This window comes from Schistocerca nitens, chromosome 7 (genome assembly GCF_023898315.1).
Source record: "Schistocerca nitens isolate TAMUIC-IGC-003100 chromosome 7, iqSchNite1.1, whole genome shotgun sequence".
Taxonomy (NCBI): Eukaryota; Metazoa; Arthropoda; class Insecta; order Orthoptera; family Acrididae; genus Schistocerca; species Schistocerca nitens.
Window position 1 is genome coordinate 485140065 of NC_064620.1, and position 576716 is coordinate 485716780.

The 576716-nt window shown below is 41.9% G+C and overlaps 1 protein-coding gene, 3 non-coding genes and 1 pseudogene across 5 annotated transcripts; 3 read left to right on the forward strand and 2 right to left on the reverse strand.

Annotated features, from left to right (window-relative positions):
• Positions 1–56000: 56000 nt before the first annotated feature.
• Positions 56001–56135, forward strand: LOC126196663 (U4 spliceosomal RNA). The gene has a single exon (XR_007539122.1). It is a non-coding gene; the product is annotated as a U4 spliceosomal RNA (small nuclear RNA).
• A 1777-nt stretch (positions 56136–57912) lies between these two features.
• On the forward strand, positions 57913–417489 carry LOC126195345 (ATP-binding cassette sub-family G member 1-like). 2 transcript variants are annotated; one of them, XM_049933923.1, is made up of 11 exons: positions 57913–58057; positions 267912–268029; positions 365075–365255; positions 369987–370132; positions 370263–370501; positions 379917–380039; positions 380122–380291; positions 395120–395288; positions 411743–411843; positions 414270–414425; positions 414827–417489. In XM_049933923.1, the coding sequence occupies exons 1-11, from the start codon at positions 57946–57948 to the stop codon at positions 415181–415183; spliced, it is 1872 nt and encodes a 623-aa protein (XP_049789880.1). In that variant the 5' UTR covers positions 57913–57945; the 3' UTR covers positions 415184–417489. The 2 variants fall into 2 exon arrangements, with proteins under 2 accessions (XP_049789880.1, XP_049789881.1); XM_049933924.1 differs by lacking the exons at positions 57913–58057; positions 267912–268029 and adding an exon at positions 287663–287704.
• On the reverse strand, positions 138340–138457 carry LOC126196016 (5S ribosomal RNA; annotated as a pseudogene).
• On the reverse strand, positions 303775–303848 carry Trnaa-ugc (transfer RNA alanine (anticodon UGC)). Its single transcript has one exon. It is a non-coding gene; the product is annotated as a tRNA-Ala (tRNA).
• A 112584-nt stretch (positions 417490–530073) lies between the features above and the next one.
• Trnat-agu (transfer RNA threonine (anticodon AGU)) lies at positions 530074–530148 on the forward strand. The gene has a single exon. It is a non-coding gene; the product is annotated as a tRNA-Thr (tRNA).
• Positions 530149–576716: the final 46568 nt, after the last annotated feature.

The following is a 576716-nucleotide window of genomic DNA, read 5'->3' on the forward strand; positions in this document are numbered from 1 at the left end:
CGGGTGTTCCCCAGGGAAGCGTCCTGGGACCTTTGCTGTTCCTGATCTATATAAATGACCTGGGTGACAATCTGAGCAGTTCTCTTAGGTTGTTCGCAGATGATGCTGTAATTTACCGTCTAGTAGGGTCATCCGAAGACCAGTATCAGTTGCAAAGCGATTTAGAAAAGATTGCTGTATGGTGTGGCAGGTGGCAGTTGACGCTAAATAACGAAAAGTGTGAGGTGATCCACATGAGTTCCAAGAGAAATCCGTTGGAATTCGATTACTCGATAAATAGTACAATTCTCAAGGATGTCAATTCAACTAAGTACCTGGGTGTAAAAATTACGAACAACTTCGCCGGCCGAAGTGGCCGAGCGTTGCTAGGCGCTACAGTCTGGAACCGCGCGACCGCTACGGTCGCAGGTTCGAATCCTGCCTCGGGCATGGACGTGCGTGATGTCCTTAGGTTAGTTAGGTTTAAGTAGTTCTAAGTTCTAGGGGGCTGATGACCTCAGAAGTTAAGTCCCATAGTGCTCAGAACCATTTGAACCATTTTGAACAACTTCAGTTGGAAAGACCACATAGATAATATTGTGGGGAAGGCGAGCCAAAGGTTGCGTTTCGTTGGCAGGACACTTAGAAGATGCAACAAGTCCACTAAAGAGACAGCTTACACTACACTCGTTCGTCCTCTGTTAGAATATTGCTGTGCGGTGTGGGATCCTTACCAGGTGGGATTGACGGAGGACATCGAAAGGGTGCAAAAAAGGGCAGCTCGTTTTGTATTATCACGTAATAGGGGAGAGAGTGTGGCCGATATGATACGCGAGTTGGGATGGAAGTCATTAAACCAAAGACGTTTTTCGTCGCGGCGAGATCTATTTACGAAATTTCAGGCACCAACTTTCTCTTCCGAATGTGAAAATATTTTGTTGAGCTCAACCTACATAGGTAGGAATGATCATCAAAATAAAATAAGAGAAATCAGAGCTCGAATAGAAAGGTTTACGTGTTCGTTTTTCCCGCGCGCTGTCCGGGAGTGGAATGGTAGGGAGATAGTATGATTGTGGTTCGATGAACCCTCTGCCAAGCACTTAAATGTGAATTGCAGATTAATCATGTAGATGTAGATGTAGTATGCACCGTCCACAAACATCTTACATCAACATCCAAACACAATCTCCACAAGCTGCTGTAAAGTGCATTGTGGAGGGTATACTGTTGATTATCGTTTATCTCACGTATTGCACTCTCATGTACTGATCGAGGAAAAAATGCTTGTCTACATACCTCTGTGTGTGTTGTATAATTCTTATGATCACTGTGCCAGATAAATGGTGGTAATGATATAGCAACACATTTAGAAACGTGTCTAACGCCCTGCCCCCCCCCCCCCCCCCCACTCCTGGAGAAAAACTTCATGATTATTCATCAAGTCGTATGTATCTTTATGAATTTTCTTTATTCTGTTACCAAAACATAGTACTGACTCATTCTGCCTATGTGATACACCTCCCAGCTGAGCATGAAAACTCTTGAGCTATTCTGCTTCTCATGGTGCTGTACAAGACATTCCTGAGTTGTCTGAATGTAGATGTGTTCCTTAACCCCTTGTGATAACTAGTAAATGTAGTCGCTCTCCCTGTCAAATGTGACTTGGTGATAAGCAAGAATTGACGCCAGAAACTGTAATAAAATGCCCATAAAACAATAACAAGTTGCCTCAAAACTGTAACAAATTACAACAAAATGTAGCAAATTACCACTAGACTGTAACACTTTGCCCTAAACTGTAACAAACTGTCCCCCAGCTTTCAGCGAAAATTGTAAGAATTTACTTCAGCTTCAGCAAAGATTATAAGAAACTGCCTGAAAACTGTAACAGATTAGCCAAAAACTGCAATAAATTGTCCCAAAGTGTAATAAATTGCCCCCATTTTACAGTAAAAATTTGTCCGTATTTCAGGACAAATTGTAACAAATATGCTAAAAACTGTAACAAATTGATCCAAGACCATAACAAATCGTCCCTTAAACTGTAACAAAATACATCATATTTCAACACAATTTGGTAAAAAAATACCTATGTTACAGTGAAAGTATAACAAAGTGAAACACAGTATACATAAATGTTGAATAGCTGGACACAGAGCAGTCTCAAAACTGACTACTGTCAACATGTGTAACTAGGATGTTCTGCTATATGTGTAGCAGCATACCAATGTTATGTGGAGTTCCTGAGTTTGTATTTTTTTCATTGTGAAGGCAGCATGAGAAATTATAAAAAGAAGACAAACGGGCACATAAGACCAAATGATACATATGTCATAGTGAAAGAAGTAACAGTAGCTTCTTCTTTGAGAAAGATTGCAAATAAATGTTGAATAAATTTCATGACGCTGCAGCGATTCTGTCAAACAACGGAAACTAATTACAAAAATATTCATAAGGGATTGCTGAAATCTCAGTGCAATATCCATTTGCTGCAAAAAAAGGGAAGCTGAAGCCCAATCTGTGCTAGGAAAAGCATTCAAACCTGTTCGTCGACTTCTACAGAGTTCAATTCAAGAACAGCTATTCAGAATGAAGAAGAAGAAGAAGAAGAAGACAGCCAAGATGAGGAAGACGAAGAAAACAATGCATCTATGAAAGTAGACGGTGGAGAGATTAGAAGAGAAGAAGATGATGATAATGAGAAAGATGATCACAATGATGATGATGATGATGATTATACTGAAATGCATTAGGTTATCTGCAAGAACCATATATGTTGGGTATATAACCTGTAAGTTTAACCAGTCTTATAAAGGTACGGAATAGAGAATTTGAAAGAACACTGGATCTACTATGTCCAATATTCTGAAAAACTTCAAAGGCCGAGAAGTATTCATTGAAAGATATCAAAATATGTGGTGAAATGTTACGTATGACATAGCAACAAAAAGTCCAAATATCGTGAAATGAAAATAAAAGTTATGAAACCAAAGTCAGACTTCACAGCGACATTATAGATACTCAGAATAACAAATTAGCAGTTAACTGCAACAAGATATCTACTACGATGAGAACATTAATGAAATAGTTGAACAATTATGACTGTGCACATCATTGAACATTGCAGGGAATACAACCCATCAGAATGAGTTAATTGCAGTATTTTTCAGAGTTTGAGAAATATTTATTATCAAATAATTGTGGAGATATCAATTCCATTTCCTGTTTGCTTATAATGCTACACGTATTGCACCATGGAAGCAGGTGGTGCGTGATCATTGCCAGTTTCATATACATATTGAAGGCGTGTGTAAAATTATATCTCCTGTGCTAAATGAATACCATGGACAGTATATGTGGATGAAAATGTATACATATCATGAATAAATATCTTCTTTCTATATATGTCTTTGTTAAGACTGAACCTGCACATGTAGGGGAGCTAGATAAAAAATTGTTAGCTGAGGGTTGTGGACAAGCTGGATTTTCCTCTAATCTGTCGGTAGATGGTCAGGAATGTGGATGGATGGACGAGCAAGTTGAAACCAGTTGGTACAGCAGAGGAATGGTGGGCAAGTTGGAGCTTGTAAATGGTCTATCCATATCCTTGATGATGATGATGATGGTGATGAATATGAGTTGGGAAAGTTTCAATAAAAATATAAGTAAAAATATACATTGCTTTAAAAAAATCATTTGGTTGTCACCCAGCTTAAAAGTAGTTGTACATCATCTGAAACACATATAATACGTTTTCTTCTTCATAACAGTACATATGCTCCTGTACAACTCCTGTACCTGTATGATCCCAGATTGGAAACTGCAGCAAGCTTGTAAATATTATTCATCCACAGCCTTCCCACTGCTTTTCACGTAGGTGATTGTGTTTATAGCTTCAAATATTCTAAATAGTCAGCATATCTTAGTAAAATATCCTGGAATAATACCTGTGTATATCATATAAATGATACATCAATCATAATACAGGTTCTCATGTCTTGGCACACTTCATATCTCTGAATTCTTTTGGTGATGCAACGTTTCAGAAGAAAATGGTGATTCATCGAATATTTGTGAATCCAATGAAGGCAGTACTCTAAAATACAAACGGTCCACATTCATCAGAGAAGCCTTGAGTATCTGAGGGCAAAATCTTGCATACATGTCAAAGAGTATGTTGCAATCATTATTAACTCAGTCCAGCTCTAAATCATCATATAGGTATAAATCTGAATTAGGGTAAACTATAGCACTGTCAAATGTGCTTGAATCAGGTTCCAAGCTTCCTTTCCAGTTGGACTGCAACACCAGTACAATGTACTGAGGCGCTTCTAATAGGACAGGTGTTTTAACAATCCAGGTTTGCCTGGCTGAAGTCGGTAGTATGGGATAGTCAAACAGCTCTCCTGAACATAAAGTTAATGGCAGTTGGATATAAGCATTCAGTAACTTTAATTTAACGCTATACAACCAGTGAGTATGTACTCCCAATGTGCACGCCTAGCAGAACTTCTGTCTAAAGCACAATGGGAATTTACACTGACGGACAAAAATCGCAACACCAAGAAGGAGTTGTGCTACATAAACGAAAGTTGGTAGGCGTGTTTCTACATCTGAAAGATGGTGTCTTTTCACATTTCGCGCCATTCGTATAACAGTGGCGCTAGTAGCACCACTATGAGGACGCAGTGGTTTACTTTAAATACACGCTGTAATAGTCGTGAGCGTTAGTTACTTTGGTGAGTTGATGTTAGTCAAGAATGGCTTTAAAGCGTCAAAGACACCATTATCAACACTTCACTGAGTTCGAACGATGTCGTGAATAGGGTTACGAGAAACCGGATGTTCCTTCTGCGGTATCGCAGAGAGACTTGGCAGGAATGTAACCATTGTACCTGAATTCTGGCAGCGGTGGTCACAAGAATGTACAGTCGCAAGGAGACAGCGCTCTGGTAGGCCAAGTGGCACTACAGAGAGGGAAGACGATCGTGTTCGGCGTATGGTTCTGGCGCATCGTATTGCATCTGTAGCAGCAAACTAAGCAGCAGTACGCACCACAGCGACACAACGACCTGCTATAAAACGGTTACTTCAAGGACAACTTCCGAGCGAGACGCCCTGTAGCGTGCATTTCACTTACCCCAAACCACCGCTATTTGCGACTTCAGTGGAGTCAACTGAGAGCTCATTGGAGAACAGGGTGGAGGTGCATTGCGTTTTCTGATGAAATGTGGTTCTGCGTCGGTGCCATTGAGGGCCGCGTGTTGGTAGGAAGGAGGCTAGATGAGGGCCTGCAACCAACCTGTCTGTGTGCTAGATACACTGGACCTATGCTTGGAGTTATGGTCTGGAGTGCGATTTCGTGTGACAGCAGGAGCACTCTCCTTGTTATGGCACACATTCTGACTGCAAATATGTACGTCAGTCTGGTGATTCCACCAGTTGGCTGCCGCCATTCATGAACAGCATTCCACATGGTATTTTCCAACAGGATAACACTTTCCCACCTACTGCAGTTGTAACCCAATAGCTCTATAGAGTGCCAACATGTTGCGTTGGACTGCCTGATCACAGATCTGCCTCCAATAGAGCACATATGGGACATCATCAGACTACGGCTCCAGCGTCACCCACGAATATCAACAACCGTCCCTGTATTGACCGAACATGTGCAACATGCATAGAAATTTATCCCGTAAACTGGCATCCGCTTACATAAATCTGTGATCTTGCACTGTTAATCACTTAAATATTATATTACCTAGATAAATGTATTTCCGAAATTTCATTACGTTGTAAGAGGTCCATGACTAAGGAATTTATTGCTAGCGCACTCGAGCAGATGTAATTTCGATGGATTGCTCACTCGCTGCCTGCGATATGTAAGCTATAAGAGAATCGCAGACCACAGAGCAGTGCCGGAAGCAGTAGTAGTTGTAGCTCCGGCAGTAGGAGTAAGTAGTAGCTAGCAGTCGGGTGTATGGAGTTGGCGGGGCTGGTCGTGGGGAGCAATGGCTGTGCCTGAGCGATGTAGTATAAGGTAAAAGCAGCCGCGCACATATGTAGTTTGTTACAACTAAATTCGTACTATTGTTATATCAAGTCCCATGTAAATGTTCAAAAAAATATCTTTTAATAATAATCTTTTTTTACAGAATTAACTACCGGCCGCGGTGGTCTAGCGGTTCAGGCGCTCAGTCCGGAACTGCGCGACTACTACGGTCGCAGGTTCGAATCCTGCCTCGGGCATGGATGTGTGTGATGTCCTTAGGTTAGTTAGGTTTAAGTAGTTCTAAGTTCTAGGGGACTGATGATCACAGATGTTAAGTCCCATAGTGCTCAGAGCCATTTGAACCATTTGAACAGAATTAACTCTTTGACAGTCATCCATTTGAATTTAAAGAATTTACTAATTTCTGCAATCTATGGTCATCTCGATTAACATAAGGAAAAGTCAGTTGTTTCTTTTTATACATGACAAATCTAGCGGCCAGCATTGCACTGGGCTGAGCCAGAAAAATTTCTTATAGGAGCAGATATATACACGTTACCTGGCGACTTCACTGAGGTAAGAATTTTCAGTTTTATTCAGAATTATCTTTCAGCCCCATGACGCAGCACTTCTGACGTCCAAATTTACCAGTTTAGATTCACAGTCGTTTAATTATTGAAAGGTTATATATGAGGCACATTTTTTATTGGGAGGTTAGTCACTTTATTATTCCGAGGTTACGGAATAATAAACTGTTGGGAGGTTACACTGTGAATGTTATACATATTTTTTCTGTTGGGAGGTTACAGCTTTACGTTAATTATGTTTTGGTGTTGCGATTTTTTTCCTTCAGTGTATTTCTGACTACAGCGTTTAGTTTTCCTTAGCGAACTCCCTGCCATTTTTACCCTCCTGTTTCTTTAATTGTTCATCGGCTTGTAGTTTTCAGTTATCCCGACAATACAAATTGGTTAGCTGTTTCTGTAATTCCAATATTAACTCTGTTTTATTGTCATATACTTATTATACATTGTTTTGATCTTACTGTAAAAAAATAAGAAAACTACTGCCACCTGCAAATTGTAAGTGGTTAATATAAAACCAGATTGTGCTTATTCCTTCTTCATACCAGTTTAATGACTGGAATATATTTGCTAACGCCGCAGAAAATAGTTTCGCTGAAATGGAATCACCCTGCTTAACACTTTTCTTAGTTCTAAACTTTTCATTCTCTTGGTGTAATCGATTGGAAGCTGTACGCTTGGTTTGTGAATTCGTCAACAAACTGGTATAGATAGTTCCAGTTCTATGGCTCTTAGTTCTCAAGAGCTGTCAGCAGAGATTTTCGTGTGACGGAGTCAAACACTTTTTCGTAATCTGTAAACCAAATGCAAAGTGGGAACTGGCATTCATTGCTACTTTCTATAATTTCGTTGGCAACCCGCAGATGGTCAATTGTGCGAAAGCCACTTCTAAAGGCAACTTGTTTTTATTTTCCTGTTGAAGTCTAAATCCTTTTCAATATTACTAGTACGCAATTTTGTAAAAATTTTGTATACCACTGACAAAAGAATCGTTTTGTTTGAAACCTGTTTCCGTGAAATATCATACAGCGTGCTTTCGTCTATGGAGAAGACAATTCCTGGTTAATGATTCATATCTAATTGACCAGTAATTTGGACGAGGAAGTAACTAGTCATGATTGTTTTACTAGGACTCATTACCTGCATCCGAGGTCGCTAGACACGCGACTGTGGTGGCGTTCTCGGAGACAATCGGTTCAAGTTCAAATCGTCAATATTTAGTTGGGAAGGGGAACGAGAGGTATTTTCTGATAACCAGTCCAAACGCCAGTGCCCTAGGTTAAATCCCGAAACATTTCAATATCAGTTGGAAATTGAGCATTTGGTACTGCTGATGATAATTTGCTCATCGAATGGGGACCTGAAGCTTGACGGTTCGCTTATTATTGGAGAGCAACAGGATACGTGTTGCCACAGAGATTCATCCTCCAACTTCTCTCTGTTAACAATACTAACACGACGCTGCACTCATATGCATTCAACTCACGATAGGACGTTTTGCAGTGACACGCTTCGATTTACTTCATACTTACTGGACATCAATTTCCTAAAGCAGTACGACCAAATTCTCAAGAGAAATCGAAAAAAGTCGCCTCTGGCGATTAGATAATTTCCGAGTTCGAAACATTTACATCTCGTTAATCAATTCGTTGGTAGCGCAGCGCTTACCGTAACTGGATTGCATTCGTAAAGTAGCTGGTTCTAATCTTATTGGTAGCATATTTTTTTTACTTCTTCTTGAATGCCATACTTATAAACAGATGGAAACTTTAGTTACATAATGACGAATCACAATTTTAGTGAAGGTAAAATATTTTATTTTGTAATTATAATTTGCTTGAAAACGCCAGTTTTCACAATGAATTAAAATTTGGTACATAAATGTGAAACATCAAACAGATAATGGAATAGTTATTTCTAATGTATAAAATAAAAAAGTTCTTCCTAGAGGTTAAACAGTATTGGTTAAGTACATAGTTTTTTCTTCATTTAACATAAACACATTTAACTTCTCTTGCCAAATTTTAGTTCATTCTCATACAGACGGTAATTAAAAACAAAAATTTTATTAATAAATAAAAATTAATAAATAAAATTGTTATTAAAAATTATGGTACAATTTTCTATACAAAAATCACTTCAAAATAAAATCTCTGTATTATTTTTAAACATGCAACTTATTTTCCATACCTGTAATATTCTTACAGTGTGTTGAAGCATTCTTGGAAAAGAGATGTAATTTTTCCACATAATCTCCATCCCTTTCATCTCCTTACGCCGTCGTGGAACTTAATACCGTATATATGAACATAGAAATCGGGATCAACATGTTTAAGCCGCTGTACGTATAGCAGCCTTCACAAGGGAGTCATCATATTGAGATCTCGTTGAGCGAAGAAATTCCTTCAGTTTACTGAAGAGATGTTAATCTGAAAGTGCCAAATCAGGCCCTTAGCGTTGGTGTTCCAATGTTGTCCACTTAAGATTTATGTTCTCGGTGGCGGTTTTCTCACTGACGTATGGTCGGATGTTATCAACCAACAGCAAAATAATGTGTTTTTGTTGAACTGTGGAACGTGACACATTCGAGCATGAAGTTATTTAGGAGTTGCCATTATATTCACAAGCAAGAGACATTCTGAATGAAAAAACACCGCAACCACCACTTTTCCTGCTGAAGGAACAGTTTTCAATTTCTTCTTCTTTGGTGAGTTTGCATTATACCATTCCATCGATTGACTTTTCGTCTCTGGTTCAAAGTCAGGTTTCAGCTTCAGTCACAGTTCTTGCAAGGAAGTCGTCTCCAGAATTCTCGTACTGTTCTAAAAGCTCGCTGTAAACTATCTTCCAGTTTCTTGTGGGCATTCGCCAACATTCTCAAAACCCACCTGGCTCAATCTTCATTCAACTTCAAAATTTTAAGAATATTTAACTTTTCAATATTCTGCACACTCTCACTTCTCCTACTCTCACTCGGATTGAAGTTTCGTTCACTGTTCTGCCTTTGTCAGAGAAAATCATATCGTGAATACGCCGCAGTTTGTTCAGGAGTCTATGCAGTGCTCGGTCTGCCGCTGCGTCGGGGCTCCCTAGTACATACTGTGCAAGTAGGCTGTTTAGGTTTTTATGTTGGTAACGCCACGTAGCGCTCTGCATGAAAATCACTGGCTGTGCTGTGTGCAGTCTGTGGCTAGTTTGCATTGTTGGAATTTGCTATTGTAGTGTTGGGCAGTTGGATGTTAACAGCGTGTAGCGTTGCGCAGTTGGAGGTGAGCTGCCAGCAGTGGTGGATGTGGGGAGAGAGATGGCGGAGTTTAGAGAGCGGATGATCTGGACGTGTGTCCATCAGAGACAGAAAATTTGTAAGACTGGATGTCATGAACTGATATATACACTCCTGGAAATTGAAATAAGAACACCGTGAATTCATTGTCCCAGGAAGGGGAAACTTTATTGACACATTCCTGGGGTCAGATACATCACACGATCACATTGACAGAACCACAGGCACATAGACACAGGCAACAGAGCATGCACAATGTCGGCACTAGTACAGTGTATATCCACCTTTCGCAGCAATGCAGGCTGCTATTCTCCCATGGAGACGATCGTAGAGATGCTGGATGTAGTCTTGTGGAACGGCTTGCCATGCCATTTCCACCTGGTGCCTCAGTTGGACCAGCGTTCGTGCTGGACGTGCAGACCGCGTGAGACGACGCTTCATCCAGTCCCAAACATGCTCAATGGGGGACAGATCCGGAGATCTTGCTGGCCAGGGTAGTTGACTTACACCTTCTAGAGCACGTTGGGTGGCACGGGATACATGAGGACGTGCATTGTCCTGTTGGAACAGCAAGTTCCCTTGCCGGTCTAGGAATGGTAGAACGATGGGTTCGATGACGGTTTGGATGTACCGTGCACTATTCATTGTCCCCTCGACGATCACCAGTGGTGTACGGCCAGTGTAGGAGATCGCTCCCCACACCATGATGCCGGGTGTTGGCCCTGTGTGCCTCGGTCGTATGCTGTCCTGATTGTGGCGCTCACCTGCACGGCGCCAAACACGCATACGACCATCATTGGCACCAAGGCAGAAGCGACTCTCATCGCTGAAGACGACACGTCTCCATTCGTCCCTCCATTCACGCCTGTCGCGACACCACTGGAGGCGGGCTGCACGATGTTGCGGCGTGAGCGGAAGACTGCCTAACGGTGTGCGGGACCGTAGCCCAGCTTCATGGAGACGGTTGCGAATGGTCCTCGCCGATACCCCAGGAGCAACAGTGTCCCTAATTTGCTGGGAAGTGGCGGTGCGGTCCCCTACGGCACTGCGTAGGATCCTACGGTCTTGGCGTGCATCCGTGCGTCGCTGCGGTCCGGTCCCAGGTCGACGGGCACGTGCACCTTCCGCCGACCACTGGCGACAACATCGATGTACTGTGGAGACCTCACGCCCCACGTGTTGAGCAATTCGGCGGTACGTCCACCCGGCCTCCCGCATGCCCACTATACGCCCTCGCTCAAAGTCCGTCAACTGCACATACGGTTCACGTCCACGCTGTCGCGGCATGCTACCAGTGTTAAAGACTGCGATGGAGCTCCGTATGCCACGGCAAACTGGCTGACACTGACGGCGGCGGTGCACAAATGCTGCGCAGCTAGCGCCATTCGACGGCCAACACCGCGGTTCCTGGTGTGTCCGCTGTGCCGTGCGTGTGATCATTGCTTGTACAGCCCTCTCGCAGTGTCCGGAGCAAGTATGGTGGGTCTGACACACCGGTGTCAATGTGTTCTTTTTTCCATTTCTAGGAGTGTATATATTATGACTTTTGAACACTATTAAGGTAAATACATCGTTTGTTCTCTATCAAAATCTCTCATTTGCTAACTATGCCTATCAGTAGTTATTGCCTTCAGTAGTTAGAATCCTTTATTAAGCTGGCAGTATTGGCGCTCACTGTATTGCAGTAGTTCGAGTAACGAAGATTTTTGTGAGGTAAGTGATTCATGAAAGGTATAGGTTATTGTTATTCAGGGCAATTCTTTTGCAGGGATTATTGAAAGTCAGATTGCGCTGCGCTAAAAATATTGTGTGTCAGTTTAGTGATGATCAGAATAAGTAAAGCGAGAAATGTCTGAGTACGTTCAGTTTTGCTCACCTGAAACGTATAGGTTATTGTTAGTCAGGGCCATTCTTTTGTAGGGATTATTGAAAGTCAGATTGCGCTGCGCTAAAAATATTGTGTGTTAGTTTAGTGATGATCAGAATAAGTAAAGAGAGAAATGTGTGAGTACGTTCAGTTTTGCACAGCTGTTTGAAAATCAAATAACGTAAGGGGTTTACCAGCACAGTACAAAAATTGCTCTGAGCACTATGGGACTTAACATCTTAGGTCATCAGTCCCCTAGAACTTAGAACTACTTAAACCTAACTAGCCTAAGGACATCACACACATCCATGCCCGAGGCAGGATTCGAACCTGCGACCGTAGCAGTCCCGCGGTTCCGGACTGCAGCGCCTAGAACCGCACGGCCACCGCGGCCGGCACCAGCACAGTAATTCACTAATTTATCTAAGGGGATGTTTCAATTGCCGTGCTCACTTTACCAGGTAATCTGCTTACCCAACGATTAACTGTGTGCGATCAACAGCGTCATCCCCATACACCTTCTTCAATCTACTGTGAATGTTTTTCACTGTCGCGTTCTTCACAACACAGGAACCTTGTAATGGCACACTGCTTCAGACGAACAGCTACAGCGCCACTTGCGGAAAAATATCGAATTAAATTTGAATACAACGGAAAGAATGAAACTTCCTGGCAGATTAAAACTGTGTGCCCGACCGAGACTCGAACTCGGGAGTTCGAGTCTCGGTCGGGCACACAGTTTTAATCTGCCAGGAAGTTTCATATCAGCGCACACTCCGCTGCAGAGTGAAAATCTCATTCTGGGAACGGAAAGAATGTTTCTGTGACATCCAGGGCTGTCAAAGATGTAGAAGAAAAGCTGTATATTTGAAAAAAAAAAATGTTTTTCTTTGGAGTGACCCTCGTGATTAACTTTTTCATTTATTAATAAACATGTAATTAAGAAAAAGTAAAGACACGTACGCTACTCGCAAAATTCTTACCAGCAATTTTATAAACTGATACCAGTTACGCTACGTGCTGAGCTACCGTTTTACACGCTACTTCGTTTCTTCGGGACATTTTTCAAAAATGGTTCAAATGGCTCTGAGCACTATGGGACTCAACTGCTGAGGTCATTAGTCCCCTAGAACTTAGAACTAGTTAAACCTACCTAACCTAAGGACATCGCAAACATCCATGCCCGAGGCAGGATTCGAACCTGCGACCGTAGCGGTCTTGCGGTTCCAGACTGCAGCGCCTTTAACCGCACGGCCACTTCGGCCGGCGGACATTTTTCATCCTAATATAAAAATCAACAGAGATTGTTGGTAATCGATGTAAAGCAGCTGCAGCTACTTCAAGATCTTTGGCCGCCGTGGCAGGCGTAAAGTCTCGAAACTGTATATAAGTTACAAATATTTTATACTTAATAGCGCACGAAAATCTTCTAAGAAAATTGTTTGAGAATAGAGTCGTGATGTTTTAGAAATTTCATTTCCGGGCACCGAACTTCAAATCCTATATGAAGGAAACTGAAAATAGGTAGTCGGTAAAGTCTCCGTGTCAGTCACTTACACTAATTAATTATATTTACACGTTAGACACAAGACTCACATTTCGCTAGAAAAGACTAAAACTAGTAGCGTCATAGAAACTTTTCCGGTCAGGCGGTTGAGTAGGTGCTCGGAGTCTATCAGCTAATTATGCTACACGATTTACTTTACTGTGATGTACATAACAGTATATGGTTGAAAATGAATTAATCGAACTTATTTTTCATGTTGATGGCTTTAAGATCTCATTTCTGCGTACGCGTAATTGTCAGGCAGTAAACCACACGGTTTTAATTTTAATGCTAATTACTTATATCTAACATTGTTAATGTGACACAATAATTTTACACCATGATTCAGTTGCGGAAAATACGTTAAGAGAAGTCCTAGAAAACTGAAATAATTTAAGTATATAATTCCTGACGATGTTGAAGGACTTTTAATGTGTGGTGATTATTGCTTTCCACTGCGATAGCGTTGCAAAGAGAAAAACTTTGACATATTTTTGTTATCCTGACCTCATACGGGTTGCCTTTTATGTCTGATTTTCGTCATTTTAAAGTGCCATGGACATAGCAGCTCATTAGCATTTAATGGTGAATTGAGTGTCTTGAAAAAATTTATGACTTGTTTGTGTTGCTAAGTATTGCCGTTTGAAGTCACTTTTGATAAACGATGGAACAGCAAATATTATATAAAGATTTCATTTTCTTTTGTGCACGAACTCTTGAAATTACTGTCAGAGTTTTCTACCCAGGTAAGTACGCCTTTTAGTTACAGTGTTTTTCGCATACAGTTATTTAAAATTCTGAAACAGAAGTTGACTTGTTATTCACCCTAGTTTTCTTCGAAGCATGCAGACTACAGGCCCAAAGAAATAATCATTTTAATTTAATACTAGTAATTGTCGAACATTTGTATTTCTTTTAATGTATTCTTATCCTACGTAATTTTCATCCATTTAGCGTGAAAACATATCGAGATAAAATTGGAAGAATTGGATTCCAGCAATAACAGTATTAAACTTTTCTTTTTTCCTGCAGTTGTTCCGTGTCGTTAACAGGTTTTGGGAACAAAATAAATAAGAACAAAATAAGCTATACAGTTTTTCTTGAGTGGTGATAGTAGGTGTCTGAGGAGCAAATGAAGCCAACTACATCCTCCATTTTCTTTAATCTTTCATTCTGTACCCAAGTAAACAGAGCGGGGCGTTCTAAAACTCTCTCTCGCCGTGCGGTTAAAGGCGCTGCAGTCTGGAACCGCAAGACCGCTACGGTCGCAGGTTCGAATCCTGCCTCGGGCATGGATGTTTGTGATGTCCTTAGGTTAGTTAGGTTTAACTAGTTCTAAGTTCTAGGGGACTAATGACCTCAGCAGTTGAGTCCCATAGTGCTCAGAGCCATTTGAACCATTTTCTAAAACTCTCTAACCTTCTCCCACCTTCTCTCAGCGAGCCGAGAGTGTCAAATGGCTTCCCAGTTCAGAATATTTGGCAAGGTACTACCACTTCGTCATTTTCCTGATAAACAAAGGAAACTTGGCGGAATACGTTGATCAGAATATGGATGTTAGACATTTTTTGTTAGTTTCTAGGTCTACATTGTGACAGGCAACAGTGTGAAGCCCATGAGTGAGTCTGTTGTTTCTGGCGTAAAATAATGTGTATCTGTGAAGAGTTGTGCAGAGGAAGTACACAATGCCTCCTTCTCTAAACAGTCGCGCGGGGCTCCTAGTATTGATATAATTTGCGAAGGAATATCTATTAAATTTTTATATCATTAATTATAGCACCAACAGATACTGTGTACCTTCTTTATTGAAACACTAGCTGAGTACCTGGCGTTGCCTGGGTGTACATTTATTCCAGCCCTCTTAGTCCATCTGCTCTTTCCCCTCCCCCCCCCCCCCCCCCTCATCGTCCATCTCCTCTGGTCACCACATGGTACCTCTCTCTCCACCTCCTCCAGCCCCAATGCCTGTCCATCTCTTCTGCCCCTTCGTTCTGTCCTAAGTCTACTCTCTCCTCTCACTGTCGCTGTCTCCTTCTAGCTCTCTTTTACTGATACTATCTTATTCATTCATTCCCGCTGCTGCCGTCTCTTCTCACTGTCACTTCCTATATCTTCCTCGTGCTCGTCGTTACAGACTCTGTCCCTCATTATCACTGGCTCTCACCCACTTCCTCTTACTCCTCTTAATTTCCGTCCAACAAGCGCTGAATCCTTCACTCTTTTCCCAGTACTGTTCTGTCACTGTCAACGATGTTCCACTACCACTGTGTCCCTCTCTTTCTCTCACACTGCCACTGTCTCCTTCGCCCTTTCTAAACCACGACCACTGTCTACTATCTTCCAGCACTTATTACTTTTTCGTGTCTTTATCATTACCATTGCCTTCTCTGTCAGCATAAACAAGCGCGAACATGTTCGCATGCCAACATTTTTGGAAGATTTTTTAAAGATGCTGAGGTATGTAGAATGAAGCAGCTGGTATCCCACTTTTCAATCTGAGTCTTTTAAACAGGAGAGTATTTGTATTTTCTGTGTTCCAATAGGAGCACTTTTCCGGTGGTTCCCTTCTTTCCTCTGCTATAGCAGGCCACGCCACTCATATGAAAACAACTTTATGGTTTACTTATGTGAAATTGAAATAACGCGTAGCTAATTTTTCACGTGATATCGGATTTTACATCCAAAAAAAAAATTTATGTGACTGAGTACTACAACGTGTGGTTCCCAGATCCTTTCTGATGATAACGCACACACTTTACAGCATGCTTCTCCGTGCTACGTCACTGTATATACTATGTTTTTGCCTCACACCCGGTTTTACGTGTAAAATTAGGGTAATTTGAACCTCTGTACCTCATAAACACATAAAGAAAACAAAAAAATTTTCATGGTTAATGAATATCGAGATCTTAGAGCATTGTAAAAATTTCAGCCTTTTGCTGTATATGGCCGGCTTCAAATCCGCGGCTCCGTTTTGGTACCCAAAAACAATACTTTTGGGGCGTTTCTCGACAACGGATGGAGATCTTTCAAAATGGGAAGATGGTACTTACAGATAAATGCCTAGAGAGTACACGGTTACAATTTGAGCAATTTGCTGCTTTTAGTTATTAAGATATCAGCTGCGGACGGCGAATAATGGCGAAACTCTGTTCCCAGGAACCACTCATGAACTAAATAGTACCTCCAAAAGCCCTTTAAAGCGCATTGTAGACGACATCTAATGCAAAAATAACCAACCGATTAGCTCAATTCACCTAAGCTGGAGGAAGTATGTAATATTGAGACTTTGTACAGTAAGAAAGTTGCATTAAGGTGATTCTCCTGCTGGGTATACAAATAGTCCCTGGCCCAAGGGCTATCCAAAACGTCTGACCCTACCTTTCTGTCACCAATAGATACCGAGGTAAGAGCACCGGAAAAATCCCGTTTTCAATACGCGGCGTTTTGGAACATATTGATAGCACATGCTGTCACATAGGTTCCGATACGTGTACTAAGTTTGACTGAAACTATTCCAGAGGTTTAGGAAGAGATTTTTATCCACAGCTTTACTCCCATACACACATGTCACATATAGCTCACATTATTTAACATAGTTCACATACATTTTTCAACTGTATCTCTAGCGAATTTGGCCCTGCAGTTTCGTTTTCACGCATACTGTCTGCGAAATGTGTTGACAATAGAGTTAGTAGAAAAGAAATAATACATTTAAACGTCGTGCATGATGCGCCCTATTTTTCACACATTTCACTGCTCTTGACCTATGTGTCGTACAATGATATGATTTTGCAGGTAGGTTCAGTGTTATATGTGAATACTGTCTGCATAGTGTTTCATGAATATAGTTAGTAGTAAAGTAGCAACAAATTAACCCTTTCATACCCCCTGGCTGTAATTGTGTACATCAACTTTTACTGTGTCTTACTTGCAACAGAAGTATTTTTTCCCAATGGAAATCTGAGGTGCTCATTTGTGAATGTTCATCCTTTTCGTCATACGTTAATGCTGCCAGCTGTTGGGCATCACTAAGAAAAAATCAGCAGGTCGATGTAGCAATGCGCAGCAGCTCGTGGCCACCAGAATACATTAATGTGGTTGGTTCGCTATATTCCACTGTATATCTGAATATTGTTATTGGTATTTTGCTTAGTAATTATTAAACGATCATTTTATTATTTATTGCAATAGAGAATATTTCGTAATTAGTTCATAAAATGAAGGCACGTGTGCAAAGTCTGTTTTGAAAACGGGTACATGTGTTTGTGTAAATCTTGCATGTAAAATCATTTAAAAAATCACCTAAGAGCATTACCACATAACGAAAAATTTTCCTTCCTCCAGAAAAAATTCGGGCCTGAAAGAGTTAAGGCGTCATGCCTCAGAATGCAGTTTTACTGCACGAACAGCTAAAATATAGTAAGCGATAAACGTTATTCCTTTCATCATTGTGCGGCGGTTGTCAGCAAGAAAAAGTTTCGGAAACGTTTGAAATTATGTGTAAAGTTTGTTACAAGTCACTAAGTGCTCTCATTCTCAAATAGTTGATGAATACAATCTGAGCATTCGGGCATCGTGAGTTACACTTCCGTTTCATACCCACCCCCAATCCTTTGATACTGCTTTCCAGACGGTAAGTGCCGACCGGTGTGGCCGTGCGTTTCTAGGCGCATCAGTCTGGAACCGCGTGACCGCTACGGTCGCAGGTTCGAATCCTGCCTCGGGCATGGATGTGTGTGATGTCCTTAGTTTAGTTAGGTTTAAGTAGTTCTAAGTTCTAGGGGACTGATGACCACAGATGTTAAGTCCCATAGTGCTCAGAGCCCGACGGTAAGTGATATGTGTGCCAAGTTTGGTTGAAATCATCGGTTAGGAGGCGGTGTGGAACATGCATAAGTACATACATACATTTTTATACTGTAATACGCATGGATTATCTGAGCGACACAATCAACACTACTCAAGACACTAAAACTAATAGTTACAGTTGACTCTTATTAATTTCCTTCACATAAGAACAAATCACATGTTTGGAACACTACCTACTTAGGCCATGTATACGCCGAAACTGACAAGTGACCAGTGGGTCCTAGTATATGACTCTGGTTGTACAAAATTTCACGACAGCATTCGCCTGTGTCAAACAGTAAAACATCACAACACACCGGCGAGGAAAATGTGATCCACGTTGTCGTTAGTTTAAGACCTTGGAGACCTAACACTGCAGAATTCTGTGGAAGAAACTGAACACACTGAACGACTTAAAGGTTTAAGCGTGTATGGAAAGTTTACAGATATGTGATTAAACAGAGAATGTACGGCGAAGACACACTGTGCCTGAACTAAAAATTTGTGAAATCGACATAAAACGCCACTACGTAAGCCACATTATCACTAGCATGAGCTGAAACGAATACCTGTCAGACTTTGGGAATGTCCCGGTTGTCCCGGCCGATGTGGCCGAGCGGTTTTAGGCGCTTCAGTCTGGAACCGCGCGACCCCTACGGTCGCAAGTTCGAATCCTGCCTCGGGCATGGATGTGTGTGATGTCCTTAGGTTAGTTAGGTTGAATTAGTTCTAAGTTCTAGGGGACTGATGACCTCAGATGTTAAGTCCCATAGTGCTCAGAGCAATTTTTTTGTCCCGGTTGTCGAACTGTTTCGCTGAGCGCCCTACGTAGACAAAAAAGTGTTTAAAGGCCTCAAACACGAACCACGGATTGCAGCAGTCCGTCGCTAATCGCGCGATCTTTCCGCTGATCGCACGTGTGTGGGCAAATCGCAGATCGCAGCGACCGATCGCTGATTGCTTGTACATCCCATTCATGCGATATGAGGCAATATGACTGTCTGGTTGCAACTCGCTTATCTAGTTGTTAAGTGTGGCTGTGTAGGTTTGTTTTGTTCCGATATGCCCACGTGGAGTATGGTCTTTAAGTCAGATTTTATAGTTGCTCACGGAGCACGAACCAATATGAAAAGTGAAGCTGACTGCGAAGTTGCCACTTTCTAAATTTAAAAACAGTAATACGCGACTCAAGCCCCCGCTTGGAGCGCCAAGCTGAGAGAGGAAACCAGAAGCGCCGCATGTGAGAGGTTCCTGTACAGGACTATCGAAATTAGTAGTAGCCGCCTGGAGAGCAAGACTGCCACAACAATTAGTCAGTTTCAGTTCACTTCCAATTACTTGTCTGGCTTTCTGTCTTGATGTGTTTGGATCCCGAATCTTGGGGCTGGCCTTTATATTTCGTATTTCATGACACATGATAACCACACCATAACAGCCAGCAGACACACACACACACACACACACACACACACACACACACACACACACAACGAATCTAACGAAATACACAGCACTAATCAAACACTACTGGATCCTTCCGCAAAGACTTGAAACAGCGTCACATATACTGTTATTATAATCACAGATATCGCCTTACATTGCACTCGTATGCAGGGTGAAAAGTATTTAAACTGACAAACTCTGGGAGGTTGTAGGGGACATCAAAATAAATATTTTTCCCTAATGTCATTTTTTCCTATGAGGAGTATTTAAACCGGCAGAGGAAAATTTCTCTGGCGGCAAATTAATTAAACCAACAAACACTTTTCCATTTTTTATGACCAAGAGACAACACATTAACACAACCCAATTTCAATTACAATAGATTTTTAAAAAATGCCTCCATTGACCCGTAAACAAAGGTTACACTGTCGGATCATGTTCTGTCTGACACAGAGAAAAACCCCAGGAGTAACCTGAATTGTTCCTGCTGCTGCTACTATCCGGACAACCAGATCCTCTTCTGATGCAACAGGAGTTGCGTAAACAAGGTTGTGCATCTCTCCCCCCACAAAAAAGTCCAGAGGGGACATATCTGGGGATCGAGCAGACCATGGTTCGGGACCATCTCTGCCAATCCATGTTTCTGGGAACCGTCGGTCCAGGAATCGACACAGACAATGACTGAAATGTGCCGGCGCCCCGTCATGTTGGAATCACATGCGTTGTGTTGTAGGGAGCGGGACGTCTTCCAGCAATTCTGGCAATGCTCTGGCGAGAAAATTGTTATAGCGCCTGCCATTTAATGGTCTAGGTAGCAGATACGGCCCAATTAAACAATCCCCAACAACACCAACCCACACATTAATGAAGAACCGCACTTGATGAGCGCTAGTAACAGTGGCATGTGGGTTATCCTCAGTTCAAACATGCGAATTGTGCATGTTGAAGACTCCATCACGCCCGAACGTTGCTTCATCGGTAAACAACACAGAGGATGGAAATGTAGGATGCATTTCACACTGTTCCAAGTGCCACTATGAAAACTGTACTCTGGGTGGATAATCAGCTGGTTCCAGGTTGTGGCCACGCTGTAAGTGAAATGGACGTAACAAGTGCTCTCAAAGGACTGTTCTTACATTCGTCTGATTCGTCCCCATGTTACGTGCAATTGCACGAGTGCTGACTGAAGGATCCCACTCCAGATGCTGCAAGACAGCTTCCTCAAATTGCAGCGTTCTTACCGTGCGACAGCGTCCCTGTCCAGGTAATGAGCCGGTCTCACGCAGACGTTGGTACACAGCAGCAAAGGTCGTATGATGCGGAATACAGCGATTAGGATATTGTTGTTGATAAACCTGCTGTGCAGCTCGTCCGTTGTGGTGCGCTACGTAGTACGCACCAAACATTAGCCAGTGTACTCACTCCAGGTGTATCGCTCCATTAGTAAACAGAGACAGTGCACTACAACACTGGTGGACAGTAGTCACCTACAACTGAAGAGCGTAATACGCCCTCTAACAACTGAAGATCGTAATACAGCCTCTAACAACTGAAGAGCGTAATACGGCCTCCACCGGTTTAAATAATCCTCATAGGAAAAGTGACATCAGGGAAAAGTATTTGTTTTGATGTCCCCTACAACCTCCCAGAGTTTGCCGGTTTAAATACTTTTCACCCTGTATAAGCTTCGCACGGCTTTTCGTGAAGCCGAATTTTTGAAGGCTGCAATTAATCGCTACGACTGGGCCAACAGAGCCATAACATGACCTTTTCCAGTGTCGTGACATAGCATAGTGGTAAGCGTATATGACATGTGGAAAGTTGGAGTTTCGAATGTTGTCAGATGGAGCGGAAGTTTTTATTTTTCTAAATGTAACCGAAGGACTTTGATTATCTTTTTATTCAGTTAATTGGTTTAAATGCAGTTTTTTCTGGTTCTTGCAGCGTCATTTTTTATCATTGTGTAGACTTTTTTATTTGCTCTAATTTTTTTTCCTGTGATTCTTTTGTCGTTTGGAACCTGCCTGTGTCGCCTATAATCTGCAGCCAACGAGGATTGTTCATCATTTGGTAATGCGGCGTCCCGTATAGCCAGTGTGAGGATAGTTTCAGGTAACCAACGATAGTGAGAAATTAGTTTGCTTTTACCGCTGAAACTGAAATTTTGCTGCAGAAGACAACTACGCAAACGAACATTTATGAAAGTTTTCTTTCTTGAGTTTGCTCGTAGAGGTTAGCCTTAAAAGCCGTGAACAAAGTGATGGTGATTTTAGTTCTGCCGCTAGTCGCTGATAGCTGTTTTGTCGAACACATTGCACGTCACGGGCCTGTGGTTGCATCAGGACGTAACTTTAAATTCAGGGCTACAAAACGGCCGGCCGTGGTAGCCGAGCGTTTCTAGGCGCTACAGTTTGGAACCGCGAGACCGCTACGGTCGCAGGTTCGAATCCTGCCTCGGGCATGGATGTGTGTGATGTCCTTAGGTTAGTTAGGTTTAAGTAGTTCTAAGTTCTAGGGGACTGATGACCTCAGAAGTTAAGTCCCATAGTGCTCAGAGCCATTTGAACCATTTCTGCTACAAAACGCGTCGTCTCCGCAGTGCAGTCATTCGTCTCTTAAAATCATCAGTAGACAGAGAATCTCCCATTTCCGTTGTGCCTTACTTTGGCCGCTTCCAACATTGCTCCGCGTTACATATTATACATTTGTGAAGTGACCCGCCGCTTTTGTGTGTAGCCTATAACCGAGTGGTAGCCGGCAGCGGATCTCACAACACTGTAGCGCCAAGTGACAGACGTTAACTATTAAGTAATTTTAATCGCACAATAGTAGCGAAAGCTGACGTGGTTGAAAGTGTGCTAGCGGAAAGAGGGAGGGGGAGGAGGGAGGCATCAAATGATAAGTGACTTGTGTGGGAAATTGTTTTCGAACCAGCCCTGACAAACTATATCCTACACTTTTTTAAAGAAGAAAAGAAGAAGGAAAGATAGAAAAATCACTGACTTTCCCGTTAATTTTAATGTGTTAGACTTAGCTTGAATAAGCACAAGTAATTTACATACCAATACAGGGATCAGTGAACACAGGGTTGTCGTAGCGAGATTGAATATTGTAATCCCCAAATACTACAAAAATAAGCTAAAAATATACCTTTTCAAAAAAAGCAGGTAAAACTTCACTTGACGCCTTCCTGAGAGATAGTCTCCACTTATTCCAAATTAATAATATAAGTGTAGACCAGCTGTGGCTTGAATTCAAAGAAATAGTATCGACAGCAATTGAGAGATTTATACCAAATAAATTAACAAACGACGGAGCTGATCCTCCTTGGTACACAAAACGGGTTAGAACACTGTTTCAGAAACAACGAAACTAACGCAAAATCCCAAAGATTGGCGATCTTTTACAGAAGCTCGAAATTTAGCGCGGACTTCAATGTGAGATGCTTATAACAGTTTCCAAAACGAAACAAAAGAGATTCTGGTCGTATGTGAAGTATGTTAGCGGCAAGAAACAATCAATGCCTTCTCTGCGCGATAGCAATGGAGATACTGTCGAAAGACAGTGCTACCAAAGCAGAGTTAAAAAACACAGCCTTCCGAAATGCCTTCACAAAAGAAGACGAAGTAAATATTCCAGAATTCGAATCGAGAACAGCTGCCAACATGAGTAACGTAGAAGTAAATATCCTCGAAGTAATGAAGCAACTTAAATCACTTAATAAAAGCAAGTCTTCTGGTCCAGACTGTATACCAATTAGGTTCCTTTCGGAGTATGCTGATGCATTAGCTCCATACTTAATAATCATGTACAACCGTTCACTCGACGAAATATCCGTACCCAAAGACTGGAAAGTTGCACAGGTCGCATCAATATTCAAGAAAGGTAGTAGGAGTAATCCACTACATTACAGGCCCATATCGTTAACGTCGATATGCAGCAGGATTTTAGAACATATATTGTGTTCAAAAATTATGAATTACCTTGAAGAAAACAGTCTATTGATACACAGTTAACATGGGTTTAGACAACATCGTTCCTGTGAAACACAACTAGCTCTTTATTCACATGAAGTGTTGAGTGCTATTGACAAGGGATTTCGGATCGATTCCGTGTTTCTGGATTTCGGAAAGGCTTTTGACACTGTTCCACACAAGTGGCTTGCAGTGAAATTGCGTGCTTATGGAATATCGTCTCAGTTATTGACGGGATTTGTGATTTCCTGTCAGAGAGGTCACAGTTCGTAGTAATTGACGTAAAGTCATCGAGTAAAACAGAAGTGATTTCTGGCGTTCCCCAAGATAGTGTTATAGGCCCTTTGCTGTTCCTTATCTATATAAACGATTTGGGGGACAATCTGAGCAGCCGTCTTAGGTTGTCTCCAGATGACGCTGTCATTTATCGACTAATAAAGTCATCAGAAGATCAAAACAAATTGCAAAACGATTTAGAAAAAATACCTGAATGGTGCGAAAATTGGCAGTTGACCCTAAATAACTAAAAGTGTGAGGTCATCCATATGAGTGCTAAAAGGAATTCGTTAAACTTCGGTTACGCGATAAATCAGTCTAATCTAAAAGCCGTAAATTCAACTAAATACCTATGTATTACAATTACGAAAAACGTAAATTGGAAGGAACACACAGAAAATGTTATGGTGGAGACTAACCAAAGATTGCGTTTTATTGGCAGGACACTTAGGAAATGTAACAGATCTGCTAAGGAGACTGTATACACTACGCTTGTCCGTCCTCTTTTAGAATACTAATGCGCGATGTGGGATCCTTACCAGATAGGAGTGACGGAGTACATCGAAAAAGTTCAATGAAGGGCAGCACGTTTTGGTTCAAATGGTTCAAATGGCTCTAAGCACTATGGGACTTAACATCTGAGGTCATCAGCCCCCTAGACTTAGAACTACTGAAACCTAACCAACCTAAGGACATCACGCACATCCATGCCCGAGGCAGGATTCGAACGTGCGACCGTAGCAGCAGCGTGGTTCCGGACTGAAGCGCCTAGAACCGCTCGGCCACAACGGCTGGCAGCACGTTTTGTACTATCGCGAATTATGGGAGAGAGTGTCACAGAAATTATACAGGATTTGGGCTGTATATCATTAAAAGAACGGCGTTTTTCGTTGCGACGGAATCTTCTCACGAAATTCCAATCACCAACTTTCTCCTCCGAATGCGAAAATATTTTGTTGACACCGACCTACATAGCCTACATAGGAAGGAACGGTCACCAAGATAAAAAAGGGAAATCAGAGCTCGTACGGAAAGATATAGGTGTTCATTCTTTCCACGCGCTGTACGAGATTGGAATAATAGAGAATTGTAAAGGTGGTTCGATGAACCCTCTGCCAGGCACTTGAAAGTGATATGCAGAGTATCCATGTAGATGTAGATGTACATGTTTATGGGAATAATGCTAGTTGGGAGACGATCTTGTTCCTCTGAAGCATTCACTAAAAGATGGGAAATTGTTGTCTCATTGGCAGTTAAGAGTGAATAGTATTTCCTGCTATAGATGCGACTGAGTAAACTCGAAACATTGGTGTACTATTAAATTCCTTGTTACATCAAATAATCACAATGTTGTTGTCTAATACCGAGAAATATGTTAATACAAATGGCGCTCAAGAGTGATGTCATTTTTTCGACTTAACTGTGTCTATTTTGGCGTTGTCTTCTAAACAAAGCTAAGAAGTTTTTCTTTAATACTGCAGCAGTTGTAACACGCGCCATATAAACGAGACTATTTCTTCATGAATTATTATTTTTATGCACGCAACAGTATATCATTCAGGAAGTACTGACACCAAATGCATAGTATTACAAATAACCAGGTAAGTTAGGAAACACAGAAATATTGTCAACTGTCAGTCATATGCTCCAATTTCTCACGTACGAGATCGAAAAGACGAATTACGTCTTCCCTTCAATGGACGAAATCTAGATATAAATTCCGAATCGTCATATTCTTCAAAGTAATTGATTTGATTCTCACTTTCTTCTCCTTCCTCCCTGTAAAAAATTATTATGCCGAAATCTTGTCATCACTGTCTAATTCTACCACATTCCTGCCATCGACAAAAAATTTTTTCCAGTTAAATTCGCCAACCCAGTCCTAAATCACCGGTGAAATTGTCCCGAGCTTATTCTGCGGTTAGGCGTTATTCCAGTTTGGTACAACGCTTTTCCGCGTTATTCCGAGAATAGCTGCTAACCGGAGTTTGTACAACCGGCCATAATAACACTTTCATAAATTCACCGAGATTGTAAAGCTGTTGTATAAATAGCTGCAGTGAAACTGCAAACTAATAAATAAAGAATTTGGACTTGAAAAAGTATTTGCGCGATACAGACTGGATAGAACACAACACATTATGCGTTAATGAAAAATGTAACGTAATCTTTGAAATCTCTAACGTAGCCAACAGCCTCCAAGTAAAGCGTTTCAAACCATATTTAATAAATTTATTTCATTATCTTGCGAGTATCCCACCACTACTAAACATAACAGTCCGTTCTCAAACTTCACAACACAGTGGCGTTCGAAATCCTGTTTAAAATTTCTTCGTACATTGCTCATGTTTGAGGAGCGATGTCTTTATCAACAATTGAAAGCAAATAATCTCTGTCGACAATAAAAATAACAATTATAATAAAAAAGCAGACAAAAGTAGAGTATAATATGTAAATAAATCTCTCGTGCCAATCATAAAAAAGTAAATTGTGGTTTAATAAAATACGTCGAATATAGTCTTCAAACGATCGAAAATACACAATTTTCATGTCGGTGATGTGTATTATCTCCAACGCTTTAAGCAGAGTTAATATTTTCATTTTAAAACTGTAAACTGTTACTTTTTCCGAAAAAAATCACTGATTCAGAACAAGAGAGCTGATCGCTTAAGAAAAATCCTTTGTGCTGACGAGGGTATCTCGAAGAAAAAGAAAAGTAATAGATTCTGCTACAAGTTGATGGATGATGGGAAACACGTAAAGCGCAAGGAAAATGGTGTATCGAGAGATTCTAACGTCATGAAACCACAGAAAGTAAATACAGAAACCAACAGTAAAAGACTTAAGTTTTCTCGTTTATGGTTCTTAATATTAGACCTACTTACGAAATCAGAAATAAAAGTTTTTACACTAACTATACTGTAAAAAGCAGTCTTCCCTGATTTGCAATTATCGTCACAAAAATCGGCGATATTTTGGTCAGCAAGACTGCGACAACACAGCTAAACAGTAGTCAGACTGTTCCTAATGTTATTCAGAAACTTTTTGGAAGACAACAGTTATGAGGCGTAGTATTCCCATTACTTCAGTTACACAAAATGTAAAACAAACATGGAGGTATAATATCTCTGTGACAAAGAGCTAGACTTTAGAGGAATCTATGATTCTATGTTATAAACCAGAGATAATATTGACATTAATATTTGCATACTTCGTTGCTGCTCTACTTTACGGAAAGAAATATATGTATTTGCTACGGCGAGGGCAGGAAAAATTTCGTTCTGTTTTGAGTTTTTAAGTCATTTTTCCGGACGACCAAATCAACGTGGATTTCAAGAAAAAGGTCAGACTGAACTCTAAGGTAATATTGTTTACTTTTAAGACCGTTTGATAAGGTTAGCGTACTGCTGCATTGTGTCTATACGTTCAATATCGATGGCAATTACACATTTGTGAATGTATATGACATGCTCTATGCAATGAAAACGAGTGTCATGATATGATTCATAGATATTTCGCTGATAAATTAGCATAATATTTTTACTGTGTCTTTCATGAATTTGCATCGAATGGCAAGCGCCTTAAATGTATGAAGTTTTTTGAAATACTTTGTCTGTGACCACTGCTTAGGGCCCTACTGTAATACGGACAGCAGTAGATTGTGATATGTAAATACGACAACGGAATGAAATCTACACATAGGTGAAGTCAAATATATGATATAGCCCAATGGCCATTAACACACTCAGCAAGACGACAGTTCCAATTGTACTTTGACATGTAGTTATAAACTTAATATTTGTGTAGATATCGATACTCTTGGATACCTTCTGCACGCCATGAGTGCACCCACCTAGAACTAAGGAATTTGGATTCGGTCGAATTTCACAGTAAATGTAAATAAGAAACGAATAATAAATTATTGCATAATTAACTTGAGGTATATAGCGAGCGATACATGACTGCTTTAGATTTCTCTTCTTCTATTTCAGTATCTCCTCTACCTAGGGCGGGTTTTGGTTCAGTTGTGAATACTACTTTCATTAATAGCTACGTTATGTTGTCTACAACATCGACTGCGAAATCAAATCTGAAGCCTATATTAAGTGGTATGATTCCGCGTAAAATGATTTGGGGTCTGCACTATTGTTCGAATTTGGTATGAAGGTTTGCTGAATGACCAAATTAAGATTCACAAATCTCCAGCTCCGAAATTTTAGTGCTTTGTGCGTAGCGACCACTTCATGAAGGATGCGCAAATGTCGTGGCGAAATTTCATAAATTTTGGCCCTGTTAAAAGTGCTGTAGTTAAATGCATAATTGTGGTGAAGGTGCAAAAATTAACAGGATAATTTTAACAGTATTCACAGTACAAATTCTGTATGTTTTATGACATTTATGCTCCAAGTGGCACTCAAACTTCCAATAAATTTTGTCATGGCAAAATTTCTCTTCAGTTTGACCTCCTTATGTAGTTAGTTAAGAAACTTCTCCTTTTGTGGTCTTATTATCTAGTAACTTGTTTATAAAACTTATATGTTATACACGGATGACTTTGTCTGGAAACAACTTTGTTGTCAAAGTAAGTGACTTTTGAATTTTTGTATCCACATGGGACGACTGATCTAGAGTTACATTAACTACCATTTGAAAAACCACCTTTTCCTACAAAATATTAAATTTCCACTGATGATTTCTTCCCTCGAACGTCTATAGTTAACAAATAAGGTTTCTCATACAAATGACTATTCATTCAATCCAGAGAAACATGACCATAAATAATGAAAAGTAATTTTGACCAGACTTTGTCCTGTCCACATTAAACAGATGGTTAAGTTCTACATTTTAGTGTTTTGTTATCAATTTTTCCAGAAACAATAATTTTTGGCAGTACAGCTTGGTGAACAAGGGTTACAAATTCCCCAAAAATAACATAATTGTTTCCATATATGAAGCCATGTTTTCTGAAATATGTTTTGCAGTAGGAATATGATGCAACAGTCATTAGCTACTGGCTTCTGCAACAATAAGCGAAGCATTAACTGTTTTCTGAAGTGCATAATTATAGGTATTTTCGGTTACTTTGTCTTCCAGTGCATGATGTCCAACATGTAACATAAAAACTGTTATATTTATGAAATATTAGACTGATTCTGTGGCGTCCTCTTGGGTAAAATATTCCGGAGGTAAAATAGTCCCTCCATTCGGATCTCCAGGCGGGGACTATTCGAGAGGACGTTGTTATCAGGAGAAAGAAAACTGGCGTTCTATGGATCGGAGCATGGAATGTCAGATCCCTTAATCGGGCAGGTAAGTTAGAAAATCTAAAAAGGGAAATGGATAGGTTAAAGTCAGATATAGTGGGAATTAGTGAAGTTCGGTGGCAGGAGGAACAAGACTTTTGGTCAGGTGAATACAGGGTTATAAATACAATATCAAATAGGGGTAATGCAGGAGTAGGTTTAATAATGAATAAAAAAATAGGAGTGCGGGTAAGCTACTACAAACAGCATAGTGAACGCATTATTGTGGCCAAGATAGACACGAAGCCCACGCCTACTACAGTAGTACAAGTTTATATGCCAACAAGCTCTGCAGATGATGAAGAAATTGATGAAATGTATGATGAGATAAAATAAATTATTCAGGTAGTGAAGGGAGACGAAAATTTAATAGTCATGGTTGACTGGAATTCGTCAGTAGGAAAAGGGAGAGAAGGAAACATAGTAGGTGAATATGGAATGGGGGGAAGAAATGAAAGAGGAACCCGTCTGTTAGAATTTTGCACAGAGCATAACTTAATCATAGCTAACACTTGGTTCAAGAATCATAAAAGAAGGTTGTATACATGGAAGAATCCCGGAGATACTAAAAGGTATCAGATTATATAACGGTAAGACAGAGATTTAGGAACCAGGTTTTAAATTGTAAGACATTTCCAGGGGCAGATGTGGACTCTGACCACAATCTATTGGTTATGACCTGTAGATTAAAACTGAAGAAACTGCGAAAAGGTGGGAATTTAAGGAGATGGGACCTGGACAAACTGAAAGAACCAGAGGTTGTAGACAGTTTCAGGGAGAGCATAAGGGAACAATTGACAGCAGTGGGGGAAAGAAGTACAGTAGAAGAAGAATGGGTAGCTCTGAGGGATGAAGTAGTGAAGGCAGCAGAGGATCAAGTAGGTAAAAAGACGAAGGCTAGTAGAAATCCTTGGGTAACAGAAGAAATACTAAATTTAATTGATGAAAGGAGGAAACATAAAAACGCAGTAAATGAAGCAGGCAAAAAGGAATACAAACGTCTCAAAAAAGAGATTGACAGGAAGTGCAAAATGGCTAAGCAGGGATGGCTAGAGGACAAATGTAAGGATGTAGAGGCTTATGTCACTAGGGGTAAGATAGATACTGCCTACAGGAAAATTAAAGAGACCTTTGGAGAAAAGAGAACCACTTGTATGAATATCAATAGCTCAGATGGAAACCCAGTCCTAACCAAAGAAGGCAAAGTAGAAAGGTGGAAGGAGTATATAGAGGGTCTATACAAGGGCAATGTACTTGAGGACAATATTATGGAACTGGAAGAGAATACAGATGAAGATGAAATGGGAGATACGATACTGCGTGAAGAGTTTGACAGAGCACTGAAAGACCTGAGTCGAAACAAGGCCCCCGGAGTAGACAACATTCCATTGGAACTCCTGACGGCCTTGGGAGAGCCAGTCCTGACAAAACTCTACCATCTGGTGAGCAAGATGTATGAAACAGGCGAAATACCCTCAGACTTCAAGAAGAATATAATAATTCCAATCCCAAAGAAAGCAGGTGTTGACAGATGTGAAAATTACCGAGCTATCAGTTTAATAAGAAACAGCTGCAAAATACTAACGCGAATTCTTTACAGACGAATGGAAAAACTAGTAGAAGCCGACCGCGGGGAAGATCAGTTTGGATTCCGTAGAAATATTGGAACACGTGAGTCAATACTGACCTTACGACTTATCTTAGAGGAAAGATTAAGCAAAGGCAAACCTAAGTTTCTAGCATTTGTAGACTTAGAGAAAGCTTTTGACAATGTTGACTGGAATACTCTCTTTCAAATTCTAAAACTGGCAGGGGTAAAATACAGGGAGCGAAAGGCTATTTACAATTTGTACAGAAACCAGATGGCAGTTAGATGAGTTGAGGGGCATGAAATGGAAGCAATGGTTGGGAAGGGAGTGAGACAGGGTTGTAGCCTCTCCCCAATGTTATTCAATCTGTATATTGAGCAAGCCGTAAAGGAAACAAAAGAAAAATTCGGAGTAGGTATTAAAATACATGGAGAAGAAATAAAAACTTTGAGGTTCGCCGATGACATTGTAATTCTGTCAGAGACAGCAAAGGACTTGGAAGAGCAGTTGAACGGAATGGACAGTGTCTTCAAAGGAGGATATAAGATGAACATCAACAAAAGCAAAACGAGGATAAGGGAATGTAGTCGAATTAAGTTGGGTGATGGTGAGGGAATTAAAGTCGAGTGTTGGTGAGGGAATTAGATTAGGAAACGAGACACTTAAAGTAGTAAAGGAGTTTTGCTATTTGGGGAGCAAAATAACTGATGATGGTCGAAGTAGAGAAGATATAAAATGTAGACTGGCAATGGCAAGGAAAGCGTTTCTGAAGAAGAGAAATTTGTTAACATCGGGTATAGATTTAAGTGTCTGGAAGTCGTTTCTGAAAGTATTTGTATGGAGTGTAGCCATTTATGGAAGTGGAACATGGACAATGAATAGTTTGGACAGGAAGAGAATACAAGCTTTCGAAATGTGGTGCTACAGAAGAATGCTGAAGATTAGGTGGGTAGATCACATAACTAATCAGGAGCTATTGAAAAGAATTGGAGAGAAGAGGAGTTTGTGTCACAACTTGACAAGAAGAAGGGACCGGTTGGTAGGACATGTTCTGAGGCATCAAGGGATGACAAATTTAGCATTGGCGGGCAGCGTGGAGGGTAAAAATCGTAGAGGGAGACCAAGAGATGAATACACTAAGCAGATTCAGAAGGATGTAGGTTGCAGTAGGTACTCGGAGATGAAGAAACTTGCACGGAATAGGGTAGCATGGAGAGCTGCATCAAACCAGTCTCAGGACTGAAGACCACAACAACAACAACAACAGATATTGACTCCACAAGAAAAAGGTAAACAAACTCTAAACTTTAAACAAACTTGGATTCGTGCGTAAAGTAATACTGATAATCTGAAAACCTAATGCATTCAGCTAGTGACTAACCTCTTCCAAACTGTTTTTTTTTGCTAATCTGGATGCCAAGTTGTAATTTGTAATATAATTTCAGCCAACTGTTGATGAATGTAGGAGATTTTTCTCCTGCATAAAAGTCACTGTTGCTGAGCCGTTCTGGTCTGAGGTAGCGTGAAAAGTTGTCTTGTCATAAAGCCATTTTATTGGGAAAAATGATTCAAATGGCTCTGAGCACTATGGGACTTAACATCTGAGGTCATCAGTCCCCTAGAACTTAGAACTACTTAAACCTAACTAACCTAAGGACATTACACACATCCATGCCCGAGGCAGGATTCGAACCTGCGATCGTAGCGGTCGCGCGGTTCCAGACTGATGCGTCTAGAACAGCTTGGCCACTCCGGCCGGCTTTATTGGGAAACTTTGGGTCTGTGCAGAGTTCATGTTGTAACTTTTTTACAAAGAAGCATCATCACAATCAGAAAGAAACTAAGATAAGTTAATGGCAGTGTGGCAATTCAGCTGAAATGTTTCAACAAGTGTGGTCACTTGGGCAAAAGTTTTCTTAGAATTGTCATGTGAACCTCCGTGACAAACTTACTACTGTAACAGCTTTGACTTCATGTGATGTGCTTATGGAACAAAATGATAAGTTTAACAGCAGTTTGAGATATCGTGGGCTCACACCTCTTAAAATTTAGAGCGTCAGTAAACACGAGCCCAAAGACTACGTCAAACGCCAAGTTAAACAGGAACAAAGCTTAACAAGTAGCCGAAGAGCATCTGCTAGCACTCCAATGCTGGTGAGTTGCAACGGTCTGTGGGTTCGGGCTACAAGAGTGCATGAATTGTTCTGAATGGTCTCAGCTGTTATCAAACTTGAAAGAAAACTGCGCACATATTGAGCAAATTGAGATTCTCTCATTGGCACCTAGAAGTTGGTCCATTAAAAAAAAATGTCTCTGCAGAGACTTGTGTCTCTAAGAGGAAGGTCAAAACAGCTAGAGAACTGAAAAATTTAAAGGGCGTGCCAACAGAACCAGGCAGAAACGTCAAAGTTCGTTCTGAAAGAGTCAGGAGTTTAGAGTTTGAATTTTTTGAGAATGATGAGTTCAGTACGCTCTGCCACATCATGAAGGAATGTTTTTATGTCAGAAAAAATGGGAGAAAATATCAAAAGGAAAAACGACTGTTGCTGAGCAATCTGTCGATTTGTTCGATGTTTATCGAAACAAGCATGACCGATAAATTGGTTTTTCGAAATTCTGTGAACTTAAGACAAAATGGTGTGTCATTGTTAGATCCTCATGCGTGCACTCAGTGAATGTCTGCGTTGCTCATGAGAACGCCACATTCATGCTTATTAGTAGCATCATTGGTATGGGTTATAAATTTTTGTTGGGTCTGGCGTTTTGCACTACTGATTCAAAAGTTGCATGCTGCATCAATGTCGGGGTTAGCGCGGAAGATTTGTATGGATCCAAACAGATCGTGCATCATTTGAAACAAAGCAACTACCAGTAGATGATTTTGTTACAGAGACAGCATCAAGAATCTCTGATCTGATAATTCACCACTTGGTTTCAAATAATCAACCGTGAATCAGTTGTCAAGTAAGTGCACTGTTCTCTTTTGCAGAAAATCTTTGCTATACAAGATGCTGTTGAAGGATTTCACTGGGAAAACAATCAAGCTACTCTACATTCCATTGTTGTCTGTTCCCTAAATACATACATAATTGTACATAATTAGTGATGGCCTAAGACAAGATAGCACTGCTATTCATGTATTTCTGAAAAATCTTGTGAGTTTACTGAAACAAAAAAGGACACAAAATCTGCAGAAAATCATGGACTCCAGCAATGGGTTTCTTTTTGTTGGCAACGTCCAAATTAAGTCAACCAGATATTTTCATGCAGAAAGGTTTCCTTAGCCTTCAATGGTTGTTGGAACAATAGGAATTCAACTGTTTATTCCAAATGATTTGAAAATAATTGAAATAAATAAGATGTTATGGGCCTTCCTGTCATTTGTTGCCAATATATCAGAACCAACCAGGACATAACGTCACATGTATGTATGGCAGCAGTTGTAGAATTGGCAATTTTGTGATATCTCATTTGAGGAGAATGATATATTTCCCAACATCGTGCATGCCTGTGATTCTTCGAGATTGTTTCACTGGCCCATTCGAAAAGATATTTGGTGGATCTCTGTTCATTATATTATCACATGTCTTCTGATACTATCTACACCAACAATGGGTCGGCAATACAGTTTCCCGGAACCAGCCCTTACTATAGATGATGAAAAAGTTAAATCTCTGTTGTGCTAATGTTGTTTTCTTCAAACAAAACTTTTTCCAGGTTCACAAGCCTGCTAGTGGACTGCCCAACAAAGTTTCTCAAGCACATTAGTGAGTTCCTTAAAAACGTTTCCACGCCTTTGGAAAACTTATGGAAGTTACCCAGATCTCATGTTTGAGTATGTTTATGGTTTCCAGCGGAGTTTACACAGTGTCACCTCACTAACACGTTGTGCAGACACAACTGCGGGAGAATTCTGAAAAGTGGTTTATTAAGTTTATTAAGTGAGGAACTGAGGAAAAGTAATGTCAGCAGCAAAAAGCACCTCCTCCGTACAAATTAGACGTGTAAGTCTTCGCTTACTTTGTTCTCCCATTTCACCTGATATCGATGGCCCTTAAAAATTACATTCTTTCATCGAAAAAGTCAGTAGCTGATGGAGTAACATGGTACATAATTAAGTTTCGCATAATAGCCGTATGACGAAACACTCTCCTCTTTAGTTCTATCATTTGCTAAAATCTCACTTCAATGTTTCAAACAGTTTATGACGTGCCAGAGCGTACTAAACTCATCATTCTCAAAAAATTCAAGCACCAGAGTCTTGACTCTTTCAGAATGAACTTTGCCGTTCTTTTCTTCGCGGCGTTGCTAACACACTCTTTCCGCTTTTCAACGCTGTAGCTGTTTTAACCATTCTCTTAGACACACAAATTTCTGCGTTTTTTTGTTTGTTTTTTTTTTTTTTTGTTTTTAATGGACCATCTCATAGGTGATAATGTGAGAACCTGAACTGCTCAATATGTATGGAAGGGTACACTTTTCTTTCAAGTGCGGCAACAGCTGAATTACATTCAGAACAGTTCATGCTCTGCTGTTTACCTATACACGATGGTTGCTACAATTCACCAGCGTGGAAGCACTAGCAGATGCTACTAGGCTACTTATTAAGTTTTGTTACTGTTTAACATGGCGTTTGACGTAGCCTTTTAAATCGTGTTTACCGACGCTCTGAATTTTAATAGAGGTAGCCAAAAGATGTCTCAAACAGCTATTAAACTTATCATTTGCTTCCATATGCACATTATCATTACATGAAGTCAAAGTTGTAACAGCACCAGTGCGTTACAGATGTTAACACGACAATTCTAACAAAACTTTTGTCCATTAGCCATATTTTCTAAAATTTTTCAGGTGATTTGCCAGAGTTTCATTTACTTATCTCAGTTTTTCTGATTGTGGTGATTCTTCTTTGAAAAAGAGTTACTACAGAGATCCAAAATTTATCAGTGAAATGGCTTTATGATGAAGACATCTTGTCACTGAACCTCAGTCCAGAACGACTCAACAACAGTGACTTTTATCCGGGAGGAAAATTTCCAACATTTAGCAGCCTTTTGCTGAAATTATACGTCAACAAATTACAACTTGAGCGTCCAAATTACCAAAAGAACATTTTGACAGAGCTTATTCACTGGTTGAATGCGTTAGGTATTCATCGACAGTATTACCTCACGCCCAAAAATCAAGTTTGTTTAAAGTTTCAAGCTTGAGTACCTTTTTCTTGAGTAGTGTGTTCCTAAGAAGTCGAAAACCTACTGAATACTGTAAGTCTAATGTTTCATAAATGTAATAGTTTTTATGTTACACTTGGGACATCATCACTGGAAAACACAGTAACTGAAAATGCATATAATCATGCAGGCAAAAAAACAATGAATCCTTTGCATTCTGTTGCAGAGGCTTGTAGTTAATGACTGTTAACATCACCTTTCAACTCAAAAATATATGTCGGAAAACGGGACTACCAATATGGTAACAATTCTACGACTTTTTTGGTGATCTACATCGCTCTTTTTCATTAAACTGCATTCCCAAAAACTCTGGTTTCTGCAAGAATCGATAGGAAAACATCAAAATACACAAATTCTTAGTTTATTTGATGTGAAATAGGGCTAAGTCTGATTAAAATTACTTTTTTCCCCTTATGTCCACGTTTCTCTGAACTGCATGAATAGCCATTTGTGTGACACACTTTATTCGATTACTATAGATGTTCAAGGAATAAAGGATTCCTGGAAATTTAATGTTTTGTCGAGAAAATGACGGTACTTTAAATAGTGGTTTATGCAGATATATATCAGCCGTCCCTTGTGGATACAAAGTCCAAAAATCATTTACCTTGGCGGCAAACTTATTTCCAGAAAAATTCACCCAGATCTATCCTAGAAGCTATTAATTCAAAACAGTTGAAACTTAAATGTTTTGTAAACAAGCTACTAGATAATAAGACTACAAAAGAAGAAGATTCTTAACCAGCTACGTAAGGAATTGAAACTAATTCAACTTAAGAGAAATTTTGTCGCGACAAAATTTGTTGACATTTCTGAGTGCCACTTGGTGGAAAAATCTTACGTTAAGTGACATAAAACTTACAGAATTTACGTAGTTTGCTGTTCAACTATCTTGCTAAGTTTTGCACCTCTGCCAGAATTATGCATTCAATTACAGCACTTCGAACATGGTTAAAATTTCTGAAGTGTCATCGCGATATTTGCTTGTGCTAGTCACAATGCTAGAAATTTGTAAACCTTCCTTTGGTCATTTAACAAACCTGTGCATCGTATCTGAACAAAATCTGTGATATTCGAAGGGGATCCTTAGACCACTTGACATGGAAATATGTAAGGTCCGAGTCTGCCTATTGATTTTCTTCCAGAAGTTCTCCTTGTAATACATTTTTATGAAGCTGTTAAGTCGAAATAGATGTCTAGTCATTTTAGTTTTTTGTCTTATCATACTAATCAACGTCCTTTTGTCTTTAATTTCTTTTAGTATTGTTCATTAGATTTTTCAGTCCAGGATGTTTTTGCCTCTTCTTTTCTGTTTTGTGTGCCTAAAACGGCCCAAATAAATGTCTCGATGAATTCCTTTCTTGTTTCTATATTAAGTTTGCTGTTTATTAATAAACTAAACTTATTTCTAAACGCTTGTTTAGCCATTACAGATCGTCTTGTAAAATACGTTATATTTCTGTTGTCATCTATTATCGTACATTCCAACTAGTGAAATTTACTTACTAGCATAAATATTTTATTTGCCTCTGCTTGACTGTTTGATTTATCTGTCACAATTAGTCTCGTTTGCGTTTTCTTCCAGTTTGTGGTTGTCCAAGACAACAGATATAATTTTTGACATATAGTTCAGTCCTTTTCAGAATCTGCTAAAACTGTTACCAGCAAATCGACTACAATATATCCGTTTACCATCAATTTTGATCCCTTTAGTGATGTTTTGCATTTAAATATCTATGGAGGAAGAAGAAGCCTTGTCGGACACCTCTTCTTATCCCACCCTCTTCCTCAACGCCACTGTTGGTACTCTGATAAAACAGAAAGTCAACTAGAATAGGGTCAAACCTAATATAGCACGGTGGTGTTCAAACCAACTTTCCGATTGCTGTCAGTTGTACTTCTTATTTGTGTATAATTCTTTCTTAATTTAACGAGTGGGAATAGGTGAACTTATTTGAGTGTGTAGCTGAAAAGTTAAAAAAAAAAAACATTTATATTCCTTATTCAGTCAATTTTTACTCAAAACAATCCCAGAGCACATTCTCAAATATATAGCAATACTTTATATTTACGTGCAATTAATATGCACTACATTACACCGATGATGCACCAGTCTGAACCCTCCTATTCATGACAATGTAGCATTATTTCTGCACTTCATCTGTCTGTGAAGTAATGAGGTTAAAAGTTTGAGTACTTGAGGCTAGATAAATGAGACCAATGTCTAAAGAAACTGTATCTGATTACGAGTGCAGCTGAACTCACTGCTTCCGCAAGAACAGATTAACGCTTTTAACAATTATCTACATGCTGATACGCCGCGACAGCCTGAGATAACACACGTGTTTCTTCTGTTTTCTCAGAAATCATATGACAAAAGACGTTATTCAAATAATCTCCTTTCACAAGTGGAGGACCGTTATTTAATTGGTACTGGACTCTATGGAAAATTTGATGCCGTCAAGTCGGAACTTCTGCCTGAAAACGCTCTAAGAGGTAAACGTCATTTGCAGTAAGGAAGATTTGGATACAGTTATCATCACTTCTTTATTTTAGCACTGTACTCACAAGAGAATACAACAGAAGTACAGTAAATTTCCTAGAGATATAAATAAACTATATGATTACCCGGAATTGCCCACTCATATCATTACGCCTATCTTCTATCAGAGAAGAAAAGCTGTCAAATTGTAAAGGTTCTTCGCCTCTAGTTCTCCACCGAACTTCGCGATGGGCGATGATGATAGTTGGGTTGAAGAATCCAACAGATGTTTTCTTTAGTAGTGACATATACTCATAACCAGGTAAATTGTACATTCACTCACTACTAAACTGTGTCGTATAAAATTCTTTCACACTGTACCATAAATAACACCTGACTATTTTACATATAGCCCGCGTAGGAAACACAGTTAATATGTTGCAACAACTATGACTTATTACACATTGGCCAGAGTTGCCAGGTTTATCCAAACAAAATAATGATTTCGTAAAACCTGGCACTTGTAAACTGAAAAAAGTCTTTTTTTTTCACAGTGACATCCCTAAAGAAGCTAGAATTAACATATACAGATCAAAAACTCCAACAAATTTCTACAGTTACTGATTTATTATTTTCAATCCTTCAAGTACTATAACGGTACGAATATCACAATGTAAATACATTTGAACTGAAATAAAGCACTGTGTTTTATCTTTTTGATATTTCTGCTCACTTTTGATCTCATTAGTAGAACTTTACCTTCTGCCTGGTCAATAAATCGACTAAATTGTAGTAATGTAGATGAGTAGTTGATCTTCATCTGTAATTCAGCCACTAACATGGCCATCGATAAAACGGTTCTTCTGAACTCGCGAAGAGTTCTCTATGAGGCTAAAAAATTCTATCCGAAGCAGCACTAAAACTATGTATAAAAACACGAAACTTATCACTTTAAACAGGTTCAAAACACTCTCCTCCTCTTACTTGAGACTATGACTCCTTGTGCCTCGCTGCTGAATGTGAATCAGTTCGATGTTCCGGCTGTTGAGAGCAGATTCGCCAACTTCGGACTAAATACTGAAATTTTATTTTTAGTTACTTTTAGGAATTACATCTTAACTTAAACACTCACTTAATGACCGTGGCTATATTTTACTGCATATTATCCACTTTAGAGCAATCAAGGTGTGCACAAGACAGCTATTTATCCTACACACCTCCACAGTGTGTCACTAGAAGCGCCGCTGTGGCCTCTTTTGTCAGGACGACGAAATCTGTGAATTAGGTTAAGAATACGCCCTTTGGATATATGGGCAGTTATCATGGACGTCAGATAGCAACCCATGCTTGCACGTCATGTGGTCAGTGAACTTGTGACCATCCAACAGTCCACAGAGAATAACCGAGCTTTACACTTCATCTTTTCTGCGCGAACATCAAAGAACACGACACTGTGGCACCATCCGATCAATGTGGGAGAGTCAGTTGCGTTCATACTAAAAAAGTCGTTCAGCCAATAGAATTCCGTCGCTGTTGTTAATGTTCTTGGCGTGTACGGCTGACCAATCGTGAAGACAATGCTTTGGACTAATACTAACTTTGTGTTTAAAAATGTGCATCTTATACACAAAACGAGGGTAGTTACGCGTGCTGTCCCCTGGCTTTTCATGAATTTAGCAACAATTCTCGCCCATCACATAGGCAACAGCACAGAGTCGTCATGCCATGCAGAAGTTTCTGGAGTGGGGAGTTGAGGAGGAGCAATTAAGTTAAGAACTCAGTTACTGACTACTGTCTCATGAGGTTATTTTGGTAGAATCTAGACCTAGTAACCATGTAGCGCTTCATGGTGTTTTTAAATTTTCTTTAGGAAATGTAAGTTCGCAATCCACAGTAGTATGATACATATCCAGAGAAGCTCACTTACTTGTTTTTTTTTTTTTTTTTTTTTTTTTTTTTTCAAATACACAACGTGCGTTGCTGATTTGATTTCTTGAATACTGTAGTTCTGGCTTCTTTAGCTTTGAAGGATCTTGGTACTTTATTCGCTATGTAGTATCCAAGATAAATTTTGGTACCTCCCAAAATACTAGCGCCTTTCTTGCTCAATTTAAGTGTCTATTCAGATAACTTTACTCTCCGTCAGTTTGCTGTTATTTTCATGAAATAAACAGAGCAAATAAACTGCTGTTATATACAAACTTGACTTAAATTTCTAGATCCTTTAACTTTTCCTGGTTAGGCGACCCATGAAAAATAAATATGATGATGATGATTTATGGTGGAGGGCCATCATCATCATCATATTTATTTTTAATGGGTCGCCTAACCAGAAAAACTCAACAGGTTAACTTCACTGTGTCGACGTTATCCTTGTGCGAAGTGGCCAAGTAAAAGGATAATTTACTTATTATTTTGTGACAGCAGCTTGCATTGCACCCACTCGTCTTGTATTTCTACGATTTGGTTCTTCTAACTAGGAAGAATTGAGTCCACTTCTCCTAGAAGCTTAAGTTGTTTGTAGACTGGCGTTAATTCGCGATATGACCACCAGGCTAGGAACTTTCAATAGCTGAACTGGACAATAACAGGTTTGAAGCATAAAGTTTAGGACATAATCTCCGCCCACACATGCAGCTTCAAACAAGCAAAATTACTTTCTAGTATCACAAACAGTCATTAATGATCTTCCACGAAGTGATATCTTCCTTGGGGTGTCGCTGAATGAGATGTTAAAATTGAACTACTACATAAATGAACTATTCGAGAAACTCTGTTCAGTTCATTTTGCACGTGGAAGTATCTCTTATTGTGTTGACTTAAAGGTTTTTTCGCATTGTTCTGGGGCAATGTACGCAAATTGGATAGAGCATCTATTCTGAATAGCACCAAGAATATTCTGTTTTGTTGGTACCAAAATCTTACAAAAGCCTCTTTAATGATTTTGCATACCTTACGCTCACTTCCGCAAATGATATCTGCAGCCAGCAATAAAAAATACTTATTATCTATATATTATTCACACAATAACAATTATGACACAAAGTTAGTTTAATTTTGATTTCGGCTCTTTCTCTATGGTTGCACGTGTAATTAAGCACTCTTGTGCAAAAGTCTACAACAAACTATCAGCAAACAGTGCACTGATTTGGGAATCACCACTAATTCAAAAGAAAATTAAAAACATCTCATTACTCACGCCTACTCCTTATCTAGTTATATAGATTCAAGAATCGAAAATTCTTGTTGGCTGCTGTTGTTGTTGTGGTCTTCAGTCCTGAGACTGGTTGGATGCAGCTCTCCATGCTACTCTGTCCTGTGCAAGCTTCTTCATCTCTCAGTACTTACTGCAACCTACATCCTTCTGAATCTGCTTAGTGTATCTCTTGGTCTCCCTCTACGATTTTTACCCTCCACGCTGCCCTCCAATACTAAATTGGTGATCTCTTGATGACTCAGAACGTGTCCTACCAACCGATCCCTTCTTCTGGTCAAGTTGTGCCACAAACTTCTCTTCTCCCCAATCCTATTCAACACTTCCTCATTAGTTATGTGATCTACCCATCTAATCTTCAGCATTCTTCTGTAGCACCACATTTCGAAAGCTTCTATTCTCTTCTTGTCTAAACTATTTATCGTCCATGTTTCACTTCCATACATGGCTACACTCCAGACAAATACTTTCAGAAAAGACTTCCTGACACTTAAATCTATACTCGATGTTAACAAATTTCTCTTCTTCAGAAACGCTTTCCTTGCCATTGCCAGTCTACATTTTATATCCTCTCTACTTCGACCATCATCAGTTATTTTGCTCCCCAAATAGCAAAACTCTTTTACTACTTTAAGTGTCTCATTTCCTAATCTAATTCCCTCAGCATCACCCGTCTTAATTCGACTACATTCCATTATCCTCGTTTTGCTTTTGTTGATGTTCATCTTATATCCTCCTTTCAAGACGCTATCCATTCCATTCAACTGCTCTTCCAAGTCCTTTGCTGTCTCTGACAGAATTACAACGTCATCGGCGAACCTCAAAGTTTTTATTTCTTCTCCATGTATTTTAATACCTACTCCGAATTTTTCTTTTGTTTCCTTTACTGCTTGCTCAATATACAGATTGAATAACATCAGGGAGAGGCTACAACCCTGTCTTACTCCCTTCCCAACAACTGCTTCCCTTTCATGTCCTTAGCCTCCTATAACTGCCATTTGGTTTCTGTACAAATTGTAAATAGCCTTTCGCTCCCTGTATTTTACCCCTGCCAGCTTTAGAATTTGAAACAGAGTATTCCAGTCAACATTGTCAAAAGCTTTCTCTAAGTCTGCAAATGCTAGAAACGTAGGTTTGCTTTTCCTTAATCTTTCTTCTAAGATAAGTCGTAAGGTCAGTATTGCCTCACGTGTTCCAGTATTTCTACGGAATTCAAACTGATCTTCCCCGAGGTCGGCTTCTACTAGTTTTTCCATTCGTCTGTAAAGAATTCGTGTTAGTATTTTGCAGCTGTGGCTTATTAAACTGATCGTTCGGTAATTTTCACATCTATCAACACCTGCTCTCTTTGGGATTGGAATTATTATATTCTTCTTGAAGTCTGAGGGCATTTCACCTGTTTCATACATCTTGCTCACCAGATGGTAGAGTTTTGTCAGGACTGGCTCTCCCAAGGCCGTCAGTAGTTCCAATGGAATGTTGTGTACTCCGGGGACCTTGTTTCGACTCAGGTCTTTCATTGCTCTGTCAAACTCTTCACGCAGTATCGTATCTCCCATTTCATCATCATCTACATCCTCTTCCATTTCCATAATATTGTCCTCAAGTACATCGCCCTTGTATAGACCCTCTATATACTCCTTCCACCTTTCTGCTTTGCCTTCTTTGGTTAGGACTGGGTTTCCATCTGAGCTATTGATATTCATACAAGTGGTTCTCTTTTCTCCAAAGGTCTCTTTAATTTTCCTGTAGGCAGTATCTATCTTACCCCTAGTGAGATAAGCCTCTACATCCTTACATTTGCCCTCTAGCCATCCCTGTTTAGCCATTTTGCACTTCCTGTCAATCTCATTTTTGAGACGTTTGTATTGCTTTTTGCCTGCTTCATTTACTGGATTTTTATATTTTCTCCTTTCATCAATTAAATTCAATATTTCTTCTGTTACCCAAGGATTTCTACTAGCCCTCGTCTTTTTACCTACTTGATCCTCTGCTGCCTTCACTACTTCATCCCTCAAAGCTACCCATTCTTCTTCTACTGTATTTCTTTCCCTCATTCCTGTCAATTGTTCTCTTATGCTGTCCCTGAAACTCTGTAGAACCTTTGGTTCTTTCAGTTTATCCAGGTTCTATCTCCTTAAGTTCCCACCTTTTTGCAGTTTCTTCAGTTTTAATCTACAGGTCATAACCAATAGATTGTGGTCAGAATCAACATCTGCCCCTGGAAATGCCTTACAATTTAAAACCTGGTTCCTAAATCTCTGTCTTACCATTATATAATCTATCTGATACCTTTTAGTATCTCCAGGGTTCTTCCATGTATACAACCTTCTTTCATGATTCTTAAACCAAGTGTTAGCTATGATTAAGTTGTGCTCTGTGCAGAATTCTACCAGGTGGCTTCCTCTTTCATTTCTTAGCCCCAATCCATATTCACCTACTAAGTTTCCTTCTCTCCCTTTTCCTACTACCGAATTCCAGTCACCCATGAGTATTAAATTTTCGTCACCCTTCACTATCTGAATAATTTCTTTTATTTCATCATACATTTCTTCAATTTCTTCTTCATCTGCAGAGCTAGTTGGCATATAAACTTGTACTACTGTAGTAGGTGTGGGCTTCGTATCTATCTTGGCCACAATAATGCGTTCACTATGCTGTTTGTAGTAGCTTACCCGCATTGCTATTTTCCTTTTCATTATTAAACCTACTCCTGCATTACCCCTATTTGATTTTGTGTTTATAACGTTATAGTTACCTGACCAGAAGTCTTGTTCCTCTTGCCACCGAACTACACTAATTCCCACTATATCTAACTTTAACCATCCATTTCCCTTTTTAAATTTGCTAACCTACCTGCCCGATTAAGTGATCTGACATCCCACGCTCCGATCCGTAGAACGCCAGTTTTCTTTCTCCTGATAACATCCTCTTGAGTAGTCCCCGCCCCGAGATCCGAATGGGGGACTATTTTACCTCCGGAATATTTTACCCAAGAGGACGCCATCATCATTTAATCATACAGTAAAGCTGCATGCCCTCGGGAAAAATTACGGCCGTAGTTTCCCCTTGCTTGCAGCCGTTCACAGTACCAGCACAGCAAGGCCGTTTTGGTTATTGTTACAAGGCCAGATCAGTCAATCATCCAGACTGTTGCCCTTGCAACTACTGAAAAGGCTGCTGCCCCTCTTCAGGAACCACACGTTTGTCTGGCCTCTCAACAGATACCCCTCCGTTGTGGTTGCACCTACGGTACGGCTATCTGTATCGCTGAGGCACGCAAGCCTCCCCACCAACGGCAAGGTCCATGGTTCATGAGGGGAGGTTGTTGGCTGCAAGGCAAGTAGAAATAATTCACTGTAAATCTGAATGATAAGAGCTTTTATACTATGAACAGGCCTCTGTTGTAAGGCCTCTGTTGTAACATATTTAACAATCTTCTTCGAAAAATACCGACGTAGATATTGACTTACTGGTAGGAGATAATGGGAAGTTATTTTATTATACAAATGAGGAAGCAAAAACTTTTTTTAAAAAAGTAGCAGCTTTCCTGCTAATCTTTTGGGTTAGATTTAGTTGGCGTAAGGACAAGTAATATTAAGCAGTAAAGAGGCAGTTTATTCTTAATACACAGCACAGATTAAGTTTATGAGCGTTCCTTCTCTTAATTGAAGTGTAACTCGACTCATCCATGTGGCACATGCTATGGGCCTCGCGTTTTCAAGGTCTTACAGCATCACCAATTTTTTGGGAGGAAAATTAACGGTTTGCAGTTGTGAATTGAAAATAATCATATTGTTTGGGATTATACGTGCATGATTGGGTACAATTGCGAGTAGTAGAGCAGTAACCGGAATTCCTTTCAATTAATAGTGACAATGTAGCTCACTTAGTGCTGTGTTTGCTTTTCACTCAATTTAAGTTCTGCCAGTGTACCTATACAAACGGCTCGTCTGCCTTCTTTAAGATATGAGTATAATTTTCTTTCTGCTTACTTTAATATTTCACCCATTCGTATATTCCAGTGTGGTCAAATTCATCCGCCGAATTTCACAATTTTGGTTTCCACCTTCCACACTAGGAAGCACACGTAGATCAGGGTTTACCAACTGATGGGCCTTTATGATTTGTAGTATAGTCCTACGGAAGGGTCGTTAATTTTTATTAAGGAGAGTAAACTACAGAGTTTTTCAGAGGTAATGGTCAATAACTCACATATGGAAAGCATAGGCAAATAGTAGCGTGGAGCTCCAATAAACCTGGGTCCACAAATAAACGTTTGTCGAGATACAACACATTTTCTGCAGCGGTTCATCAGTGTCTAGGAACATATGGCATCTCTAAACGTTAAAGTAGGTGTTCGAAATGTTGTCTATGCGACTGAATGAAATACTGAACTCGTCTCTGAAATGAGTTGCTAATCTTCTCATACAATCCTGGGGGATTCTGTATATGCTGCAAAGTTGCTTCAATTCGTAAGCGAAATTTCTCAAGCGTAATTTCTCGGTAGCGTAGACCAGGCTTTTGACATGACCCCCACACACAGAAATCCATGGGATTTAAATCCGGAGACCTTGGAGGCCATGGCACAGGTCCTCCTCCAACTATCCAATGTTTACCATATGTCCGAGTTAAAAGCCGGCCAACTCGTAAATGAAAATGTGCTGAAGCCCCGTCATGCATGAACCACATGTCCAGGCGTTGGTTCAGTGGAACATCATAATGTACGTCTGGAAGTACAGTCCCCAGAAACCGCATGTACTGCTGTACAGTTAGTCTCTGTGGTAGTAAGTATGGTCCAGTCATGTGGTCTCCGAGCAGTCCTGCCCAGACATTCGACGAATAACAATGCTGATGTCGTGACACGTGTTTTGCATTAAGATTGACATCGGCCCAAATGTGACAGTTATGGTAGTTATAATACCGTCACGGGTAAATCCAGATTTAACCGTGAACAAAATACTGCTTACGAACAGGGGATCCAGGGTATACTGTTGTTGCACCCACTGATTGGCAAAAATTCTCTCTAGGAAGGAAGTCTGTAGTGTTGCGGGCTTGCACTCACTGGAGATGATATTGATAGAGTAATTGCCGATGTAAAATCCGCCACACACTGCTATTCAAAGATAAGGGAAATTAGAGCTCATACTGAGGTGTTCAGACAGTCGTTTTTCCCTCGTGCGATCCGCGAGTGGAACAGAGGGGGGGGGGGGGGGAATATGACATATGACTTTACCGCGCATTGTGCCTTCCGTCACACACCGCTTGGTGGCTAGCGGAGTATACAGGGTGATCAAAAAGTCAGTATAAATTTGAAAACTGAGTAAATCAAATAAATCACTGAATAATGTAGACAGAGAGAAACAAATTGACACACATGCTTGGAATGACATGGGGTTTTATTAGAACCAAAAAAATACAAAAGTTCAAAAAATGTCCGACAAATGGCGCTTCATCTGATCAGAATAGCAATGTTTAGCATAACAAAGTAAGACAAAGCAAAGATGATGTTCTTTACAGGAAATGCTCAATATGTCTACTATCATTCCTCAACAACAGCTATAGTCGAGGAATAATGTTGTGAGCAGCACTTGTAAAGCATGTCCGGAGTTATGGTGAGGCATTGGCGTCGGACGTTGTCTTTCAGCATCCCTAGATATGTTGGTCGATCACGATACACTTGCGACTTCGGGTAACCCCAAAGCCAATAATCGCACGGACTGAGGGCTGGGGACCTGGGAGGCCAAGCATGACGAAAGTGGCGGCTGAGCACACGATCATTACCAAACAACGCGCGCAAGAGATCTTTCGCGCGTCTAGCAATATGGGGTGGAGCGCCATCCTGCATATACATCGTACGTTACAGCGGGTGTTTATCAGCCAGGCTGGAGATGATGCGATTCTGTAACATCTCGGCGTACCTCTCACCCGTCACGGTAGCAGTTTTGCTGTCCAGTGCCATCTGTCGGACATTTTGTGAACTTCGTGTTTTTTTTTGGGGGGGGGGGTCTAATAAAACCCCATGTCATTCCAAGCATGTGTGTCAATTTGTACCTCTCTATCTACATTATTCCGTGGTTTAAAATGGAACTGCTGAGGTCATCAGTCCCCTAGAACTTAGAACTACTTAAACCTAACTAATTTGAGGACATCACACACATCCATGCCCGAGGCAAGATTCGAACCTGCGACTGTAGCGGACGCGCGGCTCCAGACTGTAGCGGCTAGAACCGCTCGACCACTCTGGCCGGCTCCGTGGTTTATTAAGTTTTCAAATTTATACTGACTTTTTGATCACCCGGTATATGTAGATGTAGACTTAGGACACGCTCTTCCGTAGCAATCCCCCTTGTTGAAGTACTCAGACGTTCATGTACAATGCATAGCACCTTTTCCTCAAGATCGGGTGTCATGGATCTGGGTCGAGCTTCTCGTACATGGTGTGCGAAACTCCGAGATTCTCTAAGGCGCTGAAGTAACCGGCTAAGTGTACGCCTGTCGGGCTGCCTACGGAGAGGAAAGGCTTCTTCATAGAATCGTGCAGCCTCAAGGTCATTGCTTTTCGCTATGCCATACATGAACTGCATGTCAGCGTACTCTTCATTGGTGTAACCTCTTTCTATGGTGCTTTCACTTCCGTAACTGATTGTGAGGCCGGTACAGCACAGTGCACCGCGGGGGAAGCGGTGGTAGTTGCGCATGCATAAACAAACAGACAGTCGATCCCAAACATTGAGATACCAACGTAATACTTCCGTATCCAGGGGCGTTTGCAGTTCGTCCCCAATTCGAATTAATGCGATATCTCGGCAACGGTTGATTTGCGGATTGACGTTTAGTGAAGCATTTTAGCTACTCTTGGCCTATACTTTCCATGTGTGAATTATTCGCCATCACTTCTGAAACACCCTGTACGTTAGTTTATAATACGATTACCTTTAGTTTTTAACATGAGTTGTAATAATTGGTAATTTATACCAGGAATGTCTGTACAAGTCTGCGATTGGAAAGGTAATTCGAGCGATGGGAAAACCTGGAACAATGATTGCCTTACTCTGCCCATTTAGTGAAAACAAGAGAAAGAACACACTGTTCAATTGGCCGGTTTCACTGTGGACACGGCCTAAATTTTACGACTGGGAAACTTACGATTCGTTAAAAGCAAGCTGGTGGTTACATTAGTAAAATAAAATTTTATTATCCGCTCCCTTCCTATTTTATATGCCTCTGAGTACTATGCGACTTAACTTCTGAGGTCAGCAGTCGCCTAGAACTTAGAACTAATTAAACCTAACTAACCTAAGGACATCACACACATCCATGCCCGAGGCAGGATTCGAACCTGCGACCGTAGCGGTCGCTTGGCTCCAGACTGTAGCGCCTAGAACCGCCCGGCCACTCCAGCCGGCTCATATTTTATATGCAACTTGCTGTTCGCGGCCACACGTTTCTGTGGCTCAGTCTGGTTAAATGGAAAAGAACGAATAGAGAAAGCACATTTTAATATATATGAGAATTGGATATACGTCCTAATCTCCTTTTCCCCCATGTCCCTGTCCATCTCCTCCTCCCCTTCCCTTTTTCTATCTCCCTCTCCTATCTCTCACCCTATCCATCTTCTCCCACCCCTCTCACCACCCCTCCTCCTGCCCCGTCTCTCACCCACTCTCTCTGCCCATCACCTCTTTCCACCTTTCTCTGTCCATGTGCTCCTCCCCTGTCTCTTACCATTTCCTCCTGCCTCTTCTCTTCCTCTGTCCATCTTTTCCTCTCCCTTTATTTGTACATCTTCTATCCCCTCTCTCTCCATCTACTCATGCCCTGTCTTTGTCCATCTCCTCCTTTCTACTTTCTATCCATTTTCTTCCATCTGTCCACCTGCTACCCCCTCCCCTCTCTGACCTTGAGGCTTACTGTTACTGCAAATTCAGATTCTGTAGTAGTAATCCAGTCATAAGCCGGTAAAACGTAAATACAACTTTCCTGTTCGCTAAAACGTTTCACTATTATACATCTTATATAAAAGTTTATATATTATGTTTATTAAATATATATTGTTGACCAACAAACAAGCATATATGTTATACGCAGGGTGAACTAATAAAACCGACAAAATGCAGGGATGTATTCCCGACTAGAAGTGGAGGGAAAAGAGTCCTATGAACTTTTGTCCTGGAATGCTTTGTTGCCATGATAGATGGCGCTGACGAATGGAAGTACCTCGGACCATGTGCCCGGTATTCCTTACGTGTTGCAGGCCGTGTGATTGACGCAGCGTACTGCACACAGCAGAATGTCGGGGACAAGCCAAGAGGTTGTTTGTGTACGGCTAAGCAGATGGAAATGGTCTAGAGGCAAAACGGCTATACCAAAGCAAATACGCTCACAGACACCAAACACATCACACAACATTTCAAGCCCTTTTTGGGCGTTTGTCTGACATTGGTCATTTCAGTCAGATAAACATGCAGGGATGCAGCGGACTGCGCGAACACCAGATTTGGAGGACCGTGTTCTACATGATATTGAGACGAATCATCGCAACGGGATCAAGGATTACGAGCAGCGGATTTCCCTCTGTGAGAAGAACTTTGTCGATGATTTTTGCACCAGACCATCACAATTATTGGATTTCTGTCATCAGTCTTCTTTACCGACGAAGCAGCCTTTATGAGAACTGGCATCATCAGTTTGTGTAGTCGTCATCTGTGAGCTACAGACAATCCTCAGGAAATGGTTGAGGCATCTCGTCAGCATCAGTGTGTGGGCCGGATTTCTTGGTGACCACGTACGTGGACAGGTTATGGTTACACAACGCCTCGACGGAGGAGCGTACCTGAACTTCCAGCGGAATACTCTGACTCCTCTGCCTGAGAATGTGGGTTTGGTAATTCGACAAGTTACGTGGATTCTTCATGACAGAGCATTACCCCATTTAAGTTCGCCGACACCTCTACAACATCTTTCCCAGACGTTGGATAGGACGCTGAAGCCCTGCAGAAGGGCCTGCTAGATCGCCGGACTAAAAACCACCTGGATTTTTACCTCTGGAGGCATCTGAAAAGCGTTGTGTATGTTGAACCAGTTCCTGATGTGCAGACCCTTCAATGCCGTGTTCATGACACCTGTGACGCTATTCGGAGAGAGGCCGGAACGTGCTAAAGAGTGCAGCAGTCCATGATGCGGCGTGTGAACACGTGCGTTGCATCCCACGGAGGCCACTTTGAACTTTTGTTGTGACGAGGATGCGATGCAGCTCTGTTCTGTGTTCTGGGACGATCTGTTGTCGCTGCACGCACACCGTCCATTTCTGGACACATGTTCACAGGGCCCTTTTTCTTCCACTTCCAGTCAAGAATCCGTCCCTGCTGTTCCTCGATTTTATTAATGTTCACCCAGTACATTAAAAATATACAGCCTACGTCTGTCCGAATGTCCGCGAAAGTATTGTGTTATAATTTAAAGTACGTCCGTCAAGAACTTTTCGAGATTTCTCGGAGTAACACTTCCCTTTTATATATATTTACTTATATATTATATATATATTAAAAATATATATAAAAACATGCCCATATTCGAATACTAAGTTGTGGCGTTATTTCGAAGCGATCAGCGAAATCTTTCAGAGACGTAAGATTCTGAACAAATGAACATTTACATTTCTATACAGATTTGCATATTTATACACTCATGCGCATAAATTAAGGATAATGCTGATACCCGGTGAAACAACGCTCAGGTGGGCGGTTTGCGGGTTTCAATCACCTCGGGGTATGACCATGCGGCGCATTTGACCTGCGGTCGTCGCACGGTGGTGCTGGCAGCAGTCCACATATGCAGAGGTGTGTTGGTGCATGTCAGAGTACGGTGCACCGAGTAAGTGTGCAGACGTTTTCAGACGTGCTAATGGTGACTGTGTTGAAAATGGCTCAAAGAATACATATTGATGACGTTCTGAGGAGTAGAATTCTAGGGTGACTGGAGGCTGGTCAAAAACAGCAGGTCGTAGCACGGGCCCTCTGTGTGCCATGAAGTGTGATCTCAAGATGATGGCAATATTTCCAGCAGAAATGAAACGTGTCCAGGCGCTTCAGTACGGGACGTCCGCAGTGTACAACACCACAAGAAGACCGATATCTCACCATCAGTGCCCGCAGACGGCCACCGAGTACTGCAGGTAGCCTTCCTCGGGACCTTACAGCAGCCACTGGAACAGTCGTCTCCAGACACGCAGTCTACAGATGACAGAACAGACATGGTTTATTTGCCCGGAGACCTGCAAGGTGCATTCCACTGACTCCTGGTCACAGGAGAGCCCGTAAAGCCTGGTGTTAAGAACACAGTTCATGGTCATTGGAACAGTGGTCCCAGGTTATGTTGACGGACGAGTCCAGGTACAGTCTGAACACTGCAATTATCCTTAATTTACGAGCATGAGTGTATATTTTATTTGGCGCTCCAGTAGGTATATACGCAAATGTTCGATTCTTCATCATATGGCGCTTCACTAGGTGTATAAAAACACATGCATATTCAAATGCAATGTTATTTCAAAATTTCAAATGGACTGATGAAGAAGTTTCAGAGGCACGGCTGAAACTGAGACGTCTCATTCTCAGCCACTCCCTGTCATCGAGGAAGATCGAAGAGGGACGGTCATTACCTCATTACCACCACTTCCTTTGGCAAACATCCACTCACTACATTTCACACAGAAGCTTCTATCAATAAAATGTTCCTGGCTACTATGCCATGCTCGAATGGATTTCACTTTTAAACCCAACGTTCGTCTCCATCTGCGAAGGACACTTTCATGAGGGATCGTAGCTACACTGAATGTCCGATCCACACCCTTGCTCGCTATTGGCTGCAGCAGAACCCCGTATACGCGCGCTCCGCGCAGCCGCGTGACGTCACATGTTTTGAACACACTAGCACAAGAACTGTTGTCAACTGCCGTCGTACGCTGTTGCTATCATCCCGTGGTGGTAGAGTGGTACACATCTTTCCCAGCACCGGAATCGAAATGTCATTCAATTTCACTCCCTCTTCCTTCCACTGAAATTCCTGTGGTGTTTTACAACCTCTACGGCCTCTCTGAATAGCCTTTCATGGTATCTGTATAGCCTTTCATGGTATCTGCTTGTGGCTGCCAATACTTAAGACCCATCAAATTGAATGTGGTAGTTCCCTGGCTGCAAAGCATGTTCCGCAACAGCTGCCTTTCCACTCCTACCCTTCTGCAATTGCCCTTGTGATCTTCTAGCCTTTTTTTGAACGTTCGTTTTGTAGCACCCATGTGCACCTCCCCACAACTAAATGGACTCCTACAAATTCCTGTTTTTTTCCCGCCGATTTGCGAGCAACCTTGGCTAATTTCAAGTGATCTTGTACGGTGATGTTCCGTTTTTTCAAGATTTTTCCTATGCAGTCAGTAAAGTCCTTAACGAATGGCAGGATAACTTACTGTTTCACACGCGCATGTGCTTGACTATGGTTTCTGCGCTTTCTTACGTCATCGGACGAGTAATCATTTAATTTTGTGTCAAGCAGTGCTGGTCTCAGATGTTCCTTGCCTTATCCGTTTCCTTGCAGTTCTGGGGAGGTGTACATGAGTACTACAAAAAGAACGCTAAAAGAACGACTAGAAAAACACAAAGGCGATTGCAGAAGAGGAAGAGTAACATATCAACTGTTGCGGAACATGCTTTGCAGCAAGAAGATCACCACATTCATTTTGACAGAACTCGAGTACGGACAGCCACAAGCGGATACAGCGAAAGGCTATACAGAGAGGCCATAGAGATTGAAAAACACCCCAGTAATTTCAGAAGGAAGGAGGAGGGAGTAAAATTGAACGACATATGGATTCCGGTCTGAGGAAAAAAATGTATACCAGTCTTTCACCAAGGGGTGACAGCAACAGTGAAGGGACGACAGTTGACAGCGGCCAATTGCGCTCGAGTATTCAAAACATGTGACGTCACGCCACTCCGCGGAAACACGAGTAAACGGAATTTTGATGCAGTCAATAGGGAGCCAGGGTGTGACTCGGACACGCAAAGAAGCTACGATCCGTCTTGAAAATGTTTTCCGCAGATGGAGATGAAACTATGAGATTAAACTCCCGCCTGGCTAGCCACGCAGCCTAACGCACTGCTTCCCGAGCGGGAAGACGTGCCGGTCCCCGGCACGAATCCGCCCGGCGGATTAGTGTCGAGGTCCCATGTGCCGGCCAGCCTGTGGATGGCTTTTAAGCCGGTTTTCCATCTGGCTCGGTGAATGCGGGCTGGTGCACCTTATTCCACCTCAGTTACACTATGCAGCGGTGTACTGTAGGTCTCTAGGGGAGCTTAGCGTTCCAAAAGATTGGAAAAGGGTACAGGTCACCTCGTTTTCAAGAAGGGACGTCGAACAGATGTGCAGAACTATAGACCTATATCTCTAACGTCGATCAGTTGTAGAATTTTGGAACACGTATTATGTTCGAGTATAATGACTTTTCTGGAGACTAGAAATCTACTCTGTAGGAATCAGCATGGGTTTCGAAAAAGACGGTCGTGTGAAACCCAGCTCGCGCTATTCGTCCACGAGACTCAGAGTGCCAAAGACACGGGTTCATAGGTAGATGCCGTGTATCTTGACTTCCGAAAGGCGTTTGATACAGTTCCCACATTCGTTTAATGAACAAAGTAAGAGCATGTGGACTATCAGACCAATTGTGTGATTGGATTGAAGAGTTCCTAGATAACAGAGCGCAGCATATCATTCTCAATGGAGAGAAGTCTTCCGAAGTAAGAGTGATTTCAGGTGTGCCGCAAGGGAGTGTCGTAGGACTGTAGCTGTTCACAATATATATAAATGATCTTGTGGATAACATCGGAAGTTCACTGAGGCTTTTTGCGGATGTAGCTGTAGTATATCGAGAGGTTGTAACAATGGAAAATTGTACTGAAATGCAGGAGGATCTGCAACGAATTGACGCATGGTGCAGGGAATTGCAATTGAATCTCAATGTAGACAAGTGTAATGTGCTGCGAATACACAGAAAGAAAGATCCCTTATCATTTAGCTACAATATAACAGGTCAGTAACTGGAAGCAGTTAATTCCATAAATTATCTGGGAGTAGGCATTAGGAGTGATATGAAATAGAATGACCATATAAAACTAATCGTCGGTAAAGCAGATGCCAGACTGAGATTCATTGGAAGAATCCCAAGGAAATGCAATCCGTAAACACTATATTTGTTCGCCCACTGCTTGAATGCTGCTCACCGGTGTGGGATCCGTACCAGATAGGGTTGATAGAAGAGATAGAGAAGATCCAACGGAGAGCAGCGCGCTTCGTTACAGAATCATTTAGTAATCGCGAAAGCGTTACGGTGATGATAGATAAAGTCCAGTGGAAGACTCTGCAAGAGAGACGCTCAGTAGCTCGGTACGGGCTTTTGTTGAAGTTTCGAGAACATACCTACACCGAGGAGTCAAGCAGTATAGTGCTCCCTCCTACGTATATCTCGCGAAGAGACCATGAGCATAAAATCAGAGAGATTAGAGCCCACACAGAAGCATACCGACAATCCTTCTTTCCACGAACAATACGAGACTGGAATACAAGGGAGAACCGATAGAGGTACTCAAGGTACCCTCCGCCACACACCGTCAGGTGGCTTGCGGTGTATGGATGTAGATGTATATGTAGATATGTCGGCGATTGCTGCGCAAACACTGTCTCCACATACGCTTACACCATAATTACTCTACCACGCAAACGTTGGGGGGCACTGGGGGCCGCATCGCACAATAACCTGTGTTTGGTGTGGGGCGGCGGTGAGGTGGGTGGACTGCTGTGGCCTGTTGGAGGGTTCTGAACCACTGAGGGCTGGCTGTAACTGAGTGGTGCCGGCACGGCAGCTCAGCGTGTTCGGTCAGAGGGTTAGCTGCCCTCCATAATAAAAAAACTGAGTTAATCGATCAACAACGAACTTAAACGGATGTCTTACGACGTCCGCCCCGAGCAGAAAAAAAAAAAAAATAAGTGGTCAGCGCGACAGACTGTAAATCCTAAGGTTCGATTCCCGGCTGGGTCGGAGATTTTCTCCGTTCAGGGACTGGGTGTTGTGTTGTCCCAATCATCACCATTTCATCCCCATCGACTCCCAAGTCTCCGAAGTGTCGTCATATCGAAAGAGTTGCACCAGGCGAGCGGTCTACCAGGCGGGAGGCCCTCGTCTCACGACATTATTATTATTGCAGCGGGAAGAAGCCTCTCAGTCGTTTCTAGGTCCCCAGTTGAATACACACACAATGAGTTTAAATTGAAATCCACTCGAGCACGGCATAATAGCCGGGAACATTTTATTAATGGTAATATTTCCAGCAGTACCTTTCCGCAGTGGCAATATCGTAACCAATGAAATGTAACTGCGATTATTGCTAGGTGAAAACTTTTACTAATACCCCGCCATAGAGATGTGAAATATCAACTCTGTGGCAATTTTTGGTAGCTCCTCAAATGGTTCAAATGGCTCTGAGCACTATGGGACTCAACGTCTGAGGTCATCAGTCCCCTAGAACTTAGAACTACTTAAACCTAACTAACCTAAGGACATCACACAGATCCATGCCCGAGGCAGGATTCGAACCTGCGACCGTAGCAATCACGCGGTTCCGGACTGAAATGTCTAGAACCGCACGGCCACCGCGGCCGGCGGTAGCTCCTAAGTGAGTGTTATTTCATAGAGTTCAAGGTACACATGCTGTGTGAGTTCTAAAAAATTAGAAGGTATTCGAATCACAAGAAAAAGTTAGGTAATACGTTAAAAATTGTATTTGAAAGAATGGGCATTGGTTAATATAAAAAAGAAGACTGTGTTGACAGAGATGTATTGTAGTTACCTTAAGGATACTATTTAAGATTTTACACTATATTTATGATGTGTGCGTTTTCTACTTCATAGAGTAGTTCTTGAAATTTATAAGCTAATGTACAGAACTTACATGACATTGAGATTGTGTGTCTAATAGCGTCAAAACATAAAACATTAAAGGTGCATTATTGACTTATACTAGAAATTTGGAAATAGTTTTTATAGGAATGTCCTTATCGATTGGTTAAAACCATAAGATCTGATAAATGTAATATTCAATGGCTGGCACATTGCCCTGTTCATTTTTGCACTGTGATGTGTAAGTCAGTTTCGCAGTGGAAGACTAATTATATAGATCTGATCACTTCAGATGCTTAAGATTCAATTACTGTTCAGAAAGTGCAGTTGAAAGGCTAGTCAACTTTATTATATATCTCCTTTCCGCCATTCTCAAGTATTTAATAAATTGTCTAATATCATTATTAAATTGTTTTATATTTAAAATTATTCCACCAACTCGCTGATATCCATCATAAAGAACTAATTATGCTCCTGTAAAGACTGGAGCTCATGTAATTCAAAGTGCAGATTTTACTTCTTCAAGTTGAAGTTTGAATGTCTTTAAAAAAATTTCTTGATGTTTATCTTAATTCTTTCTGGTAATTTAGTCAGTAACACAATCGTCTGTTGTCTTTCCTTAACGTCAGCGTAATTGAAATGATCAAACCGTTTTGTTTAAATAACTTCGTGTATGTGTAACTTAGTATGTATTTGTAACGTGTAACATTGCTTTTTTAATAAATGTTTTAATAAAATAAAAAAAGTGGTCAGCGTGACAGACTGTCAATCCTAGGGGCCCGGGTTCGATTCCCGGCTGGGTCGCAGATTTTCTCTGCTCAGGGAGTGGGTGTTGTGTTGTCCTAATCATCATCATTTCATCCCCATCGACTCCCAAGTCTCCGAAGTGGCCTCAAATCGAAAGACTTGCACCAGGCGAGCGATATACCCGACGGGAGGCCTTCGTCACACGACATTGTTATTATTACGGCGGGAAGAAGCCTCTCAGTCGTTTCTAGGTCCCCGGTTGAATACACACACAATGAGTTTAAATTGAAATCCACTCGAGCACGGCATAATAGCCGGGAACATTTTATTAATGGTAATATTTCCAGCCGTGAAAGTTCCAGTGTCGAGCTTTCGCACCTGTGACGAGTATGCTGCACTGCTGTGCGATAAGACACGGGTAGAAAGCGACGTGAGACAACTGTCCGATTCGACAGGAGTTGCGGGTGGCGGGGTGGGCAGGCGCTGCCGCGACAGTCCACGTGCGCCGGCCGGGGGGCGGAGTGGGGGCAGACGTCGTCGCCTGCTGCAGCTGCGGCGTCGCCACGGACGCTCAGTAGGCGCCTGTCAGCTGCGCCGGCGCTCCGCCTGTGCTGTGTCGTGTGGTGCGCGTGCCATGAGCCACGGCGACGACAAACCGCGGCCCGAGTCGGGGTCGCCGCGCAGGGTGCGCCTGGACCTCGCCTTCCACGACCTCTCCTACTGCGTCAAGGTCGGCCTGCGCAGGGGTGAGTACCCGCCATCTGTTACCAGGTGTAATGCAAAACGATTTCTTATGCGGTGTCAACGTCTCGTTGACGTAGGACCAGCAACCCTCTTGTTCCATGAAGAGTTAATGACAAACCTGTCACACCTGTAGTACATATAGCGTCTACACTACCCTCCATAAGTTCGGAAGCACCATGCTGAGCATTACAACGGAGCAAGATGAGAGTGATCTATGTAAGTTATAGGTTAGAATACAGAAGAGTATGCTCAAATAACGAATATTAATGATACAGAATTGTACAGATAATTATTGTACACTCAAATGCGTATTTGTATTGGTCATTTTAATATAAGCAGACTTCACCTACCCAAGCAGGTTGAAACGTCCCCTTAGAAAAATTAATGAATTACTGTGCTGATAAACATATTACGTTATTTGATTTTCAAACAGCTGAGCAAAAATGAACGTACTCAGACATTCACTAAACTGACACAACATTTTTAGCGCAACGCAATCTGACTTTCAGTAATCCCTACAAAAGAATGGCCCTGACTAACAATAACGTATATCTTTCATGAATTCTTACCTAACAAAAATCTTCGTTACTCGAACTACTGCAATACAGCGAGCGCCAGTACTTCCAGCTAAATAAAAGATTCAAACTACTGAAGGCACTAACTACTGATAGGCATAGTTAGCAAATGAAAGATTTTGATAGAGAACAAACAATGTATTTACCTTAATAGTGTTCAAAAGTCATAATATCTATATCAGTCCATGATATCCAATATTACAAATTTACTGTCTCTGTCCAGATCATCCGCTCTCAAAACTCCGCCATCTCTCCCCCACATCCACCACTGCTGGCGGCTCACCTCCAACTGCGCAACGCTACGCGCTGTTAACAGCCTACTGCCCAACACTACATTAGCAAATTCCAACAATGCAAACCAGCCACAGACTGCACACAGCACAGTGATTTTTATATAGAGCGCTACAAGGCGTTACCAATAAAAAAACCTAAACAGCCTACTTACAAGGTCAACTAAACACGCTAGTGGCGTCAGTATACAGCACGACTGTGTAGAGGTATGTTGTTTGTAATTTCGTTCACTTGTAGTTCAGTTTGTATGAATGTAGGACACGTCGCGAAATAAGCTATTATGCCCAGGGAAAGCAATTTAAAATGGTCCCATAGTGCCACATTCTTTGATTCATGGGTAAATATTGAAACATCCCCTTAGAAAATTTTATGAATTACTGTGTTGGTAAACCTCTTACGTTATTTGATTTTCAAACAGCTGAGCAAAACTGAATGTACTCAGACATTTCTCTCTTTACTTATTCTGATCAACACTAAATGACACACAATATTTTTAGCGCAACGCAATTTGACTTTCAATAATCCCTACAAAAGAATGGTCCTGACTAACAATAACCTATACCTCTCATGAATCACTTACGTCACAAAAATCTTCGTTACTCGAACTACTGCAATACAGCGAGCGCCAATACTGCCAGCTAAATAAAAGATTCTAACTACTGAAGGCTCTAACTACTGATAGGCATAGTTAGCAAATGAAAGATTTTGATAGAGAAGTGTGGTGTCACAGCCAGACACCACACTTGCTAGGTGGTAGCTTAAATCGGCCGCGGTCCATTAGTACATGTCGGACCCGCGTGTCGCCACTGGCAGTGATCGCAGACCGAGCGCCACCACACGGCAGGTCTCGAGAGACTGACTAGCACTCGCCCCAGTTGTACGACGACGTTGCTAGCGACTACACTGACGAAGCCTTTCTCTCATTTGCCGAGAGACAGTTAGAATAGCCTTCAGCTAAGTTAATGGCTACGACCTAGCAAGGCGCCATTTGTACCATTGCATGTATCTCAAGATAGTCTCACTTGTATCATCAAGAATGCTGTATACCAAAGGACGATATAAAAGTTAAGTGTTCTAGTAGCTACGTTCTTTTCTTTATCACATTCATCACGTATCCTGTTCCAGACTTCGCGCCAGTCGGCGTGTGTGTACGTGTGCCCTATCGGCTACCCGTCACTGTGGACTGGCTGCCTTGTCAGTCCACTACAAGAAGAAACAATGTATTTACCTTAATAGTGTTCAAAAGTCATTATATATATATCGGTTCATGACACCCAGTCTTACAAATTTCGTTTTTCTGACGGACACACGTCTACATCGTCCACTCTCAAAACTCTGCCACTCTCTCCCCACATCCACCACTGCTGGCGGCTCACCTCCAACTGCGAACGCTACGTGCTGTTCACAATCAACTGCCCAACACTACAATAACAAATATTCCAACAATGCAACCCAGCCACAGACTGCACACAGCACAGTCAGTGATTTTCATACAGAGCGCTACGTGGCGTTACCAACATAAAAACCTAAACAGCCTACTTACAAGATAATCACTTTGCACCAAGAAGACAATAGCGTCCGAAAAATGTCAACGAAATCGAAGATTTCCGTCAGTGGAGTTCTCAAGACCGTACACCGGCATCGAGATACAGGCTCCTATGATGACCACCCTCCTCCGGAGCATCCGGGAAAATATTAGAACTCCAGGAAAAGCATTTTGTAGTGACCAATAAACGTAATAGATTCAAAACTGTCGACGAATTGATTGCTTAACTAAACCCAACTAGCGATACACCGGTGAGTAAGTCAACAATGAGACGGCGCCTGGCAAAAGACAACCTGCAGGATTTTCTAGCAGCAAGCAAATCATTGATGCGCTCAGACGAAATGCTTCAGTGGGCTACGACACATCATCACTGGACAGCAGGGGCTTGGGAAGGAGTCTTATTCACCGATGAATCCAAGTTCGAAGTATTTGAAAGTAGACATGCATCTGTTGTCGGTTTTAGATGGTTGTCATTAAGATCAGGCACTTTCAGTACGGCCTCAGTAGGTCAGGCATGAGAATTAACCTGTCGGTTCGAAACTAGTCGCCCAAAAAATGTGTACTGCAACTGTGACAGATTTGTAATAAATGCCTCATAAAACAGTTTATTGTTATCTGCGAGTAAAACTTCATACAGATTCAGTTACTTTATTTGTGCTTTCACTGTGATTTTCGGTAAATTGTACGGTCATGACAGGTGGATACTTTTTTATCGACGTCTGGCAGTATAGCCATCTTATTCGATTTGGGATATGTACTACTCATTTCTTATAAACATCACTGCTATGTAAACCCCCCATCCTCACACCCCACACTCGTGTATTAATTTATCTCATTTAGCTCATTACCTTGTCGAGGAATTGTAGACCCCTATGCTAAATCTATGATGCGGGCCCTTCGAGGGCAAATTTTGTGATAAGCCGCGAAAAATGGCATTTTAGAGAAATTTTCCAGTTAAAAGCGTGTAACGTACAATTTAGGGTGTATTAGTTAATTGTATAAGATTTTACTACACAATTTATGATTTGATGTGTCGGTCACGTTTAAAAAATGAAAAGATTTCCCTAGGATGTGATTTTGGGCTCCTTTCCCGCACGGAAATGATTGTGGTGGCAGACTGATCTGTAGTATAGCCCAAGATCTAGGTTTGGTTGAAAGATGATAATTTGGTTGTGAGTTGGCGACGCCAATAGAAGTGAATACCAAATAAAGGTTACGGTAACATATTGACCCGTAGCGTAGCCTAATGTTTACGTTTGCGCCATATTTAAATACACATTGCCATATTTAATCCACTTTTCAACAAGAAACGAAAACTACTACAAAACAGATTCAGGAAACATCTATTACATAATGGACAAGTCTCCGACGAGTATATGCTGGACTCGCATTCGGAAGGACGACGGTTCAAACTCGCGTCCGGTCAGACCTGATTTAGGTTTTCCGTGATTTTCCGAAATCGCTTAAGACAGATGCTGGGATGGTTTCTCCAAAAGCGCACGGCTGCTTTTCTTCACCATCCTCTCTTAATCCAAGCTTGTGCTCCGTCTCTAATGACTTCGTTGTCGACGGGACGTTGAACACTAATCTCCTCCTCCGACGAGTATTTTAATGTATGTGATGCACATACGTGTACACGAACAACGAAAAATGCAAGGAGTGTCCCAAAAGCAACGTTTACCAAAGAATTTAAGCGATTAAGGTATCCTACACGATTTATTAACGTTTTTAGGAACGGCTATATTTTCTAAAACAAAACAAAAGTACTTAGAGTTTTGTCCATGTAACTAGCAGAAAATATGTTTGTTAGGCGAATGATAGGTAACAATAAGCCGACTAATCTAAATACAATACCACAGTGTTTCGCTAATGAGTCAAGCTATCTGAAAATGATTCCCCAGCTTCAAAAACTAAAGAATCCGCGTCTGGGACAAGAAGTAAAACATTTATGTGTGATGGTTTGGATGAGATGAGAAACTGAAGAGATCGAAGGTTCCGATGTCGAACTCACGTCAAACCGCAAAATTCCGTTAACCGTTATCTTAAAAGTATTAGCGATTTTGCCACTCAAGTGCCGAGCGTTTGACTGGGCCTCACTGGGAATTCGACACGAGGGAGTGCATGGTTTGAGAGATGAGTGCTGACTTCATCCATAGCAACAGCCCACTGAAAGAAACATTCAGCCGCGAAAGTCACAGTCGACCGCTATGGGGAGGGGGAGTGAATGTAAGAAGGAACATTTTCTCCCTCCTGGAAAACAGACTCCTTAGTCATGATAGAATTCTCGCCGTTTTTAGAAAGCGCTGTCCGTGATGCGACTGAACAACAGATTCAGTGTCAAGTTGAACGGGAAATACTGTGTCTTTAGCAAGCTCTGCGTAACTTGCGTTTGTTTGGCTGACAGGATGTTCACGCTAAATTATAGCATTTCCTCTTCGGGGAGGTGGTTTCTACGCTGTTTTTCAGTCATGGCGGATGCAGACCTTTAGAGAACATTGCCGAAGTATAGTCCCAATTATTTTCAACACAGCACTGCCTGCAGGCATTGTGACCAGTTGGGCAGTCCATTTGTCATGACAGGAAAACAACGTATCAGATTAAAGAGACGAGGACTGCACTGGATCAGTCGTAGGTTGTTAAGAGTCAGGAGTCAGTTATACCTATCAATTTGAGAGTTGTTTTCTAAGATTTCTCACACTCATCTTGTCGAATATTGGCCCTTGATTTTCTCTTGCCCAAACAGCCAAAAAATATAGCTTTCAAAGCAAATGTTGTTGAACTTTTTTGACAGTCATCATTAAAAAATAATAGAACTTGTGAAAATAATGAAATAAATTATCTAGCATGATCAGAGTTTTGTAAGGAAATAAAATCAGATGCTATGAATGTTGAAAAGTTGTTTTTTTACAAATTTATTGTCTAATTTCCCCTCTTAGAGGAGTATCGAACGGAAACATTTTTTGCTGGTTATTTTTGCTGATATCCAGTAGGATTTCTTCTGTAGATCTGATTTTTTTCTATTTCAGGTTTTTAATCTTCAGAATCAATTTAACATTACTGAAACATGAAAACATACATCTTGCAATTATTTTCGAGTTTCATTTCGTAATTCGTTTGATGTAATTAATTATAAATAAAAAAATATACTTCGCAGCTGCTAAGAAATGTGCTTAGCATACCTTTTAGGTGTGGTATCTTCAGAAAGATGTTTGAGTGGATAAACGACAAACATTTGAGATACAATAAGTTTTGTGTAATTCCTGTCAAATGAAGTTCTTAGGCCACAAAGCATTCTCAAACTCCACCGAAGATTAATATAAAAGTGGCAGTTTTAGTATATTGCCCTCTCTTGGCTATATTTGTGCAGACGCCTATGGAATAAGGCCGTACAAAATAATATCGTATACATATTTTATGATTAAGAGACGAACTGCAGCAGAGTATTACAATCAAGATCTATTTTTATTTTAAATTTTTGTAGTGTGGGTCCATTTGTAGTGCGTGCCAATAGCTCGCCCGTAAATGCCCTCGTGCTTTAATTTCAGCATGAGATCGAAATCAGTCCAGGCTCACTCTCGAGGTGGGCCCCGAACACGTTGTAGAACAGCTGCGTGGTCTGAATGTTTAACTTTGATCTCATTGTCAATCTATTGTCAGTGGTAGATAAAATTACTGATGGTCTGCCTTTTCTGTTACGCATCACGGGCCGATACTCGCAGTTACTATCTTAGAAAATTACTTAGCATATATACAGGTTGACCGACAATTATTGGTTCAACGAAGAGGACGAGCAGAGGACAACGAAAAAAGCAAATAATGCTAATAAACATAGATGCGGAAACCAATTATTTTGAGTAATAATTCAGGGTAACAGCAGGAAAATTAGATCACATTGGTGGACAGATACGTTACTCTCGCTTATGTCGAATACAAACTCAATGACTTAACCATTGTGCCACCTGCGTCGATGACTTAAAAACAACCAAACAATTAATAGCACCGTTGCAACTTTGTCCTGCTATCTGTACATCGTCCTCCTAACAGTCCAAAAGCGCGTCGATAGAGATTTTCACCCGGACTGCAGAAGGATAACTTGTACTATTAGTTTACTGCGACCGTCGATGTTTTTGCGAGAATGTAAACACGCAGCCCGTATTTGAGCTGATACAGTGTTAACCCTACCTAGTTGTTACTCGTATGTTCAAATTTCTTCCGCTTGAAACATTCTTTGCTTTCCCGTTTCACGTTCATTCTTCTATAAGGGAAGAACTTTTGGCTTTTTACAACTGTATTTAAGATTTTGATAGCGTACTGGACATCGCTGCTGGTTAATGCGTCGTTGCAAATGATGTCTGTAACATCCCGTATATTTTCTGCCTCCCCTAGCGGGTAGAAATTCTATCGTAAACTTTAAATAAAACATTAAGCGATAATTCAGTGATGTACCTCGATTTGCGATTACGTTAAATAACAGATGAAGCTCAAATATCTGTCTTATTTATATTTTCCTACCGCAGTGAAAGGCGATATGTACCCATTTTTCAGAGTGTTTGACTATGCCATTAGAGAGAAGCGCACGCAAAGTGTTATAAAGTGCACAATCAAGCTGATCTGTTTGAAAATCGTTAAGACTTACTAAATTAATTATGAGAAGATCTTGAGTTGTAAAAGATTAAAATGTCATTTAGTAATTAGACGTTGCATACTAAAATACTGCGCAATACTGATAATGTTACGCAGCAACTGTCAAATGTGTCATAAATTTACCACAATATGTTTTGGGTCTACGTTATCCCATTAACAAGTGCTATAAAATGGTTCAAATGGCTCTGAGCACTACGGGACTTAACTTCTGAGGTCATCAGTCCCCTAGAACTGAGAACTACTTAAACCTAACTAACCTAAGGACGTCACACACATCCATGTCCGAGGCAGGATTCGAAACTGCGATCGTAGCGGTCGCGCGGTTCCAGACTGTAGCGCCTAGAACCGTTCGGCCACTCCGGCCAGCTAAGTGCTATAAAACAAAGAAACAAATCAATACAACGAAATACTACATATACTAACAACCATGTAAATATCTACAAGGTGCTTCCTTAAGAGCATGCAAAAATGTAAAAGGATACAGAGAATGCTCCACCGAACAATTTGAGGTAGCGAACCTGGGGTCGGCGAAGATATGGAAGTAAACTTGTCAAGAGCATTGTCTTGCATTTCAGTTTTCCAGCTTATTTACAACTAACTTGGGTATAAGTTTACACGTACTGTGCTGTTTATTTACATGTACACTCTTTATATCCAGTAAGGAAGCAAGGAGCACGAGCCTTATTACTAGGAAATCATGATTCAGGTTTTGTTTACTTTACTTGTCTGTAAGGTCGTTTGTTGTATCGTATTTACATTGTCCCGTGACAGAACGTGCTATGAATTAACGACAGACCCTTCATTACGCAGTGCTGTTCAGAGACGTACAGTACAATACGATGGAGCAGTACCAGTACAGTTTCGCAGAACCCACAGACATACACCTTCGGTGTGGAGAAGTACTTACAATGCTCTCGCTGCTGAAAGGCTGTACAGGGAACGTTTTTCTAACAGGCCTCATCCGTCACTACGAGTGTTTATTTCTATCGATCAACAAATGCGGGAGACTGGTTCACTGGAAAGAAGAAACGAGGGATCTGCCAACATGAGTACCACTAGCACAGTCGATTTTGGAGAGGAGGTGCTGAACGTGTTGCTGTGGACCCCACTAGTATTGCACGTGAAATGGACGCTGCAAGTTCTAGCGTGTGGCGAGTACTCCACGAACAACAATTACGCCCATACCATCCACAACGAGTCCATACAATACTTGTGACTGACTTTGTACCACGGATCGCATTGTGAAAATGGTTGCTCCACAGTGGATTGATCGACAAAATTTCCTCCAAATCGTGTTGTTTACTGAAGAGGCCTTATTTGATCGTGGTGATATTTCGAACAGCAGGAATAACGATGTGTTGGATGAGGAAAACCCTCACGCTGTAGTAGAGTCTCACCATCAAGTACGTTTTACTGTCAATATCTGGGCCGGCATTGTAAGCGACAATGTCATTGGACCATATCTTCTACCTGGCCGTCTGAAAGGCCAGCTGTACTTGAGTTTCGTGTAAAGAGTTCTATCTGAGTTGTTCGAGAACGTTTCTTTGGCTGTTCGTGAGAGGCTGTGAATACAACATAATGGTGGACCGCCTCACTTCAGTGTGGATGTTCGCAACCTTCTCAGTGCTGCATTTCCTTGTCGCTGGATTGGAAGTGGAGGTTCTATCCGATGGACTGCGAGGTCACGTGACCTGAATCGCCTTGATTATTTCCTATGGGATATCTTAAGTCACTTGTGTATGAGACCCCACTGGATACGGAGATGGAATTAGTTCGATTAGTGATTCTAAACACGCCAGGGATATTTGTCAGTGTGCGTCAGAATCTAATTCGTTGATGTCGCCGAAGTGGAGTCAAATCGAAAGACTTGCACCCGGCGAACGGTCTACCCGGCGGGAGGCCCTAGTAACGCGACATTTACATATTTTATCTTCAGAGAGGAATCGGATTACACACCCACTTCCAGTGTCTGCTGAGCATGCCGGAAAAGATCAGTGTTAGTCTTCTATGTTCTGAATAGAGCGATTAGCTTTCTGGACGAAGAAAATTAACTGATATCTTCTTAACACGAATTAACTTCTTCTAAGTGATTGGCAGAAAATTATAATAATAACAAAAAAGACAAACTTTCTCGGCGTTCTGCAATAGTAGAACGTCAGTAAAATGATTCGTTTGTTCTTAGATTTTTTCCCCTTGTTCAGCTGCTGTGGCGAATAATACACTCTGGAACGGCAATGCCCGCATCTCGTGGTCGTGCGGTAGCGTTCTCGCTTCCGACGCCCGGGTTCCCGGGTTCGATTCCCGGCGGGGTCAGGGATTTTCTCTGCCTCGTGATGGCTGGGTGTTGTGTGCTGTCCTTAGGTTAGTTAGGTTTAAGTAGTTCTAAGTTCTAGGGGACTTATGACCACAGCAGTTGAGTCCCATAGTGCTCAGAGCCATTTGAACCATTTTTTGCCAATTGTTCGCAAGACGCGTCGTCTGGCCAAGCAGCGAACAAAAGTATTTCTTCAGTAAATGTTGTGACAATGACGGGTGTCTAATCACTGTTGTGAAATGTTGGAGCAGATATGCTAAGTAAACATCGTCTTGTTGATCGTGCTAACCTATAGAACTAAATCATGACTAACCACAAGCCTGGCGGCAGAGGAGCAGTGATAGTGCAAGACAGTTTCCCATATTATGCAAGAGAACGTGGCATTAAGACTCAGTCGAGGCTCTGTTGAACGAGACGTGTCATCATTCTCCTTCGACAGTGCAAGGAAACTGAAAAACTCTTCTGTAAAATTACAGCGAGTTTTGAACATCGATCCATTCTCCGAGGCCAGATTTTAACTGTTGCGGCTCACCATTCACTGATTTTCGGACGACTGTTTTTCTTCAACGTGAAATATGTTAACTGAATGATGCTGAGAGTTTCTTTCGTTCTTGATTGAAAAGCAAAACTTTGTCCCGACGATATCTATGTCATTAAAGAGAGAAAAGTAACTCAGTTGAACTGCAGTGGTTGTCAAACTTCTTCGTACAGCAGCCAATTCTGACACGTGGCGGCACCTCATGGAGCATACGTGCCCATCTTATTACTAATCGATAACCTACATAAATTAGTATGTTATTAGCCTCCAACAGGGTGCGAAATGTTGGCTGCCTGTCCCCACGTACTGATCGTTAAATGTCGGCACCGTTTGGAACACTTCGTGTGGACTGTTTGACTGTTTTCGGTTTCACATTGGTGCCACCCTTGTCAACCACAGAGCTGTGACTCTGTAACGGCGTGACGAAGTGTTGTTACGCTGTTTGCGTGCGCGGGTGATTAACTGATACATTTACAAACACTGATTACATTTACAAGCATTGGCAATGTGAGACGCGATCACAAATGTTTACTAAACTGACATCAAAGCGTTGTATTACAACACGCTTAATTTAACTTCATATTCATTGCAACAAATATGTCTCGCATTTGAAGATGACCATCTCTGTAACGTGCATTCACGAATCCGTGTTAATTCTGTTTGAAATTTATGCCATAGCAACTGATCGGTACGAGGCACACGTGCCATTGGGTTGTTAGCTGGAAGACAAACAAGAAAAGATTCCCCTTCACCCCGAAACGACAGATCTATCTGCCCATGCATCCAACTTCGCTTCTGAGGTGACCGGCGAATTCCTTGCGCACCTGTTATCATTTCTCCAGCATAGTTTTGATTCGATGAAGGAGTCAGATAGAACCAGCATTGTAAGTATATTTGTTTGTTACTGAGCACGAAAATTACACATTTAAGAATCTCTTAACGTTAGTTGACATTCTCGAATTCGGCTGTTAGTTGGTAGAGGCATATTATTATAAAATATGGCTGAAAACAGCGGGCCGCACGAATACTTCATTGTGGCCGAAGTATGATGACCACTGACTTAAAGGATAGGAGGGGGAAATCTGCCAGGACTTTTTAAAAACACGCCTTCGCATTAACCTGAAGAAACAGAGGAAATCAGCAGACAATATAATTCTGCTCGGCTGAGAGAGGATTTGAGCGTCTCCCGTCCCAAATGTGGAGCTTGTGCCATAACCTCTGCACGACCTCGTTGTTTTTGTTAACATCAGGAAAGAAACAATATTGGAATAAGGAACTACCTTTCGATTAGGAGATGTGCATGCCCAAAAATATTAAACCCAGACGTAACTTTGCTATTATTGTCATTGTCTGTAGAACAAAACGAATAATTCTAGGCGAGCACAGAAATAAACGCCAAGAAACCTCGCCTTGACCTGAGTTTGTTTAAAAGTTTATACTAGCAGACTACGCTGAAAAATAATCCCTGCAGTGTTTACTGTCATGACATAGCCTACATACCTTTGTACATCTTATTTTTATTTACGACTTCCCATTCCTCACGTGAGGTGCACTTGCTCGAAGAAGTTGGAGCCTTGATGGATATTTGAGTTACTTTTCGTGCAGAAGATACTTCCTATTAAAGTACTATATTTATATATTTCAAGGAACAAAACCATGTCTACAGTCAAGTCTCTGTTTTGAGTAATCTCTGTTATAACTTCATGCGTGTTTTGTATCAGAGAACGAAAGCAGTCCAGTGAACACTTACTTGGTTGTGGAAAACAGCGTCGTTCTGAAGCGGCTGGTGATATCCATAGGATACATAAGACGTTACAGACTTTACGTAGAGCAGTTAATTAAAGAACCGAACCGTGAGAGTAACGTATCACAGATCTCCTGGTGACTTTGCAGATCCGAGCTTTTCGATTTAGTTCACGTAGAGGAAGGAATCAGTTATCGTAAAACTGCTGTAGCATTAATTGTTGGGGGTGAAAGAATGTTAAGAAAGGTAGGAAAATATTTCTGCTTCACAAGTTCGATAAGAAACAAGCTGCAGATTATGTGAGCAGTCAGCTTCTCTAGGAATGAAAATGTAGAGTATCGATGGTAGATGTGTGTAGTGTCTAGCAATATTGTAACGGAAGGGATTAATCCGCCGTGGTTCAGTAGCCATGTTGAAAGTTGCTACGAAAGAAAATAGAAAATCATCACAAATTTAAGCGAAATCGAAGCCTTATTGACAAACGAAAGCTGGACGAGGCCAGCATGCACGAACGAAAGCAACGGGAGAAGAGTCTACTGAATTTCAAAGTGCGATTTTCCCCACCCACCTGATGAAAAGTACAAAGTACTTTTCTTCTTACGTAAAGAAGATAAACCGTTCAAAGTCAATTGCTCAATGATCATACAGGCAACGAAATGTGGGTGACACAGGAACATCGTTAATACAGTTCATCTGCCCAAGCGGAGAACGAATGCCGAAAAGATAGATAATCAGGTAAGTGACTGCTTAATAGAAAATCAATTAAAGGTCATTAAAAAATGGCAACTGATGGAATACCTGATGATTCTAAACAGATTATACGAAAGAATTAACTATCTGTTAGGCAGTGGTTTGTTGTATCTTGCTTGGTCAATGATGGCTACCAACCGACTGGAAAAAGGTGCACATCATTCGCGATTCCAAGAAGGGTGGCCGGACAGACAAGCGTAATAAATTTGGCCGCAACCTAAGGGACTGTCATAGGACCATTAATGTTCATTATATGTTTAAGTGACCTGATATGGAATGTCAGAAGGTCTGTGTGGCTGTTCGCGGACTATTATGTTTTGTGTAGGAAATCCTGGTGCACGAACTGATGCTGACTGACAGTATGAATTTTTGTAACCTGAGGGGCATAAATAGAGGAAAGGACGAATTATTATGCCACGGTTGACAATCACTCATTGCATACAGAATCAAACGAAAAACATTAAGAGTATACTTCTTGTGGCGATCTGCCTATCGAGAGATTAACATTGAATGTTCTTACACGGTTCGTTTACCTTTACACACTTATGAAACGTCCCCTTTTAACAATTTTACACGACTGTGCTTAACCTGACACACAATATTTTTTTAGCGCAACGCGATCTGACTTTCAACACACAATATTTTGTTAGCGCAACGCAATCTGACTTTCAATAATCTCTACAAGAGAATGGCCCTGACTAACATTAAACTATACATTTCACAAATCACTTACCTCACAAAAATCTTGGTTACTCCCACTACTGCAATACGGCAAGCGCCACTACTGCCAGCTAAATAAAAGATTCAAACTATGGAAGGCACTAACTACTGATAGGGATAGTTAGCAAATGAAAGATATTAATAGAGAACAAACATTGTATTTACCTTGATATCGTCATTTAGAAATATAGCAGTTCATGACAAATTTCAAAACTCCGCCATCTCTCTCCCCACATCCACCACTGCTGGCGGCTCACCTCCAACTGCCCAACGCTACGCGCTGTTCACAGCCAGCTGCCTAACACTACAATGGTTGAGTATTACAACAATGCAAAGCAGCCACAGACTGCACACGGCACAGCCGGTGATTTTCATACTGAGGTGGCGTTATCAATAAAAAAACCTAAACAGCCTACTTACATAGCCCCCATGCTCCCCACAAAAAATTTTACAAATTGGGTTGGGCACTGGCCAATACATATTTGTTAAAATTTTTTTTCACAATTACAATAACAAAGAAATCAAATGCACACACTTATTGATACAATGTTGGTCAAAAGCTAAAATTTTCTCACAGTCCATAAAGACAGTCCTGATCGTTGATCACACTAAAATTGCCGTGTTTTTCTCAAAGTCTGAGCAGTAAAAGACAATGCACACAGACGTAGTGGATTTCCATGCAGTCTTGAAGAAGTAGTGTTGTCCTTCCAACGGAAAGACAGTGCTGACTCGACATGCAGACAGGTAATGGGCCACAACAGAGCAAACCCACAGCAGAGTCAGTCGAAGTTTTGAAGAATATTGGTAGGTAGGTCATCACAGAGCAGACCCACAGTAGTGCTGGTAGAGATTATGGTATTGGTGGGCCACCAGAGGCGCAGACCCACTGCAGTCCTTGTAGAAATAATGGTACTGGTGAGTCAGCAAAGACGCAGACCCACTGTAGTCCTTGTAGAGACGGCCAGCAGCCATCTGTTGCGACTGTGCAGGTGCACAATCACCATCGAAGAGTCTTGCGGATAATGTAGCAAGTCCATAACCACCACTTGTGCACTCACAAAGTTTTTGGAATTGTCCTCAGAACCAGCAATGCTGTTATCCAGTCCCTTGCTGAATCATTAAATCACATGCAAACCCTATCACTCCCTACTTCTCACATATTGTCCATATACTATGACCAACAGAAACGTGTGCAGTGAAATGTAACTTACAAGTTACTTAATTTGATGACCTGGTGTCAATTACAATTTTATAACATAAGAATACAATTACAAGGGTACAGAAAACATCATTAAAAACATAATAGTAGAGATAACATTCGTAGTAATAGGGGCTTTACAAAAGAATAGAAATAAACATATACATCAGTGTTACAAAAATAATGACATAAGTACTTACATAAAGATCAGAATAACTTTTGAAACATCACCTCCACATATGAGCAACAAAACAGAATTTACCAAGTAAATAACATAGTATTAGAAAAATTCTACAACATAGCTCTAATCAGCTAAACACATAAAGACAGGAAAAACACAAATACACAAGGGTACACAAACACATAGAGGGCTGACACAAAAGGAATGGATAGGGTTCGTTTTCAGTGTAACTTTTGGTACTGCAGTATTGTGCGAACAAAATCTTTTTTGTTCTTGGAGATCTCCCTGTGTTCATCATTATTCCCAAAAAGTCCTATCTGTACCTCTTTTCTGTATTCCAACCATAAGTCTTTCAAAATAAATATGGCTCATTGTACAATACTCATTTTGGCCCTATCTGTTTCTTGCGGCTTCTCAATGCATTTCTTCCAATTCATCATAGTTAGTTTCTTATATAGTCTACCCCCTCTTAAGCTAACTTAAATCTACTGAGCTCAGATATATATACCAAGGGACGAGGCAATGCAGCATCACATAAAACAATAAACATCAATGACAAATATTTCAAACTGGCAAAGCAAGCTACAGTAAATCTAAATTACCAAGCAATTCAACATTACAACTAATATGAGGCAATGCGCAGCAAACAATAAAATAATCATTAGTAAAACTGGCTTAACAGCGTAATACAAAATCAAATTCAGTAACATTATGCCTGGCAAACAGCAGAAGCAAAAGCAATAAATTATATCTAAACATGACAACGCTCAAGCAGAAAAATATTACAGTAAAGACAACAATGCAGATAAGGGAAATGTATAATCACATCTTAATGTCTATGTAATTAAAGTGGTGCACCACAACAACTTATTGTAAAAAAAAATATTACCATATACTTGAGAAGAAAATTATGTTGCAGTTACTGTTACTAGTCCCTTCTTATTGTTCTTTCCATTCCAAGAGCTCCTTTTTCGAAGAATGTGGGTCATAAAGTAATTACTTAATAGATCTGTTGACAGAAAGTGTTCACATTAGCAAATGAATTTTTTTTTTATGAAACCAATGCTGCAACACAGCTGGAAACTAGATATTAAACAAAATGGGCAAAGCAAGGCGTGAAACGTCATTCACTAGCCATATGGCATTTCTCTCAATTAGCACGACAATAGCCGTGAAATGTTTCTCATCGTTTTCAAGTTCGACCCTGTCGTTTTTGCGATGCTCTCTACAAAGGAAGGTTAATGGCCTCCCTTTTTTTTTTCTACCTGTGCCGCTGGAAGGCTAATGGCCCTTTTTTTTTTTTTTTTTTTTTTTTTCGGGCGGCTGTCGCCCAGGTGGGTGCCCGCGACGCATTACGTGCAGGTGGTCACTTAACTTTCGTACGGAAATATTTACGACAACAGTTTTCGCTACAATGGCAGTGTTACATAAAAATATTTCACAGGTCAAGAATTTGGATTACAAATCTGTAAAAACAAAATCCTATGAATATAACAGTGTCCAAAAAATTTTCGTCGGCATTGTGATACATTCACGCATTTACACACATTTCATAATTCTAAAAGTACGATTCTCGGTTTCCAACATCCTTTTCCACAAAGCAGAGTTCCTATCCACTATTCATTACTCCTTACCTTATTACACATATATATATCGTCGACACATAATCAAATTCCTCATACAGCATCAGCTTATTGTTCATAAACATACCTCAGCAGCACAAAACACATCGTCGTCGTCAAAATAACATCATAACACCTCAGTCAAATCTCAAAAACGTCGTAGCTTTCTGCAATAATTTCAAAACCTAAAAAAAATTCTCTGCTCATGTCAAAAGTGTCATCTGCCTCAAACGTACTTTAAAAATCATGATTCCATACCAAACACATCATTCAAAGCTCACATAGTATCACAATGGTTCCAAAAAAATATGAACAGTTTACAAAGTACAAACAAAATACAATTTCATAAGTGTGAAGTTATTCAACTGTGTAATTACGTAAGCATCTGTCACTAATGTAGTAAAAAAAATGTTTGTCTCTCTCAGTTAAATGATCTGATAGCTGTGTAATACTGTGTTGGAGAAATATGGTACCGATGTGTAAAGTTGTATAAGCAAATACCATATTAGCTAGGGTTCCTTGTGGTTGCCACACACATGGTACACAAAGTAAGCGTGTACCCCCCTGAGGATTAATGTAATTATACCCTCAGGTGTTACAGATTACAGCAATGGAATGAAATGTATCACGGAAAACTTTCTTTGTAAAAAAAAATCTTTAAAATAAATGTTTTAAGTATAAAATTAATCACTCAAATACGTGTCCTGTAGCGCTAAACTGTGCGTCATGTTGTAAGATAATTCTATGAAACTGTCGTAGTTATCGTCCTCTGTAAGCAAAGTTCTGCTAAAGTCAATGTACTTACCTCATGATACACAAAAGTGAAATGCTTTGCGTATAGATATCGTAGTTATTACGCTTATTGTTGTGATGAAGAAAGTACTGTACTGTAACGTATTGTTGTGCCACGAAAAAGGCTGTCTCATTGTTGCTGTACCACAAAAGTTACTACTAAAACATGTTTTACTTTCCAGAAGAATTCAGAAAAACTGTGCAGATATAAAACAGATACACCGCAAAAGCAACAAGGTAAATTGTGTCACACATTAGTAGCGTCGTGATATAGTCGTGTAGCTGTCAAATAAACTAACCACTGTGTCACCTGGTACCTCTCAGAAAGCACCTTGAATCCATAATGTATTTGCAAGTAAACCAAAATGTTGCATTAAAAAAAAAAACAGATTATCTTTCAATAAACGGTTTTACGTGTGAAATGTGGTGTAAACCTTTACTCTTCCTAGTACGCAGAGTTTCAACTTCAACGCAATTATCATGTGGTATACGTCGGTAAAGAATGCTAAATCTTTTCTCAAGGTTAGCGTCTGTGTTATTTTTCTCGGAGCCAGCGGGCGCACGCGGCTGCCTGCTGTGCGAGTCATTGTCTGTTTCTTTGCTGGCGCGCGTCGTTATTCGGATTAGGAGACCGAACTTTTACAAATTCACCGTGACGAGAGGGCCCTGCCGTGTTTAAATCCCGCCAGTTCTGCTGCAATTCAGGTCTGTCGTTACGAATATATCGTCTGTCGTCATGTCGGTAGGTTCCGTAGTTTCTTCCTTGTCCGTCACGTGGTGGAGAATTTCTCCCTGAATCGTAACTGCGCGCTGGACTGTTGCGTCTGAAAGTATTCTGTCTCCCTTGATAATAATTGTTTTGGTTCCCATATTGTCTGTTTCTCTGATTGTTTCTGTGATAGTCATTACTACAGAAATGCGATCTTTCTCTGTAACTATTACTACTCTGCCAACGGTTGTTATACGGGTGGTGTCTGTTTTGGTCACGATTTGCGTTGTGAGAATAGCCTTGTCGTGTACATTTATTGTTTCTTTCATCGCGAAACTGTGACGTATGTGACCTGTAGTGATTGTTTTCCTGTTTTCGCATCCGGCGACTGTCTGTGTCAATTTCCAGTTCTTGTAAGAGTCCTTGAAAAGCTTCAATGTCGTCTTTGCAACGTCCTGCCAAAATAATATGTCGTAAATGTTCAGGCAGTTTGAGTAAGCAAATGCGGATGAGTTCTGAGGGGCTGTATGGGTTTGACAGGTACTGATTCTTGTGGAACATGTCTTCAAAATATTTCACAAGACTGGAGAATTCAGATTGTTCGAAATGTTTCATCATTATGATGCCATGTTTTACTCGGTCTTGTGTGGTTTGAGACCAATATGCTGAGAGGAAGGCATGGTAAAATTCTCCTTCACTATGACAATCGTGAATGACCGAACGCATTCTTACAGCTGGTTCATTCTCTAAATAGCCACACATAAATTCTAATCTGTGTTCTAATGACCAGTTGGGAGGAAAACAATGAGAGAATTGATGGAGCCACGCTTGTGGATGAATGTCGTTGGCAGAATTTTTAAACGTTTTGAATTTACGTGTAGTAATGAACAGCTTATAGTCAAAGTCATCATGTCGGCGAGTCGCATATCGGTCATTGTTACGTCGTTTCGGCGGTTCCATTTCAAAATTCGGTGCACCTTGCCAATTTCTTTCATAATTTCCGAAATGCGCTGTGTTATTATTTTGTGGCTGTTCCGTATTTCTATGTCTCTCTTCCTGTATTGGGGCGCGAGTGTCCTCTGAAATACGTAATTCTTGTATTACCTCTGTCAGCTGATCTTGTACTTCCCGGATTTCTCTTTGGTGTTGATTCAGATTTTGTTTCAGTTTCCTAATTTGTTCGCTCTCTTCTGTGTCATTAAAGACTACCGGTTTTGTGTCATTCAGATTTTCATCTACCTTCGTAGATAAATTAGTGAACTGATCCGAAAGTTCGGCTACTTTCTCTGATAGTGTACTTATTTCCTCAGTGTATTTTTCTGAACCAAGTTTCAGAGTATCTACTGTGTCCTTTAAATTTTCTTGAGTTTTTGCAAGTTGCGTAATCGAATCGGTAAATGCAACTGAGTCAATTTTAGCCGACAAGGTCTCATGATTTTCATGAACAATGGTTTGCAGTTCTTTTATAGCTGCTTCGTGATTCTGTAATGCATTTTCATGCCGCGAAAAAATAGGTTGGAAATGCTCACAAATTTGTGTTTTTACGTCATTACAGACTTTTTGACATTTCGATTCAATGTGATGTAACTCAGTAGTTAAATCTTCACGTGTTTGTTCAACCGTGGAGTCTAACTTTTGAAGCTGTTGCTGTGTTTGACTCTGATTTTGTTCCATTTGTTTCTGATTTTGTTCGATTGTGTCTAATTTTTCAAGCTTTTGTTGTGTTTGTCTCTGATGTTGTTCCATTTGTTGCATTAGCTGTAATAACAATGCATTAGTGTCTGGAATCTGTTCCTCTACGCTTTTCGGCAGTGCATTTGCACCGGCAACATTCACATTTTGACAAGCAGAAAATGTGTCTTGACTTATTTGAGAAAACGGTGAGGATCCAAAACCTGAATCTACAGTATTTGTGAGATCGTCTCGTGTCATTTCGGATTCCTGAGCCGCGCTATTGCCGACCGATCGATCGATAATGCTTCCCTGTTCTCTAATTGTTTCGCTGTCTACACCATTGTTTGCAACCCGCTCCATTTCCCTATGCACAATTACCAAATTACTACTTTGAACGTCTGTTAATTCATTACACAGTGGTGCTGGCAAGCTACGCTCGTCGTCACTATTATTTCTCAGTTTGCTTTGGAGCCTAGTGTTACGTTTTTCACACGCCATTATTGTCACAGTATTTCACACGACAACACAGAAAAACACAATTTCAAGAGCAAAAATAAGAGAACACATTAACATAACACTGAAAATAATATCTAGTTAATTGCAGCTGCGAAATACTTGGTGCAAATCTACATGCATACCACAACTGTTTTATTGTACAACAATGAAAAACTACAACTACAAAGGAGATTTTCTCTAAAATTACGCGCTAGCAATAAACAAAAGCTACACTAATTACACAAACTACAAGAAAAAAATCAGAAGATTCCAGTGAGGTATCCTAGGCTATGGGTCGACATATGAAACGTCCCCTTTTAACAATTTTACACGACTGTGCTTAACCTGACACACAATATTTTTTTAGCGCAACGCGATCTGACTTTCAACACACAATATTTTGTTAGCGCAACGCAATCTGACTTTCAATAATCTCTACAAGAGAATGGCCCTGACTAACATTAAACTATACATTTCACAAATCACTTACCTCACAAAAATCTTGGTTACTCCCACTACTGCAATACGGCAAGCGCCACTACTGCCAGCTAAATAAAAGATTCAAACTATGGAAGGCACTAACTACTGATAGGGATAGTTAGCAAATGAAAGGTATTAATAGAGAACAAACATTGTATTTACCTTGATATCGTCATTTAGAAATATAGCAGTTCATGACAAATTTCAAAACTCCGCCATCTCTCTCCCCACATCCACCACTGCTGGCGGCTCACCTCCAACTGCCCAACGCTACACGCTGTTCACAGCCAGCTGCCTAACACTACAATGGTTGAGTATTACAACAATGCAAAGCAGCCACAGACTGCACACGGCACAGCCGGTGATTTTCATACTGAGGTGGCGTTATCAATAAAAAAACCTAAACAGCCTACTTACACACTCTTGAAACTGGAGGCCCAAAGAATGTCAGTTCCAGTCCAGGACAGATCACCCGCAAAAGGGGCCTTTAAATAAATCGTAACCGAATTCTGAATGGTTAATTAAAATGATGTCCCTGATAATATTTTTCATGTGACTGCGTAAATTACATTTCGATCCTGCACAAGAAAGTAGAAGTTGAAATTCTGAAAGAACTTTTACAGTTCCAAAGGAGTAAATGTTGTTACGTCCTGTTCACAATTAACTGTCCATACAGAATTAAATAAAACTTCAAGTCAATAATCACTGAAAACTAACAACTATCAAATGCTGTAACATAATCGAAGTGTGTTTTTAAGTAAACTGTAGACGCAATGCATCGTATTTTTCCATGTATATCCAGAAGTAATCGACTTCAAAGTTAATATCAAATCCGTGAAATAAAATAACAGATTTGGCTTGGCGCTGTGTGCCAAACTCACGTCAGTCGATTAAGAATGCATTATTTTAAATTATGTTTCATGTTGTGCAGCAGCGGCATCCCACTGTCTTTTGGCTGCCGGCTATTATCCCCCTGCTTTCATTTCCGAGTACCGGGTAATTTTAATCATCCCGAGCCCCTCTTGATACAATAAATAGCTTTCTGGAACATATTTTTGCAAACATTAGAAAATAAAATTACGTACTCACAGTCGCCACAGACGAACCTTCACAGTCTGTAAAGACCCACTGTGAAACGACAACCTAAAATACTTATTATAAAAAGTTCAAGTATGTGTCTGGGCGAGATTCACTGGAAAAATCCTAAGGAAGTGTAATTCACCCAAGAGAGAAGTAGCTTATCAAAACATTGTTCCACTCATTCTTGAGAATTGCGTACCAGGTAAAGTTAATGGTTTAGGTATGGAAGAACTAAAGAAGAGCAACGCGTTTTGTCACAGTTGCGTTCATTAAGGGCGAGAGGCCACGGATGCTCACATATCTCTAGTTACAGAGTCGACAAGAGAATTGTTGCCATCACGGAAAAGTTTCCTGTTAGAAATTCTAGAATGTATATTCCAAAAAGAATCCGGCAACGAATTAAATATTTCCACACACATCAAGCGGAATGACAACAACGTTAAAATCAGAGGTCGTGCGGAAGCTTACTGATGTGATTTTGGCGACAAACTCCAAACAGAGGAAGATATACCTGGGTTAAGATACAGAGGGCCGGCCGCTGTGGCCGAGCGATTCTAGGCGCTTCAGTCCGGAACCACGTTGCTGCTACGGTCGCAGGTTAGAATCCTGGCTCGGGCATGGATGTGTGTGATGTCCTTAGGTTAGTTAGGTTTAAGTAGTTCTAAGTCTAGGGGACTGATGACCTCAGATGTTAAGTCTCATAGTGCTTAGACCCATTTTTTGGTACAGCGGAAGAGGTACATGCTAGTTCTACCAAAAGTATCCTGCGCTGGGTATACAAATAGGTAGAGAGATGGTAATTGATAAATCAGAAAATGAAAGTAGGTCGAGGCCTAACATTCCATAGGAAATAACGCCATTAGAGGCAGAGCGAAAACACGAAATTGGGGAAGGTGGGAAGGAAATCGGCCTATCCATTCTAAAGCAACCGACCCAGTCCTTACATGAAGCGATTTAGGGAAATTCTGAAAACCTAAATTTCTATGGCCAGACTGGAATTACATCATCCTTCCAAATACTAGTTCAGTGTATTGACCATTGTTTTCACCCACGCTCGGCACAAAAATATTAAAATTTTTACAGTGTATACACATCTTCACAGAATGTAGTAGTCGTTGCAATATCTTACAAGAGTCCCTCTCGCTTCAGCTACAATGGAATTTGTGTCTTAAGAACGACTGTACTGTAATAGACCGGCTACAAGCTTTTGCAATTCGACAGACAGGCCAGTCACCATTGTCATAGTCTAAGTAAACATTGATCTCCCATATTTCGTTCGCAAAAAGTTCCGCATCAGCCTCGTTCGTATCTGCGTTTTGTTAATATCGTTAGAAGTGCTGTGTCGTGATATATGATATCCAAATTCAATAATAACCTCGGACATATTCAACTTACTAAAACGCATTTTAGTTTCAGCCAGACCGATATGTCTTCGCTATTTCTGAAACATTCGTGGTCGAGGGAAACGACTTAGTAAATAGCGGTGCCACAGACGGAATGACCTACTTCAGTGACACAACGTGACACTGATAACACTTGGTGGTGTTACCTCAGATTAAAAGATATCGCAGCGTCTGCGCGAAAGTGTTGCTTGCGTGCCGGGGCTTGTCGTCGACTTGCTCTGAATGCAGCTACACTGTCAAATACGAGTAACAGAAAAGCAAAGGCCTCTCACAACGCCAAATACTCGGTATCTGCTGATGGCTGATTATAGCTAGAGTTATCAGATACAAGGGGAATTCCGGCTACTGATAGAATAAATATGCAGAATTCATGGTTGCACGAGAACGTTATGTCTATTCTAGAGCTTCTTATCACGGAAGAGAGGCAAAATCTGAAAAAGCGGCATTATTTCGATGTACAGTACTTGGATAACGAAAATGTGTACCCGTTTCGTTAACAAGAACAGATATGGAAGCCATGAATACTTTTTCACGAATGTCGTTTCTCTAGGTAATAGTCCCCGACAGTGAGAAAAAATTCAGCTTTTTGAGGGTATTCCGCCATTGGGACTAAAAGACTGCGGCGTGAACTTACGCTCTAAATTCTGTTCTTTTCTAGAACAAATTCAAATGGCTCTGAGCACTATGGGACTTAACATCTGAGGTCATCAGTCCCCTAGAACTTAGAACTACTTAAACCTAACTAACCTAAGGACATCACACACATCCATGCCCGAGGCAGGATTCGGATCTTCGACCGTAGCTGTTGCGCGGTTCCAGACTGAAGTGCCTAGAACCGCTCGGCCACTCTGGCCGGCTTTTCTAGAGCAAATGAACATGCATGTCCCAATGTCTTAGAATGTTTGGCTTTTCTGCACTCCTTCTGTCCCGTTAAAGTAGCAGCATTGTCAAGAAAGTCCATTATGAATTTTTCTTCGGTACTAGGTCCTTAGTTCTGTAGTTAAATCCCCACGTTCTGTAAGACAGCCGCTGCTTTACGATCTCCTGTTCATCGTTGAATTCTGGCTTTTTGTGTAAAACGGTCGCTTCTCATAACTTCCCATTCACCTAAAACTGTAGTGCATTGAGCAGCGTGACGTGCTAAAGCGTTCAGCTTCCTTTCGTTCTATCTTTTTCCCAAAATTGTGATGTTACGTCATTTCATGAGCTGCTGCGTGACACGAGAGTCTGTTCACGTCAAATGGGAATCGTCCTTCGTATGACGGATACAATGCCAAAAAATCTCCTTTTCATCTTTTTCATCCTCAGTTCCCTTTTTGCCGACACCCACAGTACATATGACGCAGAGCGCTTGAGATACCGTATGACTGTGGCCTCCCTCATGAAACTTTTAGCTACACCCGTCTATCAGTGTCAGGATCTACACGCCTGCTATATTTACCTTTTGATAAGGACTCGGTATCTGCAGGCGCACAAGTTGACACGGACGCCGATAACACACGCTGGTCTGCGTCCGGAAGAAGTTTTTCCGGAACAAATATTTGGCAATATTTCACCGCGTTAGTAAATAACGCTGTTATTGCTAGGATGGAAAGAGACCCATTTGAGATGGAACAAGAGGTGTTGCACGGCAAAGCCCACTAGAGCGGCAATATTGCCTTGTTTACCTCTGAGAAAGAGACACGGAGATAAAAACAGTGTACGTTTCTGTATTCTTAGTCGTGTAGCGCTGTCAAGCTCTAAATGTCCAGCATTTTTGTTCGACGGTGCTATTTGAGCGAAGTCCCTTGCCGCTACTCAAGCACAGACCAATGTATGTGAATCGTTTAAATAAACCACTCTGCAATTGAATTTCAATAAATATATAATTTAGGGACAATGTGTATAAACATACAGTACAGGCCTTCACAGCCTCCGTCTACGGTTAAAACTTCCTGGCTGAGAGGCCGTTGGCGATGAAGATGTAACTAAAGAAGTGTGTATAAATTCACACATGGCCATCTGCTTCACTTGACACCATTTCGGAGCGAAAACCGTAGACTGAATAATTATCCTAAGACTTTCTTTGCTAATATTGGCCGGCCCGGGTGACCGAGCGGTTCTAGGCGCTACAGTCTGGAACCGCGCGACCGCTACGGTCGCAGGTTCGAATCCTGCCTCGGGCATGGGTGTATGTGATGTCCTTAGGTTAGTTAGGTTTAAGTAGTTCTAAGTTCTAGGGGACTGATGACCTCAGAAGTTAAGTCCCCTAGTGCTCAGTGCCATTTGAACCATTTGCTAATATTGAAGTCCAATACCATTCGTGAAATTTTCATCAAGAGATTATCGCCTCGTACACAGTACTTCAAAACTTCATCGATAAACGTTGGGAATTATAGGCGATATACATAGGATTTTTTTGTTCTGGGAATATACTTTTAACCTGAAAAAGAGGGAAATTAGGTTTTAAGGTACCGTCAATGATGTGGTCATTTGAGACGGAAGAAGGGCTTGCATTGGAAAGGGATGACGAAAGTAATCGGCTATTTCGATGTCAAAGGAACCATCTTGGCATATTTTTTAGCACTTCGTTTATGAGTTATGCACTTAAGACGTCCGTAATTTTACGAGGATAAATAACAATGTTTGTAAATAAAGCTCATTTCGTTAGAGGCATGCTCTTTTTCTTAAAAACAATCGATTATTTCCCACTCTTGTTTAGTGAATAATAAATCATTTTCTGCCTTTCTTAGAAATAACTTTACAAACGAAAAGTCGGTTTATATCTTACACATTTATTCATTCTTCTTTGATATATGGATCAGGTGAATAATTCAGCCAGCCGGAGTGGCCGAGCGGTTCTAGGCGCTACAGTCTGAAACCGCGCGACCGCTGAATCCTGACTCGGGCATGGATGTGTGTGATGTCCTTAGGTTAGTTACGTTTAAGTAGTACTAAATTCTAGGGGACTGATGACCCCAGAAGTTAAGTCCCATAGTGCTCAGAGCCATTTGAACCATTTTTTGAGGTGAATAATTTAACCGTAGATACAATCACGCGATGATCAGAAGACAGATGTTTTTACTTTCGGATTCTTTCTAGTTAACATTATGCGCCAATTATTTGACGTGTAGATCAGACTTAGGTTCAGAGTGACGTGTTCGTTGCATTATTTCGCGAGCAGAATTGCCATACTTAGAATTATTGAGATCACGTAGGTGGAGCTTTCTATGTCAATATATAATTAATACTGTATGATTAGTGCGTTGAGGCTGCAAATTCTGAAACACTTGTCACAAACCAAAAACATGGGGTCCACACGAATATCTGCGTGTTGCATTCACATGCTTTTCCTACGGAAAAGCTTTCCAACACCGTAGGGGGTTAAAAAGAGGAGACGATTACTTGTAAACATCATAAAACTTTCTAAATATGATTTAAGGATGGCTATACTGTAACAGTAGACTGAAAAAGAGTTCGAAAGAATATTTACAAATTTTACGTCTCTTTCGTCAGAAGAAAACGCATGCAACATTATGAAATGAAGTAGTTCTCTTGATCGCCTAATATGTCAATAATTAATACTGCGACAAAGGATGTTTACGTTGTTCAGCGTCAAGTCAATTATATCCTTGATTCAGTTTTCACTGACTTTTCTGAAAGATGTATCATGTCAGTTTTAACAAGTTATTTAAAGCAAGATAGCAATGATAACTTAAATACAAGAAGTGATTCAGTATTTGGTTGTGTTTAAGGATAATTAATCTATTTGCACAGATTTCTCTGCACTTAGTTTTGACAGAAGTTGAAACAACGACGGGCTGCGCATGTTTAGTTTTCTCTCTACCAATAGCACTTACATTTCATTATCGGGACGCTAAGCACTGTTAGCGAAATCCATCAAACCATTATAGCAGCATCACATGAAAGAGACTCTGAGAAGCGCTCTCTAATCCTAAACTATCTCTTTATCCTTCCAGTCACATTAATGTGACCACCTGTCAAAAGCAGAAATAACCACCTACATTCAGCGCGGACAGCTTCGAGACGTGGACGAAGAGTCAGTTAGGCTGTGGCAGGTATCTAGAGGGATGTGGAGCCATATCAACGCCAGTGCCGTGTCGTGGACAGCTACGCTAGATTTCTCGGTTGAGGATCCAAGACGCGAACAGCTCAGTCGAAGAGGTCCCACAAATTCTCGATTGCTTTTCAATCCAAGGAGCTTGGTGGCCAGGGGAGTACGGTAAATTCATCCTGCTGCTCTTCGAACCATGCACATACCCTGCAAGCTGTGTAGTTGGTTACATTGTCGTGTTGGTAGATGCCATCGCACAGAGGATAAACAAACTGTGTGTAGGGGTGGACATGGTCCCCAAGAATAGATATATACCTTTGTTGGTCTGTTGTGGCTTCCAGAATGACGAGATCACCCACGGAATGCCACGGAAACATTCCCCAGACCATAGCTCTCTCTCCTCACTGGGAGGAGCACACCACAGAACTGCTGAAGCGTCGTAACAAATCTCTATTTGCAATGCCAATTGTGTCAGACATAGGGGATATAAAAATGAAAAAGCTGGCATACTATGCTTACTTTCATTCCATAATGTCATATGGGATTATTTTTTGGGATAATTCATCTAGCCAAGCTAAAGTTTTCCGGGCACAAAAACGTGCAGTAAGAGTTATATGTGGTGTGAACTCAAGAACATCCTGCAGAAGCCTGTTTAGGGAGCTAGGGATACTAACTACTGCTTCTCAATATATTTATTCCTTAATGAAATTTGTCATTAAAATATATATCACTTTTTCAAACCAACAGCTCAATTCGTGGAATCAATACTAGAAATAAGAATAATCTTCACAAGGATTTGAAGTCACTGAGTCTTGTACAAAAAGGTGTGTATTATTCAGGAACACACATTTTCAATAACTTGCCAGCAGCCATAAAAAGCTTAACAACCAATGAAATTCAGTTTAAGAGAAGCCTAAAGGATTTATTGGTGGCCAACTCCTTCTACTACATTGATGAATTTTGAATTTCTCAGTAGAACCAACTGACTTATATATATATATATATATATATATATATATATATATATATATATATATATATATATATATATATATATAACTTCTGCACAATATATATATATATATATAACTTCTGCACAATTTCAGTGCAGTAGTGTGTTCATTGTAAATAAGTGTGTGTGTGTGTGTGTGTGTGTGTGTGTGTGTGTGTGTGTGTGTGTGTGTGTGTGTGTGTGTAAGTACAATCTAACGTCTGCACCATTTCAGTGCAGTAATGTGTTCATTATAAACAAGTATTATAGTAGTTGTATTACACGTTCATTACCTTATAAATAAATAAAAAACTTTTTTATTTTAAATTCAGTGCATTAGTATTTGTAAAATGATTCTTTCCTATAGCGTTCATTAAAAAATGACGATCATTCCACTTGGGATCTGTGGAATGCCACATTAGCTTCTTTGAGTTGTACATATTTGTCATGTATTGTTGTTTTTCGGATATGTTCTACATCCTGGAGGACCTCCTCATTATGGATCAATTGGAATGAAAGTAAATCTAATAAAAAAAAAAAAAACTCCGGCCTGAACTCTTCCGACGAGCGACGAGTGTTGCAGTGTGTTTACTTTCTGTGCGATGGAGCATAAAATATGATTTATCTGAAAAGGCGACTTGTCGCCACTCAGAGGACCTCCATTTGCGCTATTGGCGTCCAAATTCCAGCCTTCGTCACCTGTTAACAGCAGTCAGTATGGGTGCATGAACCAGGCCCCTACTGAGGAGACCCAAACGCAGCAACGTTCGCTAAACACTCGTTAGGGAGACACTCTTGACAGACCCTTGGTTCATATGGGCGGTCAGTTGCTCAACTGTTGCAGGTCTATTCGCCTGTACATTTCTCCTCAGCCGTCCTTCACCCCTGTCATCTATGGCCCATGGTGCACCACAACTGCGTTGACGCCGGTTTTGGATAGCGCCGTTATGCAATGCCCGGTATACTTTAACCAAGGCAGCACACGAGCAATTGACAAACTTAGCCGTTTCGGACAAGCTTTCACCGTTGACCCGAGAGGCAATGATCATGCCCTTTTAGACATCAAATTAGTTGCTCCGTTTTCGTATTACGATTACGACTGCACTGTTTTCCGCGTGCCCTTGACACGCTTTATGTTGTTGTTGTTGTTGTGGTCTTCAGTCCTGAGATTGGTTTGATGCAGCTCTCCATGCTACTCTATCCTGTGCAAGCTGCTTCATCTCCCAGTAACTATATCTTTCTGAATCTGCTTAATGTATTCATGTCTTGGTCTCCCTCTACGATTTTTACCCTCCACGCTGCCCTCCAATACTAAATTGGTGATCCCTTGATGCCTCAGAACATGTCCTACCAACCGATCCCTTCTTCTAGTCAAGTTGTGCCACAAACTACTCTTCTCCCCAATCCTATTCAATACCCCCTCATTAGTTATGTGATCTACCCATCTAATCTTCAGCATTCTTCTGTAGCACCACATTTCGAAAGCTTCTATTCTCTTCTTGTCCAAACTATTGATCGTCCATGTTTCACTTCCATACATGGCTACACTCCATACAAATACTTTCAGAAACAACTTCCTGACACTTAAATCTATACTCGATGTTAACAAATTTCTCCTCTTCAGAAACGCTTTCCTTGCAACTGCCAGTCTACATTTTATATCCTCTCTACTTCGCCCATCATCAGTTATTTTGCTCCCCAGATAGCAAAACTCCTTTACTACTTTAAGTTTCTCATTTCCTAATATAATTCCCTCAGCATCACCCGACTCAATTCGACTACATTCCATTATTTTCGTTTTGCCTTTGTTGATTTTCATCTTATATCCTCCTTTGAAGACACTGTCCATTCCGTTCAATTGCTCTTCCAAGTCCTTTGGTGTCTCTAACAGAATTACAATGTCATCGGCGAATCTCAAAGTTTTTATTTCTTCTCCATGGATTTTAATACCTACTCCGAATTTTTCTTTTGTTTCCTTCACTGCTTGCTCAATATACAGATTGAATAACATCGGGGAGAGGCTACAACCCTGTCTCACTCCCTTCCCAACCACTGCTTCCCTTTCATGCCCCTCGACTCTTATAATTGCCATCTGGTTTCTGTACGAATTGTAAATAGCCTTTCGCCCCCCGTACTTTACCCCTGCCACCTTCAGAGTTTGAAAGAGGGTATTCCAGTCAACATTATGTACCCTCCACTTTTAGTGCTACCAATGGCAGTTTGTGAGTGCTTACTGCACGGAGACGTCGATTGTAGGCGCTGGTCATATTAACGTGACCGAACTGTATATTACCACTCTTACTTACCTTTTACGAGCCTGTCGGGCGGAGAAAAATGGAATCTCAAAACACAATAGTGATTCGCAAAGGTAAACCATATGAAGTGGACATTTTGTACCGTGTGAAGTAGGGCAGCAAGACAAAGACGTCAGGAAAACAGAGCGCGTTAGCGGCGTGCTTCCGATGGGACCCGAGCCGACTCAGGGGTCAAAATCCGCTTAGTGTGGCCTCCCGTATCTGCTCTTTGTCTGCCGGCGAGGGCGACACGTGTGGCGTCGCGTACAAGCCACTGTTGCGGGGCTCTCTTACCGCCGCTATAATCTGGCCAACTGGAACGCTCCAGGCAGCAGATGTACCAGTGCTGTTAATGGATACACCAAAGATTTACAGGGTCAGTCTGGAAAAGAGCGAGGAAAGCGTGCTGAAAATGTAAGAGAAGTTTTATTTTTCCCTCTTGGTGGGCTCGCCATTTGTTCTTTCGTCTACCTGACATGCCACAATGTAGACAACTCAGATGCCGACGCTGTTGTATCCAAAATCATCCACATCCAAATGAAGAATTGTGCTGACTTTGAACAAGGAGAGGTATTTGTAGACTACAGTGTGATAGTTAAATTTGGATAGCCGACAACAGATCTAAGAGGAAGCGACAGTCAACTGGTGTACCTGTTTCTACATTAGAATACCTAAAACTTAGCAGGCCGGAGTGGCCGAGCGGTTCTAGGCGCTTCAGTCTGGAACCACGCGACCGCTACGATCGCAGGTTCGAATCCTGCCTCGGGCATGGATGTGTGTGATGTCCTTAGGTTAGATAGGTTTAAGTAGTTCTAAGTTCTAGGGGACTGATGACCTCAGAAGTTAAGTCCCATAGTGCTCAGAGCCATTTGAACCAACCTAAAACTTATCTATGTCTTTTTTTTTGGGGGGGGGGGGTGGTACTTCTTATGGATAATTAATTCTGATTTAACTTCTGGTTTTTCCCACATTGTTCCGTTCGATCAGAGCATTGTCTTTTCCGATCTTCTGACCACGTTACTCTGGTTTTCTCTTTTTTTCCTTTCGAGAAGGAACTCCACTTCTTTCTATGAAAACTTATCTTTTTTTAGAGTGTCACTGATATCTAACTTCATTATTTTCAGAAAATTTATGGTCTTTTGTAACCATTTTCACCCTTGAGATTTTTTTCTGGTTGACGTGTTTGAAAATTCTCTTCTATCGTCTGGTTCCATTCACCTGATCCACATACGGATAAAATATCAGTCTGAATTTTCTTACAGCTATTTTCAATTGCTCGGTTTTCTTATACATATCTTCGTCATTTCTCTTCCTGCACTCACCGTTCTGTTTAAGAGGTATCAAAACTTTTGACCTTCTTTACCTCTCTTTTTCTGTGTTTTCTGCTTATGAACATTCAGTTGTTTTTTTTTCACTATGACCTTTTTCTTAAACATTACTTGAGAAAAATTCATCTCTTCTTACAAAAATCTTTAGAAACTGATAATCCATTTCCACCTTTCATTGCTTGCGTTTATTGGCCTTTCCCATGCTCGTTCGTTTGTATTGCCTCCCCAAGATACATAAATGTAGAGGTTTTTATTAATTTTATCGTAATTTGTGTGACATGGGATTTGTATCGTCTGTTTTTAACTAATTTAATTACCTTAGTGCTGCTTGAATAATTACTACACAGATCCTTATAAGTGTCACCATCTTCTTCATTAAAGGTCTAAGCTGAATGCTGTGTTCTGGTCCCTATTGTCTTCATGATCTTCGCGTGTCTCATCTCTGAAGTTCCACATGGGGCTAGTTTGGCGATGCACTTTTCAGACAACAACTCCAACGATTTCTCCAGTCTCTTACTTTACACATAGCCCCATGTGCATTTAATTTTCTCCCATATCTTCGTCGTCTACCGTGTATTCCCAAGAACTTCCTGTAATAGCTTCAATTAATCCCATTCAGTGGGCTGTGCTCTCGAAGCATCCAAGTTTCACTTCTTAATTCAAATACGGGAAGGCAATTGTTTCCTTAAAGTTTATGCTGGTTTACTTTCTAGTTTTGTTCTTCGGTAATTTTGTATTATTCTGCATGTACGAATGAAGAAATTAGTTTTGGCGTAGATTGGGGGACTATATGGACAGGTGAAATGATTCCTAAATATGTGAAATAGGACAGTTGCTGGATGATGCCCACCTCGGAATCTACTCTATCTTTGTCATAGAAGTTGTCTACTATTGTTTTACTTTTGGATATTATTAGTCTATAATAGATGCAATTTGTGTATTGTTCTCCGTCAATGGTTTACAGTTCATTGTGTAATACCCTTGTTGGTGCATAACACTGAGTTTGCCTGAATTCACATAAAATAGGATTGTTATTCTTTACTTTCAATTAATCAAGAATCGGCAGTCAACCATAGGAATTGAAATTTGTCATGGTGAGAAACGAGAAGAAGCGATCTGTTAAATCTCAAAAAACACAGTATACAGTAAAATGTAGAATGGCACTTCTGTTTACGTTAGCTCGACACGTTCCTTTCATTGACGAACGAACGTGCTATTGTACAATTCATTGTGTACTGTGGTTTCTAAGACTTAACAATCATCTGTGAGCGCTACATATACGGACATAACCAAGTGCACAAAGTGCTTTTTTCTTGTAAAGATTTTACTTCTCACAAACCTTTGCATAATGTGCTACTTATTATTCACTAGTATGACAGCTTGGCATGAGGTTCCATCTCACAATGAACACGTATTGTACCAATAATTTTTGGAGGACAGGAGATTACAGCAAATATGTCGAAACCGGTTGTCGAAAATAAATAAGCATTTATGCGACCTTTGGTATATAAAACATTTTTACCAACTATTTCCTTGAAAAAATACTAACACAATTTTCTTTACTTGTGCGACGTCCACAACTACACGGCTTAGAGGGAGCCATGAGATCAACTGTCAGTTACGTTACAATAAATCAAAACCTACCTTGTAAGTCGTAGATACCCAAGTATTCAGGTATTGTGATGTGATGTTTATCCTAACCACTCTTAAGATGCAACAAAATTTTTTTTTAAGATAGTGGAAAAAGCCTCAAAACATTTGACTAAAACAAGTGATATTTTCAGAGCATAATTGCTGGAGGAACATGGAATTAAACACTTGTGCCTAGATCGATTAGAGGATTAAATGTGATTTTAGATTTATGGGCTTAGAGATCTTCCACACTAACGATACCAAAAATATTCACTGTTTCTTGAAACATTCTAAAGTACTAAGACGCTGTATTCTCTAAACCTCAAGAGACAAAATCGGGTAATTGCAATCATGGAGGGTACAAAAGAACACGGGGGCAGGTAGATCCCACCTTTCTTAAGTAATACAAATAAAAAAAAATGGCTCTGAGCACTATGGGACTTAATTTCTGAGGTCATCAGTCCCCTAGAACTTAGAAGTACTTAAACCTAACTAACCTAAGGACATCACATACATCCATGCCCGAGGCAGGATTCTAACCTGCGACCGTAGCAGCCGCGCGGCTCCAGACTGTAGCGCCTAGAACCGCTCGGCCACTCAGACCGGCCTACAAATCAACTGCTGTACATTCTAAGCGTTTCCATTGTTCCCGATAGTTTAGAGGGTTACACAGCTGTAATTTTAGGTCCTCATATTTAACTCCTCGGACTGCACTGTATTGATTTATTATATTTCTCATTTTCGACTTCGGGACAACTTTTCCGCCATCATATGTGCCTGAAAATTCAAGTACATCAGTCGAAAACGAACGTCTATTTTCTGTGGGGCTCAGTCTACAAATATTATCAGTCCCAGATCGCATCAAACTTCAGCACCTCCACCCCTCCATGTACAGGCCTAATATCGCACTATGAACGATATTTCATTTGTTGAGACAAAATCGACTCTGTTGTTTTCTCCTATTAAGCTAAGGTGAAAGTTGACATTTAAGGAGCTGTCTCGGCGCATCGTTGTTGTTGAGAGTAAGATGAAATACGATTTTATTGAAAAAGGAGATGTTCGTCAGAGTGAAAGCGATATAATAGGTGGGCCTAAACAGGGCCACTGACTGATAACTGAACGGATGTGCAGCAAGTGCGCAGCTGTGGAGCGGTTATCTCTGCCTGTCGGCTCTTTTGTCTGTCGCTCTCGTGTGGTACTAGATAGCATTCGTACAATGCTTTAAAATGTACCATTCGGTAGTTTGAAACGTTCAACACCTGCAGGAGTTCCTACGACAGTGCTTAAAAGGATTGATAAGAAGTACTCACTAAGTACTTATAACCGCGATCGTAAGAGCGTAAGGGCGTTTATCCTGGACTCTCTGTACCAACCTTTTCATCTCAGCATAGCATTTGCACGCTACATCCTCAATTATTTGTTGGGTCTATTTCCATCTCTGTCTTCCGCTACAGTTTTCACCCTCTGCAGCTCCATCTAACAGAACCCAGTATGTTGTCTCGAGAGTGAGTGTTCGTCAGAGACCTGGGTATCGGCAGGAGTGGCCCAGGGAAGTGTGACAGCACTGCTGTTATTTTCTGTGTACACAAATGATCTGGCGGACAGGGTAAGCTGTAGACTACTGCTGTTTGCTGATGTTGCTATGGCGTATGGGAAGGTGTCGTTAAGTGACTTCAGGCGGATACGAGATGCCTTCGATAAAGTTTGTAGTTGGTGTTATGAATGGCCCCCAGCTCTACATGTAGAAAAATCTAAGTTAATGCAGATGAGTAGGAAAAACAAACCTATAATGTTGGAGTACAGCATTAGTAGTGTACTGCTTGATACAGATACATCGATTAAATATCTAGGCACAACGCTGCAAAGCAATATGAAAACGGATGAACATGTAAGGGTTGCAGTAGGGAAGGCGAATGGTCTCGACTTGGGTTTATTAGGAGAATTTTAGGAAAGTGTGGTTCATCTGTAAAGGAGACCGCACATGAGACACTACTGCGATCCATTACTGAGTACTGTTAAAGAGTGTTTGAGATCCTCACCAGGTCCGATTAAAGGAAGACATCGAAGCAAATGAGAGGCGGGCTACTATGTTTGTTACTGGTAGGTCTCCTGTACTCTGCGCCACATCTCAAATGCTTCGAGTCTCTCCTGTTCCGGTTTGCCCACAGTCCATGTTTCTTTACCATAGAATGCTGTGCTCCAAACGTACATTCTCAGAAATTTCTTTCTCAAATTAAGACCAATGTTTGATACCAACAGACTCGTTTGTGCCAGCCAGCTTTTTATGCTCTCCTTCCTTCGTCCATCATGTATTATTTTGCTTCCAAGGGAGTAGAATTCCTTCATTTCGTCTCTTTCGTGGTCCCCAGTTTTCATATTAAGTGTAATCGAAAATCTCACGGAAAATCTAAATCGGAATGTCCACTTTGAGGTTTGAACTGTGTTTCTCTCAAATAAAAATCAAGTATCTACGTAATAGTAACACGGCGGTGTTAAAATAATCTCACAATGATACAACGTGCAGTAATTATTTGATTTTTATTCTGTATAAACAGTTGGTTGCACTTATCTAACTACATGATGTAGAGGTGCGGCGACTAATCTTCGGTCCGTGCCGTTGTATTTTTCTATTCAAAAGCGATCAGTCGGTAATTATCTATCCTCGAACGACACGCTCAAGCTGTGTCTGTATTGAATTACTCGTATTTGACTGTGACAGACTTGATTTTTTTGCTACGTACAGTCGGCACTAAAAAAAAGATAAAAATAATATGAAAAATTCTGTACATCGTACTTCAACTGACACTGAAATTAACTTTTTTTCTAGTTGTTTCCTTTTGAACCATTCGTCGGTTTTTACTTTGCGCTTCACATATTCGTAAAGAACAGTGCTCGAGGAAATTACACTTCTTATATCCGTTTGTGTGTTAATGGACTTCGAAAAACCCCACGGACAATCCATTATGAAGCAGCGTGGCGTCTGTATCTCATCAAAACGTATTAGTGATGAGCTGTTTACGCACGATTTCAGTCTCGTCCAGAGGACAGAAACTTCCTGTCTCATGTGGAGTGCTGCTCAAGTAGTTTCCTTCAACTGTAATAGCGCATACACATGCATACTGAAGCAACATTACGCAGTTCCTTCCACAGTATTGGGCCTGCCAAATCGAACGCCACATTGGCTCAGACACTTTATTGGTTCAGAAACGGAGAACGTAAATGTTAAATTCTCATGGATGCTGAAATCGTTAGAGACTGAACTCTAGTTAGTTTGCAGAAGGATTAATGGTGAGAGTGAACATGGTGTTTTAAGGGTGTAGCTTAGTTTGAATGCATGAAAAATATCTGATTTTCGTGATTTTTAAAAGTAAATTAAAAAGTAATGCTAAATCTGATGATACAGTTTTATTACTCATACTTTTGTCTTTAAGAAATCGTTTTTGTATCCACATCGAACGCTCCCTTCATTCGCTGAAGCAGGTGGAAGGATCCCTTGCAGCTGGAACATTGGTCGTAGGTGGGAGTTCCCGAAGCCCTTCTACTGGACCTTTAACAAAATAAGATGATGGTTCAGATGGCTCTGAGCACTATGGGACTTAACATCTGAGGTCATCAGTCCCCTATAAATTAGAACTACTTAAACCTAACTGACCTAAAGACATCACACACATCCATGCCCGAGGCAGGATTCGAACCTGCGACCGTAGCGGTCGCGCGGTTCCAGACTGAAGCGCCTAGAACCGCTCAGCCACATCGGCCGGCTAACAAAATAATTTTATATATTTTCTATCAGCATAAATATGAAGTTCTAACAAAATGGTGATGTGTTGTACCAAACGTCATTTTATTCTCCTAAAACATCGAGACAAAAGCGTGCACCGAAAATAGACTTTTGGAGATATGACAAAACGGTCAGGTAGGCTTTACATGATTCATTTTAGGATTCTGGCATCAAATTCCGATCATAATCGTATGTGCCGTTCTCAACTTATGTTTCCCACCAATCTGAATACTACGGTTACGGTTTTTGGGTTACATTCTTTGTAGTTCAGTTAAACGCACGTATCTCTAGTGAGCGACCTCTGGACCGTACAGTAATCATCCGAAATCGAAAAGGAGGTCCTCCTCCATCTTCATTGTGGCCCACATGGTCCTGGATCTCTGTGGCATCTTCTGTCATCCACTGCTCTGCTCGCTGGATGCGCTTTTCGTCCGCTTTCGTGCAGAAATTGTATCAGGCTGGTCCGATCTCATGAGGAGTCAAGTCAGCGCTGCATGGTGGGTGATCAAACATTCCCACCGGAAGCGCTGCAGGAGCGTCCTCATTACGGCTGCAGTGCGCAGCCGAGAACTGTCATGAAGAAGGGCTGCGTGAAACCGGGCGAAATCTCTCACAGAAACTCATACTTGGTGGGACGCAATATTTTTATAGGCATCTTTACGTGCTCACTATGTGTCAGAGCAGAAAAGAGCGATGTGACGCGATCGACGGGCATACTAGAGACACTATCTAACGCATCTATGAAAGCTTCACCGGATTTTCACTGTGGTGTCCATTTCGCGATCGGTTGGACCTTACTTTCCAAACAGCCCTCGTACAATTTCCTTAGACCGAGGTGTTGACCTAGAAATGTGTAAAAATTATTTTTCATATGGCCGGCCGAAGTGGCCGTGCGGTTAAAGGCGCTGCAGTCTGGAACCGCAAGACCGCTACGGCCGCAGGTTCGAATTCTGCCTCGGGCATGGATGTTTGTGATGTCCTTAGGTTAGTTAGGTTTAACTAGTTCTAAGTTCTAGGGGACTAATGACCTCAGCAGTTGAGTCCCATAGTGCTCAGAGCCATTTGAACCATTTTTCATATGATGCACTCATTTCTATGAACCCAACATGTACAAAGATACTGAGGCACTGACAGGTGTGTCACGGTAGCATAAAAATGTTATTGGTTACAACTTCTTGATTTTTATGAGACACGACATTGATCATAGGAGGCTAAGAGTTAAAACCGTGTTTACACATAACGATAGCTCTGATTTTCATGCACTGTCAAACCGTAAAATACCTTACTATAGCTACGGTCGCAGGTTCGAATCCTGCCTCGGGCATGGCTGTGTGTGATGTCCTTAGGTTAGTTAGGTTTAATTAGTTCTAAGTTCTAGGCGACTGATGACCTCAGAAGTTAAGTCGCATAGTGCTCAGAGCCATTTGAACCATTTTGAACCTTACTATTCATGGAGTATAATCTCATTAGAAATCCACAATGAGGCAGCAAAACAGTAAAAATATGCAGTATCAAAACTCATTACTACATTTATTTCTATTCCCTTGTAAAACAGTACACAGCAGCCAATTTCTCCAAATTTTCTTCACTTAGGCTCTTGCGTTTATCGCCGAGAGTACTTTTGTACGTAGAAAATGACCTTTCTGCGTCACAAGAACTGAGTGATGCATACTTAGGTGAAGAAATTTCGGGCAAAGTCAGACCAAGTTGAAAGCCTTTTATATTTTTCCACAAAATATTTTCTTGTCGCCTTCATACTATCAAAATACAGGATTTGATCCGGCGGCTTTGTTCATCTTAAAGCTGCAACACCCAGTTCACCATAGGACGGCAGCAAAGGTTTTTCAACTTCTTCAGTAACTGTCAGTGATTCCACCAGTTGTATGTGGCTTTCAGCTTCGTTATTATAGAAGGAAAATTCACAAAATTTGATTTGGTGTCAGTCTGGTCTTTCTTTAGATCTATTTTCCTGAATGCCACTTCCGCGTTTTTAATGCAAGCTGCATTAGTGGCTTGAAAAGTACCTACGATCCAAAACCGGTAAAAATAGGGGGCAGTAAGTTAAGTCTTTTTAATAGAATGAAGAAAAAAAATGCCAACTTCAATAAATTCGCGGGAATTCACGGTCTCTTACTGATTTAAATTCATCAAAATTTTCACAGTAAAAGATGGCAGCAGTTATCCAGGTACCCCATCTTGTTAAAATAGAGCATGGCGACAAAGCTAAATTTTGCGATGTATCTCCAAATGAGGCAACACGGACAGGTGCTTTGAAGAACACCTTCAACTGGAATAAAAAAAGTCATCGTATTGCTTGATTAATGCTGTTACAATTATCATACCCTTGTATTTTGTGCAGCAATTTATCTCCTTTGTGGGGGATTTTAGAGGATTCACATTGACGTATTTAGACATGCTGTTTCAGCTACACGTCGTAGAGCATATGCCAAACAATTAATATACTTTACGTTATGATAAAATATTTTAATCGATTTCCTTGCCTTTGTCATATTCAGGGTAGTATCGCTTAACAACAACGGAATACTTTTTTATTTAAATTTGTTGGAAGGAAGTACATTGACTCCCACCGACATCTACCGAGCCGAATTAAGGAGCTTCAGATCACTATGAAGTTTACCGACTGTAAGACAATTCGAGAAATTACTCATATTCTGCACTTCTGACGTAATTCATATGAAAAAAAAACATGATTAAGAGATGCTATCATGCAAGTTGTTGGAAGATATGCACTGAGCTCAGTAAAATAATATAAATAATACAATATCCATTACAAATGTCTAAATTCATGCAATTTTATCAATGAAATCTTCGAAATATGCATTTACACCCCAAATGGCCAAAATATATAACAAGCATTTGCATGGAAATCCGGACTCTACACGTAACTGTTCGATGTTGTCGGTAATGTCACGCCGTGCCTAGTTACAACAAAAATAGCACATTTCTGCTTAAAAGTGTTAATTTTCTAGGGCACGTTGTGAGGACAGCACAACTTGGTGATATACGATCATAATCTGCCGTTCTACAGTATTTTAAAACCTGAACATTTCGATGAACGGATAGAATGTTAACGCTCTGAGGAGACTGCCTTTTCGCTCACATTATTAAGTGAATTTGGATACGTTTTACATTGGGTCTACAAGCGTAATAATTGTAGTGTGGGTACCAGATTCAGACGAACCAGTTAGCAGATACGCCGGCAGAAACTGCTAAGTCGATTGGATGACGAAGCGACTTTTTTTTTTAAACAACATCCTCGCACCGCTCCTAATAAGCGCCGTAAATCTTCGAATTCTGACGAAAGTTTTAATGAGTAGTGGGGAAAGGTGAGAAAAGCCCATGTTATCTGTACTTTTTGGCCTACTCTATAACCAGCCTTTCTTAAAATAGGAAAACAGGAACCCAGGAATGGAGCTATTACTCAGATTTATCTCATCCTATATAGTAAGGAAAAAAGGATCTCAAATAAGGTTATCGTTGAAGAATTTGTTTCCTCATTTTATATGTTTGAGATTTTCTTTGTATTATACTTCTAGTAGTATACAGTCTTTGAGGCTAAGAAACATTACATATTTTCTCAGTTTGTTGATCACCTTTCCTCTTCAGTGTTCGTATCTGTTCTTATGAAGGATGTGTGTGTGTGTGTGTTTCTACTGTTTGGCAAATTGTAACATCAAAAAGGATATATGAAAGTAGTAAGTGATTCATAGGATGTTCAGGGTAGGCCAGGATGGCTATATGATTACAGTTGTGACTGAATGTGACGTCAGCACGAGGCTGATAATTCTCACGTGTATGACAGAGATTGATCTTTGAACTTCTTCGCGAGCGCTCAGACACACACACACACACACACACACACACACACACACACACACCAACTGCTTATACCATTATTGAAATATATTCTACACATTATTGATGTCTTCATGTATGTAACCATCTTTTGCAGTTACTTTTTACAAAACTGTCGTCAGGAATGTTTCCTAGAACCAAATATTTATAACTGCTTAAGTTTTTATGCGCAAATCACGTTTTGTCAGTTGTTCTTTTCAGTCTTTCACGTCACAACCCGTCTTCGCAAAGGCATTGTCGGATCTGTCGTCAGTTTTATAATTTCCATTATTTCCAAGGTTTACGATATCCTAAATTTGTGTTACCTGCTTTAAAGGTGCTATATGGACGCTTAATGAAAAAACTGTACAGAAACGGATGCTTGTTCCGTGAGCAATGGAGAAATACATATTGGCAATGAGTAGGTACCTATACAGTAGTTTCGATACCTGTGGTGTTGGTATCGATTGTAAGTGTTCAGTGAGTATCGATATCGTTAATGAAGAATAAAATTAAGGAAAATAATAATTTTTTATTACTTTTCAAATGAGAATTAAAAATATGTGTAATATCTATATGGTATACTTGGAAATTCGAATAAAAATGCAGCAGTAAAAACTACATACCATGTGCAGTCTACAGTAAACATCAGATTTTAGCAAACTATGCCAGTAATATTAAGTATGTGCCCACAGCCTTGGAAAAGCGGTACCAGTACTATTTTTATATTCGAATCTAATCATGAAAACATAATTTCCGTATTCGCTCTTGTCTTAAATAAGTTGTTTTGTGTACAAGAGAAAGGCATAAAGGAAAAATACATAAGGAATCAATAACTTGCGATTCTGTCGATATCAATAAATTATTCCGATATAATCTACACTCCTGGAAATTGAAATAAGAACACCGTGAATTCATTGTCCCAGGAAGGGGAAACTTTATTGACACATTCCTGGGGTCAGATACATCACATGATCACACTGACAGAACCACAGGCACATAGACACAGGCAACAGAGCGTGCACAATGTCGGCACTAGTACAGTGTATATCCACCTTTCGCAGCAATGCAGGCTGCTATTCTCCCATGGAGACGATCGTAGAGATGCTGGATGTAGTCCTGTGGAACGGCTTGCCATGCCATTTCCACCTGGCGCCTCAGTTGGACCAGCGTTCGTGCTGGACGTGCAGACCGCGTGAGACGACGCTTCATCCAGTCCCAAACATGCTCAATGGGGGACAGATCCGGAGATCTTGCTGGCCAGGGTAGTTGACTTACACCTTCTAGAGCACGTTGGGTGGCACGGGATACATGCGGACGTGCATTGTCCTGTTGGAACAGCAAGTTCCCTTGCCGGTCTAGGAATGGTATAACGATGAGTTCGATGACGGTTTGGATGTACCGTGCACTATTCAGTGTCCCCTCGACGATCACCAGTGGTGTACGGCCAGTGTAGGAGATCGCTCCCCACACCATGATGCCGGGTGTTGGCCCTGTGTGCCTCGGTCGTATGCAATCCTGATTGTGGCGCTCACCTGCACGGCGCCAAACACGCATACGACCGTCATTGGCACCAAGGCAGAAGCGACTCTCATCGCTGAAGACGACACGTCTCCATTCGTCCCTCCATTCACGCCTGTCGCGACACCACTGGAGGCGGGCTGCACGATGTTGGGGCGTGAGCGGAAGACGGCCTAACGGTGTGCGGGACCGTAGCCCAGCTTCATGGAGACGGTTGCGAATGGTCCTCGCCGATACCCCAGGAGCAAGTGTCCCTAATTTGCTGGGAAGTGGCGGTGCGGTCCCCTACGGCATTGCGTAAGATCCTACGGTCTTGGCGTGCATCCGTGCGTCGCTGCGTCGCTGCGTCGACGGGCACGTGCACCTTCCGCCGACCACTGGCGACAACATCGATGTACTGTGACCTCACGCCCCACGTGTTGAGCAATTCGGCGGTACGTCCACCCGGCCTCCCGCATGCCCACTATACGCCCTCGCTCAAAGTCCGTCAACTGCACATACGGTTCACGTCCACGCTGTCGCGGCATGCTACCAGTGTTAAAGACTGCGATGGAGCTCCGTATGCCACGGCAAACTGGCTGACACTGACGGCGGCGGTGCACAAATGCTGCGCAGCTAGCGCCATTCGACGGCCAACACCGCGGTTCCTGGTGTGTCCGCTGTGCCGTGCGTGTGATCATTGCTTGTACAGCCCTCTCGCAGTGTCCGGAGCAAGTATGGTGGGTCTGACACACCGGTGTCAATGTGTTCTTTTTTCCATTTCCAGGAGTGTAGATATTGATACAACTTAAGATATTGGTGAAGGTACTAAATATCGTATCTGTTATAGGGGTGTCCCTATGCGAAAGTGGTGGGCGAATGTGGAGTCTTCAGCATCGTATTGCCAGGCTGTTCTATATATTTTACACTCCATTCTAATATTCTTGGTAGCAGAACCTTTGTGTGTTGCACTATAGTTGTTGCACACATGTTAATTAATATCTTTTATGTTTTTTCCGTCTATGGCTTTGCACCTACATTGTCTTTGTAGCATGTTGCTTGTCTTGTACGCGATAGGAGAGCCTTGTCTTTTAAAAGATCTTTTTTCTATTCTTTGTGCCAGTTTATGTCCACATGTTAGTGTGTAGTATTTTTGTGACTTGTTTCTCATCCTTTGCTATGTGCCTTCTCTTAGTATCGTGCCGTCTCAGAGTTAATTTGTGTTTGTTATTCGTTAGATGACGTGGATTCTGAATCTTTTCTTGGGTTTCTATTTATTCAATACCTCTTTCAGTGTTTCTATTAGAGTCTCATCGTATCTGTTGTTTGCTACTTTTTGTGTTGCTTTCTAGATCTCCTTGTTGTAGACAGATTCAATTTTTTCGTAGAGATTGTGCTCAGTCCGTAGAGGCTGTATCTAATGGTTGAATGTTGCTGATGTGTGTGTGTGTTTGGATTGTGCTTGTAATATGGTATCTGTGATAATAGGTTTCCTGTAAATGGGAAAGAACTTTGTCTTTTTTTATGTTCAGGGAAGTATAATTGAAGGAGTCAGTGGAAGAAAGTGCAAAACCTCAATGTTGTAAGGGCTAGTCTAATCACATTATCTGTTGTATTTCCGAATAGACCACATTGTAGTTGTAATCAAAACTATACGGACTGCTGTCTAGTACATAAATAGCTTTTTATTATTGCCTGACTTTGAATTTAACAAAAAATATAATATGCAATAACACAAAAGACACTCTTGTGCTTCTGCACTATCTTCCGCTATTCCCTTCAATTTGTCACCTGTTCCTTCTCTGTAGCAAGATTTATACAGGGTGGCGCAGATGGATCGGGTGGTTTTAAAATACTTGTCAAACTGTCAATTGTAAAGGTATTGGATTGAAATAAAGTGCAAAACGTGTAGTTACAATGGAAGTTTATTAACAAAAAAATAGTAATGTTAGTTTTTAAAAATTACATCCATCAAATGCCCTCCTTCTCGAGCGACGCATTCTTGGAGTCTGTCCTTAACGTTCCGCATTGCCCGCTCAAGCACATCACCAGGAATTGATGTGATTTCGGTGTGAATTGCTGCCTTCAACTCCTGAATGGTCCGGGGTTTGTTCATGTAGACCCTTGCTTTTAAATAGCCCCATAAGAAAAAGTCACATACCGTGAGGTCCGGCGAGCGAGGGGGCCAATGGACATCTCCATTACGGGAAATCAAACGGCCAGGGAACAGAGCGCGTACAGCTTGCATTGATATCCTAGCGGTATGTGCAGTTGCCCCGTCTTGTTGGAACCACATATTGCCCATGTCGTAATTGTTCTCTTCAAGTTGTGGGAGAAGAAAATCTTCAATCATGTTCACATAACGCTGCGAATTAACAGTAACCGCCTGCTCCCTTTCATTTTCAAAAAAGTAAGGACCAATTATCCCTACCTTAGAAACCCCACACCAAACCGTCACTTTGTCACTATGGAGAGGCCGTTGGTGTAGATCTCTTGGGTTAGTGTCGGCCCAGTAACGGCAATTTTGCTTGTTTACGTATCCGTTAATGTGAAAGTGAGCCTCGTCAGACATCATGATAATCAGGTTTACATCTTCCAATAACTCCAACATCTGTTGGCTAAACTGAAGCCTTTGAAGATGGTCTGTTGGGAGAATCTTCTGTACCAACAGGATTTTATAGGGGTGGAATTTCAGTTCTTCGTTAAGAATCCTTTGAAGGCTCCGACGTGACATTCCAAGAGCTTGAGCACGACGTTTCGTTGATCGACGTGGGCTCGCAGTGACATCGCGTCTCACACGCTCCACGTTCTCAGGCGTTGTTATTGTTGGCGGTCTAGGCGTCCATTTTGGAGCACATGAACCAGTAGTGCGGAAATTATGCACCCAACTCAATATCGTATCTCGCTTAGGAACACTACCGCGAGGTGGGATGTTGAAACGCCGGCGAAAGGCACGCGTCACAGCAACAATTGACTCGTTATTGCGTATGAACTCTTCCACTGCGAAAACACGATGCTCAACGGACCACGTAGCCATCGCGACTGACTGCCAGCCTGCAACTGAAACTTCCCGTCCCCCCCCACCACAGGACGAAGTCGCCGAACACCTGGCTCCCCCCCTCCAGACGTACAGTCCACTTCAAAACCACCCGATCCATCTGCGCCACCCTGTATTTTAGTGATTTTTGTTTATGTTATTGCCCAGTTATTCTACTCATTTTCTGATACATCTGCCGGCAGATGATGTTATTCTGTACGAACGGACACATAGGCACAGGCTCGAACCGCGCGACCGCTACGGTCGCAGGTTCGAATCCTGCTTCGGGCGAGGATGTGTGTGATGTCCTTAGATTAGTTAGGTTTAAGTAGTTCTAAGTTCTAGGGTACTGATGACCTCAGAAGTCAAGTCCCATAGTGTTCAGAGCCATTTGAACCATTTTTGAACATAGGCACAAGAAACCAGCAACCACACAGGCTATCTACATGATTTTCTTGGAAATAAAATATACGTAGCTGGTGATACTCCAGGCCACTGTATGCATTCAGAAAGATAAGTAATAAAATCGAGCCATGTGTAAGAGGGATAGATGTGAGAGAATCAAGAAGACCTCTTGCAAAACGTGATGCGCTCGCAAAAGAATGAAAATAGCAACGTGTATCCCACCGACTTGGTTTCAGCCTCCTAATACATAATTAGGGAATCGATCCTTTCTAATTTTTTCCGTGTACGAGTGCTGGAAATTCTTCTGATACAGAAAGCGAAACGCGTCTGTTGCATGCAGGGGTTCTTAGTAACCTCTACATAGTGCTCAAGTCAGTAGTTTGGTTTTGACCTTTGTTTCCATCAGCTGTCTTCAAAAAATAATTGCCCAGGTGGGGATCTAGCAGTGAAACAACCGTGTAACAGAAATGTCTGATGTGATTTTTGTCTCTCAGTGACCGTAAGGCAATGGACAAGCAACAGGAAGGGCTCGAGGTTTCTCACAATCCCAGGCTGTGTAGCCGATGTCACTACACTACGATTTCTTCTGGAGCTCGTCATCATTATCCACGTTGGACTGGGACAGACTATTTGGTTTAGAACAAGACGACAGGGAAGACGTGGTGATTTCAGTTTCCTGTAATAGCAAACAAAGTTTAATGTGCGACTGGAAAAACTTCATACATAGCGCAGTTGCCGGAGAATACGAAGGCACATAGGTGGTCGGACGAAGTGTCAGTCTGTTGCCATTCTTCCGTGGGCAGGCATTTACTGTTCATCTTGGGCAGAAGGTGCTCGTTTGTCCAGATCCGTAAAATAAAACTAAAAATACCGATTGCGTAAATCTTCCATGTTCTGCAGGAATTAGCTTCAATTTTTTACTGGTCGTTGGTAATTACGTAAACATTCCTCGCTACAGCTCATCAGTGTACGAGATGTTGACATCAAATGCAGTCTGACACTAACAAAGGCTCAATCACCTGAAAACCGACAAATTCGTCTGAAACCGATTATGACTTGAATAAATAACAGTCTAAAACAATGACTGTTAACGGTTATTTGAATCGTTTCTTATCACACACAAATTTCGGTCCGTTTTGTAAGGATTTTCGTTATAGTGTAGATCAGAGATCAAAATTCCCATATTTACGCTGTTTTACAGTTTGAGACACATACAGGCAGTTACAGTGCATGGGTAGATAGCACCGACAAATGTCTATGGTCGTGGCAACAGGTGATACACCAAAAGCATATCTCAGAAGATAAAGTCCGGGGCCCAGGTGTGCGTTGTGCACCTGCTGTTATTTGGCCGCACCTGTCGATAGTCAGGTGAAAAGCCTCCGTTATCACATTTTGGAACGTCCCTGCTTAACTGCCATAACAGAAAAGAGCAGCAAGCGAACGTGTGCACCGAGTCCAAGAAACTACCTGTTATAAAAACGCACAATCCGGATGAAAACATACCTCTTGAAATGGGTTTTAAAACCGGTATCTGGATTATTCATTGGACGTTAATATCCGGATCATTTTTTGGATGTTATTGAGATTCTATGACAAACAGTAATCCTTGTCAGCTGCCATGTTTAATCTTCTTATGTATGCGTTTAGAAACTATAGCCTGTTGTATCAGGGGAGAACTTAGAAAAAGGCGAAGACACTTCTAGCATAGTGTTTTAGCCGTCAGATTTTGTGTTCTCAAAAGCTTCTTTAAATTCTGCTGCTTCCAGATGTGATTCAGTAGAAAAGATAGTAAGTGACTTTGTACGAGGGGCTTTCCCTATTACTTTACACTTTATTTTTTCACATTAGTCATGGTGCGCCATTTGACTCATCATTATAGCTGCAAGTATGTAGCACTTTGATCTAACCATAGGTGTCTGGACAATCATTAGAAATGTAAGCCCTGCACAGTACATCTTATTTTTCCCAACTACTGTCGTAACGTGAGATGGCAGCATGGTGTGTGGTCATCAAGTTCAGTCCTGGCCGACGTGATTTCTGTGGAAGGAGGGTGTACACACTGCGAAAAGGAGAGTATAAACACTGCGGATATTCACAGCCGACTGGTGGCTATATGTGGAGAATGTGCACCGTTAGGCTGTGTTCACAGTGGCACCCACAACGGTCGTCAGACACCGTCGCCAGAGGTCGCCCGAAAACATCGGCCGACAGCGTGGTCATAGTGCCTCCGATCTCCATCGTCAGTTTTTGGTTGGGTCAAGGAGATTAGGTTAGGTTAGAATCTATTCTATGTATGAAGTAGGTTAGATTTTAACCTCTTAGGGTGGGTTGGATACCACCACGCCTCCGTGCTTGGATGCGAGTGCTGCATAGCGGCTTCTGTTATTAAAGACACGCCGAATGCACGTGAATGAGCTTTCCTGTCTCGTAAAGAACGTGGCGAGTACTATACACTCTGCCCTCAGTTACCAGAATAACCAGACAAGTTTTACGAATATATGAGATGACGGGAGAAACGTCCGTTACATATTCGAGACAATTCGTGGTGACCTTGAAAAGCAAGTTATAAACATTCTATTTCGCTCTATTTATTTAAAGCCGCGCAGATGTAGTCAGTTAACCTTCAATGGCTCTGAGCACTATGCGACTTAACTTCTGAGGTCATCAGTCGCCTAGAACTTAGAACTAATTAAACCTAACTAACCTAAGGACATCACACACATCCATGCCCGAGGCAGGATTCGAACCTGCGACCGTAGCGGTCACTCGGTTCCAGACTGTAGCGCCTAGAACCGCACGGCCACTCCGGCCGGCTAACCTTCAATGACTGTCATTTTGCACACAAGGGGAAGACAAGTAAAAATTGTAGCATAAGATACTCTGAAAACCTAAAGCACTTAAAAGTGGAAATACTACCGTGCACCACATTTATAAAACACTTCACAGTAGTAGTATCACAACCACACTGCCATAAGACGCTAATAAGCAGTACCGTAATAATTTGTAGATAACTAGTGACAACATACCACAAAAGATATTCAGTACAGTAGGTATAAGCATGTGAGATACGCCACCCTCTTCACTTGAACAAATTAATTTATGAGGTTATAATCTATGCCTAAAAGTTCGAATAAAGATTTTGACTGTTTGAGGTTTCGAATAAACCTGCGATATCAGTCCATAGATTCCGAACTGCATCCCGATTATGTTTTCATCCTTAGGATGCCGTATTAACTGACTCTTTGTTGGACTAAATTTATCAGTTTCTCACGCTCCATATTTCGTGTGCGAAAACGTCGGTCGATTTGACCGAAGAAAACAAACTGATCTGAATTTCGCCGATTGTCGTCCGAAGTCTGTACATTCGAGAGATAGCATCGGCTATTGTGTGACCACGCAGGTAGTGGCGTACTGATTTGGAAAGATCGGCCTCTCCGGACGATGGCGGTCGGCGGCGGAATCCACCGATGTCGGAGCCACTGTGGCCACAGCCTTATGAAAAGTGCTCTTGCAACACGACAACGCACGTTCCCATACTGGTCGGAAAACCTCGGCTGCCATCGCCGAAATGGGGTTCCACGAAATACCACAGCCATCGTATTCTCCTAACCCGGCCCGTTTAACTCCTGCAAGCGCTCCTCGAACCACTTTTCTAGAGTCTGTCGCACCCATCGCAGTAGAGCCGCTAGCAGTCTGCGAAATGATGTCCATGCAGTGGTTTCTTCATAGCCCTGAACGGGCGACAATCAGAAGGAACGAAGTCAGGCGAACTCGGTGGATGCGGTGGTGCCGGCCGCTGGGGCCGAGCGGTGCTAGGCGCTTCAGTCTTGAACCGCGCTGCTGCTACGGTCGCAGGTTCGAATCCTGTCTCGGGCATGGCTGTGTGTGTTGTCCTTAGGTTAGTTAGGTTTAAGTAGTTCTAAGTCTAGGGGACTGATGACCTCGGGTGTTAAGTCCCATAGTGCTCAGAGCTATTTGACCCACCTTTTTTTTTATGCGGTGGTACCTGGAATCCAAATTCAGCGATGGCAGCCGTGGTTTTCCGACCAGCATAGGAACTAGCGTTGTCGCGCTGCAAGAGCACTTTCCGTGACGGCGCATACTCCTTACTCTGCGCCACCAATCATCCGTGAATATCCGCAGTGCTTGCACCCTCCTTCCGTAGAAACCACGTTGTCCAGTACTGACCTTGATGATCACACTCCATTTTGTTCGCTGACATAATGACAGCAGGTGGGAAAATGGGCTGTACTGTGTAGTGACTACACATCAGGTGATGTCCTGCCACCTATGGTTGCACCAAAGAACTATACACTTGCAACTGCAATGATGAGTCAAATGGCGCACCATGACTGATGGGGAAAAATAAAGTATAAATCAACATGGAACGATGCTCCTGCAATGTATATCTCACTTTTACAGCATCGTCTACTCCTCTGTTACGGATTTCTATGCATGCTCACTAGTAGGTTTTGATGGCTATCCACATCAGTTACCTAGAAAGAATTTCAGCAGTACCCGGCAAGAGAAATCGAGTGATGTGGCGCCTATAGAGTTTAAAATAAAGCTTTTCATACGTGACTGTCTACGGCTATTAAATATTTTGAAAAAAAAAACATATCTGTGCCATCAGCTAAGCAATTGTATTACAACCATCTCCACAGGAGAAAAACTGTGTACGTCATCCATCCATCGATGTATACCGTTTTTCTCCTGTGAAGATGGTTGTAATAACTGAAACCAGTAGAGAATAATTATACAATTGGACAGTTTATAGAACTTGTTGGCTCATCGCCACTCCACTTCTTTCAGTCATAAAGTTTCAGCCAGAGCTCACCGCTTTCTTGATTGGTGGTCTGTGTTTCTTAATTACATTACTATCGCGAGAGGTAGTCCTATTGTTCGACATTTTGTAGCAATTCATATCAAGATACGCAATATCTAATCGCTGTGCTTGACCGTAGGAAGTACATGCGCACTATCCGCTAACAGAACGGGCACTGGGAAAAGACACGTGCCTTCGGTTTGTGGCTCACATATAGTGACATTATGCAAAATTTTCTGCCGCGGGAAAGAGGAGTTGGATACGTGCTTTTATTTGTTTAAAAGTTTTTTTTTTGTATTGGTGGCGGAAGAATTAATAAGTAACAGTGGGATCAAACTTCTGAAAGAGATTAAATTCTTCAAATATCAGGAAAGCTATGTAGCCAGTGATGCTAACTGTAGCAATGAAATCTGATGTTGAATTGCTGGGAGCACATAAATATTGTCCGCAGCTCGTGGTCGTGCGGTAGCGTTCTCGCTTCCCGCGCCCGGGTTCCCGGGTTCGAATCCCGGCGGGGTCAGGGTTTTTCTCTGCCTCGTGATGACTGGGTGTTGTGTGATGTCCTTAGGTTAGGTTTAAGTAGTTCTAAGTTCTAGGGGACTGATGACCGTAGATGTTAAGTCCCATAGTGCTCAGAGCCATTTGAACCATAAATATTCACAAAAAGAAGATCTTTAAACGTTTACTACTGGACTGAAGAAAAAAGAGCTGTTAAATGTTAAATATGGAATGTGGCACACTATGGGTAAGGAGAACTGATAGAAAATACTTAGAGCTTTGATATGTGGTAATGGAGAAGGATAAAAAAAGATCACGCGGATAGACAGAGGTGCCGAAACGAGGTAATGAGAGGAAATTATTTTGACAAGTGTACCTCACAGAAAATCTAATTCAATAAACAATATTTTGAGACATAAATATCTTCTACATGCCACCACAGAAAATGTGACATGGGAAGAAAAATGGTACAATTCGTTGATAAATTAAATAACGCTAGATGTTTTTGGCAGCTGAAGAGAGAAATTCTTGATAAAGTTCAATGGAAAACAGAACCATGATTGTGATGATTGTGACCTCAGGAAGCATGGTCGATCTCTGCATGAAACTGCCACAGGCAGAACACTGTTGCTGATGATGATACCTGTAGAGTGTCATCCTCACAACCGATATGCACTACCCGGTTCATAAGGTCGTGTGCATCTATTACACATAATATAACGGAAGAGGATATATGTATATTCTGGAGGATAAGAAACTAGCACCGTTAAAGATGAGATCGGGGAGAGGGGTTTACAATGACATGTATAAATAATCGAAAACGAACGATAGTTGTGTATAAATCATACTTTTCAAGGTTGTTGGGGTTATTGGTAAAAATCCCGGTTTCGAGCAAGGGGGCTTGAATAGCAGTGGTAAGGAAGTAAGATGTAAAAATAACCGAAAATATCTGCCATTTGTGTCAAATCTAATATTTTCGGGATCACTAGGCTGATTGGTGCAAGTTCCCATAACCAAGTATTGTATTAAAGTAAGAAAAAGCGGTAACGCTGTCATTAAATCAGAGGTAGGCTTGAAAACAACGATACTTTACTAGGTTGGTCCTACTCGAGGTTGTAGTATGCCGTTGCCTTCCTCCGACCTTTGAGCTGCCTTAAGCCTTTGGCACACTGGACGAGTTAGCTAACACTGATGAGGCGCTTTACGAGTTTTGTAATCTCACTTCCTATTATGTCACGTTGAGGAGCCATTTCGTCACATGAAACAGAAAATAATTATGTTGTGCGAGATTTCGGCGATGCAGCATGTAAAATAGATCCAATAGGAATCAAGTAGTAAGCCTGAGGCCCGCAGAAAGCAAGATGCCGTATTGTACTTGTCTTGTTCAGTAGATGCCGATATTCGGTGGGTTTTATGTTACACCTTACACCCCATGAATATATGTTTTTCCTAAGAACGAATCGTTATTGGTTCGATTTCTTGTAACAAATCGATGCGAAAGGTCATATTGGTGGTTAAAGAATTTTCGTATTTAGTTGTTATCGTGTTATAACGGCTTGTTTCAGAATAAGCTTTTTTAAGGCAACGGCACATTGAAGATTCATGAAAAACTTGTTGTTATTGTTAGAATTCATTATAATTAAATGTAAATTAATAATATTCCAGCTAGTAAAGCCTATGGAAGACTGTAAGATACAATACAAAGTCCCACATTACGAACTTACAGTATAGGGTAGTGAGTAGAGGCGTAAAGTTATGCTACAGAGGTTAGCTCGGTGTAAGGTTTGAATCCTATTATATCTTTTTTTTTCATCTTTGCTTTATCCAAAAGGTTGTGCGACTTTCGTACGAAATTAATAGAAATAATTTCTGTAATACTTGACGTTATGTCAGTAAATATTTCGTTCTCTGTCAAGAGTGAGTTTGTTCTATTTGGTGAACTTTTATCAGCTGACGTCCTTACTGATTGGAGGCGTATCTTTCCTTTTTGTCTTATTAGATGTTCACGGATACTGAACTTTTTATTTATGTATACCACAGACAGGACAACACGACTAGTATATGGACGACGGAGAGAATGTGCATTTTAATAGAGCTAACGTAGGAATTTCACATGCGTCCATTTCTGTAAACAAACAGCACTGTTTACGAACCAAAGAAAGCCGGCAACTGCCGCTGGAGAACGCTGAGAGCGCACAGTCACGTTAACCAGAATGTCCCGTGTTCCGGCGGTTCTGTGTTTCGAGACGTTGGATATCCCATCTGCGTGTACTGCCTCGTCCCGTGTAATGACGGCTTTACCCTGTCTGTTATAGGGGGACCCACGTGAACTCCGAACAACAATGCAGCTCGACATTTTTTAAATCAACATACATTGCCAGAGCTGAAAGTGTAGAGTCTTGTATCGTAAGGAAGCAAGGCATAGGATGTTGTTATGGGTGGCCGGTATTCTTATTACAACACAAATGCACACATGGATTAATACGGTTCTATATTTACAAGAAGCTGCTACTTTGCTTGAATAGAGTCCATGTGTTGCTATACAAGCTCATCTGTAATAGTCCTGTTGCAGACAATATCGGTAATCTTGCTATTACAAACGTTAGTTTCTCAGTGCCAGTCACTAATCTAGTCGCTATTCACTGTCGTAACCTGCGATGTGAACTGACAGACGCCAATTGGAATATTGAGTGAGTGAGATGCTCCATTCAGCAGCGGCGGCCTAAATACACGTTGTCGAGAGGGTGTCGGCAGCGTGTCTCTGGCCTCTCTCGCAATAGGCGCGCTTGATCGAGCGGCTACTATCGATCTTCGCGCTACATCTTTGCCGACCGCTGTACTGGCGACAGCTTATGCCAGCACAGAAAGAAATGGCAAGCGACAGATAAAAACCGTCATACTAATTGGGGATCAAATTCCAGATATTTGGGACGTAACTTGACACTATGTGACTTTAGCCATCGAGCCATATTATTAAATTAAGTTGAATTTCTAATAGATTGTACTTTATAAGTGAGTAATGTTTTCACAATATAAATCGGATTAATTCTCTTCCGCCTTACACAAGATCGGAATAAACAAGTAACCGAGCAACATTCGGTCATCAGTTAGTTATTATTCACTGATGAGCCAAAACACTTTAAGCACAGATCTCCATGAGAGTGAATGGTGGCGCCATAAGCAAATTATATGAGTGAGGCGAAGACTATTGGCGAAAACATTCGAAGAGAACGAAAATGACAGAACGAGGTGCCATAGTGGTTAGCACACTGGTCTTGCATTCGGTAGGGCGACGGTTCAAACCCTGTCTGGGCATTCAGATTTAAGTTTCCTGTGATCTCCCTAAATCGCTCCAGGCAAATACCGGGATGGTTCCTTCGAAAGCGTACGGCCGAATTCCTGCCCCATCCTTGACAAAAAATGTTCAAATGTGTGTCAAATCTTATGGGACTTAACTGCTAAGGTCATCAGTCTCTAAGCTTACACACTACTTAAACTAAATTATCGTAAAGACAAACACACTCACCCATGCCCGAGGGAGGACTCGAACCTCCGCCGGGACCACATCCTTGACACAATCCGAGCTTGTGCTCCATCTGTAACGGCCTCGATGTCGTCCGGACGTTAAACCCAATCTTTCTTCCTTCCGAAATGACAGCTACAAGAAATTATCACAAGCAACGAATACAAAGAATGGAGGAACAACCAAACCGTGTAGCCCCCGCCATAAACTGGGCAAATGAATCACAGCATGATCTCTCTTGCAGCAGATGATTGTTCCAAGGAACCAACCCGTAGATGGAGGAACAATCAACCAATTTAGCCTCCGCAACACTCAGGACAAATCATCCCCAGCACGATCTTTCTACAGCGTATGGGGAATGGTTCTGGCAACGACACGATCCGCAAGTGGGAGAATCCACAGACGTAAATGACTTTGAGAAAGGGAAAATTAATATGGTACGCACCTGTGAACGAGGATCTTGGAAAGGGCGACGATGATCGGCTATTCGCTTGTTACTGTCGTGTACGTCTATGGAAAATGCTGAAGGACGGCGAAACAACGAACAGGCTAAAAGGTACTGGACGTCAACGCTTCATCGCACAACGAAGAGTTCGGCGGCTTGCCCTCTCTGTAAGGCAGGATAAGGGGCATTCTGTGGAAAATCTCACTACGGGGTAAAAGTGTTTCTGAGTACACCGTTTAGCGTATGTTACTGAACATGGATCACTGCCCCTTCGTGTTCCCATGTTGACCCAACAAAATTGTCAGTTACGGTTGCAATAGGCAGTGGATCATTGAAATTGGACCATGGATCAATGGAAAAGTGTCGTCTAGTCGGATGAATCACATTTCTTGTAACATCAGGTAACTGCGGGAACATACTACGAACCACTAGCATCCCTATATGCTTAAGGTCTTGCCCGACGGCGATTGAATCTTCCAGCGGGATAACTGTGTGTGTAGCAAGAGAAGAATATTGCTACAATTTTCTGAGGAACATGACAGTGAACGTACCTTGGTGCCATAGCCATAAAATTCGCCTGATCAGAAACCGATGTATCACATTCGGGATATTATTAGGCGCCAGCTCTGCGACCAAAACCTCAGGTCTGCAATTTACGGGAATTGCGCGACCTGGCGTAGACATCTGGTGCCCCAGACCTCTGGAAACCTAAAAAGGACCTGTCGAAGGCACGTCAAACATAATCGCTGCTGAATTTGTTCCAAAGGTGGACCAACATGCTGTGAAGGAGGTGGTCACTTTGTTTTGGCTCATCAGTGTATAATACTGACTCTATCTTGTCCCTTTTAACTAGGCAGTAATTATTATTGCGTGTATATCAGTAGGTATACGTGCAAATCTTTTCCGCTCAAGATTTTTCACGCAAAGCAATTTTTGCTAAGGTTATCTGCGAATATATTCACGTCCGCAGAGACCTCTGCCAATCCCATCCGTCTTGGCTCAATCACACCGCTAACCACCGTCCCATTCTCGAGCATGCAAACTATCTGTTATGTACAGATGACACAAGCATATCGCTGTGGCGCTGGTTTGCATCTGGTAATAAGATATCCAGCTTTCGTGCCAATTGCTTCATGTTTTCTCAATTTTGTGGTTTTGTATGATTTACCGCAAAACGGAGTAATTTATTTTTAATGTTGTCAGACGCAGAGATTGGCGAATAAGTTAATAATGGAACACTGTGCAGTGCATCGCTATACGCGAGAGAGCATGGTGCGTAGGAATGCGTATCGTCTCGAGAACAGATAGCAACGTAAGTGTGCGGAGTCATTATCTTACGTAAAAGCCCCCGACATGTTACTTCGTATGAAATTTACTGCCTGTGACGGAACTGTAAAGTACGTTGTACCATGAAATTCTTCTTTAAGCATTCTGATACAGTTCAGGTTTCGTAGATTCAGTGTCCTACTGCTCTCGCAGTATTTCGTGTAACCTCGCACGTGCGTATTAGTGTGTGTTAAAAGCTAGCATATTGGTCTAATTGTTCAGAACAATAATAATAATTTGTCAGTAAATTTGTGAAATGTAGAAATTGCACCCGAATTTCGAGAAGGATATACAAGAACAGCGGAGATTACCAGCTTAAGGAAGTTGTACTTCGGAGTCAGCAGAGTTGGAGAATGTGATAGTTTTTAGTACTCCCTGTGATGCATTGTGTTTTCTACAAAGAGTCTATGCAGTGGCTAAAAAGATCGACGTCCGTCACAATACTGCTGTCGAAAATGGAGCATTTTAACAGTATTTTTAGAATCCCGCATAGGTTTCATGACACTTATCACCATTGAACGTTGATTTTCGTCGTTGTTGTTGTTGTCGTCGTTATGCTCTTGTCAGAAGACTGGTTTGATACAGCTCTCGAAAGTAGCGTATCCTGTACAAAGGTCTTCATCTCTGCATAGCTACTGCAACCTATATTTATTCACCTGAACCTCCTTACTGTGTTCAAGCATTTCTCTCCCCTTCCCCCCCCCCCCCCTCCCACCCTGAATAAACACACACATTTTCTTCCATTGCCAACTTAACTATTCCTTCCTTGATACCTCAAGATGTGTACTATTGACTGACTCCTCATTTTAGTCAAGTTGTCCAATAAATATATTTTCTCAGCAGATCGACTGAGTACGTATTTATTACCGATCTGCTCCAACCATAGCATTCGTAAGTAGCAGCACATTTCAGAAGCTTGTATGATTGTCTTGTCTATACTGTTTATAGTCCACCTTCCACTTTTGTACAAGACTGCATTCCTGATAAATGCTTTCAGAAAAAGCTTCCTAAAGCGTAAATTTATACTTCTTGTTAATAAATTTTTTCTTTCTGAGAAAAGCTTTACTTATCATTTCCGGTCTGCATTTTATATCCTGTCTACTTAGGGCCTTCCAAGTTGAAGGAGGATCTTTTTGTTTATTGTAATGTGCACTCTTGAAACACCTGTAACACATGCCTTTGAGCCGGTGGTTCTAGGCGCTTCAGTGTGGAACCGCACGACCGCTACAGTCGCAGGTTCGAATCCCGCCTCAGGCATGGATGTGTGTGATGTCCTTAGGTTAGTTCTAGCGGACTCATGACCTCAGATGTTAAGTCCCATAGTGCTCAGAGCCATTTGAACCATTTTGAACATGCCTTCGAGATCAGAGTGTGTTGCGGATATTCAACGAAGCGCTATTATCTATTAATTTATTTTAATATATTTCTGTATTTTATAAAGGGTAGCGCAGTTGTGATACGAACACATGCTCGAAGTTAAACTCACGTCTAATTCTGATTATTGGTATGGAACAAAATACCGACTGAGAATGTTAGAATCTCTGTTTTTGCTGCATACTATGAAAGGTTGCCCAAAGCGAAATAAGGACTGATGCTATAAATCAGTGTACTTATGAAATGTATTCTGCTGGTTGTGATGGCCTCCAAATTTGAGTCCACACATGTGTGCAGTTGGTCCCTTCTCTGCTCCTAAAATTTCTCCACGTCGTTTTCTGTAGGCTTTCGCACAAGTGCTGCATTTTCCGCCTGCAGCTAGTGATGGCCTTTAACTCCTGTCAAAGACAAATACTTTTCTAGCTTTTGCTTTCAGTGACCTCGCTGCTGTAATACGAGGGTTATTCGGTAAGTAAGGAACGATCGGTTGCGAAATGGAAAATACAGTGAAAATCTGATGAAGCTTTGCACAGATGCTGTGTCTAGTACGCCCGTCGGTCGCATCAAGTCGCACTTTTCAGTTCTGAGCTCACAGTGAGAACGTAAAGATGGCTAGAAATTAGCGTCATCCGCCAAGTATGAGGGCTTGGCGAAAGATTTCGCCTGAAGCTATGCAATCCACATAACATAACTGTCATGCGGTTCGTTCTACAGGACAATTCTCGGCCGCACTCTGCAGGGGCCATGAAGATGCTCCTGCAGATGGGAAGTGTTCGATCACCCACAATACAGCCCGTAATTGGCTACCCCTGAGGTTCATCTCTGTTCAAATGCACCGCTGGCTATGAAGACAATATTTTGACACAGACATCGAGCTGCAGTCCAGAGTAGAAAATTGTCGAAAAGCACTGGCGGCTGTCTTCTATAACGAGGGAATTGAAAAGTTGGTACAACGCTTCGACAGATGTCTAAGTCTGAGCGGCGACTGTGTAGAGAAGCAGCTGGAAGGTGCAGCTAACCGTTGCAAATAAAACAGTTTTGATTTTCACTGTGATTTCCATTTCGCGACCTATCGTTCCTTACTTTCCGAATAGCCCTCGTAGCATTGCGGTCGCTAACTACCGTCTCTTTGTTGACACTCTCGAGAGGATCGGATCTGACTGAAGAAGCGAATGCAATAAAATTTCCCTCGGACTAGTTGGACTTGTTGTTTGAAGCACTTATCTGATGTTACGATCTGTATTTCTTCGCAACACTGTCGTAGGCGCTGGTAATGTCTGCCTCGTGTTCCTAACTGATGCTACGCCAATTGAAGTCCGCTGCCCTGGAATAACCACATTATTTGGAAATATTTTGTGTAGGCGGTGCTGAACGGCTTTTAGGTAAATTGAGAACTGCATTGTATAAGGGCGATCAAATGAAAACGAGACAGATGGAAAAAAGTATGTAAACTTTTCATTATTTCAAAAGTTATTGCTGTAACTGTTAATACATTTATCCCACTGTGAGACAGGATCGTCAATGCCTTCTTGGAAAAATGTTTTCGGTTGCCTATGGAACCATGATTGTACCCAGGTGTGAACCTCTTCGTTTAAAGCAAATCGACGGCCACGCCTTTTTTCGCGGCTGCAAAAATATGGAAATCACATGGGAAGAGATCGGGACTGTATGGAGGATGTGTGCGAGCTTCCCAGTGAAACTTTCGTAGCGTCTTCGAAGCAACCTGGCAACATGTGGGCGGCCATCATTCTGCAACAAAATGATGGCGTGGGTCTGCCCGCGGCTGATTGACTTTGTGGAGCACGCACAGCAGTACGTGGACACTTTTCAAAGACCGTCCGCGGAGGCCGAGCGGTTCTAGGCCCTTCAGTCCGGAACCGCGCGACTGCTACGGTCGCAGGTTCGAATCCTGCCTCGGGCATGGCTGTGTGTGATGTCCTTAGGTTAGTTAGGTTTAAGTAGTTCTAAGTTATAGGGGACTGATGACCTCAGACGTTAAGTCCCATAGTGCTCAGAGCCATTTGAACCATTTGAAAACTTTGCAAAAACTGAAGCCGCCATCAGTTCCAAACTCCCAGTAATGTTGACGGATGGCGTCTAACACCTATTATAGGATAGAGCTCGCCGAAGTTCTTTCGACAACGCTGCAAGAGCTCCAATGGGAAGCCCGCGCACATCCTCTCTCGCCATACGATTTCCTCATTTTTGAAGGCCTGGAGGAAGACATTTGTGACTGTCGATTTACTTGGGACGAAGGGGTATACGCCTGAGTACAATCATGGCTCCTAAGCAACTGCAAACATTTTTCCATGAAGGAACTGGCCATCCTGTGTCACACTGGGATAAATGTATTAACAGTTATAGCGATTACTTTTTAAATAATAAACAGTTTATTAACTTTTTAGCACCTGTCTCGTTTTTATTTGAACCCCGTATAATATATAGAGCTGTAGTACCATTTTTATTGAAGACAGTCGATTTCGGGCCAACATCAGACAATCTTCGGTTCTCAAAAAAAACTCGGCTGTGCATTGTCACAGTTATAAGACCAAATGTAACTCATAGAATGTTCCGTTACTATTATTAACTGTCTGTGAGTAACAGTTATGTCCTGACATCATAGTCGGGTATTTCATCTCTGTTTCACAGGGTGGCCGTATCCGTCTCTGAATTGTCATGACATAACTGTTTTTCGTAGACAGTTAATAATAGTAAGGTGAATTAGGAACATTTGGAATTGCACCAGCGACACTGCATGGCTGAGTTGCTTTTTGAGACCCGACGCCACGCGGGGTAGCCGCGAGGTCTATGGCGCCTTGTCACGGTCCGCGCAGCTCATCCCGTCGGAGGTTCGAGTCCTCCTTCGGGCATGGGTGAGTGTGTTGTCCTTAGCGTAAGTTAGTTTAAGTTACATTAAGTAGTGGGTAAGCTTAGGGCCCGATGACCTCAGCAGTTTGGTCCCATAAGACCTTGCCACAAATTTCCAAATTGAGACCCGAAGATGGTCTCATGCTGGACCGAAAACGAAACGACTGTCTTCAGTAAAAATAGTACTACAGCTGTGTATTTTATAATGCAGCTCTTAACATATTATTTAGGTTTTAAAATCTGTGCTTTCGAATTTAATCTTTATTTGAATGACTCCGCGACCACTGCGTCCGAACTTCAGAGTCGTTGGAAAGATCCGTTTGTTAATCATAGTACACCAACGCCGATGAGACAGGTCAACATGAATTCGCAATCAGATTCATTTTGAACCTCACCAGACCTAACGTTTCTACTGGTTGCTAAGAATACTCCAGCTCCTGCCGAGTCCAACTTACCTTTACGATATGCCTTCTAAGTGTTGTGAAAATTTCCCCTTTATTTATTTCGGAATTCGATCAACTTTTAACCCATACTGTTAATTGAGAGCGAATGCTTTGTTGCCGGCCGGTGTGGCCGTGCGGTTAAAGGCGCTTCAGTCTGGAACCGCGTGACCGCTTCGGTCGCAGGTTCGAATCCGGCCTCGGGCATGGATGTGTGTGATGTCCTTAGGTTAGTTAGGTTTAAGTAGTTCTAAGTTCTAGGGGACTGATGACCACAGCAGTTAAGTTCCACAGTGCTCAGAGCCATTTTTTCGAATGCTTTGTTGGAAAGTGGTGAATTCGGGGACTTCACTGTTTTTATTGTCAGTCAGTCAATCAATTTCAAACAGTTCTCAGCTATTACCATTAAGTAATAGCAAATGTTTTCTTGAACAGATGTGAATTTTGGGGATTTACTGTTTTTGTTATCACTAAAGGCCTTACTTCTGAACTGGCATAAATTGGAAGACTTTCGGCTGCCAATGATTTGTGTCTGACCATACGTATTAATAATAATAAAAATAATAATAATAATCTGCAGGCCCTACAGCAGTATGGTAGGTATTACATAGCTATAATTGAGCTGGACTAGCAGTTAGTTCGTGTATTGTTGTGAAGTGAATAATGAAGGTGTGCCTGGTCTATTGCAGGAACTGCCTACAGCTTGGAGAACATATTTCCTTGAAATATTTAAGCATATGTGATGTATTAGTCTGAACTGTACAGTCATTGATGCATGGAACAAAGTATAAAGTATGTGTTTAGGGGGTGTACTGTGTTGTTCATACTTTTTTACACAAACTCTAACTCTCACCACATTGTATCATACATTAATGCTAGTATTTGCAGATAAATGTTATTAGTGATAATAATAAAAAAATTTAAAAATAATTTAGTTTCATGACTGAACTGTAGCTAAGCCCTTTTGTTTTTACCCCTAAGAAAATTACATTTTATCCCTTAGGGGGTAATTACCGGCCGGCTGGAGTCGCCGAGCGGTTCTAGGCGCTTCAGTCTGGAACCGCGCTGCTGCTACGGCCGCAGGTTAGAATCCTGCCTCGGGCATGGAAGTGTGTGCTGTCCTTAGGTTAGTTAGGTTTAAGTAGTTCTAGGGGACAGATGACCTCAGGTGTTAAGTCCCATAGTGCTCAGAGCCATTTGATTTGGGTAATTACCCTCAGGTTGGGAAACACTGCTCTAGACTGTTTGACTTTCGTGGTGGAGCCTCAACTTCACCTCTGCTTGCACCGCTTCATCACTATGAAAGTGAAGTCGTCAAAATGTCCTTTAAATCCGATGGTGCCAAGTCGGGACTGTACAGAGAGTAATCGATATCAGTGAACCGAGGCGTCGGATTGTTGCAGATGTCGCAGCGCTCGTGTGTGCTCTGGCATTGTCAAGCTGAACGAGAGGCTGCTCCATGTGCGAACGAACTCTTAGAATTCGAAACTCGATTACTGCACGCTGTTTCTCATGCACCGACATAGTTACGTTGCACACCGGCATGTTACTACAATTCGGAGAAGGCTGCAAATACACTACTGGCCATTAAAATTTCTACACCACGAAGACGACATGTTACAGACGCGAAATTTAACCGACAGGAAAAAGATGCTGTGATATACAAATGATTAGCTTTTCAGAACATTCACACAAGGTTGGCGCAGGTGGCGACACCTAAAACGTGCTGACATGAGGAAAGTTTCCAACCGATTTCTCATACACAAACACGGAGTTGACCGGCGTTGCCTGGTGAAACTTTGTTGTGATGCCTCGAGTAAGGAGGAGAAATGCGTACCATCACGTTTCCGTCTTTGATAAAGGTCGGATTGTAGCTACCGCGATTGCGGTTTATCGTATCGCGACACTGCTGCTCGCGTTGGTCGAGATCCAATGACTGTTGGCAGAATATGGAATCTGTGGGTTCAGGGGGGTAATACGGAACGCCGTGCTGGATCCCAACGGCCTCGTATCACTAGTAGTCGAGATGACAGGCATCTTATCCGCATGGCTGTAACGGATCGTGCAGCCACGTCTCGATCCCTGAGTCAACAGATGGGGACGTTTGCAAGACAACAACCATTTGTACGAACAGTTCGACGACGTTTGCAGCAGCATGGACTATCAGCTCGGAGACGATGGCTGCGGTTACCCTTGACGCTGCATCACCGACAGGAGCGCCTGCGACGGTGTACTCAACGACGAACATGGATGCACAAATGGCAAAACGTCATTCTTTCGGATGAATCCGGGTTCTGTTTACAGCATCATGATGGTCGCATCCGTATTTGGCGACATCGCGGTGTACGCACATTGGAAGCGTGTATTCGTTATCGCCATACTTGCGTATCACCCGGCGTGATGGTATGGGGTGCCATTGGTTACACGCCTTGGTCAACTCTTGTTCGCATTGACGGCACTTTGAACAGTGGACGTTACATTTCAGATGTGTTACAACCCGTGGCTCTACCCTTCATTCGATCCCTGCGAAACCCTACATTTCAGCAGGATAATGCACGACCGCATGTTGCAGGTCCTGTACGGGCCTTTCTGGATACAGAAAATGTTCGACTGCTGCCCTGGCCAGCACATTCTCCAGATCTCTCATCAATTGATAACGTCTGGTCAATGGTGGCCGAGCAACTGGCTCGTCGCAATACGCCATTCACTTCTCTTGATGAACTGTGGTATCGTGTTGAAGTTGCATGGGCAGCTGTACCTGTACACGCCATCCAAGCTGTGTTTGACTCAATGCCCAGGCGTATCAAGGCCGTTATTACGGCCAGAGGTGGTTGTTCTGGGTACTGATTTCTCAGGATCTATGCAACCAAAGTGCGTGAAAATGTAATCACATGTCAGTTCTAGTATAATATATTTGTCCAACGAATACCCGTTTATCATCTGCATTTCTTCTTGGTGTAGCAATTTTAATAGCCAGTAGTGTATGTAGATTTGAAGAGTAAAGATGTAGAACGTTTACAAAGTTTGTTTTATTTAAAAAGCTTTAAGAGTTTTCACGTAAAAAGTTTGGAGGCATTACTTTTCAGCACGCCCACATATAATGCGCGCAAACGCCGGTCGCGGCGTCCAGAGGCAGGAGAAAACGTGCCTTGGGCTTGTCCTTAGGTTTCTCCGCACCGTTGCTGCAATGTTCTCCGCTTCCTCAAACTTTTTCCTGAGTCTCAGCTCACTGCAGTAACAATTGTACGACAGAAAATTCCCCGATTCCCTTCAATGAGCGGTATACGCTCGAAAAATCTGTTCGTTTCGATACCATGCGCAACGGAGATGGTCTCCCATAACCGGCTACAATACGTTCAGCCTTGCTATTTTGAGCACGCATTCTAGTTGAATGTCTCATCCTGCACATAACCAATTCAAAATAGAACTGCGGCTCCCAAAATTCGTAAATAATATGCATTTAAATCTGATGCGTACTTTAAAATGAGCCTCGTAGTAAATAATGTATCACGACAGAGAATATTCTTGCAGCAGTTGACGCTATATTTATTTAGATTTACACGAGTTATCTTCTACGAGCAAAATGAAGACTCTATGATGGTTAGCCTCATTTTGATACTCCTTCGTGATGTACCCACCGAGTTTAGGCATTTTATTGTTGTTATGGTCTTCAGTCCTAAGATTGGTTTCATGCGACTCTCTACACTACTCCCTTATATGCAACCCTTCTCATTTCCGAATAACTACTGCAGCCTACGTCCTTTTGAACCTGCTTACTGTATTCATCTCTTCGTCTTCCTTTACAATTTTTACCCCCCGCACTTCCCTCCAATACTAAATTGGTGTTTCCTTGAGTTCTCAGAATGTGTCCTGTCAACTGAGCCCTTCTTTCAGTCAAGTGGTGCTACAAATTTCTTTTGTCACCAATTATATTTAGTACCTCCTCATTTGTTACATGATCTACCCATCTAATCTTCAGCATTCTTTTGTAACACCACATTTCAAAAGTTTCTATGCTCTCTATGTCTGAACTGTTTGTCATACAGGTTTCATCTCCGTGCAAGGCTACACTCTAGACAAATACTTTCAGAAAATATATACTAACATTTATATTCGATGTTAACAAATTTCACTTAATCAGAAACATTTTAGTTGCCATTTCCAATCGACATTGTATGTCCTCTTTACTTCGGCCATCATCAGTTATTTTGCTGCCCAAATAACAAACCTCATCTATTGATTTTAGTAATATTTTTCATAATCTGATTCTTTCAGCATCCTCTTATTCCATTCGTCTACATCCCATTACCCTTGTTCTCCTTTTGTTAATGTTCATCTTTTATCTTCCTTTCGAGATACTGTCCATTCCGTTCAAATGCTCTTCCAAGTCCTTCAGCGTGTCTGACAAAACTACAGTGTCATCGACAAACCTCAAAGGTTTTATTTCTTCTCCCTGGACTCAATTTTTCTTTGGTTTCCTTTACTGCTTGCTCAATATTCAGATTGAATAACATCGGGGATAGGCTATAACCCTGTCTCTCTCCCTTCTCAACCACTGTTTCTCTTTCATGCCCCTCGACTCTTATAACTTTCGTCTGGTTTCTGTACAAGTTGTAAATAGCCTTTCGCTCTCTCTATTTGAACCCTGATACCTTCAGAATTTCAAAGAGAGTATTCCAGCCAACATAGTCAACAGCTTACTCTAAGTCCGTAAAAGCTATAAAGGTAGATTTGCCCTTCCTTAACCTTTCCCTCTAAGATAAGTCGCAGGGTCAGTATTGCCTCTCGTGTTCCTGCATATCTCCACGATCCAAACTGATCTCCCCAAGGTAGGCTTCTACCACTTATTCCATTTATCTGTAAATAACGCGTGTTAGTATTTTGCAATCATGATTTACTAAACTGATAATTCGGCAATATTCACGCCTGTCAGCACCTGCTTTCTTTGGAATTGTAATTATTACATTCCCCTTGAAGTCTGAAGGTCTTAGGCCTCCCACTGCACTGTGAAATTCTTCTCGCAGCATCTCCCGTCTAATGTTCACCTACTTCCTGTTCGCTTTAGACATCCATACTGCAGAAATGTGTTCGAAAGGGAATTCAAGAACTACAGTCTGTTTATTAGGTCGTGCTATGGTGTAAAAGTATTTTGCCATGCCAAATTTGTGAACGAGTTACGGAATGAAATAATCACCCAACAGACACACATCTTGAAGAAAAACTAAAATCATCACGATTTTTTATGCTGGTCAAAATAATCCGCCGGCGAAATGCTGGAGTTTATCACGCAAGGAAGGTAGGAGTGATAGAGTTTTAACATTCTGTAGACTTCGTGTTCATCTGAAATGATTACACCACGGGGATGTCAGGCCTCGACGTCGTCATTAGTTCCTATTCAGGTCCGCCTTCAATGGGCTCGTTGTCGAAGACACGCTAAACACCGATGAAATAAAATAGTAATATTGACTTTTCGTAGAGTGGAATATCGCAATAAAATTTACATTTTTGTGCTTTTCTTGATACTCTGGAAGTAACTCTTAGTGCGTAGAAGAAGGTAATGTAAGTGGTGTTAAGGCTTCTTCCTGCTTCGTTGACGGATGGAGCACAAGCAACCGAGTAGACCATGCATCAGTGCGAGCTGTTGGTGTTCTAATTTTAAGTACGTTGTTTCTATGGAAGCGATACGTAATGGTATAAATATTATTCATAGGTCCTCCCCTGAAGCCAGATATTTTCCGAGAACATTAGATTGATCGATGTCCCCTTTTAATCCAGACTACACTGAGGTGACTAAAGTCATGGGATAGCGATATACAAATATGCAGATGGTGGTGGTATAAACCCGCCTGGGTAGCCGAGAGCGCTAACGCGTTGCTTCCTGGACTCGGGTAGGCGCGCCGGCCCCGGATCGAATCCGCCCGGCGGATTGACGACGAGAGCCGGTGTGCCGGCCAGCCTGGATGTGATTTTTAGGCGGTTTTCCACATCCCACTAGGTGAATACCAGGCTAGTCTCCACGTTCCGCCTCAGTTACACAGCTCGCAGACATCTGAACACATTCACACTATTTCATGGATTCCACTAGACACAGACAGTTGGGCTACACTAATTCCGTCCTGGGGGTACGGTTTCTTAATATGCCAAATCCGAATAACCATGGCCGACCCTGCGAAGCTGCGGGACAAGGCGCAAGCGATAGATAGATAGATACAGGGTGTTTCAAAAATGACCGGTATATTTGAAACGGCAATAAAAACTAAACGAGCAGCGATAGAAATACACCGTTTGTTGCAATATGCTTGGGACAACAGTACATTTTCAGGCGGACAAACTTTCGAAATTACAGTAGTTACAATTTTCAACAACAGATGGCGCTGCAAGTGATGTGAAAGATATAGACGACAACGCAGTCTGTGGGTGCGCCATTCTGTACGTTGTCTTTCTGCTGTAAGCGTGTGCTGTTCACAACGTGCAAGTGTGCTGTGGACAACATGGTTTATTCCTTAGAACAGAGGATTTTTCTGGTGTTGGAATTCCACCGCCTAGAACACAGTGTTGTTGCAACAAGACGAAGTTTTCAACAGAGGTTTAATGTAACCAAAGGACCGAAAAGCGATACAATAAAGGATCTGTTTGAAAAATTTCAACGGACTGGGAACGTGACGGATGAACGTGCTGGAAAGGTAGGGCGACCGCGTACGGCAACCACAGAGGGCAACGCGCAGCTAGTGCAGCAGGTGATTCAATAGCGGCCTCGGGTTTCCGTTCGCCGTGTTGCAGCTGCGGTCCAAATGACGCCAACGTCCACGTATCGTCTCATGCGCCAGAGTTTACACCTCTATCCACACAAAATTCAAACGCGGCAACCCCTCAGCGCCGCTACCATTGCTGCACGAGAGACATTCGCTAACGATATAGTGCACAGGATTGATGACGGCGATATGCATGTAGGCAGCATTTGGTTTACTGACGAAGCTTATTTTTACCTGGACGGCTTCGTCAATAAACAGAACTGGCGCATATGGGGAACCGAAAAGCCCCATGTTGCAGTCCCATCGTCCCTGCATCCTCAAAAAGTACTGGTCTGGGCCGCCATTTCTTCCAAAGGAATCATTGGCCCATTTTTCAGATCCGAAACGATTACTGCATCACGCTATCTGGACATTCTTCGTGAATTTGTGGCGGTACAAACTGCCTTAGACGACACTGCGAACACCTCGTGGTTTATGCAAGATGGTGCCCGGCCACATCGCACGGCCGACGTCTTTAATTTCCTGAATGAATATTTCGATGATCGTGTGATTGCTTTGGGCTATCCGAAACATACAGGAGGCGGCGTGGATTGGCCTCCCTATTCGCCAGACATGAACCCCTGTGACTTCTTTCTGTGGGGACACTTGAAAGACCAGGTGTACCGCCAGAATCCAGAAACAATTGAACAGCTGAAGCAGTACATCTCATCTGCATGTGAAGCCATTCCGCCAGACACGTTGTCAAAGGTTTCGGGTAATTTCATTCATAGACTACGCCATATTATTGCTACGCATGGTGGATATGTGGAAAATATCGTACTATAGAGTTTCCCAGACCGCAGCGCCATCTGTTGTTGACAATTGTAACTACTGTAATTTCGAAAGTTTGTCTGCCTGAAAATGTACTGTTGTCCCAAGCATATTGCAACAAACGGTGTATTTCTATCGCTGCTCGTTTAGTTTGTACTGCCGTTTCAAATATACCGGTCATTTTTGAAACACCCTGTAGATGGTGGTGGTATCACGTACACAGGGTATAAAAGGGATGTGCATTGGCAGAGATGTCATTTATACTCAAGTGCTTCTTATGAAAAGGTTTCCAACATGATTATGGCCGCACGACGGGAATTAACAGACTTTGAACGTGGAATGATAGTTGGAAATAGATGGCTGGGACATTCGATTTCGGAAATCGTTAGGGAATTCAATATTCTGAGATCCACAGTGTCAAGAGTGTGCAGAGAATACCAATTTTCAGGCATTATCTCTCACCACTGTTAACACACCAGAGCAGCAGCGTTTGTGTAGTGTTGTCAGTGCTAACAGACAATGAACACTGCGTGAAATAACCGCAGGCCGACGCGAGTGCCGTTGCTAACAGCACATCGCCTGCAGCACCTCTCCTGGGCTCGTGACCTTAGACGATTGGAAAACAGTGGCGTGATCAGGTGAGCCCCGATTTCAGTTGATAAGAGCTGCTGGTAAGGTTCGAGTGTGGCGCAGACCCCACGAATCCATGGACCCAAGTTGTCAGCAAGGCACTGTGTAAGCTGATGCTGGCTCCATAATTGTGTAGGCTGTGTCTACATGGAATGGGCTGGGTCCTCTGGTTCAGCTGTACCGTTCATTGATTAGAAATAAGTATGTTCGGCTACTTGTAGACCATTTGCAGCCATTCGTGGACTTCATGTCCCCAAACAACGATGTCATGTCACTGGAGACAATTTTTCGCGATTGGTTTGAAAATTCGACTGAATGATTTGCCACCCAGCTCGCCCGGCATGAATCTCGTCGAAGATTTATGGGATATAATCGAGAGGGCAATTCGTGTACAAAATGCTGAATCAGCAACACTTTCACAATTATGGACGGATACTGGGGCAGCATGGCTTGTATTTCTGCATGGTATTTCCAACGTCTTGTTAAATCCACGCCACGTCGAGTTGTTGAACTACGCCAGCCAAAAGACGTCCGAGACGATACTGGGAAGTATCCCATGACTTATGTCAGTTCAGTGTACTTTAGATCGCAGTCACCTGAGAAATCCTTTATTCCATTATAAACTGTGCATGACTTCTCTAATAATCTTTCTTCATAAGGGATGTTGGTTAATGTCGGCATTACATGAACAGCAGACAAAATCGGTTGCGTTACTGTTTAGGTCGGTGGAAGTTTAACTTTGATTTTTTCTGCTGTTGCGTGAATAGTACTTGCCGAAGGGTGACGCAGGAGAATGACATCCGTCACTCGTTCGCTCACCCAGAATCCCGGGCATGTTTTCGTACGTACACTGCTCACTGCGAAGGCCAAATGCGACCACAACTTGGCAAGCGTCGTTTATAAACAGCTGTGTCGCCTTGGTGGCTGACACGCACCGGCTGACTGCACGGTCGGCAACAGCTGGTGCTGTCCAGTTCAGTGCCGCGTAAGTCGGATTAAAATGGACTACATATAATGTGGCAGCTTGTTGTGTGGCTGTAGGTCGGAGCGACAGAAACGGACCATATCCTTGATATCAAGAACAGTGCCAGGTATTGAACCTATTTCCACAAATAATACATGAACGCCTAAAATGTGCCCGTAGACTTACGAGAGAATACTATGAACATTGTAACAAGGAACCACTTGAGTGCGAGGTCACAAGTTCAATCTTTAGTAAGGCTCATTTGAAAGTATTGAGTTAACAGTTATGACAGGAAAAATATCAGCATCTAATGATCCACCATGTGCATGAGGAGGGCGACAGAAGAAGACTGTCCACAAGGTACAGAGGTCAGCCTTATAAGGGATGTATTTCACAAAATGGACATCGTCGACATTCATGACATCTTCAAAACAAACCATTAACCCGCACCATGAACACAGAATGAAAAATCGCACGCGACAGTGATCGTAAACGTTCGCACCATGAAGATAGAAGGTGAGCTCTTGGGAGTTACAAACAGTGCAGGACGGTCAACAAGTTATCAATTCTTAAAGACTGCATACAAAATCATATTAGGGTAACCGGGTGACGAGAACAGATGGAATCTGATGGCATGCAACCGAATGCGAAACTGTCCGTCGTGGAGCTTATCGTGAAACTGACTATTCTTTAAGACGTAGCTGCAAATAGCGCCATAATATCTTTTATAGGCACGGAAAAAACAAACATCCAGAGGCTGAATTTGTTCAGTGGTTCCAGGTAGTTTTAATTGCAATGCCACAAACTTTTCAGGATGGGTAATTTGCTCTAAAGGAATATGATTTTTTTACGGAGATCAGGAATCAAGCGAAAGCAAGTTATTTTCACCAGCTGTTGGCCAAAAGCAGCGCTCATACCATAGTTGTAGTTCTCTTACGCTCATTTTCCAACTCCTGCTTGCTGTGACGTAAATATTCCCTACTGCCCTTGTAAGATCACGTATACGAGAAATAATCGTAGGGGGAAGAGTACCTCCACCTTCTCACAGCACAATAAATAACTTTCCAGCCAATTTACGATCCATATGAACAAAAAATGGCTCTACGCACTATGGGACTTAACATCTGAGGTCACCAGTCCCTTAGACTTAGAACTACTTCAACCTAACAAACCTAAGGACGTCACACACATCGATGCCCAAGGCAGGATTCGAACCTGCGACCGTAGCAACAGCGCGGTTCCGGACTGAAGCGGCTAGAACCGCTCGGCCACAGCGGCCGGCCCAGATGAACAGTCGGCATAATTGTATACGAGTACATTAGGATTCAAATGGCTCTGAACACTATGGGACTTAACATCTGAGGTCATCAGTCCCCTAGAACTTAGAACTACTTAAACTTAACTAACCTAAGGACATCACACACATCCATGCCCAAGGCAGGATTCGAGCCTGCGACAGTAGCAGCAGCGCGGTTCCGGACTGAAGCGCCTGGAACCGCTAGGCCACCGCAGCCGGCCGAATACGTTAGGGCATTGATGTTAGTTGATCTTGATAAAACTGTCTTGGTACCGCTAATTTCCAGTGTTCATTTTATATGCATTTCCCCTTCAGATTCCAATTGCTCGGAGTTCGAAACAAATTCCTTACGGAACGATGGAACAAGTTTGTTTATCTCATCTAGAAATTTTCGGACCGATTCCGCAGTTTGCTGTGCATCATCAAGCTGACATTTTGTTTTAAATTTCTTTATCTTACGTCTTCCAATTGGTTCAAATGGTTCAAATGGCTCTGAGCACTATGGGACTCAACTGCTGAGGTCATTATTCCCCTAGAACTTAGAACTAGTTAAACCTAACTAACCTAAGGACATCACACACATCCATGCCCGAAGCAGGATTCGAACCTGCGACCGTAGCGGTCTCGCGGTTCCAGACTGCAGCGCCAGAACCGCGCGGCCACTTCGGCCGGCTCGTCTTCCAATTCTGTAGCATTATTTCAGGTCATGAAACTATCCACTGTTTCCTTGAAATCACTGTAATGTATGCCACGCGTAATAGTAGACCACTTACCATGCACATCCTGTAAGTTGTATCGATCATCCTTGAAACGCGCAAACACCAGTTTTTGTAACAAGTGCGCCTTGTCCTCCCTTGAATATCCGTAGTTTTTCAAATGCCTTACAAGGTCATATTGCCGCTGACTTATTCGAAATCGATTCATAATTGTTTTTTTACTATACTGTGGATGTTCTTCCATGTATGTAATTATGTTTAGTTTCCGCTCCTTGGACAACGATTGTCCTTTACTACGTTTTACTGGAGACGGGATATGTGGTTCCATGTCTGACAAAGATGATTTACATGGCGCGACACATGTTTCAATATCACTTTCACTTGTTAAGCATCTTTCATCATCACTCCTGATGTTCATTGTCCGCACAGTCGAGCGTGTACGGAACCACACATTCCACTGACTCATCTTGCAGAACCGCTAATATTTCATCTGCCACTTTCTCTCTCTCTCTCTCTCTCTCTCTCTCTCTCTGCGAAATTCCTTAGGTTCCTTTCTGACGAAATGTCAACTTCGACAATAGTTGTTGTAGATATAATGCAATGCAGTGTTTGCTTTGTTTATAGTTGCCATTGGTCTGCTTTGTATCAACACTAGCACCATTGTGAGTTACTCGTTGATTGAGCAGTTCAACGACGCTCCGTAGCCTCAAGCTGTGCTCATCATTGGATGCCTCCAGGCACGCCCCCATGGTACACAATATGTAGGGCGTCGAATGGCGTAAACATAATTGGCTTTTTGCGACCTATCACTCAATGGGACTGCTTGTGAGTAAGTTACACGCACTACTTGGGCACACCGTTATGGACACTCTGCAGTGTGGAAACGGACAAATATTATAACGTAACATGTGGCGCAGACATTCCCATTCGGGACCCGCTACATCAAATCCCTATCAACCAATACAGATTTAGTTTTTCTGTGCCTTCTCCTCATCTCATAAGGTGAATGTCGGGTTGTTTCCTTTGAAGAGGTCTCGCGTTTTCAATACCTGTACTTGCCCAAACCGAGTTTGCATTTCCTCTCTAATTTCCTCATCGTTGATGGGACGTGGAATCCTAATATGAGGTTTATAAAAGCAGAAGAGATGTATTGTCCCATTCTGTGCTTATAGAATGAAAAATCCACGGAAAGATGGCAAATATTGGAAAAGACGCTACTAAGCCACAAGGCATTGTTTCATTTAGACGCAACAACGACAGATGGTTGCCTTTGCAGGGGGCGGCAAGTAAACTGTCACAACTGACAACGCTATCTGTTTGTAGCATATAGCGGGTCGAGTTTGTTGTTGTAACAATTCTTAAATCAGTTTTATGACACATGAACTTCTCAATTTTTCGGTCAAATACTTTTCAAATGCTATATTTCTTAGAACTGCAATTTGGTGGTAGCTGGTGGTGGCGGTGGTGGTAAGTTCCTATGGGAACAAACTGCTAATGTCATCGGTCCCTGGGCTTACACACTGCTTAATCTAACTTAAACTAACCTACGCTAAGGACAACAGACGGACCCATGCCCGAGGGAGGACTCGAACCTCCGACTGAGGGAGCCGCGCGAACCGTGGGAAGGCGCCCTACAGCGCGCGGCTACCCCGCGCGGCCTTGGTGGTATCTATGCTAAAGCGTATTTGTCTGGAGTGTAGCGTTGTACGGAAATCAAACGTGGACGAGAAACAGTTCAGGCAAGAAGAGAAGAGAAGCTTTTGAAATGTGGTCCTACGGAAGAATGATAAAGATTAGATGGACAGATCAAGTAAGTAATGAGGAGTTACTGAATCTGATTGGGAGAAAAAGCAATGTATGGTACAACTTCACTAACAGAAAAAATCGTTTGATAGGAGACATTTTGATCCACCAAGAAATTGTCAATTTTGGTATTGGAGGAAACAGTGGGAGAGGGAGGGGGGGGGGGGGGGGAATTGCGCTCAAGAATGGACAAGGTAAGCATATTCAAATGGATGTAGGTTACAGCAGTTATTAGGACATGAGGTTTGCACAGGATAAAGTTGCCTAGTGCTGCATCAAACAACTCTTCAGACTGAAGAACACATCACGCTAAAGCGATATGCCGACCACTGATGTAGACAAATTAGGGTTGGGGCATAAGTTCGTAGCGTCTTCTCGTAAGTTTAATGAACACAACACATACGCATAACAGAGATTTTAAGCATTAGTAATATATTCTGCTTCGCTGTTTACAACAGTCTGCCAACGCTGAGGTAACTTTTTGATTCCGCGATTGTAGAAATCACGCAGTTTTGAGGCGAAGAACTCGTCGAACCATGTTCGGAGCGCATTGTCATCCGGAAAGGAAATTCCTTGAAGGTTGTTCTATCGACAGCAGAAAAGATGAAAATCTGAGGGCGCAAAATCAGGTGAATAAGATGGCTGCGGAATGACTTCCCAACTCAACTCCTGTTTAATGTTTTTCCTCAGTCTAGTAAAATGCGGGCGGGCGTTATCGTGGAGTAACATCACTTCACGCAGTCTTTCTGGTCGTTGTCTTGGACTGCGTCTGCAAGACATCTCAATTGTTGACAGCAGATATCAGCAGTGATGGTTACACCTTGTGGGCTAGGACATAGTTGTTGTTCCACCAGATGCGTAACATTGGAAATGGAAATTTGTGGTAAGGTGTTGTGGGACTAAACTGTTGAGGTCATCAGTCCATAGGCTGCACACTACTTAATCTAACTTATACTAACTTACGCTAAGGGCAACACACACACCCGTGCCCGAGGGAGAACTCGAACCTCCGACTGGGGGAGCCGCGCGAACCGTGGTAAGGCGCCTTAAACCGCGCGGCTGCAAAACATATTTTGTGGATGCGCGCAGGCCTTTGTACGAGGAGTTGCTCTTTTGTTTGGGCTTTTCCTTATGTTAGCATAACGATGTCATTTCTCCTCACCAGTAATGATACAGGATAGGAATGGGCGGTGTTGTTCACGAGCCAATTGATAACGAGCAAGCAGAGCTGCACATATGGCCACACGCTGATTTTTGTGAGTTTGACTTAACGCATGCGACACCCATATTCCCGATTTTGTAATCTTCCCCGTTGCACGATGGTGAAATGATCGCAGTTCATCACATTTATCAATTATCGAGTAGACATGTTATGAATCATTGTGGATTGTTCCGTTTAAACGATCTTCATCAAACCCCGAAGGTCTTCCTGAACCTGGAGAGCCAATAATATCAAAACGATCCTCTTTAAAACGAGAAAACTATTATCTTGCCATGCTGTCACCCTTCTATTGAACTCAAACAGAGGAATAGGTCGGAAACGTTCGATTTCTCCAGTGCCGTTCCATTTCATAACGTCCACAGGTCCATTGACCATCTCCAGTTGACAATATGTAAACTCAAATAGCAACAGCGAACTGCAAATAAAAAATAACAATCGATAAATAGCAACCAAAATACTAATATACAAAACAAATGCGCTACGAACTTACGCACCAACCGGCTATTATTTTAAAACGTTTTTTATACCTTGTCATTACTATTATTAAAATCTAAGGCGTTTATAGCACATTAAGAGTTGTGGTTACGACAAGTTATATTTGGGAGAGAGGGGCGCGGGGAAACTGTGTCCCGCCACAACCGAACTGTAGGCCGAGCCGGTACCGTTGTATCATGACATATATACGAGGGTGAGTCAAATGAAAACCTTAAATTTGTAATAACAAATCGAAATTTCGCGCCATTATCCTGTAAGTTGGTAAGCGTGCTACAAACAGCGTGCGGAATGGCCTGCAGGTGGCAGCATAGTGTAGATGCACACATACCGTCGCAGTATCAGTATAAAGATGGCCGCCCCACTTGCAACTTGCACCAGGGAAGAACAGCGTTCTGTTACTCGATTTTTGCATAGTGAAGGTGTGAAACCTATTGAAATTCATCGACGAATGAAGATTCAGTACGGTGATGCATGTTTGTCGCAGTAGAAAGTCTACGAATGGAGTAGGGGAAGAGCCTCCTCGTCCAGGTCAGGCACAACGAGTTGTGACTCTACAGAACATTGCAGCAGTTGAAGCCATAGTGAAGGAAAACCGCCGAGTGACACTGAATGACATTGCAGCACGTTTACAGGTTAGTCATGGGTCACCACACCACATTGAGCATGATGTGCTCCAGTTTCACAAAGTGTCTGCAAGATGGGTGCCACGGCAGCTGACTCCTGAAATGAGAGAACGACGTGTTGATGCTTGTAAAGAACTTCTTCGGTGCTTTGAACGAGAAGGTGATGGCTACCTTGCAAGAATCGTTACTGGGGACGAAACCTGGGTTCACTTCCACCAACCGGAAACAAAGAGAGCGAGCAAGGAATGGCGCCATTCCTCATCACCAAGTGATTTCCATATATTTGGACCACACAAAGACGTAATGGGAGGAAAGAAGTTCCGTTCTGATGAAGAGGTACGCCACGCGGTGCATGAGTGGTTGCACGGACTACGAAAAGAATTTTTTTCTAAAGGACTTTACGCATATTGTAAGCGCTGGGGGACTTGCATTGAGCGTGGGGGAGATTATATTGAAAAGTCATATAGCTTTGTACCACTTCGGCATAACAAATAATATTTAAAAAAATATTTAAGATTTTCATTTGACTCACCCATGTACTATCCCCCATGATATACCTCCTTTCAGGAAAACGCCTGCTCGATGACGCGATGTGTGCACTTCTTTAATGGTTCTACACTATTTAAGATTCCTCGTCAAATCTGAAGCCGACATGAAAGCCAGCTACATCAGTATTATTGCTTATCACTGCACGGTAGATCTCCTTTACACTAGGTGTTACGCTTTCCACCACGGCAGTTTTTTCACATCACAATGCAAGAATCGTGGTTGAAGAGCATCACACAGAATATTTGTCGGTGATAATCTGATTGCAGGTGTATCGATAGCAATTTTGTTAAACACTTCTACCAGCCATCGACTCTTCATGTAATCTCGTAGTGTGGTACCACATATTTGGGACGATACAAAAACTTGTTGAATTATGCCACGATGATTTGCGACTGCATTACGTGCCAAATGTTCACCGATGTTTATGAAGTGGTTGATCACAATGTTCAAAGCGATCCGTGTCTACAAGGTAAACATAGGTATCAGTTACGTAATAGTTTGAAGAAAACGAAGATGGATGAAAACCTTTTGTAAATCTTGACTCAGAAGCATCGCCTGGGTGTGCGTGTGTGTGTGTGTGTGTGTGTGTGTGTGAGAGAGAGAGAGAGAGAGAGAGAGAGAGACGAAAAGATGAATAGAGTAATTCGCGGATTCCGAGACTGTTTCATTAGTAATGAGAGCCACAAGAGACTGTGATGACCGGAACATAACTGCTACTGCTTATTAAGAAGCGACCCCAACAACCGTTTCCAACAGACACTGCTTATTACAGGCAACATTAGGATCAATATTCAACTGCCCGAAAGTAGCACATGCTCGCCCACTAATATAGTGTTATCAGTTAAATACCCTGAATTCCGCATTAACTGAAAACCTGTTTGTGTAATAATCACTAGTTCATAGGAGGCGTGTTTTTTAAGTAAGTACCGTTTTGAAATTAAAAAAAGACGTGCTAAGATATCTCAATAATTTTATTTTTACATGAAAGCCTGTATCTTAATCTACCCTCTGACGTCATTACAGTCTGATTCTTCCTTGTTTACGTTGTGTACTGATTGCTTAAGATGCCTCAATCGTGAGTCCCGCCGACTATGAAGTACGGGCTGTTATAAGATTTGTTAGTGCTAAAGGCCTAAAAGCGATCGATATTCATCGTGAGATCTGTGCAGTTTACGGAGAAAACATTATGAGTGATGGAATGGTAAGAAAGTGGGTGAGAGCATTTAAAGATGGCCGCACAAATGTGCATGATGAACAACGTAGTGGGCGTCCTTCGGTCGTTAATGAAAGTTTGGTGCAGGAGGTGGACAATAAGATGAGAGAAAACAGACGCTTTACGATTTCCTCCTTGCGGGATGACTTTCCTAATGTTTCTCGTAGTGTTTTGTATGACATTGTGACCGAGCACTTGAATTACCGAAAATTGTGCGCACGTTGGGTACCGAAAATGTTGACGGATGTGCACAAAAATGGCTCTGAGCACTATGGGACTCAACTGCTGAGGTCATTAGTCCCCTAGAACTTAGAACTACTTAAACCTAACTAACCTAAGGACAGCACAAACATCCATGCCCGAGGCAGGATTCGAACCTGCGACCGTAGCGGTCTTGCGGTTCCAGACTGCAGCGCCTTTAACCGCACGGCCACTTCGGCCGGCGATGTGCACAAAACCAAACGTTTAGACATTGCATTGACTTTCCTTGAGCGGTTCCACAAAGACGGTGATGATTTCTTATGCCAAATTGTTACGGGCGATGAAACATGGGTGGCCTACGTCACACCAGAATCAAAGCAACAGTCCATGGAAGGTGAGCAAGGGCATCGTTATGCTGCAAGACAATGCCCGTCCGCATGTGGCGAATCAGAACAAAGATCTCATCACATCTTTTCGATGGGAAACTCTAGATCATCCTCCGTACAGCCCCGATCTTGCGCCCAGTGACTACCATCTGTTCCTGCACTTGAAGAAACACCTGGGCGGTCAGCGTCTTCAAGACGATGACGAAGTCAAAACAGTGGTGATGCAGTGGCTAACAAGTCAGGCGGAAGACTTCTATGAGGAGGCTATTCAAAAACTGGCACAACGTTATGACAAGTACCTCAATATTGACGGAAATTATGTAGAAAAGTAGATTAAGGTACAGGCTTTCATGTAAAAATAAAATTATTGAGATATCTTAGTACGTCCTTTTTAATTTCAAAACGGTACTTACTTAAAAAAACACGCCTCTTATTAAGTAGCATCACGATGTGGCGTCACGGGTGTACATACTGCCCGCGATAGAGACGGATATACTTCTGTTTCGTTCAAAATAATTGTCATGTGTCGATTGCCAGCGACAACGACTGCATTCGTTTAGGGATACCCTAATTCGTTGGTATAACCGTTGACAGTGTTCACATTCAGAGATCGTGAAGCACCAGACATTTTCTGTGGGGCTAAGATTGGGCCGGTTGAGGTGCGATATGTTGCTTTGGTGTTGGTTAAGCCAGAACGTACGCGTGCATCCCTGTCAACACGGCTGCTGCCACCTCGGAAGAGGGGAGTATCTACATTATCTTAATCATGAAGATGCAGAAAAAACGGTACCACTTGGTCACCGAGAATGCTAAAATAAACCATCTTAGAACGTGTTGACGGTAACTAAACTGAGCTGACAAAATTCAAGGAATCCTTCCCAATATTGTGTCGAACCTCTTTCTGCCCGGCGTAGTGCAGCAACTCGTCGTTGCATGGACTCTACAAGTCGCTGGAAGTCCGGTGGAGAAATATTGAGCCATGTTGCCTCTAAAGCCGTCCATGATTGCGAATGTGTTACCAGTGCAGATATTGTACACAAATTGCCCTCTCGATTATGTCCCATAAATGTTCCTTGAAAGTCATGCCGGGTGATCCGGGTGGGCAGATCATTCGCTTGAATTGTCCAGAACGTTCTTCAAACCAATCGCTAACAAGTGTGACCCAGTGGCAAGGCTCATTATCATCCACAAAAATTCCATAGTTGTTTGGGAACATGAAGTCCATGAATGGCTACAAATGGTCTCCAGGTATCCGAACATAATCATTTCCAGTCAATGATCGGTTCAGTTGCACCAGAGGATTCACTCCATTCCATGTAAACACAGACCATAACACTATGGAGCCACCACCAGGTTGTACAGCGCCTTGCCGACAATGTGGGTCCTTGGTTTCGTGCGACCTGCACTACACTTAAACTCTATCATCAGTTCCTACCAGCTGAAATCGGGACATATCCGATCCGGCCACCGTTATCCAGTCATCTAGCAAAAGCACTCCGTCTTCAGGCCACGAGTGGCCTACCGGGACCATCCGACCGCCATGTCATCATCAGTGGGGGATGTGGATAGGAGGGGCGTGGGGTCAGCACACTGCTCTCCCGGTCGTTACGATGATATTCTTGACCGAAGCCGTTACTATTTGTCGAGTAGCTCCTCAATTGGCATCACGAGGCTGAGTGCACCCTGAAAAGTGCCAACAGCGCATGGCGGCCTGGATGGTCACCCATCCAGGTGCCGCCCACGCCCGACAGCGCTTAACTGCGGTGATCTCACGGGAACCGGTGTATCCACTGCGGCAAGGCCGTTGCCTATCCAGTCATCTAGGGTCCGACCGATATGGTCAAGAACCCAGGAGAGGCGCTGCAGTCGGTGTGGTGCTGACAAAGGCACTCGCGGCGGTCATCTGCTGCCGTAGCCCATTATCGCCATATTTGGTCCCATTGTCCTAACAGGTACGTTCGTCTTACGTTCCTTATTGATTTCTGTAGTTATTTCAAGCAGTGCTTCTTGCCTGTTAGCACAGACAACTCCACGCAAACGCTGCTGCTCTCGGTCTTCAAGTAAAAGCAGGTGGTGAAAGGTAATACCTGAATTTGTTCCTTCTCGGTACACTCGGTGGATGTCTGAATACTGAATTCCCTAAGGAATCCCGAAATTTAATGTCCCATGCATCTAGCTCCAACTACTATTCCGCGTTCCAAGACTGTTAATTCCCGTCGTGCGGCCATAATCACGTCGGAAACCTTTTCACATGACTCAGCTGAATACTAATGACAGGTCTGCCAGTACACTTCCCTTTTATAGCTTGTGTACGCGATACTGCTGCCATCTGTATATGTCGGTCTCGGTATCCGATGACTTTCGTCACCTGAGTGTAGAATGAGTGGGCCCAAGAATAATACATCCGGAAAATCACAGAATCGCCTCCAGCCTGAACTATACTCACCATAAATTGCGGGTTGAAAGTCTCGTTAGGCCATCAGTAATAATTTGAAAAGTGGCAATTCATTGACTCGTCGCCTCATACTTCACGCATCCAGCTAGCTGTGTTGTCTGATCTAATGAAGGGTTGCAGTTTTACGTGATGCTGTAATCAATGGCCTTTTCCCGAGGTACCGGAAAATGAAAATCTATCTGTTTGCACAGAAACTATTCTAGTTCCGGTGGAACTGACAGCAATAGTTCCATTCGGACAATCTGTAGTACGATATTGGCAAAAACGAAGCTGTGAGGGTGTGTCGTGTGCGTACGGATAGCTCAGTAGATGGGGAAATTTGCCCGTGAAAGGTAAGACTATGGATTTGCGTTCCCCTCGGGAACATTTTTGATGTTCCAGGAAGTATTAAAACAGAGGACACTCCTCTGCAGGCTGAAATTCAATGCGCCTTATACTCGAAACTAATATGTAATGGTCACCGTTTGAGTTAAATTTCCGCCATTTTTAAAAATGGCAATATATTCGATGCCGCAGGAAACGTATCTCTACATGGCAATATTTGATTGAACTGGCAGCAGCAGTGCACCGATGCGACCGGAATACCTCAATGACAAAGCATGACACTCGCCTACAGTCCTAGTCAACTAGGATCTTACTAGGAACACTGTTCTTACTCCGTGTTACCTGGTGGCGAATGATACATCATTGTTTGTAGACATGTTGGTGAGCATGCGTAGATACACCAACAAATCGGACAGCTTCATTCACGGTATGGTCATGGGCGCTTCTAAACACGTTAGCTCCGTTGTGTCATTCTGTTACGACTCCATTTCGATCCATATTACCTCGTTAATTCCTAATTCCATAGAATGGACTCCTACATACACACCTTAACTCTGCCATGAGTTACGTCAGCAGTGGAGTGTCGTAAGAGCACCTTGTACCAGTTCTACACCGTCTAGACAGTTTCAAAGTGAACAGTGACTAAAATTTGGAAGGTGAACTTACATGGTAAAAAACTGTCATCCCAATATAACTGGTGAGAGTTTTAAATCAGCGTTATATCCATTATTTAACACCACCTTCACTAGAAAACTGCTGCTGTTGTTTGGTATGAACGATAGAATTTAGGTGTATCAAGTTTCTTTTATGACTAGAGGTGGAGGGAGGACTCTGAATACATGGAGCCAGCAGAAATACATTGTCAGAACAAAAACTTAGTACACCTTGAGACGTCATCGATTTTGATTCGATGACGGCAAATGCCACTTGGAGATGTACTCTAAATGGTTTCAACTGGGTCCGCCAGTAGCGTAGTGGCGTAGGTACCAGAGTGCCATCTGTGTCTACCTTTTAATAGGGAATGCTCGTAGCTAGAAGGCTCAGTGTGGCGCAGACGTGTGAGGCAAGCAGGCAACCATGCTACGGAGACGCATTCGGGTTTCCTACAGCAACTGAACGAGTTTGAAAGGGGTCAGACTATGGCTTCCGAGTGACGAAACGGTCCTTTTGGAGAATTGCCACACAAGTTGGATGTGCTGCGTTAGGTGTGCAACGATGCTGGTATCAGTGGTCACGTGAATATTCCGACACCCATAGACAAGGTTCTGGATGTCCACACAGCACAGCTATAACTCTCGTTCACCTTTGGTATTTCTCGAGGGGACGCTAACCAGCGCTCGGTACTTGCAGAATGTTGCTAGACCCGTTGCTTTGCCGTCTTTGAAGCAGGGTGGTGATGTTTAGTTCCAACAGGATAAAGCTCGCCCACACATTGCATTGGAACCCAAAGTGCCCTGCAAGACGTACAGAAAATTCCCTGGCTAGTACGATCTCCAGACTTGTCTCCAATCAAGCACGCGTAGGATACGATGGGACAAGTAGTGACTCGTCAACCAGCAACTCTTACAGAACAGGTCGAACAGGCGTGGCGTGACGTATCCCATGACAGTATACGTCATTCTGTACTATCGACTGGTCGCGAGAGTCAGCGCCTGCACTACCACCCGTGGAGGTAGCACCACATGCTAATATAGGTGTTTCAGCACGGATCGATACATGGCACCTCAAAACACCTTGTGCTAGTGTGCCACATTTGCACTATTGCAACAATAAATTTTGAATAAATGGAAACCTCTAAAAGGATGTACTATTTTACCATTTTTTCCGGCAGTGTATCATAGTATGCGCATGTGGGTCTCTCTCTCTCTCTCTGTCTCCTTTTGTTTTGTGTGTGTGTGTGTGTGTGTGTGTGTGCGTGTGTGTGTGTGTGTGTGTGTGTGTGTGTGTGTGTGTAAGAGAGGGCGGGTGAGAGAGGGGAAAAACGGGTGTATAGTTCAAGTTGATGACTTGAATAACTTAAGGCTATTTTCGGTAAGCTGAAATATTTGTTTTAAAACAAGTCCTACTGGAATGAAGTCTTAGTGCATGAAAGGGTAATTTTGGTAGACTTACCTTCGCTGCTGCAGTTGATTAAACGAAGAAATTGCTGAAACGAGCCGGCCGGAGTGGCCGTGTGGTTCTGGGCGCTGCAGTCTGGAGCCGAGCGACCGCTACGGTCGCAGGTTCGAATCCTGCCTCGGGCATGGATGTGTGTGATGTCCTTAGGTTAGTTAGGTTTAATTATTTCTAAGTTCTAGGCGACTGATGACCTCAGAAGTTAAGTCGCATAGTGCTCAGAACATTTGAACCAATTTTTCTTTTCTGAAACGACGTAATAATATTATGAAATGTTTATTGTTCCGTCATTACCAGTTTCCAAATAATAATGGACTTTGGAATCAAACTTAAATTATAGAAATTTAATTGAGTAACTTGGAAACATGTCCGCACGGTCCCGGGCACGAATCCGCTCGGCGGACTTGGGTCGAGGTCCGGGAGCCGGCCAGTCTGTGGATGGTTTTTAGGCGGTTTTCCATCTGCCACGGCGAATGCGGACTGGTTCCCTTTATTCCGCCTCAGCTAAATCATGTCGGCGATTGCTGCGCAAACCGCGCGGGATTAGCCGAGCGGTCTGGGGCGCTGCAGTCATGGACTGTGCGGCTGGTTCCGGCGGAGGTTCGGGCCCTCCCTCTGGCATGGTTGTGTGCGTTTGTCCTCAGGATAATTTAGGTTAAGTAGTGTGTAAGCTTAGGGACTGATAACCTTAGCAGTAAAGTCCCATATTTGAAATTTTTTAAATTAATTAATTAATTAATTAATTAATTTTTTTTGCTGCGCAAACCAGTTCTCCACGTACGCGTACACCATCACTACTCTACCACGCAAACATAGGGGGTACACTCGTCTGGTGTGAGACGTTCCCTGGGGTGGGGGGGTTCACCGGGGGCCGATCCGCACAATAACCCTGTGTTCGGTGTGGGGCGACGGAGGGGTGAAGTGGACTGCGGTGGCCGTCGTGGGGTTGTGGACCACTGCGACTGCGGCGAGAACGGAGCCTCTCCGTCGTTTCTAGGCCTCCGGTTAACATACAATACAATACAACTTGGAAACATAATCATAATTACTAATTTTTTCACGCTTGTTTGGAAGAACTGTAGTCAACCAGTTAGTGCAAAATTATCAGAATTTTATTGGATTTGTGTGTCGTTTAGACGTTACAGTATACCATAGTGATGTACTTAGTCTTATCACAAAATACACAGTGTTGTTACTTTTGCGATGATTAAGAATTAGAATTCATGAGATTCACGAAACCTTTTTTGCCACCTTTTTGGGTTTTCAAGTGTCTCGTCTGTTAAAGGAGGCACTTGTCCCTCTGTCGCGACTAAATTTGGTCCAGATCAACTACTTCCACAGTCGACGGAATCCGATAAGGGGAGCCCCGTTCTCCTAGTTGCCGCCCCGCGGTAGCACCTTCGCGGACGCAGGAAGAACAGGCCTTCCAGATTTCAGTGCGTTGCTGTCGGGCGTCTGCATTCCATATTTCGACCTCATCGCTAGAACAGCTGTGTGTCTGAGTCAACATCTGACTTTCGTTCCCAGGGACGCCGCAACAGAGCAGCCGACCACAAAAGAAAGTAACGAAACGCGTACACATGCTGAGGCCCTCTGTTAACAGACCTAGTGGAGCGATGTGTGACTCTCGCACGTTCCCGTTCGCTTGCTCCGGTCCTCGTCGTCCGGCTGCGTCCTGTTGACCTGTAAACAATAAAAGGCTTTCTGTAGTGTTTGTACACAGCAGAAACAAAGGCGGTAGCAGCCACACCGTATCGTCCACTGTCAGTATTAGTATCTTATCTGAGTCGTGTCAACACTTGTTTGCAGGGAGGGAACCGTGTTGGTTCTTCTTCCTTTGTTGGTGTTGTAGGTGTAAGCAGAACAATGACATCTTGCAAAGTGGACAGTGGACAGACGAGGCAATGAGAATACCGGAACTAGTTATAGAAAGAGACAAGGAAGATCTGAGCCTTTCAGCTTAATCGATTATGGGATGCCGAAGAAAACAAATCTGGATGGCTAGTCAGGCGTTTCGATCTTGTTCCTTCCACATGTATGTTCAATGTTCCGACAACCATACCACCTCGCTTAGTCCAAATTCGGAAGCAATATCCTTCATGACATTAGAATACTTTTCATTAAGCAAGATAGCATGCTAACAAGCATTTAAAATAAATGACAGAGAAAATAGTGTTGACAATAATCTCGAGTATTCTGCCAGTTAACAGTTGGCTGTACTTTACATAGAGGTGACAAAAGTCATGGGATATCTCCTAATATCGTGTCGGACATCTTTTACCCGGCGCAGTGCAGCAACTCGACGTGGCATTCCACATGTATGTTCAATGTTCCGACAACCATACCACCTCGCTTAGTCCAAATTCGGAAGCAATATCCTTCATGACATTAGAATACTTTTCATTAAGCAAGATAGCATGCTAACAAGCATTTAAAATAAATGACAGAGAAAATAGTGTTGACAATAATCTAGAGTATTCTGCCAGTTAACAGTTGGCTGTACTTTACATAGAGGTGACAAAAGTCATGGGATATCTCCTAATATCGTGTCGGACATCTTTTACCCGGCGCAGTGCAGCAACTCGACGTGGCATTGACTCAAGAAGTCGTTGGGAGTCCCCTGCAAAAATACTGAGCCACGCTGCCTCTGCAGCCGTCCGTAATTGCGAAAGTGTTGTCGGTGCAGGATTTTGTGCACCAACTGAGCTCTCGATTATGTCCCACAAACATTCGATGGGGTTCACGTCAGGTGATATGGGCAGCCAAATCATTCTATCGATATGTCCAGATGTTCTTTAAATAAACTGCGAACAACTGAGGCCCGGTGACATGGCTCATTATCATCCAAAAAAGTTCCATCGTTGTTAGGGAACGTGATGTCTATGAATGGCTGCAAATGGTCTCCAAGTAGCCGAACATAACCATTTACAGTCAATAATGGGTTCAGTTGGTCCAAAGGACCCAGTCCATTCCATGTAAACACAGCCCACACACTGCGCCACTTTCCACTTTACGCAAGCGGTCGCCTTACTACACTACTGGTCATTAAAATTGCTACACCAAGAAGAAATACAGATGATAAACGGGTATTCATTGGACAAATATATTGAACTGACATGTGATTACATTTTCACGCAATTTGGGTGCATACATCCTGAGAAATCAGTACCCAGAACAACCACCTCTGGCCGTAATAACGGCCTTAATACGCCTGGGCATTGAGTCAGAGCTTGGATGGAGTGTACAGGTACAGCTGCCCATGCAGCTTCAACACGATACCACAGTTCATCAAGAGTAGTGACTGGCGTATTGTGATGAGCCAGTTGCTCGGCCACCATTGACCAGACGTTTTCAATAGATCTGGAGAGTGTGCTGGCCAGGGCAGCAGTTGAACATTTTCTGTATCCAGAAAGGACCGTACAGGACCTGCAATATGCGGTCGTGCATTATCCTTGCTGAAATGTAGGGTTTCGCAGGGATCGAATGAAGGGTAGAGCCACGGGCCGTAACACATCTGAAATGTAACGTCCACTGGTCAAAGTGCCGTCAATGCGAACAAGAGGTGAGCGAGACGTGTAACCAATGACACCCCATACCATCACGCCGGGTGATACGCCAGTATGGCGATGACGAGTACACGCTTCCAATGTGCGTTCACCGCGATGTCGCCAATCACGGATGCGACCATCATGATGCTGTAAACAGAACCTGGATTCATCCGAAAAAATGACGTTTTGCCATTCGTGCACCCAGGTTCGTAGTTGGGTACACCATCGCAGGCGCTCCTGTCTGTGATGCAGCGTCGAGGGTAACCGCAGCCTGGTCTCCGAGCTGATAGTCCATGCTGCTGCAAACGGCGTCGAACTGTTCGTGCAGATGGCTGTTGTCTTGCAAACGTCCCCATCTGTTGACTCAGGGATCGAGACGTGGCTGCACGATCCGTTACAGCCATGCGGATAAGATGCCTGTTATCTCGACTGCTAGTGATACGAAGCCGTTGGGATCCAGCACGGCATTCCGTATTACACTCCTGAATCCACCGATTCCATATTCTGCTAACAGTCATTGGATCTCGACCAACGCGAGCAGCAATGTCGCAATACGATAAACCGCAATCGCGATAGGCTACAATCCGACCTTTATCAAAGTCGGAAACGTGATGGTACGCATTTCTCCTCCTTACACGAGGCATAACAACAACGTTTCACCAGGTGGTTCAAATGGCTCTGAGCACTATGGGACTCAACTGCTGAGGTTATTAGTCCCCTAGAACTTAGAACTAGTTAAACCTAACTAACCTAAGGACATCACAAACATCCATGCCCGAGGCAGGATTCGAACCTGCGACCGTAGCGGTCTTGCGGTTCCAGACTGCAGCGCCTTTAACCGCACGGCCACTTCGGCCGGCACGTTTCACCAGGCAACGCCGGTCAACTGCTGTTTGTGTATGAGAAATCGGTTGGAAACTTTCCTCATGTCAGCACGTTGTAGGTGTCGCCACCGGCGCTAACCTTGTGTGAATGCTCTGTCAAGCTAATCATTTGCATATCACAGCATCTTCTTCCTGTCGGTTAAATTTCGCGTCTGTAACACGTCATCTTCGTGGTGTAGCAATTTTAGTGGCCAGTAGTGTATTTGGGTACCCGAGCACGACTTTGGGCCAGACTCAAATTTACCTATGTCGTCAGTAATACGTCTACAACCTGTACTCGTACACACATTATGTCATTTCCGTACAGGGGAGGAGATTTTAATTGAAAGTCACTGCCTGGTACTGGCGGATAAATACGATATTGCAGTGCCTGTGATGTTAAGATGAACGATGCAATGTTCCTTCATCTGTGCATACATGCACAGTTGATTATAACGTTTCTTTTCGCAGTGAGTCATAAGCTAGCTTTTATTACTCATTTAGTAATGGGAAGTGGTGAAATTTACTTTGGAATCTTCGTGTGTGAGTAAATGTGTGGCTATGTTGCGCTTCCTAAATCTACTCACTCATTTGCTGACAAAAGATTGGTACGTTGGAATTGCTTCCTTGTGTGGAACTATACAATTAGTATCTTTATGTGTGTTTCACGTAAATGTAAGCTCAGGAGTATGCTGCATTTGTAAAATAAATGTTAATACCGCAGTTATTTAGTTCATAAAACTTCACCCCAAAGTGTGCGCCAACAGGCTTCGCCACGTCCTGTAATCCTTAACATCCTGTAGCCTGTGAGAAAAAGTGACTTAATATGTGTGTGATTCCTGATTAATCGTTCTGGAGTTCACTAATTAAAATTCTGTTGCACAGTTCTCTTTTTAGGATAGTGACTGTGGCTAATAATACATTAAAACTGATAGAACTTCAGAAGGTTTAGCATTCAAAGCCCAATAAATAACCTCAAGCATTGTGTCTGTGCACAGTTGGCGATCAGCTAGCCAAAGTCCACTTTGAACTGTTAACACATGCTAGCCGATAGGCATTCTTATCAGAAGTACCCGTTTCGAATCCTAGTGCTAGAAGAATTTTTCATTGCCATTTTTTGGCCAGCTAATGGAGGATAAGACGTAGCTAGACTTCTCGAAACTCGGAGCAAATTAATGGTGTACTTCCCGAGTGTTCTGTTGAGTTGGTTTCTATAGTATGCACAGTATTTCCACGACCGCCCCGCCCGTCGTTTTTCAGATGCTGCGAGTTTTGCTGTTATGTGATCTTGCTGCCCGGACTCCAACCAGGCTGGTCGTAGAAGCAACTCGACACAATACTCTCAAGTACACCATTAATCAACCGTGTAGAGAATACTTGAGTGCTCACCCTGAGCAAAGGTTCTGATGTAAATCGGGGAACCTCTCCAAAATGTCCCGTGGAATGAGCATGTGACACTGGTGATGAATGATTCTTCCTTCGAGTGTGGGCGTTAAGCTCGACGGCCTCCTTGGTGTTATTCCAGAGTAATCGTCGATATGTCAGCTCATACATGTCATCTATACCTTCTGCGTCAACTGGGAAGGCTATTATTACACCATGAACCACGCGAATAAATAACTAAATCTGTCATGTTGTTTGTGTCAAGCTATTCCATCGTAGTTTTTAACAGTTCTTGATGACAAATGCATTCGTCAGACATACAAGAGATTCTTATGACTGTGCGTGTTTTAATCTGGGTTTTTAAACTACGCCTTCTACAGAACACGGTGTATTTATTTTTTTCTATTTACCCAGGTATGTTTCGACACGTTAAGTGACATCTTCTGTGGCTTTCGTTTATTTCTATAAACATATTATACAAAGTTCATGGTGGTGCATTTTTTGCTTTATTTTGATTGTTCACCTGAGGACTAAATTAATTGTGATAGTTAATGTGTACAGGTCGGCTTGTCTTTAAGCCTCTTTATGGTTCAGTAGTATGTCATCTGCAAAGTAGCTGGAAGAATTTACTCGATGAGAAATACTTGAAATACTCTCTCGAGACTAGTAGTAATGTCTCTTCTATGATTACATTTTGCTCCCTGATGTGCATGTAGTTACACACCCTGTTTTGCATACCTTCGCAAAAAACAGCAAAAACGCGCAGCAAGACAGAAAACATAAGTACAGGACATAAACCACTACTACTATCCAAAAAGTATTCCAGAATTAATAACGTATTAAGCAAATTCTGCCAGATACGTGATGACACACACTCAAACATAAAAAGACCTAAAAACAAGCGACCTGTACAGATACAAATATTTTTACAATAAAAAATGTACACGTTGTAGCTTGTAGGAAGCGTAAAGTGGGAAAAATACAACTATGAATAATTGTAAAATATTTTTACAGATATAAATCAAGACCGAAATAGATGTCGAAACATACAGGTATCTGGAAAAATACAGTTGCATTTTGCAAAAGGTGGAGTTTAAAAAACTAAATTTAGTTTTTAAATACGGAAGAAAGGTCAACAGCTGCTTCCAGCCCGAGCAAGAAGTGCATCGTTTCTTTTGAGCAGTTATTCTCTGCATACATTTACGACGCTGCGACATTCCTGACAAGTTTATCTAGCTCTTTGAGTAGCCCTGCACAAGTACGCTGTAAACGGTACTAAATGACAGCGATCTAGCATACACCATTTTATTTCTGACATAGCCTAGTAACGCGGTTGGCGTTTATCAGTGTAACTAACGTTGTCGGGATGCGGCTGAATTCCCATTACAAGACACCAATAATGTTATGTGTAATAATCCCACAGACACAAACACTCTTCTCCATATAAGTAGCTTCGGTTCTACACCTCACGCGAAGTCCGGTTTTGAAATCCGGAAGCCAAGTGGTAAGAGGCCGAAGGCGAGAAAGTGCCTGTGAAGTGAGGTGTGGAGCAGAAGTGCGTTACCAAGGCAACGCCCAAGGACGCCTCGGAATACCGCCATATGCTTGGCCCATCGCTGCTTGGCCAGGTACTCTCGCGAAGAAATTTGACGTTTGTGGACGAGTGACAACGGAGAACAAAGTGGTAGAAAGATAGCAAAATTTAACAAAGAAGCTGCATGTTGACATACAGCGCTTGTTACCTTAGATTTACCAGAATACATAAACTATTTACTGTGCACATCTATCTTCGCGCGTATAATGTCATGAAAGAAGATGATAAACATAAATTTTTTGCTCTGATGAACTTAACACGTATACATGTTCGCAGGATTTGTCCAGTCTGCTAAAATTCGTATGTAAGTAGCCTCACTGCGTTATTCACACCCAAAACGAGGGTATTCTGTGATGAATTCGTCAGCTTTGCGTATAGCAATCATAAGATAATTCAGAATACCTGCATTATTATTGACTGCAAAAGGAGTTTCTTCTTCGCCTTCCGCATCGCGCTTAATAGAGCGTACGGTTTTTGTGCCAGCCAAATGCATATTCCTCTTGTGAATAGTAGCTTTCCTGAACTATTTCAGTGGGGTAGTTGTTGGCTGCACTCTTCAATGTATAGGGAAAAATTAAAAGATGTGCTTTTACCTGAAAAAAAATCTGTGTGCTTCCAGGAAACTATAAAAGAATCGGGAAATCCTGAAAGACTTGGAGAGAATTTGAAGTGATCGTAGACAGGAATAGGTAAATGAAGTCATTGTGTTCCAAATCACTCTCTGAGATTTTACATATGAGGGCAGTTTGTTGTGGAGCTATAGAGCAAGGTGAGGCGAAGCAGTGCGTCAAGTTATTGTGCTCACTGCTCGACGACCTTGAGAGTTTTCGCTACCGCTCAGGGGATCTCGGGTTTACCATTGTCTGATTGCATTGCAGAATTGGGCACATCAACTAAACACAGCGATCAGGCACTGAAGACCATGTCACAGTCGAAATTTTATTCATTTACACAAAATCAAATGTGTGGTATTTGATTAATATTCTTCTATTAATACGGGTATATCTTTTTAACTTTTTAAGAACTGTTCGTTTTCATCCAGTGCTCTGCTCCATCAGTTCCATTTCTACACACCGCACTGGCCTCGTACTTGAAAAATTTGATGGAACCATGCTGAAGAACGCTACGCCAGTAATTCGAGATACCCAAAACATTTGTAATTTACTCAGCGAAAATCTTCATTCTTTTGGGTTTGAGTTTAAATGGACGAAGATTTTAATGTGTTTTTGGATGGTTGGTTCATCCAATTAGTTCCACGATCAACAAGCCATATTTATGCCATCTGCTATTTTATTAACGTCTGACAACGGTGTGAACAGATAGTCTCGAGAATGTACGTGAAATTTTCAGTGCTTGAGGCTGTAATCAGAAGGTCCTTGCTTTTCGTTTTAATAAGAGTTACTACTGGCACAACAGTATCATGATCTTGGCAAAAGGTGCTAATGACCACGCTATGTAGCCCCTAGCAATTTTAAATTGCCGAAATCTTTGGAATTTGATTAACGACGTTCACAAGTACCTTTTGATAGCTGCAGCGTAGCAAAGTGATAAAATATTTAGAGATGTGGGATGTTTATGCTGAGAAATTACGTTGTTTTTGTGTAACTAGTCAAATTAATTCTGTAAATAGATTATTCGTCTACAAATAAATGACAATACGCTTATTTTCCGTCTGTGGATCGCTATTTTTATTTTCTAAATCTGACTGGTTCCGGGCAGTGTCGCCCAACTTTAGGTCTGTCAGACAATATAAAAGTATCCAGAATGAGATTTTCACTCTGCAGCGGAGTGTGCGCTGATATGAAACTTCCTGGCAGATTAAAACTGTGTGCCGGACCGAGACTCGAACTCGGGACCTTTGCCTTTCGCGGGCAAGTATTCTACCAAGTGAGCTACCCAAGCACGACTTATGCCGCCTCCTCACAGCTTTACTTCTGCCAGTACCTCGTCTCCAACCTTCCAAACTTTACAGAAGCTCTCCTGCGAACCTTGCAGAACTAGCGCTCCTGAAAGAAAGGATATTGCGGAGACATGGCTTAGCCACAGCCGGGGGGATGTTTCCAGAATGAGATTTTCACTGTACAGTGGAGTGTGCGCGCAAAGGTCCCGAGTTCGAGTCTCGGTCCGGCACGCAGTTTTAATCTGTCAGGAAGTTTCATATCAGCGTACATTCCGCTGCAGAGTGGAAATCTCATTCTGGAAACATCCCCCAGGCCGTGGCTAAGCCATGTCTCCGCAGTTTCCTTTCTTCCAGGAATGCTAGTTCTGCAGGGTTCGCAGAAGAGCTTCTGTGAAGTTTGGAAGGTAGGAGACGAGATACTGGCAGAATTAAAGCTGTGAGGACGGGTCGTGAGTATTGCTTGGGTAGCTCAGTAGTAGAGCACTTGCCCGCGAAAGGCAAAGGTCCCGAGTTCGAGTCTCGGTCCGGCAAACAGTTTTAATCTGCCGGAAGTTTAATATAAAAGTAAACGATAACTGGATCTATTCCGTTGTTTACAATATCACAGAACTAAAAAAGAATTCTATCTAACTAGAGTGAAAACGTTGCATAACATTTCTCGTAGTTAAAGTAATCCATTTTCACCAGCCGTTGTGGCGGAGCGGTTCTAGGCGCTTCAGTCTGGAACCGCGCGACCGCTACGGTCGCAGGTTCGAATCCTGCCTTGGGCATGGATGCGTGTGATGTCCTTAGGTTAGTTAGGTTTAAGTAGTTCTGAGTTCTAGGGGACTGATGACCTCAGAAGTTAAGTCCCATAGTGCTCAGAGCCATTTTTTAACCAATTTTCACAGAACAGTTTCAGTGACAGAATTGAAGCTGATGGTGTTCCGTTAAGACTGGTTACTCTAACTACGACAAATCGTATATTACATAACGTTTGTATTTTAATTGTACGGATATATTTTTAGCTCTGTGATATTGTAAACATATGATTAGAACCCAGATCTAAAGATGAGCAACACTGCCCGAAGCTGGTCAGTTTGAGACAATATAACCAGACAGACGAAAAACAAGTGTATTTCCAATAAACAAGGGTCGCGGATAACTCCCTGTCGACAAGTATGTCTAGTTTTGATACAAATAAATGATTCATTATATTACTTAGAAAAAAATTTAGCGCCTTATTGGAAATAATAAATACATTCTTAATTACTTTTCTTTATATCTCACAGTAACAACTTACTTTTTTGGAGATGAACCGATTGTGGTAGCGGAGTGGTTAAGAAATGAACTTGCATACAGAAGGAACGAGGTTGAAATCCCCTTAAGCTACGACCCACGTTTAAGTTTGCCGTGAGTTCCTAAAGTCGCTTAAGACAGAAGCGGAAGTGATTTCTTTAAAAACAAGGCGGCCAATTCTGTTCCCTATCTGCTCAAGCCAATGTTCTGTTGTCGAGGGATGTTTAATGCTAACCTTTCTTCTGCTAGCAAGTCCGCCCCGATAGCTGAGTGGTCAGCGTGACGGATTGCCGTCCTACGCGCCCGGGTTCGAATCCCGGCTGCGTCGAAGATTTTCTCCGCTCAGGGACTGGGTGTTGTGTTGTCTTCATCATCATTTCTTCCCCATCCGGCGCGCAGGTATTGGAAGTAACGTTCTCGAGGGTCATTCTTTTTCATTGCATTATTCTGCCGTTCGTCTCCAGACGCCGTCGCAGGTTGTTTTGTACAGTGCTAAGTTAACTTTGGAAAAAGATCTTTAATTTCCGAATTGTTTGCTCGGCCTGAAGACTGTTGGGCCAATAGTGCCTTCAAATATGTTCTACGACATGCTAAGGTTAAAGTACTTAGTGACAGAGCGTAGCTATGAGAAACATTTAGTGACAATGTATAGCTACGGTAGGACGAATATTTCCTCATTTCTGCGATCGTGTGGGAAAAAGGATCAAGTGACAATATACTCGTATGCTGTGAAAATTGGTATGGTGTAGTTCAGTGAAGCGTCGAAGGGCAGCATGACTGTAATTTATAAGATATACGAGATGTCTATATCAGAACCTAGGGTCTGGAGAGATATATCTCTAGATAAAATTTATTCTTTTCTTAAGACAATTAACGACGTTTATTACACAGCATCGAGTCAGAGACTTATCACTGTAGTGAACTGCGAGACAAGTCAAAAGAAATAAGTAGCAAAGAGCTCACATAAAATCGAAAAATCATTAAAATCAAGGAAGTCTGATAAGTAGTTAAATCTCCTTTACGGAAGAACAAAGCAATTGCATTTCTGTGGGTACAATCTCACTGTCACTTGGATGGTAATGAGAAAGAAGATTTTCTAGCCAAAAGGATACAAAAATCAAGGAGCATGGAAAATAACTTTTTGAGAAGCATTAAAATTTCATCCTAGGGAATCACCTGGAGAAACCTCATGGACCAAGAAGAGACGAAATAGCCGTATTCCGCTTGATTATTGGACATGACAGTTTGGTTGACCATCTGCGTAAGATCTTCATCCTGTCGTCTCCAGAATGTGTTCAATCACAAGAATAGTTATATTATAAACAAAGAACGTTTAAAGCAGTGTATAAAATAGATTGTAATCCAGATTTAATTATCTTGTGTTGTGACGATAACTCAGCTGCCACAAGATTAAAATAATAATAATAATAATAATAATATAAATATATTTTCGTCAAAGTCAGGGACAAAAAAGAACCAATATAGTCCCATAGTGGCTTCTTTGGTGATATTTGAGAGGAGGATCTCGGCTGGCACCGAGTTTTATCTTCCCCTTCCTCCCTCATCATCGTCTTGGACAGCACAAAACGCGTCGCTGTATTCATGACAGCCGCTGACGCTACCTAGTTAGTCTGTGGCATAGGTGACGCAGTCCTTTGAAATGACGTCCAGGTCATAGGCTTGAGCGAGGCAATAAGTAACACGTCAACTGAAGTCGTACTTAAAGTCTAATAGAGTCAAGAAATTCGATTGTGGTAAAATTTTCGTTCCTTTCGTGGGGCAGAAAACATAGCTCCAAGCAGATATTGATTTCAACAAACATTAACTGTTGTAATGATATAAAGTATACGTTGACTCCCAAACTCCGATCGATACGGGGTGTGATATAAATCTGTTACATCCTATTTAGTCCAGAAATGTTTTGACATTGCGCAGCAGAGAATAGTAAAGGTCGGGGGCATCATCAACAAGGGCCCACACGACAGGTAGTTCATTCGTCATATTTTTGTTACTTCCAATTTTTGCGCAATTTCCCATGTAGTCCATGTAAAATGACAAGGCATATTGCTGCACCGGGAAGAGTGTTTTATTTCAACATCAGGGCCTTCGATGTTGCCAGATCTGACTTAACGACGGGTAGTGACCTTTTAACTATCAATGTGTACGCTCATGTTATCGAAGGGCATGACTAATGTTGGATAATACCTGCAGCTTCCGTGTCCTCGCCACACACCGCGAGGGAAGTGACACGTGGAGTATTTTAGTGGACGCTACCTTCCTCTCACCCATGTCCAACCGAACTAGTATCTCATCTCCAGTGACGTCGATGTAGAGGGCCCGTAATTTTATCCTTCCATATTTATCTCGCTTGTAGGCAGACGGAATATCTCCTGCCTTTGCCCGAACCTTAACGTCTATTTAATGAGAAGAGGAGCAAGGAATATAATTGTTGCAGAGCTTTATCATGCTAATAACGATTATGGAATGTATAATAACCGCAGTTAAGACTGTTAACGCTCCTAGCCTACTGTTTATGACTAAGAAGTACGTTTCGAATGGACACAGGCTTATTTGGTGAGAGAGTGTAACAGAAATGTAGGAAAATTTTAACTCTCAGCGCTCCAAGAATAACGCTATACATCGCGCGACACTTACTTAGGAAATTGCAATAAACGTCGCACATATAGAAAATTTCAAGAAAGGTCGTACATAGAAACTACAAACATTCTCGTGCCCCCTACTTACGTATTCCTCAAAGACCATGCAGATAAAACTAAGCAATTAGCAGCTCGCATTGAGGCTACAAATAGTCTTGACTCCACGTTTCATCAGAATGTATTGGGAAGGAACTTCAGTGGTTCGTATAGTAAAAAATATCTTATCCACGCACTTTATAGTGATTCTCAGAGTATATATGTAATTGCATCCTTGCAGTGTCGAATGTCAACTATCCATTCATCCACGTCATACGTCGAACAGTGTGTAGCAGAAAATGCTTACGCATGCATCCTACCACAGCAGCAAGTATTGTAAACAACTACCTTTCAATCCTCCAGCAGGGGTGTTCCTTCGGTTTCCAGTGCCGCTGGCGTCAGCAGTCGACTCTGTGGCTTTGGGAACCTATCTGCCACCTAGTAGTGTTACGGCGTGAGATGGTTTGGGTCCGACTGACAGACACGTGGTGCACTGTGACCTGCGGGGCGGTCGATGCTCTGTTTGTAGTTTGATAGGGGGCTGTCTCCTCGCTGTATTTTCTCAGTTGCTTCCGGGAGACGTCTGTTTCAGGAGGCATTTGCTGCATTACACTCAGAATATTTAATATTAATGGGAGAGATAAAGTCAGACACAGAGAATTAACTGAGTAGGAGTGATAAGGGCACAGGTATCCCGGTTTTCGCCGAAATGCTTTAGGAAAATCACGGCATATGGATGACCTAACTTTGATTTGAATGCTTCTGCAGCGACTTAACCACTGGTTGAGTGAGACCAAAAGTTGTGCGTGCTAACCGCAGGGAATATTTTCTAATTTAAAAGCGGCGATCGTGGAATCTAATTTCGCATCGGACATGATTGTGGCTTCTTTTTGTACATTAGAATACAAATTAGGTAACAAATGCGATTTTCGTAATTGACTGAAATTTGTTAGATGAGCACAGGTAAAAGGTGAAAGTTAGTAGAAATTTCAAAAGCGACGAGAAGCCTGAATGGTACAGTTGCCAGAATTCAAATTTCAACTAAAAAGAAGCTCATTTTGTGACCAGGTTTCAGAACTCCGTCCTGCCACGCCGACTGATGTAGCGCAGCAGTTGACGCGCCGGGCTCACATCCGAAGGAGTGGGGTTCAGATCTCTGTCAGGGCTTACCCTCTTAGGTTCTCCGTGGTGTCTCCAGATCGTCTGTGGCAAGCGCCGGGATAGTTCATCTGCAATGGACGAGGCCCATTTCTGTCTCCATCCTTCCTCCATGTGCTCGGTGTGTAATGACCTCGCCGTCGACCAAGTTCTTTCGCACTGTCGTGCTCCAAATCGCGTTTCGGTTTCCCGTATCCCCACACTATCTACGCGTTATTCCTCAGAGGAGGCTATACTTATGGTATCAGTATCCTCATAGTTAATAAAGTTACACACTTTAACAAGTTTCAGGTAATCCTGGTCATGCTTTTCCTTTTAAACATCCACCTCTTGCGAATTTCCAAAAGTTTACACCATTTCTTTTCCAGTGCTGTCATAACTCAAGAAGTTATGTTCAAATGGTTCAAATGGCTCTGAGCACTATGGGACTTAACATCTGAGGCCATCAGTCCCCTAGAACTTAGAACTACTTAAACCTAACTAACCTAAGGACATCACACACATCATGCCCCAGGCAGGATTCGAACCTGCGACCGTAGCGTCACGCGGTTCCAGACTCAAGAAGTTATATATAAAAACTGATAAGTAATGTATTATCTTATAGAATGTGCGCTATAGTTTAAAATACTACCTCGTCTGCAAAGATAGGTCAGTAATTTCAGTTCCTCAAACGCGGTGACGAAAAATATGTCTAATTTAGCGTCAATTCTGACGGAGCTCTTATGTCATAACAAGCTCACTCTTTTTTAAGATTGGGAGTTCCTCATTCATTATTTGCATATTTGTTATTCGTGCCGGCCGCGGTGGTCTCGCGGTTCTAGGCGCGCAGTCCGGAACCGTGCGACTGCTACGGTCGCAGGTTCGAATCCTGCCTTGGGCATGGATGTGTGTGATGTCCTTAGGTTAGTTAGGTTTAAGTAGTTCTAAGTTCTAGGGGACTTATGACCACAGCAGTTGAGTCCCATAGTGCTCAGAGCCATTTGAACCATTTTTTTGTTATTCGTTACATTTTATACTGTTCAAGACGCAACATTCAGAGGGTAAGTCTTGTGCTAAGACAGTTAAATGACCTGATGACGGATACAATGTGAGACATACAGTGTTGTAAAAAAAAATGCAACACCGTCAAGGACTGTGTTCAGTGGCCCCAGGGTATAATATATGCATACTGAGGGGTTGTAGTCTTAGTGACTCACAGTCTTAGTGATTCATTTGTGACGGTCATCGATGATTAGACAGCGCACAGAGGGCTTGTGTGTCCGCCCTCTCTTTTCTCGCAGCACACAGTAACTGTGCTGAGTTTAGGGGTGAACAATGATTGCTACAGTTAGTCTAGGGTACAACCATGCCCCACAGACGCGTACGTACTCCTGCTGAACAACTGCAGCCATTGGAACGGGGTCGCTTTCTAGGTCCGCTGAAAGCTGGATGGACACATCCACGGATTGTTGCACATGTTGGGCACCACGTATCGGAGGTGTATGCAGCTTTCAGCTATTAACTGCGGAACATTTCCACACCTGTAGGCCAGGTTCTGGACGCCCGCGTAGTGGAGACCCACAAGATAGACGCAAACTTCGAGCAACGGTAGCTGACCACGCCTCATCCATGGAAGAGATTAAGGCAGTTGCCACACCTACTGTGTCACTGAGGACCATTGACAATGGTCTAATTTCAGGAAAACCCTCAGACTTTAGGAAGAATAAAATAATTCCAATCCCAAAGAAAGCAGGTGTTGACAGATGTGAAAATTACAGAACTATCAGTTTAATAAGTCACAGCTGAAAAATACTAACGCGAATACTTTACAGACGAATGAAAAAACCGGTAGAAGCCGACCTCGGGGAAGATCAGTTTGGATTCCGTAGAAATGTTGGAACACGTGAGGCAATACCGACCCTTCGACTCATCTCAGAAGAAAGATTAAGGAAAGGCAAACCTACGTTTCTAGCATTTGTAGACTTAAAAAAAGCTTTTGACAATGTTGACCGGAATACTCTCTTTCAAATTCTGAAGGTGGCATGAGTAAAATACAGGGAGCGAAAGGATATTTACAATTTGTACAGAAACCAGATGGCAGTTATAAGAGTCGAGAGACATGAAAGGGAAGCAGCGGTTGAGAAGGGAGTGAGACAGGGTTGTAGCCTGTCCCCGATGTTATTCAATCTGTATATTGATCAAGCAGTAAAGGAAACAAAAGAAAAAATCGGAGTAGGTATTAAAATACATGGAGAAGAAATAAAAACTTTGAGGTTCGCCGATGATATTGTAATTCTATCAGAGACAGCAAAGGACTTGGATGAGCAGTTGAACGGAATTGACAGTGTCTTGAAAGGAGGATATAAGATGAACATCAACAAAAGCAAAACGAGGATAATGGAATGTGGTCGAATTAAGTCGGGTGATGCTGAGGGAATTAGATTAGGAAATGAGACACTTAAAGTAGTAAATGAGTTTTGCTATTTGGGGAGCAAAATAACCGATGATGGTCGAAGTAGAGAAGATATAAAATGTAGACTGGCAATGGCAAGGAAAGCATTTCTGAAGAAGAGAAATTTGTTATCATCGAGTATAGATTTAAGTGTCAGGAAGTATTTGTATGGAGTATAGCCATGTATGGAAGTGAAACATAGACGGTAAATAGTTTGGACAAGAAGAGAATAGAAGCTTTCGAAATGTGGTGCTACAGAAGAATGCTGAAGAGTAGATGGGTAGATCACATAACTAATGAGGAGGTATTGAATAGAATTGGGGAGAAGATGAGTTTGTGGCACAACTCGACAAGAAAAAGGGACCGGTTGGTAGGACATGTTCTGAGGCATCAAGGGATCACAAATTTAGTATTGGAGGGCAGCGTGGAGGGTAGAAATCGTAGAGGGAGACCAAGAGATGAATACACTGAGCAGATTCAGAAGGATGTAGGTTGCAGTAGGTACTGGGAGATGAAGAAGCTTGCACAGGATAGAGCAGCATGGAGAGTTGCATCAAATCAGTCTCAGGACTGAAGACCACAACAACAACAAGATCACATACGCGTCTGGCCAGGTAGACACCGACACCACGACACCACCAAGCACGGCTACTCTGGTGTAGTGAGAGTACTGACTTGAGAGTGGAATGGCGCTCTGTTGTCTTCAGTCGTGAGAGTAGCTTCTGTCTGTGTCCGAGAGATGGACGTACAGGTATACGGCGTAGACCTGGTGAGTGAGCTGCCTATTTCTGAGTGCATGTTCCCCGGACACACACAGGTCCCGCCCCAGGCCTTATGGTGTGCGGAGCCATTACCTACAACTAGCAGTCACACCTGGTGTTTCTGCAAGGTATAGTAACCAGAGCACCGCACATTGCACAGGCTTTTACCCCAATGCTACTGCCATTTTGTCGTCAGAAAAAAATTGTTCAAATGGCTCGGAGCACTATGGGACTTAACATCTGAGGTCATCAGTCCCCTAGAACTTAGAACTACTTAAACCTAACTAACCTAAGGACATAACACACATCCATGCCCGAGGCAGGATTCGAACCTGCGACCGTAGCAGTCGCGCGGTTCCAGACTCAAGCGCCTAGAACCGCTCAGCCACACCGGCCGGCCTGTCGACAGGAAGCTGATGCGGTTTTCCAGCAGCACATTTCAAGTCTATATACGGCTCCTGCTACACAACTTGCTCTACGTGGCGTGCAGCAACAGCTCTGGCCAGCAACAGCATCGTCCTCCACGGCATGCAAGAACCATTGACGAATTGCAACAAAGGGTGCAAGACAGTTGGGAAAATCGATTGCAGGATGTCATTCGGCACCTTTATGAACGTTTGCATGCGAGAATGCACTTCTGTGTTGGCGCCAGAAAGGGGGATGGTGAGGGGGTGGTTCACTTTGTACTGATGCGACTGTTTGGACATCCTCTACTTTGACATGTGTGTTTCATTTGGTCTCATTTTCTTATCGTATACTCCTCCTGCAGTGATGAACTACCCGTCACTTCATTTGTTAGTAAAATAACGCCGTCCTTGTGCGTGTTGCATTTTTCTTCCGGCAATGTGTACTGGTTTCTATCTTCCTGGTAAGGAAAAGTTAGTGTCAATGGTTCAAATGACTCTGAGCACTATGGGACTTAACATCTGAGGTCATCAGTCCCCTACAACTTAGAACTACTTAAATCTAACTAACCTAAGGACATCACACACATCCATGCCCGATGCAGGATTCGGAACTGCGACCGTAGTAGTCGCGCGGTTCCGGACTGAAGCGCCTAGAACCGCTCGGCCACAGTGCCCGGCTGAAGTTAGTGTCATTTACATTGAGGTGACAAAATTCAGGTGCTACCTCCTAATATTGTGTTGGACCTCCTTTTGCCTGACGTAGTGCAGCAACTCGACGTGGCATGTACTTAACAAGCCCCCTGCAGAAATATTGAGCCATGCTGTCTCTCTAGCTTTTCATAGATGCGAAAGTGTTGTTGGTGCAAGATTTAGAACACGAACTGAGGTCTCGATTATGTACCACAAATGTTCGATGGGATTCCTGTTGGTGGATCTGGGTGGCCAAATCATTCACTCGAAGTGTCCAGAACGTTCTTCAGACCAGTCGCGAACAATTGTGGCCAATTTCATATTCGGGAACATGAAGTCCATGAATGACTGCAAATGGTTTCGAAGTAACCGAACATAACCATTTCCATTAAATGATCGGTTCAGTTTGACGAGAGAACCTAGTGCATTCCATGTAAATACAGCCCATACCGTTATGGAGCCACCATCAGATTGCACAGCGCCTTTTTGACAACTTGGGTCCATAGCTTCGTGGGGTCTGGGCCACACTCTAACCATACCATGAGGTCTTACCAACTGAAATCGGGACTCATCTGACCAGGCCACTGTTTTCCAATCGTCTAGGGCCACAAGCTCAGGAGAGGCGCTGCAGGCGATGTGCTGTTAGCATAGGCACTCGCGTCGGTCTGCGGTTATTCCACGCAGTGTTGCTTGTCTATCAGCACTGACAACTCTATGCAAACGCCGCTGCTCTGGGTCGTTAAGTGAAGGCCGTCGGCCACTGCGTTATCTGTGGTGAGAGGTAATGCCTGATATATGGTATTATCGACACACTACTGACACCATGGATCTCGGAATAGTGAATTCTATAGGGATTTCCGAAATGCAGCGTCCTATACATCTATCTCAAACTACCATTTCGCGTTAAAAGTCTTTTAATTCCTGTCGTGCGGCCATAATCACGTTAGAAACCTTTTCACATGGATCACCTGAGTACAGACGACAGCTCTGCCGTCTTTATTTGCGCATATCGCTACCCCATGACTTTTGTCGCCTCAGTGTAATACAGCACACCACTTGGAAATCTGCGTTAATGTCTAGGCCGAATTGTAGATCGTGGGATTGTGCTAAGCGTGTCGGTATCCGTGCGTGCCTCTCGAAAGGAGTATTGTAATCGGTTTCCATCGTCCCGCTGCCGTTTAGAAGCGCCGTGGGAACAGCTTCTCTTTGTTCGGGAGACCGCAGGCGCCGAGGCTGAGCCTGAGTCACGAGCCGGCCTTTGCTCGTAGGCGGGAGAAGACACGTCTGGCCCAAGTGTTTACACTCGACCAGAGCAAACCAGGCCGGCCGGCACGCTGACTGATAAGTAGCGAGCACTCTGGACCGGCCTGTTATGAGAGCGCCCAGTACCCCATCGCGTCTGATGCGAATCTTGTCGGGATCATTTTCCATTTATGCTAAGATTTCGTAGCTACCACGTCTTCTAAAATCAGGCAGTAGTCGCACGAACCATCCGCTCCATACACTCCCATGATTTTTATCTCACCATTTACAACTGCCCTATCCAGCTGACAAACGTACCAGAATAACCTGTCCTCGACCGTAAATTCTTGTAAAATCACCACCTACTAACATCCAATAGAAATACCATAATCGACTAAAACAACAATTTATTTTATATCCATCTCTCGTAAAATCTTAGAATGTATTTTGGGCTCAAACATAAAGAGGCCGCGTGGGATTAGCCGAGTGGTCTAAGGCGCTGCGGTCATGGACTGTGCGGCCCTCCCTTGGGCATGGGTGTCTGTGTTTGTCCTTAGGATAATTTAAGTTAAGTAGTGTGTAAGCTTAGGGACTGATGACCTTAGCAGTTAAGTCCCATAAGATTTCACACACATTTGAACATTTTGAACATAAAGAGATATCTCAAACAGAATGATCCCTTCGCGCCAACCAGTAAAACCTGCTAGACTGGCAAAGCTTTACATAAGCTCGAAACTTAGCGTGAACTCCAATGCGAGGTGCCTTTAATAGTTTCCACAACGAAACTTTCTCGAAATCTGCCAGGAAATCCAAAGAGTTTTTGGTCTTATGTAAAGTAAATCAGCGGAAAGACTCCGTTAATACTTTCACTGCGCGATAACAATGGCGATATTATGGACGACAGTGGCACTAAAGCAGTTACTAAACACAGTGTTCCGAAATTCCTTAACCAAAGAAGACGAAGTAAATATTCCTAAATTCGAAGCAAGAACAACTTGCCAACATGAGTGACCTGGCAGTAGACATCTTCTGTCTATCGAAGCAGCTTAAATCACTTAATAAAGGCAAGGTCACCGTTCCAGATTGTATACAGTCAGGTTCCTTTCAGAGTAGGCTGATACAACAGCTCCGTACTTAGTAATCGTCTACAACCTCTCGCACGTAGGGAAATGCATACCCAAAGGCTGGAAAGTTGCACAAGTCACACCAATGGTTCAAATGGCTCTGAGCACTATGGGACTTAACATCTATGGTCATCAGTCCCCTAGAACTTAGAACTACTTAAACCTAACTAACCTAAGGACAGCACACAACACCCAGCCATCACGAGGCAGAGAAAATCCCTGACCCCGCCGGGAATCGAACCCGGGCGTGGGAAGCGAGAACGCTACCGCACGACCACGAGAGTCACACCAATACCCAAGAAAGAAAATAGGAGTAATCCGCTGAATTACGGAGCCATAATGTTAACATCGATTTGGAGTAGGATTTTGGAACATATACTGTGTGCGAACATTATGGCTTACATCGAAGAAAGCGAATTTGACAGGCAGCCAACATGGATTCAAAAATATCGTTTTTGTGAAACTCAGGTAGCTCTTTATTCTCACGAAGTAATTAGTGCTATCCAAATGGAATGTCAGATTGATTCCACATTCTTAGATTTCGAGAAGGCTTTTGACACAGTTCCTCAAAAGCGACATCTAACTAGATTCCGTGTCTATAGAGTATCGTCTCAGTTATGCGACTGGATTCGTGATTTCCCGTCAGAAAGGTCGCAGTTCTTAGTAACTGATGGAAAGTCATCGAATAAAACAGAAGTAATATCTGCCTTTCCCCAGGGAAGTGTTTTAGGCCCGCTGCTGTTCCTGATCTACATAAACGATTTAGGAGACAATCTGAGTTGCCCTCACAGATTGTTGCAGATCATGTTGTCGTTTTTACCGTCTTGTAAGGTCATCAGGTAATCAAAACCAACTGCAAAATGATTTAGACAAGATAACTGTATGGTGTGAAAACTGGTAACTCACTCAAAATAATGAAGAGTGTTAAGCCATCCACATGAGTACTTTAAGGAATCTGCTAAATTTCGGTTACAGGGTAAAACACACAAATCTAAAGGCCGTAAATTCAAGTAAATACTTAGTGACTACAATTACGAATAACCTTAAACTGAAACGATCACGCGATTTATTGGCAGAACGGTTAGAAAATCTAACAGATCTACTAAGTAGACTGCTTGCACTACGCTTGTTCCCCCTCTCCTGGAGTATTGCTGTGCGGTGTGTGATCCACATCAGATAAGATTGACTGGGTGTTGTGTGATGTCCTTAGGTTAGTTAGGTTTAAGTAGTTATAAGTTCTAGGGGACTGATGACCATAGATGTTAAGTCCCATAGTGCTCAGAGCCATTTGAACCAGGTAAGATTGACGGAAGACATCGAAAAAATTCGAAGAAGGGTAGCTCCTTTTTTTGTATTATCGCGAATTAGGGAAGAGAGTGCCACGGATATGATAGCGAACTTGGGTAGTAATCATTAAAACAAAGGCGATTTTCGTTGCGGCAGGATCCTCTCATGAAATTTCAATCTCCAACTTTGTCCTCAAAGCGTTAAAATATTTTGTTGGCGCCCATATACACTCCTGGAAATGGAAAAAAGAACACATTGACACCGGTGTGTCAGACCCACCATACTTGCTCCGGACACTGCGAGAGGGCTGTACAAGCAATGATCACACGCACGGCACAGCGGACACACCAGGAACCGCGGTGTTGGCCGTCGAATGGCGCTAGCTGCGCAGCATTTGTGCACCGCCGCCGTCAGTGTCAGCCAGTTTGCCGTGGCATACGGAGCTCCATCGCAGTCTTTAACACTGGTAGCATGCCGCGACAGCGTGGACGTGAACCGTATGTGCAGTTGACGGACTTTGAGCGAGGGCGTATAGTGGGCATGCGGGAGGCCGGGTGGACGTACCGCCGAATTGCTCAACACGTGGGGCGTGAGGTCTCCACAGTACATCGATGTTGTCGCCAGTGGTCGGCGGAAGGTGCACGTGCCCGTCGACCTGGGACCGGACCGCAGCGACGCACGGATGCACGCCAAGACCGTAGGATCCTACGCAGTGCCGTAGGGGACCACACCGCCACTTCCCAGCAAATTAGGGACACTGTTGCTCCTGGGGTATCGGCGAGGACCATTCGCAACCGTCTCCATGAAGCTGGGCTACGGTCCCGCACACCGTTAGGCCGTCTTCCGCTCACGCCCCAACATCGTGCAGTCCGCCTCCAGTGGTGTCGCGACAGGCGTGAATGGAGGGACGAATGGAGACGTGTCGTCTTCAGCGATGAGAGTCGCTTCTGCCTTGGTGCCAATGATGGTCATATGCGTGTTTGGCGCCGTGCAGGTGAGCGCCACAATCAGGACTGCATACGACTGAGGCACACAGGGCCAACACCCGGCATCATGGTGTGGGGAGCGATCTCCTACACTGGCCGTACACCACTGGTGATCGTCGAGGGGACACTGAATAGTGCACGGTACATCCAAACCGTCATCGAACCCATCGTTCTACCATTCCTAGACCGGCAAGGGAACTAGCTGTTCCAACAGGACAATGCACGTCCGCATGTATCCCGTGCCACCCAACGTGCTCTAGAAGGTGTAAGTCAACTACCCTGGCCAGCAAGATCTCCGGATCTGTCCCCCATTGAGCATGTTTGGGAGTGGATGAAGCGTCGTCTCACGCGGTCTGCACGTCCAGCACGAACGCTGGTCCAACTGAGGCGCCAGGTGGAAATGGCATGGCAAGCCGTTCCACAGGACTACATCCAGCATCTCTACGATCGTCTCCATGGGAGAATAGCAGCCTGCATTGCTGCGAAAGGTGGATATACACTGTACTAGTGCCGACATTGTGCATGCTCTGTTGCCTGTGTCTATGTGCCTGTGGTTCTGTCAGTGTGATCATGTGATGTATCTGACCCCAGGAATGTGTCAATAAAGTTTCCCCTTCCTGGGACAATGAATTCACAGTGTTCTTATCTCAATTTCCAGGAGTGTAGATAGGATGGAATGATCATCATTATAAAATAAGAGAATCAGGATTCGCGCGGCAAGATTTGTGTTCGTTTTTCATTTGCGCTTTTCGAGGGTGGAACGATAGAGAAATTGCTTGAAGGTGGTTCGATGAAACTTCTGACAGGCACTTAATTGTGAATTTCAAAGTAATCATGTAGATGTGGATGGATTCCGAAAGCATCGTCATACAAAATCTATCTCTTGTATTTCTCACATAACGTACTGAAAGCTTTGGATCAAGGCAGTAAGGTAGATGCAGTATTTCTTTACTTCCTAAAAGCATTTAACTCAGTACCATGCCAATGCTTATTAACGAAAGCACGATAATATATGCCATCAAATGGTATTTGTGATTGGATTGATAGATTCTTGGGATACTATATGTTATCTTGGATGCTGAGTCATCGATAGATATAAAGTAGCTTCTACTGCGTCAAAGACTTTTCCGGATAATGCAGCTATGCATACTGAAAGACGGTATGATAAAAGGCTGCACAAATATTCATTCAGATCTTGGTCACATTTCAAACCGGTGCAAATAACAGCAGTTTACTTTAAATGTTCAGGAACGTAAAACTGTGAATTTCACAAAACTAAAAATGCTAGTCTGTACTAAAATTCACAGTTGACAAGGGTCAACTTATACAAATATCTGTGGATATGAACTGGAATTACCACATAGGCTGAATCGTATCTAAAGCAGTTGGCTGACTTTGGTTCATTGGTAGGATATTAGGAAAATAAAATCAGTCTACAAAGAGCATTGGTTACAAAACAGCCGTGTGATCCGTCCTAGAATATTGCTCAAGGTACGTGAACCATAACAGTTAGGTATAACAAGGTATACTGAAGTATGCGAAGGAGACCGGCACGAATGGTCACAGGTTTGTCTGACCCATTGGAGAGCGTCGCGGGGATTCTGTTCTGAAAACCCTGACCTGGCAGACGCTTGAAGATAGACACCAACTGTCGCACGAAATCCTACTTTCCTATTTACAAAGCTTCAAGAACTAGCAGAGAAATATAGGAATATAGAGCAACCCGCTACGTACCGTTCGCATAGGGACTGACAAGGCAAAATTACACGGAGATGACAAACGTCGTGGGATAGCGATATGCATGTATACATATGTCAGTATTACTGCGTACATAATGTATGAGAGGGCAGTGCATTGACGAAGCTGTCGTTTGTACTCAAGTGGTTCACGCGAAAAGGTTTCCGACGTCATTATGACCGCACGACTGAAATTAAGACTTTGCACGCAGAATGGTAGTTTCCATTTGGGAAATCGTTAGGAAATGCAGTATTCCGTGATCCACAGCAAGACAGAGCCGAGAATACCATGTTTCAGGCAATATTTCTCACCGTGGACAACGCAGTGCCCGACAGCCTTCACTTAACGACCAAGAGCAACGGCGTTTGCATAGAGATGCCAGTGCTAACAGACAACCAACACTGCGTGAAATAAGCGCAGAAATCAGTATGGGACGTACGACAAAGGATATCCGTTACGACAATGCGGCGAAGTTTGGCATTAATCGGCTATGGCAGCAGACGACCGACGCGAGTGTCTGCTAAAAGCGGCACATTGCCTGCAATGCCTCTGCTGGGCTCTTGACGATGTCGGTTGGACCCTAGACGACTTCAGAACTGTGGCTTGGTCAGATGAGTCCTGATTTCAGTTGGTAGGAGCTAATGGTAGAGTTCGAGTGTGGCGCAGACGCCACGAAGCAATGTACACAAGTTGTCAACAAGGCACTGTGCAAGCTGGTGGTGGCTCTGTAAGGATGTGGGCTACGCGTACATGGAATGGACTGGGGCCTTTGGTCCAACTGAACCGATCATTGACTGGGAATGGTTATTTTCGGCTACTTGTAGATCACTTGCAGCCATTCATGGACTTCATGTTATAACAATACCTCCACTAACAGTTAATTAGTTCAAAAATTATCAAGTCGCGCACTCCCAGTATGACCTTTTTATTCCGCAACTAAAAGGTCTTTAATGTGGCAGGTATTGCTACATCAATTGATTACAGTCACTGAAGAAAATTAACAATAATATCACTTATCTTGTATTTGCAGTCCAACGACGATCTCGCTCTGGCTTTCGTTCGTAATTAAAATTGTTGTCCAGGTAGCATGACTGTCGCTGTTGGTGCGAGAGGCACTCGGATGTTAACTACGCCGACTTGAAGAACTTACGAAGACAATCTGTCAGGATTAATTTGATGATTTATGTTTTTCATTGCAATGTGCTTCATATTTTTTAAACAATGGTCACTTGAAAATAATTCTTGACACTCACTTCTCACAAAAATTCACATTTATTAAACTTTTTATACTTTCGCATGTTCAAAACATTACTTCATCATACAATTTCGCAGCCGTTACTGCTCTTAATAAAACTCTTAACATTTTTCATTGTCCACAACTCAGATTCATCTTTTCATTTCCAACACAAAGTCAAGACTGTTCATATTCAACACAAAAACTTGACTACTCTGTACGCTTCCGAAGCCAAAAGTCACAAAACAGCATCAAAGATAACAATAAGTACAAAGATATTCACACTAGATATTATATCGATTTCAACATCTCAAAATATCGACGTACATACATATAAAAATGAAACCAAATTTGAATAGAGTGAAAAGTATGAGACATTACGTAGAAAAATATTCATTAACCTAAGGTATCGAACAATAGGGTTGGCGGGTAGTAATGGTTGCGCAAATAAAGAACCATTACAATGTCCACAAACAACGGTGGGATTTTTATGGAAGACAATGCGCCATGTCACCCACCAGGCCACATTTGTTCGTCACTGGTTTGAAGAGTATTCTGGACAATTCGAGGGAATGACCTGGCCACCCATCGAACATTTATGGAGCGTAATTGAGAGGTCAGTTCGTGTACAGATTCCTGCACCGGCAATACTTTCGCAGTTGTGGATGGCTATAGAGGCAACAAGGCTCAATATTTCTGCAGGGGACTTCCAACGACTTGTTGAGTCTATGCTACACCGAGTTGATAAACTACGCCTGGCAAAAGGATGTCCGTCACGATATTATGAAGTATCCCATGACTTTTACCACCTCATTGTACACAAAATACAGCGCACTCGGAGGTACTTGAATAATCGTTCCTCCAGCGCTCCGTACGCGATTAGAACGGAAGTCCTAATAAGTGATACAAGAGCAGTACCCTCTTCCATGCGCTTCACAGGGATTTGCAGAGCTTAGATGTAGATTCAGTGCAGAACCTGTGGACTGCATCCCCTCACCGTTCTCCGAATTCCAAAGCCTTGTTGATCTGGCCCTTCGTTTCCTGCGTAATGACTGACTCATTATCCGCTATACCCACCTGTCCCTCCCTCCAAATTCTCTAGCTCCAAGCATTCCGGCTCGCTTTCCGTACCCGGGCACGAATCGCGCACAAGCTCAAGACAATCCTCTACCTGCCCATCCACACTGAACACCTTCGTGTATCCTATGTCGGCGGAAATAGACTCCAACAACACAACTGTTTCCGTCCTTGATTTGAAATCGTGGTATTCAATTGCATCTATACATGTCGCCGGCTCTGGACAAAACCTCCCCAGCCCACATAACGTCAACACTCTCATACGCAAAAAAGCATGGATTGAGAATAAACGAGAAAAAGACTAAAGTGTGGTATGCAATACAGAAGCAGAGTATGAACCTCTGAGAATGAGAATTGGAAGAGAGGAGCTGGAAGTGATAGAGGAATTTACCTACCTGGGAAGCAAAATCACAAGGGATGGTAGAAGACGGAAAGAAATTCTGAGCAGAATACACCAGACTAAAATTGCATTTAATCGGAGGAGAAACTTACTCACCAGCAAGAACGTTAGTCCGAAAATAAGGAAAAGTATCATGAAAGCTTTCGTTTGGAATGTGGCCCTATACGAATGTGAAACTTGGACAGTTGGAAGAGAAGAGAGAAGACGGCTAGAGGCCCTGGAGGTGAGGTGCTATAGAAGGATGATGAAGATCAGCTGCAGAGATAAAGTGACAAATGAAGAGGTGCTTAGAAGAGTACAGGAAACAGGTCTCTGTGGAGGAACATCCAAACAAGAAGAGACAAACTTATAGAGCACATCCTAAGACACAACAACATCATTGGAGCAATAGCAGAAGAAGCTATTGAGGGAAGGAACGGGCGGGGGCGTCCAAGGATATCATAGATGCAATAGATCATGAATGATGTTGGATGTAACACGTACGTGGAAATGAAGAGGAAAGCAGACAGCAGAGGGGAATGGCGCTCTGCTGCAAACCAACCTCAGGGATGAACACTAAGAGAGAGAGAGAGAGATGATCGTGAAGTAAATGCTTACAGGTCACGTAAATACATGAAAATACTGCTTACCTTCGTTGCGAAGAGTTCAGCAGTGAGTAGGCTGATGAAGCTCAGTGACGCTATTTAAGCTGAAAATAAAATTCCTGTAATTTATTTCCATATAATTTTGTCAAAATAAGTCTGTAATAGTCCCTTTATCATTCATAACAAGAAATTAAAGCTGCTCACATGGTATCTGCATTTTCGGAGCTACAGTTATATGAAAAGCGGGGGTAACAATTTTTGACGTGCTTGCAAAGCTATGGTGTCAAAACATTGTAGAGTAGCAAACACAAACAATGTCGTTCCCTGCAGCGCGACTGCTTCGTAGAGCAAGTGTGCAAACCCAAAAATAACATGCCGCGAGACAAGTTATTATTATCCGGAATTAGGATTCCTCTGCGCCAATTCTAGCTACACTGGCCATTGTTGTTAGAGCTACTGTTTCTGCAGGATATGTCCTGCTTTTAAGAAAAGCTACTGCCCTACTGTTAAAAAGCAAATAAAAGAGCAAATCTTACGCTTTTATCACATTCGTGTCTATCCCTTCAAAGTCACTTTTACTGTGATGAATGTTGGTACACCACTTGATTAACTCTATATTTCTTGATTCCTCACCCGAGAGACTCTTCTGTTAGAAACTCCAAGAGCTGAGTCAAATTGCTCTAGGTTTATTTCTCGCATGGATGTTATTTAGAACTCTGTTTATCTGTTTGTAAAACACTGATGAGCCAAAACATTATGACCACCTGCTTTAGCTTTTTTGTTCGTCTTTGAAACGAAATACATAACTGATTCTGCGTATCAGGGATCCAACAGTTTGTTGGTAGGTTTGTGGAGGAATGTGGCATTAGATGTCTTAAGCACAGGTCATGTAATTCGCTTAAATAACGGGCCGCTGATTTGCGTATGCGGTTATGGCGACCGATACAGACCCAGATGGGATCCATAGGATTTACGTCAGGCGAATTTGGTTTCCGAGACATCAGCGTGAGTTCACTGTAATGCTCCTCAAACTACTGTAGCACGGTTGTGACTCCAAGACATGAACAATTATACTGCTGAAAGATGATCTCGCCATCGGGGGAGGCATCAAACATGATGTGAAGCAGGTGGTTCGCAGCTATCACCGTGTCTTCTATTGTTACAACAAGTTCCATGCAAGCGCAAGAGAATTTCTGCCATACCATAATACTGCTCCCACCAGCCTGCGTCCATCGTGCGCTGCACGTTTCGAGCCGCCGTATGACTGCGTTTTTGGAGACGACCATCGACCTAGTGTAGCAAAAACGTCTTCGGGTGATTGATCGACGGTCGAATCCCGATGGTTCTGTGCGCACTGCAATCGTAATTGACGATGTCATTGGGTCAACATGTGAACATGTGGGGGTGGTCTGCTGCGGAGCTCCGCGTTCAACAACGTACCATGAACGGTGTGCTCCGAAACACTTGTGTTTGCACCGGCACTGTGCTTTTTCGACAGAGATGCCACGTATCACCATCTATCCTTCACAGAGCAAACAAGCCTCCGAACCCCACGTTTTGTGAAGCGTCGTTGACTTCAACCATTTCGCGCCTAGTGGTAGTTTCACTGTCCTTGTACCACTTTCCGGAGATGCTCAAGACAGTAACATGTGGACATTCGACCAGCTTCGCAATTTTCGAGATAATCGTACACAGGCTCTGCGTAATAATAATCTGTCCTTCGTCAACTTCTCCATGAACCATGGACCTTGCCGTTGGTGGGGAGGCTTGCGTGCCTCAGCGATACAGATGGCCGTACCGTAGGTGCAACCACAACGTAGGGGTATCTGTTGAAAGGCCAGACAAACGTGTGGTTCCTGAAGAGGGGCAGCAGCCTTTTCAGTAGTTGCAGGGGCAACAGTCTGACTGGCCTTGCAACATTAACCAAAACGACCTTGCTGTGCTGGTACTGCGAATGGCTGAAAGCAAGGGGAAACTACGGCCGTAATTTTTCCCGAGGGCATGCAGCTTTACTGTATGGATAAATGATGATGGCGTCCTCTTGGGTAAAATATTCCGGAGGTAAAATAGTCCCCCATTCGGATCCCCGGGCGGGGACTACTCAAGAGGACGTCGTTATCAGGAAAAAGAAAACTGGCGTTCTACGGATTGGAGCGTGGAACGTCAGATCCCTTAACTGGGCAGGTAGATTAGAAAATTTAAAAAGGGGAATGGACAGGTTAAAGTTAGATATAGTAGGAATTAGTGAAGTTCGGTGGCAGGAGGAACAAGACTTTTGGTCAGGTGAATACAGGGTTATAAACACAAAATCAAATAGGGGTAATGCAGGAGTAGGTTTAATAATGAATAAAAAAATAGGAGTGCGGGTAAGCTACTACAAACAGCATAGTGAACGCATTATTGTGGCCAAGATAGACACGAAGCCCACGCCTACTACAGTACTACACGTTTATATGTCAACTAGCTCTGCAGATGATGAAGAAATCGTAGAAATGTATGATGAGATGAAAGAAATTATTCAGGTAGTGAAGGGAGACGAAAATTTAATAGTCATGGGTGACTGGAATTCGAGAGTAGGAAAAGGGAGAGAAGGAAACATAGTAGGTGAATATGGATTGGGGCTAAGAAATGAAAGAGGAAGCCGCCTGGTAGAGTTTTGAACAGAGCATAACTTAATCATAGCTAACATTTGGTTCAAGAATCATGAAAGAAGGTTGTATACATGGAAGAATCCTGGAGATACTAGAAGGTATCAGATAGATTATATAATGGTAAGACAGAGATTTAGGAACCAGGTTTTAAATTGTAAGACATTTCCAGGGGCAGATGTGGACTCTGACCACAATCTATTGGTTATGAACTGTAGATTAAAGCTGAAAAAACTGCAAAAAGGTGGGAATTTAAGGATATGGGACCTGGATAAACTGAAAGAACCAGAGGTTGTACAGAGTTTCAGGGAGAGCATAGGAGAACAATTGACAGGAATGGGGGAAAGAAGTACAGTAGAAGAAGAATGGGTAGCTCTGAGGGATGAAGTAGTGAAGGAAGCAGAGGATCAAGTAGGTAAAAAGACGAGGGCTAGTAGAAATCCTTGGGTAACAGACGAAATATTGAACTTAGTTGATGAAAGGAGAAAATATAAAAATGCAGTAAATGAAGCAGGCAAAAAGGAATACAGACGTCTCAAAAATGAGATCGACAGGAAATGCAAAATGGCTAGGCAGGGATGGCTAGAGGACAAATGTAAGGATGTAGGGGTAAGATAGATACTGCCCACAGGAAAGTTAAGAACCACTTGTACGAATATCAAGAGCTCAGATGGAAACCCAGTTCTAAGCAAAGAAGGGAAAGCAGAAAGGTGGAAGGAGTATATAGAAGGTCTATACAAGGGCGATGTACTTGAGGACAATATTATGGAAATGGAAGAGCATGTAGGTGAAGATGCAATTGGAGATACGTTACACCGTGAAGAGTTTGACAGAGCACTGAAAGACCTGAGTCGAAACAAGGCCCCGGGAGTACACAACATTCCATTAGAACTACTGACGGCCTTGGGAGAGCCAGTCCTGACAAAACTCTACCATCTGGTGAGCAAGATGTGTGAAACAGGCGAAATAGCCTCAGACTTCAAGAAGAATATAATAATTCCAGTCCCAAAGAAAGCAGGTGTTGACAGATGTGAAAATTACCGAACTATCAGTTTAATAAGTCACAGCTGCAAAATACTAACGCGAATTCTTACAGAAGAATGGAAAAACTGGCAGAAGCCGACCTCGGGGAAGATCAGTTTGGTTTCCGTAGAAATGTTGGAACACGTGAGGCAATACTGACCTTACGACTTATCTTAGAAGAAAGATTAAGGAAAGGCAAACCTACGTTTCTAGCATTTGTAGACTTAGAGAAAGCTTTTGACAATGTTGACTGCAATACTCTCTTTCAAATTCTAAAGCTGGCAGGGGTAAAATACAGGGAGCGAAAGGCTATTTACAATTTGTACAGAAACCAGATGGCAGTTATAAGAGTCGAGGGACACGAAAGGGAAGCAGTGGTTGGGAAGGGAGTGAGACAGGGTTGTAGCCTCTCCCCGATGTTATTCAATCTGTATACTGAGCAAGCGGTAAAGGAAACAAAAGAAAAATTCGGAGTAGGTATTAAAATCCATGGAGAAGAAATAAAAACTTAGAGGTTCGTCGATGACATTGTAATTCTATCAGAGACAGCAAAGGACTTGGAAGAGCAGTTGAACGGAATTGACAGTGTCTTGAAAGGAGGATATAAGATGAACATCAACAAAAGCAAAACGAGGATAATGGAATGTGGTCGAATTAAGTCAGGTGATGCTGAGGGAATTAGATTAGGAAATGAGACACTTAAAGTAGTAAATGAGTTTTGCTATTTGGGGAGCAAAATAACTGATGATGGTCGAAGTAGAGAAGATATAAAATGTAGACTGGCAATGGCAAGGAAAGCATTTCTGAAGAATAGAAATTTGTTAACATCGAGTATAGATTTAAGTGTCAGGAAGTCGTTTCTGAAAGTATTTGTATGGAGTATAGCCATACCCTCCACGCTGCCCTCCAATGTTAAATTTGTGATCCCTTGATGCCTCAGAACATGTCCTACTAACCGGTCCCTTCTTTTTGTCAAGTTGTGCCACATACTCCTCCCCAATTCTATTCAATACTTCATCATTAGTTATGTGATCTACCCATCTAATCTTCAGCATTCTTCTGTAGCACCACATTTCGAAATCTTCTATTCTCTTCTTGTCCAAACTATTTATCGTCCATGTTTCACTTCCATAGTAAGTAAAACTTTACTCGATGATTACCATTGCCCGCCAAGCGTGTCTTCGTTACGTTCTTATTTTATTTATTTTTATATTTTACAGATATATTTGTGTATGAAGCTCGAACGCTTGTGGTTTTGGTATCATAGTAATATAGTTTGTCATTATTCCCCATTCGGTGAGGCCCATGGACGAAACGAGTGCCATGCTGATGGGAGCGTACGTGGAGTCATTGTGCATCTTGGTCCGCATGTCATTTCCCCCCCCCCCCCTCTGTTCTTGTGCCCTTCGGTTTGCTTCTTACCTGGCATTCCTTAATTCCATGTGCCTATGCAGGTTTTCGTAGTTGATTCGTACCTTGCTCATAACAAATGTATAGATGGTGAGAGACTTTATAGCAAGTGAATATGTTCTTTTTTAGCGCTTACAGTACCTGAGACCATAGTGCCTAGACTGGTAAAGCCCTGCATACAGGTTTTAATCTCTCGTCACATTGTACCTAAGTCGTGTTATGAACAGCTTTTTGTGTCCTTATGTGAATAAAGGTAGATTATAATACGTAGTTTTGTAAGGCGCTAATGGATAATGTCTGTGCTCCAGATGCTTTTACTTTGTAATTGACGTACTTTATATAGTTATTGTAGTATGTACAGGGAATGTATGCGCAAATGTGGGCTTTGCATGGGTATGTGACAAGCAGTTATAGTAAAGTTGTGTTTTAGTAATAATGAGTGGTTATACCGTGGGACTGTATATGAGCTGCTTGGACAGCGCTATCTGGTGGCCGCTTGTTAACCGCTAGAATCACAGCACGTGAGCTTGCACGGAATAGGGCAGTGACGATGCCGACCGGTCTTAGGCGAGCAGTGGTAGTTTCATCTGGTGACTTCAGTTTTATATATTATGCAAAGAACGACCATGAGAGAAGTTTTTTATTATTTTTTATTGCTTGTGACAATGATTTTATCAGATGGTCTGCCTCATATGCCATGATGTCCATATGGTTTTATAAATGTTAATCCATGTTTCAGGTATGTCCCGACTCAGTCTCCTCAAGCTCCTCTCCGGCCGTACGTGGGGTCTGGACCCCTCCACCTTCCTCCACACCTATAAATCCCTCATCCGCCCTATCCTTTGTTATTCTTGGATCTCCGCCCCCCTACCTTTTATAAATCCCTCCAAATCCTTGAACGTCATGCTCTCCGCCTCGCCTATTGCATCCGTCTCCCCTCCCCCACGCAGATCCTGTACGATCTCATCCCCTTCCCCCACCTCCTCCTTTTCCTTGAAAGGCTACGGATCCTGTACACCTCCCGCAAACTCGATCCTCCTCACCCACTCGTCTCCCCGATCCTCTCCCACCCCCGCCCGCTGCTGTGCCTGTATTCGCACGTCCCACCCGGTCTCTCCATCTCTCCACCCTCCTTACCCTCTCCCAAGGTGGCTTCCGCCAGCTCCCCCTCCCTGATGATGCCCTCCTCCCCTCTATCTACCCCCCCCTACCAACTTTGATCCTCCCGCCCTCCTCCTGTGCTTGCTCCTCTGGGCACCCTCCCTCCCTTCTCTCCCTTTCCCCTCGCTCCTCCATTTCTCCCCCCTCCTCCCCCGGGCTTCCCCTCCCCTGTCCCTCTCCTCCTGCCCCCATCTCCTCAGCCGTTGGCATCCTTTTTCTCCCCTCTCCCCCACCTCACCCCTGTTCCCCTCTTGGCAGGTCACCGGACTCGCACACGCTAAGTGGACATTCGCGCGCCCGAGATCACCCGCCATCAGTGTTTCGTGTGTGCCGTCGTGTTTAGTGTTCAGTGTTCACCGTCACACTCCATCGTTCACCAGTGCCATCGTCTTCTTCAGTGTTTGTGCGTCGTGTCAACAGTTCGTAGTGTGGATTGTCATCGAGTGTGAATGGCTTCATGTTTTTTTCTGTTCATGTGTCTACTGTTTTTTCCCGCCGTTTTTCCAAGTGATGTATCTTCTCTGTTTATGTCATTGTACTCTCTTCGGCTGAAGAGCGGCGTATTGTGCTGCTGCCAGCCTACCTGTTCCACAGGTTTTAAAATCACAATAAAGAAAAAAAAAATTTCATGTATGTGGTTCTGTAATAATTGTAATGTATATAGTTAACTCATGTAAGCTCTCCCTCAAACCTGTTATGTTATACCTTCACAGATCTGATGATGGCACCTTCAGAGTTCTGAAACCGGTCATCTAATAAACGATTGAAGCGATCGTGGCTTTTCAGTTATTTTAAAAATAGAGTGATCTCCCCACGACACACCATGTGTTCACTGCAAGATTCTTATAGTATGGTATACTGATTAATTGCAGTCTAAACTGAAAATAAAATGTCTGTCATTTATTTCCCTATAATGTTGTCAAAATTAGTCTGCAGTAGCCCCTTTGTCATTCATTCAGAAAAAGTAAAGATGTGTACATGGTACCTGCATTTTCGTAACTACAATTATGTGAAAAGCGTGGGTAACAATTTTTGACTAGCTGCAAAGGAGTGGTGTCAAAGAATTACAGAGCAATGGAGACGGTAAGATGTGCCACTTAGTGGCAACTGTCTTGTGTTATTGGACTAGTAAGTGTGGAGAGTGTGAAAACGTAAAAGAATTAATTGGTTACCGGGGTACATACTGCAGGCAATAATAATAACTGGCTTACTGCGTCTCACTGTTGAAGTTAAGATGCCTTAGTTCGAAAATGAGTGCTCCCAGAGCTCAGAAAAAAATACACTCAAAACTACAAAAGTGAGTGGAAAAATGAAGCTAAATTTAAGAGTCGTCTACAACGTAGTACAAATCTCTATAATTATGCTTATTGAAGGAGTGTGAAAGTGAAATAAACATCTCTTTGGGACAGAAAACTACTCTTGACAGACATGCAGAAATACAGAAGCGTGTGCACTGTGCTGCGAGAGGGTAAAAAGAATTATTACGGAGTAAACTGTTAACATTGCTGTTTAATTATATGAATAAGTAAATTGTGGCTGTCAAAACAATTTCGATAAGCTATATCTGAAATGTCTCATAAAGCACAAAAACGAAAATCATGCACAGTGGAACTCATGCACGTATAATGCCGAGTCATTACTTCGTATTGTTTCTGTGTGCACTTTTGTTTAATGTACGAATAATAATTAATTATTACTATTATTAATAAAAGAGGAACATTGTTTGTGAAACCACTATAGTATGATTTCCTAATAAAAATATGATTTTTGTATATATATATCATATTTATTACCATATAATAAAAGAGTATTAGCACTGAGATGAGTCTGTCTAGTACCTAATGTTATCTGCTGTTGTTTCGAGTCTCTATCTCGTGATTTTGAGACTGTGGCATCTGGGAACACTGGCACTGGCTTGAACTCGTAAGTGCTGCAATGGCCCGCTCTCTCCTTTTCGGGAGCCAATGAAAGCTAAACAAAGAAATAAAGTAAAATAAAAATTTACAAGAACGAACAGTGCGGTGAGGGCATATTATATCAATGGGGAGCCGCATACGGGCTGCGGTCTGCGGTCCGTGCATCCTTCCTCTAGAAGTTTACCATTGATAATGTCATCGAATACTGCCGTCTTCTTTTTCTGTGTTACGGGCATTACCTTGCATTTATCCTCACTAAGAGACGTCGCGTCGTTCAGTTGCATTTTCTAAGCGACGTTTCGTGTAACACATTTCGCTCGTTTGACGCTATGCAGTATTCAAGCTGAAACAATCGCGAAAACCAAATCAGAGCAAGGTTTGCAAGTGCTTCTCAACATTGAAGGAGCCATAATTATGTAAAACAAGAAATAATCATGTGATCATAGAACTAGTCACAGTGTACTTGTAGTTACTACGTTCAGACTCACAAGGAACCCCTCGAGCACAAGGTCGTATGTTTACGGCATTCGACGCCCCACATTGTCTACCGTGCAGCCACAATATTGGCTCCTAAAGGCAGTGAGCACATGAGGCTGCGGAGCATAGTTGAACTGTTCAGTGGCGTTGATACAAAGCAGAGCGATGGCAACGATAAACAAAGCAAACATTGCATTATATCTACAACAATAGTTATCGCAGTTTACATTTTGTCGGAAAGAAACCCAAGGAATTTCGCAGAGTGAGGAAGAAGTGGCACATGAAATATTAGCGTTTCTGCAAGATGAGTCAGTGGATTGTGTGGTGTCGTATATGCTCGTCTGTGAGCATAATGAACATCAGGAGTACAATGATGACGATACCTGCTTAACAAATGATTGTCGAACTATGTAGCTCATCGTCCTTGTCGGACAGGGAGCCACATATCCCGTCTACAGTAAAACTTAGTAAAGGAAAATCTTTGTCCAAAGAGTGGGTACTAAACATAATTAAGTACATGGAAGATCATCCGCAGCATAGTAAAAAAACAGTCATGACCAGATTTCGAATAAATACGCAGCAATATGACCGTGTAATGCATAAGAACACTATGGATTTTCAAGGGAGGACAAGACACATTTTTTGCAAAAACTGGTGTTTGCGCATTTCAAGGATGCTCGATGCAATTTACAGGCTGTGCATGATAGTGGCCTACTACGTTATGCACATCAAATTGATCGCGACGTAGAGTGCAGTGATTTCGATGAAGCAGTGGATAGCTGCATGACTTCAAACAGTGCTACAGGATCGGAAGATCTAAGATAACAAAACTTCAAACAAAGCGTCGAACTGACGATGCAGAGCAAACTGCGGACTCGGCCGGGAAATTTGTAAACGAGATAAACAAACTTATCCCATCGCTCAGTAAGGAATTTTATTTCAACTCCGAACAATCGGGATTTCAATAGAAAATGCATACGAAAGGAACCCTGGAAATTAGAGAATTGTATCAAGATCAAATAACGTCATAGTCTTAACTCATTCTTATAGAATTAGGCCGACTGTTAAAGTGGATGGTAAATTGGCTGGAAAGTTATTTATTGTGCTGCGGGAAATTGGAGATGCTCTGCCCACCTACGATAGTTTCTCGTGTGCGTGCTCTTTGAAGGGCAGTAGGGAATATTTATGTCACAGCAAGCAAGAATGGGAAAATGGGCTTGAGAGAACTACATCTATGGTATGAGCACGGCTTTTGCCCAGTAGGTGATCAAAATAATTAGCATCATTCGTCGTCTGCGTATAAAAATCGTACTCCCTTAGAGCAAAGTATTCCTCCTGAAAAGTGTGTAACATTGCAGTTCATACCACCTTGAACCACTGGACAAGTTCAGCCTCTGGATGTTTGTTTCCTTCGTGTCTACGAAACATGTTACGGGACTATCAGCGGCTACCCATTAAAGGGTAGCCGTTTTCACGATAAGCTCCACGACGGACTGTTTCGCATTCGGTAACATGCCATCGTATTCCACCACATCCGATTGCACTAATATTCGATATGCATTCTTTAAGAGTGGATACCTAGCTGAACGCCCTTCATTGTTTGCAACTCCCAAGATTTCTCCTTCGATCTTGTTGGTGCGAACCTTTTTGATCACTGTGGCGCGCAGTTTGCCATTCGGTGTTCACGGTGCAAGTTGATTGTTTGTTTTGACGATGTCATGAGTGTCGACGATGCCCATTTTGTAATATGTAATACATACATCCCACAGAACATTGATCTCTGCAGCTCCCGGACACTCATTTTCTGTCAGCCTCCTGATGCATATGGTGATTCATTAGCAGCCAATATTTTTCCTGTCATAACTATTCACACGACACTTTCAAATGATCCTTACTGAAGACTGAACTTGCGACCTCGCGCTCAAGGGGTTTATTGCCAGTAATGTTTCAGAAAAACTACCAATCGTTTGGTTGATTCCGTCTGTAAATGGCTTCGCTTTTCAACATCTACATAATGCTCCTTCTACCACGACATTGCAACACTGGTGTGAGTGTTACCGTATCTCCGCTGTAGTTTGGAAAAGTAATCAGAGTGTTTGGTGCACTTTCACCGATATTTCCATCATGCATTCCAAACATCAGAACAGAATCTACTGATATAATTAGCACACTATACATCTGATCTATGACAACTGCTGTGACACAAGTACGAGCTTATGGAATTTCAAAATGAAATTAATTTTATGTACATGCGCGTACTCTTGACCCGAAAACCGGCTACAACAGTTAGGGTCGCTTGCTGCACATGCAGAAAATGAAGGTAACTGGAATTTATGGTTGACGATTTTGGCTATTGGAATCCAAAGGCAGTCTGACTTCGTTGAAGGCGATATCGGTGATTCTGTGCATTACTATTATCAAGTGCCGTATTGGTTCTGTCATCTATCACGAATGTATCTAAATGATTTAAATCTTATTCAAATACATGCCACTAGTGACATACAGGATGGTCGGAAATTCCCGTTACAAACTTTTAGGACATGTATTGAGTACAGAACATTTTGAATAGGAACCCATGTCCGGAATCGTATCGTTTCTGTTCGACGACAGTTTCAATTTAGATGTGTACTTCGTCAACGTTGAAACACGTATGTTGTGCGGCAGCGATGCTGAGACATTGTAGAATCTCTGACCAGAGCAGTTGCGCTCGACTCGCAGTAGCGAGCAGTCAGTCAGTCTGCAGTAGTCAGTCCGCAGTAGTGCTTGGAGTCGGTTGCTAGCAGTAGCCCAGAGCAGTCGGCGGGCGTCGGCACCGCAATGGTCGAGATTCAGGATGAGGTATAATTTTATTAAATAAGTATTCATGCAGCTTTGCGCTCATCACATAATCTAATCTATATTCGTTGTAATTAATTTTCAAATCGCCCCAATAATAATCTGATTTCAAAGCAATTTTTAACTAAACAATGATTCGAATTCCTTCCATTTCCTTTAAAGAAAATTTTCAGTTAACTTCAAAAAAAAAAAAAATTTAATTATTGCGATGCATCTCCTCGTGGCGCAGAACAATAAGAGCAGAATTTTGACATGCAGTTTCACTAAGGTAAGAAATTTATTCTCGTTTCGCACAGGGCAAACACCGACTTTTCGGTTGAATTGAGTTTAGGTTATCATTACAGTTTCATTATCATCGAATTAGCGTTCATTATTTAATGGGAACTTGTACTTGAGTCAGATAGCGAGCTTTCATTTAATTGTCTTTGCCATAAATATTCTTGTGGGGAGTTTATACTTAGCTGTGGCACCATTTCTATTAAGTATTGTCTTTCGAAATTTTCCGTGGGGAGGTTACACTTGGCGACACCCAGTCCAGGATCGTATTTCGTGTGAATCTTTTGTAAAACAGTCAGATATCTGCTCTTATTTGCTTAGATATAATTAGAATTGGCGCAACGCTTTTACTAATTTGTGACTTTCTTTCTTCAGATCATCGGCAATTAGTTGCTCTGTTGAATTTGTGTGTTGTTTTTGCATTGTGATTATTTCTTTTGTGAATATTTTGTCTATTGTTAAAATGCCGCGAAAGACTGTGAATAGTGTATCGCGAGGTATTTTGAATGAAAATTCCGATTTAAACATGACCGATAGCAATTGTGACGCGCAGAGTAATGATGACAATCCTGCGTTCACTGACAATCAATGCGTTCCAACCACTAATGATGACTTTTGTCTTAATGATGAACAAACGAACTCGGTTATGTCTTCTGTTGATTTGACGACAATCAATGACGCGGGACGCTCTATTGTAATGAGCGCTGCCCAGCCTAACACAACCGGTTTACTAAATTCACATGACGAACAGACAAATTTGTCTAATGAAAATGATCAGTGTACGGAAAGTACGCCGGACTTATTTAATTCCGAAATAATGTCTAACAGTGTACATCTGACTGACAAACCTTCTTGTAAATCGCAAAATAACCAAATGGTTACAGAAAGCGAAACAATTCCAGATACACCATTAAATAGCACAGAGAATAAAAATGCTAATTTTGGCTCGGATCAATTTATGGCACTATTGCTGCAACGAATTAACCAAATTATTGTGAAACAAGACAACCTGAGTGAAGATAATAAACAATTCAATGAAAAACAAGACAAACTTAGTGAAAAATTAGATAACAATGATGTAAATCTCAAACAACTTAGAGAACAGAACAAACAAGATAACGAAAACCTTAAACAACACTTAAATGAAAAATTAGATAACAATTCCAGACAGTTAAATGAAAAATTAGATAACAATTCCAGACAGTTAAGTGAACAAATTAGAGCCGTTGCCGCGCAGTGCCATGACACTAAGGAACAGTTACGCGAAGAAATTGAGGCTTGTTCACGAAAAAGTAGCGAAGAAATTAAGTCTGTTGCTCAGGAATTAAGGGAATTGCAAACAACTGCAACAGAAACACTCAGAGACGAAATTAGCGGAGTCGCTAAACAATGCTCTGAAAAAGCTACACAATTACGCGACGAGTTTAAAGCAATGACGGTAGAACTTTCGCGCACAATGGATGAAAAGATTGACGCGAAATTCGAACAACAGAACACTCAGATTAACGAACGTCTTAGTCTTCACATACAAAACAATGATACGCGTTTCCGCAAATTTATTGATGACCAAAATAAAGTAAAACGTCAAGTAATGGAAACAATCACTGCTCAGAGACAGGAAGACAAACGTAAGATGTTTGCGAAGGCAAAAACATATGTAGACAACAATATTGCCACAGTGTCCGACGAAATTAATTCCATCAAACAGTTGAACGCGGAGTTACGTGATGAAATTTCTGATCTTAAATCAAAAACAGATACACACACAGCAGATATTCAGACAGTGACAGACAGATTTGAACAATTAGAACTAACACAGGATTCCGATGTCGTGAAAGCTGATGTTAAAAAACTGAACGAAACTACACGTAAATTGCAAAACCAGATTAATGCCAATGACACTAAAACCGATGATCAGGTAAAAATACTGACTGAAAAATGTGATGAATTGGCCAGTCGTATTGACGTCATCGAAACTACTAATGACAATAAATCAGACGATACTTCACCGGTTGCATTTAATCAAACACCGGAATTTCAAAATTTACAGCAGACAATTAATGAGATTGATTCGTCTAATAACACATTGCGTCGAAAACTGTCAAGTTTACAGCAGGAAGTAACAGAGATGAAAAACACTTCAGTTAATAACACAGCACAGCAGACGCCACTTTTCGAACATTTGCCAGACTCACGTAACGCGTGTAATTTGGGTAATCAACAGAGAGTACGGGACTTAGATTCAGAAATGACACAGAGAAACAGATTCTCACACATACCTGAACGTATTCTTAAAATCAGTGACGAGAACGTAGATTATGAGCAATTTGCATTTGTAAGAAAATCTAAGGAACATAATAATGACAGAGCACAGATACACGTTTTGCACCGTATACGACAATTTATTTTTGTATTTTCACCGCTATTGCCTGTAATGCAGAAGCTGGCTTTGAACTGGATACGACAATTTATTTTTGTATTTTCATCAACATTGCCTATTTTACAAAAACTGCAATTAGCATGGATACAGCAATTTGCTATTGGATTTTTACCGCTATTGCCTGTAACGTTAAAGCTAAAATTTATTTGCAGTGCGTAATAGACCTCAGGGGATTCATTACGCTTTAATGAATATGTGCCGTAGCGAGCATAGGGCCCCGAGCTGTAGTAGTGCTGTTTCATCTTTAGTTTTCTGCACTGCTGCCTTCTCTTCTACTATCCTTTATATCTATCAAAACAGCTCTTTAACTTTTGCTCTACCTAGAATTAAGAATGTGTAATGAAAAGCCGGATATGACGAATTTTTACCGAAAGTGACAGTTCTCTTTAAGCACTCCCGTAATGACAACTACCAGCGTGATTTTGATAACAGATAAAATTTTAATCATCAGTATGTGTAAAATTTTCAGCAACAGCAACTACATTTTTTTAACAATAGACGTTTTTCACCGTAACAGCATGAAAGTCAGTCGCTTAGCATACGTAACCAACAATGTAGTCTACAAGGTCAACCAAGCTCTGATGTTTCGCCGCGTGCACGTATAGTCCCAGCTACAATAAATAGTAACGCACAGCAGAGAAATAACTACGTACAGAAAACACACTATTTCGACTCGTATCGCAATGCGCCGTATAGAAGTGACTATTATGACAGACGTAAAATTAACGAGCACAATTTTCAGCGTACATTTCATTACAGTCGATCTTTTCAGCAGCAAGAATGTCAGCAACAACATATAATCATGAATGAAACAGACAATAGGTGTCATCTATAGCGTAACACGTCAGTAAGAAATAACAGAGCAGTTTAAATAGTCAAAATATCACAGCATCCTCCCGTAAATAATAACACGTACGATAGAATTTAACCAGATACAGCACACATTGCATATTTCAGTAACGTAAACAATAATTTTGACACGCAGAATTTTGTTCACGAAAACATTAATTAATTTTGACGCCATCCGACACACGTTTGCATGAAAGACAGAATTACGACGTACGTAGACGACATTCTTATCGCAGAAGCTAACTGGTCTGAACACAATCTGATTTTAGAACGACTGTTGCGAACTTTTCACGCTCAAGGACTCACAGTTAACCTCAGTAAATCGCATTTTGGTAAAACTTCTATAAAATTTCTTGGACACGTAATTTCAGCAGAAGGCATCGCGCCTGATCCGGAAAAACTTCAAGCTCTACGTGACATTACTGTTCCTACAACAAAGAAACAATTACGCAGTTTTTTGGGCTTAATTAACTTTTTTCGCAAATTTATTCATCATTCTGCTTTAGACACGCCTAGATTATGCCAATTAACAGGTAAAAACACTATTTGGTCTTGGGATAAGCAAGCACATTCTGAATTCGTGAACCTGAAACATGCTTTGTTGAATGCTCCACTTTTATCGCACCCAGATCTTACTCGAAATTTTTCTATTGCCACCGACAGTTCCAACACAGCTTTAGGCGTACACATTTTTCAGGAAATTGAAGAACATGGCTCAATAGTAATTAAAAACATCGCATTTGCAAGCCGCATTTTGTCACCTGCTGAACGAAATTATTCCGTTACTGAATTAGAAACGTTATGTGTTGTATGGGCTTTTACGAGATTTCGGCATTTTCTGTATGGCAGACATACCACCGTTTACACAGATCACAGAGCTATACAATTTTTACTTTCAGCTAAATTTACTCACGACAGATTAAGCAGATGGAAACTTTATTTACAGGAATTTAATTTTACAATAGTTCACATTCCCGGCACACAAAATGTTATAGCAGACGCACTGTCGCGTTCTCTCAGCAACAATCAGGAAGACGTAGCAACCAATTTCTGCAAAGCAAATTTCAGCGTCATGTACATTCAACAAGTCGCATTTGAAAATTTTATTTCATCGTCATTACAGGACATAGCACGAGAGCAAAGTAAAGACAATGTATGGAAAGAAATTAAACACCTTTGGCAAGATAAGAATAATGTTACGATTAGGAACCACTACACTGTACGCAATGACATTCTGTTTCGCCGCTCTCATCCTGACAGCAACAATTGGTTACTATGCATTCCTGACGAACTGGTTAACAAATTAATTTGGTACACGCATTTAAGCTACGCACATTACGGAGCAAGAAAATGTTTTCTTATATTGAGACAGAACTGTTATTTTACAAACATGGAAAAACGTATACGACGAGTTTTAGCGTCATGCAAAATTTGCCAGAAAGCTAAGTCCGACACCACTTCACACATTCCTCCATTATATCCAATTGTACCTGTTAAATTAAGACATATGGCCGCAGTGGACATTTTTGGTCCAATTCCGAGAACTAATAGAGGTTTTTGCTACATCTTTGTCGCTGTTGAACTCACTTCAAAATTTGTTACTTTCACTCCGTTACGTAAAGCTACTGCCAAAACTGTTTCGAAAGCATTTGTAAAGCATTTCTTATTTCATGTAGGACATGTGATGAAAGTAATTTCTGACAATGGATCACAATTTCGTTCTGTCATATGGACACGCATGTTACGAGCTAGAAACATTTCTCCGATTTATATATCCAAGTACCACGCCTCTTCGAACCCTTGTGAACGATTAATGAAAGAAATTGGTAAACTGTGTAGAATATACTGCCACAAAAGACATGTTAATTGGGACACACACATACACTCATTCCAAGATGTAATTAATTCCATTCCAAATGAATCCACTATGCTACCTCCGTCTGTTATACTGAAAAACGTTGAACCACCAAACAAAATTAAAGAATTAGTAACATTTCCTACATCTCGTCGATTACGACACCACGAAATAATTGACATTGCGCTGAACAACATCAAACGTGCCGCAGAGCGCCGGAGAAGACAGCAAAAACAGGTTTGTAGACACCGAGACTTTCACGTTGGACAGAAGATATTAGTACGTACACACTATTTATCCAGCAAATTAAAAGGTAAGTGCAGTAAATTTGAACTTCTATACGCAGGTCCATATCGGATTCGCAGCATTCCTCACCCCAATGTTGTACACGTCGAAACTCTGAGAACCAGAAAATCGAAAGGCAACCATCATGTGTCAAACATTAAACCCTTTATCGAATGAAATCACTTTACGATGTAACATGCTATGAAGCCGTTTACACATTTTATGACCACTTATGCAATTATATTCACATGACTAATTACTGATGATTATCGTATTTTTTCTTGGCAAGTGCACGGCAAGGTAAGGTTAGCAGGTCGCTCTTCTTGTCGTTACACACTAGACCGTGCATTTTTTCAGATGAACTTACGCATTTTATGAATAATTATGCAATTCTCTATAATGACGCATTAATTTTATCAAATTCTCTCTCCATTGAAGTCTTTAATTATCGCATCTATTAACTACACTACATATAAGCTGAACACAACGAATGTCACATTTTGTCTTTCTTATGTATGTACGATTGTTTTCATGTTTTGTTTGTATGCACTGTGAACTAGTTAAGGTATAACACACACCATTTGACTTTGACATTTTGCCTTGTGATATCTCAACATCGTGACTGTTTTACATTTTCCTTTTTTGCTGCTGCATTACGATATTCTCTGTACACTTTTTGCCTTTAAACACTGTCTGTGTTTTGAGATATTACGTTTTCTGTCATGTTATGTTGTATGCTTAATTGAGTCACCATTAACCAGTCACTATTTAATGGGTATATGATTTAAATGCAAGACATTAATCTTTGTTCATCAATTTCAGAAATAAATGATGCGTACAGGAAATGAATTAAACAGAAGTGGGAATTTCACCTATGGAATAAACGAAAGAAGATGCAATAAGCTAATGAGGACGAGTAAATGGATCAGAATTAACAAGCATTAACCAGAATATATTATACACATCGCAGAATAGCAGTCTTAACTAATTTTTTCTTTCAGAATACAAAGCGATTGATGCAAGCTGTCAGACAGAACTACACATCTTAGTTTAAGTGATGAAATATGCTAGGGATTAGGAATAGTTGTGTGATGAATAATGAAATGATTTTTGCAGATGATAATGAATGCTGATAATGAACAATGATGAAGAATATGGTACTATGAATAATGAAGTTTTTGTTTACAGGTGATGATAATGATGGAGTTATGATGATATGAATAATGAAGTTTTTCTTTACAGATGAGGATAATGTTGAAGTTATGTATTTATGCTATGTAGTTATTTAAGTATTTGTTGCAGTTTACTTTGACAGCAGGTGTTATATTGCGTAGTAGGATGACTGAAGGTTTTGGAAAGGACAGCTATGGAACACATTTTTTATACACATTTCACTACCTGTTAATTCGAAGTTCACTACTTTTCAGCATAGTCTGCGTTTCTTCTTTCAGCTCAATAATCCATTTTGTATTTTTCTTTCAGGAGAAGCTTTTTATGATACTTACTAAACTTGTTACCTATTATACCTGTTCTAGTACTTGCATTTTTTTTTACCCATTTGTGTCTATCATTTATAAATGTGATAACCTTGCTACAGCTGACTCATGACGAATGACGTTACACAATCCTTTCATTTATAGGAACAACCTAGAAGCAATTTTTTCTCTTATTTCTTGTTGCTTTCCCTTATAATTACCCAAAGCAATGCATTGCTAGCAGAAAAAACAAAATGTATTAACAGTCCCAGATAATGTCACTAGTTTATGATAATTCTGAATAACACTGATCAGCTCTGAATAGTATGTCACTTGAATAATGACTTCTTAATGATACCAAAACATAATTGCCACTATCTATTGTAATGAGAGTACTTATTATGCCCATGCTTATTAATGCTACTAATGTTTTGTAGTATTCAGTACTTGCTGGCCACTGAGTGCCCATAATTAATGTAACTTATAATGCCCATGCTTATTAATGCTAATAATGTTTTATACTATTCAATACTTGCTGGCCACTGAGTGCCCATAATTAATGTAACTTATAATGCCCATGCTTATTAATGCTACTAATGTTTTATACTATTCAATACTTGCTGGCCACTGAGTGCCCATAATTAATGTAATTACTTATTATGCCCATGATTATTAAGGCTATGACTGTAATTAACTGATTTTTCTAATAATGATTTCTTAATGATATGAAGAATACTGAATGATGAATAATGTTTTGTACTATTCAATACTTGCTGGCCATTGAGTGCCAATAATTAATGTAACTTAACGTTTTGTTAGTGTTTTCAATGATGACTTCCCATATTAATACTGAATGATGATAAATATTTTGTACTAATCGAAAGTTGCTAGGCCACTGAATGTTAATAGTTACTTGTAAATATGTTATTTGAATGAGGAAAAATGTTTTGTAATACTCAATACTTGATGGCGATTGATTACCACTCTTGTCTTTAAATTAATTAATGAACATTTTTCTGTAATACTACATTCATGGTACAGAAATGTTCAATGACTAGAGTATGGATACCGCAAACTACTTATGTAATCACTAATCAAGACTTGTGTGTTAGTTAATGTCCTTCACCTTCTGACCTAACTACCTGAAATTATTGTAACATCCATTTGTCTTGTCCATCCTCATTATCATGGAGCACTATATTTGGTTTTTGCACTAATTCTACGTTGGTGTGCCGCCTCTTAAGAGCGTGGTGTTGACACGACATGCTGTCCACCACCGTAACCGATGAAGACGTTATTCTGGTCCCACTGTTTGGTGTACCTGGTATACTGCCAAATGATAGTATGGAATACTACTACGACGTTTCACTGTCTTGATACGCTGATAAATACTTCTGGGAACGGAACTGCAGATTGTATCACTTAGTTGTGATTCTGTGGAAAGATATGGACTTTCAGTGCAGCTATGTGCAAACTAAAGTGCTACAACCATGATGCAATCCTTCCTTTCCTATCCTAATAGTGAAAATCATTTTTTTACTAACACCATTTATGTTCATGGCCTATACATTTTTTTTCTCGATTTGTTGAACTCTAGTGCGAGTACACTTGTGTCACTTGTCGACATGATTTTTGCCATTTGTTGTCAAAATACTAAAGACATTTTCGATTTGTTTTGAAGTGCAGTATGTGTGCACTCTTGTCATCTATATTGTATATACTTTTTGTGATTTGATGATTTTTTCTACTCTTGCGTTTATTTGTTATAAAAATGTTCAAAAGTTTTCAGTGCATGTGCACTTATGTGAATATGTTTTCAACTGAACTACAGTGCCTGTGCACTCTTCTCAATTTTCGATATGATTTGTGTTCATTCTGTATACCTTTTATGATTTATGTCATTTGTTACTCTTGTATATACATTTCGTCTTTTACTGATATGTTCTCCACTGCAGTGCATGTGCACTCATGACACTTGTCAACATGATTTTTTTTTTTTTGCCTGTTATGAAACTGCTAAAGAATTTTTCAGTGTGTGTGCATTTTATTATCTGTCAAATAATTGGTATATACATTTTTCCTGATTTGTTTTGTACTTATATTTTGTCTTGTCTGTAATGTTTTGTAATCGGTGCATGCGCACAACATTTAATTCATGTGATACATCTAAATATTTTGTAAATGTTAATTAATTAAAAGAAAAATTTGTTACGATGGCAAGTCCAAATGACTCACCATCGCTGCCAAATTTTTGCCCCCCCAGTGGAGGGTTATGAAACACGTATGTTGTGCGGCAGCGATGCTGAGACATTGTAGAATCTCTGACCAGAGCAGTTGCGCTCGACTCGCAGTAGCGAGCAGTCAGTCAGTCTGCAGTAGTCAGTCCGCAGTAGTGCTTGGAGTCGGTTGCTAGCAGTAGCCCAGAGCAGTCGGCGGGCGTCGGCACCGCAATGGTCGAGATTCAGGATGAGGTATAATTTTATTAAATAAGTATTCATGCAGCTTTGCGCTCATCACATAATCTAATCTATATTCGTTGTAATTAATTTTCAAATCGCCCCAATAATAATCTGATTTCAAAGCAATTTTTAACTAAACAATGATTCGAATTCCTTCCATTTCCTTTAAAGAAAATTTTCAGTTAACTTCAAAAAAAAAAAAAAATTTAATTATTGCGATGCATCTCCTCGTGGCGCAGAACAATAAGAGCAGAATTTTGACATGCAGTTTCACTAAGGTAAGAAATTTATTCTCGTTTCGCACAGGGCAAACACCGACTTTTCGGTTGAATTGAGTTTAGGTTATCATTACAGTTTCATTATCATCGAATTAGCGTTCATTATTTAATGGGAACTTGTACTTGAGTCAGATAGCGAGCTTTCATTTAATTGTCATTGTCATTAATATTTTGTGGGAAGCTTACACTTAGCTGTGGCATCATTTCTAATAAATATTATTCTTTTCAAAAATTTCTGTGGGGAGGTTACAACGTCTGCTTAGGGCAAGAGAAACGTCTCAGAGTTCCCTGTCCTGGTATGCAACAGGGTAGACACGATGACGTCTACTACGTCAAACGATCCCCAGATGTCACTTTTTGTCCACTTTGCTGTGAGACCGAGTCACTACCTGTGCATCACCGATAGAGGAAACATGGTGCAGTACACGTTTGCGGAATACACAGACATGTTCCTTGTGAATGGCGAAGCTGGAGGTAACGGATGAGCTGCTAGTCGGCTGTATCATGAACGTTTTCCACGCCGTCACACTCCATCGCACAAACTGTTTGCCCAAGTTACACAACGGCTACGAGAAACGGGTACCTTCATCGTGAGGAGGCAGGACTGTGATGCTCCATGGCAGCTTCAGAGGAATGTACGAGTAGTTTGCCTAGATGAAGAGGATTTTGCAGGATAGATTAAAGTTGAGAGCTGCATCAAAAAAGTCTTCAGTCTCTAGAACACAACAGCAAAAAATAGCAACAAACTGTAACAACTCTGACGTCATCATTTACACTACATAAAATCGAAATGTACTCTCACCATTAGTGGCGCATTTCTGTTACAGTTGTGGACACAGGTCTCAAACTACGAGTCAGTACATGGGGTAAATGGTGTTTCTTTTCGCTTGCACTTGTGGAAGTCAATCTGTCTGTTATTTTGTTTCCAATGGAAGATATTTCTTTTTCTGACTTACCTTACCCAACTTCCTGCAACTTTCTGTGGTTTGCGAGTTCCACCTGTTTCTGACAGCAGACGTGGTTATCTGGCTAAAATTTTCTATGCCGCCAATCAGGCTGGAAGCTCATCCATATAGGTACATCTTATAAAGAATCTACGTGATATCAATCATTGTAACTTACATACTTTTCCATCCAGTCATAGTGATTAACACTAATGTTGCATTTTACGAGGTGCATTCAAGTTCTAAGGCCTCCGATTTTTTTTCTCCGAACTGGAAAGAGATAGAAACATGCGCATTGTTTTAAAATGAGGCCACGTTCATTGTCAATACGTCCCAGAGTATGGCAGCACTGTGCGGCAGATGGAATTTTACCGCCAGCGGTGAGAATGAGAACTGTTTTAAATACTTAAAATGGCGACGTTTTCCTTACTTGAACAGCGTGCAATCATTCGTTTTCTGAATTTGCGTGGTGTGAAACCAATTGAAATTCATCGACAATTGAAGGAGACATGTGGTGATGGAGTTATGGATGTTTCGAAAGTGTGTTCGTGGGTGCGACACTTTAATGAAGGCAGAACATCACGTGACAACAAACCAAAACAACCTCGGGCTCGCACAAGCCGGTCTGACGACATGATCGAGAAAGTGGAGAGAATGGTTTTGGGGGATCGTTGAACAGATCGCCTCCAGAGTTGGCATTTCTGTGGGTTCTGTGCACACAATCCTGCATGACGACCTGAAAATGCGAAAAGTGTCATCCAGGTGGGTGCCACGAATGCTGACGGTCGACCACATGGCTGCCCGTGTGGCATGTTGCCAGGCAATGTTGACGTGCAACGACAGCATGAATGGGACTTTCTTTTCGTCGGTTGTGACAATGGATGAGACGTGGATGCCATTTTTCAATCCAGAAACAAAGCGCCAGTCAGCTCAATGGAAGCACACAGATTCACTGCCATCAAAAGGATTTCGGGTAACCGCCAGTGCTGAAAAAATGATGGTGTCCATGTTCTGGGACAGCGAGGGCGTAATCCTTACCCATTGCATTCCAAAGGGCACTACGGTAACAGGTGCATCCTACGAAAATGTTTTGAAGAACAAATTCCTTCTTGCACTGCAACAAAAACGTCCGGGAAGGGCTGCGCGTGTGCTGTTTCACCGAGACAACGCACCCGCACATCGAGCTAACGTTACGCAACAGTTTCTTCGTGATAACAACTTTGAAGTGATTCCTTATGCTCCCTACTCACCTGACCTGGCTCCTAGTGACTTTTGGCTTTTTCCAACAATGAAAGGCACTCTACGTGGCCGCACATTCACCAGCCGTGCTGCTATTGCCTCAGCGATTATACAGTGGTCAAAACAGACTCCTAAAGAAGCCTCCGCCACTGCCTTGGAATCATGGCGTCAGCGTTGTGAAAAATGTGTACGTCTGCGGGGCGATTACGTCGAGAAGTAACGCCAGTTTCATCGATTTCGGGTGAGTAGTTAATTAGAAAAAAAATCGGAGGCCTTAGAACTTGAATGCACCTCGTATAAACAATTCACAACAGATTGCGTCATATACAATTGCTTGACCATCAGTACTTAACTGTCGTCGGCGTCAGTTGTCCAGGAGATGATTTTGTGCTTCATGATTAATATCATTAAACATCTGGGTCCATTTTCCTAATACACTGCAAGAAAGTTTGCTTCTTCATGTCGCAGGTTATTGCTATATTTTCGTCCAAAAAATGTTGACAAACGGCTTGAATTACAAAGAATTGTTCACAAAGACGGTGACAGAAGAAATTTCTTTGAGATAACAGCTGAATGCTTCTTACAAGTAGGAATGGTTTGATACAACTCAGATAAAGAACTAACTTTGGGTGTGCTTTGTGCAGACTTCCATAATCTCTGATTACACGCCAGAATATTTTAATTAAATCTGAATTTTAATTGCAACACAACTTTTAACAAATGCATTTATTTTCTTATACAAAGAAATTAGAGAAATCAAACAAAAAACAGACAGTAAGTTAAATAATTACGTTTTTGGAATAGAACCCTTGAGAAAACTTAACTTTTAAAAGTTAATCATTTTCGAACAAATGCGTTTTCTGAGAAAATAAAACTTTTAGTGGCAAAAGGATAATAATAATCTGTTACTTTTGTACATGACAGTTTCTGTAGTGTTTCGGTTTCAAAGAAACTTACATTTTATTATTTTTTTATATAGGTAACTACAAACTTATATAATTCAATTTTGATTAAATAAACTGTATGACTGTAGTCAGCAGAGAAAAAAAATTAAATCTTGTAAAATGAATTTCCACTTATAAATGTTTAAATTGAGTGTTTTCAAATTTGTAGTATAGCGTGTTGTAACTAACATTTTGAACAGAACATTCATTATTTGATTATTAATTTATGAATTTAAAAGAAAATCTATTATTAATTTCAAATCCATCACAACTTTTATTATTTCTATTCTTCCCAAATTAAGTAGTATCCAGATGAATCTTGAGAAATACTATGTCGACTCATCGTATGAGCTCGTGACTAATAAGGATGCTCACGATATATTTTATAGACAGATTAGAAAAATATTATCACTACATAAACTCGTATATATCGTATGCTTCATCAGAAAACGTGTATCCTGAATTATGAGACATAAATTGCATCAAAAAGTACGAAACAATTGGTGGTATCGAACAAATTATATTCTTAAACTGGCCTATATCCAGATAGTTTAAACTAAAGTGAAAAAAGTCAAGGGATATCTTCTAATATCGTGTCGGACCTCATTTTACCCAGCGTAGTGCAACAACTCGACATGGTGTGGATTCAATGAGTCGTTGGAAGTCCCCTGCAGTTATATTGAGCCATGCTGCCTCTATTGCTGTTCATAATTGCGAAAGTGTTGCCGGTGAAGGGTTTTGCGCACAAAATGAACTCTCGACTATGTCCCATAAACGTTAGATCGGATTCATGTCGGACGATCTGGGTGGCTAAATTATTCACTCGAAATGTCCAGAATGTTCTTCAAACCAACTGCGAACAGTTGTGGTCGAGTGACGTGGCGCATTATCATCCATAACTGAAGTCCACGAACGGCTGAAAATGGTCTCCAGGCAGCCGAATATAACCATTTCCAGTCAATGATCGATTCAGTTGGACCAGAGGAGTCAGTCCATTCCATGTAAACACAGCCCACATCGTTATGGAGCCACCACCAGCTTACACAGTGTCTCGATGACAGCTTGGGTCCATGGCTTCGTGGGGTCTGCGCCACAATCGAACCCTGCCATCAGCTCTTACCAACTGCAATCGGGACTCATCTGACCAGGCCACGGTTTTCCAGTTGCCTGTGGTCCAACTGATATGGTCACGAGCCCAGTAGAGGCACTGCAGGTGATGATGTGGTGCTACCAAAGGCACTCGCGTCGGTCGTCTGCTGCAATACCCCATTAACGCCAAATTTCGCCGCACTGTCCTAACGGATTCGTTAGTCGTACGTCCCAATTTGATTTCTGCGCTTATTTCACGCAATGTTGCTTGTCTGTCAGCACTGACAACTCTACACATACGCCGCTGCTCTCGGTCGTTGAAGGCAAGGCTGTCGGCCACTGCTTTGTCCGTGGCGAGAGATGATGCCTGGAATTTGGTATTCTGCGCCGCTCTTGAGACTGTGGATCTCGTAATATTAAATTCCTTAACGATTTCCAGATGGAATGTTCCATGCATCCATCTCCAACTGCCATTCCGCGTTCAAAGTCTGTTAATTCCTGTCATGCGGCCATAATCACGTCGGACACCTTTCAGATGAATCATCTGAGTACAAATGACAGCTCCGTCAATACACCCCTATAAACCTTGTATGGGCGATACAACCACCATCTGTATTTGTGCATATCCCTATCCCATGACTTTTGTCAGCTCAATGAATGACCCTCAGGCAAGTACCTAAAATGTATCCTGTGTTAAACATAGGTTATAATTTTACTATTTAATCCTCGAAAATTTTGCTGAGACATTTTTGAAACCGAATCGATTAAGGGGGGTAGGACGTGAAACGGGCCGACTTAAAGCAGGAGAGGCACCACAGGACATTTTAATTTCCACTGTCTCTACTTTTACAAGAAAATTCATAAAACTTTGTCAGCATGACCAGGAAGGATTCGGGATTCACACTCGTAGCAGCGGAAGTTAAAAAACATAACAAAATAATGTTTTTTACATGTGAAATTTCATCATTTTTTCACTTACTATTGGCTGCATTTGTTGCTATAGGTGCACTTTCCTTCATAAGTAAGAGAGACTGTTTGATGAATTTTGCACTGCATACAAACCATACTTAACAGGCGTCTGAAACTCTAGAATCTATTTAATTTATGAAAAAATGAATGAGCTGTTACGTTTTAAACTTTATGTTCAGAAAAAATCAAATTTTGTATTTAATTATCTCAATTTTTACCACAGTTTTTCTATTAAAGATTTAGAAAATTCTAGAGTTTCATACACCTGTAAGTATGGTTTGTATGCTGTGCAAAATTCATCAAAGAATCTCTCTTACTTGTGAAGAGAAATGTACCTATAGCAACAAATGCAACCAACAGTAAGTGAAAAAATGATGAAATTTCATATCTAAAAAAACATTTATTTTGTAATGTTTTTGCACTTCCACTGCTGTGAGTGTGAATCCTGAATCCTTCCTTGAATTTATTTGTAAAAGTAAAGACAGTAGAAAATAAAATGTCCTGTGGTGCCTCTCCTGCTCCAAGTCTGTCCGTTTGACGTCCTACCCCCCTTAAAAGTACGTTGTTGTTGTTGTTGCGGTCTTCAGTCCTGAGATTGGTTTGATGCAGCTCTCCATGCTACTCTATCCTGAGCAGGCCTCTTCATCTCCCAGTACCTACCGCAACCTACATCCCTCTGAATCTGCTTAGGGTATACATCTCTTGGTCTCCCTCTACGATTTTTACCCTCCACACTGCCCTCCAATACTAAATTGGTGATCCATTGATGCCTCAGAACATGTCCCGCCAACCGATCCCTTCTTCTAGTCAAGTTGTGCCACAAACTTCTCTTCTCCCCAATCCTATTCAATACTTCATAATTAGTTATGTGATCTATCCATCTAATCTTCAGCATTCTTCTGTAGCGCCAGATTTCGAAAGCTTCTATTCTCTTCTTGTCCAAACTATTTATCGTCCATGTTTCACTTCCATACATAGCTACACTCCATACAAATACTTTCAGAAACGACTTCCTGACACTTAAATCTATACTCGATGTTCACAAATTTCTCTTCTTCAGAAACGCTTTCCTTGCCATTGCCAGTCTAAATTTTATATGCTCTCTACTTCGACCATCATGAGTTATTTTGCTCCCCAAATAGCAAAACTCATTTACTACTTTAAGCGTCTTATTTCCTAATCGAATTCCCGCAGCACCACCCGATTTAATTCGACTACATTCCTCGTTTCGCTTTTGTTGATGTTCATCTTATATCCTCCTTTCAAGACACTGTCCATTCCGTTCAACTGCTCTTCCAGGTCCTTTGCTGTCTCTGACAGAATTACAACGTCATCGGCGAACCTCAAAGTTTTTATTTCTTCTCCATGGATTTTAATACCTACTCCGAATTTTTCTTTTGTTTCCTTTACTGCTTGCTCAATATACAGATTGAATAACATCGGGGAGAGGCTACAACCCGGTCTCACTCCCTTCCCTTACATGCCCCTCGATTCTTATAACTGCCATCTGGTTTCTGTACAAATTGTAAATAGCCTTTCGCTCCCTGTATTTTACCCCTGCCACCTTTAGAATTTGAAAGAGAGTATTCTAATCAACATTGTCATAAGCTTTCTCTAAGTCTACAAATGCTAGAAACGAAGGTTTGCCCTTCCTTAATCTAGCTTCTAAGATGAGTCGTAGGGTCAATATTGCCTCACGTGTTCCAACATTTCTACGGAATCCAAATTGATCTTCCCGAGGTCGGCTTCTATTAGTTTTTCCATTCTTCTGTAAAGAATTCGCGTTAGTATTTTGCAGCTGTGACTTATTAAACTGATAGTTCGGTAATTTTCACATCTGTCAACACCTGCTTTCTTTGGGATTGGAATTATTATATTCTTCTTGAAGTCTGACGGTATTTCGCCTGTTTCATACATCTTGCTCACCAGATGGTAGATTTTTGTCAGGACTGGTTCTCCCAAGGCCGTCAGTAGTTCCAATGGAATGTTGTCTACTTCGGGGGCCTTGTTTCGACTCAGGTCTTTCAGTGCTCTGTCAAACTCTTCACGCAGTATCGTATCTCCCATTTCATCTTCATCTACATCCTCTTCCATATCCATAATATTGTCCTCAAGTACATCGCCCTTGCATAGACCTTCTATATACTCCTTCCCCCTTTCTGTTTTCCCTTCTTTGCTTAGAACTGGGTTTCCATCTGAGTTCTTGATGTTCATACAAGTGGTTCTCTTATCTCCAAAGGTCTCTTTAATCTTCCTGTAGGCAGTATCTATCTTACTCCTAGTGAGATAAGCCTCTACATCCTTACCTTTGTCCTCTAGCCATCCCTGCTTAGCCATTTTGCACTTCCTGTCGATCTCATTTTTGAGGCGTTTGTATTCCTTTTTGCCTGCTTCATTTACTGCATTTTTATATTTTCTCCTTTCATCAATTAAATTCAATATATCTTCTGTTACCCAAGGATTTTTACTAGCCCTCGTCTTTTTACCTACTTGATCCTCTGCTGCCTTCACTACTTCATCCCGCAAGGCTACCCATTCTTCTTCTACTGTATTTCTTTCCCCCATTGCTGTCAATTGTTCCCTTATGCTCTCCCTGAAACTGTACAACTTCTGGTTCTTTCAGTTTACCCAGGTCCCATCTCCTTAAATTCCCTCCTTTTTGCAGTTTCTTCAGTTTTAATCTAGAGTTCATAACCAATAGATTGTGGTCAGAGTCCACATCTGCCCCTGGAAATGTCTTACAATATAAAACCTGGTTCCTAAATCTCTGTCTTACCATTAGATAATCTATCTGAAACCTGTCAGTATCTCCAGGCTTCTTCCATGTATACAGCCTTCTTTTATGATTCTTGAACCAAGTGTTAGCTATGATTAAGTTGTGCTCTGTGCAAAATTCTACCAGTCGGCTTCCTCTTTTATTTCTTAGCCCCAATCCATATTCACCTACTACGTTCCCTTCTCTCCCTTTTCCTACTCTCGAATTCCAGTCACCCATGACTATTAAATTTTCATCACCCTTCACTATCTGAATAAGTTCTCTTATTTCATCTTACATTTCTTCAATTTCTTCGTCATCTGCAGAGCTAGTTGGCATAAAAGTACGTATAAAAGCGTTTAGTAAACTTGGTGAGAATATGTCACGTCATTTGCATTGCCAGTACATTCAGTCGGGTGGTTTTGAGCAGACGTATGTGATGCGTCGATTGGCATTCGTCGGAACCCCCCGCATGGTACGGCTGAAGGCCGTCTGGTTGTTGCCAAGTGTGCTGCGGCGGTGGGGGCGGCATCTGGCGGGAGCGGCCGTGGCGCGTGGCGACAGCTGGCGGCTGCTGCTACGTAACGCCGCGCCGCCTTGTTTACCGCGCTGAGCCACGCCGGCACGTGACCAAGAGTGGCTGCGACTGGGGCCGACGACCTCGGCGCGGCGGGACAAGCCGAGTCCACCCGATCCGGCCTTGGACGGCCTGCCGCAACGCGGCCGTGGTTTTGGCACGCTGCTGCCGTGCCCAAACAGCCCCACGCGCGGGCGACGCGTATGTTAGCGCTCCTCTATCCGGCCTCTTAAAGCCCGTTTTACACGAGCTACTTTCTGATCGAAATCGATTACTCTAAGCGGGTGGACCTCTTACGTCTGCGTGTAAATCAGCAATCAACCACGGCGCTATTGTGCTAAGTGTGGAGTTCTTAATTTCCGAGTTGGCTGCACACTGTGCATGCGCAGAAACAAGGGTCTTTGGCGACGTCTGTTAAAATCAAAAGTTAACTTATACTGGTCGAGCTCACTCCTGTTACAGAAATGGATTTTGTGCTTTCTCGTCTCCTTAAATCCTTATTGTCTTGTTTGCTTTATTTTTAGTGACACACTGAAAAATTACGCAAGGTCCTGATATTTTTTCCTACTAGTACTCTATGATAGACGAGATGTCTGAAACCTACGTATTACAGAAAAAAAGCCTACACTACGCAGAAAGGAGGGTATAAGATGAACATCAACAGAAGCAAAACTAGGATAATGGAATGTAGTCGAATTAAGGCGGGTGATGCTGAGGCAATTAGATTAGGAAATGAGACACTTAAAGTAGTAAAGGAGTTTTGCTATTTGGGGAGCAAAATAACTGATGATGGTCGAAGTAGAGAGGATATAAAATGTAGACTGGCAATGGCAAGGAAAGCGTTTCTGAAGAAGAGAAATTTGTTAACATCGGGTATAGATTTAAGTGTCTGGAAGTCGTTTCTGAAAGCCTTTGTATGGAGTGTAGTCATATATGAAAATGAAACATGGACGATAAATAGTTTGGACAAGAAGAGAATAGAAGCTTTCGAAATCTGGTGCTACAGAAGAATGCTGAAGAGTAGATGGGTAAATCACATAGCTAATGAGAAGGTATTGAATAGGATTGGGGAGAAGAGGAGTTTGTGGCACAACTTGACTAGAAGAAGGGATCGGTTGGTAGGACATGTTCAGAGGCATCAAGGGTTCACCAATTTAGTATTGGAGCGCAGCGTGGAGGGTAAAAATCGTAGAGGGAGACCAAGAGATGATTACACTAAGCAGATTCAGAAGGATGTGGGTTGCAGTAGGTACTGGGAGATGAAGAGGCTTGCACAGGATAGCGTAGCATGGAGAGCTGCATCAAACCAGTCTCAGGACTGAAGACCACAACAACAACAACGCAGAAATAAAAACCAAAATAGTTGAAGTGTTTTCATGAAAATTATTTCGACCGTGAAAATGTCAGATTTATTTGGCTGGAAAAACAATTTTCTATGTTATTTGGGACTTATCAAGAAAACAAGGTACAAAGGATTAAGAAAAAGACGCTGTTTACTGAGTTCTGGATATTGTTTGATGCGTTTGCACTTTGGAAGTGTATATTTTCTCGAGCAAATAAATGTGCACATCTATGTTCTGAAATGGTTGAACGACAGTTTTTCTATCTTTCAGTTCGTGGGAGTGTAAAGAATTTGCCCCGCGACCTTCGACAAGAGCTTCCACTATGAAATGAATTCTGCTTCTAACAATACCACCACTTGCAAAGTAGGTTCGAAATCAGATTAATAATGTTGCTCACGCAGCATATGTTCTCTTTATCGGGCAACATCAAAGTTATTGACTGTGGATGGTATCGTCAGAATGGAAATAATGAAGTCACTGTAAAAAAGTCATTAATTTTGGCACTTATCTTGAATGGATTCCCACGTAGATTTCGTCGAAGTTGTTATGGCTCATCTTGTTGATTCTAGTGTGATTCCACTTTGACTGCTAGATGGTCCAGATATGTATTTTACCAATATTTGAAGACCTAACAAATGCTTTTTTTCAGGAAATTCTTAATGATCAAACAATCCCAGATCAGAACGAAGGTATGGTAGAAATAATTTTTGACTTGGTGTTCACGATCCACATTTTTATTAAACTTCTTGTAAATTCACATATACTTCTTCTTAATTGTCACATCACCCAGAAAACAGTTTTGTATCGATCTTCATATATTTAATTTCCACTTTAACCAAACACAAGACTTGACTGTTGTTTTACAAAGTGAAATAACAACTTAACTTCTGCAAAGCGAAACAAAGACTGCCCTGTGCGCATTCGCGCCAAAACGGTCACAAGTAGGTCTAAGATTGACAGTCTCACAGAAATGAATACACACAAGAACCATACCACCGTAATATATCGGTACATCGGAGTAACTATACATTAATAAAACCAAATATGAATATTGTCACAAAAATATGTCTGTTACTTCGCAGAAAAGTAGTACGATATTACTGGTAACGAGAACTGAGGTTGGAGTGCCGTAATGGTCACGTAAATAAAGAGCCATTACATGCTGTGGACATTAATAAACTCTGTAATCATTGCTTCTTCCAGTATTGTGCTGCTACAATATATTTCTATTTTTTCATGAAAAAGGATAGTCCCTCATAACCTCATTTTCACCGTTAAGATGTCAAACTGTACAAGAGGCAGCTCTCACAACACGCGCTGTTTTGGTGCTGATGTGTTAACGAAAATGACAACTCGAAACCAGCGAAACTCTTCACAGAAATAAAACGCAATGGCACTGCAATAGACTCACTTGTCTGAGTAGTCAATTGAGACAAGAGTTCAAAAATGACTGCAAGCACTATGGGACTTAACATTTGAGGTCATCGGTCCCCTGAAGACGAAAGTGTACCGTGCATTTGAGGATTTACAGAAATGAAAGACTTCGAGTTACCACTCTTTATTTCACGTACGTTGACTGCTAACGTAGAACACGGTCACATGCGAACAAGCGAAAGTGTGTAGGAATTTCTTCTCTTTCAAACTCCTTTAACACGAGCGACTTTCTTGTCTCAGTCGACTACTCGTGACAAGTGAGTCTACCGCAGCGCCCCTAGTGTTTATTTCTGTAATGAGTCCTGCCTGTTATGAGTAGTCGTTTTCCTTTACACATCGGTGCCAAAACTGCATGTGTTGTGAGAACTACAATTTGACACATCAACGGTGAAAGTGAGTTTATGACTTATGAGAGACTACACTTTTTCAAAGTCGAAATGCAGTAACAGAATGTAGGAAAACCAGCTGTAATAGTGTATTAACGACCAAAGGAAAGTTCATAATGGACGTTCTGGACGTAGATCGTGTGCAAGTTCTCCACTTTGAAACTGTAACATTGCGGCCTATGATTACGTGAAATTGACTTCGTATTCTGAATCTGTCAATCAGGAGCATTAACTGTTAAGTAAAATTATTGATTGGAACTTTGACTTTGGTGATAACGTTATAAGAAATCTAAGCAAAATTACATCGTTGCTTTAATCTCAATTACTTTCATAAAAGTAAAGAATGATAACAATACTGTTAACTTTCATTTGCTTCAAAACTGCAAAATAGCCACGGCCCACAGTTAGCTTGTAAACAATTCGTTTGGTATTTTACTGGCCGTGAAAAGTTATCAGACTTCCAGAAAAATAAATGATTGCAGGCTCTAATAAATGTAATACGCAAATAGTAATCACGCACAAAACGGCTTTTGATATAATCACAAAGTAAACGAAAAGATTCTGTATTTAATTAAATCACCATTACTGAGTCAAGTTATCTTTTCTTTTTATCTAAAATAAGAGAAGGTCTTCATATGGCGTAGTTTTAATGCATACTTTTAATGGACATTCTATCTACACGCGTTAATAAGACTCACATTAAATAATACAGCTCAGCGACAGCGATCAAGAAAGCTCCAATTCCTAGAGAGACTTGACAACAGGAGAGATCTTGTTGCATGAGAGATCTAACCATAAGAGAGACCTAATCGTAAGAGTCTTTTCGCATTGTTCTGTTGTATTTATAACAGTTCAATAGACACTAACGTTTTTTGTCATTCGCAAGGGATATCGATGATTACACGATTCGCATGTAGCTGCCGTTCACAGACGATAAACTGTTAGTAAATTAAATATTATTTTTATTGGATCTACTTGATGCCGTCATTGTATAGATAATCATCTTAATAAAAATACGGCTGTGACGCTACAAAATAACGGGAAAAGTGTCGTACATCTACATCTATTTGCTCGTCAAATGTATGCTTACATACTCATCAAACAATATTTCAGAGGTAATAAATCTGTCTAGCTTGTTTTCTTTCCAAGTGCTAGATAACATAGAAATTTTTTTTCTCATTAACAGACCTGACTTTTTCATTGTGCAAACAGTTTTCATAAAAAACTTTTATCTATTTACTTTCTTACTTATATATAGTGTAATTATACAGCGTATAATTTTTTCTTTGTCCAAGTATTGTAAAACGTAAATACTTTTTCCCTTACAGATATTTCGTCTCTGTTGTGGGAAAACACTAGTAGCAAAAACACCAGGCCCCTCGTACAGCCCTTTGCAATGTCTCACAAAAACAAAACATCAAAATAAATATTAATAAGACACAAAAGCATAAAATCCATTACTATATAATGGACGTGAGGTCGGTGAGAATAGGTTAAGTTCTTATGTTAAAAGACGAATCCATAATTCCTTGTTGCTGCGTAGGTGCAGTCTAGATTTCAGAACTCCACGCTCTTCACAGTCAGTTTATCGCTGCTGTCACTAACCCACTAGCGACATGTTTGGCAGCTCATTCATATGCAAGTCAGTGACGCACATCCTCAACGAGTAGTCGATTTCGACCAGAAAGTCGCTCGTGTAAACCGGGATTGAACGATGGTTCAAGGAACTGCAATGTTTCTTCCCAGTCATACTTGGTGGAGAAACTGATATTAAGATCTGAGCAGGGCAGTAGACATCGAATCGAGCAACATTTTCCAGATAACGATAGGTCGGATATGCACCACAAAATGACAGCCAATTAATAACGATCGCGCATAAGATTGTCTTTTAAGCGAGCTTGTTTGAGAGTGGCTAGCAATGCGGTTTTGTCTGACTAAACTGGTCTGTGCTGTGGTTTCTTCAACGATGTCAACGTTATAGCGATATTGTTGGAAGTAACGTCAAGGTTTTGCTGCAAGCCATATGATTTCAGGAAAAAAATATTGTTTAAAATTTAACTTCTGTTTTGTTTTTCAACATTGTGTTAGTTCAAGCTTCATGATCTCCTGCACTTGTTAGCATAAAAATTTGTTCGTGCTCTTTGTACATTAGCAAAAATTAAAACTCGTGGCCTTTAGATTTTACTGTCAATACCATTGCACCTTACAGTAATACACGTTGACTACCTTACTACAGCCCTTATTTTCTTGAAACATTAATGGCATTGTGAAACTTCAGTAGTAGTCGATTTGATAGTTAAGCTTTATCCAGTAAACATCACCGAAGATACTTGTCTATCGCAACCAACCATAGGGAGGAATTTAAAATTTGCACAGTTTTGCTTGTATCTATCTGCATCGGTACTCTGCAAGCCACCTTTTAATATGTGGCGGAGAGCACTTTCGGTACCACTGTCAAATCCCCCTTCTCCTTTCTTGTTCCAGTCGCGAATAGTTCACGCGAAGAACGATTGTTGGTAAGCCTCGGTGTGAGCCCGAATCTCTCTAATTTTATCTTCATGGTCTTCTCTTGAGACTGCCCAACTGAAAAGATCGCTTTCAGCTAATTTAATTAATAACTGCGATCTGTAGAATAACAGGCATTAGCCGAAGCGAAGTTTAAACACACTTCTCTCACTTATGAAAGTTCCCTTTAACTCAGTTCTCTAAGTTGTGAATGCTTAAGAAGAGATGAGAAAGAGGGTGAATAACTCTTCCAAGTGCCATTAGCAGATGTCAAACCCTCTGTCCACGTATTAAGACCAGGTCATACGTATGCATGCTTATTATCAACACGGCTAATTGGTAAAGCCATAAAGTATAGTGAGCAAATACACCGTTTCTTCAAGTGGAACATTAGCTGGCGCGCCTACTAAGGACTGGCAGTTGCCCAACAAAAATAGAAGTCGCGGCTGCAGAGTTGAAGCCATTTACAAAATTAGCACAGTGAAAGCTGGCATGTCACGGCCTGCCAGTGAGAAGGACAAATGGCAGATATGGAGGCTGTCTGGAGATACTGACATATGTCCAATGTTATCAATAAAAGAGAAAGAAATAAATCGAGATTTAAAAAAATTAAAAGCTAATATGCAGTCACTTTCAGTATTACTAAACGAGTGGCTCTCCAAATAATCTTTTAATTTTAGGTCAACTGTGAATAATGGAGGTAATCTCATGAAATCAGCAGCGAACTGTACCTGGTCATAGTTTTCAATCAGAACTTTTCCTTGGATGTAAAAGCGTCAAAGCCATCACTGACATACGTGTTTATTCTTTACGTTTACATTGCACTAGTGGCTACCTGTGTAATACTAACGGGTCATTTTTGTAAAAAGTACTAAAATTAAGAAAGGTAGGTAAATATGTATAACGCATGTTGAATGACACACTACAGTAACAATACAACAGAGTGTTTTTCTTTTTTCATGTCCCATACGTTGTAGTAGGAACCACAAAGCGTAATCCACTAAGTAATGTAACAATAATAAATGTGTTGCAATGTTATGTCATTCTCTTCGTGCTCCTCAGACTTGACAGTAATGTCTTACAGTAATATCGTTTCACCTATAAAGACAGCATAACTTCTCAGAACGATACGGCTTTTACGCACAGGTGTCACGACGTGTGTCACTACATACGGCTGATACATTTCACTCCATAGATGCCTTTCACTTCCACATTCAACAGTTAGCTAGGGTTGCAGAGACGCAATTATCTGCAGCAAAAGATTAAATGTTTCTCCTAAGCTACTTAGACTTACATCACTCTGTGAGCCACAGGAAATCCCCAGATCCATATAGAGGATCTGATTTTATGACTCCACAAAGCTTTTACTTCCTTCTTCTTATATTAACAAGTGGCAACACGTCATGTGAAACCCTACCGGAAATACATTCCACTGAAGATTCAACTTAAAGAACGGTTTGTTGTTCCATCTGTCGCTGACCAAGCCTGTTATCTACCGTATTTTACTGACTATAACACACTACGGACTACAAGACGCACCATAATTTTAAGCAGTTAAAAAAAAAAACATTTTCACTATTTTAGTCTGGAACCGCGCGACCGCTGCGGTCGCAGGTTCGAATCCTGCCTCGGGCATGGATGTGTGTGATGTCCTTAGGTTAGTTAGGTTTAAGTAGTTCTAAGTTCTAGGGGACTGATGACCTCAGAAGTTAAGTCCCTTAGTGCTCAGAGCCATTTGAACCATTTTTTGTATTAGATTGCAAAGCCAGGCTAAAAAAACCTTGTTACTTTACACAACCGAACTGACCTTCAAAATCCCTGACAATCGTCATCTGAACTCTGTTCTAATACCTCTTCTTCTTCTTCTTCTTCTTCTTCTTCCTCTTCTACCTGTTCGGCGTCATCGTTGTCTTCCTCATATACAAGAAAGTCTTCACTGCCATCGAGACCGTTACTTACACCGCACTTCTTGAAATATTTATCAATAATGTTTTCTCTTACTCTAGACCACGACTGTTTTATCCACTGATACACTTATTTGATTGAAGGTCGTTTTAAAGCTGCCTTCGGTGTGAATTCATGTTGAGTTTCATCCATTATCCATGTGTTAAATTGCTCTCTCGCGTACACTTTATATGGTTTATTTATCGAGACATCAAAATCGTGAAGTAAGTCCTCCCGGAATAACAGCAAGCTCTGTTATTTCCATATTTCAATTTCTCTTTCACAGAATTTTTCAAATGGCTACTAAACTGATCTAGCAAAAGAAGAGAACTCTTCTTCAATAAAGCATCTTCCCTTCTCTCTCCCACTGTATTAATCCATAATTTCATACCAACCACGTCCATCCAGCCCTTGACATGCACGTGAACAACATCTGACGGTATTTCAAAAGGTTTTGGCTTTGTTGTGCGCTTGAAAATTATCATTGGATTAAGTTTAGTACCGTAAGCACAACATAAAAGGACAATAGTGAAGTGCATTTTTTTCATGTCCAATTGTTGTTATGGTTACAGCTTTAGCACCTTTCATGGCAACAGTTCTGTTACTGGGCACATCGACTGTCAGAGGAATTTCACCCATATTCGCTATTTGGCTTACTTCCACACTGTTTTTCTTTCGATGTTGAATAATAAAGCGACGGGTAATATTTTCTATTCATAATCTCGTGGCACTTTCTGAGATATTTTGGTTTTGGTTCGCATGCTAAGTCCATGACACTTGTTAGATCTGTAGCACCAACCAACTCGACCCTTAAAGTCTGTTAAGTTGCACCTGTAGCGCTAGCTTATGAGCGTGTATTTGAATCGCTTTTATATTAATTCCAGTGCCATTTTGACGGTGTCCTTGAATCCATTTCAGTACGTCATTTTCTAGTTTTGGCCATTTTGCATTCAGTCCTCATTTGCATATTTATTCTTCCTCAGTTTTTTCTGGTCTTCTTTACTAACTCGCCAGTCGCGAGTGGTTTTTTCTGTTGGGCCGAAGTGCCGCTCGGCTTCTCTGTTTGCATGTTGTCCTACATATGCTATTACTTTCAATTTATAGTTCGTATGATATGAATACCTTTCATTTTTTCCTATTTCGAAACTAACTACTAAGAAAAATATTGCACTGTTAGCGATAACACTAATCAGTTTCAACTCAAGTTCACTGGCGCCGTAAACTGCAATGACGCATCATAGGCCAGACAGTGCTCTGGGGTTATGATGGCCGGACGGGATGGAGGCAGTGTTAGGAAGTTGTGAATCCCTGCGACTCGTGTTCGTCGCATCGGTACACTGCTGTTGTCAGTTGAATCAAATTTTTCCATAGAGAGATACGTTTCCTGCGGCATCGAATATATTGCCATTTTTAAGAATGGCGGAAATTTAACTAAAACAGTGAACATTTTATATTAGTTTCGAGTATAAGACGCATTGAATTTCAGCCTGCAGAGGAGTGCCCGCTGTTTTAATACTTCCCGGACATCAAAAATGTGCCCGAGGGGAACTCAAATCCACAGTCTTACCATTCGCGGACAAATCTCCTCAGCTACTGAGCTATCCGCACGCACACGACACACCCTCACAGCTTCATTTTTGCCAGTATCGTACGACAGATTGTCGTAGACTTTGAAATGTTATTTCAGACTTATTAAAGCCTCAACTCCAACAGTGGTGTTGCTTTATAGTATGACAGCTTCTTTCACAATCATCAACATGGAGAAGTAATCAAGAATCGTCCACGAGACCCAGAGGTCAGTAGACACTGGCGCCCAGGTATTTGTCGTGGTCCTTGACTTGCGATAGGCGTTCGATACGGTCCCGTAGTATTGCCTAATGAATAAAACACTAGCTTACGTAATATCACACTAGCTTTGTACTTGGACAAAAGAGTTCCCAGCATAGAGAACACAGCATGTCGTTTCTAACGGAGAGAAGTCTTCTGGCGTAACAGTACGTTTGAGTATACCCCTACTGTTGATTACAGAACCATTAACGTACACAATGTACACACATGACGTAGCCGATATCGCTGGAAGCACCATGAGCTTGTTTTGTAATGAAAGATCGCAACGCTAGAAAGTTTTAATGAAATAAAAATATGGAGAGGATCGATGCTAGTGCCGGGATTGAAAGTCGAGCCTCAGCTTAAACAATACTGTGCGTAGATGGCGGAAAGGCCCCGTTACTATTTGATAGCACGTTTATCGACAATCCCTGGAAGCAGCTACATTCGTTAAATACCTTAGAGTATGCGTACGGAGGTATTTCAAGTGGAACGACCACATGACTATAGTACCGCACGAAAGGCAGATGCCAGGCAGTTCCATTGGAACAATCTGCAGGTAATGTAGTCCATCCAGAAACGAGAGAGATTAATAAAGCAACTTGATTAATTCAGGATTGGAAATCGGAGTAAGTGGGTAAGATCAACACCACAGAATTTATCTTTCACGTACATTATTTATTGTATCTAAGTATCTGGTTGCACATCCTAACTACACATAACTGGTGCGTGACTAGAAATATTTAAGTAAGAATTACGTGAGAATGTAACAGAGCACAATTTAACTACAGCAAGAAGAAACACAGAAAACGGGGGTGGGAGACAATGATACTATCACCTCCTTTGCATTCATACCATAAAAATATCTCAGTGAGATTCGCATTACGATTCTACGCATGCACTATTCTGGACAGAGGTTTAGCCAATGTACGAGGTTGTGCGTTAATTATTCAACACACTAACTGCGTTTGCTGCTTGCAAACGGCCGAACTAGAGCACGTGGTGCATTCCGAATCAAACTGTTGTGCTGCTTTGTAGAAAGCGCACGAAAGGACAAATATTCTTGCAGAAATTATAGCTCATTAAACAAGCAAACTGTAAAACAAAGCCTATTGCGGTGCCGTGTTGGACCAGAAGGGTCATTGATTACCAAACACGTGGCACAAAATCGACACACAAAGACAAAAGCAACTTCCACAAAATATAATATTAAAAATCATTATAAACCATACCTGCTTCTTCACAGTATTACACTCACGTACGGTTGAAGTGATCCTAACCAGCTTTTCCCAATCAGATTTACCGTTTGAAATTCTACTTCATCGTTTTTCAAAATGAACAAAGTAACTTCCACACATTTAACTCAAAAATCCAAAAATCGCCTATTTAAAGCAATATAATTATGACACATTCGGAAAAATAACTCGCTTCAAACGCTTCAGTTAAGCTGACGTTCTTAAGTATTTCAGCAGTTAAACGTAATGAAGTCCTAACTCAACCTGCTTCCTATCACCTGAAATACCCCTTAGAGCTACGATCCGTTCTCACCAAGCGTTCACCGAAGAGTGCCCCTTTCTCTTTCCAGATTACCTAGCTCCCCGTGCAGCGGAAGCTACCAGAGGGGTAACCCTCCGTCACCAACCTCACACACAAAAACAGCCTTCGACTGAGATGGGTAAACCTCTCTGTTCAGGCATTGGAAACCTAAGTTGTTCATCCTGTGCTCTCCTTCGAACGAGGAGCAACGTCGTCTGCTCCCAGCAGACGATGACCAACTCACCGTTTCCCACAAAACAAAACCGAAACCTCACATTAAAACACACGTATAATATTCAATGGGCCTTATTTGAGTCTGGAAGAGTTCATGAATTGAGCTAAAATCAGACAGTAAAGTGAATAAGTTGTATCGAATTCGACAAGCGTCTTATGAAACGACTTCACAGAGACGTTTCAAGTTTCTACATCTATACACACATCTGTACTTTTGCTGCACAAGCCACCGTACGGCGTGTGAAGAGGATACTTCGTGTGCTACTGTAATCCCCCCCCCCCCCCAATTTTGTTTTTTTAATGTTACGGTCATGAGTGGTGTGCGGGAAGAACGCTTGTTGGTAAGCCTCCATTTGAGATCAAACCTCTAATTTTATCTACTTCAGCTTTTCGCTAGATGTACACGTGATAAACCGCAATTTTGATTGGCTTGTAGGAATGTATGCTCTCGAATTTTAACAGGTAAATCACAGTGTGCACAATACCTCTCGTAACGACCGAGCGAATTTGCACAGTGGGTAGCAACTAGACTCGCAATCGGAATGTCGACGGTTCAAATCCACGTCCAGCCATCCTGATTTAGGTTTCCCGTGGTTTCCCTAAATCGCTCTAGACAAATGCGGGAATGTTTCCTTCGAAAGGGCACAGCCGAGTTCCTTCCCCAGACTTCCCTAATCCGAGCTTGTGCTTCGTCTCTAATGCTCTCATCGTCGATGGGACGTCAGACGCTCAATCTTGCTTCCTTCTTTTACTTCTTGTAATGTATGTCACTTAGGGTTGTTGAAAATTTCCGTGATGCTTTCGCACTTACCAAACGAACCTGCGACGAAACGAGCTGCTCTCCTTCGGATCTTCCCTATTTCCTCTACCAAACCTGCCTAGTAAGGACCTCAGACTCGAGAGCATACTTAAGTATCGGTCGAACGAGTGTTTATCTGGCTACTTAAAGAAATTTGCATATTTGTAATTAAATTATTAAAGTAATTAAACTAATAATTTTCCAGCTCCGTTTTTTTTTCTAAATGGTTAGGAAGGGCTTGGGCTGGTAGCGACCCTGAATTTCTGTATTTTTATCATTATTTGTGTGTGAGAAGCAGCTAGAAAGTCGAAATAACGTATATGGCTCGATGAGAAACGTCGTAAAGATAGTAATACGTTACAAACTCTATTTCCTCTTAAAGATCGCCTTCCGCTCTGACTGTCTCCTCAGCAGCCGTAACTCGTCCGAATGTGTATAGCCACTATAAGCAAAACGGACTGTACCTCAGTGAACCACATTTGCAGGCGGGACCGGCGAACCACGGGCAGCAGATAAGGCAGCTGTCCGACATTGGTCACGGACCAGTCCACCGCCCCGCTCCGCCATTGAACGGACCCTTTTAGCTCTCACTTGTCCCAGCGCTTACTTCTTTCACACGAAGGTACACTGAAACTCCTTTCTGGCTACCAAAGTCTTAGATTTGCTAAAGAACGGAGCGAGATAGCACTCTGATCAAAGCATTGGAAACATGGGGTTAAACTGTGTAACCGTCCATCTCGGCCGGCCGCGGTGGTCTAGCGGTTCTGGCGCTGCAGTCCGGAACCGCGGGACTGCTACGGTCGCAGGTTCGAATCCTGCCTCGGGCATGGGTGTGTGTGATGTCCTTAGGTTAGTTAGGTTTAAGTAGTTCTAAGTTCTAGGGGACTTATGACCTAAGATGTTGAGTCCCATAGTGCTCAGAGCCATTTGAACCATTTTTTCGTCCATCTCGACCTAGGTTTTCCATGGTTTCCGCAGATGAAGACGAATAACAGGGTGTTTCATTTGAAAAGGGTATGAGCGGTTGCCCTATTTGAGTCTGTTTTCCCTCTCTAATGACATCACAGATGGGACGTTGAAACCTAATTTTCCTTGAATAAAATGTTCTCGGGTTTCCAACCGCGTCAATTGCTTAAAACTACACGAGCTTTCGGCCAAGCACTCCTTGACCATTGCAAGTGGCATTACTTGCTTTGCTGCCATTCTGTGGCTCTGTGTCGGGCAAGATAAGCCGCCTGTTGAAGAGACACAAGATCAGATCAATCTTCAGGTCTCCAACGAAAATCCGTCAATTACTGAGACTAGTTAAAGACGCATTAGGTCTCAGAAAACCTGGAGTCTACGAAATACCTTGTGAGTGTGGCCAGAAGTACATGGGACAAACAGTGCGCGCTGTGGAACAACGCAGGAAAGAACATGAGAGGTATTGTCGCCTACGCTATCCAGAGAAATCTGCGTTAGCTGAGCATGCGTTAGAAAACGGTCACCACATAAAATTTGACGATACCTCTGTCGTGGCTCGCACTAACGGCTTCTGGGACAGTTTAATAAAGGAAGCTATTGAAATAAAAATTACCGCAAAGACCCTGAATAGAGACGGTGGCTTAGCGCTCAGCGCTGCGTGGGATCCAGCGATCACGCGGTTGAAGAGGGCACATCGAACGCCGACTCAAAACATGCCCATATATGGTAATGTCACGGGCACCAGTGACGTCACAGCCGGCAGCTAGCGTATATAAGGGCGCACCAATAGTCCCCTGGCAGTCATACCACTTGACAATGGGCAAGGAGTGCTTGGCCGAAAGCTCGTGAAGTTTTAAGCAATTGACGCGGTTGGAAACCCGAGAATATTTTATTCAATATCATCGCCGCGAGACTCTGCATTCATACACTATTTTTCCTTTTTCATCTCAATCGGTAAAGCTCTCTGAGGAACCAAATTTTTGAAAAACCCCACATTCTACGTGTTGTTCTTATCTAGATTTCAACGTGTTTAACGTGTTTAAAAACTCGACTCGTGTTCGGGAACAGCTTTTCTGAAATACCTGTTTGGGCATCCTGAATTAGGTGTTTCGCAGTTTGTTCAATTCACTTCAGGCAAATGCCTGCCCCACGCTTGCCCAGTCTGATCTTATGCTCCCTCTCAGCTATCGCATCCGAATTTTGAGTTCTGACCTCACTCCTCTACGTCTACATTTATACTACGCAAGTGACGTTACGGTGTGCAGCGGAGGGCACTTCTGGCACCACTTCCCGGATACCATTCATGTACACGCAAGAAGGCACCATTCCTCGTTCCGCACACTAGTAATATCTGGGAGGAACGATTTTTGGTAAACCTCCGTATGAGCTCTAGTATCTCTGATTTTCTCGCCATGGTCGTTTCGCAACGAAGTAATGTGTTGCACGACTCTACTCGGAAAGTACGATCTCGGAATTTCAGCGATAAACCTCTATTGTAGTGTCTGTCAATAGAGTTTGTTGAGCATCTCGTAACAGTCTCGCACTGATTAAATGTCGCCGTGGCGAAATGCGTGGTTCTTTGTTGGATCTTCCCTATCTCTTCTTTTAATCCAACTTGATGACGATCCCATACTGATGAACAATATTCAAGACTCGGTCGAACAAGTATTTTGTAAGCCACGTCTTTCGTGGGTGAATTTGATTACCTTACGATTCTCCCAATGAATTTCAGCCTGGAGTCTCCTTTTGCTACTACTTGTTCTAGGTGGTCGTTCCACTTTAGGTGCACCGGATGGTTACTCCTGTCTTCCAGCCCCTCTCCATCGAGCCCGCTCCAAGCTCGCGAAGTCACCAAAGACCCATTTCTCTCATCAATCCTGCTCTGTGAGCACATGAAGACTATTTTTCGACGATGAGACACACATGATCAGTTATAATTCATTTACTCAACAAAACGGGGCAACATTTTTTATTTCCATAAAAAAGTCCCGTTCATAGCGTGGGCAGTTTTATATCTTTGGAACCACCTGGAAAAGGCATAAGTACACACTGCTTGTGGCTATCATGCAACACTCCGATATGGAGTAGTATACTGTGTTCATACAACAGAAAATTTCAACAGATATTTTCTATTATCTACGGAAATCGCAGAAGTCAAAGGTTGAATAGTGGAATGAAATGGTTAGGTTGCGAACGCACTTCTTATGTTGAAAAAAAAAAGTGTTTTAAATCTTATGGGACTTAACTGCTAAGGTCATCTGTCCCTAAGCTTACATACTACTTAACCTAAATTATCCTACGGTCAAGCACACACACCCATGCCCGAGGGAGGACTCGTGCCTCCGCTGGGATCAGCCGCACAGTCCATGACTGCAGCGCCTTAGACCTTATGTTGAGAATATTCGTCAGTTATCACTGTTGTGCAGCTTTGTTGTGTTATGCTGCATAATGTTTCTTTGTTTTGAGTGAAATACTTCGTTCGAAACGACTATGACATGAAACAAGCAATGTGTAACATAACATTCAGTACCCACTGTACGTCCGTTATGCAGGAGAACAGAGGTTAGACGCCCTTATCTTCATGAAAAATGCGCCGGAAATTTTCTTTCTGTAGGTGCAATGTCTTTTTTTTACGACAGTGAATGGGCTTTTATCAGGGAAACGCAAAACAGCCGCCTTCCGTTTAATTACAGATTCATAACGATATTAACATGTATCGTCACCAGTCACTACATTTTGTGCTTTATTAGACTATTTGCGGCTAACTTTTTCGAACGTTATGTCAATATTAGGAATGTCCATGTTACTTCGTAAACTCTGTATAGTACATTTTTAAATAGGTAAATGAACTAAGCATTGCGTTGTCGTTTTGACATGGATGTTTTTTTCTGCCAGTTTCTTTGGCCATTTGTCGTTATTTGAACAGTGAATTACACTGTCCAGTCAACATAATGTGACCACCACCTGTGTTCGACATCATTGTGCAATAAGGACTCAACAGACGGTCGGTGGTAGCACTAACAAAAGTAGATACAAGAAGTGTGTCAGGGTGGACGCGGACAACAATGCAGTCGTTGTTGCGATTTATCTGACTCCAAAAGGACATGATTGTTGGCTTTCGGGCCAAGGATGGAAGCAGTTCCGAAACGGCTAAGTTTGTAAACTGTTCGCCTGCCGACGTGGTTAAAGTGCACGGTGCATGGGAAAATGGTGGTACCCAAAACGGGCGCCGAGTCAGCGTCGTGAACAACGGGCCATAGATGACTATGTTGAACGAAGGCTGCGGAGAGATAAACGAGCGAATAGACATGCAACTGTTGAACAGCTGACCCCCCCCCCCCCCCCAGCTGAAGCAGTGTGTCCTCAACGACGGTTCAGCGAGCATTGTTGCTTGTGGACCTCCTCAGCTGGGGCATGCGGCCATCCCGACTGCTGTTCATAGGCTACGGAGGCTGGAATTTGCACACCAGTTCAGCAACTGGACGTCCTTTGAGTGGAGACAGGTGGCCTTTCCAGATGAATCACGTTTTAGGCTCCATCGAAAAGATGGCGTTGCCACAGTTGTCGGAAGGGTACAGGCTGGAGGAGGAAGCGTTATGGTCTGGGAAATGTTTTCGTGGCATTCTCTGGGTGGTCTAGTTATTCTGGAAGGCGCAATGGACGAACACATGTATGCATCTATCCTTGGGGATCAAGTCCCCCCCACATGCTGTGATTCGACGACGCTCAGTAATCATTTCCGTCTTCTCTTCGACGTAGGCATTGGTTGCTTATGGCCGGGTAGACTGCAGTGCTCACTATCTTCATCTTCTTCACTGTACTCTGCCAAACGTTTGCACCGCTTGTAAACGTTCGTTTCGTCAACAGAAGATACCCCAGACTAGCTTTAACCTTTCAAATGCAACAGTACACTTTTCTATTTTATTATATATTTATTCTTCGCAATTGTAGCACACTGCAATAATGTAGCGCAATTACAGAATTTTTACCTGCATCCAGTGCTGTTCAAGCTCAAAATAAATAAATGATTGAAAACGAATAAACTGCTTTTGAAAGTACACTAATGGTCATTAAAATTGTTACACCACGAAGATGACATGCTACAGACGCGAAATTTAACCGACATTGACGGCATTTTGAACAGTGGACGTTACATTTCAGATGTGTTACGACCCGTTGCTCTACCCTTCATTCGATCACTGCGAAACCTTACATTTCAGCAGGATAATGCACGACCGCATGTACGGGCCTTTCTGGATACAGAAAATGTTCGACTGCTGTCCTGGCCAGCACATTCTCCAGATCTTTCACCAATTGAAAACGTCTGGTCAATGGTGGCCGAGCAACTGGCTCATCACAATACGCCAGTCACTACTCTTGATGAGCTGTGGTATTGTGTTGAAGCTGCATGGGCAGCTGTACCTGTACACGCCATCCAAGCTCCGTTTGACTCAATGCCCAGGCGTATCAAGGCCGTTATTACGGCCAGAGGTGGTTGTTCTGGGTACTGATTTCTCAGGATCTATGCACCCAAATTGCGTGAAAATGTTATCACATGTCAGTCCTAGTATAATATAAATTGTCCAATGAATACCCGTTTTCATCTGTATTTATTCTTGGTGTAGCAATTTTAATGGCCAGTAGTGTATGTTATGGAACCAACTGTAATACAGTGACATATAGCGTGCACGAGCGACTAATTAATGGCAAGAGGAGGAGAGATGAAGCAGAATGAAAATTAGAGAGCCGTTGGACTTCGGACGTTGGGTTGGTGCGGCCTGGGAGAGGCGACTTCCTGCAGATGATGGCCGCGTCTGCACGCACAAAGGCAGCGCCCCGGGATTGGGAGCCAAGGCTGCGTCCTCGTCATCTACTCTCGCCCATCGCGTGTTGCTCTGGCCAGGTGGTCTTTCTGCATGCTGGTCCGCGGTATTGAAAAGAAGGATCAGTTCTTCCTTTCCTTAGTCCTAGTAATGAGAAGCGTCAGAAATGTAAAACTGTTTACTTCACGAAACCAAAAAAGAATGTAATATCGTATGATTACAATATCAATGTTCATAGTTGAATCTGGCAACACTATAAATACCAGGCTGGTAGTGTTTGTGGAATGATCACTTAGGTTCGGCTTTTGTTAAAGCAAGTGGCAGACTTAGTTTTGTCTGTTAGGATCACGGAAAAATGCAGACAGTCTGCTAAGAAGACTGCTTACAAAACACTCCTGCTGCCCATCCTGGAATATTGCTGAAGTGCGTGGAACACATACAAACAGGACAGTCAGAAGATACTGAATGTATATAACGGTCAGCACGAACTCTCACAGGTTTGTTTGACTCATGGGAGAGTCTCATCGAGAGGACGAAAAACTAGGACTGGCAGACACTTGAAGATAGACACCCATCATACTCCGAAAACATGCGTACAAAGTTTCAAGAACAAGGACTAAATGAGGAAATTAGAATTATAAAATGGTTCAAATGGCTGTAAGCACTATGTGCCTTAACATCTGAGGTCATCAGTCCCCTACACTTAGAACTACTTAAACCTAACTAACCTAAGGACATCACACACAACCATGCCTGAGGCAGAATTCGAACCTGCGATCGTAGCAGCCGCGCGGTTCCGGACAGAAGCGCCTAGAACCGCTCGGCCACAGTGACTGGCCTAGAATTATACTACTACCCTGAAAGTATACCCCCTCCATGGACCACGAAGACAAGATTAATTTCATCGCGCATAGAGGCATTTAATCGATCATTCTTCATGCCCAAAGTGAAAGGGAGGTCATCCTGTAGAGTGGTACAGTGTAAAGAATTCTCTGCCACACAGTTCATAGCGGTTTGCAGAGTGTGGACGTAGGGACAAAAAAGTTGTGATCGATTGTGTTTTCTTTTTCGATTTTGTTTGCTGTGTAAGAGCTTGATAACTATCATTTTGTAGAATACAAGCTTTGCAGAGAACACAATTTTCTTAAATGCGAGCATGTTCAGATGCATGTACCTGCACTACTAACTTTTATTTCTCACACTGAACGTGTTTCGGATCAACGTTGATGCTGGCCACTGTAGCCAAGCGGTTCTAGGCGCTTCAGTACGGAACCGCGCTGCTGCTACGGTCGCAGGTTCGAATACTGCCTCGGGCATGGATGTGTGGGATGTCCTTAGGATAGTTAGGTTCAAATGGTTCAAATGGCTCTGAGCAGTATCTGACTTAACATCTGAGATCATCAGTCGGATAGTTAGGTTTAAGTAGTTCTAAGTCTAGGGGACTGATGACCTCAGATGTTAAGTCCCATGGTGGTTAGAGCCATTTGAACCATCAACGTTGATTTTAGTTTTGAGCAGAGAAATGAAAACACAGTACCGGAGTAAGCACGTTGAAATCATTTACACAGGCACCAATGGTAACGCCAATAGCAGATAATTTACGTGGTAAAATACACGTAGGTGACAGAAGCCATGGATATCCCCTAATATCTTGTCGAACCTCCGAACATAACCATTTCCAGTCAATGATCGATTCATTTGGGCCATCAGAGCCCATTCTATGTAAACATAGCCCACACCACTATGGAGCCACTATCAGCTCGCGCAGTGCCTTGTTGACACCATGGATTCTTGGGGTATGCGCCACACTCGAGCCCTCCTATTAGCTCTTTCCAACTGAAATCGGGACTCATCTGATCAGGCCATGGTTCCAACCGATATGGTCACGAGCCCAGGAGATGCACTGCAGGCGATGCCGTGCTGTTGTAAACGCACTCGCTTCGGTCGTCTGCTACCAAAGCCGATGGACACCAACTTTTGCAGCACTGTTCTAACGGATAAGTTGGCCGAACGTCCCACCTTGATGCAAATGGCTCTGAGCACTATGGGACTTAACATCTGAGGTCATCAGTCCCCTAGAACTTTAGAACTACTTAAACATAACTAACCTAAGGACATCACACACATCCATGCCCGAGGCAGAATTCGAACCTGCGACCGTAGCGGTTGCGTGCTCCCAAACTGAACCGCCTAGAACCGCTCGGTCACAGCGGCCGGCCCCACGTTGATTTCGTCGGTTGTTTCACGCAGTGGTTTGCTTCCCTGTTAGCTCTGACAGCTCTACGCAAACTCCGCTGCTCTCAGTCGTTAAGTGAAGGCCGTCGGCCACTGCGTTGTCCGTGGTGACAGATAATGCCTGAAATTTGGTATTCGCGCACTTGTGACACTGTGGATCGTAATCACGTCGGAAACCTTCTCACATGAATCACCTGAGTACGAATGACAGCTCCGTCAATGCACACTTTTATACCTTATGTACACGATGCTACTGCAATTTGTGTGATTTTTGTCACCTCGGTGCAAGCCTACAATAGCTCGGTGATCGCACACCGCAAGTACGTGCATTTATGTAACGTTTAAAATAACTTTGTGACTTGACAGATTGTAGTTCATGGAACGGAAGGGGAGAGGGGGGGGGGGGTGAGGCAGTGTTGCAGGCGCTATACAAGGCGCTGCACGTACCAACAAAAAAGCCAATGCAGTGAGCACGTGTCGTTGGAGAAAGAACCAGAACTGGCTGGCGGCTGGCTCCTGTCACTCGACGAGCTGAAACATCGATCACGAAGTTATTTTAATCGGAGATTAACAGTCTCATACTGTAAAGTACAAACATTGCCAAGATTTATACAGTGGCGGACAAAAAAAAATCGCGACACCAAGAAGGAGTTGTGCGACATAAACGAAAAATGTCCAACTTGTTTCTTCATCTGAATGATGGTGTCTATTCAGATTTCACGCTAGTCGGTTACTATTGGTGCTAGTAAAGCCACTATGAGGATGCAAATCAGGTTTGCTTTGAATACTCGCAGTAACGTTCGTCAGCGTTAGTTACCTTTGAGACTGGACGTGGTAAGTTGATGTTACTCAAGAATGCCTTTAAGGCGACAAAGACGCCATCATCCAAACTTAATTAAATTTGAACGAGGTCGTGTAACAGGGCTACGGCAAGCTGGACGTTCCTTCCGCGATACTGCAGACAGACCTGGCAGGAATGCAGCCACTCAACATGATTATTGCCATTTGGTCACGAGAATGAAGTGTCGCAAGAAGACCAGACTCCGGACGGCTACGTGGCACTACCGAGAGGGAAGACGATCGCGTTCGGCGTCTGGCTCTGGTGCATCGTACCGCATCTGTAGCAGCAAATGACATCAAATGATAGTATGGCAACCGGAGATGTCCGGCGCCGATTGCGAGTCTTATTGCAGTCGATGCCACATTGGGCGACTCGCATGCCGGTGATGAGGATGAAATGATGATGAGGACAACACAGCACCCAGTGCACGAGCGGACAAAATCTCCAACTCTGCTGGGAATCGAACCCGGGCCCGCTGCATGGGAAGCAAGTACGTTACCGTCTGTTTTTCCTGTATTGTTCGTTGCGTTTCGTCTGGGCGGACCTCACAGGACATCCGTTCAAGCTGATCGTTGATTCCTTTACCTAGTTTTTTTTATTACAGAGGGCCAGCTCGTCTCTGACCGAACACGCTGAGCTACCGTGCCGGCCGGCAAGTACGTTACCATCCAGCTAAGCAGGCGGACTTGTAGCAGCAATCCGACCAGCAGTTGGTACCGCAGTGACACAACGAACTGTTACAAATCGGTTACGTCGTAAATAGGAACTTATATAGAATCCTCCGATACTGATTCTGTGCTGTTCAGTTCATATTTGCTTACATGATGTGTAGCCGTAAAGCAGAGTTATGTCAATTGCATGAAAACGCTTCCCGAATTTCCTTCACCGTGCTTGCACATTCGTCAGCAAACATCACTAACCAAATGTCCGAAGTTACTATACAGAATCTTGGCACAAACTCGCTTTCGACAAATTAAACTTCTGGAAATAATTAAGACTGGTAGAATTAGCTTTTAATATATCGGTATACTCTTGCTAAAATTTACACCAGTTGCTTCTTTATCTCCTTCTTTACTCGTCAGATAATTCAGTTTCAATCTATTTTGCAAATGGGGTCTAGCAATAGACAGTTATTATCATCAGAATCATATACGTATTCACGCTAACGTCTCTCGTAACAGAATCCCTGTTGATCGATAATTTTTCACATAAACGATCCGCTCAACGCGGAAGAACTATATGTAATGAGTAAACACATTTATCCCGCAGGCGAAATGCGCCAACTCGCTGTATTTTATAAATTGCCGCAAAACAGTCAAATTTTTACAGTAGATCGTTACATGTCACAATCTCTCTTAGGCTTCAATGGGAATCATATAGTCTTAGATGATAGGTTACTCATTTTTCATCTTAATTGCAAAGATAGGGAGATATTTGACAAACGGTGATATGAGCTCGCTCAGGCTTCTATGGGAATCCTATAATCTTTAGATGACAGGTAACTCGTTCTTCGGCTTTATTAGAAAGAAGGGAGGTATTAGACGCGATGTACACGTAATATGGAATAGCGGAAAAATGCACTGCTTTACGTTCGCGTGAGATAACATAATAACGGCAGATTGCCTCACGTTTATGAGTATTACATGCTCAAGATCTTGCCATCGAATCTCAAACAAGGGAAGCGGACACAAACATAAAAGAACTGATGTCTGTAATACTCTCCTAAGATAACAACGAATCCTGGGCAGGTACAGTAGGGAATACATGAAGGTCTGGGCAAATAAAACACCAAAGTCCGGGCAGAGTCATTACAGAAGACGAAAATGTGCCCTGAAAAGACACAAACTCTTTCGGACCACCACAGAAGTCTGTAAAAGAAAAATACAGCGGATATTTCAGGAGGCGTGGCGGATAGGTCAGAAAACGGTTGTACGGTCACTTAACAATATCCCTGGGAGTTGAGACACAGATGGTTGAAACCTTTTCGATATGTACTTGTAAATCTGAATTGTCCTTCCAAACTGAATATATGTTCTAATACAAGTATATGAATCTGAAATGCCTTTTTATGCATGTTGAAAATCGTTAACATCACGTGTGCTTTGTACGTGGAGTATGGGGAATATACTCCAGAGCTGCTCGTTGTATTAGTGCTAAGGTTCTTTGAAGTCTCGCTGAAGCACTATCCCTATAAGTGAACGGAAGGAGGGTCGCTTTATTAGTGAAACTGATGAGGTAATTGCGTCCAGTGCGTAATGAGGGCAGGATGTCGTAGCGTGTATTTTACAACTGCCTTATGTTCCCGACGTATCGTTAAGAGCTACTTACCTCTCGGAAACGTTTGCTCTAAATAAAAACAAGAAAAAACGTTCTTGTCAACACTCAAACGCATTTGCGCGCAACAGTGATCATTTAGAGCTCTTACACATACTTGGTTTTTTTGTTGCATTACATACACATCTACGTAGCCCAATTTTTAGATCAAGATACTTCACTGTAGACAAATCTATTTTTGTACCATACATTCTCCTTAACAAAAGAAAAAAATGACTCTTCCAGCGCCACATAACAACGAATTGTTCAGAAGCGAAACAGCCTCTATATAGCAGCTTTTCTTATCCTCAGGACTGTGATTTTCTGTTGTAGTCAGAATCTAATGAAACCTGAATTTACCAGAAAAAAAGGTGCAAGCTTCAGTCGGTAGGTTTGCAAGCTGATGTGAAACGCGTCAAACGATACCGGCATGACTTTTTTTTTTACGAGAGATATCACTTGAATAGAATATGCTGAAATTGTCGGCCAACAAATCAACAAATAATAAAGAGACAGGAACAACGACAATGGTTCTTCAAATTTATGATAAGTCGTCTCTAAAGATGGTTCGGGAGCAATCGTGATTCAAAAACTGTTGCGCTACTTATAAAATTTCCGAGTGTCGTACAACTGTAATGCCACACTCTTTAAGTAATGTAGTGCTGAACACTTGTTTATTAACGGCCCGTAATAATTTTTGTAGTGCTCCATTCCTCTTGACCTAGATAAGTTGCAGGATTTTGAGTTTCCTAGCTGATATGGAACGCTACGAAAAGTATTAGAGGCTAATTTTAGGCATATGTTCAGTTCTTTATTACTGAAATAGTGTGGTATTGTAACTGTACGACATTTGGGAATATTATATCGTTCATTATGTTAAGTACTTTTAATCACTGTTGCTTCCTAAGACATTTTTGCAAAAAAGGAGTGTTTGAGACCACTTTAAGCTAACATTGTTCTTGCTTGGCGATACTCGTCTGTTATATCCACAGTGTATGTACAAGATCATCAGCTACAGTCTAAATAACATATAGCATTTGGATCTCTTAGAGTTAATTATTATTAACCGCTTAATTGTTTGTATTCGGGTCACGAAAACACAATGCTCGGGAGAGCGGTGTACTGACCACATGTCCCTCTATATCCGCTTCCAGTCAAGTCTAATGATGACACGGCGGCAGATTGATACCCTTGGGCCATCATGGCCTGTTCGGGCTGAGTTTAGTTTTAACCTTTTGTATACTCACTATGAATCTGATAGCGTATGTAGTAGCTGCTCTGAGAGGAATACTGATGCTTCTGCTTTTTTAATTTTTCAACAATTTACCCGCCAAAGGGCAATAGAAGATGTACTAGGTAACAGTTACTGAATAATGTTCGGGATACGTCCGTATACACGTGAACGAAGTACGAGTATTCGTCCTCCAAGTCAACTGTCATTCGTAGATATAAGGACATAGGTAATAGATTGGAGAAATTGGGGTATGTTTTTGGAATGGAGAAAGTAGAGTGGTAGCAGCAGGTGGCGAATTTTATTCCTCGATTTCTACAAGTGTCTCTGGGGTCTACTGGAGATACCAATCATCATCACGCCTCATATAAAGGATTACCCGAACGAGACATTCTTCGCGTGATGTGTTTTACACATTAGAAATTTCAGTGTATCCATTAGGGCGTTCTTCAACTTCTAAAGAGTTAACTTCACAGCGCCAGACATAACTCATGGTACTGAAATTGAGTTTATGCAACAATGTCAACTACGTCTTATGAGCTTTATGCTAAATCAAACACTCATAATCAGAGTGACACCGAACTAGCGTTCCACAAATAACAGAGAATGTACTAGGGTGAACTCAGTTCTATTAATTCTGAGTGCTTTCTCTGATGAATTAGCTACGTTGCTGATGTGACGACAAACAGGCCAAATAGCTTCTGAAAGGTGAATCTCGTTTTTTTTTTTTTGTAGTTAGATTGAAATTTGAACAGCACTAAAGGCTCTAGGAATGTTTGATGTGTACACTGGACACCGACTGACTTAGCTGGTTATATCCGGGTAGCACTTGGCGCGATCCGTTGAGCAGACTCGTCCCACAGCGCCTTGTCCGACCAGTTCCTTCTGACCGGTTTGCAGGCTTAGTGGCGCCAAACTTTCCATTGCTGCTAAATGAGCACGCGAACCAAGCTACAGATCATCTGCACGAGCAAATCATATATGGATCATAAACTGTAGTCAGTTCCAGCCCCTGAAGAGCAACGTAATCGGTATCCCGCAATTTAAGAAACATAATCAGATCTACATGTAGCGTAAAACGAAAGTACATGTATTAAAACTATGAGCTGTAATCTTTAGTCCGAAGTCCGAAGCCTGGTTTAATGCAATTTTTCATCGTATTCTATAATATGAAAGCTTCCTTATCTCTGCGTAACAATTGCAATCGACATCCACTTGAACCTGCTTATTGTAACGAAGCTTTGGTCTACCACTGCAGTGTTGATCTTTCACCCTCCTTTCGCACTCACGACGCCCCTCTCCCCCCCCCCCCCCAACCACTCACACGCACAGACACTTCCCACCTTCATCAAACTGACAGTTCCTTCGTGTCCCAAGATGTGTCCTTTTAGTCATGTTATGACTTTTACGCCAAATTCGATTCAGTGAATCTTTATTATTTAACGGATCAACCCATCTAATCTTCAGTTTTCTTCTGTAACACCATATTTCAAAAGCTCTATCCATATCCTGTCTGTATCGTTTATCATCCACGTTTCACGGCCATAAAAGGCTACACTGCAGACAAATACCTTCGGGATTTGTATTAGATCTTAACACAACGCTTTTTTTTTTAGAAACACTTCTCTTGCTGTTACCAGTCTACATTTTGTATCCTCTCTACTTCATCCATCGTCTATTATATTGCTGCTCAAATAACGAAACTCATCTACTTAATCTAATTCTTTCAACGTTGTCTGATTTAATTCAACTACATTACATTACTCTTGATTTATCTTTGTTGATATTCAATAATGTTATAAGGATACCAAAATGATTCCTTATGTCGATTCTTGTTTGGCCTCTAGAAAGGTCCGTATCTTATCAGTTAATCTGTGGCATTTGAAAACACTAACTTTATGCTTTAAGAACAAATTAGTTTGCCTTCAAATGTGATGACCTATAACAACGCAATGATTTAATGTAGTGCCAACTGCCAAGTAGCGTGAAAATATTTAGCTGTCTGTGTGTAGCAGTGTATCTATACCCAGCTAAACGCACGAACTTACAGAAAAATGTAAAATGTTGTGGGAAAGCGTAATTCCTTGACGAACTAGTTAAATTCCTTCAGTATGTGAATTTGCGTCCTCACTTCCCGCTATTACACTTGCGTCACTAGCAACCTGCAATGGTGAATCGTCTCGTAGTCTCGAAGGACAACATGTCTGTTTCTCCATCTAGCATGCCCTTTCCGTTTGAGACAGCAAGTAGTACTACCAGTAGGGCATAAGCAACAAGGATTCGCCACACTTTAAGAGGGCTGTTGACAGGACCTTCGGGCTTCCTCCGTGAAATTGAAGGTTCACATGGTTTCGGGTTTTTCGGCCAAGTTGTCATTTTCCATACAGAATATTTAGACAACATCTCCAGTTGTGTGTGAGGAAAGTAACGAAACCGATTTTTTACCTACCAAAGAGTTTATTTTTCTTCAAACAACAATATTGTCCCCTTCAAATACTTCGCTTCGGCAGCTATTCATCTGCACAGTCATTCCCAGTCTTGGTAGCAGCGCTGCAGGGCTTCAACCGGCATGACCTCTAAAACATCGGGTTCCATTCTTTTGAATGTTCTCCAGAGTTCCAAAATGACGTCCTTTTAAGACTTTTTCAATTTCCGGAAAAGAAAGAAGTCACAAAGACACATATAGGCTGAATAGGGAAGCTGTGGAACAGTTCAAAACATCCGTGAGGGGAGTGACCGTATGACAGGGAATGTTGTTATGATGCAGTATCCCCTTGTCTGCAATGTCCGGTCTCATTCAATTCTCCCTTTTCGTGAGCCTTTCAAGGAAATATTTGTAAAACATTTGGTTGACAGTTTTTCCAGGAAGAACAAATTCTTTAAGCACAAGACCCCTACTGTCAAAAAAGCAAATGAGCATTGTTCTGATTTGCTCATTCGAGCGTTTTTTTTTTTTTGGTTTATCAGGTCACCCACCATCTTTATTGTTAACCGTCGGTCTGATCTCACGACAACAAACACACCTTCGATGTTATCGTCGGTTTTTGAAGTTGAAGGTCTTCCTGAGCAACGTTCGTCTTCAATGCGTTCTCGGCCTTCCAAAAATCATTTGTGCCAGTGGAAAGCTTGTGATCTTGATAAGTTATGTTCCCCATAGGCGTGTGTTTCGACTGTTCAAGGTCCCACTCGCAGATACCGCAAGTTTAACAGAAAACTTGTTGGAAATTTGTGGTAAGGTCTTACGGGACCAAACTACTGAGGTCATCGGTCCCTAAGCTTGCGCACTACTTAATCTAACTTAAACTAAATTACGCTAAGGACAACACACACACCCATGCCCGAGGCAGGATTCGAACCTGCGACCGTAGCAGCAGCGCGGTTCCGGACTGCAGCGCCTAGAACCGCGTGGCCACCCCGGTCGGCCTAACTTTGCTCTAAACTCCGCTGTTCTGTTTTCGTAACACACAGCAAAAACACAATTTCACTGATGGCGCTCTCAAAAATCACGTGATGGTTGTACGGAGCTGAGAGTCGGAATGAACACCGAGAAGGGATGAGCACGCCAGTCTACACCAGTAGAAGAACACAGTGTTGCCAGATCGCTCGCAGTGTTGTCATTCTCGTTACTTTTCTCACACGCCTTACAGTTAAGTATCGAGTGCAGATTTCGTTGCTCGCTGTTGGGACTCCAACCAAACTGCATACGGTAGACGCAGTGCGCCGAGCAAGCGACTGTTTCCTGGCGCCGTCAAAGAATTAGACAGTGTCATAGATGTCTAAGACCAACTCAGAGACTGGGAGATTGGACATAAAAGATTCGTCCGATTTCACAAAACTATACCTTCTACAAGAATGAAGATAGAAGCTTGGGTTCAAATGGTTCAAATGGCTCTGAGCACTATGGGACTTAACATCTGAGGGCATCAGTCCCCTAGAACTTAGAACTACTTAAACCTAACTAACCTAAGGACATCACACACATCCTTGCCCGATGCAGGATTCGAACCTGCGACGTAGCGGTCGCGCGGTTCCAGACTGAAGTGCCTAGAACTAGAAGCTTGGGGCCAATATTAACTTCCACATAGGACAACAAAGTTTATATTCTCGAAAAGTCCTACATATTTTACAATATTATATGTTTTACATGTATGAACATACAAAGTTGGGAAACTTGTTGCAACTACTTTTAAGATCAGTGTTTTCATTTATATTACACGAATGTACCATTTGCCTTCCATAAAAAGCCCGAGAAATAGGCGACACTCAATCTCGTCCCATACTTTTGCCATCGTATCTGGAATATGTTGTTCAAAGGGAGGCATTTTTATGGAGTCTTCCACAAATACCTCCACAACAACAAAAGATCACATACTATGCGATCAGGGGATCTTGGGGACAAATGCGCAACGCAATATCGCCGAACGTTCTGAATGAATAGCACCTGTTGAAATGGAGAAGGCCAACTACCTTTAATTGCTGTACTATTGCCATCTTCCTCTGCTGTTTGAAATAGTTTCACCTACCCACATAGATAGGGACTGCAGTTTAATGTTGAATTCGAACCAGATGATTCATCTTAGTATTTTCACACTACTAAGTATCGTCAAAGGTAGGTACGATAAATATTACGAAAAATTTCGGATTGTCTCAGTTTCAGATTTGTAGCAAGTGTCGCTAGTTCGCACGGCAGTTCATGATTCGTTAAAGAATATTTTTATTTTTTGCAACATAATGTTCTGTAAGTGGATGCATCGCACTTTGAATCAGGTCTCATGACAATATATGCATATATTACCACATATCATTAATCTTCTGATAAATTCATTTCTTTCGTTTAAATAACTTTCAAGGACTTCCGTTTCCAGATGACTGTCAGTTAATTCATTTGGAATGTCTCCACATGGCTTTCCATAGTTAAGTCTTTTACGAATATTGTTTGGTATATCACAACTCTTAGAACACAGTTGTAGCAATTTCCCTGTGACGGAAACAGTAGGTTCTCAGAAACTTGTTTCATCGATGTGACGGAGAAACCATGGTTTGCGTTCCTTCACGCAACAAATCACACCCATATCTCTTCCGATACTTCTCAGCTGAATTATCCGGTTATATGATCATGCAAGACTGACGACGATACTGACACAAATCTCGCAGCTACACTATTCCAACTTTCGCTCATTTTTTTGCTAAGTTTTTCGCTCAGTCCCGAAATTGTCATGCAGGAATAACCGTTAGTGACGATAGTGGCCGAGTGTACACTTAAACTGGAAAACAAAGTCTACAAGTTGTTCACGGCGGTCCCACGACTTATTGACGCGAGGAACATAGTCCAACATTAATCTCCTCCGAGGACTTCATCACAGACCAGAAGACTAGCGCGATTAGTTAAGTATGGACACTGAAACGCACTGTAAACTCTGTCAAACATTGTAACCCTAGAAACTGAACATGAAGGTAGCGTTATGAGAGCAGCTGTCGCCCCCACGAGACTCACTGAAACGTTAAGGTTTTTAGCGACTGGCACGAAATACAGCGACCTTCAATTTGCAGAAAATATACATAGATTAGGATCTGCGTAATTTTAGGTACCATTCCCTAAATTAGCAAAGTATTTAGAAATCCCTGGTAAGCTTGAGAAGTTATCCATGTTTATTACGTTACTGGCTCAAAAATGGTTCAAATGGCTCTGAGCACAACGGGACTTAACTTCTGAGGTCATCAGTCCCCTAGAACTTAGAACTACTTAAATCTAACTAACCTAAGGACACCACACACATCCATGACTGAGGCAGGATTCGAACCTGCGACCGTAGCGGTCGCGCGGTTCCAGACTGTAGCGCCTAGAACCGCTCGGCCACCTCGGCTGTTTGAGCTAGTAATAGACTGAACTGGAGCAGGAGGTTGTGGATAACCCTTTGTACTACTTGGAAGATTTTCCTGGTAATTATGAGGAAAATTATGTTGCATTATACTCTGTCCTCCGGAATAATCAGCACAGTAAACAACTTTAAAGTCCAAAATTGTTAAGGCTTTCGTGGCCCCTTGTTGACAAAATGCCTGTTGGCTTCTGTTCAAATGGTTCAAATGGCTCTGAGCACTATGGGACTTAACATCTATGGTCATCAATCCCCTAGAACTTAGAACCACTTAAACCTAACTAACCTAAGGACAGCACACAACACCCTGTCATCACGAGGCAGAAAACATCCCTGACCCCGCCGGGAATCGAACCCGGGAACCCGGGCGTGGGAAGCGAGAACGCTACCGCACGACCACGAGCTGCGGACTGTTGGCTTCTGTCTTGGGTTCTTCGGCCGAAGTTCGCTTGATGAATTTTCTGACGTTTCGCCAGCAAGAGCGACTGGCATTGTCAATGCTTCACTCTTCAGTGCTGGTTTTGGACTGGTCCACCACCAGCAATGGAGGGTGAAGCTTTGTCAATGCCAGCCACTCGTGCTGAAGAAGCGTCAGAATAATCATGAGACAAACATCGGCCGAAGAACCCGAGACAGAAGCTAACAGGCAGTTCGTCAACTGTAAAGTCTTTTGTTACTGCTTCCATTTTAACTTAAAAAGATAAAGTCATTAATGAGAGTATATGTTGGTATCCTATAGGCTCCAGCAATGTTAATGGCTTTCTACATTTGACTGTGATCTTCTCAGGTATTGGTTTTAGACATTCAAGAAGGAAAGTAAATCAAAGTACTACAAAGAAGGTTAATAAATTTCTTCCGCTCCAGCTCCCGATCGCATGGACGCTTTTATTTTCACGCTCTCTTTGCGGTAAACTGTCCCAAATGAGTGGATCTTTTTCATGAACAACTCTTTTGTTGCTTTAGGATCCATTTCCTCGTACTTATTAACTAAGGCGCTCTTTTGTTGTGTCGGGATCCTTTTCCTCGTATTTATTAACTAAAGTGGCGTAAGCCTGGTTTTTCTTGACTCGGTTGCTGTAGTCCTCAGATTTTACTTGCCAGAGGCAACAAAAGCTTTGATACAGTTCTGTGAAAAATTCGTTTGTCTGCCGTTGTATCTCGCCATCACAAACTCCAGAATAACAGTTGGAACTTCTAGTGTCACCGGGAGTAGACTGGCAGCGGAGCTAAGTTTGAGCGATACACAGATTTGTCGAAAGTCTTGCATGTGTACGAAGCTCCAGCCCATCAGTCTTGCAACTTTGTCAAACATCATTCAGTTCATTTGTGAGACCGTCAAACTTCCGTCGACACGTAAAGTTTTGTGTGACAAATCTAGCATGAACATGCAAGAATGATGACAAAACTTTAAGCGTAGACTAGGCTTTGGACTACTGAGCAACACTACCTCCTCCCCCCCCCCTCCCGCCACAACACAAACATACACAGCCACACACATCGGTCTGTGTTACTCTGGTCTAACTGAGGCAGGACGTCTCGTTCGCTCTGTAGGTGTTACATAAGGTGACCATATTTCTGGGAGTCGAAGGTGGGACCAGTTTTATAACTGTCCACCGCTCAAAATGCAACAGTGCTCTGTAATTGTTATACATTATTAAAGCTTAACAACGAAATGAATTGCATACACTAAACGATAAAAAAAAACACAACCTAAAACAAAGGCACATTCGCAGTTATCGTATAATTACAATACTCTCCAAAGTTAGTAAACAGGACACAACACTTGCTTAGGTAACGACACAAAGCTTTTAATATTCAGTTGTTTAAACCCCTGTACCTCTGTGACGAATGAATTTGATTCAGCAGATGTTTTCTTCTCTTTAAGTTTAAGAAGTAGCACACTTTCGAAAAACTGTATTTAAAATTAACTTTCACCATCAGTATTGCTTTCAAAGTCTCTAGTTTCATTTGAGTTTTCTCAGATGTCTATATTTTATTCATCAAATAAAAGACACTCTCGACTGGTGCTTTTATGCCGGAAAATGTAAAGAAAATTCCAGAATCTTAGAAATATTTTCAGAATATGTTTGGATGTGAAGTGCTGGAACATTTGTACCCGGCGCATATTAGTGACAGTTTTTTCTGCGCTTCATTTCTCTGTTTACTGACGTGTGACAAACTGGTGCACGTTAATAAATGGTTCAAATGCTCTAAGCACTATGGGACTTAACATCTGAGGTCATCAGTCCCCTAGAACTTAGAACTACTTAAACCTAACTAACCTTAGGACATTACACACATCCATGCCCGAGGCAGTATTCGAACCTGTGACCTTAGCAGCAGCGCGGCTCCGGACTGAAGCGCCTAGAACCGCTCGGCCACAGTGGCCGGCTCCTGCACGTTAATATACTCTTGGAACAAGTCATCATCGTTATCACGATCGAGAATTTGATGTGATTTTTAAAAACCAGAACATTTAGTGTCCCAGCGGAAGCGGATGGGGACAAGAGAACTGGACTCCAGAAATCGGAACTGTCCCGGCCAAAGCGGGACGTCTGTTCACTTTATCTTATAGGCAATAACAGAAACATTATTCAAGTCCCGTCAACCGTTTACTGGCGGATATAGGATGTGAGAAGACACTGGACTTATTCTCAAGAAGAAAGCTCCAAACCAAATCCAGGAGTTGTTATTTTCATTTCTCTAGCATACTTTCAAGGCCGTAGCCGATTCCCATCACAGTTCTTATCCAAGATGAGGTAGTGTTATTACTTCAACAAGTATTACTTCAACGACGCTGACGTCTACGGACAGTAAATTCCCGTCCTTGTTTCTTAGATCAAGCATAATAAACCCATTGGAGATGAGATTTTAAACATCAGAATAACTTTCCTTCTGCAAGGAAATCATATAACACCATTTTAGGTTAGAGTTTACCTTTCGATATACCTTCTTTACCAATTGGCCAATAAGCATTTTTTTTTACTACCACCCCTGTGGCTCTGAGCACTATGGGACTTAACAGCTGAGGTCATCAGTCCCCTAGAACTTAGAACTACTTAAACCTAACTAACCTAAGGACAACACACACATCCATTCCCGGTGCCGGATTCGAACCTGCGACCGTAGAGTCACGCGGCTCCAGACTGAAGCGCTCGGCCACTCCGGCCGGCTACCACCCCTGTACTATGTTAATGTCTGATATGGGTTACTGAAATTTGTCACTAACTGTTATGTGCTTTGAAAGGTACCGCAATAAAAGAGCCCGAAGGACATGTATTTCAACATGAAATATCTGAAATAAAACAGGAAAAAATTATTATGCTTTACAGTCAAATACAATACCGTGAGCTGTCGCTTTGAAAAGAAAGCTATAGGCAGTTACGGTGCTTCATTTGTGTATCAAACGTTGTTACTCGAACGTAATTAAACAGAATAGCTCATCAAGTCTATTACAAAGCCAAAGGTTGTTTCAGACGTGTCACGGATTCAGACACACTACACTGCGTCTGCTAAGTCTTGCAAAAGAACGCTGTGCTAGAAGTACTGTCGGGCGAAAGCAAAAGTTATTGCTACTACAGTGATCGAAATGAAAGAAAATACATCAAGGTTACATACACCTGTTTTACTTCAATAAAGTTAATATTTTTCGTGGCTTCTTCATCACGAACAAACTAGTTGAAGAAATTTAGGCATGAGATATTATCTATTAGCTTTGTGTTCTAGGGTCAATACAATTTCGGTGAACATAGAAGTGACTTGCACCACCAGTTGTGCTATGCATAGGTCATTGCTCTTTACTGTTACTCATACAGACGCGAAATTTAACCGAGAGGAAGAAGATGCTGTGATATGCAAATGATTAGCTTTTCAGAGCATTCACACAAGGTTGGCGCCGGTGGCGACACCTACAACGTGCTGACATGAGGAAAGTTGCCAACCGATGTCTCATACAAAATGGTTCAAATGGCTCTGAGCACTATGGGACTCAACTGCTGTGGTCATCAGTCCCCTAGAACTACTTAAACCTAACTAACCTATGGACATCACACACATCCATGCCCGAGGCAGGATTCGAACCTGCGACCGTAGCAGTCGCACGGTTCCGGACTGCGCGCCTAGAACCGCGAGACCACCGCGGCCGGCCTGTCTCATACACAAACAGCAGTTGACCGGCGTTGCCTGGTGAAACGTTGTTGTGATGCGTCGTGTAAGGAGGACAAATGCGTACCATCACGTTTCCGACTTTGATAAAGGTCGGATTGTAGCCAATCGCGATTGCGATTTATTGTATCGCGACGCTGCTGCCCGCGTTGGTCGAGATCCAATGACTGTTAGCAGAATATGGAATCGGTGGGTTCAGGAGGGTAATACGGAACGCCGTGCTGGATCCCAACGGCTTCGTATCACTAGCAGTCGAGATGACAGGCATCTTATCCGCATGGCTGTAACGGATCCTGCAGCCACGTCTCGATCCCTGAGTGAACAGATGGGGACGTTTGCAGGACAACGACCATCTGCACGAACAGTTCGGCGACGTTTGCAACAGCATGGACTATCAGCTCGGAGACCCTTGACGCTGCGTCACAGACAGGAGCGCCTCAACGACGAACCTGGGTGCACGAACGGCAAAACGTCTTTTTTTCGGATGAATCCAGGTTCTGTTTACAGCATCATGATGGTCGCATCCGTGTTTGGCGACATCGCGGTGAACGCACATAGGAAGCGTGTATTCGTCATCGTCATACTGGCAATCACCAGGCGTGATGGTATGGGGTGCCATTGATTACACGTCTCGGTCATCTCTTGTTCGCATTGACGGCACTTTGAACAGTGGACGTTACATTTCTGATGTGATACGACCCGTGGCTCTACCCTTCATTCGATCACTGTGAAACCCTATATTTCGGCAGGATAACGCACGACCGCATGTTGCAGGTCCTGTACGGGCCTTTATGGATACCGAAAATGTTCGACTGCTGCCCTGGCCAGCACATTATCCAGATCTCTCACCAACTGAAAACGTCTGGTCAATGGTGGCCGAGCAACTGGCTCGTCACAATACGCCAGTCACTACTTTTGATGAACTGTGGTATCCTGTTGAAGCTGCATGGGCAGCTGTACCTGCACACGCCATCCAAGCTCTGTTTGACTCAATGCTCAGGCGTATCAAGGCCGTTATTACGGCCAGAGGTGGTTGTTCTGGGTACTAATTTCTCAGGATCTATGCACCCAAATTGCGTGAAAATGTAATCACATGTCAGTTCTAGTATAACATATTTGTCCAATGAATAACCGTTTATCATGTGCATTTCTTCTTGGCGTAGCAATTTTAATGGCCAATAGTGTATGTGGAACTGAATGTCTTTTTTTTTTTTTTTTGCCAGCAGTACGTAGCATCGCTCCCGCCAAAGCGGTCCGACATTTCCTGAGCAAACAAAGAAACTATCTCGTGAGTGCTTACGGGAAGCGCGAGTTTGGTTCCCATCGTAGCTATCGCGCGGCTCTTCCGGTTAGCGCTGGCCGTGAGTCAGTCGACAACAGCTGGCTGTCTGGCGGCCTTGTGACGCACAGCAAGCTGGCCACCAGCTGATCGCCACAAAGAAAGCGAGCTGTGGGGAAACCTGCCTCACCTCGCTCTCTCCTTTGGATATGCAGCCTGCTAACACGCACAGCCGGTGCGCGCGCCGCATGCCAAGTGGACCACATAGCGGAGAGACGACTGGTAGCGTTCTGCAACGGCGTATGTGGGGGAAGAAGAAGCTGGCTTGATTGTTAGTTCACCCACAGATAATTTTTACGGTGACCATCTTAATATAAGCATAAAACGCAATTAAAAGTTAATACATACACATAAGCATGTAACAAAGGTCATAAGACAAAAACTTAGTCATTGGAGAAATCATTACAGTAGAAGCATCATTTAATACGTGTAACTCCGCCGCTGGACTTGATAGCCGCCTGCATCCGATTAGAAACTGAATCCACACGCTTGTGCAGGAACGTTGCAGCCAGGTACAGCCTCTCGCTAACGATCTGATTGCGAAATTCCTCCAAATTCCGGGGATGCTGATGTCGGAGTTTTACCCGCTGTTCCAGCATGTTCCACAGATTTTCTTTGTTGTTCTAGACAGATGATTCTGCTGGACAATCAAGATGTAATAGGCTGACAGCATGTTCCGAAAACCAGCGACATATTCTTCCAGCCTGATAAACTCTGCAGTTGCCGTCTTGAAAAATAGGAATGTCAGTAAGAGTTCTGGTATTTGGGGAGCAAAATAACTGATGATGGTCAAAGTAGAGAGGATATAAAATGTAGACTGGCAATGGCAAGGAAAGAGTTTCTGAAGAAGAGAAATTTGTTAACATTGAGTATAGATTTAAGTGTCAGGAAGTCGTTTCTGAAAGTGTTTGTATGGAGTGTAGCCATGTATGGAAGTGAAACATGGACGATAAATAGTTTGGGCAAGAAGAGAATAGAAGCTTTCGAAATGTGGTGCTAGAGAAGAATGCTGAAGATTAGATGGGTAGATCACATAACTAATGAGGAGGTATTGAATATAAGTGGTGAGAAGAGGGGTTTGTGGCACAACTTGACAAGAAGAAGGGACCGGTTGGTACGACATGTTCTGAGGCATCAAGTGATCACAGATTTATCATTGGAGGGCAGCGTGGAGGGTAAAAATTGTAGAGGGAGACCAAGAGATGAATACACTAAACAGATTCAGAAGGATGTAGGTTGCAGTAAGTACTGGGAGATGAAGAAGCTTGCACAGGATAGAGTAGCATGGAGAACTGCATCAAACCAGTCTCAGGACTGAAGACCACAACAACAACAACATTCATCATGCGTAATGAACACCTGTTCATTCTTAATGATTGTACACTGAAGAGCTAAAGAAACTGATACACCTGCCTAATACCGCGTAGGGCCACCGCGAGCACGCAGAAGCGTCGCAACACGACGTGGTATGGACTCGACTAACGTCTGAAGGAGTGCTGGAGGGAACTGACACCATGAATCCTGCAGGGCTGTCCATAAATCCGTAAGAGTACGAGAGGGAGGAAATCTCCTCTGAACAGCATGTTGCAAGACATTCCACGTACGCTCAATAATGTTCATGTCTTGGAAGTTTGGTGGCCTCGAAGATGCTGTGACCAATCGCTTGTGCGCCGACTATAAAAACACGTTCGGAATCACTTAAACCTTGATAATCTGCCATTGTAGCACCAGTTACCGATCTGACAACTGCACCACATAATTGTCTTACGAGTATATAGGTGTTGCCAACCCCAGCACCGTATTCTGCCTGTTTACATATCTCTGTATTTTAATTTGCGTGCCTACGCCAGTACCTTTGGCACTTCATTGTATAAACCTACTGTTCATGTTAGGGGTCAACTCAGTGAGCGGATCCAATCCATGATAAGAAAAGTGTCCCCAAAACATCAGAGACCCACCTCTGGCTTGAACCTGACCTAAAAAAAAATCTTTATTTCCGAAATCTTAATAATTATACTATTTTAACCCACTACTTGAAACCAATACTTGAACCTGACCTTGTACGTATTCAGAATGAAATGCTTCATTTGGGCCTCGATGCATTCGACGATGTGCCTCGTTTGAATATGGGCAAAAACGTGATTCGCCAGATCGCATTGCTTTCCACTAGTCAGCTCCTGTCCACATTCGATGATTTCTAGCTAACTGAAAACGCGTAGCTTTACACTGTGGTGACAAGAGTCATGCGATAGCGATATCACATATACAGATGGCCGTAGCATCGCGCACACAAGGTATAAAAGACAGTGCATTGGCGGATCTGTCATTTGTACTCAGGTGATTCATGTGGAAAGGTTTCCGATATGACTATGGCCGCACGACGGGAATTAACAGGCTTTGAACGTGGAAACGTGGTTGGAGCCAGACACATGGGACATTCCATTTCGGAAATAGTTAGGGAAATCAATATTCCGAGGTTCACAGTGTGAAAATTGTGCCCAGAATATCAAATTTCAGGCATTACCTCTCACCACAGATAAGGCAGTGGCCGACGGCCTTGACTAAACGACCGAAAGAAGCGGCGTTTACTTAAAGTTGTCAGTGCTAACAGACAAGCAACACCACCTAAAATAATGGCAGAAATCGATGTGGGACCTACGACGAACATATCCGTTACGACAGTGCGGCGAAATTTGGCGTTAATGGGATATGGCAGCAGACGACAGACGCGAGTACCTTTGCTAACAGCCAGACATCGCCCGCAGCAGCTCTACATGAGCCTATATCGGTTGGACCCTAGACGACTGGAAAACCGTGGTCAGATAAGTCCTGATTTCAGTTGGTAAGAGCTGATGGTAGCGAACGAATGTGGCTCGGACTCCACGAAGCCATGGACCCAAGTTGTCAACAAGGCACTGTGCAAGCCGGTGGTGGTCCATAATGGTGTGGACTGTGTTTACACGGAATGGACTGGATCCTCTGGATGTTTGGCTACTTGGCGACCATTTGCAGCCATTCATGGACGTCATGTTCATGAACAACGACGGAATTTTTATGGATGACAATGCGCTATGTCACTGGCCCACAATTGTTCGTGATTGGTTTAAAGAACAATCAGGACAATTCGAGCGAATGGTTTGGCCACCCAGATCACCTGACGTGATTCCCATCGAACATTTATGGAAGGCCATAACAACAGCATGGCTCAATATTTCTGCAAGGGGCTTCCAACGACTTTTTGAGTCCATGCCACGTCGAGTTGTTGCACAACGACGGTTCGTTCCCGCCGCAATGTTCTCTCGCTAGTAAGTGGGGATGGACCTTTACTGGCTGCCTGTGTTGGGGTTGGAAGCTGTGAAACGCGTCTCCAATCCTTCTTAGTCAGGATCTTTTTCCGACCACTAAACAGTCCACCCCGGAACACCAGCAAACCCAGAAAATTCACATACCGTATGGATATGGGCATGACCAAACACAATTGCCCCTTTCGACCACTCTGGCATGCCCTTACATTTACCCATGTTTCTGTACAATGTCCCCTTGAAACAAAAATGTCTTACTGATTGCTACTTCCTTATGGTTACGTAGAAGCAGTGCGTGAACGGTTTAGCATGTGACTCGATCGCTGCGCCATCTCTAAAGGCCTAACGGTTCATCCGTTCATGTACATTGTGGTGACTCGCTGTTTGTCTATCGAGCTTACTTAAAGGTGTACGAAAACTGCCCAGAAAGTAATGCACCGCATTTTTTCTCAGCCGAAAACAATGCTACGATTGCGAAACGTTACGTATGTATTATTTGAAGTTTTCTGAGTGAGCGCGCCAAGTTTCCGTCACTTCCGACTGATAGCGTAGCTGCAGGACAGTTTCAAAATGGCGTCTGTAGGTGATGTACGTTACAAGGAACGCGCCGTCGTTGAATTTCTCACTGCAGAGAAAGAAACATTGGGGAAAATCGACAAACGCTTGTGCAAAGTCTATGGAGCATCTACTGTCGACAGAAATACAGTTAGTCGCTGGGCACGGAGGGTGAGGTCATCAGAAGGCGGTTCAGCATCGCTCCACAATTTGCAGCGATCGGGGAGACCGTCCACGGCTGTCACACCTGACATGTTGCAGCGAGCTGATGTTGTCATTTGCGAGGACAGACGCATTACGACTCGATATTTTGACGACGATGAAGAGGTGATTCACACAGTGAAGCACTGGCTCCGCCACCAGGACAAGGATTGGGGTTGACATGGCCTACACGCCCTTGCTTCGCGCTGGAGGAGGGCCATAGATCGGGATGGAGGTTACGTGGAAAAACAGAGTGTGTAGATAAAACACCATTCTTTCGTGTGAGTAATTCTCATTATGTTCAATAAAGAATTGTTGAAGAAAAAAATGCGGTGCAGTACTTTTTGGGCAACCCTCGTAGTCTCAGCGGAATTTTTACGTTATACTTTTTTTTGTAAATGCATTTGTAAAACAAGGTAAAATTTTTTTCTGGTTTTACCGTTACCTATGGTTATAATGTCTCTAATTCTTTTTCTTCTTTCTTCTCAATTTCTGCACAACTTTAAAAGAATATTCTCCTCTTCCAATAACGACTGAATTTCCTGATTTACGTGAAGAAATGTGGCAACCAACCACTTCTTATAGAACTTTATTTATGCCATCTTCAGTTGATGTAGTACGTTACACATATCCACCCAAATGCGAAAAAGAACTACAAGTTACAGAATAAAAATTAGTGCACCTAATTGTTAACTGAGGGTAAATATACAACTCAGGAAAAATGGTAGTTAAAAGGATTGTATTATCTTGAACAGGTAAGCTGCAGCGTTCAGAATGTAATATTGTGTACTGACGAAGATGTAAACTTATTAATGCCAAGAAATGCACCGTCAATTTAATGAATTAATATGAAAACTGCTAGTTGCTGTATTTTTTCATGGATAAATTAGCGATTTACCTGAATCCTGGTTTTGTGTTGTTGCTTCATTTTTCTTCTTCTGTTTTGTATCTAGTGCGCTACACATTTTGGAAGCTTTTCTTCTTCCGTGCTTTTGGCATGTCCATACCGCTTGTAGTTGCTTCTATTGAATAAAGGCAGTATTTTAATTTTAAACATTCATTCTGTCTCCGATCTCTAGGCTTTTTTAAAACTTTTCTTATCACTGCCGAACTTCTGCAGCTTGTCCAGGCTTGTGAACCACATTTACTAATGGCATTTTTTAAATATTCTTGTTTTAGTATCAGTTCCTATGTGTTTATGCTATAGAATTCCATTTAAGATAGTCGCTCATTAAAAACTGCTAATTCCAAAACTAATGTTACGCATTTAATCTGATACTAGTGTCAGGATCATAATGGTGCATTTCCATCACGTCCATTACCTTTTCCCATTTGTGTCACACTTACATCCACTCATTATACATGAAATGATGAGCTCACGAAGAAGAAAGGAGATTAGTTCTGAAAAACGCAGATGTTAGCCATAGGATTTTCAGCAAGATGCATTCTGTATTACGTTACGAGAGTGCGCTATATTGTAGGGTTTGCTACTATCTAATTCATTGTTCCAGTCTCCTATTTGCTGGTGTTTAATGTATCTAACATTTGAATGAACTTGGTTAATCATTTTATCTTTCTTGGTAGAGCTGTGACACTAAATATGTAACACTATTACCTTGGAATACACACACACAGCTTACAAGTTAACAGAGGTTGCATCTAGTTCTTGAATATCCATAGTCACCTTACTGTATAGTTTGATTCATAGGTAGAAAATCCCTGTTTTTTTTTGTTCATAAGCGTAATTTAAGTGCGGTTCTCGTTCCGTAATTACGGATAGTTAATGCCAATGTACTGGTATCAAATAATGATTTTTTCTGTTTTCTCTTTACATGTATAAATAAACCTGTAGTATTTTAGAAATGAAAACATTTTCCATCTAGGCAGTTATTAAATATATTTATTCACGATCACTATTTCGGTCTACTACGCCATTCTCAAATGACAGCGCGCTGTGAAGCGCGTTCGTCTTAATTGGACACTGTTCTCTTGTCAACATGTTTACATGTTCCATATGCATAACAAGACAGGAGACTTCGCCATTTACTCCGATAGAAAAAATATCGTAACACCAAGAGGCGTTGTGCGACATAAACGATAGATTATGTCTTTTCAGATTTCACGCCAGTCGCGTAAAATTGACTGTAGTAGTGCCACTGTGATGATGCAAATCAGGTTTGCTTTAAATACACGCTGTAGCGGTCTTGAGCGTTAGTTACCTTTCAGATTGGACTAGGTGAGTTGATGTTAGTCACGAATGCCTTTAAGGCGACAAAGACTCCATTATCAACACCTCACAGACTTTGCACGAGATCGTGTAATAGGGCTACGAGAAGCTGGATGTTCCTTCTGCGATACTGCAGTAGGACTTGGCAGGAATGTAGCCACTGTACGTGACTGCTAGCAACGGAGGTCACGATAATGTGCGATCGCAAGAAGCCGGGCTCCGGACGGCCACGTGGCACTACTAACAAGGGAACCTCCCCATCGCACCCCCTCAGATTTAGTTATAAGTTGGCACAGTGGATAGGCCTTGAAAAACTAAACACACATCAATCGAGAAAACAGGAAGAAGTTGTGTGGAACTATGAAAAAAATAAGCAAAATACACAAACTGAGTAGTCCATGCGTAAGATAGGCAACATCAAGGATAATACGAGCTGAGGAGCACCGTGGTCCCGTGGTTAGCGTGAGCAACTGCGGAACGAGAGGAACCTTGAGAGGTCATTGGTTCCAGTCTTCCCTCGAGTGAAAAGTTTATTTCTTATTTTCACGCAATTATCAAAGTTCAAGCACTCACACATAATCAACTTCGCTCTCCAAAATTCCAGGACATGTTCAGATTTGCTTGGACATATGCAGGATTTGACGGTCTACACACGGAAAAATTTGAAAACGTTAAAAACATGTTTTGACAGAGCACAGAGAAAACTGTGCGACTGTGAAACTGTTGCATTCATTTGTCGCAGTTTATGTGACAAACTCTTATGTTTTCATCATTTTTTTGAGAGTGATTATCACATCCACGAGAAAACCTAAATCGGGCAAGGTAGAAGAATCTTTTTACCCATTCGCCAAGTGTACAAGTTAGGTGGGTCGACAACATATTCCTGTCACGTGACGCACATGCCGTCACCAGTGTCGTATAGAATATATCAGACGTGTTTTCCTGTGGAGGAATCGGTTGACCTATGACCTTTCAATCAAATGTTTTCGGTTCCCATTGGAGAGGCACGTCCTTTCGTCTACTAATCGCACGGTTTTGCGGTGCGGTCGCAAAACACAGACACCAAACTTATTACAGTGAACAGAGACGTCACTGAACGAACGACAGATCATAACTTTGCGAAAATAAAGAAAGTAAAATATACACTCGAGGGAAGACTTGAACCAAGGACCTCTCGTTCCGCAGCTGCTCACGCTAACCACGGGACCACGGCGCCCCTGCGCTCATATTATCCTTGGTGTTGCCTATCTTGTGCATGGACTACTCAGTTTCTATATTTTGCTTATTTTTTTCATGTTCCACACAACTTCCTGTTTTCTCGATTGATGTGTGTTCAGTTTTCCAAGGCCTATCCACTGTGCCAACTTATAACAAAATCTGAGGGGGGTGCGATGGGGAGGTTCCCTTGTAAGAGGAATAACCGCATCAGCAACAGGACGTTGACCAACTGTTGGCACCACAGTGACACAACTAACTGTTACAAATCGGTTACTTCAAGGAAAGCTTCAAGCCAGACAACCTGCAGCGTGCATTCCACTGACCCTAAACCATTGCCATTTGCAACTTCAGTGGTGTCAAGCAAGAGATCATTAGGGGGCAGGATGTATGTATGTATGTTGTGTTGTCTGATGAAGGCTGGTTTTACCTCGGAGCCAGTGACGGCCATGTGTTGGTTAGAAGGAGGCCAGTTGAGGTTCTGTAACTAACCTGTCTGCGTGCTAGACACACTGGACCTGTACTTGGTGCGATTTCGTATGGCAGCAGGACAACTCCCGTGGTTATCCCACACACACTGACTGCAAATTTGGACGCCAGTCTGGTGATTCGACCCGTTGTGCTATCATTTTATCTTTTTTTTATTTATTTACATGTCAAGTTCCGTATGACCAAATTGAGGAGCAAATCTCCAAGGTCATGGAACGTGTCAGTACATGAACTTACAACATAAAAGTAATAACATAAAAATAAATGTTCATGAACCTGAAAGAAAATCAGTCCATAAGTTTAAGCAAACGCTATCAGAAATACAATGAGAATCAGCTTAATTTTTCAAGGAACTCCTCGACAGAATAGGAGTGACCCATGAGGAAACTCTTCAGCTTCGATTTGAAAGCGCGTGGATTACTGCTAAGATTTTTGAATTCGAGTGGCAGCTTATTGAAAATGGATGCAGCAGTATACTGCACACCTTTTTGCACAAGAGTTAAGGAAGTCCGATCCAAAAGGAGGTTTGATTTCTGCCGAGTATTAACCGAGTGAAAGCTGCTTATTGTTGGAAATAAACTAATATTGGTAACAAGAAACGACAATAAGGAATATACATATTGAGAGGTCAATGTCAAAATACCCAGACTCGTGAACAGAGGTCGACAAGAGGTTCGTGAACTCACACCACTTATTGTCCGAACCGCCCGTTTCTGTGCCAAAAATATCCTTCTAGAATGGGAAGAGTTACCCCAAAACAGAATACCATACGACATAAGTGAATGAAAATAAACAAAATAGACGTGTCGAAGTATCACTCACTTTCGATACCGTTCGAATAGTGAAAATGGCAGTATTAAGTCTTTGAACAAGATCCTGAACGTGGGCTTTCCACGACAGCTTAATATCTTTCTGAACACCTAGGAATTTGAACTGTTCAGTTTCACTAATCATATGCCCGTTCTATGAAATTTAACATCAGGTTTTGTTGAATTTTGTGTTAGAAACTGTAAAAACTGTGTCTTACTGTGATTTAACGTTAGTTTATTTTCTACAAGCCATAAACTGAGGTCATGTACTGCACTGCTTGAAACCGAGTCAATGTTGCACACAACATCCTTTACTACCAAGCTAGTGTCATCAGCAAACAGAAATATTTTAGAGTTACCCATAATACTAGAGGGCATATCATTTATATAAATAAGGAACAGGAGCGGCCCCAACACTGATCCCTGGGGCACCCACCACTTGACAGTATCCCACTCAGATCCCACATCACAGCCGTTATCAACACTGTGAATAATGACCTTTTGCTGCCTGTTGCTAAAGTAAGAGGTGAACCAATTGTGAGCTACTCCCCTTATTCTGTAATGGTCCAACTTCTGGAGCAATATTGTGAAATCAACACAGTCAAATGCCTTTGCTAAATCAAAAAATACGCCAAGCGTTCGAAACTTTTTGTTTAGCCCATCCAGTACCTCACAGAGAAAAGAGAATATAGCATTTTCAGTTCTTGAACAGCATTCCAGGGGTGTTTTCCAATAGGATAACTCTAGCCCACATACCGCTGTTGTAACCCAACATGCTCTTCGGAGTGTCATCATGTTGTTTTGGCCTGCTCGATCACCAGGTCTTGTCTGCAATTGAGCAAATATGGGACGACAACTCCAGAGTCATCCAAAAACTGCATTAAGCGTCCCTGTATTGACTGCCCAAGTGCAACAAGCATTGAACTCGATCCCACAAACCGGCACCCCGCACGTGTACAACATGCTTGCATTCAACATTGTACCGGTGACACCGGTTCTTAATATACCAGAATTTCACATTTCCAACGGTTTACCTGTCTCTTATGTTAATCTGTTATCTTTAATGATAATCTCTTAAATATGTTACGTAGACAAATGTATCCCCCAAAGTTCGTTCATCATCATCATCATCATCATCATCAGCAGCAGCAGCCAATTCAATCATTAAATGATGTGGCCTCTTCGAGTCGTGGATCCAGGTAGACTTTCAGCAGTCTTCTCCAAGTGGGACGGTCTTGGGCAGTTCTCTGCCAGGTGTTACCAGAGATCTTCTTGATATCTTTGTCCTATCTGTCTGGTGGTCTTCCTCTAGGCCTCCGGTGCTCTCTCGGACTCCACTCCAGTACTAGCTTCGTCCATCTGTTGTCTTTTCTTCTTGCGACGTGGCCAGCCCACTGCCATTTCAAGGAACCTACTGTCTCTAAGATGTCATTAATCTTCGTCACAGACCGGATGTCATCTGCCCTTTTCCTATCCTTTCTTGTATAGCCCAGCATTGATCTCTCCATGGCTCTCTGTGCTGTCCTAAGTTTCCCTTTTGTAAATGAGTTCAGTGTCCATGTCTCGCAGCCATACGTCATCACAGGAAGAATGCATTGTTCAAATACTGCCCTCTTCAGATTTACTTTAATTCTATTATGGTGCTGCGATTTTCCTTCCGTCAGTGAATATAAAAGAACGTAGTACTGCGTGTAATAACTACTATAGAATTCATACCTTAATTTTCACTGAAAGTCAAACTTGGTGTGACATTTAATAACACCTGAGAATGGCGTGTTATTGTTGTTGCTGTTGTGACCTTCATTCCTATGACTGATTTGACGCAGCTCCCCATGCTAGTCTATCCTCTGCAAGCCTCTTCATCTCTGCATGATACCGCAAACTACATCTGTTTGGACCTGATTAGTGTGCTCAAGCCTTGGTGTCCCTGTATATTTTTTATCCTTCCCTCCATTCTCCCCCCCCCCCCTCGCACACGTCCTTCCACTACCAAAAATGACACAGCATGTCGAAATCGTGATTAAATACGTTTAATAATACTTCAGGCGGAAAATGTTGTCATTTCTCAAATACTTTTTTAGTTCACAGCAGTCAGTCAGAATTGTAGAACTTCATAAAGTCGCTAACTCATTCACGTGTTCCTGCTTGTCTTTATTTCGCACAAATACAACAGTTATCTGTGTTAGTGAGTAGCTGGTATGTATTGCCTTACGTAAGTTACTTAAGATAGTCATAATTTGGTATTAATGTGAAGTGCTTTTAATTACATGTCGGAAATTCGCATACGTGTTTGTAAGAATGTTTGCGATTTGTTTTACCACTATTGCAGATCACACGAAGGAATAAATACTTTTTACGTATTTGAGGACTAGCATTAATCTTCGCTGTTTGGTTACAAGTCCGTTGACATCACGGAAACAACGAACTACTACACGCCGAAAGACGCCTATTTTCTCGCGAACGAGGGAAAGCAATAACGTTCCGTGGAAGTCATGCCCATTAAAGGCTGATTACTGCGAAAGTTCGTCACATGTGATTTTCGGGAATGTGGAAAACGTAAGTCAGGACGCGTATTCGAATCCTACGCCTGCCAAATGCGAGATCTGTGTCTTAAACATCGCTGCTCCTTCTCAGAGATCGGTAAGACAAGACTACTTACTGCATACACGAGGGCGTGTTAACAACCGTCATCAGTCCTGAGTTGTCGGTGTAGATGTAACGTCCTGTTTCTCTCAGTATTTAGATATTACATTTTTCCGGAGTCTGGGGTGTCAGTGACGCTTCCTGTATATACAAGGCGCACCGCTTTTGATCTCACGTAGAATGACTTATGCTACTCATCTACGACGTTGTAAGTGTCTAACCAGAGACCTCCCGATGCCGCAATAAGCTACACTGAGCAGGAACGCAAGGGCGACCCCTTACCTGAAACTGAGCGATGCCTGCAACCTTTCAGATGTCATGATTTTTTACTTCTTTCGCATGAACGAACTAAGACAAAATTTGTGCAGGTTTTGGATGTGCTGATATCTGCCGGTAGTCCAACTGCATCGTTGTAGATACACATGTAGAATACTTCATTACCACCCATAAACCTTGGGCCTCACTGACAATAGACAAGTGTAAGAACGTGTACAGAAACGCAAAGGTGACTTCTCGTGCCCATTCATGTCGTGCGTAGAGGACGAAAGGACGAAGTGATACTAAGACGGGACCTGAATCGAGATCTCCGAATTATCGGTCTGCTTGCTGCCAAATTAACAGAGTAACGTCACCGAATAATCTCTTTGTTTCAAAAGGAACCCAATAGAACAGCTTGCTTAGTTTTGCTTTAATATTGATGCAGTTACCACGTCGTATTGCGAAACTGGGAGGTGGTCTAGACCCGGATCGAATCCACGTGGCGGATAACGACTCTTGGTGTAGTACAGTCAGCCCTAGCGTAGTTTTTTATGCGGTTTTTACATTCCTTTAGGGAAATTTTGGGCTGGTCCCCAATCTCCAGCTCCGAATCTACGATACACAAATAGCTAAGATACAACATAGAGAACAAACCTACATGATTCACAAATCGATGTCGCATACGACATACCCCTCTTAGGTTAAGGCTAACCGACTACTGCGGCGATACGAATGAAATACGGCATCAGAATTAAGACAAAATACATTTTCAAAATAATGAAAAGAGCGTAATCTGTGGGACGGGGAAAACGCTAGGAGAGAATGAGATCGATTCATTCATCCTCGTCCTCAACTGATACCACATTTACAACTTATAAGTAGGATTTTACAATGTTCAGCAGTGTCAGAATCTATTCCTGAAAGAAACATTGCTCATAAACATAGAAGAAAGAAAGATTTGGGTTTAAGATCTGATTGACATGATTATTAGGGAGGTAGTACAACCTAGGATTTCACAAGAGAGGGAACGAAATCGGTCGTGTTCTTTTCAGAGGAACCGTTCTGGCATTTGTCGTAAGAAATTTAAAGAGAGCATGGAAAACTCGAAAGTGGTAGCTGGACAGAGGCTCCTCCCAATTGCGGTTCCAGTGTGCTATCTACTGCGCCACATTTCTTGATAGATATAAGGAAATTATTTCGTATGTACAAATACATATGAACAGTACAAAAAAAAATGTTCAAATGTGTGTGATTTCCTATGGGACCAAACTGCTGAAGTCATCGATCTTAGATACTACTTAAACTAATTTACGCTGAGGAAAGCACACAAACCTATGCCCGAGGGAGGACTCGAACCTCCGAAGGAAGGGGCCGTGCAATCCGTGACTTGGCGCCTCAACCCGCGCGGCCACTCCGCGCTGCTGAACAGTACGTACAGTACCTACTGAAAACAATCCACACGGCCTTACGTAATGAGGACCACTACTGTTACGAGGGGCAGACCGCCAGTATAAAAGGAGAGGGTTATGGCGTTGTCAGCAGAGAAGCAATAGCAGCAGAGTGGATCGGTCAGCTGAGATCCATAAGTCAAATGTGGGCTAGTCGCTGGATGTAACCCGAATAACAAGTACCTCAAGGACATTTCAACCCTTCTAGTGGTCCAGGTCGACTGTTGGTGATGTGACTGTGAAATGGAAATGCAAAGGAACAAAACTACAGCTAAACCGAGACCAGACAAACCTCACGCACTGACGGACAGGAACCGTTGAGCATTGCGGTGGGTGGTCGTAATGAATCGCACGAAATCAAAGGAAGGAATCATTCCTGAGTTCTAAAGTGCTACCAGCAATCTAGTTGTTATTGTGGCCACTGAGTTACACTACTGGCCATTAACATTGCTACACAAAGAAGAAATGCAGATGATAAACGGGTATTCATTGGACAAATATATTATACTAGAACTGACATGTGATTACATTTTCACGCAATTTGGGTGCATAGATCCTGAGAAACCAGTACCCAGAACAACCACCTCTGGCCGTAATAGCGGCCTTGATACGGCTGGGCATTGAGTCAAACAGAGCTTGGATGGCGTGAACAGGTACAGCTGCCCATGCAGCTTCAACACAATACCACAGTTCATCAAGAGTAGTGACTGGCGTATTGTGACGAGCCAGTTGCTCGGCCACCATTGACCAGACGTTTTCAATTGGTGAGAGATGTAGAGAATGTGCTGGCCAGGGCAGCAGTCGAATATTTTCTGTATCCAGAAAGGCCCGTACAGGAACTGCAACGTGCGGTCGCGCATTATCCTGCTGAAATGTAGGGTTTCGCAGGGATCGAATGAAGGGTAGAGCCACGGGTCGTAACACATCTGAAATGTAACGTCCACTGTTAAAAGTGCCGTCAGTGCGAACAAGAGGTGACCGAGACGTGTAACCAATGGCACCCCATACCATCACGCCGGGTGATACGCCAGTGTGGCGATGACGAATACACGCTTCCAATGTGCGTTCACCGCGATGTCGCCAAACACGGATGCGACCATCATGATGCTGTAAACAGAACCTCGATTCATCCGAAAAAATGACCATTTGCCTTTCGTGCACCCAGGTTCGTCGTGGAGTACACCATAGCAGGCGCTCCTGTCTGTGATGCAGCGTCAAGGGTAACCACAGCCATGGTCTCCGAGCTGATAGCCCATGCTGCTGCAAACGTCGTCGACCTGTTCGTGCGGATGGTTGTTGTCTTGCAAACGTCCCCATCTGTTGACTCAGGGATCGAGACGTGGCTGCACGATCCGTTACAGCCATGCGGATAAGATGCCTGCCATCTCGACTGCTAGTGATACGAGGCGGTTGGGATCCAGCACGGTGTTCCGTATTACCCTCCTGAAACCCACCGATTCCATATTCTGCTGACAGTCATTGGATCTCGACCAACGCGAGCAGCAATGTCGTGATACGATAAACCGCAATCGCGATAGGCTACAATCTGGCCTTTATCAAAGTCGGAAACGTGATGGTACGCATTTCTTCTCTTTACACGAGGCATCAGGACAACGTTTCACCAGGCAACGCCGGTCAACTGCTGTTTGTGTATGAGAAATCGGTTGGAAACTTTGGTCATGTCAACACGTTGTAGGTGTCGCCACCGGCGCCAACCTTGTGTGAATGCTCTGAAAAGCTAATCATTTGCATACCACAGCATCTTCTTCCTCTCGGTTAAATTTCGCGTCTGTAGCGCGTCATCTTCGTGGTGTAGCAATTTTAATGGCTAGTACTGTATAAAGAATGGAGCACAACGGTCGAGCACCTCCTCATGAGCCACACACTTCTGAAGTCAGTGCCAAGTGAAGCTCTAGGTGGCGCCACTGGACAGTGGATGACTGGAAACGGGTGATTTTGAGCAGTGACTGCATTTCCCCTGTGCCAATCTGAAGGACGGATTTGGGTTGGGTTTGGCGATGCTGGGAAGCATAGAGAACATTACCTGTCAACATGTGTAGAGCTAACAGTTGAGTACAGAGGAGGTGATATTACAATATGCGGGTGTTTTTCGTGGGTAGTGTGGTCACCGTACTGCGCCTAAGAAAATGCTGAATGCGGAAGGATATGAATACATTTTATAGCATTGTGTACAACACAGCAATATAGGAACTGTTTGGTATCTCCATGACGATGCACCGTTTTATAAAACAGCACCTGTAAAGTAATAATTTATGGACAACAACATTCTGAAATGGACTGGCCTGCCTCCCCACTGTCCCTAACTGAGCGCAATGGAATACCTTTGGGGTGAGTTAGAGCGTCGACTTCACTCCAGACTCAAACGTCGAACATCACTTATTCGTATTCTTTCGGCTCTTCAGGAAGAATGGGCTGCCACTCGTCCACAGTCATTCGGATACCTCATTCAAAGTGTCCCTAGGAGAGCTCAAGCTGTTATGAAGGCGAAGGGTGGACTCTACGGCAAGAAAGGAAGAATGGATTGATTGTTGGTGTTAATAACGATAATCCTTCTTTAACTCCTCTGCATTACTGCAGATGACGTGTCACTGAGCACATTTGTTCTGTGCATGCAGTACACATGAGGCGCCTTGTTGTTTCCACTGCACTATGTGGAATACGAAGGTTCTGTTATAGTTCACTAACCTGCTTTCTTCAAGTTGATGTCCCCAGCGCAGAAAACAGCACGCAGGTCGTAGGTTCTGCATCTTGAGGCTGAAACTGACTTTTAGCGAGGTTCTGTTCTGAAATAATGTATCACTTCTTTGGATGCCACTCGCGTACTTTAATATAGCCACACGAGCAGACTACATGATCTTAATACAACACCTTCTGATACAGCAAAGTACATGATCAAACACAATGTTTACGAAAATGTATCTTTACACTATTTGTGGGACGTGTCTGTGCCTCATGACTACCGGAGTGAATCTTTTAATACTGAATACTGGCAAACACATCCTGCCACAGACAACAGGACTGTACATCTCGACTGCCTAATCCAGAGTGACAAACATGAACTTAAATAAAAATTGGAAACACATCCTACGACAGACAACAGGTCTGTTCTTCTCGACAGCCTAATCCAGAGTGACGAACAGGCCGAAACACTTCGCGGGCTATACCAGAAAAGGTGTGACCCGAACGCTTCCGAAGTGCTTCGTCTGCAATTTCGTCTGTCTTTTGTTTTTGATTTACATTGTTTTTAATAATTCTAAAATGATTGATTGATAGTCAGCTGTTGAGAGATATTTATATTAAAATGTGAAGTCATTCCATTGAGTTGATTAACTAATAATAATAACTATACTTTAACGTTTTGGCGCCCTTGCAGCCAATCACAGAACAGTAGCATTATGCAGGCGGTCTTTCTCACGGGAATGGTACCGAATCTAACATCTGTCACAAGTACTTCACACCACATTTCGTCATCTATATACTTCTTGCATCTCCACTGATCTGGGAAGAGTTTCTTGGAGCCTAATATGATGGTTGACTAAGTCAGAAATATTACAACTCACCCCATGTTGATGTCCATATTACGTATGTTTCCGGACGTTTTTTATCAGATGGTGTCTGTTCTGCCAATCACTGACAGAGAGTGCAACTAATATCATCAGGTATACTAACAAAGCACAGTTACATTAATAAAATATAACAGGCTAGCTTTCTCCCCACGGCTCTGTTTGCGTATGCCTTTGAAACAAATATTGCAGACATCTCCCCCTCTCCATTCTTTCTTTCCGCTTCTTCCCACATGCCTCTCTGTCTGCCTCATCCGCCCAACTCTCTCTGTGTCTCTGTCTACTCTTCTCCGCCCTCTTTGACCATTTCAAAATGGTTCAAATGGCTCTGAGCACTATGGGACTTAACATCTGAGGACATCAGTCCCCTAGAACTTACAACTACTTAAACCAAACTAACCTTAGGACATTACACACATCCATTCCCGAGGCAGGATTCGAACCTGCGGCCGTAGCGGTCGCGCGGTTCCAGACTGAAGCGCCTAGATCCATTCGTCCACAGCGGTCGGCTTGACCATTTCCTCTGACCGCTCTCTCCGACCACGTCTTCCTCTTCCCTCCTCCTGTCCACATCCTCCTCGTCTCTTCTGTCCATTTCCTCCTCCCCTTCTTCCTTTTCCACTTGCCCACTATACCTCTACACCCTCTGCATCTTCCACCTGTCTCCTGCATCTCCCCCTGCTCCCAACTCTCTCTGTCCATATCCTGCTCCCAACTCTCTCTTTCCATCTCATCCTCCCCTTCTCTATCCCATTTTCCTGCCTCTCTTTGTCCATCTCCTCCTTTCCCTCTCTCTGTCCACCTCCTCTTCTTCCACTTTTCTCTGTCCACCTCATCCTCATCGCCTCTTCCACTATCCATCTTCTCCCTTCTTGCTCTGTACTTCAACCGAGGATAACGGGCAAAAAACTTTCGAGAGCTGCTAACAGTGTTACAACACGTCACGTTCCCAAAATATGATTTTTTGAAACGATAGCGGAACTTTATGAACAGCTTGCATAATGTGCTAATCTGGTAAAAAAAATTTCTTATCGGAAGTAATACTTGGTGAAAAACAACGACATGATTGTCACCTAAGCTCTGTAGATGAATGCACCGAGGGAGGGCCACAGTAGCCCTTAGAACTGAATGCCCCGAGTAGAGAAGCTGATAAAGGGCAGAGCACAGTGCAGAGTGGGACTGGAGGAATAGCCTGTAGCATCCAGAAATCGCCGCCACGCTGCAATGGAGGCTGGCGTCTCGCGCCGTAGCGGGAGGTACGCGTTTTTCTGGCGGCGGCCTTGGCCTGCAAAGGCAGAAAGAAAAGCAAACACACCCACGACACTCGCTGAGGCACTGGCCTGCTTTGGCGCGTGCTGCTATATCCGTCTCGCTTTGTTAGTGACCCAGCTAATCGATAATATTTCAGGACGCAACATATTTTAATGTGTTTGCTTCGCACGAGTGAAAAACTCCGAGAAGAGATTGTGTGTGTGTGTGTGTGTGTTTGAGTGTGTATGCGATTGTCTGTGTGTGTATGACATAGATATTACATCTTGTCACTAAAGAACTCACTGTCAAATGAGTGTTAAACAGTAACAGCAACCAATAAAGAAACGAAGAGTCGCTGTGAAAAAGCTGAGCTCCTTAATAATGTTCATAAATGCAGTTTCGAGGAAAACTAGTAATTCAAGAGATAATTCGCAAGCGCTACTTTCTTATCATAAGCCATAATAAATCATAATGAATAGTATCTCACAGTCAATTAGTGCCTCGTTTGAGAGAAAAAAGTGGCATCGTTCCACACGATGTTTCAGCGCTTCTGGTCACGAGTTACGGAGGGGGGAGGGGGGACAACACGTTCCGAATTCTTCCGTAATTGAAAATATTCATAGACACGGTCAAGTGTGATCTTCATTTTATTTGTGTCGGGGCAAGTGTTATCTTTATTTTATTCGTAATGGAGTCAAATAAAAAGCAGATCTCTCAAAGCAGTCCTCTCCATTACTGTTATAATTGTATAAATGGCATTTTCAGAGGCTAGAAGAAAGGAAAGAAGTAAGATTAGAGTTTAACGTCCCGTCGACGGCACGGTCATTAGAGACAGAGCACAAGTTCGGATTAAAAAATGATAGGGAAGGAAATAGGCCGTGTCCTTTCAAAGGAGTCATCCTGGCATTGCCCTAGAGTGATATAGGGGAATCACGGAAAACCTGAACCTGGATAGTTGGACAGGGATTTGATCCGTAGTCCTCCTGAACGTGTGTCCAGTGTGCTAATCACTACCCAACTTTGCTCCGTAGCGCCTAAAAGAACTTTCATTTTTGAAGAACAAATCCTGTGCTAAAGGAAGAGGACATGGAACACTCCACCCGCATTCCTCCTGGGTTTCCTTTATGTTCATAAGTTGTAGTTAATTTTACGGGCATTAACTGTGTAAATTAAATGATTGTTTTGAAACATCATCAAAATCTATTGTAATCACAATTACAAAGTCGTTAGGCCATACAAGAAGGAAGTGATGTTATAAACGAAATCATTCATTGTCTTACTAAGTGTTGTATATTTTTTATGTTAGGGCTGGAAAACCTATGAAATCAAAATCTCACATGAAATCTTCTTTATTTGAATGGGTTACTAGTTTCGGCTGACAGAGTCAATATTTACACCACCTGACTGTGTCAGTTACCAAATTTTAACGGCACAACGCTTTTGTTTTATGAGCCTTGTTCAATTATACTGACCACGAACGATGAAACCTGTTTGTATCTAAGTCATGTATGGATGTTGTCATTTTAAGAAAAATTTTAACGAGGTATGAAGACTTAGTGGCACTAACACTAATGAGGATGTTTTATGATTTGAACGTGGCTAGTGGCTAGACTGTTAGGCGAAAATAGTAATTCATCCAAATAAAGAAGATTTCATGTGCGATATGTACTTCATGAGTTTTCAATGCGTAACATAAATAAAAAATTACAACAGTTCGCATACCTCCTAGTTGACAGTCTCAATAAACGTGTTACATATTTCTCCTCCCCAAATCTTTCAAAAGGAGCATAAAACAAGAAGTATTATTATAATAAATAAAATATCCTCCGGCTGCCGTTATGATTTAATAAGCTTTATTCTGTGATAAATTTCGAGACTTCACTTCCCATCTTCAGATGTTTCTTAGTACATATCAAAACGATTTTCATCATAATTTTGCAGATGACAACAGGCTGTCAAACGGAAGACAAGTGAACACACTGCATGTCCGCAACACTGTGGAACGCGCCCCTACACCCCACTAGGGTGGTTGACATCCTTCTGCGATCTTAGAAATTAATATGTAACGTTGACTAGATGTGTACTAAGGTAATCTGAAGATTAGACTTGAATTCTCGAAAACGATCATAGAATAAAACTTTTAAAACCACAACTGAACCCTGAGGCTATTTTATTTATTTTTATTACTGCATGTGGGTGCGTTCCCACCATTCACTATGATGGATGATGAGAACATGAAGTGTTCACTTCACATCAGATACTTAATACTATCTTTTTACAAAAATGCAATAACACTGATTTCAGTCCCTGGATAAAAGAGCTACCGCAAAAGCACCAACTTCACCGATTAGTACAACAGTCGCGGAGGAACTGGCTCGATTGAAACATAGATGCACAGGACTCATGACGTCGAATGAAAAGATTGGTGCATTTAATGCATTTTTCTTCTAGGCTATTTTGTGTCAATGACGTATCCCACAAATGACAGTCCTCATCCTCCTTGCACAATCTCGACCATCAATCGACACGTTGGGAACGCCATCTTGTGACTCACTGTGATTCAGTCGTAAGATTCTTTCTCCTCGAAGAGACACTGTCATGAGTTTTCCCTGACAGCTTTTGTACTCAGGAACATAGGAGTACTTTTTTGATTCCAGTAGCTGCAGTCCTTCCCATTTGTTGCTTTCTTTTTGGTCCTTGTTTCACAACTGCTGCCAGTTGCAAATATCGAGAGACTGATTTGTTTCTCTTCACCTCGTAAGTCGTATTCTTTTGTGGCGATCAAGTGCTTAGACACATTACGAAACAACCTTTGTTGGCAGTTGTGACACTGTTGGCCCAAACACTCTTGACATAAAAATATATTTTTTTTTCTGTTTGGAAATTTTAGTACCTACTTATATCTTTGGAATTATTCCTGATTTCGTTTCTACTATGATATTAAGTCTCATACAACTATTAAACATAGTTAGCACATTCTTATAAGCACGAAGAGAAGATGGCAATGTCATGTCAGAATGTTATAACACAGACTATAGCAAACATTTTATTGAAAATAAGCTCTAGAATTACGCACATAGAGACTGAACTAGAAATGGAACCCATCGATAGATTCTACTTGACTGGGCGGAAAAAAACTGATCTTATAAACAAAGAAACTACAACAGTTGCCTACCACCGGCTCCGGTCACTAATGAAACTTTTGCTACCGTTTCTGCAAATTATCAGCCGGCTGCCGCACTCAGCAGGAGAGAAAAATGAGATGGACGAAATATGACGTAGCGATGAATTACAGATCCCTTACCCTATTTCTAAAAGTAACGCTGGAAATTTTCCGGCCAATATGTTATTAATAAGTGAGTCACCTGGATTACGTAGATTACAGCTTTATAATTGAGTACTAAGGTGTAAATTCTAAGGGTAGAGATTCGAAGATGCGGAGCTCGTAAAATAAGGTATTTAGAAGCAGTTTCTGTTTATGAGATTGCGCCTGATTTTTGAAACCGATACCTATATATCTTACTGCTGCAACGGAGCAACGATGGTTTGCGGAAATTCTTATTTACACTGGAAGTTGCGGTCAGATATGAGTCACCGCGTATAGGTTCCGTCACGTGTAGTGAAATGGCGTCAGAAGTGCGGTTGAAGCGATTCCGAATTGTTCAGAACTAGCGCTGTGACGTCTGAGGACATCTCCTAATTGATAGTACTGCAGAGTCTTAAAGACACGGGAGCAAATAAACACAAAACTCGTATTACACTTAGGATTGATAATAGGCACTTTTCTACAAAAAAGTAAGACTCCCAGTTGTCACTTATCGGACCGATAGTATATACACTACTTGACATTTGCTAAGGAAGAACTGACACTGGCTAAGGAACAACTGCCAACTCGAACAACCGACCAATGTAGTAGAAGGAAATGTATAGGACAAAGTGTTACCTACAGAGAAGCCTGTGCATGAACACTCTACATGCAGTCGACAGCTCAGGCAAAACGGTGACTGACGAAGAATGTTGAGGTACCGGTTAGTGCGGCATTCCGTGTGGAACGGCAACATGTCTGTACGACATCATTTGAGTGCTTACGATCGTGGACCAGCAGTTGGGTGGTTCGAAGCCGGTCAAAACGTCACTACTGTGGCCACAGTAACGGTTGTGTCCAAAAATGTCATCGCGCGGTTACAGAAGGCAGCTGAAAGTTGAAATGTTATGCGGAAGCATGCCAGCGGTCGTAGATAGACCACCACACTCCAAAAAGGATCGATTCAGCCCCAGTAGCGAAAAGTAACAGGTACGTCACTCCTAGACAAATCGCTGCAGACATCGCAACCGCTACTGTTACCCGTATCACTGTCAGTACGATTTTGCGGCGATTGAATCAGGCTGGTTTTGTATGCTCGGAAGCCTGTTAAATTTTAGGGAGTCTGTTGTTTGGGGTCAGCAACAGTGATCCACAGTGTTAGTGTGAGAGAGAGCCGAGCACATTACACATCACGGAACGTTCGTGACCATCATCGATATGGCGCAGGCGGTATGGTGTGGGCAGCACTATGCACAGGGCCGAAAACCGCCTCGTATCTTTGAGCGAGGTACCATTACAGCACAGCGGTATTGCAGGGAGATTGTTCTGGATCATATCGGTCTGTTTAGGGGTGCGGTAGGTCCCTAATTTCTGTTTATGGACGATAACTCCCGCCCATCCTATACCGCTAGATGTCGGACAGACTGGTAAATGAAGATAGTGAACGTACGGAATGGCCTGTGTACTCCCCGGACATAAACCTTATAGAGAATGACTGGGATGCTCTTGGCAGACGTGTTCCTCAACAAACACCCCCTCCTGAGCCGTGCAAGAACTGAAAACCGCCGTGAGAGAGAAGTGCGACATTATCCCTCGAATACGCTTCAGCAGCACGAATAACAGGTGTAAAAAGTGCACTAGTGCCGGAGCAGGGCCTGTTCCACTGACAGCCCGATATCGACATTTACGTTGCGAGTATGACCTGTGATAGCCGGCCGCGATGGCCGTGCGGTTCTGGCGCTGCAGTCCGGAACCGCGGGACTGCTACGGTCGCAGGTTCGACTCCTGCCTCGGGCATGGGTGTGTGTGATGTCCTTAGGTTAGTTAGGTTTAAGTAGTCCATAGTGCTCAGAGCCATTTGAACCATTTTATGACCTGTGATAAACATGAACGTTATTTATGTCTGTTATCCTGCTTACCCATGTAGTGAAATCTGTACCATCTTTCGTTACAAATACCAGAACGATAAGTGCTTTCAATGTGTCCACGATACTACTGGATTACCATAAAGGAAAATGGTATTTGTTATTTACTGCACTGTACTCGTATATTACAGCTAAAAGACAAAGTTCTGGTATGAGTCTGTGCTCCAGCACACAGTTTTGATCTGGTCATCTAGATTATCTTATATGACCCCTTCAAATTTTTGTCCCCTGGAATGGGTGACATCGAAGACTATAAATAAAACCTTTATGACTGTTAGCCGGCCGGTGTGGCCGTGCGGTTCTAGGCGCTTCAGTCTGGAACCGCGTGACTGCTACGGTCGCAGGTTCGAATCCTGCCTCGGGCATGGATGTATGTGATGTCCTTAGGTTAGTTAGGTTTAAGTAGTTCTAAGTTCTAGGGGACTGATGACCATAGATGTTAAGTCCCATAGTGCTCAGAGCCATTTGGACCATTTGAACCATATGACTGTTAGTTATCTCAGCAAACTACATTAAGACTACTTCCGAAAACATTTTGTTGTGGAAAGAAAGCTGAAAAATTATATGAAATTTGTTGATAATATTATTGAAACTGATGTAAATTATTCTTGTGTTTTTGCATTAGTAAACTTGCACAGTAAGTTGAACAGTTTCTCGGCGTTTCTTTTATGTGTAACATTCAAAACGTGGCCTAACTGTGTAGCTTAAAGAGTACTGCGCTGGCTTCAGAAAGAGTTAGTTCGTCCTCTACTCCGTTCGGCCAGAGTGCTTTTAGACAGTTTCCACCCGTATCTACGCATACGCCGCCTTGGTTCTCTATGTGCGCGTCAGGTACACAACACAGAAACAAAATACGAATAGACGCACACAACTAGGTTTACATAATTCACAAACGGATGGCGCACTCGATTTATACCTGTCGAATAATTGATACCTGCGGGGACACAGAACTGTCACAAAACTAAAATAAATTCAAGTAGTGGATAGACGATTGACCGCTACCGTCGCAGGTTCGAATCCTGCTTCGGGCATGGATGTGTGTGATGTCCTTAGGTTAGTTAGGTGTAAGTAGTTCTGAGTTCTAGGGGACTGATGATCTCAGAAGTCACATAGTGCTCAGAGCCATTTGAACCATTTGATAGACGATTTCCACTCATTAGTAGATGCTCCCACATGGGCTACAAAACGAATAAAACAGGCAAATACTAAAACACGGCGACTAAAGCATGCTTGATCATAAATGCAGAAGCTAGCCAAGCCTGTGGGTTCTGCTGTTGTATTCGACCACAAACGGCAAGTGTCAGTCGTGGTCACAACAATGTTCTGTGTAGTTGTGAGTGCATTATGTCAGAGCTAAGTGCACTCAAAAGTGGGTAAATTGTTGGTGCTCGTGTGGTGGATGCTGCCGTAACCAAGGCAGCCGAAGTGTTGGGTGTTTCAAGAGAAACTGTATCGCATGCGCGGAAATCGGAAAACATCGTGCCTATGTCACAAAGCGGATGAAAGTTTGTGTTGAGTGATAGTGTCAGTCAGTTATTGAAGAGGATTGTTACGAAAAATAACAGCACACTGTTTCGAGCTTCTTGAGTTTGCGCCCCAAGAGTGAAACACGGTGGAACTTCGCTGATGATTTGGGCAGCCATATTACGTGGGCCGCCTCTGTTACTCTACAAGGTCACATTACTGCCAATTACTATGTGACATGGTATAATGTTTTTTCTCCAATGGGGATGCTGTGATCCAAGACAACAAGGCCAATGTTCAGAGAGCTGCCATCGTCCAGGCCTACTTTTGTGAGGACGAAGATGGACTTTTGCATGTCCCCTGGCCACCACATTCACCAGATCTCAGTATTGTTGAGCCTTTGTGGTCTACCTTGGGGAGAAGGCTGCGTGATCGCTACCCACCACCGTCATCCTTAACTGAACTTCCCACTATTTTGCAGTAACAGTGGTATACGATTCCCGCGAAAACCGTAGAGGACCTGTATTTATCCATTCCGAGACGATTGGAAGTTATTCTGAACGTCAATAGGTTTCCTACACCGTAGTGTTTTTGATGCTCCCATAATTTTGTCCAGCCCATGGGTAACTGAAACCCCACAGCCACAGAAAATTCGACATCTGTTGACATGGATTTCTTAGCTTGTCGTTTCCTCTACAGTTGTTTCAAAAAATGTTGTTCAAATGTGTGTGAAATCTTATGGGACTTAACTGCTAAGGTCACCAGTCCCTAAGCTGACACACTACTTAACCTAAATTATCCTAAGGACAAACACACACACCCATGCCCGAGGGAGGACTCGAACCTCCGCCGGGACCAGGCGGGACAGTCCATGACTGCAGCGCCACAGACCGCTCGGCTAATACCGCGCGGCACAATTGTTTCCTGAAATACTTCCTAGTTCTTGTGAGGCACCTTGTATGTATGTTTTTGGGAAATCGTACAAGATTTTTTTGTCTTTGGTGTATCCCTCTTACGTCGCTCTCCACTTTGCCCTGTCCTGTGTTCTTTCCTGAATCTGTTGCTAACTTCACTATTTTGAACGTCATCTACTTTTTCAGGTCTTATTACTCCTCTCCCTCTTTTCCTTGAGATCTTTCCTTGGATAGCCCTTCATCGAAGAGAATTTCTTCGAAGTTATGTCCCATTTTAGATGTTTTCTTCATTCTTATCATTTCCGCTTGTTTTTTCCCTTTCCCGTTTGTAGAAGTACTTCTTCATTCCTCGTTCTGTCGGTGCTCTTCACTCTAAGAATTTTTCTCGTTAACCACATTTCAAAACTATCGGAGTATTTTTCCTCTTTCTACACTTCTTCTTCTTCTTCTTTATCGTCGCCTTGTCCCACATCACGTAGGGTCGGCGTTGCTCTTCTGGATCCTTCTCCTCCATTGTCTCTTCCTTCTTCCATCCTTTCTCCATTAGATCCCCGGATATCTCATCCTTCCACCTCATTTTCGGTCTTTCTCTCCTTCTCGCTCCTTCAATATTTATATCTTCAACTCTGTTTCCGATATATTCTTCCCCTTTTCTCTGTAAGTGTCCGTACCACCTTAGTCTGCTCTCTTGTATCTTTTTCCCCATTGGTCCCACTTTCACAACTCCTCTAACAAATTCATTTCTAATCCTGTCCTTCCTTGTTACCCCACACATCCACCTCAGCATCCTCATTTCCGCCACTTCCATCTTCCTTTCCTGGGCTACTGTGATTGGCCATGTCTCTGCCTCGCATATCATAGCAGGCCTTACCACCGACTTGTACACCTTCCCTTTCAACCCAATGTTCACCTTCTTGTCACCCAACACTCCACTCATTTTCCTGCACTTGTTCCAACCGCAATTTATACGGTGTTGTATCTCACTTTCCAGTCCTCCGTCCCTCTGTATGTACGACCCCAAGTATTTAAATTTGCAGACCGATTTCAGCTCATCATCCTGGATCTTGCAAGACCTCATCTCCTCATCTGCACATCCTTCAGTGCTAAATATTCTGATTTTGTCCTGCTAATTTTCATCCCTCTTCCTTCTAGTGCCTTCCTCCAATTCTCCAGTTTTTCCTCAAGTCTGTCGATGCTCTGCTCACAAAGAACCACATCATCCGCAAACATCATATTCCACGGCGCTTCCTTCTTCATATCTTTCACCAGCACATCCATAATCAGGTCAAAGAGGTAGGGACTAAGCGCAGACCCTTGATGTAACCCAACTTTTACTGGAAACTCCTTTGTCATGCCCACACTACTTCCCACCTGTGTCATTGCTCCTCTGTACATTTCCTTCACTAACTTCACTTACTCCTCTTTCTACACTGCCAACCAAAAAATTGAAGTACCCGTAAGATGTAGTCAGATGTCAACGTAATATCGTACACGAACTCGCCATCGGCGGATATGCAAAATGACGTGTGACAGGCAGAACGCCCATTAGTGCTGTTCGTATTTAGCGTTTTTACCAGACCTGATAGGATATACTTGTATAAGGGCGGCATGAAAACCACCAGATGTTGAATAAACGCTGTCAGGTACATACTCGCATGACACAGCATTATCACCACTTGACGAAGTTTGAAAAGGGCCTCATTGTGAGTCTCCATTTGACCAGCTGGTTGAGTCGTGCAATATCCAGATTTGTGGGCCTTCGTTTTTAACAGTAGCCTGACGCTCGACTGGATGCGGAGGTGAGGGTAGACATGTTCATCGTCAATGTTCCAGTCGACCACGTCTTACAGCCACAAGGGAAGATCGCCGTATTGTGTACATCATAAATCGTTCACATCTGCGCCTGTCATCCGAGAGTAATGTACTCCCTGCAACATTTTGTGCCATCCCACACCATTGGTAGGCGACTAGCAACAATCGAACTAGGGAATTGCCGTCATACGCGTAAGACGTCGTTGGCCCTGCAACCCAAACGGCTGCGTTTGATGTGGTGCCGTGACTGGGAAGCATGGACTGCTAACGAATGGTGTCGCATCATGTTCAGCAATGAACCTGCACTACTCCAGACGACCATCCTCGGCGAATATGACGGCGACCTGGAGGGAGGTTCAAGTCTTCCATTGTTTTTGAGAGAGGTGTGGGCAGCCATCGGGTATGACTTCAGGTGACGGCTGGTAGTGAGTGAAAGTACTCGGACAGCACAACGGTGTGCCACGAACATTCCGCGTCCTCATGTGTTACCTCTCATGTGACAGTATCGTGGTGCTACTTTTTCAACAGGACAGTGCTCATTCATTCATGGTACATGTCTCTATGCATTGTCTGCGTAATGTTGAGGTACTCCCGTGGCCGAGATACGCTGATCCATCCTCGATACATCACCATTTATATAAGTGATATGCCCTCTAGTGTTTGTTTCGATTTTGTAATCACTGAAATAACATCAACTTCTCTCAACCGCTGAAGTTTCATTTCTATTTCTCAGCCCCTTCTGGGTGCTCCACCTGTTTTCTTGTTTTATTTTATTTTATTTCTTTCTTTTTTGTCGGGTACTGTATTTCCGTTTTCCTGATTCGCTGCCATACAGTACTACACTTCAGATAAAACACTGTTCTACCGGAATTATTTTTGTTGTCAACGATCCTTTCGCCTTTTCAGAAGCTCATTCATCCATAGCTCGTATCCTTTGCACACAACTTTCATTTTCTTTCATGAAACATCGCAAGTACCTAAAAGATTTTACTTATTCCAAAGTGTTTCCTTGCAATGATATTTTGGTTCAAATGGCTCTGAGCACTATGGGACTTAACTTCTGAGGTAATCAGTCGCCTAGAACGTAGAACTACTTAAACCTAACTAACCTAAGGACATCACACACATCCATGCCCGAGGCAGGATTCGAACCTGCGACCGTAGCGGTCGCTCGGTTCCAGACTGTAGCGCCTAGAACCGCTCGGCCACGCAATGATATTTTGACCTACCTTCATGTTTGCTGATTCTCATTACTTTGATCTTTCTAACTATAGTAGTGGAAGTCTGTTTAAAAGCAGGTTTTCACGAAATTTCTGCAACATACATCTATCGAACTTGTTATGAATGTAGTAAACGCATATAAGACGTCAACAGTCATCACGGAACTGCATAGTTTCTTTTATAGCACGAGTAACAAAAGAAGACGTTTGCATTTCCTGGATGGAAATTGATATAATGGCACTCACCGGCCTGTTGTTATTGCTTTTTCAATCCTTTGTCGAGCCTCCGATCTTCCTAATTAACACAAAATATTTCTTCGAGATTGGTTTTTTTAAGGTTTTTAGTTCTTGCAGTGAACTTGTCGCCCACTCTTCTCGTGTTGATCTTTTCAGCTCAGATACGGCCTCAAATTGCCTTCCATTGCGATAAACAAGCCTTGCAAGTATTCAAATCAAATGCGTGTGAAATCTTACGGGTCTTAATTGCTAAAGGCCATCAGTCCCTAAGCTTACACACTAGTTAACCTAAATTATCCTAAGGACAAACACACACACGCATGCCCGAGGGGGGACTCAAACCTCCGCTGGGACCAGCCGCACAGTCCATGTCTGCAGCGCCCATAAACCGCTCGGCTAATCCCGCGCGGCTGCAAGTATTCCACAAAGGTTTTCCACAATGCTTAAATCCGGGATACGTGCAGGCCAGGGCAAGTCATCGATATCTTTATTTTCAAACCGTTTTTTGGTTGTAGCAGAAAGATACACAGATGCATTATCTTGTTGAAACATTAGACTTTCGTCCCCTAGGACCTCTTATATGCTAATTAATGCTGTCTCTAGCACCTCAGTGCACATAGTGTTCATTCTAGTGTTCAGCGAAGCAATGAGTGACTTACCTTTACCTGCTGCTCTGCTCTCAGATCACACCATTAACACTGAACTACTGTACATCCGGCCCATCTAAATTAACCTGCCGCGCAGGGTAGCCACACGGTCTGAGGCGTCTTGCCACGTTCCGCGCGGCTTGCCCCCCGTCGGAGGTTCGAGTCCTCCCTCGGGCACGGGTCTGTGTGTTGTTCAAAAATGGTTCAAATGGTTCTGAGCACTATGGGACTCAACTGCTGTGGTCATCAGTCCCCTAGAACTTAGAACTACTTAAACCTAACTAACCTAAGGACATCACACGCATCCATTCCCGAGGCAGGATTCGAACCTGCGACCGTAGCAGTCGCACGGTTCCGGACTGCGCGCCTAGAACCGCGAGACCACCGCGGCCGGCCTCTGTGTGTTGTCCATAGCGTAAGTTAGTTTAAGTAGTACGTAAGCTTAGGGACCGATGACCTAAGCAGTTTGGTCCCATAAGATCTTACCACAAATTTACCAATTTTAAATTAATCTCCTGCTTATCTCTGAAGACCACCTTATCCCAATCTGTTGTCCATGATATACGTTTTTCATCAAACTCCAGTCTAGCCTGTTGACGTCTGGGTATTAGAGCAGGTTTCTGCAGTCGTTTCTTGAATGCATTTGTTCGTCATCTGACAAAATTTGTCGTACACGTCTGTCCGTTATTGACAACTATAAATCAGCGACAAGTTGAGAATAATAACGGTCTGAGGCCGTTGCTTTAAGGGGCTCCGGAACGCCCTATACTTGCAATGTTAAAATAACGCTTATAAATTACATCTTTCCTCACAAAGTATTTGAGGTAGGAAGTTGAACTTTTTACAGATTATTTATTGGAATATGGGCTACAACTTAACACAGGGATTTTACAAAATTTTAGTTCAGTTATTAAAGATGATTTTTTTTGCAATTGTAATGAAAATTCACAACATTTTTTTGCAATTTTTTATTTATATATTAAAAAATATACAGTTTTTTGGAAAAAGGCTGTGTTAAATTATGCAGAAGGTACTGTGTAACATTTACTGAAAGTTTGAAACAAATATGTTTGGAAGATCCTTAGAAAACATGTAATTAGTATGAGAAAATAAAAGTTTTGGGAATCGAGCGACAAAGATTGGATTAACTTTTTAGTGCATTCCAGGTCCATAGGATGGATTATCTTCATCCTCTGCAAACTCCTCCTCCAGCTTCCTCTTGTTCCTCCTCCTGTTTACTTTTGCTTGTATTTCTAGACTCTTTACAGCCCTGTCTGCAGCCCGAAGGCGTTCCTTGTCTAAAGCAAGCATAGCTCGTACCATGTTAGAACCTATCTTCATTCCCATATTTCTAAATACCTTTGGCTTTCCAACATTTTTCCTTTTCTTAAAAGCCTTCAGAGGATTTCTAATAACTTTACTTTTACTCATTATTATACTTCAACAAAACAGAGACTCAAGAAACGGAATTAATTACGAATATTTTCGAGATAACGATAGAGTAAATAAACATGAAACAATCGACAATCACACCAGCGATATATATTGAACCATCACAGGTTAGCCACAACACATACTTTATCTCACATTACTAAAATGTACCTGATGAACCCGGACGTTAATAATAACACCATTTGACAGCAGTTTAACAGCGCCACAGCGGGTCACGCCCATGTAGAACAGATTTCAAAAAAAAAAAATTAAAAATAGTTGTAGTCTTCGGAATTGAATAAATTATATATCTATTAAAAGGTAATAGTCTGCAGATTCAGAAAACGCAAAAAAGTAAAAATTGAACTTTTCATGATTTTGAGCCTTTCCGGAGCCCCTTAAGGGAAAGTAAACCTTTTTATGCCTCAGATACTTTCCTACTTTGCCCATATATTTTTAGTTCTGTCCATATCGTGCGCCCACGAAATTATCAATCACTGTTCTTGAACAGTTCAACTTCTTGGCAGTTTGACGATTAGAGAGTCCCATTTCCTTGTAAGCACCGATTTTTGCTTTTTCATCAGATAACTGTTTTACGCGTGGCATTGTCACAGTCGTGGTTCATATACACAACATGCACTGTCACCAATGGTGTCTGCTTCCTATCTGCAGTAAAGGCACTTACGCACACACAGCACAGAGCCGACTGCCTTGATACCATGTTCCAATCTCTGATATCTGAATCGCTGATGTCTTGTTATATACTGTACTACTGACATAAAATGCAATACCATTTGACTGCACTTGTCGGTATAGTAGATTTCATACTACTGCATATACATTGTGCACAGCTATTCCAACAGACAATGTTAATTTTCCTGCATATATCCACAGCTTTATACTGATTTCCACTACGTATTATTCTCGTTCCATATGCTTTTCCCAATTGACGATTCTCTCCATGATAAGTAGTAGTCCTTCCTCTGATTTAACCAACACTGCTTGATTATCTGCATACTTAATTGTCTTCATCCTTTCTCCTCTTACCATTATGCCTCTCGCCTTTTCTCATGCTTTGTCAAAGTCCTTTTCCCAAGCAACAAAACACATGTACGTAATCCTGCTAACTGCTAGCATCCTTTGTCCCATCATCCTCAAACATCCAATCTCGTGTTCCTTTTCCTTAACTGAATACAAGCTGATTCCCCCCCCCCCCCCCCATCCCCCCTCCCCCCCCCCGCCCATATTTTTTCGAACAAGAATAAGTAATGATAATTTACAGCTTTAAGCTTGTAATTAGTAGAAAATAAGTCTGTGTTGCGGGATCTGAGATGAGAGAGTTATTGTGGTATGTTGCAGAGAGCCGTGCGCTGCTCAAGGAAGTGAGCGGTCTGTGCCGGAGCGGGCAGCTGACTGCCATCATGGGCCCTTCCGGTGCGGGCAAGACCACCCTCATGAACGTGCTTGCCGGCTACACGTAAGTCTCGCCAGCTTGCTTTTCATTGTCCTAGTTCTGTTATGTACTGCCTGCTATGATTGGTTTATTTGGGGTAGGGGACCAAACGGCGAGGTCATCGTCGGTCCCATCGGATTAGGAAGGGATTGGGGAAGGAAATCTGTTGTGCCCTTTCAAAGGAACGATCCCGGCATTTGCTTGAAGTGATTTAGGAAAATCACGGGAAACCTGAATCAGAGTGGTCGGACGCAGGTTTGAACCTTCGTCGTCCCGCATCCGAGTTCAGTGTGCTACCGACTACGCCACCTCGCTTTGTGCCTGCTTCCACTTCATAGTGGTTTGTCAGTCTTCAGCGACTTGGAGCAAAGCATTCTTCATTCTTTAGAGTTTTTCCAGAATCTCGTCAGCGAATGTAAATCACTCCTTCAGCATAAAGTGGGCAAATTTTAGAAAAGTCTGTCCATCAGACCATCTTCACTTGCATTAAATTCTAAGCAGATGTTCCCCATAAAAAAAAACAGCTGAGCAAAATTTGAGCTCAAGATACAAGAAATTAGTGCTTTGCAAAGGCTCTCGGGATGGGGCAGCAAAATATGGTCTGAGTTCTACGCGACGTAACAACAGTTATGGGATACCTCCTAATATCGTGTCGGAACCTAATTTTTCCCGGCGTAGTGCAGCAACTCGACGTGGAACGGATTCAATAAGTCGTTGGGAGTCCCCTGTAGAAATATAGAGGCATGCTACTTTATAGACGTCCGTAATTCCGAAACTATTGCCAGTGCAGGATTTTTTATGTCCCATAAAGGCTCTATGGGATGCAGGGCGATCTTGGTGGCCAAATTATTCGCTCGGACTGTCTAGAATGTTCTTCAAAGCAATCGGGAACAATTGTGACCCAGCGACATGGCTAATAGTCATCCATAAAAATCCCACCATTGTTTGGAAATGTCTGCAAATGGTCTCAGTTAGTTCAGTTCGATCAGAGGACATAGTCCATTCTATGTAAACACAGCCCACTCCATTATGGAGCCACCACCAGCTGGCACAGTGCCTTGTCGACAACTTGGGTCCATGGCTTCGTGGGATCTGCGCCACATTCGAACCCTACCATCGCCTCTTACCAACTTAGATTGGCACTCATCTGACCAGGCCACGGTTTCCTAGTCGTCTAGGGTACAACCGACATGGTCGCGAGCCCAGGGCGTCTGCTGCCGTAATCCATTAACGCCAAATTTCGCCGCACTGTCCCAACTGATACGTTTGTCGTACGTCCCATACTGATATCAGCGATTATTTCATGCAGTGTCGCTTGTCTATTAGCACCGACAACTCAACGCAAACGCCGCTGCTCTCGATCGTTAGGTGGAGGCCGTCGGTCACTGCGTCGTCCGTGGTGAGAGTTAATGCCTGAAATTTGGTATTCTCGGCACCCTCTTGACACTGTCGATCTCGGAATACCGAATTCCCTATGATTTCCGAAATGTGCCAATGCCAATGCACTGCCCTTTTATACCTTGTGTACTCGATACTACCGTCATCCGTATATGTGCGTATCGCTATCGCATGACTTTTATTACCTCAGTATACGTCAGTTTTGGCTATAGCTAAGACAGCTTAAAAATGAAACTAATACGAAGGAGATATCGGGATCGCATCCACAACTTTTTGTGCTCGTCTGACTTAAAGTTTTAATGCTGTGTCGTTGACCATTCTTCTGCTACATGAGGTCAAATTTGGGGAAAATCTATCGCGACAATATTTCAACCATTTCACAACAGAATAAAAATTTGGACAAACAAAGGATATTGCTTGCTCATTAGGAGTCGCGTACAGAAACTATTTTTTATCATTTCTAACCATATGCAGCAGTTACACCTATTTGAGAAGCTATTAAGATGTAAATATGCAAACAATAATTTTTTTTCTCAAGTTTCAGCATACTTTGATGTCGCGTTGCTAAATGTTGCAAGCCGGCCGGTGTGGCCGTGCGGTTCTAGGCGCTTCAGTCTGGAGCCGCGTGACCGCTACGGTCGCAGGTTCGAATCCTGTCTCGGGCGTGGATGTGTGTGATGTCCTTAGGATAGTTAGGTTTAAGTAGGTCTAAGTTCTAGGGGACTGATGACCTCAGATGTTAAGTCCCACAGTGCTCAGAGCCATTTGAGCCAGCCAAATGTTGCACCTCCTAATTCTTTATTTTTGTTGTAGTAGAAAGGTCTGGTGGTTTTGTATTAGAAGAACATTTATTTGTTCTCGAGACGTTCTGGATAACGTTTGAAAAATGACATTTGACGAAATTTCTTGTAATACTGTTATATATAATTTTTGATATATTTTTATTATTTTTAGACGCTATAATTGTGTATATTTACTAATGCTTTTATTTTTGATCGATATCTAACAGTAACCGAGAATTTATTACAACAGTGGAAACAAAGGATGGAAATAATTCAAAAAAATACGCTACAACTCACCTATAAATGATTGTACGACGGGACTTCAGAAAGCAAGTTACATATATTGTTACACGCTAAGACACTGCGCAACAAAAGTGGGGCATTGGCAGAAGAGAGTGCATTTACTGGGCTTTCTGCAGACACAGATCTGGTGCGGTATGGGTAACAGGTGCACCACAGTGCGCGAGTGAAATGCAAACGGAAACGTAGTCCATTGTTGAAGGTCTCGGGACAGTAAGTCTTGCAGGCAAAACGTCTAAATTTCTGGCAGTTTCACCTTGAAAATCAGGATGCATATGACCAGATGCAATGTCGCATCCACCTGTACTGAACCGGTGCCAACAATTTGACCAAGGCCGCACAAACGTGAGTAACGCTAATGGCAAGCAAAGCGTTCGACATCGATCACAGGCGACAATGTCCAGTCAATCGAGGAACTGATTCACAGCCATCGCAGATTTTCCAAAAACGGGGACGTTTATGCAGCGGTTCTCGAATGGCTCCGTGACCAATGAGGGGTTTTCTATAATCGAAGAATTGAACAAGTGTTAGAATGTTGAACCCATTGTTTTCAGGGCTTAGTGTTTATGTCGAAAAACTACTATGTACTTTTGTCACTTTGGAGTACAGTGCAGCATTAAATAAAAGTTACCTTGCTTGCCACAACTAGACTTTTGAAATCCCCTCGTAAAATGTACTCACCAGCAGCAACAGAAAATGGCTGCCACCAATATATTTTTTTTCATATTGAGGGAAGGAAACAGGCTTCGATGCGCCTCGTCTGCCTGGATTCTATGAGATATGTAATTATGTAATACAGAAAGTACCACGACGTACCTGAGAATGTTCTTAATTTCCTGAGGCGTATAGCGAATCATTTAAGAGAGTTTGTAGATATGGAATGATGAGAATATTAGGTGTGATAAAGTAATAATATCATGTAAAGCGACTAAAGGCAATAACGAAGTAATATGTAATGTGTTGGATAGATGTAAAAGTAGGGGAGACTGGGCTTGATGGCATGGATTTTGGCTTTTGATTTTATTATTTTTTTGTACAGCACTTGTAGAAATTCTAGTGTATAGGCGAATAGCTTAATGTTTTGACTACAAAAACACAGAACACCCATTAATTAAACACGAATTTAATGATACGTATTTAATATGTATTTAATTAAATATGTATTTAGGTAACCCCAAAAACACTTTTCCTAAAAACTTGCAACTATGCCAACTAACCCCAAGAGATGAATTGGTATAATCTGATGTGGAGAAGGCTATTTAGGGAGAACACAGCAATTTTCGAGGACTTTCTTTTAGGTATGTTTGTGGGGATATTCAGCTGCCAAATAATTTTCAAAATTCATGATGAAACCTTCAGCTCTCATTTATTTTACACAATTCGGTAATAGTTTCGGCCAATAACCATTATTAAGCTTAGCTGGCATAAACGGCACGAAAGTTGTCCCACAATTTTAACAAATGTAATTTGCTCTTTCAAGCCCACCATAGCACTTAAAAAATTTCTCACAACAATGACTGTGTACGATAATTTTCGTCAAGAAACAAGTCCACATCGACAGCTACTACACAGTAAATGTCAAGAAGCAAGTCTACATCGACAGCTATTAACACACTGAGTGTGTGGGCATTCTTCTTGACGAAAATTATCGCATACAGTTATTAGAGGTGAGAGATTTTTTATGTACTATGGTGGGCCTACAAGAGGAAATTACTTTTGTTTAATTGTGGGATAACTTTCCTGCCGTTTATCCCAGCTTTGCTTGATAATGATCATTGATCGAAAGTAGTAGCGAATTGTGCAAAATAAATGACAGCTGAAGATTTTTTTGTTTTATCAAAACTCGGGGAAGATCCTTTCCAAAGAATATGTTCAAAAATTCCTCGTGAAGAAATAATACTTGAATGAAAGTAAATTCTATTTAGATGTGTAAACAACGCTATGAACTTAAATGTGTGAATAATCAGTGAATTCTTCATGAAAAATATGTTGTGTTTATTATTACAGCTATGCGTAGTTTTTCAAACAGAATTAGTTCAATGTTTTAAGTCGGTCACGAATGTAGGGTTTGGCCTCTCGTTTATTTGAACACGTGGTTCTATTTTCGCACAATTTTTCTTTGATCGTACCAAACTGAAGCACCCTTGTGTGGCCATTTCCAGTTATTCCCCTTTCGACCATGGTGGACACGCAAATCTCGTTGCCATCGTGTTCGACAATCTTCTAATATCGGGCATGGTACTTCACCAAAACTGATTTCAACGTATCTGTTGGGTGAATAGAAGGCTCTTGAGACTCTGGAGCATGTCTTGTTGATTTTGTTCGATGTTACTTGTTGGGACAGCTACGCCAACTGACCACATACCTAAAAATGCAAACTAGCTTCTCAGGGACATCAAAAACAAAATGGATATCACACAAATCCATAAATCAGAAATAAAAGATTATGATACATACATGCAGCCAGAGTTAACCGCTCTCTCCAAAACTGCCATCAGCAACACCTCAGTTCGACCTATAGTTTCACCAGATCGATAAAGGTTTAAGATTTTAAAAACATACTCACCAGTTAGAACAACGATGAAATCGGGGTCCTTTCTTCGTGGCGTTTCCGAGCGGACTAAACTTACGATGGATAATACACATTTACATACACTTTCCTCTAGCGCGATGGCAGCATTCTAGGTCCACACACAGTGGCAGTATATAGAAACTATGTGCCAACTAGCCCTTTATACCAGCTAACCTTGGTCTCTCCCACTAACGGTAACAGCTACAGACAGTATGTTGTTTTGGTATGGTTTTCAGTTCCAAGACTTATTTGATGCAGATCTCCAGGCTAGTTTATCCCGTGAAAGCCTCTTAATCTCCCATGACTGCTGCAACGTTCGCCTGTTTCATCCTGCTTACTATAATCAAGCCTTGATCTTCCTCTAAAAACCACTGACATTTACCTCCGTTACCAAATCAACTAGTCGCTGATGCCTCAGAATCCGTCCACTCGGCCGAACCCTTTTGTTGGACCATATACTTACTTTGTAACCAATTCCATTCAGTGCATTTTCATTAGTTACCGGATCTACCCATCCAATCTTCAGCCTTCTTCCGTAACAACACATTTCAAATGCTTCTATTATCTTCTTGTGTGTAGTGTATATTGTCTACAATTCTGTTTCAGCTTACACGATTGACAAATCCTTTCAGAAAATAATGTATATTACATGAAGTTAATTTAATTCTTAAAACATTCATCTTTTTCAGACATGCTTTTCTTGCTGTTGGTATGCATTTTATATCCTCTCTACTGCAGCCGTCGTCAGTTATTTGGCCCAAACTGCAAAACTCATCTACTGCTTTTAATGTTTCGCTTCCTTATCTGCTTCCTTCGGCATCTTCTGATTTACATCGGTTACACTCAGTTACGGTTCTTTTTTCTTTTGTTATTGTTCATCTTATAACCACATTTCTAGACGCGATCCATTCTGTTAATTGTTCTTACAAACCCTTGTCGCTGTCAAATCTTAAAGTTTCTGTTTCTTCTACCTAGAGTGTAACTGCGTTTCTAAATTTCTTCTCTGTTTCCTTCAACACTGTTTCTCTCTCTTCTCTATTATTGCCTCCCTTTCATGTCATTCGATTATTGTAACTGCGGTATGGTTTCCGTATCAGGTAGCTATAAACAAACTTATCATTTTCCAAGTGTCTAAATCTGCATCTACGTGATAACCCTGCAATTCACAGTCAAGTTCCTGGCAGAGAGTTCTTCCAACCAGTTCCACTTCAGTTCTACCTTTCCACTCTGGAACAGCGCGCGGGAAAAGGAGGAGGAGGTTAGTGTTTAACGTTCCGTCGACAACAAGGTCATGAGACACGGAGGACAAGCTCCAGGAAGGATGAAGAAGGATGGAGAAGGAAATCGACCGAGCCCTTTTAAAGGAACCATCCCGGCAGTTGACTGAAGCGATTTAAAGAAGTCACAGAAAACCTAAATCAGGATGATCGGACGCGGGTTAGAACCGTCGTCCTTCCGAATGCGAGTCCATTGTGCTAACTTCTGCGCCACCTGACCCATTGAGCGGGAAAAAGAACTCTTAAATCTTTCCGTGCAAGCTCCGATTTCTCTTATTTTAAAATAATTTCTTTCCATGTCGGTAGACGTCAATAAAATATTTTTCCATTCGGAGGAGAAAGCTGGAGGTTCAGATTTCATGAAAAAATCATGCCAAACTCGCTTATCATATCCGTGACACACTCTCCCCTACTTCGCGATAATATGAAACGAGCTGCCCTTCTTTGAAATTTTTCGGTGTCCTCCTGTCTGGTAAGGACCTCATACTGCACAGCAACACTGTAGCAGAGAATGGATAAGCGTAATGTAGGCAGTCTCTTTGGTGTATTTATTGCATCTTCTAAGCGTTCTGCCAATAAAACGCAGTCCTTGGTTCGCCTTATCCCCGACATTGTCTATGCGATCGTTCCATTTCAAGTAGTTCGTAATTGTACTTCAGACTTAATGATTTATCGTGTAACGGAAACTTAAGGATTTCTTTTAGTATTTATGTGGATGACCTCACGCCTTTCATTACTTAGGGTCAATTTCCGCTTTTTGCACCATACACATCTCGTCTAAATAATTTTGCGATTGTCTTTGATCTTTTGATGACTTCACTAAACGGTGCCGGCCGCGGTGGTCTAGCGGTTCTAGGCGCTCACTCCGGAACCGCGTGACTGCTACGGTCGCAGGTTCAAATCCTGCCTCGGGCATGGATGTGTGTGATGTCCTTAGGTTAGTTAGGTTTAAGTAGTTCTAAGTTCTAGGGGACTGATGACCACAGATGTTAAGTCCCATAGTGCTCAGAGCCATTTGAACCATTTTTTGATAGCATTATCTGAAAACAATTTAAGATTGCTACTCAGTTTGTTTCTTAAATCCTTTATGTAGATTAGAAACAGCAGTAGGCCTATAATTCTACCTTTGGAAACACCAGATATCACTTCTATTTTACTTGAAGTGTCTTCATCAATTATCATCAACCTTTCTCAGAGGAAAGCGCAAACCCAGTCCCACAACTGAGACGGTATCCCAACTTGATTAGATAACCATTCCGATACTGTAAGCGTCCTAAAAACAGTCGCGATTACTTTTCCTGTCTATAAGACGGTTTTGTCTTCTCGGTGCCCTTTCACCTTCGTCAAACTTGTTTCGGCTTGAACTTTGTCTGCTTTGCGTAATTGTAGTTTCTACGTTTCGCCCACCGCTAAGTAACAACACCAGAAGTCATTATGCTGCAGATTTTGCAAATAAGTATCTGAAACTTCCTTCCTGGGTCGTTTCTGACCACACCTGGACAAACGGGGCAGCCATCGCTTTCCCGGTACTTCATATATAGAACTTCGCTCGTAATATTGCGTACCCGTTTATATGAGACGCTAGGTCTTTCAAAAATAGTCTGGTTAATGTGACTTCGTTTACCACATTATAACGTTTTTTATACCTCTTTTTTTTAAGAGGGCCTTCAGTGTATTAAAAGTGAAGCGTTGATATGGCCACGGTTAAAATAATTTATCCATTAGTAAACGGTCTAAAGGCTAGTGCTTAATCTCCACTAGCGCCCTTCAGGACAGTTTTTATTTGGCCAGAGACCTTTTTTAAATAAGTTCTATCTTCGTGCAAGCCTTGTTCATCTCGTTTCTACGAAAAGTTTGGCACCGATCGCGAATGATGGTTCCCAGATTAGCAATTTCGCCTTATGTCTCTATGAAAGTTAAATAAAACTGTTAAAATAATTCCACTTATCAACAGTAACCCACTTAGTTCGCCACTATTCCATAGAAATTTATAAGCCTTATCCACCATCGTGCAGCACAATCATGTGCTAGCAAGAGACGTTAACGCTTTTGCTGCCCCTATTATGGCGAAGAGGAATGTTGAGAGGATGTCGGGTGATCAATGACCGATAAAATTCCCACAGCTGTCGCTTTAAACTATAATAGCGGGGAGTGGAGTCAAACGAAACGGTAGTTCATACTCTCTAGTGTCTGAATCTCGTCATTGTCGGCATAAAGTACACGCGAACGGGTATCGCAGGATCATGCAATTAACCAAGCTCTAATTTCTGTGTTTATTCCCTGTTGATTATTTGGTACAGAAGTGGACTTCCTTTTCGTTTTCGGCGGATAAAACATTTTTCGTTATTGTTCTTATCCCAATATTTCATTAAAATAATTATAATATCGTTGCTGTAAGTACAATCAAGATAGTGATGCAGTATCTCTCTAAACGGTGCTGAATGCGCGCTTGACGCATCAGCAGGGAAGATTTGGGATAGTTTTCTTTTCTTAATACAGGGTGTTCAGTGAAAAATGCAAATGGCTCTGAGCACTATGCGACTTAACCTCTGAGGTCATCAGTCGCCTAGAACTTAGAACTAATTAAATCTAACTAACCTAAGGACATCACACACATCCATGCCCGAGGCAGGATTCGAACCTGCGACCGTAGCGGTCGCTCGGTTCCAGACTGTAGCGCCCAGAACCGCACGACCACTCCGGCCGGCTGTTCAGTGAAGGAGTCACTAATTTCATAATTAGGTATCTCGAAAATAAGATCGATAGACGAGTGCATTTCGAAAAGTTGCTAACACGTGGTGCTGCAATCGCAATATTTAGCTACTATAACGTTCGTTGCAGTTGAGAGCTTTCGGTTCCATCGTTGAAAGGTGAAAAGGAATTGACGTACCGAAGAAAGAGGTTCCATATATTCCACAGTGCAACGCGTTTTTCTGGTCAGAACGCAGTCCTGCGGCAACAAGATGCAATTTTCAGACACGATTCAATGTTTCAAAAAGACCCGATGCGAAAACCATTCGCAAGCGCTTCCCCAAATTTCAACGGGCGGGCAGCGTGGCTGATGATCTAGCGGGGAATTTTGGTCTCGGGCAAACTGTAGTTGCTCCTGGCAATGTCGCCACGGTTTTTGAAATTACTCAGAAAAATAATGAATCAGTTCGAAGTAGAGATTGGTTTGAAGGGTTTCAGCACGCATAAAATACTGAGACAGAGCCTACAACCGTTTCCACTCAAATTACAAGGCTACCAGTCCTTAACTGTACAAGCTGTGCGGCAGAGGGATGACCTTGCGAAGCAGATTCTCATAATATTGATAAAGAAGGAATTGATGTTGCCTGCATCTGATTCAAAGATGAAACAATCTTTCAGCTGAATGGAGTCGTGAATAAAGAAAACTGGCTATTTTGGAGTTCCGCAAATTCCATTTGTGTGAAACGAAACCATTGTGTTCTTTGAAAGTTACTGTTGGGGCTACGGTATACAACGGAGGCGTTATTGGGCCTTTTTTCATGAGAGAAACGATCGCTAGTGAACGTTACTTTGCAATTTTACAACAGTTTGTGTCTGCAGAGCTGTACTTGGAGGTTCGATCAAGCAACGAGTAGTTCATGCAGGATGGGGCAAGACCACGTCGCAACGAACAGCTGTTTCGCTTTCTTGATGAATACTTCGGGAACAGAGTCATTGCGTAAATTTACTGGCCTCTATATTCACCCCATCTGACTCCTTGTGACTACTTTTTGTCGGGCACACTGAAAGACAGTCACCTGGACGACCTTGAATCGGCGATTTGCGTCGCATCTGAATACATTTCGATTGAGACACTCACTACAGGATGTGATGACAAATTTCATTGTTCGTCTGTGCCATATCCGTGCAGCGAGTGGTGGACGTTTCAGAAAGATTGTGATGTGATTGCAAAGAATGCTTGCAGAGAACGAGTTTAATAACGCACACTGATGCTGTTTTCAGCTCTTTCCGAAACTTCTGTATAACTTCTTTATAAAATTCTTACAGTTTGCACGATCAACATACCTTTTGTTGCACTCTTCCATCGATCTAAGTTTTCGAGATGTTTAATTTTGAAATCAGGGTCTCCGTCGCTGGACACCCTGTAGATTTCACTGTACTGTTATTAGTGTGGTCGTAAGAATGTTCCCAATGGAAATGTATGATAAAACACGAAAAGAATTATCTAAAGCTGATATAAAATTATTTTGGGGAAACGAATCGAGGATAACCACAGTAATATTGCAAATTTTATTGTCACCAACCAGCGTGATGAATAGGAACTGGTAACATGAAACACTTCAAATGAACTGCAATACAAATCGCAACGTTAGCATTAAGGCACCCGTAGCTTGGCGGTTGTTGTATTTACTGGAATTTTGCCAGAGCGTGTTGAACCAAAATACGTAGTTGTTTAGTTCAAAGCTAACGGCCATAAAACTGTACATTGTAGGGAGTACAATGTAAGGCGAGAACAGGAAATGACGCTTGCTGTATTCGGACTTCCCACGGACTTTCCGAACTGTGATTTTACCAACAAAAAAAAGTTGGGCATGTTATTCAGCTGAGGAGCATTGTCAGCTTAAACCTCTCAGCTTAATTCAGTTTTTAGTCATATAAACAGCGACAATTGTAACCTCACATACGAGCTTTGGTTTCCTTGTGCCAGTCGGCATTCCATGCCTGAGGATTTAGCTTGTCGGAAGCTGGAGTAACACGTGTAAGACAGCAGAAAGTTATTATTGACCAAAGTTCACTCACTCACGGAATGTTCCTTCCTTTACCACGCTCTCCCCCTTTCCTTTAATTTCCCTTTTACCTGTGGAACTGCAGGCCGTTGTGGCCGAGCGGTTCTAAGCGCTTCAGTCCGGAAACGCGCTGCTGCTACGGTCGCAGGTTCGAATCCTGCCTCGGGCATGGATGTGTGTGATGTCCTTAGGTTAGTTAGGCTTAAGTAGTTCTAAGTCTAGGGTACTGATGACCTCAGATGTTAAGTCCCATAGTGCTTAGAGCCATTTGAACCATTTTGAACCTGTGGAACTAACTGTTCGTTGACAGCGTATCAGTCAGGAACATATCTTATTCAATAATCAACAGCGTGCAATCAACAGTGTTTCCGCCAAGTATTTCTGCCTAATAACCAATGGCCTGCAACATGCCGTACCCATGCACGTAATGCGAACTTAATAACCTCATCTTTTGAGCACAGACCACAGTCGTTTCCCCGAAAGTACAAGAAAGGTATGCTGATTTTATCGTTGCTGCCTCGCATCTTCGTACTGGCACGGAAAGTTCGCCGGGAAATGTCAACTGGTTCTCCATTTCACTCTCTCCAACGCCCAGGCTTCGCTTGTTACTGAGCTACAGTCCTGGGTAGAGGAGGAAATAGAAAGCTCTCCGCGTTAAGTAGGTTTTCACGTTTACCTGTACATTCATTTGCTTCGGATCAGAAGATAATCCTTACCGATGCCGTCTTTGGACTGAAAGGCATGGATGGACTTTTTGGAGCTCTACAGTACGCCTCGAGAGCACTCGGGACACTAGAGGCACTCGATAAATAGTTCACAAAGAATGATAGTATAGGATTTGTGGAACGTAGGTGCGGTTTAAGTGGATATGAAAGAGCCAACAAAGGTGTTTTGAGAAAGCTATAATGACAAGCTGTGCATGCACATGTACGTAGAGAGTCTTATGAAGAGGCTGTACGGAGCCGGAAAATATTTGTGTTGCGCGACCAGCTGCACACGCAAATGACGAGAAAACAGTGCGCGTCTGTCGCATTTAGAAGAGTATACGAAAGGATGCTCGCAATTACTGACTTATATTTATTAAGTTCGTCTGCCGCACGATATTGATATTACTGAAGGGAGCCGGCCTTTGTGTGGCCGTGCGGTTCTAGGCGCTACAGTCTGGAACCGCGCGACCGCTACGGTCGCAGGTTCGAATCCTGCCTCGGGCATGGATGTGTGTGATGTCCTTAGGTTAGTTACGTTTAAGTAGTTCTTAGTTCTAGGGGACTGGTGACCTCAGAAGTTAAGTCCCATAGTGCTCAGAGCCGTTTGAACCAATACTGAAGGGAAAAGAGTTTCTCTGAAAGAATTAGCATGCAGATAGAAAATAGCTCATTTTTTTCACGCACAATATCTTGAAAATTGTAGATGTAGGTGAACAAGTATATTTCGTTTTCCTCGATTTACAAAAGGCTGTAGACGCTACACTGCGCTATTGACCGACGACAAGATACAGTCACAAGGATTGTCTGTACGAATATGGCATTAGTTAGAAGCATTTGCGACGAACAGGTCCCCGTAAGCTGCACTGCACGATGCGTGCTCAGTACAAGCTAAAGTAACATTGGATGTCCTGAACTATGAGTAATAGAATAACGGATGTTCTCAATCAACATAGTCGAGTTACCAGAAGGGGTCAACACCACTATCACACTGTTTGCTGATGGTAACGTTACCCACAGGAATGTATTGTCCATGGGTTATTGCAAAGAAATTCGGAACAACTTGGAGACAATATCCATGTGATGTAATGATGAAGAGCGCAGAAAAAAGTGAATAAATTCAGTTCCGTTAGCAAATTAGTGTTGAACTTCGGTACATCATTTTACATATTTTAGGGGAACTGTAAGATGCTAAATGAAATGGGATGGACAGTTGACACCAGTATTAGCGGAGGGAAATAAAAGACAGATTGGTCCGAAAGGCTATGCGAAAGTGCTACACATCTGTAAAGGGCGTCGGATACAAGAAGCTAATGCAACTAATTCTAGAGTGCTGCGAGATGCTACTAAAGCGTCTGCAGTCGTTATCACCTTGAGAAACCAGACTGTGGTTGTAAGAGCCAAGACATAAAAGGGCGACAGTTGATCAGAAACGAGTGAAGCGGGGTTGTAACCTATCCCATGTTTATTTAATCAGTACACTGAGCCAGTTTTAAAGTAAACCAAATCGAATCTTTTGGAGGAAAGTTAAGTTCATTGAGTAGAAAGAAATACTTGAAGGTTTGTTATTTAAATAATAAAACACCGCACCAGTTACGTTTCTTTTCATGCATGGCGCGACGCGTTCCGGAAATTTATTCCCATTATCAAGCGCAAATATCTACATTTGTATTTTCTGTGATGTTTACAGGTCTGCTGATCAGTTTATCTTGCCCTAAAGTATTATTTTTTGTGGTTTTACTGCGACCAGAAAATAAATCTTGCTATTTTCTTACGTGCTAATCTTAAAAAATAATATTTTTATCTGTCTGCTTACGTGTACAGGTGCTCCTTATAGCGCAGACATCAACGAAAACGCAAACCACCACTCAAACTGTTTGTTTACGTGAATTCAAAATAAGATACAAAGATATTATGACGGTGTGGCTTCACAAAAAGTTTGGATATAGAAGTATTCCATTTTTCGTGTGTTACACTATTTAGGTCAAATTGTCATTAAATTATCGATTATGCATTGTATTCTATATGATAATATTTTGTTACAAATATTAACTTAAATATATGAAAGAATGAGCATATTTATTGATTTGCTATAGTTATTATATGCAGGAGAAACATTTAAAGAAATTAATCGATTCACTACTATGTAGCTTGCTATAGGGAATTTTTTCATCCTTCCTTTTTGTGGTTTACAAAAATTCCCAACGTCTCCATTAAATCTATTGCATGTGATTTGTGGAAAAACGTGAAGTATCTTAAGATCTTCTTCTACATTTGTAATTGGGTGTCCTGAATTTTTTATATGCGGCTAATTCTGAGAATGAGTTATGTGCGTAACAGTTCAGAGTATCTAGTACGACAGTTCTTGTCAGTAGTAGCTTGAGCAAGTTTTACACGTGATTTTGTATATTCCCGAGTCTGAAAATTTATCCTGTTTGTGTTTAAGATATGAACTAATTCCTGTTGTAGGTTGTTGTTTGTAGAAAAACTACGTTGACTTCATTTCATCAAAGTAGGTTTAATGCTTTTTGGGAAATGTTGCCCACAAAATTTATGATGGCCACACAGGTTATTGTATTGTTAGCTCCTTCTACAGAGCCAGGAATTGTGGACAATGAGGAAGGCACAGTACCTGGAAGTAGACAGACAAAAAATACTATTTTTTAACACCATAAAATCACGAGATTTATATTTTACCGTTTTCCGTTTTCAGCGTAAACACAAAAGGACGATGGCAGGGCTAGAGAAGCTGAGCAAAACATCACAAAAATACCAATGTAAACATTTGCATTTGGTAATTAAAATAAATTCTCGAAACGCGTCATAACAATAATTTCGTCTCGCTCAATGGTCCGATGCAAGACTTTCACACCATCCCAGATTAATGAATAAATACATAACTGGCGCAATGTTTTATTATTTCAGTCGGGAATGACACAGCTGCAGGCTTTCTAAAAACATCGATTACCATGAACCGAATTAAACTGAAGGCTTGTCAGTGACATTATAATTCTGTCAGAGACGTCAAATGATATGGAAGCTTGTTTAACGCAATGGATAGGGTCTTGAAGTTATAAGAGCAACTTCAACAGACATACAACAAGATAATGGAGTGTAGACAAATTAACTCGGATAATGCTGATGGGATTAGATTAAAAAATGAAACTTTAAAAGCAGTAGACGAGTTTTGTAATTTGGAAAGCAAAACAACTAATGATGGCAAAGTAAAGAGGATATAAAACGCAGTCATGAAATTGTAATAAAAACGTTTCCGAAATATTTTAACATGAAATATCAATTTAAGTGTGCAGAAGTCATTTATGAAGATATTTGTGTAGAGTATAGACGTATGTGGAAGCGAAACACGGAAGATAAATTGTGCAAACAAGTAGGGAATAGAAGTTTTTGAAATATGATGCTACAGAAGAATTCTGAAGATTAGATGGATAGGGTGCGTAACTAAAGCAGAGGTACTAAAATGAATCGGGGAGATACGACATCTATGGCGCCACTTGACTAAAAGAAGAGACACGAGGATAATCCCAAAAGAAAGGTCTCCAATTTTTTTATAAGCACATAGACCTGATTATTTCTACAATGGTTTACATCAGTTTACAGCTTGAACATTTACCTATTTTTCGACATAATCACCATTTCTGTCGTTGCATTTTTGTAGACGCTGTGGCAGTTTTTGTATGCCCCTGTCATACCAGCTCGCCGCCATTCTGTTCAGGAAGTTATGAACCTCTTCTTTCACCTCGTCGTCGGAGCTGATTCGCTTTCCGGCCAAAAGTTCTTTTAACCCAGGGAACAGATGACAGTCAATGGGCGCCAAGTCAGGACTATAGGGTGGGTGGGTGATTATGTTCCACGGAAACTGTTGCAGGAGAGCGATGTGGGGGCGAGCGTTGTCATGGAGAATGTGTACACCCTTGCTCAACATTCCTCTCCTCCGGTTCTGAATTGCCCGTTTGAGTTTTTTCAGAGTCTCACAGTACCTGTCAGCGTTAATTGTGGTTCCAGTGGGCATAAGGTCGACCAACAATACCCCTTTCCGGTTCCAAAAAACGGTTGTCATGACTGCCGGCAGGCTGTGTTTGAATTTCCGCGGCTTTGGCGAAGAAGGATGCCGCCACTGGCGTGATTGTTGCTTGGTCTCAGGTGTAAAGTGGTGTACCTTGGTTTCGTCACCCGTGACAATTGAGCCCAGAAAGTTGTCCTGTTCGGCTGCAAGGCGGTAAAGAAATGCGCGGGAAGCATCAACTCGTTGCCGCATGTGGTCCTCAGTCAGCATGCGTGGCACCCATCTTGCGCACATCTTCCGGTAGTTCAAGGTTTCCATTAAAATTCTGTGAGCGGTACTTCGGGAAACCTCAGGAACCAACGTGCAGAGATCATCCAGGGTGATCCGCCGATCTTCAGGCATGCTGTGCTCAACCTTCAACACTGTCTCCTCAGAAATTGACGGTTTCCCGCCCCTTTGTTCGTCGTGAATTTCGGTCCGACCAGCTGCAAACTCTCTACGCCACTTACGAACATTTTTGACATCCATGCACGACTCACCGTACACTTCCGTCAATTGGCGATGGATTTCAATCGACGCAGTGCCCTTTGCTTTGAAAAACCGAATAACTGGGCGCAATTCGCACTTGGCGGTAACAATCAAAGGGAGCTCCATTCTCAACGGCTGCCAAGCCAAGACTGAGCGCCTCAGCGCGGCGTGCGCATGTTTACACGCAGCACTCTTCATAACAATGTGTCCAACTGCCACATACAAACAGAGTTCTGTACTTATAAAAAAATAGGAGACCATACTTTTGGGATTACCCTCGTACATTGATTGGACTGCTGTGTACGACTTCGTACACATTGGTAAGGGGAGGTGGGCTACAGAGTGGTGCGGCAACTGTCGTCGTAGGAAGGCTGGACAGGAACAGAAATGATTAGCGTACAAGTTAACACAGTAAACAAAAAATTTCCTTAACTTGTATTTCTGCAAAAATGCATGAAGACTCGTTACAACCGATGCAAGAAGAAATAGTCATCATACTGCCCACAAAGAAAAGTCTCTTTGTACTGAAGAACGACTGATGAAGACAGAGCCGTGAACAGGGGGCGTCTGTGTAGCAACACACTGCAAAGTGGCTCTGATCATGAATGGGCTACGTCACTAGCGCCGGCCACCCTATACTGCAGTGACAGAAGGCACTCAAAGTACGGTGTAGCTGGAGTTGTGGTCCAGTGGGCGCGACGATTGGGTCTGCCACGTCTTGGGCGACTGCTATCGGCATCTGACGGAAACTTGCAATTCCGTTGCTATGACGCCCGTGGGATGGTACTTATACGTGATACCAAGTGGACAGCTCCTCACACATTAAGGAACAGTTATTTTGGTGTAGCGCACAAAAATCACCAAAACTGACTAGGCTAGAATACAGCAATCTGGTTCCAAATGGGTGTAGGCTTTACTAGTTATGCCACAGATGAAGAGATTTTCCGAGGATAGATCATTGTGGAGAGCCACATCAAACTAGTGTTTGGATTGAAAACCCTGAAAACCCCAACCTCGAAATGGTTTGTCTAGTTACATGCAGTCAGTATCAAAAATTAAATTATTTTTGTGGATAATTCTGTTTATTTGTCATTATATGAGTCAGACGCTGTGAGTTATTTATGTATCTCCCAAACATGTTGTTATCTGCTGTGCGTTATTCTATCAATAGAAAAAAAATGTTCCAGAGAAAGTATTTGCGTGTTAAGTTGCCGTGATGACTGGGTGTTGTGTGCTGTCCTTAGGTCAGTTAGGTTTAAGTAGTTCTAAGTTCTAGGGGACTGATGACCATAGATATTAAGTCCCATACTGCTCAGAGCCATTTGAACCATTTGTTAAGTTGCCAGCTGTCTTCTGAAGATTTCTATTGGATTAAATATTATGTTGACTGCTTATTGGAATTTATTGTACCAGAACAGTTGCTTCTGTACAAATCAGTAATTTATAGGAAAATTGGATGTTGCATTGTTACTCTACAATAAAATTACTCACCACTTGTAAGCATATTCACAAGAAGAATTTGTGAGACTACAAGAAGAGCCAGTTACGTTCTGTAGTTACGAAAAACAAGGGTCGCTTTACGTTTAAATTACTAATGTCTGGAATCTTCAAAAACGTGCGAAACTTCTTGTGTACATGATAGACACGACATGTTAGATAATGTGTGTGCAAAATATGACTCAGTTACCAAGACGAAACAAAGGAACGTTCTCATTGACCACACTGGGTGTTTTCCGTAATTTCATTTCTTTGTTAAGTTCATTTGGCTGAGAGAAATTGGTTAAATAATGCGGAAATGGGATGAGAAGTTCCGCCTTATGCAAGACACCTTTTTCTTTTGTTTCACCCATACATGTTTCAGCACTTTTGTGCTATCGTCAGTGAGTTCTATTTTTTAACTGTAAATTTGTTGTTAACATATTAACATTTGTGTTGTTTACAACATTATGTAAAAGTTGCATTTATAACTTAATTGGCGAAAAGTGGGTGTAAGCATGAGTAACATACCTTACATGATGTTATTGTCCATTTATTTTGGTAGCTGTTCTGCTACACAATATACAACTTGTCATCTGCGAACAGCAAAATGTAATTTATTTTCTGTTTGTTATGCATTTACGAACGGAAATAAGACTGTATCACGTTTTATTTCTGTAACTTACAGTTTAGAAGTTGTGGTGCGTTCTCCTGTGGAGTTGGCGAAGTAAATAGGCTTATTTCTTTGCTTGTGTTCGCGTGGCAATGCACTTTTTCCGATTACTCAAAACAGGCGGAGTTTTCGCTGCCATTACGTGTTGTTGTGGCTGTGTGGCGTTCATTTGTTTCGTAGCGTGTTCTGCTGGGTGAGGCGCGCGAGTTTGATTTGTATTTGTGTTGGTGGTGTGTGGTTTGTGTGGGTTTATGTGTGTGTGATGTGTGTGTTGAGTACTGGGGCAGAGAGAGAGAGAGAGAGAGACGGAAAGAGAGAGAGAGAGAGAGAGGTTTTGTGTGTGTGTGGGGGGGGGGGGGTGTTAATTGTATAGTTCTTCTATTGTGGCGAAGAGGGTTTTGTTGCACAATGATGTGTATTCATTGAGTACTTTCTTTCCTTGGGCTATTGATTTTTGGATGTGGTAGTTTTCTTCTATAGTTAATTTTTGGTGTAGCCTGCTGCTAGTTTTTAGGATGTGAAGGTCGGTTTCAATGTTTGTTGGGTGGTGGTTGTGTGCTACCAGGTGGTCTGCAAATGTTGAGTGTGTGCTATTGCTTTTCAGTGCTCTGAGGTGTTCATTATATCTGGTTCTGAAGGTCCTACATGTTTGGCCCACATATACAGATTGACAGCAGTTGCAAGTAAGTTGGTAGATGCCGGACTGGCTTTATTTGTCAGTGTTTGTGGTATTTCTTCCAAGTCTGCTCTGTATTGTGTTGTTGGTTCTGTATGCTATGTTGAGTCCTTGTTTCTTTAGTATATTTAGTATATATAGTATATTAACCACACACCACTAACGCCAAATACAATTCAAACTCGCGCGCCTCACCCAGCAGAACACGCTACGAAACAAATGAACGCCACACAGCCACAACAACACGTAATGGCAGCGAAAACTCCGCCTATGTTTTGAGTAATAGGAAAAAGTGCATTGCCACGCGAACACAGGCAAAGAAGTAAGCCTATTTACTTCGACAACAACACAGGAGAACGCACCACATCTTAAAAACTGTAAGTTACAAAAAGAAAACGTGATACAGTCTTATTTCCGTTCGTAAATGCATAACAAACAGAAAATAAATTACGTTTTGCTGTTCACAGATGACATGTTGTATGTTGTGTAGCAGAACAGCTACCAAAATAAATGGACAATAACATCATGTAAGGTATGTTACTTATGCTTACACCCACTTTTCGCCAAATAAGTTATAAATGCAACTTTTACATAATGTTGTAAACAACACAAATGTTAATATGTTAACAACAAATTTACAGTTAAAAATAAAGAATAGAACCCACTGACGGTAGCACAAAAGTGCTGGAACATGTTTGGGTGAAACAAAAGAAAAAAGGTGTCTTGCGTAAGGCGGAACTTCTCATCCCGTTTTCTAGCAAGCACGGAGACAACAAGAGAGCTGCACCACAAGATGATTAAATAATGCGATGTTGGGAGCGTAACGACGTATATCATGAGCAGCAGTTTTCAGTTTTATTTTCCAGGTCGCATTAAACTATTAAAACTTGCAAGAGAAAGTGCAGTTTGGTGGTACTTGCATCCAGAAAAAGTTTTACAAGCTTTGTGCTAGTATATAGAGCGATACTGTGAACTAGTTAAGACATTATACAAGTATCTGAGAGAATGAAACGGCCTGTAAACCCTGCTTATGACTTCCAGAGATTTAGTGGACGTCAGTATTGTTTCCTGAAAAGACACGAGGATATCTTAAATATCCTTTTCTAACATTACGTTGTTCACATGATTGAACACGTACTGATGTCACTCGAAAATGCTCTTGTATGAGCGTGAAACCGACCACGATTCTTGCATAAAATATGTTGAAAGGATGCTGCTCTCCTAGTAAACCAATTTCTTAGTTTCTGTGCGCAGAAGTAGGTCATTAATGGAAAGATTCGTACCAAAGAATCTTGTTATTGTAAGACTTAATGAACTTTTCGGTAAATAATACCCTTTTTTCTTGAAATCAGTTCTTCAGTTTTTTTGGGTTCTTTTTGAGTCATTAATTGTTGTTTCGAATGAACAGCGAAGAACTTTAATCTCGGTAGTTTTTGTAGTTTGATTTTTAGCGTGTTCCGTTTACTGATCAAAGATCTCAAATTGTTTTGTTGCGCTGCATTAATTTACTTCTCAACTTGTTTGGGACAGCAGCGTGATATTCTTCTCAGAGACATTGTGTAGAGAAGGACAATAATATGCTCATACTGAGCTCGAGAATTTGCCTAATACGCTGTTCCACTGGTCGAATCCTGCATAAACGCGCTGGTAGCTGCCGAAATCAGTGGGCCCGGTATCTCTCGTCGATAAACACGTGTGTGCCAAAACCCCCTTAATTCCGCCGTTAAGATAAAGCTACAAGGACAGCTGCAGAAGACTATGTAGGGCACGACTGCCTGAAAGAGGCAGCAGAGGATGATGAGTCCAGTGTCTGCTATTTGTGAAGGTGCATCTGGGCTACCGACATGGCACTAATTTCATCATCATGAGTACCCTTATAACATACACTGATGGATAAAGGCGTCCCCTAGACTTCACCACATACGGTATTACGATGTTCGATAATATGTACCCATGTTATGAAATAATTTTTACTGCTTCAGGTACTTTTACTCATATATATCAATTCGGTGTTTCTTTAGCACATGCTGCCTTCATCAGCTGCATTACAGTTACATGTGTATTAATTTGAAGTGCGAAGAGAATTAATTTCTATGTGTGCCAGTGAGGCTATGAAGAACTAGAAATTATCGCTCGTGGCACGATTTTCATTCCTTGCTCGCTGCATGCTAACAGATTGTTAAAGTGTAAGCTAGAAAGAAGCAATGCAAATTTCTTAAAAAATTTGTCTAGTGTGGAATGCTTGTTTCATTAGTATAAAGAATTAACTGGAAAAATTTCTAAACATTACTGAACAAACAAGAAATACTAACTAATCAGACAATTTAATTTGTGTCATTATGAAATATGTTTACAGAGGGTAATTCAACAGCCTCTACCGCTGTAATTTTGTGCAACTCGGAATGTTATATATGGCATTCGTAAATCACACGCGAAATTTTCGTAATCTCTCGCTTGCTACGCCAAAACTATAAGTCCTACAGATGAAATGAACACGACCATTTTGTAGGAAATTTAGTATAATTAGATTCTGTTCCGGCAAATGTTTTCCCTAGAGGCCGTAGTTTCTGAATTGTTCAAGAGACACATACAAAAGTGATCTAACGCACCCCTGCACCACACTCAGCGCAGGATCGTTTTCCCTAGAGCCCGTAGATTTCAAATTATTCAAGAAAAACATACAAAAGTGATCTTCAAACGCACCTCTGTGCGACATTCAGCCCCATCGATCAAGCTTTCTAGTATGTTGTTCATGGAATTCCCTCCTACCACTGTACAAATATTTGCGGCTACACGAATTATTTCCCACATCCGACCTGTCTTGGTCTTCATTGACTGGCTTTCTTACGCCACTGTCGTCCTCGAGCACTTACAAGTTGTAAAACTGAGTTTGTGTAAATCTTACCAAATAGTTTTGTGAGTTTTGACAGCATAAAATAAATCATTACTTCGTTGTGTTCATCAGTCCTTCTGGCTACAAAACTACTGTGCTTGAAAGGGTTAAGTCTGGATCGAATTGTCTGCCTAATTAATATTAGCGTAACATTTACGAAAGGCGTTTTTCGTTCATTGCTTTCACAGGCAGATTGAAATTAATACTGTTAACGGAACAACCGTCTATGTAGGTGACGTAATAGCACAATCAATTGAGAGCAAAAGAGATCGAATATTGTAAACGGTTCGTGTAGCTAGAAATTTTTGTACAGTGGTAGGAGGGAGTGCCACGAACAACATACTAGAATTGCTGACTGGTGGGGGACGAGCGATGGGTGGAACTGCGTTTGAACGTCACTTTTGTACGTTTTTCTTGAACAATTCGAAAACGGCGGTCTTCAACAAAGACGTGTTCCAGTACAAGATTTAGCTACATTAAGTTTTCTACAGAAACGTCCTGCTCATTTTTTTCTGTTGGACTTGTAATTTGCGCGTAGCTAGCGAGAGAATAGGAAAGTCTCGCGTATGGGTTATGAACGCCAGCTTAACATTGTGGGTTGCATTAAACGACAGCGGTAGGGGCAGCTGAATCGTCCTGTATAAAAATGAGTGTATTTTCATTCATTGTACTACCTTAGCACTTGTAATAAGTTTATCTTAGCAGTTAAGAGTCAACATCTGGATGTGAAAATGTTAACTAATGAGACTGTGTTTATTGCTCTCCTCTGAGCGGGAGACAAATTTCTAGAAGAAATGCTAATAACGACATTAATGAACTGTTTCAAACATACAACTAAAATAAATGAGTCTTTCTATACAAAGTTACGTTTCGCTACATAACCTCACTGGCTCAGCTAGCAAATAATGCTCATCACACATAGGATGAATGTGCATTTAACTGTAATGCACCTAATAATGGCAGGGTGCAGCCGAACTGCATCTTGCTAATCAATATTAGTAAAAAGTGACTGAAACAGTAAAAATTATCTGACCAATTTTTTAATGCAGTCTCTGACCTCAGTCAGTTTCATACAACATGTATAATCTTTTTTAAAATACACCTATTACCATACAAGTTTTCTATGTCATTTACCCAACTACAATTAGATCTTCGTCTTTGCCATTTCTTACCTCATGGAATCCAGTAAATAGTCCCTTAGTTTATCCATCATCCATTCGCCTGGTTGCATGTCGCATCCACCTCCATTTCATTTCCATTACAGCCACCATTACGTCTTTCACTCCAGTTAGCCGTTTGATCTATCTGTTTCCCTGTCTTCCCTAGTAATTCCCAACATTCATATCCCCTTTGCTTAGTGATAATTACTCAGTTTTTTAAAATAGTTTTCGTGTTGAAAATCGACGTCTAATTGCTGTAATGCAAAATTGGTTATAAGTCGACGTTTCATTGTCGTAAGGCAAAATTGGTTATGCATACCTATTCTAAACTTTTCTTTTCAGATCTACCAGACGCTTAGTTTTTAAAACCTTATTATCTTATCAAGAATACTCAACCCCGTTTTTACCTTTCTCCATATTTCTGTATTACTCCTCCAGTTCTTTTCTTCATTTTCCCCAACTACAAAATAAATGAGCTCATCCTGTGATAGAGTTCATAATTTGTTTAATTGATTATACGTTGTCTTAATCTCATCATAATAGAGTATCAAGCTTACTTTCTAACTTGTTCTCTGAAGCTCTTGAATTCGTTGTGAACTTGATTTGAAAACAGTACAACGTCACCCACAAAACGAATGAGTTTCAGGTATGTCCTATTAACACGTATACCTTCTTCTCTCTCCTTTGCTCTGTAATTTCGTTTCTTCTGGTCCTCCGTCTTCTGACTAGTTTGTTGCGATCCGCCATGCATTCCATTCCTCTCCTGTGCATCCTATCTGCGCCAGGGTAGCACTTTCACCTAATGTCCACAATTACTCTGCGCAAAAGAATTAGAGAATACCTTTTTCGAAACCCCGTAATTGTCTCCCGTTGCGACGCATAAGTTTAAAATTTGGCTCAAATGTACCTACGGCCTTCCTCTGTAATGTGTGACGTCGGTGCCAATTGTTACGTTATATACAAAAAAATTACATATATATTTTATATATTTTCATTTTTAATTTATCAGCATGAATTTTTCTTTTGTTAGTGCATGATTCCTTCTCTCAGGGATATTGTCTTTTCTTATCACGTTTACTTACGTGCATAAGTAAATATGAAAGGGGTTCTTGAAGGGCCGCTGTTATTCATGTACCAACTTTAGATTTTGAACGTGATGACTAAAATATGGTTGCCGTTAACTGAATTGAATGTAATTTTGTTAATTTCTATTTATTGATTGCAAAGCAAGGCTCGAGAGAATTTCGATTGTTGCCGTGGAGCGGCCAAGATAAAACTTACTAAACTCATGGAATCTGTATAATTTAAAAAATGAACTTTAATGTAAATTAATTATCTGTTGCAATTTAAAAAGGTTCTTACAACGAAATCTCTCGCATTTACAGTTAATGTTAACACTGAAAAATAAATTAATGCTTCGGTGCGTAATGGCCGACCAGAGGCTGCATCGGTAGATGAGCTTCCCGCAGCGCAAATTACTGAAAAAATACTTATTAAAAATAATTAGCCTGCGAGCATTTTAGGTGACAACTATTACAAGGAAATTCATTTTTTGATAATAATAATAATAATAAGTTTATTTTAGTGAAATACAGAATAACTTACATAAAATATGTGTAGCCGCTCAATGGCTGCCTTCCGTATAGCGAAACAAAACAGTGTGTGTACCATAAAATACGTCCTTCCTCCTCGCCCGTATAATCGCGTCTCTATCGATCCTTTTTTATTTTCATAGACATTAAATAAAGATGCTACTCTTAAATTATCGCTGCATATCAGTTGTTTCAAGAACATTAACTATATCTTTTACGCTAATTATATTCCTAAAATACTTTCTGCGGTTTACAACCGATAAAAATCTCAATATTTATGTGACGTACCATCACAAATGGTGCAAAAGAGTGGACCCTGCTACGTCACCCTTGGGCTCATCAAAAAGGAAGGTGTTGACACATGCGAAAGAAAGGCCGGAGCTCAGAAGTTCAAAAAATAGTTCAAATGGCTCTGAGCACTATGGGACTTAACGTCTATGGTCATCAGTCCCCTAGAACTTAGAACTACTTAAACCTAACTAACCTAAGGACGTCACACAACACCCAGCCATCACGAGGCAGAGAAAATCCCTGACCCCGCCGGGAATCGAACCCGGGAACCCGGGCGTGGGAAGCGAGAACGCTACCGCACGACCACGAGATGCGGGCCTCAGAAGTTCATGTGACGTATATATTCATGATGTCCCATTGGCATCAAATCACCACAATTATGCCCAACGTTGCCGTGAACGTGTCACATGATGGGGAAGTCGTCACAGCCCGCCTTACCACATTTAACCCCTTCATTTCACGCCTTTGCATGGAGATCAAAACCGCGAATCCCAGAGTTGAAATCAATCAGTTTTCTTATGAGTGACCGAGGGAAAAAATGTTTCAGATACAGCGCGACTCCGAACCGACACAAAAAGGCCTCCGGGGGCGACTTAAAGGGCGTCAGTGAAACCACGGCTTTCCGTGGGGCGTTGACCCCAGCATTTTGCGGTCGAAAACGACAGTCTGCAGTGTGATTAGCAACATGAAGACGTTCTTGACCATCTTTGATACTGCCGATGTTTTCCTTACTTTCAAACCTTCTCGATGGATATCGTGGGCTAGGAACCCCACTGGACGTGATCTCATCCCTTTGGAGCGCAATGTTACCGCTATTTTGGCTGTAGTGTAGAGGGTGGAACCACTAGCAATCGTTCAAAATACTCGAAGGAACTCGGACGTGATTCGAAGTAGCAAAGGGACCTTCTGATTTTTCATTGCTACTGTGTCACGCCCTCCTGTGCATGATCACAGAGGGTGCGACATTGCCACAATCGTGAATAAAACAGCGTAGGGTTCCTCTAAGGGCCCCCAAATCGGCAATAATCTCAATGGCACCCCCCCCCCCCCTATTTAATGAGAACTTTAAAACTGTGCCTTTGCAGAGAAAACTTTCGGAATAGTGCTACACACATGCATGTAGCAGGCCGAGGTGGCCGAGCGGTTCTAGGCGCCACTGTCTGGAACCGCGCGACCGCTACGATCGCAGGTTCGAATCCTGCCTCGGGCATGGGTGTGTGTGTGATGTCCTTAGGTTAGTTAGGTTTAAGTAGTTCTAAGTTCTATGGGTTGATGACTTCAGAAGTTAAGTCCCATAGTGCTCAGAGCCATTTGAACCATTTGAACATGCAGGTAGGCAACCACTTGATACACCTCCAGTACCAGTTGCCTTCCAGCAGACGCCTAGCACTGTTTCGGAGGTTTTCTCTGTAAAGACACATTTTTAAAACTCTCAATAACTGTGGGAGACTGCAAACGACGTTACTGACCAAGTGGGGGGCTTTAGAGGGACCCTTTGCCGTTTTATTCGTGCATGTATCAATGTCACAGCCCTCTGAGATCACGCCACAGGACGTCGTGACACTGGATCACTGAAAAAGCATAACAACCCTCAGTAGCACGTTCAGTATTCGTCGAATGGTTTTGAACGGTGCCAATGGTTCCACCCTGAACACCAGAGCAAAAATTGCGGTTGCACTCACACTAAAGGAATGAGATCACATTGAATGGGGTTGCTAGCTCATGATGTCCTTCGAGGAGGGTTGAAGCGCCAGGAAGATGTCAGCAGTATCAAAGATTATCAAAAATATGTTCCTCTGATCATAGAACAGCAAACTGCCGTTATCGGCCGCGAAATGTGGGGGAATCAACGTCCCAAAGATAGGGGAGATTTCATTGACGACCTTTATGCCATCCCGCCATCCCCTGAGGTCTTTTATGGGTAAGAGGGGCTTTGAGGACCTTCCCATCGCATGACTCGTCCACGACTTTTGGAAGAACTGCGTTGAATTTTGGTGTCAAACATCGTTAATCTGGTGTTTTTTTTCTTTTTTTTCGCATGTGGCGACATCTTGCTTTTTGAAACGTAGTCGAGCCCGAGGGTAACGTTGCAGGGCGCCACGGCTTTGCATCGTTACAGAGGAAGAGCGTAGGCACCTTTGAGGCAAATATCAAACTCATGTGCAGCGGGGGATAGTCGTGCGGTCTTAGGCGCTTGCCACGGTTCGCGCGGTTTCCCCCCGTCGTAGGTTTGAGTCCTCCCTCTGGCATGGGTGTGTGTGTTGTCCATTGCGTAAGTTAGTTTGAGTTAGATTAAGTAGTGTGTAAGCCTAGGGACCGATGACCTGAGCGGTTTGGTCCCACAGGAACTTACCACAAATTTCAAAGCTTACGTGTCCCAGTGGGAGACAATGGGGTTTCTAAAATTTTATCCTCTATTTCTTCTGCGCTGTTTCTTTGTTAGGTATGTTTCAAACCTTGTCTTCTCCTATAGTTTTTACCCTCTATCATGGAAGTTATTCCTTTGATGTCTTAAAACATCTCCTATATGCTGTTCCTTCTTCTTGTCAACGTCTTCCAGAGGTTCCAATCCTTGACGATTCTGCTGACAACCATTTCATTTTTTATCAGTCCACACAATTTTCATCGTTACAATAAAGCATCAAGTCTCAAACGTTCCGATTCTCTTCTTTTCCAGCTTTCGTATAATCCATGATTCACTCTGATACAACGCTGGGCTCCAGACGTACATTCTCATAAACCTCTTCGTCAAATTACTCTCAGTGATAGGTGTTTTTAGACTTATTTTGCCTGTGCTATCTCTCTTTATATATAGTTGCCTTGTCCTTCATCCAAGGTAGCAAATTTCTTCACTTCGTCTACTTGGCGGTCCGCAGTTTTGATGTCAAGTTTATCGCTGATCTCATTTCATGGCAAGGACAGATGAGTGCGACAACTATCGCACAGAGCGGTCACCTTAATCACTTTGGCTATCCGTGTACGACCCACGGCTAACCCTGCACCTCTATACGTTGCCGTTCGTGCGTCACAACCTGTACTCGGACACACATTGTGTAATTTCCGTACAGGGGAGAAGATTTTAATTGAAAATCGCTCCCTGGTATCGACTGATAAATACTATACTGCAGTGCCTGTCTTATCAAGAAGAATGATGTTCTAACATTCTGCGTGGTATCTGTTTGTTCTATATCGTGTCTCCCTACCACTTTCGCGCAACGACGCTCTGAGCGTGTTTTTTAGGGAATTGACTAGTTTGAACCTGGGACCTGTTGCTGGTAAGGAGACGCCAGACCACACATGACATGTAGAATTCAGAAGAGTTCAGTGAGACTAGCGATGATATAACCAAATAATTGATGATTTCAGCGCCAGCTCCACTGCACTCCCTGTAAAAGAATCTTAATACTAACTAAATTTAGTGGAAAGGGTTCAAGGCTTTCCTATTTTTAGTTAGCTGGTAAAATAACGTCGAAAAAGCAGTTAAGTTTACCATTGGAAATTTTATTCTACTCACAAAACATTGTTTATAAATTGCACTATTGATAAAAGGAAATGTTTTAATACAGGATGGTAAAAACCAACTGCGTTCAACAAAAATGTGACGAATATTCCCTGAGTGGATCAAAATGGTCTACAGTGACCCTCAATTATCTTTAATTACTTATCTAACTTGTCGTAAATTACAGTGGCTGATGTGGCTTCTCAATAACTATATAACAGAAAAATCATCGCGTTTCAGATTTTTACTTCAAGTGGCAAATGTGAACACCATGAGATTTAATTGACGATCGACACTAGTATTACGCAAAAAGGGGGTGTAACAGATGAGACTTCTGCAGTTCTGAGTGAAGCTTTATGCGCTGTTATGCGGCATCGCGTGCGTTCATTACCTTGTCGGTGTTCGTCAGGGGGCGGCGGACAGCACAGCTCCGCTCACCTCGCCGTCTCGGAAGCAACTCTCCCCTAACTTCTCCTTACTACAATTTACCGAAGTTGATTTAAAAAAAACTATCTGGCTGTGTTTTCATCTGACCAATCAGGGTCTCAATGTTAACCTTAAGCTCCGCCTACAAAAATTCTGTCTATCCAATGAGAAACGTTATACTTTTGGTGGTGGGGCAATGTTTTTAAAGTTTGCAGCGTAACAGAGACGCGAAAAAGTCTCACGCTAAAACTTGCAGCTGGTGTGGTCCTTTTAGTGTTATCGTAAGATCTATACTGTTCTTCTGGAGGGCTCTATCTTTTAACATGGGCTGGGGGTGGTCCTGACGTAACAGAGACGCGAAAAAGTCTCACGCTAAAACTTGCAGCTGGTGTGGTCCTTTTAGTGTTATCGGAAGATCTATACTGTTCTTCTGGAGGGCTCTAGCTTTTAACATGGGCTGGAGGGTGGTCCTGGTGGTTAGCTGGAGACGTGGGCGTCCCTTATCGTAGGGCCTTCTAACTTAACACGGTTCTGCTCTCGGCTTCTGTTCTCGTTTCTCCCCTCGGAACTGCGTCTGTCTCACGGTGGGAAGGTATGACATGCATTTAGGTATTCTTGTGTTAGTCTGTGGTATTCCATTTGCTCACTCGTTACTCGTATTACTTTGGTTAATTTAATGTCACCATTTATTCGGAGCTGTGTGACATACTACTGGATTTGCCTGACACCTTACAATGTGAAGTTCCTTCGTTATTCTTAACAGCACAGGCCCTGCAGTATCGTACGCACAGTATCGTATCGGAAGGCCGATAGGTTTACAGTTTTTTATCTCTCGTGTACTTTCTTTTTTGTGATGTACAATAATGACAAAACTGTTGTGGTTTTAAGCAACTGATCTGATACCCTGTAAATAACTGCGTAAGTTCTTTTTGTTATATTTTCCGTCCAGTTTTAGTATCTTTTTTTATCGGAACAGAGTCATTTTAGGGAGTCTTTCCTGTGTTCATACTTCGAGTGGCTTTATAGACACCATCTAGCATTACAACCAGAATGTCATCATTTTCATTATTACCTATCGGGTGTTTCTCATTCATCTCTTGAGCTATGCAAACAACTACATAACAAGTTTGAGATCTATCTTTTCAAGTACTTCTGTGACTTTCTGTGCGTATTTACGGTAGATCTAATGGTGCTCTCTCTCTCTCTCTCTCTCTCTCTCTCTCTCACACACACACACACACACACACAAGTTTGTATATAATAATATCTTTTATGATCATCCTGTAAGGAGCAGCTGTATTTGGTAAGCTTATAATATTGTAATTATTAAGACTAATTTTAGTACTCATTATCCTTTAGAGGACTGCATAAAGGATTTTAGACCTTTACGGAATTCTGTTGTTGATTGTCTCTCTAGTTAAAACTACACTCCTGGAAATTGAAATAAGAACACCGTGAATTCATTGTCCCAGGAAGGGGAAACTTTATTGACACATTCCTGGGGTCAGATACATCACATGATCACACTGACAGAACCACAGGCACATAGACACAGGCAACAGAGCATGCACAATGTCGGCACTAGTAAAAGTGTATATCCACCTTTCGCAGCAATGCAGGCTGCTATTCTCCCATGGAGACGATCGTAGAGATGCTGGATGTAGTCCTGTGGAACGGCTTGCCATGCCATTTCCACCTGGCGCCTCAGTTGGACCAGCGTTCGTGCTGGACGTGCAGACCGCGTGAGACGACGCTTCATCCAGTCCCAAACATGCTCAATGGGGGACAGATCCGGAGATCTTGCTGGCCAGGGTAGTTGACTTACACCTTCTAGAGCACGTTGGGTGGCACGGGATACATGCGGACGTGCATTGTCCTGTTGGAACAGCAAGTTCCCTTGCCGGTCTAGGAATGGTAGAACGATGGGTTCGATGACGGTTTGGATGTACCGTGCACTATTCAGTGTCCCCTCGACGATCACCAGTGGTGTACGGCCAGGGTAGGAGATCGCTCCCCACACCATGATGCCGGGTGTTGGCCCTGTGTGCCTCGGTCGTATGCAGTCCTGATTGTGGCGCTCACCTGCACGGCGCCAAACACGCATACGACCATCATTGGCACCAAGGCAGAAGCGACTCTCATCGCTGAAGACGACACGTCTCCATTCGTCCCTCCATTCACGCCTGTCGCGACACCACTGGAGGCGGGCTGCACGATGTTGAGGCGTGAGCGGAAGACGGCCTAACGGTGTGCGGGACCGTAGCCCAGCTTCATGGAGACGGTTGCGAATGGTCCTCGCCGATACCCCAGGAGCAACAGTGTCCCTAATTTGCTGGGAAGTGGCGGTGCGGTCCCCTACGGCACTGCGTAGGATCCTACGGTCTTGGCGTGCATCCGTGCGTCGCTACCGTCCGGTCCCAGGCCGACGGGCACGTGCACATTCCGCCGACCACTGGCGACAACATCGATGTACTGTGGAGACCTCACGCCCCACGTGTTGAGCAACTCGGCGGTACGTCCACCCGGCCTCCCGCATGCCCACTATACGCCCTCGCTCAAAGTCCGTCAACTGCACATACGGTTCACGTCCACGCTGTCGCGGCATGCTACCAGTGTTAAAGACTGCGATGGAGCTCCGTATGCCACGGCAAACTGGCTGACACTGACGGCGGCGGTGCACAAACGCTGCGCAGCTAACGCCATTCGACGGCCAACACCGCGGTTCCTGGTGTGTCCGCTGTGCCGTGCGTGTGATCATTGCTTGTACAGCCCTCTCGCAGTGTCCGGAGCAAGTATGGTGGGTCTGACACACCGGTGTCAATGTGTTCTTTTTTCCATTTCCAGGAGTGTATATATCAGATCACGTCTTGGAGGCCAGGTATGTGGCTTTCATACGCAATACTCTTAATTATTGAATTATCGAAAATGCCTCTCGGATGGATGAAAATTTCACAGGCTTCTCCAGACTTTTTATAAACTTCTCGCCAGCTCTCTGACTGTTTCTCCACAACCTTAGGGCTATTACCAAAATTGAATTCTTTTCCAGAGCGTGCTCCCTACAAACTTTCTTCCTTGCTGTGGAAATTTGAGCAAATGTAAGCGTCAAAGAAATCACGATCTTCTAAATTTATTGATGTTCAAATTGAACCGTATGCCATGACAGCAAGTTTAGCGACCAGTTTACATTGCGCGTATAATGCCCAGTGTAGACGATCTTTCACTTATTTGTACCGACAGCCCGTACGCTCCCTCACACGTCGTATGATGACTTCCGAAATGCTAATACAGATGTAGGTAAGTGTGAAATGAGGGTAATATAGAGTAAAAAGAAATCCAGCCACTAGGGACGCACAAGCTTCGAGGTGCAACTGTGTTTGGAGGACTTACCTCGAAAGACTCGGTACAGGAGCTATTTCTCTCGTTGTGAGTAGAAGGTAGTTTCCGAGGATACATCATTTTTAAGCAAACAGCTTAATTCAGTTTATCGTAAGAATCTAAGCATTTATTCAGTATATGAGGGCTATCCGGAAAGTAAGGCCCAATCGGATGCGAAGTGGAAACCACAGTGAAATTCCCATGAAGTTTTGCACAGCTGTCTTGGGCAGTGTATCTAGCATGCCTGTTGATCACGTCACTTCGTCTTCCGCCAGGTATGAGGGTCTGCTGAGAGATTTTGCCTGATGTCACAAAGTTCACATAACACAACTGTCATGCGTTTCCTACTTCGTGACAGTAATTCTCGGCCACACTCTGCAGGGGCAGTGAAGATGCTCTTGCAGTGTTTTCGAAGGGAGTGTCTGATCGCCCACAATACAGCTCGTAATTGGCACCCCCTATGATTCATCTCTGCTCACTTGAGCCGCTGGCTATGAAGACAACATTTTGCATAGGCAACAAACTATAGATCAGGCTAGAGAACTGGCACAAAGCACAGGCGGGTGCCTCCTATGACGAGGGTATTGGAAAGATGGTACAATTCTAAGACGGGTGTCAGAGCGGTGACTATGTTGAGAAGTAGCTGGACAGTGTAGCTAACTGTTGCAAATAAAACATTTTTGATTTTCATAGTGGTTTCTATTTCGCGACCGATCGGCCTTCATGGTACCTACATTAAGTCATCTATCATCGTTACTAATATTTAGAAAAAATTATTGTAATTGTTTCCCCTGTATAAGAAAATGACGCCGATTTCAGTTTGGGATTCTTCATATGTAATGACCTTGATGTCGGCTTAGTTAATCTCACTGGGAGACTCATATTATCACACAAGATAAGCCTGGATGTCTGGCCTACTTCCGGGTACCGAGATGTGATATCACCCGCTAAGCGCTATCACGCCCTCAGCGGATGTACCCGTCAGTGTTGTGCCTGAGCGCCACCAAATAAACCGTGGTAATTTACGGTGGGAAGCTTATCGACCTAGATAGTGTACCGACAGGCAGAATGAATGTTACGGTGTTAGTTCGAGAGTCATGGGATGATCACGATGCAGTGACACAACCAAACAACTGAGTTGTTTGCTTACATCCAGTCAGGCGAAATAGGCAACTTTGTCGATAATGGAGGCAGGTTTGGATTTCCCATATGATTCAATGATATATCAATATCTATTCTTGTTATGTACAAATTCCCGTTAGACACTTGAAGACTTGTAGAATGATAGTATTTATGATTTCAAAGGTTAAAAATCTAGATCAGGCGCAGTACCAGACAGGGCCCTTTTCCTCTAGGACGCATAGTTTCGTGTAGCTAGGCTATAAGGTAGTCAATGAGAGGCGAGAAACGAGACGAGGTGCTTCGAGAGTTGCAGTTTAAACCGTCTGATGTTCTTAGCAGGTTATTCGAGGTTTCGTTAAATTTTCCCCAACACAGTTTCGACAGTTTTTTCTACACGCATGGAACGAAAAATTTGATGATAGATTGGTTTGCAGCTCAGCATGATGAGTAGGTTAGGTTGAAAGCTGACACTTCTAAGTTGGTGAAGCTAACGAACGTCATATGACAAGAAGCTGTTTCTTGGATTGAACATTGCGGTGACAGGCTGATCTGTAGCGTAGCCCTAGGTCTATATAGCATGTGGCACAAATTTATTTTTATTATTCTGGAGATTTTTTGCTTTTATTTTTGTCACTGCGACGGCCGTTTTCGTCTCTCTATTGATATCATGGTTTGATACAATGCCTCCCACTTATGCTGCTCTCTCACTGACTACTTGGAAAGTTCTAAACGTTGCCAAAAATCTTACGTTAGAATGTTACAGTTATTGGGAACTAATGAACTTATAAGATCCTTCAGTTAAAGATTTTTGCGCTGTGGAAAAGGCGTACATTCGTGTGGTCGTTTCTAATATTCAGCGCTGGGATAAATGTCCTAGAAACTTTTACGTCGTTGTGGTCATCCTGATGGCCGCAGTGGTGGCGACAACAGTTCAGTAATGACGCGCGAGCAATCATTCATCCGAGGCCAAACATGGCGTCACACTCGGCGTCAGACTTTGCGTCGTTTACGGCACTCGCTGATAAGCGCAGCCCGACCACAGCTGATCAGAGTGTCTACAAATGTTTCTTACACCAGCACGCGAATTTTGTAAAATAATACAGGAAGCACGCAAATAATAATAGGAGGGCGTGGTGAAAAGTAGTGCTCCGAATTTTGTGTGTGAAAGTACTTAAAGATTTTTAAATACAAGAAACGTTATTAACAGTCTGCGTCTTTTTTCTTCGTGACTACATATTTGCACCCCTTTGTTGCTAGAGAGCTCCGAATTACAGCGTGTAACATGGCGGCGTGTCACTTAACTATGTCAGTGCGTGAGAAACAGCGTGCTGTAATCGAGTTTCTAACCGTAGAAAACGTTCGTCCGCAGCCTCTCCTTCAGCACGACAATGCCAGGCCACAAACGAGCGCTGCGACATCTGCAACAATCCGACGCCTTGGGTTCACTGTCATCGATCATCCACCATCCGATTTTCATCCCTTTGCAAAACTGAAAAACACCTTCGAGGACTTCACTTTGATACTGATGAAGCAGTGTAAGCAGAGGTGAGGGTGTGGCTCCGTCAATAAAGTCAAACATTCTGCAGTTATGGTACCAACAAACCGGTCTCTCATTGGGAGAAAAGTGTTCATCGTCTGAGAAATAAATATGTATACATGAAGAATAAAGATGAAAACCGTTAATAACGTTTGTTTTATTTAAAAATAGTATAAATAATTTTATCGTAAGAAACTCTCAGCCATTACTTTTCAACACGCTCTCAAAAATATACAGCAAAAGCAACGCTTCCCTCTGATTGGCTTTGTTAGGCGGGCAGAGAAAATGCTACGGAGGCGCGGTGAATGTTGTCGATTGTTTTAACATGTTACATTGATAAATCAGTATGCTCCGTGAACGCCAAAATATGATGCTTGTGTAAAGGCAAGGGTTGAACAGAAATGGGAGAACAATGTAAACAACAGTGGAGCACGAACACAGGAGACAAATACATCATCTACATAACATTATTTCCGAAAGTTCCAAATTTTTGGTAATTTTAACCAACATAACACATCAAGGGTGTTTCCAGCCAAATGTGATACCATCCTCTCAGCAATATTCGGAAGCCGTATATCAAAATAAACACATTCATATATATATACTAAGATGACCATGCAGCTCATTAGAATGAAATTACAATGAAATGAACACCCTTAGCTGCTTACAGGCGTTGACATACGTCAACGGGGACATATGAAAATGTGTGCCCCGACCGGGACTCGAACCCAGGATCTCCTGCTTGCATGGCAGACGCTCTATCCATCTGAGCCACCGAGGACACAGAGGATAGCGCGACTGCAGGGATTTATCTCTAGCACTCCTCCGGCGAAACCCACATTCTCAACGTATTGTCCCGCACTACATTCGTAGTGCCCCCTCCCATTATACTCATTACTCGCGGCGCGTTGCCGAATCCCGTAAGAGTTCGGGCACTGTTTGTGCATTCGCACAGAAGAAGAAGATGGTCAAGTGGCCGGTGAGCCTTATATATATATATATATATATATATATATATATATATATATATATATATATATATATATATATGTATGGTATCTGTCCGAAAGAACAGATACCATCGGTGACCATGCAGCTCGTTAGAATGTAATTACAATGAAATGAACACCCTTAGTTGCTTACAGACGTTGACACACGTCAACGGGGTCAGATGAAAATGTGTGCCCCGACCGGGACTCGAACCCGGGCTCTCCTGCTTACATGGCAGACGATCTATCCATCCATGTCCTCGGTGGCTCAGATGGATAGAGCGTCTGCCATGTAAGCAGGAGATCCCGTGTTCGAGTCCCGGTTGGGGCACACATTTTCATCTGTCCCCGTTGACGTATGTCAAACGCCTGTAAGCAGCTAAGGGTGTTCATTTCACTGTGAAATCACATTCGTCTCCATATTGCCATGAGAAATCTTCTCTGCGTGCTGACACGTCGTCATTGAACATTTTTAGCATGTCATCTTTCCGCTACTCGCTACGCTCTTTCCGTAGCCAACGTAGCTGATCTGTATACGCACTCTCGTAGGATATATCTGAACAGCAGTTCTTCAGGTACCCACCCGTACCATATTATGTATACTAATGGGCAGTAAAATTAGGTCGTTACACCTGATACAGTGTAGCACCCAGTGGCGATGCGTTGCGGCACCGGCTGCACGAGACACTAAAAGCGTTGGGGAACCAACATGATCCATAAATGATCAATTTCTGCTCATAGTCCGCCTGCGTAGCGTAACGGTAGCGTTACCGCTTATCACGCAGGGGGCCCGGGTTCGATTCCCGGAAGGGGACTGGGTGTTGTGTGTCCATCATCATTGAGTCGCAAGTCGCCGATATGGCATCACCTAAAAAGGACTTGCAATACGGCGACCGAACTCCCCCGATTGGGGCCTCCCGGCCAACAATGCCATACGATCATTTCATTTCATTTCTGCGCATAACTCATAGAACTGGCCGGATCTCGGTGCAAGTCGCTCAGGTCTTACTCGATGGTGTTTGACGTCAAGTTATCAGAGTTTTTGGGAGTAGGGGCTAAAGTTCCCTCATGACCGTGGAGCATGTAATAGCCTCAAACCATCATACGATATTTCGGAAGAGATGAGATGGTTCATTGTCGTGCTGAGAGTAAAGTTCGCCAACCATGGTCCTGTAGACGGGAAACTGAATGATTGGTCAATTGATTTCTGAATCGTTAGCCGGTGGGAGATAACAGCAGACGTGTCAGCGTCGCTATTTAATCGAATGTAAACATCCTTCACACGAGGATACCTCCATCTCTTTCCTGTACGGTGCTCCGATGGCAAGAAGGACGCATTGTTTCCTCTGGTTTTAGATGTAAGTACCATCTTCATGAATGTACCCTGATTAATTATTCCAGGTGATCGTTTTTCCATTCATCGAACCTCCCATGACGGTGTGTGTGTGTGTGTGTGTGTGTGTGTGTGTGAGCGTGCGCGCGCGCGCGCGCGCGCTCCCGCTGATCTCTGTGCCTTGTCACGTGCGGTGAGCAGTAGTACACGTGTGTGGTCGGTGGCTGCCATATACCGAGGAGACGGTTGTAAATGGTATCGCTTTTCACCGATGACAGCTGTACTGTGGGCCCCTTTCGTCCGACGTTACAATCCCTGATAGCCAACAGCGTCCTCCAGTACAAAGTCTGATGGCATCCCAATCGTACAAGACGCCAAACTTTTCCTTTCATCTCTAATCCAAATTTTACAGCACCTTATGTTATACTCTAGATTTAGAAATATGATGTAGATCTCTTGCTCTTTATTTATTTTCTTTGTATCACTGGGGGTCAAGCAAGTGCTGAATTAAAAGAACTTCGATTTTGTCATTTGCTGTACACAATGATAACAATCTTTTTTCAAAAACACTACTCTATGTAATTTATCATTCGTGTGTCAATGCTTCGGAACGCTAAGCAGTAGCTATTACTCACTGTGCTAAAGCAAAGTTAATTCCCGGATACAGATTTACATATATGGCAAATTCAAATGGTTCTAAGCACTATGGGACTTACCATCTGAGGTCAGCAGTCCCCTAGACTTAGAACTACTTAAACCTAACTAACCTAAGGACATCACATACAACCATGCCCGAGACAGGATTCGAATCTGCCACTGTAGCAGCAGCGCGCTTCCGGACTGAAGCGCCTATAACCGTTCGGCCACAGCGGCCGGCTTACATATAATGCAGCTACTTCACAGTTGTTTCACGAATTGTATCAACTGCCAGAACATGAGCAGTGAAAAGTGGTAGCCACTTTCCTCATACCTTGCCTCATGACAACGAACTACTGGCGGAAAGTGTCAGTTGGTGTTCAGAAATTCTAAGGGCAGTATAAGCAGTTGCACATCTGGCCGCTGTTGACTAACAATAATTTTTTATATTCCACTTCTAAAACGTATTATCGGGTAAATGTGCAGAGGTTTCAGGCGCTTACGTACATTTTAACGTAGCCGTCGCAGGGGTACTAGGCTTTTACGTGTCGCATAATTGTCACGATACTTTAATTTCATCGCTTTGTGTATGATGTGAGGACGACACAGGAAACATACTGCTTTAATCAGATCTTATAGGACCGATGGCCTTTGTAGTCTGGTCCCTTCGACCCCCACAAACCTACGAGCCAGATCTTATAAGAGGTGTAGCACCGTATTGTCACAGGGTTCTACTGATATGCATTTATTTACAAAACCGACAATCTGTGGGGCACAAAATGTATTTCTGCAATGTGTCGAACGAACTAAAGTAATTAGAATTCCTCTTTGTTTTTCGGTCTCTTTTTTCCGTAGTTGCAGATATACAAATTAAGATGCACGTGCACCTCTTCTGGGGTAGGTTGTGTTGCGATCACAACGTAAACAGTTGCAGTAACGTTAGACAAATCCAACTGCTTTATTCTTCATCAGTGGGAATGATTTTTTCTTTTCGTGTATCAAAAATGCTGAAAACAAACTCTCATAAGGCTGATATTTCAATCAACAAATCCCGTAGGAATAGAAATACTGGAGTACCAGTTTGTTAGCATTCGCTGAGAGTGGTCATTGTGCAACACTTTCCTCTTCCGTCAGTGTTTTCCGTGTGAGACACGCGCAGCGGCTCTGCCTGAGGGATAGCAGCAACAGCATTTTCAGTGGTCTGCCTTAACTGTTCCAGTATGCAAGGATTATTTGAATACACTTGACTCTTCGATTTGTCTCACACGTAAAAATCACATAGAAAGAGACCAAGCGATCGAGGTGGTTAGCGCAAACTCTGCTGATTCCCCTCTTTCACCGAGCATCTCAAGCATTCGCGACAAAGTTGCCAAGACTGTACTGTTGCTCCTGCTAACTGAAAATATTCCTTGTCTTTCGACGTCTGTAAGCTGATCTACATACAGCTTAAAAAGTTCTGGACATACTGGTTAGAATTAAGAGTTTGGTGAAAGGATCGTGTTACGATGCAGACACCAAACATTGAGCACCAAACACTAATCTTGAGGCTACGCAACGACTCTTCAGAGTGCTGATGTGGATTTTCTAATGCATAACGGTGCATGTTCTGTGAGTTAAGACAACCTGACAGGCCGAATCAGGCTTCATCTGAAGAAATGAATAACTGAGGTACAGAAAGACCTGATTACACTTCACTCAAAAACCATCGGCAGAACTCGACACGTGAACGTTTGTCTGGAGGATTTGCTCATGCCCTACCATAATAATAATGAGCGTATGGCATTGGTAGCCGGGAGACATCTCGCGGGGCGGTTCGGCCGCCGCTCCACAAGTTCTTTAACGCCACTACGGCGACTTGCGAGTGAATGAGGATAATTTTTAAGGACACAGATGGTCATTTTACAGTTCCATACCTCAATCGGTAAAAACGGAACCCATAATGGATCGTTTTGTTGCCCGTCTGTCTGTATGACTTACTGTTCAAAACCTTTTTTCTCAGGAACGGTTTGACGTATCAAGTTGAAATTTATGTCACATATTAAGTTTTACGGTCCCTTGTCGGCGTAAAAGCATGAAGCTTCTAACTCAATGCAATTAAAAGATTCGACCACTCATGTCAAATATTTTTATACTCGCAAAGTCGCTCATTAAAACCTACAAGGCATTTCTTCTTGACGTCGAATCATTAAACTTGGCAAGTAGAAAGATCCCATGGCGGTCTAAAAAACTGAAGCTTCTAAATCAGTGCAACAAAAAAGGCTATTTATGTCATGTATTTTTATACTCGCAAGCTCACTCATTAAAACCTACAGGGTATTTCCCCTTGTCGTAGAATCATGAAACTTGTCAAGAAGAAAGATTTCACGGTAAAAGTTTGGGAAAAGATCAGAAAATTGTTAATTTGAAATTATATTAGACAAAAAATATTTCTTTTGTCATTTGTTATCCGATTTCAAACTTGAATTATAACATTTTACAGTTCTTGGAATCTCTGGGACCGATATCCTGCCAGTATCATTGTCGATAACAGGCAAAAATTGTCGAGATCCTAGATTCCAGGAATGGATGAACTGTCCATATACATAATTACGTTCTGACGGAGTCCTCTGTGCGCGAGCCCTCCTCACACTTGGCCAGTGTTTTAAGTGTTTCGGCACGAGGACCTCTTAATTCCCACTTGCACAGATAAACGGCATTAGTATTTCCTCGGACTTTGTTCCAGGCTTTCTTTTATTACACTAAAGTTTTCTGCTGTTCGTACTCTTTTCGGATAGTTACGGCTTTTAATGACCGCAGACCCCGTTTCGCGCGATTTTTCCACCACGTATTGCAATTCAGACTTTGTTGGAAGTTTTGTCAAAACACTTCCACTCTTAAACTCTTGCGCAAGCAGATCCGCGCACGTTTTCCACGAATTCTGCTTCCCATAACGCTCGACAATGTGTTGCACTCAACTGGTCTCTGATCACGTCTCCTTCTCTCGCTCACTCAGACGTACTGATAGAGGATAGTACTCGGTTCAGTGTACGTGGGAGTTGCGCAGGTGCAGACGTGTCACAGCAGCCGACTGTTATATGCAAATCTAGGTTTCCAGCATTTTCTGAAATGGGCAGTTCTCTTGTTCATGAAAAAGGGTCAGTTTCGTGTCAATCTTGTAAATATTTTCCGAGCCAGTTTTATTTTGCCTACCCTATTTCTTTTACCACTTGGTCCCATTTTAGAAGCAAATGTCAAGCACTTGTTACGTCAAGCACTTGTAATGGCACAACCGTTGTGCACTATTTAATTGTGTACTGCAACACAACGGTAAGATTAGCCTTTTGCGGCTACAGTGGCTCTTTGTGACCCACTAAATCTGCGGTATTCTCAGATAGAAAAACATAATGACAATACTTTATTTCAACACACTAATGAGAATCACGGCCGATGATGAAAGTGAAATACTTTTTCATTGGTTTTAAGTCCTAGCTCACATTTTTCACTTCGTAAGGATGCCCGTACCAAGAAAACAATCAACCCAATCAAATCGTGGATGAAGATGGAATATCGGTTAGCACAGCGCTGAGACCCTCCGCCATACCACACAACGTTTGACAGTTGTGGAGTACTGATGTAAGCACCAGTGTTACGTCGCGGAGGAAAGAACAGTCCGGACATTCACCTGGAGTTCAGCTCAATGCTGGTTCACGAGCACATCACACTGCTTTCCTTCTTACTCCTCCCCCGGTCCCCCTAGATATGAGGGGACTGTGAATTCGGGGGAGACCAGTTCGTGACAGAAAGGCCATTCACACCCCCTGCAAATATAGTCCTTGTGAACACCTGGCTCCAAATGCTCGCAATACCACAAACTGACTTGTTTTAGTGGAACATGCGTCGGTCATACCGGCAATAGAAGACACAGAATTTCACAGTTCGACAGTGTCCAGATGTTAGAACACGTTGACAACTTGGTCACACTGGCGCTGTCGACAGCCCACCTCACTTCTGCATGACGACGAAATCGCGTACAGTTAATTCGCAACATTTATGCGAAACCTTCCTGGAGAACTCGAAGTCATGGTTGGATTCAAGAATAATGTTAAGTCAATTCTATGACAGTCGACAAATGGAAATTGACAGAGGTGCCAGTCGTCATACTATAGTCCATTTAAAATTACTTGATAGTTGATAGGCCGGCCGCGGTGGCCATGCGGTTCTAGGCGCTGTAGTCTGGAACCGCGCGACTGCTACGGTCGCAGGTTCGAATCCTGCCTCGGGCATGGATGTGTGTGATGTCCTTAGGTTAGTTAGGTTTAAGTAGGGTGAAGTGGGGTAAGTGTAACCACGTTTTGGCATAGTTCAACTTTGACACCAAATTGCCAACTTGTTATTGAAGATATGATTTTGAAAGTTCTCATGCTTAAAGTTTGACTTACTGACTTTTAAACAATACACATTTTGTTTTTGAAAAAAAAATAATATGGTCAAATAATTGTTTTCAAAATTATGTATTGTGAGGTTACACTAGCCCCATGGTTCGGGGCAAGTGTAGCCCCGCATTGTTGTACCCATACAGAGCATTGTAAAAGAGACTTGGGATAAGTGACCTGATTACCCAATTTTTACTGAATTTGAAGGTTTTTAAATTATTAAAATATCTTAAATTTTACTCAAGATATGAACTTTTTTGCACACACCTCTTTGTATATTATGAAATACACAGAAAATGTTAGCTAAACTAAAAAATAAGTGTTAGCCTAAACCATAAAAGACTGAAACAGAATGCATCATAGATGATTTATTTTTGTTTTAGGCCAGTAATTTATTAGTTTAAATTCTACAAAAGTAATTTTTTCTTTAGTAGGCAATTTAACAAAAATAATAAAATATCTAGCCTCAAGAGAAAAGAAAAATTCACTTTATAAGTTCACTTTCTATTATTTTTCATGGAAATTGAACTAAAGTTGTAGGCAATTTGTGTTTAAAGCTAAACTGCCCTAATTCAACTTATTATATTCACACTTAGGCCCTAACTATTATTTAGTCACTGAACGTTGTATGAATCAAATGTAACACCAAATGTCAGGTCTCCCTTGTGACCCAAAGTAGGCTCAGGCAGCACTGAAATGACATCAGAGGATGGAACTTCCGTCTCATCTCTTCTATCAGGCCAGTAGGATGTGGTGCCATGCTTTGTCTTATTTTTGCATCTGAGGAAAATCACTTCTGGATCTCCTAAATCACTAATTTTGGTAACGTTGCCAATAAAATGAACTTTCTTACATTTTGTTGCAGAAGCTACCAGAACGTAGTTTCCAACTGTAATTTTATCTTTGACTTCAAAAAACTTTGCCTCTTCTTCTTCACAGTTTATCATTTCTTTCCTGAGATCGTCCATTGTTATTATGGTCCCATTTTCTTCATCACTACTTATTAAAGGTAGGCCTCCTTCAGTTTCACATTCTTCACTTGTTGATTCAACTTACAGTCTTTTTTCCTTGTTACCCACATGAGCAATCAGGGATTTTTTTTTCTATAACATTCTGAGATGCCATTTCGAATAAAGTAACAGCACTTTGTTTGGAAGATTTACTTTTCATTACCAAGCCCTTTTTATGCCAATAATGCTTTTTTGTTTTTCTTTCTCCTTATTATTCTTGTTTCCTTTAAAATCTTTTTCTTTATAGATGGCATCTTGAAAAGTGATAACTTCAGCTCCTGGTGCAATCCTTTTCTTCTTTGTTTTACCAGTGGGACTACACTGTCAGACTGTTTCCAATAATAAGCTTTCAAATGACAAATCAGAAGTTCCAGAACATAATGAAACATTGGTTAGCTCGGGAATGGTTGAGAAAGAACTCTGATACTGGGAGAACTGCAGGGATCAGTAGATGTAGGCCTATGAAATTCTGGAGGTTGTTCAGCTGGAAGCTTCCCAAAAATCTGAGCTACTTTCTGTTAGGGACGTAGCTTCCACAAAGTCCATGGCTACATTATCGTTTTATCAATTACTTCTTTACTGTAAGGGAATATTCCTGCTTTTTGAAAATCACTTTTCAGCAATTCAGGTGGTGTTTCATTCCATACAGCAGTGAGGAGATTGGAAAAGTCACGTTTGCTAATTTTTACCCCTTAATGATGTGTCTGGTGACGAGTTAACTTTTGGTCCCAAGTGGATTTCACACTCTTAAACACTGATACATCCATCGGCTGCAGGACGAATTATCAGGCTCAACATTGTTGTCAGTCAAACAATGGTTCACATACTGTACTTTAATTGAAATGGCGGCATTCTTTACAGTTTTGTGTCATATTTTATAAAAGGAAACATGGTTTAAAAATATAGTAGACTTAAATAAAAAATAAAATATACCTCACACAAACTCTGTAGACCTACAAATCCAGCACATCAGGTATTCTGGTATCCATATGTACAGGAAGGCTAGTTTAGTTGATCTAGTGTGATGGCAAAAACAAGGTTACAGCTTAAGTAAATAAATAGGTTCCGGTAAGTTTGTTTGGGGCGAGTGTAACCCCCCCCCCCCCCCCCCCCGGTTACGCTTGCCCCAGCCGACTGGTTACACTTGCCCCACATGGGAAAAAGTTGGGGTAAGTGTAACTATGCCTGGCATAACAAGAGCTCTATCAGTAGAGTAAAACGAATCTCATATTTGAAATTATCATGCAAAAGTTAGTTTGAAACCAAAAAATTGTGCAGTTATCTTTAAAACTGCAAAAATGACAGACCACCAAATTTTGAGTATGTCACTCTCTGGCAGAGTGAAAATGATGACGTCCATTCAAGTCCAAAAATTAATTACCAATTTATGTCAGATTTGACAACTTATGGTTAAATATAACAAAGAAAGGAGTAAACTAACATGTGTGATAAATCAGCGGTACAAATACAGCTTCTTTAAGGCACCATAAGCCATGGTTACATTAACCCCATGGTTACACTTACCCCACTTCACCCATAGTTCTAAGTTCTAGGGGACTGATGACCTCAGATGTTAAGTCCCATTAGTGCTCAGAGCCATTAGAACCATTAGATAGTTGATACTTCACGCCCTGGAGTTAGTTTCTTCTAGTCAGACTCAATGTCACGCCAAAAACCGTTCCCCATTGCCAAATTGCCACAACTGGTCAGTTCAGTACGTCCGGCTTTCTTACCTGTTGTGTTTAGATCGGGTGAAACGTCCCCTTAGAAAAATTAGTGAATTACTGTGCTGATAAACCTCTTACATTATTTGATTTTCAAACAGCTGAGCAGAACTGAACGTACTCTAACATTTCCCTCTTTACCTATTCTGATCAACACTAAACTGACACACAATATTTTTAGCGCAACGCAATCTGACTTTCAATAATCCCTACAAAAGAATGGCCCTGACTAACATTACCCTATACCTTTCATTAATCACTTGCCTCACAAAAATCTTCGTTACTCGAACTACTGCAATACAGCGAGCGCCACTACTGCCAGCTAAATAAAAGATTCAAACTGCTGAAGGCACTAACTACTGATAGGCATAGTTAGCAAATGAAAGATTTTGATAGAGAACAAACAATGTATTTACCTTAATAGTGTTCAAAAGTCATAATATATATAGCAGTTCATGACATCCAGTCTGGACACACGTCCAGATCATCCGCTCTCAAAACTCCGCCATTTCTCTCCCCACATCCACCACTGCTGGCGGCTCACCTCCAACTGCGCAACGCTACGCGCTGTGAACAGCCAACTGCCCAACACTACAATAGCAAATTCCAACAATGCAAACCAACCACAGACTGCACACAGAAGAGTCAGTGATTTTCATATAGAGCGCTATGTGGCGTTATCAACATAAAAACCTAAACAGCCTACTTACACGGGAATCCGTGATCTGGCCATTTTATTTCGTATTTCATTACACAAGATAACCACACCAAAAACAATACGCACACACACACACACACACACAGCAGTGCGAACGACATACACACGTTTCATACAGAGCGCTAACCAAACCTTACTGGATCCTTCCACACTAGACGCGGTTCAGTGCCACATTTACATTTATTATAATCACAGAGAATGAATGGCTTACATTAGATAAGTTTCGCACGACGTTATGTGAAGCCAAATTTTTGAAGGCTGCAAATCATCGCTGTTACTGAGGTTTACGCAGCGTAGTGTCGTAGCACATCAACATGTCGTGTATAGCCCGATTAAAATTACTTGATAGATGACGTCTGTCACTAGCTGCTGCAGTGTTGCCGTATTGGCCACTAGCTACCGATCAGTTATAGGTGACACGCAAACACGATAGGTCACTTCACAAATGCTGTTAATGTGTAACGAGTAGCAACATTGGAAGCCGCCGCCGCGAAGTATCATGGAAATGCAAAATGCTCTGTTGACGGCAGTTTTTACGTGGTCAGCGACTGAACTGCGGTAGACGACGCGCTTTGTATCCCTGAATTTAAAGTCAAGTCCTGACGCAACCACAACCTCGTGATGCGCAATGTATCCGAGAAAACGGTGGTCAAGAGTCAGCGGCAGAACTAAAATCACGATCGCATTGTTTACGGCGATTAAGGGTAACCTCTACGAGCAAACTCGAGATAGAAAGACCTCAGTGCCAGCGTTAAAAACAAACTGTAGTTTCTCGCTGTCATTCATTGATTATCTGAAACTATACTCACACTGGCTACACAATCTGCAGCTTTATCAGCCAATGAGCAGTGCTGGTTGACTCAGTTGTACATTATACACGATACAGGCAGATCCCAAACCAAAGAAGAATGATAGGAAGAAAAATAAGAGCAAATGAAAAAGTCAATACGATAATGAAAATGATACAGCTAAGAAGTGGAAACCAAAAGAAAATTACATTTCAAGTAGTTAATTGATAAAAATGGTAATGAAAGTCTCTTGATTGAAATTCGCAGTATTTAACGATATTCGAGCCTACAACCTTCTAAATGCCGATTATAGTTACTTAATGTTTGACACTTCATGCACTGGATCTAGTTTCCTCCAATATGAGCAACCAACGCCACATCCGAACGGTTCGCCATTGCCACGTCAACTAATCAGTTCACCTTGGCTTTCTTTCTAGTTATGTCGCATCCCGAACCCTTGATCTGGCCCTTTTACTTCGTATTTCATCACACATGCTAACCACACCGAAACATACACACACACACACAAAATCATGCTAACAATATGCACGCGTTTCATATACAGCAGTAACCCAGATCCTTCTGCACTGGACGCGATTCAGTTCCACGTATACAGATTTATAATCACAGAGATTGGCTTATATTAGGTAAGATCCACACGACATTATGTGAAGCCGAGTTTTGAAGGCTGCAATTCATAGTTGCTAATGGCGTACCAGATCATAAATGTAATATCTTTACGCAGCACAGTGCCAGACATAGAAAATTTGTGTGGGTATTGGAAGAAGACAGCACTACTAAATCAAAAACGGACCATGAAGACACAACAAACACATACAAATATCACAGTGGTTTTAGCAGTCAGCGCCATAAAAGAAATACGGAAATTTTCAATTTATTCAAAGAGAAGACAACACCACTTACGGGTTCTAGCCTTCTTGTGTTACTAGTGACGGTGTCAAATGGTTCAAATGGCTCTGAGCACTATGGGACTTAACTTCTGAGGTCACCAGTCCCCTAGAACTTAGAACTACTTAAACCTAACTAACGTAAGGACATCACACACATCCATGTCCGAGGCAGGATTCGAACCTGCGACTGTAGCAGCAGCGCGGTTCCGGACTGAACCGCCTAGAACAGGTCAGTCACAACGGTCGGCAGTGACGGTGTCTGTTAGTTTTATGTATCAGGATTCATCTGCAAGAACCTTTGTATAGTTCGCACAGGATACTGTGGCCGATGCGCAGTGACAAGTTTTTGTCCAAAGCGCTGGGCGAATTCATTCGTTTGTGCGGAAGGGAAGACCGGGAAGTGTTTTCCACCTTTCGGCCGGTCAGTGATGACAGAATCGAGGCCCGCACCCTGCAATCTGTCTCAAACGATGTCACGGAAATAATTCGGCAACAAATTTCATTTTTGCTTTGCTGATACTTTATATGTCAGGTTCATGATGGTCTGCCCATCATTTCGTTAATGGTCATAGTTACTCTGATATTTACGTGAAAGTAAAACACTGCACGAAATTCGGAAAATGGAATGAAAAATAGGGGCACTATGATTTTGTGAATAGTGCATGTTACATAATGTGTTGTTGCCTATGAAAGTTAGCTAACGTATTGAATTTTTCTTTATAGGTAGAGGTATCTGTCTGTCACCAATCTCGAGAAAATTGATCAGATACAGCACACTCATTTGCGATCGCGCTTGCCAGCAATAAAGCCAGTATCCACAACATTTTCATATTTTTTAAACGGTTTGAGGTATGGGAATGAGATTTTGGCAAATGATAGCATACAAAGAGGAGAGTATTTTTCCGTATCGTTATTATGCAAAACTTAATTATCTACAGTGTTATTCTATAACTACAGATTTCTTCGATGAAAGAATGTAATTTTTAAGGGCCATCGATAGCTGGTGAAACGAAAAACGCTATGGGTTTTGGAACAACGTATGTGAAGGCATTACAGTTTTTTTTTGTACAGAGGATGTGCTTTTTCATAAACTACTGACTTTACTTTTCCTCAGTTCCTCATTTAAAAAACTTAATAAACCACTGTTTCAGAATTCTCTCCCAATTGTGTCTGCACAACATGTTAGTGAGGTGAGACAGTGTAAACTCCACTGTGTTCTGGCAAAAGAAGAAAATTTTGAGATGGCAACCAGAGAAATCTGTAGGTTTTACTTAAAATTCTCCACTCTTGACGCTTTTCTGAAAGTTACAAATGGTTAACGAGCCAGGCAAAAATAAATAGCTGCATTTTCGGCGGAATTTTTTTTAGATACTAACGAAGGTAGAGGTGAAAGTAGATCTTTCTGAATGGTCACCATGCAAGTGTAGGCGTGGAGGGGCCCCACTTAATATTTGCAAAAAATGTGAGTGTAGGTTTCAGTTCAGAACGACATTTTCCCTACAGCACTCTGAGCGACCCCCACCACTGCCGCTCCCCACACGCTTTACCTGCTGACTGCGCATCTAGCGGCCACGTCATTTTGTGCGCACTATGCATGCCATCTCTGTAAGTTCTGTGAACAGTGTATTCCAGTGACGTTGAGAGACTCTTTAGTTCTCAGTAGTCACGGATTCTTTTGATGTGTAAGGGGCGATCAAAAAGTTTCCATGCGAAGGCCGTACAGTGCAGAATCGGAATGCCACTCTGACAAAATCGCCCTGAGCGTGAGGCAACCCTCCCACTAATGCACCCGGTTGAAGACACTCATTTGGTAAAAAAACCGTGTCCTGCTGTGTAAAGAAGTCAGTAACTGTCTGCTGCACATCCTCATCTGACAGGAATCGTCGTGACTACGATGGGCGTTTGAAAAGTCCGTGCAAAAATAAAAACTACTTACGTGTTTGGGGTAAACATTTATTATTTTTCGACATAGTCTCCTTTTAGACTTATAGACTTTGTCCAACGGTGCTCTAATTTGTTGATCCCTTCCGAATAATAGGAACTGTCCAAGTCTGCAAAATAGCTATTAGTTGCTGCAATCATCTCCTCGTCTGAATAAAATCTTTGTCCATCCAGCCGTTTCTTCAAATTGGGGAACAAATAGTAGTCCGAGGGAGCCAAGTCTGGAGAATAGGGGGGATGTGAAACGAGTTGGAATCCTACACACACCACAACTGTTGAGGTGTGTGCTGGTGCATTGTCGTGATGGAAAAGGACTTTTACCCTTTTCCAGATAGTCGATGAGGATTATCCCTTGCGAATCCCAAAAGACAGTCGCCATAACCTTTCTGGCCGAAGGAATGGTCTTCGCCTTTTTTGGTGCAGATTCTCCCTTGTTAATCCATTGTTTAGATTGTTGTTTGGTCTCAGAAGTATAGTAATGTATCCATACGTCATCCACAGTGACGAAACGACGCTTAAAGTCCTGCGGATTCTTCCTGAACAGCTGCAATCCTCGCAACACTTCACACGATTCCGTTTTTGATCAAGCGTGAGCAATCGCGGAACCCATCTTGCGGATAGCTTTCTCATGTCCAAATGTTTATGCAAAATAGTATGTACCCGTTCAATCGAGATGCCCACAGCACTAGCAATCTCAAGCACCTTACCTCTTCTATCATCCATCACCATATCATGAATCTTATCAATGCTTTCTGGAGTCATAACCTCCACAGGGCGTCCAGAATTTTCAACATCACTTTTGCCCATATGGCCACTCCGAAAATTTTGAAACCACTTATAAACTGTTCTAATCGAAGGTGCACAGTCACCATAATGTTTATCAAGCTTCTCGTTAGTCTCCTGAGGCGTTTTGCCTTTCATAAAGTAATGTTTAATCACTACACGATAGTCTTTTTCGTCCATTTTTTGACAATCACTTGACTTCCTCAATTCACACGAATGCCAAACACAAAGAAATAGACCAATATGGCTGAAACTTGGTGTGCGTTCTTTCCAAAGATGCTACTAACTAAACATGACCTCGATACGCGCCAGTGGTGCCATCTCTCGGACTTTGCACGGACTTTTCAAACGCCCCTCGTACAAGGCTTTTTTTCAGGGACCGAAGGCGTGATAATCGCATGGGGAAAGATCAGGACTACTGAGCAGGTGCTCGAGTGTCTTCCCCGTGACATTGCGCAACTTCTGCTGGATAGCCGCGCGTACTAAGGCGTCTTGCCAAGGTTCGCGCGGCTGCACCCGTCTGAGGTTCGAGTCCTCTCTCAGGCATGGTTGTGTGTGTTGTCCTTAGTGTAAGTTGATTTAATTTAAATTAAGTAGTGTGTAGGCCTTGGGACCGATGACCTCAGCAGTTTGGTCCCATAGGAACTTAACCACCACTACTTCCGCTGGTGTCCCTGATCAACCGATGTCTTGTGTCAAATCGCGACCAGTGCAGAACTTGGCGCATCATTCCAAAAGAGTGCTTTTCGACAGACATGCTGCCCCATACATATTGTTCATTCTGCTATGGATGCCTACCAGCGGTGTTTGTCCTTCGGCAGTCAAGAAAAGAATTAAAGCACGTGTGTCCTGTTTGGATGCATTTGGTAATAATGTCGCCATAGTTCACTTTCCGCATTTACCACAAGCACGTTGGAAAGACACAAACGCTATACTAATCCCTTGTCAAGAAATCAGTTCTTATATACCAGCACCGAGGTCGCGCTACATTGCATATATGCTGCAGCGGTGCCCTCAAATGGGAACATTTTGATCGTCCATTATAGAAGACTTGCCAATGTAGTCCGCCATTAGACCTCTGACTGGCTTTATGTTGCTTTCCATGACTGATAACGTTCTCTCCTGTGCCAGCCTCTTCTTTTCAGAGTAGCACGTACAACCAACGTCTTCGATTATTTGGGGTTATTTTTATTCTGTGCTCATCAGACTGTTCATTCTATTCACCAGGCCCTGTAATTCTGCCTCACTTTAACTTATAATAGCAGTTTAATGAGCGAGTTTTATCATTGATATCTTTTCACTCATAAACCTTACTTTTATTTACGTCATTACTTCTTCGGTGTACGAGTATAACTGTTTCATATACTGGTCTCCTATTCTTAACATTTGTGTGTGTGTATTGTAATCTGGACAGTGTGTCAATAACGCAAATGGTATGTTTACGTAAATGCTATCTGACGAAAAGAGTCGCCAAATCCATATGAAATTGTGTAATTGTATTCCAGTTAACTTTTCCGAAAGCATTAGGAGAACTTAAAACTGTATACTAAAGAAGCTAGGAAGCTATCCTGTCGTATTGTGTATTGTGCAGTACAGTACATGTCTTGCAATACTACCACACAGAAGAAACAGAATTAAAATTCCGCATAAAATTACAAACCAAACTTTGGAAAAATAAATGCCCAAAATCCTTCTATCTATTAAACTGCCCTAAAAATTAACGAGCCAAAACTGACCATCTAAAATTACGAACATTAAATAGCACACACGCGAACATGTAACACTGCACTGTAAGAGTAAGAATGTCTGGCAAAGAAATGAAATCTGAATGAGACTTTTGCTGCTGATAATTTGTGATGCAATGCTTGCGTACCCTACTGTTTGTAATGTATCCTATTCCCGTTATAGCATTTTGCTGGATTTAATATCATTCTACAAAATTTTCGTTTCATTATTTTATTGATAGCTGTAATTTTCAGCAACTGTAGTATACATTTCAGAATAAAATTCAGTCGTCAGTTGCAACACAGAGTGTTCGGAAATTCCCGCTACAAACTTTTAGGACTTGTAGAGGCGAGTAAGTACGTAATATTTTAAATAGGAACCCACGTCCGAAATGTACCGTTTCCGTGCTACATCCGTTTGAAAACATATTTGCTAGGTATGTACGCAACCGAGTAGTCATGATGAGGGATGATTACGTCGGATCTGCTGATGTCATTTGACGTCTTTCCTATCTCTCTGACCTGGTTCGAGCCTCATTCACTTTTCTGTGAGTGTTGAGAGCTACGTGACTGAGAACACATTTGCAGAATACACCGCTATGATCCTTCTGAATGGTGAGGCTCTCGGTAATAGAAGAGCTGCTCCTCATCTTTATCAAGACCGTTGTTCACAACGTCCGACTCCATCGTATATCCCTTTCTCCACAATTACGCGACGGCTTCGAGAAAGGCTATCTTCACCGTCAGCAGGCTTGACCGTTGTGCTCCAAGGAGACGCAGCTTACCCGAACTGGAAGAGGCTGCACTGAATCACGCTGAAGAGAACCCGTCAACGAGTACAATTTCTTTGGCTGTTCATGAGTGGTATGTAAAACAAGTGATGTACTATGTCACGCCCAATCGATTACTTGTAAAAGTGGTCATGTTACCAAACACATTTTCAAGTGGTTGGAGCACTGAAACGGTACGTTTCTGAACATGGATTCCAGTTCAAAACATTTTCTACTCATTCCCCTCCACATGTCCTAGAAGTTTGTAACGCAAATTTTCGAACACCCTGTACACGCAGAGTAAAAATATATTTGCATCTGAAGATTGAATTTTATTCAGAAAGATTTTCATTTCACTTCACTGACCACCAGAATATCTGGATTGTGCCTTTGCATTTCCATTTTCAGATTTTTCTAAAGTGACTGCCACATATAAACCTCTCATATTCCTGATTGACTCTGTAATGTTTCCTTTTTGTTGATTTTTCAGTCTCTTTTTCATGGTGACATTCCACTTGGCAATTCTGTCCCAGAGATCCGGCTGGCCGGAGTGGCCAAGCGGTTCTAGGCGCTACAGTCTGGAACCGCGGGACCGCTACGGACGCAGGTTCGAATCCTGCTTCGGGCATGGATGTATGTGATGTCCTTAGGTTAGTTAGGTTTAAGTAGTTCTAAGTTCTAGGGGACTGATGACCTCAATCCCATAGTGCTCAGAGCCATTTGAACCATTTTGAACCAGAGATCCGAGTGGGAAGCTAATCTGGAATTTTTTCGGTCATCGTAACACTTTTTCACCACAGGTCACATTTGCTCCAGATACGTCTTTTGCCTTTAATTCAGTGGATTCCATTACCTTTCGCGTCCTCGCGCCATTGGTCTTTGCTAATCTGATCCCACAGAGCTGCTACTGCCCAGATTATACGCCAGTGGTTATAATGCGACTTCTCTGCGGAGTCTTAGGGAGTAACCGCATGTGGCATCTTGGTGCAGAACTAACCATCTGCTGATGACGCCGAGCTTGTTGTTCCTGTCAGTGGTATTACAGGTGAGTGGGCTATGAGCTACCGTGTTACGTACCAAGTTACATGCTCCCTGTTCATGAACAACATTACACTCTAGATGCATTCACCACAGTTATCTGCACTAAACACCCACACCGCTCCTGCGAAAATCAGCTTGCTCTTTTCTCTTACGATATCCTGCAATCTATGGATGGAGAACAACAGGCTGAGTCCATATTCCTAAATTCCCGGAAAGCGTTTGATGCTGTGTGTCACTGCAGGCTGTTGACGAAGGCCCGCATATACGGATTATGTCCCCAGACATGTGAGTGACTCGAGGACTAGACATCGTGGATGGGACGTGAAACCCTACTCTTCCTTGTTATGGTCGTTCTTCGAAGGAAACGACAACATCGGTTGTATGGCAGGTAATCCCTCCTGGGAGGCTAAAAATCCATTTGAAACTTCCTGGCAGATTAAAACTGTGTGCCGGACCGAGACTCGAACTCGGGACCTTTGCCTTTTGCGGGCAAGTGCTCTACCATCTGAGCTACCCAAGCACGACTCAAGCCCCGTCATCACGGCCTTACTTCCTCCAGTACCTCGTCTCCTACCTTCCTGCGTAACTTGCAGGCTTCCGCCGGCCGCGGTGGTCTAGCGGTTCTGGCGCTGCAGTCCGGAACCGCGGGACTGCTACGGTCGCAGGTTCGAATCCTGCCTCGGGCATGGGTGTGTGTGATGTCCTTAGGTTAGTTAGGTTTAAGTAGTTCTAAGTTCTAGGGGACTTATGACCTAAGATGTTGAGTCCCATAGTGCTCAGAGCCATTTGATTTTAACTTGCAGGACTAGCACTCCTGAAAGAAAGGATACTGCGGAGACATGGCTTAGCCACAGCCTGGGGAATGTCTCCAGAATGAGATTTTCACTCTGCAGCGGAGTGTGCGCTGATATGAAACTTCCTGGCAGATTAAAACTGTGTGCCGGACCGAGACTCGAACTCGGGACCTTTGCCTTTTGCGGGCAAGTGCTCTACCATCTGAGCTACCCAAGCACGACTCAAGCCCCGTCATCACGGCCTTACTTCCTCCAGTACTTCGTCTCCTACCTTCCTGCGTAACTTGCAGGACTAGCACTCCTGAAAGAAAGGATACTGCGGAGACATGGATTAGCCACAGCCTGGGGAATGTCTCCAGAATGAGATTTTCACTCTGCAGCGGAGTGTGCGCTGATATGAAACTTCCTGGCAGATTAAAACTGTGTGCCGGACCGAGACTCGAGCTCGGGACCTTTGCATTTCGCGGCCAAGTGCTCTACGATCTGAGCTAACCAAGCACGACTCACGGCCCGTCCTCACAGCTTTACTTCCGCCAGTACCTCGTCTCCTACCTTCCAAACTTTACAGAAGCTCAGATGGTAGAGCACTTGCCCGCGAAATGCAAAGGTCCCGAGCTCGAGTCTCGGTCCGGCACACAGTTTTAATCTGCCAGGAAGTTTCATATCAGCGCACACTCCGCTGCAGAGTGAAAATCTCATTCTAAAAATCCATTTGTCTGGCACTGGTTTGTTGAGTTCCCTATTTGAAAAACATTTCTTCTGCCACGGAATGTGTGTGTGTGTGTGTGTGTGTGTGTGTTTGTGTTTTTGCTCTACATTTACATCTACATACGTATTCCACAAGCCACCGTCCGTACGGTGCGTGGCGGAGGGCACCACGTACCAATCCCAACCACTCGAGCCGTGCTCAAGAGTGGTTCAGATGGCTCTGAGCACTATGGGACTTAACTGCTGAGGTCATCAGTCCCCTAGAACTTAGAACTACTTAAACCTAACTAACCTAAGGACATCACACACATCCATGCCCGACGCAGGATTCGAACCTGCGACCGTAACGGTCGCGCGTCTCCAGACTGTAGTGCCTAGAACCGCTCGGCCACTCCGGCCGGCCTCAAGAGTGGGTCACATCAGCGTTACATGCGCCATCTCCTTTATAGATGAGCTTCACCTTCCCAAAAATTTCCCAATAGAACTAAATCGAGCATTCGCCTTCCCTACTACCAGCCTGACGCGCTCATTTCGTTTCATATCGCTTTACAACGTTGCGCCTCGATATTTAATCGATGTGAGTGCGACAAGCAGCACACGACTACAGCTGTATTCGAACGAAACAGGATCTTTCTCCTACTTCCATTTATTTACACTTAGAGCTAGCTGCCATTCATCACACCAACTAAAAATTTTGTCCTAGTCACCTTGCACCCTTCTACGATCACTCAACGACGACTGTACACCACAGCGTCATCAGCAAACAGCTGTAAATTGATGCTCACGCTGTCCGTCAGATCGTTTATGTATAGACAGAATAAGTGCGGCCCTATCGCACTTCGCTGGGGCACTCCTGATGATACCCTTGTCTGTGATGAACATACGCCGTCGAGTACAAAGAACTGGATTCCATTAGACAAGACTAGACAAGAATGGAGAATTAAGTCAAACGTGACTTTTCCGAAGGACCCTTCAAGGCATTCATCTTAAGGGATCTATGGAAACCACGGAAAACAACAGTCTGGATGTCCAGACGAAGGCTTGAACGCTGCTTTTCACGAATGCGACTGAGTAATCTTAACTGCTGACTCACCGCGCTCTGTCACAACGAGGAAAAAAAACCCCATCAACGAATGTTGTCATCTCCACATTACGAATGCAACTTATGGCAATAAAGCAGCAGATTGTTAGTTTTACGCATGTAAATCGTGGAGGACGAACAGTTTTTCCTCTTAGTTTTCAAACTACCCGGAAAGTCATATTTACTGAATGTTCGTCGTCATTCGAAGTGTCTGGTCTTCTTCCTGATAGACGTAACGGAATGCTGGGAAGATTCATTACCAGACATCAGGTTTCAGATATGTCTCTTTCTGAACATTTGTGTGGCTTGTCTTAACGCTCTTCGATACCAACTAGACTCTCAGACACTAAAATAACAAGCTCTGTTAACTTGTTTAACCCGGTCTACAAATGCTATGTTACTGGATGGTATTATAACAGGAATGTTCTTGAAAGTAATGCGCATCCCTGGTGTTTCTGGCGTAAGCTCGTGAATCAAGGAGCTTTGAAAGATTGTCATCCAATGGACGCCACAGTGCTACAATGAATCGACTACTCTTGTAAGGATCCCACACTATTTCGCAGCCTAGCAAGGGAAGGAGAGATGGCAGCGCGCCGAAGTAGTTCCATACGGAATACACAAATGCCCTAGCTTAAAAGCCAAATCTCGTCACAGTGTCTCTTAGTGTTGAGGGCAATAAATTATGGAACGGGGGGTTTAATTCGAGGCACCCAACTTATTAAAATGGACTGGACCGTGCGCCGTCATTGGTCTTCTCTTTGCCTTCCCTTAATGCCATATAAATATGGAATTAAAGGAAGGCAGAGGGCAAGACCAATGATGGCACACTGTATCATTTCTCTCAATATTATAAATTTGTTATATTGAGAGTAATGATACAGTGGTTAAGAAACAGGATACGTCCCCAATGACGACGTGATGTTAAACTCTAGCCTTCCTCAAACTACTTCATTCAACAAGAACGAGCTGTCATCACAACAGTCATTATATGTGACACCAACACAAAATGGCAGATGAGATGATGGTCATTGTAAATCCTTGTTCAGTGAATATCATCTCTCCCATCCCACCCCTCCCCCTAATCCTCCATACTGCCATCCTCCCCACTGCTACACCCTCACAACCTGTGGACTGACGTGAGGATGGCTGGAGAGGAATTTGAAATATCAGTCATCCAAATACGAATTACTGGGGCTATTAAGAAATTTCTGTGCATGGCACATATACGACGTTAATATCAATGAAATTTGTTTTTCGTTATGTCGGTAGTACAGATTTACCTGTAAGTAGCTCCGGCATATCAGAAGATGACTGTGTGGGAACTACGACAGAGGACACTGGACAGAGCATGACGCCAAATTTTTAATTCAGATCCCTGGTGCTCAAAATGGACTCCGTTTCTGGCGTGGGAAGCGGCAGTACATGCGTGAAATTCATTGAAGTCGCTGACTCGAATTGCATGGAAAGGCGTGACAACAATCCTCTTTGGAAATGTGTTAACTGGGTTGCCTACATGAGGTGTGAACTAATTCGATGTGGAGTAACCAAGTGGACAATTTTTCTACATGTCAAGCTGACGCACCTCCATTCTAATGAAACTATGCCACGGCGTGTTTTACGGAACGAAACTTGAAGAGATGCTCTATTCATTGACATTTGTTATTTTTCTCTATGTCTTGTAGTTGTCACCAGTCCCCTAGAACGTAGAACTACTTGAACCTAACTAACCTAAGGACATCACACACATCCATGCCCGAGGCAGGATTCGAACCTGTGACCGTAGCAGTCGCGCGGTTCCTGACTGAAACGCCTAGAACCGCTCGGACACCACGGCAGGCCCAGAGGTACTTATAAATAATCGTATATAGAGTGAACTTAATATGCAGAATAGTCTTGTTTACGAGGCTCCTTAAAGAAGTTTTTTTATAGGCGTTTCGTTCAATTGCACACACCCAAAAACTACAAATAAATTTCTTTGATCCGGACTGTTTATCGCCAACAGAAATTCACCCAAAGTTGGTACACGTGTTTAAGAAATCTGTCCCTTTATTCTAATCAGTATACAAATGAGAAATTAATTTCAGACGTTTTTTCTGTTTCTCTTGATTGTTACTATGCGAAAGTTGTACTAAATCTGAAGTCACAAGTGGTTGCCTTTTAAAGTTGTATGCAATGGCTGATACCAGAGGCGTACCAAAAGGAAGAGTATGGATCGTTTTAGTTGAAGGATTGACTTAGAGACAGCTTTGTGCAGATGGGATGCTGCTTCCTAGAAAGGTTGCCAAGATCAGGTGCGAAAACAAAATTCACGACAATGTTTGATATTTCAAAATAGATAATAGTTCCCTCATGCGAAAGACGTAACAGCAATTTAAGGACAGGTTAGCAGCGACCAGTCAATCACACACACACACACACACACACACACACACACACACACACACACATAAAAAAAATCGAGTTTATCAGCTGCGACGATTGTGTCCAGTATTTTCTAAAATGCAAAAGGAAATTTTTATTATTGATAACCTTGAATAAGATACAGTCAAAACCCAACACCAATACGCAGCTCATCTGGACCAAATGAAGGAAAAAATGCGTGCGGGGGGATCTCGAATTGCAAAAAAGACGTTTTGTAGACTTTCTAGAATCGCACATCAGGGACGGCATCTAATCAGTATAAAAACGTCGAGTATTAATCTAAAAAGGGGCTGAGTCGACAGTATGTACATTTCTATAAAGAAAACACAGACGTTCAAAACTAGTTCAAGAAACTTTTGTCGTTAACCTCAAACGTATGTGGATTACACACCACGTCACTCGATTTCTGGGTTGAGGTATCATTATTACCCTGATACAGTAACTAACACATGATTATGTGTCTTCAGCACTCATCGATTGTCCTGAACGACGTTTCGTTGTATAGCTATTAAATAAATATGTTTCCTTGAATTTGCTTAGGTATCTCCGTTAACTTGGGGATAGATATGGTCTAAGGAACGATCGAGACAACGATCTTCTAGAAGAGGGGTACGGCATTAAAAAGCATAAAGGAGCAACAACAGAGAGGAGCACCATAGATTTGTTATGACTGATGACTAAAATGCACAGAGAAATCTGGAGGAATGCATCTTAAATAGCTGTTGCTGATGAAGCATGTTTGGTGATTTTTTTTTCTGTCAGTTGCCGAAAATTTGGTTTCCAAGCTGTCTTGCAAAATAACTTTGGTTATTGTTCGAATTTCCCAGTTTCGCCTCATTCACAAATAATGTTCTTAATTTTGTGTCATACACACATTCGGCAAATAAACTGTCATGTATTAAAATTGCAGGTTTCTGGATTACGCGATGCAGAGAGGGCACTAGGAGGCGCGACTGGTCGCTACCGGCTGGTCTTTTCAGGGCCGAATGCACTTACCCTGAATATTTATATCCCTACATATTGATTCCTTCTCGGCCTGATGTTTCACAAGGGTACCGGTTGATCATCAGTAGAATAAAGGATTCGACTTTGCTTCCCCGTATTGTGCGTCTGAAGTATTTTCCCCGAGGCCGCAGAATGACAATGGCCGTTCAAAGTTCGCTAGGTGACTGGAAGCAACAGACTCTATTCGGTGCGGCCGCACTGCGCCCTCGCCACAGCTCTCTCAGTAGGTGGGAACTCTCGAGTGCACGAGCACCGAGCCCGGTGCAGGCGCACCCGGCACGGAAACAAAGAGCTGGTGGGGCAAGACCGCTGCAGCAGCGACGGAAACGCGGAGAAAAAGAGCGCAGGAGGTGACGTTGCGGACGTTCGCTCGACTGGAAGAAAGGTTGCGTCACGGACAGAACGGAGAACGCGGAAGTCGCCTGCCATCGGTAGCCCATTAGTCAGCGGCGATAGGGATAGAGCACGCAGGAGCAGTCAGAGAAAACTCATCTAGTGAACATGTTCCACCTTCTACCTTCTGGTATCTGATATGAGCTATTCACACTGTCAGCGAGATACCTGTTAATGCCTTCATTAGTTGCAGAGATCTCGTTAGAGGTCTGTACCCGTAATCTGTATACTCCACTAATTAGTTTAGTATAACCATTCTGTTCCGTAAGCGGTGGGTCGAGATTTGATTTGCAAAGCGAGCATCGTTTAAGGGATTAAAGAGAGCTGTTGAAAGATCACCTCTGTTAAAACATTGTCAAACAGCAGCAATTTGGCACTTTTAGGACCTTCGCACATGGAGTGACTCAAAAGCAACTCGATGCCGATGTGCGTTGCTAACGGGTCGGCAGTCAATCACATCCTCTTTACTTCAATAGGGCTCGGCAGTGACTCACCAGTACAGCGCTTGCAACGCGTAGCCAACAAATTGCCGGCGACTCGGCGCCCGCGTTGCCAAGTGATTGAGTTGCATCGTGTCTTCTGACACAACTTTGTATTTGTTTACTTTGAAGATGAACGAGCAGCTTGTGAACATTAACTCCGCAAGGGAAGTGGACAAGCATCCCATTTTATGCGAGTTCCTAGGGTACTGCGGAAGAGATTTGTCAGGGAAAGCGGTGTATGAAGTGGGAAAAGAATTTCATATTACACATTAAGTTACTATACAGTTACTGTTTAAAATAAAGTTACTGATAGATGGAAGGCAATGTACAAGACACTGCAAATCATATCAATAGCATTCTTACGTGTGACTGGCAGCCTTCTTCATTCTGTAAAATTACATTGTCAAATGGAAACGAAAGGTGAAAAGCCACAAATCTCAGATACGTGGCCGGCCGCTGTGGCCGAGCGGTTCTAGGCACTTCAGTCCGGAACCGCGCTGCTGCTACGGTCGCAGGTTCGAATCCTGCCTCGGGCATGGATGTGAGCGATGTCCTTAGGTTAGTCAGGTTTAAGTAGTTTTATGTCTAGGGGACTGATGACCTCATGTTAAGTTCAAATGGCTCTGAGCACTATGGGACTTAACATCTATGGTCATCAGTCCCCTAGAACTTAGAACTACGTAAACCTAACTAACCTAAGGACAGCACACAACACCCAGTCATCACGAGGCAGAGAAAATCCCTGACCCCGCCGGGAATCGAACCCGGGAACCCCGGCGTGGGAAGCAAGAACGCTACCGCACGACCACGAAATGCGGACTCTCATGTTAAGTCCCATAGTGCTTAGAGCCATTTTTCAGATACGTCTAAATACAATGCTGTTCATATTCAAATGATTTAACGAGCACAAATTACCACACGACATTTCGGTGAATATAAATCTCCAGATAACTAGGTTTTCAAAATAAAAGTAACGATGTTTTATGGTGGAAGAAGTCTACTGTGCCAACTGTAGAACTGCTGTCTGCCACGGCTTCTTTGGATGTACGGATGAATCCAGAATTTTCTTCGTTTTCTTATTCATGTGTAATAATAGTAGAGAACCACATCTTCTTCCGAGCTCGAATGTTTTACTCACGGTTGGCTTTATCGCTGAAACAACCACTTTTCGGTTATATCGCTTTTTTTAGGTCAGTTTAACCTGACTGTTAAAGCCACTCAGAACGACCGGTTTGTCAAATAACCGATTTTCAGTTTTTTCTGGTATTTCCTGTAATAAACAAGGATCGAAAAATTTTGACTCTTACAGTTTCAAGAAACATAGAATCAAAATATTATATTAAACAGGCAAATTAAAGAAAACTTCGTCCATCTACCTTTCGCAGCTATTCTCGAATACAACATAAAAATCACCAGTATTCTCGTTTTGATTTTAATTTTTTCAGACTCTGCTCAAAAATCATGTTGTAATCAGGGATCATATCAGTATTTGGGAATTACGAATAGTCAATGCTAAAGGATGAAAACTGAGATCAAAGAAGTCTGTTTTTAGAGTTAATTTGTCCGCTTTCATAGGCTACAAGTAGATAAAGGCATATAATGTAGACCTACGCAGCTGATCAGCTACTTTCTATTCTTATTGCGCATTATGATTGAATAGCTGTTAAGTTTTTACACTACTGGCCATTAAAATTGCTACACCACGAAGATGACGTGCTACAGACGCGAAGTTTAACCGACAGGAAGAAGATGCTGTGATATGTAAATGATTAGCTTTTCAGAGCATTCACACAAGGTTGGCGCCGGTGCTGACATGAGGAAAGTTTCCAACCGATTTCTCATACACAAACAGCAGTTGACCGGCGTTGCCTGGTGAAACGTTGTTGTGATGCCTCGTGTAAGGAGAAGAAATGCGTACCATCACGTTTCCGACTTTGATAAAGGTCGGATCGTAGCCTATCACGATTGCGGTTTATCATATCGCGACATTGCTGCTCGCGTTGGTCGAGATCCAATGACTGTTAGCAGAATATGGAATCGGTGGGTTCGGGAGGGTAATACGGAATGCCGTGCTGGATCCCAACGGCCTCGTATCACTAACAGTCTAGATAACAGGCATCTTATCCGCATGGCTGTAACGGATCGTGCAGCCACGTCTCGGTCCCTGAGTCAACAGATGGGGACGTTTGCAAGACAACAACCATCTGCACGAACAGTTCGACGACGTTTGCAGCAGCATGGACTGTCAGCTCGGAGACCATGGCTGCGGTTACCCTTGACGCTGCGTCACAGACAGGAGCGCCTCAACGACGAACCTGGGTGCACGAATGGCAAAACGTCATTTTGTCGGATGAATCCAGGTTCTGTTTACAGCATCATCATGGTCGCATCCGTGTTTGGCGACATCGCGGTGAACGCATATTGGAAGCGCGTATTCGTCATCGCCATACTGGCGTATCACCCGGCGTGATGGTATGGGGTGCCATTGGTTACACGCCTCGGTCACCTCTTGCTCTAATTGACGGCACTTTGAACAGTGGACGTTACATTTCAGATGTGTTACGACCAGTGGTTCTGCCCTTCATTCGATCCCTGCGAAACCCTACATTTCAACAGGATAATGCACGACCGCATGTTGCAGGTCCTCCTGTACGGGCCTTTCTGGATCCAGAAGATGTTTGACAGCTGCCCTGGCCAGCATCAATTGAAAACGTCTGGTCAATGGTGGCCGAGCAACTGGCTCGTCACAATACGCCAGTCACTACTCTTGATGAACTGTGGTATCGTGTTGAAGTTGCATGGGCAGCTGTACCTGTACACGCCATCCAAGCTCTGTTTGACTCAATGCCCAGGCGTGTCAAGGCCGTTATTACGGCCTGAGGTGGTTGTTCTGGGAACTGATTTCTCAGGATCTATGCACCCAAATTGCCTGAAAATGTAATCACATATCACTTCTAGTATAATATATTTGTCCAATGAATACCCGTTTATCATCTGCATTTCTTCTTGGTGTAGCAATTTTAATGGCCAGTAGTCTAATTTACTGCTGTTCCCACAATCTCCTCCCTCTTTCATTATTTCATAGAAAAGGCAGACAAATCTTTAATCTTTTAAAGCAAATGAAGCATTGTACTTCATTGTTATGTCACTTCGTAAAAATATTACCAGACCAGGGCTGGTGCCATTCTCCAACACAACGGATGTCAGGCGGCGACAGCGAGAAGCCGGCCGAAGTGGCCGTGCGGTTAAAGGCGCTGCAGTCTGGAACCGCAAGACCGCTACGGTCGCAGGTTCGAATCCTGCCTCGGGCATGGATGTTTGTGATGTCCTTAGGTTAGTTAGGTTTAACTAGTTCTAAGTTCTAGGGGACTAATGACCTCAGCAGTTGAGTCCCATAGTGCTCAGAGCCATTTGAACCATTTTTTGACAGCGAGAAACTACTGTACAGACCAGGTGGGAGCAAGTCTTGCAGACAGCACGCACACGTGTACCTTGAGCCAAGACATACAGCAACAGGGACATTATTCTCCCAGCAACACTGCACCGATTCTTATGGCTTGTGTTTGTTCCTCGTTTCTGTCAGCATTGTTGTTAAAATAGCACAGGTCCCTTTTCTCATTTCCTGCAATAACGCAATATTTCACAATAACGCAAAATTTACATGTAAAAATTACTTCTTTCTTATGTAAGTTTTATTTAGAAACGAAAAATTTTAGCACTGTTCCTATGGGTAAGTAATATTTTGAGTTTTTTTACCTGGTTATTAGTAAAAAATAAAAAGAAACAACTGTTATAACCGAGACCAAACAAACGCCGAAAAATATGCTTTATTCGGAACTAAAATACCGTTATCGGTTTTAACCGGTCGGTGTTTCGCGTCCCTAGCTCAGTATACAGATTGTAACAAAAAGATGCTCGAATATGACAAACAATACTCTCTCTCCTCCACGCTCGCTCACGGTAACTGCAGGGCTCTCATACTCAAGAGTTGAGATAGGAATTCTTTATGGTCCCTGAAGGCCTGTGATTTTGGGTGCCCACAAATCATGTCATCTGCATCGTCATTTATGACGTAACACGTGCAGATGGAAGGTTCAGTTCTGGGAGAGCGGCGGGGGCACTTGTAGTTTGTTACTGGGTCCTCTCAGCATAATTTGTCACCACCTCAATAGCCATAGATGGCTAGGATTTTAACCCGCCAGGGTAGCCGACAGCGCTAATGTGCTGCTTCCTGGACTCGGGTAGGCGCACCGGCCCCAGATCGAATCAGCCCGGCGGATTAACGACGAGGGCCGGTATGCCGGCCAGCCTGAATGTGGTTTTTAGGCGGTTTTCCACATCCCAATAGTTGAATACCGGGCTGGTCCCCACGTTCCGACTCAGTTACACGACTCACAGACATTTGAAAAACGTTCGCACTATTTCATGACTCACACTAGACACAGATAGCTGGGGTACACTTATGCCATCCTGGGGGTTCGGAGTGGAGACAGGAAGGGCATCCGGCCACCCTCTGCCACTAACATTGCCAAATCCGCCATAACAAGGCCGACCCTGCGTTGCTGCAGGATAAAAGCCTACTGGAAAAGAAAGAAAGAAAGAAAGAGATGGCTAGGATTTTAATAATAATAACAGCATAAAATATAACCTGTTAAATATAATATTGGTTTGCTTTTATCTGTTATCAGTACATCATTTTAACCTTTTCAGTATCGCTGAAACGTACACTGGGTTGATAAAGTCATGATATATTCCTAATATCGTGTCGGATCTCTTTTGGCTGGTGTAGTGCAGCAACTCGACGTAGCATCGACTCAACAAATCGTTGGAAGTCCCTTGCTGCCTGTGCAGCCCTCCATAATTGCTCACTTGTTGCTGGTTTTGGAGTTTGTGCACGAGCTGACCTCTCGATTTCGTTCCATAAATGTTCGACGTGATTCATGTCGGGTGATGTGGGTGACGAAATCATTCGCTCAAATTGTTCAGAATGTTCCTCAAACCGGTCGTGAACAATTGTGGTCTGGTGACAAGGCACGCTGTTATCCATAAAAATTCCATCGTTGTTTGGGAACTTGAAGTCATGAATGGCTGAAAAAGGTCAATGACCTGTTCAGTTGGATCAGAGACCCAGTCCATTCGTTGTAAACACAACCCACACCATTATGAAGCCACCACCAACTTTGGTGCAAAGCTTCGTGGCGTCTGCAGCACCCTCAAGCTCTATCATCAGCTCTTATGAACTCAAATCGGGACTAATGTGACCAGGCCACGGTTTTTATATCTAGGATCCAATCGATATGGTCACAAGCCCAGGAGAGGCGCCGCAGGCAGCCATACAGTTACAATGGCACTCGCATCGGTCGTCTGCTGCCATTGCCCATTATCACCAAATTTCACCACACCGTCCTAACGGATACGTTTGTTCATACGTCCCGTATTGATTTCTGCAGTTATTACATGCAGTGTTGCTTGTCTGTTAGCAATGGCAACTCTACGCAAACGCCGCTGATCTGGGTCGTTAAGGGAAGGCCGTTGGCCACTGCGTAGTCCATGGTAAGAGATAATACCTGAATTTTGGTATTCTCGGTGTGGAGTCCTGCACACTCGTCTCGTATAGGTTGCCTAAAGGACATGCGTTCTCGGAATGCTATACAACAATTCAAGCAAATCAAGTTAATAATTTTTATTACAATAAAGAAGATAGACAATACTTAACTTTGTATTACAAAAACGTGTCGCAAGAGATAGGCGATAGGCAGTCAGAGTCTTTCTCTGTATACTATGTCAATACAAGCAATGGATATGGATCAATAATCACTGCTATCGTAGTGCTCTTCTAGTGCCGGTCTAGTGCTCTGCGGCAGGGGCTGGCAGGAGCGGCGCTTCTATTTTCATTCTTGTAGAGGCCGCTCCTGTCGTGATGCGGTCCTCGTCAGCGGGCTGTTGGCTGATGTCGTCTCACAGCCTTCTCTGCTCTTATGTTCTTCATCTTCGTGCCGGCGCTTTTCGATACGCCGGAACCCTTGGAATACTGAATTCCCTAAGGGTTTCCGAAATGGAATGTCCCATGCGCCTAGCTCCAACTACCATTCCGTGTTCAAAGTCAGTTAACTCCTGTCGTGTGGCCATAGTCATATCGGAAACCGTTCCACATGAATCACCTGAGTACAAATGACAGCTCCGCCAATGCGGTGCCCTTATATACCTTGCGTTCGTCGTACTACCGTCGTCTATATATGCACATATCGCTGCTCCATGAGTTTTCTCACCTCAGTGTATATGTCCCAAGATAGGTTAACAGTTAATCGGTGGAAATTTGCTGCTCGTTATTGATATGCACCACTATCTTACTGATAGAGGAAAGGTTGCTAATGGTTTGCAGAATTTTTATAATTACAGCTTGCACTTGAAGATCGTGCTGCCTCCAAGTTTCGTTGTTAACCCTCTGTTTCCCACCACTCCGTTCTGTCGAATCGAATTAGCTGGCGCCTGCAGATAGGCAACCCAGTGAATAGATTTGCAAAGTGAACTGCTGTCGCACCTTCGTGGAAAATTCGTGTCAATCAACAGCACGCGTGTTTTGGCGTTTGCCACAAACGAGGTCCATACTCAGCATGTGTAGTGTGAGTTACAAACTTGGAGATGTTCTGTCCATTGACGTGTGTCTGTTTTCTACCTGTTTTGTAGTTTGTGTGGCGTCTCCTTCGGAAACTCTGGAGGTACTTACGAAAGCCCCTGTACTTCCCACCTCACTCCACTTAGGACACGAAACAGTGAGAAATATTTTTTTCGTGTTGTTACTTCTCACTATGCCATTAATTAAAATAACCGTACATTAATGATTCTCACTCCAAAGAAAACTATTGTGAAAAGTTTAAAATAACTTTCCAGAAACTTTATTTCAGAAAAATTGAGATTTTTGTGTGCCGTGTAATTGATTTAAGAACTACAGTGTGGTGACAAAAGTCATGGGATGGCGATATGCACATATACAGATGGCGTTAGTGTCGCGTGCTCAAGGTAGTAAACGGCAGTGCATTGGTGGAGCTGTCATTGCTACCCAGGCGATTCATGTCAAAAGATGTCTGACGTGATTATGGTCGCATAACGGGAATTAACAGACTCTGAACGCGGAACAGTAGCTGGAGCTAGACGCATGGGACATTCCATTTCGGAAATCGTTAGGGAATTCAGTATTCCGAGATCCACAGTATCAAGAGTGTGACGAGAACACCAAATTTCAGGTATCACCTCTCGCCACGGGCAAGGCAATGGCCGACGGCTGTCACATTTTGTTGTTAATGGGCTATGGCCGCAGATGACCGGCGCGAATGCCTTTGCTATCAGCTCGGCATCGCCTCCTGCACCTCTCATAGGCTCGTGATCATATCGGTTGGATCCTAGACGACTGAGAAACTGTGGTTTGATGAGGTGAGTCTCGATATCAGTTGGTAAGAGCTGATGGTAGGTTTCGAGCGCAGCGCAGACCTCACGAAGCCATGGACCCATGTTGTCAAGGCAGTGTGCAAGCTCGTGGTGGCTCCGTAATACTGTATGGGCTTGTTTACACGGAATGGTCTCTAGTCCAACTGACCTGACGACTGACTGAATTCATTGTGGTTCAGTTCCCAGACAACAATGCGCCAGGTCACCAGGCCACAATTGTTCGCGATTTGTTTGAACATCTTTCTGAACAAGAACGATTTGGTCACCCAGTTTGTCCGACATGAATCCCATGGATCGTTTATGGGACACACTCGAGAGGTTAGCCCGTGCACAAAATCCTGCCCTGGCAACATTTCCGCAATTATGAACGGCTACAGAAGCAGCATAATTGGATATTTTTGCAAGGAACTTGTTGAGTACGTGCCACATCGAGTTACTGCAGGACGCCGGGCAAAAGTATGTACGACACCGTATTAAGATGTATTCCATGACTTTTGTCACCTCGGCGGATAATAGCAGCAATTTTGACAACGTCATAATTTACACGATGGAAAATCTAAGCACACACTCACCGTCACTAGTATTTTACTTTGCACTACAATTGAGAACACAGGTCTACACGATATGTCTATATGTGGGAGTAAATGAGGGGAGGAGGAGGAGGAGGGGAAAATGCCGTTTCTTTCGGTCGTTTCCGCCTACGTTCATGGAAGTCAGTATTTTTGTTATTTTTTCCTTAGTCTTGCCTGATTTGAGTGTGCGTTATTCAATTTCTTGTGGTTTGATGGTTCTGGTTGTGGATTCAAGAACCGTTTTGGATTTGTAGTTAGCAGAAGGCGTGGTCAGTGTAGGAATCGACCCATTTTTCTGGTTTTGGGATGTTCACTGCAGCTGAGCAGAAAGACAGGCCCATGTACATGGGAAGCCCTCAGGCTGCAAAATACCGTGGCAGCATAAGGAATTGGCACACATACCATTATATGTACATTACAAACAAATAAAGATGACGCCAAGACACTGTTATAATTATTTAAATATACAATAGTAAACATAAGTTTCTTCTAGTACAATTGCTTTCCGACAGCAAAACTATTAGTTTACAAGAAATCATTTGCACTACTCACATAAATGAAGTTAAGGTATCTCTAACTCACGTAACTTAGTTCTAGTAGCCCGTGTGCATACCGTTGACATTGATGACAGCTCGTAGACATCTTGGCATGGAGTGAAGCATGTTGCGAGTAATATCTGCTAAGATCTTCGACAATTCCTCTAAGAACATCGTCTGAAACTCCCGCTTCCCTGTAGAAAGACCTTTTCGAACTTTTCTATCCAAGTGTGCCCAAACATGGTCTACCGGGTGAAGATCAGGGCTGTGTGATGGAGTGAAAATCCTTCTTGGAGCACTATCTGATAACCACTGCCAAGTTCACAAAGCCGTCTGTGTAGGGTCGTTGGCTTGTTGAAAGTAAAAGACACCATCAAGAACTAGTCTCTGGTCACTGCCGCAAAAATGGCCTTGCAACACACTGATATATATTTGGATTGGATTGTTTGGGGGAGGAGACCAGACAGCGAGGTCATCGGTCTCATCGGATTAGGGAAGGACGGGGAAGGAAGTCGGCCGTGCCCTTTCAAAGTAACCGTCCCGGCATTTGCCTGGAGCGATATATGAAAATCACGGAAAACCTAAATCAGGATGGCCGGACGCGGGATTGAACCGTCGTCCTCCCGAATGCGAGTCCAGTGTGCTAGACACTGCGCCACCTCGATCGGTGATATTTATTTACGATGATCCAAGACACCTTCGATAATTGCCAAGTCACCAAAAACAGAAGCTGCCATGCATCCCCAAACCATTATGCTCTCTCCTCCATGTTTTATTGTAGGTAGGACAAGTTGTGATTGGAGCTCTGTATTTGGTTTGTGCCAGACTTTTTGCTTATGTCAGATCCAAACAAGTTAAACCTGAATTCGTCAGAAAGTAGCACAATATTCCAAAATTTAATCGATTTTTTGACATAATCTTTGGCGATCTGCAAGCATTTTCTTCGATTAACTTAAGAAATAAATGGCTCCTTTCTGTGAGATCTGCCATGAACAGCAGCTGTGTTCAAAACATTCTTAATAGTTTGAGCACTTACCTGTTTGTTGGACTTTGACTGGATGTCCGATACAAATGACATTCCACTTTTAAAAGGCCCTTTTTATGCAAAGCAAACTGTCCTTCGACATTCCCTACATGTATGGAATCTTGGACGTGCGAGCTGCATTCATAGTCTGTTGTAAAAGTCTCTTGAAACTTGTTGATGACTGACCGCAGTGTTGCATAATTAAGGGAAAGTTCTTTACTAAATCTCACTGTAACTTTTACCATGCGAATGGAATAAAACCGCCTTTTTAGGGAACAAAATAGAATGCTCCTTCCCCTTCAGACTTACAGTGGCCGCCAGGCAAACGACTGAACTGTTTGTCAGCTCCGATTACACAAATCTGGTACTTGCAGCGCTGTCTGTCAAGCAAGATAACAAACAGTGTACAGTGTGCCCTTTCTTCTCTGAGCAGGAGAAAATCTTCATTTAATTGATAACATGTGTCTCTCTTGTGCTGCGAAAATATATTAATATACGGACTATTTCGTTTATTGAGTCAGATTATTAGTATACATATAATGTCCCTAGCATTAATACATTTTCTATTAGATGTGAAAAGGTGTCTGTGTCAGTACTGTTTGGTATCACTGTACACTACGTTAAACAAAGCTTGTAATTTTCTTGGATTCCTCGTCATTTTAGAGACTTTTGAATGTGTACAAATAGTGTACACAAAGGGCAATAAGTGGTGGCGCTTATAACTCGTGCCAAGCGGTTCACTGCCTCTCGCCTGGAGCGCTTCAGTTCCGACGCCGTGTAAAACGAGCGGTGGGAATGCATCTGACGAGCTACAAAGGCAGCTGCACAGAGCCGAAGGCAAAGATATGCCTCGCTTCTGAAAGAACGCACTTGGATCATTTTTAAGCGAATCGCTCCAGCTGCAAGCCTGTGGATGCTTGGACTACCATCTGATAGCTTCTGTTGTATTCACAAATGCACTTGGCGACATACTTACAATGTGGCAGGGAGAGAACCTCCTACCACCGAAAACTGTTGCTGTTATGAGGGGGTTCGATGGCACGCAGCAACTGTACAGCTTTATCAAGGGGTCAAATAGGACCAGGAAACAGATGGCAACAAAATTTAGCAACAATTTACATTGATTTACTGATAGAAATGTTACAATACTAAACTGAAGTACAATGATGCGTGACGATCAATACAAATCAATGCACCAGGTCAGATTAAAGGAAGAGATCGAAGCTGTTGAGAGGCGAACTGCTAGATTTGTTAGCGGCAGGATGGAGCAACATGCAAATGTTACGCCGATGCTTCGGGAACTCAAGACAAGAACAGATACAAAGGTAGTATCTTGAGTGCCCCGGAGAAGTGTGATAAGACTGCTGTTATTTTCTATATGCATTAATGATCTGTTAGACAGGGTGGGCAGCAATCTGCAGTTGTTTGCCGATGATTCTGTGATGTACAGGAAGGTGTCAAAGATGAGTGACTGTAAGATGATACAGCGATGAATGGCAATTGGTTCTAAATGTAGAAAAATGTAAGTTAACGCAGATGAGTACGAAAAACAAACCCGTGATGCTCGGATACTATAGTGTCCTGTTTGACACAGCAACGTCGCTTACATATCTGGGGATAGCGTTACAAACCGCGTGGGATTAGCCGAGCGGTCTCAGGCGCTGCAGTCATGGACTGTGCGTCTGGTCCTGGCGGAGGTTTGTGTGTGTTTGTCCTTAGGACACTTTAGGTTAAGTAGTGTGTGAGCTCAGGGACTGATGACCTTAGCAGTTAAGTCCCATAAGATTTCACACACATTTGAACATTTTGAACATAACGTTGCAAAGTGATATGAAATGGAACGAACATGTGAGGATTATGGTAGGGAAGACGAATGGTCGAATTTAGTTTACTGGGAGAATTTTAGGAAAGTGTGGTTCATCTGTAAAGGAGACCACATATAAGACACTAGTGTGACATATTATCGAGTCGCAGCTATCGATGGGGACAGTGGCTGTCAGCATGATTTGGATAGCTACCTTTAATTTCGGGAAGACATTTTCGTCATTGTATTTATCAACGATCAGAGTTTTTCTTGTCTTGATAGCCTAAATGAATTGCGGCTTGACAGCAGCTCCCTGGACTCCAAAATTGCTGCATGCTATTGTTCACGATCCAAATCATAGCTGCAAATTTTGCCAGACATCCTCATTTGGTCTTTAGCATAGCTGAGCAACGTTAATCAAGAAGTTAACTTCGCTAACCGTTAATCCGTTACTAAAAAGGTTAACTTACTTAAAGGTTAAAGCGTTACTTTACAGGAGATTTATCGAAAGTGATAGTTAATCGCTAACCGTTAACTCATTTACTATGCATTGGTCCACGCTAGCTTGAAACACACCGCTGCCAATTGCTGCAATGCCAAAAGACTCCCCAATGCTTTTCAGTCGTATTCTTTGGATTATTGTTACTAGCTCCGCTGTCGATATCTGAACTCCCAAGTTTGAGTGTTATTTTTGTCTTTCCTCGACTGGACCCTGCCTACGCTGTTTCTTCAAACTGTACATATCGCAATTCATGTGCTGTCCTTACGTGTTTTTTCAAATTGTTAAGACTGGAAGTGTGAGCCCTCATCGTTGATTTTTTAGGAAAGCACAGTTTACGATTGAAAAGTATTTGTTTTTCCGATCTGGACACAAAATTAACGTAATCTCGTAAATGCTAGAGCTAGAATACGATTCTCGCTCGCACTCGATTGTTTACATCAATCACGGGCGCCCCGGCGTATCCACACACGCACATGATTCGAACTTGTCGGAACACGATTTCTGTGGGTGGCGTGGCGACATTTTTGTCGTAAATAGTAGGTACCTAATTAACGATTAGTGGACTCGGAGAAAGTTAATGGAAGTTAAAGAGTCCGTTAACTTAAAATTTGAACCGTATTCCAAAAATTTAAGATCGTTAATTGGTGATTAACTGATAAACGGTCTTGTGCCCAGCTATCGCCATAGGTCCTCCCTGTCGGTATCGCAGCACAGCCCCCTTGTTAGACAAGACACCCGACCTCTTCATTCAGTGAGTGGAACGTTTAGTTCATTTCAGCACTTCTTCTTCCCCCACCTCCCTCATCGTGCGCTCTCCTTTTCTCTTACCCTTACTCATTTTTTTCTCCCGTCACAAAAATGTGGCTCTACGGAAACGGGGCTCAGGGCACATGCGCCAAGTGTCATCCCTAGTTACGTGACCGAGTGTGAGTGAAACTGAGGAAGGTTGTTACTGAAGAAACCGTTCCACAATGTTTGCAGTTGGCCCTCTCGAATACTAAATCATTATCTTGACAGTGGCACCATCAGTGTTAACCAGCAGATTTCTTCACTCAAATGCTGCGAAGCTTTTTACTCTTGTATCTCAGTCTCTTAAGTGAATTACGTGCCCGATTGCAAATGGTCCACGTGGAATGGAAGTTGGAGCTGGACGCATGGGACATTCCATTTCGGAAATCGTTAGGTAATTCAGTATTTCGTCATCCACAGTGTCAGGAGTGCGCCGAGAATATCAAATTTCAGGCGTTACCTCTCACCATGGATAACGTAGTGCCCAATACTCTGCGAGGTGCCGGGGCTAGCAGTGTATTTATCACTAAGTTCTACTAGAATCCACATATGTAAATCATGCTCTAAGCCCCCCCTATTCTAACTCCGACTTTTGCTGTTGCACAAGGATAAAAGAAATACGCGAACTGACTCTAATCAACCCTGCTAGTGGAGTAGAAGAGAGTTTGGCACCTGCAATAATTTAATTTGATAAATAAGTTAAATAAACCAAGGTTTCATTAGCATAGTGAGGAATGATAGGGTTGCTCTATCGATTAACAGAATGAAAGTTCTGTCCAAAATAACAATATGATTTATTAAGATTAAACACAGAATAGTAAAAGAAATACAGGAAATATTTATAAAACATCAAATTGGCTAAAATTGGAGATTCATACAAACACTATAAAGGTGAAGTTGTCCCTAACTTAGATCGTGAGGTTTAAGACGAAGTGGTATGTGGAGCCAATTCCTTTCCACTCAAATCTCAAGAGAGACACACAGCTAACCCAACAGTAATTGCTGCTACTCGAAACAGAACGAAGTTAGAAAAGGATGAACAGGCGCGCTCTGCTGAGCTCTGATTGTCACCTAGGAAAATCCCTATCTGCCGGTGCTGCGGACGTACATTACCAAACGGTCTTCTTATCTCCCAGAACACGATCTGGCGTACCGCAGGCGAGGGCTGGTTGCTTCGACGTCCTCGACCGAAAGGCGACTGCCGACTACTTATAGCACCCGTACAGGCGAACACACAACATTCCCGCCCCCACGACAGTGGCCGTGGTTACGTTCCAATCAGCAACTCGAAAACCGGCGGAAATTCCACTCCATTGCCGGGGCACTACCATTCCACCAATGGAGATTCTTGGCGCCAATTTCTGTGCTGATTTTGCTCCGTCACGGAGCTATGCCCTGAGCAAGCCAATCACAGTCCTATTTTGCAGAAAGCGCGGGAATTTTCCCGCCACAGCTGCCTGGGTACATAAGTCATTCCCACGCCTCGCTGGTAGCCCGCCAGAAAGTGTTTTCGCTAAGCTTCTGCGAAGCAACGGAACCTCCAGCCCAGCCGCCACTTCCGGCTCCAAACGGGCGCGTCTCCTGACAATGCCGGCGTCCGGAAAGCATTCACTCGACCCCCCACGCCTGTCGGCATACCCTTTCAAAGTCAGAAGAGCCCGCCTGTCACTGGACCACCCGGGTGACGAGAGACGCTGCATGGGAAGTCCGCGTGTGAAGGAATAGCAGCCCTCCACCGCATGCAAATAGAGAGGAGAGTCGTAAGATAGAAACATGAGAGGGGGCTCATGCCACCTCTCATAGCCCCTACGCCATTTTAGATTGTAATTGGTGAGCAGTTGGCTCACTTAGGAGCAAGGTAGTGAGTCAATCGCCCAAGAACAATCTCGCAAACTGGCTCCACATGCCGCACTCTATAAAGAAAATCACTGCAACTGAAAAATGCAGCTCATAGAGGGAGGATTATTTATGATGTAGCCAACTTCACCTTCTTAATATGGAACACTAACACTCACATCACACATCCATACCCAGGGAGCCCCTTCCAAACACCGATTCACGCAGACATTCACGCTCTAAATATGGCCCGGGCATCTGAGCCAAATATGGAGCAGTTTATTCTTTACAATCAGAGTTGGAGTGCTCCGCAATTAAATGCCCAAGATGTTACAACAATTTTAATCATTAAACTAACCTGAACTCACTCACACATGATACTATTTAAGTTAACAATCTCTTTGTGAGCTTTCAGAATCTAATTACAACCTCCGATTCATTCTGTCTCCCTGCAGCAAGAATAACCTTTACAAAATGTTCCCTGAACTGATGGTCCATTCACAATGACAGTGGTGGTATCTGCTTCAGTTTATGGGGACTTCAGGCACACTGTTCGCATACACACAACAATAAATACAAAATACAAAAAAAACATGGTGTGGAGAACAATACAGTAATTTGTAATAAGAATTACAGTGTAAAAACACAAACACATACAAGGTATAACATACATTACAAAACCAACATTAGAGAAAGAAATTTAAGAAAGAAAAGAAAAAAAACAAGGTTCATGGGGCATCAAGTTGTGCGTGCACATTGCACAATGTTCACGACTGTGCTGAGAATGAGGCACTAAATCACATTGCTAGAAATATTCGAAGCACTTCACACATTACACCTTACTGACATCACATAGGGCTAAACGTCGGGTGTTGTTGCTATGTTGTTGAAACGGCAGTAGGGTATGCTGGAGCATCTGCAGTACTCTGTTGAGATTGGACCAAGACCCACCCATATGATGACGGCAGTATGGTAGGAAGACACAGTGACAGGCTCTCCTTACGTCGATTAATTGTCTCTGAGGTCTACTCGTTGGGATACATCACTAGTCTAGGTCTCTTCTCTCGCTGGACAGAACTTTACGTTTCCCAATATTGCAGTTCGACGAGGGATGATGGCACGTGGAGTGACTCCACAAGTGTGTGATGTCATCCATACAGGATCGAACTAGGAGCGACTATTGTTAAAACTGCTCTCTAATAGAGAGGAGAAGTAAGAAATGAGACCATACACTTGTTAGTGTGGCACGATACTGCTTTGTGTATGCAGATCGGCCAATGCTAGTGAGTTGTAAAAACCCAAACAGGTGAGTATAGAGCGTCCCTTTCTGTCCTGAGGCACATGAGGCGCAGGTTCTGACACGATATGTGATCTTCTTCCTGTACTCACGACAAGGTGGTCTGCCGCAGGGAATCCCTCCAAACGGCTGCCGCGTCCGGAGAGCTAGCAGGCTGTCGCGTGTGGGTCGCGTGTCAGTGTCAACGGCCAGCCCCACTTTCGCTTGTGGCCTGGCGAGGGTCCCGCGTAATCCCTCAGGTATGTGGCCGGGTGACTGTCAGCCTGTGGACCGGATGTTCTCGCCCTTCACGTCAGGTGGGGAGCTGACGCTCTTTTCTTGCAGGTAGCCGTAGACCTCTTGTTCCCGCTCCGGCCGGCCTCCGCATTGCCACGATCCTCGTCATCTGCACAATTCTTACAAAAATCTTATGCCTAACTTTTTCCCATGACCTTCTATGTTATAATAAATTTACATAATGAAACATTGATGGTCTGTCATTTCAGACACTCTTATTTTACTTTTATAGTTATTAATCTATGGCAATCATTATAACATCTAATCTAGACATGGAAATAATTTATTTTGATATATGTGTAGAGACCGATCTCAGTATTGTACATGGTGTGTGATAACTGATGCTTTGTAATGGATGAACAACTAAATGTGCGGGCCCGCACTAATATTACTATTAATTATATAGATCGACAGTAGACATGCTCAAGAATTAACTACCATATGCCAACGATCTACATTCTATGTCTTCTAAATAAATTATATTATTATGCAGGCTGAAGTTTTACTGAGCTATAAAGAACATGCAACTATTGTACGTTCGAACATGCAACTATTGTACGTTCGCTCGCCGGTCGTCCCTCCATCTCGGGTCTGTGGTTTCATGATCTGAAAAATAACATCCCAACAGGCGCGCGCCAAACACAACACTTGTGGTAGAAAACCCCCACAATATTAATCTAGTTATTGTAAAAATCCTAAAGTTTAATTTATCCTAGAATATTCCTGTTTCGTTGAGATGTCTCGCTGCTCGCCGCTATTGACGACAGTGATGTGCGCGCCGTACGACATGGCCTCCGAGTTCTCACTACGCCTCACTGAAACTCCAGAGACTGGGTTAGCCATGGCTATACACGACAATAAATTTATAGTTGCAACTTTCTTCTATATCTGATGCGGTTTTCGGGATCAAAGCACACCTTTCCAGAAGCAATGTAATATGACCAAGCCAGGGGTGGTTCCTGTTGAGGATTCAGTCGCCCAACACACGCCAGCTACACAGTATGTCACGAATATCCAAGTATAAGTCCCTGGTTATTCATCTGTGACAGTCACGAGCAGCACGCTAAATCCCCAACCAGCACATTGGCATGGTAGGCTTTATGCTCGCATTTCTCTCGTCTAGGGCACCATTGGAGTCAAACGCTCACAGGATCACCCCGACTTGCAAGACAACGATGCTGGCGCAGCTCTGCAACAAAAACTATACTGCCCATATTCATCCTCGAAATCACGCAATATACCACAATCTTGCCGTGCACTGACGCGTGCCTGCAAGCATTGGTACGAACTGGTTGTGGCCGCTATTGAGCGTATCACGACTTCTCAGAACGCTTCTAAGAGCACGTTCTTGTATGCGCCCGTTTGTGCAACATCTCGTCACTCATCATTATCCCTCAACATGGACACCAGATAGGAAAGGACAAAAACATTGCTCATGAAAAGGTAGTGTCTCCTACTCCATCGACATTGGAGATCGCGAACATAAACAAAAAGAGGATAGCAGCAGTAAATTCTTATGCAAGACAACGCAGCGTGTTAATACTTTAACAATCTTAATCTATTAATGCAACGATTATTGTTCCCCGAAGAACGGTTCATATATTTGCCTATTCTACTATGTACACCACTTAAACTACTATTATTCCACGAACTTCTTTGTGTGAGAGATGTGGTGGAGTTCTATGGACTAGCGCCAATCCCTTGTCAGACTCCCCCTCCTCTGACGTGCCTTAGGATTTGCAGGTCTAATTTGAATCTCCTGGTTCTCCTGTGGTCCTTGATTTCGCTCTCTCCAGTTACGGTCGCTTCGCCGTTCGTTATTCCTCCTGTCCCAGATTCCTTGTCTAGATTGACCCTGTTCCCTGACGTTCTGGTTTCCGTGTCTCTGGTTTCCATAATCTTGAATTGCGTAACCTTGATTTCCGTAACCCTGGTTTCCTAACTGACGAGCGCGATTATGCGATCTGTTGTCGTCTGCCCTTGCTGGCCCGTGGTATTTGTTATTTTGCGCCTTCTTCCTGTCCTTTGCGTCTTGTTTATCGAAGACTACTTCGAGTTCGCGCAATAGACTCTTGAATGCTTCGATGTCAGACCCACACTTGCCGACAAGTGTCTGTTGGTACCTAACTGGCAATTTGGAAAAGCAAAATTTAATGATTTCTCCCTTACTATATGGACTATCTAAAAATTGATTCTTCTTGAGTAAATCATCAAGAAATTTGGTTGCGCTCCTATGCCCGGACACTTCCAGTTCAGGACAAAATATTATTTCCTCTTTAAACCTGTCTTGCGTTTCCTTTGACCAGTAGGTCCGCAGGAATGCACCAACAAATTCCTGATAAGTCCGACACGTCACTGCCACACCCCACATCTTTTCCGCGGCTTGGCCTTCGATGTGTCCACACATGAATTCTAATTTTGCCTGGGTTGGCCATGATGCTGGTAATGAATTTGTGAACTGCATCACCCAGCTCTTCGGATGCATCGACCCTCCATTTTCTTTGAACTTCTGGAATTTTAGTATTGACAGGAAGTGATTGTGATCAAAATCCGTTCTGATCCTCGCACGGGTGTTGTCACTCGTTTCCGATACTTGCACGTCTGCTGAGTGTCCTGATCTGCCTTGCTGATAACTGTGATGTGCTACCTCTGTATCACAGTGGCAGTGGCACTCAGAATTCACTCTCCTAAGTGGGCTACAATTATTGGAGCTATTACTAGGTGTTTCTGCGTGTGCATTGTTAGTTCCGCACTCTGTCACTGGGCTAGAGCACGGCGGGCTTTTCCTCGGAGATACAATTCTGTGTACTCCATCATTGGTATCCGAACGCGCAGTACTCGTGTGCCCGTTTCGCTCTAGTGTTGCTATCCGACTCTCTACTTCTTTCATTCGTTTCGTGATGTTCGTAACCACAATATTACCTTGAGTCTTTAAGAATGCTAGGGATTTTGAGTGGGATTGTGTTGTACGTCGCAAGCGACCTGCGAGTTGAGAAGTTACTTTCGCGATTTTCATTGCCCCTGTTGCTGCCGTTTTGGCTAGGCCTGCTACCTTTTGTGCTACCAATGACATTTGTTTTGCTTCTCCACATTCTTTCTTTATTGTTAGTAATTCCCCACGAATTTTCCCTATATGCGAAATTATTGCCTGAGTGTCCTTCTTACGCTGTTCGTCAGCTTCTTCCTTCTCCTTCTTGCGTTGTTCGTCAGCTTCTTCTTTCTCCTTCTTACGCTGTTCGTCAGCTTCTTCTTTCATTGATCGTAGGAAGCTCAGTATTGGGTTAATGTCATCAATTTGATCCTCGTCACACATGGGTGATGTAACTCTGGACACCTGGGCGCTAGAGCTCTGACGTGGCCGAGCTGGCCCCTGTCTGCTCTCGTTCGTTTGATTATAAACTTCTGCTACCGTCTCGACCTGTGTGACTGTCTCTGTTTCATCCTCTACCTCACTATCATAATCACGGCCGCAACGCTGCTCTAAGATCGCGTCCAAATCACCTTCCTCATCAATGACCCTGGCGTCCTGTCCTGCTAAAAATGTGCCCATCTCATCTCCGAACCTATTCCCGTCAGTAAACTGCCCCTTATCCATTATTCTATCCTCTTTTGTTTTAGCTTCGATCGATAATAGTCGTGCCTTACTTCTCGTTATCATTCATGAAAAACAAATTAATCTAGAATGCACAATTAAATTAATCTACTCCATATATTTTTACACATCGACATAAAATTTCAACAACGCTGTTCCAACGCTGTAATCACAAACACAATTTGATGTGGTACAGAAACCGCACACAAATCCGACAAAGTGCGATGCGGTACGGACACCACATCAACGAAACACAAAAAAACAATGAACAAAAAAAATATATACACTGAAAACAAAAACTGTAATCATGCGCCGCTACTTAAAACTAAACGCGGAACTACCAGAAAAAAAACTTGGGTATTAATCAATAAAAAAAATTAGAGAAAAAAAATTTGAATGTTCGTTCTAAGATTACTGTTTGTTAATCAGTGATTCTCAGGAAAGATCCGAGGCTAAGGGTCGCCATATTATGCGAGGTGCCGGGGCTAGCAGTGTATTTATCACTAAGTTCTACTAGAATCCACATATGTAAATCATGCTCTAAGCCCCCCCTATTCTAACTCCGACTTTTGCTGTTGCACAAGGATAAAAGAAATACGCGAACTGACTCTAATCAACCCTGCTAGTGGAGTAGAAGAGAGTTTGGCACCTGCAATAATTTAATTTGATAAATAAGTTAAATAAACCAAGGTTTCATTAGCATAGTGAGGAATGATAGGGTTGCTCTATCGATTAACAGAATGAAAGTTCTGTCCAAAATAACAATATGATTTATTAAGATTAAACACAGAATAGTAAAAGAAATACAGGAAATATTTATAAAACATCAAATTGGCTAAAATTGGAGATTCATACAAACACTATAAAGGTGAAGTTGTCCCTAACTTAGATCGTGAGGTTTAAGACGAAGTGGTATGTGGAGCCAATTCCTTTCCACTCAAATCTCAAGAGAGACACACAGCTAACCCAACAGTAATTGCTGCTACTCGAAACAGAACGAAGTTAGAAAAGGATGAACAGGCGCGCTCTGCTGAGCTCTGATTGTCACCTAGGAAAATCCCTATCTGCCGGTGCTGCGGACGTACATTACCAAACGGTCTTCTTATCTCCCAGAACACGATCTGGCGTACCGCAGGCGAGGGCTGGTTGCTTCGACGTCCTCGACCGAAAGGCGACTGCCGACTACTTATAGCACCCGTACAGGCGAACACACAACATTCCCGCCCCCACGACAGTGGCCGTGGTTACGTTCCAATCAGCAACTCGAAAACCGGCGGAAATTCCACTCCATTGCCGGGGCACTACCATTCCACCAATGGAGATTCTTGGCGCCAATTTCTGTGCTGATTTTGCTCCGTCACGGAGCTATGCCCTGAGCAAGCCAATCACAGTCCTATTTTGCAGAAAGCGCGGGAATTTTCCCGCCACAGCTGCCTGGGTACATAAGTCATTCCCACGCCTCGCTGGTAGCCCACCAGAAAGTGTTTTCGCTAAGCTTCTGCGAAGCAACGGAACCTCCAGCCCAGCCGCCACTTCCGGCTCCAAACGGGCGCGTCTCCTGACAATGCCGGCGTCCGGAAAGCATTCACTCGACCCCCCACGCCTGTCGGCATACCCTTTCAAAGTCAGAAGAGCCCGCCTGTCACTGGACCACCCGGGTGACGAGAGACGCTGCATGGGAAGTCCGCGTGTGAAGGAATAGCAGCCCTCCACCGCATGCAAATAGAGAGGAGAGTCGTAAGATAGAAACATGAGAGGGGGCTCATGCCACCTCTCAACTCTTCACGTAACGACCGGGAGCAGCGCCGTTTGCGTTACAGTTGTCAGAGCTAAAAGACAAAAAACGCTGCTTGAAACAACCGCAGAAATCAGTGTGAGACGTACGACAAACGTATCCAGTTGGATAGTATGGCGAAATCTGCCTTTATGAGCTATGGCAGCAGGCGACCGACGCGAGGCCTTCGCTAACAGCCTCTCCTGGACTTGTGACCGTATCCGTTGAGCCCTAGACTGGAAAACCGAGGCTTGGTTAGATGAGTCCCGATGTCAGTTCGGGGTAGGAGCTGATGGTAGGGTTCGAGCGTCGCGCAGACCCCACGAAGCCATGGACCCAAGTTGTCAACAAGGCACTGTGCAAGCTGGTGGTGGCTGCGTAATGGAACGGACGAGGTCCTCTGGCTTCATAATGGAATCGACTGGGTCCTCTGGTCCAACTGAACTGATCATTGACTAGAAACGATTATGTTCGGCTACTTGGAGACCATTTGTAGCCATTCATAGACATCAGTTTTTATGGATGACAATGTGCCACGTCACTCGGTCACAATTGTTTCCAACTGATTTGTGGACAATTTGAGCAAATGACTTGGCCACGCAGGTCGCTCGCCATGAATTTCATCGAACATTTATGGGACATAATCGAGAGGTCGTTCGTGCACAAGTGAGGAGTTCAGAGGGTTGACATATTCCGTATGAAAGGCAATGTCTATTGAGAAGAAAAACCGCATACTGCTGGTAAACTTGCTTTATCAGATTGGTAGCAATAGCAGCGCTGCATTGCGGAAATATTGTCTACAAAACAGCTGCAAATAAGCCCTATGTCAATAAATGAGCTAAATATTATCAATAAATTTAAAGAAAGACGAGAAATAGATGATACAGCAGGGAGAGGAAGGCGGCCCATTCCCATGGTAGTTGTTAAAGAAGTTGCTGTACCTATTAGCGACCGTGCAACACTTGTCTCAAATTCCGCAGCCAGTGCTCGAGCTGTGTCGTGGGAATTGTCTCTCACCTGGTCAACAGTTCAAAAGATTTTGCGACACGTTTTACACTGGTAACCCTACAAGATTCTGAATGTGCACCAAATGAAGCCCCAAGATAGGCTGCAATGCCATGACTTTGCCCTTCCTTTTTTGGCATTCATGGAAATGAATGACAACAAAATTTCACTGCACCACACACTTATCTTTGTACCTGATGACTGTATAACAGACAAAAACCGATTTTGTAACAAATAATAAATATTGTAGAATATAAAACAAATGTTATATGTGTTTCATTCATAACAGAGAATTAGTGTGAAGGTGGTTCGATGAACCCTCTGCCAGACATTTAAGTGTCATTTTCAGAGAGGCCATGTAGATGTTGATGTACAAATTTAGTATTTTTTGTACTGTACTGTATACGCACTGTAAGTACAATTTCGTTATTTGTTATCCTTTCCGTCATTGCAATTTTAGTGGCTAGCAGTGCAGATTTATATCATCCTTCACTGGTAGCTTCATCATCACACTTCACGTCTATACTTACAAAGATTTTCACTTTTCGCCACATCTCTCGCTAACTTCTATCACAGAGAACTGCACCGACGAGATGGGTCCACGAGCTTCTTCAAATGGTTCAAATGGCTCTGAGCCCTATGGGACTCAACTGTTGTGGTCATCAGTCCCCTAGAACTTAGAACTAATTAAACCTAACTAACCTAAGGACATCACACACATCCATGCCCGAGGCAGGATTCGAACCTGCGACCGTAGCAGTCGCACGGTTCCGGACTGCGCGCCTAGAACCGCGAGACCACCGCGGCCGGCGAGCTTCTTCGAACGTAGAGGAAGTTGATTATACACACGTTTCAATGACCTCGTACCGGTGCAAGCTGTTGTTTATTAGCGGTTGGCGGTCAGGAGCCAGGTGGCTGCTGTAGTGACGGAGGAGATACGGACCCATTAAGTCGCAGATAAAAACGTCAAGAGAGGCTCTTCTCTGGCGCAGGTGTGAAATGCACATAGCGTCTCTGCGATAAGCTAGCGTTGTTGGAATTTTTTTCGAATGATACGTAAAAGCGTTATCACGAAAGGCGAATAAACCAGACTACCTATAATTTATGAAGGACTCAACACTGTTTATCTCTCAATACGTTCCGTGGTACTTTTGAATTTTGTTTCAAATTGTATCACTCCGAAAGATATCCTAACCAATCATAAATGGGTTTACAGAACGGGCTCGATCGTCTTGTCATCTACATATGTATCTACATTTACATCTATATCATTATTCTTCGATTCACTATTAAGTGTCTGGCGGAGAGTTCATAGAACCACCTTCCATTCGTCTATCATTCCACTCTCGAACAACACGCGGGAAAAACGTACACTTAAATTTCACCGTGCATGCTCTGATTTCTCTTATTTTATTATGCTCATCATTTCTCCTAATGTAGGTGGGCGACAACAACATATTTTCACACTCTGAGGAGGAAGTTGGTGACTGAAATTTCGTGAGAAGATCCTGCCGCAACGAGTAACGCCTTTCTTTTAATGACTGCCACTCCTATACGTGTGTCATATCCGGTATTTCGTGATAATACAAAGCGAGCTGCCGTTATTTGAACTCTTTCGATGTCCTCTATCAATTCTGTGAGATGCGGGTCCCATACTGCACAGCAATACTCTAGAAGAGGGTACAGCAGTCTCTTTACTAGACGTGTTAAATTTTCTAAGTGTTCTGCCAATAAAGAGACCTTTGGAGAAAAAAGAACCACTTGCATGAATATCAAGAGCTCAGATGGAAACCCAGTTCTAAGCAAAGGAGGGAAAGCAGAAAGGTGGAAGGAGTACTTGAGGACAATATTATGAAAATGGAAGAGGATGTAGATGAAGATGGAATGGGAGATATGATACTGCGTGAAGAGTTTGACAGAGCACTGAAAGACCTAAGTCGAAACAAGGCCCCGGGAGTAGACAACATTCCATTAGAACTACTGACAGCCTTAGGAGAGCCAGTCCCGACAAAACTCTACCATCTGGTGAGCAAGATGTATGAGACAGGCGAAATACCCTCCGACTTCAAGAAGAATATAATAATTCCAGTCCCAAAGAAAGCAGGTGCTGACAGATGTGAAAATTACCGAACTATCAGTTTAATAAGTCACGGCTGCAAAATACTGACACGAATTCATTACAGACGAATGAGAAAACTGGTAGCAGCCGACCTCGGAGAAGATCAGTTTGGATTCCGTAAATATTTTGGAACACGTGAGGCAATACTGACCCTACGACTTATCTTAGAGAATAGATTAAGGAAAGGCAAACCTACGTTTCTAGCATTTGTAGACTTAGAGAAACATTTTGACAATGTTGATTGGAATACTCTCTTTCAAATTCTGAAGGTGGCAGGGGTAAAATGCAAGGAGCGAAAGGCTATTTACAATTTGTACAGAAACCAGATGGCAGTTATAAGAGTCGAGGGGCATGAAAGGGAAGCAGTGGTTGGGAAGGGAGTGAGACAGAGTTGTAGCCTCTCCCCGATGTTATTCAATCTGTATATTGAGCAAGCAGTAAAGGAAACAAAAGAAAAATTCGGAGTAGGAATTAAAATCCAGGGAGAAGAAATAAAAACTTTGAGGTTCGCCGATGACGTTGTAATTCTGTCAGAGACAGCAAAGGACCTGGAAGAGCAGCTGAACGGAATGGACAGTGTCTTGAAAGGAGGATATAAGATGAACATCAACAAAAGCAAAACGAGGGTAATGGAATGTAGTCGAATTAAATCGGGTGGTGCTGCGGGAATTAGATTAGGAAATAAGACGCTTAAAGTAGTAAATGAGTTTTGCTATTTGGTCGAAGTAGAGAGGATATAAAATGTAGACTGGCAATGGCAAGGAAATCGTTTCTGAAGAAGAGAAATTTGTTAACATCGAGTATAAATTTAAGTGTCAGGAAGTCGTTTCTGAAAGTATTTGTATGGAGTGTAGCCATGTATGGAAGTGAAACGTGGACGATAAATAGTTTAGACAAGAAGAGAATAGAAGCTTTCGAAATGTGGTGCTACAGAATAATGCTGAAGATTAGAGGGGTGGATCACATAAGTAATGAGGAGGTATTGAATAGAATTGGGGAGAAGAGAAATTTGTGGCACAACTGGACTAGAAGAAGGGATCGGTTGATAGGACATTACCTATTTAGTATTGGAGGGCAGCGTGGAGGGTAAAAATCGTAGAGGGAGACCAAGAGATGAATACACTAAACAGATTCAGAAGGATGTAGGTTGCACTAGGTACTGGGAGATGAAGAAGCTTGCACAGGATAGAGTAGCATGGAGAGCTGCATCAAACCAGCCTCAGGACTGAAGACCACAACAACAACAACAACAACAACAACAACTTTCTTTGGTTTGGTTTCCCCACAACATTATCTATGTGACCGTCTCAGTTTAAGTGATTCGTAGTTGTGAATCACTGAGTATTTAGTTGAGTTTACGGAATTTAGGTTTGTTTACGGAATTTAGGTTTGTGTGACTGAAATTTAGCGGACTCTTTTTAGTTCTCATGTGGATGACTTCACACTTTTCATTATTTAGAGTCAACTGCCACTTTTTGCACTGTACAGATATCTGGTCTAAATCATTTTGCAAATAGTTTTGACCATGTTGGTAAATGACTGCATCATCGGCAAACAATTTAAGAGGGCTGCTTAAATTGTCAAAAAAAATGGTTCAAATGGCTCTGAGCACTATGGGACTCAACTGCTGAGGTCATTAGTCCCCTAGAACTTAGAACTAGTTAAACCTAACTAACCTAAGGACATCACAAACATCCATGCCCGAGGCAGGATTCGAACCTGCGACCGTAGCGGTCTTGCGGTTCCAGACTGCAGCGCCTTTAACCGCACGGCTACTTCGGCCGACGCTTAGATTGTCTCCTAAATCATGTATGTAAAGCAGGAACAACGGAGGGCATATAACACTTCCTTGAGGAATGCCAGATGTTACTTCTGTTTTACTCGATGACTTTCTATAGTTATTACGAACTGTGACCTTTCTGACAGGAAATCACGTATCCAGTCACACAACACACGACAGAAGAAGACTTCTGTTTGTTAATAAAAATCACATTTTGTTGGAATAAGGTTATTAAACATAGCACTTTTAAGGTTGGTAGCGCGGGATTGGGTTCGGTAGAGAATTTTTTAAAAAATTACGCAATCATGATAATCCGTTATTGAATTTGGTTAAGCGTCACCGGGACACTGAATTTTCGTTACACGTTGCTCATAATAGAGGAATATATGAACGTCTTGTCACACTGTCCGAATTCCATGCCAGTTTTGCTGTATCGTTAAAACCTGCATTGCCTGCAGTTTTTAAACTGTCTTAACGTCATTAATTAGAGCCAAATCAGAAATACTAATGAAGTGTCCTTACGAAGCCGCTCTTCAGTTTCGCTTTATATCTGTATTGCAGGTTATTTTGACGGTACTCGCCGAAACAGATTTAACGCTATCTCTTCGCTTTGATTATATTGTTCTTAGTTTTACATTTGCTGTGCACAGCCCTGAAAATATAAAATTATTGAGCCAAATAACATGTACTGCGCACCACAATTTTCGCTTTTCTATTTGTTGTGTCTAGTTCATACAGTCTAGACACAATGAGGTAGCTAGGTGCACGCTAAACTAACGCAGACGGGCTTGAAGTTCTGGAACATGAGACTTATTAATGAATAAGAAGAAAAGTACGTAGCGTTTTAATACTTATCTTTAATTCTCTTGTTGGAATACATCTCTCTTGAATATTAGTGAGCTATAAGCACTGATACAAATGGCGCCTTGCTAGGTAGTAGCTATGGACTAAGCTGAAGGCTATTCTATCTGTCTCTCGGCAAATGAGAGGAAGACTTGGTAGGTCTAGTCGCAAGCAATGTAGTCCGTACAACTGGGGCGAGGTCTAGTCCGTGTCTTGTGACCTGCCATGTGGTGGCGCTAGGTTTGCGATTACACAGTGGCGACACGCGGGTCCGACATGTACTACAGGACCGCGGCCGATTTAAGTTACCACCTAGCAAGTGTGGTGTCTGGCGGTGACACCACACTATTCTTTTATAAAAAGGTATAGGACACGAATATAGCAAATGTAGAAGTTGATGTAGGATAGCCAAAGGATTAGCGGCAAATACTGACTGATGAACTGAACACACTATATCAAGCTCCCTGGGAGCGTCTCCTAGTTGAGGATATAGCAAGGATTGTCAGACAGATTTTTAGAACAATGGTCGTCAATCTGCGGCCTAAGGGTCGCATGTTGCGTGTGGGCTATATGTGGCCCGGATCAAGTGTTTCGTGTGGCCCGCGGATCTCAGCAGTATTTTACAGTAATACGCTTCTAACAACTAATAGCTGAATCCAAAAGCTGCAACTAACGTTAAGGGCTTCTAAAGAGCGTATTTTTCTAGATCAGTAAGAAACAAAAATACTTGCAGAGACATTAGTATTTTAAGATGTGGTTAATTTTAACTGACATTGGTAAATTTGACCGTGAGCTTACGTCACGGCAGAGTCGTATGTGGAGCGGTCACTGCAATGTTGATAAAAATGAGAGAAGGAATATTTTATTTTTTGTCTTCCAATGCTGACACCTCAACGAGCGTGCGCAAACAGCACCAATCAGCTGCAGTGGTGCAAATGTCAAACAGAAGCAACATGTGTTCGTGAATGTGCGTTATACATACGTTCATATCTAAATGTGGTAAATGTTTGTAACAAGTAATATGAAATCAAATTAAGACTGTTGTAATACAATACAATGAGTAATGGGAAAATAACGTAGTAAAATTTGTGGTCATGTCTCATATTGCAATTGCCGTTAACAATTAATGTAAGGTACTAATTTAAGTAGGTTACCAGTTAACAGAAAGACAGACGAGAGAAGGTGTTGTAAAGTGGTCAGGACAGGAAAAGTGGCCAATGCATATTTTTTGCCCTGCTGCTTGACGAGAAGTGGTCAGATGAGTTCTAATATCCAACGCCATTAAAATTTGAAACAAATGAGTGTTCGGTCAGTATTATTTTCAGTCTATAAATAATAGGCTAAAAATGATAGGTTCATTTGTTTAAATTTTAATTTAGAAACGGTCACTGAATCAAGCAGCCATTTTTAAAACTTTACATCGCCATTGTAGTCAGTGAGATTGACAGAGGAAGCTTTCTTCGTTGCTTTATAGTAAGTTGGTTTTTGTTTTTTACTCGCCTTACGCAAGAGAATACAAAAGTCGTACCCAAAAGATGTGCTGCAGTCACTTGGTATTCTTTCAGATAGTAGGACTGTAGAAGCCTAGAAAGTTTTCCTGGAAATCAAAACAACAAACATGGGATCTTGTTGCGATGACAATTGGCACAGCATCCGCTTAGATACAGAAAACTGACCGCAATGTAAGCCTTCAGAAAAATGCATGTAGTTCCAGCATATTATTTACTTTTTCACTTAGAAATATTTCATGTTATACCTTATGATATGTAGATTCCAAATGTTTAAGTGGTAAGATTCTATCATGAGTAAATATTTCGTCCATACGAGGGCTACGACTGTCGATACATACAAATAAAACAAATTTTTTCATCAGTCACTTGCTTATTGTGATAAACAATTTTAATCATTAGTAAAAGACGCAAAATAACTTACACTCTCCTAGGACTGCGACTGTGAAAAGACGTTTGTATCCTCACCAACACCAGACATGTAAATAAACAGTTATCCGCCTGAAGAAGACGATGTGAACCATCGAAATGCGTACGGGCAAAATTAACAAGTGACTGGCGCATTAAATGTTTTATTGGTAAACTTATACCAGTAACAATGGTTTGGTGAATACTGAATTTCGATTTGAGTGCCCACTACATCCGCCCGCCCCTCCACCATCATCTTCCGATTAGACCTGAGATGTCACCAACATGTTCGATGACCATTCCAATTCCATATCTATGACTCAGCCAGAATTGGAAAGAACTTTGACAGTTCGCTTCTTATAGCTGACGCAGTTTTTAAATATATAATTGTGACTACAGTATGTTCACCATTAAAGAGGGGAAGGGGGACGGTACAACAAAAATGTTAGTACAGAATTGGAAGACCAGCAGAGGAGATGAGAACACAAAACGGAAGCACAGCAGCTTTGCGATTGCTGGAACCAGTGGTATGCTATGAAAAAGAGGTCGGGACTATATGACACAAAAGATAAAATTGACTTTAAGAGATCAGTTGGCTTCTATTGTGGGAAATGACCCATCGCCATATGATCTACATGCAGATGGGCCACATACTATGGCGGGTCGGTATGGGACTTATTGAAAAAATGCTTGTAATCTTGGACTAATAATGTTGTTTTTTCACTAATGCGAACTATGTGGACAACAGTATTATTGAGAAAAGATATTACATTTGTACACAATGTTTTAACGGTCTGTCGTAGTTGCTACTTTAATAGCACATGGTAACCAAACAGGAACAGATGTAGTAGAATAAAACATTAGACTGTAACAACTATGTAAGTGGCTGGATTATTTTCTGCAGCAGAAAGGATAGTCCACTGCGACTGAAAGCTGACACCAGAGTAAATTTCGCACAGGATGGTACAACAGTGTTAGTAGCAGTTTTATGAACGATAGCATGACCAAATTATAAAAAAAATTGTATATGCATCTAAAATAGCAAAATTAAATTAGGAAACACATTTATTTTATGAATAAAAGCAAGAGGTCATGTCCAAAAGTTCTTGAAATATATTAGATAAATAAACTTATGACATCTTACCTGGATCTTATTCTGGACTGTCCCTGTGAAGCAAATACATGGATCCCCACGTTTCTCCCATTTTGGAAGTGCATTCTGGAAGGCTTTCTTTGTTAGTATTTAGCGCCCTATGTGATTCTTCTTGAATCTGCCTGACTGTTATAAATCTTCGTCCCTTCAACTTGATTTTCATCTTAGGGAAGAGGAAGAAGTCACACGAAGCTAAGTCTGGAGCGTATGGCGTGTGGAGAATAACTGTCTTCTTGTTCCCATTCTGGAAACATCCCCCAGGCTGTGGCTAAGCCATGTCTCCGCAATATCCTTTCTTTCAGGAGTGCTAGTTCTGCAAGTTTCGCAGGAGAGCTTCTGTAAAGTTTGGAAGGTAGGAAACGAGGTACTGGCAGAAGTAAAGCTGTGAGTACCGGCCGTCAGTCGTGCTTCGGTAGCTCAGTTGGTAGAGCACTTGCCCGCGAAAGGCAAAGGTCGCGAGTTCGAGTCTCGGTCGGGCACACAGTTTTAATCTGCCAGGAAAGTTTCATATCAGCGCACACTCCGCTGCAGAGTGAAAATCTCATTCTGGAAACATCCCCCAGGCTGTGGCTAAGCCATGTCTCCGCAATATCCTTTCTTTCAGGAGTGCTAGTTCTGCAAGTTTCGCAGGAGAGCTTCTGTAAAGTTTGGAAGGTAGGAGACGAGGTACTGGCAGAAGTAAAGCTGTGAGTACTGGCCGTCAGTCGTGCTTCGGTAGCTCAGTTGGTAGAGCACTTGCCCGCGAAAGGCAAAGGTCGCGAGTTCGAGTCTCGGTCGGGCACACAGTTTTAATCTGCCAGGAAAGTTTCATGTCTTCTTGTTTTTTAGTAAATAATTCCTGAATGATGTAAGCCATATGCAGCTGTGAATTGTCATAGTGGAATACCCAGTCGCTTGTACGCCACTTCTGTTACAACTGGCAAACTTTTTTTGGCCGAGGTGAAGGAGGACTGTTATATTGCAACGATTGCCGATTAGTCTCAGCGTCAGGGTCAACCCAACCTTCGTCACCAGTGACAGTCTTTGCAAGAAAGTTTGGAATGTCTTGAAATAGTTGTTTAAAGTTCTCTGCAAACTTCCTCGCAGTGTTACTTCTGTCTGTGTGGAAGCAGTCATAGCCCAAATTTCTCCGCAATCCTTCTCATGTTCAATTCTTCTGAAAGATTACACCCATAATATGTTCCAAAGGTATTGCAGAGGTCTTGGGCAGTGTGTCTATGAACTTGCAGAGTCAGATTTCTCACTTTCTCAACATTTTTGGTGTGGTTCCTGTTGACACCCCAACAGTACGATCATCGTCATAAGTTGAAGTTCGCCCATTTCTGATATATTTATACCTGTCATAATACTGTGTCTGGCCTAAGGTGTTGTTTCCAAAACTTTGTTTCAACATTTGGTGTGTTTCTGCAGTGCTTGTGGGAAGTTTAAAACAAAGCCTTACACAAACGCACTGATTTTTCAAGTCAGCCATCACAAAACTGTAAACTCATGAAAGCATGGCATTGGGAATATGATCATCATCAACAAACCAAACCACTCTGTTCAAAGCCAGTTGGCACACTGAATGGAAAGGTATTACAGTGGACTCATAACCATTTGCCCGCAAAGTTCTAATTTTATGAATTTGGGGACACTACCTTGCTAATGATAGTGAGAAAGGCCCTACCGTATTAATGCTTGAGTGTTTCTCTGCCTTAGTGTCTGCCGCTATGTCATCACAGGGTTCATCAAAATCTGTCAACTCAGTGACAGTACAGAAGTTTCCTAGAGCTCTTTGCTAATAAATGTGTGTGGCGTCTGACTGAAAAGAAACGATACTGATATTGCAATTTATGCAAACTGAAGTCTATGTACTTCCAGAGAAGACCAGTGACTTTTTTATTGTGCTGTATTATAAAAGTCGATATCTTGGTCGCAAAACATTTTATTACTAAAATTATTAATCAATTTAAATGAGATATTATGTGATCAAGACATTGCCTTTTATAATCTACTGCAATTAATCTACCGTAATGAGTTATGATAAGGATTTGGAATTGCTGCAGTAAGATGTCACAAATACCCACTCTTTTTCATTGAGTGCTATCCAGAGCTTAGCTAGCTCTCGAAACGATACCAAATGGTTTTCAAAAGTTATAAAACTTACATGAGTGTTCATTTAATTCCTTATGTTTTCTACTAATTATTTCAAATTAAAAACTTTCCAGTTTAAATCTATTTGTTATTTTGTGATTGAAACTGAACTTTATAGCTTTTATTTGGTTGTTTAAAACTGCGGTACACTTTTAGTAGCCATTATCTTAGAGACTTATCAGGTTTCGATCTAACTTGTTTTGAATTTTATTTTTAAATAGTGATATTTTTAGCTTTATTTCAAAACTTGTGGACATTATGAGATATCAGATACATGTTAAACAGGAGCAGCAGTTGAGTGTGTGCTGAATATTCATAATAGGCCTATTTATCATCAGGTTTTCCTGCTTGTCGGTTTTTATGCTTTCTTATAATTATTTCTTAACTGCCTACTGCAGTGTGTGGTTGCAGTTGCCTGAAATGGCTTCATACAATGCCATATTCAGTTTTTCATATTTATTCATCAACCTGATCTCTGTGATTATGATAACCTATGTACGTGATGATGAATCGCATCTCGTGTGGAAGTATCCATTAGTATTTGGTTATTGCTGTGTATGAAGTGTGTGTATTCATTGGCATCATTTTTTGTGTGATGAAATATGAAATAAAAGTGCCAGACCCATAATTCTGGATCCAAACACATCAAGAAAGAATGCTGGACGAGGAATTTGATGTGAAATGGCCAATTTTTGATGCAGTTTGGCAACGTCGAATGGTTTGTATGTGACACAGAGTGCTCTGATTGGAAGAAACCAGCTCCAGTGCATGAAGAGTCAGCTGTCAAGTGATTTTAATCAGAATGTAGTATTAACATCATTTTTAATCTTACTTATGCCACTATACTTTAAAACCAATTGATAATTTTTTCCTTTGTATGAGCTACCAATTTTTAAGTAGAAATTCGTTGATAAAGTAGAAGGATTTGTCTAGGAGAAATGAGTTTAGGTAGATAGGTTGAGGAACCTTAGAAAAGAGGGGCAGGTCACTTAACCCCAATCTGAAACAGGTGGCTCCCTCTCATCCTGAAATCTGAGTTCCCTGCTGCTCCTTTCTAACCTTCACCAACCTATCTCTCTTTCCTCCCCCATGAAGGAACTAATGTTTCCAAAATCTGGCATTAGTGTTTTCACTGTTAAATGTGTCTCTTGGCAATAAGGGAAACTGATCTCCTAAAGGTAAGTACTGGCCAGACATTCTTCTCTTTGCAATTTTATAGTGTTAACAAAGGAATTTCCCTTTTGATTCGATTAAAAATAAATATACCCTTCTCATGATTGTGCTAGGACCTTGAAATGTTTTTATTATATTGATCCTCTGTGAGAAATAACACAGCAGTTGTAACACTGTTTTTTACAAAAAATGATTTTATTTTCTTCTATTGTGAGACAGAAATGACCAACGTAGATTAGTGTCTCCTACTATACGCTATTGGACCTACAAATGAATGAATGAATGTATAAATCAGTGAAAATACGTGATCACGTAACTGAACAAGCTGACACAGTGATTTAGGCAGTTAATCACTATTACTTGACACGAGGCTTAAATGTCATCACTCCTGTTGGTTTAGTTTTCCTGGAGTTGCCATTAATCACTTTAGCTGAATTTTTGAATGGTTGATTTATTTATACAGTTTTGTCTGTGTGACAGAAATAATTGAGGATCAAAGCAGCACACCAAACTGCTTCTCTTGATTGGTGACAGTAAGCCACTAATTCACCTGCCATAAAAGGTCATTTATGTGTAAAGTGTTTGACATAATTATCCACAATCTGGTCCCCGGTATGTGAAATTGTACCAGTTGTTACTATAATTTATAATCAGTTCAGTTCGTACATTGCTCCATTTTAGGCAGAGAACTATCAAACAGATCAGAGTGAATTAAGCAGATCACAAACTATACAATTCAAAAGTCGGTTTGGTGTGTGAGTAACATTTTGGATAATTTGAAAATGCTGTTGAGGAATAAAATCTTAAGGTACTATATCATTGATCGTATCCTCTATTAATTCACTGTGAAGACATTTCCAAATATATTCTGTGAGACATTATATTTTTCTTGTACTGCCTGCCAAGGAAGTCGTCAGAACATGTGCTGTTTTGAGTGCTGAAGACTATTATGATAAATGAACACAACTGAAATAGGATCCACACACAGAGCAGTTTTGCATATATTATGCTTTCTTGCTCTCTCACTTAACTTGTGGAAATGTCCTATGAGGCAACTCCTCTGGTGCAAGAACAGTACTTATGTGGGCAGGGGAGGGGGGAGGGGGGGGAGGAAAAGGCAAGGGGAGGGAAGCAGTGAGAACATTCAAGCATTCCAAAGAGAGAGGCACGCTGGCCACATTTCAAAGAAAGAAAAATACCTTGTCTCTATAGTAAACCACCCAGTCTCTTCACAGTGAAAAAGCAGCCATAGTTCTATCTACGATTACCCATCTGGGTAGCTGTGTGTGTTAAAGCATCGCTTCCAGGATGGGGATGTGCACCGACCCCATATCGAATTTGTGCAGGTGATTAAACATGCTGGCAAGACTGGATGGGGTTTTCAGGCAGTTCCTTACACCCCACTAGGTGAATGCTGGTCTGGTACCCAAGTCCCCTCTCAGCAACAAGATTTGCAAACATTTAAAAAACTTTGCTCACTTCCTCATAAATAACACTAAATGCATAGAGGCGGGGTACACATGTTTTGTCATGGGGGGTTAATGGAGTGGCAACAGGAAGGGCACCTGGCCACCTCTTAAATTAATCATGTCAAATATGTAAGTAATCATGCTGACCTTGTCCCAATGAGGGACAAAGACATAAGAAAAAGAAGAAGAAATTCTATTTGCAATTGTGGAATAAGGAACATAAATGAGATAGTTTTAGAATATACTAGATTAATTGAGTCCTAAAATAGTTTCAAATATACTAGAATAAAGCTGTAAAACAGGCTGTCCTTGATACTGAGAGACCTGCTGAGACCTACCATACAATTCCTATAAAAGGCATGCACAGAACCCATAAATCATAGCTTTTTTTATGTGGTAGAAGAATTTTATAAAAATGTGGTATTCTAAACCTAATAAGTAATTTTAAATTTTAAATCTAAACATAATTTGTAATTTCAACATAAAATCCCATTATGATATAATATTAATACTGTACCCAAATCATATACACGATCAGTGGTTGATGAATAAATATGAAAATCTGAATATGAATCATTCATACTGTTTATGTCATGTCAATATTCCAAACAACTGGATCCTCTTTTTTTTCCTTCTACCTGCTAACATACCCAGTGATACAAAAACACCATCTTAATTCGTGTTGTCTCTCACTGAAACTCTTTCATGGTCTAGCTCCATAATTCAACACTTGTATTCTTATGGCTTAGTTGTATTAAAGAACATATTTCAAATGGTTGAAGAATCAAATTACACTACTTAGACTCTGCTGTTTGCACTTCTAATTTGTGAAAATATAGTCTGAACATTCTGCAATAAGTGACCAAGAATTATGTATAGTCATTATAAGATAAGGTTAGGATATACTAAATGCATTTCAGTTATCTCCATTTCTGTGTTCCATGGTACATTTCAACGACAGTCTTCAATAAAGTGCAACAGGATATTCTCTCTAGAGTGTCTTCATCTGCACTACCAGACTAGTTGGTTCAGGCATTTACCATTCTGTTGCTTTCAATTACTTCTACTGATAAAATGAATATCTACTGTCCTGGACATACCATTAACTTCATCAATAATAAGTTATTTTATTTCCGTCTATGACACTTTCTTTAGCCACTTATATTGCACAGTTGTGTTTTTTGTATGCAAATATGTCATCATATCTGAAGTTCAAGAACTTCCTGTCACACTTAACTGACAAATTCTTTTTGCACTCGCAATACTTACATTGTAATATGGTTCATGTGATGAAAATTTTTCAGGAGGAGGGGTGTAACTGGTGACTTACTTGTAAATGGCCTGCAACGAGACCCACGTGAATTCCAAAGTATGTCCTGTTACATCATGCAAGATGACAAATTGCAGCCACACTTGTCAGTAAGTGAGGCCATGACCTTTGCTGCTAATCTGAAAATTCCTGATCATCATCGTAAACATGATAAGGTAAACAATCACTTTAGTTTCTTTTTATTGAAATGTATGTTAATGAGGACTACATATTAAACCCCTCTTAGAAGTGTGAATAAAGAGAAAAATGAATTTTATTTGAAATATCAGTGAATATAATTTACCTATATCACAATATCCTTTGCTAAAGGCAATTAGTTTTTGAACATGAATCTCCCATCTTCAGATTACTGAACAATCTTTAATAGAGGGCACTGTGACAGAAGTGAACCACAGTTATTGTAATTAAATGACACATGGATAATGTTATGAGGTAATGATGGTAAGTCAAATGTTTTCTACATTTCTTGTTTCTTGTTTTAATTTAACTGAATCTTAAGCATTTCTTGGACTGTCTGTAGTCCTATGACTACAAAATTGCTTTTTATACAGGGTGTACATAAAGTCTGGGAACACTTTCAACTATTTATTGCACAAGAACTAAACATTGTACAGATATCATACATATGTCATTTTGAAGAGAAACCCTGAAAGTATTTTTTCATGTATACTGCCACAGTGTAGTTTGATAATTTGCCAATAGTCAGTGCTAGTTGCAAACATGGCGAGTTCAGGTGAGGAGCGAGCTTTCTGTGTGTTGAAGTTCGACAAAAACTAGTGTGCTACAGCTGTTCAGTGGATGCTTAGAACCAAGTACAGTAACAAGCCACCAGCAAGGGAGGCCATTTACCACTGACACAACAAATTCGTTACAATGAGTGCCTGGCAGAGAGAAGCGGGCGTCCCAGTGTGAGTGAAGTGAATGTGGAGCGTGTACGAGAGACATTCATAAGGAGGCCAAAGAAATCAGTGCATCGTGCATCCCGTGCACTCGAAATCACTCCAATGACTTCATCTTTCAGCAGGATGGGACTCAACCCCATTTTCAGTATGAAGTTTGTGGGTGCCTGACCACGGAGCTGCTGCAATGATGGATAGGCCGTGCTACCGAAGGGGACAGCTGTTTGTTTAGTTCTTGTGCAATAAATAATTGAAAATGTTCCCGGACTTTATGTACACCCTGTATAAAAAGCAATTTTGTAGTCATAGGACTACAGACAGTCCAAGAAATGTTATTTTAAACATAGAACAGTTTCAGTCTTGTTTCCCATATTTTTTCAATTAAGCTCCTTCTTTTTCCTCCCTCATCCCAGCCTACCTTTATATTATTCTACTTAATAATTTACCATATGATACATATAATTCCAGCAAATGTTTCATTATATGTTTACTTTTTAATATTTCAGAAGTAGCTCGGATTCCATGGTACTGAAAATATGTAACAAATGGAAACTTAAACCAATTATGTTAGGTTGCACAAATGTGGTGGTTCATTATTGTTATTTATCAATTTCACAACAGTTTTATACTGAGTAGTTGTTAATTTACTATCAGTTAAACTGATGTATGGGGTTTTCAGAGTTTGTGTCTTGGGAAGGAATTTTGGTTTCAGCCATGCCTTACTTTTATAATGTTATTCATTGGTTTCCTGTTTCAATAAATTTTACTCTTATTAGTAGACATAGCAATACATAAATGCCACCTGTTCTTCAAAATAATCACTGAATTTTACAGCTAGCATTTAAAAAAAGTTTTTGTAAAATTATATAATAAATTTTATGTAATCTTCAGTAATGCAATTATTTATGCAATGAAACAGGTTAAGTCACAATTGTTTCATTACACCATGACCCTAGTGCCACCTAGCAGTTTATCCCACTGGTATCATTTTTGATCCTTGAAGGTAGTTTGCACTTGTCTATTGTTAAGGATTGTTGACTAGATACCATGTATCCATTTGAGTAAGTTTCTACTGGCTCTTAATAATGACATTAAGTATTTGGTAAGCTTTATACCATATTTTACTTTCTACATCATGATTCTGTTTAATGGTGAAGAAGTAACCTGTTATGTATTTATATTGATTCAATTTTTGTCTTTGTGTTTTTTATAGTATTTGATAATAACATAAGTTGAAGCCTGTAAGGCATAGAGGAATAATAAAGTTGTGGTTCAGACATCTCATAGTGTTTTGAGTGCATCCAAAGGCCACATTGTCACACAGTGCTTATACACACATTGTAGCTGATACACATTTAATTTAACACTGAAAAATTCGACTTCATCTAGGTAGTGTATGAGTTTCTTTGGAACTTCATGTCATGCAGGTTTTTTGGCAGACTTGATACACGAGTACCAAGGTTCTTTTTCTAGAATTGTCAGTTGGTATGGTATGCTTAATATCTCCTTTTCTGGGTTATACAACCTGTGTTGCATTTTAGTGCACTTTCTATATCACCAAAGTCATTGTCGTTCAGTAAGAATGAATGACCAGAAATAAAAAAAATTAGGGTCATCATTTTAAGAGTGACATGTTGCTATGGAGCAATCTTCAATATCAGAATCATTTTTATGTTTCTGTTCTGCTCCCCACAAGAATCAGACCACAAAATTAGTGCTTTAACTTGTTCACTACCATTGCTAAGAATGTGTCTCCTCAGATAAGATCCTATATCTTAGCTCCAAGATCAGCAACTCCTTCAGTCCACACATAACAGTGAGCCTCATTATTTTTTTCCTGTATGGATTCCACAGTTATAAAACCATAGTTGCTGTTTATAAAAAAAATTGTATTAGTTGGAATTCAGGGTAAGGGTAAAGTTTTTCCAAGTCAGATGTGGTGGGTTCCATTTCTGCTTGTGTTATCATATCCTGTTTCAGTAATATTTGTGCTTCCTCTGCTTTATCTACATGTATCCTATAATCCACCTTGTGCCCTTCCTCAGAACTTCATTATATATGGAGTGGATTCCTGTATTAAGTCTCTCACAAACATTCATAATTACCAATTATGTTTCAACTCCAATATGTAAACCAGCAGAATGTGTGACATTCTTACTTGGATTTGGTTCCATATTGCATATTTCAAATCACTGTCACATGGATACAGCAAATGGTAGTTGGTTCAGACCTCTCTACAGAGCAGCACATTGTGGAATGGAGTTAGCTCTATTTTGCATGATGTACTACACAATCACACATAGTTTGCAACAAAGGACCAGAAAGTGGAAAATGATAGTTTGTTCCCTGTGAATTGCCCAAGACTAGAAATGGAAACAATTGACAGTAGCACAACTACAATTACAGCAGTGGAAACTACTTGTAGATGAGGTGATAATTAATCATTTAGTTGAATAGTATCGCACTCTGCCAAAGTAGATGTTAATAGTGGTTGGCAGACATCATTGTACTCAGATCCCAAACAAGCCCAGTTGTAACACGAACAGTCCAGTGAATAACCAGTGCAATGCAGAATATTGTCAGTACTTCGGTCAGCTGTGGAGATGAACATGTTCACTTGCTGGTGACATATTGGCCTTAAATCGGCTGGCTGGAAGTCCGACGTGACCTACCAACCACAGATAATGTGTTGTGCACCAATGCCAAATGTAGGTGTAGTGCAGCATATCAGCAGTGTGGCATCAGCTATCAATATGCCCTACAAGATTACAAGAGATGTAGCAGGGTAAAGTGATGTCAGAACAGGACTTGAATTCATTTTTCTGCGATGAGCATTGCGTAAACTTTTGCAGCATCAGTGTGTTTTCCATAAATGCATATCAAATTTAGTTTCTTCCCTTCTGCCCTTACATGTAGTTCCTTGCTGTAACCTTGTAAAACTACTGCTACTTTATACAGAGAGATCAGTAGGAAAGTCATAACCACAGTCTCATATAAGTTTCAGAAGGAAATCTTCATTTTGAGAAAGTCTGTACTGAAATGCATTTATGTGACAGGCTACCCTTCTGTGCTGGAGTGGAAATAAATGTGGATCTTTGCTTTTGTGGACTGTGTTCTCTTATGTGAGACATCTGAGATCTTAGTCATATCACGTACATTAATTCTGTGTCACTTATAGTATATGGTGAAAAGGTGGTGGTGTAGTGAATCATTGTATTAAGTTGTGTAATATGCTTGCATGATCAAGATTAGCGATCACTACCTGTGAAAAATTGATTTTTTCGTGATATTTGAAGTTTACTCTCATGCACATTTAACTTTTACATTTCTTATTATCGTAATCCTGTGTAACAGATGTACATGTTTTCAAACCAAAACTTCTAAAATGTAATTCCACACAATGGAAAATCCAGGATGGAATGTAACAATATTATGAAAGTTGCCACTCACCATATAGTGGAGATGCTGAGTTACAGATAGGCACAACAAAAAGATTCTGACAGTCTTTTTGTTGTGCCCATGCGCAACTCAGCATCTTTGCTATGTGGTGAGTGACAACTTTTCATAATATTGTTAAAATGTAATTCCTTAATTTCACATCAGAGTAATGAAAAATAGCAGTACATTTATTCTGGGACACACATAATAAGATAAATTTCTATTTTCTTTTTTTCTGGGGGGTGGGGGAGGGGTGGGGGGTATGTAGTCCCCATTCAGTTTTCTAAAACAAAGAAATACTTGATAAAATTCAGCAGATACTTCAAAGCTGCATCTTGTAATATAATTGTATTAGTAGTAACATTCAAGAAATTAATGTGTTCAACATTTTTCTTGTTGTATTGGTAGACTTTGTGCCATCCATTCTTAGGAACTGTGGTGCTGTTCATTTGTATTGCTTTATCAGTATTTTTCTTGCAACCATTTCTCAAAAGGCAAAATAGTACGTACAGTTTCAGTTAATGGTCTGAATATTTTCTGTTTTATCAGATTCAAAAAACGCTGCAGTCACTGGGACTTGAAGAATCACGCAAGACGAGAATAGGCAAGCTATCAGGTGGACAACGAAAAAGATTGGCCATAGCACTGGAACTCATCAACAATCCTCCTGTAATGTTCTTTGATGAGCCAACTAGGTGAGGATAATCTCTTTCCTTTGCAGTGTGTAAAATGAACAATAGGCAATGGTTTTTTCAAGAAGAAAATTTCAACATATGTGCCAGGATGACTAGAAATCAAGTGATAATCACAATATGCATTTTGCAGTGGGCTCGACAGTTCTGCTACTAAACAGTGTGTCATGCAACTAAAGCTTTTGGCAGAAGAAGGAAGAACTATTGTATGCACCATTCACCAACCAAGTGCATTAATATTTGAAATGTTTGACCATTTGTGCATCATTGCATCTGGCTGTTGTGTGTATCAGGGCTGCACCAGTGAGATGCTGACATTTCTCAGCAATCAAGGACTTAACTGCCCTCCATACCACAATCCTGCAGACTATGGTGAGTTTTTGAATAAATTCTTTGGTTATATTAGGAACTGTTATGTTAAGCAAGAGAAAGAGACAGAAACTATTCCAAACTGAAATAATTTTAATAATGTGTAATTGACACATTATGCAAGATCACATTCACTTTCAGTTTCCCTCCCCTTTTCCTTTTTTCTTTGTAGTGGACTGTTAAGGCAGCCAGTCCACAGTGAAGTAGCCGAAAGGGCACGCGTCAACTCACGCCGTCTGGCGTTAAGTCTGGAACAGGATTCGTAATGAATTTGATAAAGAAAAGAACGTAGCTACTAGAACACTTAACTTTTATATCGTCCTTTGGTATACAGCATTCTTGATGATGCATGTGAGACTCTATCTTGAGGTACATGCAACGTTACAAATGGTTAATGGCGCCTTGTTAGGTCGTAGCCATTAACTTAGCTGAAGGCTATTATAACTGTCTCTCGGCAAATGAGAGAAAGGCTTCGTCAGTGTAGTCGCTAGCAACGTCGTCGTACAACTGGGGTGAGTGCTAGTCAGTCTCTCGAGACCTGCCTTGTGGTGGCGCTCGGTCTGCGATCCTGACAGTGGCGACACGCGGGTCCGACATGTACTAATGGACTGCGGCTGATTTAAGCTACCACCTAGCAAGTGTGGTGTCTGGCGGTGACACCACATTCTTCTTGTTCTTTTTTTCAGAAACTGTACTGCTTTAATTTTTGGGTAGGTTATTGAAAGACTTGGTTAGAAATTAATATACTGCATTAACTCAGCCATGCAGACATACTTAACACAAACTTACTTTCTTTGTTGAGAAGCTCTGTGTAAATAGTCAGACAACTTACCTGCAGGTTCCCATTCTAGTCAATTTTTGACAGAAGTTTCCATGAGTTGTTCTTATGCTGAGATGCCAAAACTATGAGATACCTTCTAATATCATATCAGACTTACTTGTGCCTGTTGTAGTGCAGCAACTCAATGTGGCATGGGCTCAACAAGTCATTGGGAGTCCTGTGCAGAAATATTGAGCCATACTGTTGTCCATAATTGTGAAAGTGTTGCCAGTGAAGGATTTTGTGCTCTCACTTATATCCCATAAATGTTTAGTGGGATTCATGGGGAGCCGTATGGGTGGCCAAATCATTTGCTCAAGTTGTCCAGAATGTTCTTCAAACCAGTTATGAACAGTTGTGGCCCTGTAACGTGGTGCATCGTTATCCTTGAAAATTCCATCATTGTTTGTGAACTTGAAATCCATGAATGGCTGCAAATTGTCTCAAAGTAGCCGATCATAACATTTCCAGTCAATGATCAGTTCAGTTTAAACACAGCCGACACCATTCTGGAGCCACCACCAGCTTGCACAATGACTTGTTGACAACTTATGTCGATGACTTTGTGTGATCTCTACTACACTTGGACCCTATCAGCAGCTCTTCCCAATTGAAATCAGGAGTCATCTGACCAGACAACAGTTTTCCAGTCATCTAGGGTCCAACCAGTGTGGTCACGAGCCCAGGAGAAGAACTGCAGGTGATGTCGTGCTGTTAGCAAAGGCACACAAGTTTGTCGTCTGCTGCCAAAGACCATTAATGCAAAATTTCACCACACTGTCTTAAGTGACATGTACGTTGTACATCCCAGATTGATTTCTGTGCTTATTTTGCACAGTGCTGCTTGTCTGTTAACACAGACAACTCTATGCAAGTGCCACTACTCTTGGTCGTTAAGTGTAGGCTGTCGCCACTGCATTGTCCATGGAGAGAGGAAATGCCTGAAAGAAATTTGGTATTCTCCACACACTCTTGACACTCTGGATCTTGGAATATTTAATTCACTAACAATTTCAGAAATGGAATGTCCCACGCATCTAGCTCCAACTATCAATCTATGCTCAAAGTATGTTAATTCCCATCTTGTGGCCATAATCATGTCAATAACATTTTCACATGAATCATCTGAGTACAAATGACAGATCTGCCAATGCACTGTCCTTTTATACCTTGTTTCTGTGGTACTACCTCCATCTGCACATGCGCATATCGCTATCCCCTGACTTTATTACTTCGGTGTAAAAACTCTTATCAGTAAGGAATCTTTCATTACATATATTATATACTGTTTCAAATAACTAGATGATGTTCTTTATATGAGGATGACCACTACCAGGTTCTATTTCCTCATTTTAACATACAGTAACGGTACAATTGGTTTATAATTGACTTGTTACCCCCAGAGTCTCAATTCTGACAAATCCTTGGTGTCTTGTAGATTGATGTTTCTGTGAAATAGCTAAAAGGCTGTTTTCCAGGACTGTGAAAAAGACGTACACAATACAGTTGTTGCAGTTAAGTGGTCCTTCCCATATTATTTATTACTGTAAATTCTGCAATGACCAGGTCCAATTTCACAACTGCATGTTGTATGCAGGTAGGTACCGCCACACTTCTATCTCCTACCATAATCCTGATAACACCTCCTCAGTGAAGTGGCACAGTAATTAATGAATGCAGAGGCAATATATCATAACAAGCATAATGTACACGTTTTTGTCATGCAAAAATTAACAACATGATTGAAATTTGCAGTGCATTAGTTTCAAGGACCAGTTACACTTAGCTATTTCATATTTTCTTTGTGAATACAAACTTTACATGCAAGAATTATCTGGAGATATGATTGTTATTCGGAAAGTAAAGTCTAAATTGTGATAGCTAGTCAAATATCATGCGAACATTGAAATGCACATGCCCACAGACTTTTGCCATGCCTTGCTCATCAAATGATGCCCTTTGCATTGACATTGTCACAGTGTGCTATTTACAATGTCAGTTCAAAATGTTTTAAACAACTGATAAGCCCATCGAATCTGAAATATAATCAGCGATTTGGTTTTTGATAGCAAGGAACATTGTAGCAGCAGAAATTGACAGATAAGTGAGGTGTATGGCTCCAATATAATGAGTGACAGAAAACTGTGTAAGTGGGTGAGAGATTTTGAGGACGGATGGGAAATGTCCAAGGTGAACTGTGATCAGACCGACCACCAGTGATCTTAGTAGATTCAATCAAATCCATGGACAAAAAGATTTGTGAAGACCAGTGATTCACAGTTTCAACTTGAGTGCTGGAATTTTCAAGTGTGGGTAGAACAACTGTGCACAAAATTGTCTCTGAAAAGTTGCAATTTTGCATATTGGGTTCCTGAAAAACACAAAATGGGAAGAGTGGCTTGTGATCTTGATTTCTTTGTTCCAATATCATAAAAAATGTGATCCATTTTAGAGAAATTTGTCACAGGGAACTGGCCATAGGTTTCTCACATGTCACCAGCATCAAAACATCAATCAGTGGGACGGCATCACATGACATCACAAATCAAAGTCAAGGCCAGCAGACAATTTCAACACTCAGGGGAATGGCAACCATGTATTGGGATAGACATGGTGTCTTGTTAGCTGAGTTTATACAGCCAGGAACAAGCAAGTTTTGTTGCTACTTGACAAATCCATATACCATTCTGCTGTTCAACCCAAAATCTGATCAGATCTTTTGAATGGGAACAGATTGTCCACCCACTGTACAGTTCAGACTTGGGACTGTGTGATTTTTGCTTGATCTGCTATCTGAAGGAAGTTCTTGGTGGTGAGAGCTTTAAAGCAGATGACGAGGTGAAAGAAGCAGATAAAGACTGGTTATCCCCACAGGCACCAGACATCAATGGCTTACAGGTGCGAAGACATGTAGAATGTTATGACAAATGTTTAAACTAATTTGAAAACTATGTAGAAAGATAGAGAAATATGTAAAGAGTTAAACAAGAACAGTTTTAAAAAATGTGAGGGTTTATGTTTTGTAAGAAAATGGACCTTACTTTCTGAATAACCATCATATTAAGTACTTGCCAGCTTACCTGGGACTGAGCTGTGTAGATGTTCTGTAGCTATTTGCCAGTCGCGGACTTACTTACATGCTGTTATGTATACAAATGCTAGCAGCAGATTTTCAACAAACACTCCCCCCCTCCCCCAAAGAAGTTAGAAGTGTTAGTGCAGACTGTCTCAACATAGATGTTGCTTGTGAGTTTTCAGACTGCAGGCCTTTTTACAGGCTTGTTCCACATAGGTTGTCCCATTGCTATATCTGAGTCCAGACTGAGGATTCTGGCTGGGGTTTGACTAGGTAATGGTAATGGTAAAGGTAAAGATATTTGTTGATATCAGAAGCTAGATAATCATTTGAAAGCAGGCTAGGCTAAATTTTGCTATTCTGAAAAATACTGTACAGTAAGGCAATAATGCAATTTATATTATGGATTAAGAAATTAGAAAAGTTTATGGGACAATTCCATGCATATATGTTGTGAACATCCTATTTGCGAGTATGGTTGTCATCTTGGAAAATATTTTGTTTCATGATAATTTATTCAGAATCCTAATCAGTGACTTAACCAATTAATGAAGTACTTCATCTTGTGCATAAAAATTATGGCAACAAAAGTATGATGGCAATGTTGGAATCTAACAAGCACAGGAGTGAGATCTGTAGTTGAAAACTGTGACAGTCTCGACATAATGTTAGTGTAAAGCTGTGGTGTGTATATGTCATCTTATCCAAATATGCTGATTAGCTAACTAAATGTTGCATTTGATGAACAATAGCATTAAGTTCAATTAATTGTATTCTTTAAGTAACAGAGTTCTTAGAAAAATTTATGTTCACTAATATAGCTAATCAGTACATTCAAAATAATAATCTGGATAATAAATTTAAGTACAACTTAGCCCAATTACTAACTTTAAATATTTATATATATATGTTATGTATGTATTAACAATATTATCAAAAGGATGGATTGCTATTCACTGTAAAGATGAAACTTTCAGTTTGCAGCCAAGTACAATGAAAAGACTTACAGATTGAGATTTTGGCCAAAGCCTTCTTCAGAAAGGAAAACACACACATTCATACAAGCTAGCACATCTCACACACAGATGACCGCTATCTCTGGCTGCTCCAGTCAGAATGCAACAGTGTTGTGTCGACAGAAGCAGCAATCTGAAGTGGGGGGGGGGGGGGGGGGGGGGAGGGGGATGTCAGGGTATGGGTTGGGGGAGAGAAGTGAGTGCTGCCCCTGGCAGAGTGTGCAGGGACTAGATGGTTGCAGGAAAAAGCTGCCTGGCTGTGGCGGAAGGAGGGAGGGGGCAGGGGGGAATAGAAGTGGAGAAGGAGAGGAGCAGAGAAGGAGATAATTCTGGTGGGTACATTGGCAGAGATTGGTGTACAGCAAAGGTGAGAGGACATGAATTGGGGGAGCTGATAAGACAGAGAGGAGTAGAAACTGCTGGGCGGAGGGTGTGGGACAACGTCTGTGCAGTCACTGCAGAGCCTTTAATACTGGTGTGACTCCCAACTAGCTGTCCATCAGAATGAGTGGCCATTGTCAAATTGTGCCCAATAGCAAAGATGATCACCCTGTGGCACTCAGCATAATGTGCTTGATTTCAGTGGCTGCTTCACAGCCCACAACATCTGTATCCTCCCGTCCACCACCAGCTTTTCTGAACTGCACAGATGGGAATTATCCTTATAACACAATCTCTGCTCCTGAAATCATCCCAGCTTCAACCTATGGTAACCTACTGTACCCACACCCAACTGTTTCTGCCCCCTCTGTTCTATCACCTCCATGTAATTCATGTCCCCTCACTCTCATTGTGTTTCGGTCTCTACCATCACAACCACCAGTCTTTCCCCTTCTCTACTTGTTTTCTTTTTCTCTCCCCATTTACATCCCCCTCCCTCCCTCACAGCCTCCCGATGCTGCATCTGGGAGCCTTGTGCTGTTACCATCTAGTACCTGTACACTCCACCAGGCAGCACTGACTACTCTCCCCTCACCCATATGTTGCTATCTGTCCCCCTTCCCTGCCCTACTCTGAACTACTACTTCTGTTGACATGGCACAGCTCCATTCTGGCCATAGTGGCCGGAAATAGTGGTCATATGTGCATGAGGTGTGCTTGCTAGTGTGAATGTGTGTGTTTTCCTTTCTGAAGAAGGTTTTGGCTGAAAGCTCAATATGTAACAGTCTTTTCATTGTGCCTATCTGCAACTCAGCATGTCATCTTTAAGGTGAGCAGCAATCTATCATTTTGATAATGTTATTGATATTCCATCAAGAAGATTCCATTGTATGACTTTATGTATGCATTGCATAGATGACTGTATGAAAAGTGAATAATAATCAGAACAAAAAAATTTAGTAATTTAAGAGGTGCAGAAACATAACAGGTGGCAAGATCCTACCTTTCTACATCATTGGTTCACCGTGGAGACTGGGAACAAATCCATGATGTTATAAAATTATTTCAAATTATTTAGGAAAACTACTACAAAACATATCATCTTGCTTACAAATTCACATTATACACTAACATGCTGCTTTACAATGGGTAGTGTGTTGTCTCACAACCCATACAAAAGTATATAAAAGACTTCCATATAGAGGGAGACACTATACATTTAGTGCACAAAACAATATACATAAAACATTGCAGTCCACACTTTTGTAATTGTTAGCTTCTGCCTGGAAATTTTTTCCACATTGCAGAAGGATGATTTCAACCTATAATCTAATTTAGCTCCAAAGGAAAATAAATTTTTTGAAGTAATCTGGTTCCCTTTTACAAAACTCCGTCCCTTGTCCCAATTTCATAAATTCAATGCAATTATTATTATTGTTATCATCACCTTTATACTGACCAACTGGTATTGTGTAGCACTTCAGTTAATCTTCTTTCATTGTTGTTTCCTTTTTGTTCTAGTACTAGTACATCTTTTCCCCCATGTTTTCTTTCCTTTCTTCTTCTGTCTATGTTGTTCCTGATTTATTTTTTGTCTTGAAAGCCTTCTAATTTCATTATTACGTTGGGCCTTGTAGTACAGCAGTAAAGTGCATGCTTGGAAACTGACAGGTTACAGGATTGAATCCTGGTCGAACCACAGGAATTTTCTGTCTATCTTTAATGTAGCCTTCACCTTCAGATGTCTGCTGATGCCAGCACAAAAAATATCCAGGTAATAATGACTGAAAAGATTTATTTATCAAAATTAATAGCATGACTACTCTGACATGGATTGAAACAAAACATAAAATAAGTCACAACTTGAAATAGAACAATAATACTTCTGGTAGGTGAATACCAGTTAGATAGTCACTGATTGTAAGCCTAAGTTAATTAAATGCACACTTTATGAAAGTCAGAGTCCCATAGGACACTCAGTCTTAAAGTACAAACTGAATAAACTAAGTTTAAATCCTGTATGGAGCAAAACTGTCCAATTACAGTGTGTAGACATTTGCAACTTAAACTGGAATGAATTTACAAGTCCACAAGTGTGCTATGATGAAAGAGTCCCCACCTTCTTCGGCAAGGAGGCCACAAATACTTCAACTCCACAGTTGGCAGCTTCTGCAGTTGCGAAGTCAGATGTGAATGACAACAACAGTGTAGCAGCAGCTCTCGAGTGAGAATCCTGGTTAGTCCAATCCTTACAGGATCGGCACCTGGCCTAGGAAACTTATTCAAGTGAACTGGTCTGGTCTGGCCTAAGCACTGCCCAAAATACCACTTGGCACTAGGATATAGCTGGTCCTATTTGCTATCATGTGTCTTGTGGGAGGAATAGGTCTGTGCAGCCCACAGCCTCTAGTAGTGTGTTGGTTGTCTCCTGGTCAACAGTTGGAGCATGGCTGTCTGTCTTCCAGAAAATTGTCCCCTTTGTATTAGACATCTTCAAAGCACTGATGTGGTGTTGGTTGCCGACACTGCAGGCATTAAACCTTGGTACAGCACACTCTCTGTGTAGTGTCACCAAGAATGGCATTGGTTCAGATTCCATGTATAACTGTAGGTCCCCTTTCCCTGGTTGAATAACTGGTGTAGATAAGGAACAAGTCACAAGAGTGGCATCCAATTGAAAGACTTCTACAGGCCTTTGAGCTGCATAAAAAAAGCCCTTAAAACCAGTAAATGGAAAGCAGGAATCTGCTACAAGGCTCTGAATATTTGTGAATAGATAGTTTATGATTTCTTTTTTGTAAAGCAACTCCATAAAAATCAAAATGATAAAGTTGGAGTAAAGTTTCATGACACAGCTACAAACAAAAAACTGTATTGTAATTACTTCATTCTAATGAATATAATAGAGGGAAACATTCCACGTGGGAAAAATATATCTAAAAAAACAGATGATGTGACTTACTGAACGAAAGTGCTGGCAGGTCGATAGACACACAAACAAACACAAACATACACACGAAATTCAAGCTTTCGCAACAAACTGTTGCCTCATCAGGAAAGAGGGAAGGAGAGGGAAAGACGAAAGGATGTGGGTTTTAAGGGAGAGGGTAAGGAGTCATTCCAATCCCGGGAGTGGAAAGAATTACCTTAGGGGGAAAAAAGGACAGGTATACACTCGCACACACACACACACACACACACACACACACACACACACATCCATCCGCACATACACAGACACTGTCCTTTTCTTCCCCCTAAGGTAAGTCTTTCCGCTCCCGGGATTGGAATGACTCCTTACCCTCTCCCTTAAAACCCACATCCTTTCGTCTTTCCCTCTCCTTCCCTCCTTCCTGATGAGGCAACAGTTTGTTGCGAAAGCTTGAATTTCATGTGTATGTTTGTGTGTCTATCGACCTGCCAGCACTTTCGTTTGGTAAGTCACATCATCTGTGTTTTTAGATATATTTGCTTCATTCTAAGTTACATATACTCAAAAATACCAAACATTTGCCTCTACTAAAGTTCGATATCACTTTGTTGAGCCATTGCAAAGGCTATGTTGATTGCATAACACCCAATAAATGTTTCATAGCAGCCATCATCAAATAACTTGCCTATATATTTTATTGGTCCCATTCCTTGCCATCATTAAACATTTCACTCTGGAAAGGAGTATCACAAGCCAGGCAGTGCCTTGGTTGCAGCCATATGATTGCCCTTGTTTTTGCAGCTGTGTGGATCTTTGGATCATGATGTGTGACAGGCATGGTGAATTATTATTTTGTATCCATCAGCAGGTCAATGAGCTTACATTCAGTGTAATCAGTTACTGAGGCAAGGGTAACTGGTTGGATCTTAATGTACTATATGAACATACATTCTCAAGACATTGTTAACATCTGTGTATATTATGTTGTTTGTTGCTGCTAAGTGTAAATAAAGACTTATTTCCAGAAAGATTGAGAAATGTTCTTCAGAATATAATCTTCTTTAATTAATCTTGTGATAGCTTTGTCACCCAGTTTATTCTATTTCATAAAATATTTGATCACTGAATAAAAAAATTTTGTCATTTTTTATTAGATGTGGTAAGTTTTTTTTACTACTTTCTGAATTGCACAGTTTTAGAAGTCTGTACTGGAGATTATGGCGAAGGACATGTTGAAAAACTTGTGCAAGCAATAGAAAATGGAAAATGTGAACGATGGCACAGAAGAATTGGCAGCTGTTCGTCAAAATATGCAGGTAAGTTTATTTGCTCCAAACAAATCAGCATTTATCAAAAGTTTGCAACAATCAAAAAAATTAAAACATTATTTCATTTCAGAGTCAATTGCAAATGGTTCTATAACTTCAGAATACTCTCATGGGACACCAGAAATAGGTCCATTGGTGGACACAACTAAGAAACCCAGACCTAAACTGTATGCTGCATCTTTCCCTGCACAATTTCTCCATCTCATAAGAAGAACATTCCTCATTCACTTTCGTGACAGTGTAAGTATATAATAAAAGTGATTATCCGAAATATGTTCAACCAGTGTACTAAAAATTAACTGCAAGTCCACACAGTGTAATTTTGCACAAGTGGTGTTAAGCTTTTGGTAGCTTTGAAGTTGGTCAATGGTAGTTGTCTTCCAATTGTTGGAGGATCTGATGAATATATGTCAAATGATGTACATCAATGTGAAATGTGCTTTCTTCATCTCATAACATACACAATTTCAGAACATATGGCTGATGTACAGGAGACATATTGTCACACTTACAATAATACTTTGTGAAGAATTTACTTATTTAAAATTTGCCAAACTTACAGTATTTACATTTAGTATAAATATCACAATTTTTTATTCCATTTTACGGATCCAGCTCAAAGTATCACTTTGTCCTTCATGAAATCTTTACCAGAGTAGTAGCATCGTTCAGTTAGAAAATTACATAACTTGCTTTTTAAAATATATTAAAAACCTCCATATTTTTATTGCGTTGTGAATTTTCATGGCTATGTACTGAGGGATCTGAGCACACAGTTTTAAGTGATGTGAGGTGAGCATAAAGTTTTATTTATGTCTTGTGTTGTGTGAGTGTTCAAATTGAAAATGATTTTTCTAAATAGATCAGGTCTGCAACGTAGGAGAAGAACCACCTCAAAGATGTATAAAGAGGGGACAGTTAATATTTTTAGGTCTTCAAATAATGATCGACATGACGCCCTCGTATGTGCAGTGCACATGTTCCGAATGATCCTTTTTTGGAACTTTAAAATTCATGTAACATTTCCTGAGTTTCCCCAAAAAATTATGCCATATCGAACAACAGATCCAAAATAGCTATAGTATGCTATTTCCCTGGTGTCCATATCAGTGGCAAAGGCTAAAATTTCCATTGCAAATGCAAGGCTGTTTAATTTATTTGCTAGATATTCTATATGAGAATTCCAGCTCAAAGTTCTGTCTGAGTTTATTCCCAAGAATCTGACTGAGTCAAGTTCTTCAATTTTTTGATTGTTGTGAGTGATGCAGATTTCTTCAGCTTTTGACTGTTTGGTTTTAAAACTCATCATGTGGGTTTTTTAAATATTTGGCCTTAAGTCATTTGGATTGAACTATGTTTTCAACTTACTTAACATATTCATGACATTCTGTGGTTTATTGTCAGAATTTTCATTTTCAGTTAGGGCAGAAGTATCATCTGCAAACCAGGTTAAATGAGTATTTATATTGAAGGGCAAGTCATTTACATAGAAACAGGAATAAAATTGGTCCAATGAATGAGCCTTGAGGAACACCTTGTTACACAGTTTTCCACTCTGAGAAGTAATCTGCTCCATTTGATATGATTACTGCCCTTTGTTTCCTCTCCATGAGATATGATTCAAACCATTTCAAAGCAGTATCCCTTATTCCATACCAGTTGAGTTTGAAAAGCATCAGGGCATGGTTTCCAGTGTCAAATACTTTTGTAAGATCACAGAATATTCCTGCGACCTTAGCTTTCCTATCTGATGATGAAGTAATTTTTTCAATAAACTCATTTATCGCATCTACTGTGATTGTGCCTTGCTTGAAGCCAAATTGGTTGTGTGAAATTATATCATTCCTGGAGATGAAGCTTTGTATATGTAAAGCAGCAATTTTTCAAATGTTTTTGATATGACAGGAAGTATAGAAATGGGATGATAATTTCCCATATTATCTTTCGAATGTTTTTTAAACAATGGTTTTACTTCTGAGTATTTCAAGGTATCAGGGAAGTAATCTTCCTCAGAGGATCTGTTTATTATGAGAGATAGAGGATGAACTATTATGTTGTAAACTTTTTTAATTACTTTGGTGGGTATCCCATCCCAGCCTGCAGAGTTTTTCTCTTTTTAGGAGAATATGACATTTTCAACAAATTTTGTTGAGACTGTGTTGAACTTTTTGTCTTTTGACCCAAAACTGCTTACTTTCTGTTCATAATTTGCTACATCTAAATCAGATTTTTGGAACCAATAGCACCTTGTTGTAGCAGAAGGTTTGAAGGTGAAGGATGAGGGGTGAAGGAAAAGGACTGGTGAGGTTTAGGAAATGGGGAGAGTTCGGAAAAGTCAACCAGAACACAGGGTCAGGTGAGACTTAACAGACAGGATGAGAAGGAAAGACTGTCCTTCTTGTCCCATCCAATAAGTCTCCCCTGACCTGAGTTTCTGGGTGACTTTCCAAAACTCTCCCCATTTTCTAAATTTCACATGTCATTTTTCTTCACCCCTCTTCCTTCCCCTTCAAGCCTACTGCCAGAAGGAGCCACTGGCCCCAAAACTTTGCAACTTTAAATATCTTTATATGTGCATTCTCCTGTCACCACCTGTTGGGTAGATTTTTTATCAATCTAGTTACATTTTATAAGTAAACAGCTATTTCCTCACTGAAATTTTCACCACCACATGTTATGTGTGAATAGTAAATTACGAATATTCCTTTCAAAATATTTCCATAATCACTGAAAGTACTTTTATCATCAATGCTCTGAAAACTGTTCCGTGAGTAACAAAATGAAATAAAACATGAATATACTGGAGGGTTACAAGTCAATTAGTAGTTCCTGCAGTAGGCATAAAATTAACTTTCACAGAGGGCAAAATCAGCAATGCGCTTTTGCAGTTTCACTTGACTTAGGGCCTATAGCTGTGAGAGAGGACTGGTATTGTCACCAGCATTGCTGTGTTGTTGGCATTGGCCTGTGTTGTGCTGTTGTTCTGCTGCTAGTGCCTTATTCACTGTCAGATATACTCATAATCTCTATTAAAATTTGTAGGACTGTTGCAAATCTCCACTTCTTGACTGCAGAACCTTAGAAATTTTTAGCATGCACTAACAGCTTAAATTGTCACATGGTATTATGTGCTAATTTGAAGGATTAGGCTCCACAGTTACAGACTTCTCAAGGGACTTCTATTTTATGTGACAAGAGTTTCCCATATAGTATTCTTTTAACAGTGCAACTTGTTTGTGATGACGATTTGACCCACATTACTAAATGATGCTGTACATTCCAAAGATTCTAAGGACTCATATCATTAATTTTAGGAATTAGTTAGAAGAGAGAGACTAACACCATGCTTCCATAATGTTTGCCTAATCCTACTGGTTGTTTCCTCAACAGCTGGAAAACGTTCAGTAGATATCGATAAATCATACATCTTGGTTACAATGGACCAAAAATCCAGAAATCAATGTTTCAACCTTAATATTTAGGTAGACTCCATTTGTATGATTGATGAAAAACTTTAGAGGTTCATTTAAATGAAAATAATCAATTTCTGAAAATATAATATAATTAGATAAGCTACTCACCAAGTGGTGGCAGGAGAACACATATATAAAGGTATATAAAGCTTTCAGGGCCAGTGGCTTCTTCTTCTGGCAGAGGGGTTGAAGGAGAAGGAAGAGAGGCAAAGGAAAAGGAATGGTGAAGTTTAGGTAATGGGGAGATTTCATAAAAGTCACCCAGAACCCTGGGTCAGGAGAGACTTACCAGATGGGATGAGAAGGAAAGAGAGATTGTTGGGGACTGCATTGGTCGAGATTTGAAACCTGGGAGCTTGAAGGTGCAAGATAGGGTAATATGAAAGACAGAGATTACTGCCAAAACATCATGCATGGGTTAATAAGAGTCAAAAGCTAAGTGCATTGTATGTGGTAGAGGTGGGAGGTGGGAGGCCGGGGAAAAGTAGACAGGTCAGAAAATGAAAGATACAGAAAACTAAAAGGGAGTGGAGAAAGTAATAGTCTTGAATGTATTAATTAGTTCCTTCAACTAGGCTATGACTTCCTAATATCATACCCTGAAATGAGGTCCATTCTCTTTGACATTTTGCCTTCCACGCCTAGAATAGCATTTTGTTGCCACCCCAGTCTTCTTACTATCCTTGTCAGAGAATATGCCCCTCCTGCACCCATTTCCCTACCCTGTGGCTCCTACCCCTGTGACTATCCCTGCTCTAAGACTTAATCTATGCATCATCCTACTGTTACCTATGCCAGTTCTGTAATTGGCAAACAATGTAATATCAAATGGAGAGTCATCTGTGAAGTGACACATCACATCCCAACTGTTATGTGAACACTGTTTGATCTTTTACATCAGCATGACTATCACCAAGTCATCAGTTAGGGTGAATGGGCATAACCAGAGTGTGTATACTGGAAACACACAATATCCTGTTGCAGATCATCCTCAACAACATGCCAGTCTTAACCTTGCTGCCTGTTTCACCACATATGCCATCTGGATTCTTCCCACAGACATGAGTTTCTCAGAGCTCCGCCATTGCAAACTGTCATTGTACCATGTCCTTGGTTCTCGCCACAACCTGGCCTTAATTTATGTTATTTTTTTCGGTTTCAGCATTTCTTCAAAATAACTGTTACTTTCATCATTCCCTTTCAGTTTTCTATATCTTTCATTTACTGATATGTCCTTCTCCCCTTCCTTGCACCTCTACCACATACAATACACGTAGCTTTCTGCTCTTATTAACTCATGCATGACGTTTTGGCAGTTATCTCTGTCTTGTGTATTCCTTCATTAAGCCCTCTGGTTTTCAAATCCTGGCTGACACAGTCCCCAACAATCAGTCTTTCCTTTTCACCCCATCCAGTAAGTCTCCTCTGATCTGGGGTTCTGGGCATCTTTTCTGAACTTTCCCCATTACCTAAACCTCACCAATCCTTTTCCTTCACCCCTCTTCGTTCTCCTTCAAGCCTTATGCCTGAAGAAGAAGCCACTGGCTCCAAAAGATTGCAAATTTAATTACCTTTAAATGTGTGTTCTCCTGCTGCCACTTGTTGATTACATTTTTTATCCATACAATTACATTATATTTAGAGGTTCACTGTCGTATATTCAAAGTACAAAGGGTTAGTTACTCTGCCTTGATAAATATTTAAGTTTTTGGAGCCTTTTTTAAAGCCATTTCCTCAAAATGTTACATAAAGAATTACCGTATCTGGCATTTGGAGATACTATCACCATGTTATCTGCCATAGAGGGAAAGGAAAGGGAAGGACGAAAGGATGTGGGTTTTAAGGGAGAGGGTAAGGAGTCATTCCAATCCCGGGAGCGGAAAGACTTACCTTAGGGGAAAAAAGGACAGGTATACACTCGCATACACACATATCCATCCGCACTTATACAGACACAGGCAGACATATGTAAAGACAAAGAGGTTGGGCAGAGATTTCAGGTGAGGCGGAAGTACAGAGGCAAAGATGTTGTTGAATGACAAGTGATGTACAAGGGGCGGCAACTTGAAATTAGCGGAGGTTGAGGCCTGGTTGGTAACGGGAAGAGAGGATATACTGAAGGGCAAGTTCCCATCTCCGAGTTCTGATAGGTTGGTGTCGGTGGGAAGTATCCAGATAACCCGGATGGTGTAACACTGTGCCAAGATGTGCTGGCCGTGCACCAAGGCATGTTTAGCCACAGGGTGATCCTCATTACCAACAAACACTGTCTGCCTGTGTCTGTTCATGCGAATGGACAGTTTGTTGCTGGTCATTCCCACATAGAAGGCTTCACAGTGTAGGCAGGTCAGTTGGTAAATCACGTGGGTGCTTCCACATGTGGCTCTGCCTTTGATTGTGTACACCTTCTGGGTTACACGACTGGAGTAGGTGGTGGTGGTGGGAGGGTGCATGGGACATGTTTTACACAGGGGGTGGTTACAAGGGTAGGAGCCAGAGGGTAGTGAAGGTGGTTTGGGGATTTCCTAGGAATGAACGAAGAGGTTACGAAGGTTAGGCAGATGGCGGAAAGACACTCTTGGTGGAGTGGGGAGGATTTCGTGAAGGATGGATCTCATTTCAGGACAGGATTTGAGGAAGTTGTATCCCTGCTGGAGAGCCACATTCAGAGTCTGATCCAGTCCCAGAAAGTATCCTGTCACAAGTGGAGCACGTTTGGGGTTCTTCTGTGGGAGGTTCTGGGTTTTAGGGGATGAGGAAGTGGCTCTGGTTATTTGCTTCTGTACCTTGTCGGGAGTGTAGTTTCGGGATGCGAAAGCTGTTTTCAGGTTGTTGGTGTAATGGTTCAGGGATTCAGGACTGTTTGCCATGAAGACCTAAGCTGTAGGGAAGGGACCGTTTGATATGGAACGGGTGGCAGCTGTCATAATGGAGGTACTGTCACTTGTTGGTGGGTGTGATGTGGATGGATGTGTGAAGCTGGCCATTGGACAGATGGAGGTCAACATCAAGGGAAGTGGCATGGGATTTTGAGTAGGACCAGGTGAATCTGATGGAACCAAAGGAGTTGAGGTTGGAGAGGAAATTCTGGAGTTCTTCTTCACTGTGAGTCCAGATCATGAAGATGTCATCAATAAATCTGATCTGGACTCACAGTGAAGAAGAACTCCTTGGTGCATGGCCAGCACATCTTGGCACAGTGTTACACCGTCCGGGTTATCTGGATACTTTCCACCAACACCAACCTATCAGAACTCTGGAGATGGGAACTTGCCCTTCAAATAACAACAATATATAAAGGATAGATTGCTACTCACCACATGAAAGAGGCACTGAGTCACAGACAGGCACAATGGAAAAGAACTCAAGAAGTATTTCAGCTTTTGAACAAAGAAGTTGAAAACTCACACACATTCACACAATCATAACTCACACACATGTGGCCAGTCATCTCCTGATAGTAGCACTCAAACATGACAGTGACCATGTGTGTGTGTGTGTGTGTGTGTGTGTGTGTGTGAAAATTGTGATTGTATGTCTTTTTTTGCTTCAGAAGAAGGATTTTTTTTTTTTTTTGAAAGCTGAAATATTTCTAGCATAACAATATTATGAGAAGGAAAATTGCTAATCACCATGTAGCAGAGATGCTGAATTGCAGATAGGCACAACAAAAAGACTCTCACAATTATAGCTTTCGGCCATTAAGGCCTTCATGAACAATAGACATATGCACACACACACACACACACACACACACACACACACACACACACACCGAGCAAGGTGGCTCAGTGGTTAGCACACTGGACTCGCATTCGGGAGGATGACGGTTCAATCCCGTCTCCAGCCATCCTGATTTAGGTTTTCCGTGATTTCCCTAAATTGTTTCAGGCAAATGCCGGGATGGTTCCTTTGAAAGGGCACGGCCGATTTCCTTCCCAGTCCTTCCCTAAACCGAGCTTGCGCTCTGTCTCTAATGACCTCGTTGTCGATGGGACTTTAAACACTAACCACCACCACCACCACACACACACACACACACACACACACACACACACACACACACACACGCAAACACAACTCACACACATGACTGCAGTCTTAGGCAACTGAAACCACACTCTCTTTTGTTGACGAAGGCCTTAACAGCTGAAAGCTATAATTGTGAGAGTCTTTTGTTGTGCCTATCTGCAACTCAGCATCTCCAGTATATGGTGAGTAGCAACTTTCATTCTCATATTGTTACATTCCATCCTGGATTTTCCATTGTTTAATGTTTCTAGCTTACTTTAGCAATCTACCTGTCTGTGACCCAACAACTCCTCTGTGTGGTGAATAGCAATCAGTCTTTTCCATATTGTTGTTATTCCATCCTGGAATGTCTGTTATTAGATGCTGAAGGAGGCTTATTTAAGAATCATTGGAGCAGTGGAGCAACCAAATGATTAATTTTGTACTAAGGTCTCAAGTTGGCAGGCAGAGGTATGTGGAAATAAGTGGTAGCATGTTGTGTCATCTGGAAAATTTTAGCTCATTCATGTCATGTGTTCAGCTGTAAAATCTCAAAAGATGAATAAGTAATTCTCACTATATTTACACAGTGTGGACTGTAGATTATCCTTTCTTCAGTAATGTGCGATTGGTTAACAGTGTAATTATATTCTGTGTGTACCGTAGATCTGATACCTAACTCCTGCAGTTTCAAACATGTTGAGAGATTGGATTTTTCTTGTACAAGATCACCACCTGAAGGAATGCACAGAGCATTAACAGGTTTTAAAGCTAACTAAATAGTAGCTTAAGAAAGTAATTGTAGCAAGAATAACAACTATTTAAAAAGAGTGATAGTTAAGTAATAAATGGAAGAATGGCTAAGTGCTTAAGAATCCAGAAACACATTACACACACACTCACTCACACACACACACACACACACACACACACACACACACACACACACACACACACACACACAAGTTTAGCCTCTGCTGCCCCCCTCCTGGATTTGAAACACAAATATTTACTAAAATTTGCCTAACATGTGGGCATGTTTTTTTTTGTCTGTGTAACTGTGTAATACTTAACTATGAGTTGCAAACCTGAAACTGTGCTTTTCTAAAAATTACAAAAAGAAAAACTTAATAACATGCCATACAATAAATATAAATGCAAACAATTTGCATAATTTTCAGAAAGGTACCTGGGAGCAAAACACTGATTATTTAAATACAAAGAGATTTTTCTTTGCCCTGTCATTTGCAAACAAGTTTATGATTTCTTTGAAGTCCAGTTTCATTTTCAAATGTGATTCAATAGCAAGGACACCAAGATAACGACGATGATCATGTTTTTGTGATGTCATTAAATAACTACTTATGCTCTTACAGTGGAAAATGACCTTTCTGTTGAGCTATTGGAAGTAGGGTTCCTGAAATATATTTGAAGAACTATGTTCTTACCTGGGTACACATTCTCAAAGTTGCTACCTTTTAGCTTGTTGCATAGTTCTGGAAGAGAGTGTAACTCATTTTTAATCTTCACATCAGAGATATAGTTTTTGATGTGTAAACATTCAAGTATAAATGCTGTGTTTTCAAGATCTGAACTGTAGACTTGCTGGAAACTGGATGATGCTTGCTGGATTTTGAGTGGACTTAGCTTTTTCAGGTCTGACGAAAACATAGATGGCTTACTGAATTCCTTATAAGAAGAAACTCCCTTGTTGAGTCCTGTAATTTATCCAAAATCAAGAGGAAGGATATCTGCATATCATTTGGTTTATTAGTTTTTTCAATGTCTGAACCAGATTCATCAAAGAATTTTTTGTTTTTCTTATTTTGTTGCTTTCCTGAACCTCACATTGTTGAATTACAGCACTATTACAAAGGGATCCAAATTTTTTCTGCCCTAGGTTCTTGAAAACTTCATATCTCTATTATTTCTTCCAAGATTCCTACTAAAAAACTGTATAACTTCAGAACAGTGGCTACACCCATGTCTACTGATTCCAATTGCTGGGCTCCACTTAGTACTTTCTTCCTGTCATTTTCTTCAGTGTTTATCAAAATATCACAAAGCAGCATTCATCAATGACATGGTATGAATCGCATTAGAAGCAACTTGCCATTTGATTTTATGAACTAAAGCAAACTGTATGCAGTTGTCTGCGTGAAAATCATACAGAGTGCATATACTACACTCTGATGTTATAGGTGCATATGAGATGTAAAAAAATTAACTGAAACGCAATGAAAAGTTAATTCATCATATGACTCACAGATGTTAAAAAATTCTGCTTATAAAAGATGTCCAGAAATTTTCAAAAGTACATGTTTATGAACAGAAAAAAATGTATGTGAGTATTTTTTGTTAAGAGTTTTTTAACGAAGGTAAGAATGCTTGTGTGGATGAACCTTAACCATTTTAACCACATTGTAACATAATTATTGACTGAAAATTAAACATGTAAGAACGCTCTCTCATAAGCTGTAAGAAGGAAAAACTAACATCACTGTATCAGACTATCTCGTACCTGTGCTAATAGTATCAAGAATAAATGACACTAAGTAACATACTTTGGCATTTTTGTCAGCTAACATTCCTCAGTGAGAGGGAGATTTAAATTATAGGAAGTTTTTGATGCCCATGGTTTTTATACAATTTTCTATAAATATTGCCACCCCTAAAACCTTAAAACCTGCCACCCTGGACAGTTGCCCAGTTTGCCCCTCCCCCCTCTCCCCTCCCCCTCCCTAAATACAGCCCTGTGCGTATCACGGAGTCAGTTACTATTGTAAGGTCAGTCACTTTGGTACAAGGTTGTGCTCAGATTTTTATTTTCTGGTTTCATGGAAATTCAATGAGACATGACTGTTATAATGTTAGAGAAGAGTTTCTGAAAGCATGTAAATTTTTCATTATTATTGTTATTATTTTCGTCATAATTTCACAAACTGTTCACTGAATGTTATTGTTTTTGTATGTCCATTCTTGTGATTGATAGTCTTTGGGACTTTGACCTTTCACTTACATAATACAATGAACTACCTGCAACTGTCATTTTTATATTATTTTATTATATTGCAACAAGTTTTGGTGACTTAGTACTCCATCTACAGGCCTATATGCATAAACAGTAATGACAGCATCATCAACTTACCAACCATGCAAATACTAGGACAGAATAAGAATCAAGGACAATACTATAGAATTGAATTTACAGTAATCATTTGATAAAAATCGACAGATACAGTCATTATCACATACACAAAGTAGAATTGTATATACACAGTATACCATAACAAACTGTTACATTCCATCCTAGATTTTCAATTGCTTGGTGACAAATTTCTGCTCTGTATATAGTACAAATGTATTATTTATTAATAACATCAGACAATTCTCTATTTTTATTAATAACAGAATTAGCTAAATATTTCATGATTAAAAATTGGTCAGTTAGGTGGTGCACTAAACTGAGAAATCCTGGAATAATGTACCAGTCTACAAAAATAAGTGTAGAAAATTATAGAAGGCTGAAATAAACTACAACAGCTTCAGAAATAAGTAAACCAATGTAATATGCATCTGTGTGCAAGCAGTCCTTGTGAAAGGATAGCATCAACAATATCTAAGTGTCCATACAAGTAAAGCTATCAAAATGACAATATAAATATATCCACACGTCATGTCAAAGTTATAAAATGCTGAGCTGAAAACTGTATATGACCATATGCATAAAATGAAATCCAAGAACATGTCGAAAGACCAAATGTAGAAAACCACCAACGTCATACCATACACAGAATGTACAAAACCCAAGATAAAGTTCAAGATTAAAAACATGTATCCATCCATGTGCAAGTTTACCTTGCAAAAGGACAGCAGCAACAAAATCTTAAGTGTTAATAGAAATGAAGCTATCAAAATGATGATATAAATGTGACTATATATCATGTCAAAGTTATAAAATGCTGAGATGCTGACATTATAATATGTTATTGACTGGTTTTTACCTGGATACACTAGTTGTACAGAGGTGCATGTAAGGAATTGGCTTACACCATTACACCTTTTGTGATGTAACCCAGTAGTGTATGATGGTTCCATACAGGTCTTCCATGTTTCTTTTATGACATAAGTATTATCTCCACATATCATGAGTGTATTGTTGTTGGTTGCTTTACCTGGATAGGATTAGTGGATTACAGACACATTATTAGGTATTATATGATTTTTCATTGGTATCTAAGTTTTTGGTACAACACTGGATACACATGGGGTTTTTCACCTTTGACATTACTGACAACTTTGAATACTGATGATGAAAAATATGTGTTTTGAGATATTACATTTAAGTTTCACTTTATTATCATTGTTTAATTTGACATATTTGAGAAACAGATTCTGCTTTTATGTTACCCTTAAAATGTCCTTTGTCAAATGGAACAGACTTTTTAAAGTTAATGTTACACATTAAGTGGTTAACTCCTTGAGACCTACAGCACATTATAGGGCAAAAAATTTAAAACAAAATAAACTGGCCCCTAACTGAGAAAAATTAGCATACCCTGCTCAGCATTTTTTTAGGCAGAACATTGGTATTTTTATTCTGTGTTATGGCATCTTTTTGACGAAATTTGATTTTGAAATCTTTAATGGGCCAAAACCACTTAAAATTTTGATTTCAGGGAACCTTTCAAAAATAGGTATCCATGATCACATATTTTATGGATGTCAAAGGAATTGATTTTCTACCTACAAACTAGTTGTGTCTGAAGCAGGTACAGGTAATTCACAAACAGAACTTTCGCATCTTCTTCTGTGGTTCTGGAATATCTGGTGGACAGGTTCTTCCTTAGAATCCTCATTGTCCCTGACTTGAGGTTCTGATTCAGGTTCTCATTCTACTTCAGGACATAGAATGTCTTTTTATTCCTCTTTGCAATAGGTTCTGATGTTTTTAAAAAGATAATCTCTTCATTGTCTTGTCATGCCTACTAGAATTACTGCAACAGGAAATGCGACAGGTCCATTTTCTCTGGAAAACTTGCAGTACACAAACTCATTTCTGTCAATGTCTATTTTGTAATGTACACTTCCTTTGTCACTAACGATGAACTCAAAGTGGATATATTTAGTTATGTGAGGCACTTTGTGAGCATTACTATTCATGGCAATTAGCCAGTCATACATACTCACAGCAACTTCCCCTTTATCATTTCTAGCAGCAACAGCAGTGTTAACATGTGTTGTAGTTGTAGGTTTTCGTTGCTACCATAATGTCAGCTGGCATCTTAGGGCTGCCAACTGCAAATTCTTAACATCTGAAGATATTTGTAACTCTTCTTTAAAAAGGACTACTTACCTTGTTTGGAATTATTGTATTTGGAAAACGTTCTCATTTAATACAAAGCTACACTGAGCTCTTTAAAATGCCTATGAAATTTAGGCAATATGTTTTGTGAAGCATTATGTATGTAGCTGTGAGATTTACAAAAGAGGCCTCTTCTCTGCCTAGTGTTATTTCCCCATAATGACAAGAAATCTGTTTTCAAAAGACAGATATTTATTACTTTTAATGATGTTATTGACACCTGTTGCATACAAGCAACTTTCAAATTGATACAAGCATGCATAGAATGAAGTAAGTTACTACTCTATGGTTTGCACCTCAGTGTTTTATAACTTTGACATGACACATAGATACATTTATATTGTTATTTTGGTAGTGTTACCTATATTGACACTTACATTTTGTTGATGCTGTCCTTCTGCAAGGTCAACTTGCACATAGATGCATATATGTTTTTCATCCTGAACGTTATCTTGGGTTTCGAATATTCTGTTTATGGTATGACATTTTGTGGTTCTCCATATTTGATCTTTTGACATGTACTTGGACCTTCATTTTATGCATATGGCATGAATATGTCCATATATGCTTTTCACTTCAGCAGTTTACAACATCGATGTGGCATGTAGATATGTTTGTACTGTCATTTTGATTGCTTTTGTCTCTATTCTTCCTTTGCTTTCGCCTTTGTCCCGCAGTTTTTGCAGGGTCAGCATGGTTGCAATCAGACATGGCAAGCCTAATTTCAAGGGGTGACTGGATGCCCTTCCTGCCGCCACCCTGTACCCCTCCCCCCCCCCCCCCCCCTCCATGGATGGAGTCAGTGTACCCCAGCAGCTGTCTGTGTCTAGTGTAGTGTGTGGACGTGTTTCAAATGTCTGTGAGTCATGTAACTGAGGCGGGATGTGGGGACCAGCCCAGTATTTACCTAGGGGGGATGTGGAAAACTGCCTAAAAACCACCCCTCATCATTAAGCCGCCATTCAGTTTCGATCCGGGGCTGGTGCACCTACCCGAGTCCAGGAAGCAGCACATTAGCGCTCTCGGCTAACCTGGCGGGTATAGCTTTATCTCTATTGATACTTAGATATTGTTGATGCTATCCTTTTACAAGGACTGCTTGCGCATGGATGCATATTACTTTGGTTTACTTATTTCTGATGTTGTTGTAGTTTATTTTATCCATCTATCATTTTCTAAACTTACTGTTGTAGACTGGTAGGCTACTTCAGGATTTTGCAGTTTAATGTATCATCTAACTGACCAGTTTTTAATCTTGAAATATTTCGTTAATGATTTTGTTAATAAATAGTACATTTGTATGATACATAGAGTAGAAATTTGTTTCTTACACTATGTATGTATAATTCTGTATTAGGTATGTGACAGTGAATGTATCTGTTGGTTTTTATCAAATGATTACTGCAAAATCCCATTCTATAGTGTTGTCCTTGATTCCTACTTTGTCTTTAATATGTCTTTATATTTGCATGGGAGGTAAATTGATGATGCTATTATTACTGATTGTGCATACAGGCCTGTAGATGGAGTATTGAGTCATAAAAACTGGTTTCAGTATAATAAAAAAAACATCAAAATGATGGCTACAGATGTTTCATCTTATTATCGAATTTCACTGTGGTTGTATGAGGGCAAGGTGAAATGCTCTCAAACTGCAACAGAGGATGTATTAGTGTCAATGCAATTTTGTTTTTGTTATGTTGGTTCCTGTTATGTAGTAACATAGGTAAAGTGGAAACTTCATCTGGAGAACTGTTTTATTTATAGGAATTTTCATAGCAGTTCTGTTTTGTGTGAATTACTGAAATGAATAAACTGCAATTCTATCCCAGCATAAATTTGTTTTGCTTGATTTATTACCAACATAAAATTTGGTGAAAGTTTGAAGAGTCTGCTTCATAATTTTCAACAGTTAAAAATAGTTTACTGAATTTGTATATGCAGTATAAATCTCTTGTAAATGGTTCACACAAAGGTGGTCACAATGGTACAACCATATATGTACACATTTTGAAAGCTAGCTCTGTTTCTGATTAATATGGCTCATTAACAATATGTTCCAAATAGATATATAATTATCTGTGTTCACCATGCAATCAGTGTTTATGAAGAACTCACTGAGGACAGCATATTGTGGAGAAAACACCACTGACTGATGATAATCACATATGTAGTTATGTAAGATAATAGTGTCTGATTTAAGTTTTTCTCTCTTGCAGAGTCTTACACGGATGAGGCTGATGTTGCACATTGTAATTGGTTTTCTCATTGGAACTTTGTTCTTTGGAATTGGAAATGATGCTGGACATACACTAAATAATTTCAGCTTTTTGTATTTCTGCCTTATGTTCATCCAGTTTACAGCTTTCTCGACCATGAGTTTAACATGTAAGTAGACATTAAAATAAACAATGGAAAATCATTTGAAACAGATAGATATGCATGTTCCATCTGCAAAATTCACTTGTATAATGAAACAAAATCCCAACGTGCAACAAATGAAAGCATGAGATATGGATATTCTTCCATCATTAATTTGTCATGTTTATACATTCACTTGATTACTCTTCAAAACAAAGCTTCAAAATCTGTAATGTACCAACAAAGTTGTTTCCTTTTCATGAGCTTTACTAGCTAAACTGCAGTGTTGTGGAATAAATAGCACTGTATTACAAATAATTAATTCTTATCTAAATAACAAAAGACAGTTTGTGTCAATTCAAAATAGGCATTGTTACTTGAAGCAAATCATGTTTGGTGTGACTCAGGGCTCTGTCCTTAGACCATTCTTCTTCATTGTTGCAATTAACAGTTTGCCACACTGTATTTGGCTTCAGTCAGTCATCTGCTATGCAGACAATACACCTTTAATCTCCACAGATGGAGATATGTCAAGATTACACCAGAAATCACAGGATACTCTCTCCATAACACTAAACTGGTTCTCATGTAACAAACTACAGTGTAATCCAGAGAAAAGTCATCATCCAGAGAAAAGTCATCATCAGACTCTGTAAAACTGCTTGGGACACACATTGATTTCAAACTAAACTGGGAACCTCACATTAACCATGTCTGCAAAAAGATATCATGGGTGTCCTGTTTCACATGGAAAATATCCGACCTAGTGAGTAATAAATATCTTAGGACAATTTACTTTAGACTTAGTGAACAGTTTGAAATTTCTTAGTAAATTGCCACATTCTCACTCAACACACCTCTTAGTAATTTTAAAATTAAGTTGTATAACTGGTTAAAAGTGGAAAATCCAGTATGGTGTAATGACAATATTATGAAAAGGATAGATCACTACTCGCCATATAGCGGAAATGTTGAGTTGCAGGCAGATGCAACAAAAAGACTAATAAACATGTAAGTTTTGGCCCCAAGGTCTTCTTCTGAAATAGAGATCATAGAGACACACATTCACCCAAACTCAGAATGTGAGCTGTGTTTGTGGAAATTCGTATGGGTATGTTGTTTATTTCAGAAGAAGGTCTTCTAACCAAAAGCTTACATGTTTAGTAGTCTTTTTGTTGTTCTTGTGTACCTGGTGGGGCAAAATGAATTCACTTTATTGCAACATAAAAACTAAACCGTAACTCATATGACTCTATTATAGAGCACATCCAGCAACAGAATAAAATAAAAGAGAAAACGTAAGTCAGTGACTGCACCAAAGATAATGATTAAAAAATAGTAATCACTAACATGTAGCATTACAGCACAGATAACACTGGCAGGTATTTAGATCATTAGGGCGAGAGGTGCTTGTTCAGCTGGGTGTGTGAACGATGTAGCTTCTGGGATGGCAGTCTTCAGTTTGGTAAATGCCAACTTGGCCTCACTATTCCACTGGAGTTCACCTTTTGGCTTCGGTAAACCATGAAAGAGTATATTCAGTGGTGCAGCCAGGAGGGCATGATTGTGAACAAATCAATGGTAAAAACTGATTACGCCAAGATATAAATGTAATTCTGTAACTGTCATAGGCTGCAGAAAATTAAGTATAGCTTCTACTTTTCCTTGCGGTCTCTTATGCCGTGTGCATTGATAGTATAGCATAGAAACTGTACTTCAGGTACTACAAAGATGCATTTCGGTGTGTTGATAAGCTGAGATTGTGGAGTTATGTTGAATTGGGACACAGAAGATCCGTCACTCAGCTGATGCAACACAACATGAAACATTAGTGATTGTTGATTTCCACATGAGTGACTGTCAGAAATCACGTTGAGGTTAAAAAAGTAAACTGTAACTCATATGACTCCGTTACAATGTGCATTCAACAGCAGAACATATATATAAAAACAAAGAGAAAACATAAGTCAGCAACTGCACCAAAGATAATCACTAAAAAATAATAATCACTTGAGCATTGCATTACACTACACATAGCACTGCACTTCAAGACAGTCCATTCTACAGTTTAAGAGAATTCTTGGATATTACACTTGTAGTGTAGTAATTGAGTTTTAAGATTATGATTGCAATTCTGTAAAGCTAGTTCACATATGATAAATGAATTGTGCATGTAATGTGAACATTAACTAATATAACTAATATAGTGATTTCTATTGTATCGTGTCATCAGTGAAAAACCTGTTCCACTACATATGGTCAATGAAAATAAAGAATCTGAATTTGAAACTAAAGACTCTTGCAGTTTTCAAACTTTGTTTAATCTGGATTAGAAGATTAAATGAATGTAACTTTCTAAAACAATGAACCCTCTATGTGGTCAATGGCAGTCTATTATAATTCATTTCATTGTTGTTAGTCCATTCCAAATTTTCTATTGTCTAATCTAATCATTACTGACACCACTCATGTTCTTAACCTTCTAGCTCAGAAACTGTAATGTTCACTGATGACACAAGCATATTAATGAGGGGTCCAAACTCAATCTTTCCAAACAGAGTTCAGATGATAGTTGATAAGGCATAAAATTGGTTTGCAGCTAATAGTTGAAGTCTTAATCTCACAAAGACTTGTATCATGTAATTTCAAAGAAGTGGAAATAGCCTGCTAACACCAGAAGTAGACATTAATAGTCATACACTAAAAGAAGTGCTTTGTATAAAATTCCTTGGCATTTAGTTGGATAACAAGTTAAAACAGAGCTAATACATAGGTAAACTAATTGAGAAGCTGAGTTCAGTGTGTTTTGTCTGTAGCAGTATCTCTCATTGTATTGATCTAAAGGCGAGGATTGGCATATTTTGCAACTGTATGCCCCCTGTTGTTTATGGAATTACCTTCTGGGGTAATGTGCATCAAATAAATAAAATGTTTATTCAGCAAAAGTGAGCAGTGAGAATATTGTGTAAAGTAGACAACTGTACAGCTTATAAAAGCCTTTTTAAGGATCTTGTGATTGTCACACTCCCTACCAGTATATTTACACCTAAATTGGCTTTGTTGGTCTTAATAAAAATCCAGCAGAACTGTGAACTACACAATCACTGTACAAGACAAAAAATAGTTTTCATGTAGACTTTGCCTGCTTGCCTAGAGGTGTGAGTGGATTCATGTACTTCACAGGAAAGATATTCAATGAGCTGCCATGTAACAAAGAAATATCTGAGAATCACAACCTGTTGAAAAGAAAATTAAAAATGTACGATGGGAGCCACTGTTTCTGCAAATTATTTGAATGTTTAAATTCAGGGATTCAGAAGTTCTGTTAAATGTGTGGGAAGTAGCTGCGTTCACTGCAAAACTGCACAGCAAGTAGTAATTTACTGTAAACAGGTATCAGTAAAGATGTTGATTACTTTCTTTGAAAAACACTGAAGTAATGAAGCAGATCTTAAGCTACCAATCAGAGTGTCACTGATGATCTAGAAGGTATTGACTGGGGTATGGAGCCATGTCACCTCCAGTGCCGTGGCCAGATGCATTAAGTTTCTCAGTTGAGGATCCTTGGCATGAATAACACATCTCAATGTTGTCACACAGATTCTTGATTAGGTTTAAATCTGGGGAGTTTGGTGGCCAGGGAGTATGGTAAACTCATCCTGGTGCTCTTTGAACCATGCACATTCATTGTGAGCTGTGCAACATGTTGAATTGTCCTACTGGTAAATGCCATCATACTGAGGAAAAACAAACTGCATGTAGGGGTGGACATGGTCCTCAAAGAGACATATGTACTTGTGTTGATCCATTGCGCCTTTCATAATGATGAGATCTCACAAGGAATCCCACAAAACATTTCCCAGACTATAATGCTCCTTCCTCCAGCCGGGACCTTTCTGACAGTTGTTGAAGGGTGTTTACTTTCAAATGTTTCATGCCATACACACCAAGGGCCATCTGTCCAATGGAGCAGAAAATGAAATTCATCCGAAAATACCACCTGCCACCACATAGTTGATGTCTAGATGCAGTATTTGTGTGCAAATTACAGCCTTTATCACCAGTGAACAGCAGTCAGCATGGGTGTATGAACCAGAAGCCTGCTGTGGAGGCCCATGCACAGCAACATGCCTTGAATGGTCATTGAAGAGACACAATGGTAGATCCTTGGTTCATCTGCATGGTCAGTTGCTCAATAGTTGCACATCTGTTTGCCTGTACACATCTCCGCAGCTGTCATTCAGCCCTGTCATGTATGGTCTGTGGCGCACCATAGTTGCTTTGGCACAGGTTTGGATAGCACCATTTTGCAATGCATGATATACTTTAACTACGCCATCATGCAAACAGTTTACAAACTTAGGGATTTTGGAAATGCTTCCACCCTTTGAAAGCCAGTGATCATGTTCTTTTGGATATCACATGAATTACTCCATTTCTGCATTACAACAATGACTGCACTGTTTCCAAGCGCCTACTGGCACTGAGCTGTGTGACCTGTTGAATTGTCCTACTGGTAAGTGCCATCATTCCGAGCAAAAACAGTCTGCATATAGGGCTGGAGATGGTCCTCAAAGATACATACATACCTGTGTTGATCCATTGAACCTTTCATAATAATGACACCACACAAGGAATGCAGCTGGAGCTGCCACTTGCCATCTGTGCATTGTTATTGCAAGCTGACATTGAATGTAGGTTGATGGTCACATTATTGTGACTGGACCATTTATGACTGAGTAGGCAGCAGCTCATTTCAAAGTAGCAGCTTTCTTTCTGATGTATTTTTATTAATTTTGGCTAACATAAGCATGAATGTCATTAAGGAGGTTAGTAACAGTTTATTAATGTTTAACAGAAAACACTTATCTAATGTTCTGCAAATATGTGTGTATTACCTTCTTACCTGTGTGACTTTCTAAACTCTACATTAAGATGTTCCACAGAATGCTTCACTCAGTGTTTACCATCACACTTCAAGAACGACATGGTCTTCACACTGGTCAAATTAGCATTCTCATAAATGTTCCTGATGTCATCGTCCCTGTTATTTCATAATCTTTTTTTTTTTTTTTTTTTTCCAATATCTTTCTTCACAGAACTCAAATCACAGGAGACATCACTGAACCCTGGACTTTGATGGGAAACCCTAGTTACCTGGTAATTACTTACCACAGGGTTCATTAAAGGTTCTGAGATTGTCATCCCATGACTACTATTCAACTACAAGACGATAATGTCTTCTCAAAATATTCCTTCGTACACCTAGCATACACCTTACGCCCCATACTATCAACCTGTTTCTGAACTTCTGGGGTTGTCTGAAAGCAACCAGGCTGAATGTATCAAACTTAATATTGTCTCTGGATCATTTTGCTGATTTGGAAGGCTTGGCTGCAATCCAGTCCTCTGGTCTGGCCAAGATTACTACAGCAGACTGCATCTCATAAAACTGCTAATGCATCTTGCAGTATTGCCAAATCAGCTAAAAGTTTCAAGATAAGCTGCACTTTTACCATTAGTCCATAGTGGTAGTGACAATTACTGCATTTCCAGAAGTGACCAGCATCATTTCTGAAGTGAGCTGTACTACAACATCCCTCGGGAAAATAATGCTGATATTTCCCTCACTCACTGCCATTCCTAATGATTCTGCATCAGTTTGCACACTTGTTCATTGTGACACTGAAGATAGTTAAAAAGTTTCTCTCAAAGAAAGGTTGACACATAAGGCATTTCTAAATTTAATTTTTGATAAAATTATTTGAAAATAATAATTATTTAGCAACTGTTGCTTTATGTAATTCAGGTGCAGAAAATTATTCATAAAATATTACATTTACAAAATTTCTAAGAACAATTTATTTGATCTTAAATGTCAACTGGTGAAAATTTTAGAATAGAAGCATACATTTACTGCCACAGAAACTGACATTAGGTTAGTTCAGAACATACATTATATGTAACTAATGTTACTCTTAACCAGTAACTGCACAAATTTACTGATAGCTTTGTAAAAATAGATACTAAAACTTATCTTTGTAGAATAACGTTGTTGGGCTGTGTTTTCTCACTATTGCAAGTATTATCTGCTAGATATGGAAATGCTACTATTTCAATAGATGTAAATCACTGTAAATCAATTTATAAAACTTTGAAATTGTGGACAGTAGTATCATAACTATTGATTTAGCTAATCTGAGGAGCAATCTATCCACATGTTATGTTTCTCACTCTTATGTTAGTTTCCTACCAGTAATAAACAAAGAAACCCTCTGTTTTCCATTATGAAGATAAGGCTTCATCCAGTCAATAACAATGCCTTTAATGCTGTAACACTTCCAAATAGAATTTTGTGGCCAAGGCTTTGGCAAGGTCTCAAAATGTACAACACATAATTCATGTTGGTAATATAATTTCCTGAAACACTACACTAACATTTCATTTCCATTTTTGTATTGTCTATAGGACATTATTTGTGCAGTCACTAAATTATAATTTGAGAAATACTCAGTAGACTTATTTTTGAAACACAAAGAAAATTAAATAGTATCTAACTTTTCCTAGAGAATCAAAGCTGAATTGGACTGTTGCCCAGTCTGCTTAGTATATCCTCTCCTTCTGTTGATCCTGCAGCAGCAAATTTGATGTCTTCTTTTCCTAGCGAGGCACCAGAAGACATAACTGCATGCCTTGTTTATGTCTCAGCTGCAACCAAATTGGGCAGTTGGTGTGATGAAATCTGATTTCATATGAGCAGTTTGCAGCTGATTGGAAAGGCTACGGCATAAGTTACTTGCCATGATATGTTGCGGCGTATACAAACATTCAGACAGTCACCTGAGAGACGATGACAGCAGTATTGTAAGCAGAACAGTACTCACTTCTTTAGGGGAAACTGAATACATTAACGCAGAAGAATAATGTGTCCTTCGAGTTATTATGTGATAGGATCCAAATGATCAAAGTCCAGTCATGTGAGCTAATGTAGAATAAGGAAGACAATAAGGTGCTATGGCAAGAAGCCAAGAATAGGGCTCTTGCTTTATTTTCGTGCAGCATTCCTACCAAAATGTTGGGCTGGAGAGTCCATCTGATTTGGTCACATCTAATACGATCGCCACAGTAGATACAAGTGCTGATCAACAAAGACTGAGACTGACTTTTTCCTGTAGCTTCCATGATAGTTTCCTATCTGTACCAAGAATGTATGAAAAGAGCGGCTTTATATGTATGGTGTCCATAGGCACCATACTCGCATATTAGTAGGTTGGTAGTAATGCTCTATTCTCTAGACACTCATTGCATTTCGCTTATCAAACAATGGAGGTGATGTGAGAGGAGCAGTATGGTGCAATAAAATCCTGTGTTTGTTTAAACTATACAGCGACTGAAACTTACAAAAATCTGCAGCAAACATATGGTGAAGATGCACTACCTCATGCAAAAGTGGTGGTTCAAAGACTTCAAATGCGGCCAACTTGTCTGTGTTAAGCCAAGGTGGGACTGGTGTTTCGGCTTCTGATGTGACTGAAGTTAATGTCAGTGTAACTGCTGTGATTATTTGTGAGGACTGGCAGATAACATTACTTAATCTCAGTGAGATGTTGAAAATTTCATATGCAAATGTCTTTATGATTTTGTTGATCATCTCCATATGTCCCATGTTTGTGCTCGTTGGGTGTTGTGTGTGTTGACTCCAAACAAAAGGCTTTGCAAATGGAGACAACTTGTGAGGTGCTGTCTGTCTTTGGTGATTGAGGGGATGCATTTCTGGAATTGGTGATGAATCAAGGGTACATCATTATGATCCTGACAGAAAACAAGTGAAGACAGTGTGGAAATCGCCAGGTTCTCTGACACTAAAAAAGGCAAAAGTTGTTCCATCTGCAGGAAAAGTAATGGTAAGCACATTTTCTGATTCTCATGGAATGATTTAGCAGCATACAGTATTCCCTTGCACTACTGTTACAGCAGTAGACTACATGTCAGTATTAACTAAACTGAAGAAGCACATTGCTGGGAAAGGACCAGAACTTTCTTGGAATGGATGCTGACTTCATTATGACAGTGTGCGGCTTCATGTCACAAATCAAGTCACACAGTTTCTGGAACAGTTCAACATTACGTATGTATGGCATCCATCCCTGATCTTGCACCTAGTGATTATTTTTTTCATCACTAAAAGCAAAACTTTCAGACGTTTGATTCAAGAACTCTGAAGCAGTACTCAAGAAAAGTAAGGCGATTCTCAAGGTCCTGATAAGGACTGGTAGAGATGCTATAAAAAGTGCATTCAAGTAGGAGAGAAGTACAGTAATAAACATCTGTGAAAAAATGAGTCTAGTCTTTCTTGATTAGTTCTTGTGTAGTGACTAGGGGTGTAGCGACTGCCATGTGATTGCTTCAGTAATAAAAGCCACAGGTGTGAACATTAGGGCCATGTCAAACAGCATTATCATAGCCAAAATGCTACAATTGTAGACAAGTGGGTCACAAAACATGGGAGTGTGGGAGTGTGCAACAGCTAAATCAGTATCAGCAAAAGCATTCATTAAATGTCAACAGGAACATATCAGCCAAAGGAAAATGTTCTTGATAAAGTGTAGTTCTGCATGAGTAGATGCAGAGACAGAATGCTGCTTGTGTAGTTTCATTGGTGGCAAGAAACATAGGTTTGTAGTAGATACAGGGGAACATGTAATGGTCATTGCATTAGATCTCTTGGGTAGAAAGAGACAATGGTCTCTGTGTTACAGGTTACATGGAGTTACTAATAATTATATAAGTTCATTGGAGGCCCCACTGCCCAAATTTAGCATTAGTGCTGAGACATTTTTTTGAGCACTGGAGGTTTTTTCACAGGTTGGTAGAGGGTATTCTGCAATTGTTGGGCTTGATTTCCTTATTAAACATCGTACTGAAATAGATCTTTCATGGCATACAGTTGAGCTTGAAGGGAATTTTTTTTTGCTATGTGATCTGCATTGTATATATGCATACTAAAGATGGGTTCCCATTATAGTGTATTGTCAGTGAAAATAGATGGGTCTTTGTGGTACAATGATACGATACTATGTGTGGATGAGCCACTGAAAATAATGGGCATTTAGATGCGCTGCATTGTTTTGTACACAGAAGCATAGCATGCATAAGTAATGTGAATGATGAATGTATGGTTCCATTTAGCATAGAAAATTTTGGTATGGATGATGCAAAAGGCTTAATGTTTGCCATATTGGTTGTTTTGGATGAAGTAGGTCATGTACTTACCACAGCTACAAGCATACCACTAATGATTCCACATAACATGAGATAGTGGATCACCTGCAGGGCAGTGACCGGAGAGCTATGGAAGCACCACTGTTACAGTTTGTTTAACACACAAGGTCTATTACCTGTGACCTTGGTTATCCAGCACTACATATCAACAGGAAGTAATGCTCCTGTATCGTATACCAAGGCAAATATAACCACTCATCAACTGACAGTTGGTAGAAAGTATCAGATAACCCAATTATAGTTCCTGGTGGGCACCTGTTGTGGTTCTGAAAAAAATGATGGATGCCACCAAAAAATGCCATTTTTGTTGCAACCGTAGATACCTGAATGATAGAACCACCACCATCGCCTATCCATTACCTAACACCATGGAGATGCTTCCTAACTCAGGCAGATGCAAATACTTTTCTACAACTGATTTGTTCAGTGGTTACCACAGGCTGGAGATAGTGCAAGACAACAGAAGTAAAATAACTTTTACAGTCCCATGGGGGCTTTTTCAATATCACACGAAGCTATTTGGGCTTAAAATTGCACCAGTCACATTCCAAAGTTGCTAAAGGTATGGCCTAAAATCTGGAAAATGCATGTCTCAATGATATTATAGTTTTCTTGGAAGATGTGAATGAACACGTAAAATGGTTGGAGGTGTATTTAATAGACTAAGGGCAGTACATCTTATGCTAAGTATTGAAAAAGGTAGTTTTGCAACAAATCAGGTCAAGTACCTGGGACATGTTATTAGTGAAGAGGGTGTATGAACTGATACTTGTTTAGTGTCAGCAGTCTTAGAATTTTCAGCCCTTCAAAAAGTGAAATGGTTACAATCTTTTCTGGGTTGTGTAGCTATTACCATAAATTTGTTAAAAACTTTGTGTGAATTGACCAGCCATTATTATCTACTGAACAAAGAGTTAAATATGAATGGCTCCTGGAATGTGAGTGTGCCCTTCTGGCATTAAAAAAAGCATTAACCAAAGATGCGGTACTAGTGTTTCTTGATTTTGACAAAGAATTCATGCTTCCCTGTGATGCTAGCAATAGTGCTCTTGGTTGAATTCTCAGTCAGAATGTAGATGGCAAAGAGAATACTATAACATAAGCATCTTGACAGCTAAACAGAGTGTTAACATTATTACTCCACCACAGAGAAGGAATTGTTGTCAGTGATTATGGAACTACTTACTTTTGATGTTACGCATACAGACAAAAAGATGATGATTCATTATGTTAACAGCCAACATACAGCCTGGGACACTTATCTTGAGTTTGTGGTCGGCATGTACAATTCTAGGGTCCATACTGGAACTGGTCTCTCACCTTACAAGATTGTCTACTAAAGGAATTTTCAAAAAGTGTATGCTAAAGAAAAAGCTCGATAAAGAGGGTCAGTGTGTAAAAAGTGATTTTCTTTTTTATATAGTAACTAAAACATTTACTAAAACTATAAACTTTCAGAACAGATGTAGCCTTGATTTATTTCTGTTAACATATACACTCCTGGAAATTGAAATAAGAACACCATGAGTTCATTGTCCCAGGAAGGGGAAACTTTATTGACACATTCCTGGGGTCAGATACATCACATGATCACACTGACAGAACCACAGGCACATAGACACAGGCAACAGAGCATGCACAATGTCGGCACTAGTACAGTGTACATCCACCTTTTGCAGCAATGCAGGCTGCTATTCTCCCATGGAGACGATCGTAGAGATGCTGGATGTAGTCCTGTGGAACGGCTTGCCATGCCATTTCCACCTGGTGCCTCAGTTGGACCAGCGTTCGTGCTGGACGTGCAGACCGCGTGAGACGACGCTTCATCCAGTCCCAAACATGCTCAATGGGGGACAGATCCGGAGATCTTGCTGGCCAGGGTAGTTGACGTACACCTTCTAGAGCACGTTGGGTGGCACGGGATACATGCGGACGTGCATTGTCCTGTTGGAACAGCAAGTTCCCTTGCCGGTCTAGGAATGGTAGAACGATGGGTTCGATGACGGTTTGGATGTACCGTGCACTATTCAGTGTCCCCTCGACGATCACCAGTGGTGTACGGCCAGTGTAGGAGATCGCTCCCCACACCATGATGCCGGGTGTTGGCCCTGTGTGCCTCGGTCGTATGCAGTCCTGATTGTGGCGCTCACCTGCACGGCGCCAAACACGCATACGACCATCATTGGCACCAAGGCAGAAGCGACTCTCATCGCTGAAGACGACACGTCTCCATTCGTCCCTCCATTCACGCCTGTCGCGACACCACTGGAGGCGGGCTGCACGATGTTGGGGCGTGAGCGGAAGACGGCCTAACGGTGTGCGGGACCGTAGCCCAGCTTCATGGAGACGGTTGCGAATGGTCCTCGCCGATACCCCAGGAGCAACAGTGTCCCTAATTTGCTGGGAAGTGGCGGTGCGGTCCCCTACGGCACTGCGTAGGATCCTACGGTCTTGGCGTGCATCCGTGCGTCGCTGCGGTCTGGTCCCAGGTCGACGGGCACGTGCACCTTCCGCCGACCACTGGCGACAACATCGATGTACTGTGGAGACCTCACGCCCCACGTGTTGAGCAATTCGGCGGTACGTCCACCCGGCCTCCCGCATGCCCACTATACGCCCTCGCTCAAAGTCCGTCAACTGCACATACGGTTCACGTCCACGCTGTCGCGGCATGCTACCAGTGTTAAAGACTGCGATGGCGCTCCGTATGCCATAGCAACTGGCTGACACTGACGGCGGCGGTGCACAAATGCTGCGCAGCTAGCGCCATTCGACGGCCAACACCGCGGTTCCTGGTGTGTCCGCTGTGCCGTGCGTGTGATCATTGCTTGTACAGCCCTCTCGCAGTGTCCGGAGCAAGTATGGTGGGTCTGACACACCGGTGTCAATGTGTTCTTTTTTCCATTTCCAGGAGTGTATTTTATAGAGGCACAACAGATGATAAAAGAAGTCTTCATCTACATCTACACTCTGCAAACCACTATGAAGTGTATGGCAGTGTTTTTTCCTAGTCCATTTGTGTGTGGAAAGTGAGAAGAGTGACTGTTTAAATGCCTCCATGTGTGCTGTAATTAATATAATCTTGTCTTCATGATTTTATATGAGTGATAAATAGTAGGTTGTACTATATTCCTAGAGGAATCATTTTAAGCAGGTCCTTGTGAAACTGTAAATAGGATTTCTCAGGATAGTTTATGTCTTTCTTCCAGAATTCACCAGTTCAGTTTCTGCAGCATCTCTGTGATATACTCTCTCATGGATCAAACAAACCTGTGAAAATTCATGCTGCACTTCTCTGTATAGTTCAGGACTTCCTGTTTTATTTGGTGTTGGTCCGGCACACTTGAGCAGTATTCTAGGATGGTTCACACAAGTGATTTGTAAGCAACCTCCTTTGTAGACTCTTGCATTTCCCCAGTATTCTACCAATAAACCAAAATCTATCACCTGCTTCACCCACAACTGAGACTATGTGATCATTTCATTTCATGTCCCTAAAAAGTGTTACACCCACATATTTGTATGAGCTGACTGATTACAACTGTGGCTCATTGATGCTGTATTCACAGGATACTGTGTTTTTTCAGTTTGTGAAGTGCGAGATTTTATATTTTTGAACAATCAAAGCAAGTTGCCAAACTTGGAACCACTTTGAAATCTTATCAAGGTCTGACTAAATATTTATGCAGTTTTTTTTCAGAAAGTACTTCATTACAGATAACTGCAGCATCTGTAAAAAGTCTGAGATTACTAGGTCTACAGGGTCATTAATATACAACATAAACAGCAAGAATTCCAACACAGTTTTCTGGCGCACATATGTAGTTAGCACATCTGTTGATGACTCTCCATTCAAGATAAAATTCTTTCGCCTGCCTACCAGAAAATTGTCAGTTCAATCACAAATTTTGGTTGATACTCCATATGTCCATAATTTTGATAATAAGCATATATGTGGTACTTAGTCAATGGTTTTTAGATATCAAGAAATAGTGCATCCACCAGACTGCCTTGATCGAAAGTTTTCAGCATGTAATGTGAGCGAAGTATGAGTTAGGTTTCACATGACCAATGGTTTCAGAATCATTGCTGGTTGGCATGGAGGAAGACATTCTGTTCATGTCTCATTATGCTTAAACTCAAAACAAGTTCTAAGAGTCTACAGGAAATCAGTGTCAAGGATATTGGGCAGCAGTTTTGTGGACTACTTTTTCTAACCTTCTTGTAAATGCTTGTGATCTGTACTGTTTTCCACTGAATAGGCACAGTTTTTTGTTTGAGGGCTCTGCAGTAGATTAAAGATAAAAAAGGGACCAACTCAGTCACAAGTTCAATATAGAATCTGATATGATTCCATTGGGGCCTGGAGCTTTGTTCAGTTTTAATGATTTCAGCTATTTCTTGACAGCACTGACTCTAACACTCACATACTCATCTTTTCAGCGCTACAAGGATTAAGTTGGGGCAATTCTCCTGGGTTTCCTTTCTAAAGGAACATTTGAAAATTGTGTTAAATGTTTCTGCTCTTGCTTTCTTATCCCCAATTTCAGTTTCTGTCTCATACATGAGCGACTGGACACTAACTTTGGTGCCACTAACACCTTATACATATGACCAGAATTTCTTTGGGTTTTGTGAAAGATCGTCCAACAAAATTCTGCTATGGTAGTTATTGAAGGCTCACACATTGCTATCTTGACTGTCAAATGTGTTTCTCTCAGTATCTCTCTATCTGTAACCTTATTCTTCATTTTACACCTATCGTGCAGTAGTCTCCGTTTCTTCAGAAGTATCTTTACAATGACTGCATACCATGGAAGGTTCCTCTCATTATGGGCTCTTCTACTGGGTACATATCTATCCAGTGCATGGACAGCTATTCTTTTAAGCTTGAGCCATAGCTTCTCTACATACTCCTGTCCTGGGGTAAAAGTTTCGAGTTCCTCACTGAGATATGACACTACTGCTTTTATTATGTAATTTACAAGACATTTATATCTTTATATTTGTTTTAGCTGTCATTTCTACTTCGTTAATTATTGTTGCTACAAATGCCTCATGGTCATTGATATTAGTTTTGATGTGGACATCCTGAAAGAGCTCAGGTCTATTTGTTGCCATTAGATTTCCACCATGAGTGGGGTTCTGAACTATCTGTTCTAAATAGTTTTCAGAGAAGGCGTTTAGTAATGTTACAGGATGTCTTGTCATGCCCACCACTAACAAATCTGTAATTTTCCCAGTTGAATGGGGACGGATGACCGTCGCAGTCTGGTCCCTTTAATCCCCCAAACCAACCAACCAACCAACCAGTTGAATGTTGGATGCCTGATGTCCCCACTGCCGATTACAGTATTATTGTGGAACTTATGTAAAAAAAAACTGAGATTTTCTCTAGTAGTTTTGATAACTTCACAAGTTGAGACTGGTCATCGATAGAAGGATCCAGTTACCATTTTATGCCCACCCCTGACATGGAGTCTTGCCCTAACAATCTTCACTGGATCTGAGTGTCTTGTCTACTGCACAAATACACCACACCCATTTCCCATTAGCCTATCCTTTCAGTGTACACTTACATTTTCCGCAAAAACTTCATTGCTATCAGCTTCAAGTTTTAACCAGCTTTCTGCATGTTGTATTATGTGACCCTTTCCTGCTTTTCAGCAGAGCTTCAAACTCTGGCACTGAGCTGCAAATGCTTTGGCAGTTAACTACTAGGATTTTAATACTCTCACCTGCAGGCTGGGTTAGGGACATTCTTTTGGATCTTATGTGAATATTTCCGGATCTCCTACAGCTCTTGTTACCTGAGCAGGATGGAGAGCTGCTAACTTAAAAACTGTTGCGTACACTCTACACACAGTCAGCTACATGGGTAGCAGTTTCTGCTGTGTAGTGCTCAACTGACCCATTTAGAGGGACCCTACAGTACTCAATCCTATTATGCATGTCCAGGACGTTGCAGCCTAGCTTGTCACAGAACATTCACAGTCTCTGGTTCAACCCTTCTAGTTGACTCAGAACCAGGAGGCCACGATTGATTCAGGTGACAATACTGCAAATCATGAGCTTTGTTGAAACTCCATGTACAAGGCTTGTCTTCTCAACCTTCTCTGCCAGTTACTGGGATGATCCAAGTATGACCTCAGAGCCCTGATGACAGGCATTGTTTGTTCGAATGTGCACCAAAGTCTGCAGTTGGTTGCACCCTATTCTCTCAATGACTGTCAGAATAGTATCTTCCATATGTTTCCAGGTGCTCGTAGTGAATGCAACTGGTGTTCCTTCCTATTCCTTGCTGCCATTTCCCTAATGGCTACCATTATTCCCACATGTTTGAACTGCTGATGATTAATATATTTGTACCTTTTTGTGCTTGCCTCCTGTTGAAACAGGATAAAGTAGGTTTCCCCAAAACAGGCAAAGTTAGTCCAGATGGCTTAGTTTCAGGTTCAGTGAAAGACAGCATCTCGAACTTGTTGTTTAGGGTAATCGGTATAACACCTTGAGTTCTCCCTGGTTCCCATGTACTGTGTACAGGACACTGTGCACAGTCAAGTGGACAAGTAATGACAGATCCATCACTTCCTGCAGAGGAGACATGATCTACAGACAAGGATAGTACTTGGGAATCTTTGGTACCTCTGGTGTATGACTCTTGACAACTCTCCCAGCACACCAGTTCACAGCAGTTGCCAGTCATTTGACAGTAGTCAGGGTAATCTTCAGCTGCCTATGAACATCAACTAACCCATCCCATGTTCAAGAACAAATTCACAGTAGTGCTGAACTGTGTCTTCTGCACTGTTTTACAGGACAGTGAACAAATAATTTTAAACTAAGCTTGCTGCTTATCTTTTAATCTGGTGAGCTATAAATATTACTAATTTCCTTTAAGAACAGGAGCAGTTCGTACACACACTGAGATTTTCATTAAGGCAACAGGTAAACGTATGATCAAAATTAACACAAAGTCATTTAGTATTTAGCTCAGTCCTACCCACAAAACTGCTTCACAAGGGAAGGCTTTGCAGATAGCCCCACTTGATTCGCTGTAACATCAACCAAACCATTATTTGAATCAAATTACGGAAGTTCTGTATTTTTTCTATTCTCATAGTAAATTTGTACAGTTGATTGTAATTATATTTAGTGCATGTATGATTTACTAAAATATATTTTTCTGTTGTCAACAGTTCCTTTGGAGCTACCTGTTGTTGCCAGAGAACATTTCAATCGTTGGTACTCTTTAGGATCATACTATGCAGCTGTCACTTTAGCAGACATTCCAACACAGGTTAGTGTGAATAAGCAAAGACTACTAGTAAAATTCATATGAATTACACTTAAGACAAATCAGTGTTATAATATTTCTGAGTCCTTCACAGCCAGTTATGAATATGTTTTGTTGTTGTGCCTCTCTCAAGATCTTCAGCTCACAGTAATTTAATGATTTTTCGGATTTTTCACTAGCATGAATGGCTAGTATTATCAAATATTCACCTTCCATTGCTGGTGGCAGACAGGAGTTGAGCCAGTAGCCAATGGTTACGTTTAATTGCCATGCTAATATCTGATGGTTTCTACCTGGTTATTGCCACTGTAGATTTCCCTTGTTGCTTGCAATGGTTATTCGCTACAATAGGTGAATCTAGACTCAGTTTGTCTTGAGGATTTCAACTAGCTTTTTGTAACTATTGTCATGTGCATGGATTTTGATAGCTTCTCTAAAGAAATGGATGTGGTAGTTATTATCCACTGTGAGATCCTGTATGTTGACTAATTTTGGTATGTCGTGTGTCTCACATAGTGTGTACTCCTCCACTGATGATTTCTCCACCCATTACAACTTGAAATAGTGTTATGCTCTGTGATACTGGTGTAGATAGATCTTCTAGTCATTACAACACAAATGTATTCACATGTGCACATAATAAATGTATATGGTATACTCTTGCAGTAACTGAAGTATACTGCATAATGTATTCATGTGGAAAAGTTTACGTTGGAATGACTGAATGGTCAAGCAATACCAGGATCATTTTACATAAATTTCATTGCAGGTTGACACAGACAGAGAAATCAGCCACAGTGCAACATGAGCTGTGTGAGATCAGCAATGTAATAAAATTCACTGACATACAGGATCTCACAGTGAATAAGAACTAACATGCCTGTTTGTTCAGGAAAACCACAAAAATTCACAAGCTTGATGATAGTTTCATCAAGAAATAGGAAAGACTCAAGCTCAATCACACCTGGATTTGCCTGCTGCAGCAAAATTCCATTGGAAGAAACAAGGGGAAAACTACAGCAGTGATGACCAGTGGAAGACATTAAGACACTTGTAAGGGAAGTACATACTTCTACTAGCCACAAGCTCAACTCTAGTCTGCCATGAGAACTACTGAGTGATTCTTGATAATGAAAGTCACCTGTGATAGCAAAACACCAGAAAAAACCATAAATGACCTTTGGCCAAATATCCCAAGGTGAGTGCCATCAGAAATGTGTCAATAAACGTAACAGAATGGCTGTATTCAGGGAAAACTACAAAGTGAGATATTTCTGAAGTAAGTATCTTTGAAGATGATACTAAATGTATATATGAGTCAGGTGACACATTATATAATATATTATGTATCTTTTTGAGGGGGACTGGATTCCAGTTCTGAAAGAGGCAATCGTAAGTGGTGAAGCTGAAAATATTTGTAAGGTAAATTGTGAGAATGATTTTTGGAAGAATGTTAGATGAACTAATAAATACAAAAGTACATGATTCATATGGAGATTGAGACATTGTGTACAGAACACCTTCAAGGGTGAAGACCTCTTGAGAGAGCTAGATTATGTTTCTGTGACATCAGAGAAAAATTAAAATCCTTCATACGAGAAACTGGCAAAGTAAAAGGCAAGGCAGCAAAGCGTGTGAAATCACGAATGAAGATCTTTCATATCCCAGAAACAAAACAATCTTCCTCAGCATATGTTGTTAGGAGAAGTCACCAACAAATTTTGCTTGCAAGTAACTCACACATCTCAGGGCCCCCTAAGTGTAGCAACACATAACTTATTGCACCATAAAAGCAATATTTTGAAGGTGTTTCAGAACTCTCTACTTATTAATCCTATGATTTTGTGAAATGCAGTTGTACTGCTACCCGTACTGTGAGAAATGTTGATTTTTTTTTGTCGTACAGTGTGTTTAATCAAATGCATTCTTCAATTTAAGATTGTGTGCACCTGCCTGGCTTGAAATGACATCTACCTAAGAATAAAGAAACAAAACTGTAAATTATTTATTGCTTTTTAGACGTATGAAAACAGCCAGTGTGGAGTAATGCCATCCCAATAACAGTAATTTGATTTGAAAGCCAAAAGTAAATCATAAAATGAATAAATGTTGGTAGAAATTTCATTTTAAATTTAACTTTTATGTTTTCCCTTTACGTATGTATGTAAGTAGTATAATGGGAATTGTACTATTGTCATTTTATCTGTAAACTAAGTAGATTAAACTAATAATTATAAGACATTACTACTGATATACTTAACTACTAGCAAATACTTCACTTATTGACACAGATTTGTTAAAAAATATGATAAAAGATTACTTATGAATGATGCAACTATTAATTCTCATGTAGTGAATCTTTATCACAGATAAACAGTAATTCCTTAAAATTTTACTTATTTAACTGTATGTTTTATTGTGTTTTACAGATCATGTGCACATTTGCATATGTCATAGTGGCCTACTTCATGACTTCACAGCCCTATGAGTTTCACAGATTCACTTTATTCCTCATAATGTGCATTCTTGTTGGTCTAGTATCCCAAAGTATTGGCCTCATATTTGGAATTTCTATGACAGTTCAGGTAAGAGTTAAAGTAAATGAAAAAATATGTTAGAAAAATATTCGTTAAAATATGATGATCATTTATTGAAACAGTGTAATACTAATTATTAAAGTTTAATTTATCTCAGTGTAATCTGAGAATTATATATGCAGGGGCACTACTTTAGTGATATTTTACCTTTCTTACAGTGGAAATTCATTTCACTCCAATCATTTAATTATTTCCCATTTTGATACGCACCAGCTTTTAAAAAGAAATTACAAGAATCTCTGGACTTTTGGCCCTTACTCAAATAAAGTGTTTCCTTAGAAGAAACCTTTAGATTATTTGCTAGTTCAGTGAGAATATAAATTTGAATGTAAGATATCTGTCGCAAAGTAAGCTAAGATAGTGATGAGCTTCTTCTTGTTTCTTTGCAGAATAGCATGGTATTTGGCCCTCTTGCAATCTGCCCATCTCTCATTTTCTCAGGATTTTTTGTGTACATGAAGGATGCCCCATCATATTTTGATTGGCTCTTCCATATGAGTTACATGAAGTACAGTCTAGAGGGACTTATGCTTGCTATGTACGGCTATGATCGTCCTCGTCTGAAGTGCTACAGTGACTATTGTCATTATTCACAACCAAAGAGATTCCTCCAAGAAGTGGACATGGATGGTGGGAGCTACTGGGTGGATGCAGTATTCCTCATATCACTATTCTTCTTTCTCCGACTGATTGGATATTGTGCATTGTTGCTTGAAGTTTACTGCCGTAGGACGTTTTCCAGGTAGCACTTGCAGTGCCTCTGAATGGCAGAGGAATGTCTAAAATGAAGTTATATATACAACTGAAAATCGAAGAGCTCACTGTGAATGTTTCAGACATGAAGTGAAAACTCTTAACAAAATGTGTGACAGTGTTTACAGTGTCATTTATTTAAATATTCTGTGATGTTCAATGTGTCTTAAATGTATATACATGTATTTTTATGCTGATTTTGTCACAATACTGCAGAAGCCACAGACACTTTTAAAACTGTGCAACTATGGCTTCTATTGTGCCATATTATTTAATAGATGACCTTATGCAATCCAAAACTGAGAGCCATGCAGCGAACTTTTGTATATGCTTACAGATCAATACATTAGAAAACATGTAACAACTTGCCATACTGTCAACATAAATTACAGAGTGTAAATGTCAGCTATGTGAATAACAAAGAAAAGGATGATAGTTGTGTTCAGATAATTTATTAATGTGTGAATGTAATGAACAGTATAAAATTTGATGCATGTGATTTCAACCTATTGTATCAGAAACAACTAATGAGAATTCATATTATCAACATAGTACAAAGAAACCATTTTAAAGCATAAAACGTTTTTGTAATATAGATGATATTACTATGAATGATTGCTGCTGCTACAAATGTAAATATCTGCCTAGAATCGTACTACATGGTTATTTACATATGCACTACAAAAAAGAATGTATACTTTAAAATTATGGTGGATATGATAATTGTACTGAACTACACATTCCTGTGCACATAAATTTGTTTGTTAGAATCAATTGGTGCCTTTGTTCATATTTGGAGATGAATGAACAAATGCCACGTGACCAAGTATTGCTATTAGTACAACAATAGCTTTTGTATTTTTGTACATTGCTGCTTAACTGAAGATTCTTTTTTGAACTGGGAAAATATCTATCTTAGCAAAATACCTGGTAACTGATTAGAATCTATTTTTAGATATTTCTGTTGTATTTGTTCTCAAAATTACAGTATAATTTTGCCGTGAAATCAGCAAAAATAATAGTTGTAGGAAACAGAACCAAAGAACTGTAGTTAATGGAATTACATAAGTATGAATTCTGTTGAAGACATTTGATATAACTGTTTGCATTGAAACTATCAATCAGGGAGATGCTGTCAGTGGTACATCTAGCTGATGCTGTGTTTTGTATCTTCATAAACAAAATTTCATTCTCTGTTAGTTAAAGGGAAAGAGGAAATTAAAATAACATGAAGGAAAGAGAAATGTGATGGGGCAAATATACTTCATTCTGGCAGCAGCACAGGCATGCAATGAAACAGTATGCGTGCTGCACTACTAAACATTTTTGCTCTTCCAACATCCACTAAATTCCAAATGCAAAAGCTCAGTATCTTGTTACTTACTCATCAACTGAAAGTAGTGCTGTTAGAGAGATTGAATATGTCAGATCTCCATGGCAGAAATCAGGAATAAAGAGAGTAAAACGTAGATGTTCAAGATACAAAGATGTCTTATGACATATGTACAATAATTTGAACCAAAAAGCAATTAACTTCTGCTTCACTCCATATTTTTTACAGTAAACTCTGAGTAATTTTCTCCTCTGTTTCTGAAAAACATTCTTGTATTTCCTCTGAAACACTTTGTTATCCTTTCTGGACAATAGTTTAAGTTTCATTTCACTTTTGCCTGTGGCTTCAAGATTTGTCATAATGACCTTTCATAGAGGTACGTATACCTTTTACATACCGTACCTCTGTTTGACTGAAATTCATTTCTGACAGTTGTTTCCTGAATGGAAGTAGTGGCATATGTTCCTAATTGATAAACATTTCAAGCATTTCTGTCTCTGACAAGCTAGTACTACTAGTTTCAACTGTCATTTGCAGTGTAAACTTTTACTTTGCATCTTAAATGTTTAATTTTTTTGCACTCTCTTCCTCTTTGCAGGTATTCTTCTCACTTCATTCCTTTCTTTTGGAATTGGAAAAATATTTGTTCTGAACTTTCAAGATACAGTGTAATATCGAACTGTGATTTTTTTCATTGTCAAGAGTGTCTGCTTTTGACCAACTTTATTCAGATCTTATAAATATGTAAATAAATATTTAATTCCACTGTAAAGCTTTAAATAAATAATTAATTTTCATTAAAATATTATATTGCTGAAACATGTTTCGATTCATTTACATTAATTGTCTCTGATTACCATGACACCAGGTGAGTCAACTATGATGTTCACCCTTGCATTTCTGGAACCATTTCACGTATCGTAATTCCAATTTTACCTAAATGAACTGCAAGAAAGTTCTCACTAAACACTGTGTACGATAACTTGTTATAACTCTCTTAATTATAGTGATATTAGTGTCAACTTCAGTTCTAAAATGTAACACTTTATTAATTTCTGTTGCTAGTATTGTAGATCTCAAAAGGACAAATTAAACCACATTTCACTCTCTGAAATCAAGTAAATAGTTTTGAAGACATTACAATATTTGGAACTTAAGATTAATCTGCTTTTATCATTGATACAGTTGTTGTTTTATGCTATCTTATGTTATCATACGGAATTGTCACATATGGCTGGTAGGGCACTCCAGCTTGACTTGGCTAAGAAAGTCTAATTGGATAGATAGTTAAGGAAAATTCAGTTCAAACTTGTACTAATCACACTTGGCTACTACAACACATAGAAGGCAAAGGACTTGCTGTCTAAGGAAGATTCACCATTTGCCTCCAGTAGCACATCCATTCTTGGCCAGAGCTTTGAAAGAAAGCAGAATTTCACAAAGTAAATGGATTTTTGAGACAAACCTGAGGCATGTAGACTGTTTAATAACATCTGACAACTGAAGTAAAATGGTATATATAAAATCATGTAACTAATATTTGGGAGGGCGGAACTTTTGTAGTACCCCATTTTGCCTCCAGGAGCCCATAAATCGAACATTCCAGAGTCAGTAAGTTGAGTGCTGTCACAGAAGAAGGTCAGGATTAGTTTTGGCAGAGGTTATTGTGACAACTGTTTTGTGTGGTGGTTGTTTTTACAATTGCTGATTTTCATGAACAGCAGTATGGCTATGAAGTTCTTGTTTTTTTCTCATAAAATGTAACACAAACTCATGAAATGTTAAAACTGTGTACAGAGATGATGCTATGGGGAAAACTAAAGTGTTTGAGCAGTTTTATTGTTTCAAAAATGGTAAAATGTCAATTGATGACAAATCTCATTCAGGTTACACTTCCATGGCCCAAACACATGGAAGTGTTGAAAACATTTCTGCAATCATCGGCAGACATTGGAGCAACTATGGAGTGACTTGGAGTTCAGAGAAGTGAATTGTAACAGCAGATTCGTGCCACAACTGCTGACTACTGAACAAAAACAAGGTCACTTGGAAGCCTAGTGTGCTTTGAAAGAAGAGTCCTGATGTGATCCAAGCTTTTTTTCAGAAATCACCACAGAAGCCAAAACTTGATGCTATGCTTACAATCGCAAATCAAAGTAGCAATCAAGCCAGTAGAAGACTTGAAGTTCACCTCACCCCAAGAAAGCTCATCAGGTGAAATCAAACATTAAACATTACTGATTTGTTTTTTCAATGGGAGAGAAATCGTCCATTCAGAGTTTGTCCTTCAGGGTCAGACATTTAACTAGGCTTCCTACTTGGATGTTTTGATAAGATTGAACAACAGTATGTGGCAGGAATGGCCTGATTTGTGGCAGTCAAGTGACTGGTTTTTCTATCATGACAGTGCCCCTGCTCACACAGCCCTGTCTGTATGACAATTCATGACAAAAAAAATTATGATGACTGTTTCTCACCCCCCAAACTCACCTGAACTTGCTCTGTGTGACTTTTTTGTTTCTTAGAATGGAAACACACACAAAAGAAAAGCATTCAAAAGATGAATTTAAAGAATGTTTTGAAAAGTGGAATAAAAGATTAGACAAGAGTACTAGTTCAAGTGGAGATTATTTTGAAGGGAATTGAAAGTTTGTACTTAAAATGTGCGTAAATAAGTTTTAAAAAAGTATATGTAGAAAAGACTATCCACAGAACCTAGCAGTTAAGTCACTTTGAATGGCCTGCCAAGGAAAAGATTAGACAGAACGGCCAAAACGAGAGAGGGTAGAAGTAAATTGATGAGGGAAAAAGAGGCATTTTCAAGCAAAAGGACTCCACTGGTAACAAATACAAGCATCAAATGTGGATGAAGTTAATTAATAGCTGTGTTTCTGGAGAACAAGAATGTATACAAGTAAAATACCAATCATGAGGAACCTAGAGGAAAAAACACTGGAAGAACGTGAAATGTGATAGCAGGATTGCAGTGGGGACTTTGATCAATAGTCAGTGAGGACAACAGAGCTGGTCATGTGATATAAAGTAATAAACTATCTGGTGTGGGATGTCACAGTGGTAGCCAATTAGAGAGGTTTCTACTGCAAGGAAGAGTAGGGTGAGATGAGAGGCAGGGGAGGGGGAGAAACCCATTTGCATTGTCTTAGCTGACCTAGTCTAGTCACAGATCAGTATTTAGTCACAAGATGTGGCGTCACACCAGTTCAGCCACACACATTTGCTCTCCATTCCCTCTCCTCTTCCTTTGTACTGTAAGTGCCTGAACAGGCACGCTAACTCACATTGTGGCACTGTGCTTCTGGTTCATTTTGTGTTTAGACTGCTTGACTATTAGTTAACTAATTCGACCATGATCAGATTTGATGTAACCAGTGAATGAGCCATATCGAATTCTTGAAGTATAGTAGTGAAATTTTATTTTTAAAACTGTAGATCCTATGAATCAGAATTAGAAATTGCAATTCAGCTGATGACAGGTCAATGATGCTGTATTTTGGTGAAATTCATATTAAAATTTAGTAATCACAGACTGTGATCATAATCACAAACTATTTGTATGACTGAAAACATTCTTCTACCACTTGAAAACATAAACAGCATATAAAATTTTGTTTAATCTTTCTTTGTAAATTAAATAATTTCTTCACTTCATAAGTATGATATAAACTTCAACTGTATGCAATTTTTTCTCTTCTCATTGCATAGATATATGTCAACAAATACATCATCAATAGTGGACAACCCCAGACTCACAACTATGTCATCATAATTTCTGTACAGTTACTGTTCCTTTTTTTTCTTATAGAACAGAATCTTACAATAGCATCGACTGATGCTCAGTAGAATCATAGAGTAGAAATACACTCTATGAGTAGAACCAGGGTTTCGCAACAACTGCCAGCAGGACCTCCTCATTATCATTGGCCAGTGCTTCAGTTATAGTGATGGACGGTAAGGCATTTGACTAGTTGAGTCACTGCACCTAATCTGTGATAAAAAAATGCCATGTATCTTAAAGTGATACCCTCCACATAGAAGTGTGTGTAAAATTTTAGCCTTACAACTGACCCATAGTAAATGCTGCATTGTAGCTACGAGTACTCTTCAAATAATTCTTTGATTTCACTGCAACTGTTCGTTCATGTGAACTGAGTGCTTGATGCTTTGCAGTGGAAAATAAATTTTGTGTTAATGGTGGCAAATTAACTTTTCCCTTACAACCACAGATGCGAAATGATGTGCATTACAAAATCAGCCCTGTAAATTCATCAGATGGAAATTATAACTCTGAAAATTGTTTTAAATAACATGCAGAGCACATTTAAATGCATCTTTCAAAACAACATAAAAATTATTGTTATCAAAGTCTACATTATTATTATTATTATTATTATTACTTTGTCTACACAAAAATTGTGGCTCTTGAGCTCTTCGTCTTTCAGTGTGAGCCATTAATGTTCTTATTCAAGGTATAGCCCAAAACAAATACAATTTCTGTATAATAATGGAAGCTGTAGCTATTCAAAATGAAGAAACTGAAATTTAGGAACACTTCATATTTACGACCTAAGCACATAGTGTTAGTTCCATTTGCTCTTAGACAAAAGTAAGTGGTGTGTTCATCGTAAGAATAAACTTGATGTAAACATTACATCACGTATTCTTCCACGTTTGACTGAATCTCATTGGATTTCGTTTCACATGGTGCTGAAGCCAAGCTATCATAAGCAGAGTCAAGTATGATCATAAGGATACATTTTATGCTGGCAAGAGCACAGGGACCAGCAGGAACAGCCCAGTGATGCAGAAACAAATACAATAGCAGATAGAGAGCAGAAGTGAACAGCAGGGCAACCTGGAACACTAGTAAATGAAGAAAAAATCAAGAGAACCAGAAGAGGGAATAGACAACAGTGGTGAGTGGGGGGAACAAACATGCCAGACAATGGGAAACCGAGACAGGAAAAGAAATGTGTTGTGACAGTGCCATGACATTTAACAGTGCCGCAATGACAGTGCGCGCAAACAGCGATAGAGGCGCTCCGCAACTCGGCTGAGCGCGGGAGCGCCACCTAGCTACGAACGGCGCCGGCCGCACGTCACGGCACGGCAGTCGAATAAGAGATACTGAGTTGTTATCATGTAACCAGCTATTGTTTCTAAGTGAGTGTGTTTGAATATCCACGCAATTATTGGTGATTAAAGGTTATAACACTTTTTGGCGACGAGGATGGGATATTTTCACTGCGTTGTGGATTTGTGTGTTCGTGACGGGGCAGACATGGAACAGCTTATGCAAGCGCTCATTGAACAACAAACACAGCTGACGGCTGCTATTCAGGCACAACAAACACAGCTGACGGCTGCTATTCAGGTGTTGTCGACATCGCTTACTCATTGTCTGTCTCCCTCTTCTCCACCTCCATTCCCTCCTTATGACGAGGCCGCTGAAGACTGGGAGGATTATGAGAAGCGTTTGCGGCAACACTTCTTGGCTTTCGGCGTTGTCGACGCTCCTATGTGTAAGTCATTATTTCTATCTTGGATTTCCCCACGAATCTATCAGCTGCTATCTCAGTTAGCCCCTCTGCGGGAACCTGCCTCTCTGTCTTTCCCATAAATGTGTGACTTATTGTCTAACTATTACCGAAAAAACACCCACATCGTTGCCGCCCGCGTGGCGTTCTACCGGTGTTGTAAACAGCCCCATCAATCTTACTGGGCTTGGGTGGCGGAACTACACGGTCTGAGTAGGAAATGTCAGTTTCCACGGACACGCATCATGAGTCTTATGCTGATTCAATGGTTAGGGATGCTATTCTACAGCTTGCTCCTGATAAAGAAGTTCGGCAATGTGCCCTACAACTGCCAAACCTGTCGTTGTCAGAAGTTCTAAGCATCGCTCAATCCTTTGAAGTGTCTCAGGCTGCTGGCACGCAAATAGATGCGAGGTGTGATGTAGGCGCTGTACAGTCAACTTTCGACACGGACAATTTGCCTGTTTCACAGGAGAACGAAAATGTGGTGGCAGTTCACTCGCGTAAACAATGTCACGTTGGGCCGCAAAGCTCGCAGCGAAAACAGCAACCACAGAAGCAGGTTCGTTCCGCACTTCCTTCTCGTCCACGTTGTTTCGTACAGCATGACAGGGCTGCGTGTCCAAAACGTTGGGCCACGTGTAATTCGTGTAGGAAAAAAGGCCACATTGCTTCTGTGTGTCAGTCCCGTGAAGTTCCTGTCGACGAGGACGAGGCATCGGACATGGATGTTAACTGTGTGCTTTCTCAAACAAATAAGTTGTTTGTTACTGTTCGTGTTCTGGATAAAGACATTCACATGCAAGTGGACACTGGCTCTGCAGTAACTCTCATTAATTCTCGCATGTATTTGGAGTTGGGCTCCCCTCCCTTGTCCCCAGTTACGCGAAATCTGAGAACTTATAATAAACAGACAATTCCTATCATTGGCCAGTTTGATGCTTCCACTGCCTACAAGTCTGTTGGTCTGTTGTTAGGCCCCTCACGTTTTATGTGGTGGATCGTGGGCACTGAAAACCTGTTCGGTTATGATGCTTTCCAGTTGTTCGGGTTCTCCATTGATGATGATGTGCACCTCATATCTGAGGATATTCCGTATCAACAGCTGGATGGATTGTGTTCTGAATTTTCGTCCGTGTTCTCTGCTGGTCTGGGTCGTGCCAAGGATTTTGAAGCCCACATTACTCTTAAACCTACAGCTCGCCCTAAGTTTTTCCGGGCACGCCCTATTCTGGTGGCATTGTGTGCACCTGTCAAGGCTGAGATAGACATGTTAACAGCTTCAGGGATTCTCCTTCCTGTTACCTCCAGCGAATGGGCATTGCCAATTGTGGTGGTTTCTAAACCAAAAGGGAGTCTGTGATTGTGTGGTGATTTTAAAGCCACTGTCAACGCTCAGAGCCTCATTGACACTTATCCTCTTCCCCTTCCTGAGGAGTTATTTACCAAGCTCGCTGGGGGCCAGTTCTTTTCCAAACTTGACTTATCGGAGGCGTACCATCAGTTGCCGTTGGATGCTTCTTCCAAGGAATTTCTCGTCATCAACACTCCTTGTGGGTTGTATCAGTACCAGCAGTTACCATTTGGCGTTGCTAGCGCGCCGGCCATTTTTCAGCGGTTTTTGGAACAGCTCACGGCTTCCGTTCCCGGCTGCATAAACTATCTGGATGACATTGTTGTCACGGGGGCCTCCACTGAGGAGCACCTTCGCAATTTGCGTTCACTGTTTCGGGTTTTGCATTCAGCTGGGTTGAGGTGCAATCTGGACAAGTCACAGTTCTTCCAACCCTCCATTGTGTATCTTGGTTTCCACTTGTCTCGTGAGGGTATATGTCCTCTACCTCAGCACGTTGCGGCCATTAACGCTCTACCTCGGCCATCTACGGTCAAAGACCTTCAGGCGTTTCTAGGCAAGATTGCTTATTATCACAAATTCATTCCATCCGTGGCGGCGGTAGCTCATCCTCTGCATCAGCTGTTATGCAAAAACGTCCCTTTCTGTTGGTCCGACGTGTGTGAGCAGGCTTTTGTCCGCCTGAAGGCTCATTTGCAGTCGGCATCTTGTCTTGCCACATTCCGTCCGGGTCAGCACTTGGTTCTGGCAACTGACGCGTCACAGTATGGCCTAGGGGCTGTTCTCGCCCATCGGTATGAGGATGGGTCAGAACGACCCATCACCTATGCTTCCAAGACCCTCAACGATGCGCAACGGCATTACTCGCAAATCGAAAAGGAGGCGCTCGCTATTATTTATGCTCTAAAAAAGTTCAGCGTTTTTTTGTATGGTTCTAAGTTTCACCTCATCACCGACCACAAGCCGCTGGTCTCTCTGTTCAGCCCATCGGCGTCACTTCCGGATAAGGCAGCTCACCGCCTGCAACGTTGGGCCTTATACTTGTCTCGTTTTCACTATGAGATTCACTATCGCCCCATGGCCCAGCACGCCAATGCTGACGCATTGTCGCGATTGCCGATGGGCCCCGACCCGGTTTTCGATTGTGATGAACTACTCTGTCATGCGGTCAAGGGTTTTCCACTTACAGGTTCGCAGGTCGCGTCGGCTACTGTGCAGGACCCGGTCCTGCGTCAGGTGATCGGTTTTGTTCAACGGGGTTGGCCGGACAGGACCAAGGGCCGGGCATCGGATCCCCTTCGCAACTACCATGCCTTGCACCTTCGTCTGTCTGTTCGTTATGGTGTTGTTCTTCTGGCCACGGATGGCGCATCTCCACGGGTCATGGTGCCAGCCTCTCTTCGAAAAGATGTTCTCAAACTGTTGCATGAAGGCCATTGGGGTATTTCTTGGACTAAGTCCCTGGCCCGCAGGCACGTTTATTGGCCCGGTATTGATTCGGACATCGCCCACATGGTTGCTGTGTGTGGTCAGTGTGCTCAACAACTGGCTGCACCTCGTACAATTCCCTCTCCGTGGCCTGATCCGGTGCAGCCATGGGAACGGGTGCGCGCTGACTTTGCCGGTCCCTTCCTTGGTACTTATTGGCTACTGTTGATTGACGCCTTCTTGAAATTTCCGTTTGTTGTTCGATGTCCGTCGCCCACCACTGTGGCAACGACGCTGGCTTTGTCCAAAATCTTTGCGCTAGAGGGTCTTCCATCCACGATCGTCACGGACAATGGCCCTCAGTTCTCTTCGCAGGCCTTCCGTGAATTTTGTACTGGACACGGAGTTCATCATGTTACAGCACCGCCCTTCCATCCACACTTTCAAAAGCCAGATGAAAAAATTCCTTAGTGATTTTTCCACAGATGACGCTCTGCTGCAATTTCTGAGTTCTTATCGCTTCACGCCTCTGGGTGACCGCAGCCCTGCTGAACTCTTGCATGGCCGCCAACCACGCACTCTACTGCCCCTGCTTCACCCTGTCAGGCCTTGTGCTGTGTCCCCTAGTGCGGAAAAATACTCAGTGGGTGCCGATGTGTGGGCACGAGGGTATGTATCTCACCCTAAATGGATTTCAGGGGTGGTCAAGGCTCTTCGCGGCTGCCGGCTTTGTGAAATACGTACGGACGACGGCATGGTTGTTCGCCATTATGACCAGATGCACCCACGAGTGGTGGCCATGCTGGTGCCACCGCCCCTTCCTTTGCCTCCATCAGCCCGAGAAGCCAGTCCTGTCACTGCTGCCGATCTACCGTCCGTGATGATGCAGCCGACGTCGCTACCGCTTCCGCGTACACCGGAACCGGCCCCAGTCGCGACGCCGCCTTCTCCAGGACCCATCTCGCTGGAGCACACCCCCAGGTCCACGACACTTATGGATGCTGCTCCGGAGTTTTCACCCATCCTCTCGTCCAGGAGGCACGTTTCACGCACGAGCTTCCCTTCCTGGACATTTTCGACCATACTCTCGTGTCTCTCCGCAGGATCTTCTCGGGGCCTCACAAGAGGCCATGGATGTCTCCGCACTGTCCATGTCTCCAAGGAAGCGAGTGTTTTTTTTTCAAGGGGGTAAAAGTGTTGTGACAGTGCCACGACGTTTAACGGTGCCACCACAACAGTACGCGCAAACGGCTATAGAGGCGCTCCGCAACTTGGCTGAGCGCAGGAGCGCCACCTAGCTACGAACGGCGCTGGCCGCATGCCACGGCACGGCAGCCGAATAAGAGATACTGAGTTGTTATCACGTAACCAGCTATTGTTTCTAAGTGAGTGTGTTTGAATATCCACGCAATTATTGGTGATTAAAGGTTATAACAAACTGATTCAAAGAAAATCGGGAACGAGACAAGAAGAAAACAAAATATAGGCAGCAGAAAGAAGCACCTGGCTACACATGGGAAAACTGGACAAAGATATGACAGAGGAAGTTATAAGAATACCTGCAGGAAAACAGAAAAAAGGGAAAATATATTGCAACCTGATGAATGAAAAACTAGGAAGCAGAGCTTTCAAAACAGGCATTCCACTGCAAGACCTAGAACTAGTCTGTGATGGAAATTTCTGGCCAGAAGATGTAATATGCCGCCCCTTTCAGCAACCCTGGAAGTTTAGAGGCCCGGAAACCAGGGACTAATATAACAACACAGAATGTAGATGGCCTGAGGGGAGTTCTGAATCTGCTCTCGAGAAATATCATGGCAGATTACGACATTGGAGTACTCACAGAGACAATGGTAAAAGAGGACACAGAACTAACATCCCAGAATTTTACGATTTTCATGCCTGCGCGATACAGTGCAAGAGAAGAGAAGACCAGTGGGCAGTGTGTTATGCATCATTAAAAAACAACTGGCCCTTTTCGAACTTCTATTAAGAGAAGAGAACATGTTGGTTGTCAGGACTAGGATTGGAGTTATAGTAGCAGTCTACTTTAACCCAGACCACACCACAACAGACATAATAGATAAACTAGGGATGGCCTTGGACTACAGTAGAAGCAAGGCCAAGATAATCACTGCAGGATATCTGAATTGCACGATAAATAGGTAAGATAGAAAATGCAGAGAAATAATGGAATATCTAGTAAACGAGGGCTTCACAGTACACAACAGACAGGAGGACTGGACTTACCTAGGGCATAATGGAGCCAGCACAATAGGTCTAATAACCACAAAGGGCATCAGAACAAACCGCCCTGCCACTGCTGGGAAAAAGGAAGATGCAGTCATTTGTAAGCACATTCCAGTACAGAAAATGACAGAATCATCAAATCAGATGAAAGGTGAAATGTAACACTTGGCCAGATCCTGGACATGGAAATAATTAAAGGGAAAATGAAGAAAAAGATAAGGTTGAAAGAGCAATACGAGCAGGAAATATTGACGAGGCTGCCACATGGCTGAAATCAAATATAATAAATGGGGCTACCATAAAAGACACAAATATGAGTGTGAGGCCATGGTTTGAAAGAGAAAGCTATGAGCAAAGAAAACTGATGCTGAAAATACTACATAAAACTAGAGGACGAATAGCAAGTGCAACCACCACAGAATACCAATGAGAATGGAGGGAATACAAAGACCTAATAAGAATGAAGAAAAAGCAACACCTAGAAGAAGAACAAAAGAAAATAGTAGAGGAGGTAGAAGAAGACCCATACCAAGTTCTGAGACTGAAAAGGCAGAAAAAACAGCCCAACATCCCCATGGAAACAGGGAAAGACCCCATAAGAAAAGTAATCTGTTCAAAAGAAACAAGACCCACAATCAAGACATCTAGGACACTACAGGCTGGAGAAATCCTCACCACAAATGAAATTGCAAGAGTCATACAGAAAATGAGGAACAACAGAGCACCAGGAGCAGATGGAATAAGAAACGAACACTTAAAACAGACGGCAGAAGAATACCTACCAATATTGACCTCCCATTTAAATAAATGTATAGAACTAGGAAGAATACCAGGCGAATGAAGAAAGTCAACAATCAAACTACTATGTAAGGGTAAAGGAGACATGGAGAACCAAAACGCATACAGAGGAATAGCACTGGAATCCATGCCACTCAAACTCTTAACAGGAATCCCCATCAAAAGGCTGGCAGAGAAGCTTGAACATGTTCTACCAGAGGAGCAGTTATGTTTTAGGAAGGGACAGTCCATGACCCTGGCAGTAGAAAATATGCTGGAACAAATAAAACATATGACAGGAAGACCCAAAGGAAAACTACATGTGGTTTTTGTTGTCTACTCAAAAGCCTTTGACCTGGTCAACAGAAAGGTTTTAATGGACAAACTGGAGGAACTAATTGGAAGAACGACTACAACAACCCTGATATCGAATATACTGGCAGAAAACCACATACAGATAGATGATGGAATAGGCATATCTGATTGGCTGCCACAGATGAACAACATCCTCCAAGGTGATCCACTCAGACCTATCCTGTCACGCACGATGTCACAAAAGGAATGGTGGGAACAAGCACATACATATATGCTGATGATATGGCCATTGCAGTGACAGATATAGACAGACTACAAGTAGTGCTAAACATACCAAGTGAATGGACAGAGCAAAATGACATCAAGATGAATGAAGAGAAGATGGGGCTGGTAGTGTTCAGGAAAAGAGGAAGACTCACCGAAGTATAGAACATCAAATGCAATGGAAAACCACTCAAGATGGTTAACAGTTTAAAATATCTAGGCATCACAATCCAGACAACAGAAAAAAGTTTCAGACTGCATATAAGATCTAGAGCAGTGGTGGCCACTAGAGCTATGAATGAATCGAAACATCACACAACTATCAATCAGTACAGCTTTGGACTTTTTTAAGCTAAAGATACTACCTGTTCTGATGTATGGCCTAGAATCAGCGGGTGAGTACCTCACATGCAAACAGCTGGAAGAATTGGAGCGAGTAAAGTACATGAAGAGTATTTTAGGTGTCCTGCAGAACTCAAGATCAAGGCTAGTATACGAGCTCACCAGGGAGACCTTCCTGATAGAGGATCCAAGATGTGAACTCATACTACCAGCTAGTGCCAGCTTCAAACAGCTTCTACAAAATCTGCATGAGAAGAAAAACTACATACCGGAGGACTTCTATGCAACATCTGCTATGCAAGACAGGACCGGGGTGGAAGCTAACCATGAAATGCGACACGTGATGACGAGACTCGCAACCCATGGTTTTCACCACAACATGTGTTGTAACAAATTATTTCATAAACCAAATGATGAGTGTGTGTGTGTGAGTTGTGCTTGGAATTTTAAGACCAATACCATATTATCAAATTCAGGAATAGACAGAAATCCATTGTAGCTTATAGCAAAGACAAGTAATGTGAATCAAATGTAATGTGAATGTAATGTAATGTGAATGCAATTCTTTGTACAGCATGTGTGCATTTCCAATAAATAAAATTTTATGCTGTGTTACACACACATCGACTAGCAATAATGTGGGAGAACAGCTTTACTGATATATTTAACTTGGATAGCACTGGTCAGCCAATTGGTCCAACTAACCTGCATTGGTGTGAGCAGTTGCACTTCAGACATAAAAAGAGACGAGCAGAGAAACACCATAGCTTCGAATGCAATTTAACATTTACAGAGAATGAAATACTATTCGGCAAAACTCCAGCATCACGCATGCTTGTTAGGTGACCAGACAGAAAGCATAAAATGCTCTCGTTCTCACCTAACATAGTATTCAAATTACAAACAAGAGTAATGAAAATTCCTAACTTAAACACACGGAAATTTTTCTGAGTAAGCTGTGTGTGATGCAAAAGCATACTGCAGGGATTTCACCATATTGTTGAGTACTGAATCAATTGAAGGTATTGATTACAGTCAGTTGTCTGGTAATCTCTTAGCTCCTTCAAAAATGGTTCAAATGGCTCTGAGCACTATGGGACTCAACTGCTGAGGTCATTAGTCCCCTAGAACTTAGAACTAGTTAAACCTAACTAACCTAAGGACATCACACACATCCATGCCCGAGGCAGGATTCGAACCTGCGACCGTAGCGGTCTCGCGGTTCCAGACTGCAGCGCCAGAACCGCGCAGCCACTTCGGCCGGCTAGCTCCTTCCTTATCCAAATCCAAGAAATTAATTTCAGTTCTGGAAGTATCATCTGCTATGTTGATTAACAACAGAATTCACGAAGCCACCCGTGCATTGCATTTTCTCCTCTTCTTTTATGATGTGCCATTCTATTCCCACCAGCATGCAGCAGTGACACGTGAAAAAGCTGCGTGCAATAGTTCTGGTACGTCTGGCAGCTTAACAGTCTTGTGAAATGATAATTAAATCAAGACCCTCACTGCCAACAGGCATTGATATACATCAATGGGGACAGTTGAAAATGTGTGGCCCAACCGGGACTTGAACCCGGGATCTCCTACTTACATGGCAGACGCTCTATCCATCAGAGCCACTGCGGGCACAGAGGATAGTGTGACTGCAGGGACTTATCCCTTGCATGCTCCCCATGAGACCAACATTCCCAACTTAATGTCCACACACTACATTCATATTTCCCCAGCCCGTTACACTCATTACTCGTGGCAGACACTCTTACCGAGTCCCGTAAGAGTTCGGGCAATATATGTGCATCCGCACAGAAGAAGAAGGTCAATGTCCGGTTAGCCTTAACTATATGAAGATGGTATCTGTCCTTTTGAACATGTCTGAAAGAACGGATACCTTCGGTGACTATGCAGCGGTCTAGAATGAAATGATAATTAAATCAGGACCCTACGCTGCAGACAGGCATTTATATACATCAATGGGGACAGTTGAAAATGTGTGCCCCGACCGGGACTCAAACCTGGGATCTCCTGCTTACATGGCAGATGCTCTATCCACCTGAGCCACCAAGGGCACAGAGGATAGTGCGACTGCAGGGACTTAACCCTTGCATGCTCCTCGTGAGACCCACATTTGCAACTTAATGTCCACACACTACATTCGTAGTGCCCCCGCTCATTACACTCATTAGTCGCAGCAGACAATCTTACAGAGTCCCGTAAGAGTTCAGGCAATACGTGTGCTTCTGCACAGAAGAAGAAGGTCAATGGCTGGTTAGCTTTAACTATATGTAGATGGTAGCTGTCTTTCGGACATGTCTGGAAGAACAGATACCATCTTCATATAACAGTCTTGTTGATTCTCACAACAAATCCCTTAGCTTGGCTCCAAGTCAGTGGTGTTGGGTTCATATTGTAATTGTACACTGGCAAATGTAAAAATGCATGGTGTGCTCAACGCCATGAAAATGTTTTTCATGTTTAAACGTCACTGACTGCTGTGGTTCGTGTGAGACTACATCTGTTCTATGAAACAACGGACATGGCCCAAATAAAGAGAATTTGGTTTTTCATTTTTGTCCTAATACATTAAATTGTTACGTTTTCTCAGTTTAAGCAACAGTTATTAACAATCTTTCACAAAACACAGATAATTAAGAATTATATTTGAAATGGAAACAGGAATTTCATGTGCAATATGTAATTAGAAACAAGAACGTGTGCTTAATTCAATAAAAGTGATGATGAATACAATTTTGAGTTGCAGGTATTTCAAACGGAATGAAAAAAAGATTGAACATGGTGACACTTGAACCAGTGATCCATAAACTTCACTTACGCTACTGATTCCACTATACATCCATACATACATACTCGCATTCGGGAGGCCGATGGTTCAATCCCGCGTCCGGCCATCCTGATTTAGGTTTTCCGTGATTTCCCTAAATCGCTCCAGGCAAATGCCGGGATGGTTCCTCTGAAAGGGCACGGCCGACTTCCTTCCCTAATCCGATGAGACCGATGACCTCGCTGTTTGGTCTCTTCCCCCAAAAACCAACCAACCAACCAACCAAGGTTCCCCTCAAAAAACTCCAAAAGCCGATTTTTTTTCTGTAAATTTATGAAAACATTGAGAACTACCTATTTCGCAGCACTTTTTAACCGTGTTTCACATTCTTGTTTCACTACGGAGCAGGAAGCAGTCTCAGCCATTTTCTTTCATCTGCATAGTAACAGGACAACATTCACAGGACAAAAGTACACAGACTGTGACTGTACACGATTTATGAAATAAAAACAGCTAAAGTGTGATTAAGGAAAATGTTGATGGCTGTTAATATATTGGAATATATTAAAGTTTCATTTAACATAACTTAGTAATGAGATATCTAATACATATGTAGGGCCTGTTTCCAAGAGCGTGATAACACCAATGCACATGTGCTATGGCTTCTGACCAATCATGGTGGTTAGTGTTTGTTTACACCAGTTTTATTCTTATGATGAACAGAGTATGATTAACAGTTTGTTGTCCACGACAGGGCTGTTACTTTACGTTTTGTTTCCCATTGCTGACAACATCAATGACATAGCAGTTGTGGCATTGTAGCTGCCAGTATGCATGTGTAACTGCAAATGAACCATATGCAACATTTAAGCAAGAACATCCCTAGAATGTGTTATTGCTTTTGTGTGTCATTTATACCATAGCTCCTGACTGATACATGTGGTAGAACGTGGTGGTGAAGTGACAGAGGAAAACTTTTTCCATGTGTGTATATTTACTTCCTTTTACCTCTGTTATTGGCCATGTACACATGATTTTTTTGTGCATATCTCTCGCAAAGTTCCTTTTGAATTATGTAACTTTCACTGGCCTCACTGAATAATTAATTTTAAAAATCATGTATTAACATCATGATCATTCAATAAAATGGTTGCTTCATCCCTGTGACTGTCCACGTTCCTATAACTTCCTCTGTGTAAAAATTGTGTCTGTGCAGTTCTGTATCTTTCACTCTGACCCATTACTGTTCTTTGTGGGCATAGCCTTGTAATCTATCCCTCCCTCCTTTGTTGCCACTACTGTCATTGATGGTAAAGTCATTTCAGAAAATTTGAAAGGACTAAGATTGACAATAAACTTTTTACTTATCTTTTTTCTCGTGCTACAGGTATTTGTAAATGAGCGTTCACCACAAGTGTTAGTATTAACTGAAAATGGTCTAAAATATAATGAAATTAACTGTTATAAACCAGATGGTTATGTACTGGTAAACAGTTATTGTAGGAAACAGCATAAGGGTGGAGGTGTGGTAATCTTCATGAGAGAACATATTATTTATTTATTTATTTACATATTTTATGCCCACACTGGAGCACTTTATTCAATCCATTTACATTTAAGTCTTAATACTAGTTGTAGATTTGGCTTTTGTCTTCTGCTCCCAAAACTTCTTCATCCTTTCCGACCTTGCTGCCCTTTCTTCATCAGTTATGATGTATTTTTTGCATCTAAATACCTTTAGTTTAAATCTCATGTCACTGTGTTTCAGGGTATTCTTCTCTTCTCTGCCTTCAATTTGTTGCATTGTCATGCCTAACTAGGTCTAAATCATCTTGAACTTCTTTGAACCAGTTGTTCTTGGTCTTGCTTTTCTAAAAGTAGGTGACCAGTTGTTTCAGTAGCCTGGTTTCTGGAAGTCTGGAAATGTGACAAAAAAAAGCAATCCTCCTTTTCTGCATTGTGTCAATTACTGACTCAGTTTCTTGGTATACAACTTTGTTAGGTAATAGTCACCACTGTCCCTCTACTTGGTATTTTTTGTTTGTAATTGTTCTAAGGATTCTTCTGTCTGTCATCTATAGTTTGTCTGTTGTTAATTTTTTAATCCTGAACAGTGTTTCTCTAGCATAGGTTGCTTCAGGTTTACTAGCAGAGTGGTAGTGTCTGAGTTTTGCATTTATCAAGAGACATTTCTTCTTGTAAGTTGGCCAGGTGATGTATTGTACTTGTTTCAGTTTAGTTGTTCTGCTTTCTACTGACATTTTATCATTTGGATTCCAACTTATAACTTCCCCAGGTTTTTGAATTTATTTACAATTTTAATTTGTTTGTTATCCTTCAGTGTAATGGCTGGTGTTTCAACCTTGAAGGATGGCATCATTTCTGTCTTTTCAAATGAGATCCATAGTCCTACTTTTGCTGCTATTTTTTCGAGTTCTTCAGTTTGGTGTTTAGCCTCTTCCACACTATTTGTGAACAGTGCTAGATCATCAGCAAAGGCCAGGCAATTGAGTTTGATGTTTCTGCAAATATTAATGTTTGGTTGCCATTTCTTATTCCACTCTTGCATGACCTTCTCCACTATGCAGTTAAATAGTAGTGGTGAGAGACTATCCCCCTGTTGAAGTCCCATCCGGATTTCAAATGATTCGGATAGTTCCCCTCTGAATTTAACTTCTGATTTAGTATTCTTAAGGGTGAGTCCAAAAGATTAACGAGTTTCAGGTGCAATCCAAATTCTGCAAGCATTTTAAGTAATGACTCAAGACGGGTACTGTCATATGCTTTCTTGAAGTCAACAAGAGTGGTGACCAACTTCTTGTTTCTCACTCTTTGATGTTTCATGATCCAGTTACGGCTGATAATTTGATCTGGACAGTTTCTTCCAGGACAAAATCTTCCTTGATATTCTCCAAGTTCTTGGTCGGGTTGTACCTGAATTCTTGTAAAGATAATTCTAGACAAGATATGTGACATTTGGGTGGAGTATACTTTGATATTTTCTGAATGTCCTATAATAGTCCTTTGTTTTATGTTGTTTGAACGATTCCTCTATGAAGTTTAGGGTTTCTTTTTGATGGTCTCTTTTGATTATTCTGATTTCCTTGGCCATTTGTCTTCTGGCAATGGTTAGCTCTTGTCTAGATTTTTTAGTTTTCTTTTGTTAGACATTCAACCATGCTTTGTGCCTTTTCTGTATTGCTTTATCACATTCTTCATTCACCATGCCTGTTTCTTTCTTCTTCTGACAGGGGCAATCTCTTTGGCAATGTTTTTCAGTTTATCAGTAATCGTTCCCAGTTTGTTGCTTGGAAGTGTTTTGGATCTCTCTGAAGACAACGCATTATTTATTAAATAGCTGGGGTCATGTTTTCTCCTCCTAGTGAATTTTGATGGTTTGTTTTCTATTCTTGGGGTTAATTTTTATCTTTGAAATGTAATGATCTGAATCAATGTCCACCCCATGAAGGACTTTGACATTATGGATTTCCTTGTGGTACTTTTTATCCATTGTAACATGGTCTATTTGACACTCCCCCATTTTATCATTAGGGCATCTCCAGGTCACTAACTTGAGCGGTCTTCTCTTAAATCTTGTAGTTTTGAGAATAAGTCCAAGATTTATGCAAAGTTCAATTAGTCTTTGACCATTCTTGTTTGTCAGTTTTTGAGCTGGCCATTTACCAACAACAGTGTGATATTTTCTTTCTTTCCCAATTTTTCCATTGAAATCTCCAAGCAAGATTTTAATATGGTTGTCAGGGATGTTTGATATCCGTTGGTCCAGTTCTTCCCAAAATATTTCCATTCCTTCCTTATCTTTCATGTTTTTGTCATTTGTTGGGCCATGGGCATTGATCAGTGTATATATTTTGTTCTGTACTTTGATTGTTAAAGCTGTCATTCTTGGGGAGTTCGACGAGAAGTCCTCCATTGAGTCTAATATGCTATTATGAACCAGAAATCCCATTCCGAATTGCAGGACACTTTTTATTACTCTTTTTCCCAAAGGTCCTTTGTAGAGACAGAATCCCCCGGATTCAAATGGGTCCTGATCTACATTTAAAATTTCCTGAAGAGCTGTTGTTAGAATTTTGTGTTCATTCAATACGTCTGTTAAGCGTTTCAGTTTACCAGTTTTCATTATTGAATTTATATTTAATGTTGCAAAGAAAGAGAATTTTCTGGGTTTGCTGTATTTAAGCCTCTGTCTGCTTTTTGCCTGTTGGGCTGCCAGGTGTTCCTACTGACCACTATCTTCTAAGTGACACCCGGGCATATTATTTGAGAGAAACTCTCCTGGCGTTTCCCTTTTAATTTTTAGGGTCTCAATGTAGGTAACTTTTTTTTTTTCAAACCATTCTTCTACCAGAGGAATGCTGGAAACCAATAATGTTTATATTAGAGCCATAAGTTTGGTAAGGCAAAGGACCACATCTTTTCCTGTATTGCTGAGTGAATAAGGCACTGTTTCCTGTTTTCCATATTACACTTTTAAATTCATCGTGTTCATCATTCTACAATCTACAAGTGTGAATATCTTTATACCTAATTTGCAGGTTTGCTTGTAATAAATTGCTGGATGGAACACTTCCCCCTAAAAGGAAGCAATTGTTCATCAATCGTAAGGTATTCGCCTGGTGTGAAATAATGCTAAATAAATTGTTTTATAAGATCATGAACTGGAGCAGGCTTATCTGATTTTTTCCTGTCTACTCTCGTGCTGCAGTCACCAAAGCAAAGACATTGCATCAAAAAACAAAATCTATGCTCGTTCACTGCTAAATAGCAAACTTTTATTCCAAATCCTTTGGAGCTATATCACACTTTTTAGTACTTTGTCCTGCTACATCAGCAAGAACAGACAAGGAGAATGATTCCAGTTTCCATTTCCACTTCAAACGAGCATCCCTGTCTCTGGAGAAATTATTCATTTTCAGAATATACTGATTTTTACATATTTGAGATGATACTGATTATTCCGTCATCAACAAAGAGTTGCAACGCATTCTAAATGAAACTGAAAGCCCTCATAGAGGACAAAAGATATATCGATGACATCACACTTCTGCATAATGGGACCGACGCCCAGCTGCAACTTTTTCAACACAGCTTTAACAAAATGCATCCCTAGACTCAGTGTACGATAGAATACCACTCTGGCTTTACACTCTCACTTTTAGATCTGGGGATTTCGTTACAGGACAGTAAAGTTCACTTTAACATATTTAGGAAATCAACTACGACTATTTCTATTATTTATTGCTCTTCAGTATATCCAAAGCAGCAAAAAATGGCAGCTCTTCATGCAATGCTTTACCGCGCGTTAGACTCTCTCTGGCCGAGCGGTTCTAGGCGCTTCAGTCCGGAACCGCACGACTGCTACGGTCGCAGGTTTGAATCCTGCCTCGGGCATGGATGTGTGTGATGTCCTTAGGTTAGTTAGGTTTAAGTAGTTCTAAGTTCTAGGGGACTGATGATCTCAGATGATAAGTCCCATAGTGCTCAGAGCCGTTTGACCCATTTTTTAGACTCCCTCTCTCAAAACAAAACTACCAGCGTGAGTTGGATACCATTAATTTCAAAGCATATGCTAATGGTTAGCAGCCAAATGTTGCTGATGTTCTTCACCAGCAAATGCAATCAAAAGCCACTACCGCTACCAACAATCAGTACCGGACTAACCTGTCATCTACAGTAATGTAACTAAAAAAAAAAAAAAAAAAAAAAAAAAAAAAAAAAAAAAAAATGCTTTTTGCAGGATCCCATGCTTTTCATTTTTTATTCTATGACGATGGCACATTATTGTGCTGCATCATTATCTGTGTCCTCACTAATTTAAAATTTACCTGTCTTTCATGATGTAAAATTCGTCTCAGGTCTTAATCTTAAGTAAGCCTCGATTAGTTGTCGACTTTTAGTTAGCAGATTTTAAATTGACCCAAATATTAATGTGCCCTTTTAGTGCTATTACTGCTAGCTATTAATTGGCATAATTGTTTCAGACAGTATGGACTGTAAGGTTTCGCTACTTTCTCTTTTGGTCAGTACTGAGATGCTTGTAAATAGGAGTGGCACATGTGTATGTTCTTTTAACTGTGAATGTGACGTGTTGTTCCACATCGCCACATATATATCCCCACTAAATTAAAAACTTGCTTGCCACTCGTGTAATGGGAATAGTTTCGTTGCATTTTATGATCATACATAAATTTTATGTCGCCAGCTTCCACTCAGTTTTACTACAGTTCTGTACTTCCCTGTTCAACATGTTTCATTATCATGCATAATGCACTTTTAACGTCTTTCATGCAACGTTCTGTATGTTTTTTTTTTTTTCATTTTAAATGTAAATCACTAATTAAAATTGTGAACGGCTGGATTAGTGGCCCATGTTCTTCTTCCCGACAACAGATGGTAGTACTTTTTCCACTCTGGTTTACCTGTTTACTTCCTCCTCAGTGAATGCCACTCCATGTTCTGCGCTAGCTGGTAGCACACACCATCTTGTACTCATCCATTGCGACGCTCGGAGTCATAGCACCAAGTGTAAGTGTCCTGGTATGCTTTGCATATTTATTTACTCAGGCAGCATATTTCTTTACTCAGGCAGTCGTCTGTAGTACTGTCTGGTGTCACTTTGGCATTGCCTTAGGTTTTACAGCACCTAACCCAACCGGTGGTTTTAAAATTTTTTTTTTTTTTGGAATTTATTTTTTATTTTTATGTGTGTTGCTGCGGGTAAAAATCGTCTCCCGTCTCTTGCTATTTTCGGTACGACACCTGAAGACGGGCATATAAGAGCCCGAGACCGGTTGTGTTCTAAATAAAAGAACCTTACAGCTGTAGCGGTATTTTCAACCTCTGGTTCTTGTAGAGGCATGCAACCATTATGAATATAACTATTGGAAAGAATTTATAAAGGCTGTGTGGTTGCTTAAAAACAGTCACCGTTTCTTTCTGAATTTATTTATTAACTGTCATGACGCGTTTTGGATCCAAACTATCATCTGATGACCTATTACAAACAGATAAAAGAATCATAAGTTATGTTACAAATTTTACAGAAATGCAAATTCGTATATATTACAAAAAAAAAGTGTGTATGTGTGTGTGTGTGTTTTTCACATCTCCTCCTAAACCACTGCACCGATTTCAACTAAACTTGGTACACATTTACCGTACTGTTAGGCGACAATTGCTGTGGGGGTAAGAACTACCCACCTACCAAAAGAGTGAGGATAGGGGTGAAAAAGGAAACTAGCCCGCTACGCTTGAGTTCCCAGACTTTGTTCACCAATTATTTGAGAATTAGAGCACTCAGTGACTTGTAGCAAACTTCATACGTAATGTCAAACTTTAACAAAATTTTAACTCCCAACAAAATAATGGAAGAAAAAGTGTTTATCGCCTCCTACTTTCTCACTGTTCATGCGGTAAATGTACCTCATGACGCATGAAGTTATAATTTATTACTTATTTATTACTAACTGAATTCGCGACACATTTTACAGACAGTATGTGCATATACCACTGAATGTAAGTCCAAAATTATGTCATTGTATGACACATTGTTCAGGAGATATGGTCACAAACAACGAGATGAGTGAAAACTACCGCATCATACGTGACGTTTAAATTTATTACTTCTCTACTACTAACTCTATTCGTAATACGTTTCTCGGAGAGTATCTGCATATGCCAATGAATGAACCTACAATATTATATCATTCTACGACACATAGTACAGGAGACAGGAGATATGACATTATAAACACGAAAAACTGTGACATCGCGCATGACGTTAAAATTGATTACTTCGTTGGTGTAACTCCATTCACAACACATTTTGCAGGCAGTATCCACATATGCTGCTGAATCTGCCTACAAAATTATATCATTGTACGACTCATAGTTCAGGACATATGACGTCATAACCATTAAGCACAAGGCCAGACACTGCGTGATCTAGGTGTGGACACACAGTTATAAATAACATGGGATACACCGGTTTTTTTCTTTGTTGTTATTTCATCCCTCACGTTTCATATGGGGGGGGGGGGAGGGGGTGGACTGTCAGCAGTGCAATACTTTACTCTTGAGTCAAGAGCATTCTTATAGATATAACAAAGCTAATAGAAAAATATGAGGGCTGTTTTCGTCTTAAATTTCAAAAAAAATTAACGACAGACAGTTAGAAGGGCAAAAAAATATATACAGTTTAAAAAACACAATAGAAATGTGGTGATATTCTCCTATGAAAAAGACACTGGAGCACTGCACTTTCAGTTAACATCTGAAGGACCTACACTGGGTGAGAAGTACTGTGGGAGGAGAGAATATGTTCCATAGAGGTTGAGAAGTGTGGGTAAGGAGGTAGGGGTCTGTTAGGTGCAGAAACTATGGAGATGAAAAGTAGGAGGTGGAGATGATAGTGGGAATAAAGGCGATAGGAGAGACAGAGGGTGAGGAGGGGTAATGGTGTGTTGGGAGTGTAGTGGTACGAGAGGAAATGGATAGGGGTGGATGGAGAGAGAAAAGGAGAAAAGAGCCGTGGTGTGGAGTGAGATAGGTGGGGAAGAGCTGAAGTTGGTAGGAGGGAATACAAATGGTAGGAGAGATAGAGGGTGAGGAGGGGTAATGGTGTGTTGGGAGGGTAGTGGTACAAAAGGAAATGGATAGGGGTGGATGGAGAGAGAAAAGGAGAAAATAGCTGTGATGTGGAGTGAGATAGGTCGGGAAGAGTTAAAGTTGGTAGGAGGGAGAAATAACAGGGTGTATCTCATTACCTAGGAGAGGGGGTTGGCTGAAGTTGCGTTGGGACAGGACATGGAATGTGTGCAGGTGTAGGGAAGGAGAGCATACTAGTGGTGGTTATCAGAGGGAAGACAGTGCAGTTATTGTAATCTAGTTTGCAGGTAGGATAGGAGTTGCAGAGCTGTTTGATGTGGGTGAAGATCCTTGTGGAGGAAGGTAAATGGATGCAGAAAGTGAGACAGAGATGGATCGCATTCGAGGACTTGGGTAGTCTTACAGGACTTTGGTGGGGCAGATACCCATGCAACATTCACATAGCAGAGGATGGGATGGATCAGGGTTTTGTGTGTGTGGAGAGTAATGGAGGGCTGTAGTCCCTAAGTTTGGTCTGTTAATAGTTTTAGTAGCTTTAGTCTATTGTGGGCTTTCTGTTGGATGGTGAGTAGGTGATGTTGCCATGTTAGTTGCCTGATAAGTATTAGTCCAAGATATTTTAGTGTTAATTGACTGAATAGGACGGTTGCAAATGACAAGGTAGAAGTCAAGGATGTGGAAGTATGGGTGGGTCATCCTATAATTATTGTCTGGGTTTCATCTTAAGTAGTTATTGGTTACACTAGGAGGTAAACTGATTGAGATGGATTTGGAGGCATCCTTGGGATTTCTAGAGTGCAGGGTAGAGGACGAGGAAAGCGGTGTCATCAGCTTACTGAAGGTGGCAGACTGATGGGGGTGGTTTTGGCATATCAGCAGTGTAGAGGAGATAAAGGACAGAAAAGAGGACAGAGCCTTAGGGCACCCCTGCAGTGGAACGGAATGTATGGGAATTCATATTATTAGGAGTGACACAGATGGGTGATTAAATAGGAGGATACAATAAAGCAGACACAATTAACTGGAAGTGGGTGTGTTTGAATTTTGAAAAGGAGATTGGAATGCCATACATGGCCATAGGCTTTTTCTAGATCGAGGGGAACAGAAATAGTTGATTTACAGGAGCTGGTGGGAAAGGAGATGGGTGAGATGCAGGATCTGGTCATCGGAGGAGAAATTGGGACACAAACTACAATGGTTAACAGGAAGAAGGTGGTGTTGGTTCAAGTGTTGATTGATGTAGCAGGAGAGGATGGATTCGAAGGTATTGCTAAACACTGAGGTGAGGTAGGTGGGGAAGCAGGAGGAGGTATCAGTAGGAGGTTTGTGTGGTTTGAAGGAAAAATAGGAGCTTGGATGGTTTCCATTGTTGAGGATAGTAACCTGTGGAGAGAATAGCAGTATAAAGTGTTGCAAAGGTGACAAGAAAGGAGAAGAGGCTTTCTTTAAGATGTCAATAAGTAAATCAGTCATGATTGGGGAAGTGTTGCGTTTTTGTAGAGTACTTGTTTTATTTTCTGTGCTGTAATTGGCGTATTTGTTCCTGTTTGTGGTATGTTGTCCACAAGCTGGAAGCTGGGAGCCAGGGGTGATACACCAGTGCTGAAACATTTGTGGATGATAGGAAAAAGTGAGTATTCAAAATGTACAAACGTTGAGATCAGCAGCAAAAATATAGGTGGAAAAGATAAATCTATGTGGGTGAGGAAATCCTAGGGGATGGGATGATTAGGTCAGATGGATATGGTTGAAAGGTGTGTGTGTGTAAATTATTGTAGGAGTTATAACTTTTTTTTTTTTTTTTTTTTTTTTTTTTTTTTTTTTTTTTTTTTTTGTCTGAAATCATGCTCGAAAGGTCTGAATTGCTTAAACAAGCATGTGCTGCGTTAGCAGAGAAGCTGCATTGCACAGAGATCAGTTAGAGGTATTTTTGCTCTCCAAAAATGTGCACTAGATTTATCTGTTGATAGTGAAGGTGGGAGAGGAAACAGACAGTTGTGCTTTGGTATTAGGTCTGAACAGTCGAGTTTTAGTTTAGTAGCAGTAAGAAGCAAACACTGGGGATTTTTGGGAATTATATTATGGATTAATGGAATATTTATTGTGGAGGGAAAAAGAATTGAATTTTACATTGGTATGATTATATTCTTTATGAAGAATGAATTTTAAGTAATGATTAAATTTGTTTTATTTGTGGCAGTGATTTGATAAATGCAGCATTTTTGATTCGTCAGACATCCAGATCAGGAATCTTTTTGCTTTTAGTTTTTTTGTTACAATTAATCAATCACCCTCAAAGAAATGGATTTAAGAATTAGATTTTTGAATTCTGTTTAGGAAAAGTTATACATGTGAAGTGTCATTTTTGTAAAGGTAAAAGGTTAGGTGAAAGGCCTCAGTCCACTCTCACCACTTATTATGCAAATCAAAGAACAAATTTCACTAATTCTACTTAATCTACAGTGGACCATTCCACATTTACTGAATATTGCACCTGAATGTGAGTGAATTCAAAACATTGTTCACAAAAATCTCATGGTCTACACCACATTCTCAATCTAAAACATCTTGTAGAATAATTCTTTGGGCATTATTGTTATTTTTTGTTAGTCAGTACACATTTATTAGCATAGTCATGTTGTGATACATGTGATTTTCTCACTGCTGAATGGATTATTGTAAATATGTAGAAGTTAAGTCATCAGCCATTTCATCCTATGTATTTGCAAATCACAATTTTTTTCTAGTTACGTAAGGTTGACCATTTCTTTGTATTTCTTTCGCTTTGTGTATTTTTGTTAATGTAATGTACTTTACCGTTATGGATATAAATTAGAATGTCACTAATAATGAAACTTTCTAGCGGTATGTGTTATACAGAGATTCTGGCAAAACTACATTGCAAAAAAAGAAGCAAACCTCCAGTCGCATTGGGAGGGGGTGGGGGGAACTACCATGAGTGCTGGATGGCACTGCGTAAAATAATGGAATTTTTCTTAAATATTGACACACTGAATTATGCAGCAATTGGATGGTGTTTTGCAAATGTTTCACAGTACATAATTGTGGAACAGGTTGTGAATATTTGGTTGGATACTACATTTTTTGCTAGTGACCAGGTTTCTTATTTTCAGCACAGAGCACCGGACATACGAGTTTATGATGATTGTTGGGTGACATGATGAGGTTGATGATTTTGTGGATTTATGAATTATATATTTGAGGAGGTATGTTTTAAGATTTCAGGAGATATGCAATGAGGTTAGGGTCTTTCAGGAATGACATGATGATCTGCTTGCAGTGGACACTACATTGCTGTGGTTTATTAACAAGTTAATAATTTTTTCACTTTTTTAGTTCAGCCTAACAGATTTAAATATGTGTACTATGCATTTAGCAGAACTATTCTTTATCTTATTTATGTGTAGCTGTAAAGCATTTTTTGGTGCCACTTTGTCTTTCTTGCTTTTGGGGTATTCTAAGCATTTTTTCGATGATAATGATTAGTTAGCATGTGCATAGAATAAGTATTTACAGCCACAGTTTTCCACTTTCATTATGTTTTATGATAGGCTAATGGCTGACGCATTAATTTAATTCATTTCTTTTGACAGGTACAACAATAATTTTGTGCATAAGCCTTTTTCCTTCCTTCATCCACTTACCGTCTGAATAGCTGCACAAGCTGAAATTTTTTGCATCAAATAGTATTATGTTTTATGATTATTGTACATTGTAAGTAAGATGATGTTAAGAAAGCTTGTACTTTTGTAACTATATTTTGATGGTTATCTGTACGATAATACTAAGATTTTTATTCTCAGTTCACGTGTTGTAGGCATACAAGAGTTTACTCATGTTTTCTTACCCAGAGAACTGTGTAACACTAATGTAAAGAATTTCATTTATATAAAATTTTAGGAATCATTCTTTAATTGGAGCAAAGCAGCTATCAGTACAAAATGCTAAAAATCAAATAAAAACAGTGTCGATCGCTTTTTCAGATTTTTATTCATTAGCAACCGGTTTCGGCCCTTTCCTCAGACCACATTCAGGCTCTTCCCCGCCATTGTGACTGCTGGTGGTGGTAGCCAGTGTGAGATCTTTACTTCTACGGATCTCGCTCCGTCTGCCGCCACCATCTTCAGGCTTTTCCCCTCCATGAGTAGCCACAATTGCAGGGAAAAGCCTGCAGATGGTCTGAGAAATGGGTCGAAACTGGTTGCTAATGAATAAAAATCTGAGAAGACGATCGAGACTGTTTTCTTTGATTTTTAGTTTTTCATTTATATGTTACTATGCAAACTTTATGGTAATTTGTCAACTTTAGCTATATACTGTGGGCTGGTCTTGAATGCCACCACCAAATTCGTTCACTTACTGAAACTTAATTTAGGTATTCATTTGCGTAACCATATGGTAACACACATATGTTTAAGTTTTTGTTCTAGCTTATGTATTTACTCATTTGTAACAATGTTTGCCTAGTATGTATTATGGTGAGTCAGAACATTCATGAAAATATTTATGCATACTCTTTTGCACTGTGAGACACTTATGCAACGTTTTTTTACAACAACAATTTGTTAGGTCGCTTCAACTGGTTTTATGCAATTATTTCACAGACATTTGGTGAACTAATGTTACAGTTCCACCTTAGTATGGAATTTTACAGTACTGTTGTGAGAGACATTGGCCTTAGTTGTCAGTGGAATATTTATGGCCCAATAGTGCACCCTTTGAGTCTGCTATTAGCCTCCTCACAAATAAACCCATATGTTAGCACAAGTTGTACAGTGTTTATGCACTGAGTCTTTGACAAAGCATGTTTACTGTCAGACGCACTTCGAAGAGTTTTCTTCAAGTTAACGACGATTTTCACTGAATACATTTCACTCAACATTGGCGACATAGTTCCAGCAATAGTGTAAAAAATGTGACACTTCAGTGAAGTTTTATCTCCATCTTTGTGACGCAACAAATTTTTAGAAATGTGCAAAGTAACACAATCAACCAATTACCGAGCATGATATTACTACATTTGTTTCCCGACTGATGACTTGAGCGTGCTGATGTTCGTGAAATTCTAGATGCACCTATTCACAGTGATTTAAACCAATTTGTCATGGACTGTTTCTGCGGCTGTGGTCACTGACTTAAAACTATTTGTGAAGGACTATTAGAGTGCCTACGCATGGCAATTGAAAACAATTTGTAAATACTATGAATCATGTTACCTTTTTATGCTATTATGGTTATCATTTCTTTACTTCTGTTTAGGTACTTTGGGTTTTAACTTTGTTAGCAAATTTTGGAGTTTGATCTTGTTAATTGCAAACCTAATCTTGCAAAATTCTGGTCAGAGAGGGCAAGCGATAATGAAGGACATGTGTGTGAATTTTTGTAGGAATTTTTCTTTTTTGGATGTCTGGACTTGCCCTTGTAAGCTTTGGATTGCTTAGACATGCACCTGCAGCCTCAGCAAAGAAGCTGGGCTGCACAGAGATGAATCAGAGGTGATCCTTGTTCTGCAAAGAAGATGCGTGCCAGATTTATCTGTTGATCATGAGGAGAGGACAGGAGATAGAAAGTTGAGCTTTGGTGTTAGATGCGAGCACATGAGTTTAGTTTGGTAGCAGTAAACAGCAAACAATGGAGATTTTTGGGAGTTATGGTTTAATACAAGATCACTGTGAGGGAAAAAGTATCGAATTTTACATTGGTACGATTATACTCTTCGTGAATACTGGGTTAAAGGCAATGATTAAGTTTGTTTTATTTGTGGCAGCTGTTTGATAAATTCAGTATTCTTGGTTCGTTAGATATCCATATGAGGTATTTTTTTGCTTCTCATATTTTTTTATAAAATTTGTGTATCATTGTGAGAGAAATGTGTTTAAGAATTAGATTTTGGAATTTTGCCGAAGGAAAAGTGATGCATATGAACTTTAATTTTCTTAATTCTTCTATTATACTTACGTGAATTCAGAGAAAGCTTAACTATTATTGAAGTTTCAGTAAATGTTATTAAGTTAAATGCTATGAGATTGGTATTGAGTTCATGCAACCCAGAGTCCACATCCCAAGAGTCAATTAATTTTCAATTTTTTTAAAACCCTTATCAAGAATTATTAACCAAGAATGACAGAAATGATTTTAGAGGATGCATTACAACTTTACTTATTTTAGTAGTTAGATTTTGCAGCCCTGTTATCGGGACACGTTGTAGCTACAAGAGTAGATTGCACAGCATCATCTACTGTGACCCAGGTAAGTCAAATAGTGTAGAGAGCAGTTTGTTTCTTTAATTTAATTTCACAGGGACTAACTTTAGTTTCAAAGTAATCAGTTTTTCACCAAAGTTCAAAGTCAGATTTTTTGATAATGATAATTTTAGACAGGACATGAGCTCCTTAAAATTCTCGCACTTAGATTTCTCTATGTGTTCTTGCAGTTGAATTTTGTCATCAACAGTTAGTGTTATGCAAGCTATCAGCTTTAAGGTCTAGTATGGGCATAATTCAAAACAGGAAGCCTAAAGTTTAGCATCTGACAGACAATTTAACATCAAAAACACAATAAACATTAAAGATACAATTTCACTAAATTTAAACAAATAACTTTCATGGTGGCACAAGTAATGGTTAGGGTTTGGAAAAGAGGGTAAGGGTAAGATGTTTGATGGGAATATTATATAAGGACTGCATTCGAACAGGGAAGATCTTGTTGTGGTCAACTGCAACCCTGCCTCTGGCTAGGGAAGAGGGTTTATCTGTGTGATGAAGGGTATAGAGGGAGGGGTTCAGATGGTATGATAGGGTTGGAGGAGCATTTCATTAAGTATAAAGGTATGGACATTATAGTGGGTTAGGTTATACAATAAAATATTTTTATTGGTGAGGAGGGAGCGGATGTTGCGGTACAGGATTTTGCTTATATGGGATATAAATGGTTTGTCTGTGTGAGATTTGAGGAGGTTTAAGAGAAGGGTGTCAAGACAGGTGAGGACAAAATGGACGTGACTATGAGAGTAGGTAGCTTGGAGTAGGCTGCAAGGGATATTTGTGGGAGGGTTTGGAGGATGATTGTAATAAATTTAATAATGTCTTCAGCAGTGGAAGTTGGATGGAGGGAATTTTTGTAATGGGAGGAATTGAGGCAGTGAGCTCAGGGTTGGTAAGTTGTGGCTTAGGTTTGAATTTCGAAAGTAGGTGTGGTGTGAGTCATTTCAGGTGTTGCAGGTGGAAGGGAATGCCAGGTTAGAGCACTGTTTAAGAAAATGGGAGGCTTTGCAGCTGGTCAGGTAGGTGGGTTTTTAAAATCTACAGTAAGGTGATAGTTGTAAAGGAGACACTTTTTGCAGTAGGACTGAAGATGGGATTTTGAAGGTTCGGCCTTGTGGCAGTGGTGATATATCAGCGCTCCCTTTTTAAGGAAAAGATCTATGGTGGTGACAGATTCAGAGAAGGTACAGACGAGGCGAGTGAGGCCAAGGTCATTATTGATCTAAAGGCCTTTTCAGAATTCTAGATCTGGGTGGTTGTTCAATTCAGATGCCACTTCATCTTCCATGGCCTCGTCATTGACTATTGTGATCACTGCAGTGAGTGTGGGAGGATGATGGAGGATTGTGGTTGTTTGGCCCTAGGTGTGGTGGTGAGAGGTGTTAAGGAGGCTTTGGGACCAAAGGTAATGCGAGTAATTTTGGAGAGGAGATCAGTATGGAAGTTAGGCTTTAGGGACTTTAGTAAGATGGAGTCTTTCTTGGGATGATTTTTTGGATATGGACCCTTGATAGGCATTTTTTTATTTCAAGGGCGAGGGTTTTGGCTTTATGGAACATTGGGTCTGGGTTAGCGAGGATGAGGGTGTGGATGGTAGGGGAAGAAGCCGAAGGGAGAGGAGTTGTGTCCATATGGTCACTGCCATCAGTTTGAGTGTGGTTTTATAGGTGTGGGAGTGGGAGAGAAATCAGTGTTTTGACATTTTGTAGATTTCTTAAAGGCTGTTAGAGGGAAGGATCATTGTGGGGCAGTGGGATGTGATAATGGTAACCTGAGAGTTGAGCAGGTCCTTCAGCACAGCTAGTGTTGGTTGGTGCAGTGACACTTGATGAGATGACACTTGTGACATCATATGTTGCAACTGTTGCTCGGTGGGCTATGACACGTGCAGCAGTGGTGGAGATGGCTCAGGTTGTAGCTGAAAGAGGAAGGATGGGGGGAGATGGGTACAGAGAGAGATGCATATGTAACTGCTACACTGGTACAGGATATAGCAGGTGAGGGGGGGATAGATGTAGGAGGTGGGTTAGAGGCCCATGCTGCATGTGGTGACAGTTTGAGCAGGAGATGGAGAAGCATAGATGACTGATGTAGTAGGATGATCTGTGATGGCAAAGATTGATGAATGGCATTTACTGGAATGAGTGAAAGATGAGAATGTCGCTGATGTGACAGGGATGGAAGCATCTATATCAGTCGTGATCTGAAGATGGCGTTAAACAGATATAGGCGGCTGTGGTGACACTGATGGAGTAGAAGACTGGCAGTGAAGATGCAGTCTGGCCATGACCATTGGGCAGGGTGAGGTGTGGATGCAAAGATGATGACTGGTAGTGAATGTGATCACAGGTAGCAAGGATTGGCAGCGAAGGCGACTATGAGGACGACTGGAAAAATTTTCCCTGCCACAATCTAAACCCTTAGAGAAGCCCAGTCAGGTGTTATTACCGAGATGGATTCGAAGCCTTGAATGCCGAGGCTGTCACGGTTTTCTGCTTATGTAGGCATGATTGTAGCCTCTGACACCAATCAGAGAGGGCAGAAACGATGCTTGTGAGGAAGGTGAATTTGGCAGCTCATGGCTGCTCTGACCCGCACAGGACGAAGTGACGTTCAATGGCCTGAGGGACCAGTGCCATATTCGAAACGTATAGTCCAACCTCCCTACAAGAGCCATGCATCTGTATTTGGTTCCTTTAGCCATCCAGAACCCACCTCCACACCCTACTAAGTGCATATCGCTGGTCTCTGTTAAAATTGTTGCTTTTCATTCTAATCTCAGCCGCCTCCTTTATAATGGAATCCCAGTATATTAACACAAGAGCTACTCTTGTGGTTCATAGACTGATTGGGCCACTCCCGTATGCTTCGTGTACATGTGTGTTCATCTACATAATCTGCTTGTATCGTCAAGACTTTCTTCTGTGTATGTACATCATCTCCTGGCATGTAATTGTTTTCTTGTCGCCATCGTGTTCAGTTGTCTTCCCGCTGTCACAGCTTCCGCTGCCGCAACAGTCCTCTCTCCGCCTCCTTCATCGCCATCCCTGTCACCCTCATCACCACCGCCCCGCCGCAGTCTACTCGCTGCCTCCACCATCCTTATCTGTTTTCCTCACACTACACCTAACCTCACTGCCATCCTCCCTCACCATCCCGGCGACTCTCCACCTCTGGTAATTATCATCGACCTTTTGTCCTCTGCTTCCTTTGACCCACAATGGAGACTCCAGCCACCTCCATCATTTACACCACCCACTCTTCTGCTCCCACTATCACTATGTGGAGTACTTCCTCTGGGTCACCACCCTATGTTCACCATCCCCTTCTAACATTATCGTTCCCATATTCAGTTGTTTCCTATACCTACCGTTCTCTTCCCACAACCTCTTCCACTTCTCTTTACACATTCTTTACCATCTCCCACTTCCAACTTTAACCACACCAACCACTTTCCCTGCAATTCTAGCGAAAATAACAACTCGTTGGGCTACCATCACAATGCCTGAAACCACATTACCATCAACATGCGACTGAACCTGCTCAAGCCTACTGCAAGGACCTGCACCACACTGTATCCCACCTGCTACACATCCTCACTGCTAGCACCATGAACAAAACACCACAAACTACTCCTGATCCTACTAAACACATGAACACCAAACCCCTCAACCCCCTGCTGCACCTTCTCCCCTGGCTGTTTCTACTTTTCTTTTCTCCAACCCTGACCCCATAATTCCAAAGGCCAAATTCCTCACTCTAGAAATATGTAAATACATTGATGACATTCTCGACACTCAAATCATCCCCCACAAAGATTCTATCCTCATCAAATCCACGAATCCCAACTTCTACTCTGATCTTCTCCTCAAAATCCCATATGTTATATTTGGCACTCATGCCTCCCTCAGAACCACCTTCACAAGGAAACAATCCCAGCCTCATTGCCATCTTCACACCTTCCCAGCTGTGATAACAAAGATTGGCCCTGAAATCACGGCAGAGGAGATGATCTCCAAACTTGACTCCAGTTCTGCTTTAGACACATGTACATCCCACCATGTCTACAATGACTCAGGTCTTACCAACCTAATACAAGCCTTCATAGTCTTCCCACTCCACTGATTACCTCCTCACAGAGGGAGTCCTGATTTACAACTGCCAGCATAAAATTAAACCCTCCAATTACCGTCTCAACTCCAGTCCTAACATTGCCAAAAATGCTTTGTTTATAATGACCAGCTCACTCCTGATTGTAAAAGTACCCCACCTTGCTCGCTATAAAGACTCCCACTTCCTCAAACACTGTTCCAAATTGGTCTTCCTTCCCACCTGCAACTCCTGTAATGACAGCCACCCTATCTACTCCATCCATCACCTGTCAAACCAGAAGTAAGACTACCCATCTGTCCTATTGATGGATATCCCTATAATTCTGTCCACCAAACTCCCACTAAAACATCATCAGATTCCCCACCATTGTTCTCCAAAATATCCACCCCTTCCAATGACCACATATCCTATAGCAAATTTCTCTTGCTGTCCACTCTGTTTTCCATCTAAACACTCAAAATCAAGTTCACCCCGTTTTCACCCATCTCAACACCCTTGTTTAAACCAATCCACCCCCTCACTCCTGTAAGTTCCTATCTTAGCACAGTAGCAATACAGCATCCTGTACCAGAACATCCGCCATATACCGATGAACAGGCCGCTTTTCATTTATACCCCCCTATATGTCAACACCTTCACCCTTAATGAAAATTCCTCCTACCACAACACACCATCCAAATTTCTCCATATATCCTCCATCATACAGATTATACCGTTCCCATGGCCAGAAAAGGAGTTGCAATTGGCCACCATTGAAACACCCTGCTCAATTCTCGTACTGAACACCTTATCCTTAGCCTCTTCTTCAAAACCCTAAATTTTACCTGTGTTACTATCTAGATCTGACCTAATAGTCCCATCCCCTATGATTTTCCTCACCCACATCGACTGTACCTTTTCTACCTTTGCCGGCCGGTGTGGCCGTGCGGTTAAAGGCGCTTCAGTCTGGAACCGCGTGACCGCTACGGTCGCAGGTTCGAATCCTGCCTCGGGCATGGATGTGTGTGATGTCCTTAGGTTAGTTAGGTTTAATTAGTTCTAAGTTCTAGGCGACTGATGACCTCAGAAGTTGAGTCGCATAGTGCTCAGAGCCATTTTTTTTCTACCTTTATATTGCCGCTGCCCACAACATCCATAGTACATCCCCTGCAGAACTTCGTGGTGGCGGCAGAGTACTGACTCCCTGCAAGATAACATGACCCCATCCCACAGCACACCCATCCTGAATCAGGATATCATCCTCGCATCTCTAACCTCCTTGTAAATCTCACTATGGAAGTCCTCGGTCCAGTGGGAAATGACCACCTGTCCTCACCATCTTCTACATGCAACCTCACCCTCATGCATCCCATCCAACTCTCCACCCAAAAGGTAGCCATGACTACTCCCACACCAACTGGAATGCCTACTGGTCAGCAAACGTTACCCAGATAGGAAGCAAACCTCGAACCATCCAACAATCCAACGATATCTCTTGTGCCACAGCCTTCTTGTAGAAGATCTTGTCAGACGCAATAACTGCCCACGTCCCTACCAAAGCCACATATCTTCATCTCCCCACTCTCCCCCACAAGCTCTAGTCATTCTCAGAGAATCCTATCTCCTATACTGCTCCTTTCTCTGGACTTGTGACCAGGATACACTGTTTTGCCATCAGCAAATACAGAGACACATTAGGAACTTACTAAATGCTGAGAAACGTCAGGACTGGCTCCAGACATGCGCCAGACTCAACACCACTTCCCATTAACTCTTCCAAGTACTGGAAAGCATTCCATCGACTCAGTGGGAATAGCCCCATGCCTCACCACCTGATCCTCCACAACAATCACCACTGAGACGTGGTTCTTAGGGAAGGCAAGAAAAGGTGTGGAAGGGGCCTAATCAGTTACCGTTGGTTGCACAGTAAACATGTACACTTTATTTAAGGATATAACTTTTTGAAAACAATCATTTTAAAAATATTGACTGTAACACAAGCTATACTGACGGCTGAAGGCCTTATTACGAAAGAATTCAAAATTATTTGTCGGCTGAAGGCCATGAGCAATACTTCAGAACAATTAACGGCTGAAGGCCTGATTTAAAAATGAGGAAGGCAATTACACGTTGAAAATACCAAAATAATTTTTAAAACCATCATTTAAAAAAAATGACTGTAACACAAGCTACACAGGCGGCTGAAGGCGTTATTAAGAAAGAATTCAAATTATTTTTCGGCTGAAGGCCACAAGCAATAAAAATAATTTAAAAGAAATATTAATTCTAAACAATTGACACAATCAGACTAAATAAAGAAGGGAGTGATCCACAGGCAGTGCTCCAAGGATCGACCTGAGAAAATGTCCCTACAGCTGCGTAAGCGGTGAGAAAGGCAGCCAAGAGTTATGCTCACTTAACAGGATGGCAACTCAAACTAGGGACAGCTTAAACGCCGACCAGCACACTCGCAAAATCCACCTAAGATGCGATAACCAATACCACGATAGAATAACAGTTAACATCGTCAAATGACAAGCATTTAATTACACAAGTTGGCTCCACCAAATCCTAGTACGCAGACAGGGTTAAGACGAAACCGCCTATTCAAAATCTGACTAGATGCACATGGAACCGCAAAAGACAATTCCACAAACAACTCAAACAATGCTAAAACAGTCAATACACAGCAACAAGACGAATTGCACGCAGACATGAACGTTAAGAACACAGAAACGATCGAAATACCAGATACACGTCGTCCACTGAGACGAGCGACCGAACGACCAACCATCGGTCTTTCCCAATAAAGTCAGGCAAGGGAAACGTCGGAGTATAAAACCCCAACTGACAGCTTGATGGCAAAAGGTCACTTCGACGGACGGACACACACAAAAGTGAAAGTTGCACTACTCGAGTATAACGATCCATTCAACTTAAACTCTCTGGATCCGGATGTCGACGTGGCCGTGCACTCTCGCGACCACATCCTTCCATCGGGCAGTGCATATATCGCCAGCTCCCTCGGCGAGTACCGGCGCTGTCGGACCTCACCGCTGCTCCTGACAACTGGAGCAAAGCTGACCACTTTGCATCCTATCTCTCCAACATCTTCCCCAAATTTTATGACCCTCATTTCGATTACATCCTCCTCCCCACCATCCACAAATGTGCTGTAGCATCCCTGGCTCCCAGCTTCCAAGGCTTGAACAACATACCGTAAACAGAATTAAATCCAGTAAACATAACACGTGACACAAAGCAAGTACTTCACATCAAATGCAGCACATCTCATGGTCACGACCACATCACCTATCGACAACATAAAGAATGCCTCCTTTCTTTTCTCGTCATCCTTGCAATCATTTATACCGCTATCCTCTCCACAGGTCACCCTCTTGAGCCGTGGGAAACCTCGAAAATCTACTTTTCCTTAAATCACATAAACCTCCTACAGATACCTCCTCCTACTGCTGTATCTGATTCAACTCACTTTTCAGCAACGTCTTTGAGTTCATCCTTTCCTGACATATCCATCAACGCCTGAACCAATACCACTTCCTTCCCATTAACTAGTCTGGCTGCGTTCCACCTTCTATTCTGATGACCAGATCCTTCATCTCACTCATTTCTTATCCCATAAGCTCAACAGCTGTAAATATGCTACTTTTGTCTCCCTCGATTAGAGAAATTCTATGACCAAATATGGTATTCTGACCTCCTTTTGAAACTCCATACTTAAGCACTTCCAATTAATTGTGTCTGCCTTACTATATTCTTCTCTCCAATTGTCGCCATTAACAACACCATCTCTCACATCTTCAAGCCCACTGCAAGCATGATCCAAGGTTCTGTCCTGTCTCCTCTCCTCTACGTCTTCTACACAGTAATTTGCGCAAACCATCTCCACAAACCCACATCTTTTAGCATGCTTGTGGCACCACATTCCTCGCTTTCTACCATACACTCCATAAATCCTAACATCCCTCCAAATCCACCTCATTCAGTTTACTTCCTGGTGTAACCAACTGCACCTCAACATCAACCCTTCCAAAACTCAGGCAATAATTATAGGATACTCCACCCACACCCTTCATTCCATCACTTCTATCTTACCATTCATGATTGTCCTATCCAATCAACCAATACCCTAAAAATATCTTGGACTAACAATCAACAAGCAACTAATGTGGAAATCTCACCGACTAACCATCCAACAGAAAGCCCATAATAGACTGAAACTACCAACTGGCTGAACTTGAGGAATGCACCCTTCCACTGCCCTCGAAACCTATAAATTCTTGATCCATCCCGTCCTTTGTTATGCAGATACTACATGGATCTCTGCCCCATCCAAGTTTTATCAGTCCTGGAATTCAATGTACTCCACCTCACTTTCTGCATCTGTTTACCTTCCACCACAAGGGACCTTTACCAAATCAAGAAATTCCAGCCATTGCTCGGTCACACTGAACACCTCCGAACAATCTACACCATCGTCACACTTGACTCCAATAATAGTATCATTTCCCCTCTATTTTCCATTCCTCATACGCTGCTATGCCTTTACTAACACATCCCACCAACCCTCCACCTACACACCCTCCACATGCTACCCCAAAGAAACTTCGACCATCTCTCCATCCCAGATCATGGCCTCAACACCTACCCATGCTTCCTATTCCTCCTCTCCTTGCACTTTGTACTCCCTTTTTCCTCATGTGCCTTTGTTTCCCGACCCACTTTTCCCAAAAACTAATAGTGTCACCAATTCCCCTCCCTATTCCACCCCCTCTTTATGTCCCAACAGACACTCCTACTACATCACTGCTATGCAACAATCCTTCATCCTTATACCATCACGTTCCTTCCCTGATCACCGGCTAGCCTTCTTCCATACAATAACTGACTCGCTATTCGATGGCAGGTCGTTCTAATTTCTAGTGGCTGGAAAGTGCTTCTTTTAAATATCAGTGTTTCTGCAACATTATTCAAATGTGCGCTTATTTTATTTCATTTTACCGTTTATTATTAATGTTTTTAGCTACCAGTGCTAGAAGTCATCTAGCATATATCTAAAATCTTCCAAATTAATTCTCACCTTTAAAAAGTTTTAAAGTCAGTTTAAATATCTCCGTTATCTGTTTCTCGTTTCTCCTCTCATTTCATTTTTTTTATTGTCATATGGGGCACGGGGGAATGAAATAACAATAATGAAAAGCAAAAAGTCCAGCCCCTTCAGTCAGCGATTATACTCCCGACGACAATGGCGGTGATAGCTATCGAAAGCCTGACAATTTCATTTGAATTGACGCCACTTGAAAACCGAGAAAACTTTGTTCTGAACTACTTGGACAAAACAATTTTTAGCAGTTATCAACACTATTTTTGAGGTTATAGCTGCTGTGCAAAATTCATTTATACTGTGACACGTAAAGCAACAGCTATGTGAGACATGTTAACAATGTGCTTACTAGTAGTAGGGCTACCAACTATTCAGTACACTTTCACCTTGAAATGACCTTGACAGTGGCCACTTGACCATGGTCGTGCATGACATCACCGATTGTCTTAAGCTCGTTACATCATTAGTCTTATCGGTGACATCACCATCCTTATCAGTGAGGGGAAACAACCTTCTCCTCCTCCTTCCATTGTGACTCTCCAGCCAACAACACTGAAATATTAAAAAAAATGAAAGACTTAATTAAAAATTCAGTAGGGCGAAAATAGCCCAATTGTGATAGTTGGAAAATCAAAACTCTTATCTCCAGTCCATTATAGTGCGGTATTGAAAATTAAGCAGAAAATCAAAGAAAAATTCAAAATGACGAAACTAGCTCGATTATTCTTTATCTCCCACGCCTGCCCCTCTTTCCAACCAAAGTATTCTAATGAGACAGGTAGTCAGAATATAATTTTAATAAAAGAAGAAAACAAATTTAAAAGAAATGGACCTAGCTCAGTTCTGATTTATATTCCACACCCATTGCCTACTCTTTCTAACGAATTAGAACGTAATATTAAAATAATGTATAAATACATCGCAAGGAATGCAGTAAAATTACGTAACCTTCACCTGAAAGTGAAATATATGCAATATTTCTATTAAAGTCACATCCTCTGACATGATATTAAGATGATGTCAGCGTCAAAGATACACATTAATTAAGTTAAACTGTATACAGATACAGCGCACACTCCACTGCAAAGTGAAAATTGGATTTTGGAAACATCCCACAGGCTCTGGCTAAGCTGTCTCCGCAATATCCTTTCTTCCAGGAGTTCTGCAAGGTTCGTAGAAGAGCTTTTGCGAAGTTTGGAAGGTAGGAGACGAGGTACTGGTGGAGTTGAAGCTCTGAGGATGGGTCGTGCGTTGTGCTTGCATAGCTCAGTACTTGCCTGTGAAAAGCAAGGTCCAGAGTTCTAGTCTCGGTACGGCACACAGTTTTAATCTGCCAGGAAGTTTCAATTCAGCGTACACTGCACTGCAGAGTGAAAATTTAATCCTATGTGTTAGAAGGTTTCTTAAATTAAGTATAGCACATCAAGTTTATGAAGTATGACCCCAAATTCATGAAAATATTTACTCAAGAATTATTAACAAAAACAGTTCTTAAAACAAATTTTGTGTTAAATCATTTGTAAATGGCAGAATAATGATGAGAATTAAAATATTCATCTGTAACATTTTATAAGTTTGGGTAACAAATATTGTGCATCAGTCATAACAGATACATTACATGTGAGGGTCCATTACCTTGCATCTATCTTTACAGAATATCTGAAGAAAAACTGGGCCATGGGTAATGGAATAGCATCACATTTACTATTTCATAACATATTGTCAGTAATACCGGTAGCTTGTTAACGATTATTTCAAAGTGTTTGATACTAGGAGAGAGAAATCATTAGATGGTTTGGTAAGAATTTTATAATTAGCAACTGATCTCTTTATTACATTGGTATTCACAAAGATATTTGCAACAATTAAATTTGTGAAGATCTGTAATGGTCTCATTTATGTGTAACCTAACTGTTTACATACTGGTACACAATGACATTTCTTCCCCCCCTCTTCTCAAAACCTTTCTGCTCGTTTTCTGCTGTTCTTCTGCACAGGAGATCTACGATTTTTGCCTTCAGTGATATCAACAAATTATAGAGCTATAGAAATGCAAGTACTGGGTGTCCCAATAAAACCAATATGCCTCACGCAACAATTAATCATCTCTAGTCGAATTGCTTGTGAAGTGGCAACACTATCTCGAAAGTTGGCTACACTGCATGTTCGTGCAGCTGTGTGTTCGTGTCAGTTTTGTGAGAATCTTGTATTGCTGAGTTGTTACACAAATGAGGTAGTTTGGATTAGAACAGCAAATTGATATTGTGGTGTGTTAAGTAAAGATAGGCTCCAGCAAGGAACGTAAAGAAATGTTTCAAGTGAAATATCCTGGTAGAAAACTCCCCATGACCAGCACTAATCAAGAACTGCTGATACTTGTCGCAAGACAAGCCACATATTCTGCATGCAGAACTTCTCCACTCAGCGAAGATAGGTGTTTGTTGTGTTTTTCCCGGCATGTGCATTATTGGCCCCTCACGTGAGGCGTTTGAAAAGTCCGTGCAAAGTCTGAGAGATGGCACCATCGGCGCTTATCGAGGTCATGTTTAGTTAGTAGCATCTTTGGAAAGAACACACACCAAGTTTCAGCCATATTGGTCTATTTCTTTGTGTTTGGCATTCATGTGTATCAAGGAAGTCGAGTGATTGTCAAAAAATGGACGAAAAAGAATTTCGTGTGGTGATTAAACATTACTTATTAATGACAAAACGCCTCAGGAGACTAAAGAGAAGCTTGATAAACATTACGGTGACTCTGCACCTTCGATTAGAACAGTTTATAAGTGGTTTCAAAATTTTTGGAGTGGCCATATGCGCACAAGTGATGCTGAACGTTCTGGACGCCCTGAGGAGGTTATGAATCCAGAAATCATTGATATAATCCATGATATGGTGATGGATGACAGAAGAGTTAAGGTGCATGAATTGCTAGTGATGTGGGCATCTCAAACGAATGGCTACATAATATTTTGCATAAACATTTAAACATGAGAAAGCTATCCGCAAGATGGGTTCCGCAATTGCTCATGCTTGACCAAAAATGGAATCGTGTGAAGTGTTGTAAGGATGGTTTGCAGCTGTTTAGGAAGAATCTGCAGGACTTCAAGAGTCGTTTCGTCACTGTGGATGAAACATGGATACATTAATATACTCCTGAGATCAAACAACAATCTAAACAATGGGTTACCAAGGGAGAAGCTGCACCAAAAAAGGTGAAGACCAGTCCTTCGCCCGGAGAGGTTATGGCGACTGTGTTTTGTGATTTGCAAGGGATAATCCTCATTGACTATCTGGAAAAGGGTAAAAACTATTACAGGTGCATATTATTCATCGTTATTGGACGGATTGAAAACCGAGCTGCAAGAAAAAAGCCAGCGATTGGACCGGAAAAAAGTCCTTTTCCATCACAACAATGCACCAGCAAACACCTCAGCAGTTGTGGTCGCAAAATTATTAGAAATAGGATTCCAACTTGTTTCACATCCCTCCTATTCTCCAGACTTAGCTCCCTTGGACTACTAATTGTACCCCAATTTGAAGAAATGGCTGGTGGGACAAAGATTTTATTCAAACAAGGAGGTATTTGGAGCAGCTAATAGCTATTTTGCAGACTTGGACAATTCCTATTATTCGGAAGGGATCAACAAATTAGAACAGCGTTGGATGGAGTGTGTAAGTCTGAAAGGAGACTACGTCGAAAAATAGAAAAGGTTTACCCCAAACAGGTAAATAGTTTTTATTTTTGCATGGACTTCTCAAACGCCCCTCATATTTTTCAGTTAAATCTTTATCAGTGCCAGATATCGAGAGAACTTTGACTGTTTCTGTGCACAATTAACAGATGCAGAGAAGCTGTATGCAGTGTTCCAACAAGATGGAGCAACTGGTCACACATCCAACCAAAGTATGATCCACATCACAACATGTTCCCTGCAAACAGACTTGTCATAAGAGGCCTCTGGCTCCCAATGTCCCCGGACTTACCATTTTGTCATTTTTATTTCACTCTAAAAAATAAAGTGATTGCTGACAATTCTCGCACATTAGACAATCTTAAACTGAACATTACCATAGGAATTAACAACATGACTCTTGCAGAGTTACAGCATGTTGCTGGTGGCGTCATCACACGAAGTCAGCGACGCCTGGATGCCCGTGGCCACCACTTCTAGCATCTCTAACAAAGAGGTACCTACACGTTTTTTAACGTTACTATTATCTATTCCATTTTAGTTAGTTCATTGTTACTTGAATCTCAGGCTGGAAGCATACCAGTTTTTTGTGGGACACCCTGTAGTTCGTTCCTTTTTAAGCTGTTTATTAAGATAGAGCCAAAAGCGTTTTGAAAGGAATAGAAAAACTGAATCCAACGATTAGCTAAATTCATTGCTGGTAACAGAAACAGTATCTCTCTATATTTTGTAGAATTGCCTGTTTCGTGCGTCTGATGTTGAGGATGTTCCAGAAAGTGTTACTTGAAGGTAATGAGCAGCACGGTGTAAGTTGAGAGGGCCGACAGGACAGAGAAGAGGAGTCCCAGGTCCACTGTGACGGTACCGAACAGCTGGAAGGCGGGCGGCTGGAAGCCCAGCTGCTGTGCCAGCAGCCGCAGCGGGCCCTGGGCGCATGCGCGCAGCTGCTCGTCCATCAGCAGCCACGTGACCAACTGGCGCGAGCGGCGCGCCTCCAATGCTGCACAGTGCGCCGGCACCACTAGCACCAGCAGCAGCACCGCCAGGAACACCACTGCCAGCACTTGAGTCATCGACTTCTCGCTGCTCCAGGGGACTAGCCCTCCATCCTGAAAATGACCAGAAACAGTCATTGTATAACAGGTTCCATATGGCTCCATAGTCACTGCAATAAGCGAGAGGTGGCAATGAGAATGCATCGCCACCTATATTCAGACACTGATAAAGAAGAGCGACACAGAGTACAGTTGCTTCATCTCCGTGGCTTCATACATCGTGTGTGTTTGTATGTACCAGGTGATCAAAAAGTCAGTATAAATTTGAAAGCTGAATAAATCATGGAATAATGTAGATAGAGAGGTACAAATTGACACACATGCTTGGAATGACATGGGGTTTTATTAGAACCAAAAAAATACAAAAGTTCAAAAAATGTCTGCCAGATGGCGCTTCATCTGATCAGAATAGCAATAATTAGCACAACAAAGTAAGACAAAGCAAAGATGATGTTCTTTACAGGAAATGCTCAATATGTCCACCATCATTCCTCAACAATAGCTGTAGTCGAGAAATAATATTGTGAACAGCACTGTAAAGCATGTCCGGAGTTATGGTGAGGCATTGGCGTCGGATGTTGTCTTTCAGCATCCCTAGAAATGTCGGTCGATCACGATACACTTGGGACTTCAGGTAACCCCGAAGCCAATAATCGCACGGACTGAGGTCTGGGGACCTGGGAGGCCAAGCATGACGAAAGTGGCGGCTGAGCACACGATCATCACCAAACGACGCGCGCAAGAGCTCTTTCACGCGTCTAACAATATGGGGTGGAGCGCCATCCTGCATAAACATTGTACGCACCAGCAGGTGTTTATCAGCGCGGCTGGGGATGATGCGATTCTGTAACATATCGGTGTACCTCTCACCCGTCACGGTAACAGTTACAAAATCGGAATCACGCATTTCCTCGAAGAAAAAAGGCCCGATAACGGTAGATGTGGTAAATCCAACCCATACCGTGACTTTCTCGTCGTGCACTGGAGTTTCCACGACAGTTCTAGGATTTTCGGTAGCCCAAATTCTGCAGTTGTGGGCGTTGACAGACCCTCGGAGCGTGAAATGAGCTTCGGCGGTGCACAACACGTTACTCAACCAATCGTCATCTTCCGCCATCTTTTGAAACGCCCACACCGCAAATGCCCTCCGCTTCACTAAATCTCCAGATAACAGTTCATGATGCCGATGGAATTTGTATGGATAGCATCGGAGGGTACGCCTAAGTGCCAACCAAACAGTAGTGTATAGAATGCCGGTGCGACGTGCGACTGCATGAGCGCTGACTTCCCCGTGCATAGACGAACCCGCTACAGTCTCCGTTTCTTCCTGAACTGTCTCAGCAGCATTACGCCTTGTGCTCGGTCGGCCACCATGGGGTCTATCGTCTAAACAACCCGTGGCTTCGAACTTCGAAATCATTCTAGCCACAGCTGTATTTGTCAACGGACCTTTACCCGTTCGAATCCCCTTCCTACGGCGATAGGATCATAACGCGGAACTAGCACATTCCCCATTCTGATAATACAGCTTCACTAAAAGCGCCTTTTCAGGTAACGTCAACATGCTGCGACTGCTGGCGCATCTGATTCTCTCTGTCATTATAGCTCCTTATATACACGATTGTCATGCGCAGTCACTGACGTTTTGCTGTCCAGCGCCATCTGTCGGACATTTTGTGAACCTTTTTTTTGGTTCTAATAAAACCCCATGTCATTCCAAGCATGTGTCAATTTTTACCTCTCTATCTACATTATTCCAAATTTATACTGACTTTTTGATCACCCGGTACATTTGCGAATATTATTACGCTTACTTGTATATCCGTGACTATGAAAAAAGGGGGAAGGGAGGAGTGAAAAGTTCTGTCCTAGGTGATTAATGTTGGCATTTAAATATTATTCTTATTCCATTCAGCAGACTTCTGTGAGTGGCATATACTGATCCCTGGATACGAGAGATGCTATGATTTGTAACAATGTATTTGTTTGCTATTTACAAATGCGAAGGTCACTCCAAAAGAAATGCACACTATTTTTTAAAAATCCATTTTTTATTCTACCTGTTTTGAAAGTTTTACAGTGTGTAGATACATCCTTTAGTAACAATATTTTCATAAATTTGAAAAAAAGAGACAGCATTGGTCGTATATTTTTTACTATTGCAAAATCGATTTTCTGTCACTGAGTGACCATCTTCAGTGCTATATTGTATAACTTAAATTGGGATGCACTGTTGTCACTAAGCTTACGGCAATCACATAGACTGAGGTCGCAATCTATGTGATTGCCGTAAGCTTAGTGACAACAGTGCATCCCAATTTAAGTTATACAATATAGCACTGAAGATGGTCACTCAGTGACAGAAAATCGATTTTGCAATAGTAAAAAATATACGACCAATGCTGTCTCTTTTTTTCAAGTAAACCTGTTATCTGGTCGTGGTGCACAGGACAACATGGAGTCGCCAATCAATAATATTTTCATATCTCATATCTCAACTGCCTTTCGCCATCTTGGAACCAGCGCCTGTATACCCACACGGTAAAATCTGGACCAACCTGTTGGGGCCACTCTTTGGCAGCGTGCACAAGGGAGTCATCATCTTCAAACCTTGTTTCACGAAGAGAGTCTTTCAGTTTCCAAAAGAGATGGAGCCAGGTCAGGACTGTAAGGCGGGTGTTTCAGTGTTGTCCATCCGAGTTTTGTGATCGCTTCCATGGTTGTTTGACTGACATGTGGCCGTGCGTTGTCGTGTAACAGCAAAACATCGTGCTTTTGCCGATGTGGTCGAACACGACTCAGTCGAGCTTGAAGTTTCTCCAGTGTCGTCACATATGCATCAGAATTTATGGTGGTTCCACTTGGCATGATGTCCACAAGCAAGGGTCCTTCGGAATCGAAAAACACTGTAGCCATAACTTCTCCAGCAGAAGGTGAGGTTTTGAATTTTTTTTTCTTGGGTGAATTTGCATGATGCCACTCCATTGATTGCCTCTTCGACTCTGGTGAAAAATGATGGAGCCATGTTTCATCACATGTCACAATTCTTCCAAGAAATTCATCTCCACCATTCTTGTACTGTTCCAAAAGTTCGCTGCTTATCGTTTTTCTTGTTTCTTTGTGAGCCACTGTCAACATCCTGGGAACCCACTTGACACAAACCTTTTTTAACGCCAACACTTTCAGTATTCTGCAACCACTTCCCCTATCCCAACGTAGCGTGACAATTCGTTCACTGTGATGCGTCTGTCAGCAGTCACCAATTCGTTAACTCTCTGCCCATTGTCTGGAGTGTGTGCTGTACGAGTGTACGAGGCCTGCCGCTGCGAGGACAATCCTCAATATTGCCGTGCCCGCTTTCATCACGTAACCTGCTTGCCCACCGACTAACTGTACTGCGATCTACAGCAGCATCTCCATACACCTTTTTCAACCTCTTGTAGATGTTTCCCAGTGTCTCGTTTTCACAGCACAGGAGTTCTATGACAGCACGTTGCTTCTGACGAACGTCAAGTGTAGCAGCCATCTTGAAGACATGCTTTGACGGCGCCACTCAAGAGAATAAGTTAAACTAAGTGTGGAAACAAGCGGGAATGATGTATCTACACACCGCAAAACCTTCACACATGCAGAATGAAAACTGTATTTTTACAAAAATAGTGTGCATTTATTTTGGAGTGACCCTCGTATGTTATTAAACATATCTAAATGTGTGGGTACAATATAAAATAAAACACATTTTGTTGTTTGTAGTAACAAGTGACATTCCTATGACTACAGAAGTGTTTTGAGCATGTTAACTCATTAGTCACCTCTATATATAAAAGGAAATATCGTGACTGACTCATATTGCCAGCCCAAACCGTCAAGGATAGAAAGTTTGAATTGTGAGAGAGTGTTGACCCTATAGTGTAAGCATTGTTTAAGAAGGGATTTTTCAAAATTCCAACCCAAAGGAGGTGCAATAGAGGATGAACGGTTTTTTGAAAATATGTCACTATTAAGACAATTTTGAAACTACAATTACGAAAATTGTTATTAGGTCCCTCGATCAGAAATAAAAAAGTACTTGTTTCAGTGTTTTTGGAAATTCAACCACTAAGGAGGAGAAATAAGAGAGAAAAGTTTTATGAAAATATTTCGTTACAAACGCATTCTTAAAGCTGAATCTATGAATACTTGTATTGCGCTATCCTGTTGGAAATTAAAAAAAAAATGTGTCTCAGTGTTACTGGAAATTCAACACCTAATGGAATGAAATAGGGCCCCACTGATTCTATTATTTGTCATAGCCTAGACCAACCCAGTACATCTACATCTACATCTACATCTATACTCCGCGAGCCACCTTACGGTGTGTGGCGGAGGGTACTTATTGTACCACTATCTGATCCCCCCTTCCCTGTTCCATTCACGAATTGTGCGTGGGAAGAACGACTGCTTGTAAGTCTCCGTATTTGCTCTAATTTCTCGGATCTTTTCGTTGTGATCATTACGCGAGATATATGTGGGCGGTAGTAATATGTTGCCCATCTCTTCCCGGAATGTGCTCTCTCGTAATTTCGATAATAAACCTCTCCGTATTGCGTAACGCCTTTCTTGAAGTGTCCGCCACTGGAGCTTGTTCAGCATCTCCGTAACGCTCTCGCGCTGACTAAATGTCCCCATGACGAATCGCGCTGCTTTTCGCTGGATCATGTCTATCTCTTCTATTAATCCAACCTGGTAAGGGTCCCATACTGATGAGCAATACTCAAGAATCGGACGAACAAGCGTTTTGTAAGCTACTTCTTTCGTCGATGAGTCACATTTTCTTAGAATTCTTCCTATGAATCTCAACCTGGCGCCTGCTTTTCCCACTATTTGTTTTATGTGATCATTCCACTTCAGATCGCTCCGGATAGTAACTCCTAAGTATTTTACGGTCGTTACCGCTTCCAATGATTTACCACCTATGGCATAATCGTACTGGAATGGATTTCTGCCCCTATGTATGCGCATTATATTACATTTATCTACGTTTAGGGAAAGCTGCCAGCTGTCGCACCATTCATTAATCCTCTGCAGGTCTTCCTGGAGTACGTACGAGTCTTCTGATGTTGCTACTTTTTTGTAGACAACCGTGTCATCTGCAAATAGCCTCACGGAGCTACCGATGTTGTCAACTAAGTCATTTATGTATATTGTAAACAATAAAGGTCCTATCACGCTTCCTTGCGGTACTCCCGAAATTACCTCTACATCTGCAGATTTTGAACCGTTAAGAATGACATGTTGTGTTCTTTCTTCTAGGAAATCCTGAATCCAATCACAAACCTGGTCCGATATTCCGTAAGCTCGTATTTTTTTCACTAAACGTAAGTGCGGAACCGTATCAAATGCCTTCCTGAAGTCCAGGAATACGGCATCAATCTGCTCGCCAGTGTCTACGGCACTGTGAATTTCTTGGGCAAATAGGGCGAGCATCTAAGAACGTCATAATACGAGAACACAAAACATGTTCCATTATTCTACAACAGATTGACGTAAGCGAAATAGGCCTATAATTATTCGCATCTGATTTATGACCCTTCTTGAAAATGGGAACGACCTGCGCTTTCTTCCAGTCGCTAGGTACTTTACGTTCTTCCAGAGATCTACGATAAATTGCTGATAGAAAGGGGGCAAGTTCTTTAGCATAATCACTGTAGAATCTTAAGGGTATCTCGTCTGGTCCGGATGCTTTTCCGCTACTAAGTGATAGCAGTTGTTTTTCAATTCCGATATCGTTTATTTCAATATTTTCCATTTTGGCGTCCGTGCGACGGCTGAAGTCAGGGACCGTGTTACGATTTTCCGCAGTGAAACAGTTTCGGAACACTGAATTCAGTATTTCTGCCTTTCTTCGGTCGTCCTCTGTTTCGGTGCCATCGTGGTCAACGAGTGACTGAATAGGGGATTTAGATCCGCTTACCGATTTTACATATGACCAAAACTTTTTAGGGTTCTTGTTTAGATTGTTTGCCAATGTTTTATGTTCGAATTCGTTGAATGCTTCTCTCATTGCTCTCTTTACGCTCTTTTTCGCTTCGTTCAGCTTTTCCTTATCAGCTATGATTCGACTACTCTTAAACCTATGATGAAGCTTTCTTTGTTTCCGTAGTACCTTTCGTACATGATTGTTATACCACGGTGGATCTTTCCCCTCGCTTTGGACCTTAGTCGGTACGATCTTATCTAAGGCGTACTGGACGATGTTTCTGAATTTTTTCCATTTTTGTTCCACATCCTCTTCCTCAGAAATGAACGTTTGATGGTGGTCACTCAGATATTCTGCGATTTGTGCCCTATCACTCTTGTTAAGCAAATATATTTTCCTTCCTTTCTTGGCATTTCTTATTACACTTGTAGTCATTGTTGCAACCACTGACTTATGATCACTGATACCCTCTTCTACATTCACGGAGTCGAAAAGTTCCGGTCTATTTGTTGCTATGAGGTCTAAAACGTTAGCTTCACGAGTTGGTTCTCTAACTTGAAATTTGGAGAGGGTGTTTCCCTTACACTGTAGGCATCAGGCATCATTTATAAAGGAATTTGTAGAAATTTCATCCCTAAGGGGGGAAAAGGAATGGAAGGTCTTTTGGAAATATGTTTCTATTAAGGTAATTTAGAAGGCAGAACTACAAAAACTGGTATTTGCTTTTACACATGAGCAATGAGTGTAACAACATAAATCTCGATTATCGAAAAAAATATGGGCAGACTATACAGTCTATGCGAGCGAAGCAATTGGCGGTAAGCTAGTAGAACTGCGACGAATAGATCACAGTCTTCACCCTCCGCATGGAAGAGAAAATATACGAGGGCCGTTCAGAAAGTAACCTCCGGTTGATTTAAAAAAATACACCAAGTTAAATAAAAATATTTTAATATATACATCTTACAACTACATCTTTGCACTATTTTTCTACATAGTCTCCATAGCGATTGAGGCACTTATCGTATCTCTTCACAAGCTTTGAAATTCCTTCTGCATAAAAATCACCCGCTTGTGCCTGGAGCCAGCCTGTGACCGCATCTTTGAGCTCTTCGTCGTCATCAAACCGCTGTGACCCGAGCCATTTCTTCAAATGCATGAAGAGGTGATAATCACTTGGCGCCAGGTCTGGGCTGTAAGGTGGACGGTTGATAACGTCCCACTTGAAGGACTCGAGAAGGGCCGTTGTTCTGCGAGCAGAGTGAGGACGGGCGTTATCGTGCAAAAAAACGATACCGGAAGTCAGCATACCACGGCGTTTGTTCTGTATAGCCCGTCGTAACTTTTTTATTGTTTCACAGTACACGTCTTGATTAATGGTCGTACCACGTTCCACGAATTCAACCAACAACACCCCTTTGGCATCCCAAAACACTGTTGCCATCAGTTTTCTGGCAGAAAAATCTTGCGAGGCTTTTCTCGGTTTGGTAGGCGAATTTGAATGTGCCCACATCTTTGATTGTTCTTTTGTCTCAGGGTTCACGTACTTAATCCAGGTTTCGTCACCGGTCACGATTCTGTTTAACAATGGTTCTCCTTCGTCCTCATAACGTGACAGAAAGTCTAATGCAGAGGCCATTCTTTGAGTTTTGTGGCGGTCGGTAAGAATTTTGGGCACCCATCGTGCACAGAACTTACGGTAACCCAATCTTGCTGTCACTATCTCGTACAAGAGAGTCTTAGAAATCTGTGGAAAACCAGTAGACAACTCCGACATTGAGAAACGTCGATTTTCACGAACTTTTGCATCAACTGTCTGAACGAGTTCGTCAGTCACCAATGATGGTCTACCACTCCTCTCTTCATCGTGAACGTTTTCTCGTCCACTTTTAAATAAACGTACCCATTCACGGACAACTCCTTCACTCATAACTCTCGGTCCGTACACGGCACAAAGCTCACGACGAATAGCTGCTGCAGAATATCCTTTGGCTGTAAAAAACCTTATGACAGCACGCACTTCACATTTGGCGGGGTTTTCTATTGCAGCACACATTTCAAACTGTCACAAAAACTAAACTAGCGCAGGTACGACGTTCACTCGACCACGGCTTGATGCCGACTGACCTGTTGAGTGCGTGAACGCACAGATGGCGTCGCTACTCCCCCCACAACCCGCACTGTGACCAATCGGAGGTTACTTTCTGAACCGCCCTCGTAAAAACGGTGGAACACTATTTTAGGAAAGACTGTTGCTTTTCAGTTTTCCAATGCTATTAGACTTAAAACTGGTTCCATCACTCTGAGAGCTGGGCCTTATACCTAACAACACCTAACAATGTGCACTGTTTAACGTATTTCAGGCTAAGCTGCAAGTGGTCCTTTGCATCCAGCCAAGGACTGTACAGGTCAGTTAAAGCCGCTATCCTCAGCTGGACACTGCCAAAAACTAACAACTCTGCATTCCCTCGTCCGTAGTGCGTCGTATGCTACGTGGAGCAGCCCAGCACGGCATTTCCACAGCCGATCATTTGATAGGATCCTACGTCAAACCTACTGGAATGAGTATAAGTACTCCTGGTCCAGACAGCGAAACCATTCTTCTATGGAATAGTGTATTCGATCAGCGCAGTCTCCTGGACAGACATAGGCCGATTGTATGGCTAGTCAACACCGACTCTTACCGAGCAGCAGTGTCTACTAGACGGAGCTGCTGGTCTGTCCGCCGACAGCTAGATAGCCGCCTGGTCTTGTGGCACTGGAGCTGACACGTTATTCGGTCAACAAAGACACCTTCGGGTCAGTTGTTGCACTGCTTCAGCCTTCCCCTATATGGGCGTCACATCTGCCTTTGGGATATTGGTCATATTACGGCTGACTAGATGACTGCACTCTATTAGGCCCCTCCCGGCAGCACTGTGCCTAGTGTTGGTTTGGGCTGCACGAACAGCGTGGAGTTATTGGTCAATAAATGAAGTACCAAACCTCATGTATTCCGTACTCCGCACTTTTAGCGGTACTGAAGAACTCACCCTACATGCAGCACTGCTGCTCCTCAACATTACCAGGCAATGACTGGACATTCTACCATAGTAAGTCGACTTTCTGACTGTCTTGGCTGCAGATTTCCGGACCTGCGTTGTTGGGTGGGGAATTATGGGATTACCCTTTATAGGCCAGGGGTACACTACACAAAGTGAAAAGGAAGCAGCTCCTCGGGTATCGGGGGCAGACTACTTTTGGAGTGCACGTGTTTTTCTTTTTTTTGTCTAGGTCTTAATCTGAGATACTCTGGTGAACACTCGCCAACAACACGCAGATTTCGACTGTCAAAACTTTTAAGCAATTTCTTGAAGTACTCATAGTGAAATTCCAGAATTTACTGCCCTCCAGGAAATTTCTCGCATTCATCTGTCTGAAACCCGAAGTTTCTACCGTCCATCCAATTCTGCTGTGACAGTTCTAGATCAGCAGCGTGGAAATACCCAGGTCATGCAGTATTAGTTGGAAGGGAATTTAAACTGCAAAATATAGACAAGGATGTTTATGGAGTTTTTGCGAGGTGCTTTTGAACACGCAATGGAAATATTTTATAGCTTGTCGCTACAAAGAGGCGTGACCTTATGACAGCAGCAGGATAGAGACGGGAATTAGTGACACTGATGCCATCGTAGCGACTATGGTACTGAATCTAGAAGAGTATTTCTACTAGAAAGAGCAGATAAGCAGTTGTTAACATCCCATTTAGACCATGAATAGGCCGCGCGGGATTAGCCGAGCGGTCTAAGGCGCTGCAATCATGGACTGTGCGCCTGGTCCCGGCGGAGGCTCGAGTCCTCCCTTTGGCATGGGTGTGTCTGTTTGTCCTTAGGATAATTTAGGTGAAGTAGTGTGTATGCTTAGGGACTGATGACCTTAGCAGTTGAGTCCCATAAGATTTCACACACATTTGAACATTTTTGAGACCATGAATAGGTATCATTTAGTACCAATGTGATGGACATAGAGGAATTATGGATAAAGTTGGACGGATCGTAAATCGTGCTCTAGAGAAGTATTTGCCGAGTAGTGAATTAAGGACGGTAAAGACGCACTGTGGCATAACAACGAAATTTGGAAAATGCCGAGGAAGCAGAGGCTGTTGCACTCTCTGTTCAAAAGAAAACGCGTTAATGACGAGAGGTGAGAGTTAATAGAGGTTCGTTCGCCTGTAAAAAGATCGATGCGCGAAGCATGCAACTACCACCGTCATACTTTAGCAAAAGATATTGCCGAGGATCTGAGAAAATTCTGGTCCAACTTAAAATCGCTAAGTAGATCGAAGGCTTCTATCCAGTCACTCGTTGACTAGACTGGTGTGGCAGTAGAAGGAAAGTCGAGGTTTTAACTTTCGCGATCAAGAAATCGTTCACGCAGAAGAATCGTACAAACACAACGTCCTTTGATTATCACATAGACTCCCCTGTGGAGGACGTAGTAATAGGCATGCCTGGAGTAGAGAAACAACTAAAATAGGTGAAAGCAAATAGGTCACCAGTTCCAGGTCTCATACCAATTCGATTTTACAAAGAGTACAACGCTGCGTTGGCTCCTTATTTAGTTTGCATTTGTCGCGAATCTCTCGCCCAACACAAAATCCCAAGAGACTGGAAGAAAACGCAAATGACACCTATAGATGAGGGTTGCCCAGAAAGTAATGCACCACATTTTTTCTCCAACAATTCTTTATTGAACATAATGAGAATTACATACACAAAAGAATGGTGTTTTACCTATACACAATATTTTTCCATGTACTCTTCACCTCGTTTTATTGCCTTCCTCCAGCACGAAACAGGGGAGTATATGTCCTGTCGGTACCAATCCTTCTCCTGGTGGCGTAGCCAGTGCTTCACTGTGTGAATCACCTCATCATCGTCTTCAAAATGTCTTCCACGAATGCGTCTGTCCTCGAATGACAACATCAGCATCCTGCAACATGTCAGGTGTGACAGCCATGGATGATCTCCCAGACCGTTCTGCCGAATCGCCTTCTGATGACCTCACCTCCGTGCCCAGCGACTAACTGCACTGCTATCGACAGCAAATGCTCCCTAGACTTTGCACAAACATTTGTGAATATTCCTCACAGTTTATTTCTGTGCAGTGAGAAATTCAATGATGGCACATTGCTTGTAACGTATTTCACCTACAGACGCCATTTTGAAACAGTCCTGTTGCTATGCTATCTGTCGGAAATGGTGGAAACTTGGCGCGCTCACTCAGGAGACTTCAAATAATACATACGCAACGTTTCGCATTCGTAGAATTGTTTTCGGCTGAGAAAAAAAAATGAGGTGCATTACTTTCTGGACAACCCTCGTATAAGAAGGGAAGAAGAACGAACCTGCAAAATTACACACGAACGTTTTTAGCATCGGTTTGCTCCTGAATTATTAAACACAATCTCAGTTCTAGTATAATAAATTTCCTTGAGACCGAAAAGCGTATGTCCACGAATGAGCACCGGTTTAGAAAGCATCGCTCGTGTGATTCTCAGCTTGTCGCTTGCTCACATGATATACTGCGAACTATGAAGGAAGTGCAATAGGCAGATCACGTAATTCCAGATTTTCTAAAAGCATCTGACACAGTATCCCACTGCAGACTCTTAACAAAGGTATGAGCATACGGAACAGGTTCCCAGACATTTGAGTGGCTTGAAGGCTTCTTGAGTTATAGAACCCAGTATTTTGGCCTCGACGGCGAATGTTCCATCAGAGACAAGGGTTTCGTCAGGTGTGCCCCAGGGAAGTGTGATGGGAGTGCTATTATTCTCTGCAATCATAAATGATTTGGCGTAAAGCATGGGCAGCAACCTGGGACTTTTTACTGATGATGCTGTGGTATACGGGAAGGTTTCGTCGTTGAATCCCTATAGGAGGACACAAGATGACTTTGCCAAAATTTGTAGTTGGTGTGATGAATGGCAGCTAGCTTTAAATGTAGGAAAATGTATGGTAATGAAGATGAGTAGGAAAATCAAATCCCTAACACACTGGAAGCATGTATTAAAAAACGCCTTCAATCACAAATTTTCGTGTTTTATTAAATACACGATGCATTTCTGACCCTGTGGGTCCATCAGCAGGAGTAATTTGCCTTAATACAAGGCGTGTTTTTTAAGTAAGGTCCATTTGAATATAAGTACACAACGATAGGTTATTTAAAAAAAACTAAATTTATTTTCAGATAGTACATACTTCACTCTATTTTTCGAGATAGTTGCAAAGTTTCTTTAAACACGTATCATATCTCTCAACCAATTTTAAAATACCCTCTTCATAAAAACCTGCCGCTTCCTCCGATAACCAAGACGTTCACTGCCGTTTTCACATCGTCGTCATTGTAAGCGTTGCCACTGTGTTGTTGTTTGTGATGGAGGAACAGATGGTGATAGCTCGGCGCAAGGTCAGGACTGTAGGGTGGGTGGTCTAAAACTTCCCTGTCAAAACTGTCCAATAAATCGCAGGTCTGACCTGCAGTGTGAGGTCTTGCATTGTCATGGAGAAGACAATTCCCTTTGTCAGCGTGCCACGTCTTTTGTTTTGAGTCGCTCTGCGTAGCTTTCTCATTGTTTGGCAGTATGCTTCTGCATTGATAGCAGTTCCTCACTGCATGAAGTTGACCAACAAAACACCATGCCTATCCCAAAACACTGACGCCATGATTTTGCGCCGGGACAGAGTCTGTTTGGCCTTCACCTTTACAGGCGAGTGCGTGTGTCTCCATTCCACGTTCTGTTGCTCCGATTCGGGAGTGATATGCGAAACCCATGTTTTGTCTCCAGTTACGATCTGACTCAAGAAGCCATCACCTTCTTTGTGATAACGAGTCAAGAACTTCATTACCCACTCAAATCTTTGGTTTTTGTGGTCCTCTGTTAGGTGTTTCGGGACCCAATGGGAGCACAGTTTTCTAAACTTTAGGTGTTCAGAAACAATGTTGTAAAGCACTGAGCTCGACACGTCAGGAAATTCGTTTGAGAGACCTGTTATTGTGAAGCGCCTGTTCTCACTAAACCTCGCTTCAACTCAAGCCACAATATCGTCTGTAATCAAAGAAGGGCGACCGGAGTGGACCTCATCATGGACGTTGTCACGGCCATCTTTGAGTTCTCGTACCAACTTACGCACTTTGCTTTCACTCATAACAATGTCACCGTACACTTCACAAATCTGTCGATGAATTTCTGCAGCAGACAGGTTCCTTGCTGACAAAAACCGTATCACAGTACGAACCTCACACGCGGTGGGCGAGTTGATAGTCTTAAATATTTTGAAAGCACAGAACAGAACAGTACAGGTTAGCTACAGAGCTGAAACTGAGACAGTTGTTCCCCAGGCATGCCGGTACACGAAGCAGGCGCTCGTTGCGGTATGCGCGCGAACTTCTAGCGTCTTCAGCAAAACGGACCTTACTTAAATAACTCGCCCCGTACATGATTTCTTTTTGCTCTTGAATAAGATGAAATGCATACTCCTGCCATGAAAAGGTTTGATGTCAGCTTGTGAAATTCGTAAGTGAAACGCGGAAAATACGCGTGAAACAGTGGAGAAAGCGAACTGACTGGGAGCCACGATACCGGAAGCCTGTAGCGGTCCTCTCTGCTGAAGTTACAATTGTTATTTGACATTTCAGTTGTTACTCGGACTTTTCTTCTATAAATGTTGGTTTCGTGAGCCAGTACACATACGTTATTCAAATCGATGTAAAGGCCGCAGTTCTCGTGATGTTTCGCTACCGCCGATTTCGTACTTTGTTTCAGCCGCGTGTGGTGTTCGTGTTCCTTAACGCGTTCTTTAACAGTGCTTCCCGTTTCACCTACACACACTTAGCCGCAGCGACACGTCTCTCATAGACGCCCGCAGTGTGGAGACCATCAGGTGTATCTGTTTTCAGTTGGAAAAAGTTTTTTACTTTGTTTTGACTGAAGAAAGTGGTCTGATTACCGGTTTCCTTAGAATCAGTTTATGCGTTCAGTGACTCCAGAAACAAACGCTAACTTAGGGAGCACAATTAATATTTGGGTTAAAAGGCCTGCCTGAGGACAAACTGCCATAGCCATTGGCCTTCATAGTCGTCTTTAAAAAATTCAACGCCGATTCCAAGCTCTTGTCATTGCTACTACGGAAGGCACTTGGAGACGGAATGTTTAGCACTGCTTGCTTCTGGGCTGGGTGGTGGTGCGAAGTACATCTAAATACCTATTTACGTTAGACGGCTTTCTATACACTCTGTGTTCTAGAAGGTTGCTAGGCCGTCTATATACAAACACATCTAGTAACGGGAGACCGACCTCACTCTCAACCCCAAAGGTAAAATTGATTTTGGGGTGAGTACCATTTAAGAAGTCGCTGAGGAATGGAATAAATAAGAAGCGCAGGGAAGCTATGACGAAATGGCTGCATGAAAAATGTGAAGAAGTCGAAAAAGAAATGATTGTCGGTAGGACTGACACAGCACACAGGAAAGTCAAAACAACCTTCGGTGAAATTAAAAGCAAGGGTGATAACATTAAGAGTACAACGAGATTTCCACTATTAAATGCAGAGAAGAGAGCGGATAGGTGAAAAGAATACATTGAAAGCCTCTATGAGGGCGAAAATTTGTCTGGTGTGATAGAAGAAGAAACAGGAGTCGATTTGAAAGAGATAAGGGGATCCAGTATTAAAACCACAATTTAAAAGAGCTTTGGAGCACTTAGATCAAACAAGGCAGAAGGGACAGATAACGTTCCATCAGAACTTTTTAAAATCGTTGGGGAAAGTGGCAAAAAAACGATTATTCACGTTGGTGTGTAGAATGTATGAGTCGGTGACATACCATCTGACTTTCGGAAAAACCATCATCCACATAATTCCGAAGACGTCAAGAGCTGAAAAGTGCGAGAATTACCGCAAAATCAGCTTAACAGCTCATGCATCCAAGTTGCTGACAAGAATAATAAACAGAAGAATAGGAAAGAAAATTGAGGATGTGCTAGATGACGATCAGTTTGGCTTTAGGAAAGGTAAAGGCAGGAGAGAGGCAATTCTGACGTTGCGGTTAACAATGGAAGCAAGATTAAAGAAAAATCAAGACACGTTCATAGGATTTGTCGTCCTGGAAAAAGCGTTCGACAATGTAAAATGGTGTAAGATGTTCGAAATTCTGGATAAAGTAGGGGTAAGCTACAGGAAGAGACGGGTCATATACAATATGTCCAACAGACGGAATAATATGAGTGGACGACCAAGAACGAAGTGCTCGTATAAAAAGGGTGTAAGACAAGGATGCAGTGTTTCGTCCCTACTATTCAATCTGTACATCGAGGAAGCAATGATGGAAATAAAAGAAAGATTCAGGAGTGGAATTAAAATTCAAGGTGAAAGGATATCAACGATACGATTCTCTGATGACATCGCTATCCTGAGTGAAAGTGAAGAAGAATTAGATTAGATTAGATTAGATTAGATTAATACTAGTTCCATGGATCATGAATACGATATTTCGTAATGATGTGGAACGAGTCGAATTTTCCAATACATGACATAATTAGGTTAATTTAACAACATACTTAAGATAATATAACAACTTTATTTTATTGTGTTTTTTGTTTTTCTTTATTTTTTATTTTTATTTTTTTAAATTTTTTTTTATATTTTTTTGTTTTTTTTTTTCTTAATTTATATCTAAAAATTCCTCTATGGAGTAGGAGGAGTTGTCATTCAGAAATTCTTTTAATTTCTTCTTAAATACTTGTTGGTTATCTGTCAGACTTTTGATACTATTTGGTAAGTGACCAAAGACTTTAGTGCCAGTATAATTCACCCCTTTCTGTGCCAAAGTTAGATTTAATCTTGAATAGTGAAGATCATCCTTTCTCCTAGTATTGTAGTTATGCACACTGCTATTACTTTTGAATTGGGTTTGGTTGTTAATAACAAATTTCATAAGCGAGTATATATACTGAGAAGCTACTGTGAATATCCCTAGATCCTTAAATAAATGTCTGCAGGATGATCTTGGGTGGACTCCAGCTATTATTCTGATTACACGCTTTTGTGCAATAAATACTTTATTCCTCAGTGATGAATTACCCCAAAATATGATGCCATATGAAAGCAATGAGTGAAAATAGGCGTAGTAAGCTAATTTACTAAGATGTTTATCACCAAAATTTGCAATGACCCTTATTGCATAAGTAGCTGAACTCAAACGTTTCAGCAGATCATCAATGTGTTTCTTCCAATTTAATCTCTCATCAATGGACACACCTAAAAATTTGCAATATTCGACCTTAGCTATATGCTTCTGATTAAGGTCTATATTTATTAATGGCGTCATACCATTCACTGTACGGAACTGTATGTACTGTGTCTTATCAAAATTCAGTGAGAGTCCGTTTACAAGGAACCACTTAGTAATTTTCTGAAAGACAGTATTGACAATTTCATCAGTTAATTCTTGTTTGTCAGGTGTGATTACTATACTTGTATCATCAGCAAAGAGAACTAACTTTGCCTCTTCATGAATATAGAATGGCAAGTCATTAATATATAATAAGAACAACAAAGGACCCAAGACTGACCCTTGTGGAACCCCATTCTTGATAGTTCCCCAGTTTGAGGAATGTGCTGATCTTTGCATGTTACGAGAACTACTTATTTCTACTTTCTGCACTCTTCCAGTTAGGTAAGAATTAAACCATTTGTGCACTGCCCCACTCATGCCACAATACTTGAGCTTGTCTAGCAGAATTTCATGATTTACACAATCAAAAGCCTTTGAGAGATCACAAAAAATCCCAATGGGTGGTGTTCGGTTATTTAGATCATTCAAAATTTGACTGGTGAAAGCATATATGGCATTTTCTGTTGAAAAACCTTTCTGGAAACCAAACTGACATTTTGTTAGTACATCATTTTTACAGATATGTGAAGCTACTCTTGAATACATTACTTTCTCAAAAATTTTGGATAAAGCTGTTAGAAGGGAGATTGGACGGTAATTGTTGACATCAGATCTATCCCCCTTTTTATGCAAAGGTATAACAATAGCATATTTCAGCCTATCAGGGAAAATGCCCTGTTCCAGAGAGCTATTACACAGGTGGCTGAGAATCTTACTTATCTGTTGAGAACAAGCTTTTAGTATTTTGCTGGAAATGCCATCAATTCCATGTGAGTTTTTGCTTTTAAGCAAGTTTATTATTTTCCTAATTTCAGAGGGAGAAGTGGGTGAGATTTCAATTGTATCAAATTGCATAGGTATGGCCTCTTCCATTAACAGCCTAGCATCTTCTAATGAACACCTGGATCCTACTATATCCACAACATTTAGAAAATGATTATTAAAAATATTTTCCACTTCTGACTTTTTGTTCGTAAAGTTTTCATTCAATTTGATGGTAATACTGTCTTCCTCTGCTCTTGGTTGACCTGTTTCTCTTTTAATAATATTCCAAATTGTTTTAATTTTATTATCAGAGTTGCTGATTTCAGACATGATACACATACTCCTGGATTTTTTAATAACTTTTCTTAATATAACACAGTAGTTTTTATAATTTTTGATAGTTTCTGGGTCACTACTCTTTCTTGCTGTCAGATACATTTCCCTTTTCCGGTTACAAGATATTTTTATACCCTTAGTAAGCCATGGCTTGTTACAAGGTTTCTTACGAGTATATTTAACTATTTTCTTGGGGAAGCAGTTTTCAAATGCATTTACAAAAATGTCATGAAATAAATTATATTTTAAATTGGCATCAGGTTCACGGTACACCTCATCCCAGTCTAACTGCTGTAGGCTTTCCCTGAAATTTGCAATTGTTAAATCGTTGACTGGACGTACTACTTTGGAGGACTGTTTAGTATTGCTGAATGGAGCTATGTGATATATTGTAACTAGCTGTGCACCATGATCAGAAAGACCATTCTCAACAGGCTGAGCATTTATCTGGTTAAACTTATCTTGGTCTATAAAGAAGTTATCTATCAGTGAGCTGCTATCCTTTACCACCCGAGTAGGAAAATCAATAACGGGTGTCAAATTGAAAGAACCGAGTAATACTTCAAGGTCATTTTTCCTATTACCCTCTTTCAGAGAATCTACATTGAAGTCCCCACAAATAATAATTTGCTTCCCCCTGTCTGACAGATAGCACAACAAGGAGTCCAAATTTTTCAGAAATAGATGAAAATTTCCTGATGGGGACCTATATACAGTTACAATTATAAATGTGCCTTTATTTAATTTAAGCTCACAGGCACATGCTTCTATATGTTTCTCTACACAAAACTTTTTTGTTTCTATACTTTTTGCACAATGATAACTTTTGACATATATGGCAACTCCTCCTTTCTCCATATTTTCTCTCATTACATGTGCAGAGAGCTTATATCCACTTACATTTACCTTATCCATATCAGTAACAATGTGATGCTCAGACAGGCATAGTATATCTATTTCATTCTCAGCTTCTAAATCTTCTAAACAAACTAGAAGCTCATCTACTTTATTCTTTAGACTCCCAATATTTTGATGAAATATACTTACATTATTTTTAATTATACTTTTATGAGAACCTTTCCTTATTCTAACATTTGCAGTACTCTCCTGCCTGAGTTTCTCATTGTGCTTAGGCCTAGTTCCTATACCAGTGGTCACACGGTGTTCAGAGAGGCAGATTATGTCAACTGGGTTGGGTGACTTTAATTCATCAATGCAATTACCTAGGACTGAGATACAACTTAGTGGAGATAAAATTTCTGGTGATTGGTGAAAATTTATAATTGATAGCTGTGATTGGTGATCCAATGTGCTAGAATTGTGCTGTTTAATTTCTTTCCTAAACTGAAGATTTGTTTCAATCCTGACCTCTCGTAGAACTTGACATCTTTCTGTCTTACCTATCCTAAAAAAGGTGCTGCTCCAACACCTGTAACCACTGGTATTTTACCATTCATGGCAGTGCCTCCCCCCCTTAAATTTCCTGCTATTACCCCAGCCAGTTTCCCCTTCCCTTTCCTGTTGAGATGTAGGCCATGCCTGGTATAGTCCCACCTACTGAGATAATCAACAGGAACCACACCAATATGAGCCCCCGCACCCGACCCAAGCAGCCGTTCCAACTCCAAATTAACTCTCCCAACAGAAGAGTTCAAATGAGGCCGGTCATGGCGTCTCAGGACAGATACAAACTCAACATTGGTGTGTCTCGATGCCGACGCAATCTTTACCAGGTCACACTCTATACTGTACCCAGGATCTCTGTCGATGCTGTTCCCTGGCCCTCCCACAATAACCACGGTGTCTTCCCTGGTAAATCCTTTACAGAGTGAACCTAAATCCTCTGTCACCTGATCCAGACTAGCACTTGGTTTGAAAAAATTTGTGACCTGGTATTCTGGTCCTAATTCCTCCTGCAGAAGTTGGCCTACACCTCTGGCATGAGAACTGCCAAACAACAAAACTTTCTTCCTTTTCGATGACTTTCCTACATTCTTTTTCAATTTCCTATTGAAAGTTTGTTGTGTCCCGTCTACACCTACCTCTGCTTGAGGCTCATCAGTTTCTAACTGAAGCAACAGGTCAAACTTATTTTTGACATTCACCACAAAACTGTCAGACTTAGTTCTAGGCCTGTTCCTTCTGCTACCTGTTGCCACTTCCCACCTCTCTTTGCCCTTCTCCCTCCTTAACCTGTCCAGATCTTCCCTAGCCTGATCTAGCTCAGCCTGAAGGGCAGCAATTTTCCCCTCCTGTTCCACTATCTTCCTATCTCTGCTGCAAATCCTACATAACCACTGATGAGCCTGATCCACTTTCCCAACACCCACGCCACTGCAATCCCCCCAGTGAAAAAAACTACTACATCCATCACACCAAACCCCGGAACTAACAATTCTACGGCAAGTCAGGCACTTCTCACTCATGGCAAAAATAATACTTTAGCTAGAATAAATCAATTAAATTACCGAAAATCAAAAAAGACGTTACAAGAATTAAGCCTATTCACAAATGTATATAAGCAAGTTTCTGATTTAAAATTCCGCTGTTTTTCTGAGATCTGTATTAAAACAATGAAGGTATACGCTATTTATTATATATTTCACTCGATTGAATTATCTGCTGAACGGAATGAACAGTCTAATGAGTGCACAGTATGGTTTGAGAGTAAATCGGAGAAAGACGAAGGTAATGAGAAGTAGTAGAAATGAGAACAGCGAGAAACTTAATATCATGATCGATGGTCACGAAGTAGGGAAGTTAAGGAATTCTGCTGCCCAGGCAGTAAAATAACCAGTGACGGACGGAGCAAGGAGGACATCAAAAGCAGACTAGCAATGGCAAAAAGGGCATCCCTGGCCAAGAGAAGTCTACTAGTATCAAATATACACTACTGGCCATTAAAATTGCTACAGCGCGAAGATGACGTGCTACAGACGCGAAATTTAACCGACAGGAAGAAGATACTATGATATGCAAATGATTAGCTTTTCAGAGCATTCACACAAGGTTGGCGCCAGTGGCGACAACTACAACGTACTGAAATGTAACGTCCACTGTTCAAAGTGCCGTCAGTGAGAACAAGAGGTGACCGAGACGTGTAACCAATGGCACCCCATACTATCACGCAGGGTGATACGCCAGTATGGCGATGACGAATACACGCTTCCAATGTGCGTTCATCGCGATGTCGCCAAACACGGATGCGACCATCTTGATGCTGTAAACAGAATCTGGATTCTTCCGAAAAAATGACGTTTTGCCATTCGTGCACCCAGGTTCGTCGTTGAGTACACCATCGCAGGCGCTCCTGTCTGTGATGCAGCGTCAAGGGTAACCGCAGCCACGGTCTCCGAGCTAGTAGTTCATGCTGCTGCAAACGTCGTCGAACTGTTTGTGCAGATGGTTGTTGTCTTGCAAACGTCCCCATCTGTTGACTCAGGGATCGAGACGTGGCTGCACGATCCGTTACAGCCATGCGGATAAGATGCCTGTCATCTCGACTGCTAGTGATACGAGGCCGTTGGGATCCAGCATGGGGTTCCGTATTACCCTCCTGAACCCACCGACTCCATATTCTGCTAACAGTCATTGGATCTAGACCAACGCAAGCAGCAATGTCGCGATACGATAAACCGCAATCGCGATAGGCTACAATCCGACCTTTGTCAAAGTCGGAAACATGATGGTACGCATTTCTCCTCCTTACACGAGGCATCACAACAACGTTTCACCAGGCAACGCCGGTCAACTGCTGTTTGTGTATGAGAAATCGGTTGAAAACTTTGAAAGGGCACGGCTGACTTCCTTCCCCATCCTTCCCTAATCCGATGAGACCGATGACCACGCTGTCTGGTCTCCTTCCCCAAACCAACCAACCAACCAACCTTGAACTTCATTTCCAACTGCATACCCTCCGGCACGTAAGCAGTGAGTGGTTGGAAACTTTCCTCATGTCAGCACATTGTAGGTGTCGCCAACCATGTGTGAATGCTCTGAAAAGCTAATCATTTGCATATCACAGCATCTTCTTCCTGTGGGTTAAATTTCGCGTCTGTAGCATGTCATCTTCGTGGTGTAGCAATTTTAATGGCCAGTAGTGTAGGTGGATCCCAGTGCTAATGACAGTCTGACACTTTGACACCGTTCTCGCTGGTGAGTACATACCTGTGTCATTCTGAACACCAGGAATGAGGATCCCGTCAGCACGAGCAGCAGCGCCTCAGCGATGAACACCTGGTGCGTGGCCACCGCCAGCTGCGACACCTGCCGCAGGGCGCACACGACGTCCTTCAGCTGCACGAGGCTGCTGGCGGCGGCGGCACGCGTCAGGTGTCTGCAGGCGACCAGCCTGACTTTGTGGCGGTCAACACGGGCGTAGGTGTCCCACGGCTGCAGCTGCATGCCTCGCAGGCAGCTGTTCACGTCCCGAAGCTTCAGCCGGATGAGGGCGACCAAGTGGCCGAACCTCAGTGCGCAGGACACGGCCCTCGTCATCTGGAGGCTGAACGGCCCACACAGCTTCAACAGGCACCCGTCCTTGAACAGATACACACTTACGGCCGCTAAAGACACCAGCAGCACCAATTCTACCCAGACAAGGCATCGCGCCTTGGTGGCTGCCTTGCGATCATTTTTCGTGCCTAGCTGTTCGTCGCAGTACCTCAGTATACACACTATCTTAGCGTACTTTCGAGGATTCCCGAGCAGGTCGGTGCAAATCGTCGTCAAACTGATGATGCAGAGAACTGTAGTTGTGAGCGTCGCAATGAAAGTGGACACCTTGAAGGAGCTAATCAAAATGATGTAATTCCTGTATGTTAATTGCAGAAAGGCGCACAGTTCAATAACGATCCAGAAACAAGAGACTATCTTGTACCAACAACGGCTGCGCAGCTTCTGCGCCTTCGAGTCGATGGCGAATGGTTCGAGACCCAGCAGTCTGCAGAAAACATGGAGAGGTCTCGTCGCGTGTAGCACCTCGGTAACGCTTATGGAAGCTCGTTCCTCTTTCTGGTGATTCATCCTACCTGTAGGCAATGCAAACAACTGAAACTCTCAGTATTCACAAGTAAACCTACCTGAGGGATGTACTTCAATTCTGATCGGCTTTGAATACATTGTAGTGTAGACCACAATAAGGCACACAATTATTTTATACGAGTTCATACAGCCGTTAAGAGGTGAAGTACGCTCTTGAAAAAATGTTTACAATTTCTGAGTGAATACTGTTGGAATGATAAGAGATATATGAAAAAAACTACGAATAAAAGTTCTGCGGTTTTTAATGTACGTTACAACAGTGCACACACATTTGTCAAATAAATCATATTTTTTCAACGTCCCCTCCTCCCCACCCCCCTCCCAGCCCAATATTTTCATTTTCATTTCGACATTTGACCAATGACAAAACGTGTGGCATCGTTAGTACAAAATTCGGTCATATATGATGAAGCAGTATTCCAAAGACGCATTTGTTAAAAACAAGCTAGAAATATATCCATATCGCTGTATGTACGCACGATATGTACGCGCTTCGATGCCAGTTGTCATATTGGGTTGTTCAATACGTCTTTCCCAGATAAATGTTTATTCTTCCTATATTAATTTTATAAAATATAAAATATCTTGCGTTTCATTTTACGTTTGTCGATTGTTTTTGTTGTGGCGTAACAAGCTCGCTACGCCACACTGAGAAGGAAGCCGAAAGGCACGCGCTAAGCTACAGCAGGATGGCTTGAAGTCTGGAACAGGATACGTATTGAATACTATAAAGAAAATACGTAGCTTTGGAATATACTTAACTTTTAATCACTCCTTGGGATACATCTCTCTTGACTATACAAATGAGACTCGTAAGATACATGCACTGTGACAATTGGCGCCTTGCTAAGTCGTAGCCATTAACTTAGCTGAAGGCTATTCTAACTGTCTCTTGGCAAATGAGAGCAAAGGCTTCGTCAGTATAGTCGCTAGCAACGTCGTCGTACAACTGGGGCGAGTTCTCGTACGTCTCTCGAGACCTGCCGTGTGGTGGCGCTCGGTCTGCGATCACACAGTGGCGACACGCGGGTCCGACATGTACTAATGGACCGCGGCCGATTTAAGCTACCAGCTAGCAAGTGTGGTGTCTAGCGGTGACACCACAGTTTTTGTTTTCAATTAGAAATCTACAGATTTAATTATAATATGTTTGAAATTGTATGTAAATTATTGTTATAACATTATCGTAAATCTGTACAATAATGACGAAGCGTGAACTTGTTCGGTTCGAAAAAATGCTGAATGCATTTTTTTCAAGGAGGTATTTCGCCCCCTTAACGGTCATGTGGTCACATATAAAAAACCTGTATCTCTTATTTTGCTCTACGCTACAACATATTCACAGCCGATCAAAATCGAAGTGTATCCATTGGGTAGGTTTATTTGACACTAATTTTTGTCACGATTATCCAAAAAGTGACGATATAAATCTAATAAATATGAAACAAACAATATTCTCCGCAGTTTCATTGGACTCCAATTATAACACTGGTGAATTTCTAAAATGAGGTCCAAGTGGCTGTTCATGTTTCCAATAGGAACTGGAAAACAATGGTCTGGGTATTGATGGATGGTGAAATTTGGCTCACATTTAGGTGTCTGACGATACCCGAGAACCACCTCAAACACTGACTATCAGAGAAAATTAAAAATCAAGTACGTGACAGACAGATTTACACTAGTAGCCAGATGTTGTAGAAACAACCTAGGGCTACTCACAATGAATGGATCCTGCAACGGGAAAATTGTTTACTGCGCTCTAACGCCCACCACCACACACCGCGCCCAATAGGCAAGAATGGAAGCAGTCATTCGGGTGACGAATTCAGGCACACCCATCGCACAGCCCAGATCTCAAGCCAGGTGATAAAGACATGGTTCCAAAGTTAAAGTCTGGACAGCCTTTCGCACTTAACCGCGTGGTATAATTGTCGGAGGTAAAGAAATTCGACTCACGAATTGAAAGTTTCTGCTAGCAATGTAAGTCTTCCACCCAACTTCATGCACATCGCGAGTGGATAAATAAGCAAATAATTTATCCCGGCCATTAACGTGGGCGTGAGGTCGGGAGTTTATCTCAAATTGATCTACAAAAGCCGCCTAAGCTACAGTGCACGCGATTCGCGTGAGATTTTCGTATTCTCTCGGTCCTTTCGGAAGTTTTATTCTAAGCATACAAAATCTCTTCAAAAAATTTCGTATGTTTGTCCACAAAATTTTTCTACGGTTACCGTTTACTTATTGTGCACGGTCTCCTTCGAAATACTCTTCTCCACAATTGATACACCCCTCTCAACGCCGTTTCCACTTTCGGAAGCAGTCTTGGTACGCCTCTAGAGGGATTGAACGTAGCGCCGTCTGCGAATTTCCTTTTGTCTCGTCTATCGTTGCAAATCCTCGTCTTTGCGACGGAGTTTTCAGCTTTGGAAATAAAAAGAACCCCCGCAGGGGCCACGTCTGGAGACTACGGAGGATGAAACACCACAGTGATTTCGTTTTTTGTGCAATAGTTACGCACCAACAGCGATGAATGTGCAGGTACGTTACCCTGAAGCAAGAGCTATCAATTGTCTCGTTACATTTCAGGCCGTTTCCTTCCCACATTTTCTCGGAGGCGTCGCAACACGTCGCGATAATACGATCGCTTAACATTTTTCCCTGTGGCACGAATTCATGATGAACTAATCCTTCAAAGGCAAAGAAAACTATCAACATGGCTTTAACGTATGAGCTGATGTGGCGAGCTTTATTTTGGTCTTGGAGAATGTTTCTCGACCCATTGTGAAGATTTGACCTTGGTCTCAACATCATAACCGCAGACCCAAGTCTCAACACCAGTTATGACTCTTTTAAGGAACCTTTCTGTCTCATTTGCGAGATCTAAAAGCTCTCCACAGACTACGAGACGAAGGTCTTTCTAGTCTTGAGTGATGAGCCGTGGATGCACTTGGTGGCAACATGATGCATTTCAAGATTGTCTGTCAGGATTTCATGATACACTACTGGCCATTAAAACTGTTACACCAAGAAGAAATGCAGATGATAAACGGGTATTCATTGGACAAATATATTATACAAGAACTGAGATGTGATTACATTTTCACGCAATCTGGGTGCATAGATCCTGAGAAATCAGTACCCAGAACGATCACCTCTGGCCCTAATAACGGCCTTGATACGCCTGGGCATTGAGCCAAACAGAGCTTGGATGGCGTGTACAGGTACAGCTGCCCATGCAGATTCATCACGATACCACAGTTCATCAAGAGTAGTGACTGGCGTATTGTGACGACCCAGTTGCTCGGCCACCATTGACCAGACGTTATCAATTAGTGAAAGATCTGGAGAATGTGCTGGCCAGGGCAGCAGTCGAACATTTTATGTATCCAGAAATGCCCGTACATGACCTGCAACATGCGGTTGTGCATTATCCTGCTGAAATGTAGGGTTTTCTCAGGGATCGTATGAAGGGTAGAGGCACGGGTCGTAACACGTCTGAAATGAAACGTCCACTGTTGAAAGTGCGGTCAACGCGAACAAGAGGTGACCGAGAGGTGTAACCAATGGCACCCCATACTATCACGCAGGGTGACGCCAGTATGGCGATGACGAATACACGCTTCCAATGTGCGTTCATCGCGATGTCGCCAAACACGGACGCGACCATCATGATGTTGTAAACAGAACCTGGATTCATCCGAAAAAATGACGTTTTGCCATTCGTGCACCCAGGTTCGCCGTTGAGTACACCATCGCAGGCGCTCCTGTCTGTGATGCAGCGTCAAGGGTAACCACAGCCATGATCTCCGAGCTGATAGCCCATGCTGCTGCAAACGTCGTCGAACTGTTCGTGTAGATGGTTGTTGTCTTGCAAACGTCCCCATCTGCTGACTCACGGATCGAGACGTGGCTGCACGATCCGCTACATCCATGCGGATAAGATGCCTGTCATCTCGACTGCTAGTGATACGAGGCCGTTGGGATCCAGCACGGCGTTCCGTATTACCCTCCTGAACCCACCGATTCCATATTCTGCTAACAGTCATTGGATCTTGACCAACGCGAGCAGCAATGTCGCGATACGATAAACCGCAATGACGATAGGCTACAATCCAACCTTTATCAAAGTCGGAAACGTGATGGTACGCATTTCTCCTCCTTACACGAGGCATCACAACAACGTTTCACCAGGCAACGCCGGTCAATTGCTCTTTGTGTATGAGAAATCGGTTGGAAACTTTCCTCATGTCAGCACGTTGTAGGTGTCACCACTGGCGCCAACCTTGTGTGAATGTTCTGAAAAGCTGCTCATTAGCATATCACAGCATCTTCTTCCTGTCGGTTAAATTTCGCGTCTGTAGCACGTCATCTTCGGGGTGTAGCAATTTTAATGGCCAGTAGTGTGTGAACGCTGATATGTTATATTCTTCTGCTATTTCTCAGACAGTCAGTCTTCGATTGGCATGCACACTTTCATTGACGTTTCTGACATGAGAGTCGTCGGTAGACGTCGAAGGGTGTCCTTAACGAGGTTCATCTTTAATTTCCGCCTGACTATTTTTAAACCGTGTGAACCATTCGTAACGCCGAGTACGGCTTAAGCACTCAGCACCTTAGGCTTCCTGCATTATTTGTGTGTCTCTGTAAAGGTTTAATGCAGACGCGTAGCGCCTCTAACTCTACCATCTCAAAATTTACTCTACTCAAGACAGCACTGAACAATAACTAACAGAGAAAAACAGTGTAACTTCCAGCAGTTACACATGAAACACAGGTGTGTGCAGGGAAGCCAACCGCATTTCACTCCAACACACCAGTGGCGCGAAATTAGGAATGTTCAGGAATTTTTTGAACAGACTTCGTACATCAAGCTAACATGTAAATGTAGTGCTTTATAATGAGGTTTGTCGCCTGTGTGTGTAATCGTCGTGTCAACATCAAAGGATCAGTGCCTACCCCAGTTTGCTGCAGGACGTCTTGCGTAATTTACAGCTACATTTACTTGTGACACTACTTGATATGTTTCAAGAATGTTACTTGGAATCGACGTTGAGCTGGCATGGAAGTTAAACTTCGGAGGAAGACTACGGCTAGCGTGGCGTAGTGACTGTCAAACCAACCTTTCTCTCGATGGCTGCTTTACGTTCTCTGCATAATGTACAGCGTTCGCTGAAAAACAGCTTGTCAAGTGCAACCTGGCAATGATGATGTGTGAACTAAATGCCCAAGAAATAAATAACAAGAGACAGGACGTAGATATCTGAAGCACCACACAGCTAACAAACGAGTGAGGGAATATGAAAAATGGTTCAAATGGCTCTAAGCACTATGGGACCTAACATCTGAGGTCATCAGTCCCCTAGACTTAGAACTACTTAAACCTAACTAACCTAAAGACATCACACACATCCAAGCCCGAGGCAGGATTCGAACCTGCGACCGTAGCAGCAATGCGGTTTCGGACTGAAGCGCCTGGAACCGCTCCTCCACAGCGGCCGGCAGGAATATGAAACTGTTGTCGACTTGGCTGAGAATATTTCATAGACAGTACTCGAACACAATGTAGTGAGAGAAACATGAAAATCGGGAAGCACTAACGAGAGAATTATTTAGGACCAAACCATGAGATATAATTATAAGAATGATAACAGTAATGATGCTGAAGTATAACAGCAAATACTTTGGCTTCTCTGTCAAAGAAAACAAAGCAAAAATTACTTGTGTTGAATGATAAAAAGTATAAACTGTCTGTTGCGCGAATGGAGAACGTAGTAGTTACCATTTATTCGGAATGTAATAAATCAGAAATGGGCAAAACTGTTGGGCAACTTGACTCAGTTACTGGTTTGCAGTCCACTTTCATGCTTCGCAAATACATTTGCCCGCTAGTTATTCGTGCTTTTCATTACAACTTATCAGCTATGCTGTTAAGTATATTTTGTTATACAGTATTTTTAGCCACGTGGCATTTGTGCTTTCCGGAGGACTGTATTATTACACACATCAAAAACAGTTTCGTGTCATCAAAATGTATCGTACAGCGTTGTTACTATTCTGATTGTCGCTGTATCGACCAGAAGGACATCCCTGATGTTGTCTGTAAATCGTTAACATGAGCGCTACCTAGAGGCGGAGCGCCGCAATCGAATGGATGGCAACATTCGGGTTGAAAGCAAAACACCAGTAGGGACGTATTAGAGCCTTCTACGGAACATTAGAGTGAACATTCATCATACCACGATGAACAATAGTGACCAGTGACTGGATGTCCATCATTAGGTTATGCGCAGAAGGCTTGTCAACAACGGAAGTTGCTCGATGTGTGCACCGGAGTCAAAGTGATCCAATGTGGACATGGAATCGATTCCAATTGCCAGGTAGCATTGAGGGCTTACACCGCCCAGACAGTCCACGTTCGACAGGTGCGGAGAATGATCGACATCAACGACTTTTGACTCAAAGGAACCGTGGTCCGAATGCGCCAGAACTGAATTTGCCATTCGAAGAGGCTACAGCACGCCATGTGTCGCATTAAACTGTCAGGAGGCGATTACACGATGTGATACTCCATTTAGGACGACCATGGCGAGCACCACGTCGCTATAGACGGGCAAGAAACCATGCAGAATGGACGCCCCAGGATTGGCGTCGGATGTTTTTTTTTTTATGGGCGAAACTCAGATATGTTCGCACCCTGATAATCACAGACAACGTGTCTGGAGACAACCCGGTAATATAGAACCCTCCAACACTGTGTCCCACATGTGCAATAAGGCGGTAGTGGAGTGATGTTCTGGAGCAGTATAATATGGGCTACAGTACGCATCTCGTGTTGAGGGCAATCTCACTGCTCTGAGGCACAGAGACAACATCGGTACCAGATCGACGACCTTTTAATGACAGTTTCATCCTGATGGATGGTAACTCGAGTGCACACCATGCTGTTCTCGTGAGAATGTTCCTTCAGCTTGCTAGGATGACCAGCCTACCTATTCCACGGACGTGAACTCTATAGAACAAATGTGGGAGCGATTGGAACGAGCTGTTTTTGGCCGTTGACAATTGCCAACCAATCTGCTCGACTTATGCAGAATCGTCATTGCAGACTGGGACAGTTTGGATCAGGGCAGGGTTGATGCTCTTATTGATAGTATGCCACGACGATTTTAAGCCTGCATTCGAGAAAGGGGACTTTCCACCACGTACTGACGTTGCTCATGGATGCTGCGGGAAACCATCCGTGGGAAACAGAGCATTTTGTCATTACGCAAATGCTTGCTTCTTGAGATGGTGATCCAGACACGTCGCAGATGAATATATACACATGCCTCAGAGGCAGTTTTTGTTTTCGGTGGTATGAGTTTCTAAAGACTTATCAACTTTCGTTGATTCGAGTGTTCATTGTACAGAACACTGAGTCAGTCTATCTTTCATTCTCCTTTATGTGACACTAAAAAATAACGGTAATGCCGGTCCTTTTAATCTAAATAAATATAAGCCGGCCGCTGTGGCCGAGCGGTTCTAGGCGCTTCAGAACCGACCCGCTACTACGGTCGTAGGTTCGAATCCTGCCTCGGGCATGGATATGTGTGATGTCTTCAGGTTAGTTAGGTTTAAGTAGTTCTAAATTCTAGGGGACTGATGGCCTCAGATGTTAAGTCCCATAGTGCTCAGAGCCATTCGAGCCATTTAAATAAATATACCGAAACCGCAAAACCCACAAGAATTTAATGTGTAAGCTTTAGTGAGTAACCAGATCTTCTCTGTTAGAAAAGTTTTCCCAAAAGTGAGAGATACATACTCACGGCCATGTTGGGTACGACGTCGTGGTGTCAAACTCGATGAATAATGCCGGCGAACAGCAGACACAACTCCGGTCGATTCCACTTCAGCCGTTGCATTGAATTGCGGCGCCGGTATTTTCCGTTGGGCTTAATTTTATTGCTTTAGACCCGCGCAAAATTTCTTCACTTCACTAGGCAGAGACAACAAATATCAGCTAGTAAGTTACTTGTCAGAAGGTGGCAGAAATTTAATTTGTCACGCCTACAGGAGTATCAGATCTGTCAAATTAGAAAAAATTCTAATCAGCAAAGATACTTCATACTGAGAACCAGATCGATTAATTAGATTGTTCTATCTGACAGTACATTGTACTGCCGTGCTATATTATCAGGACATTACTATAAAGTATCGTTAAATAGAATTAGAAATCTCACTTACCTTACCAAAGGGTGACCCATCTGCTCGTGTAGCATAATGTTTAGCGTGCTGTCTGCTGTCTTATAAACACGAAGGTTAGCCAAACCTGGAAAGAATCCGTACGCTGGATTAACCCTCGCGCTACCAAGTGGGGAGTGCGTGAGGCGGGAGGAGGGGGGAGGGGGGGTGAACCTTATGCCCACTTTTTGAAAATATGGTGATCTAGTCAGTTATCTCATATTTTCAAGTTTTGAAAATAATATTTATTATTTTTTTTTTTAAATTCTTCTACCACATTCCAAATATGTGATAAGCATAAAACAGCCAATTGGTTGCAACAAAACTGACTGTTTTATATTGTCATTTTCCTGTACGTTAGCTATCTTACAGCCATGTGTAAAATTGTTCCCTTTATGTTTTACATTTTTCAGTTATAGTTAACCAGACATTTAAGGCTCAGCAGTAGATTTCACGTTCACTATTTACAGGTTCAACGTCTTACTTACGTATAAATATCTCCTAAAAAGTTTTTTGAGAGTAAAAGTCAACAACAAAGAACGAAATTTTCATTTTTAAATTTTTTGTGGTGGTCTTAAAGTACCCTTCACCCCTCCTCCGCCGGTAGTACACGGTATTGAAAGTGTGTTAGTGTTGCTAAGAGTGTTGTTGTTGTTGTGGTCTTCAGTCCTGAGACTGGTTTGATGCAGCTCTCCATGCTACTCTTTCCTGCGCAAGCTTCTTCATCTCCCAGTACCTACTGCAACCTACATCCTTCTGAATCTGCTTGGTGTATTCATCTCTTGGTCTCACTCTACGATTTTTACCCTCCACGCTGTCCTCCAATTCTAAATTGGTGATCCCTTGATGCCTCAGAACATGTCCTACCAACCGATCCCTTCTTCTAGTCAAGTTGTGCACAAACTTCTCTTCTCCCCAATCCTATTCAACACCTCCTCATTAGTTATGTGATCTACCCATCTAATCTTCAGCATTCTTTTGTAACACCACATTTCGAAAGCTTCTATTCTCTTCTTGTCTAAACAATTTATCGTCCATGTTTCACTTCCATACATGGCTACACTCCATACAAATACTTTCAGAAACGACTTCCTGACACTTAAATCTATACTCGATGTTAACAAATTTCTCTTCTTCAGAAACGCTTTCCTTGCCATTGCCAGTCTAAATTTTATATCCTCTCTACTTCGACCATCATCAGTTATTTTGCTCCCCAAATAGCAAAACTCCTTTACTACTGTAAGTGTCTCATTTCCTAATCTAATACCCTCAACATCACCCGACTTAATTCGACTACATTCCATCATCCTCGTTTTACTTTTGTTGATATTCATCTTATAGCCTCCTTTCAAGACACTATCCATTCCGTTCAACTGCTCTTCCAAGTCCTTTGCTGTCTCTGACAGAATTATAATGTCATCGGCGAACCTCAAAGTTTTTATTTCTTCTCCATGGATTTTAATACCTACTCCGAATTTTTCTTTTGTTTCCTTCACTGCTTGCTCAATATACAGATTGAATAACATCGGGGAGAGGCTACAACCCTGTCTCACTCCCTTCCCAACCACTGCTTCCCTTTCATGCCCCTCGACTCTTATAACTGCCATCTGCTTTCTGTACAAATTCTAAATAACCTTTCGAACCTTTATTTTTTCCCCTGCCACCTTTAGAATTTGAAAGAGAGTATTCCAGTCCACATTGTCAAAAGCTTTCTCTAAGTCTACAAATGCTACAAATGTAGGTTTGCCTTTCCTTAATCTAGCTTCTAAGATAAGCCAATATTTCTACGGAATCCAAACTGAGCTTCCCCAAGATCGGCTTCTACTAGTTTTTCCATTCGTCTGTAAAGAATTCGTGTTAGTATGTTGCAGCCGTGACTTATTAAACTGATAGTTCGGTAAGTTTCACATCTGCCAACACCTACTTTCTTTGGGATTGGAATTATTATATTCTTCTTGAAGTCTGAGGGTATTTCGCCTGCCTCATACATCTTGCTCACCAGATGGTAGAGTTTTGTCCGGACTGGCTCTTCCAAGGCTGTCAGTAGTTCTAATGGAATGTTGTCTACTACCGGGGCCTTGTTTCGACTTAGGTCTTTCAGTGTTCTGTCAAACTCTTCACGCAGTATCATATCTCCCATTTCATCTTCATATACCTCCTCTTCCATTTCCGTAATATTATCCTCAAGAACATCGCCCCTGTATAGACCCTCTATATACTCCTTCCAACTTTCTGCTTTCCCTTCTTTGCTTAGAACTGGGTTTCCATTTGAGCTTTTGATATTCATACAAGTGGTTCTCTTTTCTCCAAAGGTCTCTTTAATTTTCCTGTAGGCAGTATCTATCTTACCCCTAGTGAGATAAGCCTCTACATCCTTATATTTATCCTCTAACCATCCCTGCTTAGCCATTTCGCACTTCCTGTCGATCTCATTTTTGAGACGTTTGTATTCCTTTTTGCCTGCTTTATTTACTGCATTTTTATATTTTCTCCTTTCATCAATTAAATTCAATATTTCTTCAGCTACCCAAGGATTTCTACTGCATTTTTATATTTTCTCCTTTCATCAATTAAATTCAATATTTCTTCAGCTACCCAAGGATTTCTACTAGCCCTCGTCTTTTTCCCTACTTGATCCTCTGCTTCCTTCACTACTTCATCCCTGAAAGCTACCCATTCTTCTTCTACTGTATTTCTTTCCCCCATTCCTGCCATTTGTTCCCTTACGCTCTCCCTGAAACTCCGTAGAATCTCTGTTTTAGTCAGTTTATCCAGGTCCCATCTCCTTAAATTCCCACCTTTTTGCAGTTTCTTCAGTTTTAATCTACAGTTCATAACCAATACATTGTGGTCAGAGTCCACATCTGCCCCTGGAATTGTCTTGCAATTTAAAACCTGGTTCCTAAATCTCTGTCTTACCATTATATTATCTATCTGAAATCTGTCAGTATCTCCAGGCTTCTTCCATGTATACAATCTTCTTTTATGATTCTTGAACCAAGTGTTAGCTACGATTAAGTTGTGCTCTGTGCAAAATTCTACCAGGCGGCTTCCTCTTTCATTTCTTAGCCCCAATCCATATTCACCTACTACGTTTCCTTCTCTCCCTTTTCCTACTACCGAATTCCAGTCACCCATGACTATTAAATTTTCGTCTCCCTTCACTACCTGAATAATTTCTTTTCTTTCATCATACATTTCTTCAATTTCTTCGTCATCTGCAGAGCTAGTTGGCATATAAACTTGTACTACTGTAGTAGGCGTGGACTTCGTGTCTATCGTGGCCACAATAATGCGTTCACTATGCTGTTTGTAGTAGCTTACCCGCATTCCTATTTTTTTATTCATTATTAAACCTACTACTGCATTACCCCTATTTGACTTTGTATTTATAACCCTGTATTCGCTTCCTGCCACCGAACTTCACTAATTCCCACTATATCTTACTTTAACCTATCCATTTCCCTTTTTAAATTTTCTAACCTACCTGCCCAACTAAGGGATCTGATATTCCACGCTCCGATCCGTAGAACGCCAGTTTTCTTTCTCCTGATAACGACGTCCTTTTGAGTAGTCCCCGCCCGGAGATCCGAATGGGGGACTATTTTACCTCCGGAATATTTTACCCAAGAGGACGCCATCATCATTAACCATACAGTAAAGCTGCATGCCCTCGGGAAAAATTACGGCTGTAGTTTCCCCTTGCTTTCAACCGTTCGCAGTACCAGCACAGCAAGGCCGTTTTGGTTAGTGTTACAAGGCCAGGTGAGTCAATCATCCAGACTGTTGCCCCTGCAACTACTGAAAAGGCTGCTGTCCCTCTTCAGGAACCACGCATTTGTCTGGCCTCTCAACAGATACCCCTCCTTTGTGTTTGCACCTACGGTACGGCTATCTGTATCGCTGAGGCACGCAAGCCTCCCCACCAACGCCAAGGGTTCATGGGGGGGGGGGGGGAGAGAGAGTATTAAAAGATATTTTCAGGATCAGGGTCCTAATTTCGCAACAGTAACTCTCTAAAAAGTATGTTGTTAATGTAATTTAACATCAGTTAAGTATTTTTTTTAAATTTTTTATGGTGGGCATAAAGTAACCGCTCCCTTCCCATTCGTAATGCGCGTTGGTATTGTTAGGGTTAACGACCTACTGTTTACTGAGTAATTGCACTTAGTCGAGACACTGATTAAAAGAAGAAGTGATACTGAGTTTTTGTCTGAGGCAAACCTGTGGGCTAGATTCTGTAGTCCAATTGAAAGAGTTCTTAGAGTTCTTGCCCTTCATTGACATTGGGACGTATGTGAGTTGCGCGTTAATTGTACCAACTGATGGTACGAGACTATGCAGTTTTTGGCGAGACAGAGTGTGTATATCTGTGTGTGTGTGTGTGTGTGTGTGTGTGTGTGTGTGTGTGTGTGTGTGTCTGCCGCAGTCTAAAAGCCCAAAGGGAGCTACAGAACTTAATGTTACTATCCCACAGATAGACCACCATCAACTCCCTCACAGATCCCCTCATTAACGACACACCACAAAGGGCTTCTAAATTTAATCCAGAATATTTAAGCAAAAATTGGTTCCCTCGAAGTTTAGACTATTACTATTCTTCCCAATTCCGGCCAAATGCCGGTCGTGAAAACTTCTAAGTTTTTTGGTACATTGTTATAGGAAAAACAGCGATCATTATAAACTTGCTTATTTCAATATACACAGTCGTGATCATACTTTAGATGTTTATTTTAATTTTAATATGACCAGTTTCGTTCTCTTAACACATTGTATTCACATACTACATTCCTTGATAAACGTAGGAAGCAACCGTGTGGGGCGGGTCCATCTGTACACGAATGGAGAACAGTGATCTCGAAGCCTGCTCAGACGGGCTTACTCCACACCAATGGTTCCTAAGATCGTCAGTAAATGTAAGATCTGAAGATGATCTCTAAGAAGATCGAAACCGGTCATCTGAAAATAAAAATAAACAACTTAAATGCGATTACAAAAATGTGTGTATTGAAATAAGTCATAAAATCAGTCTTATGACTGGTTTGGTGTTGCCTGCTACAAATTCCTCTCCTGTGCCAAACTTTTCAACTCAGAGTAGCACTTGCAACCTTCGTCTTCAGTTATTTGCTGGATGTATTCCAATCTCTGTCTTCTTCTACAGTTTTTACTCTCTACAACTCTCTTTAGTATCATGGAAGTTATTTCCTCATGTCTTAACAGATGTTCTATCATCCTCTCCCTTCTTCTTGTAAATGTTTTCCGCACATTCCTTTCCTCGTCAAGACGAGAACCTCCTTATTCCATACCTTACAAGTCTAAGTAATTTTCAACATTCTTCTGTAGCACCACGTCTCAAATGCTTTTATTCTTTTCTGTTCCGGTTTTCCCACAGTCCATGTTTCACTATCATACAATACTCAGCTGCAAACGTATATTCTCAGAAATTTCTTTGTCACATTAAGGTTATGTCTGAAACTAGTAGACTTCTCTTCACCAGGAATGCCCTTTTTCCGGTGGTAATCTGCTTTTCATGTCATCGTTGCTCTGTTCATCATGGGTTATTTTGCTGCCTAAGTAGAAGAATTCCTTAACTGCGTCTGTTTCGTTATCGCCAATTCTGATGTTAAGTTTCTCGCTGTTCTCATTTCTCCTACTTCTGATTACTTTCGTTTTTCTTCGATTTACAGTCAGTCCATATTCTGTACGCAATAGATTGTTCATTCCATTCAACAGATCCTATAATTTTCACCCTTTCGCTGAAGTTAGCAATATCATTATCGAATCTTATCATTGATAACCCATTACCCAGAATTATAATTCCCTGTTGAATCTTTATTTTATATCTGTCATCGCTTCTTCGATATACAGATTGGACGTAAGGGGCTCCAGACTTCATCCCTGTCTTAAACCCTTTTTAAACCGAGCACAACGTCCATGGTCATCGTCTTATTGTTCCCTCATAGTTCTTGTACGTATTATGTATTACCAGTCTTTCCCTGTAGCTTACTCCCGCTTTTCTCAGACTTTCGAAAATTTTCCATTTTACTTTGTCGAACGCTTTTTCCAGATCGAATAAATGACTTCTGATATTTCTTTAGTCTTGCTTCCACTATCAACAGCAACGTGAGAACTGAATCTCTGGTACCTTTATCTTTTCTAAAGCGAAACTGATTCGCATCTAAAAATTTCTCAGTATCATTTTCCATATTTGTCAGCAACTTGGATGCATGAGCTGATTGTGCGATAATTCTCGCACTTGTCTATCTTTGCAGTACTTGGAATTGTGTGGATGATGTTTTTCCGAACTTCTGATGACCTATCTCCTCTCTTCTCTGCTTTTAACAGTGGAATTCCAGCTGCACTCTTAATGTTGCTGCCCTTGCTTTTAATGTCACCGGAGGCTATTTTCATTGTTCTGTTTGCTGAGGTAGTCCTTCCGACAATCATTTCTTTTTCGATTTCTTTACATTTTTCATGCAGTCATTCCACCTTAGCTTTCCTGCACTTCCTATTTATTTCGTTCCTGAGTGTCTTCCATTTCTGTATTCCTTAGTTTCCATACACGCGAGCAATTGAAGTATTTCATCTGTTATCCTTGTTTCTTCGCAGGTACCTTCCTTGTACGTACGTGTTTCTTGTCAACTTCTGTGAGTGTCTTTTTAGAGTGCTCCATTCCTCTTCATCTGAACTGCCAACCGAGACATTCATTATCGCAGTAACTATAGCCTCAGAGAACTCCAAGCGTATCTCTTCATTCCTTAGTAGTTCCATACCCCACTTCTTAACGCATTAATTCTTCCCGACTAGTCTCTTAAACTTCAGCCTACTCTTCATCATTACCAAATTGTGATCTCAATCTACTAGTATATCTGCCCCTGGGTACGCCTTATAGTCCAATATCTGATATCGGAATCGCTGCCTGAGCATCATATAATCTAATAGGAATCTTTCAATATCTCCGGGCCTTTTCCAAGAAGACTTCCTTCTCTTGTGACTCTTGAACTGAGTGTTCGCTATTACTAACTGACATTTATTGCAGAACAATTACAGTATCTCCTCTCTCGTTCCCACTATCAAGCCCGTATTCTCCTGCAAGCCTTTCTTTTACTCCCTCCCCTAAATCCGTACTTTAATCATCAATGACTACTAGATCCTCATCTCCCTTTACGTACTCAATTATCCATTCAGTATCTTCATATACTTTCTCTTTCTCTTTATCTTTGGCTTGCGGCATCGACTTGTATACCTCAAGTAATGTTGCCGAAGTTGGTTTTCTGTCGATTCTGGTGCGAACAACCCTATCACTGAACTGTTCACAGTACCTCACTCTCTGCCTATTCGTATTCCTATTCGTAACGAATCCTACTCCCGTTATACCATTTTCTGTTGCTGTTGATATACCCTGTACCCGTCTGATCAGAAATACTTGTCTTCTTTCCATTTCACTCCACTGACACCCAGTATATCTGGCCTGAGCCTCTGCCTTTACCTTTTCAGTTTTTCTAGCTTCCCTACCATGTTCAGTCATCAGACATTCCACTCCCAGATTTGTAGAACCTTATCCTTTCGTTGGTTATTCAATCGTTTTCCCAAGATCACCTCCCCCTTGGCAGTCCCCTGCTGGAGATGCGAATGGGGACTAGTCTGGAATCTTTTGCCAGTGGAGAGATGGTCATGACACTTTTTGAATCACAGGTTACATGTCCTGTGGACACATATGATGTGTGTTTAATTCAATGGTTTCCATTGCTTTCCGTATTTGATGCTGTTGATCATTGCCGATTTTTCCTCCTTTTAGGTGCAGTTTCCCAGCCCAAGGACAAAATAGTGCCATGAACCTCTATCCGCTCTTCCGCCCTCTTTGACCAGGCTGATGGCAGCTTGAGACCCTTCTTATGCCGAAATCTTCGGCCACCATTACTGATGATTTTTATTAAAAAATTTTTGCAGTGGCGAAGTTTGTGCGCAGTACGGAGTACGCTTTGATTTCTAGTCAAAGGCGCTACCTTTATTTTTAAAATTTTTATATCTGCATGTATGTCTCTTGTCAACCCATCTAGTTCATCACTGAATACTTCACTCAGTTTCTTTTTTTTATTACAGAGGGTAGCCAGTCATCTGACCGAACACGCTGAGCTACGGTGCCGGCATTCCTAGACCACGAATGCAGGGTCTATATTCGTTAAAAAATCCCAGGTCTGTTCCCAATGCAATGACAACCACGCAAAATGTGTTCCCAGTGCTCATCAACATTATCAGCAGAGTTGGAATACAACATAACTTTTAAATACTCCACACAAAACAATCGAACCGGTTCAAGTCGGGGCACCTGGGGGGGCAGTGGTGTTGGTGAGCTGTGACTGCTACACTTGTTACCTAAGATTCGTGCTACGTATTTCTCCACAGACAAATAGAAGTACGCCAGTGCATCGTTATGCATATACCACATATGCATCCTTTACATACGTCCTCCAAATATTTGTAAATTAACAGTGTTGTAATATTGGCATGCCGGCCGCGGTGGTCTAGCGGTTCTAGGCGCTCAGTCCGGAACCGCGCGACTGCTACGGTCGCAGGTTCGAATCCTGCCTCGGGCATGGATGTGTGTGATGTCCTTAGGTTAGTTAGGTTTAAGTAGTTCTAAGTTCTAGGGGACTGATGACCACAGATGTTAAGTCCCATAGTGCTCAGAGCCATTTGATTTGAACCAATATTGGCATGACTGCACATGTGCGTACGTCGTTTTGGGGAAACCATTGGTTTCTGGATCTCTGTTTTCTGGGATTAGCTTTTTGTTTTGTTATCCTTTACTCTTCCATTTCATTTGTAGCTCCAATAGTCAGACAAATTGTGTACAGGGAATCCCATTAATCTTGACCACACCAATTACCTTTTCATCCTAGAAGCCACATACTACAGTGCATGTAAAGCAAACATATTGTAAACTCATATGTAGTGAGGTACCTCGACCAGAATGACATCTTCCACGACAAACAGCACGGATTCCAGAAACATTGGTCACGCAAACCAAAATTGGTATTTTTATCAAGTGACATAATGAAAGCTACAGATTAAGAGAGTAAGGTAGATGCAGTATTTTTTGACTTTCGAAAAGCGTTTTAATCAGTACCACATCATCGCTTATTATCGAAAATATGGGGGGTGTGAGTATTAGTCGAATTTTGTGATGGGGCTGAGGATTTCTTGGTGTGGAGGAGGCAGCATTTAACTTGGATGGAGAGTCATCGAGAGATGTAGAATTAACATATAAGTGTCCTAGGAAAGTGTGTTGGACCCTTGATGTTCCTCCTGTATCTTATTCACTTGAGATACATGTTATTAGTGACCTCGGACTCCTAGCTGATAAGTAATTTTTCTGTAATGATGTGCTGCCTAAGAAAATCTGCATAAATAGTCAGTCATACCTTGATAAGTTTCCAAAGTTGTTCAAAGATCGGCAATTTGCTTTAAATGTTGAGAAATTTAAAACTGTCCGCTTCACAAAACTAAAAAACCTTAATGTCCTATGACTACAGTATCAAGAAAACAACTGGAATCGGTCAACTCAAACAAATACCTTGACGTAACAATTTTTAAGAGCACGAAACCTATCGTACACATAGGCACTACCGAAGCTAAAACAGTTGGTGGATTGAAACTTCCTGGCAGATTAAAACTGTGTGCCCGACCGAGACTCGAACTCGGGACCTTTGCCTTTCGCGGGCAAGTGCTCTACCATCTGAGCTACCGAAGTACGACTCACGCCCGGCCTCACAGCTTTACTTCTGTCAGTATCTCGTCTCCTACCTTCCAAACTTTACAGAAGCTCTCCTGCGAACCTTGCAGAACTAGCACTCCTGAAAGAAAGGATATTGCGGAGACATGGCTTAGCCACAGCCTGGAGGATATTTCCACAAATGAGATTTTCACTCTGCAGCAGAGTGTGCGCTGATATGAAACTTCCTGGCAGATTAAAACTGTGTGCCCGACCGAGACTCGAACTCGGGACCTTTGCCTTTCGCGGGCAAGTGCTCTACCATCTGAGCTACCGAAGCACGACTCATGCCCGGCCTCACAGCTTTACTTCTGCCAGTATCTCGTCTCCTACCTTCCAAACTTTACAGAAGCTCTCCTGCGAACCTTGCAGAACTAGCACTCCTGAAAGAAAGGATATTGCGGAGACATGGCTTAGCCACAGCCTGGAGGATGTTTCCAGAATGAGATTTTCACACTGCAGCGGAGTGTGCGCTGATATGAAACTTCCTGGCAGATTAAAACTGTGTGCCCGACCGAGACTCGAACTCGGGACCTCGAGTCTCGGTCGGGCACACAGTTTTAATCTGCCAGGAAGTTTCATATCAGCGCACACTCCGCTGCAGAGTGAAAATCTCATTCTGGAGTTGGTGGATTGTTTTACGCTGGTAGGGTACCGGGAAAATGCAATTAATCTACGATGGTGATTTCTTCCAAAAGACTCGTGCTGTCCATCCAAGAGTATTGCTTTAGCGTTCGGAACTTGCACCGAGTAGAACCATCAAGGCATATTAAACGTTTAGAAAGAAGGGTAGCACGAATGACTCACATTAGAATGGTTCGCGTTCAATTGACCCACAGGAGAGCGGCACCGAGATGCTGGAAAAATCTGATCTTTCAGACGCTTGAAGAGTGGCGCAAAGAATGCCGAGAAAGCCTGCTTACAGAGTTTCAGGAATCGCCTTCAAGTGATGTATCTAGGATTATAACAACTGCAGTGCGAACAGAGGCATCTGAACATTCTTCCACCATACCATGTGCGGACTGAAAGGGACGCCTTAATAAGGGTAGGAGGGGGAGTACGCTCTGGTATTCATTTCACAATGGTTTGCAAAGCGTAGATGTGGACGTACTCCTCGAAGTCACTCTAAAAATATATCCATCCTATCAATAACTACCCATCTCACCCATCCCTTCATAGATGAAGCCGCCAACTCACATACTATGATTCTTATTCACATTCCGTTACCTACAAGATATCTATTGCTACTGTTTCCATTCTTACTCCACACACACATTTTATATATTATTCCTTCATTATTGCTGCTGTTTCGTGCACCATTCTTGTCATTTGCCTGTGATCCTATTTATTTTAGCATGCCTAATACAAACCACATAACGGATGATCTGCCTTATGCTTCCATGTACATAGGCCAGTTCATACGATTGTTTCCGTTCACCACACCTTCAATAATGACTTCTGCGGCTTCTCTCTCTTAATCTGTGCCCATTTTGGTTAATATTAAAATCCTTTTGTCTGTTCCTTCCAAAACACTTTTATTCCCTTCTCGATAAGCCCATATTATTTTCAAGTGTCCACTATAACATTTCAGAGGCTTTCTAGGCATTTTGCGGCTGTCCTCCGCATTGTCCGTGTTTCACATCCATTCAGACCTGTGCCCCAAACAACGCTTTTCATTAAACTTGTTTTGGTCGCAACTTTTATATTTTTAGACGTTACTAGCTTATTTCTGTTAACAGGGAATAATTTGTATAATGGAATCTTTATCGCAATGTCTTTTTCTTGTACCTTTATTCTTTATCTATTCTACGTACAACATGAGAAAATTCTTTCCATTTTTCAAAAGTTCTCTGTCCAAGTTTAACATTCAAGCATCGAAAAAATCCACCTTATGCTGCGTTTTTCTTTACGAGGGTGAGTCAAATGAAAACCTTAAATTTGTAATAACAAATCGAAATTTCGCACCGTTATCCTGTAAGTTGGTAAGCGTGCTACAAACAGCGTGCAGAATGGCCTGTAGGTGGCAGCATAGTGCAGATGCACACCTTCAACCATAAATATAATAGACTGGCCCTAACGTCATTTTCGTGGCTCCAACATCTCTGGGCTAAAGTCACGTGAATGTTGGAAAAACATGGTTGTTTCGTGTTGCGCTTATGGCTTTACTCAGCGTTTTGTCGGGGGAAATGGCATTACATTTCACGTGTAAGTGTTCCTATGACAGTGCAGATGCGTTTATTGAAATCTGCTGACGTGACTTTTATATGTTTTTTACACTTGAAATAGATTATCACGTAAATTAAAGTGTTGAAAGTGATGCCTGTAAAGTCAGACTCATATTACATTTTGGAAAGTATCTGTGATAATTCGGTTACAGAAGTAAGTATAGCTGTTTCTCGTTCCTACTCATAGGTTCCCTAAGGATGAAAACCGAAGGCAGCTTTGATGGATACAGGCCCTGAAACGGATAAACTTTAAGCCATCTGCACATACGCGCCTTTTTGTATACACAAGTGAAATTATAAGAAGGTAAGAGCACCTATAGTCGACACATGAAGAGAATTTTTTTCTACCTTCTAATACTATTAAATAAATGTAGGCTCCAAAATTATTTTCCGAAACTTCAAAGTCTCACCTTTCATCTAAAATATCATTTTTTTAAACTGATAGTTTAAAGTTTTGTAAAAATAGTAGGAAATGAACCTTTGAAGTGCACCTAAAATTGATACTCTAAAATGGACCTGCTCCTAATTTTGGCACCTATAGTTGAAATGATTCTCATATCCCATTTTCTTTTATAAGTGACTAGAGCTCAAAACGCGGCGAATCCAATGTTTAAAGTTTTGACACGAGCCCACTCTTACTGTTTAAAAGAATTTAAGTTTATAGTAATTTCGCCCCACTGCCCACCAGAGGGGCGTTCGATGTATTTGTTAGATTTTATAAATGGTACTGTGAACAAATCCAGGTCAGATGTAGTTCTGACAATTTTTCGCAAATAAAAAAGTAATTTTTGTTGAAAGCGTTTGGCAGTCAACTGAGAAATGTGGGTAAAATGCGATACAAACATAGGATCTCAGACCGCTGGTTTGAAATCCCGCCACGTTTTGCCAACAGTCACGTGGTTTATGTTGGAGCCACACCAGCCCTATAGCTTCTGCACAGCAAGGCCAGTCTACTAGTATCTATGGTCGAAGATGCGCACATACCGTCGCAGTATCAGAAAAAAGATGGCCGCCCCACTTGCGACTTGCACCAGGGAAGAACAGCGTTCTGTTATTCAGTTTTTGCGTAGTGAAGGTGTGAAACCTATTGAAATTCATCGACGAATGAAGGTTCAGTACGGTGATGCGTGTTTGTCAGAGCAGCAAGTCTGCGAATGGAGTAGGAAAGTGAAGATGCTTCTCGTCCAGGTCGGGCACAACGAATTGTGACTCCACAGAACATTGCAGCAGTTGAAGCCATAGTGAAGAACAACCGTAGAGTGACACTGAATGACATTGCAGCATGTTTACAGATTAGTCATGGGTCAGCACACCACATTGGCATGATGTGCTCCAGTTTCACAAAGTGTCTGCAAGATGGGTGCCACGGAAGCTGACTCCTGAAATGAGAGAATGACGTGTTGATGCTTGTGAAGAACTTCTCGGCGCTTTGAACGAGAAGGTGATGGCTATCTTGCAAAAGAATAGTTACTGGGGACGAAACCTGGGTTCACGTCCACCAACCGGAAACGAAGAGAGTGAGCAAGGAATGGCGCCATTCCTCATCACCAAAACCAAAGAAGTTTCGAACAGAACCATCAGCAGGGAAGGTTATGCTAACTGTATTTTGGGACGAAAAAGGAGTTATTTTGGAGCATTGCATGCCTAGAGGGACCACTGTCACCAGTGCATCATACACAGATCTAAAAACTCATCTGCGGCCTGCAATCAAATCAAAGCGACATGGATAGCTGTCAGCAGGTGTCCTTTTGCAACATGACAATGCAAGGCCCTACACTGCCCGTATAACAGTTGCAACAATCACAGACCTGCTTTTTGAGTGTCTTCCTCATCCACCATATTCACCAGACTTTGCCCCAAGTGATTTCCATATGTTTGGACCAATCAAAGACGCAATGGGAGGAAAGAAGTTCCGTTCTGATGAAGAGGTACGCCACGCGGTGCTTGAGTGGTTGCGCGGACTACCAAAAGAATTTTTTCTAATGGAATTTATGCACTTTGCAAGCGCTGGAGGACTTGCATTGAGCATGGAGGAGATTATGTTGAAAAGTGATACAGCTTTGTACCACTTCCGTACAACAAATAATACACTCCTGGAAATGGAAAAAAGAACACATTGACACCGGTGTGTCAGACCCACCATACTTGCTCCGGACACTGCGAGAGGGCTGTACAAGCAATGATCACACGCACGGCACAGCGGACACACCAGGAACCGCGGTGTTGGCCGTCGAATGGCGCTAGCTGCGCAGCATTTGTGCACCGCCGCCGTCAGTGTCAGCCAGTTTGCCGTGGCATACGGAGCTCCATCGCAGTCTTTAACACTGGTAGCATGCCGCGACAGCGTGGACGTGAACCGTATGTGCAGTTGACGGACTTTGAGCGAGGGCGTATAGTGGGCATGCGGGAGGCCGGGTGGACGTACCGCCGAATTGCTCAACACGTGGGGCGTGAGGTCTCCACAGTACATCGATGTTGTCGCCAGTGGTCGGCGGAAGGTGCACGTGCCCGTCGACCTGGGACCGGACCGCAGCGACGCACGGATGCACGCCAAGACCGTAGGATCCTACGCAGTGCCGTAGGGGACCGCACCGCCACTTCCCAGCAAATTAGGGACACTGCTGCTCCTGGGGTATCGGCGAGGACCATTCGCAACCGTCTCCATGAAGCTGGGCTATGGTCCCGCACACCGTTAGGCCGTCTTCCGCTCACGCCCCAACATCGTGCAGCCCGCCTCCAGTGGTGTCGCGACAGGCGTGAATGGAGGGACGAATGGAGACGTGTCGTCTTCAGCGATGAGAGTCGCTTCTGCCTTGGTGCCAATGATGGTCGTATGCGTGTTTGGCGCCGTGCAGGTGAGCGCCACAATCAGGACTGCATACGACCGAGGCACACAGGGCCAACACCCGGCATTATGGTGTGGGGAGCGATCTCCTACACTGGCCGTACACCATTGGTGATCGTCGAGGGGACACTGAATAGTGCACGGTACATCCAAACCGTCATCGAACGCATCGTTCTACCATTCCTAGACCGGCAAGGGAACTTGCTGTTCCAACAGGACAATGCACGTCCGCATGTTTCCCGTGCCACCCAACGTGCTCTAGAAGGTGTAAGTCAACTACCCTGGCCAGCAAGATCTCCGGATCTGTCCCCCATTGAGCATGTTTGGGACTGGATGAAGCGTCGTCTCACGCGGTCTGCACGTCCGGCACGAACGCTGCTCCAACTGAGGCGCCAGGTGGAAATGGCATGGCAAGCCGTTCCACAGGACTACATCCAGCATCTCTACGATCGTCTCCATGGGAGAATAGCAGCCTGCATTGCTGCGAAAGGTGGATATACACTGTACTAGTGCCGACATTGTGCGTGCTCTGTTGCCTGTGTCTATGTGCCTGTGGTTCTGTCAGTGTGATCATGTGATGTATCTGACCCCAGGAATGTGTCAATAAAGTTTCCCCTTCCTGGGACAATGAATTCACGGTGTTCTTATTTCAATTTCCAGGAGTGTATGTTCACTGGGGTTCATGTCGGGCGATATAAGTGGCCAAACCATTCGCTAGAATTGTCCAGAATGACTTGGCACATTGTCATCCATAAAAATTACATCGTCGTTTGGGGACATTAAGTCCGTGAATGGCTGCAAATGTTCCACAAGTAGGCGAACCTAACCATTTCCATTCAACGATCGCCTCAGTTGGCCCAGATGATCCAGTCCATTCCACGTAAACACAGCCCACATCAGTATGGAGCCACCATCAGCCTATACAGTGCCTTGTTGACACCTTGTGTCAACGGGTTCGAAGGCTCTCTGCCACACTTGCACGTTACCGTCAGCTGTTACAACTGAGCCGGCCGTTGTGGCCGAGCGGTACTAGACGCTTCAGTCTGGAACCGTGCGACCGCTACGGTCGCAGGTTCGAATCCTGCCTCAGGCATGGTTGTGTGTGATGTCCTTACGTTAGTTAAGTTTAAGTAGTTCTAAGTTCTAGGGTACTGATGACCTCTGATGTTAAGTCCCATAGTGCTCAGAGCCATTTGAACCATTTGTTACAACTGAAATTGGGACTCATCTGACCAGGCCACTGTTTTCCAGCTGTGTATGGTCCATTTGATATATTCACGAGCCCAGTAGAGGTGCTGCAGGCGACGTCGTCCTTTTAGCAAGGGCACTCGCGTCAGTCGTCTGCTGCCGGAGCTCATTAATGACAAATTTTGCCACACTGTCCTAAAGGATATATTCGTCGTACATCCCGTATTGATTTACATGGTTGTTTCACACAGTGTTGATTGTCTCTTGCCACTGACAATCCTACGCAAACGCCGCTGCCCTCGGTCATTAAATGAAAACCGTTAGCCACTGCGTCTTTGGTGAGAGGTAATGCCTGAAGTTTGGTATTCTCAGAACACGCTTGACACTGTGGATCTCGTAATATTGAATTCCTTAATGATTTTCAAAACGGAATGTCCCATGTGTCTTGCTCCAGCTACCATTCCGAATTCGATGTCTCTTAATAGCCGTGGTGCGGCCGTAATCAAGTCGGAAACCTTTTCACATGAATCACCCGTGTCCAAACGGCAGCTCTTCCTATGCAGTGCCCTGCTATACCTTGTAAGCGCGATACTACCGCCATCTGTATTTGTGCATATCGGTGTCCTTTGACTTTTGTTACGACAGGACGTAAAACACAAATCTCTTCCTCCGTCGGTTTTGTTACCTCAGTGTAAAGCTCAAAGGCATATGAACGACCTGAAGTGCTTTGCGCCTGATTTGTATGCAACCCACATAACGTAACTGTCTTGCAGGTCCTATACCGTTTGGCAGCTCACAGTTCTACACTCCTGGAAATTGAAATAAGAACACCGTGAATTCATTGTCCCAGGAAGGGGAAACTTTATTGGCACATTCCTGGGGTCAGATACATCACATGATCACACTGACAGAACCACAGGCACATAGACACAGGCAACAGAGCATGCACCATGTCGGCACTAGTACAGTGTATATCCACCTTTCGCAGCAATGCAGGCTGCTATTCTCCCATGGAGACGATCGTAGAGATGCTGGATGTAGTCCTGTGGAACGGCTTGCCATGCCATTTCCACCTGGCGCCTCAGTTGGACCAGCGTTCGTGCTGGACGTGCAGACCGCGTGAGACGACGCTTCATCCAGTCCCAAACATGCTCAATGGGGGACAGATCCGGAGATCTTGCTGGCCAGGGTAGTTGACTTACACCTTCTAGAGCACGTTGGGTGGCACGGGATACATGCGGACGTGCATTGTCCTGTTGGAACAGCCGGTCTAGGAATGGTAGAACGATGGGTTCGATGACGGTTTGGATGTACCGTGCACTATTCAGTGTCCCCTCGACGATCACCAGTGGTGTACGGCCAGTGTAGGAGATCGCTCCCCACACCATGATGCCGGGTGTTGGCCCTGTGTGCCTCGGTCGTATGCAGTCCTGATTGTGGCGTTCACCTGCACGGCGCCAAACACGCATACGACCATCATTGGCACCAAGGCAGAAGCGACTCTCATCGCTGAAGACGACACGTCTCCATTCGTCCCTCCATTCACGCCTGTCGCGGTACCACTGGAGGCGGGCTGCACGATGTTGGGGCGTGAGCGGAAGACGGCCTAACGGTGTGCGGGACCGTAGCCCAGCTTCATGGAGACGGTTGCGAATGGTCCTCGCCGATACCCCAGGAGCAACAGTGTCCCTAATTTGCTGGGAAGTGGCGGTGCGGTCCCCTACGGCACTGCGTAGGATCCTACGGTCTTGGCGTGCATCCGTGCGTCGCTGCGGTCCGGTCCCAGGTCGACGGGCACGTGCACCTTCCGCCGACCACTGGCGACAACATCGATGTACTGTGGAGACCTCACGCCCCACGTGTTGAGCAATTCGGCGGTACGTCCACCCGGCCTCCCGCATGCCCACTATACGCCCTCGCTCAAAGTCCGTCAACTGCACATACGGTTCACGTCCACGCTGTCGCGGCATGCTACCAGTGTTAAAGACTGCGATGGAGCTCCGTATGCCACGGCAAACTGGCTGACACTGACGGCGGCGGTGCACAAATGCTGCGCAGCTAGCGCCATTCGACGGCCAACACCGCGGTTCCTGGTGTGTCCGCTGTGCCGTGCGTGTGATCATTGCTTGTACAGCCCTCTCGCAGTGTCCGGAGCAAGTATGGTGGGTCTGACACACCGGTGTCAATGTGTTCTTTTTTTAATTTCCAGGAGTGTATATTCTCTGAGACGGCATTTCACTATGGAGTTATTATACTTTCGTAAAGTTTTGCAGCTTTCTTTCACGACTAAGGCCGTCAATTGTGCTGCCAAATTTTACTGACCATTCGGTCTTCGTTTTTTGTTTTGGCATTACGTCAAAATTCGTTTTAAATATTACTGCCACTCCAGACGTACCAACCAGCAATACCTTGAAGATTCTTGATTATTGTCGCTGGCAGGGCCGTGATCACCGCTAAGTAATTTATTTTGTTAGGAGTCATATTTTTAATGTTGTTGCCCTATGTAACAGATATATTCCTCTGTGTTTTTGACGTTTTCCCCGTGAAATGTTAAGTTGGTGGGTCAAGTTATTGAGGCGCATTTCTTTGGGATTAGTAGCGTTTTGTACCCCAACTGCGCTCTTTCCCCCATGTCGCGATACACTCTTGTTGGAACGTGCCCTAGTTCCATCCGTTGTGTTTTCTGATTATTTATTTTAGCTCTTGCTTGTTCAACGCAGTTGTTAATTTACTGTCTGGCTGACTATTTCTTCAGTATTGTTAACGGCGAATCTGATATCGTTAGCGTACACCTAGCAAACGGTTATTGTACCGAAAAGTTTGGAACCACGATAAATGCGTGTGAAGTGTTTTAAGTAGCGGAGGACAATTAGCCGTGAGGTGGCTGTTTATTTTTATTGTGGAAGATACTTTAGATAAGAGTCTATTGATTATTTGAGTAAGTTGTTCTGTTAACACTCTCTGTCTCACTGCACTGAGTACAAACTGATGCCTAATCCTGTGATGGGCTTCGTCGCATTCCAGTAAAATCTTCCCCAGACGGGCTTCTCAGAACGGAGAGAGAGATATAATGTGTCTGTATTTGTCTAATAAACTTGCCATCTTGTGCCCTGTGGCTGTGTTGGCTTGATATGGACTCAATATTTTAGTTAAACAACCTTTCAAGAGACGTTCAAAGATTTTACAGTCCGGATTTAAATAAAGTTATAGGTCGATTATCTTTCAGGAACTGAGATATTTGTTATTTGGGAATTAGGACCATAAGTCTCTCGCAAACCTTCCGGTACGTCGAAATCTGTGAGCGGTTCTGTGTTCATATTGGCAAATTCGATGCCTATCGTCTCCCACACCGAGGCGTAAAATCAAAGAGTATGCCATTTGTTCCCATTGCTTTATTTTTTGGAGCTATCTTAATCGTGTCGCTTATCACTTGTTGGTGAAAGGGAATAAGAACTTCTCTCCGTCTTCGAGACCGAGATTGTCGTTTATACATAGAAGAATCTTGCTTTCCTGTTTCAAACTAGTTCGTATGTCTCATACGATGACGGAAAACATGATACTATCTGATATCTTATGTCGGCCTGTGCCCTACATGAAAGACCTCGTTTGTCAGTTAAGTGCGAAAGCAAATTTTGTTTGTTAAGGTTATATTCTTATATTATACGAAAAAGGAAGATTTTCTCTTCGTTTAGTTCGTAATCGCCACCAGTTATTAATTTTCCTCCCTGTAGACTTGCCTTGTCAGGCAGTTACTCTTAGCTTTGACCCTTTCAGTTTGTAAGGAAATTCTTTGCAAGTTGTCGTGGTTGGTGTACAGCTGCCGACGGTACATGAAGTAGTATTCACTGGTGATCATAGCTCCACTCTGCCTTTGCTGTGGAGTATTGTTTAACGTTTTTCATAAATTTAGATTTAATGTTCTGTAATCACCCATATAGTCGGTTCCTACAACTGCCTATTTGAGTGTAGAGACGTTACTTTGATTAATTAGGTTTTTTTTTTAATTCTGCATCTAGAATATGCGAGTTATTTAGCTGGCCAAGCCCCATACCGGGTTAAGTTTTTCGGGAGCTACCTTTAAAAGAAATGCTTCCAAAAATGTATCAGCCAGTAGTTTGGAATCATGGGGAAACAACGAAATGATGGACTATATCATCTCCTCCCACAATTAGCTATTTTCTCGAGAGTGCTGCCTTCCATCAATAATACCAGCTTCATCTCTACTCAGTGTACTTCGAAAACCACAATTTCTGATGAGCTGTTAGCCGGTAGATATTGCCTCAAAGTCACGCTCATTTGCACCTGACCACAAACTCGGAAGTCTGAAACTGCTGACAAAACTCCATGCCCACCAATGGATCATGGAGTCCTTGTAGTACTTGTGCAACATAAACATACCTGGGCCAGTCCTCAGGGATGTCACACGTGCCCTGAGAAACTAATACACTTCCGAAATTAATCATCATGTCCTGCATCCCTCTAGACAATAAAACCTGTCGACATAAGAGTGTATCCTGTATGCCTTCAAATGTGTGTGAAATCTTGTGGGACTTAACTGCTAAGGTCATCAGTCCCTAAGCTTACACACTACTTAACCTAAATTATCCTAAGGACAAACACACACACCCATGCCCGACGGAGGACTCGAACCTCCCCAGCTGATCCCGGCAGAGGTTCGAGTCCTCCCTCGGGCATGGGTGTGTGTGTTTGTCCTTAGGATAATTTAGGTTAAGTACTGTGTAAGCTTAGGGACTGCCGACCTTAGCAGTTAAGTCCCATAATATTTCACACACATTTGAACATTTTTCGGTGTGCCCTCCATTCTTCCAGTTACACCGTGAGCGAGAGAGAATCTCATATGAACGAATTAATAACACAACTATGTTAATTATTGGATGTTGCGACATTCTGGCAGAAAGCAGTAATTATCAAATACTGCTTTTTCATTGTACAACAAATGCAGCACGTAATCAGAGTCGTTCTTAAGATTCTGTTACTGTATTTTGTTGTGACTGTTTTCAATTGCATTACAGAAGGAAGAACAAAATCTATCACAAAATTATGCCATCTCTTCAGCGAGTTTTGAACCTTCGCCTGCAGCACCATTCACTTCAGCAAATTAGTGTCATGGCATACTGCTAGTGAGACGCCACTGAGGTGAGCGCTGCCTCATTGCTGTAGCATCAACTATGAGAGAGAAGCAATTCGTTCGCACAGTGAAAGATTACAGCAATTGCACTTTTCTCGTAAAATCAAGATTTTCAACTAATTGTCACTTCTTGCATAAGAACTGTTCAGAATATTTCATCAAAATGACGAGACAGCGTGAAGTGAAGTTAGCAGGATAATTATGTGCCATGCGAGTTTTCAGACACGTTCTGCGAGGTTACCAAGTCTCAGATGCGCAAGAGACAGGAACTGGGATGGCCTCTAAACCTCAAAGCTAGTGCTTTGCAAGTGAAGTGTAGACTGGAAGGGGCCTGCGAAACTGTGTTATACCTTCGGAGAAGATCACAGAGGGCAAACTACAAGGATATTAAAAAGAAAAATTGTTACACCAGGAAGGAGTTGTGGTATATAAACGAAAGTTGATAGGCGTGTTTCTACGCGTGAAAGATGAAATCTATTCAAATTTCGTGCCATTTGCATAAGAGTGGCGCTAGAAGCGCCATTACGAGGATGCAAATCAGGTTTTGCTTTGGTTCAGTTACCTTTGGGGTTTGACGTGATGTGCCGATGTTAGTCAAGAATGCCTTTAAGGTGACAAATGCGCCATTATGAACACCTCACTGACTTTGAACGAGGTCGTGTAATATGGCTACGAGAAGCCGGATTTTCCTTCTGCGATACTGCAGAAAGACTTGGTAGGAATGTACGTCACTGTACATGATTGCTGGCAGCAGTAGGCACGGTGATGTACAGTCGCAGGGTGACGGGGCTGCAGACAGCCGCGTGGTACTATCGAGAGAGAAGACATTCGGGTTGGGCATATGGTTCTGGCGCATGGTACTGCATTTGCAGGCACCACAGTGACAGATCGAACTGCTACAGACTGCTTACTTTAAGGACAGCTCCGAGCGGGACACCATGTGGCATGCAGTCCATTGACCCCATACCGCCGTCATTTGAGACTTTTGTGGTGTCAAGCGAACGCTCATTGAAAGGCAGATGAGCGATTTCATATGACAGCAGGAGCACTCTCGTGGTTACCCCGACCACACTGGTTAAAAATTTGTACAGCAATCTCGTATTCGACCTGTTGTGCTCCCATTCGTGAATGCAGCATTCCAGGGAGTGTTTTTCAACGGATAAAGCTCGCCCACATTCTTCTGTTGTAACCCAGCATGCTTTACAGAAACTACTCGAGCAACAGATCTGTCTCCAAATCCTATATCATGTCCGTGACACTCTCTCCTCTATTTCTCGATGATACAAATGTGCTGCTTTTCTTCTAATTTTCTGGATTACTCCGTTAGCCCTATCTGATAAGGATCCCACAACGCGCACCAGTACCCCAAAAGAGGACAGACGCGCATAATGTAGCAGTCTCTTTAGTAGAAATGTTGTGAGTAAGGCTAGTCAAAGACTGCGTTTCATTGGAAGGACACTTAGAAAATGTAACAGACCTACTAAGAAGACTGCCTACACTACGATTGTCCGTCCTCTTTTAGAATACTGCTGCGCGGTGTGGGATCCTTACCAGATAGGACTGACGTAGTACATCGAGAAAGTTCAAAGAAAGGCATTATCGCGAAATATGGGAGAGAGTGTCATAGGAATGATACAGGATTTGGGATGGACATCATTAAAAGAAAGGCGTTTTTCGTTGCGACGGAATCTTCTCACGAAATTCCGATCACCAACTTTCTCTTCCGAATGCGAAAATATTTTTTGACACCAACTTACGTAGGGAGGAACGATCACCAAGATAAAATAAGGGAAATCAGAGCTCGTACGGAACGATATAGGAGTTCATTCTTTCCGCGCGCTATACAAGATTGGAATAATAGAGAATTGTGAAGGTTTTTAGATGAACCCTCTGCCTGGCAGTTAAATGTGATTTGCAGAGTATCCATGTAGATGCAGATGTAGATGTAGATCTGTTGCGTCTTTTTAAGTGTTCTAAAAAAAAAAATCTTTGGTTTGCCCTCTCCACAACATTTTACAATTTAAACTATTCTTAATTGTAATTCCTAGGTATCTAGGTATTTTGTTGAATTTATGGGCTTTAGATGTGGTCGATTGATCGTGTAACCAACGTTTAACGGATTCCTTTTAGCACTTAAGTGGATGGCTTCACACTTTTCATTATTTGGATCAGTATCTTGTCTAAATTGTTTTGATCTTCTGATGGCCTTACTAGGCGGTAAACGACAGCGTCATTTGCAAACAATCTTAGACTACTGCTCAGCTTATCTCCTAATTTGTTTATATTTACAAAGAACAGCCGAGGACCAATAATACTACCTTGGGAACGCCGGCAATCACTTCTGTTAAACTCGATGACTTTCGGTCAGTTGCTACCAACTGTGACTTTTCTGACAGGAATTCACGAATCCAGCTGCATAACTGAGTCAAAATTCCATAATCACGCAATTTGATTACAAGCTGCTTGTTAGGTGCGATGTTTCTGGAAATCTAGAAATATGGAATCAGTTCGAAATCCCCTGTCGATAGCACTCAACGTTTCGTGTGAGTAAAGAACTAGTTACCTTTCACAAGAACAATGTTTTCTAAATCCGTGCTGACAGTGTGTCAACAGACTGTTCTCTGTGAGGTGCTTCATAACGTGCGAACACGGTGTGTGTTCCGTAATGGCAAGAACGACGACCCGTGCTGTTTCGAATCTCCGTCAGGCATCAAAGCTTTGCTTGGTTTGCATTGGCTTTAGGTGCTGGATTTGAATTCAGACCCAGAAAAAATCAGCTCGGAATGCCGTTAAAGATGAAATATGTACACAACTAGTTGTGCACGAGTCCCTTAAATATTTAATGTCACTTTATGCTAAATAAGAAGAGATTTTCGAACTACAGGTTGAGCCACGTGACGTCATTAGTACAGTGAAATTACTAGTGATACATAGTTGATTTTTAAGTTTTAATAGAGGATTTAATGCTGTTAATCTCGGTTTTTCTAACTGGTTAGTTAGTTAACCACTTTACGCAAAATCACTCGCCAAACGAACATCTGTAACAAGTGTTTTGGAAACTTGTTAGAGAATAAACTTTGGAAGGCCAGATAGTCTTCAGATATTACTTATTCACAAAAAAAGAAAAATAGTTTTGGCGAATGACTACTAATTGATCTACGTGTTGCAGTTACGAGTGTTACTTTTAAAGGTCACTTATTGTGGTTAAAGTGAAAAATTACAAAATTACGTTACATGGGTTGCGTGAAAGTTAGGTGTAACGCAGTTCAGGTCGTCATTTTAGAAAAAGGTCTGTCACTTGTATAAAGGTTACGTTTGAGGTGTGTCCTACGTCTTTCAAATAAACTGCTCCTTCTCCATTTTAATTGTTTCAGTATAGCGTGGTCCTCAGTAGCTTTTGAAAAGAAAATAATGATTGTATGAATGTTATAGATCTTGAAACGTCCCCTTTTAAACAATTTTACATACGACTGTGCTTAAACTGACACACAATATTTTGTTAGCGCAACGCAATCTGACTTTCAAAATTCCCTACAAAAGAATGGCCCTGACTAACATTAAACTATACCTTTCACAAATCACTTACCTCACAAAAATCTTCGCTGCTCAAGCTACTGCAATACAGCGAGCGCCACTACTGCCAGCTAAATAAAAGATTCAAACTATGGAAGGCACTAACTACTGATAGGGATAGTTAGCAAATGAAAGATATTAATAGAGAACAAACAATGTATTTACCTTGATATCATCATTTATAAATATAGCAGTTCATGACAAATTTCAAAGCTCCGCCATCTCTCTCCCCACATCCACCACTGCTGGCGGCTCACCTCCAACTGCGCAACGCTACGCTGTTCACAGCCAGCTGCCTAACACTACAATGGCGAGTATTACAACAATGCAAAGCGGCCACAGACTGCACACAGCACAGCCAGTGATTTTCATACAGAGGTGGCGTTACCAATAAAAAAACCTAAACAGCCTACTTACATAGCCCCCATGCTCCCCACAAAAAATTTTACAAATTTTGTTGGGGCAGTGGCCAATACATATTTGTTAAAATTTTTCATAATCGTAATTACAATAACAAAGAAATCAAATGCACGCACTTATTGATACAATGTTGGTCAAAAGCTAAAATTTTCTCACAGTCCATAAAGACAGTCCTGATCATTCATCACATTGCAGTGTTTTTCTCAAAGTCTGAGCAGTAAAAGAAAATGCACACGGAAGTAGTGGATTTCCATGCAGTCTTGAAGAAGTAGCGTTGTCCTTCCAATGGAAAGACAGTGCTGACTCGTGACATGCTGACAGGTAATGGGCCACAACAGAGTAAACCCACAGCGGAGTCAGTCGAAATTTTGAAGAGTATTGGTGGGTAGGTCATCACAGAGCAGACCCACTGTAGTCCTGGTAGAGATTACGGTATTGGTGGGCCACCAGAGGTGCAGACCCACTGCAGTCCTTGTAGAAATAATGGTACTGGTGAGTCAGCAAAGACGCAGACCCACTGTAGTCCTTGTAGAGATTACGGTACTGGTGGGCCACCAGAGGTGCAGACCCACTGCAGTCCTTGTAGAGATGGCCAGCAGCCATCTGTTGTGACTGTGCAGGTGCACAATCACCATTGAAGAGTCTTGCGGATAATATAGCAAGTCCATAACCACCACTTGTGCACTCACAAAGTTTTTGGAATTGTCCTTAGAACCAGCAATGCTGTTATCCAGTCCCTTGCTGAATTATTAACACACGTGCAAACACTAACAGTCCCTACTTGTCACATGTTGTCCATATAGTATGACCAACAGAAATGTGTGCAGTGAAATGTAACTTAATTTGAAGAACTGGTGTCAATTACAATTTTATAACATGAGAATACAATTACAAAGGTACAAAATACATCATTAAAAACATAATAATACAGATAACATTTGTAGGAATAGGGGCTTTACAAAAGAATAGAAATAAACATATACATCAGTGTTACAGGAATTATGACATGAGTACATACATAAAAGATCAGAATAACTTTCGAAACATCAACTTCACACATGAGCATTAACACAAAACAGAATAAATGTCTAAGCATATTTACAAAGTAAATAACATAGTATTTGAAAAATTTACAACATAACAACATCAGCTAAACACATAAAGACAGGAAAAACACAAATACACAAGAGTACACAAACACATACCAGAATAACACAGGGGGAAAGGACAGGGTTTGTTTTACTGCAGTATTTGCAACCAAAACTTCTTTACTTCTTGGAGATCTCCCTTCATTCATCATTATTCCCAAAAAGTCCTATCTAAACCTCCTTCCTGTATTCTATTCATATTTCTTTCAAAATAATTATTTCTCATTGTACAATACTCATTTGGCCCAAATCTTTTTCATATACCTTGTTAATGCATTGCTTCCAATTCATCATAGTTAGTTTCTTATATAGTCTACCCCCTCTTAAGCTAACTTAAATCTACTGAGCTCAGATATATATACCAAGGGACGAGGCAATGCAGCATCACATAAAACAATTAATATAAACAGCAATGAAAAAAAAAACGCAGATTTGCGAAGCAAGCAGCATTAAGAAATTAGCAAAGCAATTGTAATATTACAACTAATCTAAGGCAATGTGCAGCAAACAAGAAAAATAAATCTGGCTTAGCAGAGTAACACAAATTAAAATTCAGTAGCACTATGCCTGGCAAACAGCAGCAGAAAATGAAATACCTAAACATGACATAGCTCAAGCAAAAAAAAATAGTACACTAAAGATAACAATGCAGATAAGGGAAATGTATAATCACATCTTAATGTCTAAGTAATTAAAGTGGTGCACCACAAGAAGTTATTCTACCAAAAATTTACCCAGTAGTTGAAAAGAAAATTCCATATACAATTCCTGTGAAGGGAAATATCTTTTTATGCTCCTTCATTTTTTTGAATAGATCATAAAATTATTTACTGGATCTGGAGACAGAAAATATTTATATTAGTACATCTATAAAATTTTATTTTAACCAGTGCTGCAGTGCAGCTAGAAACTAGATATTAAACAAAATGAGTAAATATATACATAAAGCAAGCCATATGGCATTTCTCTCAATTCTCGTAGATAGACACTTGTCCTAATCAGGTGTGCAGATGTAAGAATGTTTCCAAGTTATTATTAGCGTCTCGTATTTACGATGCTTTCTACAAACGAACGTCAATAGCGAGGATAATGGCCTCCCCTTTTTTTTTCTACCTGTGCCGCTGGAAGGCTAATGGCTTTTTTTTTTTTCGGGCCGCTGTCGCCCAGGTGGGTGCCTGGGACGCATTACGGGACGCATTACGTGCAGGTGGTCACTTAACTTTCGTACGGAAATATTTACGACAGCAGTTTCCGCTACAGTGGCAGTCTTATATAAAAAAAAATTCACAGGTTGAGAATTTGCGTTACCAATCTGTAGAAACAAAATCCTATAAATATAAGTGTCCAAAAAAAAAATATTCGTCAGCATTGTGATACATTCACGCATTTACACACATTTCATAACTCTTAAAGTACAATTCTTGGTTTCCAACATCCTTTTTCCCTAACCACTACTCATTATTCCTTACTTTATTACACATATACATATTCGTCGACACGTCTTCAATATTTCATCTTAGAAATCCGTAGCATAATCAAATTCCTCATATACGGTAGCATCATCTTATTGATCATAAACATATCTCAACAGCATAATACACATCGTCGTCGTAAAAATAACATCATAACACCTCAGTCAACTCTCAAAATCGTCGTAGCTTCCTCCAATAATATCAAAACTTAAAAAAAATTCTCTGCTCATGTCAAAAGTGTTATCTACCTCAAACGTACTTTAAAAATTATGATCCCATACCAAATATATCATTCAAAGCTCTCATAATATCACAATGGGTCCGCAAAAATATGAACAGTTCACAAAGTACAGACAAAATACAATTTCATAAGTGTGAAGTTACCCAACTGTGTAATTGCGTAAACATGTGTCACTGATGTAGTAAAAAAAAATGTTTATCTCTGTCAAATAATCAGATAGCTGTGTAATTATGTGTTAGAGAAATATGGTACCGATGTGTAAAGTTGTGTAAGCAAATACCATATTAGCTAGGGCTCCTTGTGCATGCCAAACACATGGTACACAAAGTAAGCGTGTACCCCCCTGAGGATTAATGTAATTATACCCTCAGGTGTTACAGATTACAGCAATGGAATGAAATGTATCACGGAAAACTTTCTTTGCAATTCAAAAATCTTTAAAAATAAATGTTTTAAGTACAAAATTAATCACTCAAATATGTGTCCTGTAGCGCTAAATGCGCGTCATGTTGTAAGATAACCTCTGTGGAAGTCTCGTAGTTATCGTCCTCCGAAAGCTAAGTTCTGCAGAAGTCAATGTACTTACCTCATGATAAACAAAAGTGAAATGCTTTGCGTGTAGATATCTTAGTTATTACGCTTATTGTTGTGATGAAGAAAGTACTGTGCTGTAACGTATTGTTGTGCTACGGAAAAGGCTGCCTCATTGTAGCTATACCACAAAAGTTAAATACTAAAACATGTTTTACTTTCCAGAAGAATTCAGAAAAATTGTGCAGATATAAAACAGATACACTGAAAAAACAACATTGTAAATAGTCACTCATTAGTAGCGTCGTGATAACATCGTGTAGCTGTCACATAAACTAATCACTGTGTCCTCTGGTATCTCACATAAAGTAAATCCAGAATGTATTTTCAAGTAAACCAAAATGTTGCATTAAAATCTCATTAACAGTACTGGTAAATGTTCTAAGTATGTGAGCCTTATAGTCGTTACGTAATCGTGCAACAAACAAGCAAGAATGTACAAATACAACACTGTGTAGTCTGTTCACTACAACAATGCATTCGTAATTTCTGTTTAAATAAGTTCTCTTGGTTCTTGACTGGATATTTAACTTCAAACATTGTTGCATGTTAACAGATTCTAAGTCTGGCAAAGCATACTAGAAATGTGAAGTAAAAAATTGTGTGGGAAAGACAAAGTTAAAAAGCAGATTATCTTTCAATAAACGGTTTTACATGTGAAATGTGGTGTAAACCTTTACTCTTCCTAGTATGCAGAGTTTCAACTTCAACGCAATTATCATGTGGTATACGTCGGATTCTGTAAGGTCCATTGTAAACTAGAAAGAATTTGTGACTCAAGTGTTTCTTCTTATGTGACAATGAATGAGCTTTAATGAGAACTTTCTGACCAATATACAATTTCTTTGCATTTGCTTGACCGTGTAGTTTTCTCCTTTTGTCTGCTGCAGATTTTATATTTTTAAGAGCCAAATCAATTATGTCTTTGTGTCGAAGTTTACGTGTATTCGGGAAAGGTACAAGCTCTCTGATTCTGTTAGGTGGTTCTTCATTCTTCAGTACAAGAGTATGTGGTAAAGCAGTGGAATCATGAGGCATTTCATTCAGCACGTTTTGAAATAAGTGTAAATATCTGTCCCAATGCTGATGCTTTCTGTGACAATAAAGTCTGCAAAGCTTATTGATTTCTTTCATAATCCGTTCGGAGGGGTTACAATGTGGTGAGTACAATGAGATAAAAACAGGTTTGATTTTATGATTGCGAAGCATGCGTGACCAAACAGCAGATCCGAATTGCGGTCCGTTATCTGAAATGACTTTACTAACGTGTCCAACTTCACGTAAGAAATTTTTAACAAAGGCGTTGGATACAGACCGTCCAGTGGCTTTACGTAACGGTGTGAAAGAAACAAATTTTGAAGTAAGTTCAACAGCGACTAGAACGTACGAAAATCCATTAGATGTTCTGACAAGCGGTCCCAAGAGATCAAGAGCAGCAAATTCTTTTAATTTAGAAGGAATGATAGGAAACAGCGGAGCACGATGGGAGATAGTAGATGGTTTCGCCTTTTGACAAAGTTTACAAATAGACAAGACTCTTCGAATTCTCTTTTCCATATTGTTAAAATAACAAGTCGTTCGAAGAATATGATAACATTTTCGTGGGCCAAAATGTGCATAGCTGAAATGAATGTACCAAATGAGCTTATTAACAAAATCGTCAGGAATGCAAAGTACCCATAGCTTGTCATCAACAGTGCAGCGTTTGAAGAGTATGTTGTTTCTAACCAGGTAATAATGCCAAATCTGAGTGTGTGTCTTTTCATGCCATTTACTTTTGATGTCTTTCCAAATCGGATCTTTATCTTGTTCATGAGCAATGTCCCTTAAAGATGTGGTGATGAAGTTTTCAAAGGCGACTTTCTGAATGTAAAGAATACTGAAATTTTTCTGAATGTTGCCTTCTGTGTTATTTTTCTCAAGCCCAGCCGGTGCGCGTGACAGCGCGTCCGCAACAATGTTCTCCTTGCCGGGAATGTAGACTATTGTGAAGCGGAATTCTTGCAGAAACAATGCCCAACGTTTTAACCTGTCATGATTTAATTTTGAAGACATAAGAAATTGTAATGCACGATGATCACTGTATACTTTTACGTGCTTACCAGAAAGAAAGAAACGGAATTTGTTAAATGCCCAAACGATAGCTAAAGCTTCTAATTCAGTAACGGAATAATTTTTTTCAGATTTTGTTAGCACTCGGCTAGCAAAAGCAATGGTTTTCTGAACAGTAGTGTCATTTTCTGTGGCTTCTTGAAATAAATGGGCACCAAGACCGACTTTAGAAGAATCCGTGCTAAGGCAGAAATCTTGTGACAGATCTGGATGAGCTAGTATTGGCGCGTTAAGTAGCGATTCTTTCAAAGAATTGAATTCCAACTGTGCTTGTTCGTCCCAGTTCCAAATAGTATTTTTTCCAGTGAGAGAACAAAGTTTTGGTGTAACAAGGATTTGCATATTCAGAAAACGACGGTAAAAATTTACGAGACCTAGAAAACTACGGACTTGTCTTTTTGTGGATGGAACTGGAATGGTTCTGATTGCTTCTAACTTTTCAGGATCCGGCTGAATGCCTTCAGAAGAAATAATATGTCCCAAAAACCTCACCTTAGACCTACCGAATTCAGACTTTTCCAAGTTAACTGTAATTCCAGATTCTGCAAAAATACGTAACAAACTGTTGAGGATGCGATTATGTTGTTCCAATGAAGCTTCTGCTATTAGAATATCGTCAACATATAAGGTGATGTGACGTTTTAAGAACTCAGGTAATATGGAATTTAGCCCGCGAATGAATGCTGCTGAAGAAATGTTCAAACCAAAAGGAAGTTTCCGAAACTGATAACAAACGCCGAAACAAAGGAAAGCTGTGTATTTTCTACATTCTGGATGAAGTTCGATCTGATAAAAGCTGGATCTGAGATCAATGGAAGACAACACTTTTACACCATTAAAATTTTGAAGAAGTTATTCCAACGTTTGCGGCCTGTCTGTTTCAGGAATAATGATCGTATTGATTTGTCTCGAATCTAAGACAAGCCTGATCGATCCATTTTTCTTCTCAACAACATGTAATGGATTGTTGTATGAGCTTACTGCAGGCTCAATAATGCCCTCGTCAAGCATAGATTGTATTTCTGTTCTAACACGGTCCCTATAATGTGCTGGAATTACATATGGTCTAACACAAAATTTAGTATGCTCACGAACACGAAATTGGTATTGAAATCCCTTGATTGTTCCTGTTTTGTGAGTAAAAACTGTGGAATGTGCTTGTAAAATCTCAAAAAGGTCTTGCCTATCATTGTCATTACAATTCTCAATTGTTTGAATTTTATTCTGAATAAACTCATTAGTATCAAATGCGCCGTCGATATCACCCCTGTCAGTACTTGCAGAGTGATTGATAGTGTCAGTTCCGTAGAAAATTCCGAACTGTTGTCTAACAGAAGGTAAAGCCGATTAATTTCCTCGTCATGGTTTGAGAGCCAATCTTCAAATTTCAAAGCTATTGACTTACCTTCTTTCTCTAAATTTATTTCAGCATCGTGAAAGTTTAAGATTGCTTTGTATTCATTCAAAAAGTCTACTCCCAATATAATTTCCGTCGACAATAATGGAACAATGAGAAAGTTCATAGAGAAGCTGTGGCTTTGACAAAAGAATTCTAAATTGGTTTGCTGGCGTACATCTACACTTTTTCCAGAGATTGCACCTTGTAATTTAATCTTGCGTAACGGAAGTGTGGGGCAATCGCTCGATTTGTTGCATTTGCTAAAGGCTGTTTCATTGATTACTGAAATGGGACTGCCAGAGTCAAGTACTGCCGTAAATTTTACGTCATTTACAGTAATGTGAATCACAGGATATGCAATGTTGTTAAGTTTTACGTCGTGTTCCTGGAGTAAGATGTCCCTAATGTCTTCCATTTTTACGTAATTACTAGCTACGGCAGCTGCGTCGTTAGTGTCATAAGAACGTTTTGTGGCTGCCAGCGGTGTGAGTCATTGCCTATTGTCTCTTTGTTGGCGCGCGTCGTTATTGGGATTTGGAGACCTAATTTCTACAAATTCACTGTGACGAGAGGGCCCTGCCCTGTTTAAATCCCGCCAGTTCTGATGCAATTCAGGTTTGTCGTTACGATCATATCGTCTGTCGTCATGTCGGTAGTTCCTGTAGTTTCTTTCTTGTCGGTTAAGTGGTGGAGAATTTCTCCCTGAATCGTAACTGCGCGCTGGACCGTTGCGTCTATTCTGTCCCTCGTAATAATAATTGTTTTGGTTCCCATATTGCCTGTTTCTCTGATTGTCTCTGTGATAGTCATTACCGCGGAGAGGTGATCTTTCCCTGTAATTATTACTACTCTGCCAACGGTTGTTATACGGGTGGTGTCTGTTTCGGTCACGATTTGTGTTGTGAGAATAGCCTTGTCGCGTCCAGTTATTATTTCTTTCATCGCGGAATTGCGACGGATGTGATCTGTAATTGTTGTGCTCGTGCGTTCCGCGATTGTCAGTGTCAATTTCCAGTTCTTGTAAGAGTCCTTGAAATGCTTCAATGTCGTCTTTGCAACGTCCTGCCAAAATAATATGTCGTAAATGCTCAGGCAGTTTGATTAAGCAAATGCGGATGAGTTCTGAGGGGCTGTATGGGTTTGACAGGTACTGATTCTTGTGCAACATATCTTCAAAATATTTCACAAGACTGGAGAATTCAGATTGTTCGAAATGTTTCATCATTATGATGCCATGTTTTACTCGGTCTTGTGTGGCTTGAGACCAATATGCTGAGAGGAAGGCATGGTAAAATTCTCCTTCACTGTGACAATCGTGAATGACCGATCGCATTCTTACAACTGGTTCATTCTCTAAGTAGCCACACATAAATTCTAATCTGTGTTCTAATGACCAGTTGGGAGGAAAACAATGAGAGAATTGATGGAGCCACGCTTGTGGATGAATGTCGTTGGCACAATTCTTAAACGTTTTGAATTTACGTGTAGTAATGAACAGCTTATAGTCAAAATCATCATGTCGGCGAGTCGCATATCGGTCATTGTTAGGTCGTGTCGGCCGTTACATCTCAAAATTCGGTGGACATTGCCAGTTTCTTTCATAACTTCCGAAATGCCCTGTGTCATTATTTTGCGTCTTTTCCGTATTTCTAAGTCCCTCTTCCCGTGTTGGAGCGCGAGTGTCCTCTGAAATACGTAATTCTTGTACTACTTGTGCCAACTGAACTTGCACTTCCCGGATTTCTCTTTTGTACTGTGTATTGATTTGATTTTGATTTTGTTTGAATTTTCTAATTTGTTCGTACTCTTCAGTATCAGTGAAGGCTACAGGTGTTGTGTCATTCAGATCCTCATCTACCTTTGTAGATAAGTTAGTGACCTGATCCGAAAGTTCGGCTACTTTCTCCGATAGTGTACTTATTTCCTCAGTGTGTTTTTCTGAACCAAGTTTCAGAATATTTACTGTGTCCTTTAAGTTTTCCTGAGTTTTTGCAAGTTGCGTAACCGAATCGGTAGATGCAACTGAGTCAAATTTAGCTTGCAAGGTCTCATGATTTTCGTGAACAGTAGTTTGCAGTTCTTTTATGGCTGCTTCGTGATTCTGTAGTGCATTTTCATGCCGCGAAAAAATAGGTTGGAAATGCTCACAAATTTGTGTTTTTACGTCATTACAGACTTTTTGACATTTCGATTCAATGTGATGTAACTCAGTAGTTAAATCCTCACGTGTTTGTTCAAGAGTTTGCTCCAATGAGTCTAACTTTTGAAGCTGTTGCTGTGTTTGTCTCTGATTTAGTTCCATTGTGTCTAACTTTTGAAGCTTTTGCTGTGTTTGTCTCTGATTTTGTTCCATTGTGTCTAACTTTTTAAGATTTTGTTCCACTGTGTCTAGCTGTTGCTGTGTTTGTCTCTGATTTTGTTTCATTTGTTGCATTAATTGCAATAATAATGAATGAGTGTCTGGAATCTGTTCCTCTATGCTTTTCGGCAGTGCATTTGCACCGGCAACATTCACATTTTGACTAGCAGAAATTGTGTCTCGACTTATTTGAGAAAACAGTGAGGACGCAAAACCTGAATCTACAGTATTTGCAAAATTGTGTCCTGTCATTTCGGATTCCTGAGGCGAGCTATTGCCGACCGATCGATCGATAATGCTTCCCTGCTCACTAATTGTTTCACTGTCCACGCCATTGTTTGCCGCCCGCTCCATTTCCCTATGCACAATTACCAAATTATTACTTTGAACATCAGTTAATTCATTACTCGGTGGCGCTAACACACTGCTTTCGTTTTCACTGTCATTTCGCAGTTTACTTTGGAGCCTAGTATTGCGTTTTTCGCACGCCATTATTGTCACAGTATTTCACACAACAACACAGAAAAACACAATTTGAAGAGCAAAAATAAGAGAACACATTAACATAACACTGAAAATAATATCTAATTAATTGCAGCTGCGAAATACTTGGTGCAAATCTACATGCATGCCACAACTGTTTTACTGTACAACAATGAAAAACTACAACTACAAAGGAAATTCTCTCTATAATCACGCGCTGGCAATAAACAAAAGCTACACTAATTACACAAACTACAAGGAAAAAAATCAGAAGATTCCAGTGAGGTATCCTGGCAGGGTCGCCATATGAAACGTCCCCTTTTAAACAATTTTACATATGACTGTGCTTAAACTGACACACAATATTTTGTTAGCGCAACGCAATCTGACTTTCAAAATTCCCTACAAAAGAATGGCCCTGACTAACATTAAACTATACCTTTCACAAATCACTTACCTCACAAAAATCTTCGCTGCTCAAGCTACTGCAATACAGCTAGCGCCACTACTGCCAGCTAAATAAAGGATTCAAACTATGGAAGGCACTAACTACTGATAGGGATAGTTAGCAAATGAAATATATTAATAGAGAACAAACAATGTATTTACCTTGATATCATCATTTATAAATATAGCAGTTCATGACAAATTTCAAAGCTCCGCCATCTCTCTCCCCACATCCACCACTGCTGGCGGCTCACCTCCAACTGCGCAACGCTACGCTGTTCACAGCCAGCTGCCTAACACTACAATGGCGAGTATTACAACAATGCAAAGCAGCCACAGACTGCACACAGCACAGCCAGTGATTTTCATACAGAGGTGGCGTTACCAATAAAAAAACCTAAACAGCCTACTTACAATCTATATACAGTATGAACTCAGACTCCACTGACAAAATTCTGGAGGTGTTCTGGGATATATTCTGAGTATTTTGGTACATAAGACAATTGTTTTCCGTAGACGACGATTAGACTTCTGGAAGGATTTCCATGCAATTCCGCGCTGTCGTTTAGTTATCAAAATACCAATTTAAAGAATCGGACTATATTTGTGAATGGGTTCGGGACTTCCTAGTAGAAGGAAATCAACAGCTTAACACGTCATAAAACGAGGCGAAATTTAATAACTTCGCCGGGTGGAGTGTTACAACCCATTTGAGCTCTGTGCTGTCGTCTTTTAGAAGCTTTCAACAGAAGAAATATTACTGAACTGCAATGAGTCATTTTGGTGTAGGTGCTCGATGTCGACCTTGAACGCCAATAAATGTAATGTATTACTGTTCACTTATACCGTTGTTATGGCCTTTATTCCAAAGATTTGGTCTCTCTCTCTATTATTTATAGACGCTACACTTTCATCCATTACCAAACTAAAGATAGATGCCTCATAATGTGTCCGATCAGTCGATCCCTTTAAGTTCTCACATAAATTTTATTTCTCCCCCAAATCTATTCACGACCTCCCCATAAGTTATTCAGTCTTCCCATTTAATCACCATCTTTTTTATGTAGCGCCACATTTCAAACGCTTCTTCATTCTCTCTGTATGAGATGTAGGCCTTCAACCTTACATGGGAGTATAAGCCTAAATTCTAGACAACTACCTCTAGAAAAGACTTTATAAACCTTAAATTTATTTTCGACTTGCTGCGTACCTAGCGCTGCCCGGGTATGCATTTAATACAACCCCCTTCACTCTGTGCATCTCCACCTTCACCCCCTTTGTTCATCTCCTCCACCCCGTCTTTCTGTTTACCTCCTCTACTTCCCGCTCTCTTTCCATCTCCTTCTTCTCACTCTATTCATTTCTTCCTAAACTTTCCTCTGTCTATGTGCTCATCTGCTCCACCATCCTCTCTCTGTCCAACGGAAACTCCCCACTCTGTCCACCTGCTCCTGCCCCCTATGACCATTTCCTCTTCCCCCACTAATTCCATCTCCCCCTCACATTCTCATTATCCATCTCCTCCTCCCCCTCTTTCCGTCCACTTCTCCTCCTCCTCTGCCTCCCTATTTGTGCCCAACTCCACCTTCCACCTCTCTATCTATCCATCCCCTCCTCCGCGTGCTCTCTCCCCATTAACACCGCCACCCCAATAGGAGGCTGGTGGTTCTTACCAACCTTTCGAGATTGTAACTAATATGTGTCCAAATTCGGTTGAAATCGTTCCAAGTATTTAGGATGTGCTTTTTACCCGCGGTTTTGACCGTGTGCGTACATCTCAAAAATATATTTCACATATATTTAACACATTTCACTCATATTTGTAAAGATATTTCAGCCGTATTTCTAACGAATTTCGCCCTGTAGTTTCATTTTCACGCAGCTGATTATTTATGACGTGGTATCTGCTGTACTACGCGTCGTACCATGACATACATACAGTGGTGTATGTGGGTACTGGCTCCGAAATGTTTTGGCAGTAGAGTTAGTGCTAAAGATATAATAAATTAAAATGTCGAGTATGATGCGGCAGCTTCTCACGTATATCAGCGATTTTGACGTTATATTTCCTGAACTATGTATCGTACAAAGATATATTTTTCTAGGTGCATTCAGCGGCGTGTGTGGAACCTGTCTGCGAAATGTGTTGCGAATGGAGCTAGTAGTAAAGAAGTAATAAAATAAAACGTTATACATGGTGGCTCAGTTTTTCACCTACGTCAGTATTTGACGTCATATCTCCTGAACTGTGTCGTACGATGATATAATTTTGTAGGTACATTCAGTGGCATATGTGGATACTGTCTGGGAAATGAGTTGCATAGAGTCAGTAGCAAAGAGGTAATAAATTAAATTTTCGAGCCTCAGGGGGCAGTTTTACTGCGTGAACAGCGAAAAAGTAGTAATAGAGAAACGTTTTTCCTTTCAGCATTTTATGGGAGTTGCCAACAAGAAGAAGTTTCGTAAAATTTTGAAACTGAGTGGGAACTTTGTTGCGGGTCACTAAGTGCTTTTACTCTCAAATACTGGATGACTAAAGGAAGCGTATTCGTGTGCCGTGCGCTACGCTGCTTTTTCGTCTCCCCCCCCCCCCCCCCAACCCTATCACAGAATGGTTCAAATGGCTCTAAGCGCTATGGGACTTAACATCTGAGGCATCAGTCCCCTAGACTTAGAACTACTTAAACCTAACTAACATAAGGGCATCACACACATCCATGCCCGAGGCAGGATTCGAACCTGCGACCGCAGCAGCCGCGTGGTTCCGGACTGAAGCGCCTAGAACTGCTCGGTCACATCGGGCGGCCAACCCTTTCCATTTAGATGTTTCTTAACCTCACTAGAATTCTTCTCAGTCAGTAAGTGACATGTGTACCAAGTCTGGTTGACGTCGGTCCAATGGTTCAGGAAAAAATGTGGAACATACACGTATATATACATCCATTTTTGTAATATGGATGAATGTTAGGAATTTTTCTTTTTTAGAAATTTTTACTTAATACTGCCAGTCTACTTTTTATTCCCTCTCTACTTCAGCCAACATCAGTTATGTTGCTGGCCAAATAGCACAATTCATCTTCTGCTTTTAATGTGCCATTTCTTTATGAATTTCCCTCAGCATCGTCTGATTTGATTTGACTATTTATTACCCTCGTTTTACTGTTGTTGATATCCGTATTATAATTTCTTTTCCACGACATTATCCACTCTCTTCAATTGCTCTTCAAAGTTCTTCGGCTTCTCTGACAGAATTACAATGTCGTCAGCATATCTGAAAGTCTATACGAAGATGGTATCTGTTCTTTCGGACATGTAATGGGCAGAGGCACTACGAATGTAGTGTGTGGACATTAAGGTGGGGATGTGGGTCTCACGGGGAGCGTGCAAGGGATAAGTCCCTGCAGTCGCACTCTCCTCTGTGCCCTCGGTGGCTCAGATGGATAGAGCGTCTGCCAAGTAAGCAGGAGATTTCGGGTTCGAGTCCCGGTCGGGGCACACATTTTCAACTGTCCCCGTTGATGTATATCAACGTCTATCGGCAGCGTAGGGTCTTGATTTAAACACTCGAACTCAGTTACGTTCGACTTGCCTTACCAGCGACTCAACTGGCAACGGTAAAGACGGTTTATCGGGTCCTGCAACATGGACCACCCGATAACGTCGTGAAGAGGAAGCACTCGAACGTCAACTGGCGAGTAGTGTGGAGGACAATTCACCAAATAACACTGGACACTGCCGTCACGGCGATGAGGTATATCACCGTCAACGGTAAGCACACCGGATCAAGGCTACGTGCGATCCATTTGGTAGACTCACCCACGTGCACGAGCTGTGGCGTTCAAGACAACGATGAACACTGTCTTAGCTCTGGCGAGTCTACGGCAGTGTGGCACTTAGTGAAGCAAATATCAGTACACTTCCTTCGAGTGACACCGAATCATATCGATCCCAAGACTATCTTATTCCCGAATGAGACGTATTACCCACGCACGAAAACTAATGCCATGGCGTGGCTTCGTGGACATGCAGTGCATTATTTGTTTCAAGACGGCACTAAGGACAGTTTAGACTTTTGGAACTATTTGCAGGAACGACCTTGCAAGATCCTCCGTAACCCCAAGTATCGACAATATTTTTCCAATTATTTGTGGAGTGCGTTCCACGACCTTCCATGTAGATGGAACATCACGGGTAAGAGAAGCTAAAATTACAAGACGGTGATAGAACACTACACGGTACAACGTGGGATCTACCTTGGTCATTGCGAGAAGTCATACCTGGATGATACAGCAGATGGAGAGTTTCTTCGTGACCTGTCGCACTCTGTAGCAGTATTTGCCCCATTTCCTCTTTTTATTCCTGGTGCGAAAAGTTCTTCGCAGTTTTTGTTTCCCACCCGGTGCAAGATGTAGCAACGGTTAATGATGATATGGATTCCACCCTTAGGTTTTGTTTCATGGCCGCGCGGGATTATCCGAGCGGTCTAGGGTGCTGCAGTCATGGACTGTGCGGCTGGTCCCGGTGGAGGTTCGAGTCCTCCCTCGGGCATGGGTGTGTGTGTTTGTCCTTTGGATAATTTAGGTTAGTAATGTGTAAGCTTAGGGACTGATGACCTTGGCAGTTAAGTCCCATAAGATTTCACACACATTTGAATTTTTTTTTGTTTCATGCTTTCCTTAGCCCGGCACTTTTCTCACTTTCTTTATGCTCCTTGCTGAAACTATAAGCGTGTTTTCAGTTATGTGCGTCCGCAACTCGTCGCAACGAGTGTACTTGCTAGTTTCAGTTACTTACTGTTTAAAAAAATTAAAAAAATTAAATAAATAGATATAATAAATAAAATAACAACAAACATTCACAATAATACACCCATTGCATCCTTTGTACCACATCCACAGGATGGGAGGGAGGAGACATTGTGGCGAGGCCTCGGGTTGCAACCATTGCCCACCTTGCCTCCGCCACCCCATTACCTAATCCATTCCCCCCTCCCCTCCCCCCCACCAAAAAAAAAAAAAATTGAAAATCTATGTTTCTTCTCCCAGGACTTCAATTTTCTTCCCAAATTTCTGACTGGTTTTGATTACTGTACAGTACAAACAACATCGAGGACAGGTTACTAACCCTCCCTTTTCAACTAATACTTTCGTTTCACATCCTTCGACTCTCATAACTGCAATCTGGTTTCTGTACAAGCTGCAGATAACCTGTCGAGCCCTGTACGAGGTGTGGCTAGAAAAAAACCGGACTAGTACTGGTGAAACAATAAAACGAATGCAATAAGGCTGAAAGTCGCGTGGCCTGTCACGTGACTCTCGCTCCGCCTACTGCTCGAGTTTCATCTGCCTCCTGCACTCAGTCTGCCCGTGGCGTCTGTTTTAAGTAGTTGACGTTTTGTCTGTGCGTCGGAAAATGTTGAGTGTACAGAAAGAACAGCGTGTTAACATCAAATTTTGTTTCAAACTAGGAAAATCTGCAAGTGAAACGTTTGTAATGTTACAACAAGTGTACGGCGATGATTGTTTATCGCGAACACAAGTGTTTGAGTGGTTTAAGCGATTTAAAGATGGCCGCGAAGACACCAGTGACGACACTCGCACTGGAAGACCATTGTCAGCAAAAACTGATGCAAACATTGAAAAAATCAGTAAACTTGTTCGACAAGATCGCCGTTAACAATCAGAGCAGTGTCTGAGTTAACAGGAGTTGACAAGGAAAGTGTCGAACAAGTTTACCGATTTTTTCAATGTTTGCATCAGTTTTTGCTGACAATGGTCTTCCAGTGCGAGTGTCATCACTGGTGTCTTCGCGGCCATCTTTAAATCGTTTAAACCACTCAAACACTTGTGTTCGCGATAAAAAATCATCGCCGTACACTTGTTGTAACATTACAAACGTTTCACTTGCAGATTTTCCTAGTTTGAAACAAAATTTGATGTTAACACGCTGTTCTTTCTGTACACTCAACATTTTCCGACGCACAGACAAAACGTCAACTACTTAAAACAGACGCCACGGGCAGACTGAGTGCAGGAGGCAGATGAAACTCGAGCAGTAGGCGGAGCGAGAGTCACGTGACAGGCCACGCGACTTTCAGCCTTATTGCATTCGTTTTATTGTTTCACCAGTACTAGTCCGGTTTTTTTCTAGCCACACCTCGTATTTTACTTCTACCACCTAAGGAATTTCAAACAGTGTTTTCCACTCAACATTGTCAAAAGCTTCCTCTAAATTTACGAATGCTATGCAGTGAGATGACAAAAGTCATGGGATAGCGATATGAACATACACAGATGGCGGTAGTATCGTGCACACAAGGTATAAGAGCGAAGTGCATTACCTTAGGCGATTCACATGAAAAGGTTTCCGACGTGATGACGACCGCACAACAGGCATTAAAAGAATTTGAACGTAGAATGGTAGTTGGAGCTAGACGAGTGGGACATTCCATTTCGGAAATTCAGTATTTACAGATGCACAGCGTCAAGAGTGCGCCGACCATACCAAATTTTCAGGCATTACCTCCCACCACGTACAACGCAGTGGCCGACGGCCTTCGCTTCAAGACCAGGAGTAGCAGTGATTGGGTAGAGTTTTCATTGTTAGCAGACAAGCAACACTGCTTGAAATAACCGCAGAAATCAATGTGGGACGTACGGTGAACATATCCGTTAGGACAGCGCGGCGAAATTTGGCGTTAATGGGCTATGACAGCGGATGACCGACGTGAGCGCCTTTGCTAACAGCACGATATCGCCTTCAGCGACTCTCCTGGGCTCGTGACCATATCGGTTGGACCCTAGACGACTGGAAAACAGTGACCTGGTCAGATGAGTCACGCTGTCACATACACTGCTGGCCACCGTAAATGCAACACCAAGAAAGACAAGAGGTAGCACAACAAAATTTATTTTGTAGATAACATGTTGACCAAATATCAAATGATTACGTTTACAGACGTCTGTGACATGTGGTTCCTGCCAGAATCAGTAGCCAGAGTAGCCGCCATTGTTGGAGATCACCGCTGCCACACGTCTCAACATTGAGTCAAAGAGACGTTGGATGTGTTCCTGGGGTACAGCAGCCCAAGCAGCTTCCACACGTTGCCAAAGATCATCTGGTGTGGCAGCTGGGGATGTAATCTGGGTCACTCGTTGAGCAACCATGGACCACATGTTTTCTATCGGCGAAATATCCGGAGAGCGAGCCGGCCAGGGAAGCACTTCAATCTGGTTATTGACGACGAACCTTTGGACAATGCGTGCCACGTGTGGTCGCGCATTATCCTGTTGAAATATGGCTGTGGCCGAGCCCTGAAGGTAAGGAAGGACAACTGGCTCCGGCACCTCGGATATGTAGCGCCGGCTATTTAAAGTACCGGCAATGCGTACTAGAGGCGTGCGAGAGTAATATCCAATACCGCCCCATACCATGATACCCGGTGCAAGACCAGTGTGGCGGTGCATAATGCAGCTGTCCAGCATCCTCTCTCCACGGTGTCTCCACACTCGAATCCGACCATCGCGGTGCTGCAGACAGAAGCGTGCCTCGTCAGTAAAGACAACGTCATTCCATTCTGCCATCCACATCCGTCTGTCATCACACCATTGGCGACGGAGACGTCTGTGGTTCTGCGTCAATGGTAGACGAAGCAATGGACGCCTTGCGGACAGACCACTCTGCTGTAAACGGCGTCGAATGGTACGCGCAGACACTGGATGATGCGTTACAGACGCAATGTGCTGTGCTATGGTTCGGGATGTCACTGAGCGATCCGTCACTGCCATGCGCACAATTTGCCTATCAGCACGTGCAGTGGTGCACCGAGGTGAATGCGACGACCACGTCGGTCCGTCGTACCCTCCTGCATCCAACGGTCACACATCCGCATTACAGTTGTTTGGTTTCGTCCAACACGACTAGCGATTTCTCTGTATGATAATCCACAATCTCGGTAAGCCACTATCCTTCCTCTGTCGAACTCGGATACTTGATCAAACGATGTTCGCTGTTGTCTACGAGGCATAACTGATCGTCTTGTGAAACAACCACAAGGTAAACACACGTGCCGAACGTACACTCGTCGAAATCGCCAAGCCTTAAATGGGGCTATGAGGTGGCGCTATAGGCGCGCGTGATGTGCGTCTGCGCTGAAATTCTAATCAGTTACATATCTCATCGCTGCAAACCCATGGTGTAAATTTCACTTGATTCGGATGCTTCCTTCAGGGTGTTGCATTTACGGTGGCCAGCAGTGTAGTAAGAGCTGATGGTAGGGTTCGAGTGTGGCGCTGACCCCACAAAGTCATGGCACCAAGTTGTCAACAAGGCACTGTGCAAGCTGGTGGTGTGATGTGGCATGACCATTCATTGACTGGAAATGGTTATGTTCGGCTACTTGGAAACCATTTGGAATCATTCATGGACTTCATGTTCCGAAACAACGATGGAATTTTTATGGATGACAATGCGCCCTGTCACTGGGCGACAGTTGTTCGCGAATGGTTTGAAGAACTTTCTGGACAATTCGAGCGAATGGTTTGGCCACTCGTATCGCCCGACATGAACCCCACTGCACAATTTATAATCGGGAGGTCAGTTTTTTGCACAAAATCCTCTACTGGCAACACTTTCGCAATCATGGACAGCTGGAGAGACAGCGCGTCTCAACATTTCGGCAGGGGGCTTCAAACGACTTGTTGAGTCTGTCACGTCGGGTTGCTGCACTTCGCTGGGCAAAAGGAGGTCTGACGCGATATTAGGAGGTTTCCCTTGACTTTTGTCACGTCAGTGTAAATATAGGTTTTCTTTTCAGTCTGCCTTCTGATTTAAGTCTCATGGTCAGTAGTGCCTCAGCTGTTCCCGGGTTTCTCCGGAAATATACCGAGACGTCGGCCGGCTTCTACCAGTTTCTTTCCTTTCTACTGTAAATAATTTGTGTCAGTTTTTGACTTATTAAACTTGCAGTAGAAGTATTCATACCTTTCACCACCTGTCTTTTATGTACCTAGAATTATTAAATTCTTCTTGAACGATGAGGTTATTTCGCCAGTGTCATCAGTCTTGCGGAATAATTTTGACATGACTATGTTTCCCAAAGATACTGGTAATCCTAATCGGATGTCGTCTATTTCAGGGACCCTCTTTTGACTTAGATCTGCCAAATCCGTTTCGCAATATCATACCCCATCAAAGTTTCACCTGATTCCTGTCCTCCTTCTATAATATTGTTCATTTCGCTTGATCAATCCTTCTTTATATTCCTTCTACCTATCAACTTCCCTTCTTTACACAGGCTTGCCGTTGCAACTCTTGGTATTCATACAGGTGCCTCTCTTTTTTTCAAAGGTTTATTTTCCTTGAGGTAGTGTCTGTTTTCCCACTAGTGCATACTTCTACAACGTAGCATTTGTCCTCTGACACTACAGGCTTAGATATTTTGTACTTTCTGTCAGCCTCATTTTTTCTACTTCTGTATATCCCTTCACCTGCTTCTTTCTTTTTCTTTTAACTTTCGCCATGAAGCTGCAGACGCAGCGAAATGTGAAAAGGATGAAATGTGATGGACTGTAGTGTTCGCAGAATACTCGTTTGGCTGATCCCTCTCGCACTTTCGGGATTCCCGTTAGTGACATTTGCAGTGCTAAATTCTTAGTTTCATTTCTTTTATCTGTTGCTCTTCCTTTTCCTCGACATAATTTATTCTCCGCTCTTTCAGTTCCTAGAAGCTTCTTCTATCATGTTTGCAAAGACAGATCGTCAGTGTTAGGCACAATCTGGAGACTCTTTAGCACACAACCGCACCACTTCTCTAAAAGCTTGGTGATATTCGCCACGACAGACATTCACTTTTTCTTCTGTTGTATACATTTTGAAAGTCTCAGTAGCTGATTGTTACAACAGTGGAGCAAACACTAATGGCCTTCAAGCGAACAGATAAACACAAGAAGTGTTTGCTTACATTTGGCACGACAACAGGGAAGACTTTGTGGAACCTCTTTTCCTGACGGCGGGACTGTGGTTTTATCTTGATACTTTTCGATGAGGTCCTATATGCGTTATATTGTTGAGTTCTCTTAGAAGCTTCCTTACAATGCCACAGAGAGAAGGACGTCGTTCCATCAGAAAAGAAACAAAGTCGTTGTCAAATTCGGCGACTAAAAAGGGTAAAAATTACTTGCGAAGGTCAGAAAATTTGCCGTATTGTCCGCTATAACTTGACGAAACCCGCACATCAGTATACATCTTCATTCTGGATATATATGGTTTGATCTGTCTTAGCTGCCTCACCTTACATATGTTATTGTCGGATCGTTGTAACATTTAAATCAGCTCTTACCAACGTACTAGATTATTTTCACATTTACAACACGGTACGTATGTAAGTTTAAAGAGCTTTGGAAGACTTGGGCTCAAATAAGACAGAAAGGGTAGATAAAATTCCTTACGAATTTCTAAAATCATTGGGGGAAGCGGCAAGCAAACTTCTATTCATGTTGGTGTATAGAATCTGTGAGACTGGAAACATTCCATTACACATTAAGAAAAACATCATCCACGCAGTCCCGAAGACAATAACAACAGATACGTGTGAGAACTATCGCATAATATTCGAAACAGCTCATGTATAAAAACTGCTGACAAGAATAATATACAAAAGAATGGAAAAGGAAATTGAGAATCTGTTGAAGTCGAGTAGTTTTGTTTAGGAATAGTAAAAGAAGCAGGGAGAGAGTTCTGGTATTGTGACTGATAATGGATGCAAGATTTAATAAATATCTAGAGTCGTTCATAGGATTTGTCTACTAGCGAAAAGGGTCTGGCAATATAAAACTGTGCAATATGTTAGGAATTATGTGAAAAATAGAAGTAAGCTGCAGGGAAAGACGGGTGATGTGCAATACTCGTATGTACAAGGACCACGAGGGAACAATAAGAGTTGACGCCAGAAAATGAAGTGTTCAGATTAAAAAGGGTGTAAGAAATGCAGTCTTTTGGCATTATTGTTGAATCTGTACGTCGAACAAAGATTCAAGAATATGATTAAAGGTCGGGGCAAAAGGATATCGATGATAAGATTCACGGAAGACATTGCTATCCTCACTAAAAATAAAGGAGAATTACAGGATCTGTTGAAAAGAATGAACAGTTTAATGAGTACGGAATATGGTTTTAATGAGTGCAGAATATGGACGGAAGTAAGGAGGAGTCGCAGACGTGGGATTAGCGACAAACGTAAAGCTACAATTGGTGACGACGAGACGGACAAATTTATGAAATTCCGCTACCTTGGATGCAAAATAACACAGCGGACGAAGCAGGGAGGATAAAAAAATCAGACTAAGACAGGCAAGGGGCGCGAGGAAGCGGCGCGGTCTTACGCGCCTTGTCACGGTCCGCGCGACTTCCCCCGTCGGAGGTTCGAGTCCTCCCTCGGGCATGTGTGTGTGTGTGTGTGTGTGTGTTGTCCTTAGCGTAAGTTAGATTAAGTACTGCGTAAGCTTAGGGACCGATGACCTCAGCAGTTTGGTCCCACAGCATCTTGCCACAAATTTACAAAATACAGGCAAAGAGAACATTCTTGACCAAGAGATGTCTATTAATACCAAACACAGCGCTCCATTTGAGGAAGAAATTTGTGAGAATGTGCGTTAGGAGCACCGCATGGTTGTGAATCATGTACTGTGGAAAAACAGGAAAAGAACAGAAACGCTTAAGGGATTGAACTACAGAAAGACGTTGAAAATTAGGTATATTGATAACATAAGAAATGCGGAGGTTCTCCACTGGTTACAGAAGAAAAGGAATATATTCCGTGGTATTCGACGGAAGTGTAGAGCATAAATGCTATAGGGGTAGACACACGACAAGTAATTGAGGACGTAGTTCATCTCTTCCCATTTAGGTCCGGGTGATTTAAATTTACGAAAAGTCTACAAATTGATAGTTTGTTATACCCAAAAATATTATTCTCTCGGAGTAATTGGCTTAGCTTTGTATTTTCGAAGTCGTGAAAGTCTGAAATATTTCAAGTGCGCTAATTTGATTCGTAATGTGCAACCAGACTTTTTAATTAACTGATATGCAGGTTGTAGTAAATTACTACAATTCGTAGTTATCTCGGTGAGATGGCCGCAATGGCGACTATAAAGATATCTCTCAAGCCGGTTATTCGTGTTCATACAACACGACTCATCCACATTTCCGCTTGGGAACCTGTCAATAACATACAGTATTATAGACATTAGCGGTGATAGATAAGCAGCCATGAATCAATGCTTGAACGAAAAATAAGTAATTATTCTCACTTATATCAGGTTCAGAATATACGGTACATACATCTTAACAGACCAAACAAGGAAGAAGAAAGGTAACGAAGGAAGTAACGATCCAAGGATGCCAAACAAATGATAGCGATTACTCCACAAAGATATCGTAATGTCATCTTATTCTTTTAAATTTTGTTCCTGGCGGAGGTTCGAGTCCTCCCTCGGGCATGGGTGTGTGTGTGTTTGTCCCTAGGATAATTTAGGCTAAGTAGTGTGTAAGCTTAAGGACTGATGATCTTAGCAGTCAAGTCCTATAATATTTCACAGACATTTGAACATTTTTTTTTAAATTTTAAAACACTATGGATTTATCTACAATGAGATTTTCACTCTGCAGCCGGGTGTGCGCTGATATGAAACTTCCTGGCAGATTAAAACTGTGTGCCGCACGGAGACTCGAACTCGGGACCTCTGACCTTCGCGGGCTGGTTGAACACTTGCCCGCGAAAGGCAAAGGTCCCGAGTTCGAGTCTCGGTCGGGCACACAGTTTCAATGTGCCAGGAACTTTCACTATGGATTTATGTTTTATATGTAAGACTCTTTTCTTTATCATCATAGACACAGGGGACAGTTAGTTCATTATATTTAGAAAAAGTTATTTTGCTAACACAGAAAAAACAAGATAAAATACTAATATTTCGTTAGAGTAAGGTGCAAGTGTGCTGGTGCTATGTGATGAAGAGGTTGACGCGAAAGAGGAATTCGTGGCGGACCACCCCAAACCAGTCAGAAGTCTCGTAACTGAAAAAAACAAAAGCAAAATGAACAAAAAAACTTTTAACGTATAATGCACGATTTCCGATTCTTGAGTGGTTGCAGAATATATGGTTATGCTATAGCTCTTGGAGGCGTTGCCAGTTTGTAATTTTAACAAAATAAGAAGATTTTCGAGCCTTTTAATTCTATTTCGTATTGGTTACAAATCCACTTCTCATGGTGTCGGCAGTGTTTACTAGCATATTAAATTAATGTTATCACCGTCGCCGTATCAAGTGTATTATTTCGCAAGGTTATTTCTACACTTGATAGATGCCAAACAAGTGATGTTGGCTTTACAATGTTGAGCATAATTTATTACAGAGGACATGTTCTTTGTCTTGAAAGTTTGCGCCATCGCTTTCGAAATCTCGGCAAACTGGCTGTAGAACGAGTCGGACCGGTGTCTGTGGCAGATTGCGTGTCGCCTTGGCAACTCGTTAACCTTCCCAAGCAAGTGATCCTATCTGAAGCTACCTCGTGGATCGACGGAAACGCCGACCGGAGTGGCCGAGCGGTTAAAGGCGCTACAGTCTGGAACCGCACTACCGCTACAGTCGCAGGTTCGAATCCTGCCTCGGGCATGGATGTGTGTGATGTCCTTAGGTTAGTTAGGTTTAAGTAGTTATAAGTTCTAGGGGACTTATGACCACAGCAGTTGAGTCCCATAGTGCTCAGAGCCATTTGAACCATTTTTTTCGACGGAGCCGTATCTCTTTGCGCAATTTGTCTTAGCTGTGATATTTCGCAACAGGATTCTTCGATTTATTAAATGGCTTACAGATTTTTCTCTAAAACTGGTCTGCTTTGGAATGCTGCCCTACAGCGGCGGGATTTATACTGAGGTGGCCGAAGTCAAGCGATAGGGACATGCTCATACACAAGTGGCGGTAACACCACGTGCACAAGGTATAAAAGGGCAGTGCATTGGTAGAGCTGTCGTTTGTACTTAGATGAATCGTTTGTTAGCGTTTCCGATGTGATTATGGCCGCACGACGTGTATTAACAAACTCTGAATACGGAACGGTAGTTGGAGCTAGACACATGGTGCAATCTACCACGGATAGCGTTAGGGAATTCAATATTCCGAGATCAACAGTGTCAAGGTGTGCTAAGAGCACCAAATTTCAGGCGTTACATCTCACCAGGGACAACGCAGTCGCAGACGGCCTTCGATTAACGACCGAGAGCAACAGCGTTTCCGTAGAGTCGTCAGTGCTAACAGACAAGCAATACTGCGTGAAATAACCCGAGAAATCAATGTGGAATGTACGACGAACGTATCCGTTAGGACAGTGCGGCGATATTTGGTGTTAAAGGGCTCTGGCAGCAGACGACCGACGCGAGTGCCTTTACTAAGAACACGACATGGCCTGCAGCGCCTCTCCTGGGCTCGTGACCATATCGATTGGAACCTAGACGACTGGAAAACCGTGGCTTGGTCAGATGAGTCCAGATTTCCGTTTGAAAGAGGTGATGGTAGGTCTCGTGTGTGGTGCAAACCCCATGAAGCCATGGACGCAAGTATGCGACAAGGCACTGTGCGAGCTAGTGGTGACTCCATAATGGAATGTACTGCGTCTTATGGTCCAGCTGAACCGATCATTGGCTAGAACAGATGTACGTTCGGCTATTTGGAGACCATTTGGAGGCATTCATGAAATTCGTGTTCCCCAACAACATTGCGGCATTTCACAGGGCCACAATTGTTCACGATTGGTTTAAAGAACATTCTGGGAACCTTTCGCGACATATTTGGCCATCCAGATGGCCTGACGTCAGTTTCATCGAACGTGTATTGGGGATAATGGAAAGGTCAGTTAGTGCACAAAATCCTGCATCGATCACACTTACGCAGTTATAGACTGCTATAGAGGCAGCGTGACTCACTGTTTATGCAGGGTCTTCCAACGACTTGTAGAGACCATGCCACGTCGAGTTGCTGCACTAGTCTTGACTTAGATTAAGCGTTTCTTTAATCTTTTTGGAAAAATAATGACGTACGAACTGCACTTTGCCAAGCCGGCAGGCATTATCCGGTTTATCGTTGCTGTCGGTAAAATGTAAAAATGATAATATTTGTCTGAATCGGTTGGGGGACGTCGTTTTGCGAAATATTGGTGTGTCTATCAACGGGTTCGTTGACCAATAATCATCGATCCTTGCTTTTTTTTACAGTTCCCGCGAGGATACCAAACCCAAACCATTTTATAAGTTCGGGTCACGTAACGTCGACAAATTTGGCATTTTTTTAAATCCAGCTTCCTTCTATTGCAAATTTGACTTGTTGGATTTGTTGCTAATATATTCAAATAGATCGTTCCCAATATATAAATCTACGACGTCCTCAACGCTCTGAGTATCTTTGGGAAATATGTTTGGACACGGGGATCCTTCAAATTTAGTATTGGTCCTCTGTAAATCAAAGTCTGACCACTGTGCACTGTCTTCTTCGTCTGATTCAGCCGAATCAGTTGGCAACCGTAGCGTTCGCCGAATTCTTCTTGGACGTATTTCACTATCTTCCGACGATTCTGCTTCACTTTCATTTTTTTGATATCCACTGTTTTTTCCCAATAGGTCAAGTCGTCCGGAACGTCAGACAAGACGTCCGCGCATTTATCGTAAATAATCCTATTATCTCTTTCGTCCGCCTTGATGAAAGGGCACAAGCACTTATAGAAACAAACAACTTGTTGGCGTGTGTAACTTATTGTTACCTGAACAAAACACCAACAGAATGCAAAAGATACTTAAGTGCTGTAGTCGGCTACTGCGCGATACTATGCTCACGTCACCACTGTGGTGTCGCCGGCCACTGAGCGATACCATGCACACGACACCACTGCGGTGTCGTCGGACGTTGACAGCTACTTCGCGCACGACACCACTATGGTGTCGCCGGACGGCATAGTGTTAAGTTTCCCCTCCGTTCAGAAAGAATTTGGACCAGACATAAACACATTTCGTTAACATGGAATCCGTTCCGTACACATACACTAATATTCCTTGCGTCTCCATAAGGGTTTTCCACACCTGTAACGAAATTTGTTGTTTATGCTCTACTCCATTTAACTATGACACTAGCATTCCTACGCACTTCAACTGGCTGAAGACAAGTATGTACAACATTATACATCACTTCTCAAATATTACTCACTCATACTGGTGTACATATTTCTAACACGCGTTGTCTTTTAATTAATATTATATTTTCTGTATTCTTTAAATGAACTTGGTATCCATTTCTACTTGTGTGTCGTTTAGAATCTGGACTTCCTATTGCTGCCTCCATCTTCACGTTAACCAGTTCTCATTAGCTAGAAAATGGTCATCATTCCTCCGCTTCTGTTCTTGGTATTCAAAATGGTTCAAATGGCTCTGAGCACTATGGGACTCAACTGCTGAGGTCATTAGTCCCCTAGAACTTAGAACTAGTTAAACCTAACTAACCTAAGGACATCACAAACATCCATGCCCGAGGCAGGATTCGAACCTGCGACCGTAGCGGTCTTGCGGTTCCAGACAGCAGCGCCTTTAACCGCACGGCCACTTCGGCCGGCTGTTCTTGGTATTCCCCCACATTGTAGGAGAGCATTATATTTCTCTCTACACAAAAAACCGTTTCTGATTGCAGTAGTTATTTCCTTCTTTATCTCCAGTCGGCAGCTTTGTTCCATAATTTTCTGCCAGGCGTTTGCATTTCCTTCATTTATCTACTTTAAACTACAGATTTTGGTTTAGCATGTTTCTGTGTTTATTTCCTACAGCTTACTCTATCTGCTGTTTCTTTTACGTCTATCCACCCTTTTCATTTCGTAAACTGTCTAACTTTCAATTAGGAATGTTATTGTCAATTGGTGGTCTTTAGGATTTTTTATTCTGTTTTAATTTTCCATTTATTTACTGAATTGACTCTACAATGCACAAGTTACACTCTAATTATTTAATTTCATAAGGCATAAAGTGGAGGGGGCTGAAGTGACTGGGAGTACACAACATTTACAAACATTATTGGCACTGCGTAAATATATAACTGAATACTTCACACGCTTATAAGCTGGACGAACAAATATATTAACATGTTATTTTATTCATGTTGGAACTTGCGAACCACGAGGCCATTAATGATTGTTGTTAGCTGGTTAATTACATGTCCAACAGATCATTTGAACGATTCTTTTATCGAAATGATGTGGAACGAGTCAGTTTACAGGATATGTATATATGATCACTCTTAACATTAATGAACACATTATCATTTTAATCCTACTCAGGCAACTATAACTAAAAACAAGTCTTTTTTAATGCAGCTGCCAGTTTTTAAGCAGAAATTCGTCAACTGAGTAGGAAGAGTCGCTCAGGAGAAATGATTTTAAATGGAATTTCAAACTAGTTTCACTACCTCTCAGACATTTTATATTATTGGGCAAACGATCAAAAATTTTTATTGCTGTATATTGAACACCTCTACGATCCACTAACAGCTTTAACAATAGATAAAAATGGTCATTTTCACCTCTGCTGTTGTAGGTGTGTACATCACTGTACTTCTCAAACTGTGACGGATTATTAATGGCGAATCTCGTTAAGTGACGGTAAGTATTGTGACGGCACAGTTAAAAAGCCTAACTCCTTGAAGAGGTACCTACATAACGTCCGTGGTCTTACTGCCAGTTTTTGTGCAATAAATTCTTTGTTTCTACTTGACGGGTTACCCCAAAAAACTATTCGCTACTACATTATTGAGTAGAAATATGGAAAATATGTCTGGAGGTTGATATGTTTGCTTCTAAGATTACCAATTATACGAAGAGCAAAAGTAGCTCAGTAATATGCTTCTTCCAGCTCAAGTGTCCCTCAATATGTACACCCAAAAATTTTGAGGTTCTGCCATTCTTACTGACTCCCACTCACATGCTACATCAGTTGTTGGTATGACTCTATTTGTTATATAAGACTGAATACAGTGATTTTTTCAGGATTTAGGGAGTGTCCATTTTCAGAGAATAATTCCGTGGAAAACATCATTAACGTTCTCTTCTTTTGCTTTCTCTCTGATGAGATTTATTGTAATATGGTACTGTCTGCAGAAAATACCAGATTTGCTTCTTGAATATTAAGTGGAATGTCATTCAGGTACATAAGGAATAGGATTGGATACAAAATTGAACCCTATGGGGCTCCCTTTCTGGTTTTGCCCCAGTCACTAATATTTTCTACCTTTCCGACGCTGTCTGAATTATTCAGTACAATCTTTTGCATTCCGATTATGAAGTATGATTCAGACCAGCTGTGTGGAAAGCCAACAGTTCTATAAAAATTGAGTTTTTCTAAGACAGCACCACGATTTACACAATCTAAGGCCTTGGGGAGATCACAAAATATACCACCGGGCGATATATTATTGAATAACGCATCCAGCCAAAAATGCTTTGAAATTACTTCATTTCAGTGCCATAACCGGTTTCGGGCTACCATGCCTATCTTTGGACGGCTAACATTGGTGACGACATTGATATTTTGGTCAGCAGAATCTAATTGGAAATGTTATCCATCTGAAGATGACCCAAAACCGGATACAACACTGAAATACAGCAATTTAAAAGCATGTGTGGGTGGTTGCGTTAGTCACCGACAAACTTATTATTTAACAATAATCTCTCTTAATTGCTATTGTACGCAGTTGTAAATTACATACTACAGTTTCATTCTTTATATTGAATTTCAATCACCTGCCGCAATATCGGACCAGATAGGTAAAAATTCCTTCTGATCAGCAGGATAAGACGTTTTTGGTCTCATGGTCAGTCTCTTCGTCACTGTTTTCAAATCAAGCCAACATTACAAGCTTTTCAAAACTACACTTCATTAAAGCATCAGACGCCAATGTTTCTTTTCATTACTTTTAAAGTGTTCGCTAGCTTTCACCCAGTCATGTCATTTACGTTATTCACGTTTACGTCAGTCTCTTCAACATTTCGATGGTGTATTGTTGATATTTCTTGCTACAATCTTTTGTCTGATCATGTTGGAAATCAGTTCGACTATGTGTGGAGGCGGAGGTAATGGTAGGATATAAAATCTTTTTCTTTCATAATTCTATCCACTGTGCACACAGGACAGAAAAGCGTCAGCACCTGGTATGATTGAAGTAACGACTCACGCGTCCCAAAGCTGTAGGAAGTTCTGTCGTGGAAGATCAGTAGAGGAGCACTTAGCAACGACTCCTCGCCATTACTTAACTAGGGAAAACCTGGGAAATAGTAAAGTACGCGCAAGGTTCAAATGGTTCAAATGGCTCTGAGCACTATGGGACTTAACTGCTGAGGTCATCAGTCCCCTAGAACTTAGAACTACTTAAACCTAACTAACCTAAGGACATCACACACATCCATGCCCGAGGCAGGATTCGAACCTGCGACCGTAGCGGTCGCGCGGTTCTACGTGCAAGGTTTGAACACTCGTTACCAACCACTGTGGCGTATTTAGAGGCTCGTGTCATTTTGTACGTATAAACTAACTGGAATCCTACACGGGATACAATTAATATTTGGCTGTATTTCATGCACAACCAAATCGACCCTGAGTTGCTCAGTATGGGGGGATGATCCCAGAATATTCCATGACAACGTTCCGGAAATCGCAGTGCTTCCTCACTGTTCTGCGTATTTGCTGACGTCGAATGTCCTTACGATGCGTGAGGTGGCGTGGTTGTGGCTGTAGTTGTGCATACCGGTGAGATGAAAAATTAAGAGTCCCCGTGATCGGAAAGCGGAATGGAGCTCCGGATGCAGTCATGCGAATTTACTTTTGAAAGTTACTGAAACAAATCGCGCAACGGATAACGTGTTATTATGTCTGTATTTAGCAAGAGTAGGCCCACCCTTAAAAGTTAATAGTCATGCATGATATACGTAAAGTTAATCACCACACGACAGCACATTACACTTAAGGTAGTGTGACGTGCGGTGCACTTGTGCGTGTGAATTATAGATTTCAGCGATCAGTCGTCCTTTTTAAATTTTTTTGTCCAGATCTAGATTTCGGCTAGAAGCTAGCCATTCTCAATGCACTATTATTTTCGCTCAATGCATTTAATGCCTGTTGGTCGGGCTTCATCCACAGATAATTGAATACTAGTTTGGGTCATAAATTCCTCTTTTCAAAAGTGCCTTTCTTACTATTGCCAATCTGCATTTTATTTCCTCTCTGCTTCGAAAGTCATCAGTAATTTTGCTGTTAAAATAACAGAACTCCTCTACTACTTTTAGTGTCTCATTTTCTAATCTAATAACTTCAGCAACACCTGATTTGATTCTACAACATTCCATTATCCTCTTTTACTTTTGTTGACGTTTGTCTTACAGTCTCTTTTCAAACCACTGTCCATTGTTTTCAACGTTTTTTCAAAGTCCTTAGGCGTCCCTGGAAAAATTATAATGTCATTGGCAAGTATTTATTTCTTCTCCCTGAATTTTAATTCCATTTTCAAATTTCTCCTTGGTTTCCTTCAGAGCTTCCTCAGTGCACAAACTGAAATGTTCTATCATGTTGCGACTGACTTCGTGTATATCATGCATGACTACTAACTTTTAAACATGGGCCTACTCCTGTCAAATTTAGACTTAATAAGACGTTATCCGCTACACGAATTCTTTCATTCACTGCTGGCTATGTCAGTGTCCACTAGGTAACTCTATACCATCAAAGTTATACTGTCTCTTAATACCCTTGACTTTGTAACTGCTCGGGCAGTGGCGGAGGCGAGCTGCTTGAGGAGGAGGAGGCGGTGATAGCAGACTGGAGCAGCCGGGCTGTGGCGACGGCCCCCGGGCTGCGTTGCTCCCGCTACCTGCCTGTGAGGTGGGAGACCGTTCTTCTTCTTCTTCGTGGCCCGCTGCTTGAGTTGCCCAGGGATGCCAGAGGGCCTGGGGTGGTGCTTGAGCGTCTTCTGCTGCTGCTGCTGCCGCCTCTCGTGCAGCTCTGATAGAGACTACACAGGACGCCACATGTCTTTGCGGCTGTCTGCCCTCGATTCCCGCCCCCGCAACCACCGCTCTAGGTAAACAGCCTATACCGTGTGATATATCTGTAACATACACAAGAAAAAATATAAGTTTAATGATGTAGATTTAAAAGAGCGATAAATAATAATAAGACTAAATAATGGTAATTATTTGCAGTAATGTTAATGTTCAAAACTATTCAACTTCTCCACTTTGGCTCCATGGTTTGAGCAACTCACTGCCACTCCAAACCAATCAGGCAGATCGATTTCCTCCTCCTCCTCTAAAAATTCGATGATTTGGCTGTCCTCTGCAGCGGCCGCCATTTGAGCCCCACCTTGCACACCTTCCTCGACACACCCCTCCCTATGCGCGGAATTAGGATAATCTAGAAAGAAAAGAAAAGAATATGTATAAGAAAGCTCAATTTTGGAAGACGAGTATATATATTAGAAGAAATTATTTCATTTTAGGAACTATGATTTTATTACAAATGTACTTACATTTGAGGTGCGCCTGCGCCCTCTCCATCTCGAGCTGCCGATCAAGCGCCTAAGTTCTGGACGGATGTAATCTAGAAAGTTGGAAAAGACTTCGTATAATATCGAGTATGGAAATAAAAATGTCTGTAGAAGAAGCGCAGTGACTTAAATGATACAGAAACCAGCGGACCAAAACAGATATAACATATATACACAAACACACACACACAATCCGTTAAAAGACCTGGCAATCTTCAGAGAGAGCGGTCTAAAACGGATATGACACGTAACACATGGACACAGAACATAGAGACACACAACATATAGACACAGAACATGGAGACACACAACACGTGGACACTCAATCTGTATAGAGAGCAGTCCAAAACAGATATAACATGTAACACGCAACATATAGACACAAACACACACAATCCGTTAAAAGACCTAGCAATCTTTATAGAGAGCGGTCCAAAACGGATTTAGCACTCATACATGGAGTAAAAGGTTACAGATATAGGAACAATGAAAATGTGTTTACCTGGTAATGGAACTTCATCCACACAAGACCGTTTGCTGCTGTTCCTGCTGCTGCTGCCACTGTAACAGTCGCTGATGCTGCGTGCTCGCTTCATAATGACTGAATGCACAGTCACGTCTGCACACAAATGTGCATCGAATAAAGTATAGGAGCAAAGTGAGGGCGAGTTGGGTTGTGGTCTGGTTTATATGGGTTGTACGACGTAGAGTCACGTGACTAGTGCAGTAGCCAATAGGAGAGCAACATTCTGGGGGTTGGTACATCATGAAGGATCACTGTGCCCCTAGTGGGAAAATGTGAAAATTTTGATTTGTTCATTAAATATAGAAGTGGTAGATTAAAAGTGAAATGGAATTAAGTACTTGGGTAATTAATATGTTAGATGCGCGATGTGAGCGTTATTTTAGTTAGAATATTTACGAAAGACTATGTCCGGCGTGTGTATGGAGGTGGCGGCCGAGGGTGTGTGATGGAAGCGGTCAGACACCCACGGGCTGGTGACGCAGCGCAAGATCTTGTGTCATCACCCGGCATCACAGTAGCGTCGTCTGGCAGCGACGATATGACCTAAGCCAGTTGGGCTCTGGAGCTCATAGTGGATGCACTAGGTGCAGGCATCTCGAATAATGGTACTTGCGTCATCACCTGACATCAGGATAGTGCCCTCCGGTGGCACCGATATGAACTAAGCCAGTGGGAGTCCAGACCTAGTGGCAAACACCCCTGCTTGAAATTGGTTAAATAATAAAGACAAGTCCTTTTTCCCCCCAATTTCTTTGCTTAGTAGAGACAAGTGTGGTGTCATCATGTTAGGAATTTGAACTTCCCACCACTTTTCTTGGGGAGGGTTTAGGTTAGTGGAGGTAGGCCAAGTGACCTATCTTCCCACCAAAATTTAAACTTCCCGCCAAAATCCGCCATCTTGATTGACGTCATGGCTGCCATCTTGGATGACGTCATCCTCACCATCTTGGATAACGGTGCATTGGCGCTGTACTGCCTTGTCCCAATACCATTCCCCTCAGGAATAATAACTGTTCTCTCCAACCTAGGGAATAGGACGAAGTCCCAGGGGCGAGTGTCCGTCGAATACGGCGGCTGAGGAGACGTAATAGTTCTCTTTCTTACAGAAGTTCACGAACTGGTATTGAGGTGTGAGCGGGAGCATTATCGTGATGCAATTTCCACGAGAGGTTTTGCCACTATTCTGGTTGTTTTCTTCGGATTGCTTCATGCAAACGGCGCACAACTTCCAGGTAATATTTCTTATTAACTGTAAAACCATAATTCAGCTATATACACTGTCCCACTGTAATCGAAGACAACAGTGAAGATAACGTCCACGTGTGATAGAACTTGACGAATTTTTTTCGCTCTCGGCTCTTCAGCAGTTTCTTTCGGGACGATTATGCCTTTGTTTCGAAGTCATACCCGTGTACCCATGTTTAGTAACCTCTTATAACGTTCTTTAGAAGTTATGGAGCGTTGACGACATCATTTAGCAATTCATTAGCGATAGCGAACGACGTCGTGATTGGACGAAATTCGAAAATGTCGGAACAAACTTTGCTGCTACATGTTTCATCCCAAAACATCCGAAAAAATTGCTTCACATGAGCGAAAGGATATGCTGACATCATCAGCAACCTCCCTGATAGTAATTCGGCGATTTTTCAGGACTATTTTCTTTACTTCTTCTAAATTTTCGTGAGTAATTGATGTGCTAGGGCGTCCAGGGCGGCTGTCGTCTTCAACGTCTTGTTAACCCTCTTTGAAACGTTTACACCACTCGCAAACACTTCTCTTACTCATAATAGGTTCGCCAAACGTCGCAGTCAAGATTTTAAATATGGTGCTGCGCTTTATTCCGTTTTTCAAACGAAATTTAATGCAAATTCTTTTGTCCATCTTTTTCAAAAGTAAAAATTCGTCGAATACTGGAAAACATGTATAACCGTTTTGACTATCAACAATAAACTAAATATACACACATCAAAAAAAGTTTTGTATCACCCCAGTTCCCAGAACTCCTGAAGACAGAAGTTGACTGTGGGTATTTTATCACAGACACAGTCCATTTGACTGTTCAGAAATGTCACTAAAACCACTCAAACATGTAAACAACCATGTATGAGCAGCGCCTATTAGACGGAGGGGGTCTGACAGCCGATCAGTTCCAGTCATTCTACCAGGAAAGACGTACACGGCTCGTGTTGTCTGTAGTTTAACCACGCCTAGACGGTCAATACCGCGGATCGATCACATCCGCATTGTTACTTCGTGCCAGGAAGAGCTCTCAACAAGTGAAATATCCAAGCGATGTTGGTCGGACATGGAGGAGATACAGAGAGACAGGAACTGTCGGTGACATGCCTCGGTCAGGCCGCCCAAGGGCTACTACTTCAGTGGGTGACCGCTTCCTATGGATTATGGCTCGGCTGACAGCAACGCCACCATGTTGAATAATGCTTTTCGTGCAGCCACAGGACGTCGTGTAACGACTCAAACTGTGCGCAATAGGCTACACTTCCGACATCCATGGCGAGGTCCATCTTTGCAACCACGACACCATGCAGCGCTGTACAGATGGGCCCAACAACATGCCTAATCAACCGCTCAGGATTGGTATCACGCTCTTTTCACCGATGAGTGTCGCATATCCCTTCAACCAGATAATCGTCGGAGACGTGTTTGGAGGCGACCTGATCAGGTTGAATGCGTTAGATACACCGTCCAGCAAGGGCAGCAAGGTGGAGGTTAAAAAAAAGGAGGTTCCCTGCTGTTTTGGGGTGGCATTATGTGGGGCCGACGTACACCGCTGATGGTCATGGAAGGCACGTAATGGCTGTACGATATGTGAATGCCATCCTCCGACCAATAGTGCAACCATATCGGCAGCATACGGGTGAGGCATTTACGTTAATGGCCGACAGTTCACCTCCTCCCCCCCCCCCCCCCCCCCCAATCACTCACATCTTACGAATGACTTTCTTCAGGATAACGACATCGCTGCGCTAGAGTGGCCAGCGTGTTCTCCAGACATGAACCCTATCGAACATGCCGTGGGATAGATTGAAAAGGGTTTTTTATGGACGACGTGACCCACCAACCACTCTGAGGGATCACCACCGAATCGCCGTTGAGGAGTGGGACAATCTGGACCAACAGTGCCTTGATGGACTTGTGGATAGTATGCCACGACGAATACAGGAATGCATCAATGCAAGAGTACGTGCTACTGGGTATTAGAGGAACAGGTGTGTACAGCAGTCTGGACCACCACCTCTGAAGGTCTCGCTGTATGGTGGTACAACATGCAATTTGTGGTTTTCATGAGCAATAAAAAAGGGCGGAAATGATGTTTGTGTTGATCTCTATTCCAATTTTCTGTACAGGTTTCGGAACTTGGAACCGAGGTGACGCAAAACTATTTTTGATGTGTGATGATCAACTGAAAATACAAACATACGTCAGGAACAGGTGTAACAAGAAGATACAAAAATTGAAAATCGGATGTACACTCCTGGAAATGGAAAAAAGAACACATTGACACCGGTGTGTCAGACCCACCATACTTGCTCCGGACACTGCGAGAGGGCTGTACAAGCAATGATCACACGCACGGCACAGCGGACACACCAGGAACCGCGGTGTTGGCCGTCGAATGGCGCTAGCTGCGCAGCATTTGTACACCGCCGCCGTCAGTGTCAGTCAGTTTGCAGTGGCATACGGAGCTCCATCGCAGTCTTTAACACTGGTAGCATGCCGCGACAGCGTGGACGTGAACCGTATGTGCAGTTGACGGACTTTGAGCGAGGGCGTATAGTGGGCATGCGGGAGGCCGGGTGGACGTACCGCCGAATTGCTCAACACGTGGGGCGTGAGGTCTCCACAGTACATCGATGTTGTCGCCAGTGGTCGGCGGAAGGTGCACGTGCACGTGCCCGTCGACCTGGGACCGGACCGCAGCGACGCACGGATGCACGCCAAGACCGTAGGATCCTACGCAGTGCCGCAGGGGACCGCACCGCCACTTCCCAGCAAATTAGGGACACTGTTGCTCCTGGGGTATCGGCGAGGACCATTCGCAACCGTCTCCATGAAGCTGGGCTACGGTCCCGCACACCGTTAGGCCGTCTTCCGCTCACGCCCCAACATCGTGCAGCCCGCCTCCAGTGGTGTCGCGACAGGCGTGAATGGAGGGACGAATGGAGACGTGTCGTCTTCAGCGATGAGAGTCGCTTCTGCCTTGGTGCCAATGATGGTCGTATGCGTGTTTGGCGCCGTGCAGGTGAGCGCCACAATCAGGACTGCATACGACCGAGGCACACAGGGCCAACACCCGGCATCATGGTGTGGGGAGCGATCTCCTACACTGGCCGTACACCACTGGTGATCGTCGAGGGGACACTGAATAGTGCACGGTACATCCAAACCGTCATCGAACCCATCGTTCTACCATTCCTAGACCGGCAAGGGAACTTGCTGTTCCAACAGGACAATGCACGTCCGCATGTATCCCGTGCCACCCAACGTGCTCTAGAAGGTGTAAGTCAACTACCCTGGCCAGCAAGATCTCCGGATCTGTCCCCCATTGAGCATGTTTGGGACTGGATGAAGCGTCGTCTCACGCTGTCTGCACGTCCAGCACGAACGCTGGTCCAACTGAGGCGCCAGGTGGAAATGGCATGGCAAGCCGTTCCACAGGACTACATCCAGCATCTCTACGATCGTCTCCATGGGAGAATAGCAGCCTGCATTGCTGCGAAAGGTGGATATACACTGTACTAGTGCCGGCATTGTGCATGCTCTGTTGCCTGTGTCTATGTGCCTGTGGTTCTGTCAGTGTGATCATGTGATGTATCTGACCCCAGGAATGTGTCAATAAAGTTTCCCCTTCCTGGGACAATGAATTCACGGTGTTCTTGTTTCAATTTCCAGGAGTGTATAAAGGCCGTGAAATTAAAAATAATTCCTGTTACTTTTTCTTTCTCTGAAATGAGTTCTAGTTAGGTAACTCACTACCACAATATACAGACGGCATGGTGGTCTAATTGTAATGCGCGTGCGTGGTAAATCATCGCAATATCGAATACTGATCGGACCACGGAATATTTTAGTCTGCCTTTAAGCTAGTCTTTACTTCACAATGATGTGTAGCCTTTTCACGAATGCTCAGCGTCAGCGAGGTAGGTGCTAGAGTACAGCGGGATACAAAGTCAGTTCATGGGGTATATTGCCTCACAATGGAGGCTAGACGTACGCCATTCCCCATGGGCGCCTCTTTTTTTCTTTTGGATCGTCAGTCTCCTAACTGGTTTGACGCGGCCCGCCACCAATTCCTCTCCTGTGCCAACTACTTCATCTCAGAGTAGCAGTTGCTACCTACGTCCTTATTGGTGCTTGTATTCCAATCTCTGTTTTCCTGTACAGCTACCCCTAGTGCCACGGAAGTTATGCCTTGATGTCGTAACAGATATGCTACCATCCTGTCCCTCTCCTTGTCAGTGTTTTCCACACCTCCCTTTCCTCACCGTTTCTGCGGAGAACCTCCTCATCTTTTGCCTCGTCAGTCCACCTCATTTTCGACATTCTTCTGTAGCACCACATCTCAAATACTTAAATTTTCTTCTGTTCCGGTTTTCCCACAATTCATTTTTCAATATAGTAAAATGCTGTGCCCCAAACGTACAATCTCAGAAATTTCTTCCTCAAATTGATACCTATTTTGGATACTACCTATGTTTGGCTGTCGGTTGCATTTATCTTTACTGATCGGCCCCTATTGGCTGTGCTGGTCACGCTGGCAGCACACACCCACTTTCTGAAGATACAGATATAGCAACAGGTACTGAATTCCCACTTGCCATTACTCCCGTAAACGTGATGATGTAGCTGGCTGTAACAGCCAGATATTTCACACAAGCAGTGGGTCTGGACTCGTACACTTCAGTCACACGTCGCCAATGTTCTTTCCACTCGCCTTGCGTCTTCTACAGCACTATCCGTTACGTAGAACATACGGCACGGTTGATATGCCTGTTCATAGCATTCACTTTGATCACAGGGAGGACCGCTAAGATTGATTAATAGACTGCTTGGCTATTGGCAATAAGTTTTTACACTACTGGCCATTAAAATTGCTACACCAATGCAGCTTCAACAATATACCACAGTTCATCAAGAGTAGTGACTGGCGTATTGTGACGAGCCAGTTGCTCGGCCACCATTGACCAGACGTTTTCAGTTGGTGAGAGATCTCTAGAATGTGCTGGCTAGGGCAGCAGTCGAACATTTCCTGTATCCAGAAAGGCCCGTACAGGACCTGCAACATGCGGTCGTGCATTATCCTGCTGAAATGTAGGGTTTCGCAAGGATACAATGATGGGTAGAGCCACGGGTCGTAACACATCTGAAATGTAACGTCCACTGTTCAAAGTGCCGTCAACGCGAACAAGAGGTGACCGAGACGTGTAACCAATGGCACCCCATACCATCACGCCGGGTGATACGCCAGTATGGCGATGACGAATACACGCTTCCAATGTGCGTTCACCACGATGTCGCTAAACACGGATGCGACTATCATGATGCTGTAAACAGAACCTGGATTCATCTGAAAAAATGACATTTTGCATTCGTGCACCCAGGTTCGTCGTTGAGTTCACCATCACAGGCGCTCCTGTCTGTGATGCAGCGTCAAGGATAACCGCAGCCATGGCCTCCGAGCTGATAGTCCATGCTGCTGCAAACGTCGTCGAAATGTTCGTGCAGATGGTTTTTGTCTTGCAAACGTCCCCCTCTGTTGACTCGGGGATCGAGACGTGGCTGCACGATCCGTTACAGCCATGTGGAGAAGATGCCTGTCATCTCGACTGCTAGTGATACGACGCCGTTGGGATCTGTATTACCCGGCGTTCCGTATTACCCTCCTGAAACCACCGATTCCATATTCTGCTAACAGTCATTGGATCTCGACCAACGCGAGCAGCAATGTCACGATACGATAAACCGCAATCGCGATAGGCTACAATCCGACCTTTATCAAAGTCGGAAAGATGATGGTACGCATTTCTCCTCCTTATACGAGGCATCACAACAACGTTTCATCAGGCAACGACGGTCAACTGCTGTTTGTGTATGAGAAATCGGTTGGAAACATTCATCTTGTCAGCACGTTGTAGGTGTCGCCACCGGCGCCAACCTTGTGTGAATGCTCTGAAAAGCTAAACATATGCATATCACAGCATCTTCTTCCTGTCTTTTAAATTTCGCGTCTGTAGCACGTCATCTTCGTGGTGTAGCAATTTTAATGGTCAGTAGTGTAAAAGTTTTTAGGTATGCCAAGAAACTTTTTATTTATTAGAGAATTCTCTTGTGGAATGTGTACCACTCATATTCACAATCACTTTGACTAATGATGAAGTTCCACGGAAGTAAAACATAATTAGAATTATCCTATTTACAGCATGTGCTTAAATTATGTACGCCTTTCTCCGTGCCCAACTGCGTCCACCGGTTAGATTCAGACCATTCTGGTGTCTCTGCTCTCAAATACTAACCAATCAGAGGCCACAAAAAGGGAACATTTCCTTTGAAGAGCGTTCTCTGGCGGACAATAGGAGACGATATACCAGGTGTTTATAATTAAAGTGCAACTACTCACGGAGCTCCAGTGTGGCTGTACTTATGGTACGGCAGCGAAACTCGGTAGAGATGTTCATGTGTTAATGTGGATCGATTTACGCTGGAAAAAAATTAGTTCCACTATTGGCCACCAGATATAAATTTGACAATGTACAGCATCTCGGTGCCGGCCGAAGTGGCCGTGCGGTTAAAGGCGCTGCAGTCTGGAACCGCAAGACCGCTACGGTCGCAGGTTCGAATCCTGCCTCGGGCATGGATGTTTGTGATGTCCTTAGGTTAGTTAGGTTTAACTAGTTCTAAGTTCTAGGGGACTAATAACCTCAGCAGTTGAGTCCCATAGTGCTCAGAGCCATTTGAACCATTTTTTTACAGCATCTCGTCGATGAATCCGGTGCTCATATTGAACAAATTGTGTAAGCGGCGGTTAATAAACTCAGCATTGTGTCTTTCTCAGTTACTTGACTTTTGCTGCCCATATCCCATTCCTAATCCACTACATACGGTAACATTACTATACGGTTTCTCGCATTCACAGCACCAGATCTGTACCTGGTGGCCATAATTTGGATAATTTTTTCCACTAAAATCGGTTCTGTATTAACGCATTAGATTATATACCAAGTTCCACTGCCATACGATAATTACTGCCCACATTGGACCTCTGCGAGTAGCTGCACTTTTATTATAACCACCCAGTACGCATTACTTAGTCTTACTCAGTCATTCTACATCTTCGACCACGCACTCAGTGGGTCACCACGACGCAGTATGTGTCGTGCAGTTGTGTTTATCTCACATTGCACAACTTTGCAGTTTCCATGTAATGCATTATTTGACTGAAACGACTTCCTTCCGATAAACTGTTTTCTCTGCCCGGGGACTGACTGTTTATGTTGTCCTCATCATTTCATCACGATCATCACTATCATTCATGACAGTGGTTAGATTTGAATGTGAAAAAATTGGACTGTGTGAAAATTGGGACTTTGTACGGGTGCTGATGACCGCGTAGTTGTGCGCCCCACAAACCAAACATCACCATCATCATCCGAAAAACCAAGATCGTGTTTCAGATTTCACAGGTCTCAGCACAGAGATAATTAGACAAAAATATCACATGGGTATACAGTCTAGTTTTCTTGTTTTGGTGTTAAAAATCCGCCGCAAAACTCATTAAAGAATTTCTGATGAAACTCGCAGAACAGATTTTGACGAACTATGTAAATAATTTGTAAGTATTCGTATCACAATAACTGTGACAGCTGCAGATATTTCCAAACATACTGCCACTGAATAGAGTCAAGCAGTAGGATAATTGTAGTGTCCAATAGATATAGCTGGAGTTGTTCCGAGACTGCCTCTAAATCATCATCATTAGTTTTTTAGAACAAAATATTTTTAAGGATTGTGAAATGCTACACTGTCAAGAGTATGTCATATGTCAAACATTTGTGTCGTTAGTGAAAATTCCATCAACTGTCTGGTGTATTGGTTTGTTCCAACAAAAATTTACAGTAAGATCAAAGCTGCATTTTCACTGGACAACTCCAACATTGCTTAGCGAAGCAGTAGTAAATGAGACAGAGACTGCGTTTATATAAAAAAAATTGATATCAGGCATAAAAATGTAGGCATTATATTACAGACGCTTTAAGATTTTTCCATTAATTATGTATTGTTTGTACTGTCTGTTTTCGAAGGCCATAGCAAATATAACTATCCAGTGGTATCTACTGTAGCAAATGGCATAATGCATTCCTGACTGGGACGTCGCTGATTTAGCGTTTCGTTTTCTTGTAATCAGTCTTCCGACTATTTTAACGCGGCCCACCACAAACCCTTTCTTGTGACAAGTGCTACTCTCGGAGTAGCACTTGCATCTAATCTCCTCAATTACTTGTTGGCTCCACTCCAATCCCTGTCTTCCCCTGATTCCCCTGCATGTCTTACGAGTAACCTCGACAGCCGCTCCAAGTACCATGGAAGTTGTTTCCCCATGACTTAACAAATGTTCTATCATATTGTCCCTTCCTCTTGTTAACGTTTGCCACAAGTACTCTCCTCGTTGATTATGTAACGAATCTCCAACGCTTCGATTGTCTGTATTCAGTTTTTGAAACAGTCCATAATTCACTGTCATACAGTACTGTCCTCCAAACATACAGTCTCAGAAACCTCTTCCTCAGATGAATGCCAGTGTTCGATACTAATAGATTTGAAACTTCCTACCAGATTAAAAGTATGTGGCGCACCGAAACTCGAGCTAGGGACTTGGCCTTTCGCGGGCAAGTGCTCTACCAACTGAACTACCCAAGCACGACTCACGGCTCGCTCTCACAGCTTTACTTCCGCCAGTAAATCGTCTCCTACCTTCCTAACGACACAAAAGTGCTCCCCCTTGCGTGACTAGCACTTTTGGAAGAAAGAATATTGCAGAGACATGGCTTTGTCACAGCCTGGAAGATGTTTCCAGAATGAAATTTTAACTCTCAGCGGTGTGTGCGCTGATATGAAACTTTCTGGCTGTGGCTAAGCCATGTCTCCGAAATATCATTTCTTCCAGAGTGCTAGTGCCGTAAGATCCGCAGAACTTCTGTGAGATTAGAAATGTAGAAGACGAGGCACTGGCGGAAATAAAATTGTGAGGGTAGGTTGTGGGTCGTGTTTGGGTAGCTCAGTCAGAGAAGTACTTGCCCGCGAAAGGCAAAGAAATGTCCCGAGCTCAAGTCTCAGTCTGGCATAGAATTTAAACCTGCCTTTAAGTGTCATATTAGCGCACCCCCTGCTGCAGAGTGAAAAATTTCATTCTGTACTAGTAGATATATTTTGCGGTCAAGAGCGCAGTGCGTCTACTCCGTTGTCCCTAATCTTTGTGTTAAATTTGCCTCTAATTTCATGTCTGTTGTTCCTCAATACGTTCGTATTTCTTCGGTTTGCTTTAAATCCATAGTGTTTGCCCATTAGGCAATTGATTTTATTCAACAGACACCACGCATTCGCATAATTTATGCAACAGATCCGGCGATAGTTCTTCATCTTCACTGAGGATAGAAATGTCGTCAGCAAATGTTATAATAGATATTTTCTCCCTTTATTTTAATCGCTGTCCTGAACATTTCTTTTATTTCCGTTATTGAAATTTCAATATATAAAAGAACGGTAGGGGCTGAAAGCTGCATCCTTTTCTCACATCCCTTCTAATCTGAGGAATTTATTCTTAATCTTCCGTTCCTAATTTTCCTTACTGGCATATAATCCGTTTTCCCCTATGGTTAACTCTTATTGTCCTAAGAATTTCCAACATCTTTTTTCCGTTTTACATTGTCGAACGCTTTTCTAAGTCGACAAATCCTATTAAGTCCTGATTTTTCTTCTCTTGCTTCCATTATCAAACGCAATGTCATAACTGCCTCTTTGGTGCCTTACTTTTCCTAAACTCAAACTTACCGTTATCTAAGGGAGCTTCAATTTTATTTTCCATTCTTCTGTTTATTACACTTTCAAACAACTTCGAGGCTTGAGCAGTCAAGCTTATAGTGCGCTATCTTCAGCACTTACCTGTCCAGGCAGGTTTATGGCTGTTATTAATGCAAATGGCTCTGAGCACTATGGGACTTAACTTCTGAGGTCATCAGTCCGCTAGAACTTAGAACTACTTAAACCTAACTAATCTAAGGACATCACACAGACCCATGCCCGAGGCAGGATTCGAACCTGCGACCGTAGCGGTCGCGCGGTTCCCGACTGTAGCTCCTAGAACCGCTCGGTCACTCCGGCCGGCTGTTATTAATGCTTCATTTTTTAAATTTTGCCCACAGGCTTAGTATAAGCAGGTTGTCAATATACCGTTTATAAGTGGTGTATCCTACGGCGTGAAATACACCAGGTGTCTTGTTCCAAATCGGAAAGTGAATGTGAAGAGTTCTAAGTACGTGCGTTTTCGGATTAGTATCGCTCCATTCATAATACTCACAGCCCAAAATATTCCTGCTTGTTACTCTCCGAGATGCCGCTCAAGAGCTCCGCCGTGGATGACCTCCAGAAGGGTACAGGTACACGTACGTAGCACTGTTGTCTTCCACTGATGCCGGGTTTAAGGATTTTGTTCAAAAAAATGTTCAAATGTGTGTGAAATCTTATGGGACTTAACTGCTAAGGTCATCAGTCCCTAAGCCGACACACTACTTAACCTAAATTATCCTAAGGACAAACACACACCACCGTGCCCGAGGGAGGACTCGAACCTCCGCCGGGATCAGCCGCACAGTTTAAGGATTTTGATACTACACAAGTAAACGTATCAAGTCTACTGAAGTAAAGGTCTTTGCTAGCTAGATGGGAATTTTTTGGGCATTGTGATGTTAACAATGTGCAGTTTTTCTTCAATTATTACACACTTTCCCAATTCATTCAAGACAAGCGGTTCTGAGGCACTAGGTGTCGACCCATTGTCAAACACCTGTATTAGTATGTAGTGTAGACTTCACGGGTGGCAACACAGGTGTCCAGTCGATCGCACAGACGGTGAATACTGTCCTGGTATATATTGTGCCATGCCTGCTCAACCTGTTCATGTAGTTCTGTCAGAGCAGTTCGCTGATGAGTTGCACTAGTCACCTCTCATCCCATCATATCCCACACGTGCGCGACTGGAGTTCGAGCTGGTCAGAGAAATTGCGGCACGTCTTGCAGACCACGCTGAGTTTCACGAGCAGTGTTTGCGCGAGCATTATCCCGCTGAAACAACACATCACCTTTCTGTTGCTAGAACTGCAAAAGAACGGGTCTAACAACATTCTGCACGTATCGATCGCTGCTTACAAGGGAACCTCCCCATCGCACCCCCCTCAGATTTAGTTATAAGTTGGCACAGTGGATGGGCCTTGAAACACTGAACACAGATCAATCGAGAAAACAGGAAGAAATTGTGTAGAACTATGAAAAAAATAAGCAAAATATACAAACTGAGTAGTCTAAGCGCAACATATGCATTATCATGGAGAAGGCGCTGGAAGGAGCACCGTGGTCCCGTGGTTAGCGTGAGCAGCTGCGGAACGAGAGGTCCTTGGCTCAAGTCTTCCCTCAGGTGAAAACTTTAATTTTTTATTTTCGCAAAGTTATGATCTGTCCGTTCGTTCATTGACGTCTCTGTTCACTGAAATAAGTTTAGTGTCTGTGTTTTTCGACCGCACCGCAAAACCGTGCGATTAGTAAATGAAAGGATGTGCCTCTCCAATGGGAACCGAAAACATTTAATCGTAAGGTCTTACGATTCCTCCACAGCAAAACACGTCTGATATATTCTATAAGACACTGGTGACAGCATGTGCGTCACATGACGCGAATATGTTGTCGACCCGCCTAACTTGTACACTTGGCGAATGGGTGAAAATATTCTTCTACCTTGTCCGATTTAGGTTTTCTTGTGGATGTGATAATCACTCCCGAAAAAGTGATAAAACATAAGAGTTTGCCGCATAAACTGCAACAAATGAATGCACCAGTTTCACAGTCGCACAGTTTTCCCTGTGCTCTGTCAAAACATGTTTTTAACGTTTTCAAATTTTTCCGTGTGTAGACCGTCAAATCCTGCATATGTCCAAGCAAATCTGAACATGTCCTGGAATTTTTGAGAGCGAAGTTGATTATGTGTAAGTGCCTGAACTTTCATAATTGTCTGAAAATAAAAAATTAAAATTTTCACTCGTGGGGAGACTTGAACCAAGGACCTCTCGTTCCGCAGCTGCTCACGCTAACCACGCGACCACGGTGCACATGCCAGTGCATTATCCATGATAATGGAATATGCTTCGCTTGGATTACTCAGTTTGTATATTTTGCTTATTTTTTTCATAGTTCCACACAACTTCTTCCTGTTTTCTCGATTGATCTGTGTTCAGTGTTTCAAGGCCTATCCACTGTGCTAACTTATAACTAAATCTGAGGGGGGTGTGATGGGGAGGTTCCCTTGTTAGAATCCCCTCCAGAAATGCTAAAGGTGAACGAGAGTTGTAGCTTATCGCACCCCAGACCTTAAGGTGTGGGGTGAGGTCAGTGTCTCTTGCACAAATGCACTCTACGAGACAGCGCACACCGGCTCTACGTCGTACATGAAAAAGATCATCACTTGCTTGCAGGCAGAATCTGCCTTCATTACCGAAGCCTATGGCGCGCCAGTTGATCTTCCAAGCGATCCTCTGGCGGCACCAGTCGATGCACGTCGATTTTGTGGCGTTAATGGAAAACCGGCTAGAGGTGTGCGTGTCCGTGGTTCCAACTGCTATTTACCGGTTCGCAACAGTTAATATTGATACGTCGGGGGCTCACAAGCCCTCTTATCTTCACAAAGGGTGCAGGCTGAACACATGAAGAACGTAGATACAGGAACCACTGGTATCACAGTTGTAAATTGACGTAATTGTGTTGGGAAAGTACCAGAGCTCCAAGCGCTAATAGAAAGCACTGATGCTCAAATCGTTATAGGCACTGAAAGCTGGCTAAAGCCGGATATAAGCTCAGCCGAAATTTTTGCGAAGAACCTAACGGTGTTCCGAAAGGATAGGCTAAACACGATTGGCGGTGGCGTATTTGTTGCTGTCAGAAGTTGTTTATCTTGTCGCGAAATTGAAGTAGATACTTCCTGTGAGTTAGTATGGGCAGAGGTCATTGTTGGCAACCGGAATAAAATAATAATTGGATCCTTTTACAGACCTCCCAGTTCAGATGATACAGTTGCTGAAAGGTTCAAAGAAAACTTGAGATTGATTTCTAACACATACCCGACTTATACGATAATAGTTGGTGGTGACTTTAATTCACCCTCGATATGTTGGCGAAAATACATCTTTAATTCTGGAGGTACGCATAAAATATCATCCGAAATTGTGCTAAACGCATTCTCTGAAAATTATTTGTATCAGTTAGTTCATGAGCCCACGCGAATAGTAAACGGTTGTGAAAACGCACTTGACCTCTTAGCAACAAATAATCCTGAGTTAATAACGAGCATCAAAACCGATTCAGGGATTAGCGAACACAGAGTTGTCATAGCGAGATTGAATATTGTAATCCCTAAATCCTCGAAAAATAAGCGAAAAATAGAACTATTCAAAAAAGCAGATAAAAATTCACTTGACGTCTTCCTACGAGACGGTCTCCACTCATTCCAAATTAATAATATAAGTGTAGACCAGATGTGAGTTACATTCAAAGAAATAGTATCGGCAGCAATTGAGAGATTTATACCAAATAAATTAACGAACGACGGAGCTAATCCTCCTTGGTACACAAAATGGGGTAGAACACTGTTGCAGAAACAATGAAACAAACATGACAAATTTAAACAGACGCAAAATCCCCAAGATTAGCGATCTTTTACAGAAGCTCGAAATTTAGCGCGGACGTCAATGTGAGATAACAGTTTCCTGCACTACGCTTGTCCGTCCTCTTTTAGAATACTGCTGTGCGGTGTGGGATCCTTACCAGATAGGACTGACGGAGTACATCGAAAAAGTTCAAAGAAAGGCGGCACGTTTTGTATTATCGCGAAATGTGGGAGAGAGTGCCACAGAAATGATACAGGATTTGGGCTGGAAATCATTAAAAGAAAGGCTTTTTTCGTTGCGACGAAATCTTCTCACGAAATTCCAGTGACCAACATTCTCCCTCCGAATGCGAAAATATTTTGTTGACACCGACCTACACAGGAAGGAACGATCACCACGATAAAATAAGGGAAATAAGAGCTCGTATGGAAAGATATAGGTGTTCATTCTTTCCGCGCGCTATACGAGATTGGAATAATAGAGAATTGTGAAGGTGGTTCGATGAACCCTCTGCCAGGCACTTGAATGTGATTTGCAGAGTATCCATGTAGATGTAGATATCTGTGCTAAGGTAGCTGTTCGATCTGTCACTGCTGCCCTTACAATACGACGATCCTGGAGGGCGTCTGTGCTGCGTGGACGCCCAGATCCTCGTCTACGGGTGTGAGAATGTTCACGTGACCACTGGTACCTGCATCATTGCACAGATGATACAGCACGTCGTACTTGTATGCAATTCTCCGAGAGGATCATCCAGCCACTCGGAAGACCACAATTAGATCCATGTCAGACTCGCTGAGTTGGCTGTAGGAAGCACGAGTGCGTCTCCGTGGCATGATTGCCTGCTTGCTTCACACGTTTGCATGACACTGAGCCTTCTGGCTGTGAACATTCCCTTTTGAAGTGTAGACACAGACAGTGCTGTACCACTACGCTATCTGTTTGTGGACGACGATAATACCATTATCAGTACATCTACTATCCCCCCTGGTGGCATATACCATCATCGGATCAGAATCGACGTCGACTTGCCAAGTGTACTAACTTTTATTTTCCAGCAGTGCATGACTGAAGCAGGGCTATAGCATACAATAGAAGACAAATGGGTAGACAAATACTGAAGGCAGCAGAGGATCAAATAGGCAAAAAGACAAGGCCCTTAAGGAATCTTTGCATAACAAAGAGAATTTAACTGATGAACGGAGAAAACATAAAAATGCAGCAAACGATGCAGCAAAAGGGTGTGTAGACGTTTAAAGAATGATATTTACAGGAAGTGCAAACTGACAAAGCAGGAGTGTAAAAATGCCATTCGGACCCGAGAGACCGCCATGGTACCATCTGGCAATGGCCTCTTTGGATGCGGTATGGTGGGCACGTGGGTAGCACACCACTCCCACGGTCGTTCTCGGGTTTCTTGACCTTGGAACCCCTACTACTCGGTCAAGCAGCTCCTGACGTGGCCTCAACAGGCTGAGTGTACTCAGTTCCAGCCCTTCCTCCAAGCAAAAATCCACGGCAATACCGGAAACAGAACCCGGATCCACCGCACGAGCATCAGTCATGTTGGCAACCTTTTTTGCGAGCAGTCGCCTTACGTTATTACATACTTTCCACAATGAAACACATACAACATTATAAAAGTCGTAAAAGGTAGAACACTCTTAGACATTTTTTTATCTTTTATTTATTTATTTACAAACGGAAACCAGAACATGTTTGAAGTTTATTCCACTCTTTTCACAAGGAACCACATAGAAAACATTACAAATATGTATTCCTGCAATAAATGAAGGTAACTGAATTGCAACATAATGCCAAATAGAAGAACATCCTAGTCTCCAACACTCGAACAGAGGAGGGCCAGTCAGTTTCTCAGAATTCATGCTCCGTAGGAGTTCGTTCGTGTATCTAGTCAAAACTAAGTACACAGTAAAACTTCTCGGCACTGGGACATCCCAACGATCGGGAGGATCCGTGAATACTCTTGTTAAACAATTGGCATAATGTGTTCTATATTTCGTTCACCATTGCAGCTTGTTTTCTGCGATGCATTGGCCTTCTGTCGGAGGAAATATGTCACATCCAGATAAAGAATAACCGCCGGTGTGATCTCTGTGTAAGTGGTCCGGCTAAGATAGGCTATAATACGACGTGTCAGAGTCCACACTACCATCGCCTTTCCACACACTAAACAGTGTTCACCTGTGTCCATCAGCCCACAACTTGTGCAAAGGGGCATATCAACCATGTTTATTACGTGCAGTTTGGCCCTTGTCATGTACTTTTGATTAACTAGAATATACTCTCGGGTGGGGGAGGGTGGGGGTGCGGTGTACAGAACGCCGGAGAGTGGACCAGGTTCTCATTGGGTATCGCTGTTTCATCACATTCCTGTAATGATATCTCATTAGGAGACGATAAGTGTCTCGCACCGTCGCTTCTCTGAACGACAGACATATTTATTATCTACAGGAAACGTTGCAGTGTGAACAAGTGTCGGCGAGATGTTGCCGTTTGGAATAGGTGCCACATAAGAGGAAGGCTTTACTTCATCAGTCAGTGCCGATGTTATCGTATGCACCTGATGGTGCCATGTTCTGAACATCGCCCGCATGAACAGTGCTGAAGACTTAAGGTGGATATTCATAAGGCCAAGACCACCGTTCCATGCGTCAATGGAGTGGCACAACGAATTTTGAGTATCATCCTGTGGCTGACATATCCGCTAGCAGGCGATCCGCATTTCCCGGTGGCTGTGTAATATTTGTGAAATAAATGACACCTGCGACGCAAGATTAACTTTGACATATCACACGTTGTATCATGTCCAGGACTCGTAAGAAATTATCACGCATACGGACATGAATCATCTGGAGCAGCTGTCCTTCATTGATCACGAATGAATGGAATGCCCAGCCATCTCCCACGACACGTAATGGACCCGAGGCTCCCATCCAGTCCTCGTCCAACGGGCATTATCCCTGATTAGAAGACAACCGCCGCAACTCCATATTGTGCGATCCAATCGAGGGAGCTTCGCACCTCCTTTGCCGATCGCAAGAGGAACAGCAGGTCGTGCGCTTATGCTCGACAGATGAAAGTGTTGCCCGTCAGTACAGTTCCAGCGACCATCCTTCGCAGCCCGTTCACGAGCGGTTCAAGCGCCTTCGCGAAGAGGACCGTTGACAGTGGGCAGCCTCGTCTTGCATGCAGTGTATGACTCGCATCTCGACCAGTCACTATCACTCTGGAGTAGCACCCCGTAGCAGCCACATGTGGATCTTAGTGAGAGCGGGTGGAAAAGCCAGGTAGCGCATGACTGAGGTTAGGGAGCGGCAGCAGCAAAGAACTATAAGAGATATGCCGGAATGTGGAACCGTGTGGTATACGGGAATGCGACCGTGGCAATAGGGAGGGTTTCACGTTTTTCATCGGGCACTGGGCAAGCCGTATGGACCGTATTTCCTGGACTACAGGAAGCGACAATAGCTGCTGAAATACGGCTCACAGCTTTCACTGATTATCTGTATAGGTGACGTGTCAGTGGATCATGCGGTTTTAGATATCCGTACAGTAATAATCTCTTTTCACAACTTCTGACTGACTGTAAAAATTTTAATCCACATTTGACATTGTTCAGTATCTCATCTACGTCGTATCTGTAATAGGCCTGATGTAGACGCCACTACTTACAAATGATAAATGGATGCCAATAACGTTGCTGTAATTAATGCATTCTTCATCTTGCAAAAAGCGTTTGATCTCACATACTCGTTAGACAATGTGAAATTGAGCGTGCTCTTTCTGAAAGACTGTGCCATAGTGCTCATTTATAAGAATTTACACAAGCAAAGCTGGCTGCAGTAAGCACAATCTCAACTACAAGCGTGCGCAGCCAGGACAAAAGCAATGCATATGAGCTGCTCTATTGCCAAAGGAAGACGATGCCACTGTTAAGGAGGCGGACTAACCATGAATGTCTAGGCAAGAAATGCAAGGCTGTAGATGCATGCTTGGGGATATTAGATGCAGCATCTATAGGCTAATTAGAAATACCTTTGGTGAAACGAGAAGCAACTATATGGATATTAAGAGCTGAGATGGAAAACTCATACTAAGTAAAGAGGAGGAGGCTGAAGGGTGGAATATATAGAAGGTCTACGTAAGGTAAACAAATTGGAAGATAGTTTTATACTATAAGAAGAGAATGAGATAGGAGATACGATACGGCGAGTTGAATATAACAGAAAGAAAGAACCAGGGAAACAAATCCTCTGGGGTGGACGACTTTACCCTTGAATTGTTGAGATCCTTGAGAGAGCCAACCATACGAGAAAGATACCAGCGTGAATACATGATATATCAGATGAGCAAAATACCCTCAGATTTCCAGAAGAATGTAGTAAGTAATTCCTATTGCAAAGAAGGCAGCTGCCGACGATGCAAAAATAACCAAACCATCAGTTCAATGTCATGATTACAAAATACTCACATGAATTATTTGCAGAAGAGTGGAAGTACTGATGTATGTTGTCCTCGGGGAAGATAAGTTTCGGTTTTGGAGAGATGTAGGAACACTAGAGGCCGTGCTGACCTTACGACTTAGAAGACAGCCTCAAGAAACGCCAACCTATATTTATTACATTTATACAGTAACGAAAACATTTGACACTGTTGATTGGAATATGCTCTGAAAATAGCACGGATAAAATCAAGGAACGAGAAGTTATACAACTTGTACGGAAACTGGACTGCAGTCGAAGGGCAAGGAAAGGGAAACGCTACTGGGGAAGGGATTGAGGCGAGTCGGTAGCAGCTACCCGATGTTGTTAAATCGGTATACTGAGCAAACTATGAAGGAAACCAAGGAGAGATTTGCAAAGGGGTTAAAATGCAGGGAGAGGAAATAAAAACTTACAGGTCTATCGATGATTTGTAAGTGTGTCATAGATGACAAACGGATAGTCAGAGCAGTTGCATAGACTGGATATCAACAAAAATAGAACAAGTGTAATGGAATGTAGTCGAATTAGATTAGGAAATGGGACGCTAAAATCCAGTAAATGAGTTTTCTATGTGTGCAGCAAAATTATTAATGATGAGTGACATAGGGAAGATAGAAAATGCATATTGGAAATGGTAAGAAAGGTAATGGGAAGAAAGGGAATCTGTTATTATTTATTATCATTTTAAGTGTTAGGAAATCTTCTTTGAAGTTACTTGCTTGAAACGTAGCTTCATACGGAAGTGAAGTGTGGGCAATTATAAGCTTAAGCAAAACAGGAATAGAAGCTTTTGAAACGTGATGCTACAGAAGAATGTTGAAAATTAGATGCATACTCCGAATGACTAATGAGGAGGTCTGAATAACGAGGGAAAAGGAGAATGTTGTGGCACAACTTGACTAAAAGAAGGGATCGGTTAATGAGATACGTCTTGAGGCAGTAATGAGTCGTCAATTTGGTAATGGAAGTAAGTGTGGGACGTGAAAAATTGAAGTCGATAAACTTATGTGGAAAGTTGCACAAACCCAGCTGAAGGCAACGATATTAAAATGTTTGTGGGTGACTTTTCCAGCACCTCCACACTCCACCCCCGTTCAAGAAAAAAAAATGCGACGTTTTTCTATAATGTATCGAGCTTTTACGAATATTACCGAATGGTTTCGCATATTCTAGAATATTTCTGAATATTCTAGAATAGAACTTAAAAACGGCACATGTAACAATGATGGGCGCAGAGGGAAAGTAGTACAGCGAAGTAAAGACAAAGGAGCAATTCATAAAAAAATTGTATCCGCTTATAAGGGGAAACTACATCATGGAAGAATGGTTTCCTGATGGAACAATTTTAGCAATAATAAATGACGTAGTTCAACAAACAAATCAGCGAATACAGAATTTGACACCAGGGGATGAAAAATATTTAATTCCATTGTTAAAATGAAGAACGAACATGAAAGCCTAAATTCCACAGAATTCCTAAATTCGCTCAACGTTCTGTGACGTCTCCCTGCAAGACATTTACAAAATCGTTATAATATATAAAAAATAAATAATAAAAATAAACATATATTTGTATTATTATTATTGTTATTATTATTTCATTACTGTATGAATGGTTGTAGATTATGTATAAAAGGAAATAACAATTTTTCATTTTTATGTTCGTGCAATATTTATGTATCTATATGTCACAAATAACGCCTGTGGTCGGCGAATGTATGTATCGAAGCAGACAATGACAATTAAAAATAATTACAAAGATGCATATTAAATTGCCTATAAATAGTGGAGGTTAAAACATTACTGTCTCTGTCTTCTTGTAGCCGTTAAAGTTGTAAGAGCATGTGCGCTCGCTTGAATGCTTAGGTAGCCTTCGTTTGTCCTTTGATCGAGAAAGACGCCACTGGCGGCTGATATTTGTAAAAGGTGTGTACTTCCATTTTATGTTGATTTTTTGAATATAGAAATTGTTTAAATTATTACCTATAATAATTTATTGCTAGCTTGCCCAAGATTTCATTCCACATTCTTAGCCGTTTTCAGCATATTAGGAATTTTTCATGACGCAGAGCCGTGCAGCGATCGCGGGAGCCGCTGCCGCGGCAAATTCAAATTAAACTGAATGAAAGCAGTTTTCCCGCAATATAGCGAGCAGGTAACGGTACATTAAAATTATCTCTTTCAGCTTCCTGGAGACTTCAGAGGGAAATTGTGGATTTTATTACGTCATTTTCAGGTGGACATGGGCAGCTGCTGTTATATCAGTTTCGTAAATAATTCGTGAGTGAAAAATTTTACTTGTGTGTGATCAAAGACTGCTGCGCAAAACCTGTTCTGGCTAATAACATAAATTTAAATTTCATTTTTTTTTGTTTCATGCTCTCATGTTAGTCGTGGCAGTTAATAGTCTACATATATTTAAAAAAATCCTCTGCAGCGCTTACGTTTAGCGAACATAACATACTATAACTTCGTACCGGTAATAAGGGTAATTTTCAGTGCATTCAGGTGATGAAAGTAGCGAAGGGCATTTTTTAAACCCCATACTTAGTTACAGTAATGATACCACGTTCCATATTTAACAATCCAGATCAGTGTTATATAAAAATAGTTTGCAAATTATAGATCGTACGTCCACAGCAGGAAATCTTTCAGCGTTGTGCATATCCCCACATAATAGGTCAAAGTGCATATAGTTAAAATATTTTCAACTGCAGAAATTAATAGTAAGAATCGTATTTTATCTGTCGTGCCCGCAAAAAATAAGCTATATGAAATTAGTTAAAATGTTATGCCATATAAACTGCATATAAAATAAAAAGGGTGTGCGGTGGAGATTACGCGACAATTCATAGTGTGGTTTCGTAAAAATCTTCTCAATAACACCATAAAAGCGGCAATATTTTCCGGAAAAGGAGGCAAGTCAGTATTCATACCACGAGTTTCACTCGTTGCTATCAATTTACAAATTACCTTTAACAGGCTCAAATTTCCCGTAAAATTAGCGTAAGGTACGACTTTGTATAAAGCACAAGAGCAAACATTTCACTGTGGTGAAACGAATTGAAAAGAAACGTGTCTCACGCACGAAAAACTGAACGTAGAGTGTTCGCTTGTTGGACAACCAAAATTATGCAGTTTATAACAATATGGTCTGAATAAGCCAGGCGCTATACGACTTAATGGATAATTTCAGTTTTTTTTTTCAGACTCAGAAAACAAATGGAAAAAGTTGACTTTGGGAAGCATGGAAGGAAGGAAAGAAGCAAGATTATGTTTAATGCCCCGTCGACATCGAAGTTATTAGAGACGCACAAGAAGATCAGATGGTATCAAGGATGGGGGAGGAAATCGGCCTTGCCGTTTTAAAGGAACCATCCGGCGTCTGCCTTAAGCGATTGAGGGAAATCACGGAGAACCTAAATCAGGGTGGCCGGACGCGAGTTTCTACCGTCGTCCTCCCAAATGGAAGTTCACATTGGGAGTTAGTCGGAGTTATAGGAGTGGCTCTGTGATGACCAGTATTGAATATGAAATATGAGACCAATGTAGACAATGAGAAAGATAAGGAAAACGAGGTGAGAACAACAAAATAAATAGAAATACGGGCGAAGAGATTATGAATAGAGAGTTATTAAGGAAGAAGTGTTCGGCCCAGAGGTGCCTCATTTGGTTGATGTTTGAATGATACCTGAGTGTACAGCCGGCCAATGTGGTCGTGCGGTTCTAGGCGCTTCAGTCTGGAACCGCGTGACCGCTACGGTCGCAGGTTCGAATCCTGCCTCGGGCATGGATGTGTGTGATGTCCTTAGGTTAGTTAGGTTTAAGTAGTTCTAAGTTCTAGGGGACTGATGACCATAGATGTTAAGTCCCGTAGTGCTCAGAGCCATTTGAACTTGAGTGTACAAACTTCTTTATTTTATTTTATTATCACGATATGGCCTTAAGCTATTACCAAGTAAGACAATGTAAAGTGAAGTCATCGTCAAGATTTATTAAACTGGGTGTCCCAGCATGGAGATAAGTAGAAATTCACAGAAATGAATGGCAGACACGTAGAAAACATGTTTTCCAGGCATAGAACAACTGAGCTACAGAATAAAATTCAACACAGGCGTTACACGTGCAGTGAACATTGCCTGGAAATATTTTATGGAAGTTACTGGTTGACCCATATGGTTATCATGTGGTTAAGTTAAAAATTGCACATGAACAGTAATAAACATTAAATGTTGTATATACCGCTTCAGCCAAATTTTAGTTGGTTTCCCTGGAAATAATCTAGTATGACACTATTAATATCGGAGGTACTATTATAACAGTAGTGAGGAATTCGAGTGCGAATCTGCCTTCTGGAGTTGAAATGCTTCCCAAATAGCGACTTTATCCATTAAAATTTTGGGATTGCAGAGCATAAATTTTATTTCTTATTCTTCTGAAATTTCGGTCATCTGCAGAGTGAGCCGACGACTTGAGTAACAGTGATTTAAACAGTAACAGTGGTTTAAACCACAAAAACAAAAGTACCAGAGACGTTGATCAGCGGTAAGAGTAGCTCTAATTGACTCTGTGGCTACGCGGTCGATTCACGCTAGAATATCTGTGTGTCATTATTAGCTGCACTGTAGAGACATCTTTGACATTTGTTTTAAAGAGAGGTGGAACGGCTATTTCAGTTAGTTAAATTATTTCACCACCGAGTCCCTAAAAGATGAGTTTCGGCACTTTCATACCGCATAGAGAGACAGGTTCGATGCAGTAAACCGCCACAGTTAATTTCGTGGGCTATAAGAGACGGATGTACCTACGGCGTTCCATGCATTTTTCTGGATTGTGTGGGTCGTTTTCCCGAAATGAAAAAGGCCACACTCGCAGACGACCTTGTAAAGACCAGTCAAGTGGAGCATCAAGTCATCTTTGACAGAACACAAGTTCGGTGAACAGCGAAAAATCACTTTTGGTTTGGCCACGAGCCTACCTATTTTTAACGATAGGTCACCCACATATGGCAAGAAAGTCATGCCTTGAAATCTCTCTACCTTTTCTCCTTCTTTCTTTATGACCGCCTTAGGTTTTATTGGTTGCGCCTTACGTATTTGTTGTGGAGGGTACCCATTTACTTGGCAAACTCCCTTTACGTGAAGAATCTCGTCCTTCAGATTGTCCCTGTCAGCAGTGCTATGAGCTCTGTAAACTAAAATTCTGAGAACACTCGCTGTCCAGGGATAACTAGCACGTAAATATAAGTTCCAAGTCTGTGAGTCGGCTTCTGATAAACTACGTGTCCCAAGGTGCCGTCGTCTTTGTGGAGAGACGGTCCTCAGAATTACAGTTCATAGAGCACATAGCACTTCTAACGAGAACAGTCTGCGGCCTACTGCAGCTTCAGTCTATGGGCTCACTCTGAAGATGGCAGGAAGGTGTACGGCCGAAATATCAAAGGAAGAAGAAGAAGAAGAGGAAGAGGAGGAAGAAGAAGAAACACAACTGATGGGATTACACTCCCTAAATTTAACGGATCAGTTATTACGCCCCGAAAACATCAAGAGAGTGACTTATTTACGAATTTTTGCTCCTCCTGAATAATGCCACGCAGTGACTATCATTTTACTAACTGTTTAAAATAAAAATTCGTAGTGATCGAACTGTCTTTGTGTCGAAACAGGTGCATGGTTTGGACAATAAGGACAGGACAGAGCTCTTCATCTTTCCTTGTTTACCTGGATGTAAGTTTTAGCCTCCAGCAAAATAAATTTTGATTGCCTGAAACATACTTGCGACCGATTGTTTCCCTGATATGTAATAAGAGAGTGGGAATGGGATCTTAACACACGTATAGTCCGTTATGCAATCCACGTAAGAAACATATTTGGCGTGTTGATATTAAAAGTTATGACCATCAGACATTACAGAAAGATAAACCTTTCGAAGTCCTTGTAATTAAAATCAGTGTCTGCCCTTGATGGGACACGTTCCTCATTTCTTACGAATCTGTAACGTTCTGAGCTGCACCACACAAGTTGTACAAGCAGCGTGTAGTACAGCTTACTTATCTTGCAGTTTTAATTTCTTGACACTTTTCTTGCTGTACAGGATTTCCCAGTCCCTAACGTGCATATTTCTCTCTTACATGAATAAAACAAGTAGAACTATAATTTCTGTGTCTTAATCGTTTCTTTGCGGACAATAAATATCTGCGGTAGCCTCGCTGTACGTTAATATCCGCAGCAGACAAGTAACCTCGAAATTTGCATAAGGCTGTCAGAAAGTATATGTTAACTGCAATTTAATTATTATGTCGACTTCCTTGAAACACCGGCTGGGAGTAGTTAATATGGTACAATGTTGCTAGATTTTCAGTTAAGAAATAGTTTGTCGTAACGAAAAGGCGAAGAATTGATTGAACGCGTATTAATGCACTCTGAAAGACAACGACAAATATACACTCCTGGAAATTGAAATAAGAACACCGTGAATTCATTGTCCCAGGAAGGGGAAACTTTATTGACACATTCCTGGGGTCAGATACATCACATGATCACACTGACAGAACCACAGGCACATAGACACAGGCAACAGAGCATGCACAATGTCGGCACTAGTACAGTGTATATCCACCTTTCGCAGCAATGCAGGCTGCTATTCTCCCATGGAGACGATCGTAGAGATGCTGGATGTAGTCCTGTGGAACGGCTTGCCATGCCATTTCCACCTGGCGCCTCAGCTGGACCAGCGTTCGTGCTGGACGTGCAGACCGCGTGAGACGACGCTTCATCCAGTCCCAAACATGCTCAATGGGGGACAGATCCGGAGATCTTGCTGGCCAGGGTAGTTGACTTACACCTTCTAGAGCACGTTGGGTGGCACGGGATACATGCGGACGTGCATTGTCCTGTTGGAACAGCAAGTTCCCTTGCCGGTCTAGGAATGGTAGAACGAAGGGTTCGATGACGGTTTGGATGTACCATGCACTATTCAGTGTCCCCTCGACGATCACCAGTGGTGTACGGCCAGTGTAGGAGATCGCTCCCCACACCATGATGCCGGGTGTTGGCCCTGTGTGCCTCGGTCGTATGCAGTCCTGATTGTGGCGCTCACCTGCACGGCGCCAAACACGCATACGACCATCATTGGCACCAAGGCAGAAGCGACTCTCATCGCTGAAGACGACACGTCTCCATTCGTCCCTCCATTCACGCCTGTCGCGACACCACTGGAGGCGGGCTGCACGATGTTGGGGCGTGAGCGGAAGACGGCCTAACGGTGTGCGGGACCGTAGTCCAGCTTCATGGAGACGGTTGCGAATGGTCCTCGCCGATACCCCAGGAGCAACAGTGTCCCTAATTTGCTGGGAAGTGGTGGTGCGGTCCCCTACGGCACTGCGTAGGATCCTACGGTCTTGGCGTGCATCCGTGCGTCGCTGCGGTCCAGTCCCAGGTCGACGGGCACGTGCACCTTCCGCCGACCACTGGCGACAACATCGATGTACTGTGGAGACCTCACGCCCCACGTGTTGAGCAATTCGGCGGTACGTCCACCCGGCCTCCCGCATGCCCACTATACGCCCTCGCTCAAAGTCCGTCAACTGCACATACGGTTCACGTCCACGCTGTCGCGGCATGTGTAGTTGCATGACTAGGACTACAAATACACACATCAAAAAAAGTTTTGCATCACCTCGGATCCGAGAGTTCCGGAACCTGTATAGAAAATTGGAATAGAGATCATCATAAACATCATTTCGGCTCTTTTTATTGATCATGAAAACCATACATTGTATGTTGTTCAACCACACAGCGAGACCTTCACAGGTGGTGGTCCAGATTGCTGTACACACCGGTTCCTCTAATACCCAGTAGCACGTCCTCTTGCATTGATGCAGGCCTGTATTCGTCGTGGTATACTATCTACAAGTTCATCAAAGCACTGGTGGTCCAGATTGTCCCACTCCTCAACGGCCATTCAGCGTAGATCCCTCAGAGTGGTTGGTGGGTCACGTCGTCCATAAATAGCCCTTTTAAATCTATCCCAGGCATGTTCGATAGGGTTCATGTCTGGAGAACAACCTGGCCACTCTAGTCCTGAAGGAAGTCATACACAAGATGTGCACTATTGGGGCGCGCATTGTCGTTCATGAAGACGAATGCCTCGCCAATGTGCTGCCGACATGTTGGCACAATCGGTTGGAGGTTGGCATTCGCGTATCGCACAGCCATTACGACGCCTTCCATGACCACCAGCGGCGTGCGTCGGCCCCACATAACGACACCCCAAAACAGCAGGGAACCTCCACCTTGCTGCACTCGCTGGACATTGTGTTTACTGCATTCAGCCTAACCGGGTTGCCTCCAACACGCTTCCGACGATTGTCTGGTTGAAGGAATATGCGATTCTCATCGGTGAAGAGAACGTGATGTCAATCCAGAGCGGTCCATTCGGCATGTTGTTGGACCCATCTGTACCA

Bases quoted from the DNA above. Each gene is read 5' to 3' on its own strand.
- LOC126195345 (XM_049933923.1), top strand. From the start codon at position 57,946: ATGAGCCACGGCGACGACAAACCGCGGCCCGAGTCGGGGTCGCCGCGC. The intron at 58,058-267,911 runs GTGAGTACCCGC...GGTATGTTGCAG, and splicing joins CAAGGTCGGCCTGCGCAGGG to AGAGCCGTGCGCTGCTCAAG. The intron at 365,256-369,986 runs GTAAACAATCAC...CTGTTTTATCAG, and splicing joins ATCATCGTAAACATGATAAG to ATTCAAAAAACGCTGCAGTC.